Below are 501268 nucleotides of genomic sequence, written 5' to 3'. Positions count from 1 at the left end.
TTATCTTTCCCTCAAAACACGTAGGCTCTAATCCACAGCTTATCTCTCTTTCCTGGTAATTCTAGGCCTTTGTCCCCATTAATGCTCAAGACAAGGTGAACAGTAGTAACAAATCAAACTAATGCAGTCAGGCTAATACCTGGAGCGTCTCTATTATCTGACAACTGCCTAAATAAGGTTATTTGGTCTCCTGTAATGGTATTTGTCTTTTGTGAAGTCAGCCAGACAAAGCCCATCACTAAAGAGTGCTGCTGGAAACAATGGCTGCGTGTGCTGGTGGTCAACTTTTGAGTTAATCAGTGTTAATAGCCGCTTTCACCTCCTGCATCTTATCACACATCACACGAATGGCATAAATCTCCCATTACCGAACCCAGCACACAGCATCAACCTGGGCCTTGTTCCTCCCTCTTGTTCCTCCCAGCAGAGATCTGGGAACTGCTCCATTTTCTCAATATGGAACTCAACTCACAGTCTGACAAAGGGTGACTTGCTATCTCCATTTCACTGAGCCTCATAGGAATAAAACCCCCTCCAAAGTTAGTCTTTGGCTACCTTTCATGGTCATTTTGACTGTCCTGACTCCTGTTGGAACATCGGTCCACGGCACAAGGCAGCTCCTGGTGGCTCTCAACACTCCACACCCTATTAAACTCACTTCTTCTGCCCATGCTTTAATCTTGGACTTCACAGCCTCCAGAATTGTGAGAAATAAATTTCTGTTGTGTATAAGCTGCCCAGTCTGTGGCATTTTTGTTATAGAAGCCCAAATGGGCTAACTGTCCACCATGAGCTATGCAATATGGTTCTTCACATGAATATTCCCATTTAATTTTCACAGTCACTCTGCAAAGTGAATATCGGCAATCCACTTTACAAATAAGAAAACCTAGCATCAGATATTTTTATTATGGTTTTTTTTTCTTTTTTTTTTTTTTTGAGATGGAGTCTCACTCTGTTGCCCTGGCTGGGGTGCAGTGGCATGATCTCGGCTCACTGCAACCTCTGCCCCCTGGGTTCAAACGATTCTCCTGCCTCAGCCTCCCGAGTACCTGTGACTACAGGCATGCGCTACCATACCCAGCTAATTTTTGTAGTTTTAGTAGAGACGGAGTTTCTCCATGTTGGCCAAGCTGTTCTCAAACTCCTGACCTTAAGAGATCTGCCTGCCTTGGCCTCCCAAAGTGCTGGGATTACAGGCATGAGCCACCACGCTGGGCCTTTATTATGATGATTATTATCCCGTTTTACAGATGAGCTGATTGAAGGACACAGACTAAATGTCTTGATCACGGCCACACAGTTGAAGCAGCTCAGCCAGAATTCAGACCAAGTTCTGCCTGACTCCAGAGTTGCCTCTTCCTCTTCAGCATTCCAGTAGATGGAGTTACTGGCTATGATGCTAATACCTAGAAAAATGTACTACATTTTTCTTTTCTTCCTCCCTTTCTTCCTTCCTTCCACTTTTTTTTTTTTTTTTTGGCAGGGTTGAGTGGGAGTAGGGGGATGGGATTAAAAGTCTGAGTGTTTGATACCTAAAGTAATCAAATTCTCTTAAGTTCCAACAATTTTTTGGAAATAATCTTTTCTCTATACATAAATGGTATTTTGTCTAGATAATATGTACATCCTTACCTGTATAAATATTAAACCTCATTACAATTTTTTTTTATTTTAAACCTTATTAAGATTTAATAGCAATCACTAGATTTAAGTCCTTTTCCCCTGAAATTGCCATCAGAAATTTGTGGAGGCCAGGCATGGTGGCTCACACCTGTAATCCCAGCATTTTGGGAGGCTGAGGCAGGATGATCACTTGAGGCCAGAAGTTTAAGATCAGCCTGGGCAACATAGTGAGACCAAGGTCTACAAAAAATTAAAAAATTAGCCAGCCACAGTGGTTCATGCCTGTAATCCCAGCACTTTGGGAGGTTTAGGTGGGCAGATCACTTGAGGTCAGGAGTTTGAGACCAGCCTGGCCAACATGGTGAAACCCTGTGTCTACTAAACATAGAAAAATTAGCTGGGCATGGTGGCAGGTGCCTGTAATCCCAGCTACTCGGGAGGCTGAGGCAGGAGAATCGCTTGAACCCAGGAGGCAGAGGTTGCAGTGACCCAAGACCGCCCCCCTATACTCCAGCCTGGGCAACAAAGCGAGACTCCATCTAAAAAAAAAAAAATAGCTGGGCATGGTGATGTGCACCTGTGGTCCCAGCTACTTAGGAAGCTGAGGTGGGAGGATTGCTTGAACTCAGAAGGTTGAAGCTGTAGTGAGTCATGATCATGCCACTGCACTCCAGCCTGAGTGACAGAGTGAGACCCTTTCTCAAAAAAAAAAAAATTTTTTTGTAAAGAAAAATCTCAAATCAGCAATCTAACCTTTTACCTTAAGAACAACAAAAAAGGAGAGCAAAATAAATTCAGAATAATCAGAAAGATAAAGATCAGAAAAACCATGGAGAAAAGTCAATGAAACCAAAAACTGATGCTTTACAAATATTAATAAAATTGATAAACCTTTAGCCAGACTAACAAAGAAAAAAGGAGAAGATATAAGTCACTGACATTAGGAATGAAAGAGGAGCTATAACTACAGACCACATCAACATTAAAAGAAGAATAAGATAATACTTTGAATAACTCTATGCACACATTTGATAGCTTAGAAGAAATAGATCAAATCTACAAACTACTAAAATCCACCCAAGAAGAAACAAATAACCATAATAGTTCTATACTTACTAAAGAAATGTGAAATAATAATTTTAAACCTCTGAAAAGGTAAACTCCAGGCCCAGATGATTTCACTGGCAAATTCTCTATAACATTTAGAGAGGAAGTAACATCAATTCTACACAATCTCTTCCAGAAGATACAAGAAGATCAATTCTCTACTCATTTTATGAGACTTATATTACCCCGATACTAAATTAAAGACAATAAAAGAAGGAAAAAAAAACCCAAGTTCACTATCCCTCATTAACATAGATGCAAAAATCCTCAACAAAATATTAGTAAATAAAATTCAGCAATACAAAAAAAGAATAACACAGTATCACCAAGGGGGGTTTACTAATTGATTTTCAAATATTAAACCAGGCTTGTCAACCCCTAAGTAAACCCCCCTTGGTGATACTGTGTTATTCTTTTTTTGTATTGCTGGATTTTATTTACAAGCCTGGATTAATATTTGAAAATCAATTAATGTTATCTACCATATTAATAGACTAAAGATGATAAATCACATTATTATTTCAACTGATATTGAAAAGCATTCAATATCCATTGAAATGCAATAGCCATTTATGGTAAAAATTCTCATCAAACTAGGAATAGAAGGGAACTTTCTTAACATCTACAAAATATCTGCAAAAAAACCATAAAGCTAACATGATGTTTAATGGTGAAATACTAAATTCTTTCCCCCTAAGACTGGGAACAATGCAATGTCCACCTCATCACTCCTATCCAGTGTTGACTTCGTAGTTCTAGCCAGTACAATAAGGCAAAAAAAAAAAAAAAAAAAAAAAAAATGCATAAAGATCGGAAAGAAAGGAATAAAACTATCCCTATTCACAGCAACATGATTATCTATGTAGAAAATTCCAAGGCATCTACAAAAAGTACCTAGATTTAGTGAGTTTAGCCAAGTTGCAGGATGCAAGGTCAACATACAAAAGTCAATCGTATTTCTATATACCAACAACCAACAATTAGAAACTTAAATTTAAAAAATAGTGCCCTCCAGAGCATGTACAGCATCAGTATACTGAAAACCACAAAAAGCTAATGAAAGAAATCAAATAAGACCTAAATAAATAGACGGATACACTGAATTTAGTGATTGTAAGACAACATGGTTGAGATGTGAGTGTCAATCATCCCCACAGTGATGTATAAATTCAACACAATTCTCATCAAAATCCCAGCAGGATTTTTTGTTTTTAAAAAAATAAAAGCATATGGAAAGGCAAAAGAACTAGAATAGACAAAACAATTTTGAAAAATCACGGAAAATTTAGTGCAATCATACTACCTGGTTTTAAGATTTACTGTAAAGCAGTAAAAGAAAAACATAGATTTCACTAAAATATGAAACATTTTTGCTTTTTGAAAGATATTGTTAATAGAATGAAAAACAAACTATAAACTAGAAAATATTTGCTAATGGTATATCTGACAAAGGACTTGTATCCAGAATATATACAGTGTAGAACACAATCACAGGCTGGGTGCAGTGGCTGACGCCTGTAATCCCAATACTTTGAGAGGCTGAGGAGAGCAGATCTCTTGTACCAGGAGTTCAAGACCAGCCTGGGCAATAAAGTGAGACCCTGTCTCTACAAAAATTTAAAAAGGGCCGGGCGCGGTGGCTCAAGCCTGTAATCCCGGCACTTTGGGAGGCCGAGACGGGCAGATCACGAGGTCAGGAGATCGAGACCGTCCTGGCTAAAATGGTGAAACCCCGTCTCTACTAAAAAATACAAAAAACTAGCCGGGCATGGTGGCGGGAGCCTGTAGTCCCAGCTACTCGGGAGGCTGAGGCAAGAGAATGGTGTAAACCCGGGAGGCGGAGCTTGCAGTGAGCTGAGATCTGGCCACTGCACTCCAGCCTGGGCGACAGAGTGAGACTCAGTCTCAAAAAAAAAAAAAAAAAAAAAAAGTAGCTAGGTGTGGTGGCATGCACCTGTGGGCCCAACTATAAAGGAGGTTGAGGCAGGAGGATCACTTGAGCCCAGGAGGTAGAGGCAGCAGTGAGTTATGATTGCACCACTGCACTTCAGCCTTGGCGACAGAGCAAGACCTTGTCTCAAACTGCACTCCCCCACACACATTTGGTTCAGAAAATAAACCAAATAAATATGAACAAAAGGTTCAAACAGACACCTCATTTAAAAAGATATACAGATATCCCAGCACTTTGGGAGGCCAAGGTGGGCAGATCGCCTGAGGTCAGGAGTTCGAGACCAGCCTGGTCAACATGGTGAAACCTCGTCTCTGCTAAAAATACAAAAAATTAGCTGGGCGTGGTGGTGGGCACCTGTAATCTCAGCTATTTGGGAGGCTGAGGCAGGGAGAATCACCTGAACCCAGGAGGCAGAGGTTGCAATGAGTTGAGACTGTGCCATTGCACTCCAGCCTGGGCAACAGAGTGAGACTCCGTCTCAAAAAAAAGATATACAGATAACAAATAAGCACATGAAAAGATGTTCAACATCGTTAACTATTAGGGAAATGCAAATTAAATCACAATGAAATACCATCACATACCTATGAGAATAGCTAGGGAGAAGGGGAGAAAAGCTGATAGTAGCAAGTTTAGACAAGAATGTGGAACAACCAGAACTCTCATCTATTGCTGGTAGGAATGCAAAATGGCACAACCATTATGGAAGACAGTTTGGCAGTTTATTATAAAGTTAAACATATGTTTACCATATGACTCAGTAATCCCACTTCTAGGTATTTACCTTCAAAACTCTACACAGATGTTTATAAGCAGTTTCATTATAATCAGCAAAAGCTGGAAACAATAGGTGAGTGCATTTATAAACTGTCATACATCCAAATAGTGAGGTGCTACTCAGAAATAAATTTTTTAAAAAAACAAAAACTACTGGTCCACATGACACATGGATGAATGTCAGAGATATGCTGAGTGAAAGAAGCAGATCTCAAAAGGTTATATTCTGTAGCAGTCCAGAACTTGCACATGTAGATAACACTGAACAAGTCCTAGCTATAAGGGTGAAGAACAGATCAGTGGTGCACAGGATTCATGAGAGGGAAGGTGTTTGACTGCAAAAGCGGCAGCATGAGGGAATTTTTGGGGAGGATGGAGTAGTTGTTCTGTGTCCTGACTGTGGTTACATGAATCTATACACATGTTAAAATTCATGGAACTGTGCACCAAAAGATAGTTTGTGTGTGTGTATATTATTATATATAATATATATACACATATATATAATATATTTTATATATATATTTATAAATTTTTTTTTTTGAGATGGAGTGTCTCAAGGTTGCCCAGGCTGGAGTGCAATGGTGTGATCTCGGTTCACTGCAACCTCTGCCTCCCAGGTTCAAGTGATTCTCCTGCTTCAGCCTCCCAAGTAACTGGGATTACAGGTGCCCACCACCACACCCGGCTAATTTTTGTATTTTTAGTAGAGACGGGGTTACACCATGTTGGCCAGGCTGGTCTTGAACTCCTGACCTCAGCCTGCCTGAAGTGATCCGCCCGCCTCAGCCTGCCAAAGTGCTGGGATTACAGGCGTGAGCCACCAAGCCCGGCCTATATACATTTTTTAAAAACTGCACTGAGATACCATTTCTTACCTGTCACATTAGCAAAAATTTTAAAGTTTGACAAAGCACTCAGCTGGCAAGTCTGTGGGAAAACAGACACTTTCATATGTTGCTGGTGAGTATGCAAATTGCTAGAACTCATATGAAGGGAAATCTAATAACATCTAACAAAACTACATATGTGTTTAACTTTTCATCTGGCAATGCAACTTCTGAGGGTTTACTCTAAAGAAACATTTCTGGCACGGCACTGTGGCTCACACCTGTAATCCCAACGCTTTGGGAGACCGAGGTGGGCGGATCACGAGGTCAGGAGATCAAGACCATCCTGTCCAACATGGTGAAACTCCATCTCTACTAAAAATACAAAAATTAGCCAGCGTGGTGGAAGGTGCTTGTAATCCCAGCTACTCGGGAGGCTGAGACGGGAGAATCACTCGAATCTGGGAGGCAGAGGTTGCAGTGAGCCGAGATTGCACCACTGCATTCTAGCCTGTGCAACAGAGTGAGACTCTGTCTCAAAAAAAAAATTTTAGGCCGGGCGCGGTGGCTCAAGCCTGTAATCCCAGCACTTTGGGAGGCCGAGACGGGCGGATCACGAGGTCGGGAGATCGAGACCATCCTGGTTAACACGGTGAAACCCCGTCTCTACTAAAAAATACAAAAAACTAGCCAGGCGAGGTGGCGGGCGCCTGTAGTCCCAGCTACTCGGGAGGCTGAGGCAGGAGAATGGCGTGAACCCGGGAGGCGGAGCTTGCAGTGAGCTGAGATCCGGCCACTGCACTCCAGCCTGGGTGACAGAGCGAGACTCCGTCTCAAAAAAAAAAAAAAATTTTTATATATATATATATATTTCCAACAATACAAAACTCCTTATGCATAAGATTATTCACTGAAGCACATTTGGAATTACAAAATATTAGAAACAACCTAAATGCCCATACACAAAAGAGTGGTTGAGTAAACCCTGGTATAGCCACATGATGCTATACTACATAGCTGTACAGAAGCTCAGATGCCTCTACGAACTGTTAAGGAATGATGCCCAGCATATAAGTGAAGAAAAGTGCTAGAGAGTGTCTATAGTGTGAAAAGAAGGAGAAATAAAACCTAGATGTATCTGCTTAGTTTTGAAAAGAGATATGCAGGAAGGATAAACTAGGAAATGAAATTGGTTATTTCAGGGAGTAGAGATATGTGGTAGAGATGGAAGCATAGGAACAAGGTGGAAGGGATGGGTGGGGGAGTTACACTTGCCTGCATATATTAATATTATTTTTTTTTTTTTTGAGACAAAGTCTCACCCTGTCACCCAGGCTGGAGTGCAGTGGTACAATTGTGACTCACTGCGGCCTTCACCTCAGGGGCTCAAGCAATCCTTCTATCTCAGCCTCCCAAGTGGCTGGGACTACAGGCGTGAACCACCATGCCCGGCTACTTTTTGAATTTTTTGTAGTAACAGGGTTTCGCCATGTTGCCCAGAATGTTCTCAAACTCCTGAGCTCAAAAGATCTGCCCACCTCCACCTCCCGAAGTGCTGGGATTACAGGCATGAGCCACCGACCCCATCCTCTGCATATACTTTTAATGGTGTATTAATGTTTCACATATTCAAAATTAAAACCAACAAAGATGAAAGAAAAAAACCCTTAAATTTGAATATTAGCAGAAGCAATGAACTTGACATTAATTAAAATGAATAACGCAAAATGATGCTAACACTCTGAAGTAGGGCAGAATATGGGAAAACCAACCCAAGTGACTTTTGCATACTGTGTTTCAACTATATACCCTCAGACTAAAGATAAAGAACTATAAGCAAATATTGAACTCTAGTTAGTAAGCTTCTTTTTTTTTTTTTTTTTTTTCAAGACAGAGTCTCACTCTGTCGCCCAGGCTGGAGTGCAGTGGTGCAATCTTGGCTCACTGCAACCTCTGCCTCCCAGGTTCAAGCAATTCTCAGCTTTCTCTACTGGATGGGTGTGATGCAACTGGACAACACAAGGCTCATCTCTGGCCAATTTGGGAAGCCAGGAAGAGAGGGAGCCTAACTCTGAGTCTGTTGAAGTCTCAGGGAGGACTCTGATGGACCCAGCTCCTGGGGTTGGAGAATCACTCCTAATGTGAGGGTTGGCTGGTAAAGGGCCACCTTGATTGGCAGCCCCCTAGAACTACAGGGAGGGAGGAAAGTATTCCTAAAAGAACTCACAGAGAGGAGAGGATGACAACAAAGTCATGGCTCTTTACCGCTTGTCCTTGTCACGGCCTTTTTGTGAAGTTCTCACTTCTGCTTATTCTTACCACCTGCCTACCAGGTGAGAATAGAAAAAATCCTCAAAAACAATGAAAAATAAAACTACTCAATCTACTTTGCCCCATGACAAGCTCCAGTGAAGGCCTATAAGCCCTTGTGGGCAGGCTAGGCAGACCTGGGCCCACCATCTTGCTTCCCTGCACACTCCTAGCATAGGAACTTGCCTGTAGTTTCAGCTCAGTGTTTGCTTAATGCTTCCAATACCTTCCAACAGGGTATTTTAATTTGACCCAGATAATTTGTCCTCTGTGACCCTTTCAGGGTGACTAGTTCTCAGGCAGTCAATATCTGAATATATCTCAGTCCCCAAACCCCATTTTAAAGGAAGGTCAGATTTGTTGTAGTTACCTTATGTTTAGCTTAGTAATAGATGAATACATAATTGTCACCACTAAAAATCTTCCTGGGCTGGGCATGGTGACTCATGCCTGTAATCCCAATACTTTGGGAGGCTGAGGCGGGCGGATTGCTTGAGCTCAGGAGTTCAAGACCAGACTGGGCAACATGACAAAGCCCCATCTCTACAGAAAATACAAAAATTAGCCAGGCATGGTGGCATGCACTTGTAATCCCAGCTACTTGGGAGGCTGAGATGGGAGGATCACTTGAGGCTGGAAGGTTGAGGCTGCAGTGAGCCGTGATTGTGCCCCTGCACTCCAGCCTAGGTGACAGAGTGATGAGACCCTGTCTCTCTATATATTTAAAATAAAATAAAAAATCTTCCTAGCTAGAATGTCAGCCATTCTGGTCTTTGGTGGGGCACTTTGAGCCCTAAAATGCCATCCTTCTGTGAGCCGACATACCGTACCCAGGACCTTCTTGAGGAGCATCTTGGTCCAGGGGACCCACCTTGTCTCGCAAAAGGCTGAGAGAGAATAGCTATACTTCAGGCATCTGTCAGAAGTTGGTTCTTGAATGCCCTTCCCCTTAAACACTCGTTCAAATCCAGGAACTCTGAAATATGAGTGTGCATGAGCATTACGTGAAATACATATTTAAAATGTAGATTCCTGGAGACTCTGGAGGAGCGGGGCTGACCATGTGAGGAGCTGAGTGAAAAGCATAGGAAACAACAAGTACAAAGGCCCTGAGGCAGGAAAGAGTGTTCCAGGAATGATCAACAAAGTGAGCAAAAGGAAAATGGGTAGGAGAAGAAGGAGCAAGGGCAGGAGGGGCCAGGCCTTGAGTGGGATAAGGAGATTGGGCGTTTTTGTTTTTATTTATTTATTTTTTTTGAGACAGAGTTTTGCTCTTGTTGCCCAGGCTGGAGTGCAATGGTGCGATCTCAGCTCACCACAACCTTCGCCTCCCGGGTTCAAGTGATTCTCCTGCCTCAGCCTTCCTGAGTAGCTGGGATTATAGGCATGTGCCACCACGCCTGGCTAATTTTGTATTTTTAGTAGAGACAGAGTTTCTCCATGTTGGCAGGCTGGTCTCGACCTCCCGACCTCAGGTGATCCGCCTGCCTTGGCCTCCCAAAGTGCTAGCATCACAGGCATGAGCCACCGCGCCCGGCTGGAGATTGGGTTTTTATCCATGTGCAACTGGAAGCCACTGAAGGTCGTATATGGAGGGAATAATGGATCAGATTTTCATTTCAAGTAAACATTCTGGCTGTTCTGTAGAGATAGATTATTGAGGAGCAAGAGCAGGCAGGAAGACCAGACAGGAGACGTTGCTAGAGGTGCGGGCCAGAAGGGAGAGTGGCTTGGCAGGGGGATGGATTTGGAGCTGGACAACAATTGAGTCTGTGAGGAGTTTGAGTGTTAACCTCAGTCCTGGCACATCTTATTGTTCCTGTTCTCATTTTTTTCTGTTCCAGTTATTTCATCCCTTATTCCCTCCCCACATTTTTTGTTGTTGTTCCAAAAAGAAAATGTTCTTTTTATTGTAAAAATAAAATATTCTCAATATTCAAAATTAAACAATACAGAAAATTAGAATAAATTAATTAGCAGCAATCCTACTATCCTGAGATACTGCCGTTCTTCCAGATATTCTCTACATGAGGACGGATGTGTTTTGCACAAATATAATTTTTTCTTTGCTGTTTGCGCAAATTTCTTGAATCAAAAAGAAACCTTCAAAAGGAATAGCTTTGAGTCTGTAAGGTCAGAAAACACAAGTAATTTTCCTAAAAGGCAGGAGAGGAGCTAGGGGATTTAAAAATTAAAATACCAGAAAATATACTCCAAACAGAGAAGCTAAAAAATGAGTGTGGTAATTTCCTCCTAGAAGGGAATGTGATGCCTGGGCAAAATACCGTTGTTTATTTTGCATAGTCTTAACCCGAACTACACAAAAACAGAGAGCGGTGGCAGGAAGTGCCTTCCCATGTCAAGGCAGGATGGGGTCCCCATGTGAGGCCTCTAGATGTCTCAGGATTAGCCAAGAATCCTCAGAGCAACTTGCTGTAAACACTAATTGTATTTGTGTCTCTGTCTTTGATTAGTGGCTTAGTCAGCTTTCTGGCTCATTATCATCTTAATCTTTTTATTTTTTTTTAGTGTAATAAGGCTAAGGCTCTAGTTTTATTTTTTCATTTTCCCCAAGGGAAATATAATTTAACTATATACTTGAAAAGTATTTTATATACTTTTTATCTTTAGAAATATATTTAATAACCTCAGTGTGAGAATGTTGTCGCCTCTCTGATCTCAATAATCACATGGTTGAAATAGAAAGCAAAGGACTTGGAGTACCCGAATTCTGTCCTCAGCCATCAGTTGTTTTCCTCACGTGGAATATCCTATACGTTAGCAAAGAACAGAATCAAAGCAGACAATGTATTGAGAGAAGTGGAGTTTTACATGTCAATGATCGCATGTGAGAAAGCAGGAATAGTCCAGCATTAATTGTAGTGTGCAGACGGTGGGTGTACGGTGTTCACAGCAATTTTAGATTCTAGATTATTTCTTTGCTTGCACTGCTTGGTTTTATTAGTAGACAACAAGCCTTAGTCAAGCAGGCAATTTTTAGAAAGGGATTGTCTCATTGTATGGGGGTAGAGGGAGACTCTGTCATTTCCCAGCATTTTCTGTAGGAGGAAGATACTGATACTGAGTGAGTCTGTGTGCTTCCACAATAGATTGTAGTCACTTTTTCAAGGGTTTTGAGGTCTAATTAATGTAGTCTGTGTTGCTTATTTGTTGTGCTTGTTTGTTTTTAATTATACAAATAAAAATTACATTAGGATTGAAAAAGCAAACACATTATAGATAGAAGCTCTTTTTGAGACCCTTCCTCCCAAATCCCCAGTCTCCTCCCTCCAATAAAACTACCTTTTTCAGTTTGATACCTTTGCTTCCAAAATCTTTTTCTTATGGATTTTTATACAAGGGTATGTACCCACATAAAACATGTAGCATTGTTTTATAGTTCTATTTATTTGTTGATTTTTCATAAATGGTATTTTAACATACTTATTCTTTTTTTTTTTTTTTTGAGACGGAGTCTTGCTCTGCCGCCCAGGCTGGGGTGCAGTGGCCGGATCTCAGCTCACTGCAAGCTCCGCCTCCCAGGTTTACGCCATTCTCCTGCCTCAGCCTCCCGAGTAGCTGGGACTACAGGCGCCCGCCACCTCACCCGGCTACTTTTTTGTATTTTTTAGTAGAGACGGGGTTTCACCGTGTTAGCCAGGATGGTCTCGATCTCCTGACCTCGTGATCCGCCCGTCTCGGCCTCCCAAAGTGCTGGGATTACAGGCTTGAGCCACCGCGCCCGGCCTAACATACTTATTCTATAATTAGCATTTTTCCTCCACTCAACAATATGCCTCAGTGCTGTTTCTAAGCCCCTCGTAGCTATGCCTTGTTAAAACAAACAAACCTATTGCATTGTGTAGTGTGACAGGGTGGGTGTTCCACAGTGTGTTTTTAGCCATTTATCTCTTGATAGACACTAAGGTTGTTTCTGTTGTTGTTGTTTGTCCCGCCATTAAAAATAGTGCTATTGCTATGGGCTGAATATTTCTCCCCGAAAATTCAAATGTTGAAATCCCAGCCCCCCAGATGATGGCATTAGGAGATAAAACCTTGGAGAAGTGATTAGATCATGAGAGTGGAGCCCTCACAAATCAGATCAGTGCCCTTATACAAGAGGCTTGAGAGTGTTCCCTTTCCCCTTCTGCCATGTGAGGACAGAGCAAGAAGGAATCATCTATGAAGCAGGAAATGGGTCCTCACTATGATGGCAGTGGTTGCTGCCATCATGCTGGCTGCAACAGGGAGGCACCGCTCCACTGCACACTCTGTAGAGCCGGTGGGAGGCCCACCACTGCAGCCACCCAAACCCCAGTGCATGACCCGGGTGTCTCTGCAGCCCGCACCCCAGGAAGAACTGCCCCCTCCCCCACAAGTCCCTGCAGGCTCGGGGGTGTCTGCTCCTGCTGCCTGGCCTCTCTCCACTCCTGGTGCCTGCTCCAATCTTGGAACAGGGTTTGGGCTGAGCCCCAGGTGCCGTGAATAGCAGCAGGAGGCAGATTGATTCCTGGGTGGAAGGGCGCAGGTTTCCAGTAAGGCCCCATCTTCAGGCCAGGGAGGGCCTGAAGGCTGGGGGCCAGGCTACCAGTCCCGTGGACTGGAGTGGGGACTCATGGTACCTCTTCTGGCTGGCCCGTGGCCACTCATGGACCAATTGGCATGTGCTTCTTCCCCTCTGGGGTCCATAAAAGCCCAGGGCTTAGCCAGAGCAGTGCAGACGATGGCCAGAGGACAAAGAGGGCAGAGAGACAAGGAATGACCAGCTGTCAGAGAGAAGTTACCCTCTCTGCTGATAGCTGGAGATGACAAGACAACCAGCAGCAGAGAGGAGCTAGCCTCTCTGCTGAGACCTGCAGAAAGGAGCTACTCCTTCTGCTGAAAGCTGCAGAGATGACCTGCTGGCAGGGAGAAGCCACCCTCTCCAGGGACTCCTCTCTGCTGAGAGCTGCAGACACTGGGGCAACCAGTTGCAGAGAGGAGCTACCATCCCCAGGGCCTCCTCTCTGTTGAGAACTGAACATTGAAGGATTACCTGCCTACGGAGAGGAGTTAACCACTGCAAGTCTCCTCTGGCTGTTGTAACACTCAATAAAGTTCATCTTCATTTTGTTCACCCTTTACTTGTCTGTGTACCTCATTCTTCCTGGGTGCAGAACAAGAACTTAGGTGCCGCAGCCACAGAGGTTTCTGGCCAGAAAATCAACACCCTGAAGATCCTGTAACAATTAGACACCAAATCTGCTGGCGCCTTAATCCTTGACTCCCCAACCTCCAGAATTGTAAGCAATAAAATTGTGTTGTTACTAAGCTACCCAGTCTATGGTATTTTGTTATAGCAGCCTTAATGGATTAAGATTGTTACTAAAAACAGCTTTGTATGTATCTACCTGTGCACAGACATGAATTTTTTCTGAGGTTAAACACCAAGAAGTAGAATCGCTGTGCATTACAAATTAGAGACTATTCATATGTTTTATTTTAATAGAAATGGCCATTTCTATGGTCCTCCAATGTGACTTTCAGTGGTCAACTCCAGTAAATATTTCTTATCTACTTTAGGATGGACACAGCCTGGGCTCCAAACAAAGTAGGGAACAAGGGGAATATGAAACTATGTCTTTATTCCCTAGGAAGGCTTAAGACTCATCTTTAGACCTCCCATACATCATCTGGTTAAAACATGGGGTTAATAAGATGCAAAAGAGTATCTATGGTATAAAGAAAGGGATACAAGAAAATACGCATGCATCTGCTTATCTGTGCAAATGAAATCCAGTAGAGACGAACCAGAAGCCAAAAACTCTAGTTACTTATAGAGGGTGAGTGGATGGGGATGGGATGGAAACAAGGAGGGAATAATGGGAATGGATGCTGGGAATATGGGAGCACAACACTTCTCTGAGTGTATATATACATAATATATATACTATATGTATAGAGCCTAGCTCTGTCGCCCAGGCTGGAGTGCAATGCCACAGCCTTGGCTCACTGCAACCTCTGCTTCCTGGGTTCAAGTGATTCTCATGCCTCAGCCACCAAGTAGCTGGGATTACTGGCATGCGCCACCACGACCGGCTAATTTTGTATTTTTAGTAGAGATGGGGTTTTACCATGTTGTCCAGGCTAGTCTCGAACTCCTGACCTCAAGTGATCTGCCTGCCTTGGCCACCCAAAGTGCTGAGATTACAGACTGAGTAGATCCTTTTATGTTGCTGTGACTCTTAGAACCACGGTAATGCTTCACATACACCCAAAATAAATAAATGATTTAAATCAACCAGGATGAGAGGAGAACCCAAAATGGAACACCAACACCAATGAACCTCAGTATATCCCAAATGAATAGTATAACCCTACTGGAAATAGTTAAGAAAAGACCTAACTTATGTAACTCTGGAAAACAATGTTTTGACTAGATACTCTAAGACTAAAGATGGAAAGAGCTGTACACACAGATTATAGTTTCATTAGGCCGGGCATGGTGGCTCATGCCTATAATCCCAGCACTTTGGGAGGCCAAGGCGGGCGGATCACAAGGTCAAGAGATCGAGCCCATCCTGGCCAACATGGTGAAACCCCGTCTCTACTAAAAAATACAAAAATTAGCTGGGCGTGGTGGCGGGCGCCTGTAGTCCCAGCTACTCAAAAGGCTGAGGTAGGAGAATTACTTGAACCCGGGGAGTGGAGGTTGCAGTGAGCCGAGATCATGCCACTGCACTCCAGCCTGGTGACAGAGCAAGACTCTGTCTAAAAAAAAAAAAAAAATTTAGTTTTGTTAGTATATTTGTTTCATTTCTGTCTATGGCTCTCACAGGGGAATGAGTCAGAGTTAGAAATTCTGAAACTATTCTTTGCGTAGACTAGTCTGGGTCCAGTCAGTAGACAAACTACATAGTAATTTGAACAAGGAAAGTTTAATATAAGGGATTATTAACTATAACAAAAAATTGGAGAAGTGATGGCTTCACTAGTAAGAAATGGAGAGAATGCTAAACAATGTAGGAATAGCATGTAGGAGGAGCAGCCACCACCTAGGGCTGAGAGAGACAATGCAAGGAAGAGCCCTCTCCCAGGTCAGAGATCAGACCCCATTGGAGGGGACACAGCCATACCTCACTGAATGGCAGAGAAGTTGCTGTGGGGCTTCCGTGTTAGAACTTGTCACAAATCCACCCAGTATGGTGCCAGGGAAAGCTGTTCATGGGAAGGTGTTTCTCTGGAGGCACTCTGCTATGAAACTGTTCAAAAGGAGTGCCAGGGAAAGCTGCTGGCCACGGGCACTTCTGGCTGCCATGCACTGCAGGAACCAGCTGCTGTAAGAACATGGTACTGAGGAAGCTGTGTTTGTAGCAGGAGCTGAACACTGGAGAAGCTGCCTGCAATGCAGGTGCTAGAAAAGCCACCAATGCTGCAGGAGTGGGTGCTAGAGAAGGAGCCCACACCGCACAAGCCTGATGGAAGGAACACAGCAACCAGTTTTTCCTCCTTCTTCCTACAATGTCTCTCCATCACCCTCTACTGACAGAGTTTAACATAGTGCTAGCTGACAAAGGAAAATAATTAAACGGACCAGATCCATTTTTGCTTAGCATCAGATAATGAAGGGTGAATTTGGATCTGAGAGGCAACAAATTGATAACTGGTAGAGTTCTCCTCTTCAGCTATTCACCTTCCATATGCTCCCTTCTACACACATTTGAACCTTTTGTTTTTGTTTTTGTTTTGAGACAGAGTCTCGCTCTGTCACCCAGGCTGGAGGGAGTGCAGTGGTGTGATCTCGGCTCACTGCAACCTTCGCCTCCTGGGTTCAAGCCATTCTCCTGCCTCAGCATCCCGAGTAGCTGGGACTACAGGTACCTGCCACGACGCCCGGCTAATTTTTTTTTTTTTTTTTGTATTTTTAGTAGAGACGGGATTTCACCGTGTTAGCCAGGATGGTCTCGATCTCCTGACCTCGTGATTCGCCCATCTCGGCCTCCCAAAGTGCTGGGATTACAGGCGTGAGCCACCGTACCTGGCCACATTTGAACCTTTTACAACAAATCACCTCTACAATTCTACCTAACAAGATAGAGATATTCATCTTAGAAATGAAGATGTCCTCATGCTCTCCCCCAAATGAGAAGACACTCAGTCCCAACAATCATTACATCCATTCCTGGCTCTATTAATTATTTCTTATATTCATTCACAGTCCCATGAAATCTTCTGTTACCTAAAGACTAAACTGTAGCATTAACTTTAGCAACTTGTATATAAAATAAAAATGGCAAGAAGAGAAAGAAGGAGAAAATGATTTAGATAGACAAACACATATAACAAGCAAATAGAACGTATTTTCCTTAATTGGTCATAAGACATAATTGATATACATGACTTCCTTCTCCCTCCACCCATTCAATATTTCCCTAACCTCAGCCAGAACCTTAGCTAGTTGGGGTTCTTTACCTGGTGGACTGACCCAAACCTTAGTCCCCCAGAACTCTTGAGTACTCAATTGCCCTGCCTTTTCTGGTTGCTCTAGTTGTTCATTAACCCTTACTATTGCGCATGGAAGTACTAAGGGGTGCCCTGGAGAATCCCTGGGTTCCAAACATAGTCTTCCTTGTCCCCATTGTGTAGCAATGATCCGAAAATTTCCCCCTTGTAATAGAGATCAGACACTCTGGCCAGTAGAGTAACACCTTTCAGTGGCATAAGGAGTCCAAAATGGCCATGTGGCAGTCCTATCTTTCAATTTAATGGAACCATTATTGGGTTCCCTTTGGTGATTAAGACCTCTAAACCAGCAGAGCTCAAAGTTGCAGGGAAGGGAAGCAAAAATCCTGCAAGAGGGTTAGCATATAATAGTGAGAGAAGCCACTTCCACTTCTACTCCTTGCATCATGGAGCTATTTATTCTGGCTAAGAGGGAGACAGCACCATATGATGATCCCTAATTCAAAATATATACTGCATCCTATAAGACAGAATCCATCCTGTCAGGGTATTATTTCCCAAATGGCACCACAATAAAGTCTTCAGTAAATTTTGCCAACTTTTAATTAGGTGTGCTGCCTCAGGGTAATGGGATATGTAATAAGAACAGTTAATTTCATGAGCATGAGCCCACTGTTACACTTTCTTTGTTGTGACATTTCACTTTTTATAAGATGCAATGATTTGGGAATGATGTTGGATAAGGTATTCTGTGAGTCAGCAGCAATATTGTGGTGCCAGCAGAAGCAAATAAGAGAATGTATTGTGAATAAAGACAACCAGGTTTCTCACTGTGGAAAAAAGAAGTGACAAGGAAAGGGAGAAGCTGGATTGAACCTACAATGTTGGATTATAATTGAATTTATTAGTATGAACTCGTGGCTTCATGTGTGTGTGTGTATGTGTGTGTTAGTATACATACATACATTTCCCAGCTTTGTCTGCTGGGAGGGCCTAGGAGCAATGATACCCCAGTAGCAATGAGCACACCTAGTACCTAGGTCTTGATTTCTAAATATCATTCTCCAATAAAAGGAAACAAAAATCCTTACAGAAATTATTGATTCCACATACCTGTAATCCTAGCATTTTGGGAGGCCAAGGTGGGTGGATCACCTGAGGTCAGGAGTTTCAGATTAGCCCGGGCAAACCCCATCTCTACTAAAAATATAAAAATTAGTCGGGCGTGGTTGTGCGCTCCTGTAATCCCAGCTACTCGGAGGGTGAGGCAGGAGAATCACTTGAACCCGGGAGGTGGAGGTTGCAGGGTTGCAGTGAGCCGAGATCGCTCCACTGCACTCCAGCCTGGGTGACAAAGTGAGACTCCATCTCAAAAAAAAAAAAAAAAAAAAAAAGACATTGTTGATTCCAGTACTAGGACACGGAAAATATAACATGACCCTGGGACATTTTTGTGTACCAGGAAGTAAGGACATACTAAAAAAAAAAATGATAGGGCATACAGAAAGGACACAGGACCACCCTGAAGGTGTTCTCAACAGCCAAAGCTGAAAAAATTCGAGCACCAAATTAAATTATAATAGTACCGGAATAAAACCTACCAAATAAAATATTCGCGAGTCCATATTTATATAAATAATTGAATAAATAAATTAATGGTAGAAAAGAGACAGGAAACTTCTCCTTACAGAATTCCAATTAATAAATAAAGAGGGAATAAGGGAAATTTGAAAATCACTATTAGAACACCACAGTAACAATTTTTACATGCCAGATCCACTGATGGATGCTGAAATCAACAACAGAAGTTTGAGGAGTAACAGGGTATTTCTACCATCTAAAAGTATCTCCACCAAGCAGGCTGGGCCCAGTGGCTCACGCCTGTAATCCCAGCACTTTGGGAGGCTAAGGCGGGTGGATCACGATATCAGGAGATCCAGACTATCCTGGCTAACACGGTGAAACCCCGTCTCTACTAAAAAAAAAAAAGAAAGAAAAAAAAAATATATATATATATATGTATGTATTATTAGCCGGGCATGGTTGTGGGCGCCTGTAGTCCCAGCTACTCCGGAGGCTGAGGCAGGAGAATGGTGTGAACCCGGGAGACGGAGTTTGCAGTGAGCGGAGATCGCACCACTGCACTCCAGCCTGGGCGACAGAGCGAGACTCCATCTCAAAAAAACAAAACAAAACAAAAAAGAAAGTGTGTGGCACATCCCCCTTCACTCTTTCTCTCCTGCCGCCATGTAAGATATGCTTTGTTTCCCCTTCACCTTCCGCCATGATTGTAAGTTTCCTGAGGGCCTCCCAGTCATGCTTCCTGTTAAGCCTGTGAAACTGTTAGTCAATTAAACCTCTTTTCTTTCTAAATTACCCAGTCTCAGGTAGTTCTTTGCTTTTTGTTTGTTTGTTTGAGACAGAGTTTCTCTCTTGTTGCCCAGGCTGGAGTGCAATGGGGCGATCCCAGCTCACTGCAACCTCCAACTCCCAGGTTCAAGTGATTCTTGTGCCTCAGCCTCCCTTGTAGCTGGGATTACAGGCACCCACCACCACGCCCAGCTAATTTTTTATATTTTTATTAGAGACAGGATTTCACTATGTTGGCCAGGCTGGTCTTGAACTCCTGACCTCAGGCAATCCACCTACTTCAGCCTCCGGAAGTGCTGGGATTACAGGCGTGAGACACCACATGGGGCAGGTAGTTCTTTATAGCAGTGTGAGAATGAACTAATACACACAGATTAAACTAGACCATGGAGACATAACAGCTACGTGCAATTAGCATTATGTCCAGGATTCTGGATTGTATTCTGGACCAGAAAAAAGACATTAGTGGACCCTTGATAAGATGTGGTGAAAATGGCACTTTACCTCCATGACCTTGTCTTAAAAATCCATAACCCGGCCGGGCGCCGGGGCTCACGCCTGTAATCCCAGCACTTTGGGAGGCCAAGACGGGCAGATCACAAGGTCAGGAGATCGAGACCATCCTGGCTAACACGGTGAAACCCCGTCTCTACTAAAATCCAAAAAAAATTAGCCGGGCGTGGTGGCGGGCGCCTGTAGTCCCAGCTACTCAGGAGGCTGAGGCAGGAGAATGGCGTGAACCCGGGAGGCTGAGCTTGCAGTGAGCCTAGATCGTGCCACTGCACTCCAGCCTGGGCGACAGAGCGAGACTCCGTCTCAAAAAAAAAAAAAAAAAAAAATCCATAACCCTGAACCAGGCATGGTGGTGCACCTGTAGTCCCAGCTACTAATGTGGCAGAGGCAGGAGGATCCCTTGAACTCAGCAACTCAAGGCCACAGTGCACTATGATTGTGCCTGTGAATAGCCACTGCACTTCAGCCTGGGCAATGTAGCAAGACCCTATCTCTAAATAAAAATAAATCCACAAGCCTAGTCTACTTATGAGAAAAACACCAGACAATTACAATTGAGGGGTAGCCTACAAAATATCTGACTAGTACTCCTCAAAACTGTCAAGGTCATGAAAAAACAAGGAAAGTCTGAGAAACTATCATAGCCAAGGGGAGCCTAAGGAGATATGACGACTAGATATTACATGGTATCTTGGATGGGATCCTGGAACATTACATTAAAAACTAAAGAAATCAAAATCAATTATAGGTTTTAGTTAATAATAAGGTATTAGTACTGGTTAATTAATTGGGGCAAATATATCATACTAATGTAAGATGTTAATAGTAAAGAAAACTGGTTGTGGAGTGTATGGAAATTCTGTACTATCTTTTCAATTTTTCTGCAAATCTAAACATTCTAAAATTTAAAAAACTGTTTTTAAAAATGAGACATTAGAACTGGGCTTGGTGGCTCATGCCTATAATTCCAGCGACTCAGGGGGCTGAGGTGGGAGGACTGCTTGAGGCCCAGAGTTCAAGACCAGGCTGAACAACCTAGTGAGACTCTTGTCTGAAAAAAATTTTTTTTAATTAGCTGTGCATGGTGGCACACTCTTGTAGACCCAGCTGCTTGGGAGGTTGAAGCAGGAGGATTGCTTAAACCCAGGAATTTGAGGCTGCAGTGAACTACGATATTGCCATTACACTCCATCCAGGGTGACAGAGTGAGAGACTCCATCTCTTAAAAAAAAAAAGTGGGAAGACTGGTGGATTTCCAGTAAGGTCTGTAGATTATGCAGTAGTATTTCAGTGTTAAATTTCTGGTTTTGATTATTGTGCTATGGTTATACTATAAAAGGTTAACATTAGAGGAAGGTGGGTGGAGAGCTATATGGGTACTCTGAGCTATTTTTGCAACAAATTTCGTAAGTTTAAAATTATTTCAAAAACTTTTGAAAAACTTAGCCTGAAATGTTGCCACGTTTTTAAAAAAGGAACCCAATCTATGCCCTTGCATGCCATTCTCAACCTTGGCCTCATGATGATATATGCATACTTTTAGAGGTACAAACTATGTTGAGAGTAGCCAACGTACATATGGCTCAATTTTATGGAGAGCAGTTTGGAAGTCATGAACAAAGCTGGAAGAGCACCCAAAGCAGTAAATGAGACTGCCTGGAGGGTCCCTGGGAAACATTGTGAGACATTACATAATGGCAGCCAGCAGCAATGGAAGAATTTATTTTAGGTTTCGGGTTTTAATGTATATCTTTAGTCAAGTTGAGAAAGGCCAATGGAAGTTATCATCTGACCTCTCCAGTGAAAGACGGAGTGAACCACATTCCTTCACGCTCCTCCCCACTCCACCCAGGCCTTTGCCAACCTGCGGGGGATTCCACGTGTCCCAGGCAGGGATGCAGAGCTGCTGTCCCACCTGAATCTTTGGGTGGCTCCTGTGGGAGGAGGAAGCAGCCTGGCAGGGAGGGTGCTTGGTGGATTTAATTGCTGACATGGGGCTGACTTGTGCTCATGAATTTGGCTCAATGTTTTGCTCTGCTGCTGTTTTTGAGATCTGTAATCCTTGCTCCACCTCTAGCAAAATTTAGCTTACATTCAGAAATTTAGAATTTCTTTTCTTTTTTTGAGACAGAGTCTCATTCTGTCACCCAGGCTAGAGTGCAGTGGCACAATCTCGGCTCACAGCAACCTCCACCTCCCAGGTTCAAGCAGTTCTCGCACCCCAGCCTCCCGAGTGGCTGGGACCACAGGCGTGCACCACCATGTGCAGCTAATTTTTGTATTTTTAGTCGAGACAGGGTTTCACCACGTTGCCCAGCTGATCTTAAACTCCTGATCTCAAGTGATCTGTCTGCCACAGACTCCCAAAGTGCTGGCATTACAAGCACAAGCCACCGCACCTGGCCAGAAATTTAGACTTTCTTGCAATTTCTTGCAATGGCACTGGGTTGGCTGAGAGACCAGAGTCACAGCCCATTGCATATTTTCACAACTGAGGGACATTGGCCTTCCCCCTGCAATGGAGAAGACACCCTAGAAGGCTCTGACCCACCCAGTTGCCAGCCACTGCTTCTAGGTATATAAGTTATTCAATTTGAGGATTATTGCCCACGAGGATTTAACTGTAAAAGAGTAGCGAAAACATTCCCTGCAACTGTAAATGAACACAGTGTGTCTCTTCCTCTCCTCTGTCATCTCTTCCCCAGAAACTTCTCCTTGTCTCCTAGGTGCTCCTGCAGGCCCTGTTCCCCCAATGAGTGCCCTGAGCCAGTCCCTGCTAAAATGTAAACTGGGGAGGCTAGGGCCTGAGCAAATACTTTGAAACTCTTTTTCCCCTTGGTTTCCTCTTGGTTCTCCCCCTGAACTCTGAACTCTCCTTTTGTGGTTCATTTTCTCTGGCTTCTCTTTGTACCCCAGCCTTTGAAACAAAGAGTGTGGGAGAGGAAGATTTGGGTTCATGATGCAGCACAGTCTCCAAATAGCTGCGTGTCATTAGGCAAACCAGGGAACCACCCAGAGCCTCATATCCTTCACGTCTGTTAAATGGAACTGCAAGTGGCTGCCCCTCAGTCTCACTTAACTCTGCTAAGTGTAAGGGACTGCCCTGGAGAGTGACTTCCTGGAGGGCAAGGACATCACGACCTTGATCATGTTCCTTTCCAGTGCCTTGCACAGTGCCTGGCATACATGAGACACTCAATAAATGCTTGCTAGATTAACAGTTGAATATAAAAATGCTATTCATTATGATTATGCATTCATTTATATCACAAGCCATATCATGATGGTATCAGAGAAAACAAGAAACAATTCATCTAGGTGAAGGGAGAACTAAACATTATAGGTGTGATAATTCACAAAGTAAAATGGCTAAGAGTTGCCATGGTTGCTCCAGGTTGTTTATCAACCGTATCTCATTTGATTGGTTCAGTGGAACCTCTTTCCTCTTGATATATGTGACCTGTCTTCGATCTTTGTTTGTTGATATCAATTACCCAGTTTAAGTCCTAACCTGCTAACACAGCATATCTATTTTCCACTTTTAGAGGAGTCATAAAAAGTTGATTCTGTTTTAAAATTTCAAACAAACAGAAAAAAGGCATTTGGAGGAAACAGAAGAGGGCTTCAATAAAACTATTTCCTCAGAGAGATAAGAGAAAGAATTACTTTTTAAAGCAAGAACAAGATGCTCAGCAAAAGGGACAACAACTAAATAAGAAAGAGCTTCTCTTGGATGTTAAGAAATATAGGCCAGGCACAGTGGCTCAAGCCTGTAATCCCAACACTTCGGAAGGCAGAGGCAGGAGGATTGCTTGAGCCCAGGAGTTTGAGATCAGCCTGGGCATCATGGAAAAGCCCTGTCTATGATTTTTTTTTTTTTAAATTAGCCTGGAATGGGACTAACAATCAAGGAAATGCAAATCAAAACCACAAAGATCCTGATCATTTATTCATTCACTCAACCACCTCACTCCTGCAAGAATGGCCATAATAAAAAAATAATGGTTGTTGGCATGGATGCGGTGAAAAGGGAATACTTCTACACTGCTGGTGGGAATGTAAACTAGTACAACCACTATGGAAAACAGTGTGGAGATTCCTTAAAGAACTAAAAGTAGAACTACCATTTGATCCAGCAATCCCACTACTGGGTATCTACTCAGAGGAAAATAAGTCATTATACAAAAAAGATACTTGCACATACATGTTTAGAGCAGCACAATTTACAATTGCAAAAATATGGAACCAGCCCGAATGCCCATCAATCAACGAGTGGATAAAGAAACTGTGGTGGTGTATATATATATATGATGGAATACGACTCAGCCATAAAAGGTATGAATTAGGCTGTGCACAGTGGCTCATGCCTGTAATCCCAGCACTTTGGGAGGCCGAGGCAGGTGGATCACCTGAGGCCAGGAGTTCAAGACCAGCCTGGCCAACATGGTGAAACCGTGTCTCCACTAAATAAAAAAAAAATAGCTGGGTGTGGTAGCAGGAGCCTGTAATCCCAGCTACTTGGCAGACTGAGGCAGGAGAATCGCTTGAACCTGGGAAGTGGAGGTTGCAGTGAGCCGAGATTGCGCCATTGCACTCCAGCCTGGGTGACAAGAGTGAGACTCCGTCTCCAAAAAAAAAAAAAAACAAACCTGTCAAGGTCACCAAATACAATGGAAGTCTGAAAAACTGTCATAGCCAAAAGGAACCTGAGACATGGCAACTAACTGTAATGTGATACCCTGGCTGGGATCCTGGATAGAATAAGGACATTAAGTAAAAACTAAGGAAATTTGAATAAAGTTTGGACTTTTAATGTTATCAGCCTCAGTTCATTAATTGTGCCCTACCAATGTAATATGTAATAACATATTATTAATACATATATACATACATACAATACATAACATACATGTTATGTAATGTAATAAGAACTCCTATACTGTCATCTCAGTTTTTCTGTAAATCTATAATTGTTCTTTTAAAAGTCTATTAAAAATAAGACAGAACTTTACAAAATAAAAATAACCTCAAATGATGATAAGAAAATGTTTCTGCACTTTGCTTCGCTTCATTCGCATTATTTGGAGCTTTGGTAGGGTTGGATGTTTTCCTAGGCTTTTTAATGAGTTTTGGATTCATTCAAGACATTAAAACTCAGAATTTCAGTAAAGATTCTGATCATTTATTCATTCACTCATCAAGTATGTATCAAATGCTGGCTAAATGCCAGGAAATACCCTGTGCTCAGCACTTGGAATACAGGAATCTTTTCAAAATATAGCCCCACTTCTGCCCTTAAAGTAATCCTAAGAAGCTGCTAGCTACTTTTACTTTATGTCAAACCAGGACATAAAGTACTGCCTGGCTGGCCCTGCAGGCCTCACCAGCTCACCTTGCACCATTCCCCTACACCTGACTGTTCTCCAACCACATTAGCCTCTTTCAACTCCTTGAAGTTGCTATGTTCCCTACTGCCCCAGGGCCTTTGCACATGCTATTCCTTCTGCCCAGAACAGTCCTCCTCTCTCTGCTCCCCTCCCCTTTGCCCAGGTAACTCTTATATTTGGAATCTCAGCTCAGGGATCCCTTTTTCAAAAACAACTCATCTACTAGTAATTCCTCCCTAGTCATAGGGCTATTTGAGTAATGCCAGTGTCCTCCATGGAATGTTTCTTTGCAGGTTAATGACAACTATGACAGTACCCTGTTGTTCACACTGATCCCCACTGCTGGCATAATGCCTTATATGGTGCAGAGATTCCATCAGTACTTGTTGAATGAATTAATGAATGAATGGAAAACAGGGTATGGTCCTTAGCCTTCCGGTATAGTGCGGATCCAAACCAGGGTGTTATCTCCTGAAGATTAGACGTGGCCATTTCCCCAGGTCTTATCTGAATTGCAAATAAGAGCCGGCCCTGGCTGCATCAACTCCTGGTCCACTACCTGCAGTAACATTCACACAGGCTGTAAGTCATTTGCTTACTTCAGGTTCGAAAAAAAAAAACCCCGAGGTCTGCATCCACGTCATTCCTGTGTTGCCGTCTGAGAAAACTTACATCCAGAGTTGCCCAAAGCCACTGAAAGGCCCCATTTGATCCGGTTTTCTTACGACCCCCTGGACTCTACTTCCCCTAAAGCTTAGCACCAGCTCTGGGTAACAGCAGAGTACTCGCACCTGCCCTGGGGGCTTTGATCTGGAACGACTTGTTTGTGCGGGCGCAGTGCAGGGTCTTCTGCGGCGGGGGGGCGGGGGATCCGACCTGGACTGCGCGCGCCCCCTCGCGGTTACCGTGGAGACCAGACGTCCGCTCTTCTTTTCCTCCGGGAAAAGAAACGGAAAGTGGCCGTGGGCCGTTAAATTCCGTGTAGTGGCCAAGGTACGCACCGCCCAAGAACTATGGGATGGGCGTCCTGGGATTCCTGGGCGCAGGGTTGGTTCCGCCTTCCCAGGTTTTCTGTCGTCTGCCGCCCTGGGTCTCTGGGCTGTGCAGGAGGCCCCACGACTGGATTTAGGAAGGCTATGTTGTTGGCGTCCTAGAGAGGAAGAGTCTGGAGGAATCAGCTCAGTCTGGGGCCTTTCGTCCCAGGCAAGGTGGTCCCAGGTCAGGCGATCGGGGTCCGGTTTGAACCCCAGCTCTGTGATCCCGAGCAGACTTCCCTTCGCTGAGCCTCAGCTTCCCCATCTGTGAAGTGAGGATGATGACACCTACCCCATTGGAGCCAAGACTGCCAGGTAGCCTGACTGACATCCAGGCAGTCTTGTGGGGTCTCAGGGACTAAGGGCTTGCAGGTGGGTACCAGTTCTCCACACACTGCTCCCTCCAAAGCCCAGGAAACCTTGCACCCTCAGCCCTCTGGGAGACTGGGGTCAGGGGTACAGTGACATTCTTTACTTTTAATGTCTTTATTAATACAGAAAACATACACTAATTTCTCACAATACCAAAATAAATTAGAATTTGGGCCGACTGCTTCTAACACTGTTCATTAAAATAGTATTTAGTTATTCCCTGCTCGAAATGATTCATGAAACAAATTACTTCCACCATCACTTTATCTTTTTTTTTTATGTTTCATGGGATAATTTGACCCTTAACAAAATCCAGTCCTTGTGTTAAGGATTTTTCTTACCTGGCTAGGTTATAGTTAGAGTGGGAAAATATATTTGCATTTCATCAACAGCTTATTTTAAGGTGATTTTATCTGTTTAATTCTCAGCTTTGTTCCAAAGAGGGAGAGGTGGTGACAGTCTCTTGCCCACTGATATGTGCCAGACAGAGTGCCAGGCATGGGGGCAGAGGTGAATCAGACGACAGCCACCTCTCACCATGAGGGGTGACTGAAAGTGTGACTGGACTACAGGTAATCCTGGCCTAGGCAGGTGAGACCAAGTGTTGTATTGAGGGAGGGTTCCCCTAGCGTGTCTCTGGTCACCTCCACAGGTGAGTTCTACTGTGGCTTGGAGGAAACTGTGATCCATGGAGGACATGTGGGGCCTGGTCCCCTCATTTTAGCTCAGCTTCCAGGATAGAGAGGTCCACTCCCTGCAGCCTTACAGCTATTCTGAAAGGTTGGGATAAAAAGAGGAGGTGGAGGCTGGGCGCAGTGGCTCATGCCTTTAATCCCAGCACTTTGGGAGTCTGAGGTGGGTGGATCACCCGGCGTCAGGAGTTTGAGACCAGCCTGGCCAACGTGGTGAAACCTCGCCTCTACTAAAAATACAAAAAATTAGCCAAGCATGGTGGCAGGCGCCTGTTATCCCAGTTGCTTGGGAGGCTGAGGCAGAAGAATCGCTTGAACCCAGGGGGTGGAGGTTGCAGTGAGCCAAGACCATGGCATTGCACTCCAGCCTGGGCAAGAAGGGTGAAACTCCATCTCAAACAAACAAACAAACAAACAACAACAACAACAACAAAAAAGGAGATGGGAGAAATAATCAATGGAAAAGACCAGAATGCAGAGAACGTTGCCAAATGCCAATTTACAACCTTAATTTCCTGACCAGATTTGACCCTTTGGTGTCTGTGGTTCTCCTCCCACTCACACACGTGCTGGTGGCCTTCCTTGAAGGGAAATAGGAGGGCCTCCCTGTCCCCGGTCCTGAGGGATGTCATTCTAAGCATGTTTTACACTGGACGCTTAAGCCTTTTCCTTCTTGTGCCCTCCATACCGCTTCAGGAAAGCTTGTGCTCTCTCTGAACCCTGTAGCATGTTTTCAGAGGCTGTCGGTTGCCGGATTCTGCAGTGAGCTGTGGATAGGAGGGAATTCAATAGTGGGGCTCTGCCTTCCCTGTCATGCAATCATATGGTGACGTGAATAAAACCCAGGGAGAAACAGTTTCCTCTAACCAATGTTCTCCTTGAGGTTCTCCCTCTGTTGAAAGCTCTAAGTACTGCTCCATTTCCTAGAGTCCAATTCCTGACTAAAGAAGAGTACAGGCCGGGCACGGGGGCTCACGCCTGTAATCCCAGCACTTTGGGAGGCCGAGGTGGGTGGATCATGAGGTCAGGAGATCGAGACCATCCTGGCTAACATGGTGAAACCCTGTCTCTATAAAAAATACAAAAAAAAAAAAAAAAAAAAAAAATTAGCCAGGTGTGGTGGCAGGCGCCTGTAGTTCCAACTCCTCAGGAGGCTGAGGCAGGAGAATGGCATGAACCCGGGAGGCGGAGCTTGCAGTGAGCCAAGTTTGCACCACTGCACTCCAGCCTGGGTGACAGAGCGAGACTTTGTCTCAAAAACAAGAACAAAAACAAAAACAAAAAAAGAAAGAGTACAAATGGGCCGGGCGTGGTGGCTCACGTCTGTAATCCCAGCACTTTGGGAGGCCGAGGCAGGCGGATTACCTGAGGTTAGGAGTTCAAGACCAGCCTGGCCAACATGGTGAAACCACATCTCACTAAAAATTAGCCAGGTGCAGTGTCGTATGCCTGTAATCCCAGCTACTTGGGAGGCTGAGGCAGGAGAATCACTTGAACCTGGGAGGCAGAGGTTGCAGTGAGCCGAGATTGCTTCACTCACTCTAGCCTGGGCGACAGGGTGAGACTTCGTCTCAAAAAAAAAAAAAAAAAAAAAAAAAGAAAAGAAAGAAAGAGTACAAATGGCCAACAAATACATAGGAACATGATCTACCTCATTCGCAACCAGAGAAGCCAATTAAGATGGTGATAATACGATAATGAGCAGTTTGACAATTTTAAATGTGCATAATCCAGCAATTCTGATTCTAGAAATGTATAAAATCATTGAATCAATGTGTCAAGATAAGTGTGTTAGGGTATTTTTGAATCACTGATTCTAACAGATGTCCCTTAGTATGAGGTTGTTTAATAAGTTATAAAGCATGTATAGACTGGAATGCTACATAGATTAAGGAACTGGTCGCCTCATTGTTTCCTGCCTGTTTCACCAAAACCCATGTGGTCCTGGCCTCATCTCAGGCCCTGCCACCCCTGACTCTCATGGCCAAACGCTGGACATCCCTGCTGTGGGGGCTGAGAACAACCCAGGGACAGGTACCAAGAATGTGAGGAAGGGTAGGGAGGCACTGAACAAGCAGTTCCAAAGGAGTGATGTGTTTCCCGAGGTCTATTCACAGAAGGCTACTCCAGAACAGCCTTCTGTGGATCCTAGCTATTCTGGTGTCTGAAGAGGGTATCAAGGCCGGGCGCGGTGGCTCAAGCCTGTAATCCCAGCACTTTGGGAGGCCGAGGCGGGCGGATCACAAGGTCAGGAGATCGAGACCACAGTGAAACCCCGTCTCTACTAAAAATACAAAAAATTAGCCGGGCGCGGTGGCGGGCGCCTGTAGTCCTAGCTACTCAGGAGGCTGAGGCAGGAGAATGGCGTGAACCCAGGAGGCGGAGCTTGCAGTGAGCCGAGATCGTGCCACTGCACTCCAGCCTGGGCAACAGCGTGAGACTCCGTCTCAAACAAACAAAAAAAAAACCAAACAAACAAAAAAAAGAGGGTATGGTAAACCTCACTGGGTCTGGCTGAATTCCTGAATTCCAGGCAATGAGGTTAAAAAAAAATTCTGCCCAGCATCTGGGTCTTGAGGTGGATGCTGTTGTTTGGGGAACCCAGCACCCATTCTCCCTCTCCCTGGCAATAATGTCAGTGTTCCTTTGGGCAACCACTGTTTCATACTTCCAGCCCCTGAAGTTCAGGTGAGGCTGGCTCTACTCCTCGGTTCTAGATGTAGCTACTTCCAAGCAAATCCCCAGGACTTCTGCTAGCATTACTAAGACGAGTTCTCTTCCTCCACTTAAGCCCTCCAAGGACATGTGGGCAGGGTGGTGGGGACACAAGCCACAAGGGAAAGTGCAGGATCCTGTGTTAGTAGTGGCTGAGCTTAGGCCAGGCCAGACAAGGAGAGGGAGGAGATTCTGGGCCCTGGAAGGAGAGTCATATAGAGGAGGCTGCCATGTTGAATGGATGGAGATGACAATTTCTAAGGTTTCCTGAGGCAAAAAGACCAAGATAAGGCTGGGGTTGGGGGGAGATCTGTGCAGCAGGAGCCAGGCGGTAAAGACAGAGTAGAAGAGAAGGCCAGTATGGATTTTATTCTAAATGGCCTTTGCATAAAAGCCACCATAGAACAGTTTTATTTATTGATTTTGTTTTTATTAATCCTCCTCCGAACACAGAACACATAATTTTACTGGTTTTTTTTTGTTGTTGTTGTTGTTGGTGGTGGTGGTGGTAGGTTTGTTTGTTTGTTTGTTTCTTTTTAGAGACAGGGTCTTACTGTGTCACTCAGGCTTCAGTGCAGTGGCAGGATCATAGCTCACTGCTGCCTCTAACTCCTGAACTCAAGCGATCCTCTAGGATTGGCCTCTGCACTCAGCCTAGAGTTTTAATTAGGATAAGTCAGTAGTCTGATTTGTGTTTTTGGAAGATCACTTTGGATCCAGGGTGGAGAAATGTATCGGACACGGGGACAAAGTCAGAAGTAGAAAAGCCCTTAGGAAGAGGAGGTGGTGTTCTTGAGGAAGGGGATAGTGGAGAGGGACAAAGTGTGAGAGTTTAGGTGCTCAGATACAAGGCAAAGGCCTGGGAGGAGTGCGGTGAAACGCTGAATAGCTTGGGCTACTCCACTTCTGTGAGCCTCAGTTTCCTCTTCCAAACAGAAATAATATCCACTTCATGAGGGTATGTTTGACAAGTGTAGTAGCTTAGAGTATTGTTTTTAGTTAGGTCTAGATTTGGATCTCAGGTCTGGCAGGTAACAGCTGTGTGATCTTATGAGAGTCAGTTAATGATAGATTGTAGCCTTTATGGAGCACTTGTTATGTTTCAACCAACAGAACTCTCCCCAGACTAGGATACTTATTCTAGCTTCCAGGGGGGTTGGGCGGGGACAAAAGGGGGTGGTGGTGAGGAAGTACTGTGGAGACAGCAAGGCTCTTGTCCAAAGTCCTACTAGTAAATGCGGAGCCAGGATTTCTCTATCACGTTCCCCTAACTTTTCTGCGCCTAAAACTGGGATAACAATAATACACTTCCCTGTGTGGTTGGGAGCATACAGAAAGGAGTCTGGCACATAGCAGGTGTTTATTAAATTATTATTAAAATTATTATTATTACATTCTTTGTGTTTTCCTCAGGTTTCGCATAGAGTGAGCATCACTTGGACAAATCCTTTAGATTAAAAAAAAGATCTAAGTGAGGGGGAAAAAAACTGCAGCTGCCAGAATCTCAGCGGGGGCTTGGGGCGTGACCAGAGGGGCGTGGTCTACGGGGGCAGGGTCATGACTGGAGGGCCAGGCTGTGGGGGTGGGACCAGCACACGAGGACTGAGGACGGGGGCGGGGCCCGGAGAAAGGGGCGGGACCCGGGCTGGCGACGCATGCCCAGTGCGGTCCCCTTCACTGCCGCCGCAGCCGCGGCCACCGCCCACTCGGGGCTGGCCAGCGGCGGGCGGCCGGGGCGCAGAGAAGGGCCTGGCTGGGCGAGCGCACGGCCATGGCCCCGTGGCTGCAGCTCTGCTCCGTCTTCTTTACAGTCAACGCCTGCCTCAACGGCTCGCAGCTAGCTGTGGCCGCTGGCGGGTCCGGCCGCGCGCGGGGCGCCGACACCTGTGGCTGGAGGGTAAGGCGAGGGCGGCGGGTTTCTTGCCGTCGCCAACTCGCGGGGGACGCAGCGCGCACAGGTGCTCGCGGGGAGACGAGCCCGCGCCAACCTGTCTGCTCTTCGCGGGGTCCGCGGCCGGCCCGGGTCCCACTCCTCCCGCGCATCCTCCTGGTTTCCCTCCCGGGGCGCGCGTCCTCCGGCCCTGGTCGGGAGGAAAGCGGCTGCCCGACCCCGGCTTTGTGTTGCTAATGAGGTGCGGCCGCCGGCCGGGGTCCCATTCAGAGGGCGGGCGTGAGGGGCGGTGGGGCTGGGCTGGGCTCCCCATTCTTTGTTCTTGGCCCGGGACCTCCTTCGCCCCAGGGCTGCGTGTCCCGGGCTGGGATCCCCGGAGCCACCCGGACCGGGTTGCGCTTTGGGGAGGGAAGGGGGTATTCTCTCGGACTTCCAGTCCACAACTCTGCCAAGGCCCGGGCGACCGGAGAGGGGACCTGGAGCACCGGGGAGGGATGCGCCCCGCTCTCCTGGTAGCTTTGCTTCTCCTCGCCTGGGGCCGTCACCCCACTCCTACCCCTCCTCTGACTCCGGGACCTCCTGAGAAACTTCGCCTCTCGGTTCAGCCCTTCGTCTTGTGAAGGTCTCGCGGCTGATATCCTGCTTCCCTGCTTCGAGTTGCGGATATTTTTCCCCCAAAGGGCCGCGTGGGTGTCACCTGGGTGAGGTGCCTGAGATGAGGCTGGAGAGGTGCCCAGACTTTCGCCGTGTGAGTTGAGCCGTCTCCCTGGAACCGAGCGCTCCTTTGACACTGTCTGTGCGCAGGTCATTGCCATCCCCCTCTCAGCTTCCCAGCTCCCTACCTGGGCTTCTGGCCTTGGGCGGCCCCAGAACCCGGAGATTATGTCCGTCTGCCCCGAGCCTCCCACTGAGGCCAGGGTGGGCCCGGCGTCAGGGAACTCACGGCCTTAAGCCTTGTGCAGAAAACGCAGGCTTTGCACTCAGACAGCAGGGACATGACCTTGGCTCTGCTCCTGGGGAGCCATGAGCCTCAATTTCTTCATATGAAAAATGGGATGAAATGAGAATTTCCTTAGTGCTGCTGGACTGAGGGATAGGTATGGAGTGGTTTGCTTAGGCCAACGTTGACCTCTTCTGGATGGGTCTAAACAGCCTCAGCACAGTCAAAACCTAGGACATAACACTCCGTTAGGCACACAGGCTGGTGCCTCCAAGCTCACTTGCCCCACAGTCCAAGAAATGTGGTGCAGAAAACCAGGTGTGAGCCAGACAGCTGGGATGTCTTCAGACTCAATAGCTAAGCTATGGAGACAGCTATGACCCCTCCTCTGCCTCCGCCCCCGCCCCCTCCCCCGCCCCCTTAGGCTCTGTCATTCCTTCCTAGTTGAGTAAAGCATCACATTTTCTTACTGTGTTCCATTTTAGTAAAACATCACTGCTCTTGTTTTATTGTTTAAAAAAATTTTAGTAGCTAGCAAGTTTCCTCAAGGCTAATCTCATGTTGACTTATGTATGGATCCTACTAGAATTTTGGATTTAGACTCCTGTTGGCTTTCGAATGACTACAGTATCATCACAGGCGTTTTATTCTGAGTGTTCATGTGATGACATAGGTAAATCAGTCCGATTTGCTGTTTTGCTGCAGTTGCCAAGGTGGCTTCTTAGGCCACTGTACACAACTCATGAAGTTTTAATGCTGTGGGGTATGGTAGTGCTCCCACGGAGCCAGGCTGGTGATTTTCTTCTACCTGTGCGAGTGTGTTCTCCTCTCCCAAACCTGCACCCTCATAGGATGGTGGCTCTGTCCCAGTCACCTCACACTCATGCTGACCTTTTCTCCACCACAACCCCTAGCTGGGGGTGACTTTTCTCAGCTGCTCCTGCCTTGGCCCCACCAATCCTTTCCTTGGGTCATCTACTTTCCTCTCCTGGAAGATCATAGAGACCTCTGGGCCATGTTCCAGTTTCCAGGCTCATCCATGCTGATACATGGTTCCTTCTTTCCTGGATTTGCTGCTTGGTGCATTTCATGGACCCAGTTTCCCCACATGCTTTGCATTCCCACCCTTTCCAGCCTCACCCCCTGCCCCTCCCATCCTGTTCCTAACTCCGGATGGATGCCCTCTGTGCTTCCAAGACATGCTTTTCCCTCCTCCCAGGATGCCTTTTCCTCCCTTGAGAATTCCTTGCCTAGCTTAAGACTCAGTTCAGGTGGTGCCCCCTCAGGGAAGCCCTCCTGAATGCCATGCCCCTTGCTTTGCCTTCTCATGCAGGTCCTTGCACTTTGGTCTCACCAGACCATTTTGTCAGTATTTGTTCACTTCTATGTCTTCAGACTAGTTTCTTTAGCCAGGCACTGAACCTCATCTTGGTGGCCTCAAAGCCCTGTAAATATTGGCTGAACCAAATTAGACCTGCTGCCTTCCTCCTAAATCCTGTATTTCTTGATAGATTTTAAGAAGTAGAGGCAAAGATCAGGGCATCAAGGTCCATTGTCTTTGCAGCAGGCCTTTGCATATGCTGTTCCTGCCTGTGTTCCTTCACTTTACACCTCCGTAGCTTCCCTTCTCAGCCCTAGCATCACTTCTGCAAAAAATTGTCCCTGTCCACACCTCCCTAGGTCATGTCTTCTAGAAGTTGCTCTGTCAGGGAGTCAGCTAGAAATTACTGGTACACAGTGACTAGAGTATTTGATTCATGTTTGGGTCCCCTACCAAATAATAGGTACTTAGTCCGTAGATGTTGGCCTCAGCTCTAAGGTTGCTTGCAGTGGGGCTATAGGAACATAAAAGAATAAGGGTCGACTATATGTGATGCAAATCAGAGGAGGCTTCCTGTGGGCCTGGGCAATATTCAGAACCTGAGAGGGGGCAGCAAGGTGCAGCACCAAGTCCTGAGAGACCGAATTTGGGTGTGGAGCAGAGCTGAGCAAATGACCCTGTTGATCTCCAGGGAACATTTGTTTCAGGAACCCTTGCCCTTGCAGAAATGTGTATTTTTGTAGGACTTGCAAGGTGACTGCAGCCAGCTAACCCTCTGCAGCCCTGCTAACAGACCCTTCGGGCTGCTCCCAGAGGAGCCAGGGGCTGGCCTGGTTTAAGTGGTCAGGTTTCACAACCTCCCCATTATTAGTGGAGCAGTTAAGAGGCTGATACCATCTTGAACACAGGTCAGTGTTTTAGAAATGAGTTGTGGGCACACTTCCTCAACTACTTAAAAAAAAAAAATCTGTTAGGGTCCTTGCCAGGTAAGGTTGCTGTTTGAGTAATAAATACTGTGTTCGCAAAGAAGTAATGATTTGTAAAACCTCCAGAGGGACCGCCATCCTCATTTACACTGGCTCTTGCTTCTAGAGAGTGGAATGGTTTTGTGTGCAACTAGAGGCAAGTTTGGTTCGTAACTTTAATTGTGTCAGTCACTTGTACTGAAGTTCTCCCTCCCCTTGTCTTGCTGGTCTAGAAGCCTTTTTATGGAACAAGGAGTTAGGAATCTACTCCCACAGGTTTTTATTTAATGGCTTTTCCTGCAGTGGGGGAGGAGGGAACATTTCTTGCCTCCTTACCTAAATGGGGTACACCTTCTCTGGTCTATTATCCCTGGAACACAATTCCTACTCCCCCTGCAAAAAAACACTACTTCTTCAGGAATTCGGGAAGGCAGGATGCTGGCATCATCTTTACAATGAAATGCAAGTTTCCCATTTAAGGCAAATACTTCATTGCAAAAGGTAGGAAGGAATAGGGTGGTACTTGGAAAAGAGAAGTTCCAGCTGGTTAAAATTTAGGTTCCTGATAAAAGTCCAATCCAAGAATTATCCTTGGCTGTGGGCCCAGGCATGTTTATTTGATTCTGAATTGGATGCATTTTCATTCACTTGCAGCTCATGGCTCCCAAGCCCACATCTGGTCTGCCTATCCTATGGCCATGTCGTCCATGTTATAGATGCTCTTGTGTCTGTTACAGAATTCTTGGTTAAAAAATTACTCAGCCCTGGCTGATACATTTTTTAGAGAGATGTTTTTATAAGCAGTGCAAAGCTTTCTTCCAGCCTGTTTGCCTAGTTAATTGGGAACTCTTCTGGCCCATGTCCATCTTTCTTGAGCAGCCCTCCCTTCTCTCCCCACCCCAACCCATCCACCCAACCCCAAGCCCCTGCAGTGCCTGGGGTATTGTGCTAGTTATTAACTTGGGCATATAGCTCGGTGACCAGGAGACCAGCAGTTACTTTTTCTCCAAGTGACACCCAGGGCCTTCCAGTATCAGAATTGCCTCAGGAGCTTGTTAAAATGCAGATTGAAAGCTAATGGGATCAGAGTGAGAGTGAGGTGGAGCCCAGGAATTGGCATTTTAACAAGTTCTTCTGAGGATACTCATGCTGTAACCAGGATGAGACCTGTTTTTTTTAGAGGACAGGGGTTCCACAATCCAGAGAAGGGGAGAAGACACATTCTAAACATTTAAAATCAGAGTTTGGCTTTAAATTATGTCACTGGCCTTAGAGAGGAATGTGAAGACTTTCTCAGAGCCCCGACCAATAATAGGGGTCAGGCTGGATGGGGACTGTGAGGACTGGGGGGGTGGGGGGGGGCTAGTTTGGGTGGGTGCCTCTGGCCTGGGACTGATGAGGAGGCCTGGAGGGAAGAGGACTTGACACTTTCCCTGGGTTCCTCCCTAGAACAGCTGGGTTTGTCTGAAAACAGTCTCAGGAAGGAGTAGCAGAGGATCCAAATCAGATTCTCGGCAGTTCAAATCTTACAACTTCCCAACAAAGGAAAGAACTGCTAATGCTTTTAAGTATTTTTCATGCTTCATTTGGCCTAAAACATGTTTTTTTTTTTTTTTCTTTTTTCTTTTTTTAAAAAGCTTTCAAGGCTTTTTCCTCCTCTGTCCCTGAACTTTTTATATACTGTGGCCCAGCAGATGTCTGCTCCTGCTGGGGCTACCCCATCAACAATTTCACCGTCCTCCTTCATTCCACGCTGCCTCTTTATTTATTTATTTATGTATTTATTTTGAGATGGAGTTTCACTCTGGTGTCCAGGCCAGAGTGCAGTGGCGCGATCTCAGCTCACTGCAATCTCCGCCTCCCAGGTTCAAGCGATTCTCCTGCCTCAGCCTCCTGAGTAGTTGGGATTACAGGTGTCTACCACCACACCCAGCTAATTTTTGTACTTTTAGTAGAGACGGGGTTTCACCATGTTGGCCAGGCTGGTCTCGAACTCCTGATCTCAGATGATCTGTCCACCTTGGCCTCCCAAAATGCTGGGATTACAGGCGTGAGCCACCGTGCCTGGCCCCCCACTGCCTCTTCAGCCTGCTTCTGATGGATGGGTTTTTAGGCTTCTAGAAGCTTGAGCCTCCACCCTTGATTTGTAAGAATGTGGGGTGAGGAGGGGGCTCAGGTATCCCCAGGAGCTTGACAGGTTGAGAGGTGCAGTGGCCTTAGAGCAGACCTCTCTCTTGCCACTCTGCCCTGGTCGCCAGACCTTTTCCATTTCCCATCTGCCCCCAAATTTGGAGAGCTCCTGCCCTCAGTCAGCCGGGGGGCTGTCTGAGCTGGAGCTACAGGCCCCATCTCCAGCCAGCCAGACTTGCCCAGCCAGTGGGAGGCATTGTCCTCCTGGGCAGTGTTTGTCTTGGCTGCTTGGATGTTCTGAATGGGCCTGACACACGATTAGGTGACTGATGGCCTCCGAAACACATTGTCTCCTCTGGGGCCCACAGCCTTTGAAGTTCTTCCCGGTGGGAAGTAAAGAGACTATTTGCTCTATTAAAATGCCTTGGTATTTCCTCTGTTTAACCACAGGCCACTTCCCCTCTGCCACTCTAAACCCGGCAGGGCCACCGGCTGATTGAAAAGACACAAGCCCTCAAGTGATCACATCCTATTGAAACAGATAGTCTTACTGCAGATTAAAGCTAGGGCCAGTCTTGAAGAAACAAATCCAACGGGGGAATCTTTGAGATGGCTCCTTATCTTGCTCAGAATGTAGTCTGTTGAACAGAATTCACACTTGAAGTCCTGAATGCATAAATGTAAATGTGTTTTTTTTTTAAGAAGAGATATCGACATTGTAAATTAAGTCAGTGTGTGTTTTATCTATATATGGCAGGTTAAAGCAATCCAGTCAACAATTTCTCGTTGTGTGAGTTGGAAACCCTTTGGTGTCTGGGAAGGGCATGATGTCTGTTCATAGAAAACCACACCCTGCTGCTTTCTCTATTTGCAGATTCTATCTGTTCAGTCATATGCTGAGAAGTGCAAGTAAGAAAGAAGTCTGTAGCTTAAATAATACCCAGAATATCTCTGGGGAGACTCCTTCATCCTTTCCCAAACAATATATTAAAAGAAGATTTTTAATTAATAACACCAGGCAGGAAACTAAAAATTGAACAATTTAAAAAATTATCTACATAACAAAAACTCCATTTGTACCCTATTTTTGTGAAGTGGCCTAAAAAAGGAATAGCTATTTCTACTAGAGACTGTTAACGTTGATGTTTGCAACTCCGTTGTTCAAGTATCCATGATAAAAATGGATTCCCTTTTCTTTGGTTCCTTGTTTGGAAATGTTGGGTGAAGGTGGATGTAGCTAATTAAGGCTACAACATTTAAAGGGGGGATTTAATAGGTACCAGCTGTCCTCAACAAATCACTGGGTGGACGACAAAATAAAGATGTGATGTGAACACACATGTAATTCTCTTCTAAAACGGAAATGGGCTCATAAATTTTCTGATTTAATAGTGTAAATGAAAACTACCTCTACTGTGCTTATTTAAGAAGCATTCGTTTTATGGTAAAAGTAATGCTAAAATGTCTTATTTGCATATGGCTGGCACCTTAAGACTTGAAAGGGCAGTAGATGGCAAGTATTATTGGAAGCTTAGTAAATTGTAATTTTATTGTACCTTTCTTCATTACAAACCTGATCTAATAGACATTAATCATGAGGCTTTTCATTAAAACTACTGCATGGTAGGGAAGCATGTTTGAACATACCAGAAAAGCCATATAAAATTCAAGTATCAACTTTGAAAAGGGAATGGAAATTGGTAGCATTAATTAAAATGTTTGGATGGATATTTACATTTCACACATTAAATGAATACTTCATATGAATCCTTTTGAAATCATGAGGGATTAGGCCTTAAATACAACTTTTTTTCAGATGTAAAAAGTACTTTATTGCCTTCAAAACTAGGAGTTTTTCTGAGTGTTCTGTTTGGTCAGTTTTGTAGATCTTTTCCCCCCATCGAATAGTAACCCTTTAAAAAATCCTGGCAGTGTCCCCAGACTTCTGTGCTGCGATGGACTGTTTTACTCGAGAGTGGGAGGGTTAATGGGACGAAGGGAGGGCTTCCTTGGAATGAAGAGGTGGGTTTTCCTGAGATAGGCCATATGGTTTAGAAATCCTTTCCCTGTGATTTTGTTCTGTCCGGGTGATTTCTGGTTTCTCCTCTCCCGAAACGGCCCCCTTTTATCTGAGGAAAATGCAATGCAGTACAGACCAAATGTAGCAGCAGTCCGCCGCCTGAGCAGGTCCCTGTTGAGTGACGGTTTATGGCCCCTTCCTCTGGAGTGTGCACATTTGCTCTGGGTGGAGCACAGGCACTCACACGGTTAGGATTTATTGTAACTGCTCAGCATCTGAAGCTCAAAAAGACTTATTTGGAGTGAGGAGGCAGGAGACACTTTTTTGAGCAACCACCCTGTGTTAAGTTGTGGGACCAGTCCCCCATCCACAGTGGCTGCCTGTCTGGGCCAGGAGAAAGACAAAGGAGTAGGGGCCTGGATAACAGGGAAATTCAGAAAGGATTCTGGGGCCACAGTACCAAGCCCTCTCAGTCCTCTCTCCACACTTCCCTGCTCATTCCAGAGAAACCTGAACGGGCTTCTGCTGCTCCTCAGCCTAGAACTGCCTCTGTGAAAAGCAGTTTGTTGACATTCAACTGTCTGAGGCCTTGCTTGAGGCCGTCTTAGAACTCTGGCTTTTTAGGCCATGTCTCAGTTGGTACCCAGTAACTCTGGCTTCTTGCTCTGCCTCAGTTTCCCCTGCTTTGGAGGAGGCCCCCTTTTCTCTGTGAGGCTTCTCCATACCACTCCCTAGCTTTCCCTTGTGCCACAAAGCCTGGCCGACCCTATCATCCCTCCGGATTTCGTGAGAACGTGTCCAAACATTGCAGTGATGCATTGAGGAACAAACAAATTTGATGTGTTTATAAAGAAGAAATTGAATTTGAGTGGTTTGTGGGAGGCTTAGATGAAGAAGACAGGTCTTACCAAAGGGACTTGGAGCAGGGCCTGACCAGTGAGTGGACCTGGGCGCTGGGGGGACAGTTTGGGCAGAAAGTAAGATGTGGGCAAAGCTGGAGAAGGGTGGTGGGGGGATGGTAAGGTTGAAGATGTAGGTACTAGATAACAGGGCACCTTGAAGTCTGCCTGTGTGTGTTCTGTCAGGAGTGGTGAGGCTTGGAAGATTTCTCCAACAGGTGAACGGTTTGATAAGAGGGACACTCAGTGGCCATTCATTGGGTGAATATTGGTGCGTTCTGCGTGTTAGGTCTGATTTCTAGAGCTTAGATTTTATTTTATTTCCAGAGACAGGGTCTCTGTCGCCCAGGCTGGAGTGCAGCAGTGGCATGATCATAGCTTATTGCAGTCTTGAACTCCTGGGCTTAGGCAATTGTCTTACCTCGGCTTCCTGAATAGCTAGGACTACACGCACGTGCCACCAAGCCTGGCTAATTTTTTACACTTTTTGTAGCGATGGGGTTTTATTATGTTGCCCAGGCTGGTCTTGAATTCCTGGCCTCAAGCGATCTGCCCACCTGGGTTTACAGGCATGAACCACCATGCCTGTCCAGAGCTTAGATTTTAGTAGGGGAGACAAACAGGATAATGAAATATCAGACCTGACCATGCTGTTTACAATAGCAACTTGCTGCTCACTCTGTCCTCTTTTCTTCACTTTTTCTTTGCAGAAGTTTTCACCATGGGACATACATAGTATTTTCTTTGTCCATCCTTTTTCCCCATTGCAGTGTCAGCTCCATGTGGGCGGGGCCTTTACCTATTTTGTTCCCTTCTGCATCATGAGAACAGTGCCTGGCACATAGCAGGTTCTCCATACGTGTTTCTTGAATGACTAAGCACTCTATGGGAAATTAAAATGAGGCAATAAGAGCAATGGGTTTTTGCAAGTAGACACTCTCCAATGGCCTCTCTGAGAAGGTGACGTGTCAGTCAAGCAACTATAATAAAAGTTCCTCTGGGCAGGGAGTGGTGGCTCAGGCCTGTAATCCCAGCATTTTGGGAGGCCAAGGCAGGCGGATGACCTGAGGTCAGGAGTTCGAGACCAGCCTGGCCAACATGGTGAAACCCCATCTCTATTAAAAATACATAAATTAGCTGGGTATGGTGATGTGCACCTGTAGTCCTAGCTACTCAGGAGACTGAGGCTGGAGAATCACTTGAACCCAGGAGGTGGAGGTTGCAGTGAACTGAGATGGTGCCATTGTACTCCAGCCTGGGCAACACAGCGAGACTCCGTCTGAAAAAAAAAAATTGAAAAAAAAAAAAATTTCCTCCAAAATTGTTTTCTTAACATTGGTTAATCATGTGGCAGTTAGTGCTGAGAGTAGCATAAAAAATATGCTTAATTTATTCATTCACACCACAGTTCTTGGCACTCCTGCCAGGGGCCACATACTGGTTAGAAGCTGGGCTTCAAGCCAGGTTCCCATTCATAACAGGGAGAGTGTGGGCTGGTGTTGTGTGGGAGCCACACCTGGCCGTGTCTGTTGCTTGAGGGGGTTGCTTGGACTGTCCACTTTACCCTGCACTGTGGATGAGAAAAATGTGAAAAGTTACTGCTAAGCCCCGACTAAGCATCCTGGTTTTGGACTTTCTGAAACGACGTGAACGGAACAAATCTCACTCTCTGGCAGCAGCCCTCAGTTTGTATGAAACTTTGTCTTTTTCACAGGGGTGCAGGTCTCGTTTTTTGTTTGCTTCTTTCCCCTCTGGTGGTGAATGCATTTCATTTTCTAAAGCCACTTGAAGGTCTGTCCGTAATCAGAGGTGCTCTTTGCCGTCTTTCCGGGGCTGCGGATTTGCTGGCCAGCTGTGGAAATGAGTTTTTGCCCAGCTTTGATTTTCATGCCTTGCCTCCCTGTGGGAGGAACTAGATATTTCTGATCTTACCTCTGCTCATATTCAGATCCAGCCAAGCAATCAGTGACTTCCCGGGCTTTTTTGTGGGAGACTGTGGGAAAAGTCCTGGTTGGCTGGCTATGAATTAATGAAATCCTTAGAAGGCTTCACTAAAGATAGCTCCTGTGGCTTACAAAAAAAAAAATGGCATTGCCTTTTTAATTTGAGAAGGAGGTCATGGAGTTTTACTAAAATTAAGCAGAAAAAATGTAACATCTGGTTGTGCTGGTGGAAGACTGCTTCAGGGCCTCTGGAGCTATGAGTTCCCAGTGCCGGCATGCCCAAGGTGACTGTCACTGGCCTCTATAGTGCTGCTGTGGACAGGCCGCCTCTCATTGTTCTCCTCCCTCGGTTTTGAAGTCATTGAGAGACAAATTCTACCTCCCACATCTTTTCACTTGAGCACATTTCCCATCTACTGAGCTTGCTTCTTTTACTTAAAGGGTCACACATTTTAAAAAGTACAGAGTTTCGAGTTGGTCAAGACTAGTGTAATCATTGCTTTTATCTCATTAAAAAAGGATGGGAGTGGATAATGGGGGAGAATTTGGGCAGCAGACCAGGGAACTTTTAAAGAGTATTAAAAAGTTTTTAAATTAGTAGGAATTCTGATAAGAGGAGAATGGTAAATTGCTGGAGAAGAGTTTTAGGGAAAGGCATACAGGAGATTTTAAATGGATCTATGATGTGTGTGTGTGTGTGTGTGTGTGTGTGTAAATTTTTTTTTTTTTTGAGACAAGGTCTCATTCTGTCACCCAGGCTGGAGTGCAGTCATGCAATTATAGCTTATTGCAGCCTTGAACTCCTGGGCTCCAGCAATCGTCCTGGCCCGGTCTCCTGAGTAGCTGGGACCACAGGCATGTGCTGCCAAGCTTGGCAATTTTTTTACATTTTTTTTTTGTTAAGACAGAGTCTCACTGTGTTACTCAGGCTAATCTCGAGCTCCTGGCCTCAAGCCGTCCTCCTGCCTTGGCCTCCCAAAGTGCTGGGATTACAAACATGAGCCACCATGCCCTGCCTAGGGCATATATTTTCTGAAACGATACAGGAAGATGAAGTTGTTGCTATCCCAACCCCCCAAGCAGGCAGCTAGTCACCTGTACAAAATACAGGTATAGATAATGTATAAAATGTATATATAAATGTATATAGTGTGTAAAATGTATATATGTGATGTATAAAATACAGTCACCTGTATATTAGAGTCCCTTAAAGCCCCACGTGGGGATTCCCCATTATTGTGCTCTTTCTCCCATCCTTTGTATTCTGAAAATTTTCAAACCTGTAGAAGAATTGAAATAACAGTAAAATGAACACCCATTTCCCCTTTGTCTAGAGGTACCAGTTCGTAACGTTTTGCTACACTTACCTCACTTGTCCTTTTAATGTCATTCATAATTTCTTTCTGCATCACATTCTAGGGGGCAGACAAGGGTCACTCATTGCTTTTTGATGTCCTGTCTCTTTAGCCTCCTTTAATACAGAACAGTTCCTCTACCTATTTTTTGGTCCTTTATAGCCTACACATTCTGAAGAGTCAAGGCCACTTGTGTACACAATTTGGATTTTTTATTGTTTCCTTATGAATAGGGTCAAATATTTTGACAAGACCCCTCTAAAGGTGATACTGTGACTTTGTTGGATTTTAGGTATCAACTGGTAACAAATGTGGATGCAGTTTTAGCAATAAGAAAAATTTGTTTTTTCTGTGTGCAGTTGTTGTATTTAGAGATCTATGCTAATGATAGTACCCAGTTTAGTCTTGTGTTATTTGTCTTTTTAAAAATGCAGTGTTTCACATTAAGCCTTCCCTTTTACTTTATTGAGAGTCTAAGGAAAGTGCAGGATGCCATTTGTGCTATCCTGTAATAAACTCTTTCCTTAAAGATTGTTTAAAATCAACCACGCTCTCTCAAAATTAGGAGTGTTGTTTCTCAAGAATGCTCAAGGCTTTTGCTATTCACATGGGCTTGTTGCAGTTATAGATGTGTCGCCCTCAGAGACTGGGAATGAGTTCCTATTAAAGACCACTGTTTGGCCGGGGCAGGTTTACGGTTGACTGCTTCCTCACACCAAAATTCAGCCATTTCTTTCCTTTGTGCTAAAAAAACCTTGAACTTTATTTCCAGTAAAGGCTACTTTACCCAAAGCATATCCTCCAAGTTAGTTTCTAGCCTTTTAGTCCTGTGATTGCATGTTACCTACATTATTTTATTAGAGTCCCTTACAGTTTCATTAGTTTAACTTATTATCTTCTACCTAATTACATGGCTTTTCTTTCTTTCATTTTACTCCACTCCAGATTTAAGGGCCAAGACATGTAAAGTTAATATTGGTCATTTTTCAGAGTAAGTTAAAATGTCAAAAAGTGACAAGTTGTTATTCTTACAGGGTACCAGGGAAACAACAGAGACAAAACCTCCATCTTTTATTCATAAGTCCAGAGAGACTACGAGGGCGCAGGCAGGCCTGTGTGCCCGGCGTTTGTTCAGCTTTCAGGACTGGGCCTCCTCCCCTGCTGGCCATGAAATGTCATGCCGAGATGTAATAGTGGGACATTCAGCATCCAGAGAATGGTCCGCAGAGATTCAACTTTGCTTTTCATTTTCTTTTCTGGCACCGAGTCCACAGTCCCCTCTGTGGCCTGACAGTGAAAGGCCAGAAAGCAGCAATTTAGATGCTGGCAGAAATGGTGTGCAGCCTCTGCCCAGCGGGCCGGAGCTCCTGGGCTGGAATGCATGCTGGACACAAAGGTCGTGTGAGGGTATGCTTTGGTGGGGGGCAGGGGGGCATCTTGCCTTTGCTTGGTCTCGTTTGCTCTGGTCACAGCCGAGAGAGTTCTCATTTCTATGGCTATGCTACCTTTAGTTTTGTAGAAGAGGGAGTGCAAGGTGCTTTTGATTTCAGAAATTGCTCAGGGTTGACCATTTTTGTGTAGAGGGAGGCACTGCGGGCACAGTGCTGAGGCTGCGCAGCTCCCCAGGCTCTGACATTTCCTTTGGATGAAGAAAACATACACAGCATTTGCTAAACAAGCCTAGACTTTGATTTAGAGCAGTAGTTTTTGATTGGGGGAATTTGGGGAATTTCTTTCTTTCTTTCTTTCTTTTTGAGACAGGGTCTCTATCAACCAGTCTTGAGTGCAGTAGCGTGATCACAGCTTACTGCAGCCTTAACCTTGATTTGGGGAATTTCTGGAGACATTTTTGGTTGTCACAGCTAGGGTAGGCTGCTACTGGCAGTCAATGAGAAGGGCTCAGGGATGCTGCTAAACATCCTGAAATGCACAAGTCAGCCCTCCATGACAAAGAATTACCTGGCCCAAAATGTAGATAGCGCTGAGACTGAGAAACCCTGATTTAGGGGTCCCATCTTAGTATTTTGATTTCTCAGCCCTCTTAGCCTCATAACACTTTTCAGCTTCCTATCTGTTTAACAGAAGCTGCTGGTTCTATAAATCTGCACTCAGGATGAATTTCCATGAAACTCTCCAAGACATATGATTAAACTATTGTGGTGCTCCTTGAAGATATGCCCTGAATGCAACTTCTATTTTAAATGCAAAAGACAATTTTTTGCCATAATTTGATCAAAGTAGCATAACCTGTGCCTCTGTTTTTGTTACTCACTGATGGTCTGTGGATAACATTACATTTTTTCAGCATGAAACCCAACACTTCAAATCCCTAAAGCAGTCTCAAATTTATGGTTAATAAAAGCATTTATTGTACTGGATGTCATCTGTTATATCACTCTGGGGCTAGAAACTGGCAAGCAGTGGACAGGAAATATTTTCGTTTCAAATCGCTTCAATCTTATGGTCTAGGGGCAAAAGTGTCTGATTTCAGGAAAGCCGCAGTGAATAGCATAGTAATGAATGCATTTTTAGTTGATTAAGCAGGCATTCTCTCCCTTTCAAACAATCTTCCCTCTTTGGCTTGGAGGGGCTAAATAAACATGTGATATTAAATGATAGCATTTCTTGTGTTGGCCGTGCCTTTTCTTTGATCATCTTAAACCTTTCAAAGTGTTTTCCAGGAATCCTCAGCATAGCAGGAGCAAGCCAGAAGAGAATGGCTAAACTCAAGTTTTGCCCCCCCTTTGTAATTGTTTACTTTCTGAGCAGAGGAGGTTTTCTGAGAAGATGCTGATTCTTCTGAATTCCTCTTTAAAAAATGGAATTTGGTACCTCACCCTTGGCATCATGAATTTAGAAGGAAAAAATATTTTGAGTTTTTGTTTGTTTGTTTTCAAAAAGTCTGCAATTTTATTGTAATTTGAGTCCCTATCTCTCACGTCCATCAAGTAAATAGGGTGAGGAGAGTTGCATCCAGAGGAAATCTGGTGAGGTGATGACATATCCAGGGCAGTGTACCTTTCGTCCTGGCAGCCCAGTGCCTTTGAACATGTTATCTAAGTCATCACTTCCCAGCAAGCCTCGGAGGTAAATGATTATTTCTGATGTGGTTCCCTTTTTTCCAGATGAGGATTCCATGGCACAAAGAGCCAGGAAGGGATTAAGATGAGAGTCCATGTGACTCGGAGAGGCCTCTCTCTGCCAGAAACCGGAGCTGCAGAGTTCTTACCCTGCCCGTGCCCCCAGCAGTCAGACTTGCCCTGCCTTCCAAGCACCCTGTCTCAGATGGATGGCTGCCATGTGCAACAAAGCAACTAATGGGGGGTGGAAAGAGAGCGAGACTAGACAGCACTTTGGAGATAATTAAATTAAACTCAGATTAGGCAATTACCCCAAAGATTCCCAAACCTGGCCGAACACCAGAATCACCTGAGGAGCATTCTTGGCGTGGGGGGAGATTCCGGGCCTCACCCCAGACCTGCTTAAGTGGGATTTCCAGGGGAAGGCCAGGAATCTGAGTTTTTTAAAAAGCTGCCAGATTAGTGATTGCCAGGGTTTTGGAGGGATGGAGGGAGGGCTTGACTACAAAGGGGCAGTACAAGGGAAGTTTTTGGCATGATGGGACTGTCCTGTATATTGATTATAGCAGTGGATACATACATATATATGCATATACCTTGTGGACCTATACACCAAAAACTATCAATTGTACTGTGTGTAAATGAAAATCAATATGCTGACCAGGTGAACCTGAGTTATCTAGGTGTCAGTTGAGGTGGCCTGTGGTGCCTGGTGACAGCTGGGAATAGTTGCCCAGCTGTGAGAGAGTGTCACCTGTTATTGCAGAGGCAGGTGTGGGCAGGTGCTGAGCTCTTTAGCCCAGTGCTATCCAACAGAACTTTCTGTGACAAAAAATGTTCTTTCCAGCACTGTTCAATTCAGTAACCATCAACCACTTTTGGCTACTGAGTACCTGAAATGTGGCTGGCACAACTAAGGAACTGAATTTTTATTTTATTTTATTTATTTTATTTTTTTTGAGACGGAGTCTCGCTCTGTCGCCCAGGCTAGAGTACAGTGGCCGGATCTCAGCTCACTGCAAGCTCCGCCTCCCGGGTTCACGCCATTCTTCTGCCTCAGCCTCCCGAGTAGCTCGGACTACAGGCGCCCGCCACCTCGCCTGGCTAGTTTTTTTTTGTAGTTTTTAGTGGAGACGGGATTTCACCGTGTTAGCCAGGATGGTCTCAATCTCCTGACCTGGTGATCCGCCCGTCTCAGCCTCCCAAAGTGCTGGGATTACAGGCTTGCGCCACCACGCCCAGCTGAATTTTTAATTTTACTTAAACTTAATTTAAATTTAAATCACCACACGTGGCTAGAGGCTACCCTATTGGACAGCTCACCCTCTAAAGTAGACATGGTGGTATCATGGAGCTTTGGCTCTGTGCAGGATGCACACTGTGGTGCTTTATGCTTGCAGGACAATAGTAAGTCATCCCAAACATAGGGTAAAATGGAAAATTGACAGGACTTACCAATATGGGTGAGTAAGTACAGAGAAGAAGGAACCTTAGGATGAAGACTGACCTGAGATCTGTCCAGGCAGAGGACAATCCTGCTGAGTGAAGGAGTCTGCTTTTTTTTTTTTTTTTTTTTTTTTTTTTGAGATGGAGTTTCGCTCTTATCCTCCAGGCTGGAGTGTAATGGCATGATTTCAGCTCACTTCAACTTCTACCTCCTGGGTTCAAGCGATTCTCCTGCCTCAGCCTCCCAAGTAGCTGGGATGACGGACAAGTGCCACCACGCCCAGCTAATTTTTGTATTTTTAGTAGAGGCGGGGTTTCACCATGTCGGCCAGGCTGGTCTCGAACTCCTGACCTCAGATGATCCACCCGCCTTGGCCTCCCAAAGTGCTAGGACTACAGGCGTGAGCCACCATGCCTGGCCAGGAATCTGCTTTTTCTTTTCCAAAGATAGCACCATCTTTGGCCCACTTCTTTCCCCAACCTTTCAACCTTGTTCATTTTAAAAGGTACAGAGGTTAGTTGGGATGCTCTTGAATTATGCTCCCATTCTTCTGCAGTGATAGGATATATAGGAAGCCATCCGAGGGGCCAGGTGAGCCCAGTGCAAAGAGGTGAGGGTGTTCTGGGCTTCACTGGGCCCACCTGCCTCCCTAGACAGAGTGTGATGAAGAACCTGTGTGAGCATATTGTATTCCTTTTTGGGGAAGGAGAGCATATAAAAAAAGGCAATTAGGCATAAACTTCCTGCTTTATGCTTTGAGCATATGACCTTTACCTTGGCTTGTGTTCAGACGCTCCTAAACCCACCTCCTCTACCCCCATTGATTTATGTTATCTTAGTGTTACTTTTCCAAATGTGTTATAAAAGAATGAGATTCAGGGAGTGTAGACTTTTATTAGTACAAACCAAATGGTGGCAGAAAGAATGTTCCAATTTATAAATGTATGTGTTCTTAAATAAATTTGCTAAATGGGTAACAAAAAATTTTGTGAGCTATGGGCTTATAACTGGAGGTTTTGTTAATCTGATTTAAAAATAGGACTGACTTGAAAGCGTAAAAGGGGGGAGGTAGCTTTAAAATTAGTGGGTCTTCTTTTCTTTTTTCTTTCTTTTTGTTTTTTTTTGAGATAGAGTCTCGCTCTGTTGCCCAGGCTGGAGTGCAGTGGTGCCATCTTGGCTCACTGCAACCTCCGCCTTCCGGGTTCAAGCGATTCTCCTGCCTCAGCCTCCTTAGTAGCTGAGATTACAGGCGCGTGCCACCATGCCCAGCAAATTTTTGTATTTTTAGTAGAGACGGGATTTCACCATGTTGGTCAGGCTGGTCTCGAACTCCTGACCTAGTGATCTGCCCCCTTCAGCCTCCCAAAGTCCTGGGATTACAGGTGTGAGCCACCATGCCTGACATTCTTTATTTTTTATATGAAAACTTGACTTCCTTAGATCAGGAAGAAAACATTCTGGATAGATCATAGCATCTCTAAAGAGAGTTTCCTTGTGTTGCCTTTACAAATTGGTTACTTCAACCTTATAAGAAAAATGAAGTTTACTGAGTATTAAGCTCCATTACATACTGATTATTCTACCCTTGAACACACAAACAGATCTTGTTGCATAGTTGCTATAATCACTGTACGTGTTTTATTTATTTATGGTTATTTTTTACTTGTGTTTGTTTTCCAAAGATATTTCCATGTATTGATGTAGTCCACAGACATGTCACTTTTAGTGGCCATATGATATGTTCATGTTGTGAGCTCCCCTCCCCTTTTTGCCAGTCCTCACCCCACATTTGATGAGGCATTTGGGTTGTTTTCAAGTTATGACTGTTACAAAGCTGCTATGAACATCTTCATACAGATGGGTTTCCTGCCCATCTCCCTTGATGTTTTGGTTTATTTCCTTGGCATTTATTCCCCAAAGTGAAATTACTGGGTCAAAAGATTTGTGGCTCTCATTACATACATGTTTACCAGCTTGTCCTGTATAATGACTGAACCAGTTTACTGGGAGGAATTGTGTTTTGAGAAAAGAATAGGTTTGTTTCACGAATCTCAGCTCTACCATTTGCTACCATTTATTTAGACCTTGGGCAAATTTTTCCCTGAGGCTATTTCTTCATCTGTAAAATGTGTTATTAATAGTTCATCTCCCAGGGTTGTTGGTTGTTTTAGGATGTAAGCAAGATACTGTTTTTAAAACATCCAGCTGTGTGCCTGGCCACATGGTAACTGCTTTAGTGACTGGCTGCAGTCTTTTTATCAGCAGTATACACGTACTCGTTCATCTCCATCCTAATAATATTGATGTTTATCGGCCAGGTGGGTCAAGCCTATGATCCTATCACTTTGGAAGGCCAAGGTGGACGAATCAGCTGAGGTCAGGAGTTTGAGACCAGCTTGACCAATGTGGTGAAACCCTGTCTCTACTAAAAATACACACACACATACAAAGAAAAATTAGCTGGGCATGGTGGGCAGGCACCTGTAATCCCAGCTGCTCAGGAAGCTGAGGCAGGATAATTGCTTGAACCCAGGAGGCATAGGTTGCAGTGAGTCAAGATTGCGCCATTGCACTCCAGTCTATGCAACAGAGACTCCATCTCAAAAAAAAACCTCTCACACACACACGAAATATTGTTTATAATTTCTTTTCTTTCTTTCTTTCTTTCTTTTTCTTTTGAGATGGCGTCTCACTCTGTTGCCCAGGCTAGAATGCAATGGCATAATCTTGGCTCACCGCAACCTCCGCCTCCTGGGTTCAAGTGATTCTCCTGCTTCAGCCTCCCAAGTAGCTGGGATTATAGGCATGCACCATCACGCTCAGCTAATTTTGTATTTTTAGTAGAGATGGGGTTTCTCCATGTTGATCAGGCTGGTCTCGAACTCCCAACGGCAGGTGATCTGCCTGCCTTGGCCTTCCAAAGTGCTGGGATTATAGGCATGAGCCACTGCACCCAGCCCCATTTATAATTTTTCTTTGCCTTTGTTATTTTGGTGATGGCTTATACTTGTTTGATTTTGGATTTATTAGAGGACTAAATCTTTCATCTGGTGATTTACCTTCTGAGTATGTTTTAGTGCCTTTAAGTCTAGTAATATTAAAGCTAGGTGTGGGCGAAATGTTGCTTAGTAGAGAGTGTTAGGGAGGATGTTTTAAGTGAATAAATAAGAATTTAGAATAATTATTGATTAGTAAGTCTAAGAATTATTGATTAGTGAGTCTTCCTGACTTACCAGCATATTATGAAAATAATTGAATCTGAATATTATCATGGAAATTCTATTTGTACTGCCAGTTTGGTCAGCAAACCTTTGTTCCTTTGTGTGTATGTGTGTGTGTGTGCGCGTGTGTGTGCATGAGAGAGTATGTGTGCGCACGTGCGTGAGAGAGTATGTGTGTGTGTGTGCGCGCGTGTACTTTCCCCAAAGCTTTTGGATTGATCACACATTACCCATAAAGAGAATATATATTAACTGTGTTTTATTCAAATTTTTAAAAAATCCTAATCTTGGGCTAGAAACCACCCTGGTTAGGCTGTTACATTGAGGTCACTGCGACGTGTGTGATGAGAGCATCTCAGGCTGACTGCTTGTGACTATGGACAGGGCAGGTGACCCATATGACTGTCAGTTTCCTTACTACCTGTAAAATGGGACAGTTAGACTAGAATTATTCTTAAGATTTTAACTATTATTTTGATTGAGGTGATTTGAACCTTTAATTCGGAGGGTGTAATTGTCCTGTCCTACCCACTCCATGTCCTTATTGAGTTGCCCACCTCTTTTGCCACCTAGACTCTTGCCCCTTGCACCTGGGTGTCTGTTTTTCATCTCACTTGGGAAATAACACCCAACCTATGGCCATTGTTGCAGATCTTTCTCTAATACAAGAAAAGCATTTGTCCTACATATAGTTTTTATTTTTTAAATTGAGACACAGCTTTATTTTTGCAAAATGTGGCCTGTCGGCTCTGCGGGTCACTTTTGATGAGCCTGTGTTGCTTGCATACATGGAGGGTGCCCATGTCTCCACCTGCCTCCATCCTTCACATTTCATGTGTGCTCACCCAGCTCATCCACATGGCCAAAGACCCAGTGCATCTCCCAATTTTTAACATCAACACTATTGTTAATGATTGATTACAACCCATTTAGTCTTCTGGGCCAGGAGCTTTTAGGGCCCAATCAATCACTGAATCCATAAACAAGGGGACCGCCTCAGACTCCCTGGGAGCTTTGAATCACACTGGGGTGTTGACAGTCCCAGAGGCCTTTCTGTCAGCCACTGTCTGGGTTGGAGAGGATTTGGGTACTGTGCTAGGTGTTGGCGAGGGCAGAAGAAAGGCAGCCACAGATATAGAAATTGTTTGTTTCACAGTTGATCTGCACATGGGTAATTGCAGAACTGAGTCGTTGATTTTTTACCCTCTTTACTCCCATTTACACCAAGCTGTCTTCTTCAGAATAGTGATACACACATACACACACCTACACCTTCCTTACCTATTTTTAAAAATGACTCCTTCCTGGGAACCCCAACATGAAGCAGATAAGAGTGCAGCAGCTCTGTTTGAAGACAGTGGGGAGAAGGACCCTGACTGAGCCCCGCCCCACCCACAGGTCCTTGCCCCTTACACAGGCATTGCTGTTCTGTGGGTTTCCCTCTCAGTCCAAGAACACTTATCCTGAGTGATTGTCCACCTGCCCTGGTTGAAGTGGCATTGCTTTAGCAAGTCCTCTGGGAAGATCCCTGGATATGATAAGAACATTTTGGGAAATGTAAAAGCAGTTACTTCCCCTCCACAAGGGTGAGTCTGGGACTACCCTTAATACACCAGAGTGAAGATCCTGGACTTAAGAGTACATGGGTGGGTGGACTTAAAGGGACCAGGGAGATAGAGAAGATAAAAGCAGAGATAAGCTTTAAGAAATAAGGCTATGGCTTGCACTGGCATCCTGTTGTGGGCAGGAGAGGAGCCAAGAATGCCTGATAGGCTGTCAGGAAGATGGACACCTCCACAGGGTCTGTGACACAAGCCAGAGGAGGAAGAGATGGTGAGCAGCTAGGGAAGAGGTCACTCATTCAGAGACCAAAAGGGCAACCGTGTGTGATAACAGGCCCTAGAGCATGAGGGCACCAACAAGGCTGACTTGATGAAATGCCTTATCTCCAGGGGTCACACCCTCTGGAAGCACACTGAGCTTAGACAGGAGTGATGACAAATTGTTTTGGGAAGGGATGGTGGTTGAAACCAGTGCCTCCACCTGCAGCAGTGGCAGAGCAAAGGGTGTCTTAATCCTCTGCAGAAAGGACTGAGATGTGCATGGTATGTGCAGCTCATACCTCTGAATATCCTCACCTCAAATAAAGCTTGCTTGTGAACACCTTCTAAGAGTCTTTATCCAACACCCCGTGATTTGGCAGTCCCTCTTCTGTGGCTTATACCTCATGGTCCTCTGCCAGCAGAAAGCTGGACCCGCTGGTCAATCCTTTATGCTTGCAGGAGCCTTTGAAGTTCTCCCCAATGCTGGTCACTCATTGCATGAATGTTCATATCCTTAGGTGGCAGGGGCCACACTGCTGCTATGAGGACAGGAGGAAAGGAAGGAAGAAGAGGGGCTCTCTTCCTTGGAGTCCACTCGTTACTAGGGGCTCTTTGCCCTCATTCTGCCCTGGGCTGATTGAAACTTCAGCCACCTTTGCATAAAGCTTTTGGCTCCTGGTGAGAACATCTTGAAATGGGCCTAATATCTGTGGAAATTGAAAAAGGAGACCAGTGGCGTGGACTGTTTCCATGATTCTGATGTGCCTCTTGCTCCTGTAGGTACAGAAATATTTAACTTTAGATAATTGACTCGAGTTGTAATGCTGTGTTCTAATTTGGAAACATGAAGCTGGCCACTTCCAGAAGGTGACCCTCTCGCCTAGTCTTCACTCAGAAAACCCAGGTGTGTCTCTTCCACCTGAATGTCACTGCCCTAGGCACATGGCACTCATCTTCCTAGGGCCTGGCCCTGGACTCTGCACATCCTGGGAGCTCTATGAAGAAGGGCAGGATTACCCTATTGAGTGCAGATATTCCTCTCACTCATGGTGAGGGCTTTGGGTTAAAGTGGTTTATGTGGGGCCAGCATTTTTGGGTGCAGATGAAGCCTAGGGGATTTGTGACTTAGCAGATTTGTGTGTAAGCACAGCTCCCCAGCCTCCTGCCTACTTCTGATAGTGGTACTGGCAGCCTTCAAGGACTGAGGCTGTAGACCCTGGAGATGTTCCTCGCACTCTAAGGAGGCAGTAGCAGGGCACCTTCAGGACTGGCTCCTCTGAGGGAGTCCCTGTTTTTACTTCATCACTGATGAGAATGACATAGCCTTTGTGGAGATTGTCAAGGTAGAGTGGAGATACGTCCCTCCAGCACTGAGACAGTTTTGTGCCTGTGCAAACAAAACACTTCAAAAAGGATACTGCCCCTGCCTCCATCCTGGTGTAAGGTGGCAGAAGGAAGCAGTGGCTGACAGCAGAGTTAAACACACTTTAAGGTAGGTCAAATTTTTGACATACCATTTTCCTCTACCGTACCAGCAGCTGCTCTCTACTTTGAAAGGGGGCTTAGCTACTCATATAAACTTTGGTTTGTGATAATGTAAACTATTATTAGGATTATCTTTTTATTCATAATATATGCCTGATTCTCTGTCTATTTATGCTCCGTTTGAAACACTCATTTACCTTCAATACTCAGTGCCAGCACCAGCTCCTCTGAAAATGAAGGGAAACTTTATAACAGACTATTTAAATCTCTCTGTGGTTAAAAAGGACTCTGGGAATGAAGTCATTGGGTTGAGGAAGCTTCAAATCTCAGCAAAGCTTCCAGGTTAAAACTGGGATGTGATGTTGACAAAACATTCCAGTTTAAAGTTTTTTTTTTTTTAATGAAGGTTTATCCCCAGGGTGGTTGTTTTCATAAAGAAATGCTTGATTCTCAGTTGAGAACTTTTGGCCTTCAAAGTCTCTTCTTCCCCCCCAACCCCCCACCCCCCACACACACACAACTTTTCATCACCACCTGGTGGAACCATTTGTCACCGAGGATGTTCTGGAAGTTAGAGAAGTTCCTGAGGCTCAGGTTGGCGACACCAACACCGCGGTCAGCCAGGCCCTGTCTCCCTGCCAGGAGGCCAGAGTGGAGGAGGTCAGACGGGGCGGTTGGAAGGGGAGGGATGCCACGCACTTCTGCCTCAGGTGCTCCCGCGTTGTCAGTGGAGCGCAGGTTAGTGGGTGAGCCAAGAAAAACCAATAACTGTTTCAATTTTTAATAAAATGTCTCTCCTACCCTTTGTTTCTCCCTCCACTTCTCCCCAAAAGAAAGAACAGAGTGAATTTTTAAGCACATCTGGACACTGTTTTTGTAAAACTTTTACCCTGAATTCCCAGAAGGAATGTATTGGCTCCCATTTTTCCAAGCAAAAACTGAAATGATTCCTTTGTTTATAAGTACTGTGCTTGCATATTTTAATAAAACAGTAAAGAAAGGAATTGCACTGGTTTGAAAATCTTTAGCTAGGCCAAAGCATTGCCCTTTATGCCTCTCGAAGTCTTTGAGAGGTGCTAAAAGTTTATGGTTGGTTATTTTTGGTGTCAGTGGGAAAGGGAGAGTTAGGAAGGCTCCATGTGTCCCTGTTTGATTTTTTTTTTTTCCTGTGGCTATTAGAGCATTCAGGCTATGGGGCAGGGGCTGCTCTTGGTCCTTGTTCCTCTGTTCTGCTTCCTCTACCATGCAGTGCCCTCGTGGTGAAAACCGTGCAGATACAATCAGATAACAGTGTTCCAGATCTGAGAGCCCAAGGGCTGCGGTGGAAGACAGAATCCATCTTTTCCTTATCAGATAGTGTTTGTTTTTCTCTTACGTGATTCTTCTGTAAGCCTATTGTTGCCAAGAAAATGAGGTTGATCTTTCATTACTACCAATCTTATTAGGATGTTGGCATGATGTTCTAGTATGGGGAGAATTGTAAAAGAAACCTAGAGTGTCAAGCTTTTTTTTTTTTCCCCAGAAATGTTTATTATAACAAATATTAAATAATAACATTTAGCAATTTGTGTATACAGATAATGTACAAAAAATTGACCTTCAAAAATTTCTAATCTGAAGTGACAAATAATTAATGTTTAATAATCACTAGTTGTTCTGCTCAGGATTATGTTCAATTGTATATAGTATTTTTAATTCAAAAAATACATTAGAGAACAAAGAGTATTTTAATGTTTATTCCATCCCTCAGAAATGAAAACTGCTAACATTGCAAAAAATAGCTACATATTCCCTGAAAAATAAGTCCTGAGTGTCAAGCTTTTAAAGATGAAATACAGAGGCGTTTGCTATTTTGGGGAACTTGTAAGATGACATGGTTCTGTTCAGACCAGTGGTTATAGAAGTTCTTTTTTATGACCTCAAAAGTTATGTTTTTAAATTAAAGTTATATTGTCAGGAAAACATCAGTGAAGTGTGGTTAAGTTACGAGGGTTGGCTAGGTGCTGTGGCTCACGTCTGTAATCCCAACACATTGGGAGTCTGAGGCAGGAGGATTGCTTGAGCCCAGGAGTTTCAGACTAACCAGGGCAACATAGTAAGACCCCATCTCTACAAAGAGTGAAATTTTAAAAATTAGCCAGGCATGGTCGTACATGCCTGTAGTTCTCCCAGCTACTTAGAAGGCTGAGGCAGAGAATTGTTTGAGCCCAGGAGTTCAAGGCTGCAGTAAGCCATGATTGTACCACTGTACTCCAGCCTGGGCAACAGAGTGAGACCTTGTCTCCAATTTAAAAATAGAAGTTATGAAGGTCAGTCACAGTTCTGCTACTGCATAATAAATGTTCATTAGTGATAAGCATTGAACCAGTGTAATAGTTACTGTTTCCTGAAATATTACTTTCCCTAAACCTGTTGTGGATGTCTGGAAATAAACTCTAGAGGTGTAATATTCCCATAGTAGACCTCATCTCAGAGATCAATCACATTTCAGAGATGAACCACACCTCAGCTTTTCCACACTACTTTTGAAAAAGAAAGTTGCTAGCCATGATGCCAAAACTGACCCACTAAGCCTTTCGGGGCTATGGATGTATATCTGTCAAATGGCAGCAAATGTTGAATGATGTCCAAAACAGGATAGTCTGAAAACTAATGCTTATATTAGTGTCCTTATGCAAACATTCACCATTTTTGTGAGCTTTGAACAAAAATGGTTTGCCTGAATTGAAATCTAATTCGATAACTTTGAGTCCTACTGATACTGTTCTAGCCAATCTTTTGAACTTTTATTTCTCTTTGAGTTCTGGGAAATTGCCAGTTATTCTAAATGCTAGCTCTTAGACTAGTTGGTTAGGAGTATCTGGTTTAAAAAAATGACCTGATTTAGGGCGCAGTGGCTCACACCTGTAATCCCAGCACTTTGAGAGGCCGAGGCAGGTGGATCACGAGGTCAGGAGATCGAGACCATCCTGGCTAACACGGTGAAACTCCGTCTCTACTAAAAATACAAAAAATTAGCCGGGTGTGGTGGTGAGCGCCTATAGTCCCAGCTACTTGGGAGGCTGAGGCAGGAGAATGGCGTGAACCTGCGAGGTGGAGCTTGTAGTGAGCCGAGATTGCGCCACTGCACCCTAGCCTGGGCGACAGAGCAAGACTCTGTCTCAAAAAAAAAAAAAAAAAAAAAAAAAAAAAAACCTGATTTGGAACTCATAGTTCAGTGTTGGTAGTCTACATTTTCCATGTAGCATTGTTTCAAAAACAGCAAAAAAGGTATATTTTAACAGTGGTTCAAATTGTGAAGTGCTGAGCAGATCTTGGGGAATATCATGACATGGGTTCTCTGTGTTCTTCTCCATAATGTGGGAGATTAGAGGGCTCTCTGGCAGAATTGTGAGCTCTGAGCACAGCCTTGCCTCCAGGATGCCTGACTCGGTATCTGTACGCAGAAGCCTGACAGTGAACTAGCGGTCTTTTCAGTACCTTTTTCCAGTGCCAGTGGCAGGTTTTTTTTTTTTTTTTTAAGTTTCAAACATATGAAAACATTTGATTTAAGTGGTCCTAATAATATGTTTTCTATTTTTCCTGTAAAACCAGGAGTTGAGTTTGAATGACAGCAGAAAACTCAGGAATTAATATGGAGGAACTATTTTAAATGATCTAGCAATATAATTATTTGCTCAGCGATTTGTATAATCAAAAAGGTTTTTGGCCAGGCGAGGTGGCTCACACCTATAATCCTAGCACTTTTGGAGGGAGGCTGAGGTAGGTGGATCACCTGAGGTCAGGAGTTCAAGGCCAGCCTGGCCAACATGGTGAAACCCTCTCTACTAAAAATACAAAAGTTAGCTGGGCGTGGTGGCACATGCCTGTACTCCCAGCTACCCGGGAGGCTGAGGCAAGAGAATCACTGGAACCGGGAGGCGGAGGCTGCAGTGAGCTGAGATCATGCCACTGCACTCCAGCCCGGGAGACAGAGCAAGACCCCAATTTCAAAAAAAAAAAAAAAGGCCAGGCGTGGTGGCTCAAGCCTGTAATCCCAGCACTTTGGGAGGCCAAGACAGGTGGATCACGAGGTCAGGAGATCGAGACCATCCTGGCTAACTCGGTGAAACCCCGTCTCTACTAAAAAAATGCAAAAAACTAGCCGGGTGAGGTGGCGGGCGCCTATAGTCCCAGCTACTCGGGAGGCTGAGCCAGGAGAATGGCGTGAACCTGGGAGGCGGAGCTTGCAGTGAGCTGAGATTCGGCCACTGCACTCCAGCCTGGGCGACAGAGTGAGACTCCGTCTCAAAAAAAAAAAAAAAAGAAAAAGTTTTCATTGCATGTACCCCATAAATAATATACACTTATGTGTACATATAATATTCACATTCAAATTCACATTCAGTTCAAAATTACACACAAATTCAAAATAAAAAATTTAAACAAAGGAAAAAGTTTAAAAAGCATTTAAAAAGATGGCTTTCATGTTGAAAACATCCATCTTGACATTCTTTTACTTGTAGCCTGTTGAATATTCTTTAAGTATATATCATTTTCCTACCTTGCCAACCTCACTTTTTCAATCTTCTTTTTCCTCCATATGTGCCCTAACTAGGGGTAGTCTCACAAAGCCTAATTCCTGGTTTTTGTTATTTTTTACACTTTCTGTTAATTTTGTATACCTCTTATGAATTAGCCTATCTGTCCTTAAGGTTCTGTGGCATACCTTCATACATGACTCCCTGCTTTTTAACCCTGGATTTCTCCCCTCCCCCCAAAATATATGATATTGTAAAAAGATAGTAGGCACCTCATTTTCACTGTTTTTCTGCAGCCTACTTTTTTTTTTTTTTTTTTTTGAGACGGAGTCTCGCTCTGTCGCCCAGGCTGGAGTGCAGTGGCCCGATCTCGGCTCACTGCAAGCTCCGCCTCCCGGGTTCACGCCATTCTCCTGCCTCAGCCTCCCGAGTAGCTGGGACTACAGGCGCCCACAACCGCGCCCGGCTAATTTTTTGTATTTTTAGTAGAGACGGGGTTTCACCGTGGTCTCGATCTCCTGACCTTGTGATCCGCCCGCCTCGGCCTCCCAAAGTGCTGGGATTACAGACGTGAGCCACCGCGCCCGGCTGCAGCCTACTTTTTTAAAAAAGACCCTCTTTCCCCAGAGGGAAAAAAAGTTCTCTTTTTTTTTTTTTTTTTTTTTTTGAGATGGAGTTTTGCTCCTGTTGCCCAGGCTGTAGTGCAATGGCGCGATCTTGGCTTACTGCGACCTCTGCCTCCCGGGTTCAAGTTATTCTCCTGCCTCAGCCTCCTGAGTAGCTGCGATTACAGGCATGCGCCACCATGCCCAGCTAATTTTTTGTATTTTTTTAGTAGAGACGGGGTTTCTTCATGTTGTTCAGGCTGGTCTCAAACTCCCAACCTCAGGTGGTCCGCCTGCCTCGGCCTCCCGAAGTGCTGGGATTACAGGTGTGAGCCACCATGCCTGGCCCCCAGTGTTCTCGTTATTGCCTTAAAATCACTATCTTCCGACTTCCCCAAATAACAATTGCCTTAAAATCACTATCTTCCGACTTCCCCAAATAACAGCCTGAAAGTCACTTTTGAATATTTCATCATCACCTGTGTATTGCATTTGTCACCAAGTCCTGCTATTTTTTCCTTAAAAATGCCTCTCAGACCTGTCCTTTGATCCTCATCAGTACATTGCCGTCCCTGTCATGTTACATATGGACTGCTGCAGTTGCTGACTATCTGGTCTGCCTCACTCCAGTCTTCCACCCTCTAGTCTCTAGTTCTTCCTGCATATGTGGCCCTAACACTGTTTTGTTGTTATCGTTCCTTTCCTGGTTCAGTTTCCTTTAATGGTTTTTTTTTTGTTGTTTGTGTTGTTTTTGCTTTTTTCTTTATTGTGTTGAAATATACATAACATAAAATTTACCATTTTAACCATTTTAAGTGTACAGTTCGAAGATTTTTAAGTAAATTCACAATGTTTTGCAACCATCACCACCATCCACCCGTAGAACTTTTTCACCTTCCTAAATGGAAATTCCATACCCATTAAACAATAACTCCCCATTTTCCTCTCCCCACAGCCCCTGGCTATCTCTATTCATGTCTCTATGAATTTGACTGCTCTAAATACCTCATATAAATGTAGTCATACAGTATTGTCCTTTTTGTCCTTTTGTGCCAATGTCACATTTTTAAAGATTGTTTTTAGTGGTCTTGATCTGTAGGGAAGTTGATGAAGATTTGGTAAAAGCTAACAAAGGGCCTTTGTTCTTATCTCTTCTTATCTCTTTAGTATTTAGTGAGTTCTGTCTGGAAGCATGACACTGGTTTATTCTGAGTACAGACAGGAAAGTTAAGGTGTGTAAGAGCAACCGGGGAAGGTTAGAGACTCCCAACTTAGGCCTCTGTGGCACTAACCTAACACCAAAAGTTTTTTTTGTCATGGAGGGAAGAGAAGTGAAAACTGGAAGTGGCTGGTGACCAGGACTCCCCTTCCTCCTTCTTAAATACCTTCCATCTGTATTAGGGGCAGGGAATCAATTTCCATCTTGAAATGGATATGTGTTTTGAGACCCCAGCTCCAGTCTTCTGTTTTGTGTCACTTCTGCTCTCCAGGCCCTGGGGTTTGACTCATCCCATCTGTTCAATTCTTGGGTCCTTTGGATTCATCCTTTGAAGCTGCTGTTTCATTGCCTCTTTCTTCTTCCTTCCTCATCTCTCCACCTACCCGATTGCCACCTTGGCCTGTATCAGAGACCTTTTCCCTGTGCTTCTGTCTGCCACATCTAGGCTTGTGCTCACATCTCTAAGGACCACTGTATTTGGATCTTGCCTGTCTCCAAGATGTACCACATGCAAAGCTGAACCCACTTGGCCATTTCAGTCCTATGGTGTCCATCTTTTCAGGACATTTGGGGGTGTCTAACACAGAAGCAATGAGGGCATGTTGGTCACTTCCAGGGATGTGGGAAGTGTTTATTCTGATGACCAGAAAGGCTCTGTGTCATCCCTGAGAAACAGCAACCATTTCTAGAATGCTTACCATGTGTTGGGCACTGGGTTGTACAGTTGGTAGCACAAGCTTCTGGGTCTGCGTTTGCTTGAAATAATCTTCCTTCCCCTCCCCAACCCCAAAGCTTGACATGCCTCCTCTGAAGATGCTTCTCTGGCTAGCCTTCCTCTGTTCAACTACCCCTTCTCTGAAATCTTACTACACATAGAGCTCAGTGGCATAACTTAGCCCATTCATTCTAGGCAGTGTAACCTTATCTGCTGTAGTTTTGTGTCTTTTAGCTTTGTTTTCCAAAACTAATTGTAAACACCTAGAGGCAGGGGTCTGGTTTAGCCTTATTCTCACTCAAAATGGCTTTCCTAAGTGCAAAAGCGTATTTCGAGCTCTTGAGACATCTGGTTGATAAATCCTGGGGCATTTGCAGAGGTTTTTCATGAATAAATAAGGAGGAGAGAATGTCAGGGTATAGTTAAATATTGCTTTTAGATCAGCTAAGTTTTTTTTTTTTTTGGGAGGGGGGCGGGATGGGGGCGGGGGAGGGGTAGACAGAGCTTTGCTCTGTTGCCCAGGCTAGAGTGCAGGGTGCAGTCACTGCATCCTCAACCTCCTGGGCTCAAGAGATCCTCCTCAGTAGCTGGGACTACAGGCATGTGCCACTACACCCAGCTAATTGTTTGTATTTTTCATAGAGACGGGGTCTATGAGATGGAGTCCAGGCTGGTCTTGAGTTCCTGGTTTCAAGCATTCCTCCTGCCGTGGCCTCCCAAAATGCTGGGATTACAGGTGGAAGCCACCGTGCCTGGCCAGGCTGTTTTTGAGGCAGAGCTCATTCTTTCTTCTTCAACACCTGGGCTACATATGTGTTGTGATTCTAATCACAAAATGGAATTTACCGTTTTTTACCAGCAAGTGGTTTTTATCTCCTTAGCTTGGTCTGTAAAATCAAGCTGCCCTGACTCTCTGGAAAGAGTTGGAGGTCTTAGGTTTCCACAAGGCTGTAATGTGATTATTTTGCTGGAGAGAGGAAGACACTGTCATCTGCTTTCTGGATTTGCCAGTTTCCCTTTTAATTTTACACAGTTCTGTTATTCACTGGAGAGCAGTCATCTAATCATAAAATCCCCTGCATTTATGTAATTTTAAAGAAACATACAGGATAAATTATAGTAATATAGCAGCTTCTTGTGGGCCTTGTCTGCCTTCAGCTGTGGATGTGTTCCCTGAGAATCCACTTGTTTTTGAACACATTCCCCTTCACCTTCAGGTACAGTCTGTGATATGTGGTGATCAATTTTTTTAGATTCACGGTATCTTCTCAGCAACCGGTGCAGAATCCGCATTCTCCTCATCCAAGTTACCTTCCCTGGCATTTGGGCATTGGCTGTACCCTTTCGCTTACTATGCCCACGTGCATGCCCTTCCAACCGGCCAAGGTGTTTTCCCGGCATCAAGCCTGGGAATGGACAGTCACAGGTTTGCAGATGATCAACCCATCTTTGATCAGCTTCTGGATCTGCTGATGGGAGTTGGCATTGCGATTTCATTGGTCTTACTGGGGTCCAACCAGACCTTCTTCTTGCCACAGCAGAGGACACTAGAGGCGAGCCTCTTCTGAAACCTGAGCATACTCATGGCTGTGGCCGCAGCAGCAAAAGCAACGAACTCCCCGATTCTTAAAGTCAGTTTAGCCAGAACCTTTGGACCTTCCTTTAAAAAAAAAAAAAAAAAAATCACTGCTTTTAATCTTTTCTGGTTAGCTTCTGTTTCATGCTAACTTCATGACAAAATATTACAGGTTTCTAATTTAATTCACCGTATTACTTTGATTTTGTAAACATATCTCCATAGGAAGCCTTAATGAAGGGGCAAGACACATTGATTTCTTCCTGTTGACAGGTGAAGGGACAAGGTTGTGTGTGCCATTTGCTTGCCTCAGCCCTATAGGAGAGGAATGGGAACTCACCACCAGGCCCACTTCATCGGGGTGGAAATATGCTCCTACCTGCTGTTCCATTTGCTGTGTCTGCCTCACAATGGATTTGCTTTCTAATTGACCTCTCTATCCCACTCCTTGCCAGAAATCCTGGGAGAGGGAGTGCAGGGAGACCTTAATTCCTGGGAACACCCCACTGCCTTCTTCACCCACAAAAAAACATTTATCAAAATCTAAAATTGACCAAGATATCAATACTTCATTTTTACATCATTCTTTGCCTTCTCAGAATGACATTTTAGCGGTTCAAGGAAATTAAAACAAAGCTGAATACTCCTTGGCAAACATAATTATGTCCTGGCCTAAATGTCACACAGTGATTTAATTGGTATGTCATTGTGTGTATGTGTGTTTGCATGTGTGTGTGTGTGTGTGTGTGTGTGTGTGCGCGCGCTTTAATGGAAATTCCATGTGGTGTCTTTGGGAAATTAGGAAAGAGAGTCTTCTAGATTTATTGCTTATAGTTTAAGAACAGACTGCTGGCTCCCATCCAAATAGTAGGGAGATGTAAAGTTATAGGGATCATTAGTGTTTGAATATATCCTTCCGATTGCCTGCTATTTTAAAATTAGTTTGGCAAAAGGTAAAAGTCAGAACTGACAGTGAAATGTTTTACCCTTTGAAACTTGTAACATTCATCAAAATAAACTTGTGGGGGACTTGGCATCATGTAAGTGATGGTGTCCTTTGCTTTATACCAATATCTTAATTTTGAAGCTGAACGAGTTTTGTTGTGGCTGAAGTAGGAGTCAGAGACATAGATTATTCATTTTGGAAAGCTGGAATTTTGGATTATCCTTCATAGTGGCTCATGCGCAGATATTGTAAAATATATCCAAAACCTAACTCAGTTTTTTGTGTTGACCACAAATACTATACTCTGCAAAGGCAGTTGAGCAGGAGTGGGAAAATCAGCTGTTTTCTTCATCCAGTGGGTATTATGAGTATTTTCCTCCACACTCAGTGATGGGGAAAAAAAAAAAAAAAAGGAATAAGAATTAGCCACATCCTAGTTCATTTTTTATCTTGATTCAGTGCAACTGACTTGGCTGCACACATGACTGTTGTCACCTGTGATCTGAAAAGTGATAGATACCGCTCTCTGGATGGGTTTATGTGCTCAACAGCGTAAGTGGTTGCCTTTCATGTTTCTACTTTGTAAAGTTCATGAGTCCCAACATCTTGGACAAAGTGTTCAGTTACTGAGTTGTAACAAATACTGCCTATAAAGGATTACAGTTGGATGGCATTAATCCAAGACTTCTATTTTATTTTATTTTATTTTATTTATTTTATTTTTTTTTTTTGAGACGGAGTCTCACTCTGTTGCCCAGGCTGGAGTGCAGTGGCCGGATCTCAGCTCACTGCAAGCTCCGCCTCCCGGGTTTATGCCATTCTCCTGCCTCAGCCTCCCAAGTAGCTGGGACTACAGGCGCCCGCCACCTCGCCCGGCTAGTTTTTTGTATTTTTAGTAGAGACGGGGTTTCACCATGTTAGCCAGGATGGTCTCGATCTCCTGACCTTGTGATCCGCCCGTCTCGGCCTCCCAAAGTGCTGGGATTACAGGCTTGAGCCACCGCGCCCGGCCAAGACTTCTATTTTAAAGGGAGATTTTACATCAACCGCTTCCCTCCCCCATTAGAACTTTTTGTTTGTTTGTTTTTGTTTTTGTTGTTTTTGAGATGGAGTCTTACTCTGTCACCCAGGCTGGAGTGCAGTGGTGCGATCTCGGCTCACTGCAACCTCCGCCTCCTGGGTTCCAACAGTTCTCCTGCCTCAGCCTCCCGAGTAGCTGGGATTACAGGCGGGTGCCACCATGCCTGGCTAAATTATTTTTTGTATTTTTAGCCATGTTGGCCAGGCTGGTCTTGAACTCCTCACCTTGTGATCCCCAGCTTCGGCCTCCCAAAGTGCTGGGATTACAAATGTGAGCCACTGCGCCCAGCCCTCGTTTTGTTTTTGAGACAGTGTCTTGCTCTGTCACCCAGTCTGGAGTGTGGTGGTGTGATTTCGGCTCACTACAGTCTCAACCTCCTTGGCTCAAGCGATCCCCCTGCCTCAGCCTCCCGAGTAGCTGGGACTACAGGTGTGTGGGACTACAGGTGTGTACCACCATGCCTGGCTAATATTTTTGTACTTTTTGTAGAAATGGGTTTCACCATTTTGCCCAGGCTGGTCTTAAACTCCTGGGCTCGAGCAATCCACTGGCCTCCACCTCCCAAAATGCTGGGATTACAGGTGTGAGCCACTGTGGCTGCCCTGAATTTTGTTTTTAATCGCCAAAGTAAAATCACTCTCTATTATTCAACAGACGTGGCTTTAAGCTATCAAGCTATTGAGTGGAGCTGGACTGTAAGGCAGGTGAGAGGTCTGGGGGCCTCAGGGGTCCAGAAGCCTCCCAAAAATACCGTGTGCCAATGTGTGTGCACACATGCACCACAGTTCTCCCCCAAATAAGAAGCTGCGACTCTTGGTAATGAGGGGTAAATGAGAGCAAAGTGATTTTGGCCTTGGTGGTGATAGTATTGCCAAGAGAGGGATGATGGTAGGATTGCAGCTATATAGCAACTCACACTCATCCCGTTTTCAGATCTCACCAGTATTTTTCTGAAGGCCTCAGGATACCACTCAAACCTTCAAAGTCCTTGCGTCTTGAGGCCAACTTTGCACTTCAGTCCGTGAACACAGGAACAGTGCGCCTATGGTTGATGGGCACTGGGCTGGGTGTGGCACAGCCTGGGACTTTCACCTTTCTTTGTTTCACCCTACTTAAGGCAGGACGGTGGTTACACAGCCATTGTAACCAGTGGGCACTCAGCGAGTGTGAGTTGCATGCTTATACTGAAAGGTTCTAGGAAATCAGGTTTGGAGGCTCTTTCTGCAGAAAGGCAGTGCTGCTTGCCCAGCATTGAGACTTGATATTTCTCCCAAGTAACTCGGATTCCCACAGCTTGGGGAGAACCAAGCCAGTTGAGAGTGGTGGGCTGGAGGAGCAGCTGAGGTGGGAGGGGGTGGGGGAGGAGAAGCTTGTTCACATGCTTGTTAACATTTGAGGGTCTTTGACAAAGGAAGTCTAATGCCTTGCCCCGGTCAGCCGGCGATTGCCCCCCGGGAGGCCCCGTTGTGCACAGGAAGTCAGACACTAATGATGTTAGCAAGGGGACAAAGGCGCCTGGCCCGGGAAGGGTCTAATTGCTGTGTCCGGCTCCCAGGCGGCCGGCCTCAAGCTGGAGGGGGCTGGGCAGGATGCGCTAAGTGTTAACACCTGGAGCCGGCACTGCTGACTTCCTGGTGCTTTTTTGTTGTTGTTGTTGGCTGTGTGGCTGGGCACAAATACTGACAACACACACACTCAAAGGCACTCAGAAACCCTGGCTGCATCTCAGCGGGATGTTTCAGGACCTGCTGTCTAAGAGACTAGATGGAAATGGTTTGATCAGGAGGACACACCGTGAGTGTCACCCCTGGGCTGGGCAGGGCCGTGAAACAGGAGGCCTTACCCTCTCCTCCCATCTGCCTGTCAAAGCTTGGTGACTGTGGCTTCACCTCTGGGCTGATTTCTTCCCTCTCCCCTGGAAAGCTTCTGGGAAAGGCCAGACCTTGCAGAGAGAGGCAGATACTCATTAGAAAAGTCATTCTGGCTTTAGCTTGGAATATTCTAGTCAGAATGAATGAGAGAATATTCACTCCTGGGGGACAGAACCAGCTGGGGTCACCCAAGGGTGGTTATGGTATATGTGTGGATATTTCATATGTTGCTATCTGAATCCACACCTGGAGAGGTAAGTTGGAGGGTCTGCATCCCAGGGAACTGGCAAAGCCAAGATGCACTCTCTGATTTCTAAGTGGGGTCTCGGGATTTTTTGCATCTAAATGTGGCTTTGGACCTGGGGGCCTGTGAACCTCTCAGAGGCCCTTGGGTGGCCTTCCTGAGCTCTGGGAGCCTCCCAAAATTGTGTATGAAAAGTCTCTGGGGGAAATTGGGGAAGGATTATTTTTCACAGGATTCTCCAAAGGTTCTAGTAACCTTTTCCTCTTAACAAAAACAGGGTCATCAGTAATTAAAAGCAAATACATGCTGCATTGGCCAGTAGCCCTGCAGGGTGGCATGAGAGGTTCAGTTCAGCAAGGGCAAGGCTACTTGGAGCCTGAGATGGGCTACCAATGGCTGGCAGTTTTGAGCATAGGTTGACTCACTTGGATTTTTGCAGCTAGAGAACAGGAGAGTTTAAAAGGATGCTTGAAGCCTGTCTCCTTCCTAGAGAAAGTCGGGGAAAGCCACAAATTTTGAAAAAGGGCCTAATGCTGACTTACTGCTTCCCACTGTTATTTTAAGGAGGTTTTTCTGTCTGAGACCACCATGTGGACAGACTTAATCGACTGACAGAAGGGGTTGCCTTGCTTTCTAGCATGTCCTATAATGTTTCCATTAACACTGAAACCTAAAAGGACGGCCTTCCATAATTTCCAAATACGCGAAATCCACCTTGAAGGAAGCATGTGTGTGGGGCTTGCCGGGGACCTGTTGGGGTGGAGGAGGCTGGGTCCCCATGGCAACGTCACAATCCCCCATTTCTACAGGCATTTGTGCTGTAAAAGCAGAATTCCAGATGTGACATAGTATTTGGAGACTCAGTCCCCGGGCCTCGGAAACAGTGGTATTTGAAGTCGGCACAATTCGGTGCACCTCTCTGTGTGGTCCTAAGGCTTTTCATTAGTAGTTGTGTTTTGATCTGAACATTTCCTCTCAGCTTAGGCATAACAATCATGTTTATAGCTTTAAGTTTTCCTCTATTGTCTAATCACTATTTTGCCCTCATAGGAAGAGACTTTTTGGGCTTCTGGAGTGAAGCCTTTGTAACTGTTCTTTCACAGCTAAGTGAGAGTGAGTCAGTAGCCAATTTGCTGTGTGGGTATTTGGGTGGTTGGTTGTTTGCTTCTTCTTTGTACCCAGTATTTATGGAAAAAGCATACACAGACACAGTTAATCTGAGTCTGTGTATGCTTTTTAAACTACAGATGGGTTGACTGTTACCTTAAAGATGCCAGTTCTCTAACATGCGGTTCTCATTTGAGTGGATGGGAGTGGTGCACGAAGCAGAGGGAAAGGTCTGGCTCTCCGTCCAGAGGCATGTTTTATAGCTTGTCTCTAACGTTTTCGGAATTGGAAAAATGGAACAATCCTGTCTATTTGTGAGTATCAGCCATGGGAGAACACACGGCCCAGATCCTTAACAGACTAATTGGAAAAAGTACTTGAGTTTTTGCTTTGTGAAAACTAAGGAGACTGCACAACTTTGTTTTGCCTTGTTTTTAAACCCAGGGAGAAAGTTTGCTTGTGTGCATTGCGTGTGTATGCGTCTGTGTTGATATCTCTGGGCTTTAGCTGCATGGCTGGTTCCAGTGGCAAAGCAATAAGAAAATCATAAAGTCAGGCGTGGGGAAGGACATTTAAAAATATATGTAGTTCCAGGCTGGGCGCGGTGGCTCAAGCCTGTAATCCCAGCACTTTGGGAGGCCGAGACAGGTGGATCACGAAGTCAGGAGATCGAGACCATCCTGGCTAACACGGTGAAACCCCGTCTCTACTAAAAAATACAAAAAACTAGCCGGGCGTGGTGGCAGGCGCCTGTAGTCCCAGCTACTCGGGAGGCTGAGGCAGGAGAATGGTGTGAACCCCGGAGGCGGAGCTTGCAGTGAGCTGAGATCGCGCCACTGCACTCCAGCCTGGGCGACAGAGCGAGACTCCGTCTCAAAAAAAAAAAAAAAAAAAATATATATATATATATATATATATATATATATATATATGCAGTTCCATTCGGGCCACCGTCATTTAGAGAAGTTGCTGTCAGAGAAACAACTCATGCCACTGTCCTAACAAATCTTCATCTTTAGTGAATGGATTTCGGGGGGCAGAGTGAGTGGAGGGGTGGGACAGTGAAAAGAAATTCGGATGAAAACTAGAGCTCTCAGTTTGATAAGCAGGACACATGGTCACTTGGCATGGGTCGGCTTCATGTTAAAGCTCAGAAACAATTGTCCCTTCAGCTTTCCTTTGGAGAGCGTGAAATTAGGAACATGTGTGTGCTGATTAGCAACATGTCAGAGATGAATCATGATTACGGCTTTGGTCTGGTGCACAGGCCATGCTCTGGAGTAGTGATTTCCTACTCCCCCAAGCAAATCTCTTTAATTAGCTTAAGATCTCCGGGTCTTTTTGGGCCAATGTGGTAATTGCTGGTGGGAACCCAGCAGCACTCCCCCAGAGCTTGTGTGTTCCTTGCTATGCATCCAAGACCTCACCTCCAAATCAGACTGCTGGCATCCTTCATTTCTGAAGTTGGTTGCATCTCAATTTGAGAGAGAGAGAGAGAGAACAGCTCCTGGGAATGTGGAGGGAATATCTTGAATAGATCCAGGCCGGCTTTTGATTTATTTTCCCTGTGTTTAGGGTTCACCAGCATTCTCTTCAGCTTACATCACCTGGGGCTTCTCTGCCTTTGCCGACTTTTTGTTGTTGTTGTTGTTAAAGGTTTGAACTGAAGTAAGTGGGGTCTGTCTTTGTTTATGAAACCATCTGAACTGGCATGGAGTCAAATGGCCCCATATTCTGCTTCGTCTCACCCTTCTCATATCCATTGGTCAGAGACAAAGATGTTAGTCCCGTTGTACATTTTAAGCCTCACAGCACTGTCTGCTATGTTACACACTGGAAGCCCAAGATAGAGAATATGTTATAGAAAAACAGAAAGTATGGCCGGGCCTGGTGGCTCACGCCTGTAATCCCAGCACTTTGGGAGGTCAAGGTGGGCGGATCTCTTGAGATCAGGAGTTCGAGACCAGGCTGACCAACATGGGGAAACACCCCTCTCTACTAAAAATACAAAAATTAGCCAGACATGGTGGTGGGCACCTGTAATCCCAGCCTCGGGAAGCTGAGGCAAAAGAATCTCTTGAACCCAGGAGGTGGAGACTGCAGTGAGCCAAGATCACACTATTGCATTCCAGCCTGGGCGACAAAGCAAGACTATCTCAAAAAACAACAACAACAACAACAACAAATATATATATATATATATGAGTTGGCCTTAGTTTTAAGTAGTTACTAGGTGTACCTTTAAAAAACCATCTTCTGGCCGGGCACAGTGAGTGGCTCATGCCTGTAATATCAGCACTTTGGGAGGCCAAGGCAAGTGGATCACCTTAGGTCAGGAGTTTGAGACCAGCCTGGCCAACATGGCAAAACCCGTCTCTACTACAGATACAAAAATTAGCCGGGCATGGTGGTGGGCACCTGTAATCCCAGCTACTCGGGAGGCTGAGGGGATGGGATCACTTGAACCTGGGAGGCGGAGGTTGCAGTGAGCCAAGATCGCACCACTGCACTCCAGCCTAGGCAACAAAGCAAGACTCTGTCTCAAAAAAAAAAAAAAAAAAAAAAAGTCTCAGTTCTTTGTGCGAATGCTCTTATTTAAATTTTTACTCTGACTCTGTTCACTAAAACATTACTGGCTTTCTGAACGTTCCTTACTTGATTCGAAAGTTTGGCCTGCCTTCCACTGGAAGAGGGGTGCTATATTTAGCACAGTTCTTCTTGAAATGCATTTTTCCAAAATGGCAGTTAAGCTGTGCTGGAGGTGAATTGGAAATGTTGCTCTGGGAAGTTAGTGTCTTCAAATGGCTTAGAATGCCCGAAGGCCCGTCAGGAAGTTGGCTGTCTGATCACCTTCATGGCTGCCCCTGGCTGCTGCCTGTGGATCCTGCTCCGCTGCTGGCCTCTCTGTATCCAGGCCTTTGCTTCTTTGCCATATGGCTGGAGCGTGGTGTGGGATTTTAGCTTTTGAATTTTATTCTTTTAGAGCCCTTAAGGGTTATCCTCCCCTCCCTTCCTGAGTTAAAGATGTTTTCTCCATTATGTTCTGATTTGCTGCTTCCGTCCCTACTGACCATAGAGCACCAACCAAAGGAATTTCTTTCTTTCTTTTTTTTTTTTTTTTGAGACAGATTCTCCCTCTGTTGCCCAGGCTGGAATGCAATGGCGTGATCTCGGCTCACTGCCACCTCCGCCTCCCAGGTTCAAGTGATTCTCCTGCCTCAGCCTCATGAGTAGCTGGGATTACAGGCATGTGCCACCACACCCGGCTAATTTTTTGTATTTTTAGTAGAGACGGGGTTTCTCCATGTTGGTCAGGCTGGTCTTGAACTCCCAACCTTAGGTGATCCTCCTGCCTCGGCCTCCCAAAGTGCTGGGATTGCAGGCGTGTGCCACTGCGCCTGGCCTAACCAAAGGAATTTCATAGCAGCGCTCCAGGCAGCCAGGGCTTGCTGCTTAGCTCCCTTTGGAACAAATTAAAAGCTACCCGTTAGTGCAGCAAATGGGGGTGCTTAATTAACTAAGAATGTGGCACCCCGAGGCCACTGCATTGGCATTTATAGTTTTTAAGTAACAGGCAACAGACAAGTATTTTTAATCATCAGCTCATTAAATATCAAAAACGGTATAGTAGCTATAAGCTTGGAATTGTTTCCTGAAGAACAGTTTGCAAAGCTGGTCAGCAGCCTTGTAAGTTGCCTTATCTGTTTTCTCTTAGTGTGGGCCCTCATTCTAAGCCCATAAATCAGTGTAACACCAAGCTAGGTTCTTAGGGTATATTACTTGGCTTAATAATGCATTCATTTATTCAGGCAGAAAACTTATACTTATCAAGGACTATGTGTCAGGTCCAGGACTATAGGCAGGGGTTTTGAGGGCTGTCCTCCTGGGCTCTGTCTTCAGCCTCTCCTCTTCCAATCCAACCTATGCCCTTAATAGAACTGGACTTACTGGGCCTCCATGACCATCTGTTGAATGCATTTTAGTCTGGTGATCAGTGCCTACCAGTACCTTGCCCTGACCTGTCTGTCTTATCTTCCACAATCCTCCAAGGTTCTGGATGCAGAAGGCAGTTCATACCTAGGAAATACACCACCTGTGACCTTTCTCCAGTCTTCCTCATGTATCTCTTTGTAACTTGTCCTGCAGTACAACTCTCACCTGCTTATTAAGGCCGTGACCTTCTTGGGAAGGATAATGTAAAACATTTCTGAGTTTATTGTGTGTCAGATGCTATGCTGAGCACTTGATATATGTCATGTCACACAGTGCTTTCCACAAAGTTTTATTCAAACACTTTTTTTTTTCTTTTGAGATGGAGCCTCACTCTTTTTGCCCAGGCTGGAGTGAAATGGTGCGTGCGATCTTGGCTCACTGCAACCTCCACCTCCCGGATTCAAGCAATTCTCCTGCCTCAGCCTCCCAAGTAGCTGGAATTACAGACACCCACCACCACGCCTGGCTAATCTTTGTATTTTTAGTAGAGACGGGGTTTTATCATGTTGGCCAGGCTAGTCTGGAACTCCTGACCTAAGGTGATGCGCCCACCTTGGCCTCCCAAAGTGCTGGGATTACAAGTGTAAGCCACTGCACCCAGCCTATTCAAACACTTTATAGCTCAGGGAGGTTCAGAAATTTACCCAGAGTAACACAGCTGGAAATGTGGTGGTTTAAACACACATCTGCGTAACTCCAAAACCTATTGTCTTAACCACTTCTCTGCTTCTGGGGTCAGCCCCAGGTCAGCCCACAGAAGCCCGCATCTAGGACAGCAGAATCTCAAGCAGCAGCTCTGATGGGTCCATGTTGTATGCCTGCCTGAAGCTTGGGTTGGGGAGAACACAAGTACAGGGATCAGCTCCAGGTGCTGGGGGGCAGGGTGGAGGAATGACAGCACGTGCCATGTGTGTGTGACATAGAGATCTATTTTATCCATATTGCAGCTGAAATTATATGAGTGTATATTAGCTTTCAGTTGCTGCTATAATAAATAACCAAAACCTTAGTGGCTTAAAATGACCTACCTTATTGTCTTATAGTTCTGGAGGTCAGAATTCTAAAATGGATCTTAATGTGGCCAAAATCAAAGTGTTGGCTGCGCTGGCTCCTTCTGGAGGCTGTAGGGGAGGATCCATTCCTTGCCTTTTTCAGTCTCCAGAGGTGGCCTGCATTCTGTGGCTCCTTAGCCCCTCCTTCCTCTGACCTCAGAACCAGTACTTCAAATTGATCTCTCTTTCTGTCTCTCCTCATTCCATTGTCACATGTCTTTCTCTGATTCTGAGCCTTCTGTCTCCCTCTTATAAAGACCTTGTGGTTATTGGGCCCACTTGGAGAACCCGGAATACTCTTCCCATCTCAGGATACTTGAACTTTACATCTCCATAGTCTCTTTTGCTCTGTAAAATAGCATAGTCACAGGTTCTGGGGACTAGAATATGGACATGTTTAAGGGGCTATCATTCTATCTATCATGAGGTGTAAAGAAAATAGAAGTGCACCATGGGCTAGCCTGGGATACCATTGCTAAGGTGGTTTCTGAGGGCTCTAGAGCAGCTGAAGCATTATTTGGGTGTTGAGCTAAGGACAGCCTGATAGAGCATCTGTGATGCATGTGCTGAGAAGCTGTGCACTTGAGGAATTCCAGGAGTGAAAGGTTTTTTGTTGTTGTTGTTTTGTGTGTTTTTTTGAGATGGAGTTTTGCTCTTGTCATCCAGGATAGAGTGCAATGGCGCGATCTTGGCTTGCTGCAACCTCTGCCTCCCAGGTTCAAACAATTCTCCTGCCTCAGCCTCTCAAGCTGGGATTACAGGCACCTGCCACCACACCTAGTTAATTTTTTGTATTTTTAGTAGAGACGGGGTTTCACTATGTTGGCCAGGCTGGTCTCGGACTCCTGACTTCAGGTGATCCACCTGCCTCGGCCTCCCAAAGTGCTGGGATTCCAGGTGTGAGCCACTGCGCCCTGCCAAAAGGTCTTTAAAATGCATGTAAGAACTGATACCTGGGATGTTTTCTCCTGCTTCTGAGCTCCATGACCAGGCTTAGATGGCCACGGGGTCTTATGATCTCTGATTTTCTGTGGAATTGGAACTACCATTTTGCATCTACATCCCTAAAAGTGCCATGCTACTCCAATTGTGGGAATGAATTACCATGTTCCCCTCAAGTGAGTAGCGGGCAGACCGATGTGTCAGGAACACAGTGTGATGTGGCAAGCAGCTGACCTGGGTGATAGGAAGAGAAGAGGAGGGGATTCTGAGAATGCAGGCATGCCTGAGGACATTTTCCAAGCAGAACTGTAGTGTCCAAAGGGTTTATAAGGTGTAAGAGGGAGTGACTGGGAAGGCAGGCAGGTGTCACGTCAGGAATGATCTGGAGGGGCAGGGAGCCAGTGAAGGGCTCAAAGCAGGGGAGCGAGGGCAGTTATGCACGTGGCCAGAGCCCCTTGAGGTCAAGACCTGGGTCTCGTTCATAGCTGAGTGCCCAGCCTTGTGAGTCTTAGGCCAAGGTGGAATGCTCAGCAGAGAGTGAATGGATGCCACAGGTAAGCTTCACCTTCCTTCCAGGCCAGCCTCACTGGGCCCCCCTCTGAACAGCTCCACACATATCACAGAGACTTTATTTGGAGGGATTTAGGTTCTTGAATGCATGGCATAGCACACCTCACTGTCTTGGGCTCCTTTCCACAATGCATTGGCCATTGCCCAGTAAATACCTGTGAATACTGTGTTGCAATAGGAATATAGAGGAAACAAACAAAAGACATATAAGGAAACTGGAACAACAAAAAAAGCTACGTCTGACAAGTAAGGTGATTGGTCGCTAGGATCCCTATGCACCAGGAAGCATGGTGTTAGATGGAATGTGTTTCCTTTTAGAAGTCCCTCCTGTACCTGGCTTCATTTGATCTTCCTCAAAACCACCTCCTAGAGGAAAGCCATGTAAATTCTTAAAAAAAAAAAAAAAAAAAAGACCGTTGAGGAGACCCAGACCCAGTGGTGTAGAGCAGCGGTCCCCACCTTTTTTTTAGCACCAGGGACTAGTTTTGTGGAAGACAATTTTTCCATGCACTGGGGGGTCAGTAGGGAATGGTTTCGGGATCAAACTGTTCCACCTCAGATCATCAGGCATTAGATTCTCATAAGGAGCCTAGATCCCTCGCATGCACAATTCACAGTAGGGTTTGTGCTCCTATGAGAATCCAATGCCACTGCTAATGTGACAGGAGTCAGAGCTCAGGTGGTAATGCTCGCCCGCTGACTGCCTCCTGCTGTGTGGCCTGGTTCCTAACAGGCCATGGACCAGGACCAGTCCAGGGCCCGGGGGTTGGGAACCCCTAGAGTAGAGTGGTTTGCCATCGGGCATCCAGTGGAGGATAGGAGGATTGAGGTACTAATCTTGGCTTCTAGATTACAGTTTTCTTTTCCTCCCATGATGCTACCCTGCTTTCCTCTTCATTCTAGCCCAGTTATCCTTCCCCCTGTTAAGCTTCTGGAACCTGTTGTCTTACCCGTCCTTCATTCATCCTTACTCAAGGGCTGTCTTGTGGTATTTCATACACTGTACTTCCCTAACACCGGGCTCTTTCACCCTTGCTATATATACCTTGTTTTGCCATCTAAACGGCATTCTTGGAGGGCCACGGTGTGATGTGAAATTTATCTGCATGCCTAGGATATAATCTACCTACCCAGTTACTCTTCTTTGAAATAATGAACCCCATGTTAATTCATTTCACGAGGTGGGGGACAGTGGCTGTTTTGTTTGCCAGCGTAGCTGGCATAACGTCTGGCTCCTAATAGATGGGGATTGAGTTTATGTCTTGGGGGCTTATAAGAGCACAGAAGAGTGTGATTTGGGGATCTTGGGCTTTGGTCTTGGGGGATTGGATTGTCTCGTTCCTGGTCTCCTACCTGGTTGTGTTACTCTGGAGTCTGCCATCTGCAGGTTGAGCAGCCTTTAGTTGTACAAACTGTGGTCTTGTCCCTAAGCAGTTATAGACACTCTTAGGATTTTAATAAGTTCACAACACTTTCCAAAGTGTTTTAGTTCAGGTGAGGAATTCTGGAATCTTGTATATGTGGGGAGAGAGGCAGAAGGAGGAAAGCTGGAGAAGGAAGGTGAGCTATGAAGAAGGGGAGCTTCAGTAGATTGTGAGCTGGTGTGCCATGTGGATTTAGGTTTTCTGTTACTTATTCCTCACCTTAGAGTAGGGATTGGGTGGGTGTGTCCATGTGCCCCTCTCTGCCCAGTTGTGCTTTCCTAAGGCCCATGTATATCTGAATTCAGGGATACACTTTCAGTGGGTGTGCCTGGCTTCAGGATAAGCAGCGTGAACATGCCTGTGGCTTATGGATGTCATGTGGTTGTGGCCAGAAACCCTGGGCTCCATCAGAAGTGTTCTCCACATTTTGTTTTGGTGTAACAATTGCCCATTAAATGCCAGGCTGCCAGCATATGGTTCCCTCCAACATCCTTCTTGTTCAGTGGAAACTTTAGCTGTGTGGCTGGAATATTTTCCCATCATTTAGCGTTTCAGAATTAACATATTTTGGAGAATTCTGTGATTAATGCTGAATGGCACATTTGCAGAGTATTACAGAAACAGGTAAATTGGAGTTGGTAGATCTGTAGCTGCTCTTTCTCATGATGGGTAAGTGGTGGAAAAGGTGGAGTCAACAGGAGGATTCCGGGGCTCACTCTGTGGATGCTATAATTAAAGTGGGAAGTCTGGCACAGTTGTTAGCCCTGGTATTAAGAGTGCAGATGGCTAATGACCACATCACCAAGAATAAGAGGCCTTTTAAAGTCTTTTTTTCTTTTCTTTTCTTTTCTTTTTTTTTTTTATGACCCACACTATGTATTCCAAGCATAGGTATGGATGCAGTGAAGAATTTTCTCATTAAAAGTAACAACTTATTCCCACACTCATTCCCAGTCTTGAAATGAGAAACCAGTTTCCTTAGACTTGAGGAATTGCCTATCTGTTGTGGCTTAATAGAGCTTGCGGATGAGGGCGTCTGGAGTAGGCGAATTTTATGACCAATCAGTGCTCAAAGTGGATCTAACTGGAAGGGCTCCAGCTGGCAGCTCTTGGTCTCTCTCCCAATTTTACTGTTAATGAATTATTATTTAACCCCTAAACGTAGAACAGCTTGCCCCTATTGTTTTACAGAAGTGAGTGCTCATGATCCCTATGGCCTGGCACTTAGGAATCTCCTGGGCTGGCCGGAGTTTGACAGCTATGGGGGGCCATGAAGTGGGCAGAAAGAGTGGTGGACGATGTCCGGGGACTGGCATGACCCTGGGTCTCAGCAGTGCTGCCTGCATTTGGACTCCATGGGGATTTGTGTTGGAAGAGCAAATTGGCTTCACTCTGCATCGTGTTCTCTTGTTTTCCCACAGGGAGTGGGGCCGGCCAGCAGAAACAGTGGGCTGTACAACATCACCTTCAAATATGACAGTAAGTAACTGCCTTTATTGCCAAAGAATAGAGCCCTTTGAGTCATCTAAAGATTACATAGCCATGCTTAATCAAGGACGCTGCAGTCTTGGGGTTGAGGAATTTTCTGAACCTGTTCAGGTTTGTCAACAGCTAAAGCAGCTCAGTCTCAATTAAGCCACTCAAGTATTTGGGAGCTTGACCAGGTCAAGTGTCTTCCATAGTGTTCAGAAAAGTTGTGTAAGGAGACTTTCCCTGTGTTCCTTGGGGTTTATCTGTATGTGTTGTTAAGGACATAACTGCCAGTATGGCCCAGCAAGGAACACATAGACAAAGTTGCCCCAGTGCAGGGTGCTAGGGAATGGTGGAGAGTATGGCAAACTGAATAGCTCATGTCTAGTCTGAGGGGAGTCTTGACTCCTTAATTCCAAATATTGTGGCCATGAGAAATTCCCACTGAATGTAGCAAATTGATTTCTAAGAATAGTGGGAAATTCGTGCTTTTTGTATAAACATTTTTTAATAATGGCAGTTATTTTTAAAATTTCACACAGAATGAATCTGTGTGAATCTGGGTCCCAGATTGGCCAGAGGTCTACAGTCTGCAGTTGGTTGGCCATCGCTGACCAGGCCTGGGCTCCAACCCCAGTTCCCCATCTATCAGTTATTTTATCTTTTCTTCTTCTTTTTCTTTTTTTTTGTGATAGAGTCTCACTCTGTCACCCAGGCTGGAGTGTAGTGGCGTGATCTCTGCTCACTGCAACCTCCACCTCCCAGGTTCAAGTGATTCTCATGCCTCAGCCTCCTGAGCAGCTGGGATTATAAGTGCCTGCCACCACACCCAGTTAATTTTTTTTTTTTTGAGACAGAGTCTCGCTCTGTCACCCAGGCTGGAGTGCAGTGGCATGATCTCCGCTCACTGCAAGCTCCGCCTCCCAGGTTCACGCCATTCTCCTGCCTCAGCCTCCCGAATAGCTGGGACTACAGGTGCCCGCTACCACGCCCGGCTAATTTTTTGTATTTTTAGTAGAGATGGGGTTTCACCATGTTAGCCAGGATGGTCTCGATCTCCTGACCTTGTGATCTGCCTGCCTCGGCCTCCCAAAGTGCTGGGATTACAGGCGTGAGCCACCGCGCCCAGCCACACACCCAGTTAGTTTTTGTATTTTTAGTAGAGACTGGGTTTTGCCATGTTAGCCAGGCTGGTCTTGAACTCCTGGCCTCAAGTGATCTACCCACCTCTGCCTCCCAAAGTGCTGGGATTACAGGTGTGAGCCACTGTGCCTTGCCCTACCTACCAGTTTTATGAGCTGTGGCTGGTGATTTGACTTCTCCAGGCTTCAGTTTTCTTTTTTAAAATAAAACTTAGTTTCCTTCTTCTAGCATCATTTTGAGTTTTAAATGAGGTGATGCTTATAACTGCTCAAGTTGGGATCTGACTGCAATGCATATTCATTAATTAATATCTATTAATATAGAAATCAGTCCAACTGGAGTTGGAATGCAACACCATTTTTTGCCCTTTCTCTCAAGAAAGGGTGACTCTGGCTGAATTGTTTTCTTTTCCTTTTTTTTTTTTTTTGAGACGGAGTCTTGCTAGGCCGGAGTGCAGTGGCGCAATCTCGGCTCACTGCAACCTCCGCCTCGTGGATTCAAGCAATTCTCCTGCCTCAGCCTCCCGAGTAGCTGGGACTACAGGTGTGTGCCACCACGCCTGGCTAATTTTTGTATTTTCAGTAGAGACAAGGTTTCACCATGTTGGCCAGGATGGTCTTGATCTCTTGACCTCGTGATCTGCCCGCCTCAGCCTCCCAAAGTGCTGGAATTACAGGGGTGAGCCACCGCGCCCGGCCTCTGGCTGAATTGTTTTCTGAGGGCATGGGGGGTGCTTTTTCTAAGCAGCTCCTTTCATTCATAAGAAGATAGTTGTATAGAATTGTGATCCTTTTAGCTTTATGAGCCATAATTTAAGTAAAAATGACAAGAAGGAACTTGACTCATATTTAGTAACTTCTGGCATCTGATTCATCTCTTGGACAGGGTTATGAATCAATGTAAGTAAAGGGCTTAGGTTGCATTGAGGCCTCTAGAATAATCACTGCTAAAGCAGGATTGTAAAAGTTGTGGTTACAATCTAACAATTTTAAGATACAAATATGTGTGTCAGATTCACACCCACAGTTGCTGGAATGGCTATTTTAGGCTAACCAGTGAGGACTTACATGTGCAACTCAGGCAGCTCACATTGGTGGTGTATATATGTTCTGGGTAAATGTTGGGTAGATGCTAATGAAAGATTTGCACATCCATGATACTTGATTCAGCTAAGTAAAGAGGTGTAAGGGATCTTTCTTTGAGTTACAAAGTGAATTTCTAATATGTGCTCTTGGTCCTAGCAGATCTTGTATTACATTCAAGCGTTCAGAATTTTCCTGTCAGCTGCAAACAAGCATTTGTATCTCTAATTTAATATGACATTTGTGAAGGAGGATCTCTCCGTGTAAAACTTTAAAGTATCTTGCTGTTTTCTTCATAATACCAAATATTTGGCCCACATACCTATGCCTGTCTCTTAGTCATTACTTTCTTTTTAATTCTTCAACATTTAATTAAAATTTAATTCACAGCTTGTATTGACTCCTGAGACATATGAAGCTCAGTTGCATTTTGGGAAAATGTCATTTGAGCATGAAGTTTTTGTAATCAGAATCCAAAATTTTGGACTTGCTAATAATTGGATCCAGGCTGTGTAGAAAAACCTATTCCATATTTTCCATTGAAAAAGATACTTCTGTCTTCCACAAGGAAGTTCCTGTTACTGCTCAGTTGACTGGTTACTAGTCAACTGAAATAACTTGTTTGAAATAACTAAGAACCAATTACTGGGTTTTCAACAAAACTACTAAAAACCATATTTTTCTATTCGTTTGTCATTTAATGTTATACAGGAAGAAAATGTCTTGCCGTTAAGTCAAAATTAAATTTTACAAGTCTCTCTGCCTCTTTTGGCCTTGAATTCCATGTTTTTTCCTTTACATTCTTGGTATGCCCAAGTAGGTTATATTAAAATTTCTTATTCTTAGACTTTATATTGGCTGGGCGCAGTGGCTCATGCCTGTAATCCCAGCACTTTGGGAGGCCAAAGCGGGTGGATCACCTGAGGTCAGGAGTTCAAAACCAACCTAACCAATAAGGTGAAACTCTGTCTCTACTAAAAATACAAAAATTAGCTGGGCATGGTGGCATGTACCTGTAGCCCCAGCTACTTAGGAGGCTGAGACAGGAGAATTGCTCAAACCCAGGAGGCGGAGGTTGCAGTGAGCTGAGATTGTGCCACTGTACTCCCGCCTGGGTGACAGAGTGAGACCGTGTCTCAAAAAAAAAAAAAAAAATTCTTAGACTTCATATTGCATAACTACATTTACAGAAACCCAAACAGTATTAATTTTGGCATTAGGAATGAACAAAGAAAACAATGACAACTACTATTATTTGCTCTTGTTCATGCATCTTTTCAGAGCCATTTGATTCTCTTTCATTATGGACCACAATAAATCAAAATATTTGAACTTTACAAGTATGACAGGAACTTGCTTTTTTTTTTTTTTTTTTTTTTTTTTTTTTAATATTTTGGGAACCTGGTCTCAGCCAGGGTTTTTGCAGGCTGAACACCTCTGATTCAGAACTCATATTGGTGGCAATAAGCTGTGTGCTGTGATAGAAGTGGTAAGAGCTGATCTCTCATAGCTCCTCATTTGTGTAGTGAGGGTGTTAAACCAGATGTTATAAATTTTTTCCTATTCTAAAATCTCTTCTTTACCCAGAGAACATAGGTTGATTGCTTTGAGAGTGAATTTTCACTAGAAGTAGAATTTGGCATTATTAACATCCTTTGAAAGAAGTAATACTGAAATGTAAATATAGGCCAGGCATGGTGGCTCACGCCTGTAATCTCAGCATTTTGGGAGGCTGAGGTGGGCGGATCACCTGAGGTTGGCAGTTCGAGACCAACCTGACCAACATGGAGAAACCCCGTCTCTACTAAAAATACAAAAATTAGCCGGGTGTAGTGGCGCATACCTGTAATCCCAGCTACTCGGGAGGCTGAGGCAGGAGAATCGCTTGAACCCAGGAGGCAGAGGTTGCCATGAGCTGAGATTGCGCCGTTGCACTCTAGCCTGGGCAACAAGAGTGAAACTCCATCTCAAAAAAGAAAAAAGGAAATATAAATATGACTGTTTTTGAAACTGATGGAGTTGAGTGGAGGAAGGAGTGTGCCTAATGTAGTCAGGCAATAACACAGAATACAGGCAGCATGAAGGATGGAGTTTTACAAGTGTGGGGGTGCGTTTTTGTGTATGATGCTGTGCTTTAATACATTTAAAAGGAGGAATATTATGTGCATGTTAAAACAAGGCTTGGAAGGGTATTCATTAGAATGTTCATTGCACCTCTGTGGTAAGAGGTTATGAATGCCTTTTATATTTTTCTTACAGTCTTTTGTGGTTTGAAAATGTCTGCAATGAACATTTTTAGTCATCAAAATGAGAAATGTGCAGTAACATCTACAGGGAGAAAAAGGGAGACTCACAGAGCTTCTTACAAAGTCCCCTGGAATGCTTTACCCCAAAGAGAAACACCCTGGCTTCAGAGGGGTAATGGACAGGTTTGGATGTTTGATGGAACTGATGATCTTTTGCAGGAGATATAAGAGAGGGTGTTCAAGTTTGATCATTGAGAAAGAAATGGGGATGAAGCAGCATAAGAATTATGAGTGGTGTCTGCTGGGGATGGTGAACGGTTCTCCCTGCAAGAGTGGTCAGAACAGCTAATGGCTCTTCTCTGAAGTTACAGCCTGATTCTGGCCGGAAGCTTTTGGCAGCTTTTTAGGAAACTTGCAGATTTTGAAGGTGTATTTAGTAAGACCAGGTGGTACAGCTGCTATGGCTACATTGACAGGTGGCAGTGAGTAAACTCCTCAGGCAAAATCAAAGATGGGTGTGGTTTCTGTTTTTTGAGCAATGTGAGGCTCCTTGGATTTTCTGGGGGTTGCTGGTGTCTTTGATGACACATGGTGTCTAAGAACAAAAATTTTACCTTTGACCAATGCTGGTTAACATCCTTATCACTTCGTCACTGAGTTAGTACCCTGTGCTAACTGAGTTAACAGTCTTGTTGAGAATCACTCCCATATGAATTCACATCTGAGTGTTAGTTCCTTTCCCCCAATCATCTGGCCCTCTAGGTTTTTTCTAAAAACAAACAATGCCCAAGTTATTTAGCGATTGTTTTGTTTCATATCACTCCTTAATGCTGAAAATTGGTTGAATTGATGTAAATAATTACTGATTTAGGTTTAAAAAAAGTTAATGCCAGATACACACACAGACTCCATACTGTATAAGATCCTCCCAACACCGCCCTGGAATTTAACGTGGCATGAGTGGGTGGTGGTGGTGGTGCTACAAATCATCCCTCTGTAGCATCTTACAGTTCTCCAAGCAGTAGTCAACCTCTGATGTCTTATTTGGGCTTTTGAGGCACACATCTTTAACAGAATGGATTTGGCCACCTTCAGACATGCCCTGTTTATTTTGATAAGATGAACCTGAAAATAAAAATGAAATTTTAAATGTAACTGTTCTCATTCTCCCCACTCTCTAGATTGTACCACCTACTTGAATCCAGTGGGGAAGCATGTGATTGCTGACGCCCAGAATATCACCATCAGCCAATATGCTTGCCATGACCAAGTGGCAGTCACCATTCTTTGGTCCCCAGGGGCCCTTGGTGAGTGGTCAAAACTCGAGTGTATGGTGGTAACCTGGGTGCATACGACCCAGTGCAAAGGTCCCACGTGATGGTCTCCAGGAACCAGGCAGGTCTGGATGTGAGTGAGGCTTACGTTGGATTGGGCACAGATACACTTTGTACTTTGTTGCATATATTTGCTGGGCATACACATGGCTTGAGACTGTGCCCTATGGTCTTTTGTTTCTTCTACTGTTATTGTTATTCACACGCGCTTGAAAAGTAATATTGTGTGAGTAATAAATGGCACTGACGTCTTGGCCTCTGTCTCAGTCCTAGTCAGGGGTGGGAGGGCAGCAGTGCCAAGAAAACCCATGGCCCATCCAGGGGCATAATGGCCATCCAGCATTAGCAGTTTCTGTGAACACAGAGACATGCCAGCTCAGCATTGGCACATATTGTGATTTTTCAGGAAAATCCCAGTGTTCATGAAAAACAATGAAATCAATGAATTTTTAAATGTTGGCAACAAATTTAATTTCTTTTTTTTTTCAGAGACGGAGTTTCGCTCTTTCACCTAGGCTGGAGTTCAACGGCGCGATCTCGGTTCACTGCAACTTCCGTTTCCCGGTTTCAAGCAATTCTCCTGCCTCAGCCACCCAAGTAGCTGGGATTATAGGTGCCCGCCACCACACCCAGCTAATTTTTGTATTTTTAGTAGAGATGGGGTTTTACCATGTTGGCCAGGCTGGCCTCAAACTCCTGACCTCATGATCCGCCCACCCCGGCCTCCCAAAGTGCTGGGATTACAGGCGTAAGCCACCGTGCCCAGCTTGAATTTTTATTTAAACTGTGTGAGACAAAAAAACAAAATGGAAAAGAACAACAAAAAACAGACCAAGCATGGTGACTCACACCTGTAATCTCATCACTTTGGGAGGCCGAGACGGTAGCATCATTTGAGGCCAGGAGTTCGAGACTAGCCTGGGCAACAAAGTGAAACCCCCATTTCTACTGGAAGATTAAAAATTTATCCGGGCATGGTGGCACAAGTGTGTAGTCTTAGCTACTTGGAAGGCTGAGGCAAGAAGACCACTTGAGCCCAGGGTTTGATGCTACAGTTAGCTATCATTGTCGTGCCACTGCGCTCCAGCCTGAGCTACAGAAAGAGACCTGGTCTCTTTATAAAACAAAACAGGTTGGGTGTGGTGTCTCATGCCTGTAATTCCAGCACTTAGGGAGGCGGAGGCAGATGGATCACCTGAGGTCAGGAGTTTGAGACCAGCCTGACCAACATGGTGAAACCCCGTCTCCTCTAAAAATACAAAATCAGCTGGGCGTAGTGTCACATGCCTGTAATCCCAGCTACTTGGGGGGCTGAGGCAGGAGAATTGCTTGAACCCACAAGGCAGAGGTTGCAGTGAGCCGAGATTGCACCATTGCGCTCCAGCCTGGGCAACAAGAGTGAAACTCTGTCTCAAAAATAAATAAATAAATAAAAAACAAAAGAAAAAACTAAAAGAAAAAAGCAAACCGGTATTATATGGCTAGATTCGGGTTGGGGCTAAATCTGCTTGTCCTCTTGAATGAATTGAAGATACATAGGAAAGAACGGGTTAGCCAAGTGTGAGATGTAGGAAGGGGACCATTTGTTCAGATGGGCCTGGGTTTGAACCTCCAGAATTGATCTTTCACATGAGGCATTGAACCTCACTGAGCCCCAGCTTCCCCATCTGTAGAAGGGAGATGAGAACTGCCTCATGGTTAGAGACACACATGGTACATTTTCAGAGAGTTCTCAAAGAATAGTGGCTGCTATTACCATGATCAGAACCTGGTTCTTGGGACTGCCGCTTTGACACTGCTACCTGATCTTACAAGTTTGTGAAAACCTGGCCAAGGGAGAAGTAAAATAAAGTCTGAATTTCTTAATCTGAACAGGAAAAATCTCAGAAGAACCAGATTGCAGGAGAGGGAGGATTAAGCAGACCCATGGGCCGAACCACTTCTCCACATCAGTACTTCTGGGTTTTAACCCACTGGGGTTTCCAAAAATAATATTATCTTAACATTTAAAGATTAAAAACATTTTCTGTAGATAAAAAGGAAGTAGTCATTCCATGTAAGGCTTAAATGGTTAAGGAGTTAGACTGATGAATTGCAGGCCCCCTCGTTAGAATGAAAGTAAGAGATGTGAGCTGGTGGCAGGAAAACTGACATGGACCAGTGGGGGCAGAAGTCTGTGCTTTTCCTGGATGCTGATTTATGGGTGGGGGTGGCTGGAGAGTTTCTGTTAGGTTCTATCAAGGACACTTCTTGGAAGGTAGAAAAGCATGTGAGTTAAGAGCACTAGCTGAGAGCCAGACACTTCCTGGGTTCAAATCTCACCTCTGCCATTTTATTCCTATGTGACCCTGGGCAAGCCAGTTAGCTACTATAAACCTGTTTCCTCATCTGTAAAATGGGGATAATAACACCTTCCTCCTATGGTTGTTGGGAGGATTTGATGAGTTTAAATGATGGAAGAGAGAGCAAGTAAGTTCTTTCTTGGGAAGCTCCTCTATAAAATTGCTAATCATTACATAACTACAAGGTGTTAATAGTACTGTAATGTGTCACAGTGATAAAGGAATTACGTTCACTGCCTCTTCCCTCAGCCTTGGAACCTTGGCATAGTGGTTTTTAGGCCAATATTTTAAAAATAAGAACAAGAACCACCCCTTGCCACCCTAACTGATGAATTTTTTTTTTTTTTTCTTCGAGATGGAGTCTTGCTCTGTCACCCAGGTTGGAGTGCTGTGGCGCGATCTTGGCTCACTGCAAGCTCTGGGTTCATGCCATTCTCCTGCCTCAGCCTCCTGAGTAGCTGGGACTACAGGTGCCCACCACTGTGCCTGGCTAATTTTTTTTTTTTGTATTTTTAGTAGAGACAGGGTTTCACTGTGGTCTCGATCTCCTGACCTCGTGATCCGCCCGCCTTGGCCTCCCAAAGTACTGGGATTACAGGCGTGAGCCACTGCGCCTGGCCCCAGCTGATGAATTTTTATGTAATTGTGAGATGTATGGCTGTTAATAGTATTAATCACCTGGATTTTGCTAAATAGTCATTCTGGTAATGTTGTGTAAATTAAATCTTAGTATTAATACTGAAGATTTGTTTTACAAAGTTTTTTTGGATCTCAAAAGGCAAGTCCTGTGAGATCTAAAATAGTCGTTGATCTAATGACCTTGTCGTCACCTTATCTGAATCTCTGGTGGTTGCTCAGCTGGCTTTCACCCCCACAGGAAGCTTTGTAATTGAGATACAACATGGCAGAGTCCATACCTGTGCACAGTAATGCTCTGAAACCCTAAAGTGTGAAGCTCTAATTGTTGCTCCTGCTCCTCTGCCCTACTCACCAAGAAATATGTATTCTTCATCAAATAATTATAGGATTGGAGAACCTATTTGAAAAAGATTTTCCTGACCTTTGTCATCAATAAATTTCCCACTTGGTTAATTGCATCCTGTGTAATTACTTTTGTCCTGGGAGGGGAAGGGTTGAAAATGTTCAGAAAGAATGTGAAATCGATATCTCGCCATTGCAGCAGGCTTTGGGGCTCTCCAGCTGCAGTTGGACCACTTCAGTCTCCGTGGGATACACAGCCCTGGTGCTGGCGCTTGTGGCCATCAGAGCTTAATCCTTTTGAAAGCATCTAGTCGGACGTGCAGTGGGGGGAGCTCAGGTGGCAGGAGGCTGGGCTGGTGCCTTTCAGCGGCGCTGTGGGTGTCTCGGGGCCTCGGAGGCTGTATGAAGAGCACACACTGGGCAACCCTTGGGTGTCTGCCTTTCAGGCATGATTAGAGCAAGAACCGCTTTGTAAATCACACAGGCATTCCCCTAAGCTATTTAATCTCAAGCCTCAGAACCCCTTGGGTGCAGACACAATTTGTTGGGAATTTTGTATGTTGCTCAGTGAGATGTGCCAAAAAATACAGAGCTAAAACTTAAAGTGGAAACATGATTTGGAGGGATTCCCTAGTCAACACTGGGAATTATCATCAGTCGAATGTATTCTGTGTAATGACCTAGAAATCATATATTCCACTTCAGACTTTTTATGACCAATTGTAACTGGAGTCTAAATATTTGAACCCTAATGCCATAGAGGCAATGAGTATTTATGAAATAGCTGGCTGGATTAGGGATTAATTAGTAATGGTGGGATGGAGAAATCACCTGGTCTTTACCAGAGGAATGCAGGGGGTATGTTTTTTCCATTCTATAGACTCAGATACCCTGGCCAGAGTTAGGATTCCTTTAACTCTGGTGTGTAGGTAGAGAAGATGGTAATCTTGGAGGAAGAAGAGTGTATTCAGAAGTAATTAGGTTTACTATTAATACAAGCATTCTGCTTTGCTTAGGCATCGAATTCCTGAAAGGATTTCGGGTAATACTGGAGGAGCTGAAGTCAGAGGGAAGACAGTGCCAACAACTGATTCTAAAGGATCCGAAGCAGCTCAACAGTAGCTTCAAAAGAACTGTAAGTCATGCTGGGGAATGTGCTCCTGAAGACATGCCATTGTTCCAGGGTCCTGAATAGCGTATTCAAAGTCTGAAATTGGAGAAGGAGGGGCTATGGGGTCCACCCCACCCGCCAAGGTGGGCAAGAATGGTACAGCAGCACCTTGAGCCTGCTCCACGCTCCCAGGGAAACTTCAGCACCTCCCTGTGTAAACACGTCTCTCGGGTTACTGCTGGAGCAGCGATCCTGGAAGGTGTCTTTGTGCCCCAAAGAGTGTATGTGGGCTCACCCTGCCCCCCAACTCTGAGGTTCAGTATTAACAAGCCATGGGTTCTTTGCCAAAAAACAGACTGCATTGTCCATCTTCATGGTTAAGTGATCCAAACCTCAAGTTGGTCCAGAAACTAGACCTGACTTCCTGCCTCCCTGGAACATGTCCTGCAGATCTGGAGTTGTGTCTGGGTGGTAGTTGGGGTAGGAGCGAAGACCTTATGTAGGTGGAGGGGTGGGTAATTTCTCCATGATGTCACTGTGTTTTTGTTCCCTTTTAGGGAATGGAATCTCAACCTTTCCTGAATATGAAATTTGAAACGGATTATTTCGTAAAGGTTGTCCCTTTTCCTTCCATTAAAAACGAAAGCAATTACCACCCTTTCTTCTTCAGAACCCGAGGTGAGTATGGCCTTTCCTGCCTGGTTCCCATGAGAAAACTTTTCTCCTGCTTTTGATGATTTTTCTATAGAAATGTGTTCAAGAACATGCCAAGGGCCAGGCGCGGTGGCTCACACCTGTAATCCCAGCACTTTGGGAGGCCGAGGCAGGCGGATCACAAGGTCAGGAGTTCGAGACCAGCCTGGCCAACATGGTGAAACCCTGTCTCTACTAAAAATACAAAAATTAGCCAGGTATGGTGGCGGGCACCTGTAATCCTAGCTACTCGGGAGGCTGAGGCAGGAGCATTGCTTGAACCCGGGAGGCAGAGGTTTCAGTGGGCCAAGATTGGGCCACTGCACTCCAGCCTGAGTGACAGAGTGAGATTCTGTCTTGGGGGGAAACAAACAAACAAACAAAAAACATGCCAAATACTAGTATGAAGCAAGCATGGCAGGGAGAAAAGCATCCAGAAAAGTACTTTTTAGAATTAAGGTTAGGTACAGACACTGTTCATCTAACCAGATATACCCACTCCTGGCTTGTTGTAGAACAGACCTGACAGTTGATATTTTTGAGGATGTTGTGACCATCACTAAGACAGTCTGCATTACCTATGCTCTCAGCTATTTGGGAGGCTGAGGCAGGAGGACTGCTTGAGCCCATGAGTTTGAGGCCAGCCTAGGCAACATAGCAAGACCCCATTTCTAATTAAAAAAGACAGCCGGCCAGGCGCAGTGGCTCATGCCTGTAATCCCAACAGTTTAGGAGGCCGAGGTGGGTGAATCACCTGAGGTCAGTAGTTCCACACTAGCCTGAAAAATATGGTGAAACCCCGTCTTTACTAAAAATACAAAAATTAGCTGGGCGTCATGGTGTGCACCTGTAGTCCCGGCTACTCGAGAGGCTGAGACAGGAGAATTGCTTGAACCCGGGAGGTGGAGGTTGCATTGAGCTGAGATCAAGCCACTGCACTCCAGCCTGGGCGAAAGAGCAAAACTCCGTCTTGAAAAAAAAAAAAAAAAAAAAGCCAGACATGTATCAAAATGATTGGATTAAAGAAGAAAAATAGGCCTGGCTCAGTGGTTCATGCCTATAATCCTGAGGCAGGAGGATTGCTTGAGCCTAGGAGTTTGAGGCCAGCCTGGGCAACATAGCAAGACCCCATTTCTAGTTTAAAAAGACAGCTGGCCTGGCACAGTGACTCACACCTGTAATCCCTGCACTTTGGGAGGCCAAGGCAGGCACATCACAAAGTCAGGAGTTCGAGACCAACCTGGTCAACGTGGTCCCCATCTCTCCTAAAAATACCAAAATTAGCCGGGTGTGGTGGCATGTGCCCGTAATCCCAGCTACTCAGGAGGCTGAGGCAGGAGAATCGCTTGAACCGGGGAGGCAGAGGTTGCAGTGAGCTGAGATCATGCTACTGCACTCCAGCCTGGGCCACAGAGCAAGACTCCATCTCAAAAAAAAAAAAAAAAAAAAAAAACCAGAAATAAAAAGCATAAGTTGATTTTGTGGTAAAGGGTAGGAGCATGAAATGATTCCATTTTTTACCTGTTATCAGGAGGGAGGCCTGTCATTTTCAGGACTAGATTAAGAAAATTATTTTCTAGAAAGTTCTGTTTATTTAATGTCTATGTGCCAGGCCCTGTTCTAAATGCATTCCAAATGTTAACTCCAAATACCCTCTGTGACAACCCTACAAAGAATTTAATCGTACCATCCCCACTTATTAGATGTCGAATCCCACACAGAGAAGGTGAAGGGCTTGCTGGGAGTTGGATTTGAACCCCAGAAGTCTGACTCTGGAATCCATGCTCTGAACTCAACCACCCACTGTGCTGGGTCTGCTCACCTTTTGTTCTGTACAGGTTATCTCTTTAATCTTCCTGAGTTGCTGCTTTCAAACTTTGGTGACTGGTCACACTGCAACAGACAGCAGCTCCTTCTTGCCTTCCTGATCAGTCTTTGTCATTCAAGCCTTGGATGGTCAGTCCTGTCCAACATCCCCTCCTGTGAGGTCTGGTTGCAGCCCTCATCCATTGTGATGTTTCTGTTCACAACTCCAGCCTACATCAGTGTTTCCCTCTGCAGAATTCTTATTATGGTTGTTTTCTATGCAGCAAAATTATTTTAACAATTGGTCTCATAATTCTTAAAATGAAATTCCATAGGGCAAAGACCATGTGTATGTCACATAATCTTTGGATGACTTGCACATAATAACCAGATAGAAGATTCAAAGAATGTGTTTATGAAAGCCTCACCTAAATCAAAATTAGTATAATTTAAGATGAATTTTTCCCATTGGCATAGAATCAATATGTCTATTTGGGGGTAATGTGGGTGCAGGGGGTATGTTCCTGGAATGCAAACATTTGTCACCATTTCAGTGCACTGTGGTCTTTGATGCTGCCTTTGGTTTTATTGGCATTATACGGAGACTCTCCCTGCGTTAGCAAGCAGCATGGCATAGTGGACTAGCTGTTTGGCCCCTCTCCTTGTGTTTTGATTGCATTTAGATTCTGTTTCAAAGCTATTGGCTTTGGTACCTGGTTTTCAGTGCTGACACTACTACTTATATGCCTGCATGTCATTTCAGGAAACCATCAAGAGCATCTTAAATAGAATACTAGTGAAGGTTAAAATAATCCTGCAGCAGTTACCAAGACCACTCCAAAGTTCTCTTGTGTCTAAACATCTCCACAGTGGGGTAGGGGCCGGCATCATTTCTGTTTACAGCTGAAACAGAGCCTCCATGTGACTGTGGCATGAACATAGCTCTGCTGCCCTTGGCCACCATCCTTGAAATTATGTAATGCCCAACAAGCTTTTAAAATCTGGGTGACTTTACACTGTTAACATTTATGTGGTATAAAGTGAACTGCATTAATATGTTTATATTGTACCATTTAAATGTTTGTAAGATACAACTGCACAGTAGTGAAAATCCTCATTGAATTGATATATTTTATACCTTTTCTAGCGTTACCTGGCACAGTATCTTTATATTTCATTGGGTTGTTGGGAGAGGAAAATGTCAAACTGTCCTAAAACTAAAAACATGTATCTTTATTCTCTTAATAGCCTGTGACCTGTTGTTACAGCCAGACAACTTGGCTTGTAAACCCTGTAAGTAACAGTGTTCTTATCTATCAAGTCTCAAAGTGTTGCCACTATGATGGTGTTGGGGTAGCCTCTGGTTGCTCACTCTGGGTCCTACCTCCTCCCAGTCTGGAAGCCTCGGAACCTGAACATCAGCCAGCATGGCTCGGACATGCAGGTGTCCTTCGACCACGCACCGCACAACTTCGGCTTCCGTTTCTTCTATCTTCACTACAAGCTCAAGCATGAAGGACCTTTCAAGCGAAAGACCTGTAAGCAGGTGAGCTGCTGGGTGTACATAAAGTAACACTGCGAGTTTCAAAGCGACTCCTGGGCCACTGGAATTTGGGTTGCTCAATGTGAGCATTAGGCTTTGTTGGCTCTCAGTGGTTGGTAGATACTTGGGAATGTAATCACTGGGCATGTCTCAGGGCCATCTTGCCACTGTCCTTCACTCCCTAGTTATCTGTAACCCAGCTGTCCTGGTTGTGATACAGCAGCCTGGTAACAGTATTGCCAAGGAATAAACAAGAAGTATTTCTCATTTGTCCATATATATATGTGTGTGTGTGTGTGTGTGTATATACATATATATATTTATATATATAAATATAAATATATATATATATATATATATATATATTTTTTTTTTTTTTTTTTGAGATGAAGTCTTGCTCTGTCACCCAGGCTGGAGTGCAGTGGTGTGATCTCGGTTCACTGCAACCTCTGCCTCCTGGGTTCAAATGATTCTCCTGCCTCATCCTCTGGAGTAGCTGGGATTATAGGCACATGCTACCATGCCCAGCTAATTTTTTTATTTTTAGTAGAGACAGGGTTTCACCATGTTGCCCAGGCTGGTCTTAGACTCCTGACCTCAAGTGATCTACCCACCATGGCCTCAAAAGTGCTGAGATTGCGGGCCCGAGCCACCACGCCTGGCCTGTCCTTTTATGTTTTAAACATTCATCATGTGCTCTCTGTGTGGCAGGCCCTGAGCTTTATGCTCCTTGAATCCATACCGCTCTATGAAACAGAGGCTACTGTCATCCCCATTTTACAGATGGGAAAGCTGAGGCTCAGGGAAGTCACCTGGCTTGCTCAAGGCCGCATAGCTAGTAAATGGAAAAACCAGATCTAGGAGCCAAGCCACTGATAACTCAGTGGGTACTGATTTTACAAACAGGCCAAGGTTAAATAGAAACTGAGTAACCCAGCCCTTAAACTGGGAGTGGTCAGAAGAGTGGAAACCGTTTCGGATGTTCACAGGACTGTCTGATCGCCCACTGTGGATACCAAGAAAGTTTTTGGTTGTGGTGGCAAAGCCCAGTACCTCCTTAGACATGCTCCTGTATATGTCAGGTTCTGTCATAGTTTGCTCTCCTTGCTGGCTCTCATCTCTATCAAGGTCTTTGACCTCCTGCCCATGTTAAAATTATGGCAAATAAAATATGTATAAACACAAACTGGTAATTTATTTCCTCACCCTTTTGTTAAGTAAAGGTTGTTCAAACTAGTTTCTTTGTCTTCAAATCAAATATTCCTGCTCAGGGTGCCACCAGCTAAGCATAGACTATGGCAAGGGTCCTGGGCTGTCCTGGGCCTTTTATCAAAGGGAAGTTCAGATAACATGTGGCAGATAAACACAGTTACTTTTTGATCTAATCACATTTTCTGAAAACTGTGGTTGAGACTGATGGACTGATGGCAAGTCTTCTTCAACTCTGGGCTAGAAGAGGTGTCCTGATGACCTTTGTCCAAAAAGTGAGTTTTTAAAGTGTTCTTTGGTCTGTTGCAGGAGCAAAATACAGAGACGACCAGCTGCCTCCTTCAAAATGTTTCTCCAGGGGATTATATAATTGAGGTATGCATAACACAAGATAGCCCTATTAATGCTATAGAATGAACCCAGTTGATATAGAATTCCAACTGTTTACAACACTAAAATTTCAAGCCATTGAAGGTGTGCACAGTTATATTTTTATATGGTTCTTAACATGCTTTTAGAAAAAGTTTATATATAATTGATCTTTGATATCTTCATTAAATATTTCAAATAAATATTTTTATGTAATCGTATGGTCCATATATAACCATGGTTTAAAATCTCTAGTATTCCTTAATACTACAAAGATATATTTTCAAGATTTTAGCTTAAAGTTTTTTTTAGTATGAAAATAGCAAAATAAGTTATGCCCATTACTTTTGCCTACACTTCTCTTAAGTTTCTGTTGCTATTCTTCTATGTAAGTATAAATGAATTCTAAACACCACTTCAAAGAACATGTAAATGTAATGTTTCGGGGAAACCCCATCTCTTGTAAAAATATAAAAATTAGCTGGGCGTGGTGGCGGGCGCCTGTAATCCCAGCTACTCGGGAGGCTGAGGCAGGAGAATCACTTGAAACTAGAAGGTGGAGGTTGCAGTGAGCTCAGATCGCGCCACTGCACTCCAGCCTGGGTGAAAGAGCGAAACTCCGTCTCAAAAAAAAAAAAAAAGTAATGTTTCATTTCCTTTTTAAGATTACCTTTCCTGTATCAAATTGGTACTACAAATAATAAGAGTATGAGGAAAATAGAAAAGGAAATTAACAATTTGTCCATAGTGCCACCATTCAAAGACAACCAACATGTCTTAACATTTTGGTAGAAACACCTAGTTCTTGCATTCCTTGGAATCAGTGTGTGGTTTTAGACTGACACACCTTCTTAAAGCATTAATGGAGGCCCAGTAAAATCAGTGGAAGGATGCCAGCTTAATTGAACATTATTAGAATGTGGGACTCACCAGCTGACTTCTTCAATTAATACACAGCCTTTTGATTAATAAAAGAAAACATGATGAAGCTTAGAGTTTCGAGTTGGTAAAGCAGAGATGAACCTGAGTACCATGATGCCTAGTCTCAGCCTGGCAGATGATTACAGGCTCCAGAAGCTCTCTTTTCCAAAACTCAGCCATTCTCCACTACTTGCTTCCCACCCCTTCCCGCACTGCCCACTGATGGAAAAAATGAATGAAATTACCATTTTTTTCCACTTACCTGGTATATATCACTTAAAAAAAAATAATGCAGCATCCCCTGTTTTGCAGCTGATGGATGACACTAACACAACAAGAAAAGTGATGCATTATGCCTTAAAGCCAGGTAGGTGTTTTTTCGTTTGAAATTTCCGCCCTAGACTAATATAGACCAAGGTATTTGATATTCTGTCTACTTCATGATTTACAGAAACAAAACAAAATTCGGCTCCTCTCTCTTAAATGATGTTCCATCAAATCTGACTTTCCTTCCACTCTAATGTGGGTACCTGGGAGATTAAAGCCAATTTGGTGTGTATAGCTGGGACTAGATAAATAGTCAATTGTCCTCTGAAGAAAAGTGGTAGGAGGGGAGGTTTCCTTAGGCAAAATTCTCACTCAAAGGTATTTTATGTCCCAGCCTGACTCTTAACTGTTGAATTGTTCTTTGCAACTCTTTAAAAATGAACCTTTGAATCCTTTTATAATCACCAAACCACACTAGAGAAAGGTGGTTGCATGGTCCTAGAACCTGTTATGTGGCTTATGTTTAAAAAGAAAGAAAGTTGTTTCTCTTTGAACCTTTACACTGCTTAAGTTTAAAAACTTTCCCTTTGAAATTTCCCAGTGCACTCCCCGTGGGCTGGGCCCATCAGAGCTGTGGCTATCACAGTGCCACTGGTGGTCATATCAGCATTCGCGACGCTCTTCACTGTGATGTGCCGCAAGAAGCAACAAGGTATCTCTTCGTGTGCTGTGTCTCCCCACAACAAGGGGCAGACCAGGGGTTGCTGCCAACAGAAAGGGAGACTGGGAGTACGTGGGTCCTCCAGGATGGCTCCTGGGAAGCCTCATAGCTCCTATTCAGTTCCCAGAATTAAAATATTTGGCTTTTAACCTCAGGAGCCACTAAAAAAACAGGTGTCATTATATATCTATTTCTTGAGACAGGGTCTCGCTCTGTTGCCCAGGCTAGAGTGCAGTGACACAGTCATAGCTCACTGCAGGCTCGACTTCCCAGGCTTAAGCCATCCTCCCACTTCAGCCCCCTGAGGTAGCTGGGGACTACAGGCATGCACCACCATGCCTGGCTAATTAAAAAAACATTTTTTTTTTTTGTAGTCATGGGGTCTCACTATGTTGCCTAGGTTGGTCTAACTCCTAAGCTCAAGCATTCCTCCTGCCTCAGCCTCCCAAAGTGCTGGGATTACAGGCATGAGCCACGGCCTCTGGCCCATAATTCTATTTTCAACCATAGGATAGTAAATTCAGGGACATAAAGGAAGCTTGAAGTATAAGTAAGGATATAGGTAGGGCTTGCTCATTTACAAAAGTCACCATGAGACAACCTTCTGAGGTGTTGTAAATGATCCATAGCTTGGTCTAGGTGAGGGTTACACAGTTGTATACTTCCATAAAAATTCACTGAGATGTACACTTAAGATTTAGGTACTTTACTTTTGTAAATTATACCTCAATAAAAACTCTTTTAAGAAAATATCAGCTCTGCCCGTGCTTAATTGGTCTAATAGGTGCACTTGGCTGTAAGAGCCAGTTCTGGGCACTCTGCTAACTAGGGTGGCGCTCTGCTAACCAGGATGACCCCTGCAACATTTCTTAGTTTATCCAAGGTCAGTTTCAGGTGAAGAACAATTTTTGACCATTCGCTGCTCCACTGCGGAAATCAACTGTCCCATTCCAAGTGATGACCTGAGGGGGCTGATGGAGTTGGGGACTGGGACTACTCTAGGTAGACGTGTCAATTGTTCTTTCTTGAAGATAGCACTGGGTTTCAATTCTTAGGGAATAGAACAAAGCATTGCTTGCAGGTATCAACCCTATCTTCTTTTCCAATTTAGAAAACATATATTCACATTTAGATGAAGAGAGCTCTGAGTCTTCCACATACACTGCAGCACTCCCGAGAGAGAGGCTCCGGCCGCGGCCAAAGGTCTTTCTCTGCTATTCCAGTAAAGATGGCCAGAATCACATGAATGTCGTCCAGTGTTTCGCCTACTTCCTCCAGGACTTCTGTGGCTGTGAGGTGTGGAATCTAAAGTTCCTTCTCCTACCCTGGCCAGGACACTTGCCCCGTACTCTCTCCCCACTGCCTTCTCCTCTCCTCTGGGCCTCCTGTGGTGACACTTGCCCTTGAGTAGTGCCACAGCTTTCAAACTGGGGATAGTCTTGCATTCTTTCTTCAGTCTGTCTTACCCATCACCAGCACTAAATATTTCATAATACTTAGTTCTAATTCTGACAAACTTATGCTCTAGAGCTTTGAGTGGCACTCACCTGGCAGGAAGTTTTGTAAGCATTAAGAAGACCAGTAGCTTCCATGGAAACATGCAATTGGAGTTGAAGGGTGTCACTCATCCTAGTGAGCATGTTCAGGACAGCAGCCCCACTCGGAGGATCAAAGAGAGAGTGGCAAGTAAAGCAGTGAGTTCGCACAGTTGTTTGGAGTTCTGCTGAGAAGGGGAATGAGGGATGAGGCTGCCATTAGAGGGGATCTTGAGGTCCAGGGAGAAGTGATAAACAAATGGCTCTGTGAAGCTGTTTGACCATTGACTGGTGGAATCATAGACGGGGAGAAACTGGTGATGCAGGAGAGGGCACTGGCCAGAGAGAACAGGGAGGTAGGAAGGGAGCACTCCCAGAAAGCAATATTGTGTCAAGTACTGAAATGATCTGCTCTGGTTTCTTAGCTGTTCTCTTGAGTTATTAATATGTTATTAATATCCTTTTCTATAATGTCAGAATGTACATTTTTAGAGTGAAGTCTGAAACTCTCATGGAAGGCATACCCTGTTTCTTGCAAATGCAAGAACTGTACAATAATTGTGTGATTGGAAGTTGTTTTTGCTTTGAAACTGCCCATTGGCATGTTTTTCAGAATCTCTCCATGTGGTGAGGCTGCCCCCTAGTGTCAGCATAACATACTACGCTAGCCTAGTTTCCCTCTGCATGGAAGCGGTGAGGTTGGTGGATCAGCACGTGCTGAAAATAACTGCACTCTAGCCAATGGCACAGTTTTCAGATACCACAGGCAACCAAGTTTGCTCTACTTCACAAGTATTTAGCCTCTGGGGAAAACGCTCTTCCAGTTATTAGTGTAATAGTTACTGTAGAAAATTTGGAACAAGAAAAGGATGATAAATAAAACATTGTCTGGTATCCCAACCTGATTAAAGAAAATCTGAGAAAGAGAAACTCACATTTCATGTGTGGTTTATTTCCTTCCAGTCTTTTTCCATATAGGTGAACTCACGCATAGTTTTGCCTTTGGGGCTGATTAAAATGATTTTTTTGCAGTCTCTTAATAATTTTTTACACTATTAGTAGTTATATATAAACTGCAATTTTAAATAGCTACATGACCCTCCATACTGATGTGCCGTAACTGAATTAGTACAAATATTAAACATCTCAATGGTTCAATATTGTCCCATTTGTGATGATTTCCCAAGAAAGATGCCTGGAAATGGAATTGCTGGGTCAAAGATAGGAACATTTAAAAAATGCTTGGTGTATACTCCCACTGAGCTTTTAGCATGTGTAATGTTATCAAGAATTAAGGAAAGTAGAAGATAATTCAGGGTTATTTTCAGCAAGTGGATGGATGTTGGAGTTTTTTCCCCATTGGTAACATCTTAGAGCAGAAGAGGAGAACAAAGTCATTTCAGAATGCCCTTCCCTGTAAGATAGTGTGGCTGCTGTATTTGGTCATAGCCATTGGGAATTAATATCTGAACTACAGAAGGAAAGACATCAACACAATCACCAAGAGATGTTTTCAGCAGAATTAGGTGAAAGTGGTCTGAGAAGGTGAAGTCCTCTGAGGGGCCACACATGTCTGATTTTCTGTTTTGTCAGCCACCCCCACAATCTCCCTACTAGACCCCCTTGGGGGTAAAGCCTTGCCAATTACCAGCCTTGTAGAGATGTAGCTTTGTAGACCTGTGTGAAGTCATGGAGGAAGGTGCTAGTCAGTCCTGAGTGAGTTATTCAGAATGACCATGTTAATGCAGTTCACTAACCTCCTCTCCAGCCATGGACAAACTAGTAAACAGCATGCGTACGCCTGAGGCTATGAGAGTGTCGAGATAGGTCCCTTTGTCAGTCACTGTCTGGATGTGAGTCACCTATAATTGGGGGTGACTGGCATCCAGGCCTGAGCCCCATCTCCCAGTTCACTTTGGAGCCACTCATCCACATCTTCCTCTCAGAGCCTGCCAGCCTTCTCTTCAGGATCTGCCCCTCCAATCCAGGTACCTCACTCACCAGATAACCAACCTCAGTTTCTCTGTCCTGTGCTCTTTACCACCTGTTTCTTCCTTGAGGATGCCCTATGTAGGGTGTGACTTCAGCAAGGTGCCAAAAGCGCTGTGCTTCTGTCCCCTCACTTGTAGGGCAGGAGTGGTAATGACGCCGTGTGATACGAAAATGGATGGATGGCAAGTTTTTGCAGAGGGACTAGCATATGACCATCACCCATGGAACTTTAGCTATTCCTTGGTATGGTGTAACCTGGAGCCTGCACATAGCTGTGCTCATAAGGGTTAAGGGGCAGATGAGATGGCCTCCTTCTGACGTTTCCCTTCCTGTAACTCACTTCCCGAGCCTCTTCCAGAGCCTTCTGTATGGGTGACACGGTGCCTTGTTCTCTTTCCAGGTGTCTCTGGACCTGTGGGAAGACTTCAGCCTCTGTAGAGAAGGGCAGAGAGAATGGGTCATCCAGAAGATCCACGAATCCCAGTTCATCATTGTAGTTTGTTCCAAAGGTATGAAGTACTTTGTGGACAAGAAGAACTACAAACACAAAGGAGGTGGCCGAGGCTCGGGGAAAGGAGAACTCTTCCTGGTGGCGGTGTCAGCCATTGCCGAAAAGCTCCGCCAGGCCAAGCAGAGTTCGTCCGCGGCGCTCAGCAAGTTCATCGCCGTCTACTTTGATTATTCCTGCGAGGGAGACGTCCCCGGTGTCCTAGACCTGAGTACCAAGTATAAACTCATGGACAATCTTCCCCAGCTCTGTTCCCACCTGCACTCCCGAGACCACGGCCTCCAGGAGCCGGGGCAGCACGCGCGACAGGGCAGCAGAAGGAACTACTTCCGGAGCAAGTCAGGCAGGTCCCTGTACGTCGCCATTTGCAACATGCACCAGTTTATCGACGAGGAGCCCGACTGGTTCGAAAAGCAGTTCGTTCCCTTCCATGCTCCTCCACTGCGCTACCGGGAGCCAGTCTTGGAGAAATTTGATTCGGGCTTGGTTTTAAATGATGTCATGTGCAAACCAGGGCCTGAGAGCGATTTCTGCCTAAAGGTAGAGGCGGCCGTTCTTGGGGCAACTGGACCAGCCGACTCCCAGCACGAGAGTCAGCACGGGGGCCTGGACCAAGACGCGGAGGCCCGGCCTGCCCTTGATGGTAGTGCCGCTCTGCAGCCCCTGCTGCACACGGTGAAAGCCGGCAGCCCCTCGGACATGCCGCGGGACTCAGGCATCTATGACTCGTCTGTGCCCTCATCTGAGCTGTCTCTGCCACTGATGGAAGGACTCTCAACAGACCAGACGGAAACATCTTCCCTGACGGAGAGCGTGTCCTCCTCTTCAGGCCTGGGTAAGGTGACTTTGGGGCCGGGTTCTAACAGCACACAGCCTTTGGCCATGCTTCTGAAATAGTCAAAGCGTTTTTCCAACTTTGGTGCCAACTTATTGGGCAGTGAAACCTGATGAGAACACAGCTCGTTTGGTAGTCTTGATTTATACCAGGTGATGGGAATACTCACATGTTTGAGTTGCAGAAATACTAATGCTAAATTATGGTGAGTTGCCCAGACCCTGCAAGGGGTGTTGTGCCACATATAGTATATGTACCGTATCACTTTTCTAAACTTCAAAAACATCAGACATGAAAACACATTGGGCCCCGAGGGTCTTGGATAACAGTTTGTGGACGCGTGTCTTTTTTAGACCTATAGTGTTCACCGCCCCCCATTGTCTTTAAAGCTACATTCATTGAGTCTGGGATTCATGGGTACAGTATTATTTCTATCTTAGCTCAGCACAGGGTCCCAGGTATGAGGGCTGTCTAGGAAGGCCTACTTCCCCAGGGAGCATCAGCTAGATGCCATCTCAGGCTGTGCCTTACTATGTCTGTAACTAGTTGGGGTCATGCATACAAACCCTTGACTTTTTTTTTTTTTTGAGATGGGGTCTCACCCTGTTGCCCAGTCTGCAATGGCACGATCTCAGCTCACTGCAACCTCTGCCTCCCGGGTTCAAGCAATTCTTCTGCCCAGCCTCCCAAGTAGCTGGGATTTCAGGTACACCACCATGCCCAGCTAATTTTTTGTATCTTTAGTAGAGATGGGGTTTCACCATGTTGGCCAGGCTGGTCTCGAACTCCTGACCTCAAGTGATCCCTCAACCTCGGCCTTCCAAAGTGCTGGGATTACAGGCGTGAGCCACTGCGCTCAGCCCAAACCCTTTACTTTTACGAAATATCTCTTCCTTCCTCAGCTAAGGGAACTAGAACCTGTTAGGAGGACTAGCCCCATCTTGAGCTGGTTGGGATTCTTACCTCATTAATACAGAGCCATAGTCCAAACCCAGATCCAGCCATATTCTGGCATGAGCACCCGCCCAGCCCAGTGAAATGCGATGATAGTGTGACTCTGTACTCTCTTCTCTACTTAGGTGAAGAGGAACCTCCTGCCCTTCCTTCCAAGCTCCTCTCTTCTGGAGCGTGCAAAGCAGATCTTGGTTGCCGCAGCTACACTGATGAACTCCACGCAGTCGCCCCTTTGTAACAAAATGAAAGAGTCTAAGCATTGCCACTTTAGCTGCTGCCTCCCTCTGATTCCCCCGCTTATCTCCCTGGTTGCATGGCCCACTTGGAGCTGAGGTCTCATACAAGGATATTTGGAGTGAAATGCTGGCCAGTTCTCCCTTGCTCCAACCCTTCACCAGATATCTTGGCAAACTCTCCAATTTTCTAAAATGATATGGAGCTCTGAAAGGCATGTCCATAAGGTCTGACAACAGCTTGCCATATTTGGTTAGTCCTTGGATCAGAGCCTGTTGTGGGAGGTAGGGAAGAAATATGTAAAGAAAAAAAAGGAAGATACCTTCACTGGTCATTTAGACTTCACTGAGCTCTGCAAACTTTGCCTGTTTGCTATTGGCTACCTTGATTTGAAATGTTTTGTGAAAAAAGGCACTTTTAGCATCATAGCCACAGAAATCAAGTGCCAGTCTATCTGGAATCCATGTTGTATTGCAGATAATGTTCTCATTTATTTTTGATGTAGAATTTACATTGCCATGGGTGTTAAATATAAGCTTTGAGTCAAAAGTCAAGAAAGTGACTGAATATACGGTCACCTTTTATGAAATGAGTCTCTGTGTTACTGGGAAGCATGACTGATTGAGGTGAAGCTCACAGGGCCAGGCTGACCTTCTTGACCATTCCATCTGAGATAGGTTGGTCAATGTGCAGAAGGCCCCAGGACCTCAGCACACACAACCTCCTCTTGGTCTGAGTAGACATCATGTGGAGGCCAGATCTGCCTGCTGTTTCCATGGGTTACATTTACTGTGCTGTATCTCAGATGTTGGTATCTGGAAGTTTATTCTTAAGAGACTGCTACCCAGCTGGTCTGTATTATTGGAAGTTGCAGTTCGTGCTTTGGTTGGCCTTCTGGTCTAAAGCTGTGTCCTGAATATTAGGGATCAGAATTCACTGAAATACAGCAGTGTGTGGAGGTGATGGCCAGTTAATCTGCTGAACTGGTTTTGACTAATGACAAACCTCTTTTTAAGAAGGTAGAATGGAGGGGATAGTCACAAAAGTAAATGTTCCATTTTTATGAATGACTTTGTTCTACAGAGTTCTGTTTCTAAAGAAAAAACAATTGTTCACATTCCATCTGATGATTAGCACGTGTGTAATGAATGCTGTCTTGGTCTTCCCTGTGGAAACCCTTCTCCCCGTGCCTTTGAGCAGGTGTGGACATCTCTCACTGCCTTTCACACGGGTGCTGTTAGATTTTGGCACCCCGTTTTCTCAGCATTCAGCCCAGGGACTGTGGTTTTAAGTCCATCATCAGATAAGACCAGCATGAAGGGGTATGTTGAGAAATATCCTGAGGCAGAGTGGGAGGTGGGATGGGGCAGGACTTTCCCTTCTAAGCACATGCATGGCAGGTGGGGAAAGGGGGACTTTCACCCCTGCTGGAAAGAAAAGGTTTGTGTATATTTCTGATGCAAATGTCATACTCACTGCTCTGTAAAGGCAGCTGGCAGCTTTTTGGGAGAAGAACGTGCTAGTCTGTTCTCTGGCATCAAGTTTCCTGCAGCTGCTCCAAGGGAGAGACAGGGAGCTGCAAGACTGTCTCCCCATAAAAACAGGCAACTCAGAGAAGAGTCATTTCATGTTGTTCCTATGGAATCTGGAATGAGTGCAGAGCTCCTACCACACATGACTGCCCCGCCATTTCATCCTAGGCATACATTCTGTGAAGGAGATTGGTTAGTCCAAACTTGCTAACATATGAAAATTCACTTGGAACATTATGAGAGATTTCTTATTGAGGTCAAGAGATGTTTCCTGTCCCAGAGGAACCATTAGGAGTCGCTTTTAGGATATTCAGCTTTGCTCATGAAATAAGGCATCTCTGGGAAAGTGGCCCCAGGGAGAGAATGGAGGATTGGGAGGAGAAGCATTAACTGGGCTCCAAGGGTGTGTGGGCAGAGAGCTAGCCACGTGAACTCACTCCTTACGGAAATGGAAGGGAAAAAGAGTGCTAGTCGAAAAATCAGGGGATGTTTTAGTTTGGATTTAGGGTTTTGATACTTATGTTGAAATACTAATGTTTCTGATCAACAAAATCAAACTCTTAATATACCAAGTAATGAAACGACAGTGTGATTGCCTCAGAATAAATTGAGAAGTCCAACTTCCTAGTTTTGTTTCATTAGTTTCACTTTTTCTACTCTCCCCATTGTGCTAGAAATGGGAATCCTTGCCCTGCAGATTAAGGCAAAACATCTGTTTTAAGCAAAGCTGCATTTTTTGACTCAGAAATTGTCCCAGATGGTGGATATAAGATGAAATTCAGAAAAACGTTCTGCCAAGTCACAGGCTTTTAGATATTGTGGAAACAAGAAATGGAAAAAGGGATGATCTCCATGAGAGGCCTTGATCCTGAGAGTAAAAGGCTTTTGTGGGTAGGTTAGGCAGTGTCCTTTAGAAAAGAGATCAGGGGTAAGTCCAGGGTTCCAGGAAAACCAAGAAGCCTGCAGGTAGCTGAAGGTAGAGTGCTAGTTGTTCATCTTAACTTACCAATGCACTATAGAAAGGACTTAGCATCTGATGTCGTCAGCTTTGCCAGGAGAGTGATCAAGGAGGTTAAAGCTCAGGTAAAGGTGTGCCTTCTCAGAGACTGGTTACAAGCAGCAGAGACCACCTCAGCAGAGACCACCTCAACAGACTCAGCCCAGCCATACAGGGTGCAGAAGCTCCTCCAGAGGGCTGTCTTGGGCCTTTGAGGCAATCGACCTCCAGAAAGAATCAGAAGTCATTCCATTCCAGGCCCAGGTATTCAAATGGTGACCCAGCCAGATAATAGTATCTTGAGCCAAAAATGAGATCAGGCCATAAAGTTAGAAGACAGAGTTTTTGATTGACATGTTAGGAATAACTGAAGACAGTCTCAGATCAGAAGTTCAATAAAATGTCTTTAGCAGTGGTGACATCATTGGAATCAGTGTGTAGTAAGTCATGGATATTTAAGTTCGTATTTGTTTGTCAGCGTTCAGTCTTATAACTTCATAGCCACGAGTATCTTTTTTAAAATACCAACTGTTAGTCTCAGGTCTCCTGACTTAAGTGCAAATAAACAGGAGACTATCCTTCAAAAAATGTGGGGTTACATGATTTTCAGAGCCTTTTTTTCAGAGTTGAGCATCTTTTCTTTTAAAAGAAATAAAGGGCGAGAGGACCAATTTTATTCCTGGAGGAAAAATGACACACCCTCCTCCCAAAAGAAAACTCTCTGGCCCCCCAACTTCAACACTAATTTGGCTCCCTAAAGAATAGAGAAAAAATTCTTTCTGTCTTTATTGAAGAGAAGTGGACAATGCCAATGTGAAGGTTACTAGTCTTTTATTTTCTGTTGGTGAAGACTACTACTGCTCTTATTTAGCAGATCTTATACCTTCAGTGGTCACCAGTATAGCATGTGAGGTATAAGGAAAACAGCGGTGTGATGATAAATGGTAATTAATATACTTTGTCTGTGTCAGAGAGCAATAGGGAATGGTGGGGACTGAGGCAAAACTGAAGCGCCCCTGTTCCACCCACAGGGGGCAATTTTCCAGTCGACTGTGGCCATGAAGTATTTCCTGATCTTCCCATTTTTCAAGAAAAGCTGACAGTCTGGATTTTTATATGAAAAATTCTGATTTTAAAAAATATTGACAACTAAGTTAAAATTCAAGTGAATTTAGACCCAGCAGAAGACATGGATGGACCTGATTTGGTCCACTGAATACCAGTTTGTTAACCTCTGCTTTATAAGATTTGAAGGAAAGGCATTCATGGTAATTACAGATGGTGTCACCAGAAAATGCTCTTGCTAAATGCAGCCAGTAGTTAGATTGCTTCTTTCTCCAGCCTCTCCCGCAAAGAAATTTGATGTGATTCTGAATGCACTGGACATGTCTTGATTGCATCTTTGCATTTCATGGTGTCTTAAAAGAAAGGCAAGCCAGTTGTTAATTTCAAAATCAGATTTATGCTCTCTCAATTTAAAAAATGCTGGAAACAATTTCATTTAAACTTCACAACCTAAAGGGCTTTGTTTATAGTTTTAGCTCTTGGCATAATAATTTTTTTTAGATGGTGTGCAGTTCTGAGCATAGGCCAAGACATGATTAGGAAAGCAGGCAATTTTAGAAAGTAAGGCAAGGAACCTCCTAGCATCCATTAGAGCCAGGTATTTGCATTATCTTCCATTTTGAGTGATCTGTGAATTGACTCTGTTTTGGAGGTGTGAAACAGTATACAGAGAAAAGCTTTTCCTGATATTGAGATACCAGTTAGGAGTCCAAATGGAGTGTTGGGTCATCCTTGCCATATCACCTCCTTTCCAGGATCAGGGTGAAAATAGACAAAAGGAAATCTGACTGCAAGCCAGTGGCTTTGATTCTAGTTTCAGGGTTTAGGGACTAGGAGAAAGTTTGGATTATCTAGCATGTTCTTCCCCTGGTGTCAGACAGGGCTGTGCCTGAATTATTCCAGACATACGGCTGTAGATGGTATTCTTTATTTTACAAGAAGGAGATTCTGTAACCTACCCTGCTGATCAGATAGTTCTTTGTATGTCTTATAGAAATTCAAGCCGGCTTCCTTTTGTTCGGCATGTAGTGGAGAAAGAACAGCTGGTCACCTTCCATGTATTCGAAAACCACAGTGAAGTCATCCCCCTGGTGTTTTTATTTCAGTGATAAATAATTCCACCCACTTAAACCATTCTTCATGGCTCTTGTTTTCCAGGGGCCTAATAATTTTCACTGCTATAATGTTTCTCAGCTTCACACTTAGTTTAGTTGCCCAAACAGAATGTTGGTGCCTTATTCACATTGGTGCCTTGTGAAGACCAGGCTCAGGGTGGGGATTATAGGGGAAATTCTTGCACACCCAGCTCCTCTTACCACTTAAAAATATAATGGCACTTTTACAAAATGATATATTGCCTATATTCATGGAGAATTATTTGACTACCACATTTTTTCCCCTGATGATAGTCATCTGTCATAACTTGTGTTTGTTTTCCTCCTGAGATCAAACACTTGGTGCTTATTTCTGATGTATACTATGTTGAGACCAGCTCTTACCTTCTGAGTGGCAGCTACCCCTCCCTCCCAATTTTAGATCCTATTTTTACACATCTCTGTAGACATCACCTTTATTTCATGACTCACAATATTAAATAGTGCAGACTTCCGTTTAACCACTGGTGAGGTAACAGCAGTAGTTGCTAAGCACCACCTTCCCATTGCTGTTTGAGGGCTAATTTGCAAAGACATTTGAGTCCCCCAGTGAAGATGTCTGGGGAAGTTTGGCCAGTTGTCTTCCCTCTTGCCCTTTCGTTCTTCTTTAAAATTCAGCTCAGACCACAGACACCTCCAGAATCTTGTTTATGTTCTGCTCTCAACTGACCAAGCACTGCGTTTTGCACAATCAGAAGTCTCACGAAAGCAAACAGTTATGACTGCGTATCTGATATTTATATCCTATAAAATTTCAGGAAGATTCAGGGGCAATCTTCTATTTGTACATGATGTAGATAAAATTAGCTGCTCCAATTGTTAGACAAAAACTTGCCATTGGATTACACTAATGTGCTCATCTGTTGTTTTAAAAGTTTCGTATCAGGCGGGGCACGGTGGCTCACGCCTGTAATCCCAGCACTTTGGGAGACCAAAGTGGGCTGATCACCTGAGGGCCAGAGTTCAAGACCAGCCTGACCAACATGGTGAAACCCCGTCTCTACCAAAAATACAAAATTAGTCAGGCGTGGTTGTGGGCGCCTGTAATCCCAGCTACTCGGGAGGCTGAGGCAGGAGAATCGCTTGCATCTGGGAGGCAGAGGTTGCGGTGAGCTGAGATCGCGCCATTGCACTCCAGCCTGGGCAGCAAGAGCAAAACTCTATCTCAACAACAACAACAAAAAGTTTGGTATGTTTCTCTCAACAAAAAAGCATGGTGAATCCAGACCGCAGCAAAAGCTTTTGTGAAAACCAAATGTGTTCATCTAGATAGTAAGTAACTCCTATTTTTACTGTTAGTTTTTAAAAGATAATTTTTCCCTGTGGAAACTCCCTGTTACTACATCCTAGGGGAGAAAGCCTGTGGAATATGGTGGTTATTGATGACGTTGCCTTTGTTTCATCTTTGAGTTTGTCGTTTGTGGGATCTAGTGGGATAATGAGCACTGACAGAACTCTTAACAGCGTGCTGTATTTTTTACATTGAAAATGTTAATGACTTATTTGATTTGTACATAACTGTAAATAGGTGATAGTAGATCACAGCTGACATTTACAAAATGTTTTTGTACCTTAGAATTTCTGCATTAAATAAAATGTTTTGTTTTAAGGTTGTAGTGGTTCATTTTTCATCTTTCTTGTTTCCTGACTGGCTGGGGTTCCCAGCCCAGTTTTCGGAGGGCTCTGCCTCACGACGAGGAGGCCAGGGGTGGCCGGTCTTCCTTGCCCTTTAGAGAACAGGACCGTGCTGCCCTAGACCTTCAGCTCGGCTCCCCAGGCAATCAGTCGCCCATTACCCCATGTGGCAACAGGCCTCCCTGCTGCAACAGGGTTACTTATATCAGAAAGAAATTTGACTTCTCAGAACAAATGGACTTTCTTTTCAGAAATTTGAAAAAAGGCACTGAGATTTGGGGGCTGCACACAAACGTTTCTTGTCACTCAGAAAAAAAGATGCCTGCTCAGTCTTCCATGGACATTCTCCCCTCCTGTGACCCCCATGCTCTGTGAGTTAACTTCTTGGTATCCATCACCTTCAGGGTCAGGTCCCAGCTCTGCTGACTGTTTTTTCTTTCTTTCTTTCTTTCTTTTTAAGAGGTAGGGTCTCCCCACGTTGCCCAGGCTGCTCTCGAACTGCTGAGCTCAGGCAATCCTTCTGCCTCTGCCTCCAAAAGTGCTGGGATTACAGGTGTGAGCCACCGCGCCTGGCCTCTGCTACTGTTGCTGTGCCCCAGTGACTGTCAGACTCTGCCCCTCAGCCTTTCGTCCATAGAGAGGCCCTACTTTACAGGGCGATGAATTAAACTGCACGGCGAATGTAAAGTGCCACCTGTGCATTCCTGGCTCGTAGTACATGTTCAGTAAATGACAGCATCCACAGGAGGACAGTGAGGGTTAACAAATAGCAAGGACATAGAATACAAGCTTTTGGCCATTGCCCGAGCGGGATGTAGTCTAAATTTGGGGTCTTGGGACCATAATAGATTTTAAACATTGGATCTTCCTTATTTACTTATTCCTTCTCATACTTCACTGGGATGTTAATGTGCTCAGGGCCTACAACCTACCCTGTTTGAGGAGCTCAAGGAAAACAGAAGGAGTGGTAAAAAACAAAACCCCCCCAAAGAAAACAGCTCTGAGGGAAGCATTGTTGTTTCTGAAAGGAGGAAATTCTCACACATTCTTGCCTCCTGACCTTCGCATATCCTTCATTTCTCCTGGTTAGAGTCACCCAGGAGGCTCCTTATCATTTCTCCCATTGATTTCCTTTTCCCCCACACTCTGTCCATTCTTTTTATTTCCAGGAGTGCTAAGTGCTTTACACACATCATCTCATTCATCTTCACAGCTGCTCTGTGAGGTGGCCAATTCTACTGTTTCCATTTTACACATGAGGAAACTGAGGCTCAGAGAGTCTATAGCTGACTTGTGATCCCACAGTTGGCTAGTGGCAAAGCCAGGATATGAGCTGAGGCAAACCCTACCTAGACGGCTCAGGTATGCCCTTGGTAAAGGTCAAGCCAGCCAGGTAGGGATGGACTGAAAAATGTGTGGTCAAAGGCAATAGAGAGCTTTCCCATAAAGTAAATGTCAGAGAGGAAGTGATGATTGCCATCCTCTGAGTGTCGACAGGGCTGGTTCCTGCTCTTAGTGCTCTTCATGTTTTTTCTTACCATGACCCCCTGTGGAGGGTACTATCAGCAGCCTCAATTTTGAGATTCTGAGGTCTAGAAATTGTATAGCTTTGCCAAGGGCACAAACAAGGAATTGGCAGCACTGGAGTTGAAGTCTCTGAAGCATCACCACTCCTGATCAATAGGCTGCTCTGTCCCTCAGTAATAGTTTAAGCAGAAGGAAGAATCTTGAGTGACTTGGTTCCTTTCTCATTGAAAATACTGAGTGTAAATCTGGTTCAGAGTTGAAGCAAATGGATCTCGTGAGGCAGATACTGCAATACATGAATTTCTCTTTCCTTTTCTTTCATTAAAACAAAAGTTGCAGCTGGGCTTGGCAGTGCGCACCTATAGACTCACCTACTCGGCAGGCTGAGGCTTCAAAAAATACAAATAGTTCAGGCATGGTAACTTACACCTGTAATCTCAGCGCTTTGGGAGGTCAAGACAGGAGAATCACTTCAGGCCAGAAGTCTAAGACCAGCCTGGGCAACATAACAAGACTCCGTTTTTACAAAAAAATTTTAAAATTAGCTGGGCATGGTGATGTGTGCTAGTAGTCCTAGCTCCTCAGGAGGCTGAGGTGAAAGGATTACTTGAGCCCAGGAGTTTAAGGCTGCAGTGAATTATATGATCACACCACTTCACTGCAGCCTGGGTGACAGAGCAAGATCCTGTCTCAAAAAATTTTAAGTTAAAATTAAAAAGTTAAAAAAAAAAAAGAAAAAGAAATGTTGCAGCTAGTACTTTCTATTAGTGTTCTCTTGGGACAGCATGAGAAGCTCTCATTTTTACCATGATATTAGAAAGCTGTCTGGTTTTACAGCAGGCTAGGGTTCTTGCAGTCCCCAACATATGTGGGGCCCTGCCACTGGCTTTGCTTTGTTTTAGAAATACCAGCATTAGAGGAGCAAAGACTAGTTTCCTCTTGGAGGCTCTAATTGGAAAAAAAATGTCGTTGCTTTAGTTGAATAAGAACTACAGATGATAAGCTAAGCAGGTGGAGGAGAGAGGAGACATAAAATCTTTCTTTGCAGTCCTGGGCACAGTGGGTCCCCAAAAAAAGTGTTTCCCACTCCTCCCTCAGCATATCCTGTCCTTGCTGTCCACAAGGAATGAAATCGTAAGAGGCCCAAGAATAAGATAAGTTAGAGGATGCAATGAAGGGGAGAGATGGACACAAACATGGCATAAGAACTTTTGCAATGAGAAAATTCAAATGGGGTCTTTGGGATTAAGGAAAAGAAATGCAAGATCAGTGAGCTTGGCTTCCTGGGCTCTTTCGGGAAGGGACCTTGCACCATCTTTTGCATTTATAGATGATACAACTGCCTTAACAGGGTTAATTCCAAAGTGTGTGCTGGGACATAGACATAGTGATGGACATGGTACACACAGGACCCCTGCCCTCCTGACTTCCTATATATATAGAGTTGAGGGCAAGTCATCTAAATGTTCTGAAACTCAGTTTCTTCATCTGTAAGATGGGACTAATAGCCACCACAAAGGGTTATTGTGAGGATTAAATGAGATGGAGTATATAAAGTACCCAAGGCTGTGCTCAGCAAGTGCTAGGTACTTGGTGAATAGTAGCTATTAATTATTCCATGGAAGAGCAGGTCTTGGGCTCTTTGGGGGCCATATCGGGATGGGTGGGAGACAGTTCCATGCCCACAAGGAGCTTTAGGCCAAGTATTTTGTCAGGTGATAAGTTATATCATTTCTATCCCCTGAAAGAAAATGGTGGGTCCATGCCTGGCTGTTGCAGAGGTGAGGGCTGAAGAGGAACTTAATTTGGCAAAATTAAGACGTTAGCTCTGGGGTTCCCAATAGCTGACCACGCATAGCCTGTGACAGTTGACTGTGCACCTTGAAATCTGCCAATGTTCCATTCCCCAGACTCCTTTTTTCCTGGTTGCCATTTAATCCTGATAGAGATACATTTTTCTGGACTTGCTGCTGTAAGGTCTCTGTGCTAGGCAGATGACCACTCTCCATTCTGAATGTGAACAAAGGCAGGGGTTGTTTCTCAAACCATCAGTGCAAGGTCAGGGCAATTTCCCAAGTTTTAGAAGTTAGTGGAGGGAGATGGGAAGAGATCAAATAACAGTCTTCCAGAATGAGATGGCTCTGCCTGGTCTTTTCCACTCTTGCTGGTCAGAGACATCCTGGGGAGTGGGCAGACATCAGCCTCAAAACAAACCATAGACTTTTCCTACCAGGTTGGGCAAGGCCAGGCCATAGGGAACTTGTAGAAAAGAAAGGCAAGAGCATGCCTGGCAGCTGAATGCAAATACAGTCAGGTCCTACCTTTGGTTCTGTATCTCTGGAGGTAGATGTGCTTCAGTATCCTGCACACCTGTGTATAATTGTGTATTATTATTCATGAGATGACGATAATTAGCATTGTGATTAAAGCTGAGGCAGGCTTTGGTCTGAGGCATCTTGAACTTAGATCTCAGTTTGCCATCTTCCGTGTTTCCCTGGGCAGGCGGCTTGCCCTGTTTAGGACTTATTTTCTAAATCTAGAAAACAGTTAATAATAGGGCCAGGCACAGTGGCTCACACCTGTAACCCTAGCACTTTGGGAGGCAGAGGTGGGCGAATCACCTGAGGTCAGAAGTTCGAGACCAGCCTGGCTAACATGTTGAAACCCCGTCTCTACTAAAAATACAAAAATCAGCTGGGCATGGTGGCATGCGCCTGTAGTCTCAGCTACTCAGGAGGCTGAGGTGGGAGGATCACTTGAGCCTGGGAAGTGGAGGTTGCAGTGAGCAGAGATCATACCACTGCACTCCAACCTGGGCGACAGAGCAAAACTCTGTCTCAAAACAGCAAAACAAAACAAAAAAAAGCAGTTAATAATTCGGTACCTAATGGGGCTGCTGTGAGGCTTGAATGTGAGGCTGGGTGAAATTCTAGGCACAAAGCATGGCACATGGAAAGCCCCTGTTCCTATAGGGATGAGTCATGGGGGCAGGTTAGGAGGTATAAGTTATGAAATGGGATTTCCCCTGAATGTCTTCTTTGGCCCTCGCCTGGGTAGCTGATGGCATAGCTAACTGAAATGGAATTCCTGCTTCCTGGAGGTCTCAGTTCCGCAGGGCAGCTAGGAATAGCCTTCAAGGGAGATGGGTACTTGATCAGATGTCACTTTCTGCTTAAACCACCAGTGGCCCTGGAAGTGAATACCGAAGCTCTTATGTGATGCCTTGCTGACTTCTTCTCTCTGTGTCCCTTCTTTTCTGACCATACCAGACTGTTGAAATTCCTCACTCCTATGTTCCTGCCCCGGGTTCTTTGCATGTGCCGTTTCTTCTACCTGAATCACCCTCTCTCAGTCTCCATCCCTCCTTTGCAATGAGACCTTCCCTGACCACTGTCCACCTCCAGTCTAGGTCCTGACATGTGTCTTCAGGAGCCTCTTGCCCACTAGAGTGCTGCTTCATGAAGCGAGGCCGTATCCCTTGCAGAGGCCTTCCATCTGGACTGGACTCAGGTTCTACTGCTTTAACCAGCTTGTACCCACCCTATCATTAAGCAGTCACTGGGGCAAGTCACCTCATCTCCCTGGTTCTCAGTTTCCTCATCAGTCAGATGGGGGTGAAAAAATGTACCTGCCGCATGGGGTTGTTGTGAGGATAAAGCAGGGGAGGGGAGGGGATAGCCCACTCAGTGCCTGGCACATGACAAGTGCTCAAAAACATTATTATCTGTTTTAGCTGTCATCAAGATAGGCAATAATAGTGTTTTTCCTTTTCTTTTCTTTTGTATTATTTATTTAACAGGGTCTCACTGTGTCACCCAGGCTGCAAATCCACTCACTACAGCCTCAACCTCCCAGGCTGAAGCGATCCTCCCACTTTAGCCTCCCGAGTAACTGGGACTACAGGCGTGTGCCACCATCCTCAGCTGATTTTTGTATTTTTTGTAGAGATGGGATTTCACCATGTTGCCCAGGCTGGTCTTGAACTCCTAGGCTTAAGCAATCTACCCGCCTTGGCCTCTCAAAGCGCTAGGATTACAGGCATGAGCCACTGTGCCTGGCTAAGAAATAACAGTTATTAGTAAATTTAAAAGATTTAAATTTAATTTAAATTAGTAAATTTAAAAAACACTATTATTGCCTATCTTGATGACAGTTAAAATGTTCCCTAGAAGAGAAAACTGCATCTGTGCCTCACTTTGCAAATTAGAACATGGCTCCCATCCATTTACTGTGATCCCAGAGTGGAGAACGACTGAGCTGTTTTACGTATTTCCCCCACAAGGCTGTTATCTTAAGGTTTTACACCCTGTGGTTCCTGTCTCCAGACTGGATAACAGCTTGCTATAGACGCGGGTTTGGTTAGCAGAACGAGCTGTATCAGAATCACCAATGTGTATTGGATGTCTGCTACTATGCCATGCATTGCGTAGTGCCTGAGCTCCCCTCACCCTCCCAAAAGGACTTAGGAGTTTAGTTCATATCCTGCCTCAGGACAGGGCTCAAGCTGTATTTGAACTCAGGTATTTCCTACTCCACAGCCTCTCTCTGCCTTTCCACTCCCCAGCTCAGCCTTGCTCCTCAGGTTTTCTAACCCAGATTATGAAAGCAGAAAGGACTTGCTTCGAAAGAAGCCTTTTAGTAGCACTTGAAGAGCATTGCTTAGGCCTGAACAATAAGACTGACGCCCACGCCTGTAATCCCAGCACTTTGGCAGGCTGAGGTGGGTGGATCACGATGTCAAGAGTTCGAGATGAGCCTGACCAACATGGTGAAACCCTGTCTGTAGTGAAAATACAAAAATCAGCCGGCTGTGGTGGCAGGCGCCTGTAATCCCAGCTACTCAGTAGGCTGAGGCAGGAGAATCACTTGAGCCCAGGAGGCAGAGGTTGCAGTGAGCTGAGATCGTACCATTGCACTCCAGCCTGGGTGACACAGTGAGACTCCGTCTCAAAAAAAAAAGACTGATGCCCAGACATCACCATTCCCTGGGTGAAGACGACAACTGGACACTCCACACCTTTCAAATGCCAAAAAATGGTGGAGGGGGAGCATCTGTACAGTGCGTTGCTATAGGCAGAGAGTTAAATGTCTCTTCCAGTAATTCCACTTCTGGGGTTTTATCTTTAGTAAGTAACTAAAAATGCATATTTACATTTGTTGTGTAAAGATTTTCGAGGCTGGATATGGTGGCTCATGCCTATAATCCCAGCACTTTGGGAGGCTGAGGCGGGTGGATTGCTTGAGTTTAGGAGTTCACAACCAGCTTGGGCAACATAGCAAGAACCTGTCTCTACAAAAAAAAAGACAGAAAAATTAGCCAGATATGGTGGCACATGCCTGTAGTCCCAGCTACTTGGGAGGCTGAGGTAAGAGGATCACTTGAGCCTGGGAGGTCGAGGTTATACTGAGCTGAGACTGTGCCACTGCACTGCAGCCTGGGCAACCCTGCCTTGAAAAAAAAAAAAAAAAAAACAAGATTTTCAGGCCAGAACTGGTGGCTCACGTCTGTAATCCCCGCTTTGGGACGCCAGGGTGGGTGGATTACTTGAGGTCAGGCGTTTGAGACCAGCCTGGCCAACATGGCAAAACCCCATTTCTAATAAAAAAAAAAAAAAAAAAAAATACAAAAATTAGCTGAGCATGGTGGCGGGTGCCTGTGATCCCAGCTACTCAGGATGCTGAGGCACGAGAATCACTTGAAACTGGGAGGTGAAGGTTGCAGTGCAACTGCATTGCAGCCTGCGTGAGAGTGAAGTTCTCTCTCAAAAAACAAACAAAAAATTCATTAGTAAGCATTATCCTGATAACGAGAAATGAGGAATAAACCAAGTACCAGTCGGGATTGATTATAAGAGGGCACATGCATACAATGGACCAAATGGCCTTTAGCAATCATGTTGTGGAAGAATATTTCATGACAAAGGAAAGGGTTCACAATATGTTAAATGAAAAATGAAGGACACAGATTAACAGTGGTTACCACTGGATGGTGTGATTGTGGGTGGGTTTTCTTATTCTTTGTATCTCTGGTATTTTCTATATTGCTTTACAATGAGTAGTGTTACATAAGCAGAGGGTTTTAAATGTAAGGTTACACACAACAGACACTCAGCAAGTGTTCAAGGTACCCAGTGGTTACTAGGTGGCTGGGGCCACTGGTCTCAGAATCCCACCTTTGACCCTGGTTTTGCCTTCTCCTGTGGCTGCTTTCCCTGAAGGTGCTACCCAACCCCTTGTCCCAGCCCCTCTCCATTGCTTTTCTGCCTGGTGTCAGACATAGCTCATCCTCTGCCCATCCAGGTGGGGGTCTCTTGCAGAAACCCTGGCTTCCCCAGTTGATGATTCTGTGAAATAACTGCCCTGATCCCACACTAGCCTGTTCTTTTTGTTGTTGTTGTTGTTGTTTGAGATACGTTTCTCTCTGTTAGCCCAGATTGGAGTGCAGTGGTGTGAACATGGCTTACTGCAACCCCAAACTGGGTTCAAGCAATCCTCCTGCCTTAGCCTCCCGAGTAGCTGGGACTACAGGAACATACCACCATGCTGAGCTAATTTTTAAATTTTTGGTAAAGACAGGGATCTCACTTTGTTGCCCAGGCTGGTCTTAAACTCCTGGCTTCAAGTGGTCCTCCCACCTTGGCCTCCCAAAGTGCTGGGATTACAGGTGTGAGCCACCGCACATGGCCTTCTCATCCTGTCTTGTAGTTCGGGGAGAGGCAACTGAACTTAAGAATGGGCCCTTATGAATAAACTGACTATTTCAAGGAGAAAAGATGACTGACCATCAGAGGCTTCTGGAGTCTTCACCAGTTTCCAAACTCTGTGGATAGACACCCACATTTCCTGCCTATCCTCTCACTCCATAAAGGACTGTCTTTGGGTGTATCATCTCTCCTCCCGACAGACTCTCAGTCTGAGTCTAGGAACAAAGTCCTCCCCAACCCTAAGCCCACGTTAGGGCCAAGCACAGCATGGATGGGAGAGGGTGGGAGAGCTGCACATAGAAACCTTGTGGGTTAAATTGCTGTGTTGCTAATCTAAATATCCTACTTGCAGATGTGTCCTGCTTTCCAGAAACCCTGAATTATAAAACAGAGGAAGTCAAGGCAGTTGCCTTTAGTAATAATAAAAAGGCACATTGCCTTTAGCTGTGTACAGGAGACTCACTTGCCGCATCATCTCTCACTCAGCAGCCAGTGTGATGTCTTCAAACTGTGGCTCACATCCCATCATGCCTCTGTCTGAACCTTTAGGTGGACAAGGTCTAATGTCTCACTTTGGCCATCAAGGTTCCTCCAGCCTCTTTCTCCCCTTACCTCCCCTGTCCATGGTCCATGGACTTCCAGCAGTGTGACCTGTGTTCTGCCTGGGCCAGTGCTTCTTCCAGGTGTCTGTCACCACATCCTGCTCTCTTGCTGCCCGGTGAGGGGTCAGTTGACTGTCTCCTTCATCAGCTCATAAGCTCCATGAGGTCAGGGACTGTCTGTCTCGGTATCTGGGGACAGTCACTACTGTCCCCAGAGCCTAGCACAGTGTGTGGCATGTAGTAGATGCTCAAATAATTGTTAAATTGAATCTAATGCAAAGAAAACTTTTCTCTGACAAACCTGCCTGAGTAGAACACCAGGTGTTGGCTGGTGGATCTGAAGCCACTGCTGAGCTCAGATGAGGGAGCAGGCACTTCAGAGACAGGAGAAGCCCTTTGCTTAATAAATGTAATTACTTGATAAACACGGCTGGTTGTCGTAGGGATCTTCTGCATTAGGGAGTAAGGAGAATGACAAAAGGTTCTTGGGGAAAAGACTGAGGACTAGGGGTCTGGACACAGGAGTTGTCCTTGGAAATGGAGTACTGGGGAGAGTGTGTTCCCTGAACAGGAAACTGGTGGGTCACAATGCATTGGGTCTGGGGTCAAGCTGTAGTGGAATGAAGTTGCAGCTGTTGGAATAGAAGTTGGTTTGCTCAAGATGCCCAGTTTCTGGCCCAAAAGGTGGGCTGTAGGCCAGGAAGAGGCCACCCAGCACTGCGGGGCTGAGCACTGGCAACAGAAGGCAGAGGTTGCTATGAAGTAAATCTGGAAGATCTGCATCCCAGCTGCTGCTGTCACGACAGGTGGCCTCCCAGGGAGCTCTCAACCCTCACCCCCTTCCTGCACCTGGGCAAGAGCCTTAGTACCTTGGGCTGATGCTCTTTCCTCTGTAAACAGGGGGCCAGACTGTGATCCTCTGGCTCTGGGGGCTGGCTTCACCTCGCTAAGCTTCGATTTCTTCATTTGAGAAGCGGGCCCGCACAGGCTGTCGTGAATGTTAATTTCGATCAAGCACCTAAAATGCACTGCCGGCACATGGGGGCAACTGATGAATTTTTCATTTTTAGCATCGGGGTTTACATTTTCTTAAGAGCCCAGTAACGACAGTCTAGGGCATTCTTTATTTCTGATTTTAAGAGGTGATGAGGACCGTAGGCGTTCATCTGTTGAATGAATGAATGCCTGCAGAAACTCGTTTTATTTAGAGTCCCATGTTGATTTCCGCATGCACGACCCAGGCTCCTCACTTTCAGGCTCGGCGTCCACCTACAAGCCGGCGATTCCTGAGAGCCTACAGTGCGCCCGGATTCACGCAGCTCGAGGCTCGTTCTCATTCTCACCTCCACCATCGAGGAAAGTGAGGCTTGGGCAAGATCTGACACGCCCAAGATCTGCCCAGCGGTGGGGGTGGGAGCTCCGCGTGCAGGCTCTGGCCCTGGACCGCTAGGGCAGCCCCTACCACCCCCGCACGAGAGTCCCCTCCCACTAGGGTACCCGGCCCTCGACCCACCCTCGGGGTTTCCGCGGCGCGTTCTCTGGCGGGACAGCTGGAGCCAGAGGCAGGGCTGTTTACTCCTCCGACTCGGTTAATTCTCTCAGCCTCAGTCTGATTTAGGTGGCGGCGGGGGAGGGATGTCCTGGGGTCTCCGCTCTCCTCTTTCTAGCCTTCCCGTAGACCTAGGCCGTGCATGGGGAGCTGGAGTGTCGAGCGGTGGCCGGGCGTGGCCACGTCCTAGTCCTGCGTCGCCCGGCTTCGGCGCCCGCGGGGGTCCCCGGCCCGCCTCCCGCCCACGTGGCCGGCCCGGCCTCCCCGCCCCCGGCCCCGCCCCGCCCAGGGGATCCGCCGCCGCCTCCGCGGTGAGTTCTCCAGCCTGGAGAGGCCGAACTAGCGCGGGGGCCAAGGTGAGTGCGGGCAGCAGCCGGGAACCCCGCTCCCCGGCTAGACCCTTCCCGGCTGGACACCCCCTTGGTGGGACACCCCCGCTAGATCTCCCGGAGTGAGACCCTCTTCCGGGCTGGTTCCTCCTTTGCCCCGGTCCCGGAGCTGGACCCCCGCCACTCCCACCTCCGAGTTACCCCGCCAGGTCTCGGCGCCCCCGGCGGGACCTGAGCGCTCCCTGGTCTAGGGTACGCCCAGCGCACGGGGGCGCACTGGGCGCAGTGCAAGTGGGCAGTGCCACCGCCAACCTCGACCAGTCGTCGCTCCTGCTGGGGACCCTGACTCTGGTCCCCGGGTAGCCCCTTGAGCGAAAATTCCCGGAGCCACTTCCTGGGAGGGAGGCGCCACCTGTCCTGGGACGCGCCCCTTTCGCCCAACTTTCTTCTCCAGCCTGGCGGGGCACTCGCAGGTCAGCGTCGCGTTGCGCGCTGCTGGTGGCGGCTCACAGGGCTGCGGGTCACTTCGCGGCGGGCGAGCCGGACTCAGGGCGCTCCGGGCGGCGGGCACCGTCCCAGCCTGCCTGAGGCCCTTGTCCCGGCGGCTGCATCTTTTAAACCGAGCGGCCAGAAGATCCAGAGATAGGACGCCAGGGTGGCGGACGCCAAGGGGTTAAGGTCAGCGTGGGTGCCTCGCAGCCAGAGACGGGTGAGCGTTTTCTGAGGCCGACTGAGCCGAGTGGAAACGGGTTCCCATGGGCTTTGCGGTGGTGGAGAGCTGCTTTTGCACTATCAGCGGCCCCATCACGCGCTTGAATGTTGCGGAAACAGAGCGCCTTGTTCCTAGAGGACTCGGGTTGCTGGATTTACTGCCTGTCCCAGGCTTGCTTCCCGCACTGGGCGAGGACGTGGGAATTGCCAGACGGTAGTTGACCTGAATGTACCGGTAGAAACTTATTTTTAAGCGTTTCATGCACTACCCAGGTATAACCACTTTCTTCCCTGGGGTGTGGAGGAGGAGAGCTTCGCTGGATCTTTGTCTTAGCTGTGTAGTCCTGGGCAAGTTACTTCACTTACCTATGCCTCAGTTTTCTCATCTGTAAGGTGGGGATGAAAATAGTACAAACCTTAAAGACTTGTATAGGGATAAAGTGCTTAAAATACTGACTGGGGCAGGATAAATCCTCTGTGTTAGCTGCTCTTGTGATTATTATCACTGACATCTAACAGCGCGTACACAGCCCTAGCTTCTCAATGAGGTGGGTCTGCAGGCTGTTGCTCCTTCCCCTTCTTCTGGTAAGGAGCTGGTGGTGTTTACACAGGAGCCATGGTGTTCTCTTCCGCCCTGGGAAATTTGAGCTTTGCTGTAATACTTCCTGTGGCTAACCAGCCTTGTGCAAAGTATATCTCAGAATGTGGAATTAGAGATGAACTTTGTCAAGGACTCTGTTGGGAAGTGGGGTCTTGGATCTTCTTTGGAAGCTCTGGGGTGCGATTGGATGTTTGCCTCTTGTTGGCGGGGGGAGGGTGGGTAGATTTCACTTGATTCTTTTAGGCCTTGGGTCCCCTGACAGGCTGATATTGTCTAGTCTCTGTGAGTGCGGGAGTCTATTTCAGGGTCCGGGGACCTGATCTTGTCTTCTTCTCCCGCATTCATTCATCTCTAGCAGATTGCTCCCTCCATCTGTAGAGTTCTCCTGGGCTGCACCCATTTAGTATCTTCTTGGAAATTTAGTTTCTGTCTTCTGAACTCCACAGATAAGAGCACTGTACCTGGAGCCCCAGGGAATGTCCTGAAATATACATGAGGCACAGTTATTTTTCCAGAAGTTTCCCCTTACATTGTATTCTCCATGAGGCCTGTAAGTGGACTCTGAACTTCTGGTAGGAAAGTGAAGGTTCTTGCCCCCGTTACATCTCAATTCCCTGCAAATTGGGGGCTGCCCTTGTTCACCCTCCCAGAACGCACTTTTCAGTAGGCAATACAGGTCAGCCTTGACTTGGTCAATTAGGGGAAAGAGACGCAGGCTGTGAGATTAGGCACTGTTGGCCTGTGGTGAGACCTTTAGGCTGGGATGCAATTCATGAACGTTTGAGTTCAAGTTTTCAGAAGACTTCTGAGGGCCTTTGCACTTGCTGTTCCCTCAACCTAGCATGCTTTTCCATCACTTCTTCCATGCTGGGCTCTTTCTTGCCCTTTTGCCCAGATGTCTCCCCTGTACAGATGGTTCTTCTGACTACTCTATCCAAAGCAGCCCCTCCCCCATTAGTTTCTATCACATTCTTTCTTGTATTTTATTCATAGAGCTTGCCTGGGATGATCTTATTCATGCATTGATTTATGGGTTTATTGTGTGCATCCACCCAGGAGAACATAGGATTCAAGAGGGCAGAGGTGTGTTGTCCTGTTCACTACTGACTCCTGGCCCATGGCATATAGCTGGTGCACAATAACTGTCCTGAGTGAATGAACACCCATTGACTGAAGTGAGGCGAGTTTGGAGAGTAGTGAAATGCAAAGGAACTAGTTGCTGGTCGGGAGCTCAGGGTTGAAAGTGACCATGAATGTGGCATACTTTCACCTCCAGATTAAATCACCTCTGCAACATCTCTTCCTAGTTACTGTTTAACCTAAGCTTGAATCCTCTAGGCACAGGGAACTTGTCGCCTCCTGCAATAGCCTGTTCCATTGGAGGAGAGGGAACAGAGAACTATTGAAGGAGAGGGAACAGAGAACCAGATGCAGTCCCTGTACCACTGTGATGAGGACGAGCTGTGGCCTCCTGCATGCTACCGTTCTAGTCCCTCTGGTCTGCTTCGTGTCCTGACCATCCTGCATCCATCAATATCCATCTCTAAAGTTCTCTGCCATAACTAAGGTCCCTGAGCTCCTGACCAGAACTTAGTATGCTGCCCAGTCATGTGTCACCAGAGGGGGTCTGAGGCAAAGAAGCATGAAGCAGAAAGGCCATTGCCATAGTTTAGTAACCCTTCAAGGCCAAGTTCTGTATTGTTCAGGCTCCTGAACTGCACTGGGTTGGAGGTAGGGGTGGGTAGGGGCTTTCTCTCTCTTTTGTTCTTTTCCTGGATTTTTCTGTATCATTCCTTAATTTATTAATGTGACCCTAGCTATATTTAAAAGAAAATTAATCCTTGGACCCATTTTCTTAATGGTTTGTACAAATATTCTTTAATTCATATCACTTCACTTTCACAAGTTGAAACTCAAGTTAAAATGAGATTTTTAATATATAATTCTAATTTATTGAGTCAGTTTCTTCATGGGATATTACTAGCATAATGGGTGGAGTGAGGTCTGCTGTGAAGAGGTTTGGTGACAAGCTTTGCTTTCTTTTTTACTTTGATGAAAATTGTTTATTCAGTTATGAAAATGGGTACACATTTCTTTTTCTTTTTTCTTTTTTAGAGATAGGGTCTTGCTTTCTTAAGAGCCCAGGCTGGCATGCAGTGGCGTGATCTTGACTCACTGCAACATCTGCCTCTCAGGCTCAAGCGATCCTTCCACCTCAGCCTCCCGAGTAACTGGGACTATGGGCATGCACCACCACGCCTAGCTAATTTTTGTAGTTTTTGTAGAGATGGGATTTCACCATGTTGCCCAGGTTGGTCTCGAACACCTGGGCTCAAGTGATCACCTGCCTTGGCCTCCCAAAGTGCTGGGATTACAGGCATGAGTCACTGTGCTGGGCCCATTTTTTTTTCTTAAAAAAAGAAAAAGAGGACTGGCAAGACTGTTCCTAATTGAGGTCATATTTACACCTATCTTAGCCACTTAGCTCATTTTTTTCATTTATTCAAAAACATTTAGGGAGAGAGGGCTACTCTGTGCCAGGCATTGCCCTGGTACTGACCACACAGCAGTCAAGGAAACTGACAGCATTCCTCCCTTGTGGAGTTTACATCCCAGTGGTGGAGATGGACAGCAGACAACTAGATCAGCAATAAGATGTGAGGGAGAGTGGCCAGTGTAATGGAGATGAAGCTGGGGAAGGAGATCCAGAGTGATGGGATGGAGGCAGAGCTGGCTTTGGTCAGAGAAGGTCTCTGAGGAGATAGCACTGGAGCATAAACCCAGACAAATGAGGGAGCAGCCTCATGGACAATTGCAGGCAACCTCATTCCATGCATATGGAGCCCAAGGTTGTGGTCAAACTCCCCAGTGTGGCCAGTCAACTCTTGAGCACTGGACATGGTCTATCTCACTGCAGAAGGGGAGGGAAAATGAGACAATGTAGGGAGAACTCTCCTCCTGCCCCCCAGGTCCTGGCAGGTGGCTGGAGTAAGATCTTGGCATTGTGTGTTCTGATGGCTTACTAGAAGGTTGGTACCTACCTTTACAGGGTGAGACCTGAGCAATGTGTTCTGAAACTGCCACCTGGGGAATGAGCATGAGCCTAGGGGTCATTGCTGGAGTTATAATCCTGCACATTGTAAGACTTGCTCCACTGCACCTACCCTGGTGGTGGACTCCTTCCTCTTTTGTGTCATTTGATTACCTCACCTCATCACCTAGTGGCACTCACCTAGAGGAAAAGTAGTTACTTAGCAGGCTTTGATAGAAACAACAAAGAGATGAAAATGTATAGGATCGGGGATCAGGAGATGCATGCGTCCCACTCTTTCCATTAATTGATCAATTGATGTCATTTAATACAGTGTAAGGTTCCTAGGGGGCTAAGAGTATGAGATCTGGATTGTGTGACCTTGTGCCAGTAACTTAACCTTTCTGAGTCTTTTTTCCTTCATCTGTGATATTGGGGAAATGGTGCGACAGGGAGGCTTCTTGGAAAAAGTGATATCTGACGAGATGCAGAAAGGGATGGCTATGAGTCACCCCCGGTGGGGGATGGAAGGGAGGGCATAGCATGTGCAAAGGCCCAGACAAAAGCTGCCAGACTCTCAGATGTTGCAGGATTCTCACTGATTACAGCTGTGTGTGTTTGTGTGTGTTGGAGTATACTGTAGAGAGGGACCTGACAAAGCAGCCCTCAATAAATGTCAGTTGGTTTGAACGGCTGTACCCTGTGCCACTGGGCTCAGCACCTATATCCTCATACAGTCTCCACAACCATCCTGTGGCACAGGTCCTCTCATTATCCCCATCTTCCATACCAGGAAATTGAGGTATAGAGTTATAAATAACTTGTTCACAACTGTCTTGCTGTATCAGGAGAGCTGGAGGTGAAGAGGGTCTTCCCAGAAGATTTATTTGGGGTGCAGCGATGTCAAGAGAGATGGCTGTTTGTAAATATCTCTGACAGGTCTCGCTTTGGCGCACATCTCCCTGAAATGTCAGCTCTGGGAGGGCAGAGGCTGCTCCTGGCAGAACATCTGGCCCCTGGCATGAGGCCAGTGCACAGTTGGGTTTTTTGGGATGTTGGGTAGATGACCCAAGGCCTCTGGGTGGCCATGGAACGAGTCTGGAAGAGTCTAGTGCCTTCATTTCCCAGGTGTCTCCTGACTTTTCCAAGGTGGACCCACAAGTCAGGGCAGAACTGGACATGGGGCCCAAGTCAAAACCAAAATGCTCCAGGAAAGGAGGCCAGGGCACTTGGCCGGAGCCAATTCCTAAGGGGCATGCAGCACTCTTGCAGCCTGCTTGCTGAATGCACTGTTCCCATTCACCTTCAGCCACACACCACCAGCAGTCATCCCCGGGTGCTCAAACAGAGCCAAACTCCACAGTCACCCAGATACTGTGGAGGTTTTCCCATGTTCACATCTTTGCTCCTGCTGTTTCTACTCCTTGGAAGCTCTTTATGCTTGTCCACTTTCACAGCTTCCCACGCTACCCAACTCCAGTGGCTTTCTCTCTCTTTCCTTCCCTTTTGGCTAGAAACATAAATAAGAAATCCTGATTATATTCTTATTGAACACAAATGTAAACATATCAGAAGTTGTAGAGTTAAAAGTAATTATAGGTATAATATGCTGAGATTAAAAAAAGAAGTAAAAAATCAAATTCTGCCTTCCCCATCCCAGGCTTGCTTCCAGAGAGTATATTTGTGATCAACTGGGCATAGATTTCTCTTGCTTTTGTTTACTCACACAAGCATGGGTGCCTGTGAGTATCTTTGAAAACCAACACAATGGGCTCATTTTGTATGTATTACTTACCAATGGATTTTGTTTCTTTGTATTTATTTACTTATTTATTTATTTATTTATTTATTTAGAGACGGAGTCTCACTCTGTCACCCTGGCTGGAGTGCACTGGCATGACCTTGGCTCACTGCAACCTCTGCTACCCAGGTTCAAGTGATTCTTCTGCTTCAGCCTCCTGAGTAGCTGGGATTATAGGCACCTGTCACTGTGCCTGGCTAATTCTTGTACTTTTTAGTAGAGATGGGGTTTCACCATCTTGGCCAGGCTGGTCTTGAACTCCTGACCTCGTGGTCCACCCACTTTGGCCTCCCAAAGTGCTGGGATTACAGGAGTGAGCCACCATGCCTGGCCTGTTTTTATTTATTTTTATTATTACTATTATTTTTAAGACAGAGTTTTGCTCTGTTGCCCAGGGTGGCATCTCAGCTCACTGCATCCTCTGCCTCCCGGGTTCAAGTGATTCTCGTGCCTCAGCCTCCCTAGTAGCTGGGACTACAGGCATGTGCCATCACACCTGGCGAATTTTTTGTATTTTTAGTAGAGACAGGGTTTTGCCATGTTGCCCAGGCTGGTCTTGAACCCCTGAGCTCAAGCAATTCTCCCGCCTTGGCCTCCTGAAGTGCTGGGATTAGAGACATGAGCCACTGTACCTGGCCTATTTTTTTTTTTTTTTTAAATTCTTTATTTGGCCGGGACAGTGCTAACAACTAATGTTTTCCCATTTAATTATGTCCAAGAGTGTTTTCTTTGTCCATTTGCATTTCTCTTCTCTTTTACCTGCCCTGGCTCTTCCCTTCCCTAGGGAAGAATATACAAACTTCTATGGACATATGGTTTTATTTTTCTTGAATATATATCTAGCAGTGGAATTGCTGGGTATATGGTAACTGTAACATTTTGAGGAACTGCCAAACTGTTTCCAAAGTGGCTGCACCGTTTTACAATCCCATCAGCAGTGCATGAGGTTTCCAGTTTCTCCACATCCTCATCAACACTTGTTATTATCCATCTTTTGATTATTGCCATCCTAAGTGGGTATGAAGTGGCATCTCATTGTGACTTTGATTTGCATTTCCCTGATGGCTAATGATGTTGTGCATTCTTTCATGTGCTTATTGGCCATTTGTGTATCTTCTTTGGAGAAATGTATATTTGGTCTTTTATCCATTTTAAAATTGGATTATATGTCTCTTTATTATTGAGTTGTAAGTGTTCTTTGTGTATTCTGAATTCGGTTCCTTATCAGCTATGATTTTAAAATACTTTTTGACCATTCTGTGGGTTATTTTTTCACTTTCTTGATGGTGTTCTTTGACGTGCCAGGTTTTAATTTTGGTGAAGTTCAATTTATCTATTTTTCTTGGGTTGCCTATGCTTTTGGTATCATACCTAAGAAACCTTTGCCTAATGCAAGGTCATGAAGACTTATGCCTATATATTCTTTTTTTTTTTTTTTTTTTTTTTGAGATGGAGTTTTGCTCTTTCACCCAGGCTGGAGTACAGTGGCATGATCTCAGCTCACTGCAACCTCCACCTTCCAGTTTCAAATGATTCTCCTGCCTCAGCCTCTTGAGTCGCTGGGACTACAGGTGTGTACCATCACACCCGGCAGATTTTTGTATTTTTAGTAGAGGCAGGGTTTCACCATGTTGGTCAGGTTGGTCTCAAATGCTTGACCTCGTGATCTGCCTGCCTTGACCTCCCAAAGTGCTGGGATTACAAGCATGAGCCACTGCAACTGGCCATATGCCTATATATTCTTATAAGAGTTTTATAGTTTTAGCTCTTAGATTTAGAACTTTGATCGGTTTTGAATTGGTGTTTGTATATGGTGTGAGGTAGGGGCCTAGCTTCATTTTTTGCATATGGAAATCCTGTTGTCCCAGAACCATGTGTTGAAAAGACTCTTCTTCCCCATTAAATTGTTTTTTTTTTTTTTTTGAGACGGAGTCTCGCTCTGTTGCCCAGGCTGGAGTGCAGTGGCGCGATCTCGGCTCACTGCAAGCTCCGCCTCCTGGGTTTACGCCATTCTCCTGCCTCAGCCTCCTGAGTAGCTGGGACTACAGGCGCCCGCCACCGCGCCCGGCTAATTTTTTGTATTTTTAGTAGAGACGGGGTTTCACCGTGGTCTCGATCTCCTGACCTTGTGATCCGCCCACCTCGGCCTCCCGAAGTGCTGGGATTACAGGCGTGAGCCACCGCGCCCGGCCCCCATTAAATTGTTTTGATACTCTTGTCAAAAATCAGTTTATTATAAATGTAAGCATTTATTTCTGCATTCTCAATTATAGTCCATTCATCTATATGTCTATCCTTATGCCAGTATTGCTGTCTATACTGTCTTGGCTACTATAGCTTTGTAGTAAGTTTTGAAATCAGGAATTATGAGTCCTCCAACTTTGTCCTTCTTTTTCTTTTTTCTTTTTTTCTTTTTTTGTGAGACAGAGTCTTGCTCTGTCACCCAGGCTGAAGTGCAGTGGTACAATCACTGCTCACTGTGGCCTTGACCTCCTGGGCTCAAGCAATCCTCCCACCTCAACCTCCCAAGTAGCTGAGACTACAGATGTGTGCAACCACACCCAGCTAATTCTTAATTTTTATTTATTTATTTTTTGTAGAGACTGGGTCTGGCTATGTTACCCAGGCTGGTGTCAAACTCCTGGGCTCAAGTAATCCTCCCACCTTGGCCTGCCAAAGTGCTGGGATTGTAGGTGTGAGCCACTGTGCCCAGCCTGTCCTGCTTTTTCTAGATTATTTTGGCCATTCTGGATCTCCCTATGAATTTTAGGATCAGCTTGTTAGTTTCTGCAAAAAGGGACCTGAGATTTTGATAGGGGTTGCATTGACTCTGTAGATCACTTGGGGAGTTTTGCCATCTTAACAATATTAAGTGTGGAACCTGAATTCCTTTTTGCTGGTGGCACTGCTCACTCAGCTTCCCTAGTCATTGAGTCTGCTGAGTAGGCAAATTGCACAGACATCAAACTGCACTGACAAAACTCCAGGGACATAATGTCTCTTTTCCTTTTTGAAGAAAGTAACACAGTATACTATAGTGTCTAATTTAAGGTTTGGATAAGACACTTAACTCCTGAATTTGTGAAATGGGAGTGCATCTGGCACCTGGTCACAGATATGACAGATCTGGCTTTCCTTCATGCTAAGGATGGGATGGAGATCTCTAAGATACTCCCATGACCCCTTGCTTCATGCCTTGAGAAGTGTGGTGAGAACTGGGAGACCCCACAGCCCTGGAGGCACCAGGTGGTGGTAGGAGAATTGAAGCCAGGCTCCATTTTATATTGTTTTATCTGTTGGGCAAAGGGGTATGATTTCATTTGAGGAAAGAGTTCTGCTACTAAAACAATCTTGGCCCCTTCCCACCAATTCACTCCCATCATAGATTGAAGAATGGAATAAAAATAAAAAGGGAGTAATATCACATATTAAAAGTTTAGTTTAGGCTAGACGCAGTGGCTCATGCCTGTAATCCCAGAACATTGGGAGGTTGAAGTGGGAGCATTGCCTCAGGCCAGGAGTTTGAGACCAGCCTGGGCCCCAAAGCGAGACTCTATTTCTATAAAAAAATTTAAAAATTAGTTGGGTGTTGCGGCACACGTCTGTAGTCCCACATACTTGGGAGGCTAAGGTGGGAGGATAGCTTGAGCCCAGTCGTTTGAGGCTGCAATGAGCCGTGCTCACACTAATGCACTCCAGCTTGGCGACAGAGCAAGACTGTCTCAAAAGAAAAAAACAAGCTTAGTTTATACCCCAGCATGTACTTATGTGTTCCAGATGTAATGCTTTGGCACAGCACAAATACATGATTTTATTTTCAAGAAAGAAGAAATAAAGAATGCAGCATTTACATTTGTATCACTTGGAATCTTGTTTTCCCATTTGGAATCTTGTTTTCCAAACTTAAAGAACACGTGGGAAACTACATTTGAAACTTCAAATCCATTCATACCTCAACTCAGCTGGGGGGAGGAGCTCTCATTTTAAAAAACAATACTTGTGTGTGTGTGTGTGTGTGTGTGTTTGAGAGACAGAGATTAGAGTTATTTATTACAGTTGTTTCAAAGAGGCAATTTTTAAAAAAGCATTAATTTGGACTGAGTTTTTAGTTTGTTTCTGGGAGGAGAGAAAGTTATATGCAATGGAAAATGTTTTGAGGTCTTCAAAATCTCAGATCTAGGCTGGGCATGGTGGCTGATGCCTGTAATCCCAGCACTTTGGGAGGCTGAGGCGAGTGGATCACAAGGTCAGGAGTTCAAGACCAACCTGGCCAAGACGGTGAAACCCCATCTCAACTAAAAATACAAAAATTAGCTGGGCGTGGTGGCGGGTGCCTGTAATCTCAGCTACTAGAGAGGCTGAGGCAGAGAATTGCCTGAACCCGGGAGGCAGAGGTTACAGTCAGCCAAGATCGTGTCACAGCACTCCAGCCTGGGTGATAGAGCGAGACTCGGTCTCAGGAAAAAAAAAAAAAAAAAAAAAAAAAAATCAGATCTTTTGCCTTAGCAGATTCCCTTTACTTAAGTTGTTGGAACCGGCAGTTCATAGGGATTTTGTTTCCATCCTTTAGTGATGGGGGTGTGTGCGTGTGTGTGCACATGGAAAGTTAGGGGAAAAACACAATGATATAACCTAACCCCAAAACAAGGAAGCACGTTACACACTTGAGGTTTGGCGCTTCAGTTCCTGCCCAGTCTCAGAAGGTGCATGCAGCTTGGCTGACCTTGTGTGACCTTTCTGTATGATACATCTCCCAAGGGGGTGGGGAGGACTGTTTCTCTCCAGCATGGCTTTAGTTTTATAAAAGCCCTGTGCAGTCTTGCAAACTCAAATGGTTTTCTTAACAAATCACTCACATTTCATGTGTTCTGGGCTGGGCAGGGCCTCGCTAATCCTTGGCCAGCATTGTGAGTCAGAAATTATTTAAATGACCGCCTGAGTCCTTTTGAGGAGAGAGAGTTGGCAAGTTTATTTAGGGAGGTGCAGTGATTCTTAAACAGCACTGCAGTAAGTGAGTGGCAGCACTGATAAATGTGTTAGAAGCTCTATTTTATTGTGATAATAAATGCTAATGAAGAACATGAAAGTATTACCTTTTAGAGTGAGCTAAGAATGATGATGCTACCAAATTTTATTAAGTATTTATTATGTGGTGGAGTATGGTGGCTTCTCCCTTGTTTTTGACTGTGACCTATTGTAAAAAGTAGACTGCAACCTGGTGACCCGGTTGTGTGTGTGTGTGTGTGTGTGTGTGTGTGTGCGCGCGTGCACGCACGCGCACACACACACATATCTGAATTATTTGGTGAAACAATAGTTGCCCTATGCATGTCTAGTGTCCTCTGGGCTCAAGTGATCCTCTTGCCTTGGCCTCCAGAGTAACTGGGACTACAGGTGCATGCCACCACACCTGCTAATTTTGTTTGTTTGTTTGCTTTTTTTTTTTTTTTTGAGACGGAGTCTTGCTCTGCTGCCCAGGCTTGAGTGCAATGGCCGGATCTCAGCTCACTGCAAGCTCTGCCTCCCAGGTTCACGCCATTCTCCTGCCTCAGCCTCCCGAGTAACTGGGACCACAGGAGCCTGCCACTGTGCCCGACTAATTTTTTTGTGTTTTTTTAAAGTAGAGATGGGGTTTTGCCATGTTAACCAGGATGGTCTTGATCTCCTGACCTCGTGATCCACCCACCTTGGCCTCCCAAAGTGCTGGGATTACAGGCATGAGCCACCGCACCTGGCTTTACACTGGCTAATTTTTAAAATTTTTTGTAGAGACTGGGTCTCACTGTATTACCCAGGCTGGTCTCAAACTCCTGGGCTCAAGTAATTCTCTGGCCTCAGCCTTCCAGTGTGCTGGGATTACAGGTGTAAGCCACCACACCCACACTAAAGTTGCATTTGGAAACAAATATATCTCCTATGATGGCTTTGATCAATATATAAACAAATATTATTATTATTATTATTATTTTGAGATGGAGTCTCGCTGTCGCCCAGGCTGGAGTGCAGTGGCACGATCTTGGCTCACTGTAAGCTCTGCCTCCCTGGTTCACGCCATTCTCCCGCCTCAGCCTCCCGAGTAGTTGGGACTACAGGCACCCGCCACCACGCCCGGCTAATTTTGTATCTGTATTTTTAGTAGAGATGGGATTTCACTGTGTTAGCCAGGATGGTCTCCATCTCCTGACCTCGTGATCCTCCTGCCTTGGCTTCTCAAAGTGCTGGGATTACAGGCATGAGCCACTGTGCCTGGCCAACAAATGTTATTCTGTCTGGGTTGCCATATTTTGTGGTTTTTTTAAAAAATATTTTTATTCAGGCCGGGCGCGGTGGCTCAAGCCTGTAATCCCAGCACTTTGGGAGGCCGAGGCGGGCGGATCACAAGGTCAGGAGATCGAGACCACAGTGAAACCCCGTCTCTACTAAAAATACAAAAAATTAGACGGGCGCGGTGGCGGGCGCCGGTAGTCCCAGCTACTCAGGAGGCTGAGGCAGGAGAATGGCGGGAACCCGGGAGGCGGAGCTTGCAGTGAGCCGAGATGGCGCCACTGCACTCCAGCCTGGGCAACAGCGTGAGACTCCGTCTCAAAAAAAAAAAAAAAAAAAAAAAAAAAAAATTATTCATCTCTCTGGTGACTTGAAATTTCATGCAAGTACAGGTCCTTACAGACCATTTCTATTGGAAAATCACTTATTTTGGGTGTGTATTAGGGTTTGGAGAGAAACAGAACCAACAGGATATATGTCAATCAATCGCTCATCTATCTATTGAGAGGCTGATTTTTAGGAATTGACTCATATGATTGTGGAGGCCGAGTGAGTCCAAAATCGGTAAGGTAGGCTGGCAGGCCGGAGACCCAGGGAAGAGTTGCAGTGAGCCCAAAGGCAGTCTGGGCAGAATTCTTCCTGCTCTGGGAGGTCAGTCTTTTTCTACTAAGGCTCATAGCTGATTGGCTAAAGCCCACCACATCATGGAGAATAATCTGCTTTACTCTAAGTCCACTGATTTAAATGTTAATCTCATCTAAAAAATACCTTCACAGAAATGTCTAGAATGTTTGACCAAATAGCTGGTTACCATGGTCTAGCCAAGTTGACACGTAAAATTAATTATCACAGTGGGTAAGATACTGTTTGAGGTTGTTCAGAAGAAAGGAAAAAGGCAAAAGGCTAGGCGTGGTGGCTCATGCCTGTAGTCCCAGCACTTTGGGAGGCCGAGGTGGGCGGATCACTTGAGGTCAGGAGTTCGAGACCAGCCTGGCCAACATGGTGAAACCCTGTCTCTACTAAAAATACAAAAAATTAGCCAGGCATGGTGGCGGGTGCCTGCAATCCCAGCTACTGGGAGGCTGAGGCAGGCGAATCGCTTGAACCTGGGAGGCGGAGGTCGTGGTGAGCCAAGATCGTGCCACTGTACCTGGGTGACAGAGTGAGACTCCGTTTCAGGAAAAAAAGAAAGGAAAAAGGCAATGGTTGGAAGTGGAAGTGTGCTGTTGGTACAGATAGGAGAACATTTCGGAAAGAACTCCGTCCCCTTTGATTGACTGCAAAATAAGTCCCTCCCTTGTTGTCTTGCAATTACAGGTGGACCAGATGGGTTGGCAGATTGGCAGTGGAAGTGCAGAGTTTCTTGTTCTGATTGAAATGATTTTTTTCTTACATTTTAGGGTTTTTGCTTTTTTTTTTGAGACAGAGTCTCAGTATGTTGCCCTCCTGGTCTTAAGTGATCCTCCTGCCTCAGCCTCCTGAGTAGCTGGGATTACAGGTGTGAGCTACCGTGCCCAGTTCTTAGATTTCCTTTTAAGACTGAAGATCTGAGAGTTCATGGGCCTAACTAAGTAAAAGGTGCCATCTATCTGCAGCAAATTGGTACATGCTCCGTAGACCTAGCTGTAGGGGGTTGTGTGTGCTAATGCAGCATTTGTGACTCAGCCATAATGAGGCTGACCTTGCCTCACCTGTTCCGCAGGCTACCACGTAGCTGTAGTGGGTCACTGGCCACAGAAACTATTGGTGTCTGGGGCTGCCTGGGTGGGAACTCAGCCTGTATGAGAACATGGTATTCAGAAGACATTAAATATTTATTATCGCTTTTGTTTTATTTTATTTTTATTGAGGTATAATTAACATACCACAAAATTGACCCTTTTGAAGTACCCAATCTGTTTTTTAGCACATGCATAAGGTAGTGCAAATATTGCCACTAGTTCCAGAATATTCATCATCCTAAAATACAGTTTTTCTTTTGCAAGTAATTTTTTTTTTTTGTTTTGAAATGGAGTCTCACTCTGTTACCCAGGCTGGAGTGCGGTGGCACAATCTCGACTCACTGCAACCTCTGCCTCCCAGGCTCAAGTGATTCTCCTGCCTCATCCTCCCTAGTAGCTGGGACTACAGGTGTGCACCATCACACCCGGCTAATTTTTGTATTTTTCATAGAAATGGGGCTTCACCATGTTGGCCAGGCTGGTCTCGAACTCCTGACTTCGAGTGATCTGCCCATCTCGGCCTCCCGAAGTGCTGGGATTACAGGCGTGAGCCACTGCGCCTGGCCTTTTGCAAGTAATTTCAACATTTAAGAGCATGGCCTACTGGATCAGTCCCATCAGCAAATAAACACGCAGTTATTTCTCCCAACTTAAAAACAATAGAACCCTCTCTCCACCCTACTTCTCCCTACAGTTGTACACCCATTTCTCTTCAGTTTAGAGCAAAACTTTTTGAAAGAATTGTCTGGACTTGCTGACTAATTTTTGGCCTTCCATTGTCTTAAAAAAATTGTGATAAAACACACGTAACGTAAAATTTACTGTGTTGACTATTTTTAAGTGTTCAGGTCAGTAGTGTTGTGTATAGTGATATTGTTGTGCAACCAATCTGCAGAGTTTTTCATCTTGTGACACTGAAACGCTGTATCCATTAAACAGTAACCCCCATTCCCTCCTGCCCCCAGCCCCTGGCGACCAGCATTCTACTTTCTGTCTCTGAATTTGACTGCTCCAGATACCTCATATAAGTGGAATCATGCCATATTTGTCCTTTTGTGATTGGCTTATCTCACTCGGCAAAATGTGCTCAAGGTTCACCCATGTTGTAACATGTGTCAGAATTTCCTTCCTTTGGGCTGGGCATGGTGGCTCATGCCTGTAATCCCAGCACCGAGGAGGCGGGCGGTGAGCCCAGGGGTTCAAAACCAGCCTTGGCAACATGGTGATACCCTGTCTACAAAAAAATACAACAATTTGCTGGGTGTGGTGGCATGCACCTGTAATCTCAGCTACTTGGGGGCTGAGGTGAGAGGATCGCTTGAGCCAGGGAAGTTGAGGCTGCAGTGAGCCGTGATCTTGCCCCTGCACCCCAGCCTGGATAACAGAAGGAAACCCTGTCTCCAAAAAAAGAAAAAAAAAAAAAAGAAAAAAGAAATAATTTCCATCTTGGCTTTTGGTTTTCTGTTTTGTTTTTTGAGATGGGGCTTCACTGTCACTGATTGCTGCAGTGGCACAATCTCAGCTCACTGCAACCTCTACCCCCCAGGCTCAAGCAATCCTCTGACCTCAGCTTCCCGGGTAGCTGGGACCACAGGCATGCACCACTATGCCCGATTAATTTTTTATATTTTTGGTAGAGACAGGGTTTTGCCACATTGCCCAGGATGGTCTCGAGCCCCTGAGCTCAGGCAATCCCCCTGCCTGGGCCTCCCAAAGTGCTGGGATTACAGGCGTGAGCCAGCACAGCTGGCATGGACTTTCCCTCCTTTTTAAGGCAGAATATTATTCAATTCTATGCATTTGCCACATTTTGTTCAACCATTCGTCTGTCGTGAATACAGAGTTGCTTCCACCTTTTGGCTATTGTGAATAATGCTGCTATCCCATTCTCTTTTGAGCCCCTCATTTCAGGCAGGCTTGGCTTCCACTCCCCTCTCCCCAGACATCTCTTCCGAGGTCTCCGATGAGTGCCTGGTTGCTCATCCCAATGGCCTGTTCTCTGTTGCCATCCTTCCTGGCTACCAGCAGTGTTTCATGGAGTTGGTCACCTTCTCTTCCTCGAAGCCTTGCCTCACCTGGCTTCCAGGATGCCCCACTCTCCTGATCCTCTTCCCACATCTCTGTTAAGGAGCACCCCAACCTCCTGGTTGCTCAGGTCCGAAGGCTGGGGCATCGTTTTTGACTTTTTTTTTTTTTTTTTTTTTGAGACGGAGTCTTGCTCTGTCGCCCGGGCTGGAGTGCAGTGGCCGGATCTCAGCTCACTGCAAGCTCCGCCTCCGGGGTTTACGCCATTCTGGGCAGCCTGGGCAGCCTTACGCTCAGCCTGGGCAGCATGGCGAAACCCTATCTCTACAAAAAATACAAAAAAAAAAAAAAAAAAGTCACGCATGGTGGTGCATGCCTGTGGTCCCAGCGACTCGGGAGGCTGAGGTGGGAGGATTGCTTGAGCCCAGCACGGTGGGGTGGAGGTTGAAGTGAGGCAAGATCACACCACTGCACTCCAGCCTGGGTGCCAGAGTAAGACTCCATCTCAACATTTTTTTTTTTTTTTTTTTGAGACGGAGTCTCACTCTGTCACCAGGCTGGAGTGCAGTAGTGCCGTGGTGCGATCTCAGCTCACTGCAAACCCTGACTCCCTGGTTCAAGGATTCTCCTGCCTCAGCCTCCCGAGTCGCTGGGATTACAGGCACACGCCACCATGCCTGGCTAATTTTTGTATTTTTAGTAGAGACGGGCTTTCACCATGTTGGCCAGGCTGGTCTTGAACTCCTGGGCTCAAGCGATCTGCCCACCTTGGCCTCCCAGAATGCTGGGATTACAGGTGTGAGCCACTGTACACACCTGACAACCCAAGTTTAAAAGGATAAAAGACTTGAGCAAGCATATCATCAAAATGAATATCCAAATTACCACAGAAACATTTGGAAAGATGCTTAACCTCAGGAGTCACCAGAGAAATGAAAATTTAAGTACAAGAAGATACTACTATATATCCACCAGAATGACTAAAATTAGAAAGACTCAAAGTGTTGGTGAAGATATGGTGCAACTGGAACTCACAGACACTGCTAGTGGGAGTATGAATTGGCACGACCATTTTGGAAAATCGTTTTGATAACATCTACCCAAACTTAACAGATGCCTACCTATGCTGCAGCAATTCCACTCTTAGATATATACCCAAGAGAAGTGAATGCATCTGAGCACCAAAAGACTTGTGCACAAATGTTCATAGCCGCTTTATCCATAATTACCAAAAAGTGGAAACAATTCAAATGCCCATCAGTAGCCATATGGATAAGTAGATTTGGTATATCCGTACAATGAGAACCACTGCTGCATGCCACAATGTGGATAAAACTCCTAACACCGTGATGAGTGGAAGAAGCCAGGGACAGTCCATACTGTGTGATTCCATTTATGTACATTTCAGATGCAGAAGTCAAGATAGTAGTTACCTTTGGGTAGGCAATTACCTGGGAAGGAACATAAGGAAGCCTTCTTTCTGGGAGACAGGAACTGTTTTACATGTTTTGATTTGGTTGCTGATCACATTGGGGTATACCTATCTAAAAATGTTATTGAGTTGTACACTTAAGATTGATGCGCTTTATGGATGTTGCAAACTACTTTGTTAGTGTGTATATTGGGGAAAAAAAGAACACATGGAAACTTTCTAGAGCCTTTGGAAGAAGGGTGGGGACATGAAAGAAAGCCAGAGGCAGGGCAGGCTGGAGGGGAAGGCGAGGTGGAGGGCTGGGAAGAGGTGGGTGATTTTCCTGCCATGGAGCTCCTCCCTGCCCCAGGTGTGGGCCGCGGTGATTGCTCCTGTGTGTTCCTCCCTGCCCTCTCCTACCCATGTATCCTTTGGCAGTGAGCATCGCTAACCATCAGCCGTCCCTGGCACGATCCTTATCCTGAAGAGAGGAGGTGCTTGAGAGGGAGGGTGGCCTTTCTTAATTCTGGTGCTATTTAAGGAAGGGGTGCATTTACCTGGTGCTTCCAGAATTTGCACTCCTTGGATTTCCCCATATGGGAACCTGCCTGGCAGGCAGCTTTGCATGAAGCCAGGGATTAAATGGTGGTGGTGGATAGGGTGGAGGGGACCCAATGAGGAGGGCAAATCTGCTTCTGTTTGCCCGGGCACATCACCTGCACCCACACCCTGGGCTGCTCCTCATTCATTTAAAGCCCATTTCTCTCGATGGCCTGGGGCGGCCCTGTCAGTCTGCTGGGGCAGATCTCCAAGCAGGATGGGCCATGGTGCCCTGGGGGGTGGTTTGTGCTCTAGATGGTCTCTGGCTTTCTGCTTGGGTACTCCTGCTGGGTGTCCTTCTGACAGGAGAAGGACGCACTTCAATTCTAGGCCTGTGTTCTGGCTGCCTTGGGACAGCCCGAGGGCTGTGGCTTTGGATCTAAATGCAAGCATATTGTGAATTTTATTATTTATGTCTTTATGTCCTGCTGTGTTCCCTAAAAGCTTTAAGCCACTTTATCTAGAGAAGACGAGGAAAGTGTAGGGGTTAAGAGTGTAGGCTCTGGCTGAGTGGGGTGGCTCACGCCTGTAATCCCAGCACTTTGGGAGGCTGAAGTGGGCTGAGCTTTTGAGGTCAGGAGTTCAAGACCACCCTGGCCAACTTGGTGAAACGCCGTCTCTACCAAAAATACAAAAATTAGCCGGGCGTGGTGGTGGCTGCCTGTAATCCCAGCTATTCAGGAGGCTGAGGCAGGAGAATCGCTTGAACCGGGGAGGTGGAGGTTGCAGTGAGCCAGGATCGCACCACTGTACTCCAGTCTGGGTGACAGAATGAGACTCTGTCTTAAGAAGAAAAGAATGTAGACTCTGGAGCCAGAATGCGTGAGTTTTCAGGCATGACATTGGACCAGCTAATATACAGGCACTGCAGGATGTGAGGGTGAGAGGCACAAGAACAACGAGCAGCACACTGGCTGGCGGCCTTGGGCAAGGTGTGCCTCTGTTTCTTTATTGGATGATCAAGAATAAATTAGGGATCAATCTGGACAACACGAGAATAGTAACTTTGGGTTGTTGTGTGGCTTTAGTGTGGTAATTACCATAAAGCACTTAGAAGAGTGCCTGGCATACAGTTGATACTCAGTAGATGGTGGTAGTGGTGATGGTGAAGGGTATTTTTTTTTTTTTTTTTTTTTTGCAGACTCTTACTCTGTCACCCAGGCTGGAGTGCAGTCCCGCGATCTTGGCTTACTGCAACCTCACCTCCCCGGTTCAAGCAATTCTCCTGTCCCAGCCTCCCAAGTAGCTGGGATTACAGGCTCCTGCCACCACACCTGGCTAATTTTTGTATTTTTAGTAGAGATGGGGTTTCACCATGTCGGCCAGGCTGGTCTTGAACTCCTGACCTCAGGTGATCCACCTGCCTCGGCCTCCCAAAATGCTGGGATTACAGGCGTGAGCCACCGTGCCTGGTCTGGTGAAGGGTGTTTAGATGTACTAGAAAAATGAAATGTATCAGTGCCTGTGGTGGGCCAGTGAGCCAGTTTGTAGAAAGCACCAAGAGCAGTACCTGCACATGTGAGGGCTCAGTAAATGTTCACTGTTATTATTTTTATTATTCCATCATCCAACCCTTATCTGTAATTACAAAATCAAGAAAACCACTCTTTTTTTTTTTTGAGATGGAGTTTCACTCTTGTTGCCCAGGCTGGAGTACAGTGGTGCAATTTTGGCTCACCGCAAATTCCACCTCACGGGTTCAAGCCATTCTCCTGCTTCAGCCTTGCAAGTAGCTTACAGGGGTGCGCCACCACATCCAGCTAATTTTGTGTTTTTAGTAGAGACGGGGTTTCTCCATGTTGGTCAGGCTGGTCTCGAACTCCCAACCTCAGGTGATCTGCCTGCCTCAGAAAATCACACTTTTTTAAATAAAAAAAGTTTGATGCAAACTCATTTAATGACCAAACCTGGCTTGAGTTAATGGGAGATTACTCATAGTATGTAACAGAAGTAGTTACACATTCAGCTGTAGAAATATTTATGTACTGGATTTTGGGGTGCTGTGCCTGGCCCTGCTGGGGTTTGGCATAGCATCCTGTACATACTCCATACTACCTTTCTCAAATGCAAACAGATTATGAATTCCAAAATATGTCCGGCACCAAGGGTTGGAAAAGGGACTGTGGACTTGTCTGCCATAATTCATTCTCTGGATGGGCATTAAGGCCGCTTCTTGCTTTTGCTACTAGGGAAGGATGCTGCAGTGAGTATCCTTGGTAGACTTGGAATTGCTGGGTTTACAGACATGCAAATTTAAAATTTTGGTGGTTATCGATAGATCGCCTTTCAAACAGATGAGCACAGCTCCATAAATACTGTATGGATGTGAAGTTGATCGTGTTACTCCCCAGCTTTCGAGAGTCTCCACAGCTGACTACAGTTGTCCATAATTGTCCACAGCTATTCATGGCCTGGGGGCTTATATCCTTGCTCCCTTCTGTGGTGTTCACAGCCTTTCCTTCCCAGTCTGGCCCCAGCGTGTCTGCCCAGCCTCTAACCATGGTGGCTTTCCCCCCACCATTATACTTGGACCTCAGACCACCTGTAGTGTCCCTCAGTCGGTCAACAACCGACCCCCCAATTCCTCCCCCCAGTACTCTCTCTTTCTCTCTTTCTCTCTCTCCCCACTACCCCCGTACTGTGTGCCCTGGGACTCAGCCATAGGCAGCATAGAGCTGTCCCTGCTCTGTGGCCTTGGCCTTCCAGGGTGGAAGCAGGAAACCCAACTTAGTTTTGATCGTCCTGAGAATAGAGAGTGAGAGGGAACAGCATTTAGGGGAGGGAACAATGTGTGGGAAGGCCTTGAGGCAAACTTGGGAGGAAGATTTATATTTTTAGGGTTGTGGGAAACCCTTGCAGAGGTTTAAGCCAGGGAATGACTTGGCCGATTGGGCTTGTATTTTCAATACTGCAGGTGGTAATGGTGAAGGTGTTAACAGCAGGGGCTGAGAGAAGGGAGTGGAGGGAGAAGGGTCAGGCCTTAGTTGCTGACTGAACCTACAGGGTAAGATGAGAGAAGGGTGGAGGACACCTTGCAGGTCTCTAGATTCAAAATCTGGGTGATAAGGGTGTTCTGAGCCTGGGCCTCAGAGGAGAGGGGCTGAGAGTGGAAAGAGCAAGTCCTCTGGCTGCCAGGGTTCACATCCCAGCCCCTGCAGTTGTTGCTGTCAATCCCTGACCCTCACTGTCCTCATCTGTAAGATGGGGATTAATGCAGCGCCCTTGCAGGGTCCTGTGAATGTGGACGATGCTGACAGCAGTCAGGGGGCTGCACATAGTGGGTGCTGGGCAGGGACACATCTTCCCCTTCTTGTGCCAAGAAGCCACCCCCAGAACTGGCTTCTCTGTTAGAACTGCCTTCCCAGCCACCATAGTTTCTGATTTCTCCTCTTTTCAGGCTTTGCTTTTGTTTCCCTACTGGATTCTGAGCCCCTTGGAACTCCAATCCTAGGTAGTAGAGCTTAGACATCTGCATTTCTGAGCAATTCCCCAGGTGAACTCAGCTGCTTAGAACATTCTGCATCCCTGTAGGGCCGGAGCTGTGTCTTCTTAGAGCCAGACACATACGCAACCCTGGAATGAAGGAACCACTAACAACCGTATGGCCTCGCATCTCCCACAGATAAACCCAGCAGGCTGGACTGCTCCAGTTTCGAGAGCAGCCCAGTCACCTGAGAGGGATTTTTGTTTTATTATATTTTATTCTTATTTATTTATTTATTGGAGTGAGGGTCTCACTCTGTCGCCCAGGCTGGAGTGCAGTGGCACAATCATAGCCTACTGCAACCTCGGACTCCTGGGTTCAAGCAGTCCTCCCACCTTAGCCTCCTGAGTAGCTGAGACTACAGGGATGCATCACCATACCTGGCTAATTTTTTAGTTTTTGTGGAGATGGGGTCGCTCTATGTTGCCCAGGCTGGTCTTGAACTTCTGTCCTGAAGTGATCCTCCTGCCTCAGCTTCCCAAAGTGCTGGGATTACAGACATGAGCCACCATGCTCAGCTCCTGGGAGGGATCTTTAAAGTTCAGATTCCCAGACCCAGCCTTGGCAAGTCTGTTTCAGAAGGTCTGAGCTGAGCAGAGCGTGATTCTCTGCTTGGATGATTCTACCCAGCCATGTCAGGACACCTGTAGGCTCTTAACGCTGGGTGTCCTCCTGGCTCTGACATCCTCGTCCTCAGCCACAGGCCCTGACATGTCCTGCCATGCTGGGTGAAGTTGGTTTTCTTGGTGCCAGGTCACCAGGTGGGGTTTCTGGGTAGTGGCAATGGCTGCTCCCCTCCTGCAATTAGCAGGAGTTAAAATGTCTGGGTTCTGAACTTGTGTGTCTTTGTGTGTGCCACCAGTAATTACACAAGGTCAAGTATGTTTATCATAGCTGAAATTCTAACAGTTTGGGGGCCTGTGTCCCCAATTTGTTTAGTTTGTGGTCTCATTCTCCCAGCCAGCCTTAAGGATAGGGGGCCATGGGGCACAGCTGCTCCTACCCCGAGAGCACGCAGAGCTGAAGTGCCAGACTATGCCTCCGGACACATCTGCCCATTTCCATTGTCTGCCTCTCCTCGGACACAGAGGAATGATTATAACCAAATGAAGGGGTCCTCCTTCACCAGATCTCCCTGCATATTTCCGGCTGGCTTTTGCAGAAGGTGTGGTCTTGCTCTTGATGTGCAAATCTATTGGGTGATAGAGGTCTCATTGTGCTGGAAGATGTGCCTCCCCAGTTAATTCTCCTCCACCCAACCAGTCAGTGAAGGTTCGCAGAATGGAAATTGATGGTGGACATGTGACTTGACTGGCTGAGCTCCATAATGCTCATTCCTTATTGTCATTTCTCATGTGTACTGTGGGCATGTGTCTCTTGGGCAAGAGGATTGGGGTCTGGAATCCTGGAGGGATCTTGCAAAGCAGATCCAGATCTTGGTGTCGGGAGTTAGGGCGGGGTGGTGGTGGTGCTGGATGGAGTGGGAGGGAAGACCTGGATCCTCTGAAGGCCTGCGCATGTCTGGACCAGCAGGACAGGGCTAAAGTGCACGAAGGCTCATCCAAGGGTTACTATCAGTCAGGTCACTTTCTTTGTGACTGTGGCTGAGCTTTACTGCCTCTGGAGATCCACATGCCTGTACCGTCTTGCCTTCTGGGTGGGTCTGTAATTGTTCCTCATGGGTATTTTAGTAATCTCTGGATGTATCTTTCCCCTACTTCTCACCCTTCTGTTTGCTCAGTATCCCAACTCCAGAAGGCTTCAGATTTCTATCTCCTGTTCCTTTAACGCAGCTGCCTTGGATTCACTTCATTCCAACAGAGGTCTCCTCTCTTACATCCAGCTCCCCAAATCGACAGCATTGAATACAACACTGACTCTGAAACTTGCTCATTGGGGAATCTCCAACAGGCTTTTTAACTTCTCCAAGAGACCCTCTGCTTTCCCATCTTTTTTGGTTTGTTTTTATAAAGGGGGAAAGGACACTGACCTTTGCATGGCACTGTGCTGGGCTCTTTGCTTACACTGCTTCATTGGGTCTCCATAGTAGTTCCATGAGGTAGACACCATTACAACCCCTGCTTTCTAGTTGGGGAAACTGAGGCATAGAGAAGTCCTTTCCAAGATTTTATCGCTGCTAAGTAGCAAGGGTCAAATGAATTTAAGTCCCAATAGTTTCACTATGTTGTTGTTGTTGTTGTTGTTGTTGTTTTTTTGAGACGGAGTCTTGCTCTGTCGCCCGGGCTGGAGTGCAGTGGCCGGATCTCAGCTCACTGCAAGCTCCGCCTCCGGGGTTTACGCCATTCTCCTACCTCAGCCTCCCAAGTAGCTGGGACTACAGGCGCCCGCCACCTCGCCCGGCTAATTTTTTTGTATTTTTTAGTAGAGACGGGGTTTCACCGTGTTAGCCAGGATGGTCTCGATCTCCTGACCTCGTGATCCGCCCGTCTCGGCCTCCCAAAGTGCTGGGATTACAGGCTTGAGCCACGCACCCGGCCTGTCTTTGACTTTTGTATCTCTCTTCTCCACACTTGTCAAAAGACCCCACTGTATTTTTTCAAAATATACTTGGAGAGTGGCCACTGCTCCCCTCCTTCTCCTACCACCCTCCAGGTCATTCTCCCCTCTCACCTGAATGACTGTGTCCTCCAAGCCTCTGCCCTTACCTCCTTTCAGCTTGTTCTCAACTCAGAGTCAGAGGGAACCTTCTAAAGGGTTGGCTACTTCTCTGCTCAAAGCCCTCAAATAGCTCTCATTTCACTGCAACAAAAGCCAAAGCCCTTAGGGTGGCTGCAAGGCCCCATGTGATCTGGCCACATTTCTTCTCTGACTCCTCTCTTAGTTTGCCCTTCCCCCTCATAACCCCACCTCAGCCACATCACCTCCATGCTGTTCCCTGCGTGGGCACCTCAGGGCCTTTGCACCTGCTATTCCCACTGCCCAAAATGCACCTCTTCCAATGTCTGCAGAGCTTGGTCCCTCATTTCCTCCAGCCTTTCCTGGTCATCGTATCTAAACTGTTACCACTACATCCCAACTTCCCCTCTGCCTTCATTGCTTTTTCTCCTAACACTATCGTTATCCAATATAAGGTATATTTTGCTTATTTATCTTGTCATCTGCCTCCCCCACTAGAACGTCAGTTCCATGAGAGCAGGAATTTTTCTTCTATTGTGTTCCCTGTCATGTCCCCAGCACCTTGCCTGGTACAGACAATAATTTGTTGAACCTGTAAAGAAAAGTTTGGTAAATAGATTAAAAACCATTTGATTCTTCTATTATGATATAATTCTTGCCTATATTTTTCTTACCTGTGAATTATTACATATGTGTATGTATGCATGTGTGTATGTTTGTTGTGTGTGTGTGCATGTGTGTGGACAGAGAAAGAGCGAGTCCTGTTGTTCACACCCAGATATTCCTGCTTGTTAAACAGCTACATAGTGTTTTGCTGAGTGGCTAGAGCAACTTTATTTAACCTTGTTTTGTTCAGTACTACTGGGCAGCTTCCAATCTTTTGCTATTGTAGATTACGCATCATCTGTGCTGGGCACTTGCCCTGCTTCCTTCCCTCTTCTCTGAAAGGCTCCCCCGTGCTCCTGAGCCCCCCCATGCTCCTGAGCCCAGCCGGAGCCGGAGTGGGGGCTGTGGTCCTGGCTGGGCCTATCATGGTTCCTCTCCCCCTGGCTATGGTAGCCGGTTCGGAGCTAGACACAAGCCAGCCATGCCAGGCCGTGGGCTTCCTCGCCGTCATCCTAACCCACTCAGAAGTGGCAGGGAAGGTGCTTGAAGGCACTCACCCAGCGTTAGAGCAGTTAGGACAGGCCCATAGTGTGGAGTGGTGACAGCGCGTGGGGAGGGTTGGGCACATTGTCTTTGGATCTAGTCACATGACTGTTCGAGCTGCTCCAGGGACCTTCCTACAATCCCCTTTCTCACCCATCTAGATGGAGTTGGATTTCTCACTGCTAGCAGTGAGTCTGGACAGATCCAATCCAGTGGAGCATCCCTGCCTCACTCTCTTTTTTTAGTTGATCCTTAGTCTAGAGCAAGGAAAGATGTGGAAACCCTCCCAAAGGCATTATTCAGGGCAGAAAATGCTGGTAGGCAGAGCAGCACCTTGTTTTTGTCACAACCAGAGAAACAATTTAAATCTGAACTGTGAGGGCTCAGATGCTGACGCTGCCATCTGAGAAGGAGGACCTCTCTCACCTCAGGTTCTTTGTCTGTAAAATGGGGATGCAAATAATTATACCACACCTCAGGGAGTTGTTTTCAGGACTGAATGAGTTAATAAAAATTCTTAGAGTGGTGAGTAACGTAAGATGAGAGTGCTCATTGAGTTAGCTATGGTGACTGCCAGAATCCTAAAAGTGTAACAGGGGTTAAACATAGAGGTACCATATAGTCCAGCAATTCCACATCCGGGTATATACCCAAAGAAATGAAAGCAGAGACCCAAACAGATACTTGCATTCCCATGTTCACAGCGGTGTTATTCACAATAGCCAAAAGGTAGAAATAACCCAAATGTCTATTGACAGATTAGTGGCTAAACAAAATGTGGTATGTACATACAATGGAATATTATTTAGTCTTAAAAAGGAAGGAATTTCTGGTTGAGTGAGGTGGCTCACACCTGTAATCCTGGCACTTTGGGAGGCCAAGATGGGAGGACCTCTTGAGCCCAGGAGTTCGAGGCTGCAGTGAGTTATGGTTGTGCCACTGTACTCCAGCCTGGATGACAGAGCCAGACCACATTACAAAAAAAAAAAAAAAAATTTTGACACATGCTACAACATGACTGAACCATGAAAGTATTATGCTACCTGAGAAAAGCCAGTCACAGAAGGACACTTACAGGGGGTACCTGGAATAGCAAGTTTAGAGAGAGAAGTATTAATACAGCAGGGGCTGGGAGAGGGGCAGGTGCAGGAGGAGTTACCGCTGAATGGATACACAGTTTCTGTTTAGAATGACAACAAAGTTCTGGAAATGGATAATGGTGAGAGTTGTACAACAAGGTGAATGTGCTAGATGCCACTGAACTGTACACTTAAAAATAGTTAAAGTGGTATGTTTGATATTATATTTTACCACAATAAGAAAAAAGTGTAAGAGGAGTTGGAGTGTACTACAGTGGCTCTTCTGGACTTTTTCTTTATAGATTGAAGTTACGTCAAAATGTAGCATAGTGAAAAAACAGGCACAGGCCAAAAAAGTGGTGGTGTGTCCGTGTGTGTGTGTGTGTGTGTGTGTGTGTGTGTGTGTGTGTGTGGTGGGGGCTGGTAAACTACCCACAAGACACCAGAGGCTCCCTGTGAGGTCTGATACTGCAGGCTGGGATCTGATGCTGCAGGAGCAGGAAGAGCAGGGGAGATGAGGGAAAGGTGAGCCTGCACAAAGAATTTTCTCAGTGACTGTGGGCAGGGAGTCAGGACCCTGGGTCACATGTGCCCAGCCCAGGACCAGAGCTCATGTGAGTCATAGCTCAACTCCCAGCAAACAAAGGGATATGCCAGGGAGGGGCTGAGCTGTGACTCAGAGGCTGCTGGTGCTGTGAGCTTCCTCCAGGAACCCCATCCTGTCCAGTCCCTGATTCTGACTCCTACTGTGGGGGTGGGGACAGGTGTACCCACTTCCTGGGCAGGTTCTTGAGAGGGCTTTTCTGCAGGACCTAGAGTTTTTTGCAGCTCTTTTTTGAAAACCCGAGTGGCAGCAGCTATACCGTTTAAGTGCTTGCTGCATACAGGCCCTGGGCTAAGTTCTTTTTTTTTTTGAGACAGAATCTCAGCTCTGTTGCCCAGGCTGGAGTGCTGTGGCATAATCACGGCTCACTGCAGCCTTGACCTCCCAGGCTCAAGAGATCCTCCCACAGGGACTGTAGGTGCATGTCACACACCCAGCTAATTTTTAAATTTTTTGTAGAGATGGGGTCTCGCTCTGTTGCCCAGTCAGGTCTTGAACTCCTAGGCTCAATTGATTCTCCTGCCTCAGCCTCCTGAAGTGCTGGGATTACAGGCATGAGCCACCATGCCTGGTCCCTCACTTCATCTTTTTATTTTTATTTTTATTTTTGAAATAGAGTTTTGCTGTTGTTGCCCAGACTGGAGTTCCATGGCACGATCTTGGCTCATGGCAACCTCTACTTCCCAGGTTCAAGCGATTCTCCTGCCTCAGCCTCCCAAGTAGCTGGGATTACAGGCATGTGCCACCACGGGCATGGCTACTTTTGTATTTTTGGTAGAGATGGGGTTTCTCCATGTTGGTCAGACTGGTCTCAAACTCCTGACCTCAGGTAATCTCCCCGCCTCGGCCTCCCAAAGTGCTGTGATTACAGGCGTGAGCCACTGTGCCCGGCCCCACTTCATGTTTTTAAAGCCTCGCTGTCACCCCATCAGGCAGTCATTTCAGTCCCGCTTTACAGAAGAGGAAATGGGCTTATGGAGGGAAGCATCTTGCCTGAGGCTATGTGGGTGGCAGATAGCAGAGCCAGATTGGAATCTATCACTGATTCAGGAGCCTGAACTTGTAATCATGCTGCTCACCACCCTCCCTCCCCCCACCCCCAACTCATACACACATGGGGAAGAATAGACTCCAAAATGTGACTTATCTTTAGGCCAAGCTTGTCTAACATGTGGCCCAACACAAATTCATAAACTTTTTTTTTTTCTTGAGACATAGTCTTGCTCTTTCGTCCAGGCTGGAGTACAGTGGTGCAATCTCGGCTCACTGCAAGCTCCACCTCCTGGGTTCATGCCATTCTCCTGCCTCAGCCTCCCGTGTAGCTGGGACTACAGGCATCCGCCACCACATCCGGCTAATTTTTTGTATTGTTGGTAGAGATGGGGTTTCACCGTGTTAGCCAGGATAGTCTCGATCTCCTGACCTCGTGATCTGCCCGTCTCGGCCTCCCAAAGTGCTGGGATTACAGGTGTGAGCCACCGCGCCTAGCCTTCATAAACTTTTAAAAAACATTATTATGAGTTTTTTTGCATTTTGTTTTTAGTTGGTCAGCTATCGTTAGTGTTAGTGTATTTTATGTGTGGCCCAAGACAATTCTTCCAATGCGTCCCAGAGAAGCCAAAAAATTGGACACCCTTGTACTAGGCTTAAAGACAAGGCTTAAAACTTTTTCCTTGTGCTTATAAAAAATTTAGAAAATGTAAGTAATGAATATATTTTACAGTAAAAAAGACATAGTTAAGTATGATTGCATGTCAGCATTTCAAATTGTTATTTTTATGCACACTTTTGGGACCTTGAAGGCAGGTGACATCAAACAAACCCATTGGGTACGAGTATCACTCCTTGTGCTGGACGCCAAGAGCATCACAGTCTATGACAGTTTTGTCCAATGTATGTACAACTGTAATGGCATTTCAAAAAGACCAGACTGATTTGGAACAAGTTCTCATAAATGTGAAAATAGAGAAAATAGGTGTAATGTAGATTGGCCCTTGAGGGAGCACGTGGTAATACTAATTTCCAAGGCATTCCTTATTTTTCTGTGTAAAAGGCCACATGTCTTATTTTATGGAAAGAAACTTGTTCTTTCAAGATTTTTATTTGAAAGAGATTGTGGGAAATATGTAACCCTCCCTTCCTTTATAGTCAGCTCTTGGTGAATGTGGCCATGGCAAGGACAGGACTGAAGGGTTAAAGCCCAATCAATATGAGGAAAAGGAAATTCACTTTAGACAATAGTTTTAGTTTCATCTGAAATTTTATCGGAGTTGCTAACTTGGTGGCAAAACTGACTGACTCATTTAGGTGGCCCTTCCTCAACTCTCCCTGTCTGTGTAGTATGGACAGTAAAATCAGTGAGAGCAAGAATTAAGCCCCTAGTTTGTCTGTTATAGTAGGAGGCAGTCATTCATTCACTTACTCTGTATCACTCGAGTATGTATCAAGTGATACGATGGCTGGAGTTTGCTTCACTGGGTTGAGTGTAGAAGAAATAATATTAGGAATGAGTTGACCACTCAAATTGTATGATGTGTGGCACAGAGAGTACATTATATTCTTTCTACGTTTGTATGTATTTAAACTTTTACATTTAAATAGCTTGTGTGGGGGTGTGGGTATGGGTGTGACTTACCCTGGGCCAGGCCCTGTGCTCAGTGCTGGGGAAGACTTGGTGGCTAAGACTGGCTCAGACTCTACCCTACCAGAGTCAGCAGACAAGACACATTCAGGAAACAGATACTAATCAAATAGTCACATGAATGCTAGTAAAATTATAGTTGGGATAAGTGCTGAGAAATCATAAACAGAAATGCAGAAACCTGGACGGGTGCAGTGGCCCACACCTATAATCCCAGCATTTTGGGAGGCCAAGGTGGGTGGATCACTTGAGGTCAGGAGTTCAAGACCAGCCTGGCTAACATGGTGAAACCCCTCTCTACTAAAAATATAAAAATTAGCCAAGTGAGGTGGCACGCATCTGTAATCCCAGCTACTCGGGGGGCTGAGGCAAGAGAATCACTTGAACTCAGGAGGCAGAGGTTGCAGTGAGCTGATATCATGCCACTGCACTCCAGCCTGGGCGACAGAGTGAAACTCCATCTCAAAAAATAATAATAATAAAAATTTAAAAATGCAGAAACCTGCAGTGTAGACCCCATTTTACCCAGGATCATAACGGGACTAAGAGTCCTCAGCTGGAGGTACTACCAAGAGGGCAGGTGGAGTGACAGCCTGCTTGTGTTGAGACCTAAAGGAAAAGATGGAAGGGGGCAGGGGTGTGAGGTGTGTGTGTGTGTGTGTGTATATAGGCCTGCATGGTCAAGGCCAACAGGAGCCTTTGTGTTTTGTTGCCTGCTTGAACCATGGTGGGATAGAAGGATTTCAAGGTGGACCAGTTGACTGAGTGCCCTTCAATCCCATAGTCTTTTGTGGTGCATCAACCTCATATAGGACCTTGTGGTATATGTTCAAGATAATGGAGACTGGGAGTTTGAGACCATGCCCAACATGAGGCAACATAGCTACAAAAAACTTAAAAAAAAGAAAAAGAAATGATAACTGATTCTACTTAGAAAAAAATCCACATCTCTTTTTGCCTTAACTAACATGCCCTTTCCACTCCTTGTCATGCCTTCTGGTCTCATGGATGTTCCAGCTATGTCCCAATCCCTTTGCTTGCTCAGCCTCTGAGTCTGCTGGTCCTCCTGTCAAGAACACTTTTGCCCCTTCACTTAGGGCCAGCTCCCTCTCATATCTAGGTTTTGGCTCAAATATTGCAGGGAAGCTCCCCATAATCACTTTTCCCTGCATACTTTCTCTGCTTTTTTTTTTTTTTTTTAAAGATGGAGTCTCACTCTGTTGCCCAGGCTAGAGTGAGGTGGCACAATCTTGGCTCACTGCAACCTCCACCTCCCAGGTTCAAGAGATTCTCCTGCTTCAGCCTTCCAAGTAGCTGGGATTACAGGTGCGCACCACCATGCCCGGCTAATTTTTTGTATTTTTAATAGAGTGGGTTTTCACCATGTTAGCCAGGATGGTCTCCATCTCCTGATCTTGTGATCCGCCCACCTTAGCCTCCCAAAGTTCTGGGATTACAGGTGTGAGCTACTGCACCCAGCCTCTGCTGCCATTTTTTATTGGTCTCTTCTCCAGACTGTGAGCATGGTGACAGTAGGGGCTATGTCTGCTCATATTCTGTGGCCTCCTTAATTCCCAGCCCATAGAGGCGCACAGTGCCCAGCAGATCTGACAGCCAGATGCTGTCTTACCTTGTCCCTATTCACATTCCTACTTAATCATTTTGCATTTTAGAAGTATTTTGACTCATGTACAGTTGTCAAAATGGACCTATAGAAAGTTGTGGAAGCTTTATATAAGGTGGGAGTTTGTGTCCTAAAATTCTCTCAAACAGTAGGGGTGTGGTTTGGAATTCTGTTGGACTTCAGGGGCGAGGTGGAATCAGAGGCTTCTGGAGGATATAGATAAAGGATTGGGTGTCAGGGAAGCTGCACCTTCCTCTAGAGGTAACAGAGATTGTAATTTTTGTGTGCCTGGTTTATGGTCACAGCTGACAGGACTTTACCCTAAAAGTACATCCTACCTCACTCCTACCTCACACCGTACACAAAAATAATTCAAGATGGATTGAGAATCTAAATGTGCAGGGAAAATCAATGGAGTTTTCAGGAGATAATAAAGAAGAATATCTACATGAGATGAGGCTAGGCACAGGTTTCTTAAATAAGTCACGAAAAGCATCATAAAGGGGCCAGGCGGGGTGGCTCAGGCCTGTAATCTTAGCACTCTGGGAGGCCAAGGCGGGTGGGTCACCTGAGGTCAGGAGTTTGAGACCAGTCTGGCCAACATAGTGAAACCCTGTCTCTTCTAAAAATACAAAAATTAGCCAGGCTTGGTGGCGTGTGCCTGTAGTCCCAGCTACTCAGGAGGCTGAGAGAGGAGAATTGCTTGAACCTGGGAGGCTGAGGTTGCTGTGAGCTGAGATCACGCCACTGCTCTGCAGTCTGGGCAACAGAGTGAAACTTCGTCTCAAAAAAAAAAAAAAAAAAAAAAAAAAGAAAAGAAAAGAAAAGCATAAAGAGAAAAGCTTATAAATCAGATTTCATTAAAATTAAGAACTCTTCATCAAAAGACACCATTAAGAGAGGGAAAAGGCAAGCTGCAGTCTGGGAAAAGATGTTTAAAATACTTATGTTCAACAAAGGATTTATATCCAGAATATATAAAGAACTTCTACAAACCAATAGGAAATAGACAACACAATTTTATTTACAAAAAAAAATTTTTGGCTGGGCGCGGAGGCTCACGCCTGTAATCCCAGCACTTTGGGAGGCCAAAGTGGGTGGACCACGAGGTCAGGAGTTCAAGACCAGCCTGGCCAAGATGGTGAAACCCCATTCTCCTGCCTCAGCCTCCCGAATAGCTGGGACTACAGGCGCCCGCCACCTCGCCCGGCTAGTTTTTTGTATTTTTTTTAGTAGAGACGGGGTTTCACCGTGTTAGCCAGGATGGTCTCGATCTCCTGACCTCGTGATCTGCCCGCCTCGGCCTCCCAGAGTGCTGGGAGGCTTGAGCCACCGCGCCCGGCCTGTTGTTGTTGTTTTTGAGACGAAGTTTTGTTTTTTTTCTTTTTGAGACGGAGTCTTACTCTGTCACCCAGGCTGAAGTGCAGTGGCAAAATCTCGGCTCACTGCAACCTTCACCTCCCGGTTCAAATGATTGCCCTGCCTCAGCCTCCTGAGTAGCTGGGATTCCAGGCTCATGCCACCATGCCCAGCTAATTTTTGTAGTTTTAGTGGAGATGGGGTTTCACCATGTTGGCCAGCCTGGTGTCGAACTTCTGACCTCAGGTGATCTGCCCACCTTGGCTTCCCAAAGTGCTGTGATAACAGGCGTGAGCCACCACGCCCGGCCCCAATCGTCTAATTTTGGAACCCCAGGCCTCCATTGGCTTTCTCTGTTGTAAATGTTTTTGCAATATAGATGTTTTAATAGCTTATGTAAAATCTTGTCATTGTGTAATTATGGTATTATGGAATCACATTTCTCTTGCATTTAGTTTATGCAAACAAAACTAGAATTTCTTAGAAAAAAAAAAGAGAAAAACAGCAGTTTAATCTCACTGTTCCACTTAATGAGTGTACATTCTGAAGGATACAGGAGATCAGGGGTGGTGAATCTGCTGGTCTCCCTATACAGGCCCCACAGTCTGAGCGCTTCAACCAGGGCAGCTCTGTGTGTGAGTCTGGGGGTTAGAGGTCTGTGTTTTCCTTTGGTTCTGACCACCGACTTTACCTGTAGTGCAGCTGAACACACAGTCAGCTGCTCTAGCACTGTGGGAGAACCAAGTTGGGTTCCTCCAGAGAGGGTGAGCAGCTCACTAAGATGCATCTTCCTGAGGGGTTTTCCAGGGGAACTTTGAATTCTGCAGGATTTTCCTACTGAATTTAGAATTTGCCCTCCAGTGTCAGAAGGCTGAGTTTGGTCCTCCCTTTTGCAGGGTCTTTCTCAGCTGACATTTGGGTCAGAGCACAGAGATGGAGCTAAGATTGAGCCAGAGAGTTTTGTTTTGTAGGGGAGTTGGGCTGCATATTTACTCAGGTGCCAGAACCTATGAGATATTGGCAGTTTGGGAGGTCTGGACCTGGGAGTCAATCAGACAGACCCAGCTGTTCAACCCCTATTGTCCAGTTCCAGCTGCCGGACCTTGGCCAGGTTGCCTAAAGCTGTAGTTTATTTCGTTCTCGAAAATGTGGATAACAATGTGCACATCTCAGGGATCTTGTGTGAATTTGCAGTTAGAGAACAGGTCCTTGATATATCTTGGTCATCTGTGCCCCTTAACTACAGCCCCATAGATTTCAGTGAATTGTAAATTGTCTCTAAGTGGCTAGCCAGGTATAATTTCATAAAGCATTATTTAGAATTGGGCTTCTAAGAGAGCTCACCTTATTTTTTCTGCACTTTGAAGCACTCTGGGCATGAGGTATGCTGTACTTAAGCATTTGTCCTTGCAAGTAATGAATGATAACGAGACAAACCAGACTTTGAGCTGAGTTAGTGAGTGTGATGTGTGTTGATTCTATGAAGCTCATTTAAACAAATGCTGGTTGGTGAAGGATCAGATCAGAAAATCTTTCCCTGCCCAAAAGATCCAGTTTTAACCTCAACTAGAAAAACTGGCACAAGACCATTTCTAGGGCCATTTTGCGTGTCTGCCACTTCCCTTTGGGACCTCTGTTTGGGGGAGAATGTTCTTGGTTTTTGTGCTTCTGCCCTGGTTCTTCCAGTCACTAGCTCTGTGGGCAAATCTGTGCTCTCTGTGCCTAGGTTTCCTCTGCTGTGAGGAGATAAGAGTTCCTGACAACACTGCTGAGTGGGTTGAGCATTTGAAGCCCTCAGCAGGGTGTCTGGCATATGAAAAGGCCTCCATTGCCGTTGCTTGTGGTGAGGAGGAGGAGGACAATGATGACAGGGTGACATAGATGACCCGTTGCTAGGTCCATGTCTGTCATACAGCAGGCAGCACAGAATGGGGGACCCCAGTCCTGCTCTGACCACTGTGTCTTTTTCCCTTCTACCTTTGGGTCCTCCGTGAATCCGTAAGCATGCTGTCTGTCCATCAACAAAAACATACTGAGTGTCCATGAAAGGCATTCCTGAAGGGACCCAGAGAGACACAGGCTGACGGTAGTAGTGGTTTTTTTTTTTTTTTTTTTTTTTTTTTTCTGAGCCAGAGTTTTGTTCTTATCGCCCAGGCTGGAGTGCAATGGCGCGATCTCGGCTCACCGCAACCTCCGCCTCCTAGGTTCAAGCGATTCTCCTGCCTCAGCCTCCCAAGTAGCTGGGATTATAGGCGCCTGCCACCACACCCAGCTCATTTTTGTATTTTTAGTAGAAATGAGGTTTCACCATGTTGGCCAGGCTGGTCTCGAACTCCGGACTTCAGGTGATCCACCTGCCTCAGCTTCCCAAAGTGCTGGGATTACAGGTGTGAACCACCACACCCGTCCAATAGTTTTATATAAAGCAAGGTTTTAAAAGTTTTTTGTTCTGTTGGAACCATTTGACCGTATGAGAACTCCTCCAAGAACCGTAGCATGTAAATCATATAAAAGATGAGATGCCCTGGTTGAAATTGGAACACCTTTTGGCCTAAGGACAGGCATCCTGGAACCAGGCAGGGGTTGACTGCTCGTGGTATCTCCACCAAGCCTCCTATCCTGGGATCTGGGATCTGATTTTCCACTGGGAAGACTGGGGACTTGTGATATGACCTTGAGGACTGACTAACCTTCTCCCCAAACCTCCCCAGATGAACATGTGATGGAGTACCAGCCTGAACATAAGCAGTGAAAATTGGAACTGGTACTCCATCTATCCATGTAATTAAGCTACAGGGGCAGCCAAGCACCAAACCTGTAGGTTGCCTGGTGGGAGTGGAGTTCAAAATACTTGTTGGAGCAAGTACGATACCATCATTAGCCTGTTGCATCTATTTCATCATTGGGGTATCTTGACACTGTGTTTAGAAATACAAGTCCTTGTGTCCCCAGCATGCATCTTCCTTTGAGGGATAGTGACTTACGGACTTGGTTGGGTACTGTGCAGCTTTGCCTCTTGATGCCTTCTTTTTCTATGATTCTCGAATGGCCAACACCCCCATGTAGACCACTTTATTGCTTCAGCTGGTGGTGATGCCTCCATGGTGTGGGTGTCCTGATTCCACAGCAGGTTTGTATCATCTTTCATTAGAGTGGAAGAGTACACAGTTCACTGAATGTGTTCATTCGTTCAACAAGTATACATTTGTCTGTGTGCTCAGGGTGTCACACAGCCTGGTGCAGTTGGGGAGACACGTGTGCACACATTGGTGGGATTGGGTGAAGGAGGAGTGTGGCAGGAGCACTAAGGAGGCACGAGAGCGCATCTTCAGAGCACTCTGGGAAAATCCAAGGGGGTGATGTGAGTGGTGGAGCTGGCAAAATGTCTCTCAGAGGATGGTCATGGGACTTCACTTCCAAATTCTTGCCCCAACAATCTCCCATAACCTCCACAGTGTTTGGCGTCCAGGGATGGTAGAGTAGACATGCAAATAGAAATAGGTAACACTAACCATTGAGACATCTTCTAGGCTAAACACTGGACATGGATGATCTCATTTCATGCAAGGGTGCACAACCTGCTGTGATGACACACTGCACTACCCTAGCCCTCCTTATACTTTCTGTCACCCTCCTCCTCACTCTTGTAATATCTTTTCCCTCGTTGTTAATTACTTACACTGTGTTCTTCATCCAGAGCAGCCCTGGCTTGTTGACCTGGTAGTCTCTTATTCACCCTTCAAAACTCAGCCCAGTCATCATCTCCTCTGAGAAGCCTTCCATGATATGCTCAGGCTGACTTGGTGCTCTTCCTGTTACAACTGTATATCCCATCATTACAGCTTTATTACATTGTACCATAATGTTGAGAGTTTTTGTTTTTTTTTTTAAACTTTGAAACAATTTTAGTAATCCTAACAATATAAACATTTTTGTTGGCGTTGGTGTTGTAAAATGCTAATGGTGGCCAGGGACTGTGGCTCATGCCTGTAATCCCAGCATTTTGGGAGGCCAAGGTGGGAGGATCACGAGGTCAGGAGTTCAAGACCAGCCTGATCATTGTGGTGAAATCCCATCTCTACTTAAAATACAAAAATTAGCCGGGCGTGGTGGCACATGCCTGTAATCCCAGCTACTCAGAAGGCTGAGGCAGGAGAATCGCTTGAACCCAGGAGGTGGAGGTTGTAGTGAGCCGAGATTGTGCCACTGCACTCCAGCCTGGGTGACAGAGTGAGACATGGTCTCCAAAAAAAAAAAAAAAAAAAAAAAGTGCTAGTGGTACAGATATAACTGAAGCCTGTCTTAACCTCCAGCCAGTCCCATATCCCACTTCAGAGACAGCCACTTAAAAATAACTTTGAGGTTGTGTTTTCTAAACTTTAAAAAATATATTTATGGGCCAGGCGTGGTGGCTTATGCCTGTAATCCCAGCACTTTGGGAGGCCGAGGTGGGCGGATCACGAGGCCAGGAGATCGAAACCATCCTGCCTAACACGGTGAAACCCCGTCTCTACTAAAAATACAAAAAAACTAGCTGGGCGTGGTGGCGGGCGCCTGTAGTCCCAGCTACTCGGGAGGCTGAGGCAGGAGAATGGCGTGAACCCGGGAGGCAGAGCTTGCAGTGATCTGAGATCATGCCACTGCACTCCAGCCTGGGCGACAGAGCGAGACTCCATCTCAAAAAACAAAACAAAACTATATATATGTCTGTACATACAGTGTTATGCTGGGACATGTTTAACAGTCAGCTCTTGGGGATGGTTTGGAGAGTGGGGAGGCATGATTTACAGCATTTTCTGATTTCCATGGGATAAAACTCCCACCATGGCCAACAAACCCCAACATGACTGAATAGAGTTGGAAAGAGATGTGCACCATTGGCTTTCTCAAGCTGGTATGTGCCGGCTCTCATCCACCACTGCTTCATATAGCTCGAGTCTTGAAGTATGTGGGGTTTTTCTTTTGCTAGAAACATCATTATACTTTGGGTTCTGTTCTTGCTTTTCTTCCCCTCTAATGTTGAGTTGAGCTGTGTTTCCCATGCTAGTGCATCTAGATCTGCTTTGTTGTTTTAGCTGTTGCATATTCTACACCAAAGAGTCATTATTTCCCCAGGGCCTTATTGATGGGCAGTTTGGTTGTTTTTCACAGGGTATGTCTCCTCATAGTAGTCCCCGTCCTCCTGGGGCATAGGAACTTTTCATTTGTATCCATGTAGATGCTTCAAGACCATGCGCAGGAGGACTCAAGGTGATAGTGGATGCTTGGAAACAATGCCAAGCTGGCCCAGATGCGCTGCTGTGTCCACACTGACCAGAGCACTGTTTGGTAACTGACCTAATGTCTCGGCTACTCGTGCCGTTATCTCTGGTTCAGTTTAGTGGCCACATCAGCCCTCGGGGGTGGTGGCCTTGTTTTTAGCCAAGGGCTCTGGGCCATGTTTCTTGGCCACTGGGGAGGTGAGGTCATCTGGGGCGGGTGGCTTGGGACCTTGTAGTCCCAGCCTAAGCCATCCAACCATACTTTAGTTCTGATGTTGGCTCTGGCCCTGAGATTGGCAGACAGCAAGAAAAAATGTATCCAGCTCTCTCCCTATTCAGATAAAGGCCTGGAGGACAACTCTGACTGTTGTTTGCTGATAAAAGTTTATAAAGCTGTGAGTGCCAAGCATGAAGCATAGCAAGGAGTACGCGGAGTTTTGTAAATTTCCCTGGAGGGCATGTCCTCTTTTGAGATCTGAAAATGAAAAGATCTCATTTGGTGGAGTCTTGATTTTGTTGTTTGTGTACTTATGAAGACTTTTTTTCTTAGTGTATATATTTTTTGGTAATTAAGTATGTGAAAGTGTTTGTTAAGCACCAACTGTATGCCTAACACCCCATTAGGTTGGGGTTGTTATGGAAGCAGAATGGGGTCTGGCTTAAGAGCATGGGCTCTGAAATCAGATGGTGTGGGTTCAAGTCCCTCCCCTACCATGATACACGTTGGAATCTTGAACAAGTTAATTCACCATTCTGTGCCTCAGTTTCCTACTATTCAATAGTGGGATTGTGATAGCGCCTGCTTCATAGGGTAGGAGAAGAGGAAGTGAGATAATGCATGAGGAGCGCTGAGTCTGGTGCATATGAGGTGCTCAGTAAAGGCTGTTGTTATTAGTAGGAGTTATTATTAATTAGCACTAGAAGTTCACATGCAATCAGAACTAGGAACAGAATGGAATGTGCAAGACCTTGAGACATTCTGCTCTTGAGACATTTGCATTTGTCTGGGGAGACAAGAGTAGGTGCTTGGTCCTATTAGCAATCAGTATGTGACAGTCATAATGAAGTCCAAATGATGTGGTTTTTATTTCAAGTTCTGTAGAAGTTGGTGGGGAGTGGGGAGCACCTTGGTGGAGATGGGGCTCATAGATGGGGTCACTGTATGTGAGAGGCAGGTAAAGGAGTGAAGGAGAGACAGAGGAGGGCACTGTGCAGCAGCTGTCAGTTGATGATCAGTTCCGGGTCAGTCTGGTGGGCAGCAGTTGGCAGGGTGGTGGGTGTTGAGGAGGTCACCTGGGGTCTGCTCCATTCAGAGGTGAAAGGACACAGGCCTGTGGAGTGGAAATGAAATGAAGCAGGCAGAGCCATTTATTAAAGCGTCTTATTGAAGCACAGCATATCCACAGAGAAGGGCACAGGTCATACCGTATTGCTTGATGGATTTTCACAAATGGATCATACCTGGATTAAGAAACAGAACTTTGCCAGCACCCCAGAAGCCCCATCATCCCTCTTCCAGCCACCATTCCCCTACTAGAACCGCTATCCTAGTTCCTAACAGCCTGGGATAGTTTTACCTGTTTTGGTCCTTTTGTTTGTTTGTTTTTTGTGTTTTTTGAGATAGAGTCTCGCTCTGTTGCCTAGGCTGGAGTGCAGTGGCGTGATCTTGGCTGACTTTAAGCTCCGCCTCCCAGGTTCAAGTGATTCTCCTGCCTCAGCCTCCCGAGTAGCTGGGACTACGGGTGCCCACCATCACGCCCGGCTAATTGTTTGTATTTTTAGTAGAGTTGGGGTTTCACCGTGTTAGCCAGGATGGTCTTGATCTCCTGACCTCGTGATCCGCTGTCCTCGGCCTCCCAAAGTGCTGGGATTACAGGCGCGGGCCACCGCGCCCGGCCCTGTTTTGGTACTTTCTGTAGACAGACTTGGACCACACACTCTTGTGTTTGGCGTCTTTAGCTCAGCGTTGTTTTCTGAGTGTCTTTCTTGTTGCTGCATGTAGTTGTCGGTCATCCATTCTCATCACTGGGTATCACCACCATTGACTTCATTCATTCTATGTTGATGAGCATTTGGGTAGCTTCCAGTTTGGGGTTTGTGCTAGGTCACATAATGGCCCTCCCAAAAGATGTTTCTGACCTAATCCCTGGTCACAGGCACCGCTCACCAGTAATACCTGGGACTGTGTTACCTTAGATGGCAAAAGGGACTGTGCAGATGTGATGACTTTAAGGATCTTGACATGGGGAGATTATCCTGGAAGGACCAATGTAGTCACAAGGAGTCTTATAGGAGGGAGGCAGGAGGGTCTGGTTCAGAGATTGAGATGTGGTGATTAAGGCAGAGGAAAGAGAAGACAGAGATTTGAAGATACCATTGCTGGCTCTGAAAACAAGAGGAGGAGCCACAAGCCGAGGAATGCAAAGTGGCCTCTAGAAGCTGGAAAAGGCAAGAGAACAGAGTCTCCTCTAGAGCCTCCAGGAGGAATGCTGCCCTGCAAGGCCGTGTTGACCCATTTCTGACCTACATTGCTATGAGAGGAGATACATTTGTGCTGTTTTAAGTCACTAAGCATGTGGTAATTGGTTACAGCAGCAATAAAAGACAAATGTAGGGGAATTGTGCATGGGGCTACTGAGGACATTCTAGAATATGTCTCTTGGTGCACGTGTGCACCTAGGAGCAAATGCAGGTTGATTTGACATTGTCACGGTCTTCCAAGATGGTGGGACCAATTTATGTTCCCAGCAGCAGCAGTATATGAGAGTTCTGGTTGCTTCACATTCTCACCGACACTTGGTGCTTCCTGGGAAGAGGTATTTTTAAATGAAGAATTAACAGGACCTGCTGTCCAGTGGATGCAGTTGTGCTTTGCAGAAGGTTGATGCAGGCGGTATCAGCAAATACCAATGGGTGCTGATCCAGCCAGCTGAGGAGAGGAATCAGGGAGTGGTGGTGACAGTTTTTAGCTGGGGAGAACTGGAATTCCTCTTCCATGCAGGTGACTGGGATGGGAAATACTGATGAACTTTAGATTAACATGAAACTTTCCACCTAAAGAGTTAGAATAGTGCTTATCTCATCTGTGGAACTTTGTGACTAACCAAGGAATATGGTGGGTATTGTGTGGTAAGGAAAAAGCCCATGCTGTTCATCAGCCCTCATTTAAGTGCTGCGACTATAAGCAAGTCACACCCTCTCAGATCTCTGGTTTTGCCATCCGTAAAATGGGTATGATCCTGGCTTTTCTGCAGGGCCTTGGCAGATGAGAGGAGCCTCTGTGTGAGAACCCTGAACTTACCATGTATAAATAGGAGGCACTGAGTCAGCAGTGGCTGTGGTCGTTACCAACAATGGTATAGGTCTGAGGCGGTGGCTGACGCCTATAATCCCACCACATTGGTAGGCCGAGGTGCAAGAATTGCTTGAGGCCAGGAGTTGGAGACCAGCCTGGGCAACATAGGGAGACCCCGTCTCTACAAAAAATAAAAAATTGAGCCATGTGTGGTAATGTGCACCTGTAGTTCCAGCTAACATGGGAGGCTAAGGCAGGAGGATCACTTGAGCCCAGGAGTTTGAGGCTGTAGTGAACCATAAGTACATCACTGCACTCCAGTCTGGGCAACAGCAAGACTCTGCCTTAGAAACAAACAAAACAATGGTATGAAACCCCTGGGTTTAGAGTGTTCTGGGGCTGAACACTCAACCTTGAGAGGGGTCTGAGAGTATCACCTTTTGGTTGACATTCAGGGCAGGTAAGGTTAGGCTCATGATCAACCCCGCAACCCCCAGGGCCTCATTGAGACACTCTTCCCTACCCCATTCCTGACACTGCTTTTGAAATTTTTTGTTGATTCATTCATTTGTTCATTCATTCAGCTACCACCGAGCTTTCCTGTGCATGTCATGCCACAGTCAGGAGGAACTCCCAGGCCAAATGCCTGGGGTTCCAGTCTCAGCTTTATTATTTGCTACCTGTGTGGCCTTTGCCAAGTCTTAACTTCTTTGTGCCCAGTTTTCTGATTCTTCAAGTGAGGTGGTAACAGTCCCTGCCTCCTAGGGCTGGCGTGAGAATGTAATGCAACAATCCATGTCAGTGTCAGGGTCAGGCCCTCGGGCATCCCTCAGTGCCGGGGCACAGAGATCAATGCCTCCAGTCCTTGCCCCTAGCCACAGGCTGAAGGGTGATGGCTTATTGGTGCCTGTCTACAGAATATTTTTGCCAATATGGGAAAGGAAAAACCTAAAGCTCTGACCTAGAACTAGCCAGTGGCCCCTCAAAGGCAGGCTGTGATCCCTCATGGCTCCTTGGGAAATGTGACTTTGAGGAGAGTCCTGCAGTTGGCATCATTTTGGAATGTGGGTGTAAAGTCCCCTGCAGCAGTTATATGCTGCAGAGGAGCTTGGGACACTGAACAAATGTGGTTTCCAGGCCTAAATGAGGTAGGTTGAGGTGTTCACAGCTGCAGAAGTGACCCAGGTATGGGCTGCTCAATTTCTCTTCATACCCTTTGTGGATGCAGTGGCAACTCTGGGATTCTGAACTCAAGTCTCACTACCCTTCCATCTTTCCTTCTTCCGGGATCCACATTTTCACTCTTGCCCTAGCCTGGGCCCCTCCATAATGCACATGTCTCAGCTGATGAAGTTAGCTCTGATGGAAGCCAGAGCAGTGGCTCCTGACAGGGATCCAGATGCTAAAAATATGTCATGGTGTGTTCTTTGCAAGTTAAAGGCCAGCATTGGAGGCAGTGGCTGGGAACTCTCCCCCACACCGACTGTCTAACGCCTTAGGGTACAAGGGTCCCAGGTATCCTGTAGGTCCTACTCACCTAGATTGGAGAATTTATCTCAATGGTGCTTTAATCTGGCCAGGTCTGTGGTAGGGCAGATGAAGGAGGCTGTGCTGGAGATGTGGCCAAGCAGGCCTGTGATTCTCAGCAATCAAAGTAGTAGATGCAGTGGTGTTGGACCATTCAGCCAGCACCAGCTTAGAACATGGGTGGTCCAAATTACCCTGACCCCCATGCCTGGAAGATGACAGGCTGGAGACCAACACACTCTCCGTCAGTATGATCTGCACAGCCAGTTCTATAGTTGAAACTGGTGGCTGTTTCTTTGGTTGACACTAAATGAAGTAGCAAGTTTGTGTTTGGGGCCATGTGGTACAAAGAAAATCTATCTTTTGATGCTCAAACCACACCCAGAGTGGTGAGGAATGCAGTGCCTGAGACTGAAGAAAGATCCCAGAGTTATGGCTCAGACTCATCCTGGGGCAAATGTTCAGGAAGCGGAATGGTGGGAGGAATACTCCACGTCACTGGAATATTCTCCTGTGCACACTGTCTCTGTCTCTCTCCCTTGTCTCTCTCTTTGCCTCTGTTGCTCCTAAGCACACCTCCTGGAGTCCTTACCTAAACTTGGGTGTCATGCAACTGAAAGGTATTTTACCAGTCCAGGTGGTCACTTTGTGACATGAAACTCACAGCTCATACTTGGAAATGCCCTCTGTTCTTCATTCTGTGCGCAGTGCTCTGCTCTTGAGAGTCTTCACCCTGGAAGATATTACCTGCTTATTAACATCCCTCATTCATTAAGTGCTGATTAAGTACTTACTATGCACCAGGCCCTCATGAAGTTGCATGTGGTTTCACTGAAATTGTGGCCAAAAAGAGTTTGGCCTCACCTGTCTCTACATACATAGCATGTGCGAAGCTCCAAATAACCAAACCCACCTGCAGAAGGGCCCCAGTGAGGATATTTAATCATATTCCCAGCTGGGATGACAGTTCACAACCCATAAAACCAGGCCCATAAAACAATGACTTAAAGAACAAAGAAATTTCTCTGTAAGGTAGTAGTTCTAAGGTGACAGCAGTGGCTGTGCTAGACGCAGTCACAGGCCCAGGTGGTTTCTACCTTGTTGCTTTGTCATTCCAAGTGCATTGTCATCATCTGCATGGGCAGAGCTGGGTTCCATCCAGCCCGTGGGAAGGGTGCTCATATCTAACACCTAGACCGAGAAGTGGCACACATCACTTCTTCTCACGTTCCATTGGGAACCCAGACATCTGGCTGTATCTGCCTGCAAGGATGCTTGGAAAATGTGGTACCTAGCTGGGCACGGTGGCTCATGCCTGTAATCCCAGCACTTTGGGAGGCCAAGGCGGGTAGCTCACCTGAGGTCAGGAGTTCAAGACCAGCCTAGCCAACATGGTCTAACCCTGTCTCTACTAAACATACAAAATTTAGCCAGGTGTGGTGGCGTGCGCCTGTAATCTCAGCTACTTGGGAGGCTGAAGCAAAGGAATCGTGTGACCTTGGGAGGTAGAAGTTGCAGTGAGCTGAGATCGTGCCACTGCACTCCAGCATGGGTGACAGAGCGAGACTCTATCTCAAAGAACGAAAAGAAAAGAAAATGTTGTACCTGATAAAACTTGAATAATTATGGAACAAGGAAAGACTGCAGTTTGGTGGACACTGGGTAACCATTGATATATTCCTCTTGTATCTAATGCAGCTCTTTGTGTGTTTATATTATAAATGTACCCAGATGATAAATGTTGGTTGTTTTGCTTTTTAAAAAAGGAGACCTGAACCTGCCATACTGAGTCTATGGACAGTTCCACAGCAATGAATCAATGCGTCTGTAGAGGAATGGAAGAAAACAAGGAAAGGTAAAAATAATTAAATAACCTAAATAATTAAAAATTTTAAAATTCCTGCATGTGACAATTAAATGCCACGGAGGGCTTCCTTTAAGCCTGCATAAGTCAGTAGAGGCTATCAAGAATTTGGAGATTGTGCTAGGCACAGTTTCTCATGCCTGTAATACTAGCACTTTGGGAGGCTGAGGTGAGAGAGGATCACTTGAGCCCAGGAGTTCGAGACCAGCCTGGGTGATAGAGTGAGACCTCATCTCTACTAAAAATAAAAAAAAATTAGCCAGGCATGGTAATGTGCGCCTGTGATCCCAGCTACTTGGGAGGCTGAGGTGGGAGGATTGTTTCAGTCCAGTAGGTTGAGGTTGCAGTGAGCCATGATCATACCATTATACTCAAGCCTGGGTGACAGAGTGAGACCCTGTCCAAAACAAAAACAAAAACAAAAACAAAAACACAAAAACAGAAAAAGAATTTGGAGATAGCAAAATTTCACATATGTTCTTCCACATCTCTAATTTCTTACTAAAGATGTTTCTTTCACGTCTCCGCCAGAGGAGGAATGCCATTCAGTATGAAGGGATTTTTCGAAGACTTAGAAGGAAGAGTTGGTATAATTAGAACCAATGTGATATAGAATTAAATACTTTATTCCAAACTACGGACGTTCATTCCAAAACACTGTGCCCCATGCTCGGATGTGTCGTGCTCACATTTGTGAGTGGCCAGTCCCCCAAGAGGAGGCAAAGGCAGACCCTGAGCTCTTGGCAGCTCTGTCTTCTCTTCAACTCACCATTTCTTTCTCTTTCTTCTGCCTTTTTTTTTTTTTTTTTTTTTTAAGCCAGTTGTGGTAGTGTGTGCCTGTAGTCCCAGGTACTTAGGAGGCTGAGTAACCACTGCATTCCAGCCTGGACAACACAGCAAGACTCCATCTCTAAAATAAATAATTACATATAAATAATTAAAAACTTTTAATGTAATGTCAATAATTAATCAAATTAAATTTATTTATTTACTTTTCTTTGAGACAGAGTTTTTGCTCTGTTGCCCAGGCTAGAGTGCAATGGGTACAATCTTAGCTCACTGCAACCTCCACCTCCTGGGTTCAAACGATTCTCCTGCCTCAGCCTCCCGAGTAGCTGGGATTACAGGCATCTGCCACCATGCATGGCTAATTTTTGTATTTTTAGTAGAGATGAGGTTTCACTATGTTGGCCAGGCTGGTTTCGAACTCTTGACCTCAGGTGATCTACCTACCTCAGCCTCCCAAAGTGCTGGGATTGCAGGCATGAGCCACCATGCCCAGCCTAAAATTAATTTTATTTAGAAATAAATAAATACATTTTCCTTGCTAAAAATACAAATGAAATCCCCATTGACCCCCATTTTCATTCCCAGCTCCTACCTCATCCCTGCCCTTCCCAGAACTAACCACTGGGATCTACCTTGTACGTTTTCTTCCATAACTTTGTTAGTTATCTCGATACATAGAACAAAAGTCCCTCTTTCCTTTCTTCCTTTTTTTCCTTTCTGTTTTTAAATATGTACTGTCATACTGTACTTGTTGGCGTATTTTGTAGCCCTTTTATAAATTCAATAATATGTCCTAAAATGTTTTCAAGACATATGTGAATGTACCTTTTTTTTTTTTAATGCAGCCAAGTGAATAGTATATCCATAGTACGAGGATCCAACTGTTTATTGGGCTAGTTCCCCGACGATAGTGGTTAGCTTGGTTCTGTTTGTTGCCCTTATGGTTGTGCTATGATGTGCTTTCTGGTACGTTTCTCCTGAGCACATGGGCAAGAGTCTTCTAGGGAGGTTGCCAGGGATTAGAGTTGCTGGGCCATCCTGTGTATACCTGTAAGGTCTGAAACATCACCAGTTCCTTCTCCAAAGGGCACTGCTTGTCACCTGGGCACCAGATCTCCCATTTGCCCACTGTCCTGCCATGCCTCAGATCTTTGGCTTTTTAATTTTGCTATTTTTTTGGGTGAATGATGGTGTCTTTCTGTGGCTGTAGTTTCCTCCGCCTCCTCTGAACTCTGAGGATGTTCATGTTCTCAGGACTCTGTTGCCTAGCTTCATCTCTTGAGGGTGCCATAAGCCTCTGTCCCCATAGGGACCCATCCACCTATCCAGAGTCCCAGGGCATCTGGGGAGCCTGGCCCTTCCCAGGAGTGGTTGCTGCATTCTCTTCTGAGAAGCATCCAAGGAGTACACTTACACTCCCCCGGGAGAGTCCAGCCCAGGATCGTCTGCTTCTCCTTCTAAACCTAAGGGGCTTCAAAGAGCCCTCAACTGGATTTCCCTACTTTTATATCCACCACTACCATCACTGATGCCATCAGCATTGGCAACAGTTTGAGTGTTTACTATGTTAGCCTCTGCGTGGATCACTTGGCCTGTTTATCTCCTTTAATTCTCACAGTGGTCCTCTAGAGTAGGGAGTTGTGTTGTTTCTCCCCATTTTGTGGCCATTAGGTAACAGACAGAAACATATTCAAAACCAACCCAAATAGTAAAAGGAAACCAGCAAAACTTTTCTCACCATGGAGCCCTGGTTTCTACCCAGTGCTCTCACTTGGAGTATCAAGCAGACCCACAGTTGTTGAGTTCTGTTTAATGAGCATGGCTTTGGAGCCATCACACCCATATTTGCAGTTGCTTTGACCACACTCCGTTGTGATTCAGAATCTGTGGTATTTCCAGGGGAGAGCAGAGTTGAAAGTGATGGCTTTGTCCCTGTCCAGCATATGAACAGGGGCTCCTGCATATCACCAGTACCGCTGTTCTTGGGTACAGTTAGGGATGGCAGCCTCACCCATGCCCATCCGAAATGTTTCTCTGCAAAGGGGTTTCACAGGTTGAGCATATTTGTCATGGGGAGTACATATAGCTTATGGGGAGTACATAAACTGAGCTGTGCAGGGAGAGGAAGTACTTCACTTGCCCTCCCTAGACCTAATCAGTCAACCTACCCTAAAATGTTTAACTTTAGGTCTTATTCTAAGATCAAGAAATTGCAGACAGAGTGCAATTTCAAATGCCTTTCTCAGCCCCCAACCTCTTATTATATATTTAAGAGACATAAAAATTTAGAGCTGGAAGAAATCCTAGATTCATTGTGTTTAACTCTGCATTACAGTTTTAAGCAGACAGACCTTGAGTGATGAAATGATTGCCAAGATCATGCTCCCAGGGTCTGGCTCTGGCTCTTTCCACAACATCACAGCTACCTCTTGTGCAATTATTAGGAGACTGATCCTCTCTTCTTCCAAAACTACAGCTGATTAGTGGGTATATCTTGCAGAAAACTAGCCCATTGAACGATTAATTGATTGTTCATTTGGTGGGCATTGATTGAATACTATTGTATGTACCAGTGACAAAAAAAAATGGGTAAGATATGAATTCTTAGTGAATTCAGAGTCTGGCATCTGTGGGGGAGAGGTAGTTGCATACATATGAGCAGTGGTTAAGTGGAAATCCATGAATCTACGTTAGTCAGTGGGGATAATAATAGTATCTCCCACAGTGGGTCGTTGGGGATGTTCTGAGTTAATCATTGGAAAGCTCCTGGCATATAGTCAGTACCCAGTAAAGGCAGCAGTTTTTGTTTTGTTTCTGTTTGCTTATTTTTAGTCACACATAGAGTGAAGAACCTAGAAAGACTTTTCTATCAGGAGAATGATAGACTTATGTTTCAGAAATGGTAATCGGTAAACCCAATTTCTCATCTTACATGTGTTTATCTTTTTAGTGTCTCTCTCACCTATTGGACTGCAAACCTCATGGGGTCAGGTCTCACCTCTCATGTTCACCATTATTTACCAAGTGCTTGGCACACAGTAGGTACTTACTAATATTCCTAGACCAATGAGTAAAAGGGGTGGAGTAACAAGATACGGTGGGCTCAGGATCCTTGAGATGAGGTGCTGAGATAAAGCCGACCAGCAGGAGGGACCACAGATCGGTCTGGGCCAACCCCACTTCAAGGACTGGGGCTCCCTGGAATCCCTACCCACAGGCCATGCTTCCCTTTGTGAGATGCAGTTTTGTTCCTGTGATTTATGGGCAGTTTGTCTTTTAACCAAGTGACTTTATTGTGAGGAGAACTATTTGCATAGCATTTATTGAGTGAACAATAATTTCTTGCTGCTTCTACTTCTGGATGCTAACTTACATTTTAGGGGCCCAAGAATATAGGATTTCTAGAAGATAAATACCCTGGAGAGTGCAGTTTTCTGTGGTCATCAGTGACTGCAGGCAGATAGTGCATTTCTATGCCTCAGTTTCCTTAGCTGTGTAGCAACAGAAGCAGAATTTCTGAACAGTTTCCTCAGGTGCAAAGGAGAGAATTTTGAGGGGGAGAAGTCCTTGTTCTTCTTGTAAATTCTTCCTGTGAATGGACCTATGGTGAAATGATTGGATAGTAAGGACTTCACTTATGCTGGAGAAATGGAAATATTTAATTTAGGTCATTTATTCATTCATTCATTTGGTCAGTCGGTCAACAGACATTGCATTACTCAGTGGCCCTCAGCACTTTAGGAAAATGCTCAAATAAGGGATTAGGCATTCCCTGCAGAGTCTTCCAGGCACAGATTATACACATATATGTCTCTTTTTCCAAAATAAAAATCTCCCCTGGCTTGCTCACCTATTCAGTATTGAACACCTCCTTCTTGCCGGTTCTGCTAGGCTTTACTCTCCTGGAGGGAAGGGCCTTGTCTGGTGCAGTGACACCTGCGTGTGGCTCTGGTGGACTGAACTGGCTAGAAAACAGAGTGATCTGTAGATGGCAACATGAAGGACTTGACCCAGAATTGCGATTTGCCCCGGCGCCACAGGCAGTTTTCATGCTGCAGGATTAGACTGGTTTGTATAGTGCTCGAAGCCCTCCCCATTAGACATGGTGGTTTCGATGCTTGCTCTTAGCTGCTCTCTTCTCCTTGATCCACTTATCAGCTCCCATCTTGGCATTAGGCCAGGGCTGTTTTGGTCACTGATTTTTAGTTGCTCTTTGTTCACTGTCCAAAAGGCTGTTTGGGACCTGCTCTGCTTCCCCGACCCTCCGGAGGTTTAGCTGCTGACCTTGAGAAGCCAGAAACCCAACAGAAGAGAGAGCAAGAGCCGAGGTTTGCAAACTCCCCTGACCTTGGGCTCTGTGACCCTGGGCAAGGTACTTCATCTCTCTAAGGTGTTTTCTTGGAGATCCCATCAGCATTCCCAGAGTCTGCTCCTTAGAATATGGTTTCCTCCTTACGTGATTAGGTATGGCAGGGAAAAAATGGGGTCTGTTGTCAAATTTGTTTGGCCAGTGCTGGCTTAACCTCAGTTAAATGGGGCCCTTTTTGCAGACCTCATCAGAGCCTATAAGGTGCCACTGTGCATGCAGAGGTCTCTTAAGGGAGGGCAGCTCCCTACATCTGCTACTGTAGAGATCACCCCAGGGATGTGCTGGATTGGGTCTTTGAGCCTTCACCCAGTCCTTCAGTTATGTGATCAAGACAATGAGGTAAGTAGTTTTTTTTTTTTTTTTTTTGAGACGGAGTTTCGCTTTTGTGCCACCACGCCCAGCCCAAGTAGATGTTATTTACAGATGAGGAACCAAGGCTTACGGAGGTGAAGGGCTGGGCTGTGGTCCTGTGGCCAAGGAGTGGAAGAGTTAAGCCCCAGATCTGGTCTCCTAAACCTCACGTCCTATCTTGGGAGGTGTATGTGAATGTGTGTGTGTTTTTACCATTAGCTGCCCTTGTAATGGTCAAAGGCATGGATTGGTACATGTCTTGGAAGATTTGCTGCAAAGTCACTGAAAGAGTTCCTTGGTCCTCCAGTGAGCATGGCTAATCTTCTACATAGCAAATTATAATGCCTGCTGATTTGGGGCACCTCCTGAGAGGCTTTTTATGTACGTTGGCTCCAAACATCATCGCAACCCAGTGAACAACACATATTGTTCACCTCCATTTTACAGATGAGGAAAAGAGTTCTAAAGTACCTGCTCCAATGTCACAGGTAATTCTAGGGCTTAGGCTTAAACCTGTACCTTTGGCAGGGTGCAGTGGCTCACGCCTGTAATCCCAGCACTTTGGGAGGCCGAGGCGGGCGGATCACGAGGTCAGGAGATCAAGACCATTCTGGCTAACACGGTGAAATCTCGTCTCTACTAAAAATACAAAAAATTAGCCGGGCGAGGTGGTGGGCGCCTGTAGTCCCAGCTACTCGGGAGCGTGAGGCAGGAGAATGGCGTGAACCCAGGAAACGGAGCTTGCAGTAAGCCGAGATCGTACCACTGCACTCCAGCCTGGGCAACAGAGTGAGACTCCATCTCAAAAAACAAAAACGAAAACAAAAAAAAGCGTACCTTTGATTTTTTTTTTTTTTCTTGAGATGAAGTCTCTCTCTTTCGCCCAGGCTGAAGTGCAGTGGTGCGATCTCAGCGAACTGCAACCTCCGCCTCCCGGGTTCAAGTGATTCTCCTGCCTCAGCCTCCTGAGTAGCTGGGATTACAGGTGCGCGTCACCATACCTGGCTAATTTTTTTGTATTTTTAGTAGAGAAAGAGTTTCACTATGTTGGCCAGGCTGGTCTTGAACTCCTGGCCTCACGTGATCCACCCACCTCAGCCTCCCAAAGTGCTGGAATTACAGGTATGAGCCACCGTGCCCAACCTAAACCTGCACCTTTGACACTCCCAGAGAAAGCCCTCAGCCTTCTCACCACCCCACCTGCTTCTTGTCTGGCTGGGTCCTCCTTCTACTTGCTCCCTGCAGACCGGAGCACAGAGCCCCTCTGCAGAATGGGAGCAGTTTCTGTGGCTGCTCCAAGGGTAGGAGTGGGCTTCATCCCAGGCAGTCCATTGAGGTGTGGAAGGGTGGGCACTGGGAGCCAATCAGCATGTTCCTAATGCCAGGCAGTCACCTTCTCATAGGGTGGCCCCAGTGACAAGGGGGAACTGCCAGGAGGGTGTTAGGGGAGGAGGTGAGTATCCTGGCCCAGTTGTTGAAGTTTCCCAAGTCTCAGTTTGCCCATCTGTGAAAGGTGGATAACAGTGGTACTTAGTTCATAGAGTTATGCAAGGATTCAGTGTGGTAAGAAATGCTTAGCTCCATCACCGGGCATCTGGCCAATGTCTAGCACATGGCATTAGTCTGTTATCAGTTTGTAAATCATTCTCCCACCAACTGCAGAGTCAAGGAGGAGCTCTCAAAATGAATGCCCTCTACTTTTCTGTGACAATTTCTAACATAGGGTGATCTGATCACATTAGAAAATGCATTCTGCAGTTATTTGAGTACATACTATGTGGTAAGCACTCTTTCGGGCATGCTGGGGGCTACAGTCAGACATGGACTTGCCTTCAAGCAGCTTACAGTCTAGAAGGGGAGATGAATGTAGTAATAGGAGACAAGAAAGGTTTAAGGGCCTGGCAGTGTCTGGCACCTAGTGCACAATCGAGAAGTGTTTAAAGACACACACACCAGGTGGCCTCTGATGGGCACAGCACTCTCAGGTGGCACCATGTAGCACAACAGGCAGGAAAAGAATGTCACTGAGGGGTTTTGCCTCTGGCCCAGACTCGTCTGGTAAAGAGGAAGCTCCCCCAGCCCTGTCTAGGTGGGGTGGATGGTGGCACCTAAAACAGCAGCTGTCCTCATGCCGTGCTCTCACTGGGTGGAGACCATGTCAGTCTCCCTCCTGGGAAATCTGATAGAAAATTCCTGCCAGGTGAGAGCGTGACACTTTCTCTGGAGGTGAATCAACTTTTTCAACCCTAGGAGTTAAGCATTGGGCTTAGAGAGCTGTGCAAGTGTGGGGTGGGAGGCATCCAAACCTCTTTTTTTTTTTTTTAAGAGACAGAGTCTCACTCTGTCACCCAGGCTGGAGTGCAGTGGTGCGATCATGAATCACTGCAGCCTCAACCTCTTGGGGTCAGTGATCCTTCTACCTCAGCCTTCTGAGTAGCTGGGACTACAGGCTTGCACCACCACACCTGGCTAATTTAAATTTTTTTTGTATAGATGGAATCTCACTATGTTCTCCAGGCTGTTCTGAAACTCCTGAGCTCAAGTGATCCTTCTGCCTTGGCCTGCCAAAGAGCTGGGATTACAGGTGTGAACCACTGCGCCCTGCCTCCATCATTGCTAAAGTATCTTATGGGCTCACTAGGCTCATAAGGTACAGGTTGTTGAGATACCCTAAGTGTTGGTTTTGTCTGGGGTATTCTGCTAGGGTGTGAATGGGGATGGATAGTCTTGAGAATTTTGTTCCCTAGGTGAGAGAAGAGCATGGGAACTTGAGTTAAGCCTTTTCCCAGGAGTGCTTCTGGGTCTTGAGCTGAAGGTGGCTTTTGTCCCACCTGTTGCAGAACCCAAGTAGGAGGAATCATCTTCTCTAATGATGAGTATCTATCGAGGCTGTGTGCCAGGCACTGTGCTGGGCTCAGGGATACATTGGTGAGTAGGACAGGCAGGGGCCCTGATTACAATCAAATAAAGTCTGCCCTGGAAGACTTTGTGGTCTGACATAGGTTTTTCAGGGGCAGAGGACTCAAGAGGGAGCAAAAACAAGGGTGATGGAAAGGAGCCCTGAATGGCTAGAGGGAGGCCTAGGTTCATGTCTAGCTTCAGGACAGGGTTAGGGTGAGGGTTAGGGCAAATGAGCTTTCTGAGGGGAAAAAGCTCAGACCTGTAGGATTTGCCTACTTCTGTAAATACTCCCACCATGGCCAACTTCAACATGCTAACACAGTCACTGAGATGTGTGCAGTTACTCTTCCCAGTGTGTGCCAACTTCAGCAACCCACTGCATTAGGGCTAGAGTCTAGCCACTCCTCTGAGTGCAGTTTCCTCATCTCTGAAGTGAGTGGGTGGGACTAGGTCACGTGAAATTCCTTGGTAAATCATGGAACATTGTGTCAATGTAAAGATGGTGATGGTTTTTCACAGCTCTGAAGTTTGATGACTAATACTGTCTCCTAACTCTTCTACTCAGGATCCAGATTCCCTCCATTGCTCCGAAACCTCTTTGACAGCTCTTTTCCTTTCCCCAGCCATCTTGGCCCAGTCCTGGCTAACACACTGTATTTGATAATTTCATCTCTTTAGTCTCCTTCAGTCCAGAACAGATCCCTCCTTTATTTTTGCCCTCCATGGCACTAGTGTTTTGAAGAGTCAGATCCACGTTCTGTGTTTGTCTGGGTGTATCTTTGCAGTGCCATTTACCTAGTCCTCTAGTTCCATGAACTTCAAGTGAAGCCTCAAGGCTGGAGTCCAAATGCAGGGTTTGCAGTGAGAGGCCCTCGTGGGTGACATCACTCCAACATCAGGATGACCCATGCTGGTGATGCTGAGTTGACACCCTGGTGAAGGCATTAGCCTGCATTGGTTTTGGTTTAGATCAGATTGAGATATTATATTGACCATAATTCTAACAACTACTAAGAAGGAGAAGGATTTGTAATAAAAAACTGCTCTTACCCTACACAAGGTGGGTATTTTTTTTATTACAGAAATAAGCCATATGCAGGTATAGCTCTGATTTTTTTTTCAAGACTGTCAAGTAAAATTGAATCTGTTTACTATTGGCCTTCCAGGTATGGTGGCTAAGGGAGATATTTCAGAGCCAGCCCCCTACTTTTTTTTTTTTTTAATATCTCCTTTTTGATAGATCCAGGTCAAATTGGAGTAGAGTGTTCTTGATGTAGGAAGCTTCAATATTCTGTTTATAACATTTAGGCAGGAAACAAGATTTCTGCAAGGTTAGAATGTCATGATGGAATGGGCACTTTGGAGAGTGGTGGGTTCCCAAGTGCTGTGTGCATGCAAGTGTAAGCATGTACCTATGTGTTGCTGTTTTCTCAAGGGAGTATGAAGGGTGCATTGGGGTGCCCAAAGCAGTATCAGATGTGACACAAAGAAACCAACCCCAGGCCAATTTGGAGAAGGCACGATTTAAATTAAAGTCAAAGAAGTCTATCTCTAGTGTCTACTCAGTGCTGGGGGCTTTGTTCTGGGTGCTGTGAATGGCACAGGCTGACTCTTGTGAATCTTATAGTACAGGAGCACACAGACCTAAACAAGCCATTTCCAGGGCAGTGAGCGTGTGACAGGGAAGTGTGAGGATCTGTGGTCCCTTTGGGGTGGACCTAACAGTGCCCATGGGAAGTAACAGACAGAAAATGGAATCATCTGTGAGGGATAGCCAGGTAAAGAGCAAACCATGTGGAAGGGGCAGTGTGTGCCAGGGCCCAGAGTCCACAGAGATGTGATGTGCCGGAAGCAAAGACAGCATCTCAGTGAGACTGGATCATGTCATATGACAGGGGCCTGGGAGGCCTCTGGACTGGGAGTGCTGGGTCCTCTTGGCCTTGGTAGTAAAGAGCTTAGACTCTGTCCTAAGGGTCCCAAGAGGCCACTGAAGTGATTCAAGTGGCCTCTTAAATCTGATTAAATCTGCATTTTGAGAAAAGATCTCTGGCTAGAGTGGGAAAAGCATTTGGAGGGAAGCAAAACTCAGGGCTGAGTAACCAGGTGGGGGTATTGTAGCCATCCAAGAGAGAGATGATGGAGGTCATCAATACCAGTTGAGAATAAGTGAGTGGATAGCTTGGATAACCAATGAAGAAAGGTGAAATCATGAAAAATATTCAGGTGGTAGAATTGAGAGTGGATCTGGGGACTGAACAAATCCATCCATCCACCTGTAAAACCAGTATCTATTGAGCCCCTTCTGTGTGTCTGGGACTGTGTTTGGGGTAGGGATACTGCAGTGAATAAAGCAGATGTGGTGGTCCCTGCCCTGATGGCGCTTACCTTCTGGTGGGAGAGACAGACCATAAACAGATGTATGAAGTGGCATTAGCTGGTGGTGCATGCTATGAGGAAAGACAGGGTATGTGATAGGGTGAGCATAAGAGGGTGGAGTTTTACATAGAGACACAGGGAGAGCTTTTTTCAACACAGACCTGAATGTCGAGAGAGCAAGCCCTGCAGCCTTCTTGAGGAAAATCATAGCAGGCATCAGGGACAGCATGTGCGAAGGCCCAGGGGCTTATGAAGAATAGCATTCAGGTCAGTACAGATGTGGGTGATGAGACGGTCACATGTGTGGATAAGTCTGAGCAGCCCTGCTACTGCGAGTCATGTCTTGAAAGATGGGTCCTCTCTTCCTTTGTTGGCAAAGACAGGGACCTCCTGGGCTTCCCCAGGTGACTGGACAGAGCATCTCTGTTACCCAGGCTGGAGTGCAATGGGGTGATCGTAGCTCATTGCAGCCTCAAAACTCCTGAGCTCAAGCAATCCTCCTGACTCAGCCTCTTGAGTAGCTAGGACTGTATACAGGCACATGCCACCATGCCTGGCTAAATTTTTAAATTTTTTTTTGTAGAGACAAGATCTCACTGTGTTACCCAGGCTGGTCTTGAACTCCTGGACTCAAGCAATCCTCCTGCCTGCCTCAGCCTCTCAAAGTGCTGGGGCTGCAGGCTTGCACCACCATGTCTGACCAACTTCTTTTATTCATATTGATTAATATTATCTAGTTTTCCTATTTGCTCTAATAGTTTTGCAGGTCTTATTTTATTATTACTATATTTTTGTAGGGAAGGATTTTTCCAGACATACAATTATATCATCTGCAAATTAATACAATTTTGTTTTCCCTTCCTTTCTAATCAGCATGACTTTTTTTTAAAAAAAAATTCTAATTGGATTGGTAAATGCTTCCTGAATAATGTTAACTACTGGTGGTATGTAGGGTCCTTCTTGCTTTGTACCCCCTTCAGTGGGAGTGCGCTAATGTCTCCCTAGGAAATGTGATGCAGGCTTTCAGTTTGAGATATATATCTCTTAAGGAAGTTTCATTCCATTCTTGTTTTGTTGAGGTTTTTTTGTTTTGTTTTGTTTTTGTTTTTGCTTTTCAATCAGGAATATCTGTGGGAATTTAACAAGGTTGGAATCTAAGGAGACATCTGTTTTTGTTTTTTCTTTTGACTCTGTAATGAGATGAATTATATTGATAGATTTCCTAATGTTGACCCATCCTTTCATTCCTGGGATGAACCACAGGTGTCTGTGTTTGGTTACAGCTGTGCTTTTCAAGCATGGAGCTACTTTCTGTCAATTAAATTAGTACTCTGTGAAGATGCACTTGGTTTGTCCTGTGGCTTAGAGTAATACTGACAGGATAGCTTTCCTTCTGTTTGAGGCATTGAAGCTAGAGGGAATGAACAAATCATTCATCCATTAGACCAACTTAATTTATTGAATGCTTAGTATCTGCAAAATGCCGCTGGTTGGACAGCCTCCAGTATCCCTTGTAACTAAGAGACTTAGGATTCTCTGCAGTGGTTCTGCTAGGAAATGCCATTGTTGCAAGTGACAGAAATGCCGTTCAGTCGGGATCAAGCTGCACAGGGAATGTAATGGTTCACAGGAATGGAAGGTCCAAGAGTGGATAGCCTCAGGCATGGCAGGATCCAGGGGCTCAGTGTGATTAGGCCTTGCTGTCACTCTGCCCTTCTCTTGGCTCTGCTTTCTTCTGTGTTGAAATCATTCTCAGAAAGGTTTCCTCCCTGTGATACTGGCAACTCCAGGCTGGCATTTGACTCCAGCTGTGGAGTGAAAGCTTATCATTCCCACTTGTTCCAGCAGAGCTTCCCGAGTGAACTCAGATTTGTTCACAACGTGGGCCTCGTGCTCTCTCCTGGAACTCTGGAACTCAGGGGTGGAGGATGGAGTCAGCCTCATCTGAACCCATGGATGGAGAGTAGGGGAGGGGTGGTCCCCCAGTGGGAAGGCCAGGTGCTGTTACCCACACACAGGGAATTGGATGCTGGGTGGCAGACACCCTAGATGTTCATGCCATCTGGGTCAGCGGTCCCCTTTCCTTTGTGGTCTTCACTGTCCTTTTTCACAGGTGAGAGGGGAGATAGCAGGGAGCCGTGATTCCTGACTCAGCCCCAGGGCCCTGCAAATCAGTGACAGAATCAGGATTTTAAGTCCCTACCTGAAGTTCCAGGTTTTATTTGCTCCACTAAATTAGGCATGGAAACCTGAAATCCCAGCCCTTCAGGAAGTCAAGGCAGGTGGATCACTTGAGGTCAGGAGTTTGAGACCAGCCTGACCAACATGGTGAAACCCCATCTCTACTAAAAATACAAAATTAGCTGGGCGAGGTGGCTCTTGCCTGTAGTCCCAGCTACTTGGGAGGTTGAGGCAGGAGAATCACTTGAACCTGGGAGGCAGAGGTTGCAGTGAGCCAAGATTGCACCATTGCACTCCAGCCCGGGCAACAAGAGTGAAACTCTGACTCATAAATAAATAAATAAATAAATAAATAAATAGATAAATAAAGGAAATAGAGAGTTAAAGCATCATCTGTGCACCTTGAGGGCTGGCTATTAAAGAAGAGATTTCCCCAGGCTCACCCTTACCCCCATCCTCTCAGCCACATATAATAATCCTTCTTGTCAATTCCTTATTGTTCCCTTTTCATAATGAACTTAGAAGGTAGACACCTTTAAAAAGGTGTCTTGGATGGGATGTTACATACTTAATATAGAGCCTTAATAGTAGCAAAGTTTTAAATTGACAAAATCTTGCCTGATCTGATGTGGCGTCTCTTCAAATGGTATTTTTTCTTTTAATTTGATTGAGGTGTAATATATCCGACACACGTGCCAACTTAAGGGACAAGCTTTTCTGCGTATGTTTACACCTCCTGGGCTCAGATGTAGCACTTGTTCAAGCACTCTGCCCCCATTCCAGCTCCTTTCAAGCCCCCTTTCTTTCCCTCCCCTTCATCTCCTCCCTAGGAACACACGGAGGCTGAGAAGGACTGTGACTTTCTTGCCATTGCCTACCTGGGTGCACACACTTGGGTCCAAGGACAAAATGAGAAACCTGATCCCGAAGAATTGTGCCGGGAAGGGAGATGGGAAGCGTTCATCCATGGAGGAGAAACGGCCACCTACAGAGCCCTCTGGGAGTGCCCCTGGTCTACCTAAGACTCAGGAAGACCCTCTTGCTCTCTTGTTCCTCTTTGATAAATAAAGAAACCAAGGTCTGTAGGCTGGAAGCTGGGAGGATGGTCCTGGTCTATGGGCCAGCTACCCACTGTGGTCCCTGCTACCCGGTGAATCCAGGTGGCTTAATCATTGGACTCAGTCATTCTCATCCCTCATTTCATGATACTGTTAATTTTTTTTTTCTGGAAAATCTTGAAATTCTGCAAGAGATGGCATATATAATGGAAAGAATATAGATGCTGGAATCTGACATTCTTGGATTCAAATTCCTTCTTTATGACCTTGGGCAAGGATGTTAATTTCCCTGAAGCTCGATGTCTTCATCTGTAAAAGGAATAATATTAGCACCAACCTCCTATTATTGGTTGTGAGGATTAATGAGATGATACATGTCACATGCTCAGCACACTACCTGGCAGATGCTGTCTTTAAATGGGAAAAGCCAGGTTGTGGCTTTTTTGGCATGGGGAAGGTGAGATATGACATAAACGTAAAGCATCCCAACCTCCCCCAAATGTGAACACTTTAGCATAACTTTAATTTAATCATTATAAATTAAGTTTATTAATTAACGATAGCATGGTGTATGTAAGAACACAGCTATGGAGCCAGACTGCTCTGGTTCAAATCCTGACTCTTTACCACTGGCCAGATGTGTGACCTTTTGTAGGTTGCTTAAGCTCTCTTTGCTGTGCTTTCCTTGCATGTAAAATGAGGCTAATTATAGGACCTACCTTATAGGGTAGTTCTGAGGATGAAATGAGATAATGCAAACAATACCCTTCCTTAGCCCAGTGGCTTAGTTGATGTGCAGTAAATGTGACATTATTATTACTAACAAATTGATCTATATTCCTCTTTGGCCTTTAAAACTTTTTTTTTTTTTTTTTTTTTTTTTTTTGAGACAGAGCCTTGCTGTGTCACCCAGGCTGGAGTGCAGTGGTGCCATCTCAGCTCACTGCAGCCTCGACCTCCCAGGTTCAAGTGATTCTCTTGCCTCAGCCTCCCAAGTAGCTGGGACTACAGGCATGTGCCACCACGCCCAGGTACTTTTTGTATTTTTAGTAGAAATGGGTTTCACTATGTTGGTCAGGCTGGTCTCGAACTCCTGACCTCAAGTGATCCACCTGCCTTGGGCTCCCAAAGTGTTGGGATTACAGCATGAGCCACTGCACCTGGCCTTTAAGCATCTTGAATGAAGTTTTGCCTTGGTTTTCACAGAGTAACTACTGTATGTGCTCTTTGTACTTCACTGAAAGTTTTTTTCCAAACTCGTTTCTCTTCCTGTTCATGTTAGCACTGGGAGCTGGGAGAGAAGACTAACCATTCCCCAGCATCAGGCAGCATCCTTTGGATGTTGTAGAAAGAGGCCGGTTAGCTCTTGGAGAAGCGTGAATGGGCCACTCTCCTGGGTCCAGCCTTTTGTCCACTGGGGACAATGTGTGGCTTTCACAGTGACTCATCCTTGGGCAGCCGTGACAACATCATGGGAAAGGAGGAACAGAGTTCAATGCAACGTGTGCCAAGGGGGCATCTCTGTCCTTGCAGACGTGGAGCTGGTGGGGGCAGGGAAGGATTTGTTTCTTCAAGGACCAAGGAGTCAACCCAACTAGCAGAGGGTCAAGTTGAGCAACTGAAAGGATGTGAGAAAACAAAAAGCGCTGGTTTGGCGGGCTCAGCCTTTTCATTTTGAAAAACGCTCCTTTCAGCTCTCAATTGGCCCCTTGAGCTGCAGGGAGCAGTGCCAGTTAACCCACATTTAATTAGAAACTGGGTTAGTGGACATTCACTTTCTTCCCAGAGCATGTCCTGGGTGTTGGAACCTTTCCAGGGACTGGTACAGTAACAGCCATTTACATGGCCCTGGCTTTCAGGGAGCTGGAATCAGCCTTGGGTGAATATACATCCCTCCTCTTCCCCCAACCTCTCCTGACTCTCTCCTGATGGAATTTGCCAACTCCACGCATAGAATGCAGACTTTCCCTGGATTTGTCTAAGCATCAGTCTCCTTGGTTTACCTCTGCTGTTTAGGAAACACTTCAACACATCCTCACCTTTGAGTTTTTATTTTGCTCTTTAGTGGTGATATTATGTGCATTTCCTTTTGTTCGGTGGCTCGTGTGTGTGTGTGTGTGTGTGTGTGTGTGTGTGTGTTGAGAGAGAGAAAGAGAAAGCTTTCCTCTCTCTCTCCCTCACCAGGCCTCACTGTGTCTTGTTTCGGGGACTGAGACCCGGCAGACAGTGACACAGTGACTTCCTTGTCTTCTTGGTTCCCACCAGCTGATGGGCAAGGTCATTTTCAAAGTCCTGACACCTGCTTATCATAACCGCCAGCTGCATTCCACAAAGAAGGCCCCCTCCCCCACACCAGGGAAAAGGGGAGATAAGAATAGACCTGGGGGCGACCAAGAGCAAGAGAGTGAAGGACACTGTGCACCCGACTCAGAGGTGTGGGTGGGCATTTGGATTGACAACTGTGCTCAGCACCAGCTGATGTAAACTTTCCATCCTAACGGTAGCTATTTTGAAAAACTCTCCACACATTCGAGAGGTCTTTAAAATAATAAAACAGGCCGGGCGCGGTGGCTCAAGCCTGTAATCCCAGCACTTTGGGAGGCCGAGACGGGTGGATCACAAGGTCAGGAGATCGAGACCATCCTGGCTAACATGGTGAAACGCCGTCTCTACTAAAAATACAAAAATAAATAAATAAATAAATAAAAATAAAATAATAAAACATTTGCACGGACATTATGTGAGTTGATCTCCTTTCTGTCTTTTTTTTTTTTTTTTTTTTTTTTTGAGATGGAGTTTCGCTCTGTCGCCCAGGCTGGAGTGCAATGGCGCGATCTCAGCTCACTGCATCCTCTGCCTCCCGGGTTTAAGCAATTCTCTGCCTCAGCCTCCCGAGTAGCTGGGATTATAGGCGCTGACCACCATGCCTGGCTAATTTTTTTGTAGTTTTAGTAGAGATGGGGTTTCACCATCTTGGCCAGGCTGATCTTGAATTCCTGACCTCGTGATCCAACTGCCTCGGCCTCCCAAAGTGCTGGGATTATAGGCCTGAGCCACTGCGCCTGGCCTTTTTGTCATTCTTGCAAGCAGCATTACCTTTTAGAAAGTAGTTTCAGACCACCCGCCTGCATCTTACCACTTGGATGTGCTGTGATGTCTGAGGCTCTGTATCATGAAATACATAAATTGGATTGGAGGGTGGATTTCAGCAGAGGTCACAAATGGCAGAAAGATAGTTGTGTGATAGTTGTGCATGTTCCTCTTTTCCTTGTGTGGGTGTGAGTGCCACTAGGGTCCTCTAGGGGCATGGTCTGCTCTGTGAACTTTCTGGTGGATATGAGGACCCACCCAGGTGGACCCCCTGCCCCTGTGGTCTCTGTCTGCAAGATCTGGCCATCTGGGGATTGGAAATCCAAGAGTTCATCATTGCCAGTGCTGCTTGGGAATTGGTGGGAACAAGACTTTTCTCACCACTGAACATGTTGTGGTCTTGAAAATGTAGCAAGGGCGGTGAAGTGTCTAGGGATTTAGATACAGGCAGATCTATTTTGAAGAGTCTGAAACTTATATAATTTGGGGGGCCTTTTCAAGAAAAAGAATTTTAAGGCCAGGTGTGGTGGCTCACGCCTATAATCCCAGCACTTTAGGAGGCAGGGGCAAGAGGATCACTTGAGCCCACGCGTTTGAGACCAGCCTGGGCAACATAACTAGACTTCGTCTTTGTTAAAAAAAAAAAAAAAAAAAAACAATTAGCCGGGCGTGGTGGCGTTCGCCTGTAGTCCCACCTACTCAGGAGGCTGAGGCGGGAGGATAGCTTGAGCCCAGGATGTTGAAGTTACAGTGAGCTGTGATCATGCAACTGCACTCCAGCTTGGGCAACAGAAAAAGTAAAAGAAAAAGAATTTTAAAATATCCCTTTCTGAATTTTACAAAATCGCAAGGGCATATACACCTGTCTAAGGAGGGTCCTGTGAAGTGAGGGGCCCCTAAGCTTCAGTTTCATTAGCTTCCTAGAATATCCATTTTGGGCTGTAGCAAAACAAGTGGAGACATGCTGTGAGGAAAGGTTTAGAGGTAGGAGAGTAAGAAGTTTATCTCTAGGTCAGATTAGAAACGGGGTATAGTGTTACCGTGTGTCTGCAGGTGGCTTCTCAACTCAGTTGTAGCCAAAAGCAGTCCTAGTCATTTATGTAAGTGAACGAGCGTAGCTGTATACCAGTAAAACCTTATGTAAACTGACAGACGGCTGGATTTGGCCCTCAGGCCCTAGTTTGCCAGCCTCTGGTTTAGGCAATTAATAATTTCAGGTTGTTTGGCAGACTTTTGCTTAAAAAAAAAAAGTGCAGTAAAAAAGTTAACAAGCTTTATAAATATTTACTTTTGTAATTTTACTTTTTATTAACTATTAATTTGTGTTTATTGTAAAAAACTGAAAAGTTTAGAAAACTATAAAGAAGAAATAAAAAAGTTTTCTAATTCTGCTGCTCATCATTAAACACTGTTAATCAGTGAGTATTGTGGGAAATTTCCTTCTTGCATTGGTATACATATGCACATTAATTATTTTAATAGAATTATACTGTGTATTTGGCTTGATTTTCTGCTTTCTTCTAGAATATGGGAGTCCAGGTTGTGATGAAGAGGGGTAGCGATGGAAGGGGTATGGTTTGGAAGGAGGGTGCTATAGTGGTTAAGGCTATGCACTATGGCGTCAGAATCCTGGGTGCAAAACCTAGTTCTGGCTGAACTGGGAGACCTTGAGTAAGTGACTTTAGTTCGCTTGTCAGATGGAGATAATCATTCTACCCACCTTCTGTGTCAGTTGTGAGGATTAAATTGATAAGCTACAAAGAGTGGCCAGGCGCGGTGGCTCACGCTTGTAATCCCAGCACTTCGGGAGGCTGAGGTGGGCAGATCACTTGAGGTCAGGAGTTCGAGACCAACTTGACCAACATTGTGAAACCCCATCACTACTAAAACTACAAAAATTAGCTGGGTGTCATGGCGGGCACCGGTAATCTAGCTGCTCCAGAGGCTGAGGCAGGAGAATCACTTGAACCCGGGAGGTGGAGCTTGCAGTGAGCTGAGAGCATGCCACTGCACTCCAGCCTGGGCAACAGAGAGAGACCCTGTCTCAAAACAACAACAACAACAACAGCAACAGCAACAACAATAACAAAAGAGGGCTTAGTTCACGACCAGGTACAGATTTCAGTGCTGAATGAATGCTGGCCATTCTCACTGTTGTCACTGTGATGGCATTGTTGTAATAATGGTAGTGGCTCTTAGGTTTTGAGGCAGGTCACAAGGCCATCTCCTGTAGACCCCATCTCATACTCAGTCTCAGTCTTCTTGGCACAGCTCGTTGGGGAGTAGCTCCTCAGGTTCCCTCAGAAGGCACGTGTCCCTCTTGAGTATCCTATGAGGGAGTCTGAATCCTCAGCAGGGACCACCTAGGACCCAGAGCTGGTCCGTGCTGACCACTCTTCCACCTAACCACAACCCACAGCTTCTCCTCACCACCTCCTTCTTCCTTTCCCACAGTGCACATCAGAGACCCTGCAAAGAACTGGGAGGCAGTGAAGATGGAGTGAGGCCTGCAGTGATAAAATACCTTCAAAAACCAGGTCTCATGAATCCTCAGCATAGCTGTAAGGGATTGGGAGTGATTATCTCCTTGTACAGATGAGGAGACCAAAGTTTCAGGTCACACAGCAGGTAAATAAGTGATAGTATTAGGACACCTTTCTTTCTGGTGTCAAATCCACACCTGCTACCTTTGCTCTGGTTTAGATGAGGATTTCTCAACCTCAATACTATTTGATTCCTTGGGTTGGAGAATTCTTCGCTGTGGGCTGGGGAGAGTGGGAGAGCTGTTCTGTGCATTGGAGGATGTTCAGCAGCATCCCTGGCTTCTCCCCACTAGATTCCAGTAGCACCCACCTCACCCCACTCCCTTGTAACAAACGAAAATATCTCCAGACATTGCCATATGTCCTGTGGAAAGGCAAAAGAGGAGGCATATGTATTTGCATGTGGGCAGTGGGGGTTGAGAGCAACTCTGTCCAACTTGGATTGCTGTCATCAGTGTGCCCCATGGGAAATCTTTAGGGAGTTCACCGATAGGGCAGAAAAAAGGTGAAATCTTTGTTTTCAGATCATATGCTCAGCACCATCATGTTCCTGTAAGTTCCAGGCAGTTTAACTTTGCCTCCTTGTGCCAAAAACGTCTTTGTTTTCATCAGCCGTGCTTCTGTTTCTTCATTAGGCTGCATTCTGGTCCCAGTTTCACCTTCTCCGGTTTTCCCTTTGCTGACTGCCTGTTCATCATAGCTCCTACACGCAGGGGTGCTCCCACTAACTGTGGAAGCGGGTGGGAACATTTCCCCTGATACTAAAGCCTACTTTGGGTCTGCTTTGCAATTTCCTTTTGGTCTCCCTCCTGGAGATTCCTGTGCCACCTGTTAACACCCTTCTTTCTTCAAATTTTGCTGCTTTTAATCTGTTCTTTCTAAGCTTAGTGGAGTGTGTGTAAATTAGGAGTGAGCAGACGATGAACAAGGGTCCAAATGTCTCTTCCTTGGGGTAAAGTGTATTTTGTAAAACAGCCCATGTCTATTTCTCAAGATTAGTCTCCCCATGATTCAGGCCTTTCCACGAACACTGGGGTCCTTGGTTCTCCATGGTGGGCTCCTTGGGAGTCAGGGCTCTGAGGAGGCAGACACTTTGACTGTGAACAGGGGAGTTTTACACACCTAAAGTTGGCATGTCAGGTACAGGCTGTGGATAGTCAAAAGTCATCTTCAAAATGCATAAATCCTCCAAACCATGCGTAGTTTTATATGTACAACCCTGTAAAATAACCTGTGTATATAGATGTCAACGTACATAGTTGTCATATATAGAGGAGAGCACATGTAAATAAATTCCACTGTAGTTTTTAATAGTGGAAGAGGGTATAGAAGACAAGGTGTGTCCCTGAATTCTGAACATCTAAGGTATGTGTGCTGTGGCGTCTGCATGTTAAAAAGAGATAGGAGAAAGCCCTGAGGTCAGAAGCCCGGGTTCAGAAGGCAGCTGCCTGCGGTCCAGTTCCTGCCCCACCACTTGCTGCGGTGTGACCTTGTTTGAGTTTGTAGCCTTGCTGTGCCTCCGTTTCATCATCTTTAAAATGGGGATGATGAGAATACCGATGCTTTGCACAGAGAGCTTACTAAATGTTAGCTGTAATGCTGTGTTGCTGCTCACTCTCTATTATTATTATTAATTAATCATAATATGATTATTATTACCACCTCCAATGAGATGGGCTGGTTTGAGAACTGAGTTTCCATCCTGTGCCTCTTGGCTTGTGTGGTTCCTTTAAAGAGATGTGCAACAAGGTCCCATCTTCCTACCCTGGCGTTCCATCACACAGACACACACCGGGTGTGCTGGGAGTCTTCTCCACGCACTCTCTCATTTGTTTCCCACAGCAGCGTGGCTCACTTTTTGTTTAATCTCCTCCAGCAACTTGGCAGGCCTGCAGCCACCCTTCATATCCTGGCCTGTCCAGCAGGCTGACAAAACGCAGATGTAGCTACCACCCCTCTCAGAGATCCGCCCGCCTCTGGCCTCACTGTCATGGCTCCCAAACGTGGATTCTTAGCTGAGGGACTGAGGGACTGGGATGAGGGGTGGGGGGTTGTGTGAGGCGGCCCACAGAGGTCAGAGGGTCCGGGGAACTTTAGAAGTAGCTCTAGGTTCCTGGCATGGACAGTGTTAGAATTACAGGCAGGCTGGGGCATAGGCCCCAAGTTGGTGGATCTCCACTTAACAGATTTTTTGGTACTATTTTTTTTTAAATAAAATATGTTGACTTCATAGTTCATTCTTGAGTGTTCCAGCTGAAATGAAAAGTGAAAAAGTTTAAGCAATATGTTAAAGGGCAGGGGTGGGGAGGAGCCAGATCTAGGAAAAGGAGCCTCAAACTTGAGGCTCACAGGACCAGCCCATCGTGAAAATAAGAGCAATAGCTTGGGCCATGCCTTCTGTTTCCCAGGAACTCATGGCCCATCCTGGTTCCTGCCTCCTGTTGAGAATGCTAGCCCACGGGGCCAGATCTGCCAATTTCCCAAGATCATCTAGAAATTGGGATCTTAATGTAAAACCTCCCAATTCTCATAAGAGCCGTCTGGATTTTGAAATGTTGGCAATTCATTGAAAAAAATTCTTTTAAATGTATTTTTGAGCTGGAATTGAAAATCTACCAGCTTGCAAGAGACTTGAGAGATGCTGTGCTTTTGCCCCTGGGATTTACAGATGTGGAAACAGAGGTCCAGAGAAAAATGACAGGGCCCGGTACAGTGACTCATGCCTGTAATCCCAGTACTTTGGGAGGCCGAGGTGGGCGGATCAGTTGAGGCCAGGAGTTCAAGACCAACCTGGCCAACATGGAAAACCCCGTCTCTACTAAAAATACAAAAATTATCTGGGCATGGTGGTGCTTGCCTGTAATCCCAGCTACGTGGGAGGCTGAGACAGGAGAATTGCTTGAACCTGGGAGGCAGAAGTTGCAGTGAGCCGAGATCATGCTACTGTGCTTCAGCCTGGGTGTCAGAGTGAGCCTCCGTCTCAAAAAAAAAAAAAAAAAAGAAAAAAGAAAAATAAAAAAGACTTATCCATGGAATCCAGCTCTCTGGAGCTCCCATTGCAGATCTGTTTCTTCCAATTCCATCCAGACAGTGTGTTTCTGTTCGGCAAGCGGCTGTTAAGTGGAGTTTTATTGCAGGTTTTGGGGTCATCCAAACTGCTCTGTGGAGCTAGCAGAGTGACCACAGGAGCCCCAGGAAGCGTGAGCGTGGTCTTCATTCTCGGTTGAGCCAAAAAGGCTCACACGTTCCCAGACGAGGCTATTCTTGGCAGGGCCACCTCCTAGGGATTAATCATACTGGAAAGCTCACAGATTTAATTTTGCTGAAGTTTGATCTGTTCTAGGAAAGTACATCCAGCGTGGCTCAACAGAGAATTTTCTGCCCAAGGATCTACACAGTTAATATATTTTGGAGATCTCGGCAGAGCACAAAGCAGGCTAGAAAAATTCCCTTGGTGTTAGGCCAATCAGCTTTGTCCTTTGGCCAGGAAAGTCCAGGCTGCCCCTGGACCATGGCACAAACCCCAGGTGCCCAGCTAAGCTGCCCTGCTGGGAAAAGGTGATGAGAAACTTGCCTTTGCTAAAATAGTTGAGCCGCCAAATGATGGCGTGACCTAGGGGCTCAGAAATGAATGTTTCCTGTTATGCAGGAGGAGAGGGGCGGGGTTTGATTCTTGTGTTCTCGTGTGCTTGCTCACTCTGCTCGTAAAAAGGAGAGAAGTTTTATTTTTGCAAGCTATTGCAGCGTGAGCCCTAAACACCAAAGCCAGTCTCTTGAAGAAAACCGAACAGGATCCAGGAGCAGTTGTCAGGCCCCTGGAGGGTGAGTCATGTGCAGCAGAGTTCCCGGAACTCAACCATCCCTGGTCAGCTAGGAAGAGGCTGAGTGCTGTGGTAAATGTGGAGGGGCGGGCGCAACACTGCAGGCACGGCCTCTGCTTTTGAAAAACATCGTGTGTTCGGGTCAAAGCATCCATCCCCTGTGAGCAACCCAGTTTTAAAAATAGGAGGTTCTGCAGAAAACCAAGCTGCCTGCCGGTTTTCACCGGGAAGACCAAATCCTCACTTTCCAAGTCTGATTTTGGAATAAACAAAATCGATTCTAGCTCAGCCTCAGCAGAAGGCACGTGCAGTGGTGGCTGTTTCATGACTGTCTTTCCTTCAGGGCTGTTGGAGGTGTTTCTGGAACCGGTGCAATCGATGGCAGGAACAACTGGTTTTTCAGGCTGTTGAGAAAGTCTGATTTATGTGGCTGAAGTATGGTGTTATTGACCCCCCACCTCCAACTCCTAACATTCCAGAACAAACTGAGAATTCATGTGAATCAGCACCTTATTTATTAACTCTTCCTGGATGAATAACGTAAACACAGAAAAGTGCACGGGTAACTGTACACCGTGCTGGGTTTCACACACTGAGCACACCTTTACAGTCAGCACCCAGAGTGAGGAGCAGTGTGACCATCACCCCAGGAGCGCCCCCTGTGGCCCCTCCACGGGCAGAACCATCAGCCCAACTTCTCACCATGTGTCAATGGAATATCACCTGGATGCTGGGTCCGGGGTTTTGGGCTTAAAGAGCCCTAAGCAGGGTTGTGCCATCCAGCTTTGAGAAAACTCAACCAGGGAGGGTTGTTCTCTGAATGTCAGGAGGGCGATTCCTGTGGCGCCCAGAGCCTGAGGGAGATGCCGGTTCATTGACTCTGATGGAGATGGATTTCTAGGCGGGCATGAGAAAGTGTGACCATGTTTGGGGGGGTGTTAAGAGCAGGCAGCACATTGAACGAAGAGCACATTGAACGAAGAGCAGGCAGCACACTGTTGGTGATGTTGTGTGTGTCACTGATACACGAGCATTTTCTTAAAGGCCAGATTATTTAGAACCTATGAAAAGCTGAGATCCGCCTCTTGGGGGTGGGTGGAGTGAGATTCTGAACTGGAGCCAGAGAGAAATGCCATGTGTCCTTACTGATAGAAATCTGATCACCCCGGATGCCGCCTGTCAGCATGTGGGCTGCGGGGAGCTGTTTTCCTGACGGCTTGGACGAAGCCTGTGGACAATGGAGATCAGAGGGGGCAGCTCCGCCTAATGAGTTCCTTGTCTGTTGGCTGAAGGTGTGGGGTTTCTTTGAGGGAAGCCATTAGCTACTTTGATGGCTTGTTTGAAAACAACTGAAATCTGTCTTGTCGGTGTAGTGGTTCCGCAGATACCTCACGCTGGTCATTGGCATTGACAGCTGGGAGCTCCCCTGGCAGGTGTGGGCAGAACTTGGCTTCTCAGTGATTTGCTCTCACGTTACTTTAATGCATGACTGGGATGGTTTCTATATATACGCTTGCTTTGTCTGGCTCCAGGGAACGGAGAACGTGGCAGGTCCTATTAAAAGTGGTTCCTGGTTATCCAATATTCATTCAACATTGATTCAGCCACCAACTGTGGGCCAGGTGCTAGGAATAGTTTTATTTACACTTATGGGGTCATCAGGCTTTATGTGGGTGCAGCGTTACAGGTAAGTTAATTATAAGCTTGAAGGCTGTATGTTGTTGTATGTATTTGTCACTTCTAATATGTGCTTATCATATCCTAACGAGAAATAGTATTGATTTATCCCAGAGGAGATTGCGTATGTAAAAAACTTTGAACACTAGAAAGTGTTTGGCAAATCTGAGGGGTATTTTTGTTCCAGGGTGTGTAACCTTCTGTTTCTATGCTGAGTTATGGTACAGAAAGGAGGCCCTCTACTGGGTGTCCAGCAAACATTATTCTCTGCCTTTCACATATTAGAGAATGGAGCTTTATGGAGGTGATGTCGTCACTCCTTTAAGGACCCCGTTTACAGCTCCAGATCCTGACCCTCAGCTGCCAGACATGGACGAGTGAGATCTGTAGACAGAGATGGCAGGAATCCTTCCCAACAGGGAGCAGGATGGGCAGGCTGTCCCAGCAACTGAAATGCTAGGCTTGTTTAGAGGACTTCCTGTGAGTCTATGATTCATGTTGAGATTGCCCCGTTGCACAAAAAATCCAGTTCTCATTGGCAATACTACTTTCTCCCTTGTTTTATTTGACTATGTGGCAGTGGGGACAGGTGGCACTGAGATGGGTTGCCACAGACATTTCTACTGTTGAGTTTGCCTCCCTGGGCTCTGATTCTGCTCCACTGCTTACTGACTGTGGTTGTGGGCAAGCTAGTTTATGCTCTGTTCCTCAATTTCCTCATCTATAAAATGGGATGAATGTTAGTACCTAGGATATAGTATTATGATAAGTATTATGATAATCAACATTAAATACTCAATAAATGCTGTCATTTCTCTTAGTTATTCCTAGATGTTCCCATTCCCATCTTTCAAATTCTGAAGCTGTTTGTGGTTCACGTAGGAGGTGCCTAGTAGAGTCATTGTAGCTTATAATTTTGGCCTTATAGTCTACATTATAGCAAGGGCTGAGATCCCTTGTGGATTCTAAGAAAACATCTATAAAGAGGAAGACTTTCCTTTTTGTACCCCCATTTGTTTCAGGGATTGCACAGCTGTATTTTTTTTTTTTTAAATGGAGTCTTGCTCTGTCATTCAAGCTGGACTGCAGTGGCACAATCTCGGCTCACTGCAGCCTCAAACCCTTAGGCTCAAGTGACCACCCCCCTGCTCCCCCCTGCCCCGTCTCAGCCTCCTGAGTAGCTGGGACTACAGGTGTGTAGCACCATGCCTGGCTAATTTTTAAAATAGAGACAGGGTCACTATGTTGCCTAGGCTGGTCTTGAACTCCTTGCCTCAAGCAATCCTGCCGCCTCAGCCTTCCAAAGTGCTGGATTACAGGCATGAGCCACTGTGCTGGCTGCGTAAACTATTATTACCTAGGCATGTAATGAAATCTCAGTTTGCTTGGACGAGCTGGGATAAGAGTCTGTGACATGTTGTTTAAAATCAGTGCATGCTGGGGCCAGTTTACTTGAAAGGGGATCTGTAGATTGAAGATGCTGCTGCCTCTCTTACATTAGAATAATCCGCTTATGTGCCTGGCCTTGGCCAGACAGAAAGGAAATGTTGGGCATCAGCTGTCTGAAGGTGCGGTGAGGAACTGAAGAGAACAGAAGGAAAACCTGGCTGGTAAATCCAGACCAGCCACTGAAGGATTCCAGGAAGGAAGCCCTGAGGGTGTTGCTGTCTCCCTTGCCAGCTTTTTGTCTCTTGCAAATGTGGACACGTTATCAGGGCGGATCTAGTAGAAAACGAATCCACTGAAACATCTGCTAGTAAGTGGCTCCAGACTGTCGTTATCTCCCTGGGTTTTGTATTCAGGTGTGGCTGACAAGGACATTCTGCTGGGAAGGTCAGGGGCCTGTGTGTGTGGACCGAACACCTTCCCTCAGGTTTGCACAGCACCTCACTGGGCATGTCTGGGGCCCATATTCCATCCAGTCTTTAGGAGCAGGTGGTGGCTTCTCTACCTCCCTCTGGGCGAATGAGCTCCTTGAGGGCAAGGACTAGGGTCAGGGTCATTGACTGTAGTAGTTTCCTATGGCCGCTGTAACAAATTACCACAAATCTAGCAATTTCAAACAACACACACTGATCATTTTACAGTTCTGGAGATCAGAAGTCTCCACGCAGTCTCACTGGGCTGGAGTCCAGATGCCAGCAGGCTTGGCTCCTTCTGGAGGCCACAGGGAAGGATTGATTTCCTGGCTTTTCCAACTTCTAGAGGCAGCCTGCATTCCTTGGCTCCTGGCCCCTTCCTGGCATGACTCTGACCTCTGCTTCCATGATCACATCTACTACTACTGCTCGGACCTTCTTGCTTCCCTGTCAGAGAGTCCCTTTTGATCACATTGGGCCCACCTGGAGAATCCAGGATACTCACCCCATCTCAAGATCCTTAACGTAATCAGATCTGCAAAATGCCTTTTGCCATGTAAGGTAAAAAAGTCTTAGGTTTTGGGAATTAGGATGGGGACATCTTTTGGGGGCCATTATTCAGCCCACCACATGGACTCATGCCCTGTAGTGCTAAGCTCACACCTTGGGCGCCAGCCTGCCTGGGGTCAGGTCCTAGCTCAGTCATTCATGAACTTGGTGATAGTGGCAAGTTATTTAACTTCTTCTTCTTCTTTTTTTTTTTTTTTTTTTTTTTGAGATGGCATCTTCCTTCGTTGCCTGGCTGGAGTGCAGCGGCGCGATCTCAGCTCACTGCAACCTCCACCTCCCGGGTTCAAGCGATTCTCCTGCCTCAGGCTCCCAAGTAGCTGGAACTACAGGAGTGCCCAGTTAAATTTTTGTGTTTTTATCAGAGACAGGGTTTCACCATGTTGGCCAGGATGGTCTCAATCTCTTGACCTGGTGATCCGCCCGCCTCTGCCTCCCAAAGAGCTGGGATTATAGGCGTGAGCCACCATGCCCAGCCTTTAATTTCTTTTTAAGGAACTTCCTTATCTATTATGGGGATAGAAATAGAACTTCCTGGGCGCGGTGGCTCATGCCTGTAATCCCAGCACTTTGGGAGGTGGAGATGGGTAGGATTACCTGAGGTCAGGAGATGGAGACCATCCTGGTGGTGAAACCCCATCTCTACTAAAATACAAAAAATTAGCCAGGTGTGGTGGCGCGTGCCTGTAGTCCCAGGTACTCTGGGAGGCTGAGGCAGGAGAATAGCTTGAACCCGGGAGGTGGAGGTTGCAGTGAGTCAAGATCGCGCCACTGCACTCCAGCCTGGGTGACAGAGCAAGACTCTGTCTCAAAAAAAGAAAAAAAGAAAAAAAAGAAAAAAAAGAAAAGAAATAGAACTTCCTCTTCTTCTGAGGCATAATTGAAATAATATATGAAGTGCTAAATAACAATAGGTACTAGGCTTAATTCCTGGGTGATGAAATAATGTGTGCAACAAACCCCCATGACACACACGTTTGCCTATGTAACAAACCCCCACATGTAAAAACCCCTGAACTCAATAAAAGTATATATATTACATATATATGTATGAAGTGCTTAGAACAGTGCCTGGCATATAGTAAGTTCATTTTGAGTACTATATTTTATTATCACCATTATTCTATCCTTAATAAGCACTCAGAAATTGTGTGAATGCATATTCCGTCTTCCAGTTTGGTTCTTCTGACTGCTGATACTTAGGAAGTGATACTACTGACTAATGGTACTTCATCCTTATAGTGAAAGTTTTTTTTGTGAAAAACATCTCACTTTGGGTTCTAGGATTTAAGACGAGACTACAAAACTGACTCATCTTTTGTGAGGGAATATCTTCTATTCCTTTGTGGAATGATACACAAATGGTGCTGAAGGTAGGAGGAGGTAAATTTGGTACCTAAATAATTCAGTTGGCTACTGTTCAAGTCTTCCTTTCACTCCGCCATCCTCTTGGTGAGGCTTTGCCTTATGTTTGCACTATGGCTGCTTATCTCCTGCCCTCATGTCCACGCTCCAGCAGAAGGAGGAGGGATGAGGGAAGGCCTGCACTCACTCAGGAAAACAAAGTCTTTGAGGAGTCCCAGCAGATTTCTGTTTACATATTTGGCCAGAACTGAAGGGTGTGTCCTCCTGTAGCTACAGGGGGTCTGGGAAGGTAAGAATGTTGAATTGCAACTTGGGAACATGTTGAGTTCTGTTAAAAAGAACAAAAGGATGCATCAGCATCTGTCCCGATTCCCTAGAACAAGAATGGCTGCATGCTTATTGAAGCGTTGCTTGTACAAATGACAAAAAACTCTGAACACCTAAATGTTCATCCACAGGAGAATGCATAAATTAATTGATCTTATATCCGTATAATCAAGTACTGTAGAGCAGTTATCACCTGCATGCGTCAACATGGATAAGTCTAAAATGTATAACATTTCAAATATAAATTTGCAGAAGGGCCTGGCACAGTGGCTCATGCCCATAATCCCAACCCTTTGAAAGGCTGAAGCAGGTGGATTGCTTGAGGCCAGGGGTTCAAGACCAGCTGGGGCAACATAGCAAAACTCTATCTCTACAAAAAAGTTAATATTTAGCCAGGCATTGTGGTGCATGCTTGTAGTTCCAGCTACTTGGGAGGCTCAGGTGGGAGGATTGCTTGAGCCCAGGAATTTGAGGCTGCAGTGAGCTATTGTAGCGCCATAGCACTCTAGCCTGGGCAACAAAGCAAGACCCTGTCTCTAAAAAAAATTAAAAAATAAAATTGCAGAAGGTTATATAGGTATAATATACTATGATTCCATTTATATAAACTTTACATGTAGAAACACTTCTATTACTTATAGTTAAATGGTAAGGTAGTAGTGGCCGGGCATGGTGGCTCATGCCTATAATCCCAGCAATTTGGGAAGCTGAGGCGGGTGGATCACTTGAGGTCAGGAGTTCAAGACCAGCCTAGTCAACATGGTGAAACCCCATCTCTACTAAAAATACAAAAATTTGCCAGGCATGGAGGCATGTGCCTGTAGTCCCAGCTACTCGGGAGCCTGAGGCAGGAGAATCACTTGAACCCGGGAGGCAGAGGTTTCAGTGAGCCGAGATTGTGCCACTGCACTTAAGCCTGGGCAACAGAGTGAAACTCCGTCTCACACACATGCACACAAATATTAATAATAATAATAATAATAATAATAATAATAATAATGTAGTAAAGGTAAAAAATACAAATGGGGGTGATTGACATCACATCAAAAGGGAGGACGTGGAGAGGAATTTGACTGGGAGGGATGTACAGTGAGCATCAGTTATTACCTATGATCAGGGAAGGATCCAGGTTTTGTGGGGCCTGATGCATAAGGGGTGTGTGTGTGTGTGTGTGTGTGTGTGTGTGTGTGTGTGTGAGATATCCTCTTTAAGAAAAAAGGACTTTACAATAAATCTGCTTCTCACTGGTCATTGTAAGAGTGTCTGTGATGCGCTGAGAAGTCATTTCTGAAGACATGTGGGATGCACGTTGTAGAGAAGTAACAATAACATTCACAATGACAATAGCTAACATTTATCGACCCCTTACCATATGCCAGGCACTCGGGCAAGCATTTGCAGGCTTTTCTCATTGACTCCTCAAAATCAGCATAAGATACAGATGCTGCCTATTAGTCTCATTTTATGGCTGAGGAAGCAGAGGCTCAGAGGGGTTAAGCATTTGCCCAAGGCCACACAGCTAGTATATGACAGAGTCAGGGTTCAAGCTCATGGAGCAAAACAGGACTTGTTTCCTATGGTTTAAACATTCCCTACACAGTGATTTCTCACTGTCATAATTACATGCCTACTATGTTCTCTTCAGTAAAGATCTCTTATTTTTAGTTGACTAGAGGAAGGGCAGTATGACTAGAACATTTTTCTTGTTTGGGGGATGAGGTCTCACTCTTTTTCCCAGGCTGGAGTGTAGTTGGCAATCATAGCTCAGTGTAGCCTGGAATTCTTGGACTCAAGCAATCCTGCTGCTTCAGCCTCCCAAATAGCTGGGACCACAGGTGTGCACCATCACATCTAACTATTTGTAGAGATGGGGTCTCGCTATGTTGCCCAAGCTGATCTCAAACGCCTGACTTCAAGCAATCCTCCTGCCTTGGCCTCCCAAAGTGTTGGGATTACAGTGTGAGCCTGGAAAATATTTGTTAAAATATTAAAAAATACAGTTTTATTTCTTCCCATTCACAAAGGTTATATTTGGAATTAAGACAGTGTGTTCTTTAATAGTATTTTTCATAGTAGTTGATTTGATGAGTAGGCAAGAATGATTTGTGATAAGTTAAATGTCTTAGATAACTGTTTGATTAAAAAGTAGCTCATCTGGGTGTGGTGGCTCATGCTTATAATCTCAGCACTTTGGGAGGCCAAGGTGGGCGGATCACTTGAGGTAAGGAGTTCGAGACCAGTCTGGCCAACATGGTGAAACCCATCTCTACTAAAAATACAAAAATTAGCTGGGCGTGACACCTGTAGTCCCAGCTACTTGGGATGCTGAGGCAGGAGAGGCAGGAGAATCACTTGAACCCGGGAGGCAGAGGTTGCAGTGAGCCAAGATCACACCACTGCACTCCAGCCTGGGCGACAGACTCTATCTCAAAACAACAACAACAACAACAAAAGCCTCTTGAAAATACTTACTACTTTATCTGTTGGCTGAACTAATGCCAAGCTCCCATCATAAATAATCAAGAATTTCAACCTGACTTCTTGGTAATAATAAAGTTCAATGGGCTTCTCCTCATATGGAGTGTACATAAAACATTGTGAGGGCCCAGAACAGCAAAACGTGCTTAAAGGTGGACATGGGATCTGCTTCAGGGTATCTGCTGAGGTTAGGACTCTGTGTGCCTGTGGTCATAAACATGTGGACATACCTTCCTCTGGATCCTGAAATGGCCAATTCCACGGTAGAGGGAAAGGAGGAAGGAGAGCTGTGTTTGAATCGATCATTTCTTGAGACAGCTTGCGTTAAAAGTCAAATCAAGAAAACCCAAATGGCCGCTTGGCTTTCTGTGGTGTTTGGGAAGGCAGTTTGAGCAGTGGTCTGTGAAATCCCTGGGCAGGAGGGCTCGGGCTGAGGGCTCAGCTGTGGTATCCCCAGATGACTGCTGAGGTCATGGAGGAGCTCATGGCACCATTCATGTTTCTGGACTCAGTCATTACGCCTGGAGTCCCCACAGCAAGGAAAGTAGGGAAGTGAACCAAGGTCCAGCCAGTGTTGCTCTTGGCTGCAGGGAAGGAAAAAAAAAAAAAAAAAAAGGCAGGATGACCGGGAAGAGAAGGAGCCAAGCCACCTTCCTGGTCCTATTTAACGAGTGTTAATCTTTGTAAATATTCAACAGTATCTGATACCAAGTAATAGCTTTGCCAAATGAGTGAGTGGAGGGCTTCTTTCTGTTTGATTTCCCTGGTTAGTTTCTTTGTATGTGTGCAGAGAGTGTTTGGACCATTTTCTTTTGTGTGTTTGTATGAGTTGAATGAAAGAGTGGTTGTTTTTCAATTGTCTCTATGCAGGAAGCCTTGGCTGACTGTAAAAATTTGGCACTGGGAAGCGAGCAGCAGTTTGCGATGTTACTGATTCAGTGTTTGCATAAATAACTTTGAGAACCTTAAAAACCCAACTGTACATTATACCTTGCAGATGCAGGACATCAAAGTTAATTAAGTCTTGTCCGCCTCATTTTGCAAATGAGGAAACAGGCCAGAAGAGCCTGCATGTGACGTTGCATTCAACTGTACACACGTTCATGAGAGTGTGACTTTGGAACTGTGAAAGTTTTATGAGTTCTTGCTGAAACATATTCCAGGAATTCTAGAATTGGAACGTGGAGGCCCTGGAGGAGTGCAAATAGAAAATCCTTCGGTTTTCCTGATAATACAGGGGAATGACAGGGCAGTGAAGTAAGGGGTGCAGAGCAGGTGTTTGGATCATTTACTGTTCGTCATCTGCTGGGGGCCTCTCATTATACTCCCAGGCTGTCTCTCTGTTGATCAGGGCAAAGGCATACATGGATGTGAAAAAGCCGCCCCCACAAACAGCTCCTCTGAGTTCCTGTGACAACCTGCCCAGGGTAGATCTGTGTGGAGTCAGCTCTGTTTACGGAGAGGCTGCCAGACCCCACTCTTGCCCAGTCCTTCTTGCTCAGGCAGGCCTGCTGCTAAGCTGTCAGGGGGCAGAATTTGCTTTTAGTGTCTCTTTCTGTCCACCCTTAGCCATCTTCCTCTTGATACTAGCCCCTTCCAAGAACCAAGAGCCCTCCTCCTGATCCCAGGGCCCGACTGTCTTCCAGGCCATGGACTGGGCAGAAGTGACCAAATGTGGACCCTGCTCTGCAGGACCTCCCCACAGGGCATGTGGGTGGACAGGCTAGAAGTCTGAACTGAGAGTTGGGGGCTCTGGGAAACTGGTCCGTCCTGAGGGAGTCATGAGGGTCAGAAAGACTTGTCAGAGAAGGTGGCCCTGGGGCTAGGTCATCAGAGGCTGAGCTGCTCAGTGGAAACCAGGCATCGCAGGCCTCGGCGCTGTTTGGTGGCAAGTGCTTCTGTGGGGCTGGAGACCCTGTATGGGGATGCTGGGGTAGGGATCCCAGGAAATGAGTTGAGGGGTAGGTGAGGTGGGAGGGTGAGCAGGGGTGTTCAATCTTTTGGCTTCCCTGAGCCACACTGGAAGAAGAAGAATTGTCTTGGGCCACACATAACACTGATGACAGCTGATGAGCAAATAAGCAAATTGCAAAAAAAAAAAAAAAAAATCTCATGATGTTTTAAGAAAGTTTCCGAATTTGTGTTGGGCCACATTCAAAGCCATACTGGGCCCGCCTGCAGGCCACGGGTTGGACAAGCTTGGGCTAGAGGGTCTGCATAGCTGTGCTTTTTTATCTTGGATTTTATTCTGTGAGAGATACGGGACCTTGCCGTCTTAGTCCATTTGAGCTGCTGTAACAATATATCATAAAGAGAGTGGCTTATAAACAACAGAAATTGATTAATTTCTCACAGTTCTGGAGGCTGAGAAGTCCAAGGTCAAGGTGCCAGCAGATTCAGCGTCTTGTAAGGGCCCATTTCCTCACTCATAGATGGTGCCTTCTCACTGTGTCCTCATGAGATGGAAAGGAAGGCGGCTCTCTGGGGCCTTTTATAAATGCACTAATCCCATTCACTTAATCACCTTCCAGAGGCCCTACCTCCTCATACCATCACATTGCAGATTAGGTTTCAACATATGAATTTTGGTGAGACACAAACATTCAGACCATAGCAATTTCAGGGGTTTGAAATAGGATGAGGAAGGAATAACTATATTTGAGATCTAGAAGCTTCTTGTTTGCAGTATGCAGGGGAAGCTAAGATAGGGAATAGATAGGAGAGGAGGGGGTTTGAAGCAGAGTGGATGCAGAAATGAGGGAGGGGGTCTCAGCAGACCCCCTGGGTTCCACAGTGGGAGTGGGGGCAGATGGTGATGCCAGTCATTAAGACTCTGTTTTTCAGTCGGTGAGTCCCAGTTTCTAGGTCCACAAAATGGGTATAAGAGATGATGATGGGGATTAAAGGCAATCTCCTGGGGGCTGTGCTTGGAGGGCACTGTCATCTATGTTTCTTTCCTTCTTCTCTCAATCGAAAGCTCCCAACCTTGTATTCGAATCCCCCAGGGCCTTGCTCTTTGATAACTCAGCTGATGAATTACTTCTCATCACATGTGGGAGTTAATGGTTGATGGGAATTAATATGTTATCCGGTCCTGGTAGCCTATTTCCATTTTAAAGAGCTTCTCAGTAAGTAGACAAAAGGAGTCCTCAGACTGTTAGGCCAGCCTTGAATTTGTCATCAAAACTTTGCCAGAAAATCTTCAAATGCCCAATTTTAGCTTCAACTTATATTTTTTCAACTTATATCTCTATTGGGGTCTCAAATTGAGACCAGGTTTAAAAAAAATACACACACACACCCCCCCCCAGAAAATTTACTCTCTTTTGCCCCCTAGTGTCAGACTTTTGAATAGCTCTTTGAGTGCAATCGCTTTGGGATTGATTGAAAAAATGATGACTGGTCTCCTGTTTGCAGGGTCCCACAAAGATCCTCACTGCCTGATCTTATCATGGCTATTCAGTTCGTTCCTAAAGAAGTAGCAAGGCATATAAACAAAGTTAAAATGAATTCTGTCTGGAAGATTTTATATCTTTTTTTTAGCATTTCACATTACCCTTTGATACAACAAATCAGAGTCATCAGAAGACGAGCTTGGTAAAGGACAGTTGTCAAAGTCCTAATACCTGAGAAGGACAAGATGCCTCTTCACAGGACTCCACCCCCCAGACACCAGCCTCAGCTCATAGCACAAAGGAAAATTATGATCCTTGAACATCAGTTGCTCTACAAAGAGTTGAGAATTGGTGCTTTGTGCCCCAGCCATTGTGTTAGTCCATTTTCACACTGCTATTAATTTGAAGAACTACCTGAGACTGGGTAATTTATAAAGAAAAGAGATTTAATTGACGAACAGTTCCCCATGGCTGGGGAGGCCTCAGAAACTTACAGTCATGGCAGAAGGCAAAGAGGAAGCATGGCATATCTTACATGGGGGCAGGAGAGAACGAGAGCAAGGGGGGAAGTGCCACACTTTTAAACCATCAGATCCTGAGAGAACTCATTCACTGTCACCAGAACAGCAAGGGGGAAATCCACCCCCATGGTCCAATCACCTCTCACCAGGCCCTTCCCCTGACACGTGGGGATCACAATTTCACATGAGATTCAGAGGCACAGATCCAAACCATATCAGCCATCATTCCTGCTGCATTTTGTATTTTCTTCTGTTGTCCTGGATTTGGGGGAGTGTGGGAAGTATTTAAGCTATACTGTGTTTTGTTACAGGTTTAATGAGAAAAATATGAAAAGATTACCCATCCATACCAGTGCTAGTATCTTAAGACAATGAAGGCATATGGTAATGGAAAAATATGAACTCTTTAGCGAGGGCGGCAGAAACTGCTTTTCCAAGAGGGAAAAGGGAAATCCCTTTTCCAAGAGGGCTGTTGAAACTCTTTTCCCTTTCTGGCAAATAATTTTAGAGAAATAGTCATGTTATCCACAAAGTAGTCTCTTTTGAAAAATCCAAACAGATTGAAAAAAGAGACCTAAGTTCTCTGTATGTTGTATTTGAATGCTCAGGATGATTCAGGTAAGTGCCCAACACAGTGCCTGATGCACATGAGCCCTCCAGAAACGACACCTGGCAGCCTTTTGGTGCTAGAGCTTCTGTAGTTACACCTTGCTTCCTTGCCATGCTTTTTGCTTGTTTGTTATTTTGGGCTTTACATTTTTGTCAGGAAATTTTGCCCAAGTTTCATGTAGAGTTGTATTGTTTACTTAACAAAGTCTTGTGAGATTTTTAAAAATACGTCTGATAATCATAACAACTATGAAAATAACATGTCTAGATTGTGTGTTGTAATCTACAGTGTGCTTTTTTTTTTGAGACGAAGTTTCACTCTTGTCGCCCAGGCGGGAGTGCAGTGGCGCGATCTCGGCTCACTGCAACTTCTGCCTCCCGGGTTCAAGCGATTCTCCTGCCTCAACCTCCCGAGTAGCTGGGATTACAGGCACCTGCCACCACACCCGGCTAATTTTTTGTATATTTAGTAGAGACGGGGTTTCACCATGTTGACCAGGCTGGTCTTGAACTTCTGACCTCATCCGCCTGCCTTGGCCTCCCAAAGTGCTGGGGTTATAGGCGTGAGCCACCACGCCTGGCCTACAGTGTGCTTTTATCTGTGATCACTGAGACTTTTAATGAGATATAAATATTTCTCCTTCCACATGAGGAAACTGAACCTCAGGAAGGTTAAGCAATGTATCCAAAGTTAGGCTGGGTGCGGTGGCTCATGCCTGTAACCCCAGCACTTTGGGAGGCTGTGACAGGAGGATTGCTTGAGCCCAGGAGTGTGAGATCAGCCTGGGCAACATAGGGAGACACCGTCTCTACAAAAAATTTAAAAATTAGCTGGCCATCGTGGAACGCACCTATAGTCCCAGCTACTTGAGAGGCTGAGGTAGGAGGATTGCTTGAGCCCAGGAGGTCGAGGCTGCAGTAAGCCAAGATCACACTACTGTACTCCAGCCTGGGCAACAGAGACTGCGTCTCAGAAACAAAAACAAAAACACAACAAAAAAACCCCATAAAGTTACATAGTTAGGGATTAGCCTCTGGTTGTGGTCTTCTTCCTGCTCCCATTGCTAATGTCCTTTATACCAGGAGAGAGAGCAAAAACCCCTGTTCAAATCTTGAACTAGGAGTTGATTTAGACAGAATCAAGAGGATGAAGTAAGGCTTGAGTGTAGCATGATTTCAGTGGAAATTATCATCCTATTGTAGAATTTAAAAAGCTTCCTTGAGGCCAGGTGTGGTAGCTCACGCCTGTAATTCCAGCACTTTGGGAGGCCAAGGCAAGCAGATCACTTGAGGTCAGGAGTTCGAGACCAGACTGGCCAATATGGTGGAACTCTCATATCTACTAAAAATACAAAAATCAGCTGGGCATGGTGGCATGCAGCTGTAATCCCAGCTACTTGGGAGGCTGAGGCAGGAGAATAGCTTGAACCCAGGAGGCAGAGGTTGCAGTGAACCAAGATAGCACCACTGCCTCCAGCCTAGGCAACAGAGTGAGTCTCCATCTCCAAAAAATAAATAAATAAATAAATAAATAAATAAATAAAATGAAAAGCTTCCTTGAGCAGGTATTGACTTGGTGCAGGTATTAACTATGTTGACTTGGTGAACAAGCAGACAGGGAAGCTGCAGCAAGCCACAAACGGCGTTGGGATTGACAGAGTACCTGGTACTGAGCAGCTGATGCTCATGGAAGGTAATTATCCTCTGTGCTATGTGCTGAGGCTGGTGCCTGGGGTGGAGTCCAGTGAATTTAGGACTTCGCCAACTGTCCTTTACCTGGCTCATCCCCTGATGACTGAAGAAGGATGACATGATCCAGGGAACATAGTTCTCCCATGCTGTATTCTTAGCCACTGCATGTGGCTGGGGCGGACAGAAGGGACTCAACTTGACAGTCAGCTCACGATGTTGGTACAGCTGGGCTGATACGGATGCTGGAGGCCACATGACCTTCTTTCTGTTTTTTTTTTTTTAAAGCCATACTCCATACCACAGGACCTTTGTACATGGTGTCACCTCTGCCTGAAATGCTTTCCTCACCTTCATTCTTCAGATTTCACAGGTCTCATACAGAAGTTCATTTTTCTCTGATTCTTGTACAAATATATACTTAGCCTGGGCAAAATATTTATTTAACTCATTAATGAGAGAACTAGCAGGATGAGGATGAGAAAGCTGGTTCTAAGGACTATCCAGGAAGATATATATATATACACACACACACACACACACACACACACACACACACACAGAGAGAGAGAGAGAGAGAGAGAGTATGTGTATGTGTGTTATGGAAAAATATTATGGAAAAAAGAATACTGGAATAAGATTGCAAACTTAGATATAAACTGGTTAATGGGCCGGGCGCGGTGGCTCACGCCTGTAATTCCAGCACTTTGCGAGGCTGAGGCAGGTGGATCACCTGAGGTCAGGAGTTTGAGGCCAGCCTGGCCAACATGGTGAAACCCTATCTCTACTAAAAATACAAAAATTAGCCACTCGTAGTGGCACGCCCCTATAATCCCAGCTATTTGGGAGGCAGAGGTGGGAGAATTACTTGCACCCCGGAGGCAGAGGCTTTAGTGAGCTGCGATCATGCCACTGTACTCCAGCCTGGGCGACAGAGTGAGACTCTGTCTCAAAAAACAAAATGAAACAAAACTGGTTAATATCCTATAGGAAAATAACACTGTAACCTTTGAGACTGTACCTGACAGAATTGCTTTTGCATTTATCAAATTTATCAATCTTTAACAAGTTAACAACTTTACAAAGTCTGGGCCCTAATCAAAAGCAAATAGTGAATCAAACAAAAATAACCTCCCTGTAAGTAGACTCGGGGTGTAGATAGATGACTTCGAAAAGTTATACTTTATTTCCTAGTTTGGGATAGTTGTTTTTAACAGCATTATATCTTGAGTGGCTAGCATAGTAACTGATACAAAGGAGGAGCTAGTGACTGTTTCTTGAATGAATGAACAAATGGGGAAAGGTTGGATCCTCAGGCACGCGAGTGGCCAGGGTGTTGATGCAGGAAAAGCCTACCACTAGGAAGCTGAACCTCAGCCGTCATGGTGGAGGAGTTTGGGGTCGGAAGACCAGCTGTGAGCAGCCTGAGAGGGACTAGGGTAATGGGGCAGTTACCCAAACAGGGCTTGGGTGATAAAAGACGTGGCAGGAATCTAGCAGTGAGAACTAGATTATCAAGCAGGAACTGGGTCTGAAGAACAAGGGAGAATTCAGTGATTAGGACAAAGGGAGGGGAAGGAAAGGAACTGTTATTTCTGGCTTCACCCACAATGTGCAATTCATTGTGCAAAGCTGAGTGTGCACGGCCCATCTCACGCTCACCCCTCACCTGACCCCTTAGGCAGATTATTTTTCCTCTCATTCAGAGGCAGAGAGCCTCACAGATGGAGCTGGGGTTGTGCAGATGTTGAATTTAGGCTCTGCCATTCATGAGCTGCATGACCCTTAGCAAGTTACTGGCTGTCTCAGCTTGTTTTATTTTTTTAACCTATAAAATTGTAATGTAATCTAAGCAAATAGCAAAGTCCGCAATCCTCCAGACTTAGGCTTTGGTTACATTCAGAGATTTGAGATCCATTGGCTAACAATAAAGACAGTTCTACATTTTACTTGTGTCTCTCAAATAATAGTCAAGGGGGATCCATTTTATACCCAATAGCAACTCTTTTAGGAAACTACTCTCAGGTAGTGGCATGATCTCAGCTCACTGCAACCTTTGCCTCCCGGGTTCAAGTGATTCTCCTGCCTCAGCCTCCTGAGTATCTGGGATTACAAGTGCACGTCACCACACCCAAGTAATTTTTGTATTTTTAGTGGAGACGGAGTTTCACCATGTTGGCCAGGCTGATCTCGAACTCCTGACCTCAAGTGATCCACCTGCCTTGGCCTCCCAAAGTCCTGGGCTTACAGGCATGAGCCACGGCCCAGCCACGTTGCAGGTGTTCTAAAACCTCTCTTGCCCTTCCCTAGACTCCACTAAAGTTCTCCTTCCATTCGCTTTGCCCCAGAAGACTTTCTTCTTCTGCCCCACCTCTGGTATACTCTTTTCGCTCTCTGTCCTTCTTCTCTCTCCTCTGATTAATGCACTTTGCATATGGAAACTGATGAACTCAGACTGCATAATGGAGGGAAGAAGATGGTAGATGGGGGCAAAGTTGTTCCTTAGCCAGTGGACAAGAAGCTGGGTAGTGTCATTGTTTTAAATAATTCTTGCCCTTGATTCAGGGAGATCAGCTCCCTCACATTCCCATAGTGTGGTCATGAGGATTACTTTGAAGTTTCTGGCAGTTAGTGGACCTTTGGTAAATAGCAGCTCCCATTATTGTTCCAGAGGAGGAAAGTCAAGTTCACAATGGGGACATCTTGCAGCTGTGAAGTGATGAAGGGGTTTGAAGCTCAGCCAGGTTGGCTCCGGTGCGTAAAGTCTGAGTGAGCAGAAAGCCGGGAGAGTTAGAACTCACTGATGAAGTCAGGGTTGTTCCTAGGGAGTGGGGCAGGGGTGGTGCTGGGGCTGGAATCCACGAGGGCCCCAGCTGTGGGGAGGCAGCAGCCTTACAAGAGGCCAGATGAGCGCTGTCCTGGGCTTGGGTCTGGGTGTGTGTCACAGGCTGGATGATTCCAGAGCAATGCATCCAGTGCCAGCTCTCAGCCACTGTGATTGCTCAGCCACCAGGAGCCCCCTACCCCCTGGGCACAGACCTACTGGGGTTTTCTGCAAGGAAGCAGCAGTTTTGGCTTGAAGTGTCTCTCTGTACACTTTGGAGTCTAGTCAAGAGGACGCCTCTTAAAATGGAAATGGGGCACTGCTGTGAGCCACCTGTGGACACTTGGTTGATCTCCCCAAGTTACTTGTATTCTCTGAGGCAGATCTCACGCCACAGCATCCACAGGGCCATTTCTAGTGCACCAGCAAAAAAACACAAGCGAGGAGTGGAATAAAATGCTCCTTGACCTTGTTTCTTTCAGCTCTTATCCTCTTAGGAAAGGAAGACTTTTTGTTTTCAGTTCAGATTTTAAAAAAGAGCTGAAGAGGGTACTTGAGACTTGCTGCCAGGCAGCAGAACCGGAGCCCTCCGGGAGACATGGACGAGGTAACCCACTGAAGTTTTCTAATACCGGCCAGCAGAGGGCAGTCTTCATCCATAATCGGTGCTGTCTTTCTCCTTGGAAACGTTCAGTGGCTGCAGGAGCCCTGCTGGCTCCTGCCCTCAGCCCTGGAGAAAAATTGACTTCCAGCTATTTGTAATTTAACTTTGAGTCCTCAAGAGGGGACCTTCCCCTTTTAGAGTTGCAATGTCGGTGCTATTATTTTAACACCCGCATCTGCTGTTGTCTGGCATCAAAGCCTAGAAAAGTCATGAGGGAGATGCATTCTCTAAGGTTCTCAGAGCACAAAGTTCAGATAGAAACGCGGCCAGATGGGCACATACTGTTGCATAAACACCAATTAATTAATACTGGGCTCCAGATGAGCCGGGCCTGCCAAACTCGTGAGCTTCACACCTCCATGGTCTGGAGCCTGCCTCCCTTTGGTACAAAAATTAAAGAGACAGTTGCAAAAACCAGAGCATTCACTGACCAGTCCTAGTAGGGAACAACATTGGGACATGCGGGGCACCGTGCTTCCCATGGGGACACTTTAATTCCTTCCTCTCCCCGCCAACATGCTTTTAATCCTGTTGATGCTATTAATAGTAATGACAGGTAACATTTATTGTGCTCTGATCATATGCTGGGCACTTTTATGACTGTTAGCTTATTTAACTCTCTCAGGCTAGGTGCGGTGGCTCACGCCTATAATCTCAGCACTTTGGGAGGCTGAGGTGGGCTGATCACGGACCAGCCAGACCAACATGGTGAAACCTCGTCTCTACTGAAAATACAAAAAAAAGTAGCTGGGCGTGGTGGTGTGTGTCTGTAGTCCCAGCTACTTGGGAGGCTGAGGCAGGAGAATCACTTGAACCCAGGAGGCAAAGGTTGCAGTGAGCCAAGATTGCGCCACTGCACTCCACTGCCTAGGCGACAGAGCGAGACTCCATCTCAAAGCAAACAAACAAACAAAACAAAACACAAAACAAAACAAAACAAAACAAAACAAAAAACTCTCTTAAAGTCCCAAGAGGTGGGGAACTGCTGGAACTTCTGAGGTTTTGTGAGGGTCAGGCACTTGCTAAGGGTCACTTAGCAGGTGAAGGAGGAGCCAGGTTGACCCCTCAGAGCTGTTGCCCGTACCTATCTGTCACCCATTTGTGGAGTCCCATTTATGCTCTGGATCCCAGGTGGTAAGACAGTGGTGCGCACACAAGACACAGTGCATCTCTGGCTAATTTTAATTATTTTAATTTTGGGTGTGTTAATCAAATACTTGAAAATTGAAAAGGAAGAGAAAGCCAGCCAGCCCTCAGAGAGCATACACTGAGAGTGGAGGCCCTGAGGTGTCCATGTTCCTCAGGTGGTCTCTTACTTAGTGGCTGCAGGATGGGCTGTGCAGGGTAGGGGGAGTGAGGTTGGTGGGGCTGGTTCCTTCCTTTCCTTCCTACTAGATCAATTCTGCTTCTGCCAGGTTTATGTAGGATTGGGCTTGACCCAAGGTTTTCTGCTGCTGAGAAGCTCTCAGCGAAACCCCCAGTGTAGTGGCTCTTAGCTAAGGGCACGCCCAGGAGTGTTCTCCACCGCATGTCCCCTTTCATCTTCTGTTTCTCTTTCCAGCGGCTCCTTCCCTCTTGCTTGTGGATTGGGCCTGGGGCCTCCTGTGCCAAACATTTCCCTCCTACTCCTGCTCAGCCTTTGCGTTGCCCAGAGCTCAGCCCAGTGCTGGCAACAGTTGAGAGACAAAGAGGGGGAGCCCTGAAGTCAGAGCTCAGCTCTCCCCACGGCCAGCACATGATTATGCCCCAGATTCCTCATCTCCAAGATGGTGATGTTAACAGAATCTGTCCAGAAAGTGTGGACTATATGAGGCGTTGGCAACCCAGAGTTATTTGTTTGTTTTTTGAGTCAGGGTCTCACTCCGTCATCCAGGCTAGAGTGTAGTGGGATGATCACAGCTCACTGCAGCCTCCACCTCTTGGGCTCAAAGGATCCTCCCATCTTAGCCTTCCTAGTAGCTGGGAATACAGGCATGCATCACCATGCCCAGCTAATTTTTTCTTTTATTTGTAGAGATGGGGTTTTGCCATCTTACCCAGGCTGGTCTTGAACTCCTGGCCTGATGTGATCCTCCCATCGTGGCCTCCCAAGGTGCTGGGATTACAGGCATGAGCCACCACACCCGGCCTCCAAAGCGTTTTAAACATCACCTCACCCACAGTAAGGATTCAATATCCATGGACCATCATTACTTTTATGACCATCACTCCAGTCCTATTTTCTCTTTCTCTTTTTTTTCCCAAAATTTGCATGAGTTTATCCTCTTTTCTGTCCCCACTTTTTTCCTACCTCCTCTCTCCTCCCCAGTGACCACCACCCCCACTACTACCCTGAAACTGCCTCCAAGGTGACCAGCCATCTGGAGAGCCAAAGCTCTCGGTGGGTTTTGCGCAGGCTTCATCATGGACTCCCCTTTCACAGCACTGGGTCCTGGCTCTGCCTCCTCCTGGAACGCTTGATTTGCTGGCTTCCCCCCACCTCCTTACTCCCAGTTGCACTCTTCCCAGGGCTGTGCTTCCAGCCTCTTCTATCACTGCAGGTCCTTACCTTTGGTCACCCCAGCCATGCCAGGACATTGGCTTTGACCTCAGCTGCAAATCCCAGTTCCCCACTGTTGCTGAACCTTTCTGTCTACACCTCCCAGGGGCCCCAGACTTTGTATGTGTCAAACTCAGATTTCTGGAGGCTGGAGCTGCCTTCAGTCTTGGGGACTGGAGGCAGAGATTAGGGACAACAGGCCTTTTTAAGCAACTGAGAATTCAATCTGAGGGCACTGGGAAGCCTTTGCAGGTGGAGGGAGGATAAACCCCAAATTCGTCCACCCTCAAAGACCCTACACTTCCTGATTCTTTGTTGGACTCTTTAGGTTGCTGCTAGTTTGTGGGTGTGTGGTTTCTTTTACATTTAATTTCCCCCTGCTGTTGATTCATGCATCCCTCCTAGACTCCAGAGCCCCAAATACAATGTTAATAAGTTGCATCTGGCAGAGCGCAGAGTGCTGGGGTGTTTGTGACTGCACTGTACTTGATGTCTGGTAAGTTTCTGAGGCCTGGCTCTTTGAGAGTCTTTGAACAGGGCCTTCTCTGGGAGCCCAGCAGCAGCAGCATGTTGTAGAGGGACCGCCCCCTGAATGTCCCTGGTGACCTCCCAGCCAGGCAGCATCACACTGCCCCTTGCTGCTAATTCCCCTTGCCCACCCCCAGCCCCACCTGTGGGTATCTTGTCCATTTACACCCAATTTGTTAGGGTCCGTGCCTTCCTGTCACCTGCTCATAAGACCCAGGTGTGCATGTTTGTTCTGGCCAGGACCCAGTGCCCAGGTGAATGTGCGTGAGGGGATCGAGGGGGCGATGCTGCAGTCTGCTCTCAGCTTTGCTGTTTCCAGGGACCGTGCACTGCTGCCCCTCTCAGAACCTCAGTTTCCCTATCTGTCTTTACAAAGTAGCTGGCCCTGAGCCCTGCTGCCCACCTGTCTGTGGAACACTTCTGGAGACCAGCGAAGGTGGCAGAGCCCAGGTTCAGGGGTGGAGGCGGTGAATGAATATGTCACATTGTCGCCTCGTAGCGAGTGCAGTGCTGTTCTGGCTGCCCCAGTGCCAGGACAGTCTAAGCAGCGGTGGTTTTTAAAGAGAATGTCTATTCTAATTTAAAATTCTGTGTTTTAAAGGCCAGGCATGGTGACTCATGCCTGTAATCCCAGCACTTTGGGAGGCCGAGGTGGGCAGATCGCCTGAGGCCAGGAGTTTGAGATTAGCCTGGCCAACATGGTGAAACCCTCTCTCTACTAAAAATACAAAAATTAGTCGGGCATGGTGGCGGGCACCTGTAGTCCCAGCTACCTTGGAGGCTGAAGCAGGAGAATCACTTGAACCCAAGAGGCAGAGGTTGCAGTGAGCTGGGATTGCACCATTGCACTCCCTGCCGGGCGACAGAGTGAGACTGTGTCTCAAAAAAATCAAATCAAATCAAATCATGTGTTTGTATTAGAAGATGTCCTGGTGTTTCTTTGCGTTTCTTCAGAAGCATTCATAGGCCAGGGGTGAAAAAACTACCATCTTTTACTCCAAAAGAAACACAACTTCCCATAATATTTTGGATTTCCAGTATCTGGAAGGGTAACTGATGTTGCTTTTGCTGATAGCAGGTAGCAGAGGTGTTGGTCATTACGGGGCCACCAAGGAGCCTGGAAGGATCCTTTTCTACTGTTCAAGGCCGGGCTCCCCTCCCCTGTTTTCTTTTCCTCCCCTCTCTAGTCCACTCTAAGAGCCAAACTAATCCAAATATTTTCCTTTCCTCTGTAGGCCCTTGGTGTTTCAAAATCTAGAAAACTCTAGGGAGTAATGTTCACTTGATGTAGTTTCATGTTGGCAGTTAAAAATGAACTTTATAAAACAGACTTGTAGTCCATTTGGGAAATGCACAAAGTGATTTTTTAAAAAGTTACACCACAATCAATATTATAGTGTTTTCCTTATCTTTTTTTCAAACCTGTGAGTTTATTTATGTAACTTTATATCCTAGTTTTTCATCCAGTATTTTAATATAATCATTGCCTCATGACAAGGGCAAATTAGACATCACAGTTTGCAGGGCTTGTCCACCTCCCTCCCTGCCCTGTAACAGACTCGCCCACCCACCTACCCATCATGTGCTTGTCTCCTTACCAACCATCCATCCATCACAGGTTGAGGTCTCTTCTCTGAGGAACAGGGCTGGGTTCTAAGAAACAATTATCAATGCGACAGGCAGGGTCCCTGTCCTTGGGGAGTTACTGCTATATAGGAACCAGCATGTAAGTAAACACAGGGGAAAATAGCAGATTGTGGGGGTCTCTGGGTGGTGGGTGTGGGGCTGTAGCCCATGGTGTGGTTTTGACTTCCACGCATGGGTGGCAGCGCAGTGGTGGTGCAGGTTCTTGTGGCTGCCGTGTGTCTATGAGACTATCCACACTGGGAGGCTGGATTTAAACACTAGATCTGGAATTTCCCTACAAAAAGGTGGCCCCATGGGTGCTCAGGACTGTGGGGTCCTTCTATGTGGGGTGAACTGAAGGACTGTACGTTACAGTGTGGCAGGGTCAGTTTTTGAGCTGGGATAGCCAGTCTTTTTTTTTTTTTTTTTTTCCTTGAGTCGCTCTATCCCCAGGCTGGAGTGCAGTGGCACAATCTCAGCTCACTGCAAACTCCGCCTCCTGGGTTTAAGCAACTCTCTTGCCTCAGCCTCCTGAGTAGCTGGGACTACAGGCGTGCGCCACCATGCCTGGCTAATTTTTGTATTTTTAGTAGAGACGGGGTTTCACCATGTTGGCCAGGATGGCCTTGATCGCCTGACCTCGTGATCCGCCCACCTCAGGCTCCCAAAGTGCTGGCATTACAGGCGTCAGCCACTGTTCCTGGCCGATGGTCAGTCTTAGAAGGAGACATGAACCTGACCCAGCATGCTGACCCTGAAGAAGGGGGCTGTGCTGTAAATGCAGTGTTCTCTGGTGTTAGAAATTGTGTAGTTATTTGTAGCATCACAGGTACTACTGGAGGCAGAGGGGAATTTTTAGGGGGATTTCTTAGAAACCTTTTTTTTTTTGTATTTATTTATTTATTTATTTATTATTATTATTATTTTACTTTAAGCTCTAGGGTACATGTGCATAACGTGCAGGTTTGTTACATATGTATACTTGTGCCATGTTGGTGTGCTGCACCCATCAACTCATCAGCACCCATCAACTCGTCATTTACATCAGGTATAACTCCCAATGCAATCCCTCCCCCTCCCCCTTCCCCCCTCCCCCCTCCCCCCTCCCCCCGCCCCATGATAGGCCCCAGTGTGTGATGTTCCCCTTCCTGAGTCCAAGTGATCTCATTGTTCAGTTCCCACCTATGAGTGAGAACATGCGGTGTTTGGTTTTCTGTTCTTGTGATAGTTTGCTAAGAATGATGGCTGGAGAGGATGTGGAGAAATAGGAACACTTTTACACTGTTGGTGGGATTGTAAACTAGTTCAACCATTATGGAAAACAGTATGGCGATTCCTCAAAGATCTAGAACTAGAAGTACCATATGACCCAGCCATCCCATTACTGGGTATATACCCAAAGGATTATAAATCATGCTGCTATAAAGACACATGCACACGTATGTTTATTGCGGCACTATTCACAATAGCAAAGACTTGGAATCAACCCAAATGTCCATCAGTGACAGACTGGATTAAGAAAATGTGGCACATATACACCATGGAATACTATGCAGCCATAAAAAGGATGAATTTGTGTCCTTTGTAGGGACATGGATGCAGCTGGAAACCATCATTCTTAGAAAGCTTTATGTCTGCAGCAAAGTCTGAAAGGATATACACCTGGCCAGGGATCACCAACTCCGAGTGTGACAGAGACCGGGCAGGACCTTACATGAATGGCCAGGGAAGGGCAGGGGTCACAGTGGGGAGGGGTGGAGACCCCAAGAGCCCATGAAGGGGGCAGCTACCACTCAACCCTAGCAGACCATGGTCACATATGGAAATATGGGCCCTTAGTGATGAGATTTTTTTAAAATATTGAACTGAAGCTAGAGACTGTACCTGATTTCTAAATGAAATCTAGATTTTTAAATGTTGCATGCTACCTCAAAAACAAATACATATATACATACATACACCCTATGGTCATATAAAATATACCAGCAGTCTTCCCATTTCTGACTTGTACCTCAAATTTAACTTAGAAGTTAAATTTATTATGATTTTTTAATTGCTTGTTTACATTTTAATTTTGTTTGTTTGCCTTTGAAATGAGCATATATGTATTTGTAAGCAGGAAAAAAGAAGGAAGACATCTTTATAACCCAAAGGGCTCCTTACCCTTTCCTTTTTGTTGACGCTCCCTGGGCAGGTGGGTGACAGTCAGGTTGCCTGGACTGCGGGGCTGGCTGCTGGAGTATTTGCTCAGTGGGAAGAGGACCCATATCCAGAAAGAGGAGGGGGGACAGCCAGCGGTTCTGCAGGCCAGGTCCCAGGGCTGCTGACCAAGGCAGCAGACAGGTGGGGACCTGGGAGCACGCTAGGCACTCACTCATTCCATCATCCATTTCCTCATTCATTCATTCATTCACTGGGTGTATACTGGGTACTTATGGTTCAGAGAACTGATCTCGGCCTTAGGGTTATAGCAGTGAACAAAGTAGACAACAATCTCCACCCCTATGAGATTCAAGAAACAGTAAGACATAGGGTAGGTCCGATGGTGCTAAACACTGGAAAACAGGCAAAAGTGGTGAATAGAAAGGCTGGGGAGGGCCACGGTTTCCAACAGGATGGTCTGAGAGAGTCCCACTGAGAAGAGACCTGAAGGAGGGGTGTCACTCCATTACATGTGAATTAAGTGCTTACTGTGTGCTAGGCACTCTGGACGGTCCCCTGGGAACATTCCTATATTGATGCTTTCTTTAATGAACTTTTGCAAAGATACAAAGCATAGTTCTTTGGTTACATGTGACAGAAATACAGTGTACACTTGCTTAAATTTTTTTTAAAAAAGAGAACTCACTTTTTATCACTGGCAAATCTAGTGAGGGGCTGCCTTCAGGCATGGCTCGATCCAGGTGGTTAATCTATGTCATTAGGAACCTTCTCTCTCTTGGTCTCTTGCTCTGCTTTCTCCAGGTGAGCTTCCTTCTCAGGTAGGCTTTCTACACAAGATGCCCTGCACAGCTCCAAGTTTGCATCTCATCAGCTCAGCGCCTGTGCCAGAAGGACTGTATATCTGTTCTTTAATGTCGGCCAAAGTCTTGGGGTCACTCTCACTGAAGAGGCCAGGTCACATGCCCATCTCTGGAGCCTGGGGTTGGCCCTTCCTGAATCACAGGGTCCCAAAGGGGAGAGGGCATCCCCCAACAGAAAATCTGGGTGCTATTAGCAGAAGAATGGGGACTAAACGCTGGGTAGTGAGGAACAGCAGATGTCCACTCTGACAACACTTGGATCAAGGAAGCAGGAAGGGCTGAAAACAGCCTGAAAACAGGGAGACCTTCAAGGGTCCCAGCCTGTGACCAACAGACCATGTGAGCTTGGCCAGGTCTTAGTGCTCCAGTCTCTAAATGAGAGTGATCAGCTGGTTCTCTGAGGATCCTTCCAGCTTGTGATCTGTGTGAGTTTTAGATACATTATCTGAAAACAGATATGATTGAATTGAATTACCAGGTTTGAAATAATACAGGGTTATGGATCCTGGGTAGAAGATTTTTTGTTTTGTTTTTATTCAACAACTAGCTCTGTTAGTGAATTGCTGAGGAAGCCGTGAAGGACATGAGACCCACCTCTGCTCAAGCTATGCTACTCCTTGCTGGTGGCACCTAACTACACCTCTGCCTTTATGGTGTGCCGTAAAGCTTTGCCAACTTTTCAGTCTGGTAATGGAAAGTGAGCTTCACTGTCATAGATGTCATGCTTCAAAGGCTAGAATGATGCATTAAGGAAGATTTACCCTGGCCTCATCTTCCAGTGCAAACTTACGAGTAGGCCATAGTTGAAACAGCACGTGACTACCAACAGCTGTAGGAAAACCAGCTGTGTGGACATTGGCATGTGTTTCCAAGACACTAAGCAGATATCTCAGTCCAGAATTTTGTTTTAATGGTTATGTCTCATCTTGACAGACACATACCAATGTATTTCCCCAGGAAGATGGGGAGGGAAGTCAGGGATTGCTCCTTGGTGACGCTGCTGACGTGACTTTCTGACCCTTTCTCTTAGTCAGACGTCTGCAGGGGCCAGCATTTGTGTTGCATGGTGGAAGGCTTGGGAGTGAGTCATCTCAAAGCCAGAAAACCATGCATCACCCTCTGCAGAATGTACTAGCAGTCATACAGTTGCACAAGTAGGCAGCCACAGGCCATGTGGATATTGAGGTGGGTAGTGCAGTCAGGCAAGAGCCTTAGAGGCCAATGAAGTTGACTTGAAGCCTGGCAGCATTGCTGCTTTTTGGCTGTGTGTCCCAAGTCAGGTTACTTGAGCTCTCTGCATCTGAGTTTCCCATCTGTAAATCTGAACAATAATGGTACCCACTCATAGGAGAACATACGTGAGGTTCTTGTCAGCCAGAATAATGACGACTGTTGGTAGTGGTGCCATTCCTAATGGCCTAATAGGAGACAGAGTGGCATAATATTCATAGCAGCTAACATACACTTTGCATGTTAGGACCATTGTATTCATTATTATTAGCTACTGTTCTTAGTTCTTCTAAGCAGATTAACTCAGGTAGATAACGTGATTATTCCCGCTAACCTACATAGGTCCTACAGATGGTACTGACCCACAGTGAGTCGCCTGACAAGTTTTAGCCTTTCTGATGGTGTGAGAGTGACACGCATCCAGGAGAAACTGTACTTTGAGTCCCCATACAACCATTCTTCTTTTTTTCACTTTCAGTACAGTATTCAGTAAATTACATGAAATATTCAACACTGTATTACAAAACAGGCTTTGCGTTAAATGATTTCGCCCAATTGTGGGCTAATATGAGTGTTCTGAGCATGTTTAAGTGGGCTAGGCTTTAAAAGCATGCATTAAGATGCCAAATCCAGATAATTCCGTATTTTCACAATGTGGAATAAGCAAGTCTTCTTGCTACTACCTTACTTATTGGATTTGTAGGGTAAGCTGAGCTGTGATGTTTGGTAGGTTAGGGGTATTAAGTGCATTTTCGACTTACCATTGTAAGTTGAGGTTCATGTGAGTTATCATCATCATTGTCAATTCACAAATGAGGAATCTGAGGCACAAAGAGTTAGGTAACCTGCCTGGAGTCACAGGGCAAGCGAGTGGTAGATGTGTGATCAGAACCCACGCGGCTGGTTCTAGAGCCCTTGCTCCTAACCACCACCCTCGGTAGTCTCACTGCAGAAATAAAAGCTGCACAAGACGCTTCCTGTAGGTCAGGAAATGTTCTAAGCACCTTCTAAGGATTGAGTCCTTTAACTCTCGTAACAACCAAACCCTTGTAGGTAGGTACAATTATTCTCCCCATTTTCTAGATGAGGAAACTGAGTTACCCAGAAAGGGCTAAGAATACGAAAGGAGTTCACATCCTCGTTGGCTGGGTGATTTAAGACAGGGAAGCTGACCTCTCTGAGCCCCTGGGTTGCCACAGGGTGAGAGGCGATCTAGGATAAGCACCACCTGCAGTCCTGATGTGGACCAGACCTTCTTTGGAGGGGGCCTACTTTATTCCTAGTGAGGGCCTTGCTCACAGATCCCGGCTTTATTCCTGGGCCTGTGCCTTGTCTCTGGCTGTCCCTGGCAGCTGGACAGGGCTGAGAGCCCTTGGGAAGGTGTGGCATCATGGGGGAAGAGGATTTTGAAGAGATGCCTCTGCCCCTGGCTTGGGCCTTCTGTGGCACCAGGAACCAGCTTGGCCCTACTATGGATGCAACAGCAAATAACACTGTGAACCTGTCCAACCACTGCAGGACAAATGGTTGAATAGATCTGGGTCTCAGTTTACTCAGTTGCAGAATGGGATGAGTGTGGAATGAAAGCATGCAATTAAAGGTGCCAAATCCAGATAATTCCGTATTTTCACAAGTGGAATAAGTAAGTCTTTTTGCTGCTACCTTACTTATTGGATATGTAGAAATTTTCAAGGAGATTTCTTTCTTTTAGAGGTAGGGTCTCACTGCGTTGCCCAGGCTGGAGTACAACGGTGCAATCATAGTTCACTGCAGCCTGGGCTCTGGGCTCAAGTCATCCTTCTACCTCAGTCTCCCAAGTAGCTGCGACTACAGGTGCATGCCACTACGGCCGGCTAATTTTTTTATTTTTTGTATGGATGAGGGCTCATTTTCTTGTCCAATCTGGTCTTGAACTCCTGGCCAGAGATGATCCTCCAGCCTTGGTCTACCAAAGTGCTGGGATTCTAGGTGTGAGCCACTGTACCTGGCCTCAAGGGGCTTTCTTAATAGCTGGTTCCTATTGTTGGCTGTGTGAGTTGTGTCTAGCTTCTCCCTCTATAGCAACATTAGGAGCTGTATCCTTATTGCTAAGCCCATGTTTGTGGTTATTTTGTCCAATTAATTATCGTGAGGATGAACTTTTGGATCATTTTAATGCTCTTGGAAAATGGTGTCAAATTACCGTATGGAAATTCATGTCAATGTATACAGTCATAGTTGCGAAGCAAAGTGCCTGTTTCTCCACATTCTTTCTTGCATTTGATATGCTCATATAGAAGTTGCTAATTTGAAATATAAACATACTAACTTATTTAAATTTCCATTTGGCTAGTTACTAGGGAGGATGAGTACTTTTTGTTTGCTTATTGATTGGGTTTTTTATTTTGTGAACTATGTTATGGCAAAGCATTTCAGTTTTCTTTTTCAAATAAATAATATTTTCTTATTACAAAAATGTACAGTCATACAATTTTAGACAGTGTAGGAATATGTAACATGGCAAGTGCAAGTTCCCCGGATCAATCCTAACCTTGAGAAATCACCACTGCTGACAGTATGGGAATGATAATTCCAGAATCTTCTAGAAATTTTTCAGTGCCATCCATTTGACTTTAAAGACTTCTGAAGGTTCATTCATGGTTTTCGTGTGTTAGAAAGTGTTTTGTCCAGCGACGTCTTTGTCAAATAAAGGTAGTAGGCTTATTTTGATAAATTTATCTTTTCAGAGAAGCCAAGTAGCCTAGTAGGGGTGGGGGTAACCGCACCTGCGGTCCCCACTGAACGCTGGCATGTCTCCCTGCGCTCAGCAGGGTGTATGTGGACTCTGATCTGTTGGCCTTGTCTGGTCTGTTGACAGGATTGCTTTTTGTCTCTACTGTCAGGCTGCTGAGCTGGAAGGGCAGTGGTGGGAGGCTGAGGGGCTCCTGCTGTTTTGAGGGTCCCGGCACCATTGCCTTAGTGATAGTCACAGCCAGTTTCTACTCTCTATGTACTTTATGTGCTTGAGTTTACTTAAAGCTCACAACAGCTCTGTGAGGTATAAAACCTAATATTATTCCTATTTTTCATAGCGTAAGACTTGGATTCCTAGAGGCTGAACCCATTTGCTTAGGGCCATGAGATAGCCAGCTGGAACTCAATTCCAGCTCTGCCAGGCGCTGAGGCCCCTGGAGATGTTAGCTGTTCACTTCGCAAATCTGCATCTCTTTGCACCATCTCTCCATGAGCCCCATCTCCCTGTCAGTCTTTGTACATATTGGCCTGGTCCAGATGTGTCCAGGAAACTGGGGAACCCCCTGTTGGTTACCAGTGTTATAGACTTTGAGCAAGTTGGGGTGGGTAAAAGCACATGTCTCTCCAAGGGCTGCATCCCAAAATCAGGGCTCCCGAGTGAGTGGGAAGAGCATCTTTGCTTGGGTCATAAAGGGTGGTTGCCATGGTGGCAGCTATGGCAGCACTGACGCAATTGCTGGTCCTCTTCCCACTGGAGCCCAGCTGGTGAGCTGGGAGTTAGTGAAGGACCCAAGAGAATGGGGCTTGCTCTGCCCTGTGCTTTAGATAGACAATGTTTGATAGAAATATTTGGTAAATAGCACGTAGCTGATAACCACAGTCATTTTTCTCGCCCTAGTTTGTGGCTCTTGTGGATTAGGTGGCCAGAAAAATCCTGATGCAACTTGGTGGAGCTCTGGGGCAGGATCCTGGAATCGGGCTGTCTGGCCCTACCCTTTAGTAGCTGTGAGGCATTTCCAAGTCTAAGATGTTAGTGCCACAGCTTCCTCATCTGTTACAGCCCTTATTCCACAGGGCCCCCGTGAGGATTCAGTGAGTTAATCCTCATAAAAAGCACAGTACGAATAGTAATATTATTATGAAAATAGTACTAATATTACCCTCTTTTACTCAGAATTACCTCATACCCGGCACTCCCTTTTTTTTAGCCGTCATTGAGGTCTGCCAGGATTCAGCATGGTGGCTTGCTGTTTGGGGCAGTGCTGAAATCATCTCAGCTTGACGGTGGCCTTGACATTACCTTCCTTTCTACCACATAAGCTCTAACAAGCCTGACGCAGTTCCACTCCCACATTTCACTGACAGTTTGGGAATAAACATGTTTTTATGTGTGGCCCCAGTCACTGCCAAAAACAGCATTTATGGAGCATCTAATTACCTTGGAGACTGTGGTGGGTCCTGTATTGGAGTCAATAAACTGCTTTAAGCAATGCTGGCTAATTTAAGAATTTTTGGCATTTTAAACTGTTAGGATCAACAGAACATTTATTATAAATGCCCATATCTGAGGACCCACTTTCAGGATTGCAATGTTCATTTTGGAGGGGTTGGGCCACCTACATATGGATTTATTAGTTCCTGATCAATATCGTATTGAATAAAATATAAAGACTTTCTTCTGCTCCTCACAGGGCAAGAAACCCTTATGGAGTACCTGTTTGATAGAAACTAGTAAAGTATGGTATCTAGAGATATAATTTTTGAGTAAAGAGTTTTCTAGGATTTGAAAAACATGAATTGACTGGGCATGGTGGCTCACACCTGTAATCCCAGCACTTTGGGAGGCCGAGGTGGGCAGATCACTTGAGGTCAGGAGTTCAAGACCAGCTTGGCCAACATGGCAAAACCCCGTCTCTACTAAAAAATACAAAAATTGGCCAGGCGTGGTGGTGAGCGCCTGTAATTCCAGCTACTTGGGAGGCTCAGACAGAAGAATTGCTTGAACCCAGGAGGTGGAGGTTGCATTGAGTCGAGATTGCACCAGCGCACTCCAGCCTGGGCAACAGAGTAAGACTCTGTCTCAAAACAAAAAACAACAACAACAAAAAAAAACCCCCCAAAAAAACCACCTTCTAAGCCTTGATTATTTGATCGAAATCTCTTTTTTTTTTTTTTTTTTTGAGACGGAGTCTCGCTCTGTCTCCCAGGCTGGAGTGCAGTGGCCGAATCTCAGCTCACTGCAAGCTCCGCCTCCCGGGTTCCCGCCATTCTCCTGCCTCAGCCTCCCGAGTAGCTGGGACTACAGGTGCCCGCCACCTCGCCCGGCTAGTTTTTTGTATTTTTTTAGTAGATACGGGGTTTCACCGTGTTAGCCAGGATGGTCTCGATCTCCCGACCTCGTGATCCGCCCGTCTCGGCCTCCCAAAGTGCTGGGATTACAGGCTTGAGCCACCGCGCCCGGCCCGAAATCTCTTAATATTAAGAAAACTGAGCCATTAAATTTTTTAAATTAAAATTACCCTTCTATTAAAAGTACAATATGCACACAGAAAAGTTTACCATTAATTTCCATGGATATTTTTATTTGCAGATGTAGAAAAACCAGTGAATAAGACTTAATCTCTGATCTTTATTGTTTTTATTATTTTTTTAAAGTCCTGTTACACTTCATATAAAGAGAACCAACTCAGTATTGGCTCTGGGCCTGGTACATAGTAAGCATTTGAGTTTCCATCTCCTTTCCTCTGTTGTCGCTGCTTCTGCAATGGTTTTAACATCTGTTTCTCTGTTCGTCCACTCTAGAGCCAGACTGCCTGGGTTTGAATCCCACTCTGATGCCTACTAGCTGTGTGATTTTGGGCAAGTCATTTAACCTGTCTGAGCCTCAGTTTTTTCACCTGTAAAGTGGGAATAACAAATATGCCTACTCAGAAAAGTTTTTTGAGGACAAAATGAGTTAATATTTATTTAGCATTCAGAACAGTGTCTGGCTGTGACACAGTGAGCCCTCTATAAGCATTGGTTCTTTATTTTTTATTTTTTATAATTATTATTTTTTGAGACAGAGTCTCGCTCTGTTGCTGAGGCTGGAGTGCAGTGTTGCAATCTCGGCTCACTGCAACCTCCACCTCCCGGGTTCAAGCGATTCCCCTGCCTCAGCCTCCCGAGTAGCTGGGACTACAGGTGAGCACCACCATGCTCAGCTAATTTTTGTATTTTTAGTAGAGATGGAGTTTCACCACGTTGACCAGGCTGGTCTCAAACTCCTGACCTCAAATGATCCACCTGCCTCAGCCTCCCAAAGTGATGGCATTACAGGTGTGAGCCACTGCGCTCAGCCAGAACTGATTCTTTTTAAACAGCGAACCCTTGACAACATTCTCTATGATAGAGAGATTGAGGATACCCCCAGTCCATATGATAACGGGCAGTGGTGCTCATGAGTTAGGGAGCCCATGACCAGATCCCACATCCGTCTCATCAGTGGAGAGCTTTGGTCTTATTTCAAACAAGAAGGAGGGGCCCTCAGAGTCGGTGCGTGGGAAGGTAGAGCACAAACAAGGAGTCCTGGGTAGAAAAATATACTCTCGGGAAAGAACAGGCTCTCCCCAGGCAAAACTTTAGAAAAATAACAATCTGCTGCTCCTTGATTAAAGGGTAGAAAACTAATTATCCTTTCCGGAGGGACATGAGGCTGCTCTCTGCCAGGCTGTGACCTGGAGGTGCAGGATGTGGATTTCCTTAGGATGTAATGAAGCCTTTCCCATTGAAAACGTGCGATGATTCAGATGGATGTGGGGGGCAGCGGGAGGGGAGAGGGAGAACGATCCCTTTGCTTTTAAAAGCAACTCCTGGACACTTCAGAAACATTTGCGGGTCAGCATTTTGAAAATGGAAAACTGATTTTCTTAAATTAGATTTCCAAAAGACCTCTGTTACAAGACATCCCTTCAAAAATGTTCTGTAATTTTTGCTAATTAGACCAGCTGACAGTGAGCTTAGATGTTTGAAGTTTGGTGCTGCCATCTATCCGCTGATGATGCAGATCAGAATGCCAATGAGGTGGTAACTGGGAAACACTTTTTTTGTGTGTGTATGCTGAAGAAATACCAAGTAGTGTTAATTTTAGTTTCTTTAGTTAAGGGAAGAGCATGAAAAATTTGATATTTGTATAACTAGTATAGTATATTCCTCATTGTCTTCCACACCATACTGTTAGGGATGGAAATTTCCCATTGGCCTGTACCATTTGGCTGCAGATGTCAAGAAAGTTCAAAAAAGTCTTACAAATAGTTATTGAGCATCTACCATATGTCTATAGAGTGGGGATAAAATGTTGAAAAGATAATGAAGTGCCTGTCCTCTTGTACATATATCGTACACTATCTTTATTGTTGAAAAGAAGTGTCAATATGTACATATATTGGAGACAGAGTCTCGCTCTGTCACCCAGGCTTGAGTGCAGTGGTGTGATCATAGCTCACTGCAACCTCCACCTCCTGGGCACAAGCAGTCCTCCCACCTCAGCCTCCCAAGTAGCTGGGACTACAGGTATGCACCGCCACAACTGTCTACTTTTTGTATTTTTTGTAGAGACAGGCTTTCGCTGTGTTGCCTAGTCTGGTTGGAGCTCATATTTTAATTACTTCAGTGGACTGACCAATACCTAAGCTCTCTATCAATGTATATTTTATACAAATAATGCTTCCTCGGTATCTTTGGACAAGAATCTCTAAGCTCTCTTTCTCCATTTCACTAATGTTTTCTTGTCAAGTCACCAGGGATCTCTGCTTTGCCAAATTCGGTGGGCACCTCTCCATCCTCCTGCTTGGTGAAATAGTAGAGTCTCCCTCTTTGAAGCACTGTCTTTACTTGGCCTCGTGTTGTCCCTCTTACGGTTTTCCTCCTACCATGGGGCTCCTCTCATATCTGTAAGCTGATGATTTCTGAAAACACGCTCCTTATATTTAGCAGCTAATTCCACATCTCCATTTGGAGGTCCATACTATTCCAATGTTATATGCCTGCTCTTGATTTTTGTCCCCAAACCTGCTCTTCCCATAGCCCTTCGCTATCTTCTCATTGTTCAGGCTAAACTTCTTTAGAGCATCCTTTACTGCTCTTATTTCACCTTCTGTACTTAATCCACAGTAGATCGTGTTATTCCTGCCTTCAAATATGTTCATCATGCCAGGCGCGGTGGCTCATGCCTGTAATCCCAGCACTTTGGGAGGCCGAGGCGGGCGGATCACAAGGTCAGGAGATCGAGGCCAGTCTGGCTAACAGTGTGAAATCCTGTCTCTACTAAAAATACAAAAAAATTAGCCAGGCTTGGTGGCACGCACCTGTAGTCCCAGGTACTTGGGAGGCTGAGGCAGGAGAATGGTGTGAACCTGGGAGGCAGAGCTTGCAGTGAGCCGAGATTGTGCCACTGCACTCCAGCCTGGGCAACAAAGCGAGACTCTGTCTCAAAAAAAAAAAGAAAAAATGTGTTCATCATTCCACTTACTCCTCACCACTCCCACTGCCACCATCTTGATCCAAGTCCCTGCCGTCCCTCACCTGGGTCACCGTAGGAACGTCCTCACCTCCTTCCTGCCCCTGTCTCGCCACCTAGAGCTGCTGTCTCCATACAACATTGAGAGCAATCCTTTTAAAACTTAGGTCAGGTTTGTTTTCTGCTCAGAATCCACCAGTGGCCTCCTGTCTCCCCTGGACTAAAATCCAGAGACCTTGAAGTAATCTGTGAGACCCTTGTCATCTGGTTTCAGCTCCTTCTGTGACTCTCCACTCTTGCTCACTGCTTAGCCCACTCCAGCCATATTGGTCTTGCTGCCCCTCAGCCGTGCCCCAGGAACTTTGCATGTGCTGTCCTGTCCACCTAAGACAGGCTCCCAGCTCTTGCAGGGAGAAGCCTGCCCTGGCCACTCCATATTAAATATCAGCCACTCCCACCACCCCCTGATCCCCCACCCTGCTTTGTCCTCCTCCATAGAATTTATCACCTTCTAATGTAAGCTCTGAGAGAAGAGGAAGTATATTTTGTCCTCTGCTGTATCCCTATGCCTAAAACAATGCCTGGCACATGGTAGACACTCAGCAAATGTTTAAAGTTAACATTTGTTATGGGCTCGGTATGAACCAGGTAGTCGGCACAGTGCTTTATAGGAATTACGTATTTACTTCTCAAAGCAACCGTAGGAGGTCTAAGTCTTATCATATCCATTTTCAAGTTGGAAGCTGAAGACTGGGAAAGTTGTATAAGCTGTCCAAAGTAATTTGATGGACTTGGGCTTGAACCCACCAGGTCTTGGAGACTGCAGAGCCCATGCTTTTGACCACCCTAGGTTACTGTTCTCTCTCTCTGGTGGCCTGAATTTGCTCTAGAAGTGTTTATGGTAGCTGACTAACACACAGAAATGTGAATGAGCAATCCATGGACTTGAAATGAGGAACTAGGCAGGAATCTTGGTGCGTTTGTTAGGATGAGATAGGGTCTCTCAGGGGTGTCTGGGGTATGAATGTGCTGTAGGCCAGATACTCTCTCCTGGATGAGGAGAAAAGGGAACCACACCAGCTGGGGTTAGTAAGGTGAAAATCATACATAACCCAAAGTGCTTTTTTTTTTTTTTTTTGAGATGGAGTCTCGCTGTGTCACCCAGGCTGGAGTGCAGTGGGCGATCTTGGCTCACTGCAAGCTCCACCTCCCGGGTTCATGCCATTCTCCTGCTTCAGCCTCCCGAGTAGCTGGGACTACAGGCGCCTGCCACCATGCCTGCTAATTTTTTTTTTTTTTTTTGTATTTTTAGTAGAGACAGGGTTTTACTGTGTTAGCCAGGATGGTCTCAATCTCCTGACCTCATGATCCACCTGCCTCGGCCTCCCAAAGTGCTGGGATTACAGGCATGAGCCACTGTACCTGGCCTTAACCCAAAGTGCTCTTAAAAGCCCTGGGGAAGGGGTCATGTTGGCGCCTGACTGTCCATCTCTCATTAAATCTCTCATGGCTGGTATCCTCTTCAATGCTGTTCATTTGGATAGCTCCAGACCAGACTGAGAAGTTGGTTGGCATTTGAGGGCCTTTTTGTTCCAAAAATGCTTATTTAGGATCCAGTTTGGCCTGAGAGAGGCCTGGGGAAAAGGAGATGACTGGAGTGAATACAGATCCACAGCCTCATGTCAGGCTTGCTTTGGGTCCCTGCCGGCTACTTAGAAGACCCCATGAGATGGCTTCCACTATGGATGTTCTTCTCTGTCTCTCTCTGAAGTGCGTATGTTGTATTCATGTTCTTTCATCATGTATAGAAGGCTTCCCTGTGTATTGGTGACCACAGACTTACTGAGAGGCCGCACCATGAATTCATTCTCATTATTTATTAAGCTCCTATTTGCTGCAAGGAGTGCAGTGACAGCAGCGAGTCTAAACCAGATAATCCATGGCTTTCCAGAGCTCGTCCCCTCGTTCCAGGGCTCTCTTACAGGGTCCCTTCTGTGCTCCAGTCACTAAGAGCTTTACGTATATTAACTCCTCTACTCCTCACAACAGCCCTGTGAGAGGGGGTCTTGTTAGTACCTTCATTTTACAGATGGAGGAACTAGGGATCAGAGATGTTAAGTCACTTGTCCAGCGCTACACAGCTGGTGAGTTGCAGAGCCGGCTCCAGCTTCTGTGCTCTTAACTGCTGGGCCAAGCCGCCCCTGTATGGCAGGACTCAGGAGGCACTGACAGTCACTATTGCAGTTCTCCTTCTGGGAGATTGCACGCATGAAAAGTTGTTCTAAAGATACAAGCTTTGCAGGAAACTAAAATACAAAAGGGGAACACAGCAAAATGGCTCTTAAGTGGGAGCAGAAGACAGACCAGCTGTTGCTGCTGAATCTCTGAGCACAGAGACAGTGTGGGGGTGGGTGTGGGAGGACGTGGAGAAAGCCAGAAGGTGTGGGAATTCTTATCATCGTTGAGTGACTCAAGTAAATATATGTCTCAGAAACAGACGTGTAGGACTGATTTCTCACAAGTACTGATGAAACTCCACCACTAAGCCGCTTCTGTCAAATCCCAGGCTGCATTAAAATGCTTGCTTTCTCAGCTTATTTACTGAATTTTCTCTTCTGGAGTAGTTAATAGGATTTTATTTCACATCATTTTTCCATGAGGATTTTTTTCCATTAAATATGTGTCTTTTATTTTGCCTGAAAATATTTTTATTTCACCCTCACTTTTCAAAAATTGTGGTAGGATACACATAAAATATTACCAGTGTAACCATTTAAACCATTACCATACTTACCATTTTAACCATTTAAAAATGTATAATTCGGTGGCATTAAGTACATTCACAAGGTTGTGCCCATCACCACTATCGAATTCCAGAACCTTTTCATCATCCCAAAAGGAGTCTGCATACTCATTAAGCAGTCACCTCATTCTTCCTCTTCCCCCAGCTTCTGGAGCTAATCTACTTTCTGACTCTATGGATTTGTCTATTCTGGACATTTCACATAAATGGAATCATATAATATGTATTCCTTGTGTCTAGTTTCTTTCACTTTGCATGTTTTCAAGATTCTTCCACGGGGTGGCATGTATCAGTACTTCATTCTTTTTTTATGGTTGAATAATATTCTGTTGTGTGGATATATCACATTTTGTTTATTCATTAGTTGATGAACGTTTCATACGTACCTTTTCTTTTTTCTTTTTCTTTTTTTGAGATGGAGTCTCGCTCTGTCACCAGACTGGAGTGCAGTGGCGCGATCTCGGTCCCTGGTTCAAGCAATTCTCCTGCCTCAGCCTCCTGAGTAGCTGGAATTACAGGCACGCACCACCATGCCCAGCTAATTTTTGTATTTTTAGTAGAGATGAGATTTCACCATGTTGGCCAGGATGGTCTCGATCTCCTGACCTTGTGATCCGCCCGCCTCCACCTCCCAAAGTGCTGGGATTACAGGCATGAGCCACTGCGCCCGGCCCTCATATGTACCTTTTCAATAGGGTTATTATAGTACCAGCCATGTGCCAGACACATTGCTACTTGCTATATCCTGAATATATGAAAAATTCTTATTGATCAATCAATAAGAAAAAAAACACCTCTTTATATAAATGAGCAAATGACCTGAACAAGCATTTTACAGAAGAGGAACTACAAATACAATATAATTTCATGGATTTAAAAAATCATTTCAATCTTTTCTCTAGTTAATTCTGGAATTGGTTTGAATAGAGTAGTTCTATATTATTTGGAAACTATGCACATGTATGTGTTTGAGATATTCCCTATTTGGGGGAAGAATTTCATTTGTTGCTTTGTTCAAATAGATCTTTATACATTTGTGACCTAAAGATGATTTGGTATTTACAGATATAGTACTACCTCTCTAAAGCCTTTGTAAAATATTTTGTCCTTTTGATGTTTCTGAATTCAGATGGACACTAAGATCCTTTTAGAGAATGCCTCGTTTTTAGCAGGGATTCTCAATTTATGCATTTTGGTTGTCACCAACTGCTAAGACATGGAGCAGTGGACTTTCACAGTCAGAGGTTCTTGGAAAAGGAGTGCCTTATTTTTCTTTTTCTTTTTCTTTTTTTTTTTTTGAGACAGAGTCTCGCTCTGTCGCCCGGGCTGGAGTGCAGTAGCCGGATCTCAGCTCACTGCAAGCTCCGCCTCCCGGGTTTAGGCCATTCTCCTGCCTTAGCCTCCCGAGTAGCTGGGACTACAGGCGCCTGCCAACTCACCCGGCTAGTTTTTTGTATTTTTTTTAGTAGAGACGGGGTTTCACCGTGTTAGCCAGGATGGTCTCGATCTCCTGACCTTGTGATCCACCCGTCTCGGCCTCCCAAAGTGCTGGGATTACAGGCTTGAGCCACCGCGCCCAGCCAGAGTGCCTTATTTTTCTATAACTGTGCTGTTCAATATGATGGCCACATGCCACATGTGGCAACTGAGCACTTAAAACATGGCTGGTGCCAATGAAGATGTGTCATAAGTGTAAAATACACATTGCATTTTGAAGACTTGGTATGAAAAAAAAATAAAGTATCTCTAATGCCTTTTTCCTATTGATTATGTGTTTAATAGTATCTGGATACACTGGGTTAAATAAACTATACTATTAAAACTAAACTTATCTATTCCTTTTTATTTTTAAAATGTGACTAATAGGCTGGGTGTGGTGGCTCATACCTGTAATCCCAGCACTTTGGGAGGCTGAGGCTGGAAGATTGCTTGAGCCCAAGAGTTCAAGACCATCCTGGGTAATATAGGGAGACCCCATCTCTACAGAAAAAAAAAAAAAAAAAAGCTAGGTATGCTGGTGTGTGCCTGTAGTCTCAGGAGACTGAGGCGGTAGTATCACTTGAGCTGGGGAGTTCAAGGCTGCAGTGAGCCATGATCATGCCACTATATTCCAGCCTGGGCAACAGAGCAAGACCATGTCTCAAAATATAAATATATGTACATATATATATATATATATACACACACACACATATATATATAATAGAAAAATTACATATGTGGCTTACATGATATTTCAATTGAATAATGCTGTACTTAAAAAAAAAAAAAAGGGCCCTGTGTGGTGGCTCACGCCCGTAATCCCAGCACTTTGGGAGGCCGAGGCAGGCAGACCACCTGAGGTCAGGAGTTTGAGACCAGCCTAACCAACATGGAGAAATCCCGTCTCTACTAAAAATACAAAATTAGCTGGGCATGGTGGTGCATGCCTGTAATCCTAGCTAGTTGGGAGGCTGAGGCAGGAGAATTGCTTGAACCCAGGAGATGGAGGTTGCAGTGAGCCGAGATTGCGCCATTGCACTCCAGCCTGGGCAACAAGAGCGAGACTCTGTCTCAAAAATAAAAAAAGATGGTAGTTTCATTTAATCTACTTCCTTGTCAACAAACATTAAAGTTGTCATACTTCTTCCAGTTCTTCACATGTGCCATATTCTCCTTTATTTACCACTTAACTCTTGATGATTTTTATCTTCTATAAAACAGTTTGTATAAGATTGGAATGATCTGGTTTTTGTTTTTTCTTTGGAAAGTTTGATGGAATCCATTATTTAAACTGTCTGGGCCTGATGTTTTCTCTCATTTCTTTATTAATTATAAGGCTGTTCAGGCTTTCTATTTCTTCTTGGGACAGTTTTTATAAGTCATATTTTCCTAGGGATTTCTGCATTTTCTTTAAGTTTTCAAATTTAATACCATAAAAGTATTGATAACATTCTTATTGTAGTTTTTATTTATTTGTTAAAATGGGGACTTATGATGGTTGCCCAGATTAGAGTGCAGTGACATTATCATGCCTGACTGCAGTCTTGAACTCCTAGGCTCAAGCAGTCCTCCCACCTCAGCCTGCTGAGTAGCTGGGATTACAGGCTCATGCTACCATGCCTGGTTAATTAAAAAAAAATTTTTTTTTTGTAGATTTGGTTTTGCTATGTTGCCCAAGTTGGTCTAGAACTCCTGGCCTCAAGTGATCCTCCTTCCTTGACCACCCAAAGCACTGGGAAGCTTTAAATTTTAATTGCTATTGAATCTGTAGTTATATGACCTTATTCATAACAGTATTTATTAGAGTCCTTTCCACCCATTTTTGAACTTGGCCAGTTCTGTCTATTTAATGTCTATTTTGTTCGTCTTTTCACCTTCTGCCTTTTTAGTATGGTTTTCCTTTGGCTTGGCCTACTTTTCCCTTTTCTCATTACCTGTTGAGTCCTTCTTCCCTGTTAGGTCTCAGAGAGGCCTCATTTTCTCTGGGAGGTCTTTCTGGCTCTTCAAATTTTGGTTGAGTCACTGCGGCACTCCTCACTACCACTTAAAAAAAAGCGATTTGCCATGTTGTAATTTTTTGGAGGGGAAGAGGGTGGATCTGAATATCCTGTGAGGACATGAAAGCAGGAACTGAATTTCTTGTCCACTGCTGATCTCTAATGTCTAGCACCATGCCTGACGTATAGTAGCTGCTCAATAATATTGGTGAATAAATTAGTGGGTGAGCTCCCATGAGTAGAGTACAGACCCATTCTCCAAAGGTGAGGGCTGTCTTTAAGGGGCCATTCTCAGCAGGACTGCTGCAAAGAGGATTCAACTAGTGACTGAGAAATTGTACCAGCTGACCATTTCTGAGGTTCTGTGATTCTTTTTTTTTTATTTTTCTTGAGACAGTCTCGCTGACACCCAGGCTGGAGTGCAGTGGCATGATCTCAGCTCCCTGCCTCCCAGGTTCAAGTGATTCTCATGCCTCAGCCTCCTGAGTAGCTGGGACTACAGGTGCGCACCGCCATGCACAGCTAATTTCTGCATTTTTATTTATTTATTTATTTATTTATTTATTTATTTATTTATTTATGGAGATGGGTTTTACCATGTTTTCCAGGCTTGTCTCCAACTCCTGACCTCAGGTGATCTGCCTGCCTCAGCCTTCCAAAGTGCTGGGATTACAGTCGTGAGCCACCACGTGCAGCCTCTGTGATTTTTTTTTTCCCATAATTTGTGAGGAAATAAAGAGTTGGAGTTGCAGCCATGGCATGAGTAGAATGAAGCTGAGTGTGACTCAGTGAGCCACAGAAACATTATTTGGAGGTCCCTTTGTTCAAGAGACAGGCCAAAGTGATGAGCTTTCTATTCGGCAAACTACCACTTCACCGTGAGTTTCTCCACAAATAATTGGGTCTTCACCTGGCTAAACACCTGCCAGTCTCTCATCAACTATGTCCTAAAAACAGAAACTAAAAAGATGTTTAAGTGAAAGAAGCCATTATCTTCTTAAGTGGTTCAATCAGAACAAAAATACCTGGCACAGGTGGTACCACATTCAGCACAGATTTCTCTTAAAAAGTATAGCTGTTTGATTTTTCTAGTAATGCTACAATTGTTCTGATGGATAGAGAGAGGTAAAACAAGAGAAAAGAAGAAGTTTCCTTAGCAAGATGTTCTGAATTAAGAATTCAAACAGTAAAATATTTAAAACATACAGCTTGCTGACAAAGGTGGTAGTCTTTGAGAAGGGAAAGTGGAGTTAGAAAATTAGAGTAGAAAAGAGAAGTCTCTTTTCATGGTTACCTCATGTCCAGATTTGTGGCCATGTTGTTATCTAAAACAAATATTCGTAACACATTGAAGCCTTTGTTTTATTTTGTGTATATTTTATCCAGTCCTTAAGAGTGAGATGTAAATTTCATTGGCCCTCTAATACGAGCCTCACCAATGATAATGGTAACTAACATTTACCCTTACTGGGTTAAAGAAGGAGTCTTCTCATAATGATAATAGCTAATTTGAGTACCTACTGAGCGCCAGACTCCCTGCTAACCATTTTTTTTTTTAAGTACATGAATTTAATCCTTCAATTTTGTGAAAAGGGATTATTAGCTCCACTTTACAGATAAGAAAATGGAGGCTCAGAGGGAGTAGAGAGTAGGTAACTTGCTTGAAGTCCCCCACCAAGAAAGGGAGGGAGCCACTATTAGAAACCCAAGCTGGCTCTTCCCTAAACACCACGTTCTGAGCCCCACTCAGTGCCCAGACAGCAGGATCAGTCTAAATACATGTTCAATTCTGAACCCATACTAAGGAGCTGTTCTATAAGTGGTCGCTAAACCTCTTCTCAAGGTGACGAGAAAGTCACATTTGTTTCTGCATGGTGGGAAAATAAATTCTGCACTAACCCTAAGGCCTATTGCTACTGACCTTATTCTGTTTGATTCCAGACACATACACTTGAATTTGAGATCATTCCCTAACTGAACCTTGAATCCTGATTTTTCTCTACTGCTGTGGGCATTTCTCCATTTCTATTATGAGCTTTCCCAAGGGTGGGGGGCTTGTGGCTTTTTTCCCCACCTTTCGTAGGGTTGCAACCTCTCTCCACGATAGCAGCCCTCCAACTCCAACTCCTCCAACAATCTTGTAAGTTTCTTGCTGCTCACCCATCCCTGGCTTTCCCATGAATCCCTCTATGGAGGTGGTCATACTTATCCTTGTGACATTTGTGAGACACTGGGAAATGCTGCCCAGACAGAAGGCTGTGCTTTGTAACCATGTGTTTACACCATGCACAGCCTGCTCACATGAGGAGCCTGAGGGTTGGACAGAGACGATAGACAAGCCCTCCAAGCCTTGTTCAGAAGCTCAGCTGAATGTCTTTGTGTCTGGGACACCTGCAGCACCAAGTGCTATTTTCTCACTTGGACTTTTGCTGATTGTGCAAAATACACTTCTACAACAGAAGAAATATACCCAGGACTGAGAGGCCCCTCCTTTGGTGAGGACCTGGCATTGGTGCTTCCGTGATGGTGCACTTTATACCGCTAGGGTCCCTCACCAACTTCATCAAGAAGCCTTCTCAGTATGGTTCTCCTTCCCTGACTCTGTCCATTAAAGCCACCTGGGTGCTAGTGTTTGGGGAGGAGAGGAAACTATCAGGAGGCTGTTATGATATCAGGATATAATTTTTAAAAATTTAATTTTAGAGACAGGGTCTCACTCTGTCACCCAGGCTGGAGGGCAGTAATATGATCATAGCTCATTGCAACCTCAAACTTCTGGGCTTAAGCAATCTTCCTACCTCAGCCTCCCAAGTAGTTGGGACTACAGCCGGGCACCACGATGCCCAGCGAATTTTTTTTTTTTTCAGTAGAGATGGTGTCTTCCTATGTTGCCCAGGCTGGTCTTGAACTCTTGGCTTCAAGCGATCCTCCCACCTTGGCCTCCCAAAGTGCTGGGATTACAGGCATGAGTCTTGTGCCTGATCTAGAATTGTTAAAAGGGACTGTAGCTAATGTGAATGACTGGAAGTCTGAATGGTGGTGGGATGAGAGGAAGGTGGGAGCTAACAATCAGGGACAACCCTTCTCTCGGTAGGTCTCCTGGCCGCTTCTCCAGCTGACACAGGGACACCTAAGTTGCCCAACAGTGTCCTGAATGGACAGATTTGCTCTGATGCTTTTTCTCTGGCTGTGAGGCCTGATGGTGGGAAGCCCTGCTAAGCTGCTGCCCTCCCACAAGGAACCCCCAGGCAGCTTTCTTTCAGAGGTATGCTTTGCCCTGTTTGGTGGGGCTTCTCTTCACGTGAGAGGGATTGCATCCTCGGGATCTGGAATCAGACACGTCTGGGTTTGAATCCCAACTTGGCTACCCAGCTAATAGCTGTGTGACTTCTGGCATGTGGTTTAACCTCAGTTTATCTCATCTATAAAATGCAGTAGTGATAATGTTCCCATTATATCATATTACATAATGTTATATAAAATTATAAGGTTATTTATTTAAATGTATGTAATGCATTATAATATGTTGTGTATAAAATGTTATATAACACCATTATAATGCTGTCTGTATGTCATATATTTACATTATAACATAATAAGCTACCTTATAAGGTTATTTTGAGACTTATTAGAGTACCTAAAGTGCTTAGTCCTGGGCACATCAGTAACTGAATCTGTGTTAATTATTGTGACAATTAACATTATGTATGATCTGTGGATTGCAACGTATAAGACAAGGACACATTTACTCAGAATGTTCTAGTATATATTGTTACTTTAGAAGCAATGAATTCCATCAAATAATTAGGAAAGCAAAGCCCAGTTATGACTGAGAGGGAAGGGAATGGTATCCAGGGAGAAGTATTGTTGAAATCCAAAAATTTTGTTTTAAAACAGACATTTATTTTCAGAAGGACTTAGGCCAACATGTAATTTAATGGAGAAGGGTATGAAACATAAATAACCACCCACATGTTCTCTGTCTTGTGGTGTTATTAGCCTGGGTTTTTATTGCTTATGTGTGGGTGAAGAGAAGGGTGAGGCAGGAGGGGGCCTGATTTAAAGGCACATCAGGTGGGAGTTCCCATAGTTTTGGTGAGTTGCCCTGGCCCTTCTGTGTCAGCCCTGCACCCTGGGTTGAATGCTGTTCTTGGAGGCAGGTGTTGAGAGAGAAAGGGGGATGGGGGCACCATGCTGACAGCTGGTGAAAACTTATTAATGACAGAACCAGAGTTAGAGTCCTCATCTCATCCTGATTCAACACAGAGGGTATTATTTCCCCTGTTTTGCACATAAGGAAACCAAAGTTCAAGAAATTAAGCCTCGTGTTCAGAGTCACAAAGCTAATAAACACCATGGGATTTGAGGTCAGACAACTACGAACAGAATGCTGATTTCATCTGTGTGATCAGAATCAAAGCACTTAATATCTGTAGGCTTGCCTCAGTGTTCTTATCTGTAAAATGGGTATAATAATGTATCCTAACTCACAGGGTGAGAGTCATGAGATTAACTATGTAAAATATTAGTATATGCTTTTTAAAGTGCTCAATATCAGTTAGTTGCTCCTCTTATTGTAATTACCTTGTATTTTGTCTCTTTTGTATGGTAGAGCCAATCAAGATTTTTACTCAGGTCTGACATACTACAAAGCCTGTACACTGGTCACTACATGCTTTCTGCCTTGCATTATTGCTGATTACAGCAGACAGGTCAAGGTAAAAGTGACTATTGTGTAACCAACATTTTGGGGTTTTGTTTGTTTGTTTCTGAGATGGAGTCTCGCTCTGTCACCCAGGCTGGAATGCAGTGGTGCAATCTCGGCTCACCGCAACCTCTGCCTCCCAAGTAGCTGGGATTACAGGTGCCCGTCACCACGCCTGGCTAATTTCTGTATTTTTAGTAGAGATGGGGTTTCACCATGTTGGCCAAGCTAGTCTTGAATTCCTGACCTCAAGTGATCTGCCTGCCTCGGCCTCCCAAAGTGCTGGGATTACAGATGCGAGCCACTGAGCCTGGCCAACCTTTTGGTACATCAGTGACTAAAGTCTCAGGAAAAGTCCAAGGTGGATGCTTTTCAGAGATGCTTTTTAGCAAACATGAAATCTGAATATCCATATTGACAGACATCACATGTTTTAGGGGAGTAATTTATCTGTAAAAATATTGAAAAAGGTATTCCTGTAGTTATATTGGCAGCTACAAAATTTGATTCAATTTGGGAGACCGAAATAAGGTGCTTCTGGTGTGCCTGGAGTCTCCGTGCTGGTCTGTCTTGAAGCTGTGTCCATTGCCTCTAAGGAAATTGATGCATGTTGAGAGGTTAACAGGTAAGGAAACCAGTTTCAGCACCTGTTAGGCAGGGGCTAAATGTCCCGTTAATGGTTCCTTTAAAAACCTGGAGCTCAAATGTACCCCTTGTTGGAACTCCCCAGCATGTCTGTGTGACAAGGGAGAGTTCCAGGCTGAGCTGAAGCTATACATCTCCTGATAGTGTCCATGTGGGAATTGTGTCCGTGTGAAAATTCAAGACAAAGATTGGGAGTCTGGTCTGACTTTTTGATTGCATCCAGGTTGCGTGTTAGATTTTATTTTATTTCGTACAGATGAAGGGCTATTTTAAGGCACGCTGGGGCTTTCCTGCTGGGGAACTGAGAAGGAATTTGGGGTGAATTTGGCTGCTGAAGATTGCAGAGCTGTTGAAAACTCCAGCCACCTTGTTTGGGCCATTTCTTGAGGCATCTCTCTTTTTGATAAACCTGCATTTGAAACCAGTGACTTCCTCTGAATATCCAACCACTGAATAATGAATACATTGTCTTTTCTCTTCTAGGCCTAAACGGCAGTGGCAAAACAATTTTCCCATGTTTCCCTCTCCTAAAGCCTGGAATTTCAGAGGGGTAAGTGTTGCCCTGGGTAGCCCCTGCTGTTAAATGTCCTATTATGGATACATGCTCTGGCTTCCAGAACAGACACTGTCAGGGTTGGTTTTACTAATCAAAGTTTCCATCAAGAGAGCGTCTGTGCTTTACCACTTGGGGAAGTCACATTTCAATCAGTGGTTGTGGGTTAAGTAAAAACTCCAAGTGGCGACCAGGTGTGGTAACTCATGCCTGTAATCCCAGCACTTTGGGAGGCCAAGGTGGGAGGATCGCTTGAGCCTAGGAGTTTGAGACCAGCCTAGGCAACATGGCGAAGCCCCTACTCTACAAAAAAATATGAAAATTAGCTGGGCATGGTGGCGTGTGCCTGTAGTCCTAGCTACTCAGGAGGCTGAGGCAGGAGGATCACTTGAGCCCAGGAGGCGGAGGTTGTGGTGAGCTGAAATCATGCCACTGCACTCCAGCCTGTGCAACAGAGCGAGACTCTAGCTAAAATTAAAGAAAAAAAAAATTTAGGTGGCCCAATAAGCTTCTGCTGACATTCACCTGCCCTGAAGGTCTTGGACTGTAGGAAGCATCTTGCGAAGAAGTCAAGAAGTGTCAAGGTTGCTGAGGCAGGCATGGGGGCTGTTTTCTTTGGACCCTGGAGGGAACCAGTGTACAATGAAGGAAAAAAGAAATCAGAAATGTACAGTTTATTAATCTGTAGATTTATGCCTTCACAGGGAGCTTTGTTTTCCAGAAGGAGAAGTCTATAATCTTTAAACAGATTTTAGGAATCATAAAATTCGATGAAGCACAAAGCAATCAACCTTGCTTGAGAGATACAGAGGTATAGGAAGGGTCAGATTGAACTTCCTGATGCAAGGTTGTCTTCCTCAGGAGAATAGTGATAGTAATAATAATAATAGCCACAGTGTATGGAGGTCCTGCTGTGTGCTAAAGTGAGTTCTAGCGCTAACCTCAGGAGCAAAACTTGCATCTGTAGAGAATGCTCTGAGCTCTTTTTCACCTCCAGGCCTTTGCACATGTTCCTTCTGCCTAGAGCACTCTCTTTGCCCAGCCACACGCTCCTACACACACTGCTCCTGGCCCACCCCCTTCACCTACTGGGTCTCAGCCTTGACATCACCTCCTCTGGGAAGAAGCCCTCATGACCACCTCCTGAATCTGAGTTCCCGAATCTCCTATGTACCCTTGCAGTTTCTTACTATTGTGCTTAGTTAGTCCTTACTGAAATTTAAGATTGGAAGACTCAGGCATGAAGAATGTAGCAGCCTTTCTCTCTCTTGTTCACTACTGTATCTCTGGGCCTAGCACAGTGCCTAGAACATGTATGCTTAATTAATTTGTTAGATGAATGAATGGAATGAATGAATACCTTTCTCATATCCATCTGACACCAAATATCTTTCTTGCATCCATCCACATGTTATCTTTAGACTGGATTTCAAGTTCAGGTCTTTAGTCTTTTTAATACTGTTCTGACTGGTTCTAGTCACACTTTAAAATCCTGTATAGATCTCAGTCATTTTCTCCAAGTGTCTTATTAAAAATAAATATAGATCATGGAACTATTTTAGCTCAGGTTACAGTAAGCTTTTTATTGGATACAAAGAGACATGTATTGACTTCTGAAATAGATGTACGTGTCTTACTGAATGCAAGTTGTGCACTTCCTAAGTCATTTATGGTTTTGGGGATAGGATCTCCATTTCTCAAAGTGTATCCAGTTGTGTGATCATAACCATTAAGTGAAAAAAAAGGCTTGTGTGGTCATATCTATTTGGGACATACTGAGTGTATTAAACTAAATATGCTCACTACTGCAGGGCTTCTCAGAGCCTTTGATGTGTTGATGTACGTGGAGACTCCATAAGGAGAATTGGTGGAGTTTGTAGCATTTCCCAAAGTCATTGATCATGAAACCCCTTGTTGACCAAGTAGATTGTATGCACTTTGGAATAGTTGACATTAACAGCCAATTTTGAGCTATAGAGAAGTTAGATCTCTTGTGAGCGAGTTAGCCTTTTTGAAGGTCTTTGTTTTCAGTGCTTGCCCTATCCATCCTCCCTTCAGTATTGCTCCCCTTCTGCTCCGACAGTGGTCATTAGCCAAGGCTTGTGGGTACATGTAGAGTGACCAACCATCCAGGTTTGCCCAGGGACTGTCCTGGGTTGAGCACTGAAAGTCCTGCACATCAGGAAACTCCCTGGAACCAGGCTAACTGGGACAATTGATTACCCCACCTATGGCCACGAGACCTCTTCAACTGTTTTCCCTTGAAAAATGTTCTGTGAATTTTTTAGCACAACTCTGGTTTATAGACCTTGTTACTCAAAAGGACCTGTTAGAGACATACTTGGTTTAAGTGACCCTCTGTTTGCCCCACCCTTGCCAAATCTCTCTAACACAACAGTCACATTAATGTGCTGGGCACCGTGGTACACACCTGTAATCTTAGGGACTCAGGAAGATTAGGCAGGAGGATTGCTTGAGCCTAGGAGTCTGAGTCTAATCTGGGCAACACAGCAAGACTCTGTCGCAATAAAAAATAAAATAAAATTAAAATAAAATAAAATAAAATAAATAAAATAAAATAAAATAGTAGTAATTCACTGCAGAAAAAACCAACCAACCAAACAAACAAAAAAAACACCAACCCTATCCCTGGCTAATTGCAACCAAGTAGGTTTCAGAATTCAATGCAATGTTGACTTCAGGTTCAGCCCTCAAATTCTTAGCTAGCTCACAAGATTTTCCCAAACAGCAAAAGTTGTCAGTTAGGTGGTTAGGCCATTTGTGACATTTATCTTGATCTCCTGTCCTTGCCTTGATTTCTTCTGGGCCCTGAGGCCTATTGATAAAACTAGACAAACTGACATCAAGATATACCAGAGGGAGACAGTTCAGGGCCTGGCCAAAGGCCAGATTCCTCCTTGGCCAAAACTGATCTCTCTTTGCCTCAGAGTGTAATCCACAGTGACATGGTCGGGGATTGGGGAAGGGAACCCAACCAAGTGGAAACACCCTTACTCCCAGCCAGGACGCACTTTGTAATTGTCATTATGGTAAATAAAATTGAAGAACGAGAAGGATGCAGCATGTCAGGATGAAGACGTGTGAGGCATCATCTAGCTGACACATCTTCTGTAATGAAATCTGACTCCCAGGTCTGTTAGGCCAGGATGTACATGCTGTTCTAGGGCAGGGTACGCTTTCTGTGAACACTCTGCTTTCTTCTTTATTTAGAAAGGAAGGTTTCAGAATCTCCATGCTAGCAAATTTTCCATGCTAGCAAATTTTCCACATTTATATATGTGTTAGAGAAAACCATTGTATTATAAGCATTTGCAATTTTATTCCTCTTTAGCTCGCAAAGAAAAGGGATCCAGGCTGGGCGCAGTGGCTCATGCCTGTAATCCCAGCACTTTGGGAGGCTGAGGCAGGAGAATCACTTGAGCCCAGGAGTTCAAGACCAGCCTGGGCAACAAAGCATGACCCTGTGTCTGCAAAACAAATACAAAAACAAACCCCAAAATTAGCTGGGCGTGGTGACCTGTGCCTGTAGTCCAAGCTACCAGGGAAGCTGAGGTGGGAGGACCACTTGAGCCTAGGAGCTTAAGCCTGCAGGGAGCGATGGTTGCACCTCCACACTCTAGCTTGGGCTACAAAGAGAGACCTTGTCTCAAGAAAACAAAAAGAAAAGAAAAAAAAAAAAGAAAGGATCCAGTGTTTGTTCACCGAGGTCCTAGGCAGTTGTGAATTTAAGGGAATGGGGCGGGGGAAGAGGTGATAGTGAGAAATGGTTTGGAAAAGGCAAGAGAAGAAGGAACCACATTGCTCTCGAGGAGAGGTACAGTGGGAGAAGCTGGTAGGCAAGATCTGGGTGGCTGAGGAGCAGACTTTTTGGGAGAAGAGAGAGAGATTTCAAAATAACTTTAAAGAAAGTCTTGCTGAGTGAGTTGTATTGCACCCCATCTTTGTCTTCCCTGCAGACCTCCATTAGTCCTCAGACATTAGGAGTTGCATTTGTGTTTTTCTTTTTTTGCTGGAGTGTTTGGCTGTAGAGAGGCTCAGAAAAGGCTGTTGACACTCATATTACACATCCCCTCTCCTTACCAAGTGGTTTAGCCCTTTCCCGGATTGTCATCTTCATTAATTGCAGGGTGCATTCTGCCCTTCAGTTCCCATGCTTGTCTAAGGAGACAGAGGCCCTGGGTGTTACCAACCCTCCAGGATTTCCGCATCCTCCTGAGCAAGGTGTGGCACTGTGCCCACCACTCAACCAGACCCATAGATGCTGCAGATGCATTCACCAAGAGAAGCAGAGAGGATGGTTTGGGCTGCAGTGGACGTGGAAGGAACAGTAAGAGAAGACCATCACAGAATGGGAGGAATGAGAAGGCTGAGGGAGGAGGGACTGGGGGGTGTCTTGCTGTGAGGCAGCTTCTCCATCAGGTACTCACTGCACATCTGCTCCCATCTGGTTGGGGCAGTGCTGAGCTCGGAATTCAGAATTTCCACCCTTCCTTGTGAAAATATTTGCTGCAGCTCCTCCTGTTGGGCTGGGGTGGAGACACTGAGGCTCAGGGAAGACACACACCCTAGAGCTGTGAAAGTCTCTGGAGCACAGCTCCTGCCATTGCCTGTAAGTTAACTAGGAAATGCTTAACCAGGACCTGCTGTGAACAAGGCATTACTTTAGGTGCCAGAACTGAGGTTTTAATTAAATATGGACCAAATTTCAGAGCCCTTTTTGTCTTGTCTCCTTCTCCAGTGCCTGATCTTTACTTTTGTCTAGTCCGTTTGAGAATATTTTCTAGACTCTGGGGCTTAGAAGCAACTTTGGACATTGTAGCCCCAACCTTTTAATATTTACATGAAGAAAACGAGACCTTGTATATTAGTCAGGACTCTGGGTTATAAGTGATAGAAACTCAGTTAAAACTAGCTCAAGTATAAAGGGAATTGGTTGCTCATGTGACTTAGGGAAACTGAGGCGGGTAAGCTTCAGGCACAGCTGTTTCCAGGTGTACTCCTTTTCTTAGCTTTGCCACTCTCTTGGTTTGTCTTCTCCTACCGCAGATGGATGTTTTTGAAGGAACAGGATGACCATAAATAGTCACACATTTCCAGAGGAAAGAGATTTGCTTCCAGGATCCACATATGAAATCCCAGTTAGGACTCTGATTGTCTGGGCTTGGGTCACATAGCTATGCCTTGGCCAATCACTATGGTCAAGAAGATGGGGTACTATGATTGGACAGGCCTTGGTCATGTGCTTCCATCCATAGTCAGGGGGCCAGGTGGACAGGGCTCTGTAACTGGTAGCCTCACTAGAGCCACTTAAGGTGGAGAAGGGGCAGCTGCTCAAAGAAAGAGTTTGGTATTGCTACCAAAAGGGAGAGTCTAGTTCCCAGACAGCCAGAAAATAGTGGAGCCCACTCCTAAGGGTCACTCACAATGGTGAGATCAGGACTAGAACCTTGTCTTTTGACAAGAGGTCCTGAACCTTCTCCACAGTTCCTTGACCCATTCTATTCTGCATGTTGCCAAAACCTCATTGTAGCCGAATGTTTCTTGAAGGTCAGATGGAGAGTTGCTCTGAAATTCACAACTCAATAAAGTGACAGAGTCTCTAATGCTCACAACACACCAGGCCAGGTCAGCATGTATTGTGGCTTTACCATCTCTACACTGCAAAAGAAGCCAGCAAGCCTTTCATTTCTCTTGCAGTCTCAGTTTGTGCATTTACTTTTGTTGAGTGAACGTCAGCCCCAGGCCAGGCTGTGGCAGTCCTGCATGGTAGATAGTATCTATTCCCACTCCAAAGATGGGGAAACTGAGCCCCACCCATGCTATTTGCCTAAAGTACAGTTGTAGTAATTGGCAGAGTCAGCCTTTGAATGCAGGCCATTAGAGTATATTACCTCTTTAAAACAAGGCCGATCACACATACCTTGTCCCCAAAGGAGGTTAGACGTGAAGAACTTTTTAAAAGATCTTTTTAAACTTTTCATTACCCAGAATCCCTTTTGATTTCCTTTACCCTCTTGGACTTTATTTTAAACCTTTTAATCTTCCCTACTAGATGTATGAAAAAATGATTTGTTACCCCAATTTTGTAATGGTAATTACTAAAACAATAGCAATAACTTCGTTTATCCCAGGTGTCTAAGCCCTAGAGTTCACTTACATTTTACCAAGCACTGTGTTGAGCACTTTGTGCATATATTACTTCTCAGAAAAGTCTTAAGAGGTGAGTGTAGTTTCAGCCTCATCCTCATTTTATAAATGAGAAAATACGCTACCTTAATATTCTGTTGCTGAGTAACAAATTATTATAAATTTATCAGCTTAAACAGCAGCTGTTCATTAGCTTGGAGTTCTGTGGATTAGAAGTTAGGGCATGGTGTGAGTTCTCTGCCCAAGATCTCGTGAGACTGAAATCAAGCTGTCAGTCAGGGCTAGAGTTTCATCTGAGGCCTGGGGTCTTCTTCCAAGTTCATTTGGGCTGTTGGAAGAATTCAGTTCCTTGTGGTTGTCAGGAGGTTCTTATTTCCTTGCTGGCTGTCAGCTTGGGGTCGCTCTCAGCGAGCTTGCCATGTCATCTTCAAAATCAGCAATGGAGAATCTCCCTCACATCACATCCATTCATGCTTCAGATCTCTCTGACTTGAGGAAGAGCCAAATTCCTTTTAAGGGCTCATCGGACTAGATTAGGCCCACTCAGATAATCTCTACCTTGATGATCTAAAAGCCAATGATTAGTTACCCAATCATGGGGGTGGTATCCCATGACATTTCTAGATTCTGTTTGCACCCAAGGGCAGAGGATTATACAAGGTGTACACACTAGAGGATGGGAATCTTGGAGACCATCTTAAAATTTTGCCTGCCACACAGAGGTTTAGAGAAGGGAATAACTTGCCCAGAGTCACACAACAGGTAAGCTAGGATTTGAACCTGAATTGATGTTGAGTTAGCAGGCATGAAAATAGCATTAATCTCCTTGTGCAGCTCTATCGAAGCTCTTGGGTGACCAGGAGACCAGCCTCAGGAGGCTGAGGCAGGAGAATTGCTTTTACCCGGAGGCAGAGGTTGTAGTGCGCTGAGATAGCATCACTGCATTCCAGCCTGAGCAATAAAATGAGACTTTATCTCAAAAAAAAAAAAAAAGAAAAAGAAACCACTTTCTTTGCTCATCCTTAAAAAGCGACTCATCTGTTCAAGCTTTATCATGAGATTGCAGCAATTCAGTCACATTTTCAGGCTCTACTTCTAATTCTAGTTCTCTTGCTATTTTCACATCTGCAGTGACTTCCTCCACGGAAGTCTTAAACCCCTCAGTGTCATCCATGAGGGTTGGAATCAGCTTCTTCCCAAGTCCTGTTAATGTTGGCATTTTGACCTCTGCCTGTGAATCATGAGTGTTCTTAATGGCATTTAGAATGGTGAATCCTTTACAGAAGATTTTCAACTTACTTTGCCCACAGCCACCAGAGGAAACACTGTCTATGGCAGCTATAGCCTTAAGAGATGTTTTTGGTTTGTTTTGTTTTTGTTTTTGCATTTTGTTTTGAGATGGAATCTCGCTCTGTCATCCAAGCTGGAGTGCAGTGGAGTGATCTCGGCTCCCTGCAACCTCCACCTTTTGGGTTCAAGCAATTCTCCTGCCTCAGCCGCCTGAGTAGCTGGGATTATAGGCATCTGCCATCATGCCTGGCTAATGTTAGTATTTTTAGTAGAGATGGGGTTTCACCATGTGGCCAGGCTGGTCTCGAACTCCTGACCTCAAGTGATCCACCCGCCTCAGCCTCCCAAAGAGATTTTTTTTTTTTTTTTTTGAGTCGGAATCTCTTTCTGTTGCCCAGGCTGGAGTGCAGTGGCGCGATCTTGGCTCACTGCACCTCCGCCTCCCTGGTTCAAGCAATTCTCCTGCCTCAGCCTCCCGAGTAGCTGGGATTGTAGATGAGCGCTACCACACCTGGCTAATTTTTGTATTTTTAGTAGAGATGGGGTTTTACCGTGTTGGTCAGACTAGTCTTGAATTCCTGACTTCAAGTGATTTGCCTGCCTCGGTCTCCCAAAGAACTGGGATTACAGTCGTGAACCACCATGCCTGACCTAAAGAGATGTATTTTTTAAATAACAAACTTGAAAGTCAAAATGACTCCTCTATCCATGGGCTGCAGAATTGATGTTGAGTAAGCAGGCATGAAAACAGCATTAATCTCCTTGTGCAGCTCTATCGAAGCTCTTGGGTGACCAGGTGCATTGTCAGTGAGCAGTAATATTTTAAAAGGAATCTTTCTTTCTGAGCAGTAAGTCTCAAGAGTGGGCTTAAAATATTCAGTAAATCATCCTGCAAACAGATGTGCTGTCATCCAGGCTTTGTTGTTCCCTTTATAGAGCACAGGCAAAGTAGATTTAGCATCATTCTTAAGGGCCCTGGGATTTTCAGAATGGTCAATGAGCATTGGTTTCAACTTAAAGTCACCAACTGCCTTAGCTCCTAATAAGAAAGTCATCCTGTCCTTTGAAGCTTTGAAGCCAAGCATTGACTTCTCTCTAGCTGGGAAAACTCTAGCTGGCATCTTTTTCCAAGATAAGGCTTTTTCATCTACGTTGAAAATCTGTTGTTTAGTGTCACCACCTTTATCGATTATCATAGCCAGATCTTCTGGATAGCTTGCTGCAGCTTCTGCATCAGGACTTGCTGCTTCATCTTGCACTTTTAAGTTATGAAGACAGCTTCTTAAACCTCATGAACTAACCAACCCCTGTTAGCTTCAAACTTTTCTCCTGCAGCTTCCTCACACCTTCATAGAATTGAAGAGAGTTAGGGCCTTGCTCTGGATTAGGCTTTGGCTTAAAGGAATGTTATGGCTGGTTTGATCTTTTATCCACACCACTCAAACTTTCTCCCTACTAGCGATAAGGCTGTTTTGCTTTCTTATCTTTTTATGTGTTCACTGGAGTAGCACTTTCAATTTCCTTCAAGAACTTTTCCTTTGCGTTTACAACTTGGCTGTTGGGTACAATAGGCCTAACTTTCAGCCTGCGTCAACTTTGGACCTGCCTTCCTCACTAAGCTTAATCATTTCTAGCTTTTGACTTAAAGTGAGAGACAGGCAACTCTTCCTTTCACTCTAGCACTTAGAGACCATTCTAGGGTTATTAAATGGCCTAATTTCAATATTAGTGTGTCTCAGGGAATAGGGAGGCCTGAGGAGAGGGAGAGAGATGGGATGGTTGGTTGATAGAGCAGTCAGAACACACACATTTATTGATTAAGCTCACCATCTTATATGAGGATGGTTCGTGGCACCCCAAAACAATTACAATAGTAACATCAAAGATGACTGATCAGAGATCACCATAACAGATATGTAATAATGAAAAAGTTTGAACTATTGAATTTTGAATGAACAAAGTGTGATGCAGAGATGTGAACTGAGCACACACTGTTAGAAAAAATGGCACTGATAGACTTGTTCAGTGCAGGTTTACCACAAACCTTCAGTTTGTAAAAAACACAATACCTGCAAAGTGCAATAAAGCAAAGTGCAATAAAATGAGATATTCCTATCATAAAAACAATAGCAATAATAATGTATTTCATTTATTATCCTTTGGAATGTGCTAGCTACTGCTCCTAGTACTTTGCAAGTAATCACATTCCCCCACACCACTATTTAGTCAACATTATTATTATCCTCAGTTTTCAAACGGGAAAACTTCTACCAGAATCATCCCCAAACACCCACAGCAATTAAGTCGTGGATGTAGCTTTTGAACCCAGTCAGTCTGGTTTCAGAGCCTGTGTTCTCAATAATGTGATGATTGTAACAAGTGCAATTGATGCAGAGGCATATAATGTAAAGCATATGTTTATAGGATTTAAACCATAACTAAAGAAAAGCAAATTAAAACCATAAAAACTAAAGTGATCCCTTCTTATAGGGAGAAAATATATTAATATATACATAGAAAAAAGTATTGTCACTGTTGAACAACAATATGGAGTAGATGAAGTCCCAGGGAACTGTTGTGTTACATACTTTAAGTCTGAATTTTTTTTAAAGAGAGTGTGTATTGCCTTTATAATTAGCAAAACAATAAATTTAGAATAATTGAAAAAGAACTCCTTCCACAATCACAATGTTCCACAAGCAAGAGGAGGCTTATATTAAAAGTTTCAGGTCTTAGAACACATCGGGGTGTTTCACTGAATATGTGCTGTGGGCCGGGCGTCGTGGCTCACGTCTGTAATCCCAGCACTTTGGGAGGCCCAGGCGGGTGGATCACTTGAGGTCAGGAGTTTGAGACCAGCCTGGCCAACATGACAAAACCCTGTCTCTACTAAAAGTACAAAAATTAGCCAGATGTGTTGGCACACTCCTGGGACCCCAGCTACTTGGGAGGCTGAGGCAGGAGAATTGCTTGAACCCAGGAAGCAGAGGTTACAGTGAGCCGAGATCGTGCCACTGCACTCCACCCTGTGTGATAGAGCGAGACTCTGCCTCAAAAACAGAACATGTGCCGTGGCTAAGCCTCTGGGGACTGATGAAATCTGGGTGCACAGAAGAGGCTGGCACATGCTGTGCTATACTCTGCTGTGCTTCAAGATGTTTGCTCCCACCTCCTCTCCCGGTCCTCCCCACCTCCCTGACAGTCAATCTAGAGGCTAATTCCATGCGCCCTTGGGTTAGCAGTTTTATTGGTCAGCCCAGAGTCTGAGTTTGGTGAACTGTGCTTGGCAGCCATAATAACAGCTTAGATGGTGAAAAGGTATATGCTTTGGGGTCAGAATGCCAGATTGGGGTCTTCAGACACATTTCAGAGCGTCAGGTCTCTTAGCTGCAAAATGAGTATGGATAAATAATACCATTTCCTGAAAACCAGAGACTTAGTAATTATGTGTGTAAAGTGACCTGAAGAATGCCTCTCATGTAGGTAAGTGTACAGAAAATGTTAGCTCCATATAACTAGGGTTCCTTTATTCCTGAGATGACTGTTTTCTAAAGATAAGTATTTAACAGATGCTTTTTTTTTTTTTTTTTAATGTGAGCTGCACCCTTATAAAGACAAAACCGACCATACCTGGGTTTCCACTTAGTTCTGCGTGTCTCATTTCCCTTCAGGCAGTAGAGAAGCCAGGCTGTGTAGATCCTGACACCTGTGAGGGAAAGCTCGTGTCATCTTCAACCTGCTGACACCAAAAATATGCCAGGAACATTGGAACTCAGATTTAAAGCCGTTTCTTTTTCTGGCCATATGTGAGGTCTGTGGGAGTTAACAGTAGGCTTGTGTGCCAGCTGAACAGATTTGCATTTTTGAGTTTATAGATGCCTGTTTATTTTATATAGTTATCATTTTGATTAGTCCGTGCTTAGTCCCTTTTTAGTTCCAGAGTTATGTAGGGTAAAATATGCTTTTACTTTGGCCTTCTGGGTTAATTAGGACATCTTAGTTCTAAGTGACAGGAACTCAACTCAAATTAGCTTAATCAAGGAGAGTTTTTAAAGATACAGGGGTATGGGAAGTATTTCATGGAATGCAGTGGAGCCTCAAAAGTACCTGGAACCAGGCACTGGAAGCCCACTAGAATTCCTGACTCCTCTCTGCTGTTAGCACATTTGCTTGGCCAACTGACTTTTTCCGTTTCTCCATACAGTGGAAATGCAGCCATCTACAGAGAGACAGCCTTCTCTCTCTCAGAGCCAGAATTACTAGGGAGGGATTCTGATTGGTCCAACTTGGGTCACGTGGATACTCTTTTACCAATCAGTAGTGGCCAGGGAGTGGGATCGTGCTGTACCACCATGGTGACTCCTATGGTAACCATAGTAACAGTGGGGGAGAAGGGGCAGTTTCTAGAAGGAGAAGGAGGCACTGGGGTAGATACAAATAATTCTTGCCTACAAAATTCTTCTCCATCTCTCCTCCTATCATAAAAGGTAATCATCCTGATTCCGTTTTTTCCTGTTTTGACTCCATGTGGGCAAAACTCCTAACTCCTTTCATCTTTGGTTAGAAGCAGTCCATTTGGTTATTGATTTTTTTCAACCCGGACAATCTGTTCTGGGAGCAAGAATAGCCTGTTTGGCAAGCTATTCAGCAAGACATAAAACATAATAGTCCTCGGGATGAATCAAAATAATAGCCGGTCCTAGAAAATTGTGTTCTGAAATGGCTTAAGGCCATTTCTAGACTGTTGGGAAGTACTGGAGTTCGGTCAGGGGTTTTAAACAGAAGGTGGTCCAAGAATCGGTCTCAGTATTGTTTTGTGGTTAGTGACATTGATGACTGTTCATGGAAATTTTTATTTTTAATTTTAATCAAATGTAGCCTTTATTACATATAAAAAAATGTCATGGTAGTGATCTTGCTACCTCCAAAAGACCGTCATGTATTTGAAAGCATGAGAGGAGGTGGTGATGTTGAGAACTGAGAGAACATACCTATTTAGAAAATCCCCCTTTTCTGAAGCCGAAACTTCCCTTTCTTTCCTCCATGTTAGGTTTATTTTCTCTTTCTGTCAGTGTCTGAATCTGGGAATGGGGATTTGTGTGGGGGTTGGTAAAAGTCCTGTCACTGGATTTTCTTCTCTGTCATCAACTTCTTCCTCTTCACAGTGAACGTGGCCTACTGAATAGATTGGACTGGATAGGATTGTGGCTCTAATACTACCCCCCTTTAAATGCCCAAATCATACTGCCCATTAAATCAATTGAAAGACACAGCTAGAAGCAAGGGGGAAAAGATGGGATCCATTAACACACTTCACAGAGAGTGCAGGCAGGGTGGAAGGACCACACTACCTGAGTCCTGGGCTTTGCAACATCCGTATGTCCTGTCTCTCTGTACAGTGTCAGCTTTCACCACTAATGATGCAGCTACAGGGACTGGAGTTGAACTTCAAGCAAGAGACTCACAGACAAAGGCGCCCCGGGCCAGTGGCACACACTAGCTTTATCAAAGAGACTCAGGGACAAGTACACCTGGTCTGTACCGCAGTTTGCCAATTAGCTGGATGAACAGCTGGCTAATTTCTGTTTTATCTCTTGGGCAGAAGACACGTGAGGCTAGAATAGGTATCTTCAATGGGGAGCCGAGTTAAGGCTTCATGTATGTTAGGTGCTCAAGCATTATTAGTGCCTCTGTATATTTAGTGCCTTGTAAGTCTCATGCATGTTTAGTGTAACCAGATGCCTCATGAATATTAGGTATGTTTTGCTCCTTCCATCCCTTTTTGTCTATGTTAGGTGCACACATTTGACTTATTAACCACTTAATTATAAGTAACATCACTTAAAATATATTCTATTATTGAAGATGAATAAGTCTTACAAACTTATTCTTCCTCTGTAATTGAAATTAGTAGTCTCTAAAAACAAATAGTCATTAATCTTGATTGCATGGGGCCCATTTGAAAATGGGCTGCCCTATCTAAGTGTGATGATGAAAATTCTTCTCTTCCTTGATTTTTGGGCCTCCTGCATTTGTCATTCTCCACTCAGGAGAATGACATCTCTGCCATCCAACCCTGGAAATCTCAATGAACACAACTTCAGGACCAGCTTTTTTGTGCATGGCTGTTACTGACAACCCCTATGTGGTGCTGGAAATAAAACCAGTGGGATTAGATGCTGTAGCAGCACCAAGGACCACCAAGCACCTGACCCCTTGGTTAACACACATTCAGGGAAGAGGAGACATTCTGCACAGCAGAATACTGCTAACACATGATGTGTTTTTGTATCTCAGGGCTGATATGACCTAACATTTCATTTAGAGAAAAGGGGGAATGAGACTGATTAATTTTTATGGACAGATGAAAATTTATGTTAAGTGTAAAGCTCTGACTTCAGGGAAGTGCATTTAATTTATGCAGGTTTAACTAAACCACTTCATTAAAAAGAGGATGGGGAGAAAACTTATGACTCAGCACAAGTTAGGTGGGTGACTCTGTCATTTCCTCTGTCTATCCTATTGGAGTGATGGTGATTCTAGATGTTAACATGGGCTTTTTGTGCAAGCTACCCCCTAAAAACAAGCAACAGCTTCCTCTGAGGCTAAACTGAAGGTGTATATACAATACTTGTTCTAGCAGGGAGGAGGCATTAATGAGTGTGGTCTATTGGGAGAAGGGATGTCTGCCTTCACGTGGTGTCTTCCTACGTGGTTTCCATGATCCTTATTTACTGTGTGCTATTTTTCAACTTTTTATTATGAAAAATTTCAAACATATGGAAAAGTTAAAAGATAAGTGCAACAAACACTCACCATCTAGAATTAACAGTTCCTAACTTTTGCTTTACTTATTTGTCTCTAGTTGTTGATAGAGTTTGACTTTATTTTGCTATACCATTCCAAAGTAACACAATTACAGACACTATGATTCTTCATGTCTAAATATTTCAGTATATATGTTCTAATTATAAGTACATTTTCCTACATTATCATAGCATCATCATCAAACCTAAGTTATCAGTAATTCTCCAACATTTCCTAATATTCCATCTATATTCATATTTTCTCAGTTGTCTTTTATAACTGGTTTTCCCCCAAATCATTCAAGGATCAGGTACTACATCTAGCTGGATTTCTTGTTTGTTTGTTTTTATCCAATCAAGGACCATGATTTCGTTTTGTTATGTTTCTTAAGCCTTTTTGATTCTCAGACGCTCCCCTCATCCCTCCAATTTTTGAAAAGACCAGTTTGTCTTTTGAGACTTTGGAGGCCGGGCACAGTGGCTCATGCCTGTAATCCCAGCACTTTGGGAGGTTAAGGCAGGTGGATTGCTAGAGCTTAGGAGTTCAAGACCAGCCTGGACAACATGAGGAAACCTATCTCTACAAAAAATACAAAAATTAGGCAGGCGTGGTGGCACGTGCCTATAGTCTCAGCTACTTGGGCAGGATCACTTGAGCTCTGGAGTTGGAGGCTGCAGTGAGCTGTGATTGTGCCATTGTAGTCCGGCTTGGGCAATGGAATGAGACCCTGTCTCAAAAAAAACCACGGAACTTTGGAATGTGTCTCACATTTGGGTTTATCTGACTGCTTCCCTATGATGTCATTTAACTTGTTCCTTAGCTCTCTATATTTCTTATAATCTGGTAATTTGGATCTAAAGACTTTGTTTGCTTTAGGCTGAACACTTTTAGACAGGAAAACATCCTAAGGGATGCTGGTTACTTGCATCTTATTAAGAGGCATACAGTTGGGTTGTTACTAGTGATGCTAACTTGCTACCAGGGTAGATACTCATGAGAGCTCAGACCCTGAGTGGGGAGTGACTCTACTGTCATTTCTTGGTGGATATTTTAGACAGAGTTTTTGGCAAAGAATAGGCACTTGCTCCGTTACCTCAAGAAAATGGCTTTTTAATAAGAGAATATATAGTTGCAGGAACCTAGGACTTCTCTTTGTGGGTCAGTTTTATTCCCCTTCTCTCTCTGCCTTCACTTGTTACTGACCTATAGGTTCTGCTCCTGGTGTCTCCTCCTTGTGTGTGGCACTGTTGGGCTTGTCATGATGCCAGCTCTGGACCAACTCAGCATGATCTTTCAGCAGCTCGCTCTCCTGCAGCTTATGGCATAGTCTCAGTTTCTCCATCCTCAAATCCCTAAGAAAACTTCAATTGCATCAGTTTATCTTTCTTGCACTAGGCTCCACAAGGTGGGCACTAGGTGGAGAGTCAGCTGGCTTGCTCTTAAAAGGGCTTCTCTACCTCTTGGTTCAGTCATCTGTGGCCAGAGAGTCAAGGTCAAATGGATCTGTCACTCACCAGCTTGGGCAAGTAATCAGCCTCCCTGAGATTCAGATTCCCCATCTGAAATCATATGTAGCTCATAGGGTTATTATGAGGATTGACTTAAATAATCATATCAAGTATTTAGCACTGGGTGTGTGACATAGTAACTGCTCAGTAAATATTCCCTCCATCCCTGCTACTACTATTATGCCATACTCACTCAGCAGGAGCTGTGGGCAACATTGGTGAAGTGGGACAAATATCCTGGGAAGGGAATGTGAGGACTATATCCCTGTATTAGTCCGTTTTCACACTGCTGTAAAGAAATACCCGAAACTGGGTAATTTATAAAGAAAGAGGTTTAATGGACTCACAGTTTTGCATGGCTGGGGAGGCCTCAGGAAACTTACAATCATATGTGGAAGGGAAAGCAGGCATATCTTACATGGTGGCAGGCAAGAGAGCAAGCGTGTGAAGGAAAAACTGTCAAACACTAATAAAACCATCAGATCTTGCGAGAACTCACTCACTATCATGAGAACAGCATTGGGGAAACTGCCCCCATGATCCAATCACCTCCCACCAGACCCTCTCTGTACATGTGGGGATTATGGAGATTACAATTTGAGATGAGATTTGGGTGGGGACACAGAGTCAGACCATATCAATCCCCAAACATTTCTAGCATACTAGAAAAACTTTCCTTTTTAAAAATAATTTTTCCAGGGGGCACGGTGGCTCATGCCTGTAATCCAGCAATTTAGGAGGCTAAGGCGGGTGAACCCTTTGAGCCCAGGAGTTCAAGACCAGACTGGGTAACATGGCAAAATCCTGTCTCTACAAAAAATGCAAAAATTAGCCAGGTGTGGTGGTGTGTGCCTGTGGTCCCAGCTACACAGCAGGCTGAAATGGGAAGATCACGTGAGCCCAGGAGGTCAAGGCTGCAGTGGTCTGTGATCATGTCACTGCACTCTAGCCTGAGTGACAGAGTGAGACACTGTCTCAAAAAAAATTAAAAACTAAAAAAAGTTTAAAAATATAAACATTTTTCCATTTTGTAGAGTGATCAATTCAGACTCTAGGTTATGGAAGACTGAGTCTGGACCATTTGCTGTTTGTGTAGATGTGCCCTTAAATAAAAAAGACATACTTGCTGCATATGGAGATATGTACCAATTTAGAGGGAAGAAAGAAAATTTGTTGTGCAAAAAGCTATTGAATGAATTTTAAATGTAGTCTGGATATATTCTTGAACATTCTATGTATTCCTTCTGATAGGTGTTGACTGATGGTAATTCAGATCTTGTGTATCTTGTGACGCTTGGCAGTAGATTTGGGTTTTACTTTATTTTGCATGCAACTCTCTGTGTACTGCCGCAGACTGGTACTGAACTAACTGTTCTTGGCTTCTTAATCACGGCACCTTAGTTGCCCAATGAAAATATGCAACAAATGACTACATTCTTCTCATGTTTGCAGTTTTGATGTGGTACAAATTAACATCTTGTTTGGAAGGATAAAAGAAGATTATTTTGATAATGAGGTAACAGTTGAAATAATTGACCTCAGCAGGTCATTCTGAGGATTGGAAATTTTTTAAAGCTTCAGAATTAGCATTTTAAAAAGTGATAACTCAAAATGCTGGTGAGGGTACTGTAGGATAGACTCTATCATAGGTGTTCAGTGGTAGTGTTACTTGGTCATCTTTCTGGAAAGCAGTTTGGTTATTTATGTCACAAATCATAAACATATGTAATTATTGGCCCAATAATTCCATGACTGGAATCTATCCCATGGAAGTCACCAGAGATATGACTTATGCACGAAAATGTTTAGTGCTGCAGCAGTTATAATGACAGAAAAAAAGTGGAAAAAGTCTGAATGTCCACTAATGTGAGGCAATTGGTGTAAAGTGTGGTTTTGTTCTTATGAGTTGTAAGTGACAAGAGGAGGTTGAGGAAGAGTTTTAATTCAGGAAAAATGTTTATTGGTATGTTTTAAGAAGCAGGAAACAAAATTGTATATACAGTACAATTTGGGCTATGAAAAAAAAGCACTTGAGGATTAAAAGAAAATACGCTGAAATATTAATGATGGTTTCCTTTTGGGAAGTGAGGTTATACATGATTTTTGTTTTGTTTTGACTTTGCTACGTTTCTATGGGGTGCATATATTAATTTTTATATTTAAGGGGGCAAAAAGCTGAAGTAATAAGACAAATATTTGAATGGCAATTTTGAGTGGAGTCTTAGGTTTTAAGGTTTAAGAATAAAAATCCTCCCCAACAGGCAACAGAAATGAATCTAAGTCAGAAATGCAATGAATTGGACTAAATCCCATGCTTACTTAAGATGGAATTTTTAAATATGGCATCACATATGTTTGTGGAGGAATTTCAAATGTGAGAACTCGGTAAAGGTGAACTTGGAGGAATTTTGTCTTCTTCTAACAGCAGCAACAGCAACAACAACAAAAAACCCCATAAATCTTACTTGGATATTTGAGAGGGGAGGAAAGCACCTTGGTAAGAATGGATACTGTGTGCTCAGCCAAGAGAAAAATTATGGCTCTAAAGCAATCATCCTGGACCAAAAGATTCATATTCCAAAGAATTAATAGGTAGCTCAATGATGCCTCTCTGTGTTGGGCACATTATTTTTATGAGTTCGGAGCGCTTGCTTGGACCAGTACTTTGGAATATCACTTTGGAAAAATCAGAGAAAAATACCTAATATGGCAGCCTGTGTATTCCCTTTAGGTTTAATTATGAAACTCAGATAACTACAGATTGCAAATTTGTTTTAGGAGTTTGGGGATCAAAAAGATATGCGGCTTTTTTTTTTTTTTCTGAGAAGGATCTCACTGTCACCCAGGCTGGAGTGCAGTGGCACGATCATGGCTCACTGCAGCCTTGACCCCCTGGGCTCAGGTGATCCTCCCACCTCAGCCTCCCGAGTAGCTAGGACTGCAGGCACATGCCACCATGCCTGGCTAATCTTTGTATTTTCTGTAGAGAGAGGGTTTTGCCATGTTGCCCAGAATGGTCTTGAACTCTTGGGCTTAAGTGACCTGCCTGCCTCGGTCTCCCAAAGTGCTGGGATTACAGGCGTGAGTCACTGCACCTGGCCAAAAAGACATGTGGCTTTTAAAAAATACCTTCCACCCAACAGTATGTTTCCCATCACGGAACTTGTGTAATTATAATCTAAAGTGTTTTTTCTTAAGAAGAACCTCTGCCAGGCATTAGAAAGTTCATCAGCAATTTCTCAAACTTCTCGAGGAGGGAAAAGCCTTGAGGTTTAGACTGGAATAGGCTTTTCAAGTCTACAGAATTGGTACAAATGGATCAGATTTGCTGTTCTTGAAACATAATAAAGGCTCCCGCTGCCTTATTCTTCCAGTCTTGATGTCATGTCATTTTTTTCTTCTTTTAAAAATATACTCATCTCATTATCCAGAGTGACTAAGAGGCCCAGCATATGTGCCACTAAAATACTTGTCCTCGTTTCGCTCTTTCTTTTCTCCTGATACCTGTTGCTCAGGAAATGACTTCCTCATCTGGTTTCATTAGTCATTCTGATGTGCTTTGTCAAATGCCCTTCACTGAGCGCAGTATTGAACATCATCTCCCTACTTCAATAAATGCCCATTTCCCTTCACTTACCACATGCATTTAAAAATATATATTTTAGGGTTTTGGTTTAAGCTTTATGGTATCTCTTACATGTAATTTTATGTTATTTAGTGGCACTGAACTTCTTTAATATATTAAGAAATATTTTTGCTACCAAACTCGAAGAGCAAAAGTCAAAAAAATGCAGTGAACAAGATTAGGAAAGAGTCCTTACTTTGAGGCAAAGACAATGCAAGTATCTCAATTAATTCAGATTCAGTAGTTCTCATCAAAAATCTATCCAAAAATCCGTGCCTCTGTGTGTGTTGCTGGAAGAAACACAAAGTTCACTTTCTGGGTGGTTTCCCTTCAGCTGCCTTTCGTTCCTTACACTTGACGCTGGTTTTATTTCTAGAAGAAACCAACCTTAAAAGTCTCTGGTTTAGCAATAGGAGGAGTTCAAAACATTTTTACCTGTTGTGAGTTGTGTGTGTTTAAACAAACTCATGCAACTATTGTTGCTTACAGCCACCGGGTTCATTTCTGCTGGCCTGGCAGGGTTTGTGTTGGCAATGGTAGAGAGATGCTATCAGCATCTCATTGTGTACTGTTTGCATAACGGGACAGGGAAGCCAACTCCAGCATTAAAAAAAATGCTTTGGATTGGATGAATGATTTTATTAAGGTATCTGTCAGATTGGGAAGGTGCAACTGTGACTGACGAGGACCTCCTGAAGAGGATCCCAGTCACAGCTGGTGGGAGGGGGGCTGGCAGGTGACCCCAGGAATATGGCTGCACTGCAATGGGCTGGCCACCCAAGAGTGGGAGAGGGTCATCAGTGAGGGAGAGCACTGGCAAAAGCATTGCTCAGTTGCATTGTCCTTTGGGGCTTCAGGTTTTTTGTACCTCAGAGGATCTAGGGCTATTCCGGAAACATCAGCCAAGGGAAGTTCTACTGGATTTTCCTCAGTTAATAGCATCTACACAAGGCTTTCCTTCAAGAACAGTCATCATGTTAGCTACTAATAAAATAACGTAGAAGTGCTGAAGTTTTGAGCCTGGAAACAATAATTTTAAAGATACATAGTGCTTGAGTTTACTTATTTGCTTTTAGAATGAAGTCACCACTTGTCACCGTGACTATGGAAACATAGGAAATACATTTTGGGGGGTTCTGCTTAAGTCACTACATGTCCTCTAGTAAGGTTCTCAAAATGTGGTCCATAGTACATTAGTGACAACAGAACTCAGGAGCATGTTAGGTATGCAGAATCTCAGGTCCCGCCCCAGACCTGAAGCAGTAGCTGCATTTCATTGAGATCCCCAGGTGATGTGTGGGCACATTAAAGTTTGAGAAACATTCTGATTTTGAGGGTGGTCTAGATTTAGGTTGCAGGTACTGTCGACTCAGTAGAGATTTCATGTGAAGCTCTTTAGTCTGGATTTGGGGTGATGGAAATTGGCATGTAAACCGTCCCTTCTTTCTGTAGCAAAAGAAAGTTGGGCTGTGGTAAATTTCAGTTAACCAGGACCCATGTCTCTAGCCACTTGGGACTGAAATAATTAGTGCAAATCCTTCTGTGGTTCAGACTGAGTAGAAGAGGCCACAGTCAGGGTTAAAAACTCTGGTATCCCCAACTCTCACTGTCCTTTCTAGACCCTCCTTCCCCAACCCAGAGGACCCAAATCGCAGCCTTTTTGTCCTGGATAGGCCTGCCTGGAGCTCTTTCTCTAATGCAGAGGATGCCCCTTTTCTCACAGTGTGCACATAGTAGGCCTTTTGCTGACCTTGTGTGTGTCCTTTATTGTCCTGTGCAGTAAGGTCACCATATCCTGACATGTGACTCATAGGCAAGACAGTCATTTCTGATAAAGGAGGGAAGGGTGGCCATTCCACCTCCTCACTGAGACCCGTGTGTTATGTAATGCATTTCCTGCCTTTGATTCTTTACCCATGTGGCTCTGCCTGTCCACTGTCCTGGCTGCTGTTTTCTTTGTTCTGCAGCAGAGGAATTCGACCTCTCTGGGGCTTAAATCCCACTCAACCCTGGCCATTTCTTGGCATGGTTTTTCCTCAGGTGGCAGTTCACTGCGGGGCAGAGGCAAGTTTCCAAATCCTGCTGTGTCTCAGTTCATCTCATATGTCTTCATTTCAAGAGAGATTTGGGCAAAGGCTAAGCTGATTACAGGGCTCAAGTGGAGCCCTGAGCACATTTCAGATCTGGAATGCAAATTGTTGTCTGCAGTAATCATAGTTTGCACCATGGCCCTACTCAGCCCCCATGGTCATTTTCCTGCTGCAAAATAAGCAGCTTTGTGCTTTCAAAGTGGGAGGTAATGAGGGGGAGAGGAGTACCTAAGGGACATTAAGGAGTGTTTTCAGAACCTGTCTCCAAGCCTGAGTGGGAGCAGAACGGACCCAGACGTGTGTAGGGATGCTGCCACTGAAAAGCTCTGTGACCGTGGGCCAGGAACTCAACCTCACTGAGCCTCAATGTCTTCTAGTCCTTGCTTCAGAGGGTTTCTATGGTGATAAGGTGGCAAGATGTGGCAGGACACTCAACATGGTGCCTGGTATATAGTAGGTGCTCAGCAAGGGGGAGTTTCTTTTCACTGCCTATAGGTGCCATAAGCTTTGGGGCCTGCAGTGGGGAAACACATGCCCTTCTTAAAGGGTGATTCCAGCACGTGTGTTGGTTAGTACTCTCCTGCTCTGAAGAGCTTTGGTGCATCCTTCTCATGCTGCATGTGTCTGCAGAATTGAGGGCTGGCTTAAAGTGCTGGCTTGGGGTAGATTTCCTGCATGTCATTCTAGCTGTGTGCTCTTTGGCAATTACTTAACGTCTTTGAGCCTCAGGTATTCTCATTTATAAAATAGACATCATAATCATTTTTGATTCACAGGGTTGTTAGAAAGATTTATGTAAAAACACATGTGAAATTGAGCACCAGTGCTTGACACAAACTGTGAAGGCAGTACTATTGTTATCCCCTTTGCAGAGATGAGGAAATCAAGGTTTTTGTTTGTTTGTTTTTTATGGGTCGAATGACTTCCCAACTCTGCAGCTCATATGTGGTACCACCTGGACTCTGGCCTAGCAGATTGGCTCTGTGGTCCATGGTAGGTAACCCTGACATTGAACCTCCAGGTGGTTGGAAATACCGCACAAAACACTTTAGGTGCCTGATCCTGGGGCTCCCCTCCTCAGACCCCTCATTTTTGTTGAAAAACTCTTTGTTAAATTGGGTTAAAGCAGATCATAATAAAATCACTTTAACCATATTCTATAATGTCACATATAGTATATTTAAAATATGTTTATGTTATATATTATACTTTTATATAAGATTATTGTATGTAATATCAGCAACAGCTATTTACACAGATTTGCATTCCTATTGGAAATGTCCTAGCCATTGTCAGCACTTATAATTGCTTTTTGTTGTGCCACATGGGGGCTTATTATCTGTTACGTTGCTGCAAAATTGTTTATCTTACAGTCTCTAGGAAACTGCAGTTGTTACTTACTATGTGCCAGGCACTATGCTCAATGATACATATTTGATTATTTGATTCTCATAAGAACTTTTTGCAGTGGGTCCTCTTATTATTCACATTTACCAGAGGAGGAAACAGAGGCACAGGGAAGTTAAGTAAATGATCAGGGGTCACACATTAAGTGACAGCACTGGGATTTGAACCTGGGTTATCTGGCTCAGAACTCCTATTCCTCACCTCTGTGCTAAACTGCCTTCCTTTATTTCTGGTCTGTGTTCTGGTTGCTATGCCCTCACCACCTCGGCTGGCTTGGCATTTCCAGACCTCTGGGGCTGCACACTTAACACAGCATTCCCTGAGGCCTGTTACTAAGCATGAGTCTCTCTCAGCCTCAGAGGGTCATTCTGGGGACTCCTCCCAGCACTCCCGGGGTATTCATTCAACCCAGGAGGCTCTTTGTGGCTCAACCACACACATTCTTTTAAAAAATAAAAATCAGCTTTTCATTTTAATGATGACACAACCCAGAGGTGAGGTTCTTGTTATCACACTGGGGGAATCTGGGTGACTGGAGTTGTAAAATCAAGTAGCTGGGGAATTCCTTGTTTTCTCCATAAATTATCCATGTGAGAGCTCTGTGTAATTTCACATTACAGGAGGGAGTGGCTGTGTTTAACTCCTTCTGTTGGAAGGGCAGACTTATTTCACTTCTTACTCAGCCAGGAGAGGGAGTTGGAAAGCATGGAAATGGAACTTCTTGTTATTACAATTCCTGGCTTTTAGCAAATATATTTATGTATGTGTACTTTAAAAATACATAGGAAAAACATCTGACTAGTACTGTATTCTATGGCCATGGCCACTGTTCTTGACAAAAAGAATTTCTATCTGGTCGTGCAGCTGTTCTGGCTGAGAGATTTGCCCTGGTTCCCCATTTCCTGCAGGGTACAGTTGGAACTCCTTCCTTGGCTCCGAGCACCTCATCTCTGACCTTTGCATTCCATCCCTTCCACAGACCCCTTGACCGTCTCCTCGCCTCCCGAATGAACTTTGCTGTTCCCACTTCTCACCTTTGCGCTGGCCCCCCTCTCCTCAGCCTGGCAACTCCTCTACATCATTAACAACCAGCTGGAATGGCACTCTCACTGGGGAGACCCTGAGAATGGTCCCTGGCTTCTTCCTTTGCAGCCCAGTGCTTCGAGGCTGTGGGAACCAGCAGGTTGAGCAGTGAGCACTGTGTACAGGTCTGCGTCTTCTCTGGCCTGTGAGCTTCTGAGGTATTTTTGCATGCCTGATGCTTTGAACACAGAGCTGGGCACATTCCTGTTGAACAAAGGAAGCTGGTCTCATCTTTGCACATGTCAGTCTGCATTTCTTCCCCAAGAAGGGTTTTGGGTGACAGGTAGAATACCAGGTGGGAGATTGGACCACCAACCTCCGGGCTCCACAAGAGCCAGGCTATCCTGTGGCCTTGGTGCCTGCACTGTGGCCAGTGTGTATTCAGTCACTGCCTGAATGAGTACTGTGGTAAGAGCCTGTGCTGCAGGCCTAGGCTCTGGTCCCTATTCCATTACTGCCAAGCTTGGCACATTGGACAACTTTTTTAACCATTCTGAGCCTCTTTCCTCATCTATAAACTAGGGCTAATAAATGTACTTATCTCATAGGGTGTTCACAGAATTAAATTAGCTCAGCCTACCGTCTGACACATAGCAAGCCCCCAATCAATGGTAGTTTGTATTGTTAATAATGAAATGGATTGGTTATAGGATGTGATAAGTACTGGGAAGGAAATCAATAGGGTATTGTGATAGAGAATAAGATGGTGGGGTATAGGGCATAGTCCTATAGACAGCTTGGTCAGGGAAGCCTCCTGTGAGCTGAACTTGAGTGATGACACAGCTGAGTTAAGCAGAAAATGAATTTATTACAATGTCTAGGGTAGCTCAGAGAATTTTGGAAGGACCAGGGAAACAGAGACAACCCCAAATTGTACCACCAAACAGTTATTGTAAAGACACTATTGCTACCACTGCTGGGTAGGTGTAGATGCCATGGCTTGCACCACCAACACTGGTTATAGGCCATGGCTACCCAGTCTACCCTCACTCTACCTCTGCAAGCTGCCACCACCCTCGCAGAATGGGGTCTGCAGTGGCCCTGCTGCTTTGCATCCCAGCACATGATTGGCTGAGCCTGCTCATGTTCTCATGCTGTGACTGCAAGGGAGGCTGGGAAACAAGTGTGTGGCACTCTCATCTCCTTTGGTAGAATGTGGGCTCTGGTTCCTGAGTTGGAGGATTCCCCAAAGCTTGCCAGGTAGGGGGTTCCGCTGCAGGAGACTCAAAGGGTGACCCTTATGTCAGAGGCATATGCACGAGAGCAACTCCATCTTGAATAGGAGCTGGGTAGCATGAGGGTGAGACCTACTGGGCTGCATTCCCAGACAGTTAAGGCACTGTAAGTCACAGGATGAGATAGGAGGTCAGCACAAGATACAAGTCATAAAGACCTTGCTGAAAAACAGGTTGCAGTAAAGATTTTGGCTAAATCCCACCAAAACCAAGATGGCAATGAGAGTGACCTCTGGTCATTCTCACTGCTACACTGCCACCAGCGCCATGACAGTTTACAAATGCCATGGCAACATCAGGAAGTTACCCTATATGGTCTAAAAAGAAGAGGCATGAATCATCCACCCCTTGTTTCACATATAATCAAGAAATAACTGTAAAAATGGGCAACCATCTATGGAGTAGCCATTCTCTTATTCCTTTACTTTCCTAATAATCTTGCTTTCACTTTACTCTCTGGACTTGCCCTGAATTCTTTCTTGCACGAGATCCCAGAACCCTCTCTTGGGGTCTGGATCAGGACCCCTTTCCTGTAACACTGAGACCCATGGAGTAAGGAACACGTAGTGTCACTGGGCCTTAGCAGCTTACATCTAATAGGTAGTGGTGCTTTAAGAAAGGCCTGACTGCTTTCCTCTTAGACAATGATTTTTTTTAAAAAAGTGCTGAATTTGGAAGCAACTAGTTCTCAATGTGATGAGAGGCTAGGAACTATTTTTTACACATCATTTAGTTTGTGCAGGTGTGGGGTAGCATGTTTCTCCCCTGTTTATCACGGACTTGCATTCCTGTTGGAAATGCCCTAGCCATTGTCAATGCTTATAATTGCTTCTTGTTACAGCCACGTGGGGCTTATTGTCCATGATCTTGTTGCAAAGTTTATTGTTTATCTTATACAGTCTCCAGGAAGCTGCATGCGGAAATCTCTCAGCCTTACCAGGAAGTCTGACTTAAAGGGACAGCCTCCAGGGCAGAGCCCTAACTGGGAGGAGGTGCTGAGCTTCCAACCAGGACCAGTTGCCTTGGTGGGAATTGGAAGCCCTTTCTGCCTATCTCATTTGGTCTGGTATTTTCCAGCGTTTTGGTGATTACTTTCTGATTCTGAATTAAGGGAGAAAAAGTGGCAATACCAATTCTTCAAGTACACATGACACACCCAAAACAAAACAAAACAAAACAAAAAACCACTTTCACTGGTGTTTAGGCAGAATGAACGCTCTGAGTCATGGGACATACATGCTTTTAAATCTCTTGGTTTCTTGGGGATATTTTCGTAGAAGTCTCAAACTTTTTAGATGGATACAGGGATTTCAGGGAAGTCAGCATTGTAAGATTTAAAAAATAAATATGACTTAAGTTTTAACTATGCTCTCATTTTTTTTCTCTATTGGAAGGAAGAAGGGAAATGGGAAACTGCAAGTTTCTGTTTTCTTCTTAGATGCCCAGTTGACAGTCAAATCAGGATAGAAAAATCAAACTATGGATTTCAAATTTGGTATGGCTTTTCAATTTGCTAGGAAGAAAATTTGAACCAGTTTCCAATATCACACCAAAAAATTGCCTCTTCTGTTTGAAAAAAGAAAAAAATGTTACTATGCCTTTGTTTTTTAAAAAATATTTTATTATGGAAAAATTAAAACCTATACAAAAATAGAAACAATGGTATGATGGCCCAAAGTCCCCGTCATCCTTCGTTCTGCCTTTTCTTTGAGACGGAGTCTTGCTCTGTTGCCCAGGCTGAAGTGGCATGATCTTGGCTCACTGCAACCTCTGCCTTCTGGGTTCAAGTGATTCTCCTGTCGCAGCCTCCGGAGTATCTGGGATTATAGGCACACACCACCGTGCCCAGCTAATATATACATATATATTTAGTAGAGATGGGGTTTTGCCATGTTGGCCAAGCTTGTCTTGAACTCGTGACCTCAGCTGATCCTTCCGCCAAAGTGTTGGGATTACAAGCGTGAGCCACGGTGCCCAGCCTGTTCTGCTTTTAAATACTTTGTGTCAGTTAGTATCCTACCATCCTCCCTGCAACCCTGCTAGGGATAAAGGAGTCATTCCTGTTTTACAGATAAGGAAACTAAAGATCAAGGAAATTAAGAAGTGACTTACCAGGTCATTCAACTTGTAAATAAATGGCAGAGCCAAAAATCACAGAGCCCAAATATTAATTTACTGTTAACTATTCCAGCCAGGTGGTTGTTCCCAGAAATTATCCCTAAAGAGTTATCTGAAGTCAAAATAATGGTGAGAAACTTTTTAATAAGAATGATTCTTGCTTTTGTTATATATTTTTAACTTGGAAATTCAGTGTGTCAAGTGCTGTTTTTTGATATAGGCAGGTTTCTTTTAAAAATCCTCCTGAGTATTCATGTAAGTGTCAGAAATACCACCCCCACCCCCATATTCAAATTTTCCACTTCTAACCAACTTTGACAGTACAATGCCAAATAGTAAGTCTCATTTCCAAGTAAGGAAGCCCTTTAGCGGATAGATATCAGCTAATCAGTTTTTAAACTTTTTTTTCTTCCTAAAAATTGGGCAGAAGTCAGTAACCCACAGACGGGAGTTTCACTTTTAACTGACAGTGTAAGGAAGGGGACTTGACAGTTTCTTGAAAAAGCTGCACCCAGGGTGTTCATATTTCTAAGAAATAACTGTATGAGCTTATTTGCAAGCGGTCCCTGTCTGCTTCATGCAGAAATTCTTCAGGTGGGTCTTGCTTCTTGTGTTAGTCAAGGAGGCAGAACTGCAGCGACCAGGCCAGTAGCTGCTTTACACCATTCATCAGAAGACGGCTTTATTTTATTTTATTTTTTTGCATTCACTTTTAAAAATAGCTGCCCATGTGTCAGTTGCCAAAATAATGTGAGGAATCTGGTTATACAAGTTCAGATTTGTTTAGAGAGAATAAAGACCAAGCTCAGGCGATTGCCCGTAACAAAACCAGTAAGATAAGCACTCAAGATTAGCCATGACTGGCAATCGTTGAGACTTCCATGTTCCAGCATCATTTATTTTTAGTTCCTGTGTTGAAACCATAGATGAAGACTTTTCTATTTATTCATTCTTGACCTTGGGCAGCCAGGTCTGCTCCCACATTCTTCTCATCATTTTATAATCTTGTTGAGCTGGGATACTAAGCAGGGCTCTCCAAGAGCATCAACATTTTCAAATGCTCAGAGTCTCTTGAGTTGAACCACCTTGAGTCCAATAGGCCTTGGCCTGGGAAAGTGTCTGGACGCCCCTGCTCCATTTGTCTAGGGTTCATGGTGAAGCGGGCAGAGGAGTTGCTCAAGTTTTACTTGGATTAACCACCCTTCCAGCTCTGAGGAGTAGATAAAGACTTTCAATAAAAGTGCATGACTGTGAGCAGCTCCCAGGCTCTAATTTGATGTTCTTTTTATTTCTCACTGACTTGCTGTGCTTTTTGCCTCCCTGACAGCGTAGTAACACCCAAATTTTGTTTCTCCTTAGTCTTACCTAAATTTGCTTTTGAATTTTTGTTTTTCCTTAGTCTTACCTTAGAAACCTAACATCTGAGAAATAATAATCTTATGATATTGGAACCTTGGTTAAGCCAGTGTGCAATATACTATTTTAATTTGGTCACTGCTACCATCCCATTTGAGATTTTTGTAGAGAACAGGGTCTCACATTGTCCAGGCAGGTCTTGAACTCCTGGGCTCAAGCCATCCTTGTGTCTCTGCCTCCATAACCACCGGGATTACAGGTGTGAGGCACCGCACTGGGCCATGAGATTTTTTTACTACCTGTTTTTAAATTCAGTTTGTGGAATTTTAAAATTTGAAGTATCAAATGGGATATGTTTAAAGACCTTGAAATTCCCTTTCCAACTGTAAGGTTTTGTGAAATTTCTGACTTGCTGAGTACAAATAAGAAAGACATTAAGAAGCCAGGATAAAGCTCAAATGGAAAGAATCATCGTTGCTTGCCAACTTTTAATGAAGAAGTAATTCTGCTAAAATCTAAATATTTTATTTTATGTAAATGAAATTCTCACAACCCTGATGAGTATGTTCCTTATAATATCTTTGTTAAGGAAATTGCTTGGAACTTCTCAACAGAAAATACCCTCAGATATATCGAACAAGAACACAGGAAGCATGGTTCTGGTTCTAGTGATGCCATGACACTTTTGGTGGCATCTTAGTTAGATCCCAGTTTTGGTGCTAATCTCTTTAGAGCCCAACAAGAGGGACTGTTACCAGTTTGGTTATGTAACCAGCTGTGGGAAAACAGAGTTCATCTTTGCATCGTAGGCACCTTGTAGGTAGTTTCCTGTGTATAAATATATGATTCAGCTCTATACACCAAAAGAAAAATACCATACCCTGAGAACCTACGCCCCCAGAATTTTGTATTTTTTTCCCCCTTTTAACATTTATCTCCAATCTATGTAGAATTTATGTTGGATAAGTATGAAGAAGGGCTTTAAAATGAGACTTTTCTTTCCAAGAGGCAAGTGAATTGTCCCATTGTTAGCAATCCTTCTCTAGTGGTTTGTGCTCTGATATGTCAGATTCTTGAATATCCCAGAGGAGGTTTCTGGCTGTCTCTTCTGAGGGCTGTATGCTTGTAGCAGGATCTCTGAAGTAAGCTTGCTGGGCCCCACTCCTAACCAACTTTACCACCTCTAGGCCACGTGCCATGGGGAGGTGTACACCACCTTTTTGAGTCTCAGTTTTTTTTAATCTGCAAAAAGAGAGATGATAATAAGGCCTCCTTTAGGACCATTGTGAGGATCACATGGGAAAATACATGGTAAGTGCTCATATTAAAACATAAAAAATCCGTGGTCACTCTGGTTTCAATAATTGTGGTGTTTGATATATTAATATCTGCACACAGGTGTACTTTCATCATGAGTTATCAACATTGGCAGAGGTAAGAGGAATGGACAACGAGAAGTGACATTTCAAGCATATCTTTCGTATTTGCTAAATGTCCACAGGGCAGGTGGCTAAATGAGTTAATTTCCTTCCATACCATAGCATGCTCTGCAGTAAGAGGTCGAAAACAACGTGACAGGGAAAGATGCCCTGGATGTTAAATGAAAAAAGCAAGTGGTAGAACAATGTTATCATTCTGTTTTTGAAAAAAATAAGATGTTACACCCAGCAACTCGTGTTTTTAGACAGAAGGAAATGTCTGGAAGGATTACCACCAGAGGGTGCAAACCGGTGGCCCCCCGGGGCCAAATGTAGCCAGCAACTGTGTTATGTGGCCCGTACAATACTTCTTATGGTGATGAATAGTTGCCAGCATTTACAATTGACAGATTTTACATAAGACCCTGAATTTCAGGGTCTTATGTAAAATTAGAATGTCTGGTCACCCTGGGCCATTAACCCCTTAGGAACCCGAAAAGCTGGAACTGACCTAAGACAAAAACTCTCAGGGGTGCCCCAGTGCCCACCTGGCCTTTTCTTTCAAGTACCTGACCCCTGGTCCTAAATCCATTTGGGTTAATAAGCCTCTGTCTACATCTGGCTTTTTAACCCCAGTGCGTCCAGCAAATGGGATCGGGATAGAAAAAAAAGTAGGGCCTTTGGGAAGACTCACTTTTTACTTTATATACTTCTGTGTGGTTTGAATGTGTGACAGTGTGCTATGTTACTTTTAAAATGTAAAAACCAATACATAAACATGTTTGAATACTTGGTAGTATCCTAGATACCATAGAGAAAACTGTTCCTTTTGATATCCCATTATAAAGCTCAAAATGAATGTGGACCTTGAGGATCAGAGCCTCTTACTATTGAAATTCTCCTCTTGAAGTGCCTTCTTCATGGACCCATTTCAATCCGGGAGTTATTGCTTCTGGTCAGAGCAAGGGCATCAGAGGAGACGGCCGTGCCCTGTTCTTGCCTTGCTTTTTGCAGGCTGCATCCCTTTCCCCTGCCAGGACATCTGTTGGCCCTCTCTCTGTCCCTCCCTACTCCACTGCTACCTGCCCTGGAGCCCCTCAAGTTTCACCTCTTCCACAAAGTGCTGCAGCCCACAGGTTTCAGTTCTTCTTTCCCATTCAGTCAGCAGCCGGAAGTTAGGCTGAATCATTCTAGGATTTGTTCATGTGAATTTTCCCTTCCTCCCCGCAAAAGAAAGAAAACATAGTATGCCCTGGTCATCTCACATTTCCATTGAATCCTCACTGGGGTGAGGCTGGCCTTGGCTGCTAGGACTCCTCGAAGTGACTTGTCAGAAAATCCTCCAAGAGAGGAGTGGCTGGGTGATGCAGCCTCCCTCGTTTCCCAGGGCACTGTCTTTCTTCATCGGCTGAGTTGTCCCCGAAGCTGGCTAATCTCAAGTTGTTTACAGGCTTGTTCAAATTCAGGACCCTTCCTGTGTAGGAGGCTGGAACAAGAGGCCTTAGGAATACCTGCCCTTACCCCTCCCCCAGCCACCACTTAACTAGCTTGCTTTGTGGGGAGTCAGGCTTTAGGAAGTAGGGAATCCCAAGGACAATCTGAAACCCACTTCTCGGTGGACACTGCCATTTGATCTGCCACTCATTACTGAGTGCTTCCAGGTGCTAGCTCCTTGGTGACCCAGATGCTTGCCTGAAAGGCAGTGATTTCACTTCCTCCTTTCTCTAAGCAGGTGTGATTCCCTCACACTTTTTGAAGCAAGACCCAAGCCTGTCAGAGCAGCCTCCAGACCTATTAACGTACTTGGTTTCTTCCAAAATACCCCGTAGTTCTGCACTGCCTTGCTGTTGAGTTTGCCAGTTCTTCTGCCTAGAACACCCGTCAGAAGACTGCCCATGTGTCTCTTGCTCTGAGAATCCTTCTCAGACTTTGTCCCCATGAAAAATGCATTTGCCAAGCTCGCTTATTTCCTGGACCCCTCAACACTTTTTGCAAATTCCTGGCAACGTGGATGGAGAGAGCCTGCTTTCTAATGAAAGTCTTGGATTTAATCTCCTTCTGTTAGACCAGAAGCTTATTGTTCAAATGAACCTGCTGTCTTTGCTGGGTCCCCTGACTTTACTCAGGCCTGAGACAGAGGAAGGCTCTTAAAAATCCATGCATTTGTAAGAAGGCCTCAGGAAACCCTGGGCTAAATCTTAGCCACTAAAATTTGTAATTAGGAAGATTTTTGTAAGTCAAATACTACCCCATTAGATAACTAAAAGAAATAAATCAATAATTGAGAACTACACTAGAGTTATGTCTCCTTGAGTTTGAGACCCTCTGCCAATGTGCAAGGAGGGTGAGAGTGCTGGTTTGTTTGTGGGGAAGGAGTGAGCCAGGCATAGTTTTCAATCTGAAACCTTATAGTTTCCTATGAGACAGTCTCCCTTACCCAAGAGGTCTGGGTTTTTTATAAGGCAAGGAACTGGAGCAAGACGTTCATTCTGGTGAGATCCCCACTTCATAAAACAAGAAATGTCAGCCATGAGTTATTTCCATAATAGCTCTGAGCAGGAAGACCTCTTACCCATGACAAAAGTTGAAAGGGAGGTTTCCAGAAGCAGCTACTTTGAAAGGGCTCTGAAGGGAAGATGCCAGGTTTGCATAAGACAAAAAGAAACGGATGGGTGTGTAGTTGCTTTTGAACTGCGACTCAGTATGGGCTCTGTATCCCGGGCACTGATTCTTGGTTAAAGTTCAAGTAGATCATTGATTCCTCTTTGAAGACCCAACGCTCTCCTCCCAATGTCCCTTCTCCTAGTGATGCTTTCTTTTCTACTTCACCCTGATGTTTGGGTCTGCAAAGCTGCAGGCAGCACACCCGCTGCAGCCGACGGGATGCTTCACATTGCTTTTGGTGGGGACCCAGTGAGCACTGTTTGTCTCTCACAGGCTGGGGATTGTCAGTCAGAAACTGAACTTCTGGTTTACCTTTGAATGCTCAAAGAGTGCTTTGCAAAAACAGCAATAGTAGGAGAGGTGGGGAGCTCTTGACTGGTGCGGCTCTCAGCCTCTGACACTTGTAACTGATGGCCCCTGTCACTTCCTGTCATGCAGCCCAAGTGGCGGGGAGGAGTTCCTTCAGGGAAACTATGCTCAGCCCTGTTCAGAGAATCCTATGCACAGGGCTCCACTGCAGTTAGGAGCCGGCGAGTCCGGGTGGATGAGGTCAGAGCGCCCCATGGTGTGGTGCTGCCTCTTTGTCCCTGCGCAGGTAAGCCCCCTGCTGCTGAACCTGGGATGGGCCAGCTCTCAACTCCCACCCGAGCCAGCCGGGTTGGGGGGCGGTGCCAGGATCTGAGGTGTGGGAGGACGCAGTGTTCTTTTTACCTTCCAAGACACTGATCAGAGAACTGCTGTTAAAAGCACCTGGGATGATGGAGCCAGATTCCCGCCTCACTTTAGTATGAATCAGAAGAGCACTGTGTGGCTGTGTTTAAGACCGCAGATGGCTTTGCTTGGTTGCGAGGGTGAGCTGAGTGGCGTGCATAGCTGTCAGGGCCTCCTTTAGCATATGTGATTGGAGGGGAACAAAGGGAAGGGCTTTTCACGCTGTGCTCTGCAATGCTACTATTTTAATTTTTGTAAGAGGATAATTTTGATTAATGGGAAGGAAAAGAGAGAAAAGAAGATGCATCCGCCTTCTGTTTTATTGTTGCTATTTAATCACAAAGTGGATTTCCAAGATCTTCTCTTTTTCTTTGGATTGGAATATGGCTAAACTAGGTTTTAGAAGTTCATGCTGCTTGAAGCAACTGTTTTGTAGGTTTCCCTAAAGTGATCCTGGTGTTTTTGAGTCTGTTTGTTATTGGGAGAATGAAGTCAGATATTATCAGTGGAGACTCAGACTTGATACCATTCTCATTAAGAACATCGTTGTTTGGTTTGGGTTATTTTGGAAAGAGTGTCTGGAAATGTTATGTTTCCATGGGTTGAAGAATGGTTAGGAGCTCTGAAGGTTACTTTCCCTATCCTTTTATTTGTTTTTTTGTGGAGGTAGTTGTTAAAGTTTTGGATAAGCCAAAACTGTTCTTTGTTTGTTTATTTTTGTTTTTTGAGACAGAATCTTACTCTGTCATCCAGGCTGGAATACAGTGGTACAATCACAGCTCACTGCAATCTTGACCGCCTGGGCTCCAGCAGTCCTCTTGCCTCAGCCTCCTGAGTAGCTGGGACTACAGGCATACACCACCATGCCCTGCTAATTATTTCATTTTTTTGTGGAGATGTGGGTCTCACTATGTTGCTCAGGCTCGTCTTAAACTCTGAGCTCAAGCAATCCTCCTTGAGCTCAAGCTTCAGCCTCCCAAAGTGCTGGGGTCAGAGGCATGAGCCACTGCACCTGGCTTGCCAAAACTGTTTTTTAAAGGCAATGTCCATTGCTTTTTCTATTCTTCTCATCACAACTATGTTCCTGGGACTGATTTCTGTAACCCTGATTCCAGCTTTTGTGTATGACCATTGTGTATGACCATTCTAGACATACATTTTTTTCAAATTTTTTATTGTGGTAAAAATACATGTAACACATAATTTACCATCTTGACTATTTTAAGTAAATAGCTTAGTGGTATTAAGTACATTCATAATGTTGTACAACCATCACTACCATCCATCTCCAGAACTCTTTTCACCTTGCAAAACTGAAACTCTATACCCGTTAAACAATAACTCTCCATTCTTCCCTCCCCCATCCCCTGGCAACCACCATTCTACTTTCTGTCTCTATGATTTTGATTACTCTAAGTATCTTATATAAGTAGAGTCAAACAGTATTTGTCTTTTTTTGACTGGCTTATTTCCCTTAGCATAATGTCTTCTGGGTGCATTCATGTTGTAATATGTGTCAGAATTCCCTTCCTTTAAGAATATTCTGGTTTAAAAAAAAAATTAAAGCAAAATTCAAAATTAAAAAAAAAAAAGAATATTCCATTATTGCGTATGGTGGTAATATTGTATGGAGCTCTGAAGGTAACAGAGAAACAAATACTCAATTTCTCTGTGAATATATGACACTGTTGCATAATTATATATAGTACATATTTTGCATTTCATTATTACCTCTAATAGTGATTGAAAACTACCCTCTGTATTACAAGGCTGAAAGATTTGAGAGCTGTTTACTGTATGCCCCACATTAAACAGGTGTTTTTTTGTCAATTAATATTGTTAAACGGTGACATACCACATTTTGCTTATCCATTCATCCTTGGATGGACCTCGGGTTGCTTTCATGTTTTAGCTGTTGTGAATAATGCTGCTATGAACATGAGTGTACAAATAATCTCTTAAGACCCTGCTTTCAGTTTTTTTCCTGTAAGTTATTGGGGTACAGCTAGTATTTGGTTACACGAATAAGTTCTTTAGTAGTGATTTGTGAAATTTTGTTGCACCCATGATCCAAGCAGTATACACTGCAACCTATTTGTAGTCTTTTATCTCTCACTGCCCTCTCACCCTTCCCCTCAAGTCCCCAAAGTCCATTGTATCATTCTTACACCTTTGCGTCCTCATAGCTTAACTCCAACATATCAGTGAGATCATAACGATGTTTGGTTTTCCATTCCTTAGTTACTTCACTTAGAATAATAGTCTCCAATCTCATCGAGGTTGCTGTAATGCCGTTAATTCATTCTTTCTTATGGCTGAGTAGTAGTCCATTCTGTAAATATACCACAGTTTATTTATCCACTCCTTGATTGATGAGTGTTTGGGTTTGTTCCATGATTTTGCAGTTGTGAATTGTGCTGCTATAAACATGCATGTGCAAGTATCTTTTTCGTATAATGACTTCTTTTCCTCTGGGTAGATAGCCAGTAGTGGGATTGTTGAATCAAATGGTAGTTCTACTTTTAGTTCTTTAAGGAATCTCGACACTGTTTTCCATAGTAGTTGTATTAGTTTACATTCCCACTACCTGCTTTTTGTTTTTTTGAGTATATACCCAGAAGTAGTATTGCTAGAACATACAGTAATTCTATTTTTAATGTTTTGAGGAACCACCATACTGTTTTCCACAGTGGCTATTCCATTTTATATTCCCACCTACAGTGCACAAGGGTTCCAGTTTCTCGACATCCTCCCCAACACTTCTAATTTTGATTTTTTTTTCCAATAGTAGCCATTCTAATAGGTGTGAAGTGGTATCACCTTATAGTTTTGATTTGAATTTCTCTGATGATTAGTGATGTTGAGCATCTTTTCATGTGCATTATTGACCATTTGTATGTCTTTTTTGCAGAAATGTCTGTTCAAGTCCTTTGCTCACTTTTGAATTGGGTTGCTTATTTTTTTGTTACTGAGTTTTAAGAGTTCTTTACATATTCTGAATATTAATCCCTTTTCAGTATATTATATGCAAATATATTATCCCATTCTTTGTGTTGCCTTTTTGTTTTGTTACACTGTTTAGACATACTTTTGTTTGTTTGTTTGTTGTTTTTTGTTTTTAAGGAGACAGGGTCTTTCTCTGTTGCCCAGGCTCGAGTGCAGTGGCACAATCATAGCTCATTGCAGCCTTGAACTCCTGGGCTCAAGGGATCCTCCCACCTCAGCCTCCCGAGTAGCTGGGACTACAAGTGTACACCACCATACCCGGCTAATTTTTTAACTTTTTTGTCAAGACCAGGTATTGCAGTGTTGCCCAGACTCATCTTGAACTCCTGGCCGTAAGTGATCCTCCCACGTTGGCCTTCCAAAGTGCTAGGATTATAGACATGAGCCACTGCATGCCCCTCAGATGTATATTTTTAATACTTTGATGTGACTGGGGTAATTTCAGCCTTTCCCCATCTCACTCACCTCACTATTTGCTCTCTTGATGAATAATTTTTGAGCCTTTCAAGTATGAAAGTTGACAACATTCAAATGATTGATTACATGTCAGTGATAGTTAATGTAATGTTAATAACGATATAATACGATAATAACTTACATTTGTTAGATGCTTAGCTAAATACTTTACTCATATTTGGTCATAAAAGTCTTACAACACTGTAGGGATTGGCTATTATCATTATTCTTATTTTGCAGATGGCAAAAAACTGAGATTTACAGAAGATAAATAATTTGTCTAGGTCACCTGAATGGTTAAGTAGTGGATCAGGTTTCAAATCCAGGAAGAATGGATTCAGAAATGATGTTTTTAGCCATTAGGTGCTATGTGATGACTTTAATGTGGGGTCCTTCCCAGATCTCCTATTATATGCAACATCTGCAGTAACACTTTCCTTTCCAACGATTTGGTAAGTTGTCCCATTTTGGTGAATGTTTGCTGTGGTCCAGTCAGTGCCTAAGTAAGAGGCATCTATGACAAGTCACTACTTTCTCTGGACTCAGTTTCCCCACTTGTCAAATCAGAGATGTCTCTAAACTCAATTTAGCTCAGATATGAGTCTAAAGTATGCAAATATTTTGCACAAAAAGTCAAAAATAGTTTTCACATCTGCCCTATTTCAAAGTCAAATGATTTAATGAATGATTTAATGCATGTGTTTAAGCACCCATTTCCCAAGGATATCAACTAGAACTCAAAATATAATTGGCTTACTAACTACTTTAGTCTGCTTATGAACATATATATATATATATATATATATATATTTTTTTTTTTTTTTTTTTTTTTTCTTTTAGAGACAGTTTTGCTCTGTCATCCATGCTGGAGTGCAGTGGCATGATCATAGCTCACTGTAGCCTTGACTTCCTGGGCTCAAGTGATCCTCCCCCATCAGCCTCTGGAATAGCTCAGACCTTAGTGTGTAAGGGCTTAGCAACAACAGGGCTCTGAGGCACCTATGTCCTGAGGTAAACATGGACATAGTTTGATTTTGTGGAGGGAAGGAAGCAGCATATTCGATGGAAGGTTGAGAATGCATTTTAAAGCCGCTATTCTAGCCATGTTTTTACAGCTTGCCCAGGACGCCAAGTAGGAGCCATGGCAGGGGAAGTTGATTCAAACCAGATCCTAAAAAGGCCTCTCTTGATGGAATACTCAGACGTGTGACTCGGAGCGGGCAAGGTTAGAGTGGTGACCCCAGCTGTTCACTGGGACAGAAACAATGGGTGGCTTTAGGACCTAAATATAGACAAAGTGAATGTCACTTAGGGAAACTCGGGAAACTCGCTCCTTATACTGGCCGGGGTGGGCAGTTCTCTTGGGAAGCAGCTCCTGTGTGCCAACCCTTGCTCTGCTAGCCCTCTTTTGCTGAATATCTCTGTCCGTATTCTAGCTTCCCTGCATTCTTTGGGCACCTGCCTCAGCTTGGCAGCCTTGAAATAACTCATGACAGATCCTTATTTCCCCGTCTCTCCCTTCCAAGTCTTCCTTGCAGTGCTTACCACCTCTCTCCCTTTCCTCTCACAGACCTCACACAGCCCAGGTGTCCTCATAAACCCCAGGTGTCCTCTCCAGCATATTCCTTGTGGAGCAGGGACAAGAGCACTGGGCTGGGAGTTAGGAGTCTGAGGATCAAGTTCTGGATTAACCCCAGGTGTCCTCTCCAGCATATTCCTTGTGGAGCAGGGACAAGAGCACTGGGCTGGGAGTTAGGAGTCTGAGGATCAAGTTCTGGATTTTGCAGTTAACTCTGGGCAATGCTGAACTTCCCCAGTACCAGGTTCTCCAAGCAGAACCAGTAGAGACATAGCTGTCAAGGACTGAGATCCTGGAAGTTGCAGCCTGAAGTCAAATCCTCACTGTCACTTACTCTGTGACCTTATGCAAGTTCCTTACCTCTCTGGGCCTCAGTTTCTTCACCTGCAGGATGAAGATGCTGATAGTACCTGCCTCATAGGGAATCAGGAATTTATAAAATAGTATCTGTGAAGCGCTTCAAACAGCGTATCTTGTTAGTGCTCAAAAATGCTCACTATGATTATGATTGTGATTTTTAGGAAAAAGAGACTTGTAATAGATCAGTGTTTCCCAAATTTCACTTACATTTTTCATATTCACATACCATCGGTACTATTATTTTTCAGTTACTGTATTTATTTAAATTATCTCTTTTTCGTTTTTGGTTTTTTAGGTTTGGGTTTTTTGGTTTGTTTTTGGGTTTTTTTTAGACTTAGGTGCATCCTAAGCAGTAATAGTCCTGAAATCACAGGTTGGAAATGTGTTTCCTAAAACATATTATAATAAATATATGCAGGTCTATTGCATATGGTCTGAGATGATATTATATCACCAGTGGGATCCACTTTCCGTGCTTTGAGGACTGCAGAACCAGTGGCTCTGAGCATCTGAGGTCCAGGTTGATGCCTCTAGTGATTTTGACCGTACTCATCCCATCTTTCCATCAATCAGGCACTGCCTGAGAACCATCTTTGTGCTGGATTCTGCACCGGGTGCCAAGGTGGCCAAAATATGGGTCTTCATAGTCCCTGCTGTCTTCTTTGAATGGGACATTACCAGCCCAGAGAAAATTGGGGAAAGAGGGATGTACACAAAATGACCCAATTTCTGAAACTGCATCTTAAAAGTAAGAAAAGCCAGGGCCACTCTCCCTGCCTGAAACTTCTGGAGTTGGGTAAAGGAGACTGTTTCAGTCAGCGTTTGCTGAGTCACAGCTACCCTAAAACTCAGTGGCAAACAATAACAAACATTTATTCTTATGCTTATAAGTGTGCAGGTTGGCTGGGGTGGTCTGTCCTACGTGGGTTCATTCTGGACAGTGCTACCCACATATATATTCTTCTCTTGTGGAGCAAGCAGAAACACATGATGTCTCTTAAGATGTAGGCTCAGAGTTGGTACACCATCTCTTGCACCTCACAGGATCAAGCCATGGAGGTCAGGAAAAGGCATAAATATTTGCTGAAGAATAAATATATCTACCATCAAGCTCATCACCGTTTACTTACTGAACCCACATTTACTGAGTGCATATTGTGTGAAGCATTCTGCATGTTGCTGGGAGTGGGGGATGTTAAACATAGTAACAGTAAGTGATGAAGGTGATGAGAACGCCTATCCCAAGGCCTGGCATGTATTAGGTCCTAAATGAATATATGATGAATGATGATCTACTGGTACCTCTTAAGTGCTGACTAGTGATGAGTATTTCACTGGGATTATTTCATCTTATCTTCCTAGCCCTCTTGGGCAGATACAGCAAGCTCGGGTCAGACAAGTGCAAGGCTGTTAAATGCTTATGATCTTCTGATATGAGAAAGGGAGAGTTGATGGAGGCACAGCAGCAGGGAGAGGCCACATGCCATGAGACCATCCCTGATGCTGGGGAGAGAGGCAGGCTCTGCACCAGTCAAGCACAGGTTCAAATCCCTTAGGTGTATATTTCCATGAACACTTTGTGGACTGTTTTGGGCACCAACCCTTCAAGCACCCACACATACTAAGAATTTAGCATGGTGCTTGGTCTGTCATAGTTTCACTAAATCACCAGCCCTCTGCCTTCCTGAGTTCACGTGTGTCTTTGAGTGTTCTCTTTAGAAACCTGCACATAGTTGTGAAAATGTCTGTACAGCCCCCTGGCCTCTGGTGAAGAACTCTGCTCTAATTTTTCACTCCATCCATTCTCCCTTGTCCTTCTTTCTCTCTTAAGAAACTACTCCAGAAGCGAAGCGGTGTTTTTCTTTGTTTGTATGCCTGTGTCAGGTGCAGGGTATGACTCGTATTAGCTGCCCAATGAGTGTTTTCTAGATGAGTGAGAGAATAAAGATGACAGTGTTGATGATACCTTGTTTGCATGTGCATAGCATCAGGGAATTTTTGAACTGAATGAGATAGAACATGCATGTGCATGTGTCATTATGATAGAATGATTTCTGTTCCTTTGGGTATTTATCTAGTAATGGGATTGCTGGGTCGAATGATATTTCTGTTTTAAGGTCTTTCAGGAATCACCACACATTGCATCCAACCCCTTTATTTTCTGGATTATAAAACTGAGACCGAATTATAAACCTTACCCAAAGGCATACAGCTAATAATAATAATAATAATATCATTATCATTATTATAATTAACATTCCCCCCCAAGCAGATACAATTAGATCTCATTCCCTCAGTACCTTTTCAGAATACAGGATCCATTCTGATTTGTCAGTTTTGTGGATCACATTGCACAACTGAGTTTTCTTGTCCCTCATATCTGAAGCCAAAGACATGGATGACAGAAACATATTCCACATCTCAACTGCAGAACCATTATGGTGTGAGCCCCTTAAGGCAAAGTGCTTGTCACCTCACCTCTTTCTCTGGATCTCCCCTTTCCACTCTGTCCTTCAGTTCTCGCCCAGATCTGTGTATATGGACTGCGGAGGTGGGGACATTTGTGCTGAGGCTGGTCAAGCTGTGGGTGGATGGTGGATTACGGACAGAGCAAGGGAGGAATTTGTTCCTGCAGAGTCCTGGAAATCTTATTTGGAGCTGTTCTTCTATTCTTAGTTTTGAAGGCACTTTGTTCTCTGGTGCATTGTTTTAACAGCCACCAGGAAATCAGTCCCCGCTCGGGGTCACTGGTGTCTGCCTGTGGCCGCCCAGGTGGGAAGTGTACTGGTTTGTTGCAGGGTTGATCCTTTGTCATCAGGATCATTGTAGCCCTTTCTCCTCTTGTTGCCCAGCCTGTCTGCATGGGGCAGGGAAAGGTAAGAAGGAAAAAGAGATTCCAGTGAGTCTCTTTTGCTTTATAGCAATGATTAACTGTACACTTCTTTTGTTCCTTTAAGTGCAGGGGTACATGTGCAGGTTTGTTTTATAGGTAAACTTGTGTCATGGGGGTTTGTTCTATCAATTATTTCATCACTAAGGATTAAGCCCAATACCCATTAGTTATTCTTCCTGATCCTCCCTGTCCTCCCACCCTCCACCCTCTATGTGTCCCCAGTGTGCGTTGTTCGCCTCTATGTGTCCATGTGTTCTCATCATTTAGCTCCCACTTATAGGTGAGAACATACAGTATTTGGTTTTCTGTTCCTGCATTAGTTTGCTAAGGATAATGGCCTCCAGCTTCATCCATGTTCCTGCAAAACACATGATCTCATTCTTTTTATGGCTGCATAGTATTCCATGGTGTATATGTACAACGTTTTCTTTATTTAGTCTACTGTTGATGGGCATCTAGGTTGATTCCATGTCTTTGCTATTGTGAATAGTGCTACAACGAACATACATGTGCATGTGTCATTATGATAGAATAATTTATATTCCTTTGGGTGTATACCCAGTAATGGGATTGTTGGATCGAATGGTATTTCTGTTTTTAGGTCTTTCAGGAATCGCCACACTGATTTCCATAGTGGTTGAACTAGTTTACATTCCCATCAAAAGTGTATAAGCAAATAACTACATTTATTTCTATGTAAAAAGAAAGATGCTAAAATCCAGACCTCCATAGCACTGTGCTTTCTGGAGCAGTGTTGTCCAGTAGAAGTAGAATGTTAGCCAGGTGCCGTGGCTCACGCCTGTAATCTGAGCACTTTGGGAGGCTGAGACAGGTGGATCACCTGAGGTCAGGAGTTCGAGACCAGCCTGACCAACATGGTGAAACCCCATCTCTACTAAAAATACAAAAAATAACCGTGGTGGTGTGTGCCTGTAATCCCAGCTACTCAGGAGGCTGAGGCAGGAGAAATGCTTGAACCCACAAGGTTGAGGTTGCAGTGAGCAAGATTGTACCACTTCACTCCAGCCTGGCGACAGAGCGAGACTCTGTCTCCAAAAAAAAAAAGTGAATTTAAACAGTCACATGTACCTAGTGGCTCCCACATTGGACAGCACAACTCTAGAGATTTGATCTTATTAGAAAAATATCAATTTAAACTTGACCAGGGTATCATTTCTCACCTACCACACTGGCAGAAATTAGAAAGTTGGATAATGCTGTTCGAGGAGGGGAACAGAACCTTTTATACATGGCCAGTAGGAGTATAAATTAGAGCAGGCTTTATGGAGGCCAGTTGGCAATGTTTAGCAAACTTACAAATACACATTCCCTTGACCCCAACCGTTCTGTTTCTGGATATTAATGCTACAGAGTCTCTTATGCATGTAGGCTGGTTTATGTAGAAGGATATTTGCTGCAGCAGAAGATTGGAAACTACATACATACTCAGTCAATAGGGACTTAAATAAATACGTTATTGCACATTTTAAAACTGTAATTTGTATTTTATTTATTTATTTATTTATTTTTTTGAGATGGAGTCTCGCTCTGTCGTCCAGGCTGGAGTGCAGTGGCCGGATCTCGGCTCACTGCAAGCTCCGCCTCCCAGGTTTACGCTATTCTCCTGCCTCAGCCTCCCGAGTAGCTGGGACTACAGGCGCCCGCCACCTTGCCCGGCTAGTTTTTTTTTTTTTTTTTTTTTTTTTTTTTTGTGGATTTTTTAGTAGAGACGGGGTTTCACCATGTTAGCCAGGATGGTCTCGATCTCCTGACCTCGTGATCCGCCCATCTCGGACTCCCAAAGTGCTGGGATTACAGGCTTGAGCCACCACGCCCGGCCTTAAAACTGTAATTTGCAACTACTGAAAAAAATTGATTATTTGATAGCGTGGAAAGCTTTCCCAAATACAATGTTAAGCAAGCGTAGAGCAGTACTTATAGTGTGTTAGCATTGGATAAAATAGATGATTTGCTTATTTATGTCTAGAGCAGGTGTGGAAGAATGCAATGTCTGGGATGTGAGAGAGGTAGACATCATCATATGGTGCCTATACCCTTTTGGAATTTAATCCTGTGCATTTGTATATTACCTATTCAAAAAATGAACACCTAAAAAACAAAAAGAGAAAACTGTAAGGGAAGGGTGAATCAGAGAAGGCTTCCTAGAGAAAGTGACCTTTGGACTGGATTGTAAAAGATGCATAGGAGTCCTTCAGGCAGGAGGAAGGCTGAAGCTCAGCGGCGTGAATGAGTGGAATGGGTTTAATCATCTACATGTACCCAGCAGTGGCAGAGTATTCGGTGTATAAAAGAGCATAGTAATGGAGTTTGGACATATATGACTAGCGAGATGGGAGAGGTTTTGTGAGTAGAGTTTGGATTTAACTCTGAACCAGAGGAGCCAGAGATGGTTTGAAGGAAATGGGAAGTAACATGCTTGTATTGATATGAATGACAGCTTTGGTGGAGTGGTGAAGTGGCCTGAAAGAGTGGTTCTCAAAGTGTGATCTGAGGAGCCCTAGGAGTCCCCAAGGCCTAGAGGGTACTGACAACATAAATACAAAACAGATGTTCTTTGTATGTGTCGGCCAAAATAACAAATCATAGCAGCTTTATTGCAGGAGCAGATATGTGAATCCAGCTGTCTTCTGTGCAGCCAAACATTAGAGTAGTCAAAACATAAAACAATATGACTATTTTTCTGAAAATATAGTTAATTTTTATTAAAATGTGGTAATTAGATTAGCAAGTAATATGTTTATTTTTAAAAGAATAAATATTTTTAAAATTTCTCAGTTTTGGCTGGGCACGGTGGCTCATGCCTGTAATCTCAGCACTTTGGGAGGCCAAGGTGGAAGATCGCTTGAGCCCAGGAGTTTGAGACCATCCTGTCAACATAGCGAGACTCCATCTCTACAAATAATTTTTTAAAAGGCTGGGTGCAGTGGCTTATGCCTGTAATCCCAACACTTTGGGGGCCAAAGTGGGAGGACTGCCTGAGCCCAGGAGTTTGAGACCAACCTGGGCCACCTATCAAAACCTCATTCATCTCTACCGAAAAAAATACAAAAGTTAGCTGGGTGTGGTGGCACATGCCTGTATTCCCAGCTACTTGGGAGGCTGAGGTGGGAGGATAGCTTAAGCTGGGGAAGCAGAGGTTACAGTGAGCTGAGATTGCAACACTGCACCCCAGCCTGGGTAACAGAGCTAGACTCTGTTTCAAAAAATACATATAGATAGATAGATAGATAGATAGATAGATAGATAGATAGATAGATAGATATGGGCATGGTAGCAGGTACCTGGTTCCAGCTACTTGGGAGGCTGAGGCAGGAGGATTGCCTGAGCCAAGGAAGTTGAGGCTGCAGTGATCCGTGATCATGCCACTGCACTCCAGCCTGGGTGAGAAAGTGAGACCTTGTCTCAAAAAAAATCTCAGTTTTATTTTCTAATATGGTACACCGTATCTATCAATACAAATTTATGTATCAATACAAACTAACCTAAACAAAAGCTCACTGGGGCCCTCACTAATTTTTGAAAGTATAAAAGCATCTTGAAATTAAAAAAAAAAAAAATCAGGAACCACTGACCTAGAAGCAGGCAGGCCCTGTGTGTTTATAATTCTGGTTGGATTGAAATAAACTGCAGGGAAACAAATGCAGCTATCCAAACAAGGGTCAGGCAGGAGATGAGCTAGCAGGGCTGCAGCTGATATGCACTTTACATATCCAAGTGCAGCAGTAGGGTATGGGTGGTGTCTGTTAAAGAAGGAGCTTAGCTGATGGATTGGTTTTGACTGATGAGAATGTTGGTGCATGTTCTATATTTCATTTTCCCACTGGTGGATGCTTCTATTATTTCCAGTCCTTTGCTGTGGTAAACATCCTGGACATGTCTGCAAGTGCCCTTGGGCAAGACATACTCTAGAGTATCTCCCTAAAAGTGGAACACTGAGCAGTAAGATGTTCACATTTTCAGCATGCCTGGAAGTTGTCAAGTTGCTCTCCAATCTGTGACTCTCCCTCCAGCCTTGTATGAGAGCCCTGATGTCTCCAAACCTTCATATTATCAGACTTTTCAATTTTGCCAATCCCAGAGTGTGAAATAGCATCTTGTTTTAATCCCTCTCCCACCATCACTCCTACCTCCATTCTGTACCTTGGAGCATAACTGAATTGTAGGCAATTCAGCAGAAATCTTTGTCACCAGGAAACTTGGGTTCATTCTCTCTCTCTCTCTCTCTCTCTCTCTCTCTCTGTGTGTGTGTGTGTGTGTGTGTGTGTGTGTATGTTTAGAGAGGGGACACACAAAAGCAAATTCTGTATTCTGGTTGCCTGGGTGAGGAAGGAGGAAAAAACTGGGACACTGTTCTTTATTTTAGACAGAAATTGCCCAGTCAGTTGTTATTGTTCTTGTGGTGTTTGCTGTCATTTGGGGCTACTTGGGTCCTCAGTGAAGGAGGAGAAATCAGGCCTCTCTCCGATGCCTGACCTGGGTTGGTGTTTGGGGTAAGGCCCATTCTGAGGCATTAAGCTGAGACCTAAGGCTTTGGGCACACAAGTGTAGTGTGAGAGTATAAGACTCCTTCTCTGGTCTGCTCACATGTCCTCACCTGGGTCAGGCCTTCTTGCAGGCCTGAAGCCAGGGCCAGCTTCACCGGCCTGCAACCTGGGCAGGCACACGGGGTCCTCATTCAGAAGGGCCATGTGCCTGGTTCAGTGCTCTACTATAGTCATCTCGAAACTCAGTACTTTTTGGACAAAGGGCCCCACATTTTTACTTTACGTCAGGTCCTGCAAATTATATAGCTAGTCCTGCCTTAAGTATCTTTGTGTCTCTCAGACTAAAAAGGATATAGGGAGAGGGGTGCAGTCCTGTGGGTGGCCCTGTTCTCTCCGCTCTGTGGAGGACCTGCATCCCACTGTGAGCTGCAAAGCTCTCTTTTTTTTCTTTTTCTTTTGAGACGGAGTCTCGCTCTGCTGCCCGGGCTGGAGTGCAGTGGCACGATCCCGGCTCACTGCAAGCTCCGCTTCCTGGGTTCATGCCATTCTCCTGCCTCAGCCTCCCGAGTAGCTGGGACTACAGGTGCCCGCCATCACGCCCGGCTACTTTTTTGTGTTTTTAGTAGAGACGGGGTTTCACTGTGTTAGCCAGGGTGGTCTTGATCTCCTGACCTCGTGATCCGCCCGCCTCGGCCTCCCAATGCAAAGCTCTTTTGAATGAAACACTCGTTTCCTCATTTCATGCATTTCTTTTCTTTTTTTTTTTTTTTTTTTTTGAGACGGAGTCTCGCTGTGTCTCCCAGGCTGGAGTGCAGTGGTGTGATCTCGGCTCACTGCAAGCTCCGCCTCCCGGGTTCATGCCATTCTCCCGCCTCAGCCTCCCGAGTAGCTGAGACTACAGGCGCCCGCCACCACGCCCGGCTAGTTTTTTGTATTTTTAGTAGAGACGGGGTTTCACCGTGTTAGCCAGGATAGTCTCGATCTCCTGACCTCGTGATCCACCCGCCTCGGCCTCCCAAAGTGCTGGGATTACAGGCTCTTTTTTTTTTTTAAATCAGTCAATCAATCTATCTATCTCCATCCATCTCTCCACACACACACACACACACACACACACACACACACACACACACACATACACACACACACACAAGATCCTCATTACTCATGATTTCATATTTGTAAGTTTGCCTACTCTCTAAAATCTATTTCTAATCCCAGAATTAATACTCATGGCACTTGTGCAGTCACTCCCAGACACATGCAGAGCAGCAAAATGTTTGAGTCCCCATAGCACATTGCCAGCAGAAGATGAACAAGGTGATACACTGCCTAGCTCCCATACTGTAAATAAGTATCCTCTTTGTGGTCTGTTTAGTGCCATGTTGTTCACATTGTATTTTTTGCTGGTGATTTCAGTGTGTAAGAAGGTTCTCAAGTACAGTGCTGAAATGCTGTCTAGTATTTCTAAGCACAAGAGGGCTATGATGTGCCTTTGGAGAAAATACATGTATTAGATAAGATTCATTCAAGCTTGAGTTATGGTGTCGTTAGCCATGAGTTCAATGCCAATGAATCAACAATATGCATTAAATAAGGTGTCGTTAAGCAGAAATACACATAAAACAAGGTTATATATTGACAAAAATATTGCAACCATGCCTGGGCAACATAGCAAGACCTCATCTCTACTAGAAATAAAAATAAAAAAATTAGTGGGACATGGTGGTGCGTGCCTATAGTCCCAGCTACTTGGGAAGCTGAGGAGGGAGGATCACTTGAGCCCAGGAGATTGAGGCTACAGTGAGCAGTGAGTGTGCCACTGCACTCCAGCCTGGGCAACAGAGTGAGACCCTGTCTCAAAAAAAGAAAAAAAAATTACAACCAGAGGCTCACAGAAACTTAGCCCTGTATTCCCCGGAGCAATGGTTTAGTATTTATTAACTCAGTGTTCACGATGACTTAATAGAACATACTACTATGAATAATGAGAGTCAGCTGAATAATGAGAGTCACACACAGTATGTATGTGTGTCTTTGCCACTCTCTTGTTCACTCTCCATTTTGCCCTCTCTTTCTTCTAATCTCTTGCATTTTTGGTTCACTCTCATTTGTCAGTGGTCCTTCTGACATTAGCCTTGGGCCCTCAAGGGCACCAACCTTTATTCATTTATCCATGTATTTAATACACATTTGTGGATCACCTTTTGCCATGCACTGGTCTATGTTGGAACCTGAACACAGACCTTATGTTTCAAAAACATTGCTTATGCATAGGATTATTATAATTGGTGATGATTTTGAGACAGATTGAGAGTCTCATGCTGATTTCTGGAAAGTGTTTCCCAATCTCTGCCATTCTCATTACCCACTTTCCTCCCCCACCCAAAAACCTCTTTGGCCACATACTGTCATAAATGTATAAAATGTTAGGAGAAAACTTTAGAGGTCACCTGGTCCAACTCCCTCAGTTTACAGATAATGAAACTGAGATCCAGAGAGGGAAAGTGAAATGCCTGAAGTCACAAAGCTAGTCCAATTGCCTTAAAAAAGCAGGTGACAACCCAGGTAATAATAGTTCCCAGTTGCTCTACTTTATTACTTATACATTGGGTAAGAAAAAGATAACATCGATTGTGATCTGGTCACTTCTGATTAAAAGCATAAAACAGATTTCTAGAAATCGTGTACATTGCAATAAAGCTGGAGAAAGTGTATAAATGGAAGTAGAAAAATATCTAGATATAACCGTTGTTGTTTCAAGACAGGATCTTGCTCTGTCGCCAAGGCTGGAGTGCAGTGGTGTGATCACGGCTCACTGCAGCCTTGACTTCCTAGGCTCAGTCAGTCCTCCTGCCTCAGCCTCTGGAGTAGCTGGGACTATGGTGTGGGCAACCATGCCTGGCTAATTTATATATTTATATATACATATTTTTTTGTAGAGGTGGGGTTCCACCATGTTGCCCAGGCTGGTTTTAAACTCTGGCTGGTTTCAAGGGATCCTTCTGCCTTGGCCTCCCAAAGTGATGGGATTACAGGTGTGACCCACCACACCCCGCCAACTGTTTTTGTTTGTTTGTTTTTTGTTTTACAAAAATATTTCTTATCTGCAATCAAGGTATCTAGATGTTTCCAATATAGAGGGTGTTTAGGTTTCTCACTTGGGTGATATTCATGATCCAAATACCTGTTGTTATAACACATCCAAAAGTGGGTATCACTTGGTCCTAACAATATGTAACATACATTTGCAAGCCAGGACTGTGACAACAAAGGGAGTTGGGAGTGGGGGCCTCTGCTACAAAGCCAGCCAGGAAACAGATCCATCAGCCTTTACTTCCTGTTCACTCCCCAAACCTAGCCTCCACTCTCTCCCCTCCCAAAAAGGGGAAGGAAGAAGGTTAGGTAAAGATAACGTGCCCATCCTCAAACAAAGGATGGCGAACGCTTTTGGGTCACCCAAGCACTCCCATTTCCTGTGGCTAAAGTTAGACCTATTAGATATGAATTTCATTTTTAATCCATGACTGGGCAGACAGAGGGTTACAGTGCCAGGAGTGGTTCACATCTTCTCCAAAAAGGATGGGGAAAAGGAGGAGTCCCTTTTCAGTCATCTCAGGGCACAGGGTAACAGAGAGTTGCTTTTTCTGTACTTGTCACAGCAGCAAAATGCATGGGACAGTTACTCTGTGTGACAATTAAGAGAGGGAGCTCATGTGTGAATCACCTTTGACTATAACCCTTAATGCTGAAAAAGTCTTCATAATTTTCTGTAAAACAACGTATTTTTTCTTTCATATTTATATTTAATGGAAAGTTTATATTACTATGATGAACAGAAAACCAGTATGCTTGCCATAAATAGATGATAAGCATCCAAACAAATAAATATGCACAAACCAATGTAAAAAAATTCTAGCTAGGTGCTATTGTCTGAGCCTCTTTGTACATAGAAGAGAAAGATTGGGCATGGTAAACGTTAGGGGAGTATTCAAGGTGAAGTATCCTCAATTTGAGCATTTCTCTTTGAGGGATTTAGGACGGACAATGAATTGATAAAGTAATAACTTTCTTGTTATGTGATCTGATGCTGGGTAAAGAACACTGTAACTGATTCTCCCGGTGCCCCACCCATATGGCCGAGGCCACTTCAGATGCCATCTGCAGGGCCTCTTGTCCACACCTTTGACTTTCTATGTCCTTCTATCTGGCAGGGTTTCTAGCCAGGGAAGCTAACATCCTGAGGAGCCCTGCTCCAGCAATGAGGGGAGGAGTTGGTAGATTGAAAGTCCCACCTCCTCACCCCTTGTTGGAGAATTATAAGGGGTGTTTTTTTGTTGTCGTTGTTTGTTTTTGAGACAGAGTCTCGCTCTGTCTCCAGGCTGGAGTGCAGTGGCAAAATCTTGGATCACTGCAACCTCCACCTCCCGGGTTCAAGCCATTCTCCTGCCTCAGCCTCCTGAGTAGCTGGGACTACAGGCATGCACCGCCATACCCAGCTAATTTTTGTACTTTTTAGTAGAGACGGGGTTTCACCATGTTAGCCAGGATGGTCTTGATCTCTTGACCTCATGATCCACCCACCTCAGCCTCCCAAAGTGCTGGGATTACAGGCGTGAGCCACCGCACCTGGCCATGAGGTGTGTTTTGTACGCTCTCTCAGGGGGTCCCCAGTGGGTTGAACGCCGGCTGCCCACGGCTGTAACCTGATGTCTCCATACTCTTTACTGGCTTCCCTCCTTTTCCCTGTCTCATTTTCCCACTCCCCATCAGTTCTTCCAGGGATCACCCCAGAAGAAAACAGCTGATAGCTACATCTTTGCCCCAGGAGCTGCTTTAGGGGAACTCCAAACTAACAGCAGGTAAACATAAAAGAAAGAAGGCTTATTAAAGAAAGAAGACTGGCTGGGCGTGGTGCCTCACGCCTGTAATCTCAGCACTTTAGGAGGCTGAGGCGGGTGGATCACCTGAGGTCAGGAGTTTGAGACCAGCCTGGCCAACATGGTGAAACCCCCTCTCCACTAAAAATACAAAAATCAACCAGTGTGGTGGCACATGCTTGTAATCCCAGTTACTCAGGAGGCTGAGGCAGGCTAATTGCTTGAACCTGGGCAGTGGAGGTTTCAGTGAGCTGAGATTGTGCTGCTGCACTCCAATCTGGGTGACAGAGTGGGACTCGATCTCATAAATAAATAAATAAAACATACCTAAAAATGTTTTTTAAAATAGATACAGGCCAGGCATGGTGGTTCATGCCTATAATTCCAACACTTTGGGAGGCTGAGGCAGGAGGATTGCTTGAGCCCAGGAGTTCAAGACCAACCTGGGCAACCAAATGAGACCCAGTCTCTACAAAAAATACAAAACTTAGCAGGGTGTGGTGGTGTGCACCTATAGTCCCAGCTACTTGGGAGGCCAAGGTGGGAGGATCAGTTGGACCCAGAGGTCAAGGCTTCAGTGATCTATGATGGCACCACTGCACTCCAGCATGAGTGACAGAACTGAGACCCTGTCCCAAAAATGAAAAATACATAAATAAATAAAAATAGGGCTGGCCACGGTGGCTCATGCCTGTAATCCCAGCACTTTGGGAGGTCAAGGTGGGCAGATCACGAGGTCAAGAGATCGAGACCATCCTGGCTAACACGGTGAAACCCCATCTCTACTAAAAATACAAAAATTAGCTGGGCATGGTGGCACACGCCTGTAGTCCCAGCTACTCAGGAGGCTGAGGCAGGAGAATCACTTGAACCCAGGAGGTGGAGGTTGCGGTGAGCCAAGATCGCACTACTGCACTCCAGCCGGGTGACGGAGCGAGACTCTGTCTCAAAAAAAAAAAAAAAAAAAGATACATATAAATAGATTGGAAATGAAAGCATCAGAATGAGTTCATGGTGTGTATATATATATATATATATATATATATATATATATATATATGCATGTTTTTTCCCTGTATCTACTGAGAGGGCCTAGAAGCAGTGGCACTCCCGTAGCAAAAACGTACCTAGTGCCCAGATCTATGCTTCTAAATACTCCTCCACTAAAGGGAACCAGAGTTCCTTGGAGAAAAGGCTGGTTCCAGGGCTGGGGCAGGGAGAATATAGGAAGATCTTGGAACATCTTTTTGTATCAAAAAGTAATGAAGTGCCCTAAGAATGATGGGTATGTGAACAAGCTGGACACAGGCACTAGGTTGTAGGGCTCTCCCTAGCCAAGTCTGGGACAATCTGAGCATCAAAATGAAAAATGATAGTAACGGATCATAACCCACTAAATAAAACAGGAATCCATGAGCCCACATGGATGTAAATAATAAATAAATGGTGGAGAATGGAAAGCTGTTCCCTCCAGTAGAAGAATAACTTATAAACACTGAAGAGATGATAGAGTTGAAAAATCATCAGTGGACACTAAAACTAGTGTGTTAACATTTCATGAGGAAGAAGACACTTCCATATTTTCAATTTGCTGGTTACTTAAAAACAGAAAAATAGTAACTTTCCAGTGGAGAAATTTAGAAGATGCCACCTCAACTAAATAGCATAAGCCAATGTCACCAGTATTGGGTCAAATCAATGCCACATGTCTTCTGAGGTGATGTGCTCAGGAAGATACTACATCGTCCCTTCTGTCATATTCCTGTGACAAATACACCACATGAGAAAAAATTCTCTTACTACTCTAGACATGTTTTAAATGTATAACCTGAATCTAATCATGAAAAAACATCTAGTAAACCTTCAGGTAGGGAAATTATACAAATAACTGGCCTGTCCTTTTCAAAATCATTAAAATCAAGAAATACAAAGAAAGCCTGGGGAACTGTTCCAGATTCAAGGAGACTCAAGAACATGTGACAGTAAATGCAATGCAGGGCCTTGAATTGGATTCTGGACCAGGAAAACCAATAGCTATGAAATATTTTATTGGGATAGTTGGCACCTTTTTAAAAAAGTGGTGAATGAGTTGATATATTTTGTCAATGTTGTTTCCTGCTTTTGATAATAATTCTCCTGTGTAAGAGGATGCCCTTGTTCATAGGACATACACACTGAAGTATTTAGGGTCTAAAGGAACATAATGTCTGCAACTCATTCTCAAATAATTAGGAAGAAAAATATTTTATATTCATATGTATAGGAAGAGAGGCGGGGGGGAGCAAATGAGGTCAGCTGTAGGCAGCCATGACTCTGAGTAAAGGATTTTCAGGAGTATCTTATTCTGGACTTGCAAACTTTTCTGTAGGTTTGAAACTATATTAAAATAAACTTGCCAAAAATAAAATAAATAAATAAACTGCACACTATGCCCTCCCCAAGAAAAAGGCCTGTGTTCCTTTGTTCCTCTTCAGGGAATCTAATATCCTCTCACCACACAACTCCAGGGGTATCAGGCCATTCGTGCTGCCGGCAGCTCTGCAGGAACTGCCAACCCCCCGTGCCTACAGGCCCTCATGCTGAGGCACAATTCCTGAGGCCCAAGAAGATAATTGCAGAATTATTTAATCAAAAGTAGGTCTCTTCCACACAAAACTGGAAACTCTCCCAAGAGGCTGGCCGTTTATCCTTAAAGATGCTGCTTTCTCTCAGTAGGAAAGAAACAACTGTAAGGAAAGGGACTGCATAATAATGAATACTCTTTCCCTCAGAACAATGGACCTGAATGGCCTGTAAACCCAGCACTTTGGGAGGCAGAGGCAGGCAGATCATGAGATCAGGAGATCAAGACCATCCTGGCTAACACGGTGAAACCCCATCTCTACTAAAAGTACAAAAAATTAGCCGGGCGTGGTGGTGGGCACCTGTAGTTCCAGCTACTCGGGAGGCTGAGGCAGGAGAATGGCATGAACCCGGGAGGCGGAGCTTGCAGTGAGCCGAGATTGCGCCACTGCACTCCAGCCTGGGCGACAGAGTGAGACTCCGTCTCAAAAAAAAAAAAAAAAAAATGGACCTGAATATGAATATGCCAACACAGCCTCTTTCTGTATCTCCTCACTGGAGGCAACTGGAGCCTCGCAAACTGCCATGGACCATTCCTGTGACAAAGGCCCCTCTCTCTGCCCAGCTAGAGCTCATTCAGCACAGGGGAGGCCACCAGTCATTCCGAGTAATCATGACTAACTCGGGAATAATGCTCTTGGCGATGGTCTGTAGAGAATCCGTCAGAACAATAACGTGAAAGCCAGTTCCCATTTCTGATGCAGCGTCTGGAAAGAAGTCAGCTGTGATTAGAGGGACATTTTCCTCCCACAGCTGTCTTTGAAAGTGGAGGAGGGGTTCACCACAACCCCAAATTACAGGGAGGGAGGTAGGGGGCCCCTAAACACTAGGGACATGCAGGTATTCAGGGCTTGCCTTCTTTAGTGACACTGTCATGTTCTGTCAAGTTCTGAGTAAAAAGCAAAAGTTGTGGTGAGCCACAAATGGGCTGCAGGAATGGGGGAAAGTACTTTGGGCTAAATTTTCTAATCCAGAATCTTTGCTTCAAAGTTCATCCCAATCACTTTTATCCTGAAGTCTGAAATGCAGACCTGGCTTTTGCAGAATCAAAGCATGTTTATCCAGCATTTAATCCATTTCCCAGGAAATCAGTGTTTTACCAAGAGTAGAATTCTTTTTTAGGACTTTCCTGGACATTTCTAAGGCTTAACCCAGCACACAGAGAATGTTCAACACCTGCTATATGTGAACAAATGAACCCATTTGCCCATAAAATAGCAAATCCATAGAATTTCTTTTTTTTTTTCCTTTTTATAATTAAAAAAGAGGGAGAGAGAGTCTTGCCATGTCACCCAAACTGGTCTCAAACTCCTGGGTTCAAGCAGTCCTCCCAGCCTGGCCTCCCAAAGTGCTGAGATTACAGGCTTGAGCCACAACGCCTGGCCTAAAATTTCTTTTCAGGAGAACTAAAATGCCAAGAAATACTGTATAAAATATCATTTTTTATTCTGGGGCCCACAATATTTCTGAATTTTGACAATAGAAACACAGGAACAGTAGGATACTCAGATAAATTAATTTCACTATTTAGTTTCATTCATTCAACAATATTTTATTAAGCACTTGCCATGTGTCAGACACTGTGCAAATGCTGTAGATAGATTGGTTAACAAAAGAGACGCAGTGTCTGTTCTCAGGAAGAACACAGTTGAGTGGACCCAGGTGATTCCAATGTGCAAGACTGAGATCATACCTCAGAGTTGTCCCACCAAACTGTCAGAAGCTGGGTTATTTATCTGCCAGCCCCAGTCCCTCACAGATTGAAAGCTGATCCCAGTGGCATTAACTCTCCGGCATTTCTGACCTGTGGAAAGCTGATTTGTGTGCTTTCCACACGGTGTGCAGGGAAATGGTGATTGCCCAGGGGTTGTCAGCCTGCTGTGTCTGCTATACGAGTGACCAGTTCTGATACTCCTAGAGCAGCCTTAGTCAAGTCATTTAAACTCTTTAAGTCTCAGTTTCTTTGTGTGTAATAATTTCTTTGTACTGTAAGGATTGGTTATAATACATGTAAAGCACCCAGCAAGGCAGTGGATTCTTTTTTTTTTTTTTTTTTTGAGACAGAATCTTGCTCTGTCACCCAGGCTGGAGTGCAGTGGCGTAATCTCGGCTCACTGCAACCCCTGCCTCTCAGGTTCAAGTGATTCTCCTGCCTCAGCCTCCTGAGTAGCTGGGACTACAGGGGCACGCCACCATGCCTGGCTAATTTTTGTATTTTTAGTAGACATGGGGTTTCACCATGTTGGCCAGGCTGGTCTTGAACTCCTGACCTCAGGTGATCCGCCCATCTCAAACTCCCAAAGTGCGGAGATTACAGGCATGAGCCACTGTGCCCTGCTGGCAGTGGATTCTTAATAGACAGTTGTTACAAATCCCAGCAAAGGGGCTGGGCGTGGTGGCTCATGCCTGTAATCCCAGCACTTTGGCAGGCCAAGGGAGGAGGATCACTTGAGCCCAGGAGTTCAAGACCAGCCTGGGCAACAAAGACAGACCCCATCTCTACAAAACAATAAAATAATTAGCTGGGCATAGTGCACATGCCTGTAATCCTAGCTACTTGGAAGGCTAAGGTGGGAGGATCCCTTGAGCTCAGGAGTTAAAGGCTGCAGTGAGCTGTGATCATGTCACTGCACTCCAGCCTGGGTGACAGAGTGAGACCCTGTCTCTAAATAAAATAAAATGAAATAAAATAAAATAAAATAAAAAATCCTAGCAAAGGGAAAGGACTACCTTAAGCAGCCAGAATATACAATAAAGAAATGGAATTTTGGCAACTGAAGTTGTGAGTTCTCATATGGTAGACAACACCAAATGGTTGTACAAGGGAACCTTCTGTTTATTTAAAGGAATGTCCTTTAGAGGACAGCTTGACAAGAGCAGCCCATTTCTCTAGCATTTTTTGTCTCTGCTTTGTGTGGCAAATTGCCCCAAGGGGTAGATGTTCGAGACACCAGTGATTGAAAGGGAGCCTTGCGCCCTGCTCTCCGTAGGGTTAAAGGCCTGCCTGTTGGCATTTGGGGAACTGCTCATGAACCCATGGGGTGTTGTGGCTGATAAGACATTACCAGCACTAGGAGCATTTCTAGGTAGAAGAAAGCAGGAACACAAGCCAAGTGAGTGAAAAACTGGCAATTCTCTTTGTAAATTCAGGTTCCCAGTATTATTGTGGATGATGAGCACTTTGAATTTGAATTATGCAGTTAGACAATCTAAGCTGATTGTTTACATGGATTAATTTTCTAGAAATTAAACAATGATTTGGACACTCCCTAAACTGCATATATATGGATAATAATTTTTGTTGATAATGGCTTCAAATCATTCCATCAGTGAAGAATTTTAATAAGTAGGGTTTTGTTATACTGTTTAAAAAATAAGTGAATAAACATATAAAGGAGGGCCCAGGAAGCACCATAGCATATTATGAACCAAGAATTGCAGTGAATCCAATTCAGCATACCTGAGAACCAGTAGAAAATAGTAATTACAGTAATTTAGAAGGCCTAGTAAAAAGTGCTCTGGTTAATGCAATTTTGTGCTTTGTGTCACATCCCACTGTTGAAAATCCTTGTGAATATGGACCCCTTCTCCCACCTTAGATTGATGCCCGTATTTTTTTTTTCTGGGACAATTTTTCTGGAAAATATATTTGGCAGCCCTCTGTCCTGGATAGATGAGTTTTATGTCTTTTCTCCTACTCCCCTGGCCTTGAGTGTTTTGGAGGGAAAAGCAGTTTGTAAATGTTTGTTGAATGACAGAGTGAATCCTGCTGCTTGTTAGCTATCAGGGTTGGCGGTGGCACTGGCAGGCTGGCTAGGTCTCCTCCCTCCTCCCACTTGTTTGGTTGGACATGTCTTCCTTCCTGTGGGAGAAGAGGACCTTTCCTTGGCTAAGACTGTCTCATCTGTACCTCTAAACAAGTTAAGGGCCAGGTGTTCCATGGCTAAACTCATAATAGGGACTTTTCCTAGTTTGCCAACATCAAGTTAATGAGTAGACTTTTAGACATTTTAAGTATTTTCCCCATGATTTTCGCCCCCAGTGCCTGTACATATTTGCTATTACTGCTGCTGTTGCTACTATTACCATTAATAGTTAATACTTGAGGCTGGGTGCAGTGGCTCACACCTGTAATCCCAGCACTTTGGGAGGCCAAGGTGGGCAGATCATGAGGTCAGGAGATCAAGACCATCCTGGCGAACACTGTGAAACCCCGTCTCTACTAAAAATACAAAAAAATTACCCAGGCGTGGTGGCAGGCGCCTGTAGTCCCAGCTACTGGGGAGGCTGAGGCAGGAGAATGGCATGAACCTGGGGGGCAGAGCTTGCAGTGAGCCGAGATCTCGCCACTGCACTCCAGCCTGGGCAACAGAGCGAGACTCTGTCTTAAAAGAAAGAAAAAAAAAAGTTAATACTTGAGTAGTTGCTGAGGGCCAGGCATTGTGCTAAGCTCTTTACCCACATTGATCTATTTAACTCTCACAGCAACCTTAGAAGGGAGGTATTTTAGTGTTCCCATTTTATAGATGAGGAAACTAAGGTGCAGAGAGGTAAAGTGATGCGCTTAAGGTTCCACAACAAATAAATGGCTTAACTAAGATGTAAACTCACAAACACTGACTTTAGAGCCTACCTAACATTTTCAACCTATAGTTAGTGGCATCTGAGCACATAATTGCATATTATATTTGTTAACATTTAGTTCCCAATAGCTCAGAAAACATCATGATTTCCCATTTCTCCACCCTGTGAGCACACTGAAGAGAGCCTAGAAAAAAGGTCTGGGGTTACTGGATGCTGGAAAAAAGAAGATGTTTTAAAAACAAGGAAAAGAAAAAAAAAAAAGCAGTGTATTAAAAATGGGGTAGGGGCCAGGCATGGTGGCTCACACCTATAATCCCAGCACTTTGGTAGGCGGAGGTGAGAGGATTGCTTGAGCTAAGAAGTTTGAGACCAGCCTGCGAAACACAGGGAGATCTCGTCTCTTTTTTTTTTTTTTTTTTTTAATTTTTAAAAATGGAGTTGGGGCTCCTCTCTCAATTCTCTCATTCACTTCTGGAGCTTCAGACTGGAGAAAAACAAAATGTGGATCCTCTCCCTGCTAAAACGTGAATTTAGCAAGTCAAGTTCCAGCTAAGGGCAAGTACAAGAACACAAAATCCTTTTGCTAATCTTTCCCCAAAGAAAGAGCAGATGAAAGGCAAGGCATCAAAGCCTCTGAAACCACCAAAGCTGTTTGCCAGCAAAGAAATAAATCAAAAAGGTTCAAGATCTGGTTTGAATTTAATAATTACAAATGACTAATCAGGGACTATTTGCTGCCAAGTCAGGAGCTGCACTCTCTCAATCAGTACGTTTTTGCTGCTCTGGTCACCTGGTTATTAAATAGAAAAGCCCAGTGATTAAATAACAGGGTTGTTCTGACACTAATCAATTCAATCTTGGCCATTTAAAATTAAGTCAGGCTTGCAGTAGCCCTTGTCTCTGTGAAAGAAGTGGGAACGACACAGTGCAAATGTGACTGAAGGTATCCAGAGGGTGTTTGTGGATAGTCCTCTGGGACCTGGATAGTTGGAGAGAGTCAGGCAGCATACCAGGTCTCCTGCCCATCATTCTGCAGTATCCCCCCATCTCTAATACCCTCCCTGCCTGACTCTCAACATCAAATAACAACAAAATAATTATGCCAGCAGTGACAGTAGTAGCAATAATAATTACGATAATAACCACAGTAGCAATAATACATTTTTTAAATCTCTTGCCATATGTCTGGCTCTGTTTGAAATATTTTATTTCCTTTAATATTTGAAATAACCCCATGATGGAGAAAACCAAAGCTTATAGAACTGCTTTATATAGACACTGACGTATCCCATACACCTAGAACCTGCCTGGCACATGGTAAATGCTCAGTAAATATTTGTTGAGTGAATGAAGGAATATAGAAGTAATTTGCCCAAGGTCACACCAAGTAGCAAAGGTGGAGCTGGATTTTGAACGGTCTCATTTATGCTCTTAGTTTCTTTGAGGTATGTAGGTAAATGCCTTGTGGGTCTTTTTATATTGTTTTAAAACACATATGGTTTTAAACAATTATTTATTTATTTATTTAGAGAAGGAGTCTTGCTCTGTCACCCAGGCTGGAGTGCAGTGGTTCAATCTCGGCTCACTGCAGCCTCTGCCTCCGGGGTTCCAGTGATTCTCCTGCCTCAGCCTCCTGGGTAGCTGGGATTACAAGTGTGCGCCACCACACTCGGCTAATTTGTGTATTTTTAGTAGCAATGGGGTTTCACCATGTTGGCCAGGCTGATCTCAAACTCCTGACCTCAGGTGATCTGCCCGCCTCGGCCTCCCAAAGTGCTGGGATTACAAGCGTGAGCCACCACACCCGGCCATTAAACAAATATTTAAATGTATTTTACATTATTTTCATGTATTAATTTAAAGGAAACGCAGATTGTTTTAAACAATGTACAAAGAGAAATAGCATCACATGCAGATACGTCAGTGGTTTGGCAGTCAGGGTGGCCTCGAGAAAATCCTCTCTCCAGCACTTACTTACTTTGTGACCTTGAGCACGTTACTGAAGCCTTCCTGAGCTTCAGTGTCCTTCTCTGTTAAAATGAACACCGTAAGGCTTACTTACACCGGGCTGAGGAGAAGCTTAAATGGCACCATCCACTAAACTGAGAGCGTAGTCCTTGGCTCATAGTAGGTGCCCAATTCCAATGTCTGTCTCCCTCCAGTTTTGTATTGGAAAGTACCTGGTGATTCTCTCAAAACCTCAAAGGAGGTCTGGAGAGGGTGGAAGCTAAGCCAGGTAAGGATACACTATTCAGGCTTGGACCATGGCCAGTTCTTCTGAGAATCTGTTGTCTTGAACTCCTGACCGCAGGTGATCCACCTGCCTCGGCCTCCCAGTGTGCTGGGATTACAGGCGTGAGCTACCATGCCTGGCCCCCTGGTCGCTTTTTAAAGAAGCATGGGAGGGTTTTTTCAGCACCTGAGCACTTCTAGAAAGTGTCTATAGCAAATATATAACCTGCAGGGCTAAGGACTTAGAGACTACATGCAGTCTATTGTTCCCACAGATTCTCTGTAACTGCCTTTCTCCCCGCCCCCATATAGGCACGTGGCATTGAGACTAAGGGGTCAGGTGCCCATTAAGTTCGTTTAGGGTTTGGTTCCTCTGGCTGTTTCCTTTCCATCTGAGGTGTTATCAATCTTGGATTACTTGCCCTTAAAGCACAGAGACCGAGTCCCTAGGCTGTTGCCTAGGGCAGTACACAGATAGATTCACTGGTCAGGGATGTGCCTCACCCTTGAACAGATCTGACATTCCTTTTCATAGGAGTGGAAATGGCCAATGTCCCACTTGGACCAATGTCTAAACCACTGTAATTTCTTTTAACATGTCTATGCATTTTAAGGAAAATAAATGCCCCCACTGGTAAGAAAAAAAAAGGCTCTTATTTGAAAAACAAGAATCTTAGCTTGAATGGGCAGGTTTTGTCTCCAAGGAGATTTGAGGTTGAAGAATTTCAGCCTTCAATGACCTTCACTTTTGAGGTTTTTTATTTAATTTTGGCTGCCCTATTGCCACCAGGTGGTTAATGAAAGGAAAAGGTGCCACCTCAAAAACACTGGCCTCGTTTATTCTTTCTTTTAGTCACCCATTCAGAAATTATTCACTGACCTACTGCTCAGCACAGGGCACTGAGGGGTTAAAGTTATGTGCTGAAATCAGAGAGCAGAGACTACAGCACAATTATTGGACTCACCCAAGGTGCTTTGTTTTCATAGTTGAAAGGGAAGTGGACTGTGCATTTGCTTCAGTAAATTTGACAAGAATAACAGGGTGGGTCCTTGGCTCCTCAAATTGACTGGGAACCTGTCAGACCAAGTGTGCAAATGCACAGTTCACACACAGTGCCCTTCCTGCCTTAGAATGCCCCCAGGTAACTGATCAGTGGTTTTTGATGCAGAGGAAGTAAAATGGCATTTTTTACTTCCTGTGGGTAATTCATAACAGGAGCTGCCACTTACTGTACACCTACTATGTGCCAGGTTTTGTCACCCAACATCTATGATCCTCACAACAGCCTAACCTGGAAGGCATTATTTCTACTCTACAGATAACATCCCAGAGTCTCAACCTCCTCCTGATACCTCCCAAGATCCCAGGTATAATACGGTAGCCTCCCAAGGCAGGAGAAGCAGAACTCAGGAAGAGCATGGGGTTATTCTAGGCAGCAGGACGCCCTTGCTGCTGTGCCCCAATTCATTCCCCAGCACATGTTGCTGATTGTGATCACAACATTCTCTGGCTTGCTATGCTGTGCAGTCCTTCTCAATACAGTGCTCCAAACAGACACTACCAGACATTCTGGATGGCAAGTGAGACATAACCTATTTGCCACCAGTGCTTGCCACCAGTGCCTGCTACCTGATAGCAGACACTGATAGCTCTTAAAACTAGAAAGGATCACAAAATTGATTTGGTCTAGACAATGTGTGCTGTGATCTTGAAGGCCAGTCTCTCTAGTAGAATAAAAATTATTTTCTTGCCATATTCCTCATGCTCAACACCTTCTGTGCAGGTCTGATGTGCCATCCCAGACTCTGGGACGGGACAGCATGGTGGGGAAGCACATAGTTTGAAGTAGGATAGACCCAGATTTGAATCCAGGCTCTGCTACTTGCTAATCATGAAACCCTGGACAAATTCCTGCCCCTTTTTGAGCCTTCATCTCCTACTCTGTAGAATGGAGATAATACCATTATCTACCTACCTCATGGGGTAGTTATGGGGATCGAATGAGATCATGCATGTAAGGATTTAGCTCTGTGCCTGACATGTAGTGAGCGTTCAATAGGCTAAAGTTTCCGTTATTATTAGTCTGAATTATTATTATTAATAGCTCCAGTGAAGTTCAAAGTGAGTGCCATGTCCTGTTGCACTCTCTGCTTTCTGAGATGCTCATTTGTTTATGTCTCCATGACTTATTTCCAACTGGTAATTTCTTCCATGAGCTACTCTGTAGATCACTGGCATGAGGTCAACATCCCAATATTCTGGAAATCCCAGTTCCTGGGTAGAACGTGAAATGTCTGTATGTGGCTTTTCCTTCTGTATGCCCTTCTTCACCAGGTCCTTTCTGTTCTCTCTTCCTGTGACCGTCTGGAGTTGGGCAGTTGGTGAAGAGGACAAGCAAAGGGAGGAGGACCAAGAGCATCAACAAAATCCAGAAATGCTCTTTTAAGGGAAGCTGGCTATGTAGCAGGGATTGTCCCAGGCTCTGGGACTGTGAGCATGACTGACCAAGTCCTGCCTTCATGGGCTTATGTCTCATGAAGAGGTCAACCAAAACCCAGAAAACAGTTAAATAAAATTATCTTTCTAAAATGGGTCTGCCCCGCTAGCCTCTGTCTTAGCATCTTATCTGACTCATTCATAACAGAGATCACAATCTGTAATGACTTTGTTTTATTTTTACTCCAAATTAGTGGGCAGGGAACATGCCTGGCTCATCCACTGCTATATCCAAGGACCCAGAATGGGGCTTTGCCTGTCCAAAGTGCTCAGTGAACACAGAGCAAATGAACAAGTGACTAAGTGATGGTTTGTGAAATTTTTGTTCTGAGCCCAGAGTTTAAACTTCAGGCTACTTTTTTGTTGCTAGCACTGGTCAGTCATCTCCCTATGTAAGACAATTGAAAAGAAAATTCATTTTCATAATTCATGGAGTTTTTATTTTATAAAATGTGTGGGTTCCTTAAGGAGATCATTCTATCCCAGATTAACTGTCTATGGCTGAATTAAAAAGACCATTGGAGGCCATTTGTCTTCTGGATTTGACACTTGGAGCAGGTGGCACTATCTGGCAGGAACTGGGTCGGGGAGCTCATGAGGCTTGACTCCAAAGCTGGGTAGTGTGTTGAATTGGTCTGGAGAGGGCTGCATGCCTGTGATGCCTGTGAGGAGAGGAGCTTCTCTTATTATTCCCTCTCCTGCATCAGTTTGCATCTAGGCTACTGTCAACATGTCAGGTTGACAAAATCATTGAGCTCAAGGAATGGAACTGTAGCACCATAAACCTCAATAATCTGGTAATACCAGGTTGCAGTGTGTATCAGTGTAGCCTATGGTCTGGGCAATTCGTAACAAGAGCTGCCACTTACTGTGCACCTACTATGTGCCAGGTCTTGTTGTTGCCCAACATCTATGATCCTCACAACAGCCTAACCTGGAAGGCATTATTTCTACTCTACAGATAACATCCCAGAGTCTCAACCTCCTCCTGATACCTCCTAAGATCCCAGGTATAATACGGTAGCCTCCCAAGGCAGGAGAAGTAGAGCTCAGGAAGGGCATGGGGTTACTCTAGGCAGCAGGATACCCATGCTGCCATGCCCCAATTCATTGCCCAACACATGTTGCTGATTGTGATCACAGCATTCTCTGGCTTGCTATGCTGTGCAGTCCTCAATACAGTGCTCGAAGCAGACACTATCAGGCATTCTGGATGGCAAGTGAGATGTAACCTATTTGCCACCAACCCTTTGAATAGTGTATGTAAAAGGCTTTGCCCTAGGAATTAGAATCCTGGATTCAGAGTGTTACGCTGTAACCATGTAACTTTGAGCAAATTGCTTCTCTCTCCTGACCTCAGTTTATTAACCTGTAGGATGGAAATTATCCCATACCATATCTGGCTCAAAAAGTCACCATATAAATATAAGCTGGTGAATTGGTTTCACTGGCACTGAAGTCCTGTTTTTAATTGTACCTGGATGGTGAATCAATAAGGATCAGGCCCCTGTACAAACATGAAGCATCCTCAAAAATGGCAGCTGTGCCTGGAGTTGTGATCAGCATCTTCTCGAGGCTTTCCTTAAGGACCCTGAGTGGACTATTTGACTTCCTAAAAGTCACTGGGTGAGCTTGTTAATGCAGATTGCTGGGCATCCTCCCAAATGACTGATTAAGCTTTCCTGGGGATGGCTCCTGGCATCAGCATCTCTGAATCATTCCTCAGGTGATTCTGCTGCACGCTGCACCACTGTTTCAGTGGAAAAATGTATAGATTTAGAACGCCTCTGCTCTGGATAGGACCATGTTGAACTTTGGGATTTTAAATATCTAGGTAGCTGCTTAGCAAAAAGAGGCCCCTATCTCTTCCCCACCTTTGTCTGACAAATTCTTATTCATCTTTTAGGCCTATTCAAATGCCTCATCCTCTGGAAAGACCTCCCTCACTGTCCTCCCAGAGCCCTCCAACCCATGTTTTCAGCACCTACTGTGTACTAGGCACTCTACTAAGCTCTAAAATGCATTACTATATTTACTCCTCTTCCTTTGAGAATAGAAGCTAATGCCATCACCACCACCTCTGCTCACACCTTAGAGTTGAGAAAAGGTGACTCAGAGAATCAAAGTGACTTTCTCTAGGATGTTTGGCTCTTATTGCATTATAGTTCATCATAATAGGCCTGTCTCTCCTACATGAGTGTAAGGTCCTTAACCTTGGGAATTGCTGACATTTGCATTCCTGGGAGCAAACACGGGGCCTGGCACATAGTAGATGCTCAACAAACCTTTGTTAAATTGAAGTGAAAAAAATAACAGAACAATTATAGTAATATAGAAAAGAGTATTTCTGTTTGCTTTCCAGCCTCTGCCTTTGTTCAAGTTCAGGGTTCCACTAGAGGAGGAGGAGGCTGACTTCTTTTGGGATTGAAGACTACAGATGTCTTCAAACTCTCCTGTAACCCTATGCTGTTGATTCTGGTCTTCTGGTAGCTTTCTTCTAAGTAACATCAGAAGACCTAGCAAGTCACAGGTTAGGGACTGAAGAAACACTTGACTGGTTGGTTGAGCTGGGGGTGCAGAAGAGAGGTGAATGTATCTTTGATGAGCTTTTTTGTGGCTTGTAGATTAAATTTATTTTCTTCTTATGAAAGGAAAAAGGCCAGGCTCAGTGGTTCACTCCTATAATCTCAGCATTTTGGGAGGCCAAGGTAGGAGGATCACTTGAACCAAGGTGTTTGAGACCAGCCTGGGCAACATGGTAAGACCCCCTCTCTACAAAAGCTAAAATTAGCCCGGTGTTGGAGTGTGCTCGTGAGGTCCCAGCTACTTGGGAGACTGAGGCAAGATAATTGATTGAGCCCAAGAGGTCAAGACTGCAGTGTGCTGTGTTCACACCACTGCACTCCAGCCTCTGCAGTGCGCTGTGTTCACACCACTGCACTCCAGCCTCGGCAACAGAAGGAGACCCTGTCCCAAAAGAAAAAAGAGAAAAGAAAGAAAAGCATACTTTTTCACACCTAACTTGGCAGACTGCCGTGGTCATAAATTTACAAATTCATTTCAAATACAGTTATCTTCAGTCCCAGTAATGACTTTTTAAAAATCATATGGCTGTAAAGCAGGAAAGTTGGAGAAGATGTCTGAGTTTCTTTCCAACATTAGGGTTCTGTGATTACATTAGGACCCTGGATATGGTTTAGAGCAAGTTTAAATTACTTAAGTACAAAGCAGCTCTAAAAATGGAATGTCTTCAAGTGAATTAGATTTTCTTTCCAATCTAATCTCCTCTTCCCAGTTAGTCATAATCTGAACTTTGTATCTAAATTTCTGTGCCTTGATATATGGAGACATTTAGAAAAAAATGAAACTCAAAGAGAAACAAACTATAACAGCACACATAAAAATAGTAACACAAACCAGTTATCCTAGAGCTTAATAGTTTCTCATAACTTCTTAGGCTGTCTTAGAAGCGTTCATTTATAGGCTGGGCGCGGTGGCTCACGCCTGTAATCCTAGCACTTTGTGAGGCCAACGCGGGTGGATCACGAGGTCAGGAGTTCAAGACCAGCCTGACCAACATGGTGAAACCCTGTCTCTACTAAAAATACAAAAATTAGCCAGGCGTGGTGGCATGTGCCTGTAATCCCAGCTACTCAGGAGGCTGAGGCAGGAGAATCACTTGAACCCAGGAGGCAGAGGTTGCAGTGAGCCAAGATCACACTACTGCACTCTAGCCTATGCGACAGAGTGAGACTCTATCTCCAAAAAAGAAAAAAGAAGTGTTCATTTACATAGTTTGGTTACAAGTCTTGGGTAACATGGTGGAAATGATAAGGATTGCATGTGCTATTTGATTGCTTTTTTCTTGCCTTAATCAAAGCCATAACCCCTACTTACCTTTGAACTTTGTTTTTTCATTTGTTTTGCAGCGAAAACGGAAACAGAGCACCCAAGATGAAGATGCTGTTAGCCTTTGCAGTCTCGACATAAGTGTAAGTATAGTCCTTTCTACCTCCACTGGCGCCGAGAGCATCTCTCTTCTCTGAAGATTATTTGTTAATAATATGCTGTGTGCTTGAAGTGGACTTCCAGGATCTGACTATGGAAGTTGTGACCTGGGGGAAAATTTTTTTTAACTGAAAAACATTTTATTTCACTGGAGAAAACTGTGTGGCCAACTTAAACTTCCAGGCTAAGTTGTTTATTGCCTATGTCTTTTCTCTCATAAAATGAATTATGAACTCAGTACATCTGGGTAGAATCTAGATAAATACGAGTGTGCTCTTTTAAAGGCTGGTTCCAGAAGATGGAAGAGATGTTTGTCCCCCTTTGAGGGACAGTTAGTGGCTTGGCCCAGCTCAGGCAGCCGGATGGGCCAAAGGCCAGAAGAAGACTCCAGCAGCATAGTGGAGTGAGTGGCTTTGGATCAGCAGATCTTAGTTTGAGTCCAGATTCTGTACTTACCATCTGTGTGACACCTTTCCTTACCTGTTTCCTCATCTGGAAAATAGGGATGAAAAGACTTAACCTGACAAAATTTGGGAGGGGATCAAATAAAACAATAAAAGAGAGAATACTAAACACATTACTTGTACATACTGGGCACCCACTAAATATTTGCCTCATTGTGTTTTTTTTTAATCAGAAGTTTGTAGAAGATGCTCAAGTGTCTTGGTAGTTGACTGTTGGTGATGATCAAGGTGGAAAAGCTTTCTTGGCTTTGTTTCAGAACATGTCCTTGGATACTTAATTTCATCGCTTTCTTTGTGTGGCCACCTTGTCTCCCCACTGATGCAACTGGGAAGCCTACCTTAGCCTCTGATGCCCTCATTATCCAGGGCCTGAGAGGTGGAGTAGGAATTCAGGCCCTCCCTGGGCTCCCCTTGTCAACTCATCATCTGCACGTCCCTGGGGTTTAACCACTGTGCTCTGTGGATCCATCTAACATTAGGCCCTGCTCGCTCTCCTCTATGGAGACCATGAAAGCTACTCTTATGAGATGAGAAGCCTTCCAAGCTGGGAATAAAGAACTGAGTCATGGTTCTGGCTCTACCTATAATTAACAGTGTACCTTGGATGAGTCATTTCCTTTCTCTGAACCTCTGTTTCTTCATTTGTTAAAAAATAAAAAGAAAAAAGGTTTGGGATCAGGCCTTCTAAAACCATTGTGAAAAGGAAACTCATTAGATATGGATTGTCAGGTACTCAACTGATAACATTATTTACCAGTGTGAACAATGTTTTTTAAGCTATTTTTAATTACTGCAGTTTTCTGTGGTGCAAGCAGCCATGATGGAGTGAGCTTGAACTGGCACTAATTAATGTACTTCAGCATCTATTTTACCATATGGTGTTTGTTTGTTCCAATCTTTAGACCCTCAGATTGATGGAGTTGGGCCAGTTTACTAGGTTGCCATGGTGAACAGAACAAAAAGATGATGTTCCTCTGGGTTTTACTTTACTCATTGAATATTTTGTTATTGACAAGTGAAGTCTATGGAATTTCTCTTAGCAGCAGCAAGATGTTTTGTGTGTTTGAATCTTTTTAATTTTGTGGAAGTTTACTTTTAGAATTTAAAGATTTTCAGAATTTAAAGACTGTCAGAATTTACAGAGCCCTTAGCCACCATGTATGTATTCCAGTCCCTTCACTTTGCAAATAAAGAAGTGGAAGCCCTGGAGGTGTAATGACTCAGGCAAGACTTCAATCCAGGTCACTTCTAAGATTATGCCTTGTCTTACATTTTTCCCCAAGTATATTATTGATATCCATTTTTCAGGAAAGCATGTCTCTAGATGCTTTCTGTCAAAGAACCACTAACATTGTATTAAAGGACTGTTTACAACTATGAATTATGATTTGATTTTTGTCTTGATTGTCATCAGTGGCCTTGACTTCCCATCAAGGTCACAAGCCTGTGGATAATTTGGCTTCTTTTCTCCTTGTGCAGCTACGGATGATGTTTTCTTTTTTCTTAACCATCTCATATATTATGTTTTGTCAGAGTAAAGAGACTTGTATAGAAGATGAATCTACCCCATTACCACCACCATGGCCGATCCCTACGCTTAGGGTCTCAACTCTGGACAGACTCATTTCTGATTTACCTGGCATTTTTCCTGAATCTTGGCAAACAGGGCTGAGTTTCCTCCATTTATTGCCACATAGTATAATAATTGCAGAAGTTGGAAGAATTCTAGAAACTGTTGTAGGAACATGAAAACTGCTGTTTTGCAGATTCCACTGACCATTAGAGTCATATGGAGATGATAGAGGGTGTGACAGATCCAGATGTGGCCATGGAGGGAGTGTGACTAAATTTAAGTAACTTTCTCGCAGTAGGCACTCTGGAGAGATGAGTTGAATGGAATTAAATGGTAGATAGAGCCACACAGGAGAAGATGTTTTGCCATTAAGGCAACAATGGTGAAATGAATATCTGAATCCAATAAATTAATTGCTCTAATAAGTAAATGGCCTCTGCAGGCTACTCAAAGGAGCTTTATCTTTGTGCATTTAAATGATGATATCCAATAGAGTCACTATCCCTGAGCTAACTGGCAGTATTACTGAAGAGTTTTTTTCAGACTGTTTCTATGTGTAGTGGAAAGTATCTTTGGAAAAAAAAAAAAAAAAAGGTGGGTCCCATTGGATGACTCATACCAGAGGATGCGAGGGTTTGAGAAAGTAATGTGAGTAACTTTCAATTTTTATTCCATTTAATAAGTCGTAAGACATTTGCCAGATATGTGCTTTGAACAAGAAATTGCTAGATGAGGGGACAGGTCTTTGGGGATCATAGTCAAGTTTTCATTGAGTCCCAGCTCAATGCTAGATACACAGTAGATTCTTGATAAATACTGTTGATGGGTTAAAAAACAAAACAAAACAGTGAACTCGCCTAATGTATACCTCTTCTGAAGAAATATCTCTGGGACTTAAAGTTGAGAAATATTAACACAGACTAAATCCCTCTTTGATTAAAAAGTAAGTGCCCTATAGCAGCAGTCCCCAAACTTTTTGACACCAGGGACCAGTTTCATGGAAGACAGTTTTCCACTGACCAGGTGGGGTAGGGGATGGTTTCAGGATGATTCAAGCACTTTACATTTATTGTGTACTTTATTTCTATTATTTTTACATTGTAATACATAATGAAATAGTTACATAACTCATCATAATGTAGAATCAGTGGGAGCCCTGAGCTTGCTTTCCTGCAACTACACAGTCCCATCTGGGAGTAACGAGAGGTAGTGACAGATCATCAGGCATTAGAATCTCATAAGGGGCCAAAACCTAGATCCCTTGCATGCGTAGTTCACAATAGGGTGTGTGCTCCTATGAGAATCTAAAGTCTCCACCGCTGATCTGACAGGAGGCGGAACTTGGGCGATAATGAGAAAGATGGAGCATGACCATAAATACAGATAAAACTGTGCTTGCTTGCCCGCCGGCCACTCACCTTTTACTATGCAGCCTGGTTCCGTGGCCCTATAGAATGTTTGATGTTATCATCACTCAGACACCCTTCAGGATGACTGACGTTATTCTTACAGAACAGGGATCCTCGCTTGTTTAGGGGGATGCATCACTTACTGTTTTGGGAATCTGGTGATAGCATAGGAAATTTTACAAGATTGATGTGTGATTTCAGGGGATTCATGGATCCCAGCCAAGACCCCATGTTAAGGGTTTCTCTTACAGAGGAAACTGGAAGGGTCTTAAAGCTCGGTGATGGGTGACGTATCTCCAAATAATTGTTTTCTGACTCTCTACTCCCAGCACTTGGTGAAAAATGAATTCTGACTGGAGAGTCAATGTTAGTTGATGATATAATCGGTCACTATTTTTTCCCACCGCCTCACCGCCTCACCCAATCCCCTGACTGGGCCCCCAACTTCCTGGTGGGTTAGAACACAAATTATTTCTGAGGGAAAATAAAAAGCAATGTACACTTTTGAGAGCAATCTGCCGAGTGGAGAAGGCTCCCAGCAGCCACCTACGAATCTCCTCTCACGTCAGAGGATATGAGTAGGATGGTTTCAGGGAGCTTGCCTCCCCCACAGCACTTTTCTAGTTTAAATTCTTATGGGCAAGAGACGATGTAGCTCATGTCACCACAGGAAAGGCCCTTGGTGCCAGAGCTCCTGCTGCAGAGCACAGCTCAGCACCACACATTCTTTCTCATAAAACAAATGAGCTCTGGGTGGAAATAAAAATAGCCTCCAATGATAAAGTAATATAAAAATAAAAAGGAATATATGTTCTCTAGAAAAATTGGAAAATGTGAACAATAGTTTGACAATCCCACCTCAAAGCCATAGCTACATTTTGATGAATTTCCTTCCTGTCATTATATACAAACCTTTATTTTTTTCATTATGAAATATTTCAGACATACAAATGGCATAAAGATAATAGAAAACCCCACGTAGCTACCAATGCAACTGAAGAAATACGCCTTTAACAGTGATGCCAAAGACCCTTGCAAAACCTTTGCTTTGTGGAGTTTGATGTTTGTTTCTGCTTTGCATGTCCATAAGTTTGCTATGGACATGTATCCCTAAATAACATATATATATTTAACCAGCTTTTAAAATTTATATAAGCATACATAGTTTTTAAAAATTGAGATCAGGCAGGCACACACAGTAGGCCTATAATCCCAGCAATTTGGGAGACTGAGGTGAGAGGATCACTTGAGCCCAGAAGTTCAAGACCAGTCTGGGCAACACAGGGAGACCCTGTTTCTACAAAAAAATTAAAAATTAGCCAGGTATGGTGATGCATGCCTGTAGTCCCCACTACTTGGGAAGCTGAAGTGGGAGGATCGATTGAGACTGGGAGGTTGCTGCAGTGAGCTGTGACTGTGCTGCTGCACTCCAGGCTGGGTGACAGAGTAAGACCCTATCTCAAAAAAAAAGAAAAAAAAAAAAAAGAAAAAGAAAAAGAAAAAGAAAAGAAAGGGGTTATAGTACAAATTAATTTATTCATGAATTTTTCACATACTATATTAAGAACATGTCATCATATTATGAAATATTCTGTAAGAATATTATTTTTAATAACAATAGAGTACTTTATCAAATGGGTTCATTTAAATCTATTCCACCGACCCTTTACTGGGTATTTAGATAAGTTCCAACTTTTCACTATTATAAGTAATGCTGATGGGCATCCAGGAACATGTTTGTGTAATCTCTTTTATCAGTAGGATAAAGTTTGAGATATGAAATTCCTGGCTAAAAGAGTATGAATATTTTTACAATCTGTGAACAGGTTTATCCTCTGCTTCTGGCAGTGAAGTGCAAATGAAGTTTAAAGCTGTTGAGTATCTTGTGTGGAATCTCACAGGCGTGGGAGATTGTTTTCAGCTTTCCCTGGCCCTTCTCTCTTCCCACTACATGGCCAGTCCCTTGCTAAGACTGTAACTTGAGGTGGGACATTTGCTTCCCCCCTCCACCTATCCTGCCTTTAGGAGAGCCCCTGACAGGGCCCACACTCCTCTCTTGATTGGTGGGGATGGAGCTGGTGGTGGGGCATCTTTTCTATGCTGGTGGAGCTTTCCCATGGGAGCATGTGGCTGGACCATCACTTGGGGTGAGATAGGATTGGAGTTCACATTCTTCCTGCATTTTTATTTTGCTGATTTGCAACCATCAAGATGGCCCTGTTTAAGCTCCTGGCAAGGAATACTTGGGAAGAATGTGCTCACAGCTCTCAGTGCTTTTAAGATCCATGTATTGGGATTATTCTGCCCCTTTTGAGAAATCTACACAGAAATCCACATGGCAAATGTTTGAATCTCACCCCTTCCCTCTCTTCCTAAGGGTAGTAGTTGAGGAAGAGCTGAGCTATGGTCTGCCAACAGTGGAGGAGGCTCTTCTGGAGCTCACTAACATGACTGCAAGACCCTCACTGAGGTCAAGCAGTATTCAGCATCTCTGTGGCCTCCTCACTGGCCTCCCGGCCTCTTTGTAGTCTGCCCTCTAAGCATCAGCCAGGGCCATCTTTCCAAGATGTCATGCTGCCTCCAGGTTCCCAGACTGTGCTTCCAAAGGCTTGCACCATCTGGCGCCTGCCTACCTCCTGAACCACTCCCACCTTTTACACATGCAGGCCAACCATGCTGGGTTTCTTTCAGTTTCTCAAAGTCGTCATGCTCCATCTTGTCCCTGGGCCTCTGCACATGCTATTCTCCCGTGTGTGGAATGCCTGCTGTTCCTTCTTCTCTCCGCATTTCACCTGGCTCGTGCTCCCTTACCCTTCTTATCTAGCTCTCCTCTAAGAGGCTCCCAGACTTTCCAGGATTCCTTTGTACCTCTCCCTGCAGCCATTCCCTACCACCACTACCCCACGCTCACAAGCTTGTGTCCCCGTCCTAGTCTTTATCACCCAGCATTGTGATGCCTGCTTCCATTTCACCTTCAGAGGCAGGCTGTGAGCCCTTCACAGGGAGGGCTGTGTTCTATTCTTGTTACATCCCCAACACCTGGCACAGGGCCTTGCCCATAGCAGGTGCTGAATAAACACTGAATGAAGGTATGCTTGAAATTTCTTCTGTTGTATGAATAATTGAAAGAAAGGGACAGATAAATGTTAAAAAGTCAGTAGCATTTCCAAAAAAAGGAGGGTTGGGATAGAATTTTTAAAATTTAAGGCAGAAGATGAGATGAACATATTTTTCTCAGATGTGTGATGCCAGGAAGTCTTTTGGACTTCGTTCACTCGGGTGTACAAAAGGCTATTCCTGATTTTTTTTTGTAGTACATGGTATAGAAGTGATCTGTTTATAAGTTCACCAATAACCTGTGAATTCCCTCAAAGCAAATACATAGTGTCCATCATAGATGCTCCATAAATATGTCTGGGATGGGTGAATGAATGAATGAATGAATGAGTCTCAGATTGAGTTACTTATATGGGTATTCTGAGATGCTCAGTATTACTCTTACTAGCATGGTTTTCCTGGGATTAATATTAATCAGAATTTCAGGGAAGAAGGGACCAAATGGCTAGAGTCCTTTCTTACGTAGCATGGCTGTGAGAGACTCATTAGATACACAGTGACAAGAGCAGCTACTGTTGATTTAATGCTTACTATGTGATGGGCACTGTGCTATTATACATTTTATTATTTAATCCTCATGTTATCCCTTTAGAGATGAGGCAAATGGAGTGGATAGAAGTTATAAACTTGCCTGAGGCCTTACAGCTAGCAAATACCATAGCTTTTGGATCTGAGTCTCAGGCCTGTCCTCCCAATCACAGTGCTAATTATAGTTATTATATTAGTAAATAGCATACTATAGCATGCTAATATGAATTAAGTATTCATATGCTCTGTGCTTTCCAAATACCTCATTAAATTCTCACAGTGGTATGGTCCTGTGACAATGGAATGTATCATACCCTTTTTGCAGATGAGATAACTGAGAGTCAGAGAGATAAACAATTGGTTCAAAGTCACAGTAACATGAGGATTAAATAATAAAATGTATAATAGCACAGTGCCCATCACATAGTAAGCACTAAATCAACAGTAGCTGCTCTTGTCACTATGTATCTAATGAGTCTCTCACAGCCATGCTACTCTAGCCATTTGTAAATTTAAGCCCAGGATGGTTTGATTCCATAGCCTCCCCACACCACCTCCAGGACAGGAGAGGAGAAGAAAGCTTTTGGCTCCCTGGCTTTCAGTGCTGGATGATGTTTAGTGCTTTTAGCTGGTCTTATTGACAAAGTTGCTTTGAGGTTTATGACAGGCATCCCCAAATTTCCATTAACTGTGCACTCCAGTTATTTATGCTGTCGTGTGCATGCCCAAAGCACAAGCATTGATATAGAAGAGGGGAAAAAAAGCTTTCCTGTCTCAGTTAAGCTAAAAGGTGTTTCATTGCCAGGATATGTTAAACCAGGCATGGAATAGCTGTGAGATTTATTTTATCTCTGCTCAGCAGAGTCCAGATAATTAAAAAAGATACCATTTCTGTGGTTTTGTTTCTCTTGGTCTGTTCTGGAACTTGCTAACTGGGGAGATTAGCCTTGCCCTGGCCAGCATGGGGCCTTGATGAATTATGTGGGAGAGGTTAATAATGCTCTTATCACCGAGGAGACCAGGCATCTAGCTGAGATTGGGTCTTCATTAGCACATGCTTATATTTAACTTGTTGGCATTTTTCTTTGTTTGTTTGAATTTATGGTCTATTCTTGCTGTCTGTGAAACTGTTTGGGCTAAGGTAGCAGACACCGTATGTTTGGTCCAATGGTTGTTCTTGATGCTGCCACCTCTGATGGCAAATTTACTTGTGCTTTGAGTGTTCACACAGACACATTGCATCTTGCCTTTGGCCTAACAGATTAGGTGGTAGATGATAGTTGCTGTAATCTTTTATCTTTGACTCACTTCTTGAAAAGCACAGTGACAAAGAAATTCCAAGGAGCTTCAGGACACACTCTCGGATGTGGATGATATAACAAAGTGTAAGTCAGTGTATTCACCTTTTCTCATTCCCCCTCAAAGTGACCTTGATGCGGCCCTTGTTAAATGAGGGTGCTTGTGCCCCAGAACACCTGTTTGTTGGAATTTATCACCAGAATTACAAACTTCAGGAGGTTAGAGAGTGAACATCATTCTGTACCTCAGTTTCCTCACCTGTAAAACTGAAATTGTAACAATGCCCTGCCTTAAAGTTGTAAGGATAAAAATGAGTTAATTCGTGCCAGGTGAGGTGGCTCACACCTATAATCCCAACACTTTGGAAGGCTGAGGCTGGAGGATTGCTTGAGCCCAGGAGTTCGAGAACAGCCTGGGCAATATAGTGAGACCTCTTCTCTACAAAAAAATTTATATAGCCATTAAAAAAGAATGAGATCATGTCCTTTGCAGGGACATGGATGGAGCCATTATCTTTGGCAAACTAACGCAGGAACAGAAAACCAAATACCATATGTTCTCACTTGTAAGTGGGAGCTAAATGATGAGAACACATGGACACATAGAGGGGAACAACATACACTTGGGCTATCAGAAAGTGGAGGGTGGGAGAAGGGAGGAGGGAGAGGATCAGGAAAAACAACTAATGGGTACTAGGCTTAATCTTTGGGTGATGAAATAATCTGTATAACAAACCTGCATGACACATATTTACCTATGTAACAAACCAGCACATGTACTCCTGAACTTAAAAGTTAAAAAACAAAAAAACAGAAAAACACGTAGCACAAAAGTAAAACTTGTTTGATGTTTTAAAAAAATAATAAATTTAAAACTTAGCTGAGTGTGGTGGCATGCACCTATAGTCCTAGCTACTTGAGAGGCTGAGGTGGGAGGATCACCTGAGCCCAGGAGGCAGAGACTGCAGTGAGCTAAGATCATGCCACTGCACTGCAGCCTAGGTATCGGAGCAAGATCCTGTCTTTATTTAAAAACAAACAAATAAAATAAAATAAAAGGTTAATTTATGTAAAGTACTTAGTACCTGGCCTATCATGAGCACACACACACACACACACAAAAAAAAAACAAACAAAAACCAAACAAACAAAAAAACTATTGTTGCTATTGATTTTATTATACAAAATCAACTTTATTGTTAAGTTCGGAGGTCTTTGTTATTAGTACAAGTATTCCATAAATAGAATTGATCATATAATTTTAAAAAGCAGTATATGAGGTCAGGCACAGTGGCTTACGCCTGTAATCCCAGCACTTTGGGAGGCTGAGTCGGGTGGACTACAAGGTCAGGAGTTCGAGACCAGCCTGGCCAACGTGGTAAAACCTTGTCTGTACTAAAAATACAAAAATTAGCTGGGTGTGGGGGTGCATGCCTGCAATCCCAGATACTCGGGAGGCTGAGGCAGGAGAATCGCTTAAACCAGGGAGTGGGAGATTGCAGTGAGCCGAGACCATGCCACTGCACTCCAGCCTGGCGACAGCGAGACTGCATCTAAAAAAAAAAAAAAAAAAAAAAAAGTATATGAAAAGAGGTATATAAGGATTTTTATTACGGCATTGTTTATGATAGCCAAAACTGGAAACAGCATGAATATCCAAATTATATAGACTTGTAAATGCATTGAGAATATAAGTGTGAAATGCAGTTACAGAACACATGCTATATATGTTATGCTCCTATATGTTTATATGCATTTATCTATATAAAGGAAGAAGTATGGAAGAGCATACACTGTATTGTGGATAGTCCTTAGATTGGGAGAATGGAATTGTGGGGATGAGGAGATTAAGTTCTAGGGATTCCTGAGCTTTGGTATTTTGCAAAACCTGTGAACACCCCTTTCCCCACAAAGACTGTTTATATGTGCCCAAAGCAAAATTCACAAGGTTACAGCAAACAAGTTATGTTGAAATATAGTTATAAAAATGTTTAAAAACAAATTTGTGGTTAGAGCATGTGCTTCTTAATGCATTAAGTAACATCTGGCAACAAGTCTAATAACTAATACACCTTCAGTGATATGATAAGAATAAGAATAAATGATATTTTGAAATACCTACACCAACTACACTGTCATTTGAAAATATAGTGATTTCTATGTTGACAGTCACAGGTCTGAGAATGCTTCTGTGATGTGTAGTCGCCATTCATACTGGAAAGAAATACTAAATTTCAATCATTGGTGAAAATAAAGATGTATCTCATTTTTCCATCCAAGCTTGAAGATGCCCTGAATTTTATTCAGTGAACTCTTTTTTTTTTTTTTTTTTTTTGAGACGGAGTCTCACGCTGTTGCCCAGGCTGGAGTGCAGTGGCGCGATCTCGGCTCACTGCAAGCTCCGCCTCCCGGGTTCCCGCCATTCTCCTGCCTCAGCCTCCTGAGTAGCTGGGACTACAGGCGCCCGCCACCGCGCCCGGCTAATTTTTTGTATTTTTAGTAGAGACGGGGTTTCACAGTGGTCTCGATCTCCTGACCTTGTGATCCGCCCGCCTCGGCCTCCCAAAGTGCTGGGATTACAGGCTTGAGCCACCGCGCCCGGCCCTCAGTGAACTCTTGAGGGTGTGAGAATTCTAGATTATGAATCTCTGCTTAAGACAATCTGTTATGATAAGCTTTTCTATTACATTACATTTGTAATACAAATGACTGCAAAAAATACAAGTATAATAGATTTTGACCTGTTGGTATATGAGATTGTTAGTGTTAGTAAAGATAAGAATGTAAAACATTATGTAAGTTGTTTTTAGGAAGACCATGTAATAGTCATGAAATCAGTTCTCAGCACTTGGTGTTTAGATTTCTCCTTGAGAACAGTTTAGTTTACTGGTCCTTCACATTGCTTTTTAAAATCTTTTGTTTGTTTTTGTTTTTAGTTTTTAGTTTTTTATGCTTCATCTGCCCATCTACACATTGCTTTTTGAAATAGATAACTTGAGCCACCTCAGTATTTTAGTAGAAAATCTTTTCTGCTTCTTCTACTGTTGAAAAAAATAATTTGGGGATAGAAAGATGTTTTAATTTTTAGAGATAAATATGGAAGTGTTTAGGGGTAAAATGTCTTGATATCTTTGATTTACTGTCAAATTCTTTAGCATAAAATATAAAGTGAATATTTTAAAGAGAAAAACGATTTTATTTTTAATTATACAAGTAACACTGTATACAGTCTTATCATTTAAAAATCAAACAGCAGATAGAGAGCTAACAGTGGCTCCACCATGCCCCAGTCCCACTTACCTCCTCAGGTATAATAATCAGTTTACTGTCTCCTTCCTGATATTTAGATAGAGTTAGATAGATAGATAAATAGATATGTAAAAATTAGTTTGTGATGGCTTTTTGAGGACATGTTGTCATTGTTTCTATTTTAATTTTCAACTTGCTTTTTTTTCCCTTTAAATAGATTATTCATTTATTTATGGCTGTGAGAAGAGATAGTATATTGAAAGCTATTCAGTTACAGAAAAGGGCATCCTCAGAAAGCAAAAGGAGGAATGCCTTATCTTTAAATTTTTCTTCTATATAGGGTAGACTTCACTTTTTCTTCAGAGCAGTTTTAGGTTCACAGCAAAATTAGGCAGAAAGTACAGAGCATTCCCATATGCCCCCAAGTCGATATATACAGTCTTCCCGTTTCAACAATTTCCATCAGAGTTGCACATTTTTCACAATTGATGAACTTCCATTGAGACATCATCTTTCAACCAAAGTTCATAGTTTCCATTAGAGTTCACTCGTGGTTTTGTACATTCCATGGGCTTGTGCAAAATTGTAATGATACGTATCCGCCATTATGGTTTCATACAGAATACTTTCACGACCCTGAAAATCCTCTGTTCCACCTATTCATCTCCGCTTCCTCACTAACCTCTGGCACTGATCTCTTTACTCTCTCCATAGTTTTGCCTTTTTCAGAATTCCATATAGTTGGAAGCATACAGTATATAGCCTTTTCAGATTGGCTTCTTTCACTTAGTAATATGCATTTATGGTTTTTCCATGTCTTTTCACGACTTGGTAATTCACTACTTTTTTATCAATGAAAAATATTTTATTGTATAGATGTACTACAGTTTGTTTATCCATTAATTTAGTGTAAGCTCTATCTTATTCTTTGAAACTGCTGCTTATTATTGCATAAAACAGATGGGTATAGTTTATTTTTTTTTATTTTTTTATTTTTTTTTGAGACGGAGTCTCGCTCTGCTGCCCAGGCTGGAATGCAGTGGCCGGATCTCAGCTCACTGCAAGCTCCGCCTCCTGGGTTCACGCCATTCTCCTGCCTCAGCCTCCCGAGTAGCTGGGACTACAGGCGCCTGCCACCTCGCCCGGCTAGTTTTTTGTATTTTTTTTTAGTAGAGACGGGGTTTCACCGTGTCAGCCAGGATGGTCTCGATCTCCTGACCTCGTGATCCGCCCGTCTCGGCCTCCCAAAGTGCTGGGATTACAGGCTTGAGCCACCGCGCCCGGCTGGGTATAGTTTATTTTTAATGCAGTTCTCCATTGAGAAACATTTTTGTTGTGTCCAATACTTCCCAATAACAAACAATGACTGTCTTTACACCCCAGAGCAAGTAGTAAGGTACACTTCATTTAAATAACAGTGTTTGCAACTCTTAAACTTACATATCCAGAAGTATATTCCTTCTATGTCATCCATAATTAAATATATATATATATAAAAATTGTAGTTGTGAATTTAAAGAATGTTATATTGACAAGGTTTACCTTTCAACTGTCTTAAAATGTTTTCAGTTTGTCATTAATACTATTTTGATGAGATTTTTGCAGTAAGAAGTTACTAGAAAATAATACTTTTGTTTCTGATTTTTTTTCTAGGCTGTAGCCTGGGTCTGTCCATCTGAAAATTATGTAAATAATATTGGTTAGGAAGTTTCATCTGGACTTCCATGCCCAGCTAATTGAGTTTACCCCTAAATGACTTAAGTAATTATATGAAGCCTCATCTTTGATCTGGTTATATATTCCTGGTTTCATTTGCAGAAGCTGTTTTTCTGTTTTTCTTACTTTTCTCAATTGTGTCTGATACCTGTTCTCTGTGAAGAGAAAGAGATATGTTGACTTTTGCCCTTGACCTTACCATGCATAGAATTTTACATTACTTGACAGACACTGAAATTTTTGGGTAACTTCAGAGAAATGTTAGAATGAAGTAACCAGGAGAATTCTCGTGGTTTGTGTGTCTTCCTCTACCCTGCTGTTTAACCTACCCTGCTATGTGCTGATCATTTTATGGAGACAACTGACTCAGTATGAGCAGGTGGTTTCTCTATAAGCATAACATTCATGACTGGTATTGAAGGTGAAACATTTGAAAACAAATCATGGGCTTATCTTCAGTGGTCACAATGCCAGGTTTGGATTAACTCCTTAGCAGTCCTGCAGGGAAACCTGAATGGGTTTGTTCCCAACAGACTGACCTTTTCCCCTTATAATACTGTAAATGGAACTTTTTTTTTTTTTAACTCCTCGCGTACCTCAAAATATCAATTTCCAAAACTGGAATTCTCTACTCAGCACTAAAATCAATAAATCTAAAGAGCTTCTTTGTCTTTATTTGGCAGAGGAAAGGGATGGTTTTGCTGGCCAGCTCTATGTAAATTCCATTGAAGAAAATATGTATTATTTTAGAATTAATGAGTTAATTTGTTCATTCTTTAGTGCATTCATTCAGTGCATCCACTAATTCAATCAACTGGCATTTACCAAGCTCTACCATACGTCATACACGGGCCACTGAAAGAAGCTAAACTTAAGACTCATTCATCTGCAGACAAGCGGGGGTTGCACTCTTGCTTCTGAAACAAGTTAACCAAGCACAGAGAAGGCACATCTAAGCTGTACCCATGGTTGTTTTTCTCCTTTCTCTGAGGGATCAATTTTGACTCTTGGTTAGTTTTGAAAGAAATTTTACTATAGATTCTTTTCTGGTAATATTTTTCTCTCTTAGAATATGCTTGAAATTGGCCGGGCGCAGTGTAATCCCAGCACTTTGGGAGGCTGAGGCAGGCAGATCACCTGAGGCCAGGAGTTTGAGACCAGCCTGGCCAACATGGTGAAACCCCATTGCTACTAAAAATACAAAAATTAGCCGGGTATGGTGGCAGGCGCCTGTAATCCCAGCTACTTGGGAGACTGAGGCAGGAGACTTGCTTGAACCCGGCGGGTGGAGGCTGCAGTGAGCCGAGATCGCACCACACTGCACTCCAGCCTGGGCAACAGAGCGAGACTCGGTCTCGAAAAAAAAAAAGAGAAAAAAAGAATATCCTTGAAATTAACATATTTGCTTTTAGCTGGTTAACTCAAAGGTTCAGTCAGGAAGGTGCTTCACTTTATTTTATGTAAAAGCCAACCTTGAGAAATTATACTTTGTGGTGGGCTTTGCATCTGTGCTCTCCTTACAGTTAGGCATTAAGCTCTAGAAGCATTGAGTTTCAAAGAAACATTGCTAGGATTTTTTACATCTAGAGAGGACCTTTCATTTTGTTCACGTGGAGTGGTTGTGGGGTACTGTTCCAATTTAGGGAGAACGAGGATGAGCCACTTCTGTAAATTGTTATTAGTAGTATTTAAGAAAATGCCTCTGCTATTGATTTTATTCTGTAAAGTTTCATTCATATCCAAGCAGATGTGATCAACGGGGTGATGGTTTGATAAATAGAGCCAGATTCACGCCATTATCACCTCCTCCAGATGGTCATGCCCTCTTCATCTCCACAGTGGCTGGATGTCTAGGGCCTTCCAACCTGGTCTTCCTCATTTTCCTTCAGTTCTCTGCTCAAATGTTCTTAGAATTCCTCCGTCCCGCTATGTGAAATAGCATGTCCAGACCGGGCGTGGTAGCTTACACTTGTAATCCCAGCACTTTGGGAGGCTGAGGCAGGAGGATTGCTTGAGCCCAGGAACTCAAGACCAACCTGGGCAACACAGCAAAACCCTGTCTCTATGAAAAATATGAAAATTATCCGGGCATGGTGGTGTGCCTGTGGTCCTAGCTACTTGGGAGGCTGAAGCCCGAGGACCGCTTGAGCCCAGGAGGTTAAGGCTGCAGTGAGCCATGAGTTCTCCACTGCACTCCAGCCTGGGTGACAGGGCAAGACCTTGTCTCAAAAAAAAAAAAAAATAGCATTTGAATTCCTCATGGCACTCCCCTCTCTTCTTATCAGACTTTATTTTTTCTTCATAGCCTTTATCATCACCTGCCATATTATGTATTTTAAAAATGTATTATATTTGTCTCTTCAAAGTAGAATATAATGTTTATTTTGTTTTTGCCATATTATCAACATCTGGGACAGTATCTGGCATTGTGTGTCCAATAAACATTTGTTGGATAAATGATTGAGTGGCCACTTGGTTGTTCGTATGTTACATGCTGTCTTTGGAAGGTTACTGTAAACATGAACTGGATTTATCTTGGCAACATTTTAAGAACATGTCTTCCTCTATATACATATTTGCCTTCCCCCATTTTTAAAGAAAACAAGTAAAACAAAAGGCAAAATCAAGGTCTACCTGAAGAGACCTTGTGATATACAAAGTAAGATAAGGTGAAAATAATGCCAGGCTTTTATGAGCTAATAAATAAGTCAGGCTTAAGACCCCAAGAGGATAGAAGGAATGTGAAATGTACACATGATCTCATATGGATGTGGAATTGTTAACACCAGTGCTTTCACATTTAACTCAGTTGGTACGGAAAGATCTCTCAGGATCATGATAGGAATGGAAATTTTCTGTTAAAATGAAAAACATCCCACTTTTAAGTCTCAATTCCTTTCCACTTAACGCGTGCTTATTGAGTGCACAACACTATGCCTGGTGCCCACCATGTGGTTACAGAATGAAAGATGCTTGTAAGGAGTTATCAGTCAGCATACATTGCTTGTTTATCCAAGCTTGTGGAAAAGAGTATATTCTGGATGATACAGAAATGGCAGAGTACCAGTACATCTTTTATATCTCACCCAGAATATGTTCTGTCTGTTACATTGAAATATGAGTAAGCCTTGCCGCTTCAGCATTCTCAATATTGTGAAAAAATACAGGAACCACTTCGAGGAGACCCAGCATTGTTGGAGCTAGGAATGTGCCAGGTTCTCCCTGCTGGACAAGGTGGAATGCTTTCCTGCTTTCCCTCCAGGGTGAGTGGAGCAGCCTCCCCTAGGAATGTGACTCAGGGCACTGGTCATACTAGCTCACCATCTTTAGTCTCCCTTTTGCCCTGTGTGTTTAACTTATTTGACTTGGAAAAGGTAAATAAGGTTTTGGTTGAAAATACCTTTTATTGATTATAAGCTTCCAAGACAGGGAAAAACTAAACAGGAGGTGCTGAATGGACCTAAAAATGGACCTGACGATCTACTCAACTTAATCATGCTAATAAAGAAAGGTGGGGTTTGTTTTGTTTTGTGTTTTGAGACAGGATCTCACTCTGCCACCCAGGCTGGAGTACAATGGCATGATCACAGCTCACTGCAGCCTTGACCTTCTGGGCTCAAGAGATCGTCCTGCCTTTCAGCCTTCTGAGTAGCTGGGACCACAGGTGCAGGCCACCACACTTGGCTAATTTCTTTCTTTCTTTCTTTTTCTTTTTTTAATTTGCAGATAACCCAAAAGGCAAATGATTCACCTACGGCTAACAGAGGTGACTGCACTTTGAACAGGATCTGTCTTACAAAATACTATAGCCTGGGTGGCTTATAAACAACAGAAATTGACTTCTCACAGTTTTGAAGGCTGGAAGTGTGAGATCAGGGTTCCAGCTCTGGTGAGGGCCCTCTTCTGGGTTGTAGAGTGTGCCGCTCTCATGACCTACACACTTCCCAAGAGCCCCGCCTCCTAATACCATCACATTAACAGAAGATTTTCAACATAGGAATTTCAGGGGGTCACAAATAATCTGTTCATAACAATATCCAAGCTCACAGATCATACCTCACTAACCACCTGCCTAAATGTCATTAAAGCCATAGTAATTTACTAACTTCCATAGAGGAGAGAAAAACCTTTTAAAAACATCTTTTTAAATATGGTTTGGATACAGTGAGTTTTCACAAATTTGAATATTATGTGTAACTGAAAAGACATGGCTTTAAAAAATTATAAATTATCTTCCTTTACATTTGATATTTCATGTGGTTTTGCCTTCACATAGAAAAGGAGGTTTCATTATAAGCACGTTTCTGATGTGCAGTTCTCATAGCTGTTGACAATCTGCTGTATTTTGCTCTGCTGTGTCTGCTGTAATGGAATCATTCTCCTTTCTAACCAATCCATGCACTGAGGTAGCGTGTTCTCTTCTAGGTTGCTGTTTAAGTTTTGCTATGTGCCTTGATAATGTTCCCTCTCTAATACAACCAGAAATTGAGGCTGTGATTTTATTTAAATTATTGTCAGGTTGTGGAAATAGGCCTGCCATGTGCTCGCCATCCCCACAGGGAAGTGGAGGAGTGCCTGAAATGAGGAGTGAACCAGCTTCTGGCAACTCATGAAGAATGTGTCTGAAAATAGGGATGGTATGAAGGGAGGGTTATTGCTGTGTTTTATATAATAAAGGGAATGATTAATGGGCTCCCAAGAAACCACAGTAAAGAACAAAATTGCCTTTGGGACCTTGGAGGCTTTGTTTAGTTTGGGGGCTTATGTTTGACTGAAGGTCTCATGTTCTTGACAAAAGGGTGACATTTTGTTGAGTAAACTTTGAAATTTTATTATATGCAATATAATGGCTGAAGAGAGGGATATCAAGACACTCTCTCTGAGGAAGGTCTATGTTAAGTGGCATTGACCATTGAATAGCTTCCTGATTTACAGGTGACTTGGAAGACATTTCTAGACTATAAGGTCCTCAAGGACCTTACATGTATTCTTTTATTCTTTCCTCATTCTTTCATTGATATTCACATTAACTGACCATCTCCTATAGTCACACTGTGTTAATTGGTGGTAAGAGAATAACATGGTGAGCAAACCAGGCAAGGTTCTGGTGACTTACAGTACAATTATGGAGGCAGATGTTAATAATCACAGTAACAAGAATATAATAACAAATGAAAACAAAAGCTTTGAAGGCAAGAGAGACACGTTGCTGTTAGGGCATTTAACCAGGGACCTTGACCTAGTCATGAAAGGCCAAGGAAGCCTTTTCTGGGGAAGTGAAAGCTGAAAGAAGGAAAGGTGTTAACTAGGTTAAAGAGCTGAGTGAAAGAGCTGTGACCATGGGATCAGCATGTGCAAGGGCCCTGTGGCAGGGTGGAGCATGCTGCTTTGAAGGCAAATGCAGCTGGTAGGTGGGAGATGGTGAGACTGGAGTAGTTGACAGGAACCAGACCATGCATAGCCTCAAAGGCTATGCTCAAGATTTGCATCTTTATACTAAGAACAGTATGGAGTCACTAGGGAGGGGGTATGTTAGGCAAGGGTGTCATTTGTGCTTTCATTCCTCTGGTTGATTATGAAACCAAGGGTAGATGTGGATGATGAGTAGAAGGCTGCCTTAGTCTCCTGATGAGAGATGGTGGTGTCCTGGCTTAGCTGTCTGTAGGACAGACAAGTTTGAGAGATGTATATAGTTTTATATCTTTACTGTCTGGTCTTGAGTGGGCACTTAGTAAATGTTTCCTTTCTTGGCATGGGTTAGAGGATGTAGGTTTTATTTTACCTTCTGTCTTTGTGTAGCTATCAGACCTTGTATGTGTTGCTTCACCTATCTGGGCCTCAGTTTCTACAAATATAAAATAATATAGATGAATTGTGTCCTTTCCGGTGCCAAATTCCCTGGGTTCATGATGTTTTGGGTACTATCGGTTTTTCAGGCAGATGACTAAAAGGTAAAAGTGGGCCAGGCACAGTGGTTCACACCTGTAATCCCAGGACTTTGGGAGGCTGAGGCAGGTGGATCACTTGAGGCCAGGAGTTCAAGACCAGCCTGGCCAACATGAAGAAACCCTGTCTCTACTAAGTAATACAAATACGGCCAGGTGTGGTGGCTCACACCTGTAATCCCAGTGCTTTGGGAGGCCAAGGCGGGTGGATTGCTTGAGGTCTGGAATTCAAGACCAGCCTGGCCAACATGGTGAAACGCTGTCTATACTAAAAATATGAAAATTAGCCAGGCATGGTGGCACACACCTGTAATCCCAGCTCCTCGCGAGGCTGAGGTGAACCTGGGAGCTTGAACCTGGGAGACAGAGGTTGCAGTGAGCCAAGATTGTGCCACTGCACTCCAGCCTGGGTGACACAATAAGACAATGTCTCAAAAAAAAAAAAAAAAATTAGCTGGGTGTTGGCTCACACCTGTAATCCCAGCTACTTGGAAGGCTGAGGCATGAGAACTGCTTGAACATGGGAGACAGAGGTTACAGTGAGCTGAGATCACTCCACTGCACTCCAGCCTGGGCAACAGAGTGAGACTCTGTCTCAAAAAAAAAAAAAAGGTAAATGTGTTGGTTTAATAATAGGAGATCGGTATCTGGATTTACTCACACGACCATCTTTCTTCAAGTCCTTCTCTCTAACTCCTTGGATATTAGAAGACATGGTTAGGGGGTACCACTGTATACACTTAGATTTCATTTATGGCAAACAAGACTGTTCTTTAATTAGGTTGCCTTTTTAAAGCACACCAGATGTGAGTCACTTGAGAAAAACAAAACCAAACTCTTCAAATGAGTAGGAGTGAATGTAAGAATTCTAATGAATCAGCGCGGGGTACACAGCCTAAATGAAGTGGAAAAAGCTAGGGGAGGTTTTGCTAAGGGGGTGCATTTGACTTTTGTGTCCTGTGAGTTGGGAATCCTTTGTCAGCAGTTGTAACAGGCATGCTCAGCTGCAACCACAAACATTTTCCAATGGAGGAGTGTTGATAGCATTTTCATTGACCTTAAAAAAATAAAAAATCTAATGGCAGGGTCAAGGGGAAGGCAAGAGGTGTAATTTGCTGGTCAGTCTCAGTCAGCTGCCTGCAGCAGCCTCGTCCTATGTGAGACTTTAAGGGAATGCACATTGGCATGGCGGCTCCCAGGGGGAAGGGGGCCCAGATTCAGCCTTGGCCTCATAGAGAAGCAACACACTGAAACAAGAGCGGCCCTGTTGACCTTCAGACTGCAAATGGACTGCTTTCTTTGTGCCATGTTGCCCAGTGAAATAATCCTGATAAAAGCTTTTTGTTTAGCCATTGGAACAAGAGCAGGGATTCAGGGAAAGAGTATTTCCCCATCCTCTTCAAGTGTTTTGGTGTTGGCTGTTCAGCAGACCTGGGTTCTGCTGAACCAGTAGGCTTTGGAGTGGGGGAATTTGTGGAGTAGAGAGGTTCTTGGGTGGTTCTGAGGTCATCTGCAAGGTTTTTGTTGCATCTCTCACACTTACAGAAGGGCAGTCCGCTCCTGCTCGCCACCCCCACTCCCCTCACCATGCCTTTGCCTCCGTACCATTCCTTTTAAAATCCCAAAAGGTGGGTGAGTGGGGAGGGTCAGAGGCTTACTCTTTCATTTGCTCCTTCATTTTAAGCTGTGGATTAGAATATGTGTTTTTGCCTTTGTATCAGATTGGCCAGAGATAACCCCATTTTTTTAGCGCACTCTGTTGCTGTGTATAAGTTTTGGGGATCATTTGGGAACTATTATAGGTATAGACCAGTGAAAGTAGAGCTGCTGCTTATTAGATTGAAGACATTTGGAAGAGAGAGAGTTTAAAAAAAAAAAAAAACCCAACAGGTTAGAGGGCTTCATTCACTTTTAGAAGAGAGAAAGGAGGAAGAGTCTGAGGTACATTCTATAGCTTTGTGGGGAGAGGGGATGCTTCCAGCAGGAGCTTTGGGATTTGGCAGTGGCAGACTCTACTCTTTGCTCCCTGCAAGGCTCTGAGCAGCCTCCTGAGGGCCTAGCAGATCCAGGCCTTTCTGACCCCAGCCCTCAGTCCCCAGACCCTTGTACATTTTATACTCAGATTCCGTTTAAGAAGTGGGAGATCCATAGCCCCTTCTATAAATGTATCAAGAGAGAAAATCCGGGGCTCAGGGAACTTTGAAGCCTCTGCTTTAGCCACTGCCCCCAAACCTCCACTGGGCTCAAATTTCCTTGCTTTTTCTGCTAGGAAGACTGTTTCTTTTGCATGCTTTCACCTGGGCAATCTAGGTTTTAAATGTTGAGCATTTGAGGAGCTTGTGTTGGTTTTCTACCAAACCTAGATGACAGATTGGGTTCCAGTTCCTTCCAGCCCCAAGCTTTCTAGACAATCGAAGGCTGTCCCTTGACTTCTTCAAAGTGAGATGGCCCCTAAGACTCCTCCATGTCCCACCCCACTCTGAAGTTAATGGCCAAAGTCCCAGGCAGAAGGCACCAAAAGGGAAGGTACCACCCTGGCACTGACCACCACTTACTGGTGACAGGCGCTTCATACTGCAGCAGCCCCTCTGCCTGCATAACAAGCCTGAGAGGTGCTTATCATCACACTTGTCTTATAGGAAGCTAAGGCTGATATGGTTTCTTTTCTCCAAGCCTTTGCAGATTTGCACAGGGGCCTCTCCTGGCCATGAATCTCCTCTCCTTTCCCTGCAGCAGGGGACTGGAGGTGCTTTATTTCTGCTGCATTGCCTTTTCATTGTGGGCCCAGAGACCACTCATAAAGGCAGATCTTCTCTGTTCTTTAATAGGCATGATTCAAAAGAAACCCTGTTGTTGCTCTTCCTTCCAGCTGACCATTGCCAGCTTCTGAGCAGGAAATGAACTTGGCACGTTTTAATCACCTCATCCCCCACCATCCATGAGGCAGATCTTCTTAGAAACATAAGTCAGATTACATCACACTCCTTAGTCAAACTCTTCACTGACTTCCAGGAGCTTCCATGGGGTCCATAAATTTGGATTGGAAAAAAAAATTACATCTGTATTTTCACTAACCTCCAACTGAGATTTACATTTCCTTTCTATAAATGGGGACAAAAAAACCACAGCAATATCAGCAGTTACTTGTGACTTTGTCACCAAAAGAACCCACTGTGATTTTCTCTTCATATTATACTGGTTGCATATATCTCAGAATATTTTGTATGCCCATTTGATTATTCAAAATGACAGTAGTGGTTAGATCTGCCACCATATCTGTTATTTAGAGTATAAACAGGCCAGACACAGTGGCTCACACTTTGGGAGGCTGAGGTGGAAGGACTGCTTGAGGCCAGGAGCTAGAGACCAGCCTGGGCAACATAGTGAGACCCCATCTCTACAAAAAAATTATAAAATCAGCTGGGCATGATTGTGCATGCCTGTAGTCTCAGCACACCCCTCAGGAGGCTAAGGCAAAGGATCACGTGAGCCCAGGAATTTGAGGCTGCAGTGAGCCATGATCGTACCACTATACTCCATCCTGGGTGACAGAGTAGGACTCTGTCTCTAAAAACATAAAATAAAATGAAATAAATATGAACAAAGAAGTCATTTGATAAATTATTTTTTTATGTTGTAAGCTATATTTTATTTTAAATTAAATTATTTATTTTAATTTCTGTCTGTCTATCTATCTATCTTGAGACCAGGTTATGAGACTGGCTAATTTTTATATTTTTAATAGAGACAGGGTTTCGCCATGTTACCCAGGCTGGTCTGGAACTCCTGAGCTCAGGCAATCTACCCACCTCAGCCTCCCAAAATGCTGGGATTACAGGTGTGTGAACCATCATGCCCAGCTCAATGTAATGAATTTTCTTAATCAGAAGTATACCAAGGGGGTTGGGCGTGGTAGCTCATGCCTGTAACCCCAGCACTTTGGGAGACTGAGGTGGGTGGATCCCTTGAGGTCAGGTGTTCGAGACCAGCCTGACCAACACGGCAAAACCCTGTCTCTACTTAAACAAAAATTAGCCTGGTGTGATGGTTTGTGCTTGTAGTCCCAGCTACTCGGAGGCTGAGATGGGAGAGTCACTTCAGCCTGGGAGGTGGAAGTTGCAGGGAGCCGAAATCGCACCACTGCACTCTAGCCTGGGTGACAGAGTGAGACCCTGTCTTCAAAAAAAAAAAAAGGTGTACCAAGGGGGTGGTAAGAGGGATGTGGGCGCAGTCTTCCCTGGATTTAGGCAACAAGGTGGTGTGGCTTTATTATTTAAAAACAATAATACAGGCCAGGCACAGTGGCTCATGCCTGTAATCCCAGCACTTTGGGAGGCTGAGGCGGGCGGATCACGAGGTCAGGAGATCGAGACCATCCTGGCTAACACGATGAAACCCTGTCTCTACTAAAAAAATACAAAAAATTAGCCAGGCGCGGTGGTGGGCACCTGTAGTCCCAGCTACTCTGGAGGCTGAGGCAGGAGAATGGTGTGAACCTGGGAGGTGGAGCTTGCAGTGCGCTGAGATTGCCTACTGCACTCCAGCCTGGGCGACAGAGCCAGGCTCCGTCTCAAAAAACAAAACAAAACAATAATACAGTCAACTTAAAGTCTATTCTTCTATGATCACTATAAGCTGGTAACTCTAAACAATGCCCATGATAAAAATACTCCTCCCTGACAGGATAAACCACTCCCATAATCTCCCTGCCCCCACAGCCCCACCCTTGGTCTTTCATAATCCTACATTTTTTTGTTTGTTTGTTTTTGTCTTCGCCATTTAAAAACATTTTGCAAGCAGAGGTCCACAGGGTTCAGCAGGCTGCCCGGGAAGTACATGACACAGAAACAAGTAAGAATCCCTGACTTAAAATAAAATGTAGATCCACTTTCCTTGGCCTATAGGGCCCACATGTCTAGGCTACTGCCCACCTGCCAACCCCATTTCCCTCCACCCTCTCCATCTCTTGGCACCTTCTTATAAACCAGAATTTATTGAGGTACTGAAACATGCGAGGTTTATTCTTTCCTTTCTTCTTCCCCCAGATTTGACTCCCACCTTGTTCTGATCTCAGCTTTCAATGTCACCTTGTTGCAAAGGCCATTCCTGGTAACTCAATTTAAAGCAAGCCCTGCCCTCCTCGCAAGTGCTTTCTGGGCAGTTGTTACTACCTAAACCGTCTGTTGTTCCTGTTGACTGTCTTCCTCCCCTCACCAGAAGGTAAATCCACAAGCACACACAGGGACTACCATTGTCAATTGTTATAATCTCTAGCATCTTGACAGGCACTGGCAGGGGCTCAGTATCCTCAGAGCTGAGTTTGCTTCTCTTCAACTTTGTGTGGTAGCAGCCAGTTAATAATATATATTTAATCACTAGGCTTAAACCCATTAAAATTCCTACAAAACCTGGAAAAATGTACTCAGTTATAAAAATGCATGTAGATACAGTGAATGGACAGTGCAACCATTATAGTGAAGGAAAGAAGAAACCTTTTTTTTTTTTTTTTGGAGACAGGGTCTTGCTCTGTTGCCCAGGCTGGAGTGCAGTGGTGCAAACATGACTCACTGCAGTCTCCACCTCCCAGGCTCAAGCGATCCTGCTGCTTCAGCCTCCTGAGTAGCTGGGACTACAGACATGCACCACCATGCCTGGCTAATATTTGTATTTTTTATAGAGATGGGTTCCACCATGTTGCCTAGGCTGGTCTCAAACTCCTGGGCTCAAGCGATCTGCCACCTCAGCCTCCCAAAGTGCTGCGATTACAGGCATGAGCCACTAAACCAAGAAACCTTTTAAAATGTAATTTGTAGGTCAGAAAAATTGTGCCAGGGCTGGACACAGTGGCTTGCACCTGTAGTCCCAGCTACGCAAAGTCTAAAGCATAACAGGGCCTAGCTTGAACCCAGGAGTTTGAGGCTGTAGTGTGCTACAATTGTGCCTGTGAATAGCTACTGCACTCCAGCGTGGGCAACATAGTAAGAGGCTGTTTCCTAAAAAACAACAAAAGAACAAATAAACTTTTTAAAGAAAAGAAAAAGGAAATGGCACCAGATTCCCCCACCACCCCCCCTTCTTTGGTGTTATAGCCATTTGGAGAAAGCAACAGGAATCCTGACTCACAGAGCCTTAGATAGAGATGCTTTGTATGTCACAGAATAAAAAGTACAGAGTTAGGTTGATCCCTGATTGACTGACTCAGTTACTAAACTATCACCAAACACACAGGTCCTTTCCATCTCCCTAAACTCTTTATGCTCTTCAGGCTGGTATCCCTCATGGTTGCAAGATGGCTGCCAATAGCCACTGGGGTGATATGTTTCCCTTTCCCAGAAAATAAGTTCTTCCCTTTAGTGTGATTGGGTACATTAGGTCACATGCTCATCCCTGGGTCAATAATAGTCCCGGGAGAAATGCCATGAAGATTGACTCAAACTCTGCCTTGGGGATGAACGGGGTGAATAGTTTCGGACAATAGAAGTTCCTTAAAGAGGGAGAAAGGGAAATCAACGTTAGGAAGCAACCCACAGTGGCCACTGTAGGTGTGGCTTGTTTTAAAATCAAATTTATTTTTGTTTCAATTTTGAGGAATGACCACTTAGAATAGCTTCTGATGGGAATGACCCTAATCTTTTTATTTTTTTCAAATATGCAGGACTTTTTTCTTCTAGAAAAAAATTTTTAAAAAATTATTGCCTTTATCTTGGCTGTGTTATCAGTCATGTGATCTGGCAGCTGAAGAAATATGGCCCATGGCTACAGACTTGGATGCTTATATAACAGGCTTTGGTCTCCACAGTTAGTTTTAAATGGAGAGTGTGTGCCAGGGATTTGGAAAAGCTCTAATATAAATTTTCAAAGAAATAACATAGCTCAGACCTTGCTTAGATTATGAAGAGCAAGTCGGTTGATCTTGGGAGGCAGAGCGAAGCCTCTAAGTGAGTTCTGGAAAGCCTCTAGATTTTTTTTTTTTTTAATTCCAGTTTTATTACAGCAGAAGTGTCAGCCACTATCCAGATGGATGCTGTGAAGTTAAAAAAAAAAAAAAAAAAAACCTCTCAAGATGGAAAATAATTTGGTTCACTTTAGGAAAATTATAAAACAAGAGGTATAAGCAAATGAAGGGCGTGAAAAGAGAGCTACCTGTACCTCTGCAGCAGAGGAGGGAGGACCCCGATGGCAGAGGTCAGGGATGGGGGTTGGGACATGGTGGGTGGTGGGGAAAGGGGAGGGATACCCAAGGAGAATCAAGCCATATCTGTAAAGAGGATCTGTATTCATTCATTCGGTGTAATAAAACATCAATGAAAGGCAGTGTCAGTTTATTAGCAATAAATAGACAAAGTAGAATTGTAGTATTAGACTTGATGACATAAGAATCCTTCCATCCCATGTCAGCCCTTGAAGGCTCTGGAGTGAAAGGCTAGAGAAAGAGCCTGGATTTCCAAAAATGTTGAGTCACTCTCCTTCCAGACAGTACTAGACATAGATCATTTTCTTATTTTCTTTCTCTTTATCCTCTTCCTCTTATTATCCCTCTGCTTCCTTTTTATCTCTGAGTTACGTGTATTTTATGTGGCTTGGTATCTTCTGATGGTGATGCCCCCCAGGATTGACTGGTTATGGACTCAGATTGTCCAGACCCCTACCAGACATCTCATCCGCCACTGGCCAGGCCCCCGACCCCACATCTTCCTCCTCTGAGGCAGGGCCCCATGCTGGTCTGCAGGCTTTCTGCTCCTTTGAGAGTAAAACAGTGAAATGTCACAACCAGGAAAAGAAAAGAAGCCCTTTGAGCCAAGTAGTGGAATTGAAAAATGATACTTGTCTTTTCTGGGATATTGTTTTAGAAGTTAAATTTCCTTTCATTTTAGGGTTAAGGGTAAGTATTTGGAATGCCTTTTCCGATGGTAACTATGTCATCATCATCTGTACATCTATGTCACAAATTTGGGAGAGCTGTGGTTCAGCATGACAGTTTTTCCTTCCACCTTAGTGTCGTAGTTGTATGTAGCAGTCATGGGAGAGTGGAGAAGGAGGGAAGACAGGCAGTCCAGAGTACTTTTTTTTTTTTTTTTGAAACAGAGTCTCACTATTGCCCAGGCTGGAGTGCAGTGGCGTGATCTCGGTTCATGCAACCTCTGCCTCCCAGGTTCAAGTGATTCTTCTGCCTCAGTCTCCTGAATAGCTGGGATTACAGGCACATGCCACCATGCCCAGCTAATTTTTGTATTTTTAGTAGAGAGGGGTTTTACTGTGTTGGTCAGGCTGGTCTTGAACTCCTGACCTCAAGTGATCTGCCTACTTCAACCTTCCAAAGTGCTGAGATTATAGGCGGGAGCCACCGCACCCAGCCCAGAGTACTTGTTTTTGCATTAGTAAAGGTCCATTTATTGCTGCCAAAATTAGATGTTTTGAAAAGAGTTAGCAGCCATGTATTTGAATTCCTGCTCCTCCACTTTTCAGATATGTGGTCTTGAGAAAAGATCTCCGGATAAAAATGGGAACAACAATAAATAGTGCTTGACAACCTTCAGTCTTTCCCATCTCAGGAAAGGATTGTAGGCACCCCTCCATCCTGCCCCTCATCTCTCTCCCTCCTCTCTACCCACCTCAGCCTGGATTCCTCCTTTTCACCTCCTCTGATCTTGTTATTGTATTCAATACGATTGTGTTGAATAAGTGACTCAACTGCCTTGGCCACCAGGTCTTGCCATGGCCATATCTAGTGGCTTTTTCCACTCTGACCTCTGCCACATGCTACATAAGGTTGACTGTTTCTCTGTGACTGCACACTGTCCTGTTTACTGCTCACATTTCTGACCACTCCACCTTGAATTCCTTTGCAGGTACCCCTTGTGTCCATCCCTTAATTGGGAGTATCCCTCGGGGTCCTGACAGATGCCTCTGGGACAGCTGCTTCTCCCCTAGACTTCATACCTTCCCTACCTGGCCCCCAGCCCCACCACCCCTCTAGGTATTTGCATCCCCCCAAATAGTACCTATCTGTTGCCAAAGCCAGAAGCTGGGGTGGCATCAATGGCCTCTTTCCTTTCTCTTGTTTCCCACCAAATCTCAACCTGCCTGCCTTCTAAATATCTCCAGACTCCTCCAGTTTTCTTCAGCCCCGTGACTCTCCCTTTCAGAGACTGCTTAGTCTTTTGGCCTGCGTTCCTGCTGCTAACTTGGAGATCTGCCTGCCTCCTTTCTGTCTCTCAAATCCATTCCCCACACTAAACCCGAGGGATCTTCCTAAAACACAAGTTGGGTTCCCGCTCCACCACTTTACATCCTTCACTGCTTCTCGCAGAGGAAGCCTGAGAATAAAGCCTCCTCCTTAACATGGCTTCGAGACCCAGCCCCTGCGTGCTTATGTCTTTCTACATTGCACTGCTCCCTTTCCATATGCCAACTAAACAGATCTGGACTTCCTTGACATAGTCCTTTCTACCTGCTGGTCCTTCTGCCTGGAATCTTTCTTTTCCTTCCTTTGTCCTCACTCTTTTTGTGCCTAATTGTCTTTTTTTTTTTGAGACAGAGTCTCGCTCTGTCGCCCAGGCTGGAGTGCCATCTCGGCTTACTGCAAGCTCTGCCTCCCGGGTTCACGCCATTCTCCTGCCTCAGCCTCCTCAGTAGCTGGGACTACAGGCGCCTGCCACCAGGCCTGGCTAGTTTTTTCTATTTTTAGTAGAGATGGGGTTTCACTGTGTTAGCCAGGACAGTCTCGATCTCCTGACCTCGTGATCCGCCCACCTTGGCCTCCCAAAATGCTGGGATTACAGGCGTGAGCCACCATGCTCTGACAATTGTCTTTCTATGTAACTTCTACTGAGAGCCCTCCCCCGACCCTCAAACAGAGGTGACCCCTCCGAAGGCTTCCATAGGAGCCCATGTTCTTACTTGCTGTGCAAGTGCCTGCAAAGCCTGGCATAACTCTTGGCATGTAGTATGTGCGTCACAAATACTCAACAAAGGAAGGGAAGGAATGAGCATCCATGGCGTGTGGAAGCGGTCTTGTAAATTTTAAAGCATACGTTAATTTTGGTTCTTAACATTGAAAAACATAGTCTACAATAAAAATTAAACCAGGCATGGTGACTCATGCTTGTAATCCCAGCACTTTGGGAGACTGAGGCAGGCAGATCACGAGGTCAGGAGTTGGAGACCAGCCTGGCCAACACAGTGAAACCCCGTCTCTACTAAAAATACAAAAATTAGCCAGGCATGGTGGCACATGCCTGTAATCCCAGCTACTTGGGAGGCTGAGGCAGGAGAATCACTTGAACCCAGGAGACAGGTTGCAGTGAGCCGAGATTGTGCCATTGCACTCCAGGCTGGGGGACAAGAAGTAAACTCCATCTCAAAAAATAATAATAATAATAAGTAAAAACTGAGCAAGAAGTGTTGAGCAGCAAAGTAGCTCAGTTATATTTTTGAGTGTGGAAGATGTGAGCTTCCTTCTACACAATCTCCCGACCTTTTGGCTGGTAGACTTTTGGCTTGTCACCACCCCAGATTTTTCTTTAACAATGCGTGTCCTCTGTTCTGTTACCTCTGTACCCCATGCTCAGGTACTACAGGAGAGTGCTGAATTGAAAGAAATAAGAAACACAGTTCATCATATGTATAGATTTCCATCTTTGGATCAAATTCAAAGTTTAAAAATCTGCTGTTTTTGGGAGGTCTTGTTTTCTTGAACACACATGCCCCTGAACTTCAACTAGAGATTCTCAACTAAAGTACTTTCTGGCTATTCTTAGCCCTTGCTTTCACTGTTTCTAAAATGCAATGCATGATCTATACATCCATTGAGCAGACAAGGTTCCTCTTTTGGAAGTAATAATTCTAGTGAGTCAAGGGAATGGTTGAGAGGATAGAGGGGACATGTCAGATCAGGGTTTGATGAATCAGCCAGCCCGGCCCAAAGCTGGAAAGATTATCAGCTGCATATTTCACATTTTCTTCTCCAAGTTGACCATTAAGAATGGCATATTATACAAGTAGGTTTTTTACAGCATGTGAATCAACTTGTGACAATTCCGTAGGTTTTTTTTCCTTTAATCCCATGAAACAAAAGAGAACTAGCTATGATTTTGGTCTGTAGAGATAAGGAGAAAGGATCTCAGCTCTGTAGTCTTCTGCTGATGCATTAGAGAATTTGAAAAAACAACAGTTTTGGTCTTTGGATGTGTGTGTGTGTGTGTGTGCATGCTCACATGTGTGTGTGTATGTGTGTCAGGCTGTACCTTCTGGGGACTGGTACTGCAATAGGGTCAGCATGGTAGGTCCAGCAGTCCCCTTTTGTCTGGTCTCCGACATCTCTGGGCTCTGATTCAATTCAAAGAGTCTACAAAACAACACTTACTCAGATTCTGCCTCCTGTGAGATGAAATCACCTAAGAAATCAAGAAAACAAAGGAAAATGAAAATACTTTAGAACATGCAGGGCACCATGGGGCCCTGTAGACCTCATCACAGAGGGTGCTCAGGAGAAAGATTCTCACTTCTACTCTAGGGAATTTTTTCCAGAATGACCCATAGCTCTGCTGTCTAGTAGGTTTTCCCTGCCCAAGGGAAGGTCCAGGTTTGGGAAATACTAGGGTGGAAGCACAGTGAGTCATGTATGAGGGAGACTCACAGGTCCTCAGGGGTGACCACCCCTTCCAGGGTAAGGGTCAGATAACAGAGGCCCCAAGGGCCAAATCAAGGCTGGATGCCACCTATAACCACTGACGTTTTCTTACCCAGACATGATATGACCCAATTAGCATAACATTAATACTGAATCTTTGTTAAAAGTAAAGTTCATAAGGCCAGGCATGGTAGCTCGCACCTGTAATCGCAGCCCTTTGGGAGGCTGAGGTGGGTGGATCACTTGAGCCTGGGAGTTCAAGACCTGCCTGGGCAACATGGTAAAAGCCCTGAGTAACTTAATTTTTTCTTTTTGCTTTGTCTATATTTTCTAATTTTTCTTCAAAGATCATATATTACTTACAAGCTTAAAAAATTTGTTTTTAAAGAAAAGAGGGCCAGGCATGGTGGCTCATGCCTATAATATTAGCACTTTGGGAGGCTGAGGTGGATGGATCACTTGAGCCCAGGTGATCAAGACCAACCTTGGCAACATGGTGAAACCCCTTCTCTACATAAAATACAAAAATTAGCTGGGCATGGTGGTGTGCACCTGTAGTCCCAGCTACTTGGGAGGCTGAGGTGGGTGAATCGCTTGAACTCAGGAGGCAGAGGTTGCAGTGAACCAAGATCACGCTACTGCACTCCAGCCTGGGTAACAGTGAGACTCTCTCAAAAAAAGAAAAAAGAAAAGAAAACATAGTTACTGTGGTTTGAACATCTCCCAAACTCATGTTGAAGTTTAATTTAACTGCCGTTGTGACAGTATTAAGAGACGGGACCATTAAGAGGTCATTAGACCATGAGGGCCCTGCCCTCATGAGCTGATTGATGTTGTTGCGGGATTGGGTTTGTTATCTTGAGAGGGGGTTGTTGTAAAAGTGACTTTGGCCCTCTCTGTTTCTTGCTGTTTGCCTCTCTTGTCTTTCACCTTCTGCCATGGGGTGACATAGCACAGAGGCCCTTACCAGATGCCAGCATCATGCTTTTGAACTTCTCAGCCTACGAAACTGTAAGAAATAAATTTATTTTCTTTACAAACCACCCAGCCTGTGGTATTCTGTTACAGCAACACAAAATAGACTAAGACAATAGTATTGAAGGAAAGACTGGAGAGACGAAAGCCCATTAGGAGGTGATAGAGATAGTCCAGGTGAGGATGATTTGGGTGTTGAAGGGAGAGTAGGAGAGAGGTAGGCCGGGCGCGGTGGCTCAAGCCTGTAATCCCAGCACTTTGGGAGGCCGAGACGGGTGGATCACGAGGTCAGGAGATCGAGACCATCCTGGCGAACACCGTGAAACCCCGTCTCTACTAAAAAATACAAAAAACTAGCCGGGCGAGGTGGCGGCGCCTGTAGTCCCAGCTACTCGGGAGGCTGAGGCAGGAGAATGGCGTAAACCTGGGAGGCGGAGCTTGCAGTGAGCTGAGATCCGGCCACTGCACTCCAGCCCCGGCTACAGAGCGAGACTCTGTCTCAAAAAAAAAAAAAAAAAAAAAAAAAAAAAGAGAGTAGGAGAGAGGTGAGGTTCAGGCTGAATCCACAGTGCCAGGAGGGAGGTGGGATGGTGATCGTGAGGACTCAATAGCCTTTTGTCCTTAACTAAAGCTAAGATGGATGGAGGAGTAATGGCGTAGGGAGAAGGAGAGTGTCCCTGCAGGCACAGAGGAAGTGAGGATATGGGGGACACATGTACCCACCCTTAGTATACAACCAGGGCCTTCAGGTAGAATCTGAGGGAATTTCTCCACCAAAAGGCAAGATGGTAAACTGGTGAAGAGATAAAACTAGGAGCCTGACTGCCTGGGATTCAGTCTTCACTCTACCACTTACTAGCTACACGACCTTCACCAAGTGACTTGACCTCTTCTGTGCCTCAGTTTCCTTATCCATATATTGGAGATAATAATAGTGCCTACCTCATAATGTTGTTATGAGGATAGGATTAGATTAGTTAATATTTTTAAAGTATTTAGCCTGGCTCCTGGCATGTAGTAAGCTCCATATAATGATTGAGGATAAAAATTGAAACCAGAGTGTGAGCTCCTTGAAGGCCTGGAATGGGTGTTTAATTGGCCTCTCTCCAAGAGCCTCACATAGTGCCAGGCAGGTATATTATAGGTACTACATAAATAGTTGTCAAAGGAATACACAATTCAATTTTTAAAATTATTTTTTTGACTATACCATGAGTTAAACAGAACTCAGAGGGGTTTGTTTCCTACTCATGGAAAATGACCCCACTTCATTTCAGGTTCCAAATAACCAAGTTTTGTTTTGTTTTGTTTTGTTTAGACAAGAGTTTTACTCTGTCACCCAGGCTACAGTACAACCTCTGCACCCCAGGTTCAAGTGACTCTCCTTCCTCAGCCTCCCTAGTAGCTGGGACTACAGGCATGTGCCTCCATGCCCAGCTAATTTTTGTATTTTTCGTAGAGACAAGGTTTCACCATGTTGGCCAGGCTGGTCTCAAAACCCTGACCTCAAGTGATCCCCCTGCCTCAGCCTCTCAAAGTGCTGGGATTACAGGTATAAGCCACTATGTCCAGCCCCAAATAACCAAGTTTATAAAGAAATTCTGGTATGTAACTAATTCATCAGATGGGGACTGCTGATATTTTCAAAAATTTCAGGAACTGCAGTGCCTTGTACCTACATGTGATGGGTGATGTGGGAAAGCATCAGTTAAGAAACAAATAGGGCTTAGGAACAGTGTTGATAAGGCTTGGGCTGTGTGTTACTGGTAAGGGGGGGTGGATGGGTGCAGTGGGGGTAATACTTAAAACCCAGAAAATGCATAAAGCAACTTAGTTTTGGATCTTGAACAAAAATTGATAAGATCTAATGCCCGAGGACTCCATTTGGTAAGGCGTGTTTTCCAAAAAGTTCTTTCAGCTGTCATATCCCAGCTGGAGTATAAAGTGGCCCTTGGAGTGGGGAAACAAGGGAAGATGAATGCAGGCACAGTATTTTTAGAATGCATTGTTCTCTAAATTCTAGAAACAGCCAACCTAGATGAAAATGTGTTTTCAGAGACACTTTTCCACTCTTTGTGCTACTTTAAGATTGATATCTAGAAATAGAAAACAAAGTGTGTTTTCTTTGTCTGGTAATTAAATTTCTTGGTTTTTTTTACTCAGAGGTGAGGAGGGACCATCTATTTTGGGCTACTAGGGTTGGTATAACAGCATCTTTAAGGCAACAGGACATGGGCATTGTGGGAGGGAAGTGTGATATCAAAGTGAGAGCTTTTTAGTTGAAATCAGGGTACATGAATAATAAAAGCAGCTAACATTTAGCTTTTACTCTGTGGACTTAATGTGTATTTTCTCCTTTAATCCTTTCCACAACCCTGGGAAGTTGCTACTATCCATGTTCTCATTTTTACTGATGAAAAATATGAGGCTGAAAGAGGTGAAGAAACTGGATCAAGGCTGTATCTTTACATTGCTAAAATGAATCCAGAGACGATCACTAAGCTGTATGTAAATATACATACAGATTGTATGTATATTTGCCTGGAAAAAACCTCATCAAACATGTGTAATTTTTATTTTAAATCAGAGTTTTAGCTTCTCATGCACACTTGTCGAGAAGAATTATGTAAGTTCCTGGTAAAATACCTTCTGATTCTGTAGGTACAGGACACTTAGGTGCTAGTTTATAACCCCCAGGAATATACAGAATGAAGTAGCCTCACAAAAGGCTGCTCTCACGTCAGCAGGAGCTGAGTGAGGCTCGATTCACTGAAATTAAGATAAAAATAAAGCTCTTTTAGTGGTTTTACTAAATAAGGAGCTGGATACCTGCTGATAATAATTAGTGTTCAGTTCAGCCTCTGCCGCTGGTACATCAAGTGTATTAACATGTCTTAGTGGGGCCAGGTGCGGTGGCTCATGCCTATAATCTCAGCAATTTGGGAGGCCAAGTGGGGCGGCTCACCTGAGGCCAGGAGTTGGAGACCAGCCTGGCCAGCATGATGAAACCCCATCTCTACTAAAAATACAAAAAATTAGCCGGGAGTGATGGTGGGCACCTGTAATCCCAGCTACTCAGGAAGCTGAGGCAGGAGAATTGCTTGAAATCAGGAAGGAGAGGCTGCAGTGAGCCAAGATCACACCATTGCACTCTAGCCTGGGCAACAAGAGCAAGACTGCATCTCAAAAAAAAAAAAAAAAAAAGTCTTAGTGGGAGAGTTGTGTAGCCGTTGTTCAACAGTGTATATGTAAGACTGTGTTCTCTGCAGCCCTGCCCCCAACCAAATGACTTTTATTATGTGATAACAACAATAAACTACCTTTTGTTGAGCTCCTACATTTTCAGGAATAGTACCAGGCCCTTTGCATATATTTTTATTATTTTATTACCATTTACATATCCAAAAAAGCCCTCTAAGGGAGAGGGTATTATAGCCATTGTATAGTTGGGGAGACTGAGGGTCTGAGGAGTTAAGTGAATTGCCCAAAGCTGCAGAGCTAGCATGTGGCACAGCCTAGAATTGATTCCCCAAATATTTTATTTTTGTTTATTATAGACATTTTCAAGCAAGCACAAAATTCAAGAGATGAGTATAATGAAGTCCCTTTATCATTCACCCAGCCGTAATAGCTACCATACTTTACCATTATTCTTTTACCTATTCCCTCATCCACACACTTTTTTAAAAAGCAAATTCCAGACACCCTATCATTTAATCCACAAGTAAAACCCAAAGGTAGCTTAAATGTCACACTAACATTTATGTCTTTAAAGCTACTTCCTACTCAGCCCAAGCCTTTCTTTGCTCTCCAGTGCACATTTCCCGAGTCCGTGGTGCTTATTGTAGTTGTGATGTCTCCATCTGTGTGTGTCGGCTTCTGGAGGGCAGGAGCTGTGCCTTCCTTCCCCCACATCCTAACCACAGTGCATAGCACTGCACTCTACACTTGAGTCAGCAGGGCCTGACTACTGTTTACAAAATCAAGGGTAGGCCAGGCGTGGTGGCTCACGCCTGTAATCCCAGCACTTTGGGAGGCCAAGGCGGGCGGGCCGCCTGAGGTCAGGAGTTTGAGAACAGCCTGGCCAACATGGTAAAACCCTGTCTCTACTAAAAACACAAAAATTAGCTGGGCATGGTGGTGGATACCTGCGTTCCAAGTTACTCGAGAGGCTGAGGCAGGAGAATCTCTTGAACCCAGGAGATGGAGGTTGCAGTGAACCGAGACCACGCCACTGCACTCTAGCCTGGGCTACAAGATTGAGGCTCTGTCTCAAAACAAAAATAAGATAAAAAATGAAATCAAGGGTAAATGCTCTTAAAGACTTATCAACTTTTACAAGGTGGGGATTCACTATTTTCAAATAATGCCAGAAAAACAAGAGAACCTTTGAAGAAAGAGGTGATAAAATGCTCCCTCTTCACCTCCAGCTTTCTGCTTCCACCTTGAAAGCATCTTACTAAATGTCCAGCACAGTTGGCCAAAAACGTGCTTGGGAAACCCAATTGAAGGTATAAGATGAGGCTGAATGTGGTATGAATTTGCAAATTTGAGTCTTAGAATTATGCCTCAATTTGGTTGAATTGGCTCTAAGACAGAAAAAATTGCTTTCATGGAGTGAATTATTAGGAGCTGGGAAGACCACATTACCCCTGAGTTACAATTTTTCTTGTGAATCTTTCTGTCTGTAGTTTATGATTTGGTGGAAATGTAGGGAGCTTGGGAGGTAGAGTCAGAAAACTCGTGTTCTAACCCCTCCACCCCCTATTCTGACTCTAATTCACTGTGACCTTAGGCAGGTCACTTAACCTCTCTGAGCCTCTTTTTCTTCATCCATCCATTCAGTAAATACTACTGAGTGCCTACTCAGTGCTGGGCACTGGGTATCAAATAAGATGGTTTGTGTCAAAGTAATTTGTAAATAAATCCTGTAAGAATTATTGATGTTTTCCTGGTTAAAATGCAGCCTTTGGAGGAGAGCACTTTGAATAGTAATCTATCCTTGTGAGTGATTCTTAGCATTTTAGAGCTTTGACAGGGAAAGAAAGGGAAAGGAACAGGACACAAGACCCTGGGATCACTAGAGACAAATTTGGTCCATGACTGGATCTGAGGAGGGGTAATTATATGGGGAAAAAGTTGTGAAGTTAGTCCACACAAGTCCTGTTCTAAAATACTAGCAAATAATTTTGGGTGTACAAGAACCCATTCAAAGCAGCAAATACAGTGAATCAAACAGCTTATACATACTTTGAGTCCATTCCCAGCAATTTATACAAATGTGCCCCTTTTGCCCAGACTTCACTATGCAATATATCCATGTAACGAAACAGTGCTTGTACCCACTAAATCTATAAAAAAAAATTTTTTTATCACCTAGGCCTGGAAGTTTTCCAGTCATTTTCACCTTCTCTAATGATTAATTTCTGTTAATTGTTGTTGCACTTGAAGCCCACTTTCAGGATCTACACCTCTCCCTGAGCTATAAGACCATGATCTGGTGTTCTAATTCAGCACCTATTTCCTCCTGCCCCATTTTCTTTTTTTTTTTCTTTCTTTTCTTTTTTTTTTTTTTTTTTTTTTTGAGACAGAGTCTCGCTCTATCGCCCGGGCTGGAGTGCAGTGGCGCAATCTCGGCTCACTGCAAGCTCTGCCTCCCGTATTCACACCATTCTCCTGCCTCAGCCTCTGGAGTAGCTGGGACTACAGGTGCCCGCCACCACAACCGGCTAATTTTTTGAATTTTTAGTAGAGACGGAGTTTCACCGTGTTAGCCAGAATGGTCTCGATCTCCTGACCTCGTGATCCACCCACCTCGGCCTCCCAAAGTGCTAGGATTACAGGTGTGAACCACCATGCCCGGCCCTGCCCCATTTTCTAATTTCTACATTTCTGGCCAACCATGTTTGTGTTCTTGTGCTCCTTTGAGGCATGAAGTAGAATAAGACATATTAAAGACATATATAAAGCTCCCTTAGGTTGGAGTGAAGAAGGAATTGTTATGAACCCAAATGGGAATTTTAGAACTGTTAAACAGATTACATGTTAAACATTATGCTATAACAAACAGATTAATGATCTTGGAAAGTCTGGGTTCATTTTCAATAGTATGGGTTACCAGGCTCAGGGACACAAGGGTAACACAGAGATCCTTAAAGCAGTGAGAGAGCGAGTGATGCTGCATTTTTGTTTCAGTATCACAATGGAAGTATAGGGACAGCTGCTACACAGTAAACACTATGCTGGGCACTGGGTAAATAAAGGTGAATGAGATGCAGTCTTTGCCACGTGTAAGCAAAACTTCAGTGTGGTCTGTTTGTGTTCTACCAGACACCTTTATTCATTTCTTTATTCATTCAACAAACCTGACTGTGGGACCTTCCTACAGGGTTTGGCTTTGAGTCTCCAGGCAGTGAAGGTTTTGGAAGAAGGATATGATCTGATTGGAATGGTGTTTTAATAAGGTCAAGGACTGAAGGAATGGCTTAGTGAAGTTAGGGCCTGCTGACTAGTAAATCAATTAGGAAGTCAGGGAAATCTCCCTGGGAGATAATTTGCTCATGAAGGAACATCATATATTAAAATGTATACTGTTCTGTCTCACTGTGAAAGGAAAGGAAAAATCAACAAAGAAACACAAAATATAGCACTGGTTTTTAGAATAATGCTATAGGACTCATTTCAATTCAGGTATCACCAAATAGACCATGTGGCTCAATTCTAGTATGGATGTTTAGTCCCTCATTGCTGGTGAGACCAAGCTGTATATGATTTCTCCCCTGTGTTCAGATGGAGACATGGAGGAAAATGTGATGTATTAGTTATCTATAACAATATTACTACAAACTTAGTCTTAAAACAACACACATTTATTATGGTGCAATTTTTGTGGGTCAGGAGTTCAACATTGCTTAGCTAGGCCTTCTACTACTTCAGGGTCTCACAAAGCTGCAGTCAAGGCATTGGCCAGGGCTATGGTCTCATCTGAAGTTTGACTAGGGAAGGGTCTGTTTCCAAACTTACGTTGGCAGCATTCATCTTCTTGTGGTTGCAGGACTGAGGGCTTCAGTTTCTTGTTATTGTTGGCTGGAGGCCACCTTCAGCTCCAGGAAGCCACTTTCAGGCCTTTGCCACATGGGCCTTTCAACATGGCCTCTTGCTTCTTTGATTCCAGCAATGGAAAGAGTTGCCTCAGAATATAAGTACATAACCCAATCTTATGTAATGTAATCATAACACATAATTATGTACATCCTGTCATCTTGCCATGTTCTATATGGCTAGAAGAAAATCAGTACGCCAGCCTGTTCTGGCCCTACAGGGATGTGAACACCAGGAGGCAAGGATCATGGGGGACACCTTGAGAGGCCGTCTACTATGTGTAATGTTTAGTGACTTGGTGAAGGCTCCCAGAAAATATTGGGGTTGTCACAAAACCACCCTGTGTTTTTGTACACACATGTAATCTTTGTTCCATGTAATCCTGGGAAATTGATCCAGCGTCTTCCCACTCCCCTAATGCTTCAGGCTGATTGTTTTTAGCCCTGCTGGAAGGTTGAAGCAAAACCTGTTTAATTACCTGTTGGCTGGAATCCTGGTGGTAGCAGCAGTTGGTATTGGTGTTATTCTCCTTTTCCTTTTTATTTTGTTTCGTTTTATTAAATATTATCTTCTTTACCTGAAAGATTTTGTATCTTTTGTTTCTAAATAGTCATTTGAGGAAAATTAACAGAGGCAGGCAAGATTCCAGACAACATGCTTAGTTTTCAGGTAGCAATTTCAAGCATTCTGTTTATTCGTTTAATGATAAGTCATAAGAAAAGAAGCTTAACTGTTCTTAGAAAAGCTAATCCTGGCACCACGATGGATTTACCTTGAGCATATCTTTCTGTCTCAATTTCCCTACCTATAAATCCACAGGGTGCAATATCCATACTAACAAGATATTCCAAAGGGAAATAATAATTTTTGAACATAAACTGAAAATCCTGCATAATAGAAACATATTTGTATTCTGCACTGTTGAGCAGAACTTTGCTACACAGCTTTAAATAATTTGTCATGCACTAAAGTACCAGGTACTCTGCTTGTTCTTAATTTCCTTTTCTTACAGAATCTTGCCAGTGACCTTGAAAGGTAGATATTATTCTCTTCATTTTGCAAATGATGAGTCTGAGATTCATAGATGTTTAATGAATCCAAGGCCATACAGTTGTGAGTCACAATTCTGCCTGATTTTATGTCCTGTTAACCTGCTGTTGCACCGGGAATTATAGAACTAATAATGCCAGTCCCTCACTCAGATTGCCATTAGTGGCAGTTTTCTAGAAACAAGAAGGGGCAGAAAGTAAAGGGAATCTTCTTATATATCATTGCTCTCTGAGAAAAAGTGTTATAGAAAAGCCGAAGGTCAAATTGCATGATATTTTCACCTTACAATATAAAAACATATCTACACTATAGAATACTTGGAATACAATGCAGCATTAAGAAAAAGAAAAGGAAAGAAAGATGGTGAAAGATGAAAAGATTGCCAAGACATACTGTTAGATTTCTTTTTTCAAGTTACGGAAATTTGGGCTGGGCATGGTGGCTCACACATGTGATCCTGGCACTTTGGGAGGCCAAGGCAGGTAGATCACTTGAGTCCAGGAGTTTGATGTCAGCCTGGGCCACATGGTGAAACCCTGTCTCTGTTTTTAGAAAGTACAAAAGTCATCCAGGCATGGTGGCACATGCCTGTAGTCCCAGCTACTTGGGAGCTGAGGCAGGGGGATCGTTTGAGCCCAGGATGCAGAGGTTGCAGTGAGCCAAGATCATGTCCTTGTATTCTAGCCTGGGACACAGAGTGAGACTCTGTCTTAGAAAAATAAAAAATAAAAATAGAGTTACAGAAATTTAAGTATGATATCATTTGTGTGCTAAGCTAAGCCACCACAGAACAATTCTGCTTATTTTTCAAAGATACATCCATGCATAGAAAGCAGTCTGAAAGGATAACACCTTAAATTCATTGAATTGATTCTGAGTTAAAACCCTAAATTGGTTCTCGCTGAGGAGGGGGCCTGGTGGCTCCAATGGCAGTCTAACATTTAATATTTAAAGTTTTTACAAGGAGAAATAATTCATGTGTTACTTGTATAACTAGAAGTTTGAGGGTTTTTTTAAGTAAAATATTGAACACAAAGTCAGCCCACCAGTGTCTTGACTAGCCACGGTCAAAAGTTGGAGCTATTTGTAAGTCATTTCGACAATAAAGAAAAGGATGAACTAAAAATACTATGTCACCAAGATAGCTTTTTCCTCCAGAGATTTCTATATCAGCTGGTGCTTTGATGTCTGGCCATTATCTGAACGGGGCGTCTGCTCAGGGATCAGCTATGACCACCCTAGGGAGAGTTCCGTGATGAGCCATGTTGGGGACAGAAGGATGAGTGAGCAGCTCTGCTTCCTTCGAGACATCTCTGCTCTTCACCGCTTTGTCTTAGCTTAGGTAATCTTCCAGGGCTAGATGATTGTAGGGGGTAGGGGAAAAGATGAAGGGGTTAAATGATGGAGAAGAGAAGGGTACCAGAAGAAACTCTTCTTTGAAGTTAAAAGCATTGAATTCTAGACATCTGCTAGGGATCATTTAATATCCAGGCTGATTAATTCAGCTGGGAAGCAGTCTATAGAAGCTGGTATGGACTCCATTCCTTGGTGAGTCAAATCACTTATTTCTTAGAAGAAATGGCATTAGAGCTTAACTGTTTTTCTAGCTCTTGCAAAGCATGTAATTGATGCAAAATTAGCTAGGTCCCAAGCAATATAACATCAAAGAAATATCTGCTAGCTGGACAATTTTTTCTAATCCACATTAAAATAAATACATATATAACTGTTAAAATAAAAATGTATTTATACATATGCATCTTAAAATCTCACATTTGACTAGTAATGCATGGGCCATGCTTGGGGAAACGCTGCAAGAAATGTGATCAGCTTGGACTTTGGAGAGGAACTGAGTTCAAATTTTGCCTCCACAACTAACTTGGTAACCTGAGAACTTAACCTTCTTAGCTTTCATTCCCTCATCTCAGGGTGGACTTACTAGTAGTTCCTACCTCATATGGCATTTTTCAGAATTACTTAAGCTAGTGTCTATAAAGGATAATGTGTAGTGCCTACAAAATGTTAGTAAAAAAGATCTTTTGCAAATAATAAAACAAATGCCAAGACCTTGATTAAATATAACTTCTGCAAAAGATGCCATCTTTTGAGGATGGTTCAATGCTCAACTTATTTTGGGAATTTGTATGTGTATGTGGGTTTTGGCGCCCTCCCACACACACTTTTTGGTCCTCTTTTTATTAATACTTTGACTGTAATTCATGGAATTACCTATTTCAAATCAATCTGATGGCTGAAGAAGGTAAAGCATGGAATCACAGTGATTACATAGCTACTCTGAAATGCATAGAATCACACCCAAGAATTTTTCTAATTAAATGCTCTTTGTGGGGGTGAGGTCTCTGAGTATGAAACTATGTAACTAAAGACTTAGAAACATCAGATTGTGGGCGCTTATGTTTAAACTTAAATTTTTAAAATTTCTGGTTAACTGTGTGCATAGAAAAGTGAAGTTGATTCAGCTACTCAGCTTGTAAGTGACTGCCATGATGGAGAAAGTGGGAGTGTGAGCTGTGCAGAGCTGATGGCAACTAATTGGGTAAGTTATGTCTAAATGGAGGACATGGAAGATCTCATGTAAGACCAACAAGCAGGAGCATGCTACAGCCGAAAGGGGGATTTGGTTGAGGAAGCCCATCCAGTAAGTAGCCAGCAAGTTCTTCTTTTCGCCACCTCTTTGAAATTTCTGCCTGACTAGCTGGTGGTTGACTCAAGCTTTTCCTACCATTGCTACTTTAGGGAAAGATCCCAGCCAAGGTTAATTGTTCATCTCACTCTTGCACTGAGATGTCACAGTGGGCATATCTAGGGATCTTAATAATTCATCATTCTGTTTTGACCTGAACTTGATCAGTATAGATGAGGAGCCAGGAGTATTTATGTATTGGGGGCAAAGAGAAGGGGTTTTCCATGTTTTTGCATCCCAAAGTGCTAATTTAAATATTCTTAGGATCAGGTGACATATTCTGGTACAAACAGCTTTCTTTGGCACTGCTTAACTGTGTGTATGTTAATAACAGGAACTTTGCTGTTTTAATCTTACAGTTTTTTAAAAAACCTTTTCTATCTCAGTAAATCTGTCTAACCATGAAATTTAATAAAGCAGCATTCTAGAAATTCTTACCAAAGAAAATGAAAAATTTTAATCTTTATCTCATGAAGGAAATGAAATTTTTTTTAAATTTTTGAACAAATAATATTAATGTTATAATATGTCAGCAGGTGAATTTCCAAATGCACTCCTGGTTGCTCTTTCAGCCATTCAGGAATAAGATTTGTCTTCTCAGTTTTAAAACTAGGTTCAGAGAAGAGGTCCCTAGAAACATGAGTCAGGGCAGAGATGAGCTTCCATCTTGGTGTCTCAAACAAGCTTTTATTGATTGCTTATGATGCTTACTCACAGTACTGCACTGAGTCCCTTGGCAAACACCCACTTCTCCTGTGAGAGATGGTCTGTAAACAATGAACTGGGGCTCAGGGAATGCGTGTTGTAATAGAGATATTTTTAAAAGCAGACATTTTATGGGAGCATACTTGGAGCCTCAACCTTCTTACCTGTAAAGTGTGGGAACTGGACGCATCTCTGTTCCCTTTCCAGCTTTGAAACTCTGGGATCCTACAGAAACGCTGACCACTTCTTGTCCTAGAACATTTGTTTTGCGTGATCATTGAATAGTAAATACACCATTGGATGCTGTAAATATTTATGATCCCCTAAATGGGGGTGTTTTTTCCTGTTGTTGACTGTTGTTGGCTGGCTCTCCTACACACTGCATGCATTTTTCAGTGAGTCTAGCAGAGAAAGCCTGTACCTCTCATTTGAAGAATGTCCAGGATGGTCTTAAAAAGCAAGTTATTTGTCTCAAAGTGCTAAAAATATCCACCTAAGAAGAAGGTGGGCTTCCAGAGCTCCGTCTGATCCTCCATTTCCTCTTAGCAACTTGAAGGAAAATGCAGAGGATGACACACAGCCAAGATGAGATAATGCCTGGGATCTGGGGGTTGAAGTCATTCCCGGGAGGATTCCTGTCAGATGAAACGTTTCCGGGCCTAAGAGCACCAGGATCCTTTGGAATTGTACCACTTTCTTTCCCAGATTTTGCAGACCTAGGGACCAGACCCTCCCTTCCTCAGGTGGGTAGAAGGTGGTAACATGATCCTGTGTTGTGAGCTGTCAGGTTCTAAAGGAGGGTAGCTTTCTATGGTCAACATCCTTGCAATGATGATTTGATGCAACCAGACCACATCAGTGAAAGCTCAGCTGCCAGACCCCTTGAGATCTGGGGATAGGGTGCAGAGTGCAGACAATTTGATTAGACAACCAAGACATCCATTCTTCTTTGTTTTGTTGTTTTATATTTTTAATAAGCTTTCATTTTGGAATAATTTTAGGTTTACAGAAAAGTTGCAAAGGTAACACAGAGAGTTCTTATTTGCCTTTCCCAGCTTCCCCTGATGTTAACGTCTTACATAACGCAGTATATTTGTCAAAATCAGGAAAGTAACATTGGTTTAGTACTGCTAAGGAAACGACAGACTTTATTTGGATTTCACTACACAGTCTTGCCTAGGCTGGTCTTGAACTCCTGGGCTCAAATGATCCTCCTACCTTGTTCTCCTAAAGTGCTGGGATTAGAGGCATGAGCCACTGCACCCGGCCAGGCCATACAAATTATCATTTGCCTTTTTTAGATGACACACAATGACCATCTATCATTATACTTTGCTATAGTGTGTTGATCTCTTGGTATTTTAGGGCTGTTTAGTCCCAGGAATTTGTGCTTTTTGAATTCTCAGGTCGGCTCATCATAGTATTTCTAGCTCCCCTCTCATTACTAAGCTGTCAGCTGTTGTTTCTCTCCACTATCAGCATTTTTGTCTGTGCAGACCTCGTTCCCACATCTAAACTGCAGCTGCTAACTGTTAAGATAATGTAACTCTGTATATATGGAAAGAAAAGTACCTGTAAATGAGGCACATGGACAACATTAATGTGTGGATTTTATGACTTTTTAAAAAGCCCTTTTATTATCTTATTTCCCAGTTTTGGACCAGATTTTGAGGTAAAAACAATGAAAAGTGAAATAACAATTTAAGTAATAGATAATTAAGTAATATCATATTTTAATAGCTAAATATATGGGAGTGAATATCTGTCTTATGTAGAGATTTGTACAAAAAACATTCACCCCAGTATTATGTTCTTCCATGCACTTAAATTATCCTTTAACTTGGTAAACATTGATCTATGTAAAATTTTTAATTATTTCCCCCCACAGTGTTTTCTACATACTTTACAAAACTGTTTATTGTGAAAAAGTTGGGAAATATAGATAAGTTGTTTTTTATACCATTATTGTTAAAGGGCTACATAATATTACATGTTATGGCTGTATTTAGCCCATGGAGTATGATATTTATGTTGTTTTTATTTTTAAAAAATAGGCATTTTCCTGTGATGAACATTCTTACTTTTGCACACAGTCTTCTTTTACACATATCCAAGAGGCTATATTCCCATCAGTGGAATTATTGAGCCAAAAATGCACACTTTGATGGTTCTTAATGGCCACTTCCACATTTAGCAGTGTGTTAGAAATATGTAAGTTTCTGGCTGCTGGAGGAAGCTTGTAATCCTGCTGTTCTAGCATGTTGTTCAGGTGGCTGTGTGCACATCATGGCAAAGGAAACAGCCCTGACCTGACCAGAATCGCTGGTCATGTATTCATGGTGGGGTGAACTCAAACAGTCAGAACTAAGCATTTTCAGGTAACTTATTGACTCCTGGGGGGAAACCGTTTGTCAGGACCTGCTGCAGTTTATTGTGACCTCATCTACTGAAGGCGATGGCCTTGGAGTAGAGGGTTTACAAGGGGGCAGGTTTCCACAGGCCCTGCTCCATACAACATTTTTTACCCTCCAGCTTTTAGTAGCTTCATGAAATAGTCTATTTCTTGAATAATCGTCCTCTTCAATTCTCATTGGTAATTATTGGACCATCTTTTATCCTCATGTTTTCTGCCTGATGGACTGTCAGGCAGAGCTTCTTGGCAAGTTTTCTAGCCAATTAAAGATGGAAGACTAATTCCATTGAGCAGTCAATTCCAGTTAGCTCAGCTGGTGGGATTGTGGCATTAATGCAGGACCACAAGACAAGGGTTTGATCCTACATGAACTCGGTCAGCTGTGCTCTTTTCAGAGTATGGTAGCAGAGTAGAAAAATGTCTGGTCTCTTTGCTTGCTCCCTCCCCTTCCTTTTAAGTAAAGTCTCTTTTATTTAGACTCTTCTGGGCTATAGGAGTCACGATTTTTTAATTAGCACCAATCTTTGCAAAAGCTAAAAATACATTTTCTGAACCTCCTGACTCTGATCCTGACTCTTCACTTTCTTTAGGAAACCATTTGCTTATCAAATAAAGTGTGCTTTCTGCAGGTTCTTGAAAGCATGAATTCATGCCACATATTTGGAGAATGGGTCTTCTGAAAGAGGGTGAAATAAAGACTACGTAATGCAGACTGATTCTTTCACATCATCCTTGGCCTTTATACAGTGACTTTTTGTTTTGTTTTGAGACAGGGTCTCACTCTGTCACCCAGGCTGGAGTGCAGTGGTGCAGTCACGGCTCACTGCAACCTCGACCTCTCAGGCTCAGGTGATCCTCCCACCTCAGACTCCTAGGTAGCTGAGACTACAGGCGTGCACTGTCACACCCAGCTAATTTTTGTATTCTTTTGTAGAGATGGGGTTTTGCCATATTGCCCAAGCTAGTGTCAAATTCCTGGGCTCAAACGACCCTTCTACCTCAGCCTCCCAAAGTGCTGGAACTACAGGCGTAAGTTACTGTGACTGGCCCACAGTGACTTTTTGTATCTTGTCTGATTGTTGTATAAAATCTTTAGAACTGGTTTGTATCATTCAGAATAAGGCAAAACAAGAACAAAATCCAGGTGGGTAGAGAATGGGTTGAAAACACTTTGGCATCCCAAATACGATTGTAGGGACTCTGTGGGTGAGTGAGTGAATGAGTCACGGAATAAATACATTCTGAATGAATGGATGAGGCAACTAATTAATCTCATGGTGAGATTTATACTGTTTCAGAACTAATTTTTAATTTAAATTGTTTCCCCAACCATATCCCATTTCCCAAAGAAGAATAATAGATTGAAGTTAGTGGAGCATTTCTGTGCACAAAGAAAGTATGAAGAAATCCTGAAACACTTACACTAATGCTGACTTTCTTCCCTAAAGGAAAGAGATGAACTTTATTCATTAGGAGTTTTTCATCAACTATTGATCAAAAATACACATCTGTTTTTCAGTCTGTTTTTTCCAAATATTGGTAACTCAGCCTCATTCAGAGCTATCTGAAGAATAAGGAAAGACCAAGAGTGATAAGGCAGCTTGCATTAATCAGATGTGAACGGGATACCTTGGCCTGCTAAATTGTGTCAGGAAGGTCATTTTTACCACAGAAATACTCACACTAAACACCAACAGTTTTTCTAAGAGACATGATTTTTCTCCCTTTTGGGAAACTGAGGAAACAAAGACTTAAGTCATTTCTTGACTCTCTGAGAAATCCTTTTTCCACAGGAAGTCTGTGTGGAAGTGCATGATTCAATTTTTGTATTCTTTTTTCCCCAGAGGTCAGGGATGAACCATGGGTGACTCAGCCACAGGTCCCTTTATTTATCAGGCCTATTTTAGCTATCCGGCCTGGGGTGTGTTGGACTTTATGGGTCATGTTCTGTGCTGCATGAAAAGGGGAAGAGAGGTAGTGCATTCTGCTTTTTTTTTTTTTTTTTTTTTTAGACAGAGTCTTGCTCTGTCGCCCAGGCTGGAGTTCAGTGACGCGATCTCAGCTCACTGCAAGCTCCACCTCCCGGTTTCACGCCATTCTCCTGCCTCAGCCTCCCAAGTAGCTGTGACTACAGGCGCCCGCCACCACGCCCGGCTAATTTTTTTGTATTTTTAGTAGAGACGGGGTTTCACTGTGTTAGCCAGGATGGTCTCGATCTCCTGACCTCGTGATCCACCCGCCTCGGCCTCCCAAAGTGCTGGGATTACAGGCTTGAGCCACCGCGCCTGGCCAGAGGTGGTGCATTTTAAGTCTTTCTGCTAAAGCTAAGTAGTTATTCTGGGGAGGCAATACAGTCCTTACACATGGCTTAGACCTTTGAAAGTGGAAATAGCAATTAATTAAACAATTAAGTCATACTCTGAATTAATGCTGTTATTTAGCATTAATTTAGCATATTATTTAGCATGTCTTATAATTATTTAATTTTAATGCATGAAATAGGGGTGAACATGTGCTTTTAAAAAGGCTAACGTTAGGCCCGGCATGGTAGCTCACACCTGCAATCCCAGCACTTTGGGAGGCCGAGGCGGGTGGATCACCTGAGGTCAGAAGTTCGAGACCAGCTTGGCCAACATAGTGAAACCCCATCTCTACTGAAAATACAAAAATTAGCTGGGCACGGTAGTACGTGCCTGTAATCACAGCTACTCAGGAGGCTGAGGTAGGAAAATCGCTTGAACCTGGGAGGCGGAGGTTGCAGTGAGCCGAGATCGCGCCATTGCACTCCAGCCTGGGGGACAAGAGCAAGACTTTGTCTCAAAAAACAAACAAACAAAAAACAAAAAAGCCTACTGTTAAAATTATGAACACATAAAACAAGATAATTTAGGGAATTTATATTTAGAATACTTTTAGGTAATAATTCACCACAATTCATCTTTAAGTAAAAAGTACCAGAATGCATTTATTTTGACATGTTTCAAACTTTTACTTCTTTATTATACTAGCACTATGGGGATGTTGTAGAAAATTATAAAATAAAGGTAAATTAAAGAAAGACTATTAAAATCATCTTTTTGGTACTCTTTATATTTTGGAGTATACCCCTGCTAAATGTATGTTTACATGGACACACAAATAGGATCACATGATGCACAGATACTGCTTTGTGTCTTGCTTGTCTTATTTTGGTACACATCAACATTGTTCCTGTTCATATTTATACCTGGATATTGTTATTCTTTCTTTCTTTTTTTTTTTAGACAGAGTCTCACTCTGTCACCCAGGCTGGAGTACAATGGCACTGTCTCAGCTCACAGCTTCCCGGGTTCAAGCAATTCTCCTGCCTCAGGAGAAGCTGGGATTACAGGCATGTGCCACCACACCTGGCTAATTTTCGTATTTTTAGTAGAGACAGGGTTTCACAAAGTTTGATGGTCTCAAACTCCCGACCTCAGGTGATCCACCCACCTCGGCCTTCCAAAGTGCTGGGATTATAGGCATGAGCCATCACGCCCGGCCAAGACCTTATTATTCTGAATACCTACATAGTATCAGATTGTTCAACTGGGACATAACTTTATTTAATTAACCCACCATTGTTAGATATATAGTATGCTTCTAGATTTTCTTACTATGAACTTCATCTTTTACAATAATGATACCTGCTTTCTACTTCATAGCTAGTGCCAATGTGAAGCATTTCCCATGTAATAGCTCTCTTTTTATTTAATTAAGGTAAAATTCACATAACATTAACATGTACAGCTCTGGGGCATTTAATACATTCACAGGCCAGGCGCGGTGGCGCACGCTTATAATCCCAGCACTTTGGGAGGCCAAGGCGGGCAGAACTCAAGGTCAGGAGTTCGAAACCAGCCTGGCCAATATGGTGAAACCCCGTCTCTACTAAAAAATACAAAAATTAGCCGGGCATGGTGGCGCGCGCCTGTAGTCTCAGCCACTCAGGAGACTGAGGCAGGAGAATCACTTAAACCCAGGAGGTGGAGGCTCAGTGAGCCGAGATCACACCATTGCACTCCAGCCTGGGTGACAAGAGCAAAACTCCGTCTCAGGGGGGAAAAAAAAAAGAATATTGAAAATCCAGAAAAATTGAACAGTTATCCAGCTTGGTAAATGTGTGAGTGTGATATACGCTGAGGGCTGAGAAGTCTCCTTAAGTGTGATCCAAATTTGCATTTGCTTTTCCAAACATATGTTAAAAAAGAAAGTGAACATGTGGCAAGATTGTAAATGTGCATATTCTGTGATCCTGCCTTATAAATACAAGTTTGAGCCTTAGAGAACCAATCTCAGGAATGCAGAAGGAGGCGTGTATAGGGAAGTGCGACACATTTTGTAACAGTAAAGAAAGGAAACGCTGTAAATATCCATAAATAAGAGAACAGATAAATAAAATGTGGTATAGAGAAGGCTGGATACATTCAGCTTTGAACTAGATCTATATACAACAACATGGAGGGAGCTCAAAAACAATGCTAAGTGGGGAAAATATTTAGATTTACACTTAGAAAACAATACTGCACACTATTTGTAGATGTCTGGAATAAATATAGAGGTAAAAAGTGATAGTCTCCAAACAATGTTTACAAATGGCCAATAAAAACATGAAAAGATGCTCGGTAACAGCTGGCTTTAGGGAAATACAAATCAAAACCACAATTATCCCTCACACCCACTAGGATGGCTATTTTTAAAAAGAGGAGGGAAATAGAAAAGAAGAAGTGTTGGTGAGGATGTGGAGAAACTGAAACCCTTATACATTGCTGGTGGGAATTTAAATGGTGCAGCTGCTGTGAAGAAGAGTTTGGCAGTACCTCAAAAAGTTAAATATAGTGTTACCATATGACACGATTCCACTTATAGGTATATACCCAAAAGAACTGAAAACAGGTACTCAAACAGGTACTTGCACATGGATGTTCATAGCAGCACTATTCCATCAATTGAGGAATGGATAAAACAAAATGTGGTATATCCAAACAAGGGAATATTATTCAACCATAAAAAGGAATGAATACTGATGCATGCTACAACATGGATGAACCTTAGACACGCTATGCCAAGCAAAATAAGTGAGAAACAAAAGGTCATATGTTATTTGATTCCATTTATATGAAATGTCCAGCAAAAGCAAGTCCATAGAGACAGAAAGATTCATGGTTGTCAGGGACTGAGGAGAGGGGAGATTCGGGAGATATAGGGTTTCTTTTTGGATAACCGAGATGTTCTGGAATTAAATAGTAGTGATGGCTTTACGGCATTGTGAGTATAATAATCACCAGTAAATTGTGTGCTTTAAAATGGTAAATTTTATGATGTATAAATTTCATCTCAATAGAAAATTTTCTCTAATGATAAATGAACTGGTAGGATATATATCTATTCCATGATAATAGTTGTCACTAGGGGTGGCCAAAGGTGGAATGTGGGACTGAGGTGATGGGAAGAGGAGATGTTAGCTATGCGGGTAATGTTTTATTTATTTTATCTATTAAAAAAGCACTGGGAGAGTGTATATTCCGGGCAACTTGAATCTGTGTTTCCTGGTTACAATCCTCACACTTGCCCTAAGTAAACCCTCTACTTACATATATTCTTTAAAGCCCTGGAAGCAAATTTAACAAAATATTGAGTTTTTAAATCTGAATGGTGAGAATGTCAGTATTTATTATATTACCCATAGCGTTTGCTATGATTTTTCACGTTTTTTGAAAAATAAATCACAGCAGATACAAAAGGCCTGGGTACAACTGAAATGGGCCCAAGGGGCATGGGCTCAGGTTGAAAAGAGCTGCCTTCTTGTCCAGCTCAGACCCCTGCTTTGCCTCCTAAGATCCCACTGGATCCTAAACCCTCTAGTTTGTGCAGTCTTTCTGTATAGCCTCCACTGGCCCCTCTTGATCAAAGTCATCATTATACTCCTGGTTTAGCAAGAATGTCAAAGTTCTCAAGTCCACAGTAACTCCTGATCATACCTTTGCCCTTCTGACTCCTCCTTGAGTCTAGACACAAATCCTCTTGCCTGTTGTTAGAGAACCTTCTGCCACCAAGTTCACCCAAAGATTGCTCAAATTTAGGTCCAGAAAAAAATGAAAGAGAGCCATTTCTGTTTCTGTCAACATGGTAACTGGTTAATGTGGAACTGGACAGAAGACCTTGACCTTTCTTAAAATGTTTATTATTTTTTCTGAACATACACACCAGGGTGCTGGGAAGAGATCATCTCTGATTACCAGGCCTCATAATAACTGAATGACAGATGGAAACCAAAGATTGCTTCTCCAGTGGTCTAGTGTAGATGCCAGCAAACTATAGCCAAGAATGGCCCACTCTCTGCTTTTGTAAATAAGGTTTTATTGTAACACAACCACACTGTTATTTATTTATTGTCTGTGGCTGCTTTTATATTGCATTGGCAGAGGTGAACAGTTGCAACAGAGACTGAATAGTCCACAAAACCTAAAACAATTAGAATTTTTCCCTTTACAGGAAAAGTTTGCCAACCCTGGTAGTGGTTAAGAATAAGGGCTCTGAACTCCAAATACCTTTGGAAGGTAAATAAGCATGGAAGATCTTCTTATCTTCTTCTTTTAGAGTAAAAATGACACTGAGAAGCAGAGAAATGAAATAGAAAGTCAAGATGACAAAGCCAGTTACAGAATTGGTATTAAGGGTGTAGACTCTGGAGTTAAATGCCATTTACCCACCATACGTCCTTGGGTCTGTTATTAAAACATAGCTGTTGCCTCAATTCTAAAAGTGTTCTTGAGAAGAGTAAATGAGATAACCCAGTTACTTCATCGGTAAATATTTAGTGGACTCCATTCTGGGCTGTGCACTGTTTGAGGTGTTGGTGGTGAAACAGCAAACATGAGGGACAAGATCTCTGTCTTCACAGAACTTGTAGCCTAGGTGGGGAGATGGTAAATAACAGCAAATCAACCAAGGACACAGTCCAGTCTTGAGGTGCTGTGGCTGGGGCTGGGAATAGGAGGTGGTGGCAGGGGAGGTGAGACCGGAAGAAAGATGGAAGTTGAGAATTTCCTATAGCTGGGAGGTCAGGAAAGGCTCTGAGGAGAGGTTATTTGAGCTGATGCCTCCATGACAAAAAGGAGCCAATCCTGCAGAGATTTGGCGGCAGAGGAAACAGCCAGCACAAATGTCCTGGCCTGGCAACAAGGTGCCATGGTCGGGAGGGAAAGGACACTGTGCTGGAGCATCATGGGTGAGGAGGAGAGAAGCAGGAAAGGGGGGCGGAGAGGCGAACAGCACCAGATCCCATGGGGCCTCATCCAGTGGTGGCAAGGAATTGGGATTTGTGCAGTGGAAGCCAGTGGAGGTTTCAGGCAAGAGAGTCAGTGCTAAGATCTAGGATAACCATTCAGAAGATCCTTCTGGCTGCTGTAATGCAGTGAGATTGTATTGTGTAGGTACTGGTTGCAGCAGGGAGACCAGTTAGCAGGTTTATTGCACTACTCCAGGTGAGAGATGATGACAGCTTAGGCTGGGACAGTGGCAGACAGGCAAGGTGAAGAGAAGTAGACGGATAAGATAACACTGTTGGAAGATTGGATGAAATGTGGTAATACGTGGGAAATATTTAGCACAGGGGCCAGGGTTATAGTATCATCAGCCTCCCTATCATCATTATCACCACCAGCACCACCTCCACTATCACTCCAGCCATCATCGTCACTGTTATCACCACCATCACCACTGTCATTACCACCATCCCACCATTATCATCTTGGTAGAGACAGTGTAGCATTATGGATAAGAGTATATACTCAAGCTATGCTACTTGTATTCAAACCCCAGCTGTACTACTTACAAGTTCTATGACCCTGAGCAAATTACACCTCCTCTCTGTATCTCAGTTACCTCTGCTGTAAAATGGGGTGATCGTAGTATTTTCCTTATAGGACATTGTGAAGTGCCATAATGCGATCATCGGATAGTAAACCCTAAACTGTTGCTATTATTTGGGAACTGGTATAAGGTACCATGCTTGGTAGAGAGTTGGTGAACTTTGCTAAAGTTCTGACATTCTGTGGATATCCTTCTTAGAGACTGGAAACAAATCCCTGCTTATGTAACCCATTGACTGATGAGGCTGATGGTGAGGGCTCTCTCCCTGACCTCTGAAATACCACTGTTTCAGAGAGACAAGACAGCCCGCTGTTTGTCAGAACATTTTAGCTTCAGGCTTTTAAATCAGCATTCCAAAGATTTAAAGGCAAAGAAAGTATGTATTGGAATTTCCACAGAAAAGAGTGTTGAGGTTCTGTGCTTGCTTCAAATAGCTCTGTCTGTGGGGGTTGGCAGATGTTCTTCAGGAGGCATTACCTCTTAAAGGGAGGCTTGGCAAGGGCATTTTATTTATCCGCTGTAGGCAGATTCTCATTTCAGGTATAGGGCTGCAGGGTTAGCTAGAGCTTCCTGAGTGTTTCAACTACGGGCTTTGAACAACCTGGGCCAAATGTGGGAGCATCACTGTCTCTGTCATGCCCTCTACAGGCAGGCTGCTAGAGCCACGGGACTAGCTTCCAGGAGGTGAGAAAAGCCCTCCAGTTATGCCCTCACCCTCAGATAGCTCAGATAGCTTGCATGAGAGTCCACGTTCACTGCCAAAGACATGTCTTCCACAGGCCCTGGACGGAGGGCAATTGTACCACACAAAAGTCTGTCCCAGGCTGGGTGTGGTGGCTCATGCCTATAATCCCAGCACTTTGGGAGGCCGAGGTGGGAAGATCACTTGAGGTCAGGAGTTTGAGACCAGCCTGGCCAACATGACGGAACCCCATGTTTACTGAAACTACAAAACTTAGCCAGGCATGGCGGCACGCACCTGTAATCCCAGCTACTCAGGAGGCTAAGCAGGAGAATCGCTTGAACCCAGGAGACAAAGGTTGCAGTGAGCCAAGATCATACCACTGCACTCCAGCCTGGGTGACAGAGTGAGACTCCGTCTCAAAATAATAAATAAATAAATAAATAAATAAATAAATAAATAAATAAATGTCCCAGAGAAACAGCGGTGTATGTACCACTCTACCCACAACCATACAAGGGATCTCTTTAACCTTTCTGTATAACAAAAAGGAAGACCAGTAGCAACATGTGGTAAAGATGTGCCATAACCCAGAATGGATCTTCTCCTTCCACTAAGAAATAGGCTCCCACAGATGGCAGGTTTTACTGCTGGACCAGAGTCAGTTCTTATGCCTGAGGGCTGGGACTTTTAGAACTGTGGCAACTCTGGGTATTTTTTCTTACTACTTAGCTGGACAAATTGTTTCCTAGCTTTTAAATTAGGGAGAGACAGGTTGATGTAGTATAATGAACACCCAACTTGGTTTTTGTGTTTTGTTTTGTTTTGTTTTTGAGATGGAGTCTCACTCTGTCACCCAGGCTAGAGTCCAGTAGCGTGATCTCGGATCACTGCAAACTCTGCCTCCCAGGTTCAAGCGATTAACCTGTCTCAGCCACCCCAGTAGCTGGGATTACAGTCTCCTGCCACCGCACCTGGCTAATTTTTGTATTTTTAGTAGAGACGGGGTTTCACCATGTTGGCCAGGCTGGCCTTGAATCCTGACCTCGTGATCCACCCATTTTGACCTCCCAAAGTGCTGGGATTATAGGCGTGAGCCACCGTGCCTGGTCATGAACACTCAACTTTTAAAGCCAGTCATAGATGGAGTAAAATCTAAATTTTACCTTTTAGTAGCTGCCACAATAAGCAAGTTACTTAACCCTTCTGAGTCTCAGTGTCCTCATCAGTAAAATAGGAATAGCAACACTTATATTCATGGTTGTAAATATAACAATGTACATAAAATGAAAAATCTTACTGGTACAGCAATGTTGTTGTTGTTTTTTCTTTTGTACTTCACATACATCTTCGCTTCTGAGTAGTACCTGCAAGATCTTGAGGTTAAGGTATGCCTTTTTTTTTTTTTTTTTTTGAGACAGAGTCTCACTTTGTCGCCCAGGCTGGAGTGCAGTGGCATGATCATGGCTCAGTGCAGCCTTGACCTCCCCAGGCTCAGGTGATATTCCTGTCTCAGCCTCAGCCTCCCAAGTTGCTAGGACTACGGGAGTGTGCCACTATGCTCGGCTTTTTTTTTCTTTTCTTTTCTTTTTCTTTTTCTGTAGAGACAGGGTTTTGCCACGTTGCCCAGGCTGGTCTCGAACTCATGGGCTCAAGCAATTTGCCCACCTTGGCCTCCCAAAGTGCTAGGATTATGGGCGTGAGCCACCATACCTGGCCAGGGTATGCTCTTAATTTTCAAATTTCTGCTTTACTAGCAACAGCAGACATTTACTGAGCACTTGGTAAGTGACAGACTGTCACTGAGTGCATTCATGTGTGTTTAATCCTCACAACAGCCATGCAAGGTGAAGATTATAATCCCCCATTACACGTGAGGTTTAAGCAGGTGAGGCAGCTTGCCCAGGTCACAAGCAAGAAAGTGGCAGAGCTGAGATTTTAAACCTGGCCAAGCTCGGTTCATGCCCTTAACTCATAAACACCCTGCTGTCTCTTAAAATGTTCATGCCCAGTAATTGACATTGCTCCTTGTGATGTTGTAGCATGAATCAGTCATACAGAGATGTGGTTGTCCTTTGCTTCTTGATTTCTAGGAAGTCTATATATATTCCAGAGATTGGTGTTGAAATGGATACGAGTTGTAAATATATTTTCCCAGTCTGTCGTTTGTCTTTGCTTATATTTTCCTTGTTGTTCTTGTTTGCCATGTAAACATGTTTAAACTGATTTTATCTTTTTATATTTTAGAATACAAATTTTATCAGTCTTTTCTGGCTTCTGGACTTTGAGTCATAGTTAGCAAGGTCTTTCCCTACACTAGGGAATGATCCATCTTCTTCTTGTACTTTTACGTTTTCATATTTACATTTACATCTTTGATGTATTTGATGCTTATCCTGGTATACAATGTGAAAAAAATTAAAAAATTTAAAAAAACACTTTTTAAAGCACTCAAATAAAATTACCCTATCCAAATGTGGTTAGAGTTGGCATATGAAGAATATTTGGGGTAGTGAATTTTCATTTAAGAAAAAAAGCAGATTTATTGGTACCATTGGGTGACAAGCAGTGAGTTCTTCACAGTTCTAGTTAGAAGACCTTTAGTGTGAAACTTTGGTAGGGGTTTTCCTATGTGCTGAGCTGGTAAAGTGTAAAATGGAGGTTCAGGAGTGGGCAGCTAAACAAATGAAGCTTTTGGAGGTAGCTTTGGATACTTATGAGATCCCTGACTCCCCATGCCATCAGCCTCCAAAAACTCACCTGTGAAACATTCTTGACATTTTCCGACTTTCTTCTCTTTGTCATTGTTATGAAATAATTCCTTAGCCCTCATGGGTTTGTTTTTGGCCAAAGTGTATGACTGTATCAATATGTTACTATGCTTGTCTCCTAGTCTCAAAGACTTTATGATCTTGTTGAGAGAAGCAAGACTTAGATATATAACATAAATCCTGAACAGTGCAAAAAAGTAAGAAGGCAGCTATTCATTTTTGTGGTAGAGGCTCTTTTGTATGTATATGAATCAAAATGCTTCCAGTTGTGACAGAAACATAGCTCAGATTTCTTTAAGCAAATAGAGAATTTATGCTTATGTAACAGAAAAGACCAGGTGTCATGCTTATGTAACAGTCAAGAGCAACCTTCAGGCATGGCTGGATCCAGGTGCTTATTTTTGCTTAGGAATCTATTTCTCTCCTCACTTCTCAGCTTTCATTTTTCCTTGTTGCTTTCATTCTCAGATATGCTCTCCCCTTCTTGTGGAAAGATGATCACAAACAATGAGTTCCAAGCTTACCCCCTTCTAACTTAGGGGTACTTTCTTGTCTAGTTCCTCTTGCAAAAATCCCAAGCCTGGTTCTCATGCCTCTTCCTGAACCAGTTACTAGAAGGAAGAACCAATTACTAGAAGGAACTGAACCAGTTACTAGAAGGAAGGGTTGCTGATTGGTCAGTCCTGAGTCACATGTACTTCCAAAGAAACTGATAGCAGGCTCAGTTCCATTTTAACCATAAGCTCCGAGAATTGGGGAGAGGCCGTTTCCCTAAAGAAAGTTGTAGAGACATGATCAGAAAAGGGAGGAACTAAAGCTGAGTGAGCCAAAGCCCCAGAATGCACCGCAGTATGAGCTGCTTGTTCTCCAAGCTCTTAAATAATTGGCTCCAGGTGGCCAGCATCGCAAACAATGAAAGTCTTGAATAGAGTAGATAGACTCTGTTAAGCCTATAAAAATGAAGCTGCACTGAGTTGCTGTCATGTGATAAGAGCAATAACTTTAGTAGATTCTCAACTGCATTACAAAATAAAACTAAACAAACAGAAAATGTTGCTGCCTATTACTGATGATGGGTTTCTGAGATCCTAAATGGAATTTGTCAGAAAAGCTATCATCATGTAATTGGCATTTGTCAAATACCAAATCCCAGCAGAAAAGAACATAGAGAGGGATTGTTTCCCTCTTCCCAACCACTGACTATGGTTTGGAAAAAGAATGAGGTCTCAAATTGGGCTGGATTCTTAAATTGGTGCTTTTGTGAATGTCATTTTAGAACTGATTCCACACCTAAATATTCTATAGCTTGTGAAGAATGTGGCGTGGAGTGCAGGGATCTCTGTAAATGGAGTGGCATGGCTACTTTGTTGGCTGTGCCAGGGATATTAGCTGACATTTACCATGCCTGGCACTGTGCCCTATGCCATCCATGCATCATCTCACGCAGTTATCACAATAGCCCTATGAGGGAGGTACTCTTTTCATCCCCATTTTATAGGCGAGGAAACTGAGGCTCAGAAAGATTACTCACTCACCCGGGGTCTCAGAGCAAATTACTGGTAGAATCAGAATCCAGACTGGGACTGCTAGACTCCAGTATATGGGTTCCTAGCAGTGCTCCATAATTAACTGGCTTGTGTCACCCTGACCTTGTCACCTCACAAGGTCTTCACTCTTTTTTACAGTGTACATTGTTCAACAAAATCTTTAAACAGTGATGCCACTGAAGTGTTTTACTCTGAGAATCCTGTTGTATCATTAGCTCTTAATGATGGGCTATAAATGAACTCCCTAGATTTTTCTAATCCATTCCTTCCCACCATTTCTAGAAAACAATTACTAAAATGGACTGGATAGTAGTTCATTCCTTTCATTTTATCTTTAGGAAAGAAGGCAAGGAGGTGGAAAGCTGACCAAGCTGGCTATTAGCTCTGAACTTAATAATTGCCAATAATCTTCAAAAATAGTATTGAGCTGTGTGAGCCCTGGTAATTACATAGTAGTGTGTAAATGGTTCAAAGGCTAGGCTTTTAAGCAAATTTGGATTTACATCATAATCCTGGCACTCTGACCTCAAAGAAGTAAAGGTAAAGCCTGACTGAATCTCAGTTTCCTCATCTATAAAGGGAGTCATTAGAAGGATTGAGCTCTAAAGGTTGTCCTGGGGATTAAAGGAGATGATACTTACAAAGTGCTCAGCACAATGCTGCCCCTAATTGTGATTTAAAAAAACCTGGCTGCTAGTAATGCAACCATTTATTATTACTATTACTATTATTATGTCCTGTTCTTACTCCTTCCCCCTCCAAAATAAATACCACCACAACAAAATCTCCATTTCTATCACTGACATTTTGTAAACTGACAAATGTAAAGACATTCTGTCACTGACATCTTTTTCTTTGCAGTGGTTTGCAAAGCACCTTGCAATTTCCTCTCTTCTTAATTCCTGGAATTCTGTTTGAACTTGAATTGCTTAAAGCTCTCTGTTCAGCAAACTATCTCTTGTGTTTTTTCCTCTGATGTCCACAGGCTTTGAAACAGTAGCTTTTCCATAATCTTTGACAAAAGTTTGCACTAACTCCCTGAAGGATTGGTGGTTTCAGTACGGCCTTCTCGGCCTTCTTGTCCATCTGGCTCTCTGGCTCATTCTGTTTTTGTTTGTTTGTTTTTCCTTTCCTCAAGATCTTTTCTCTTTGCTTAGTTTTTTTAAAGGGGAATCCCTTGAAAGTCTCCTCTAAAATATTCTTACTCCCCTTTTCAAGATTAAGCTGTTATCTTGGTGACAGGTACTGACAAATACCACATAGACTCACAAATGGTCATGTGGTTTGGCTCACAGATTAGTGCCTTTTTCAGGTGATAATTATCCCCTGGGCAGTTACAAAAGCTTTGTCATAAAAAGTTGATTATTTATGGCAACCCTGGTTCTGGCAGTTAAAATAACCTGGGTCTAGTTATTTGGGGTTTTCTTTCTCTCCCCAAGGAACATCTCTGGAATTCATTTATGGCAAAAGAAACACACAAGGGCACGTATCAGCTTTTTAATCAAGATAACCTCTCATCTGTAGAGCATTTCATAGATTCCAAAGCCCTTCCAAGTCCACAATCTCCCAGTGAACTTGATTCTGGGAGCCAGTCAGATGTGTCTTTCCAGGCAAGGTGAAAAGGGAGGAAGAGAAAAGTGAGAGCAGGAGGCTGGGCTGTGGGGTTGGATTTTGAGGTGATTAGCAGTCTGGCAGATGCAGTTAGGATATGCCTGGCTGGACCATGAAAAGATGGAGAATTGGGACTCCTGCTTTCTGGTGCCTTTTTCAGTCATGCTAATAACAAATGACCTGTGATAGGATTTCACAAGACTCAGAGAGAACCTCAATCATTAAACAAGCCTTTATACATTCATTTGAGCTGTTGTCTTTTTTCCCTCTTATGTTTAAGAAATCCATTTATATTGTAACATTTTACTCTGCATCTGCTGCAAGAGGAAACTATAGGATAATAATGATTGCTTCCTGAGCAAAAGTAAGTGAATTCCTAGCAGAGGTCATTGGAAAGATATATGGGGAGGAAAAGTGGAATATTTCTTCTTTTAGTTTTGATAGTGTTCCAAAGAAGAAGAAACAAATTTGAAGAAACTGATGGTTTACAATATTTACAGAAACACCACTACCAAAATGCCTTGGTTCTATCAGCAGCTGTGTGCACCTCAGTTCCATTACCTCTCCCCTTTTTATAAAAATGACATAACCACGTGGCCCATGATTGGGAGACCTTCCTTCTGATACACCGTGATTTTTTTTTTTTTTTTTTTGAGACAGAGTCTCGCTCTGTCACCCTGGTTGGAGTGCAGTGGCATGTTCTCGGCTCACTGCAACCTCCACCTCCCAGGTTCAAGCGATTCTCATTGCTGTCTCCCAAGTAGCTAGGATTACAGGTGCCTGCCACCACACGTAGTTAATTTTTGTACTTTTAGTACAGACGGGGTTTCACAATGTTGCCCAGGCTGGTCTTGAGCTCAGGCAATCCACCTGCCTTGGCCTCCCAAAGTGCTAGGATTACAGATGTGAACCATTGCACCTGGCCACAACCGTGATTTTTATTTTGTGTATTTTCCCTGCCAAGCTTTTCCACATATATATTTCACATATATATACACACATATATATATATAGAGAGAGAGAGAGTATATTTTTATATATATATACACACACACACACATACATATATCATAGGTGCCCTCATAAACAGTTTTCATCCTGCTTTTTATTAGCTTAGCATGTTCCCATATTGCTTGGCTTCATGAGTACACTTGTTTATGCAGTGTTCGTGCAGTGGATGGCCTATAATCTAATTAAACATCCCCTATTGCCTGACATTTGGATTTCAGGGCAATTAGTGCAGGCCCTGGAGCCAGCCTGACCCAGATTTCCTGCTGTGCCACTTCCTAGCTGTGCGATCTTGAGGGCTTGCTTTCTTCATCTGTGCCATGGGAATGATAATACTTTCCTGAAAGGGTTGTTTAGAGGAGAATAATGTATATAAAGCATTTAGTTCCTGGTACATAGTGTATTCTTCATACTTAGTAGCTAGTCTATTATTATTTCTAATTTTCACTATTTAGATGACAGTACACTGAAAATCTTTTCTTCTTTTAGATTCTTTTCTTCTGAGACAGAGTCTTGCTCTGTCGCCCAGGCTGGAGTGCAGTGGTGTGATCTCGGCTCACTGCAACCTCCACCTCCCAGGTTCCAGTGATTCTCCTGCCTCAGCCTCCCAAGTACCTAGTACTACAGGCTTGCCCCATGATGCCCGGCTAATTTTTGTATTTTCAGTACAGACAAGGTTTCACAATGTTGGCCAGGCTGGTCTCAAACTTCTGACCTCAGGTGATCCACCCACCTCAGCCTCCCAAAGTGCTGGGATTACAGGCGTGAGTCCAGCCATTGGATTATTTTCTTTTGGTAAAGTCACACATGTAGGGATATCGGGCTAAGATATTTGCATATTTGTATTGCTGTTGGTAGATACTGACATCTCTTGATATCACCGTAGTTTTTACGTCATCAGTGGTTCTACACATGCCATTTTCACTTACAACCTCACTGGCATTGGCCAGAAATGATAATTTTTAAGTTGCATAATTTAGTGTTAAATATGATACCTGGAGAAACTGTACCAGCAAGAAATTACCCTCACCAGCAAGAAATTGTAACTTTCTAAGTTGAATAATGTGGTTTGTTATCATGATACCTTGTGATCTGCTCATATTGGAAAAGTAGAGAGGATAGTATAATTAGCACCTGGTCACCATCATCCTGCTTCAACAATTACTGACTTCTTCCCAGTCTCACTACACTGTGTTTTTAGGAGTATTTTAAGCAAACCTTGGCCATATATCACTTTACTCATCAGTACTCTGCTATACCTCTCTACCTGATAAGGACCCTTCCTTTTTTTTGTTTGTTTGTTTGTTTGAGACAGGGTCTCTCACTCTGTTGCCCAGACTGGAGTGCAATGGCCCGATCACTGCTCACTGCCCTCACTGCAGCCTCTGTCTCCCAGGCTCAGGTGATCCTCCCACCTGAGCCTCCCGGGTAGCTGGGATTACAGGCATGTACCTACTAAACCTGGCTAATGTTTTGTATTTTTTTTGTAGAGGTGGAGTTTCACCATGCTGCCCAGGCTAGTCTCAAACTCTTGGGCTCAAGTGATTCACCCACCTTGGTCTCACAAAGTGCTGGGATTACGGGCATGAACCACCACGTTTTTTTCATAAGTCACCATCCCTTATCCCATCTGACAAGATTAATAATAGTTCCTCAGTGTTATCTAATATTCAGTCCAAAGTTGAATGTCCTCATATGCAAATTTTACTTCAGACTGCACATGAGGTGATATTGAAGAATTCTTGTTAATTTGTCTCAGAGACATCCTTGTACAGTTAACTTGTTTGAATCAGTATCCCAACATGATCCACTCATTCCTTTCTTTCCTTTTTTTTTTTTTTTTTTTTTTGAGACAGAGTCTCGCTCTGTCGCCCAGGCTGGAGTGCAGTGGCGTGATCTCGGCTCACTGCACGCTCCGCCCCGCCGGTTCACATCATTCTCCTGCCTCAGCTTCCCAAGTAGCTGGAACTACAGGTGCCTGCCACCACGCCTGGCTAATTTTTTTTATTTTTAGTAGAGATGGGGTTTCACTGTGTTAGCCAGGAGGGTCTTGATCTCCTGACCTCGTGATCCTCCCACCTCAGCCTCCCAAAGTGCTGGGATTACAGGTGTGAGCCACTGTGCCCCGCCTCTTGCCTTCTTTTTTAAGAGACAAGGTCTTTACTATGTTACCCAGGCTGGTCTCAAACTCCTGTGCTCAAGTGATCTCTTGCCTCAGCTTTCCAAGTAGCTGGGACTACGGGCATACACCACTGTGCCTGACTGGTCCACCCATTTCTTATCATTGTTATCGTGAAAAACCTCGCTTTTCCCCCCCTTTTTTACCCTCTTGCTGAGGAAACCAGGTCATTTTTCTGGCAGAATATTTTCTAGCCAGGATTCAGGTATGCTTTCTCATGATGTGTTTTATGTTTTCCTCCATCCCCATTTTCTGTAAAGTGGTGAGTAGATCTGGAGGTTTGATAAGCATCTTCCTTAATTTTAGCAGGAAGTTATTTTGAGGGCACAACACACATCCTCACAGTCCCTCCCTGGGTAGAGTCTTATACAGCTGACCAGATACCAGTTGTTACTGGCCTCCCCTGGTAGTAGTAGAACAGCACAAAAATTCAATTGACCATTAAACTGGTTGGTCAATAGAAGCTGAATGTAGGAATAAGTGATGATATTAGCTTAGGCTGAGTGCAGTGACTCACCCCTGTAATCCCAACATTTTGGGAGGTCAAGGGGAGAGGATCGCTTGAACCCAGGAGTTTGAGACCAAACTGGGCAACATAGTGAAACCCCATCTCTACAAAAACTAAAAAAATTAGCCAGGTATGGTGGTGCATGCCTGTCGTCCCAGCTACTTGGGAAGATGAGGTGGAAGGAATGCTTGAGCCCAGGAGGTCAAGGCTGTAGTAGTGAGCCACAACTGCGCCACTGACCTCCAGCCTGGATGACAAAATGAGATCCTGACTGAAAAAAAAAAAAAAAAAAAAAAAAAAACAAGAAAGAAAAGAAAAAAAAAGTTGCACCAGGTGCAGTGGCTCATGCCTATAATCCCAGCATTTTGGGAGGCTAAGGCAGGAGGATTGTTTGAGCCCAGGAGTTCAAGACCAGCCTAGGCAATGTAGTGAGACCCCCCCATTTCTACAAAAAAATAAAAATTAGCCAGGCATGGTGGTGCATCTGTAGTCCCAGCTACTCAGGAGGCTGAGATGGGAGGATCACTTGAGCCCAGGAGGTCAAAGCTGCAGTGAGCCACAATTGCACCACTGCACTCCAGCTGGGAGACAAAGCTAGACTCTGTCTTAAAAAAAAAAAAAAAAAAAAAAAAAAAAACTGCCAACTGGTAGAACATGGTTAATTAAGTGTTAGTAATAAGAATTGTTAGAACTCAAAAGAATAAACTAGCTCCACAGGGCTGGGTTCACCTAGGAAAGCTTCTCAGAAGAAAAACTTGGTTTGAGATTTGAATAAATAATGAGTAGTATTTTAAAACATGGAGAAGGATGAGGGAGGGACTATTCTGGACCTGAGTTCAAAGATACACAAAGCTTTTTAAATGTCAACCAATTGGTCCTCTTATGTTGACAGCCCTTGATACATACCTTCTGTGCCTTTTCCTTTCTTTTGTTCTTTAATTCATTCAACAAATATTTATTGAGTGCCTATTATGAGCCAACCTTTTTGTGGCCTGAGGAATGTGTTCATGAGGCAGCCTAGTTTTATGGTAAAAACATCAGCTGGGAATCAGAAGACTTTAGTCTTCTCTTAAGGCCTGTTTTTAGAATAGAAGTACAAAAAAATTCTTTAAGGTTATTGTTGCTGTCAGTATCTCTAGATAGAGACTTTGGCAGCTCAGACAGAGGATGTAGCATACTGTCACCTTTCCTGGGAAGAAAGGACTTCTGCTGTTTGAATGAAATAGTTTTTTTCCTTACCTTCTTTCCTCTCTCTTTATTCTTTCTTGTGGGAGCACTTTATCCTTTGAGCTCCAAAAACAAAGCTGGAAACCCATGAAACGATATTTGCCACGACCCTGGGCAAAGATACAATTGAAAACAAGCAGAATTCTTTAGCATCCAGACAGTTCGCCTTTGTTCATATTCCAAGCGCGTAGGATGGCAGCAGGGGGTGCAGGGGGAGGTTTACCTGTGGTTATCCTGCTGAAAGAGGTGTGCTCATTCTCATGAAAAAGAATTGATCTTGAGACTGAAAATGGCTTATGGCAGGGTGGGTGGCTGAGAACAGAAGACATTGTTAGCATTTTTGACATATTCATACATCTTGAGCAGCAGCTCAACTTCTATCAGTTTGATCCAGGTCTTTTTTCCTTTGAATTCAATTCTATCAGCATCTATTGAGTGCTTGCTATGTGCAATACTAGTCATTTCAAGAGGAGGAATTTAGCTTCCTTTCCCGTTATCTCCACCAGCCCCCTCACTCCAGAAGCACTTCAAATAAGCTTACAAGCTAAGTATGTACACTGTAGTTGCTGTGCAAACGTAGCTTTGAGATGGCCACCCTGCCACCCTGAAGTCCCTCTCTTCTTCTCTGTCCTTTCCTATTGCATAAAATTCAGAATTTTCAGGAGAATTTCAGAATTTTCAGTAGAGTTTCAGAATTTTCAAGATAGAAGGAAACTGAGGGTCACCCAGTTCTGTTTGGTAACAAATGTGTTCCACTTCTTCCCCTAGCCAGAGTCCCAGGACAGAGGGTTAGCTCATAATGTCTTTGGCTCCTCTTTTATCCGTAACCTCCCGGGTATAAAATGTAAGTGATTAGTGTTCCACAAGACTTGGATTGAGAAACTTTAATCCAGTGCATTCTGTTTGAACAAAACAGGGTCCAGTAAAGTTAAATAACTTGTCCATAGCTGCCATAGTCTGTGGGTAAACAGGGACCAAAACCCAAGGCCACTTGATCCCCCATGCATAGCCTTCCTATAAAGCCACTTGCCCATGGTGTGGACATGATTGCCCTGTGGGTATGGGGCACGCTGGGGCCAATGACATGCTATCTTTGGGAAAGGGTGTAGCTTTGTGGTTAAGACCATCAACATTCTGGCAGACTAAGTAAGTTCTGGCATGGCTATTTAGTAGCTGTGTGACCTTGAGCAAGTTACTTATCTTCTCTGAGCCTCCATGCCCTCATTTATAAAACAGGGCAATACCCTCTTCAGCAGGTTGTGAGGATTCAGTAAGGTAATACATGTCACATACTTGTCACAGGTCTGGCATAAGGCAAATGGCACCTAACATTATTTTCTAAATTTTCAGCACTCAGATGTGAACTTCCCAAGTCATAATGGTTCTTTCTGTTCCATCTGGAGTTAACTCAAACCTGTCTTTATTACTCCATTTGTTGAAATAGAATCTGATATGGAACTTTTTGCTTGGAAGATGTGCCACACATGTAGTCTACTGTTAGAAATTGTTTAAAAATAAGAGTTTCAGAGCTGTCTTTCCGACTGGTTGGTTGGTTCCTGGGTTTTGAAGAGACTTATCTCCTTGCTCTGTTTGGGACCATAATAAACCTAGCTACTGTTTATGAAATTATTACTATGTGGTAGCCCCTGAACCAGGCTTCTCTCTAATCTTCACCTCCACCCTTTGAAGTAGGTGCTATTCGGTCCTAATTGCAGATGAGGAAACTGAGGTTCTGAGAGACTGAGTAACTTGCTTGATGGTTGAAGGTATTTTGGTGGTTCTCCCTCGTGGAAGGTAGAGGAGCACACTGTGCTCTGCAGTTGTCTAGATGTGAGATTATGTCTAGGGTGACTCTAGCACTTGGGGTTGACACCTGACAGGGACTTGAGTGAACATCCAACCCCCTGGTTGATCAACAGGGGAAGCTGGTGAGCAAAGAGGTCACGGGACTGGACCCAAGTCAGTGCTGCTTCTCATTCAGTGTTCTTTCAGTCACATCATATGGGCTCAAATCCTTGACCCTTGCATCATAGGCTCTGGCCTCAGGACTCCCTGGTTTGTGACTAGCCTGTGAATTAATGTTCCACTTGAGAATTGGAACTTCAGGTTCTAGAAGCAAAGTGCTTGTATTTGAACCCCAGCTCTGCTACTTACTAGCTGTGTGACTTTGGGCAAGTTGCTTGAACTCTCTGTGCCTCAGTTTCTCCTACTATAGAAGTACTCATTTCATAGGATTGTTCTAAGGATTACTTGAGATACTTCATTAAAGTCAAAGAACAGTGCCTGGCAGAGAGCAAACACCTCATCAGCTCTCAGCATCATTTATTGAGCTCTCATCACTTGCCCGGCATCTTTTGGCAATGGGGATGTAGCCTTGTACAAGAGATTCATGATTCTTGTGGAGCATATAGTCTAGTAGGGGAAACAGATGCTAGAGAATGATGAAGATTATGATTTATTAAGTAATTCTAGTGCTATTTGTTATTTATGGGGCACTATTTAGAAGTTGCTGCAAGGTATCTTTGTTTTTAGTTCTAATTCTTATAAATGGACAACATTAATGTAAATATTTTGGGTAAGAAGTTTGGCCAGGGTTGCACAGAACCCTCAGCTTTGAGAAGCCCGTGGTTTAGCATCTCATGCCAGCAACCATCTATGTGTGTATTTTTGTTTTGTTTTTTAGGGACGGAGTCTTGCTCTGTCACTCAGGCTGGAGTCTAGTGGTACAGTCATAGCTCACTGTAACCTCCAACTCCTGGGCTCAAGCCATCCTCTTGCCTCAGCTTCTAAAGGAGTTAGGACTACAGGAATGCACCATCATGCCCTCCTAAATTTTTACATTTTGTATACAGACAGGATCTCACTATGTTGGTCAGCCTGGTCTTGAGCTTCTGGCCTCAAGTGATCCTCTTGCCTCAGCTTCCCAAAGTACTGGGATTACAGACATCAGCCACCATGCCCAGCCAGTCATCTGTGTTATATCCAGAACAGAATTAGCTATGGCCCCACTACTTAGATGCAAGCAGCCCACCCTCGAAGGGCAGAAGAGAAGCTATGACTGGGCAGAATCCACAAGGCAGCAAGACTTGGTCCACTGAAGGAACAGATAGCTCTCATAGTCATAAGAGGCCTGTAGGAAGAAGACAGGGTAGGAACCAAATGCTGCTGTAAAGATAACACAGGCACTATGTAACCAAGTACCTATTTTTAAGTGACAGTGGTATATTTTAGGCCAGTTCTGTCCTATTTGTAGTCTATCTCCATTTTCCCTCAGTAATTCTTTTCTCATAGTTGATCTTTCCTCTGTTTCAACCTCTTGTTTGTTTTGCCATTTGATATTAAAAGAATCTATATGCATATGCATTTCTTGACAAATGAGTACATTGAGCTTAATTTTCTGATGAGCCCTTATAAAATATTACCATGCTGAAGTAACCCAAAATGTGGGCTGCCTATACCAAACGTGCTAATTTTAGACAGGGTGCTTTCATCAGTACCTAAGATAAGAATTTTTATTTGAAAGCTTTCTTGAAATTAAATGCATAAAATCAAGATAATACTCCATATACACTTCAGTCTTTGCTGTTTAATAGAATCACAGAAGCATACACATTTATGTTTAAATCACCTTGTTATATGGTTCAAGAATCTATGTCTCAGAGAGATTAATTGACTTGCCCAAGACCACAGACTTAATGGCAGGGCCAGATTGTATACCATGTCTTCTTTTTTTTTGTTTTTTAAATTTTTTTAGAGATAGGGTCTCACTCTGTTGCCCAAGCTGGAATGCAGTGGCGTGATCATAACTTGCTGCAGCCTCAAACTCTTAGGTTCAAGCAATCACCCTGCCTCAGCCTCCTGAGTAGCTTGTGCCATAGGCATATGCCACTGTGCCTGGCTAATTGTTATTATTATTATTATTATTATTATTATTATTATTATTATTATAGTAGAGATGGGGTCTTACTTTGTGGCCCAGGCTAGTCTCAAACTTCTGGGCTCTAGTGACCCTCCCACCTTGACCTCCCAAAGTGTTGGGATTACAGGTGTGAACCACTACACCTGGCCCATGTCTTCTAATTTAGGTCACTTCACTCTTCACTGTGCTGCTTCTTTTTTTTTTTTTTTTGAGACGGAGTCTCGCTCTGTCGCCCAGGCTGGAGTGCAGTGGCGCGATCTTGGCTCACTGCAAGCTCCGCCTCCCGGGTTCACGCCATTCTCCTGCCTCAGCCTCCCGAGTAGCTGGGACTACAGGCGTCTGCCATCTCGCCTGGCTAGTTTTTTGTATTTTTTAGTAGAGATGGGGTTTCACCGTGTTAGCCAAGATGGTCTTGATCTCCTGACCTCATGATCCACCCACCTCAGCCTCCCAAAGTGCTGGGATTACAGGCGTGAGCCACCACACCCGGCCACTGCTTCTTTTATATATGTGCGACAGTCAAATCCATTTTTGAAATTATAGGGTTAAATCAAAGAATTAATCTCTTTGGAAGCAAGGAGTGTTGGAAAAGTTCTCCAAATTCCATCTTTTTTCCTTAATCCATTTCAAAAAAAAAAAAAAAAAAAAAAAAGGAGAAGGATGATTTATTTACCAGAAGGGTTAATAATAGCATGGATTACGTGCTAACCATATGCCTAGAAATCTGACATACATATTATCTCATTGGATTATTCATGTGTCTTTAATTCATTAAAGCCTTGAAACTCTCATATCCCCATTTTATAGATGCTTAAACTGATGTTTGTCATCATTAAGTAAATTGTCCAAAGTCATATAGTTGGCAAGTGAAAACTTGGTATTTGGACCCACGCTTCTCATTCTAAAACAGGGGTGTCCAATCTCTGGAAGAAGAAGAATTGTCTTGGGCCACACATAAAGTACACTAACACTAACAATAGCTGATGAGCTTTAAAAAAATCGCAAAAAAAAATCTCATAATGTTTTAAGAAAGTTTACAAATGTATGTTGGGCCACATTAAAAGCCATCCTGGGACGCATGCAGCCTGTGGGCCATGGGTTGGAAAAGCTTGTTCTAGAGCTTGTATTCTACGTTCTTCCAGGAAGAAGGACAGAGTGTTGAGTATTCCACAAAGAAAAGTTTGCTGTAAAGCCAGATTGGGAGGGAAATATCTTATTCTTTTTCAGTTTACTAGCTCTTTACTTTGTAATTTAACCTTCCATATTAAAAGCTTCTCTAGGAAGTGAGAATTAATTTGGGGGAAGGAAGCCTCAATTATTCCTGCTTCCAGCTGGTACAGATGCTTGGCCTCTTCAGGACAGGTAGGAGGGAGAATGTTGGCATCTCTCTACTGAGCTCATAAACTGGAGAAGCATCTAAATTCAGGAATTATGCCAGGTGGGGTGGGGGTGTGGGAGGGAGGAAAAGGATGTGGTGTTTGGGGCCCATAACTCAGGAAATGTGATGGCACCTAATTTCAGAGTGGCATGAGGCAAGCATTTAGGAAAAGAATAGTGAACTATTGTTATGGGTTTTTTTTTTAAATGGGTGGGTTGTTTTTATAAAGTTTTATGAACAGGAAACTGAAGCAAAATGCTGATCCTTTTAGTTTTTGAACTCTGCCAGCATCATTTTTATATTTATTTTTGAATTTTGATGACAGGCACTTCCTTTAACACTTCTGGGGGTAAAGTGTAACAAGATACCCAAAACTGCATTTCATAACAGCAGAATCCAAATGAAGAGTTGTAGTTTCAGATCTTTTCGATAACACAGTGAGACAGAATTGGATCCTTCCCCAACCAGGGGAGAAAGAGAACTCTTTCAGTAACTGAGGCAGTCTGCAGAATTTTTTCCCTTTCAAAACATTCTAGAAAATTTTCCTAACATGTGGAAAACCTCTAACATGTATTAAAATGGGATAGGCTGTGGCAAAGAAAATACAGATCAAATTCTCCTCCTCCCATGAATCATAAAAACCCAGCCTTCCCAGCTATTGTTTCTCCTGGAAGATGACTTCATCTTAAAGAAAGTGGTTCTATCTGTTGTGTGTTTTGAATGCACTAAGCCAACGTTTCAGGCATCTGGCTGCCAACTTTGGAGATGTTAAAAGCCTGTTTTGTTCCTGCAGGGCACTCTTTCATTGCCTACCTTGTAAAAGTTATGTCTTATTGCATTTTCCTGGCACCAGAGCAATCCTTGTACCTACCCATTGCATTTGGTTGTTCTGAGCCTGCAGGCAGCACTGGGTTATTAAAGTTCAAGGAGGAATCCACGTGATGTTGGCTTTACAATTTTAATTCTCTCTTGCCTTCTTGCCTCCCTTCCTCCCACTCAATGACAGATGAGCTTTGTTCACCATGTATTGTCTCTAAACCAGAATGATCTCTCAAAATATCTCTTGTAAGACTCTAGGAGGGGAGAACATGACCCCCCTTTGGTGGAGCAGCTAGCAGAGAAGTTTCCTTCTTCCTTTGGCTTCTTTGAATAAAAAGTTCGTGAGTCTATAATTTATCATCAGCCTGGAACTTCAGATAAGCACCATGTTTAATCTTGCAGAAACATCAGGCAAAATCTCCCCCCTCCCTTAAAAGTCAGCCCCTTAGGGCCCACCTCAAGAAAACAAAGTTTTGATACAGATGACACTAGGTGTGAGCATGGCAAGTAAAGAAGGAGAAAACATTTTTGTAGAGTTTAACCTGGAATCAAAAACCTAGAGAAGGGAATGAAAGAAATAACCTTTAAAGGGAAGGAAAAGGGCAGGTGAGCATGTTGCACAGCGTCTATTTGACGTCCTTTTGTCACTAGTTTCAGCCTTCCTGGCAAGTCCACCTTGTTCAGGAATTAGTGTGTAAACAGCTGGAAGGAACTGAAAGCTCTATCATATCTGAGAGGCCCCCACAGTCTAACACTGTAGGAGCCGTTTCTCAAAGTGGTTTGGACTCAAGAACCTAAACATTAAAATTAGGGGCCTATTTGAATTACCTTTCAAAATTTCAAACAGCCCACTATAGTATTCTGCATATTATTTTTTGGTCCCATCTCAGAAGTTTTAAATATGGTGTGTTCCTCCTTGCAAAAATCTTCTCTGGGTTTGCTTCCTTCATGACATGTTCTTTGATTAGCCCCATTTCAATTTAATTTTCATTTCCACAAATATGAGCCAAGAGTCTGCTATGTGCCAGCATCATAGGAGGAGCTGGGGCTACTGTGATGAGCAAGATAGATATGGTCCCTGTTCCCTTGTAGCTTGCAGCCGGGCAGCAGAGACAGACATAAAATCAGTCAATATGAGCAGGCTGACTACTGGGGAAGAAGAGGTACTTGGCACCTTGGGGGCACAAAGTAAGGATTACCCTAGCCTGGGGGTCACAGACAACCTTGAGTAAGAGGAATTAGCTAGGCACAGCTATCAGGTGGTTGTACTTATTAATGCTAGAGTTGAAGAACCAAATGATAGTACCATGATAAAATCTGGGGAACTAGTGACTAAGTGCTTCTGTTCAGTCCTCTATTGCCAAGGCTTTTGATTTAATCAGAATTGTGGGCACGAGAACTGTTTGCTGAGCTTGGTTTTGGCTGTGAGATGGAAAAAAATTCAAGTAAAGCAGAAACTGTCTTAATTCAGCTCCCACTTAACCAAAGCATTCAGTTAACCCACACCCACTAACCCCTCTGTGAAACGTGTCTGATACCCACAGCACACAGAACACTTTCAGCTAATATGCTGCTTCTAGCATACACCAGCCAGTTTCCACTCCCACCAGATGATACACATATTTGCCAGGAGTACCCGAACCTGTTTCTACTAGTTGAACTTGTTCTGTAATTAAAGTCTTCTGCCCATGCCCCCACCCCCACCACCTGCCCCAGCCCCAGCCCCAGCCCCAGCCCCAGCCCCAGCCCCAGGTCTTTTTTCAAGTAAACATCTCAAGCCAAGTGCCCTCCGCCCATTCTCTGCTCTACAGCTAATTTTTTAAAAAACGTAAATGCTGTCATGCCCTCTGGCTATGAAGATAAACATGTTTTAAATTGGAACCTTGGATACCAGATTGTAAATCAAGTCCCAAGAGCCAGAACACATCTCCTAGTGGGTGGCTTACTTGGTAGTTTACTCGGAGTATAGATTTGTCGATTTTTCATCATATCCTTGAGGTACCCATCTGTATATAGCATGGTGTGGCACACAGTAGTTCCTCAGTGCATGTTTGTTTGGATGAACAAGTTAAGAGGCTCCCTATGCCCATTCTGGGTTTTGATGCTACAGCCATTGGGCTAATTACCCCCTGTGCACCTCAGGACTGAAGATTTGTGGTCAGAGCATTTCTAGCCTGTGGCTGGGGGGTTCATTATTGGGCTTGCTGATCATTCTGATTCATAACACAATGTATGTTACTCAAACAGTGCTTTTTGAGGGTGTTTTACAGATTTCTGGGTCTGCTGCCAAAGGTTCCAATTCACTGGACCCAAAGTGGGGCTCAGGGATATATATGGATTTGATAAGCTTCTTAGTCAATTTCATAGCAGGTGGCCTCTGGAAGTGTCCCTGACTCCTCAGAAGTCATTTTTCTATAAATGTATGGGTTTTCAAATTCAGGCCAGATGATATGAATACTGCCATATTTTGCTGTTTTATACATTTTCCTCCACATGTTAACTTCTCTGGAATTGCCAAGGGTCTTACAATTGATCATATAATTTAATTGGCAATATTTGTCTTTTCTTTTCTTTTCTTTTCTTTTCTTTTCTTTTTGAGACTGAGTCTCTCTCTGTCGCCCAGCCTGGAGTGCAATGGTACAGTCTTAAGCTCACTGCAACCTCTGCTTCCTGCGCTCAAGCCCCCCGAGTAGCTGGGAGTACAGATGTGTGCCACCATGCCATCTACTTTTTTTATTTTTTGTAGCGACAGGGTTTCAGCATGTTGCCCAGGCTGGTCTCCAACTCCTGGGCTCAACTGATCTGCCCGCCTCAGCTTCCCAAAGTGCTGGGATTACAGGGGTAAGCCACCACACCCAGCCTATTTTTCTTTCTAGAGAGTACATAAAATAATAGCACATATTACAGTCTTAGGTTTGACGAAATATGGTACTTTGATTACTGAGTTTGTAGTTGATAGAAGAGAAAACACCTCTAATATCCAAAGCTAGAATTTGCACATTTTAGGTTCTAATTTCTCTGAATAATGGTTAGTATATGAAACCCACATAAATGAATACGAATACCTTAGTTGTAGCCTGAAGGGAATAAATAACTAAATAAATATATGGCCAGGCATGGTGGCTGACATCTGTAATCCCTTTGGGAGGTCGAGGCAGGTAGATCACATGAGGCCAGGAGTTCGAGACCAGCCTGGCCCACATGGTGAAACCCAGTCTTTCCTAAAAACACAAAAATTAGCCAGGCATGGTGGTACACATCTGTAATCCCAGCTTCTTGGGAGTCTGAGGCAGGAGAATTGCTTGAACCTGGGAAGTGGAGGTTGCATTGAACCGAGATTGCGACCACTGCACTCCAGCCTGGGCGACAGAGTGAGACTCTGTCACAAAGGAAAAAAAAAAGTTAACAAATTTTAAAAATTAAATATAACATATTTATTGAATCCTTAACCCCCAAATATGAAATACTCTCAAACAAAGGCAGACTCTCCATAAAGTTCAAAGATACTCTAGTAGTACACAGAAAATGTTTTATTAATTCTGTGGGCAGAACAAGCCTGCTGATAGGTATAAGTTCAAATTGGAGAAGGTCAGGATTCTTACTGCAAAATCTTGAGTGAGACAGGTTTTTGTTTATACAAGCCGTGCATCCAGAAACACCATATATCAAGAAAATAGTAAATTAAACCCCTTGGGGTTTTTATTTAATCACTGAGTTTGCATTTCTGCCCCCTAAAACAAATATAGTGGCAAAGGTTGTCCTGGGAAAGAATAAGACTTGAAAAAAATTCCCTCTTCCCTGTTTTCTTCTTTGTTATACTTCATTGAAACTTTAATTTTCACTGCTGTTTTAAAGTATATTTGTGTACCTGAAGCAGTTTAAGACAATTATCTGTCCCCTCACTCTCTTACTCCTATATTCCTCTTTATTCTTTTGTCTGTCTTGTGTTTTATGGAATTTGTTATTCAGCCAAGGGTCCGGTCTGGGCATCAGGGAAGACTTGATTCATTGCCCTATTCTGGTGTTTCTTGGCACTCAAGCATTTCTTCTTTGCCCCACCAAGCCTAAGCTGATATTTGATACCAACCAATGATCAAAAACTAAAGTGAAAATACCTTGAGGTCAATACCCACAGATTCCCTTGGCTCTAATGCCATATTTCAGTGCCACTCTCTGTTTACCACAGCGTTTCTCAGTAGTGGCACTATTGACATTTTGGACCTGCTACTTCTTTGTTATGGGAAGCTATTCTGTGTATTGTAAGTGTTAACAGCATCCCTAGCCTTTACCTATTAGATGCCAATGGCACCCTGGCCTTGTCCACTGACAATCAATCAAAAATATATCCAGACATTGCCAAATATCTGCTGGGAGGTAAAATCACCATTGGTTGAGAAGCATTGCTCTTATGAACCGGAGGCTAGCAAATGTTTATGATGTTTCAGGACAAAACACTTCAGTATTATTTTTTTGAAAAATAAAATTTTGCTAATTTCATAGCTAATTTTTTATTTTTATTTTAATTAATTAATTATTTTGAGACAGATTCTCACTCTGTTGCCTAGTCTGGAGTACACTGGCATGATTATGGCTCACTGCAACCTCGACCTCCTGAGCTCTAGGGATCCTCCCACCTCAGCCTCCTAAGTAGCTGGGACCATAGGCATATGCTACTACATCCAGCTAATTTTTTGATTTTTTTTTTTTTTTTTGTAGAGATGGGGGTCTCATGTTGTTCAGGCTGGTCTCAAACTCCTGTGGTCAAGCAATCCTCCTGCCTCGGCCTCCCAAAGTGCTGGGATTACAGGCGTGAGCCACTGTGACTGGCTAATTTATTATTACTACTTTTTGCTTTATAGCTGATAATCCACAGGATTAGCGCAGTTGGGAGAAAGAGAGAGATTCTCTCCTTTAACCAGTTTTTCAGAAAATGAGACCTTAAAGAAAATGCAAGAATTAAGACTTCCAGCTTTAGAATATCCAGGGATACTTTTTTTTTTTTTTTTTTTTGAGACAGAGTCTAACTTTGTCACCCAGGCTAGAGTGCAGTGGCACGATCTCGGCTCACTGCAACCTCTGCCTCCCAGGTTCAAGTGATTCTCCTGCCTCAGCCTCCCAAGTATCTGGGACTACAGGCACCTGCCACCATGCCTGGATAGTTTTTGTATTTTTAGTAGAGACGGGGTTTCACCATGTTGGTCAGGCTGGTCTTGAACTCCTGACCTCAGGTGATCTGCCCTCCTTGGCCTCCCAAAGTGCTGGGATTACAGGCATGAGCCACTGCGCCCGGCCCAGGGATACATTTTTGTAAATCTAGACTGGAGTCAGTGGACAGCTCCTCAGGCAAAGGGAGAATAGTAATACTGGTATGAGTTTAGAGATGATCAGTGCTTCATTCATGCCATTTTTACCTGTCTAGCAGTAAATCACAGTCCTGATCTGTCAGAATTCACTGCCAGAACTTCTTCAGGTTCCCTCCCCATCAAAACTGAAATTAGAGGAGGAGAGGGGGGCTTGCATTAACTGGGAATGTCACCCAAATGGAAGGGGAGGGAAAAGGCGTTGCAACACTCATGTGCCCAACATATACCTACACCATCCATGCCACATTTGCAGGTAGAAAGAGATGACTTCAGATACCAGGGAAAGCAGATGGAGATACACATATTGGAGGCCCAGGCTTTGGGGGATCAGCTACTGTTCCTTGAGCTCCTTCAAATGTAAACACACAGTTTACAATTGAAAGACCACATTTTAAAATCAGCCATATTCTTTGAGCAACTATGTATTAAACGCCTGCCTGGCATAGAAGTTCAGGAACTGGTGGAGAAGAGGAGGGGAGAAATGTATCTAATTGAACACCTGACTGTAATAAGCATTCACTAATTATTTGATAAATGAATGAATGGATGGATGCACAAGCCTTTAAAGAAAAAGGAACTCAGGCCTGGCATGGTGGCTCACACCTGTAATCCCAACACTTTGGGAGGCCAAGGCAGGCAGATCACTTGAGGTCAGGAGTTCGAGACCAGCCTGGCCAACATGGTGAAACCCCGTCTCTACTAAAAATACAAAAATTAGCAGGGTGTGGTGTTGTGTACCTGTAATCCCAGCTACTCAGGAGGCTGAGGCAGGAGAATTGCTTGAGCCCAGGAAGCGGAGGTTGCAGTGAGCAAGATCACACCACTGTACTTCAGCCTGGGCGACAGAGCAAGACTCTCTCTCAAAAATATAAAATAAAATAAAATAATAAAATATAAAATATAATAAAATATAAAATAAAATAAAATAGAACTCGCTATTCCTCATGTTAAAATATAACGCTAACAGGACAAAGCATTGTCCTGTTGGCTGAGAAGGTCGTCACAGCCACGTTAGTTTCTGGTTTTATCCTCAGGCTGAGCCTGCTCTGCTCCCAGTCATGGGACTGGGATTTAAGGAGTTGACGGTCTCCAAGCCTTGCCTGGTTGTCTGCAAGTCTAAAAGGGGCCAATAACCAGTGGTGGGCTTCTGTATTCAGGCCCACCATTCCACCAGCAGCCCAAATGACCCCCGCTCAACACAGGCAAGACCACAGGCCCTGGGCTTGGCACAGTTCCTGCAAATGCAGAACAGCCCTCTTTATTTCAGTCTCCAGGCTTCTGGCCGGCAGGGAACACTGCCCAACTGTGAAGCATTTTATAGGATTATAACGGGCTGTGCCGAAGGCAAGTTCTGAAAGACACTTTGTGCCGTTTCTTTGAGTGAAGCTGCCTGTTAGAGCAGTGTTGTTCCTAAACCCATAAACACACACACAGGCAGAATGGGGAGCGCCGGGCTCCTGGGGCCACTTAGCTTGGCGGCATTGCAGGGCTGGACCAGCTTCCCTCAACTGTGACACTAACCTTAGGGATATGCTTGGAAGCCCTCCTGCAGCGCTGCCTGTTTTCTGACAGTCTTTGATCATGGACACCCCCAGATAGAGTCCCAGGCAGATTGCACAAAACCGAAATCTGTCAATGGTGGAGCAGTGCATTACATATGGGGAAGGTGCTGAAGTCAGGGACCAAGGTGGAAATTGCATGAGGTCAAAAATACTCCTGAAAATTCATTAAATGCCTCAAGGACCATATACACGGCTTGTATACACCCAAAATTGCTGGCTTGAGTTCATAGGCTTTGTTGTACCAAAAATATATGTTTATAAACACCAGAATCCTATTCTGGGTGGTGAGAAATTCATGCTATAAGAAGCTTGGAAGAATCAGACCACCCAAGGGAATTCCAGATTCCCATCTTTCCTTTTGTAGCTTATGCTTTTTTGCAGCACTATTTAAATTGTTACAGGCCATTAGCAATCTCTCTGCCTCTGTCTCTCTCTCTTTGCCTAGCATGTATAGTGGAAAAGAGATATGTTTGCCATACATATGTTGTGTAGCCCTGTGTATTTATTGATTTTTATGGCTCCAGTATCTTTTAAGGAGAGCAAAGAAATGTTTTAAGAGAAGATGGATACAGCAGCCTTCTCATCAATCAGTATGACTGTTCATTGCTCTGCAATAGTTGGGCTTCAACCTAAGTTGCACTTTAACATTTCTTTGGAGGCCAGGCACAGTGGCTCATGCCTGTAATCCTAGCACTTTGGGAGGCCGAGGTGTGCGGATCACTTGAGCTCAGGAATTCAAGACCAGCCTGGGCAACATGGTGAAACCCCATCTCTACAAAAAATACAAAAATTAGCTGGGCGTGGTAGCATGTGCCTGTAGTCCCAGCTACTTGAGGGGCTGAGGTGGGAGGATTGCTTGAGCCCAGGAGGTTGAGGCTGCAGTGAGCCAAGATCGTGTCACTGCACTCCAGCCTGGGCAACAAAGCGAGACCCTGTCTCAAAACAATAAAATAAAATAAACATATTTCTTAGGGTTTGTTTACTGTTACACTGGACTTATGGTATGTCAGACTCCCTGCTTGGCCCTAAGGATACTGTGATGAGCAACCCAGTCCCAGGGCTATCAGACTTCACCAGGGTGACTATTTTCTTCACCAGGTGCTGTAAGTACATTTTCCAACTGGAGAACAAGGTCCAGCAAGCTCTTTTGGGGGTTAAAGCCAGTGGCTTTGATGGCCAGCGTCTTCTAGTTGAGATAGTGGACTGTGAGGGCCAGAAGAGCAGGAAGAGGAAGGGGAGTAAGAAGTGGCTCAGGTACTTGGGCACAGGTTCTTGGTGACCAGGCAAGCCCTGAGTGAAGCATGTCTCTGCCTCTGGCCCTGACTTTGGCTGCATAGTTAATCAGGGGCTACTTGGAGATGAGGTTACTCTCACACCCCCACCAAGCTTGGCTAAGCTTTTGGGGCACTTGTGTGAGCTCCCCATCAGCACAGCTCAGGCTAAAATGATAAAGTTGTGTTCAGGAATACAAATAGGAAAAATCAGTGGTTCTGAGGTGCTCTTTCCTGCCCCATACCTCTTCTTAGGCAGTTTTCTTCCCATTGCTTCAGGTTGTCTATAGAGGGAAAAAAACTCAGGTGCTCTCTTCAATTTCAGTTGGAACCTCTACTCATTCAGGAGCTTCATTTACATGTGTGGTAATAACAGGCTGGCTACACTGGGCCCAATTCTTTCTGCCTCCAAAGGCAGTCTGTCTGCACTAGCTGGGTAGGAAAGTAAGTGGATTTAGTGCCAGGGTGTGGATTTGATACCTGGGATGAAGAGCTGTGTATTATCAGGTGTCCTGCCTGAGAAGTAGGAACTGCTGGGTTCTGACCTCAGCTAGAAGCAAAGAACATGCAAACAAGGACTAGATATCACCATTCCCACTATCCCCTGTATCCTCAGGAAGTAAAAACATAAGACAATGTCTCAGTAGATTACCACCTGATGTAGTCATGACTTTCCACATGAAGAGGAAAAAGATTCATCAGTGCAGTCTACAAAATAACTTTTGAGAGATGATCATTTTAGGGCTGGGCATGGTGGCTCACACCTGTAATCCCAGCACTTTGGGTGGTCGAGGCAGGTGGATTGCCTGAGCTCAGGAGTTGCAGACCAGCCTGGGCAACATGGTGAAACCCTGTCTCTACAAAAATACAAAACTTAGCCGGGCACACTGGTCCAGGCCTGTAGTCCCAGCTACTTGGGAGGCTGAGGTGGAAAGATCACTTGAGCCCAGGAGGAGGAGGTTGCAGTGAGCTGAGATCATGCCACTACACTCCAGCCTGAGCGACAAAGACCCTATCTCAAAAAAAAAAAAAAAAAGAAAGAAAAGAAAAAGATATAATTTTAATATTAAAAAAGCTATAATTTCCCAAGTAGTGCCATGAATGAAGATATTTTTCTTTTTTTCTCTTGAGACGGGGTCTCGTTCTGTCACCAGGCTAGAGTGCTGTGGTGCAATCATAGCTCACTGCAGCCTTGAACTCTTGGGCTCAGGCAGTCCTCCCACCTCAACCTCGGGATTAGCTGAGACTACAGGCATGCACTACCATACCCGGCTAATTTTTAAATTTTTTGTAGAGGCAGGGTCTTCCTATGTTGCTTAGGATGGTCTTGAACTGTTGGCCTCAAGCTACACTGCTGCCTTGGCCTTCCAAATCATTGGGATTATAGGTGTGAGCCACTGTACCTAGCCAATTTTTTTTTCTTTTCTTTTTTCTTTTCTTCTATTTTTTCTCCTTCCTTCCTTCCTCTCTCTATTTCTCTTTCTTTTTTTCTTTTTCTTTTCTATTTTTTCTTTTTTTTTTTCAGCATCTCTGTCACCCAGGCTGGAGTGCAGTGGTATGATCTTGGCACACTGCAACTTCTGCCTCCCAGCTCAAGTGATCCTCCCACCTCAGCCTCTGGAGTAGCTGGGATTACAGGTGTGCACCACCATGCCTGGCTAATTTTTTGTTTTTTTTTTTTTTTTGTAGACACAGAGTTTCACTGCTGCCCCGGCTGTATTTTTCTTACAAAAAATTTTACAACATGAGCTATAAGCTTAAGTCCCTTTTGTTCACTATCTTTAATTCTTTAAACCCAGGTGCCTCCCTTCACCCATAGGGGAACTGGTAAAAGCTTGCTATGGATTCTTCTAGACAGCGTTCAATGCTATTTACCCACAAATATGTCTCTATAGAAAATATATGATATTCTGTGGTAAACTTGTATTTTTTTTTAACATAAATGGTATTGTATTGTGCTTAGTCTGCAATTATTTTTAAACTGAGTCTAATACATTGGAGATCTTTCCATGCCACATCCATAGACCCATCTCCTTTTTCACTGCTGCTAAGTAGTATTACACAGTGAGTAAACTTTATTTAAGCACTCCGTATTGATGGATATATTACCATTGTTTCCAGCTACTTTTTATTTTTTACTGCCCCAGACAGGGCTGGTGCAAACAACCTTATAATCAATCGCCTTCTTGGGTATTTCCAGTGTCATTGTTTCTCAAAAAAGGATCCAGAAAGGTGTGGTAGTGCCGGGTCATCCATGCAGAGCTTTATACTTGAAGGACACCCTGTCAGATTGCCCTTGAGTGTCAGACAGCCTTTGAACATCCTAGTCAAATTTAAAAGTGGGTGCAAAGGGAAAGGTCTCCAGGGAACTTTCCGGGGTGGTGGAAATGTTTTGTATACCGACTGTGGAGGTGGTTATACGGGTGTTTATATTTGTCAGAACTCAACAAACAGTACTCTTAAAATGGGTTCATTTTGCCATTTGTAGATTATACTCCAGTGACATTCATTAAAAAAAAAAAAAAAAAAAAAAAGCCTGGGCGACAGAGCGAGTACGAGACTCCGTCTCAAAAACAAAAAAAAGCGTGCAGTGGCCTGGGAAGAGGCAAGAGAGAACACCACCCCTTTCTAATGTGGGCTTTACGCTCGCTTTTCCCCCAGGCTCCTTCCTGCCGCCGGGTGTCACTAGAGCCTCCTTTCTCCCCGTCGCCCGGTTTCGCCCCAGCCTCCTTTCTACCCGCAGCCTCTCTCACCGGAGAGTGCCAAAGAACCCGAAAGGACCTATCACGGGGTCCGCCAGCCCCGCAATCGCGGCCCACGCTCCGCGGGGGCGCTCGGAGTCGAAGGCCCGCTTGGAGAGAGAGGTCCCTCTCCACCCTCGGGACCGCCCCACGCCCCTCGCAGCTCCAGTAGGAGTCCGTGCGGCGGCACGTGGGCGTGGGGCGGTGCGAGCCGGCGGCCCGCCCATCTCCACCCATCAAGGCGTGGCTGGCACAGCCCCGCCCACTCGGCTCCGGAGCCCAGTCGAGTCCCGCCCGGCTGGAAGCCGGCTGTAGGTGTCCGTGTCGCCGCCGCCGCCCGGCATCGTGGAGCTGGGGCCCCCTTTCGCCTGGGAGTTTTGTAGTCGCCTAGGGTCAGCGGTGACATCCCAAAGGGCAGGCCCGGCAGCCGCCATGGTGGCCAAGGATTACCCCTTCTACCTCACGGTCAAGCGGGCGAACTGCAGCCTGGAGCTACCCCCGGCCAGCGGTCCGGCCAAGGACGCCGAGGTAGGGCCGCGCCCTGCACCTGGACCTCTAGGGGCCATCTGCCTGTCCGTCTCCCTCCATCTCCCACTCTCTCGGCGCCCGCCCGGTGTCACTGTCTCTGTTTCCATCTCTCACTTTCCGTGTGTGTCACTTTCTCTACATATCTCACACCGTCTTCTTTGTGTCTCCCCGTCGCCATCTCTCACCCTGTCTCCTTTTCTCTAGCTCTTTCTCTGTGGACCAAACACTAGCTGCCCCCTCTCTCCCTGTCCCTCTACCTGCCGGTCTGGAAGCAGCCGCCTCCTTGCTTTTGCAGGGCTCTCAGACTGTTCATCTTCTGTCTGGACCCTCAGAGAGACTTTCTCCTACTTGTGAGCAAGCCCCAGTGTCAGGCAAGGGCTACCCTTTAAGCGAGTTTCTTTTTGCCTGGGATGGGAGAGCAGAGGGAAGTTCCAGCCCTCTCACCTGTCAGACTTGGCCTTGCAGCCTTTTGGCAGCAAAGACAGGACACAGCACCTCTGCCTATCACCTGTGGCCAGTGAGGGTCAGTCAGCCGAGGGGCTGGGGCTAAATGAGTAAATTGGAGTGTCTCCCACATGGATCTTGAAAATGAATTAAAGTCCTCAGGGCAATGGAAAGCTGCCTTGGAACATTGGAAACATTTCTCTTTTTGGGAACTTTACTGTGCCTTGCGGGCGATGTGAAGGAGTGCTCCCAGGTAATGTTTAGTCTGCCTTTTCCTCTTGCGTGTTATTTTCTCTGGCACATGGCTCAGTGGTCTTAAAGGTTGGGTTCAGCTGGAGGAGAAAGCATCCCTCTCTTTGAGGGTCTTAGGGAATACAGTCGCTTTCACTAGATTACAGCTTTGCTGTGGTCAAGCTGCAGTGGAACCCACAGGACCCAGGTGGTCATTGCCACTCATGCGTGTATCTGGGAGCTTTCCACTCTCCCACACCTCACTCTGCAAACATCACCACGGCCACCAGGGAAAGGCTGAAAGCAGGTGTGCATCCGGCATTGTCACAGCATTCTTGAGGTTCCACCCACTCACCTTCCTTAGGTCTGCTCAGCTGTATGCACTTGGCTCACTGAATCATGTATATTCAGGAGCACACCATCAAAGATTCATTTCCTCTAGCAAGAGCTGCTCCAGGCTGACAGGACTCCAAACAGTCTCTGGTTGTATTCAGCTTTCTATAAGCTGAGCACAAACTAACTTCTCCCTCACCTAAACCCAACCCCACAGCCCAGCTCAGTTTAATATTATCACAAAGAGTTTTTGTTGCCAGCAGCTGTGAAAATGTGATGGCCCTAGTGGCATCTGGAGTCTTATTTAAGGTTTGATATGGCAGCACCTGCATAGAATTCAGGTTGGTCAGGCCTGGAATGAATATAATATTTTTTCAGTGGGAACTTCCTAATTTCATGAGCATAGGAGCAGCACAATTGGTGCCCGCTCTAACTCCTTTTGTAAGGAAGAAAGGCATAGCCAATGTAATTAATAAATTGAAGTGGGCCAAAGAGTGAGGATAGCTGAGGACTCTAACCAGTCCCTTCCTACTATCACTTAGTCCTGTGTTTTTGAGTAGTTTAGTTAAAGGCTTAGGCAAAACTTGCCTGCTTAATTTTATTCTTATACATAGAATATTGATATGTGTATATATCATAAATATGATGAAACTTATCACATGTCAAATATTAATTTTCTTCATTGGTAGCTGGATCTAGACTATACAATATGACTTATTTTCCTTGTATGGGGATATCCTGGTGTGAGAAGTAAGGAAGGGGTTGGAATAGTTTTGGAGATAGTTGGTAAATATTTTTCAGCTATCACCATTGGGGTTTTTGTTTGTTTTTTAGTGTTTGATTTAAACACTAAATCAAGTATGCTTTATACACTTTGAGGCAGAGATATCTTTTGACTTCATTGATGAGCATATCATTTTCTGATAATGGAAACTGGCAGAGTTGGAAAAAGAGACCTAAGTGAGTTTAGGGGGTAGTTTTCTGGTTTCACTATCAGTGCAAAAGGCGGCTAACCCTTGTAGGCCTAGCTTCTCCATAAGCAGTTAAGTAAAATATATTTTCCACCAGTAGGTGTCATCAGTATTCGTAAATGTTTAAAAAATAGCATTCACTTGTCAGCCTTTTGAAAAACATGATTATATAATTGTTTATAAACTAGGCATTGACTGTTAATTCCTCTGAAAGTATTTTTTTAAGAGTGATTGTTTTCTTTGTAGAAAGAATGTGGTTATAATAAAAAGAAAAATGGATCTATCCAGAGGCCTTTCTAGGAAAACAGGACTTGTTGACCTTCAAAGTCCCTTGCAACAGGGCACCTGCGCCCTTTAAACATTTTAATGGCCGTGTGTAATGGCTGTTCCTTCCGAATTTGCCATGGGTAGGACAGTGCACACAGCATGGCACTGGCAAGTGCCTTCTAGCATTCACTCCTATCCTTGCAGCAAGTGAACTGGGGAAAGCCACTTAGGAAAAGGCTCCTGGAGAACAGGCAAGCGGCGTTGATGTACATTTGATACCACGCACTGAGTAAAAAAATATGCAAAAATAAGCATTCTCTTAAAAGTAAATAAAAATTCTACTCAAGATTTAAGTGATTTGTAATTTTTTATTTGTGGTAGTTTCCAGTGAAAGCAAAAAAAATGATATTTTAAAAATGCATTTTTATTTTTTTAAATGATCTATGTTAAGCTTTTGAAAATATTCCACAGGGATTATAATATTGCTGTCTGTTAGTATAATACTGCCTTTTAATGCTATTTCTTATGACATGGGGATTTGAGTTGGGTGGCAAATGTTTAATTTTAATATCCGTAATCCGTGAGATCCTGCTGGCTATAATCATTAATTGTGAAATATAAGGAACTTAGTTCACATGGCTGTAGACTTTGTGGATGAAAAATGTGGTATGATATGAGCATTAAGCTTATTTCTTCTAATCTTCGATGCAGCTTTGTTCAGTTTATCTGTTTTTGTATTTATTGGTCATCTACTTCCCATGCCAGGAGGGACTGGTCTATATAGGTGCCCTAAACTCCTGATCCAGTCACTAGAAGAAAATGTGTTACCTCTAATGAATTATCCTGAATGTAAGTTAAAAATCAGTATTTCCCTGTAGTGAGGTTTGCTTTTTAAAAAGAAGGCTTAAAAAAAAATGTGAAGAAAAGGAAGCAAGCTCAGGTAAGGTGGACACATTGGCTAAGGAAGCTAGAGCCTTGTGAGAAACTTTTAAGAGTTTTAGGTCCAGTTCATTTTTAATGAAAATACAAAGAGATGTTTCTGTTATTTTTGAGAATATATCTGACAGCTTGGTGGACAACTTACTTTCGGTTTTAAAATTTACCATCTTAGATATTGGTCAGATTAGGCCTGATTTAGTTAATGATATTTGTAGCCATTGCTTTTGACTCTCAGCAGTTTTTCAAAATTTGTAGCGCCATAGACCATAGGCCTATCTCATGAATAGCTGAATACTGCCCTGGGTCTCCAAAGTATAGGTTCTGATTTTGACTTAGCCAGTAGCCTTGCATGACCCTAAGAATAATGACATGCACCTAGAAATGACAGAGCTCTGTTCCTTTTCTAAGTCTACTATGTCTAGTGTCTCACTTGAGACCCCAAACGTGTTGTAAGGTTAACATAAAGTTTGTACTGTTCTCTCCACTTTATGAATAAGGACACTGAGGGGAGGTGATTTACAGAAAGCTGCAAAGAAAATCAGAAGCTAAGCCAAGATCCAATGCCAAATTTCCTGATGGATTCAGTCCAGCATTTAATATCAGCGTCCCTTGTAGCATCTAAGGGTGTTTACCTCTGTGGGATAAAAGGTGGGGTGGTAATACAAAACTTAATAGACATGCAAAATACTTTAAAATATTATCTTCTAAGTATAACCTTGAGCACCTTACATAACTGAGAAGGTATCCTTTAAGGCTCACTTCTAAAGGGCAAGGTGAACCCTATGCTCCTGCCACGATTTATGCCTCTATCAGTCAACATGTGCATTTTAAAATTGTATGCACCTCGGGCTGTACTCCTTGAATGTCAGCTGAAAAGCTAAAGGGTTACTGGTTTCTAGTAATCTGTACATTTCTTGGAATCTGTATCATATTGTATTGAACTGATAGTATACCTGAACAGCCACATGAAACTAGTCGTAAGGAGTTATTACAGTTAGAATCCTGTAATTTCTTCAGATGATTAAATAGACTCCAGGAATCATATGACCTCAGAGATCTTGCTGGGTGGAAAGCCACACGGAGCTACCCAGAAAAAGGCCATCACTTGCTGTAGGATCTGGTTATGGTCATTGAGCCATCATTCTGAGGCTGTTCAGGTGGAAAATTATTTTGGGAATCTTGGTCCTTAAAAATGCACATGAACTAGCAATAGAAGAGGAAAATGTGTTGACTTTACATGTGTACATTTAATGCTGTTCAAGGGCATTGACTAGAATAAGACTGCCTGAGTCTCAATGCTGTCTCCACCACCTGCTAGTGATGTGGCCTTGAACAAGCTACTGTGCCTCTCCAAACCTGTTTCCTCAACGGTAAAAATGGAAATGATGAGAGCTCTAACTCCTAGGACCATAGTGAGGGTCAAATGAGATGTTTCATATGCACTGCTAACCATAGTGCCTAGCATGTAGTAAGTGCTCAGAAAATGTCATTATAATTACGACCTTTACATCTCAAAACAGATTCTTAAAATGGTTTTAAGAAACATGATGATCACCAGTCTAATTGCCTGAATGCTGTTTTACACACAGCAGTGCATTAGGGACTTTACTGTAAGTCCCTTAATCGTCACAGTAATCCTATGAGGTTGGTATTCATACCCCCTTTTGTAGAAGAAGAAACTGAGGCTCAGAACAGGTAGTGGCTTTCCCAGGATGGCTTTAATACTGGGTCAAGGAGATGAGACTAAAAACCCAGTTGACCCTGAAGTCTGTACTTTTCCAACCACATCACATTGACTCTAAGTGACTAAATCATTGGTTGTCTCACCACATAACATGGGAAGGATGAACCCACCTGCCCCAAAAAATTGCCTGATGCTCGAAGGCCCATTTTTTCCTGTCTGGTTAGGAAACCTGTCTGGTTAGGAAACCCCACCGTTAGTCAATGCTTCTGGCAGCCCACTTCATAGAACGGCTGCAACTCACGGGAGTGGGGTTTGCAAGCCCCCATTTGGGAGGGTTTGAGCAATCTTCATTTTGTGTTTCTCAAGACCAAGGAGGTGGTCTTTGGCAGAATTCTGCATGCTTACCTCTGGAGGTGACACCGTTAGTTCTGTTAGTCATTTTGCTTATCTATATTAACCACAGGCCTTCTGTGTAAACCAGTCACTGGAAGGCCCAACTACCATCTGGATATTTGCAAATTGTGTCATTTTCTCAAGACACCCTGTGATTGCCCATAAAAATCCTGGACAGATGCCACTGTTTTCATAACTACTGAAAGAAAATAAATTACTGATCACATCCTAATTGTGCAAAGCCCTGTGTAAATGTAATTGTTATTGATGATGTGTGTATCTGGAAGGGCTACTTTGTGATGTATGTGTGCAGTTGCCTTCCATAATTTGTCAGCCTTGATAGTGGGTAGAGGTCACACACAAAATGAGGAAATTGCCATGACCGCATTGCCATTTCTTCTTATATTGGCTCATGGACTGTCAGGAGTGAAGGCCAGAGGTTTCTATTGCCTTCCTTTTTTTTTTTTTTTTAAACAAGTTGACACCAGTAACTAGTTTAGAAGAGGCTGTGTCACGTCCAGTGTAGTGGCTCACAGCTGTAGTCCTAGCACTTGGAGGCTGAGGTGGACGGATCACGAGGTCAGGAGTTCAAGACCAGCCTGACCAATGGTGAAACCCCGTCTCTACTAAAAATTCAAAAATTAGCCAGGCGTGGTGGCACACACCTGTAATCCCAGCTACTCAGGAGGCTGAGGCAGGAGAATCACTTGAACCTGGGAGGTGGCGGTTGCAGTGAGCCGAGCACCACCCCAGTCTGAGAAACAGAGCAAGATTCCATCTTCAAAAAAAAAAAAAAAGAGAGAGACTGTGTCACAAGTTAATCAGGAAAGGTTTCCGAACATTCTACTGGCTGGGAAAGGAGTGATTCTTTTTAAGTCTGGAAACACTTGTGCCCGGACTTTCTGTTTGGACCATTGTGTCCTTTTGAGAGAAGGTAGCCCTGATTATTAGTAAATTTCAGTTAATTGGAGCTGAACCAGAAACCTTAATGGTAAGTTCACTAGACTTTTTTCTTCTTTCTGGCTCTTAAGATGAGGAGGAAAGGAGTAGCAAAACAGGCTTTTTTTTTCCTGAGGATTTATGAAACAAACAAATCCAGCCTCCAGGAAATGACCCAGGGTCATTGCATCAGAGGACTTCAGAGTGGGAAAGGCCTGTTGAGAACATGTAGCCCAATCTTATCTGCTGCCAGATCCATTCAATCTCTGCTTAAACACCTCCAGGGACAACATTTTAGATTGTATACAGTTGGCCCTCTATATCCACTTGTTCCATGTCCACGGATTCAACCAACCATTGATCAGAAGTATTTGGATCCCAGGACTTTGGGAGGCAGAGGCAGTAGGATTGCTTGAGTACATGAGTTTGAGATCAGCCTGGGCAACACTGCGAGACCCCATCTCTTAAAAAAAAAAAAAATCAAAGAATTCACCAAGTGTGGTAGCACACACCTGTAGACCCAGTTACTTGGGAGGCTGAGGTGGGAGAATTGCTTGGGCCAGGGAGTTTGAGGCTGCAATGAGCTGAGATGGTGCCTCTGCAACCCTAGCCTGGGTGAAAGAGGGAGACCTTGTCTCAAAAAAAAAAAAAAAAAAAAGGAAAAGAAAATATTAGGGAATAAAACAATAAAAAATAACAATTTTAAATAATACAAATAAAAAACAATACAGGATAACAACAATTATCACTTACATTCTATTGGGTATTTTAAGTAATCTAGAAATGATTTAAAGTGTAAGAGGATATGGGTAGGATGCAGGCAAACAGTATGCCATTTTATATGATGGACCTGAGCATCCTTAGATTTTAGTATCTGAGAGGGTTCTGGAACCAATCACCCCTGGATACTGAAGGATGAGTGTACTCCATCTGTGTTCAGTATAGATGACAAGAAAATCCTTTCTTAATTGTAACATTGCTTCCTGGAGCTGTATGTTATTCAGTAATACTTTACTTTTTGTTTGGTGGTTTTTGTTTTTTTTTTTTTGAAACAGAGTCTCACTCTTGTTGCTCAGGCTGGAGTGCAGTGGTGCGATCTCAGCTCATTGCAACTTCCGCCTCCTGGGTTCAAGTTATTCTTCTGTCTCAGCCTCCTGAGTAGCTGGGATTACAGGCACACGCCACCACGCCCTGCTAATTTTTGTATTTTTAGTAGAGATAGGGTTTCACCATGTTGGCCAGGCTGGTCTCGAACTCCTGACCTCAGATAATCCACCCCCCTCGGCCTCCCAAAGTGATGGGATTACAGGCATGAGCCATCGTGCCTGATCCAGTAATACTTTCTTATGTGTTACGCCCTTAAGTATTTGAAAACTACTCTCTCTCCACACCTCTCCCACTCCACCCACGCATATGTGCATTCTCTCCTCTCCCTCTCTCCCCTCAGATGCTTTCCTTCTCCTGGCCCAGTGCTCCTGGTTCCCCTAACTTTTCCAAATGTGACATACTGTCCTATCTCTTTCCTGTCCTTGCTTATTTCTTATGGACATCTTTAGTGTGCCTGAAAATCTTGAGTATTGATAAGTGCAAAGACACTCTATGATGCTGTGTCAACAAACAGGATTTCTTTTAGGCTTAATATGCTTCTTTAGAGAAGAGAAGTACACTAATACATTGGAAAAGATTTTTGAAGTAAAGATGACAGACTAAAGATTAACATTGTTGTCATATAAATAATTTATACAGATATTTAAAAAGCACCCTAAGATATTCATTGACAAATAAGCCAAAGATACTAGAAGGCAGTTCACACACAAGGAATGGTAAAGATTATTTAAAATGTTCACTCTAGTAGGAATTATAGAAATGAAAAAGGCAATAATAAGGTGCTATTTTATACCTAATTGATGTTGCAACTATTTTTAAGACATAATAAAACCAAGCTGGGCGTGGTGACTCACACCTGTAATCCCAGCACTTTGGGAAGCCAAGGTGGGCGAATCACCTGAGGTCAGGAGTTCAAGACCAGCCTGGCCAATATGGTGAAACCCAGTCTCTACTAAAAATACAAAAATTATCTGGGCGTGGTGGCGGGAACCTGTAACCCCAGCTACTCGGGAGGCTGAGGCAGGAGAATTGCTTGAACTCGGGAGGCGGAGGTTGCAGTGAGCTGAGATTGTGCTACCGCACTGCAGTCTGGGCAACAGAGTGTGACTCTGTCTTAAAAAATAAAAAGAAAAGAAAAAAACCCAATGCTGTGAATGTTGCTGGAAAATAATACACTTATTGGTGGGGCACGGTGTCTCATGCCTGTAATCGTAGCACTTTGGGAGGCTGGCTGAGGCAGGCAGATTGCTTGAGCCCAGGAGTTCGGGACCAGCCTGCACAACATAGCAAGACCTTGTGTCTATTAAAAAGAAGAAAAAAGAAAAGAAGATAACACACTTTCTGTGCATATTAAAAGACAAAAATGGTTCAGATATTGGACGTAGTATTCTAGCTCTTGTGGGGAAAAGGCTGTGTTTCCAAAGTTGTTCATAATGACATTATTTGCAATAATAGTCATGCTTTGTATTTGTGCATTTTACAGTTTCAAGGCACTTCTATATTCTTTGGCTCTCCTGAGTGTATAATTGTCCTCATTTTAAAGATGAAGATACCAAGGGTCAGAGAGGTCCAATGATTTGCTCAAGACCACACAGCTGGGAATGGCCTAGCTGGAGCCTGAAGTCTGATGGTTTGGTTCCAGTCTAGCATCCTTTCCTATTTAACTGGACAGAAAAGCCAACAACCTCTCTGTCCTACAATAGAGCAATAGCTCCATGACCATGGCCTCTGGCACAGGGGTCAGTGACATCATTTGCAGCCATTACTCACTAGCAAACAGAAATACCCTAGTGTTCCTGGAAAAAATAAAGAGAAAAAAAGTTGAGCATGATTATATACTCATTGTAACCAGTTTAAACCTATATGTGTGCATATGGGATGTAGAGAAGTGGGGACAGGTATGTTGCAATGAGGACACCTTCCTTTTTCATTGTGCTCAATAAATCCAGAGCAATGCCACCCTTTGTTCAGATAGTAGTCAGGCTCACTGCAAGCTCCGCCTCCCGGGTTCATGCCATTCTCCTGCCTCAGCCTCCCGAGTAGCTGGGACTACAGGCTCCCGCCACCTCACCCGGCTAGTTTTTTGTATTTTTTAGTAGAGACGGGGTTTCACCGGGTTAGCCAGGATGGTCTCGATCTCCTGACCTTGTGATCCACCCGTCTCGGCCTCCCAAAGTGCTGGGATTACAGGCTTGAGCCACCGCGCCCGGCCTTCTTTTCTTTTTTTTTATTTTTTTTGAGACAAAGTCTTACTCTTTTGCCCAGTCTGGAGTGCAGCAGCAAGATCTCGGCTCACTGCAACCTCTGCCTCCTGGGTCCAAGTGATTCTCCTGCCTCAGCCTCCCAAGTAGCTGGAATTACAGGCATGAGCCACCACACCCAGCCAGCAGTCACTTATTTTCACATGCATTTTCTCCTTTGAGCCTTGCAGTAGCTGAGGGAGCTGGGCAAGGCAAGGACTGTCCTTTTTTTTTTTTTAATTTTGCTATTTTGTTTGTTTTTAGGTTTTCATTTTTTAGTTTTTCATTTTTTCTTTGTTTTTCTTTTTTTCTGGAGCTGTCCTTTTTGTTGGTCAACTGAGGAAAAAGAGATTCAGAGAAATTAGGAGGCAGGGCCCAATGTTGGTCCCTCCAAATTAGGAGGCAGGGCCCAATGTTGGTCCCTCCTTGCCCAGTCTTGACCTCTTGGTATGTCACAATGTTGGCTTAAGCCAGTCATGGTTCTGGGTAGGTGATAAGCAGCACTGTCTCTCTGGGGGATGTTCTAAGTGAACCCCATTAAAGTTAGCCAAAACACTGTACAGAGTAATCTCCAAGTGCAAGGTCCTACTTTAAATTTGATGTGAGATCACTGTTAAAAAGCCCACAAGGAATGGATAGATACAAACTTCAATACACATAGGTGATGTATTTTGTTTGTTGGTTTGTTTTAGAAATAGGGGCTTGTTCTGTCGCCTAGGCTGGAGTGCAGTGGCACAATCATGGCTCTCTGCAGCCTTGACCTCTCAGGCTCAAGCGATCCTCCCACCCACCTCAGCCTCCAGAGTAGCTACTGCTGTAGTCCTAGGACTACAGCTAGGACTACAGGCGTGTGCCACCATACCTGGCTAATTTTCTTTCAGTTGTTTTATTTTTGTAGAGTCAGGGTCTCATTGTGTTGCCCAGACTGGTCTCAAACTCCTGGGCTCAAGGAATCCTCCCGCCTCGACCTCTCAAGGTGCTGGGATTACAGGCATGAGCCACTACTTCTGGCCACAACATATCTTAAAATGATGTCTTTCTGAACTCTGCACACCTAATGCTTGCAGCACAGGTGATAAATAGTAAGAAGAAATACAGCATTTCCCGAGGGCACTCTTTCTGTAAATACCGTTAGCATTAGAAGTTGGCAAACTGATTGAATTAAGTAAAGCTGAGAGCCTGTGTCTGAACCCTGAAATAAAATGTAAAAAGGAAAAAAGAAAGGTAAATGTTTTGGACTTGCCATGGGCTGTCAGATTTGGAAATGTGGAGTCTTCCTAGAGGAAGATGCTACAGAAGGAAAAGGAACAAGCTAGTGGCGGAAAGAGATGGAGTCCGGCCAGATGGCCGAGGGGGGCAAAATGGTGAGTCTTCCCTGTGGGTGCTTTCTGAACCCAAGGCCAGGGCAAGCTCCCATTTCAAGTGTGCTATCTTATGTTGGCATACTAACATTTCATAATTGCGAATGATGCAGGCATGTCAAGAACAACCCCAGGCAAATACAGAGAAGATAACTAAAGGTCACTGGGGAAGACTATTTTTAATTTTTGACTTCACATGGGTTCGGGGGCCAGGGGGGCGTGGTGAAAGTGGCTCATCAATATCGTGTTAGGTTTTGGCAGTCTTAGTTCATTTTCTCATCCCTGGTCAGCCATCCTGGTGATTGCGTTGGGGATGTCTGGGTGTGATCTTGCAGAAGGAGTCAGAAACCACCGTCGAGAAGGAAATAAAGAAGAGGGAGAACTGATGGTTTCTTGTGTGTAAGCCACAGATGCATGATGAACTGTCACCTCCACCTCCTTCCTCCTCAGATGTTTGATGGTGACTTATCTGAGAGCTTTGAAGGAGAGACCATCAGAAAAGACACGTTGCATTCATTCGTCTCTGAATACTTTATGCCCAGGTTCCAAGGGCCTAGAAGAGTGAGCTTGATTCTGACACCATCGTCAAGGAACAGGAGCTTGCTTCGGAAGTCTCTTAAATGCAGCATTTATTTCTAAGCTGGTTCGTACAAGAGCTTCCCAAGTAGCAGGGGACAGGGCAAAGGTAGGCTTAGGGTCTTGGCATTTCAGAGCCTGTTTCTGGAATGAGAGGACTGGATTAGATCGTTATTTTCCAGAAGGTGGGTTACATACCACTTGGGCAGCTCAAATCTTACAAAGACAAATCACAAAATAATTTAATCACTTTCCCTTTTAAATTCTGTGATTATGTCAAGTTTCCACTTGGAATTAGTGTGTCTTTAACACCTCCCCATCACTTGATAATTTCCCTGTGTAACTAAGTGTAGGCCTCAGGGTTCATTTTTTGAAGTTAGCATCTGTTTATGACAGGTGATAGTGATTTTCCATTTAAGGCAGTGATAGAGTTTATTTTTACAATAAGTTTTTAAGTAAAAAATGACTAATTAAGGAAATAGTACATAATGGCTCAGGTGACATGTACATATGGCAAAAAATTATCATGGCAATACAGAGAGTTTGGAAACAGCGAACAAGGCATGTTCTGAGGGGTTTTCTAGGATTAGAAGTCTACAATAAGTTCCCAAGTTTGACACAGTCACTTGCAAACTAAACTTGAAATTTGGACATTTAGCATAGGACCCAAATTTCAGATATTAAGACTAAGTAGATAAAAATTGGCTTTAATGTGTTATAGGAAGTGAATCTGTGCTACATGGTAGCCAACTTAAAAAATAAAACTAGATTTCTGTCCTCAGAACATACATCTTTTTCTTTTCGAAGCTTCAAAGAATATTCCAAAGTTCCAGCTAAAATGATTCAACCCATCCTGTTCCTTTTCCCCTTCACTCTGGCGGGAAGGATTGGATGAGATTACACTTTAATTGGGGTCAGCCCTAGAATGTAATGGTTAAGAACTTGGATTTGGAAGTCAGCCTGAACTGAGTTTGAATCCCCACTTGGCCACCTGTGAGCCGACAGATCTTGGACTTGTGTCTCATCCTCTAAGCCTTAGTTTCCTCATCTGAAAAATGGGAATTTGAAATGAGCATATAAAGGGCTTCCACCAAAGCAAGTACTTAATAGGTCATTAGCAGCAGCAGCAGCAGCATCTATCTTAAACATAGATCAGTTGCGTAGAAGCTACAGGTGGTTATACCTACCAAGGCATCTGCTAGGAGGTAGCTCCTTCCTTTGTAGGAAATAAAGTGATCAGAGTTAGCATTGGGCATTATTATTTTTTTAAAAAACAAAAGATGTTCCAAGCATACTGCCAAGCTTCACATTCATTTCTGCCAGGTAGAGCAACAAAATAATCTAGTGCGGCCTTCTGATTGTTCCCAGATTGACTTTCAAACAGGGGTTGGTGTGTGAGCTCTGGGTAGAGAGGCACCCTGGCCAGGGGAGTAGGAAGCAAGTTGTCCCGAGGCCAGCTCCCACCTGACATGCATCATCTGAGAATCCTAGCCAAATGCCAACCATGGACACAGACCCAAGGCAAGCAGATGAGGGTGAATTAGGTTGCTTTGAGCTCTTCATGCCCTATTCATTTACAGGGTGCTTTAATTATAAATAGATCCTTTGTTGGAAATGTAGGGAGACTCCATAGTGTGATGGATATGAGCTGGTAAAGAGCTAGACAACTAAAAAATGACCCCTAATGCTCTTTAATTGTCCGTAAATATTTATTTGAGACCTGGCTCTGTGTATCATTTTCCCCCTGGTTTAGAAAAGGCATGCTTTCTGTCCTCAAGGAACTTCTACTTCAGTTTGACCAAGTCATTAACAACGCAATCATACGGGTAGTGACTGTCAACCAGGGGGAGGGGGAGAAGCAGGCTATTTCATTGGGTAGCTTGGCAGACTATGGAGGGGGAATACTGAGAAGTGGTCATCCAATGAGCCCCCTGATGCTGGATGCCTGCCACCCCCCAGTCCTCGAGTGTGCCCTTATCAGAGGGCAGCATCTTCTGGGGACACGCAAGCAGGACACCTTTGAACCTGGGCTCACTAAGATTCTCAGGGAGGTGTCAGGAGGAGCTGCTGATTCCAGAGCGATAGGGCTTGAATGCCGAAAGAACATTCTCTCCTCCGCCACTCCTTCGTCAGTGTCTACTTCCCTTTTGCCTCTACAGCCTATTCACTTCGGGGTTCCCCCCTGGTTTAGGAAACTAACAATGCTGTGGTTAATTAAGAACCCAGGCCTTGCTGCGTTAGTAGCTTTGGGCTCAATTTGGGCTGTGTGACTTCAGGCAAGGCCCTTAACCCCTCTGAGTCTCAGTTGCCTGCACTGTGAAATCGGTATATTAATAGCACTAACTTAAGTCAAGGAAATAATGCACAGAAAGCACTTTGGCACAGCCTAGCACAAAGTCGTCCTGTATATTGTGATTATATTATTATTTATTATCAGAGGAAGTTGTATATCCTGGGAAGCCAGTGTAGGGTGGCGGGGGAGGTTTTCAAGGCAGGTAGATTTGAATTCAGATTTCACCACTGCCAGTTAACTACTGGGTATGACTTGGAGGAAGTCATCTCACTTCTCTGAACACCTGCTTCCTCTTCTATGAAACAGGATAACAGGGTTGCTGTATGGCAAAGATGAGAGCGTGTGTGACTCCATGGCTCTTGGTGCCTCCTCCTTCCCTTTCCTAAGCTTCCCTCATTGTTTACATAGTGCTTCAGAGTCACAAGAGTCACACCTGCATCAGGTGTAGGGTGACTGCTGTTTCTAGAAAATTGCTAGAGTCTATGAGTAGGCAAGTGCCTTGGCAGGGTATGATTTATTTAATCGCAATTGATTGAAGCTTTGCAGGGCAAGTGGCCCACTGCACAGTCCTGCTTTGCAAACTCAGGGGCACCCCTCACTTGACTCTCAAATGTTGGGGCAGAGGGAAGGAGGGCCTGGCATGTAGAAGAAGAACCTTCCACTCCATCCTTGTGCCCTTCCCAACCTGGCAGTGCTTGGGAAACGTTTACCAAGGAAATTTTTTTCCAATTTAGACTTCCAGCAGTCTTCAAAGGAATCTTCTCCTCTGTAGATGTCCCATATTAGAAAACACTTGAGAACCTTGCTGCTCTCTGCTGCAGGCATCCTTTACCTTAGGAATAAATGCCAGTTTTATTTTACCACCAAAATAATGTCCTTGACTCTACAATGGCTAGCCAACTTTTTTTTTTTTTTTTTTTAACAAAACCCAACAACCAAATCACAGGTTTGTATTTATTCTTTCATTTTAAGTCAGTTGCCACTGTCTACCCATTTTCACCATTATCTCTTTGGAATTGAAACTAGCTGAGAGTGATTCTGGGAGCAAAGCTGAGTCTCTGAGCTCCTTGCCTTCTTTGTTGTGTGCTACATCGTTTTTTTTTTTTTTAATATTCACAGGCTTCTGCATTTTAATAAACTGTAGATAATGATACATCTGGTTGCATATTAATTGCTGACAGTTCAAAATAACATGTAATCACTATGTTTCAAGGTTGCAAATGTACAGCACTGAGAGTCAGTGTTTGTTATGAACCTTTGGAAAAATCCATTGTTACTGGGTATTTTTTAATTCTTGCCATTAAAAATGCACTACAGAATGGAAAGTGTCTCAACAAATGAAATCAGTTTTGTGTTCTGCACACATGCACATGCACATACACCCCTCCCAAAGAATAACATTTTGAAGCTATTCATCTGCTCATTTGGGGTGTGTGGGGGCAACAGAAATGCCAAATGAATCCATTATAGATTACTTACCTCACAGTTTCCTGAACAGCATGCTTTGTATCTTATTTTTCTGCATACCATTGCTCAGTGGGTGGTAAGATGTCAGCTGAAAGCCAAAAACAGGAAAGTTTAAGATTTTTAAAAATTTATTTCCTATTTAATCAATCCCATGTGGTTGTTTGGCTAGTAGCTTTTTCCATTCTGAATAATCAGATTTGAATGTATTCTGTTCTCGGCTGGGAGCAGAGTGTTCTAAAACACCCGGGTGCTGTGTCCCCTGGTTCTAAGTGTGGGCATGTGCTCTTGAGGACACACATGGACCAAACATTTGAAAGGATAATTTGTGCTAGAAGGGACAGCTGGGAGTTACCAGGGAGCACCTCAGACGTATTTTGTGTTTCTCTCTGGAGGTCACATCTCTGCAAGGCCTGTCTGCTCAAAATCGTTGTTCTTGTCAAAAACAGAAACCAACTACACATCAAGAGAAGGGGATCCATTTTCTTCTGCAGACCCAGTGCCCTTGGTCAGATGTCCCTGTAGTTTTTACCCAGCAACCAATTGGGATCCCTGGTCCCTGTCTAGTTTTCAGTCAGATGACAGACCTGACTGTCAGCTTTGCTTGCCTGAGATGTGTTTGATCATCCCAGATTCAGCTGGAACAATCTGTCCTTCCTTTGAGACACCGAGATTAAGATCTGCGCATCCTTTTTCATCTCTGTACTTCTTTTTCCTCTTCTGGGAAGCTAAGATAATGCTGAGCTTCAAAGAATGACAGATGGATGAGAAAGACAGAGGACTTTTCTGTGGTTCTGTGTGGCCCTTTCTTGGTTACACATTATTTTTGTGAAGTTTCACCTTGCACATCCAACATGGGTTGAATGCCCAGAGTTCCTCTCATTGCCTAATCCCAGACAGTACTGGGATCTGGCAAGACTGGAGACCAGCTCTTCTAGCCCATAATTCAGCAGTGTTGGTGGCAGTGGGCAGGTGGGAGGATAATGCAAACCTCCCAGATTAGGGAGGTTAGGACTTGGGTCCTTATCTTGAGATTTTACTGCTTTCCTCTCTTCCAATATAGCCTTGAATCCTGCCAAAGCACCACTGTTTTGCTGTATCCAGCTGGAGCTTGACTAAACAGGTGATAAAACCACGGGAAGAAAAGGAAGGCAGGAATGTGGAATCAAAATACATGATCTTGTAGCAGCCTCAGTGGCCAGAGCAGTTATTGGTACGATTCTGGCAGGTGACATGGAACTCCAGCTTTGCCCCTGGAAGGATCAAGGCAAAATCCAGTGCTGCAGGGAATAGAAGAGGGCAGGGGCGCAGGCTGGCAGAGAGACCACGCCTCTCCCAGGACATCAGAAATAAGGGCAGTACTCTGATATTTACTGAGGACTTTCTAACAGGCGGGTGACTGCCAAGCATATTATACACCTAGTCTCTGTGATCCTCCCAACAACTCTGTGAGGAGGTAGGAGAGTCATTGTCACTTCACAGCAGAGGAAACTAAGCTTATAGAGGTTACATTTTGGGCCCAAGGTCATAGGGTATTGCTTTCTAACCAGACAGGTTGACTCATATTTTATCCTTAGATCCTTTGCAAAGAATCAATGCACTCTTTGGGCCAGAGTGATAAGAACTTTGTCACTTGCTGCAGAGGCATTCAGATTATTCCTAAGCTCTGAGGGAGCCCAGAAAATGTCCTTAAAGAAGGAGGAATGGAACTCCCAGTGGCATCCTTTTCCCCCTTCCCCTCCAACCCCACCCAAGGGGAAGCCAGGGAATCCCTTTTACAGAGATAAACAAATGCAGAACATATATTCCACCCAAAGGTTTCCAAGAAGTCAGTAGGAAATGACTGACTCCGGAACCCCAAAGCCACAGAGACCTTCCTCTGGACCCCGTGGCTATGACCAGGAGACCTTTTCTACCTCTGGGTGCCTTGTTGGCGTCATCCAACCAGGGATGTCCAGCCCCATTTTCCAGACTGGGGGATGGGTGTGCATTATAGGCACATTATTTCTGTGGCATTCTTGCCAAAAATGCATAACCTGATGTGAGAAAACATCCTCTGGGCCTATGGCTGGCCTTCCCGTAAGGCCACAGAGACTTGATGCTGCTGGCAACTCCTAATTTTTAAGGAGGTTGAACTCTTTAAAGTTCTCCAGCTCTGAGCATCTGGCCCTTTCTGCCTCAGAAGGCAGATGTGGAGCCAGGGACCACAGACAGAGCTAAATATTTGGCTTCCTCTTTCTCTGAAAGTCTGTAGCATCATGTCTGGGCATGACCAAGATGAGTTTCAGGCAATGGGGGCTGGTGTTTGCTAAAAGGAACTTAACCGGGGTGTGGGTGTGCATTTCTCCCTCTGCCCAAGGTTAAGTAATAGTAACATCCTGTGTAAAGAGAACTTGAATGTGGTTTTCTGCTAAACTTCAATATTTTAAGGCTATTTATTAGATGTGTTTAATCTTGGGCCAATTTAACCAGTAGCAGACTAATAAAATAACAAATTTGGGCTTGCTGCCAGGACAAATGTTGACTTACCCTTATAATGTTGACTAAAACGAGTAACTTTGAAAGTTATTGCAGAGTGAAACCTTAGCCAAAAATACAGTGTCTGAAACAGTGGTTTTGTTTCATTTTACTGGCTCTGCTTAGAGATTATGTTTGTAACCTAGGCTGCTGCTTGCTTCACCTCTCAGAGTACTGTATTTTACTGAATTATTTCCCAAGGTTCTTTTTTTCAGCCCGTAAACCTTCGCTCAGCAAAAATGAATTTCCCCATGGCAGGCAAGTAGGACAGGTTACTTTTCTAGTGTGGGGGCAAAAACTCAGTGGTACCAAGAAGAATAAAGGTAATAACTTGCTTGAGTCTTCTCTCAGAAACAAAATGGTGTGCCATGAACATTCACCCTCTCCAAGTTTGTAGTAAAATCAATTGCTTCTCCCGGGTGTACTGGAAGAAATCCATCTCGCTTGCCCCCTACCCCCACCTTTCCTTCATTTTGCCATTCAGTTTATACAAACAGTAGAGAGCTGTAGTATTTTGCTACCATGTGTTTTGGACTTGAAGGCAGCAGGGGAGGCCAGGAGGAAATGAAGCTAGGAGGACTACAGAAATTGTCATAAAGTGTGATTTCTTTCTACCCCTGTTTTTAAAATTTGTGTTTTATAGGAAGCTGGTTTGGGCAGGGCCTCTGAGCATGGTTTCAGAGGCTCCTGCCAGCATTGTGTGAGTTCATTCAACTGCCAACTGTCCTCCTTATGCCTCTGCCTTATTCAAGGCTCCCCCTGAAAGCAACCATCTCACAGGGAGGCTTTGGCCAAGAAGCCATAGCTGCCGAATCTGCTTTTGGTGCTGCCTGGCTCAGGCAGACAGAGCTTGATATACAGAGAATAAACGTCATCCCTCTAACATTAGTATGTTCAGTTCTGTGCACCTGAGAGTTGATGGTTTAATTTGTGGATTTGCCCAGAGTCTCTTGTGACTTCTGCCATCATCTGCTCTTAGCACTTCCATGAGAGGGGACAAGAGATTGTGGGAGTCTCAATCCAGCAGCCCGAAAACCTGTCTGCAGCTTGGGTTTGAGACTGAACCAACTCAGGGTGTTTTGTGGATTTTAGTTATCCAGGCTGTCCCTGTTCCCTCATTAACAAAAACAAAACAAAACAAAACAAACCCCAGCTTTTTTTTTTTTTTTTTTTAAGAAGGAAATTGGGATCTTCTCCTCATAGCACATTACCTTAATATAGAGGAAAGAGTTGAGCCATTTTATCAAAAGGAAATCGAATCCCCCTTAGATGCCTAATGTGAGACAACTGGCAACCAAACTCATGGCTGGAGAAAACAAACACAAGAATGTGGCTTCCATGTTTGAGATTAGCCAAGACAAAGATAGCAGGGATGCCTCCCAGAACATTTCCTGGTAACTTGTCAAAGTCCACAAAGCCTGTAGTCCCTTTGTTGAAATCACTGATAAGCATACAAGAGGAAAATTATAGTTCTGAGTTTGAAGACCTTTTCTCACCTTGGAGGTTAAAAACCAATAATTCTGAAACACATTTGGCCTAATCAATGGAGCCAGGTTTCTGTTGGGATTTGGGCCTCATTATTTGTCTTTCATCTTCTGGGAACAGATGACACCAAGTCAGTTAGCTCTGTGCCGGGGGGAAAAAAAAACAGAAAAAAATACTTCAATGGAAATTTTAGAATTAGGAACAATTATTTCATTATTATTTTCTTTTTCTATTTCCAAGAAAAAGATAGAGAGTCATTTGCAAGCTCCAAGGCAGCTCTCCTTTCTGTACCCACAGTCTTATTCCTCCTTTGCTCAAGTAGCTCTATGAAGGGCTCCTCAGTGCTGCCTATGTGTCGTGCGTTCCTGTATTGTCCACTACACCATGCCCTGCCTTCCAGCCATCTCACCTGCTCCTTCCTTGCCAGCTCCACCTGACACTGACTCTCTTGACTCTGTGGATCAACCTTCTGATTCTCCCTATTCAGCTGGGAGACATTCCCCGCAACAGTGACATCTGTATACTTCAATTAAGGCCACTTTGTCCATACTGGGTAAACACTCCCTAAATTGGACTAAGAAGGATGCACAAAGTCAAAAAGTCCTCCAAAATATGTATTAGTTACAAAGAGAATAATATTAACTTTACAGTGGAGAAATCCAGCAGACACCACCTGTGTTAGTTTCTTATGACTGCTATAACAAAGCACAAGCTAGGTGGTTTAAAACAACAAAAAATTTATTGTCATATTCTGGAGGCTAAGTCTGAAATGAAAGGTCAGCAGAGGCCGGGTGTGGTGGCTCACACCTGTAATCCCAGCACTTTGGCAGGCCAAGGCGGATCACCTGAGGTCAGGAGTTGAGACCAGCCTGGCCAACATGGTGAAACCCTGTCTTTACTAAAAATACAAAAATTAGCCGGGCATGGTGGTGCACTCCCTGTAGTCCCAGCTACTCAGGAGGCTGAGGCAGGAGAATCATTTGAACCCAGAGGTGGAGGTTGCAGTGAGCTAAGATTGTGCCGCTGCACTCCAGCCCGAGCGACAGAACAAGACTATGTCTCAAAAAAAAAAAAAGAAAAAGAAAAAAGAAAAGAAAATGTCAGCAGAGCCATGCTCCCTCTGAAACCTGCAGAAGAATCCTTGCTTCTTCCAAGTTCCTGGTGTTTGTTGGCAATCCTTCGTGTTCTTTGGCTTGTAGATACATCACTCCAATCTCCACCTCTCTGTTGTCACATGGCCATCTTCTCCATGTATGTCTCTAAATTTCCCTCTTCTTATAAGGACACCAGTGATTAGATTTAGGGCCTACTCTAAACTAGTAAGACTCTTCTTAACTTGATTTTATCTACAAAGATCCTATTTCCAAATAAGGTCACATTCACAGGTATCTGGAGTAAGAACTTACACTTATCTTTCAGTAGGGGCATAATTCAATCCATAAGACCATCTTAACCACATAGTCAAAGTTAACATCACCAGTAATAAGACTTAGCAACATGGTGTACCACCTATGTGATATACCAGGAAGGGCACATCTTTGTGTTGTATTCTTGCCAAAAATGCATAACCTGAACCTAATCATGAGAGAACATAAGATTAATCTAAAGTGAGAGACATTCTATAAAATAACCAGTACTCTTCACAAGTGTCAATCAGAGAGCTCTGGTATTTTGCTGTAAGATCACGAAAAACAACAAGACAGAGGAACTATGTCGCAGATTGGACAGAAATATAACTTTGGATTCTAGATTAGATCCTGGAACAGAAAAAGGACACTAGTGGGAAAACAGAAACCGGTTGAATCTCAGTAACTCTATTAATAGTATTGCCCTAATGTTAATTTCTTAGTTTTGATAAATGTACTGTGGTTATGTAAAATGTTAACATTAGAGGTAGTGGTGTAAAGGAGTTATGGGAGCACTCTACTAATTTTGCAACTGTTCTGTAAATCTAAGATTATTTCAAAATCAATTTTTTGAAAAAGAGTATGCACATATTAAGGGAATAGATAAGCTCACCTGTTCTTAGAGGCAAAGGTGGCGGGGGGAATAATCTTTAGCAAAAACATAACAATTTGTAAGCCCTATTCTAGGCTCTGATAATTATCTTGCTATTCACAAAGTACTGTGCTATGTGCTCATCGTCATTATCTGTCTGTCATTGGGCAGAATAACGAAGCAGAGGCGTATAGTCCAGTACATGGTCCACATTCTGCCTCTACCTGAAATACGTGATCTTGTGTATTTGTGCTCCTTGAACCTTGACTTGCTCACTTATAAAATGGTGATAATGATATTAGCTTTCTCATAAGATGTTCTGAAGATGAGAAGAGCAAATCCATGTAAAGCTCTTCGCCCAGCACCTGCACAGATTGTAAATTCCCCGTAAAGCATAGCTCCTACCCACAGAATTCTCACTGCTGTATTACAAGGTTATTTCCCCATTTTCAGTTGAAGAAACTGAGTAAGTAACTTGCTTAAGACAAGATTAGTGAATGTGAGAGCCAGGCTAAATTAGATAAATCTAGAAAAATAATATGGCTCATTCTCAACCATTTTGTTAGAAAAACATTAACACAAGAGGAAAAATCTGTAGGGATTCATTGAAAGAAAAGATACAAAGCAAGCTGTCAAGTGCCCCCATGCTGGGTGGAGTGGGGCCATTTGAAGTAAAGCTTATAGCTGGGAAGAGGCAGAAGCAGGAATTAAAGAATTGTCCACTGGGTAAACAAACAGAGACCCTGAAAGGGTGGGGAAGGCCTTCGCAATAGGAGGTATCAGAGAAAATTAGAACACAAGAATATTTGTAGTAGCCTAGAAGTCTTGAAGGGTGAGAATCTTGGGCATGAACTGTAAAATGATGTGAACCACCCTTTGGCCCTGAGGAATCGGGGTGGTAAAGTCAAGGCAATTGTAGGGTAATGAGCTTTACATTTGTTTGATCGGTAAGAGGCAGAAGGGGAGTGAGGATCTGGCAAAAATGGGAGGTTTTAGCCTCGTTAGTAGATGATGTTATTGTATCAATTGCGAGAAAAGCATGAATTTGCAAGGCATTCACAGGAAAACAAAACACGCTCACAAGTTAAAATATATACAGCAGGAACATGAAGGACTCCTGTCCATGGACAAACTGATCTTGAAGGGACCTTATTTTTCTGTGTGTTTCTAAAATAAATTAGAGTTGACCTCCCCTGGATTGTTTTATGTCATGGAGTTCAGTGATTGGGAACCCATTAATGGGTTTCCTTTTTTTTTTGAGATGGAGCCTTGCTGTGTCACACAGGCTAGAGTGCAATGGCACGATCTCAGCTCACTGCAACCTCTGCCTCCTGGGTTCAAGTGATTCTCCTGCCTCAGCCTCCTGAGTAGCTGGGATTACAGGCGCCCGCCACCTTTTGTAATTTTAGTAGAGACGGGGTTTCACCATGTTGGTCAGGCTGGTCTCGAACTCCTGACCTCATGATTCGCCCCTCTTGGCCTCGCAAAGTGCTGGGATTACAGGTTTGAGTCACCTCGCCTGGCCAGGGTTTCTTAATGAGAGTGAATTAAGCCAGTCAATACAATAAAAGACTTCAGGGGGTGTGGCGACTTGGCCCATGGCTCTCCTTGGGGTTGCTGTCTTTAAATGCTGTGAAGTAGCTTTCCCAGCGTTCTCTTTCCCAACACATGGAGCTTTCCCTATTCCAGTGTGTGTTATTTAGAAGTTACTGAAATTCAGTAGTGGGAACTTTTTTACAACACACAAAAATAGGTTTCTTCTATTCTGGATGATGTCTGTCTCTTTAGTATCCTTTCTCACTAGGCCCTACCTAATAACTGAGGTAAAAAAAAATCACAGACAGCACCTGTCTACTCCGGTTCAGCATTCGTTGGCACACTTGCAAAACAATTTTATGTCCATTAAAAAAAAAATTAAAAAAAACTTTTAATTTTGACATGTACCGTAGACAGGCATGTACCAAATACATGTACCGTTTGACATTTATTTTGTCACGTACTTGTGCCCGACATCTAGCTTTGACAGCTACCAACCTGTGACCAGTCCTGTTTTCCTCTTTCTCCATCCTCTTTCTCCACTGTTGTTATTTTGAAGTAGATCCCAGGCATCATATCACTTTTTATGTACTTTGTTCATATATATTTTTAAATGGTCAAGGAAAGTTGGCATTGTGTTTAGAAAGTTAAGAGAATAAAATGCAATAAAATAGGGTTTACTCACGTAAAAAGTAAGTCAAATGTTTCCCCTGTTTCTCAGGGGAGGACCCTGCATGTCCAGCTGCAGGGAGAATATGCAAATCAAACTTTGCTATCTACTGGAGCCTGACGATGTCTAGGTGTGCCTGTGGGAGGTGCAGTGCCTGGCAGTGTTGTCTTTGGGTATGTTACAGTAGAAAAGCTGAGGCTGAGGGCCTCTGACCAGGACATAACTGGTCAGCAAACTATGGCCTGAAGATCGAATACAGCTGACTTCCTATGGGCCTTAAGCTAAGAATAGTGTCTACATGTTACAATGATTGAAAAATATCAAAAGGATAATATTTTGTAAGCAGGGCATAGTGGCTCACCCCTGTAATCCCCAGCACTTTGGGAAGCTGAGGCGGAAGAATTGCTTGACCCCAAGAGTTTGAGACCAGTCTGAGAAACATGGCAAGACCCCTTCTCTAAAAAATTTTTTAAAATTTAGCCAGGCATGGTAGTGAGCACCTGTAGTCCCAGTTTCTTCAGAGGCTGAGGTGGGAAGATCTGCTTGAGCCCGGGAGGTTGAGGCTGCTGTGAGTCGTGATCGTGCCACTACACACTAGCCTGAGTGACAGAGCAAGACCGTGTCTCAAAGAATATTTTGTGACATGAAAACTATGAAATTTGAATTTTAGTGTTCATAAATAAATGTTTAATATTATATAGCCACACTTATTTATTTACAGATTGTTTGTGTCTGAAAGCAGAGATGAGCTGTCATGACAGAGGCTGGGTAGCCCCTCACAGAAAAAGTTAGCCAGGCCCTGGTGTAGGGCATGGGCTCTGGAGTCAGCCTGCCTGGGTTTACATCCTGGTCACCTTGTTTTAGCGGAATGGTTTTAAGAAAATTGCTCTACTACATGCCTTAGTTTCTCCATCTTTAAAATAGGGATCGTAATAGTAGTTGTAAGGTTGTTAATAGGATTAAATTTGCAACTATATGTAAAGCACTGAGCTGAGTTCCTGCTACCAGTATTAGTTCATCATTATTATTTGTTTATGCTAGAGTTTATCAGTCACTGTAAGATTGTAACTTCCTATTTAACACGAGGACGATGAAAGCCACCTAGAAGGTTCCTGGGTAGATTAAACGTGACCCTTGGGAGTACAGTTTTCACACACACCCGGCATACAGATAGAACCCTGAAAAGGCATTCCTGGCATTTCCAAACATTTGAAAGATTTTTTTATTTGGCTCCATCAACTCATGGGCAAGAGTATCTGCTAGCACAATCGATTCTCACCTCTTCCTTGCTCCTGACCAGATGTAAAGCAGCTGAGAGCCACACTGCCCTGCAGTACAGCAGCCTGAGTCCTTATGCCAGTGACTGCATTTCCAGACTCTGCTGGATGGTGTTTGAGGCTCATTAGGGGTAGAGTCTCAGGGCAGCTGCAGACATGAGATGGATGATATTCCTCCTATTCCCCACCCCACTCTGGCTGCAAAAAGAAAGCACAGGGAAAATGAGTGGGGAGTTCCTGTATGCCATGTCTGTTTCAATGGAACTATTTTTGGAGGAATAAAAAAGTATGCTAGATTATATTGATGCCATAGGCATTTTCTTACATTGCAGACAGTCTGCTTTGGCTTTTACCTGTTGAGGGGAAGAATGAGGAGAGGATAAAAATCATTGTATACCCTAGAGAAGGAATATCAAAATTCATTTAATAAAAATATCATACTAAGAATAAAATTGCATAGAGTGTTTTATTCTCCTTTGTTCGTAATTAAACACAAGATATTTTAAATTGTCAAATCAGTTTATTTATGAAAAAATATGACCTGTATGCCTTTCTTTATTCTCTCCTTTCCTTATTATCTCCTTTCCTTCTTCCCACCCCTCCCTTCTTTTCTTCCCTTCCTTTTTTTTTTCTTTCCTTGTCCTCTAACATTTATCAAATGTTATCAAACAAACATTTGATAAAAGCCACTGCCAATTCATGATAAAAATTTACAGCAAAGTTGGTACAGAAAGGAACTTTCTCTGTGTGATAAAGGGTGCCTCTCCCATGCTCTCAGCAAATATTTAATGATGAAATCTCATTAATAATTACTTTAGAACCAAGAATTAAACTAGTATACCCACTGTCTTGGCTTGTAATCAACAATATACCCGTGATTCTAGCCAGTGCAATAAGACAAGAGAAACAAAAGAGTTGTAAGTCCTGGAACAGATGAAACAAAACTGTTATTCACAAAATACTGTCCATACAGAATGCTCAATGTCTTTTCTTCTTTTCTTTTTTTTTTAAACTTTAGTGAGATACCCTCCTGCCCTGTCTTAAAATCACGTGGTGGGGGGTGGTGTCTGCACTTGAAACAGGACACTTGGTTCCTGGGTTTAGCATTGACCTTGCCCCGCTTGGTCTGGCAGCTGAGTTGTTGGACTAGGAAGCGTCCCTGCAGGTTATGTTCTGTTATCTCTCTATAAAGCCTGAAAGCATCCCTGCAATTGCATTTGCTAGTTCTCAGTAGAGCTATTTAACAAGAATCTGGAAATATTTTCCCTGAGGGCTCTCTTTAGACAGCAGTAAAATGTAGCTGGAGACATATTGAGTAAATGGAAAAGAAAAATCAAATGAGGCCAGGAATTTTTTTAATCTTCTATTCTCACAGAAGCCCTCAAGGAGAACACCATAATTCATACTTTACTCATATGGGTTAGGCATAAAGCCTCCCCCATAGATCCAATAACCTGTAAGTGTTCTGGTTTTGAAATTGCACCTGCTTACATTGCTGGATCGTAGCACTAAATCACACAGCAACGGCTTCTGGTTCAATTGTTCATTACTTGGGAATGTCAGATTGCCAAAGAGCAGCCTGATGTTTACATCCAAATCGGCAGTGCCTTAGGAAATCAGTTTTAATTACAATCTCACGTAGCAGCACTGCACTCAACCTGCAGAGAGGCTTGCATTTGTGTTGAACCTACATCTTATAGTTGTGCAGAAAACGCCTGTCTGACTGGGTCATGCAAAACGGACAGCAAAGTCAGCAGAACCTTAGAAAAGATGATACAGCAAGTGGAACACAGCTGGATCATCCCCCATCCTGCCTAGCGTGCAGTGCTTTCTGGCCCCTTTTTAAAACAAGAGAACCCAGTTGGCGTTTGCCTTTCAACCTCCCCATTCTAATATAAAAATCTGACCCAGCAGCTTTAACCATAAAAAAGAGAGAGAGAGAGACAGAAAGACTCAGAGTCAGTGGGCAGGATTCTCTGAGACCAGGTCCTGCTCCCTCAGGGAATCCTTGTCACCTCACTTGCTGTAATGCAGTTTGTGCTACCAACCTGGCATTTTCAGCCCACAGCAGGAGCCATTTCGACAAATTCAGGGGATGCTTAAGAGGCGGTGTGTGTGTGTGTGTGTGTGTGTGTGTGTGTGTGTGTGTACGTGCGCATGCGTGTGTGTGTATGTGTGTATTCAGTACGCCAGTGGTGCAGCTCTGACGTAAAAAAATGTTTTAAACCCTCCTCTGGGCACAAATGCTCAAGAGCCTGGCACTGCCCAGGGAGCATCCTGAAGGGCATTGTCACCTGAAGCAGAAGAGCTGTCAGATCTTTCCCTTCAGCTCTTAAATCATTGTCACGCAATGGCTCTCATCTTGGGAGATTCGTCCTCTGCATTTTGGAACTGAGCCTTCCTAGTGTTCTGAGAGTTTTCTGCTGTCTGTTCAGCTTAGCACGCTAAGAAGCCGGAGAGGTACCCAGCAGCCTGGTTGCATGCTCTGTCTTGGAAAAGTATTTGACTGCTTTGAGAAATCGTGAAATCATTCTGGGCCACACTGTGGGATTATATTGAATATTTTTTTTAAGTTTTTAAATTTTTATATGTAAATGCCGGAAAGCTTGGAGATAGTCTATTTCAAAGAAGGCTTTTGGTTTCTGAGACTGGCAGGGACATAAAATGACATGAGAGTGTCTCAGCAGGATTCCAAATTCACGAAAGGTTTTTCCAGGCACCTACTCTGTTCAGAACGGGGATGCAGAGATGTCCTGGAGAATCTGAAGTTCTGCCTTAACCCTCGAAACTTTGAAAGCAATGGCTGAAAAGGAAAGATGAATACCTAGAGGCTCCCTCTGGAAATGACTGAGGTTTGCCACCACAATAGGCTACTTTGGCTTTGTCCGTCAAAATTTGGTATCTTCATGTGCTGTCTAGCATCTACTACAGGTCAGATGGAGCTTAGGAGGACAAGGGTAACTCTTCTCTTTGTCTTTGTAAAAATGTTGTGTCCAGCATCATTCTCTTCCTCATAGCCTGTTTTGTTGTTGTTGTTGTTTGTTTGTTTTTTTTTTTTTTGACACAGAGTCTCTCTCTGTCAACCAGGCTGGAGTGCAATGGCACAATCTCGGCTCACTGCAACCTCTGCCTCCCAGGTTCAAGCAATTCTCTGCCTCAGTCTTCCGAGTAGCTGGGATTACAGGCACCTGCCACTACGCCCAGCTAATTTTTGTATTTTTAGTAGAGACGGAGTTTCACCATCTTGGCCAGGCTGGTTTTGAACTCCTGACCTTGTGATCCACCCGCCTCGCCCTCGCAAAGTGCTAGGATTACAGGCATGAGCCACTGCGCCCGGCCAGCCTGTTGTTTTTATTTATGTAATTCTTGTCTGCAAAGTCCTTGGAATGGGTAGGCTCCCTCCCACCTATCAGCCTGGTTTGAAGTAACTTGCAGATTTGCAAATAATGTTTTATGTGGAGGTGATTTTCAACACTTGTGGCTGTATGTAGTATAGAAACTGATGTCCATAGTAGGGCTTTTTCTCTATACATTTTCTTTTGCTGTCTGGTTATAATTTATAAATATTAATATGTGCATTTCAAATATACTGTAGATACAAAGATGCTTTCTTAAGAGCCCATAGAACTTCTTTTTAAAAAAATTTTTTTAAATTTAATGAACTAAGAAAACCATCTTGGTGCTTTAGGAAAGCCATTGCATAAGAGTGGCTTTAGGCAAGGTGAAGAAAAGGTTTTTAAAAAGATGAAACCAGAAGCAACAAAAGACAAGGTAATTGGGTGAGAAATCAGAGGCTGCTTTTCTCTACAGAAGGGGTGGGGAGACTGGTTCTACTAAGCGGAAGCTTCTGAATTAAAAGCTGGCAGATACTGGGGGGTGAGGGATAAGGAGCAGATCCCTGCCCCTTTTCTGTCTTCCCAGATGATGCCTCTGTTGACATCCCCTGCCTGCCATTTGTCCTTCCCTGCCTCTTAAGCCAGGTCATCTCCATACAGCCGGAGTGAGACGTGACACTTTGTATTCCATAGATCAGTGTACAGCCAGCACCTTGTGGAGCGGAACACAGTTGTATGGTGGTTATGTTGTCTTTGCAATTGACCTTGACATTTTACTTTTTTTTTTTTTTTTAACTCTATAGGAGCCTAGTAATAAACGGGTCAAACCCCTTTCCAGAGTTACGTCACTAGCAAACCTCATCCCGCCTGTGAAGGCCACGCCATTAAAGCGCTTCAGTCAAACTCTGCAGGTAAGAAGGGCACACGGGGCCTATGGTTGCAGAAAATCATGGTGAATGGGAGGAAACATCCCCATTTTACCTAGAATTTCCCCTGGTTTCAGAGTGACCTGAATCAATGCTTATTTCAATAGAAGAGTGCAAGTAAGGGGACTTGGAGGAAGAAAGATGTTTTCAAGTTGCAGACAAGGGTCATGCAGAGCCAGAGCTATTGCAGTTGGGCCTTTCCCCACAATTGTATTTCAGAGTTATGTGCCCCATCCAGACATACTCTCACGCGATTTTTTCCTAAAATATCTATGGGCCTTCTGAGGAAACCAGCACATGATGTTAACTGGAGGGCAACAGAGCCTAGTGGCTTCGACCAGGGTCGGCAAACTGCATTGGGTGGAGAAAATCCAGTTCACCACCTGTTTTTTTATGACTCACAAGCTAAGCCTGATTTTTACTTTTTAAAATTCTTGGGGGAAAATCAAAAGAATGGTGCTGTTTCGTGACACGTGAAAACTACATGAAATTCAAATTTCAGTATCCATAAATAAAGTTTTGTTGGAACATAGCCATGCCCATCTGTTTATTGTCCATGGCTGCTTTGTACTATGGCATAATTGAGTAGTTGTGACAGAGACCATATTGCCCACAAAGCCAAAAATATCTACCATCTGGCCCTTCACATAAAATGTTTGCTGACCCTTGGCTTAGAACGAGGACCTAAGGACCTCGGAGTGGAAGTACCTTGGGTTCTAACCTTGGCTCACCTTGGGCAGGTGACTTAACATCTCTAGGTCTTGCTTTTATTTTTTGTTAAAAAAATTTTTTTTCCATACTTTGTCCTACAGATAGGTCTTCTATTCCTTATGGGTAAATTTGCCATGATGCCACCAAACCATCATGGAATCCTTGTAAAGATTTACAAGACAGTGCATTTAAAGGGCCTAGCATAACGCCTTGGCCCTTAGTTAGCAATCATTAATCTTTGAATTAGTTGACTAAGTAGTAAATATTAGCTACTATAATAGTTTTTTGGTTAACAAGTAGTTATAGTTATTCTTAAACTGTTGATGAAGTGTATCTTTTAAAGTGAACGTTGAGATTTATCCAAGGCCTTAGACCCAATTTGATAATTATACAAATTTTCCTTTAGATTGAAGCCCACAAAAAATATGCCATGAAAAGGCTCACCTGGTTTAGCTGAGCAGCTGTCTTGAGTCTGCCATGTATTTGTCGTTGAATACTTTTGCTTGGCAATATTTTTTTTATCTCTGCTCTCAGTCTTTAAGAAAACTGGGGACCAGAACCCAAGGCATGCCTCATGCTGTGAAAATCCATGACTTGAGAACTCTTTGAGGTTCTCCCTCAGCCCTTTCAGTCCTTGCCTGCCTACCATACTGCCAATATGTCATGACTCCACATATAGCCCAAGTGGTTCTTTCTACTTTCCCATAGATGCCCTTCCTCTCCATTGCTTTTCCCCTGCCCTGCCCGTTCCTCTGTTAACTCCGTTGCAGTTTCGCCTGAATGAATACCTCATCACCTAATTAGCTATAGGTTTGGGTCTGTTTCTCTCAGCACTTGGGCCTCTGGATCCCTGGTTAATCCCCTGATCCCTTTTGTGGGAGAACGGAGGAAAGAGAAAATAAGGTCGTCTGGGAGAGCAAGATGAAGGGCTTTGAAACTAGTGAAGAATGTGTTTACCTTTTCTCCCTTGTGACCAGTCCTTCAGCCCTCTAGACAAGTTCATCGCAGGCATCCCCTGGAAGATTCATCACCACCCTAGTCCTGCACATCTGGTCTTTCGCTGAGCACTGCTTTTTGAAAATTCTTTAGAATGTCTACTGCATTTCACCCTTTCCTCTCCATCTCATGGCTGTGGCTCAAGTTCACTCTGCAATTATTTCCTCTCTTGATTGTGAGACCTCCAGATTACCAGCCATCTCTTCCCGTTATTGCTCCCAGGACAGTCCACCCTCTGTGCATGAAGGCCCTCATTCATTCAATAAGTGTTGAGTGAGCCCTCATCAGGCATTAGGCTCTTCTTCCTGCCCTCATATTGCTGTGTTCCAGATATAATAGAATTGCCTTTTGGTAGGTTTGCAGCAGTGCTGTGTTCCCACATGGCAGTAATGAGCTAGACCTAGGCAGCCTGCCAACCATCACCTACAAATGTCCCCACCTCTCTCAATTGCCCTTCTAACACCTGGCCCTTTACTCTCTGTCATTGCCTTGTTGGTAGGCTTTTTGTGTTTGTGCTCCTGGGCCTAGGAAGAGCACAATCTGTGCCTCCCACTACAGCCCGGCCCTGGCTGCTGTAAGATCTGTTATCCTACCTTCAAAATCTTTCTTTTGGCTTCTCAGGCAAAATTTCTTTCTTCTGTTTCTGGGCTTCCTTCACAGAGAACAGTACAGGAAACATTTGCTCACCTCAGAAATTTGCATTGACCTAGAGAACTAGAACAGAAAGAAATCAAGCCATGTCTGAAATCCAGCAGACTGAGGCCAAGCAAGGATGAGAAAGCCAAACCCAAGGGAGGATCTGACATGTGGAAATTGGTTTTTAAAACCTCAAAGATTTTTTTGGCAAAATATTTTTTTTCTTTTTTTTGAGATGGACTTTCACCCTTGTTGCCCGGGCTAGAGTGCAATGGTACGATCTCAGCTCACTGCAACCTCCACCTCCCAGGTTCAAGCAATTCTCCTGCCTCAGCCTCTCAAGTAGCTGGGATTACAGTCACCTGCCACCAAGTCTGGCTAATTTTTTGTATTTTTAGTAGAGATGGGGTTTCTCCATGTTGACCAGGCTGGTCTCAAACTCTGGACCTAAAGTGATCCACCTGCCTCAGCCTCCCAAAGTGCAAAATATTTTTTTTAATTTAATTTTTTCAAATATCATGATAAATAGCTCACTCTAAGCTTTATATCTTGGCCATATACAACCCAGCAGAAACAGAAGAGTTATTCATAATGGTAATGTACATAGATACGGAGAGAATTGAGCAATGTGCTTATGTTTGAGTGTGTCCTTGGGTGGGGAGGGGGGCAGTCAGTGAATGGAAATACACCCCTCAAGTTGTATGCAGAGTTAGCAGCCATGTTTGCAGAATGATCTGGAAAGCATGGAGAATGCCACCTTGTCCCCACATGTCTTCTTGTAACTCACCTTGGTGCACACAGTGCAACTTCTGTGGCATTATTTCCAGCTGTAGCATCTCAATAATAGTTTCCCTCACCAGCGAGACTGAGAGAGGGTGCTAATTTATGTTTTATTTTATTTCATTTTATTTATTTTATTTTATTTTATTTTATATTATATTTTATTTTTTTCAAGACAGAGTCTTGCTCTGTCACCCAGGCTGGAGTGCAGTGGCGTGCTCTCGGCTCACCTCCACCTGCACCTCCTGGGTTCAAGTGATTCTCCTGCCTCAGCCTCCCGAGTAGCTGGGATTACAGGTGCCCACCATCACACCTGGCTAATTTTTGTATTTTTAGTAGAGACGGTTTCACCATGTTCGACAGGCTGGTCTCAAACTCCTGACCTCAGGTGATCCGCCCGCCTCGGTCTCCCAAAGTGCTGGGATTACAGACGTGAGCCACTGCACCTGGCTGGATGCTAATTTAATGTGGTCTGGGAGTAGTAAGGATGAGGGGAAGAGCTGGCCCCATAGCGCTGCTCAGTGGGCTTACTTCACATCCTCTCTGATTTTGTCTAAGTCTTGGTTCCCTTTCCAATAAGGGAGAAACAGAGAACAAAGAGTGTATCAGCTGCCCCAAACCTCTCAGCAGCTATCCATTACCCGTATGTGTGTATTATTTATGCCTTTTCTATTCCAAAAATGATTCAAAGCTGTAATTGAGCAGCTTGGTTCTCTGTTGCAGTATTCCTTTTCCCTAGCTTCTGACACCTTAGAGACATATATATCCCTTTGGATATTCAATTATGTCTCTCAGGTTGGATTCTTTTAATTATAGAAGAGATGACTTAAGCCCAAACACGGTGCTTTAATCAATGCTGCAACACTTAGCAGTCCTTCCTCTGGTTCCTCAGGAGACCACAAGTTAGCCCGGGAGGATATCAGGAGAGCTCTGGGCTGGCAGCCACTTCCAAAAATGTTAAAAGCCCAGTCACACATGTGACTGGTCCTTGCAGCCACAGTTCAGCAAGACACTGCAGGATTTGTTCTCTCTTGTGTCCTCTGCCCATATGGGCTGGGGGCTTGCGCCCCAACACAAAGGCAGCATTTGTGGACATTGGGGAGGGACAGCCTGACTGCATGGCGCTCTGTCTGCTTCTCACCAGGAAGGTTAGTGCTGCCGGTAGACTCAAGCACAGATGTCTGGATCCCTCTGAGCCTATAAATCCCCCCACCCTGGCCTGCCCGAGAGGAAGATCTGGCCCAGCTCTGAAAGGGGCCCTCATGCGCTCCTCTGGTGTGGAGTGAGGAAGGCGAGCTCGCCTTTGGCCAGTCGCTCCCTGAGCCCTGCCTCTCCCTATCCACAGCTGTGCACGGCTGCTGGACTCATTTGAGCTGAGTTCAGCACATGCTATGGAATGCTGTGTTCATGATGTTGTGATGTAGGCCCTCATTCTCTTTGGACTTGTACTTTTTCCTTTTCCATTATAAAAGTGAATGTTCATTATGGAAAAATGCAGAAAAGGAGAAAGAGAAAAAGAACACGTATTGTCTTCCAACACCAAAACAATCCATTAATAGTTTACCAGTTTCCCTCTAGCACTATTCTAGGCATAGGTACAGAGCTCACACACTCTGAGCCTAGTTTTTAGTTCCTTGCAGTCTATTCAGCCTTATCTCTGTCTGGGTGATCTGCTCACTTTTAGGTTAAAGCCTCCCACAGTGACTGTGGATGATCAGTTTCTCTTGCATCTCTGTCAGTCTCAGCCTCACACATTTCCAAGCTATGCAGTTAAGTGCACAAATGTTCATATTTGTCACCATTACAGCCTCCTGGGGGAGTTGCACCTTTTATTAGGATTAAATATTCCTGTTTATTTCCTTTAACGCTTTTTGCCTGGATTTTGTCATCTTTTTTTTTTTTTTTTTTTGCTTAGTGTGTTTTGTTCCATCTGTTTTCCTCCTCCCTTTGTTATTTGGCTGGGCAAGGAGTTTTTGTCTAGCTTAGGGGGAGTATTATGTCACAGTTATTTTTGGAAAATATTATGGACTGAGTATATATTATTCCAATGTATTATTTTACATAACCAGTGTCATATTAACACATATTTAGGCTGTGAATATTTTTATATTAAATAACTCTATGTTGAATGTTTTTTTAATGCAGTTGTCCTTTTTTTAATTTTTTTTATTTTTTTATTTTATTTTTTTAAATTTATTTATTATTATTATACTTTAAGTTGTAGGGTACATGTGCATAACGTGCAGGTTTGTTACATATGTATACTTGTGCCATGTTGGTGTGCTGCACCCATCAACTCGTCATTTACATCAGGTATAACTCCCAATGCAATCCCTCCCCCCCCCCCCATGATAGGCCCCTGTGTGTGATGTTCCCCTTCCTGAGTCCAAGTGATCTCATTGTTCAGTTCCCACCTATGAGTGAGAACATGCGGTGTTTGGTTTTCTGTTCTTGCGATAGTTTGCTAAGAATGATGGTTTCCAGCTGCATCCATGTCCCTACAAAGGACACAAACTCATCCTTTTTGATAGCTGCATAGTATTCCATGGTGTATATGTGCCACATTTTCTTAATCCAATCTGTCACTGATGGACATTTGGGTTGATTCCAAGTCTTTGCTATTGTGAATAGTGCTGCAATAAACATACGTGTGCATGTGTCTTTATAGCAGCATAATTTATAATCCTTTGGGTATATACCCAGTAATGGGATGGCTGGGTCATATGGTACATCTAGTTCTAGATCCTTGAGGAATCGCCATACTGTTTTCCATAATGGTTGAACTAGTTTACAATCCCACCAACAGTGTAAAAGTGTTCCTATTTCTCCACATCCTCTCCAGCACCTGTTGTTTCCTGACTTTTTAATGATGGCCATTCTAACTGGTGTGAGATGGTATCTCATTGTGGTTTTGATTTGCATTTCTCTGATGGCCAGTGATGATGAGCATTTTTTCATGTGTCTGTTGGCTGTATGAATGTCTTCTTTTGAGAAATGTCTGTTCATATCCTTTGCCCACTTTTTGATGGGGTTGTTTTTTTCTTGTAAATTTGTTTGAGTTCTTTGTAGGTTCTGGATATTAGCCCTTTGTCAGATGAGTAGATTGCAAAAATTTTCTCCCATTCTGTAGGTTGCCTGTTCACTCTGATGGTAGTTTCTTTTGCTGTGCAGAAGCTCTTTAGTTTAATGAGATCCCATTTGTCAATTTTGGCTTTTGCTGCCGTTGCTTTTGGTATTTTAGACATGAAGTCTTTGCCCATGCCTATGTTCTGAATGGTATTACCTAGGTTTTCCTCTAGGATTTTTATGGTATTAGGTCTAACATTTAAGTCTCTAATCCATCTTGAATTAATTTTCGTGTAAGGAGTAAGGAAAGGATCCAGTTTCAGCTTTCTACTTATGGCTAGCCAATTTTCCCAGCACCATTTATTAAATAGGGAATCCTTTCCCCATTTCTTGTTTCTCTCAGGTTTGTCAAAGATCAGATGGCTGTAGATGTGTGGTATTATTTCTGAGGACTCTGTTCTGTTCCATTGGTCTATATCTCTGTTTTGGTACCAGTACCATGCTGTTTTGGTTACTGTAGCCTTGTAGTATAGTTTGAAGTCAGGTAGCGTGATGCCTCCAGCTTTGTTCTTTTGACTTAGGATTGTCTTGGAGATGCGGGCTCTTTTTTGGTTCCGTATGAACTTTAAAGCAGTTTTTTCCAATTCTGTGAAGAAACTCATTGGTAGCTTGATGGGGATGGCATTGAATCTATAAATTACCTTGGGCAGTATGGCCATTTTCACGATATTGATTCTTCCTATCCATGAGCATGGTATGTTCTTCCATTTGTTTGTGTCCTCTTTTATTTCACTGAGCAGTGGTTTGTAGTTCTCCTTGAAGAGGTCCTTTACATCCCTTGTAAGTTGGATTCCTAGGTATTTTATTCTCTTTGAAGCAATTGTGAATGGAAGTTCATTCCTGATTTGGCTCTCTGTTTGTCTGTTACTGGTGTATAAGAATGCTTGTGATTTCTGCACATTAATTTTGTATCCTGAGACTTTGCTGAAGTTGCTTATCAGCTTAAGGAGATTTTGGGCTGAGACAATGGGGTTTTCTAAATATACAATCATGTCATCTGCAAACAGGGACAGTTTGACTTCTTCTTTTCCTAACTGAATACCCTTGATTTCTTTCTCTTGCCTAATTGCCCTAGCCAGAACTTCCAACACTATGTTGACTAGGAGTGGTGAGAGAGGGCATCCCTGTCTTGTGCCAGTTTTCAAAGGGAATTTTTCCAGTTTTTGCCCATTCAGTATGATATTGGCTGTGGGTTTGTCATAAATAGCTCTTATTATTTTGAGGTACGTTCCATCAATACCGAATTTATTGAGAGTTTTTAGCATGAAGGGCTGTTGAATTTTGTCAAAAGCCTTTTCTGCATCTATTGAGATAATCATGTGGTTCTTGTCTTTGGTTCTGTTTATATGCTGGATTATGTTTATTGATTTGCGAATGTTGAACCAGCCTTGCATCCCAGGGATGAAGCCCACTTGATCATGGTGGATAAGCTTTTTGATGTGTTGCTGAATCCGGTTTGCCAGTATTTTATTGAGGATTTTTGCATCGATGTTCATCAGGGATATTGGTCTAAAATTCTCTTTTTTTGTTGTGTCTCTGCCAGGCTTTGGTATCAGGATGATGTTGGCCTCATAAAATGAGTTAGGGAGGATTCCCTCTTTTTCTATTGATTGGAATAGTTTCAGAAGGAATGGTACCAACTCCTCCTTGTATCTCTGGTAGAATTCAGCTGTGAATCCATCTGGTCCTGGACTTTTTTTGGTTGGTATTAATTATTGCCTCAATTTCAGAGCCTGCTATTGGTCTATTCAGGGATTCAACTTCTTCCTGGTTTAGTCTTGGAAGAGTGTAAGTGTCCAGGAAATTATCCATTTCTTCTAGATTTTCCAGTTTATTTGCGTAGAGGTGTTTATAGTATTCTCTGATGGTAGTTTGTATTTCTGTGGGGTCGGTGGTGATATCCCCTTTATCATTTTTGATTGCGTCGATTTGATTCTTCTCTCTTTTCTTCTTTATTAGTCTTGCTAGTGGTCTGTCAATTTTGTTGATCTTTTCAAAAAACCAACTCCTGGATTCATTGATTTTTTGGAGAGTTTTTTGTGTCTCTATCTCCTTCAGTTCTGCTCTGATCTTAGTTATTTCTAGCCTTCTGCTAGCTTTCGAATGTGTTTGCTCTTGCTTCTCTAGTTCTTTTAATTGCGATGTTAAAGTGTCAATTTTAGATCTTTCCTGCTTTCTCTTGTGGGCATTTAGTGCTATAAATTTCCCTCTACACACTGCTTTAAATGTGTCCCAGAGATTCTGGTATGTTGTATCTTTGTTCTCATTGGTTTCAAAGAACATCTTTATTTCTGCCTTCATTTCGTTATGTACCCAGTAGTCATTCAGGAGCAGGTTGTTCAGTTTCCATGTAGTTGAGCGGTTTTGATTGAGTTTCTTAGTCCTGAGTTCTAGTTTGATTGCACTGTGGTCTGAGAGACAGTTTGTTATAATTTCTGTTCTTGTACATTTGCTGAGGAGTGCTTTACTTCCAATTACGTGGTCGATTTTGGAGTAAGTATGATGTGGTGCTGAGAAGAATGTATATTCTGTTGATTGGGGGTGGAGAGTTCTATAGATGTCTATTAGGTCTGCTTGCTGCAGAGATGAGTTCAATTCCTGGATATCCTTGTTAACTTTCTGTCTCGTTGATCTGTCTAATGTTGACAGTGGAGTGTTGAAGTCTCCCATTATTATTGTATGGGAGTCTAAGTCTCTTTGTAAGTCTCTAAGGACTTGCTTTATGAATCTGGGTGCTCCTGTATTGGGTGCATATATATTTAGGATAGTTAGCTCTTCCTGTTGAATTGATCCCTTAATCATTATGTAATGGCCTTCTTTGTCTCTTTTGATCTTTGATGGTTTAAAGTCTGTTTTATCAGAGACTAGTATTGCAACCCTCCCTTTTTTTTGTTCTCCATTTGCTTGGTAAATCTTCCTCCATCCCTTTATTTTGAGCCTATGTATGTCTCTGCGTGTGAGATGGGTCTCCTGAATACAGCAGACTGATGGGTCTTGACTCTTTATCCAGTTTGCCAGTCTGTGTCTTTTAATTGGAGCATTTAGTCCATTTACATTTAAGGTTAAGATTGTTATGTGTGAACTTGATCCTGCCATTATGATATTAACTGGTTATTTTGCTCGTTAGTTGATGCAGTTTCTTCCTAGCCTCGATGGTCTTTACATTTTGGCATGTTTTTGCAATGGCTGGTACCGGTTGTTCCTTTCCATGTTTAGTGCTTCCTTCAGGGTCTCTTGTAAGGCAGGTCTAGTGGTGACAAAATCTCTAAGCATTTGCTTATCTGTAAAGGATTTTATTTCTCCTTCACTTATGAAACTTAGTTTGGCTGGATATGAAATTCTGGGTTTAAAATTCTTTTCTTTAAGAATGTTGAATATTGGCCCCCACTCTCTTCTGGCTTGGAGAGTTTCTGCCGAGAGATCTGCTGTTAGTCTGATGGGCTTCCCTTTGTGGGTAACCCGACCTTTCTCTCTGGCTGCCCTTAAGATTTTTTCCTTCATTTCAACTTTGGTGAATCTGGCAATTATGTGTCTTGGAGTTGCTCTTCTCGAGGAGTATCTTTGTGGCGTTCTCTGTATTTCCTGGATTTGAATGTTGGCCTGCCCTACTAGGTTGGGGAAGTTCTCCTGGATGATATCCTGAAGAGTGTTTTCCAACTTGGTTCCATTTTCCCCCTCACTTTCAGGCACCCCAATCAGACGTAGATTTGGTCTTTTTACATAATCCCATACTTCTTGCAGGCTTTGTTCATTTCTTTTTCTTCTTTTTTCTTTTGGTTTCTCTTCTCGCTTCATTTCATTCATTTGATCCTCAATCGCAGATACTCTTTCTTCCAGTTGATCGAGTCGGTTACTGAAGCTTGTGCATTTGTCACGTATTTCTCGTGTCATGGTTTTCATCTCTTTCATTTCGTTTAGGACCTTCTCTGCATTAATTACTCTAGCCATCAATTCTTCCACTTTTTTTTCAAGATTTTTAGTTTATTTGCACTGGGTACGTAATTCCTCCTTTAGCTCTGAGAAATTTGATGGACTGAAGCCTTCTTCTCTCATCTCGTCAAAGTCATTCTCCGTCCAGCTTTGATCCGTTGCTGGCGATGAGCTGCGCTCCTTTGCCGGGGGAGATGCGCTCTTATTTTTTGAATTTCCAGCTTTTCTGCCCTGCTTTTTCCCCATCTTTGTGGTTTTATCTGCCTCTGGTCTTTGATGATGGTGATGTACTGATGGGGTTTTGGTGTAGGTGTCCTTCCTGTTTGATAGTTTTCCTTCTAACAGTCAGGACCCTCAGCTGTAGGTCTGTTGGAGATTGCTTGAGGTCCACTCCAGATCCTGTTTGCCTGGGTATCAGCAGCAGAGGCTGCAGAAGATAGAATATTTCTGAACAGCGAGTGTACCTGTCTGATTCTTGCTTTGGAAGCTTCCTCTCAGGGGTGTACTCCACCCTGTGAGGTGTGGGGTGTCAGACTGCCCCTAGTGGGGGATGTCTCCCAGTTAGGCTACTCAGGGGTCAGGGACCCACTTGAGCAGGGAGTCTGTCCCTTCTCAGATCTCAACCTCCGTGTTGGGAGATCCACTGCTCTCTTCAAAGCTGTCAGACAGAGTCGTTTGCGTCTGCAGAGGTTTCGGCTGTGTTTGTTATTGCCCTGTCCCCAGAGGTGGAGTCTACAGAGACAGGCAGGTTTCCTTGAGCTGCTGTGAGCTCCACCCAGCTCGAGCTTCCCAGCAGTTTTGTTTACCTACTTAAGCCTCAGCAATGGCGGGCGCCCCTCCCCCAGCCTCACTGCTGCCTTGCCGGTAGATCACAGACTGCTGTGCTAGCAATGAGGGAGGCTCCGTGGGTGTGGGACCCTCCCGGCCAGGTGTCGGATATGATCTCCTGGTGTGCCTGTTTGCTTAAAGCGCAGTATTGGGGTGGGAGTTACCCAATTTTCCAGGTGTTGTGTGTTTCAGTTCCCCTGGCTAGGAAAAGGGATTCCCTTCCCCCTTGCGCTTCCCAGGTGAGGCAATGCCTCGCCCTGCTTCAGCTCTCGCTGGTCGGGCTGCAGCAGCTGACCAGCACCGATCGTCTGGCACTCCCCAGTGAGATGAACCCAGTACCTCAGTTGAAAATGCAGAAATCACTGGTCTTCTGTGTCGCTCGCGCTGGGAGTTGGAGACTGGAGCTGTTCCTATTCGGCCATCTTGCTCCGCCCCCCTCCTTTTTTTTTTTTTTAAATTACCTTCTATTGTGCTTTCTTTTCTGATTATATAACATCATTTAAATATTGAGGCCGGGTGCAGTGGTTCACACCTGTAATCCCAGCACTTTGGGAGGCCGAGGCGGGTGGATCACCAGAGGTCAGGAGTTCCAGACCAGCCTGGCCAACATGGCGAAACCCCGTCTCTACTAAAAATACAAAAAATTAGCCAGGCGTGGTGGCACGCACCTGTAATCCCAGCTACTTTGGAGGCTGAGGCAGATAGAATTGCTTGAACCCGGGAGGCAGAGGTCACAGTGAGCAGAGATTGTGCCACTGTACTCCAGCCTGGGTGACAGAGTGAGACTCTATCTCAAAAATATATATATATATTGAGGCTGGGGCTGGGCGTGGTGGCTCACGCCTGTAATCCCAGCACTTTGAGAAGCAGAGGCAGGCGGATCACTCGAGGTCAGGAGTTTGAGACCAGCCTGGCCAACATGGTGAAACCCCGTCTCTACCAAAAAATGCAAAAATTAGCTGGGCGTAGTGGTGCATACCTGTTGTCCCAGCTACTTGGGAGGCTGAGGCATGAGGATCACTTGAACCCAGGAGGTGGAGGTTGCAGTGAGCCGAGATCATGCCACTGCACTCCAGCCTGGGCAGCAGAGTGAGACCCTATTTCAAAATAAGTAAATAAATAAATATTGAAAAATATAGTGAAGCACATAAAAGAGAGTAAAAGTCACTTGTAATCCTACTTCCCATCACCAAAAAACTTCCATTAATATTTTGGTACATACTCAGGCAATTTTACCTTTTACTATACTTGCATGTGCATTTTTTAAAACAAAATCACTATCACACTGTATATGCTATTTTTTTACTCCCTTTGGTCTTAACGGTATAAAATAACTCTACAATGGAAGAGTATTTTTCATGTCATTTGTAGTTTTCAAAGACTTGATTTTTTTTTTTTAATAGAGACAAAAACCTCACTATGTTGCCCAGGCTGATCTCAAACTCCTGGCCTCAAGCAGTCCTACCACCGTGGCCTCCCAAAGTGCTGGGATTATAGGCATGAGCTACCACACCTGGCTACAGACCTGATTCTTAATGGACTCATATAGCATTTCATCAAAAGAATGTACAGTTATTTAATCACTCTCCTGTTGTTGAACATTTGTTTCTGTTTTTTGATCATTATAGATAACAGTGCTTTCAACATCCTGATCATGTGCATGTCTGTTCTTCTTTCTTTCCTTTGATTATACTCCTAGAAATGGAATTCTGGTCAAAGGGTGTGAATACTAAAGGCCATTGATACAGCAAGGCTTCTGTTATTGATGTGTGTCAGTTTTGGACAGACCTGCTTCTCTGTTTTCACATCTAAATCTAGACTTCTTAACATTTCTCCATCTCTTTTGCCACAGTTTTTCTCTTTGCTGTGATATCCTTCAAAATAGCTCTTCCCAGGGGCCCCTTGGGTTTTCCATGCAAGCCAAGGTGGTGTCTTATCTCCGTATCCACAGTGCCTAATACTACACATTACTTAGGATGTGCTCAAAAATTAGTACTTGCTATTATTATCACTGTTATGACTAGAAAAGGCAGCCATTGCTGCTCCTAAGCTCTCTCCAGGGCCTGGCAGTGGCTGCCAGCCTAGTGATGGGGCCCTGCCCATCTCCTGCAGCTGGGCTACTTCATAATAGAATATGTGTCCCCTCCCCCAGTTGTAGCTCCTCCAGGAAGTATTGCTATGGCAAAGAAGGGTTTCTGGCAACCACAGCCTCTCATTGCTCCATCCTCTGGCCCTTAGATCAGGGAATTATTTTATTCAACCCAGATGCAGCATGAATATATGATAAATTAGTGGTCTCCATTAATGTTCTTTGGATCCACTGTGTTATTTATTCTTACTTGACTTAATGGGGAGACAGTCAATAGAGAAAGGTAGTCCTGCTCTAGAGAATTGTAAAAGTTCTACTTGGTAAAAGTTGTCTAAGGTATATTAGCAAGTAGGGGAAGAAAATTGGGGGAAAGTTCAAAACCACTGTCCCAATTAATAATATACACCCATATTAGTATATGGATAGGAAAAAAAACAGGAACGTCAAATTCTTTTTTTTTTTTTTTCTGTTGTCTCTTGGGAATACAATTATAAGATACTTTTGCAGTTCTTTTGTTTATTTTGTGTTCTCCTTTTTTCCCCAATATGTAAGAATTACAAGTGAATAGAAAATAAATAAATGAGATAGAACTATTGATTTTTTTCATTATATATTTCTGTTGTACTTGAATTTTTTAATAATTATGTATTACCTTTGCAACCAGATAAAAATGAATAAGATTAGAAAATCTTCTATGATAAAATACACTACAGAGAGTTTAGCAATGGCCTGAGGGGTCGTCAAGGAAGGCTGCCTAGCAAGGGTGGAGGGATTTGGGTTGGACCTGGAATGGCTCACAGATGATAAGGATGAAAGGGAGATAGCATTTCAGGCTTGAGAAGGGAATATGGGATGACTGATGCCATCTAGATAGAAGTAGTAATAAATAAGTAAGAAATTACCCAAGCATATGTGCTGATTTCCATGTCTGACAACCATGATTTCCTTCTCCAAGCACCTCAAACTTTGTCCCTTGGTCCAAGGTCACATATTTTCTATAACTAGCTTATTTGGCTGACATGGAGATGAGCTTGGGGGTGGATGGCACATGTGTGTTAGGGAAAGCAACCAGAAACCAGACTGTCTTGTATTGGGTATCCAAGGGAGAGAATACAGTCATGGGTTCTTAGTTTCTCTTTCTGGTTGGGCCAGTAAAGCCCCTTCCTTATCCCTCTTTTCTGCTTATCACTAGAAACAGAAACTAAAAACCATGGCTTCAGGCTGCTAAAAGCCTAAAATAAAACAAACAGAACAACAAAATAAGGCGAGTTGGACAAGCTTGGAGAGTATAGCTGACAAGTTAATCTGTAGTCTATCTCAAAAGGAACTCCTGATTCTCTTTTGTTCTTTACTATTCCTGGAGTAGTAGAATATTACTGTTCTTTATTGTTCCTGGAAGCCACTGCAAATAGTTGATATTGGGCCAGGTGCAGTGGCTCATGCCTGTAATCCTAGCACTTTGGGAGGCCGAGACAGGTGGATTGTCTGAGCTCAGGAGTTCAAGACCAGCCTGGGCAAGATGGTGAAACCCTGTCTCTACTAAAATACAAAAAATCGGCCAGGCTTGGTGGCAGGCGCCTGTAATCCCAGCTACTCAGGAGGCTGAGATCACGAGAATTGCTCAAACCCGGGAGGCGGAGGCTGCAGTGAGCTGAGATCATACCACTTCATTCCAGCCTGGGCAACAAAACAAAACTCTGTCTCCAAAAAAAAAAAGTTGTTGACTGTTGTAATTTAAAGCTTGTCATTTTTTATTTAGTAATAACACTCATTAGTGTAGTATCTATGATGAACCAGGTTCTGCACAAAGTACCTTATGTTCATGGCCTCATATCATCTCTAAAACTCTGCAAGATAGGATTCATCATCACTTACAGGGAGAGATCTGAAGGTTTAAAATTGTGCCCAAGGTCACACAGCTGGTAAGGGCCAGAACTGGGATTCTGAGTGCCTCTCCTGCCGTAGGCTTACCACAAAAAGTCAAAGTTTCATCATTATAAAGCCTGAAGTTTGCCAGGATTTAAAAATAGTCACCAGACTTTTGAGTTGGAGCATCCCACCTCACTGCTGTTCACCTTCTATGGCAGGGAGAGTCATCATTTCCGTTTCAGCTTGTGGAATATTTTGTCATTAACATTCTCATGCAAAAGCCATTTTATGGTGCCCAATGAAGATGATTGGGCTACTGCCCCAAGCCTCTGGAAGCCTTCCTAATTTTGGACTTGTGCTATGCAAATTGTATAATATTTTCTCCACACCTAAGCCAAATATTTTCTTCAGCTTTTCATTCATTCTACTCAGAATATCTCCAAGCTACAGAAGGTTTTCTTGTTGTACTGTGTTTTTGAGGTTTGACATTTATTGATTATGAATTAATTGGGTGCCCTTTTACCATGGTTTTAATGGGCATCAATCTGAATCAGATTCTAAATATGTGGTTTTATGTTTATTGTGCCATTTCTAACTCAGTGTTCATTGTCTTTCACATTCGTCAGCTGACTGTGTTTCTTCTTAGTTAATATTTCTTCATTAAAGAAAGTCTGGAAAATAAATCTAGAGAATTAAAAGATGAAAATAAAAATCAGCCAGGTGCAGTGGCTCACACCTGTAATTCCATCACTTTGAGAAGCTGAAACAAAAGGATTGCTTGAGGCCAGGGGTTCAAGACTAGCCCGGGCAATATAGTAAGACCCTGTCTCTACCAAAAACAAAAATCAAAAAATTAAAAATAAATAAAATTTTAAAAAGAAAACAAAAATTATCCATAGTCCCATCATCCAGGGGTGTAACCCCTGTTAACGTTTTGTTGTATTTCAAATTGGATCTTCTCTCACTTAACTCTACATGTGAGGTTCTCTCCTTATCATTAAGCTTTTCTCAAAAAGAATGTTTCTTAACAACTGTTTAAGGTTTCCTTTTATTGTTGCAGTGTAATTTGTTTAATCCCTATTGTAGAACATTTTAGGCTGTTTCCAGATCTTTTATAAACAACAGTGTCCTGCTGACGGCTTTTCTTTCCCTAGGAGTTATCCTAATGGAAGTCCCCCTAGGAGCCATTTGGTCCAGGTAGTTCAGAGAGATGTGTTTGCTGTTTGCTAATGAATGAATGCATGTATAAACAAGCACTAATAGTGGCAGTGCGGTCTGTGGTATGACAATGATAGGTAACTACCATTCCTGCTGACCGAGTGCCAGGGACTTGCCCAAGCCTCTCGTGTACTTTATCTTATCCAATCCTCACTAAAACTTTGTGAGGTACTTATTATTATGCGCCTTTTAGAGATGAGGAAACTGAGACCCAGAGAGATGAAAGGTCTCTCAGCCATTGAGTGAACTTGAAGCCATGCCTGTTTTACTCCAAAGCCTATGTTCTTCACCCAAATCCATGTTTTGGAGTCAAACAGTTGCACTCAGTTCCTATTCCAATACTTGTGCCAATCACTTACCACTCTGCTACTCAAATTTCTCATCTGTTAAAAGGGGAAAAATACAAGAACCTGCCCAATGCCTCTCCTAGGATTAGCATGATGGTCAAATGTGACAGAGACCACACAGCTGGGAAGTGTTACTTCTCACTTATCATTAATTTCTGTAATGAAGCCTCATAGGAGACTCCTCCAGGATGCTGTTGGATAACATTTTCCTGTCCTGGCCATTATTGCTGTACACTTTGGTTTAACCCACCGCAGTGGCAACATAGGAAAGTGTTTTCCTCTTACAGTCCCACCCCAACCTCCAATCCTTGGTAATAAAACATCTGCTACAAAATAGCAATATGGTTAGGATGGTAAGTGTGGAGAATTTCCTTGGCTTGAATACTTTATTGGAGCATGTTATCTGTGGCTGTGGAAAACGGTTTTTGGAACAGGGCGAGGGAGGACCCCGCTGAACAGGCGGCATTAACAAATCAGATCTGTCCCATCATGCCTACCTGCTGGGTTTACATTTCCTCTGACACGTGTAAAGTGCACCTGCCACCCCCCTCCCCCAGCCCCTGACAGTCTCTTTTGCATTTGCAGCATCTTTTCCACATACCCAGCTCAGGCATAAACATGAGCACCATTTCCTCAATCTGCATTATCTCTGCTATGGTCATTGTTGTTTTAGCTGCCAGCAATTATGAGATTTCAGTTTTTGACTCATTTGCTAGGCCAGATTCCCTCATGGAAACTCTTGCTTGTCCTGGAATATTTTTCACTCCATTCCCAGCATCCCCACACCCAGGGAGATATATGTATGTGCTTCTGTTTTTATGTGGTCCTGCCCAAGGCCAGGTCCCTCACTTTCAGGTGGGCCTCTCCTAGTTAACCGTGGACCAGTGTTTCTAACCCCAGGAACATTTGGCAGTGTCTGGAGATGTTTTGGTTGTCATAACTGGGCTGGCTGTGCTGCTGGCATCTGGTGGTTAGAGGCCAAAGATGATGCTAAATATCCTACAATGCACAGGAGAGCCTCCCACAATAAAGAATCTGTAGTCCAAAATGTGGTGGCCAGGTTAAGAACTTTCAAACTTTCTACAGGCCAAGAAGTAACCTACAATTCATTTATTTGGGCATGTGTACCCCACCACACTATGAATCTTATCCTAGGGCAATTAGGGTAGGATATTGGTTAAGTATTGGGGCAGAGGGGTTGGCCTGAAATAGACTAGACTTGAATTGTCATTCTGACAGTCACCTTACTGCTGGGTTTTAACTAATAAAGCACCATTCATTGCTGTGTGACCTTCAGCAAAGTTTCACCTTCTTGAGCCTCAAGTTTCCTCATCTGTAAAGGGGGCAGAATCCTTCCCTCTAGAGCTCTCCTCACAGTGCCCAGCACATAGCAAGCATAACATTTAATAATTAAGCAAAAGTTGTTGAGGTCTTACTATGTCAGTTGCTGATGAATCCATCAGCAGGTAGATATGCCTGCCTTCAAGGAGTTTACCTTCTATTGGAAGGAAATAGACATGAAATAAACAAACCTATAAATATAGCACATATTGAATATAGAGAAAAATAGAGAAGGGCAAAGGGTGTGTAGATGGACAGTGGCAGGAATGCTGGTAGGGATATGGCTGTTCTTCTCTCTAAAGAGGCATCCTCTTTAGAGATTTTTTTTTTTTTCTAGTAGTAGTTGCCTGTTCCTCCCTCAACTCAAGTTCTCTCAATATAGTTTCTCCCAGTGGTACTGATGATGGATTCGGGGTAGCTCATGGTATGTAGTCAGTGCTGTTGTGAACACCCACCCATCACCCAGGTGCTGTCCCCAGCCCAGCCCAGCTGCTGCCCACACACTGGTTTGGTATTATTGTATGATTATCCTTTTTTGTAGACAGGGTCTTGCTACATTGCCCAGGCTGGTATCAAACTCCTAGCCTCAGGTAATCCTCCCATCTAGCCTGCCAAAGTGCTAGACTTACAGGTGTGAGTAACCTTACCTGGAAAAATGGTTGGCATTCTTTATTCCTCCCTTGGGATTCTTCTTTCAACATCCAGTCCCCTTCTGAGTGGTGTAAGAAAAAATGTTTCTTTTAATCCAGCCTAATTAAAGGTGTAAATTTGAAGTTTGATTAGTCAGAGATCAGCCGTTATTCCTAAAGCTGAGCAAATGCATCCTCTCTCGCTCCTTAACTAGATTTATATTCCTAGAAGGCAGGAGCTGGATCCCATCTCACTGAAACCTCCCCAAAATGCATGTCTTGCATGCAAACAGTAGATGCAGTCCCCATAGTAGAAAGAGCTCAGGCTCTGTTGGAACCAAACAGATCTGGTTTTGAATCTTAGCCTCCCTCAACCTCAGTTTCCTCCTCAGTAGAATGGGAATAAACCCCCAACTTGCAGGGTGGTTATGAGAATCAGAGAGAATATATCAGAAGTGCTAAGTGTAGGCAAAGCATATAAAAGACCCTCTGTGATATCCCCCATAGTACCCCGAGTCCAGCAATCACTAGGGAAACGCAAAGCAAGAATTCCGTAATGGTAGAGCTCACCTAGTACAGCTTACTGCTCTCCTTTTTCCCATGCCGCAGCAGAAGACAATCTCTAACTCTCTGGGAAATTTTTAAATAAATTAATTAAAATATGCTCAATCTTACCTTCGAAACACAAAACTGAAATTAAGGTGTAGTTGTTTTAACCTATCAGATTGATAATAATACCTTGTTATGAGAATGTGACCAATCTATGAGAGATACGTACCTATCTGAGGAATATAAAGTTGAATAGCCTATTTGGAGGTCAACTTAGTGGTACATCTCAAACATTAAAATGTTCATACTTCTTAGACCAAGGAATTCCACTTAAGGAATTCCTGCCTTTTAGAAGTATCAGCACAAATACACAAAGCATGTTCACTGAGGCACTTTTTATAATAGCCAGACACTGGAAACAATTTTAATGTCCATCAGTTGTGGATTAATTAAATCAATAGGCCTGTCCAGACTATGGGAGGGATACTAACTGCAGCCATTTTAAAAAATAAGTGAATTTGAGGTAATGGAAATGTTTAAGAACTAGATAGAGTGGTAGTTGTACAACCTCGTGAATATACTAAATAGCATTGAATTGTTCACTAAAAAATGGTTAATTGTAGGCTGGGCACAGTGGCTCATGCCTGTAATCCCAGCAGTTTGGGAGGCTGAGGCAGGAGGATCTCTTGAGACCCGAAGTTCAAGACCAACCTGGGAAACACAGCAAGACTCCATGTCTACTAAATTAAAAATAAAAAAATTAGCCAGGCACTTGCTTAGTGGTGGCACTCATCTATAATCTTAGCTACTCAAGAGGCTGAGGTGGGAGCATCACTTGAGCCCAGGAGTTTGAGGTTACAGTGAGCTATGGTTGCACCACTGCACTCCAGCATGGGCAACAGAGCAAGACCCATCTCCAAGAAACAACAACAAAAAGAGTAATTGAGTTATGTAAATTTCACCTAAAGATACTGTAAAGTAGAAAGAGAAAACATTCTCGGCCTGGCGCAGTGGCTCAGGCCTGTAATCCCAGCATGTTGGGAGGCCGAGGCGGGCGGATCACAAGGTAGGAGATCGAGACCAACCTGGCTAACACGATGAAACCCTGTCTCTACTAAAAATACAAAAATATTAGCTGGGCATGGTGGCGGGCGCCTATAGTCTCAGCTACTTGGGAGGCTGAGGCAGGAGAATGGCGTGAACCCAGGAGGCAGAGCTTGCAGTGAGCTGAGATCATGCCACTGCACTCCAGCCTTGGCAACTGTGAGACTCCATCTCAAAAAAAAAAAAAAAGAAAGAAAAGAGAAAACATTCAGTTTTCTATGGGTGTTAACGAATGCATGGAAAAACTTTGGAAAGAGCTAGAACAAATTTAACAGTTATTACTTCTAGACTTGGGGAAATGAGGGCATTTGTACTTAATTTTATATACTTTTGTAATGTATGAAAATTTAAAACTAGCATACATGATTTTCAAATTGTTAGGGGGAGTTTAAAGTTAGCCAAGGACTGAAAATATAACAGGGTAGGAGGTTGATTCTCTCAAGTGAAAGTGGAAACGTTCATTTTGAATTTTTTGTGTGTGTTTTCCTTTCTTTCTACTCTTTAATTCTCAACTCAGCTGCCATCAGAACTGCAAATTGGGTTGAGCAAGTTAATGACTCACTGCACTTGTTTTGACCTTTTAATGCTTGATTCTGAGTGCTGGAGATCTGCGTGCATTTAGTTACTGGTTACTGTTTACAAGGGACTGTTTTTAAGAGATCACAAGGATTTGTAAGATACCATTAGTGAACTGTGTATTTGGTGCAAGTACTTTCTTGACCTGCATAGGGCTGGTCCAGCCATCATGAGCTCGTTAGTGAGCCCAGGAGCTCCCCGCTATTTGTGCCAGCCTAAGGGGCTTGTGTTGCTACTTGCAAACAGAGTGAGCGTCTTGCTTCCAGAAGGCTGTGGTAATACTCTGAAGCTCTTTGGAAGTTTCTTTTTACATTTTTCATTTATTTATTTATATATATATATATTTTTAGAACTGAAACGAGGCCTTGCTATGTTGCCCAGGGTGGTCTCGAACTCCTCAGCTCAAGCGATTCGCCTGCCTTAGCTTCCCAAAGAGCTGGGATTACAGGCATGAGCCACCAAGCCCTGCCTCATTTTTTTCTTTTTTCTTTTTCTTTGTTTTTTTTTAGAGGGAGTCTTGCTCTGTCACCCAGGCTGGAGTACGGTGGTGCAATCTCAGCTTACTGCAATCCCCACCTCACTGGTTCAGGCAATTCTGCCTCAGCCTCCCAAGGAGCTGGGATTACAGGCACCTACCATCACGCCCAGCTACTTTTTTTGTATTTTTAGTAGAGACGGTTTCACCATGTTGTTCAGGCTGGTCTTGAACTCCTGACCTCAGGTGATCTGCCTGCCTTAGCCTCCCAAAGCGCTGGGATTACAGGTGTGAGCCACCACGCCTGGCCATTTTAGACACTTTGGGAGGCCGAGGCGGGCAGATCACGACATCAGGAGATCGAGACCATCCAGGCCGACACAGTGAAATCCCGTCTCTACTAAAAATACAAAAAATTAGCCAGGCATGGTGGCGGGTGCCTGTAGTCCCAGCTACTCTGTAGGCTGAGGCAGAAGAATGGTGTGAGTGAGCTGAGATCACGCCACTGCACTCCAGCCTGGGCGAGACGCCATCTCAAAAAAAAAAAAAAACAAAAGACATAAAAATTTATAAAGGAGGACAGAAATCACCCATAATGTCAACATGAAAAAACAATAGAATTTTGTGATGTTCCCTTTATATCTTTGCTCATGTGCATTTTTTGCATAACTATAAAATGTTCACATATAGATTTTTAATCCTGATTTTATTTTAGGCTACATAGAAGGGATGTTTACATTTTAAATTATCTCTGAATTGTCTAGATAATATTCCATCCAGCAGGGAATTATAATTTTTTTTTTCCTGAGATAGAGTCTCACTGTTGTCACCCAGACTGGAGTGCAGTGGCACGATCTCGGCTCACTGCAACCTCCACCTCCCGGGTTCAAGCGATTCTCCTGCCTCAGCCTCCTGAGTAGCTGAGATTACAGGCGCATGCCACCACGCCCCGGCTAATTTTTGTACTTTTAGTAGAGACAGGGTTTCACCATGTTGGCCAGGCTGGTGTCAAACTGCTGACCTCAGGTGATCCACCCGCCTCGGCTTCCCAAAGTGCTAGGATTGCAGGCGTGAGCCACCGTGCCCAGCCAATTATAACTTATTTAACAATGCCCTTATGTTGAATAGTTCTTTTTAAAATTTTTCTTTACTTTCTGGAATTTTGTTGAATCTCAAAATAATTGGGAACTACCTTAGAATGCCTTTGTGATGAAGGCTCATATGTCATATGCAAATTCAGTTCCTGACCTCAGGAAGTTTTTAGTTAAGAGCAGGTGACCAATAATTATAATCAAGTGTGATCATTGCTATATAAGAGGTATGTCTAAATTGCTCTGGGGTAGGAGGATGGGAGAATATTGGTAAAGACTTCTTAGAGGAGGTGCTGTTTGAGTTACATCCTTATATCCTGAGGGCAGTTAGGAGTTAGCCAGCCATGGCCAGGCGCGGTGGCTCACACCTGTAATCCCAGCATTTTGGGAGGCCGAGGCGGGTAGATCACGAGGTCAGGAGATCGAGACCATCCTGGCTAACACGATGAAACCCTGTGTCTACTAAAAATACAAATAATTAGCTGGGCATGGTGGCGGGCGCCTGTAGTCCCAGCTATTCAGAAGGCTGAGGCAAGAGAATGGCGTGAACCCAGGAGGTGGAGCTTGCAGTGAGCCGAGATCGCACCACTGCACTCCAGCCTGGGCGACAAAGCGAGACTCTGACTCAGAAAAAAAAAAAAAAAAAAAAAAGAGTTAGCCAGTTTGAAGTGATGGAAACACATTCCAGGAAGAGAAGATTGCTTGAAGGGAGTATAGAGGGATGGCAAAGCATGACGTATTTAGGGAATGACAGATAGCCTAGTATGGTTGGAGAAATGGAGGCTCATGGATGAGTGGCAGGATGGGATCCTAAATATGGAGACTGTGGTCAGATTACAAGAGACTTTCTGTGCCAAGCTGAGGAGTTGAAACTTCACGCGGAAGGCCACAGAGAGCCATGGGGGGGGGAACACTTCCTAAATAAGAATGTGGTTTTGGAGCACAGCAACCTCATTGCTTTGGCAGTCTCCAATAAGTGTAATGAAATCTTCTAGTATGAAGACTGAAAATGATGCACTCAGCTTTCTTCCGGATCATTTGTATTTGTCACGAAAAGCATTTTGGTAGCATGTTTAAGTCACAAAGGTGGACTTCGGATGGTTAGACGGCCCCGGAGTCTACCGGGGCCTCTTTGGGAAATAGGAAAATACCTCAGGGACAGGAATCATGTGCTGCGAAGATGGTATTTAGTATGTATATTAGTCAGGACTTTTCAAGTTGATGGAACCCCAACTGAGATAATAGAAAGGGAAATGTCTTTCTATATGTAACGAAAATGTCTAAGGGTGGTTCTTCTTCTTTCCGGTTTCAGGCACAGTGGGATCCAGAGGCTCAAGCAGTATTGGTAAAGCTTGCTCCCTTCCTGCCTCCACTGGTCACTCCATCCTTCATTCTAGGTCCCTTTATTCTCTCCTGTAGCAGACAGATGCTTCTGCTTAACCAGGGAGAGTTGCTGCTGGAAGCCCCTGCTTGTGTTATCTCTTGAACTCACAATCTCAAAGGAATACTCTTTCCTCCTTTCTCCCATAAATCATGTGAGAAATTTCAGGGAATCACATGCCCATCCCTGAACCAGGATGGTGGAATACTCTATTGGTCAGGTCTGGGGGAGCCCACCAAAACTATATGTAATAGGATACCCAAAGTTAGTGGGATTCTATTTATAGAAGGAGGAGAGTAGGAGTACTAGCCAAATGTTTAAATAAATAAAGGTCATCCACTATTGTTATCTCTTGTTCTTCTAAAGAGGGGAGATGTCCACTGGAAAAAAGTAGAGCTCATCACGTATCCAAGAACTGCCTTCATGCGTGAGTTTGGCCTGATATGTGCTTGCACTGTAGTCCACTTGGTATCCAGGTCGCACAGAACGGATACTCCCAGCGCATGTTCCAAAGCAGCCCCCTGTCCAATTTTCCTTAGCACGTAGGCTCAAGACAATGCCCCACTTCCCAAAGGCCTTGTGGCAATGTCCTCTTTTTCTTTCACATGTATGATTTATGTTCTGTCAACGACAGGAAACTGCTCAAAGATCCACCCAGTCCTGCCGCTGCCCCCGTGATGGTTTGTTTTTCTCATTGTTTAGCGCTCCATTAGCTTCCGCAGTGAGAGCCGCCCTGACATCCTCGCCCCCCGACCCTGGTCCAGAAATGCCGCCCCCTCAAGCACGAAACGGAGAGATAGCAAGCTGTGGAGTGAGACCTTCGATGTGTGCGTCAATCAGATGCTTACATCCAAGGAAATCAAACGTCAGGAGGTAGGCTCCGGGCCCAAACTCCATGTTGGCTGTGTGTCTGGAACAAAGGTGCATTGCAGGCGTCAGCCGTGCTGGAGTTTGCGCCTTAGTCTCCAAATCAATTCTTCATTGCATTTGTAGAAGGACAAACGGGAGTGTCTGACCTTGGGGAAGGAACTGAGAAACCAGAAACCAGCTGGGAGGGTGTGGCCCCCACTTTAAAAAGAAACTGATGTGAAAATGTGAATTTACAAGAAGATGAAACCAAATGTCTATTTAGGATTCTGAAGTTCACAGAAATAATCATTTTAGTTATATTTTGATAGCAACTTCTAGACTATTTTAAAATATTCAGTTTCCATAACTTTGATTCAGCTTTGTGGAAAACTTCCTTTCTATAGAATCCAGTTAATTTCATTCCCTGTAAGTTTTCTGTATCAATTGCCCTAAATGGCTCTGATAATATTACCCTGTATAGAAGAGCTTGTCTAAGTGCTTGTGCCAGGCTGTGCTGAGAACTTCATGTGTGCATCATCGGATGAGATCCTTGGAGTATCCAGCCCAGGGTTGTGCCTCCACCTGCTTTGTCCTCAGTTTACCAAGCAGCCCCAGGTGGAGGGAGCTTTCAAAGCCTGACCACTTTTTCCCGATATCCTGAAACACAGTAGACCCTGAAATATAATTACAAACTTGTAGTCCTTTAATAATGTAATGTTTGCTGACAGTTTGACTTCCCAGATGGAAGTGAAAGAGTGTTCTGCGCGTCATAGCTCTTTAGTATGATGGCTTAATGGAGCCAAATTAGAAACGGTCCATTTACATTGCATACTCTTCCACACAGCCAGCTCCTATAATTTTATTTTTTGTACCTGTGGGACTGAGAGGTAATTTAGAATGAATTAACTTTACCAGATTGTATTTGGAGTGATAAAATGATGGATTCTTCCTACAGTATCAGCCTAAAGGCATTGGATAATACAAATAAAACTTTCTGCTGAGATTCGCCTTCTGTCGAGTGGAAGAAAAAGTGAGGATGGCCCAGTTAATAATACTGCCACATCCATTATCTAGAACAGCCTCTGAATCACTTCTTATGATTGCCTCTCACAACAAGGGTACCAAATCCATGCTCACGCTAATTATTTTACCTAAAATAGTTCCCTCTTGTTTGACTGCATCAAAGTTCTCTAACATGAAAGATGACTTTTTGAATTAGAAATGTGTGGAAACTTTCTCCCACAAACAGAGAAGCACAATATGCAGTAGTTTTGCAGTATCTTTTCATTGCAGGGTTAAGCATAGATGCATTTGCTTCAGGTTAATGTAACTTAAAATACTTAATATGTAAATTTGGGGTTTTGAGTGGTGGAGCCAGCACTCTTTGAATATGGTCTTGTAAATGAAGGGAGAATTCAGTGAATATGTTTATCTTTCCTTGCAGGCCATCTTTGAGCTTTCCCAAGGAGAAGAAGACTTGATAGAAGACTTGAAATTAGCAAAAAAGGTAAATTTAAATCCAGTCATTTGAGTCAAGTCACTTTTTTTTCTTGACTAATTTCACAACCCTAAAGTGGTGCTTCATGAGAACTCCTTTTATGACTAAGACTGGTCTGCTACCACACACCAAGCAGTGGGGAAAGTGCTTCAAAACCAGAGGGCAGAATAGCTCTCCAGACCTGGCACCTTTAGGCATTTACCTCTGCATGTCTCTAATGCATGTCAAAGAATACTTCAGCCCAAATCAGAAAGTGTCCATGGAGGCCTTGCTTTATGTATGTTTCGTTGTCCTAGAAGTCTCATATGTACGAGTCTTTGCCCATGGGAGAGAATGTGTGCTTGTCTGAAACTTGAACTGAGTCTTAGAAATAAAGCCATTTGAATCTCAAAAGCAAATAAAGTGAAATGAGGCAATTGCATACTATCATATAAGCCAGGGTCTTTTATATAGGAATTTGTTTTCTAATCAACATTTTGTGTGGGGAGGAGGAGGACAACAAACCTTCCTCAAAAATGTTTTCATTCCAGTGGCACAGCCCCCCTACTCCATGGCTTGGAGGCTAAAACCAGACTCCTTCATCTGATATTCACAACCTCCTCAAAGAATCACAGGGTTGGAAGGATACCTTCCTTCTTTTAAGGGTTTTTAGTCTTTCTGCTAAGATGAAATTCCACCTCTAGCATTCCTGAGAGACGGCCACCCAAGCTTTGCTTGGACACAGCTAAGAAACTGAGTTTTAGGCAGGGCTGGAGGAGGAGATCAGAGAGGACAAAGAAGTTATTTCACTGTGAGAGTTATCATGCTGGTCATACGTGTAATTTCCCTTTCCTGCATGAAGATTTGCCAAACTCAAGCACCTTGAGATGTTTCCCGGCCATCCTTTTCCTCATGGTGGCCCTACCGTCCTACAAACTTTTCTCGTTCCTTTCAACCGTTCATATCCACCCATCCTTCAGGAACCAGCTCAAATCTCAGTTTATTCTTACATAACATTTATTGCCTCCTTCTCTGTACCAAGCAGCTCATCTTCAAAACTTTCTTGGCCACTCCAGTTTTAATTCTCTGACCCTCTAGAGCAGTTTTGATTTGATGGCTTTTTCCTGTCATGTGACATCAGTCTTGATGTGAATCTTTAAATTTTAAACATAAGCCGGGTCTGGTGGCTCACGCCTATAATCCCAACACTTTGGGAAGCTGAGGCGGGTGGATCACTTAAGGTCAGGAGTTCAAGACCAGCCTGGCCAGCGTGGTGAAACCCCATCTCTACTAAAAAATACAAAAATTAGGCCGGGCATGGTGGCTCACGCCTGTAATCCCAGCACTTTGGCAGGCCGAGGTCGGCAGATCACGAAGTCAGGAGATCGAGACCATCCTGGCCAACATGGTGAAACCCTGTCTCTACTAAAAGTACAAAAATTAGCTGGGTGTGGTGGCGTGCACCTGTAGTCCCAGCTACTCAGGAGGCTGAAGCAGGGAATTGCTTGAACCCGGGAGGCAGAGGTTGCAGTGAGCCAAGATCCACTGCACTCTAGCCTGGCGACAGAGCAAGACTCCGTCTCAAAAGAAAAAAAAAAAATTAGCCAGGCGTGGTGGCAGGCACCCATAATCCCAGCTACTCAGGAGGTTGAGGCAGGAGAATCACTTGAACTCAGGAGACAGAGGTTGCAGTGAGCTGAGATCATGCCACTACACTCCAGCCTGGGTGACAGAGCAAGACTCCATCTCAAAAAAAAAAAAAAAGAAAAAAATTCTTTTTTAAACATAGATTTAGTTTTCCATGAGATTGGAAACTAAAATATAAAACTAGAAAATATTTTAGTTTTTCTTATCTTCCCCATTAGCTTTATAAAATTCCTTGAAGGTAGGAGACTTCTAAGTCTTTGTATTCTACTTCAGTGCCCTGTGTATAACTGTGTATTCTTGTTGTTTAATTTTCTCTAATAAGAGGTGATAGGATTAGCAGAGGTTTTGCTCTCTTCGTTCAAATCAGTAGTAAAGGATACCAATCACTGTTTCTTTCCTCTTTTTATTTATTTTAAATATGTACTAATTTAAAAAAAGAATCTGCTGGTAGCTAGTTTTGAATAAAGTGGGATTTTTTTTTAAAAGGCAGGATCTTGATTTTGAAAACATATTAACAGTCAAATCTGTTCTATACCTAGGATTTGTGCTCTTTCCTAGATACATGATATACTGGAATAAAAAAGCTTTTGAAAAATCTGCTTTGGTTTCTCAACCACAAAGGCTCAAGGCAGTGCTGGTTTCTCCTCTCCTCCAGCCACACCTGTCTGCTGTTCCTGCAGCTTTATGGGAGAAGTTGTTGTTAGAGAGCCAGAAGTTTTGTTATTGGATAGGACCTATCAGGAGTTACTTACATAAACAATGTACTTCCTCTGATTTTAAACATTTGCTTCCATCTCTTGCCATTTTTGTGCAGGCCTATCATGACCCCATGCTGAAACTCTCCATAATGACAGAACAAGAGTTGAATCAAATTTTTGGAACACTGGACTCTCTAATCCCTCTACATGAAGGTATAATTTTGTTCCCAGGATGAGTTGTGACTTGTAGCCTTAATTGAGTTGTCTTATTAATGAGTGAGTGATTGTGAAATGCCTGCAATGTGAATAACCTACTTCCAGCCCTGTTCATATTTGATTGCCTAACAAATAAGCATCTGTTTGTTTTTTGCCAGAGCTCCTTAGTCAGCTTCGAGATGTTCGGAAGCCTGATGGCTCGACTGAACATGTTGGTCCCATCCTCGTGGGCTGGGTAAGAAAGTTCTCTGGTCTTTATTGAAGATAAATTTCAAAAATATAGATGGGAGTTTCATTTTAGCTAGACTTTTTTTTTTTTTTTTTTTTAATACAAATACTGGTTTCGCATCAGAAAAAAAAAGCAAGTTCCTAGTAAAATTGTAATTATATTTAAACTTTGTATCTTTAAAGCATGAAAACAGTTTTTTTCTTGTTACAAATTTACTGCATTTAAAAGTAACAGGGCCTTTTGCAACAAAATAAGTAAAGGTACACATGAAACTATTACTAGTCTCGTATCAAATGAAGTAAAACTAGTTAATATTCTATCAGGCCAATTGCTAGTATAATATAGTCCAATAAAAATTTAGTGACTTATCCACTACCAAAAAAAAAAAAAACAAAAAACTTTTCAGGCCATAAAAAAAATCTCATGGTCAAAATGTAGTTTTATAAACAAGATAATAAGTAAAGGTTGCTAATGTTTAGGATATATACCATGCTAAGTAATTTATAGGAGAGCTGGGTATTATGGTGACCTTCATCCCAACACAATCCATTCCTTTTCGTAATTAAATAAAAAGAAAGAAGCTGTGATCTTAGATTAGGAGTCATAAATTTATGATCCTAGGGCTGGATTTGTATTGTGTACATAAAGTTGTTGTTTGTTTGGTTAACTTATGCTAGACAAGGCGTGTGCTCTATTTTGCCTCAGTCCCCACCACTCCCTATTCTATACATTTACGTTTCCTTCTGTGAGTACTTAAATGTTCCACCCCAGTTCCAGGTGTTTTTCATCTGTTATGAAGCAGATAATGAGAGGAGATTACTTTGCTGACTTCTTCCAGGCAAGATTAGGTCTCTCATCACTCTGTTGCACACAGTATTCTAGAAAAATAGGCAGGAAGTACCACAACAGCTAATATTAGAGATCATTTCACTGTTTGGAGAGTGTTGTGAAGGTTATAAATCCTACTGTTGCTATGTGAGTTCTCTTTATTCAGTTACATCTGCATTTTAATCTTCCTAAAACCTTTCGGTTCACATGCCTTGATAATACATAGATGTGCAGAAAGTTTTAACATTGATCTTTTAACTTTATGTTTCTCAGTGACTGCCTTGATCAAGATACTTGATGAGAGTTTCATGACTTAGGTAGCTTTAGTTCAGGAGTCAATTTTAGCACCAAGGCTGAAATATCCCAAGGGATCTGAAAGGCAAGTAATGGTCTAAGATGAATAATTTAGAAAATATGCCTTAATATTTCAAGAGAGATCATTCATCTTATATTTTTGACTTTCATTTTATTATGAGCCATGGTAGATGTCTTAACTTCTTTAGCCCACAAAGAAATTTCTCCAAAGAGAGCCAGCCAACTGGAGACAGAGACAGAGAAGGTATAATGAGCAGAGAGTCTGCCTCAATATCTCTTAAACTTCCTGAGTCTGTGGAGTGTTTTGATACGGGGGTAAAAGGAGCAGTTAGGTCGCACTCCAGAATTTGTAGGATAACTCCTCTGCTTTTGATGAGACAGCAGTACAGGACTACATGGTTTCCTTAAGCATCATATGCAAATTGTCAATTTATGCCAGAAGCAAAATTGTAGGACTTTGCCTTGTTATTAACTTTTTGCTGAAATAAACATTTGTCATGTTTATTAGAAAATTGGTGTGATCTGGGAACAGCTTTGCAGTCCTTTTCTGTACATACCCAAAGGAAGTGTGACCATGCTGGCCCATTGCTATCTGGACGCTTCAGGCATCAAATGAGGACTTGGATCTTGAAGAGCAGCCTAAAATTAAACAACTGGCCCGTTGTTGCCAGACTTCATGAGAAATGGCCCTTATTTATCAGGCCCGACGAGCTGTTAAATGTTTTCCTCTTTTAACTGCAGATGTGTCCGTGTGAGTGGGAACAGTAAACCTAGGGGTACATATGTTTGAGTTCTTGTATTTTTAACAGAACAAAATAAACATCTTAGTGGACTTTGGATGAGAAAAGTCAGAGCCCATTCGACCCATGAAAAATTGATTTATTTTCCTCGCAAAGGAAAAAAGTGAGGGGGGAAAAATCCTTTTAAACAAGTGAGCCTTCCAAGTGGGACAGCCCTGGCAAGTCCTTTTGACCTTAGAATGAATCAATTACTTTTACTTTGAAGACCTTAAACAGAGTGGTTGCTTTTTTTCAGGGAACTACCCCGGTTACTGAGAATCAGTGTCCCCCCCTCCCTAGTGGGTCAGCCTGTTTGAGTAAGCCTTCTCTAGCATAAAGAAACAACCTCCAAGTGACTTATCTCCATGCCAACGTTTTTTCAATGATAAAATACTTTATCAGCTCTCCAAGGCAGAAAGTTCTCATGTTAATTTGATGTCTCATTAAATTTTAATTCCTAAGAAAGAGCCAGGGTACATGGAAGCAAAAAAAAAAAAAAAAAAAAAGATTTGTTCACAATATTAGGGGGATAATAGAACTTCTTTAAAAAGTGAGTTTCCCTTATAAATTATTGATAGTCTATTTAATAAAGAGATGGCAAATAGTTCAGAACTCTAAGGTAAAGGGGAAGCAAGAAGAAGTGTCAGACTCTAGTTTTGTCTCCAGCTGAGCAAGTAGCTTCGGTTCTCTAAACGACAGTTTCTTCAATAAGAATATTCTAGGGCCCAAGCACGGTGGCTCATGTCTGTAATCCCAGCACTTTGGGAGCCTGAAGTGGGTGGATCGCTTGAGCCCAGGAGTAGGAGACCAGCCTGGGCAAAATGGCGAAACCCTGTCTCTACAAAAAAATATTAGCTGGCATGGTGGTGTGTGCCTGTAGCCCTAGCTACTTGAGAGGCTGAGGAGGGAGAACTGCTTGAGCCTGGGAAGAAGAGGCTGCAGTGAGTCATGATCATGCCACTGCTCTCCAGCCTGACTGACAAAGCAAGACCTTGTCTCAAAAACAAAGAACTTCTTGGAACAAGTAATAATAGCTAGTACTTACTGATTCTTAATCAGAAGCCAAGCTCCATGCTACACTTTTTGTATGCTTTACCTCATTAAGGGAGAGAGGGACATTAGTATATACGTTTTGTAGGTGGAGACACTGAGGCTTGGAAGAGTCACTGACAGCTGTGTGAGTTAGGCTTTGAATCTGATTCTCCCTATTTCTGAGTCTGTCCTTTTTTCCAAGACAGAGTCTCGCTCTGTCGCCAAGGCTGGAGTGCAGTGACGCGATCTCAGCTCATTGCAACCTTTGCCTCCTGGGTTCAAGTGATTCTTGTGACTCAGCCTCCCAAGTAGCTGGGATTACAGGCATGCACCACTATGCCCAGCTAATTTTTATATATTTTAATAAAGACAGGATTTTGCCATGTTGCCCAGGCTGGCCTCAAACTCCTGACCTCGAGTGATCCACCCGCCTCAGCCTCCCAAAGTAATGTGATTACAGGCGTGAGCCACCGCACCCTGCCTAGTCTCTAACTGCATTTTCACCTCTCACATTCTGAATGATTGTCTGTATTTTGAGAACCAGATCTGGTACATTCTTTACCCTGTGTAGTTAAAGATCACTTGGGGCCTTTCCTAGCTGGTGACTGAACCAGATAGCCTTTCAGGTCATGCCCAGGAAATGAGCACCCTGTCAGGTGAGAGCACAGGACCAGAGCCCCATTTGGTTGCCATGGTAGCAGGGCAGCAGGATCACAGGGAGCAGTGACCCATTGGACAGCGAGCAGCAGTGTGGTCAAGGTTCCTCACTAGTTTACATCCGATGGTTACTGCTGATTTGTTTCTTCTAATGAAAACATTGAGCATTTCCAGATCTTTTTAAAAGGTGAGGAAGTGGAAATTAAATGAAGAGGGCCTGAGGCCCTTTTTAATTAACTCTGAAAATCTAAGTTACAAGCCACAGTACCACGTCTGGGTTCTGTGTGTGTGTGTGTGTGTGTGTGTGTGTGTGCGCGCGCGCGCGCATGTATAAGTACCAATTATCATTACTTTAAAATAATAGCTAGTATTTACACAAATATAAGGTTGAGGGAAAAAAATTCTGCAACTCTTTAACATAAGTAGAGAATTTTAATAACAGGTAAGGAAGGTAGACATTTCCAAGGAATGTTAAGCTCAATAGTGAGCTTGTAAAATATTACTTTCCTGGTATCCTTTTTTTGCTTTCAGTCACTGAGGAAATAATTTCAATAAGAGGTGTAAAAGCAGCAGCAGAGTATTTGAAGTTTCAGATGCTGCCATACTTTATTTATTTATTTATTTATTTTTGAGACAGAGTCTCGCTCTGTTGCCCAGGCTAGAGTGCAGTAGCGCGATATTGGCTCACTGCAACCTCTGCCTCCTGGGTTCAAGTGATTCTCCTGCCTCAGCCTCCTGAGTAGCTGGGATTACAGGTGTGTGCCACCATGCCTGGCTAATTTTTGTATTTTTAGTAGAGACAGGGTTTCACTATGCTGGCCAGCCTGGTCTCAAACTCCTGACCTCGTGATCCACCCACCCCAGCCTCCCAGTGTGCTGGGATTACAGGCATGACCCACTGAGCCTGGCCGCCATACTTTATTTTTAAGCAATATTCCCAAACCATCAAATATTACCTAATCTTGTAATCCATTAAACATATATTTATTTGTTCATTCAGAACAGAGTGTCTGCCATATAGTAGGCCCAATGCAAAGTAGTGAGGATACAGAAATGAAAGACACTCTTTTGCCAGTGTCTTGCACTGAATCCCTCTAAAGAGCAGGTGTTACAGGGAATAGGGCTTCTTAGTACAAGAGAGAGAAACAAAAGCAGTTAGGCCATTGGCTGCATTTGATTGCTTCTGGCAACTCTCTGGAGGCTGATAGCTCCTAGATTAGAATGCCAAGGCAGAAAAAGTGGATGAGAAGCCTTTTCCGTTGAGTCTCTGACATGGTGTTTGCACAGTGTGAATGATGGAATATGTCAGAGAAATGAGCATTTTGCTGGAATGAAGGCAGTGAAGGTTAAATGTTCCAAAGTCTTTAAGTTTAAATTGTTCATGACATAGTATTGTGATGTTAACTGTTAGTGATAGCCAAAACTTGTTTCTGACCTGTCAGAACTAGTTTAAAAGATTTTTATGAATGCTTTCTGCATCTGATTTTTTAGTAATCATACTTTTGCTTTAACTTCTTGAGGCTCTTTATAATTGGGTGCCTTGGAATCAGGTAATCATAAACTAATGTTGACTAATATAGGTATTTGAGCCATGCAAAGGGCTGGGCTGTGGAGTATGACCCTTTGCCTCCTTTTTGTGCCACTAAGTCTTCTAGATGAGTTTCTTATTAATAATTTCAAATGAAATCCTATGTTTTTTAAAATAAATTAGGAGGCTTTTACGTGACTGGATATCTTTGGAAGGTTAGGAAAATTCTGAACTGTATGTACATGCAGTAATTTCACTTCTTTTGTTTCTAGTTTAGTGTATTAATCTGTTCTCGCACTACTATAAAGAAATACCTGAAACTGGGTAATTTATAAAGAAAAGAGGTTTAACTGGCTCATGTTTTTGCAAGCTGTACAGGAAGCATGGCTTGCGGGGACCTCGGGAAACTTTCAGTCATGTCAGAAGCAGAAGCAGGCATGTCTTACATGGCCAGAACAGGAGGAGGAGAGCAGCGGGGCGGGGGGTGCTACACACTTTTAAACAACCATATCTCCTGAGAACTCACTCACTATCACAAAAACAGCAAGAGGAAATCTGCCCCCATGATTCAATCACCTCCCTGCAGTTCCCTCCTCCAACATTGGGGATTACAATTCGACATGAGATTTGGGCAGGGACACAAATCCAAACCATATCACTTAAATTGGCAGAATGCAAACAAACTATGGTAAGAGTCTTAAGAAAGTAATTAAGAAAATTACTTTGTGAAAGCAAGCCAGAGCCTAAGAAAACTGTCCACAGCCTGCCATGTTGAAGATTCCACTAGTTTCCTCCAGCCATGCAGATAAAGGAATGTCAGCCAGACCCAGAGACAAGTTAGGTATTTGTTCAGTCCCAATAAATGATGCCACTTGTAGCCTCAGAGCTCAATTATTTTGACATTCCAACCTTCTCTTTCTGTTTCCTTCTTAGCTCCCTTGCCTCAGCTCGTATGACAGCTACTGCAGCAATCAAGTAGCCGCCAAAGCTCTGCTAGACCACAAAAAGCAAGATCACCGAGTCCAGGATTTCCTACAGCGATGTTTAGAATCCCCCTTTAGCCGCAAACTAGATCTCTGGAATTTCCTCGATATTCCAAGAAGCCGTCTGGTAAAATACCCTCTGCTTCTCCGAGAAATCTTGAGGCACACACCAAATGATAATCCAGATCAGCAGCACTTGGAAGAAGCTGTAAGTTTGTCTGTTTCCTTCTTTCTCTTCTTGTTATTTCCACCATAATGGCTGGTGGATTGGGTCAGCGGGTGAATGGAAGAGTCCTTGGGTACTTAGTACTCAGGAATCTTGGGTTCCAGGCCTGGCACTGCCATCGTCCATGTTTTGATTTTACAAGTCACTTCTCCTCTCTCTGCCTCAGTTTCCTAAACTGTAAAATGCAGTGTTTACATGAAACACACTGTAAGGTCCCTTAGGCAGTAAAATTCTTGGTTTTACATAGGTGACTCTAATCTGGTGTTACAGTTGCTGACTGAGGGACAAGACCGTTGTGTAGATTTTAAATTTTGTTTGGTTATAAAGTAATAAGTTGCCTTTTAGCCTAGCCCCAAAGCTCATTTATGAAGTGGACATCCATTTAAGATCTGGCTCCCTTTGGCCCCCGATTACAGTGGGTTGCCTTGTCAAACCTCCTGCTCATTAATGGGATCCTCACTCAGCAAATGGTTATTGAGTATGGGCTGGACATGATGGCTCATGCCTGTAATCCCAGCACTTTGGGAGGCTGAGGTGGGCAGATCACTTGAGGCCAGGAGTTCAAGACCAGCCTGGCCAAAAAAGCAAAACCCTGTCTCTACTAAAAGTACAAAAAAAATTACTGGGCGAGGTGGCATACGCCTGTAATCCCAGCTACTCAGGAGGGTGAGGCACAAGAATCGCTTGAGCCTGGGAGGTAGAGGTTGCAGTGAGCTGAGATCATGCCACTGCAACTCCAGCCTAGGCAACAGAGTGAGACTGTTTAAAAAAAAAAAAAAAAAGATTATTGAGTGTGGGCTGAGTAATCTGGGAAATACATATTTTTCCCTAGCAGCAATAGGAGACGAGGAAAAATGGGGTGCCTATCACGAGAATATTGTAAACTGTGAGCATTCCACCCAGAAAGCGCCATTCTCGTTGAAGTACTCTGCATGGTAGAGATGGCAGATGGCAGGCCATGGGGAGCAGGTGGCCTGAGCAAAGATATAAAGAAATGACAGGACAGGTCGTGCCTGGGGAATATCATAGATCAGTTGGCCTGAGGTTAGGGGTCCTCTGAGAAAACAGCAGGAGAGAAGACAGAGGATATGGGTTCAGATCTGGTTATAGAGGTTTTTAAATATTTAAGAGATTTTTCCTTTGTCATGCAATTAATTGAAGTTTGTTTTTGTTTGTTGGTTGGTTTCTAAGTAGCTAGGACTCAGGATTCAAATCCCAGCTCCATCATTTACAAGCTATGTAACCTTGGACACATACTCTTGGTAGAATGGGGAACTGAGGAGGAAGAGACTGGTGATAAGGATGCAAGTTCGGAGGATGCTGTCCGGGTGTGAAAACCTGATCAAGGAGGTGGCAGTGGGGGATAGAGGCTAACAGATCATTCAAAGGGCTCATTTTCTGATGTAATCTGGGACAATAATAGAAGGAGGATATGCATAAGTAATTTGAAAATCAGAAGCCTTGAACCTGCTGAGCAAACAGCCTATTTCCTCCCAGATAGGAGTTTCATAATAAGTAGTAGTAACAACAATCATGGTAATAATTGCTGGCATTGAATACCTAGTAAATCAACTTTATGTAATTTGCCTCATAGGTTATGTATCTCATTTAACCCTCACAACAGCCTAGGAGATAGCTGTTCTTATTAGGGCCATTTTCCAGATGAGGCTTGGAGGGGTTAAATAGCTCGCCCGGGTCCACAGCCAGCAATTGATGCAGTTGATGTTCAAACCCTGTCAGTGTAGACTCCAAATCCTGTGCCCTTCTACTTCTTTATGATTCTATACCTTGATGCGGGAAGCCTGCCCACCACTTTCTGTTGCCTTTATAATTGCAGAGAGCTGTCTGGTCACCAGCCTCACCGGTGCAGAACTGGGCTGGGTGCCTCCAGGTAGAATAGAAAAGAATAATAAAGGACCCTCTTCTGATTCATGAGGTATTCAGTGTATCTGGTAGGCCCAACACACAGAGATCAGGCCTGCAGTCCAGCACAGATCAGGGACGCAGGCACTGGGTTGAGGGCCATCTCACTTCATCATGTCTGTTTTTTTATTACTGGGAAGAGTGCGATAGAGTTGCCTCCTCTCCATATTTCATCCCAGCAAGTGTGTGGTCTGCAGGAATAAAAACAACAGGGAGCATGAGCTACTCAAAATCATGACTTTTTTGAAGCATGGGAGCCTGTTCTGAGTTACTGTAAAGATTTTTTTTTTAATATGGAGCATGAAAGAATACTGTTCTGTTTTTTAAAAAAAAAATACCCAGTGAGCTAAAGTTTGAATTTAAAAACAGATAAGAATGTGATTGTGTGTAATATAAAATGATGTGCTAGTAACCAGTTTCCCTAGTGCATAAAGTATGAAGCCATTTTCAAAAGTTGACTCTGCACCTGGTTATTCAGGCAGATCTGTGCATGAAACATGGTATACCTGCATTTGAAAATGTCTGCAGAGCAAGTCTTCCAAATGCCTACTCACACAGTATACGCACAGGATTTTTTTCCCCCTCTTTACAAAATCCTCGTAGCATTACCCCAGATGAACAGAATTATTTAGCCCTGTACTCTTGGGTGCATTATGAATGTCTGATAAACATAAAACCCATAGCACCAATATAGCTTGACAAATATCCCCTGAATAAATTTCCCATCAATGAAAGGAGAAAAATCAGAGAGTGCTAAGTAAATTGCTTCCGTTCCAAGGGAGTTGATTGCATTCAGACCTATGATTAGATCTAAAAAGAGGTCTTGCCTTTAATGTAGTGCCTAAACTACCACATCTTTATTAGAATTTCTTAATAATGCTTTGAGGGTTGATAAAAAATTTTTCCCAAAAGAGAACTTCTTAAAATAGGAGTTTGGATATTCGGATATTCCAGAGAACTTGGTCATTTAATGTTTTAAATTCTAAGGATTTTTCTGCCAGAAAATGATTCTGCAGAGCATCCCTTCCCCCCACCCACCACTATTTCTCAACTCCTAAAAAAAAAAAAATCGCTGAAATAAGTGGGAAAACAGTCCTGCTTTTGATGCAACAGCCATGAAGACTGCTATTCTTGGTTCATGGCAGGAGCCAATGAGTATCATGGCACAAGGAACCAGACAGTCAGGGCTTTCAGAGTCCACTTTGAGGATGATGAGTCCAGCACGTGTGCACTTAATCTCTGTACTGTTACCAGGTATCTCTCATTATCTCCCTTTACCAGTCCCTTCCTTCAGTTTGAACCCAGTGAGAGATGCAACAATAAATTTAATTTAAATGCACAACTACTGTGACTGTTGTCTGGCTAATGGCAGCCTGCTGTATGTAACTTTATGCCTCCCTGAAATTCTGCAAAATAAATCTCTCTCAAGAACCAATGCAGAGGCCAGGAGCAGTGGCTCACGCTTGTAATCCCAGCACTTTGGGAGGCCAAGGCGGGCGGATCACCTGAGGTCAGGAGTTCAAGACCAGCCTGACCAACATGGAGAAGCCCCGTCTCTACTAAAAGTACAAAATTAGCCTGGCATGGTGGTGCATGCCTGTAATCCCAGCTATTCAGGAGGCTGAGACAGGCGAATTACTTGAACCCAGGAGGCGGAGGTTGCAGTGAGCAAGATTGTGCCATTGCACTCCAGCCTGGGCAACAAGAGCGAAACTCAGTCTCCAGAAAAAAAGAACCAATGCAGAGAAATAAAACCCTCATGATATTCAGGTAGACAGAAATACAAAACATTATTTTTAATAAATGAAAGCAGACCCACAGTTACTATTATAAATGTATACATAGAACATGGAATGAGAACACTGATTGTTTCCATTGTTTTGTCTCTGTTTTTGAAACACCAGCAAAAGAAGCAGTATTTGAAACTAATCATAGCTGCATAAGGAACCGCCATGGCATTTGAGTTTATTAATCTTCATGTGATATGCCAGCTGTTCAGTTCCTGAGTTAAATTAGGAAATGAACACATATTTATGACTATAGTGCATCTTCTTTCTGGTTTCCTGGATACTTGCAGGCAACTCAGAAAATTGACTCAAGTGCTGATTAATTCCAGCTGTCCAGGTACACCTGGTAACAATTAACTGATAAGTCACAGCGACTAATGCTGAGGTCTTTAATAGTAAGGAAAAAGCATGGATTTCACTACATATTGTAAAATATGGAAAGGTAAAAGGATAAAGTAGACATAACACAGTTGCTCAGATACCTCCCATTTGTTTTAAGCTTCTTGAAGGCAGGAATCCTCTCATTTCTGTGAATGGTACCACTTAGTCTAACATGGAACAGGTTCTCAGTAAACATTAAATTAATTTGAAGGATGAGTCATGGCTTTAGTATAGTTTGTGAAATTATTTTGTCTTGAAAGTAACAGTGAAAATCAGTCATTTTTGAAAACCAAGAAAGGAAAAAAGAAAGTAAGAAAGTATACCAAAGTGTTCTGCTATTTATTGTTTTATGTTAATAAAGCTCAAATTACTTTTACAGAATTTATATTTAATATTAGATTGATGTCAAAGGCCAAAAAGCTTCTTCTGTAACACTAAAGAGCCTATATTTTTTAAAATAAGGATTTTTTTTTTAATCAAAGTAGTGAGTGCTACCACCACAATTTGAGAAATAGAGAAAAGAATAAAGAAATCTTTGAAACTTTTGGCCAGGCGCGGTGGCTCATGCCTGTAATCCCAGCACTTTGGGAGGCCAAGGCAGGCGGATCATGTGGTCAGGAGTTTGAGACCAGCCTGGCCAACATGGCGAAAGCCCGTCTCTACTAAAAATACAAAATTTAGCTGGGTGTGGTGGCAGGTGCTTGTAGTCCCAGCTACTCAGGAGGCTGAGGCAGGAGTATCGCTTGAATCCAGGAAGCAAAGGTTGCAGTGAGTCAAGATCGTGCCATTGCACTCCAGCCTGGGTGAAAAGAGCAAGACTCTGTCTCAAAAGAAAAAAAAAAAAGAAAGAAAAGATATTTGAAACTCTTAATAGCTACAGAGAATGTACAGATTATGGTGTCTCCATACATTCACCAAACTTCAGCTGAAAGCTGTAAGATCTTCTGTCAAACTTGTGTAGAAGTACAAAAGTTATAACTGAGTAACAGTTTTTACCCAGTTGCTTTTGGCAGACAATATCATTTTACTGGCATATGAAAAAATAATCACTTGGCCAGACGCAGTGGCTCATGCCTGTAATCCTAGCACTTTGGGAGGCCAAGGCAGGCAGATCACTTGAGTCCAGGAGTCAGAGACCAGCCTAGGCAACATAGCAAAACCCCATCTCCATGAAACATGCAAAACTTAGCCAGGCATGGTGGCATACACCTGTGGTCCCAGCTATCAGGAGGCTGAGGTGGGAGGATCACTTGGGCCCAAGAGGCAGGGGTTGCAGTGAGCTGAGATGGCGCCACTGCACTCCAGCCTGGGCGACAGAATGAGACCCTGTCTCAATGAAAGAAAAAAAGAAAAATAATTACTTAACAATCCTAGATAGAATTTATTACTATTTTAAGACATGATAACTTCTGACTGAGCAAAGGCCTCTTTTGGAACCTTGCTTTTCAGAGATTGACTTTTCTTTTAAGTAAATGTGACGAAGAAGAAACCTTATCAACATTTTCCATCTGTTAAGTACTTTTCAGTTACCACCACAAGAACGATGGGACTGTAGGTCTTTTCACTTTTAGGGGACAGAGAATCCTGCTAAGGAAATCATTGTTCTGCCTCTGATTGGTGTCATGGAGTTTTTTATTTTTTTGAGACAGGGAGTCTTGCTCTGTCGCCCAGGCTCTAGTGCGGTGGCGTGATATCGGCTCACTGCAACATCTGCCTCCCAGGTTCAAGCGATTTTCACACCTCAGCCTCCCAAGTAGCTGGAATTACAGGTGGGCACCACCTCGCCTGGCTAATTGTTTTTTGTATTTTTAGTAGAGACAGCATTCACTATGTTGGCCAGGCTGGTGTGGAACTCCTGACCTCAAGTGATCTGCCTGCCCTGGCTTCCCAAAGTGCTGGGATCACAGGCATGAGCCACCGCGCCTGGCCTGGTGTCATTAGGTTTTGCTCAACTAATTTCTCATCCCTTTTCTAGCGTTTTATAACATTTAGATATATTCATATGACAGAATGGCCAACACATCAGAATAAATATCCACTGACCACATCTCAGGCGGTACTTTTGTTTTTGTATTGACAACATTGCATCCACCATCACTTTGGAATCTTCTGCCCAAACTTACTCACTCACATGTGCTCTAGACCCTGGGTGTGAGTGTATTTATACAGACTATCCCCATCATTATACTGGTGTCTTTTTTCCCATTATTTTTTCTCTGTTCTTTATAAATGTTTATATTATATCATTGAAAAAGATATCCAGGCCAGGCGCGGTGGCTCACACTTGTAATCCCAGCACCTTGGAAGGCAGAGGTGGGTGGATCACTTGAATTCAGGAGTTCGAGACCAGCCTGGGCAACATGGTGAAACCCATCTCTACTAAAAATACAAAAATTGGCCAGGCGCGGTGGCTCGTGCTTGTAATCCCAGCACTTTGGGAGGCCAAGGCGGGCGGATCACAAGGTCAAGAGATCGAGACCACCCTGGTCAACATGGTGAAACCCTGTCTCTACAAAAAATACAAAAAATTAGCTGGGCGTGATGGTGCTTGTAGTCCCAGCTACTTCAGGAGGTTGAGTCAGGAGAATCACTTGAACCCAGGAAGCGGAGGTTGCAGTGACCTGAGATCGCGCCACTGCACTCCAGCCTGGCGACAGAGTGAGACTCTGTCTCAAAACAAACAAAAAATACAAAAATTAGTTGGACGTTGTGGCAGACACCTGTAATCCTAGCTACTTGGGAGGCTGAGGCAGAAGAATCGCTTGAACCTGGGAGGCCGAGGTTGCAGTGAGCCAAGATTGTGCTATCTCACTCCAGCCTGGGCAACAAGAGGGAAACTCCATATCAGAAGGAAAAAAAAAAAAAAAAAAGATATTCAAACCATTTGTTCAAACCCAGTTTGCAAATATTGTTCGTACATTGGATTGAGTACATATAGAGAGACATTGAAGCTATTAATTGTGTCACATCCTCAAAGACAGTCCCTCTTTTGGACTCTTACATTCTGCTTTATTTTCTCTCCTTAGCCAATTTTTTTATATGGCTACATTTTCAACATTGTGAGCACGTTTTAAGAAATGTGCAGCCTGGAGCTCAATAGGTATCCCTTCCTCCCAGATAAAATTATTCATCAATATTAGTTTTATGTATAATATAAATATCTTTATATGTGTACAAATAAATGTGTGTGTATGTGTACAGATGGATGGATAGATGCAGTATACTAAAAGTATTTATGTTTTTTTTTTCTCTTTTTCCCAAAGTAGCAACTTAGATAACAGAATTAGATCCAGGTGTGTCCTGGTGTCCTTCTAGGCTGAACCCCTAAGACTTGGTGGGAATGGTTTGCTGCTTTCCTCCATACTTAATTTTCCTCTTTGTTTCCATAGATAAATATCATTCAGGGAATTGTGGCAGAAATCAACACCAAGACTGGCGAATCTGAATGCCGCTATTATAAAGAGCGGCTTCTTTACTTGGAAGAAGGCCAGAAAGACTCCCTGATCGACAGCTCTCGAGTCTTGTGTTGTCATGGTGAACTGAAGAACAATCGGGGCGTGGTAAGTAGTTACTCCCTTTAAGCAGTCTCATCCTCCTCCCCATCCCTAATTCATTTGATGTGGAGCCTCCTCTTACAATTTCTTCCCTATCTAGGGTCATGTTCTTTTTTTTTAAGATGGAGTCTTGCTTTGTCACCCAGGCTGGCTCACTGCAACCTATGCCTTCCCAGGTTCCAGCAATTCTCATGCCTTGGCCTCCCAAGTAGCTGGAACTGCAGGTGCGCACCACCACGCCCGGCTAATTTTTGTACTTTTTTAGTAGAGACAGGGTTTCACCATATTGGGCCAGGGTGGTCTCAAACTCCTGAGCTCAAGTGATCCGCCCGCCTTGGCCTCTCAAAGTGCTGGAATTACAGGCTTGAGCCACCATACCTGTCATTCATTCTTTCAAACAAAAATTGCTTTTCCAGTGTCATTTATGTCACAGGACCATATGTGTATATGTATATATATATTCATTCATATTTTGTAATTCATATTTTGTAATTCCAATATTCAGAAAGAATTTTGGAAACCAACATAGGGTTGCCAGCTATTTATTTTGTCTGATCATGACTTTGAAAAACAAATGCAGAATAGTTAACATCTCTCACTTTGATTTAAGAAAATAAAGGATGATCTTAATAAGATGTTAGAAAGATTTAATCTCAGAAAAACAGTCTTCAGTTGAATGCATTTAACTTCTTTATTGTGGATTGGGGCCCATCCACAGACTGGCATTTTGAAACCAGTTTTTTAAAAATAACCTATCTTCTATTGGTTGCATATTTAGCTTTGACCTATAGATACCCATTTCCTGGCTTTTATTCCCAAGTGGATACCAATGGTTCCTCTTCTGCTATCATAGCAACTGTGCATATGTCCCTTAGAGCACTTAATATAGTGAGTTGCAATTCTCCATTTGTCTGTCAGTATATTCCATTATACCATGTTATTTTGGTGGGGGGACTGTGTTTTGTCAACCTTAGAATCTATTATGGGGACCTGGCACATACTGGGTACTCAATGAATGAATGCTTATTTAAAGAGAAAGATGAATTTGAATTATATGAGAGTTCAAAATTCATTTAGCTCACCAAGCTATGTGTATGTATAGCCAGTAGAAATTGTGTGTGTGAGTGTGTTTAAATTTCTGTGTTGAGATAACCATTGGGAGAGAGACTCTGCATTTTGATTGTATTTCGTCTTCAGTATCTAGCCAACCCTTAGAATGAAAGCCAAAACTAGATTGAAGGGTTCTTAATAAAGTTTTGATAATTCAAGGGACATCCATTTAGCCTAGACTGAGCAGACATGGAAATATTACTTGAAATCAGTAAATACATGTTATAACCCATTATCAGGGATGCTGTGGATCCAGCTAGTACATGGTACAGTGCGGGTAATGAGGCCTATTAAGTCTGTTGCTTGAAGACGTGTGTCTGTGGGACTAGGGAGTTACTGATTGCTAGAAAGCTGCATTGTTTCTTGCTTATTTTCAGAAAGCACCTGTGGACTTCTAGTATCTGACACCAAGCTCCTTGAACGTTCTTTCTAGGAAGCCCAGTGAGAAATAGGAAAATGTACTGCTCCACAGGGTGTAAGCCTATTATCTTTCTATACATCAGTCAAGGACTGAGAACTCTCTGGTTAGATGTGCGTAGGGCATAAAGATAAACTCTAGTTTTTATTGCAGGCAGATAGATGTTTGAGAACAAAGATAGTTGGGGTGGGAGGCTTGTGGGTTTTTTTTCCCCCAGTAGAGTTGTAAAAGTCATTGTGAATGGCTGGGCTCACGCCTGTAATCCCAGCACTTTTGGGAGGCTGAGGCAGGCAGATCATGAGGTCAGGAGATCGAGACACCATCCTGGCTAACACGGTGAAACCCTGTCTCTACTAAAAAATACAAAAAAAAATTAGCCGGACGCGGTGGCGGGCGCCTGTAGTCCCAGCTACTCGGGAGGCTAAGGCAGGAGAATGGCATGAACCCAGGAGGCGGAGTTGGCAGTGAGCCGAGTTCGTGCCACTGCACTCTAGCCTGGGCGACAGAGCAAGACCCCATCTCAAAAAAAAAAAAAAAAAAAGTCACTGTGAATAAAGTCTTGGGTCAGAAAAAAAGCACAGTAGTTTGAGGGCAGGAAGGAGTTGAGACCAATAAGAGAAATTATCAGTGAACATTCATAAATGACTTTTTTGCTTGTTTGCTTGTTTGTTTGTTTTTTGAGACAGAGTCTTGCTCTGTTGCCCAGGATAGAGTGCAGTGGCACGATCCTGGCTCACTGCAACCTCCACCTCCCGGGTTCAAGCAGTTCTCGTGCCTCAGCCTCCCAAGTAGCTGGGATTACAGGCACCCACCACCATGCTTGGCTAATTTTTGCATTTTTAGTAGAGATGGGGTTTCACCATGTTGGCCAGGCTGTTCTTGAATTCCTGACCTCAAGTGATCCATCCACCTCGGCCTCCCAAAGTGCTGGGATTACAGGAGTGAGCCACCGTGCCCACCTGAGTTGTATTTTTTTTTTTTTTTGAGACGGAGTCTCGCTCTGTCGCCCAGGCTGGAGTGCAGTGGCCGGATCTCAGCTCACTGCAAGCTCCGCCTCCCGGGTTCGGGCCATTCTCCTGCCTCAGCCTCCTGAGTAGCTGGGACTACAGGCGCCCGCCACCTCGCCCGGCTAGTTTTTTGTATTTTTTAGTAGAGACGGGGTTTCACCGTGTTAGCCAGGATGGTCTCGATCTTCTGACCTAGTGATCCGCCCGTCTCGGCCTCCCAAAGTGCTGGGATTACAGGCTTGAGCCACCGCGCCCGGCCTGAGTTGTATTTTTAAAAGGTTGCCCAGACAGTCTCAGCCCACCTTGGCTAGCAAATTGATAGAAGTAGAAACAGTGTAAAAATCTGATTATTCCAAATACTGTACATTAAAACAATCCCCAAAAGAAAATTCTTAACACATTATTTCCACAACTACCACACCAAAAAGCCTTTAACTTGGTTTTGTGCTTTATCCTGTTTTTCAGTCTTCTTAAATATACATTTTATTCCCTCTAGCCAAGATTTGGTTGGGTTTTGTTTCTGTGTTTGTGTGTGTTTGGGAGGTAGTAGGGATAGGGGTGGGAGACGTATGGGTTTCTTTTTTCCCAAATTTAAAATGATCTAATAATATTGAGTGTGCTTCCACTATCCCAAGTCAAAATTCTAATCCAAAGTTTTTAATTCAGTTCCCATTTTTGTTTTAGATCCAGGGGGTATATGTGCAGGTTTGTTACAAGAATATACTGCATGGTGCTGAGAATGGGCTTCTATTGATCCCATCACCCAGATAGTGAATATAGTACTCGATAGGAAGTTTCAGCCCTTGCCCCTCTCACTCCCTCTTGCCTTTTAGAGTCCCCAGTGTCTGTTGTTCCTATCTTTATGTCCATGCGAACCCAAGTGAGAACCTCTCCTCTTCTGGTCTCTCCCCTTTAAGACTGCTGGATTGACATTCCCAAGTATTTCCACCAGAAAGCTAGAACCTAGTTGCAAAGTTGTGGATATTTTCACTTCAGTTCCTAAGCATTTCCAAACTGTGAGAAGAGTCTGGCACTTAGCATTGAATGGAGCAAATTTACCCCAACTCCACCAAGCACACCTGCTTTCATAATGGGGCCTAAAACAAGCCTTCATTTTTGCAGTTTCCTTTTTGCCCACATCACACACATCAGTTGTCAACTTTTTTCTTCAGAGAACCAAGGTTCTGATGAACTTAACTGAGAAGGAAAATGTGGATCTTTTTTTTTTTTTGAGACAGAATTTGCTCTTGTCTCTCAGGCTGGAATACAATGGCCCGATCTCAGCTCACTGCAACCTCTACCTCCTGGGTTCAAGCAATTCTCCTGCCTTAGCCTCCTGAGTAGCTGGGATTATAGGCACCCACCACTGCACCCGGCTAATTTTTGTATTTTTAGTAGAGATGGGGTTTCACCATGTTGGCCAGGCTGGTCTTGAACTCCTGACCTCAGGTGATCCACCCACCTCGGCCTCCCAAAGTGCTGGGATTAGAGGCGTGAGCCACCCCACCCGGCCTGATGATCTTTCTTTGTGGCTGTGTCAGCATACTCTGGTTCCCTCAGGAATGAGCAGTCTTCTGATTTGGAGTTCCTGGATAAAGCTGATAATGACTCTGTGGTTGAAGGAACAAGTGTTTTTTATGGGTTTGGAAAGCAAAGATTAATATTAGCTTTGATATACCAGTCTCATTTTTTATAGACTATTTGTAATTTTGATGTTTTAGAATTTTTTTTTTTTTCGGAGACAGTCTCGCTCTGTCACCCGGGCTGAAGTGCAGTGGTGTGATCTCGGCTCACTGCAACCTCTGCCTCCTGGGTTCCAACGATTCTTCTGCCTCAGCCTCCTGAGTAGCTGGAATTACAGGCGCCCCCACCCCCCCAACCTCGCCTGGCTAGTTTTTGTATTTTTTGTATTTTTTTAATTTTTTTAGATGGAGTCTTGCACTGTCGCCCAGGCTGGAGTGCAGGCATGAGCCACGGCGCCCGGCCTAGTTTTTGTATTTTTAATAGAGATGGGGTTTCACCATATTGGCCAGGCTGGTCTCGAACTCCTAACCTCAAGTGATCTGCTCACCTCAGCCTCCCAAAGTGCTAGAATTACAGGTGTGAGCCACCACATCCGGCCTGCTTACTTAGAATTATATTGAGTAATAAAACCAAAGCCAAGAGAGTGCTAACTTTTTTTCCCTTCATTACCCTCTTGATTCTATTTCCCTTTCTCGTTTTTTTCTTATAGGAGCTGGGGCAGATATGTCTGTACAAGTTGTGAATTGCAATATGAATAGGGCCCCCAAAGTTGGCAACCCTGGCTGCAGGTATCTGTAGGCAGAAGGGCTTTCTCCACTGAGTCCCTAGGGAGGTGCTTCTACAGGAAGGGCAGTGGACATATCTGGAAGTGCCTGCATCATGCCCAACTTTGGTTCTCCTGAAGGTAGATTTGAACCTAGGAGTTCATAATCCAGTGTGAACCTGGTACCTGGGGACCTCTCTATCCACAGAGGTCCACATATCAACCACTCATTACATTATTGCTTAGTGAAAGCCTGTGGATTTTTTTCTTCTAGAAGCTGCATGTTTTCCTGTTCCAAGAAGTGCTTGTGATCACTCGAGCCGTCACCCACAATGAGCAGCTTTGCTACCAGCTGTACCGTCAGCCAATCCCCGTGAAGGACCTCCTGCTGGAAGACCTCCAGGACGGAGAAGTGAGGCTGGGTGGCTCCCTGCGAGGGGCATTCAGCAACAACGAGAGAAGTATGGATAGCAGTCGGGGTTAACATGTTGAACGTTTTTGGCTGTGGTAGTTTGGAGGGAGTGGGCAGCTGGTGGAAAGAGAAAAGCCAGTCTTGAAGTCAAACTGCATTTGAATGCTGTCTCATCACTTCCTGATTATGTACTTTGTTTGGCCCCTGTGATTCTCAGTTTCTCATCTCCAAAATGGAAATGCATACTTACCTCCTTCATAAGATTGTTATAAGGATTTAGTAAGATACTCCAAGTGAACCTATCTGCACATCGTTAGTGCTCCTTAAGTTCTCTTTCTCTGTCTTTTTCCATTGGATAAAAACATGCTTAAAACCAGATAGTCCCTACGTGGATACCATTTGCATTATGGTGGGTTTTGCAGTTGAACTGGTAGACTTGTCCCTAAAGAGACATAAGAATGGTCAACTGGAATGTGGGTTCATCTGTAACATTACTCAGTGGGCCTAATTTAAGACTTCATAAACGAATTAATTAAAAGAAGCCAAGATAGCAATATCTATCGAGTATCTAACATGATACTCAGTGAAACAAGCAGGTAACTTCCTTCCCCTATGGAGCTTGCATTGTGATGGAGGAGAAAGATGATAAGCAAATGAATACTTTAAGTGTTGTTAAGAAAACTTAAAACCCAGTAAGGGAATAGGAAGGGATAGCAATAGGAGGTCTGTTTTATTTTTATTTATGTATTTTTTTGAGACAGAGTCTTACTCTGTTACCCAGGCTGGTGTGTGGTGGCGTGATCTCAGCTCACTGCACCCTCTTCCTCCTGGGTTCAAGCAATTCTTGGGGCTCACCCTCCCAAGTAACTGGGAATACAGGCGCGGGCCACCACACCTGGCTATTTTTTGTATTTTCAGTAGAGACGAGGTTTTGCCATGTTGGCGAGGCTGGTCTCGAACTCCTGGCCCCAAGTGATCCACCCACCTCAGCCTCCCAAAGTGCTGGGATTACAGGCCCCCAGGCCCCGCCTGGAGGTCTGTTTTAAATGAAATAAGGAGTACTTCTTTGAGAAAGTAACCTTTGAGCTTCCTGGGTTAACACAGGCATCATACTGTCAAAGTAATTAGTATGTACTGCCTTCTACCTACTGATCAATCCCTCTACCCTAGGAGTAGGAGTAGTAGAAATAAGAGCTTATGTTTCTTGAGTATTGACTATGTGCCAGGCATTTTATAAGCATTTACATGTATTACATTTATTCCTCATAACAACCATATAAAGTAGGTTCTTGTTTTCTTCATTTTACAAGTTAGGAACTAAGATACAGAGGATTTAAGGTACTTGCCCAAGATCAAAGGGTGGAGCCTAAATTTGAAGGACAGAGATTAGCTTCTAGCCGAAGATGGCTAGCAGTAAAACATTTTGGCCTCCTCTCCCTCTGTTCCTTAGCCTCTAAGCCATTGGAAGTGGTGGTGGTTCCCAGTCTACTGGCTGCGGGGTTAGTGCAAAGGGACAGACTGCAGATGTTTCTGTGAACCAAGCATTGCATGTGGCACACAAGGCCCATTAAATGTCCATTATATTGTTGTTATTAAATAGGCCAGGCATGGTGGTTTACACCTGTAACCCCATCTTTTTGGGAGGCTGAGGTGGGTGGATCACCTGAGGTCAGGAGTTCGAGACCAGCCTGACCAACATTGCAAAACCCTGTCTCTACTAAAAAAATACAAAAATTAGCCAGGCGTGGTGGTGCGTGCCTGTAATCCCAGCTACTTGGGAGGCTGAGACCGGAGAATCACTTGAACCCAGGAAGCAGAGGTTGCAGTGAGCGAAGATTGTGCCACTGTACTCCAGAGCAAGACTCCGTCTCAAAAAAAAAAAAAAAAAAAAAAGATTAAATAAAATGTCTTCCATATTGTGGACTACCATTTCTTTTAAATGCAGATAGCTCCTGTTGAGGTAATTAAAATGTAATTTCATTTGACAATGAAACCAAGTTTGTCTACATATATCTTCTCCATCATTGAATACTAAGTGTATAGATACTCTCGTGGAGAAACATGGGCATGTTTTAATATTAAAAAGAGCCTCTTAAACTGAAAAAAAGCTCTAGCTTGGTCTACTTGTTGAAATTACAGATTATGAAACCCACTTTTAGATCTACTGAATCAGAATCTCTCAAAAAGGGCCTGGGGATTTATTTTTATTTTTACTTTTTGAGAAAAGGTGTCACTATATTGCTCAGGCTGATCTCAAACTCCTGGACTCAAGCAGCGCTCCCACTTCAGTCTCCTGAGGGCATCTGTCTTTTTCACAAGCTCTCACCCCAAGGGATTTTGTTATGCAGCCAGATTTGGTCACCAGTACTCTGGGCTCCCCTAAATCACTTAACTTTGTTGTTCCAAGATGATCTCCACCTGCTGGTTTCTGAGAGCAATGAGGGCAGCTGAACGCTAGACCTGTGTCAACCCCAACTCCCTGATGGTGGCTGCAGGGTGGAGCTGAGCCATGTCCCGGTTCAGTGGGAAACGTTTTGTTATCAGCAATACCTGCCATGGATTCTGGGGTTTAGTGTCACTATGTGTGTTCTCTTTGGCCTGAGGAAGGATCTGTCCATTGACTTTGTTTTTCATGTGTTTTTCCCTTCTAGTTAAAAACTTCTTCAGAGTCAGTTTCAAAAATGGATCCCAAAGTCAGACCCACTCGCTACAAGCCAATGACACCTTCAACAAACAGCAGTGGCTTAATTGTATTCGTCAAGCCAAAGAAACAGTTTTATGTGCTGCCGGGCAAGCTGGGGTGCTTGACTCCGAGGGATCATTCCTAAATCCCACCACTGGGAGCAGAGAGCTACAGGGAGAAACAAAACTTGAACAGATGGACCAATCGGACAGTGAGTCAGACTGTAGTATGGACACAAGTGAGGTCAGCCTCGACTGTGAGCACATGGAACAGACAGACTCTTCCTGTGGGAACAGCAGGCATGGTGAAAGCAACGTCTGACAGAAGCATGCGCATTTCGGAAAGCAGGCCTGCGTCTTACCTGTACAGTATTTGCATTCCGCAGATGGAACGGTTTGGAGAAGCACTTTTTCATACTTTTGTGAAAATATACATGTTGACCCAGTCTCTTGTATCTGTACCTTTGTCCCTAGTACTGTAACTGCCAATCTGTCTGTGTAAGCTGGAATCTGTGGCAACTATTACCCTGTGTTGTATTTCACAAGTGTCTGGATGGATGGAGAGGTACTCAAACAAGTTACTTTCAATTGTCCTGCTGGATTTAAAAAAAAATAGAAAAAGAATCTCGAAACTACTGTTTTACATAGATTGCTTGAAGAGTCCTTCCTCTTGTGCTTCTGTAGCACTTTCCCAGCTCTTAGATGTGGTAGCTGAAGGCACAGAATTTAGAGGGCCTTGTAAATAGGGCATGAGGAAGTCACCTGTGTATCGGGATGGTATTAGAGAGAGAATCAGGAAAGACCAACTCATGAAGTGAACTTGGTTTGATTTTATTCAACTAGAAAGCTTGAAAACATCCCTGGAGATTCTGAAGGCTTAATTTTGCAAAGGAGGACGCACTGTCTGAACCTTGCAACTTCATCCAGTGCAAGTTTGATGCAAGAATGTATTAGGACATAAAATAGAGGCTGACCTTAAAAAGGGCCAGGACAAAAGCAGCTGCCAGCTCTGAATCTTTAACTGAAATGCACATGGCACCAGGAGGTGTCTCTCATAGTTGGTTGCTAGCCTAAAACATCAGAATAGAACCCAAATGGCCTAGGAAAGCCTTCCAGGATAACAAGAAGGCCCTGTCTTCATTGTGTTTCATCTGCCTAGGCCTACTCATATTTTAGAGAATGAATGAAGCAACAAGGAAGAGAGACCATGACTCTATCGATGACACTGTTTATAGAAACACAGGAGAGGAAGAAGTTGGAATGAAAAGCACTTCGTCAGAACCTTGTGTGGGAGCCACTGAGAGAAAAGCAAGGCTGAGAAAGGCCAGAGCCTTGGGCTTTCCTGCTCTGCTTTTGGGTTATCAGTTTGCCATCTCTGGTTCTGTGCTATAATCAGAATTGTAATTATGTTCTCCAGAGGCCAATTTCATTAACTCTGATGAATTAGGATCAGCTAGCCAGATTAGTAACCTCTTTGTCCAGCCTTGATTTACAGTGCAGGGTAAAGTGCAGACCTTAAAAAAAGCGAAGTACCTAGAAGAGCTCCCTGCAAGTGTAAATATTAAGGATGACCTGTGCAAAATTATACCCACACCAGCACTAGTGGTAATTACTCTAAATTATTGCCAAAAAGTTTTTCTTTAATCTTCTGTCTTTCAAGTTTACAGAAAAGAAAGTAAGTGCATTGATGTCATTTTATTATGTACATATATCATGTGCATTCAAAGAAGCTGTGTGACAGGATATATCAATATAAAAACAAGGTATATACTTTATTTTTTAAAAACAAGGATATTGTGGTCAATTTTACCCTATAAAACATATTTCTGTATTTATAGATCTTAAACATGGTGAATTTTTTCTATTACAAGTTTATTTAAAACTGCTTTGTTTCTCAAGTTGTTATTGATACAGCAAGTGAACCTGCTGCAGACAGAAGCAGAGGAAAGCCAAGAACAGCCTTTTAATGGTGAAGAAAAGAATGAATGATTCTTTGTAGGAGCCATCAGCCACTTTTAGGAGCCATCAGCCAGTGTGTTGGGAAAAGAGGTTTGTCAAGTGTTGGCCTATGGGAAGAAAGTCAATGAATGTTTTGATGAAATGAATGTTTTTGTATAATGGCCTTAAACTTTTCTGGAAATATTTCAAATAAATTACATTATTAAGTCATCCTCCATGTGTACAGTGTTTGTCCTACAAACAAAATACAGGTTTCAGCTGTGTTCTGGGGAGGTTCTTTCTGAAATTTTTGTTTGTGGTTCCTGAATACAAACTTTAAAATAGGGTACAGATTGATATAAATGCTTGTCTTTGATCTATCAAAACTTTCACAGAACTCGTTTTTTTTTCTTTCTTTCTTTTGAAACAGGGTCTCACTCTGTTACCCAAGCTGGAGTGTGGTGGTGTGATCATAGCTCACTGCAACCTCAAATTCCTGGGCTTACGCAATCCTACCTCAGCCTCCCAAGTAACTGGGATTACAGGTGCACATCACCACATCTGGCTAATTTTTAATTTTTTTGTAAAGATTGAAGTCTTACTACGTTGCCCAGGCTGGTCCTGAACCCCCTGGCCTCAAGTGATCCTTCTGCCACAACCTCCTAAAGTGTTGGGATTACAGGCATAATCCACTGAATCTGTACAATAACTCATAATTCTAAAATCTATTTTCTCAAGCATTCTCTTTTCATTCACTTATGTGTTCACTTTTAATAACTCTATCTGGAATCCATACTATGTATAAAGTGAAGTGATAAGTCATAGGTGTTACAGAAAAGAAATGTTGAATCTCACTGCTAATATAGGTAACTGTTGAGGAACTTGAGGCTAAATAAAAGGCCAATTTCACTTTGAAATTCTTACTGGAATTTCAGTCTACTTTAATTAAAATGATTAGTACTCTTTCTAGACTGAACGCAGTGGCTACACCTCTAATCCTAGCAGTTTGGGAGGCCAAGCCAGGTGAATTGCTTGAGTCCAGGAGTTCAAGACCAGCCTAGGCAACATGGCAAGACCTCATCTCTACAAAAACACAAAAATTAGCCAGGCGTGGTGGCATGTGCCTATAGTCCCAGCTACTCAGGAGACTTGAGTCGGGAGGATCCCTTAAGCCCAGGAGGCAGAGGTTGCAGTGAGCTGTGATCACACTGTTGCACTCCAGCCTGGGTGACAGAGTGAGAACCTGTCTCAAAAAAAAAAAAAAAAAAAGATTAGTACTCTTTCCCACAATTAGTGGGGTTTTTTTTTAGATGAAAAGGCTAAACATTTTTAAGCTGTTAGTAGCCAATTCTCAATAGCACATGGGCCCAATAAGGCTGGTAGGTAGTCTTATCTTTACAATAAGCTCTCACCATTTTCTTTAACATACTGTTACTTCCCAAATTTGGCAAGATATTCACATAAATAAATGTAAGTCCAAATTTTTTCCCAAATGCAAACTCGCTTCTCCTAATTCTCTTTTTCTTCCTCCTCCTCTTTTGTCTGTCCTCTTTTCTCACTGCTGCTTTGGCTATTCCCTCCGTTTTTTACTCCTATAATTGTACTGACTGTCAATGCTAAAGGATGTATCTTATATTAGAAAATGTTTGTACTGACGTTTTGTGGGTTAGTACAAATGAGTGAGGGCTAAATGTTTTTTCTTCAGTCAATCTTCAAGATGTTATTTCACACACAACTAGATGTAATCCTTGCAATCTACTAGATGTAATCTTTGCAGTCTAAATGAAAACCCATAAGCAATGAACAGAGCCAGAACTAGCAATTTTCTGTAAAATTAGAGCATGGTTTCAGCTTCTGGGTTGTGGTCACCGCCACTGCTTTAGTTTCCATTCCCAGCACAATCTGCAGCAGCTAAGAACGCATAGCTCTTCATAACCACAGCCCTGTTTCAACGAAGACTGTGTGGCTGCAGGAAACTGCAACCCACCAACTTGGTGAAGAGGCTGTTTGACTTTCCATTTACATTCTGTGCATGTCCATTTTTTACTAATTCTCCCAAAGCCTGAGGACTCTTAAAGATTTGGTGAAGAGACTGGCCAGTTTCACTCAAGTCAGTTTCCCTCACCTGGCTCCCCTTGGCATTGAGGAGACAGACACTAAATACCGCCCCCCCCCACCTTATTGACGCAGTTGATTCAATTAATTCACACTAACTTGTTTATTAACAGAATTCTAGAACTACACTATTGGAAGGGAAGAGGGTTCCCCAAGCCCAAACCTACCAATAGAAATCTGACGATCATCAAAATGTAAAACCTTGTCCACATGAGCACACACTGAGAAAAGGTGACCGTATTCACTGTACCTCAAAGGTGCTGAGGGAAACAAGTTGGAGAAAAAAAAAAATGCTCATGCCATCATATCTCCTTTCTCCAGATTTGGTTCATGTATCAGTCAGCTGCACAAACCTACCTAGTCAAAGCAGTTTTCAGTTGACCTGAGGGAATAACAAGGAATTAGAAGTCATGCACTGTATCTTTAAGAGCCAATCACTTAGCCTAGGAAACTGGACATGCATTCCAAAGCTTGTCCACATGCAAACATACCTAGGTATTAATGAACTGTGCTCTCATCTGTGAAAGGTTTGAAAATGACATTCTGCAAGTGTTTTATTCTCTGTTGCCAGGGACACTGGACCCCTCGAGCCCATTTAAAAGTGAGACTGTATGTGAAATCACTGTTTTAAAAAATACTAAGAGCTAGTAGTTTTCACTGTTATTTAATAATCACTTTTAAATTTGTACATGTTGCCCAGGCGTGGTGCCTTATGCCTGTAATCCCAGCTACTCAGGAGACTGAGACACGAGAATCACTTGAACCTGGGAGGTGGAGGTTGCAGTGAGCACAGATTGTGCCACTGCATTCCAGCCTGGGTAACACAATGAGTCTCAAAAAAAATTAAAAATAAATAAATAAAAATGGTACATATGAAATTTCTCAAAAGTGTGGCCTTGGCCTGAGTATTTTTCATTCATTGTACTGTATACCTGGGGATACTTTTCAATCCAGATAATTTGGAATTTTTTCTTGTATTTTTTTTTTCTTATATATTTTCATTCCCACAATTTTCTATTTTCTCTTTCAGGAATTCCAGAAAGAGATATGAAACTTCTGGATTTGATGCCTTAACTTCTGGATTGATTTTCAAATATTCTTAATCTCTTTATTCTTACTTTTTATTTATTTATTTTTTTTTTTTTTTATTCTTTTTTTTTTTTTTTTTTTTTTTGAGACGGAGTCTCGCGCTGTCACCCAGGCTGGAGTGCAGTGGCCGGATCTCAGCTCACTGCAAGCTCCGCCTCCCGGGTTCACGCCATTCTCCTGCCTCAGCCTCCCGAGTAGCTGGGACTACAGGCATCCGCCACCTCGCCCGGCTAGTTTTTTGTATTTTTTTTTTTAGTAGAGACGGGGTTTCACCATGTTAACCAGGATGGTCTCGATCTCCTGACCTCGTGATCCGCCCATCTCGGCCTCCCAAAGTGCTGGGATTACAGGCTTGAGCCACCGCGCCCGGCCTACTTTTTATTTATTTATATTTTGTTCAGCTCTCAAGGAGATTTCCTCACCTTTATCTTCAGATCCTTCTATTAATTTGAGGAGAGGGTTGCCATCACAGTTTTTTTTTTTTACTAAAAGTTTTTTCTTCTATCACTCTTTTTTTTTTGAGACGGAGTCTCGCTCTGTCGCCCAGGCTGGAGTGCAGTGGCCGGATCTCAGCTCACTGCAAGCTCCGCCTCCTGGGTTCACGCCATTCTCCTGCCTCAGCCTCCCGAGTAGCTGGGACTACAGGCACCCGCCACCTCGCCCGGCTAGTTTTTTGTATTTTTTTTTAGTAGAGACGGAGTTTCACCGGGTTAGCCAGGATGGTCTCGATCTCCTGACCTCGTGATCCGGCCGTCTCGGCCTCCCAAAGTGCTGGGATTACAGGCTTGAGCCACCGCGCCCGGCCTCTTCTATCACTCTTTCTATACTTAAAGCACCCCTATTGTTATGTAAGGAAGGCAGTGTCTTCTCTGAACTCTCAGAAGATGTCACAGTTCAGTTGAATTTTCCTTCATCTTTCATTGTTTATCTGGGGGTAATAATGGTAAGTAATACGATTTGGGGGAGGATTCAATGTGCCAATACATCCAAAGTACTTAGAATGGGCCAGGCGCAGTGGCTCACGCCTCTAATCCCAGCACTTTGGGAGGCCGAGGCGGGCAGATCAAGAGGTCAAGAGATTGAGACCATCCTGGCTGATGTGGTGAAACTCCGTTTCTACTTAAAATACAAAAAATTAGCTGGGCGCGCGTAGTCCCAGCTACTTAGGAGGCTGAGGCAGGAGAATCGCTTGAACCTGGGAGGTGGAGGTTGCGGTGAGCCGAGATCGCGCCACTGCACTCCAGCCTGGCAACACAACAAGACTCCGTCTCAACAAAAAAAAGTACTTAGAATGGTGCTATGCCAGATAGTTTTGTTTACTTCTCCAAATCCACTATGCACCCTGATTCACTCTTCTGTGTGTACTTCATCATGGGCTCTCCTGCCTGACATTTCTGGTTTGGTTTGGCCCAGTGAAAATCCTCTCATGGTATCAGTGAGAGGGAGAAGAGTGAGTTTAGTGTATTCATTCCCCCAGCTCCCACCCGAAGGATTGCCTTGGGCTGGTTGCATCTCTTATCATCAGGTCACAGCTTCTCTCAAGGAGTCCTTTCTGAATTCCTGTAACCCTTCTAGCCTAGTATAGTAACAACCCCACTGTCACTAGCCCCAGGATATTGTATTGTCCCTACACACTGCCCAAACTTTGTGTATTGTCCCTTTATTAAAACCTCCTAATTTGAACATTATATTTGAATATGCTGCTGAGCCTCTAATAGATACTGCTTCCTGATATAGTAAACATTATATATGTCTACTATTGTCATTTATGTTATTCCACCATTTGCTTTCCATTTTCATATGTTGTGGTCCAAGGATAAACAGATCTTTGGAATCATCAAAGATCGGTTTTGTGTTTCTATTTTTGGCTATCATGATGGATTGTTTTCTGGGAAGATAAATGAAAGCGTATTTCAAAAACAAAGGCAAAACACTTTTTCAGGCATATGAAAGCTGAAAGAATTCCAGCAGACCTCCAATACAAGAAATGTTCAATGGACTTTCTTTGAACAGAAACAGAATGATACTCTATGGACATGTGGATCCAAACAACAGAATGAAGAGCACTAAACATGCAACTATGTCGGAAAATAGGACAGGCTTTTTTATTTTTATTTTTTGAGACAGAGTCTCGCTCTGTTGCCCAGGCTGGAGTGCAGTGGCACGATCTCAGCTCACTGCAAGCTCTGCCTCCCGGGTTCATGCCATTCTCCTGCCTCAGCCTCCCGAGTAGCTGGGACTACAGGCCCACCACCACACCAGGCTAATTTTTTGTATTTTTAGTAGAGACGGGGTTTCACTGTGTTAGCCAGGATGGTCTCGATCTCCTGACCTCGTGATCCACCTGCCTTGTCCTCCGAAAGTGCTGGGATTACAAGCGTGAGCCACCGCGCCCGGGTGAGGCTTTTCTTTTTATTTATTTATTTTATTTACTTTTTTTTTTTTCTTTTGAGACAGAGTCTCGTTCTTTCGCCCAGGCTGGAGTGCAGTGGCGCGATCTCGGCTCACTGTAAGCTCTGCCTCCCGAGTTCATGCCATTCTCCTGCCTCAGCCTCCCGAGTAGCTGGGACTACAGGCGCCCGCCACCACGCCAGACTAATTTTTTGTATTAGAGACGGGGTTTCACCGTGTGAGGCAGGATGGTCTTGATCTCCTGACCTCGTGATCCGCCCGCCTCGGCCTCCCAAAGTGCTGAGATTACAGGCGTGAGCCACGCCCGGCCCTTATTATTTAAACCTCTTTAAAAGTAATTAGTTCTAGGTCGGGCATGGTGGCTCATGCCTGTAATCCCAGCACTGTGGGAGGATCACTTGAGCCCAAGAGGTAGAGCTTGCAGTTAGCCAAAATCGAGCCACTTTACTTGCAGCCTGGGTGACAGAGCAAGACACTGTCTTTAAAAAAAAAAAAAAAAAAAAAGGCCAGCCACAGTGACTCATGCCTGTAATCTCAGCACTTCAGGAGGCCAAGGCGGGCGGATCACCTGAGGTCAGGAGTTTTAAGACCAGCCTGGCCAATATAGTGAAACCCCGTCTCTACTAAAAATACAAAAATTAGCTGGGCATGATGGTGCATGCCTATAGTCCCAGCTACTTGGGAGGCTGAAGCATGAGGATCTCTTGACCCTGGGAGGCGAAGGTTGCATAGAGCCAAGACTGCACCTCCGCACTCCAGCCTGGGCAACACAGCAAGACTCCATCTCAAAAAAAAAAAAAAAAAGTAATTAGTTATAGCCATGACGTAGTAACGGGGACCAGATTTGCCCTTGCAACTGAAATAAAAACAAAAAGATGAAAAAAGCTATAAAGCTATAGCTTTGAAGACACTGGACATCAGGCAGTGAAGGACAGTGACCCTAAGAGAAGAGAGATTTAAATGAGGTGAGCCCTGCAATTGCTCCAACTTACAGTCTTGAAAGGGATTTCAGGACACAGCACAGGGAGGGTGTCCATTTGCATTGCTATAAAGGAATACCTAGCCTGGTTAATTTATGAAGAAAAGTTTATTTGACTCATGGTTCTGCAGGCTGTACATGAAGCATAGTGCTGGCCTCTGCTTCTGGTAAGGGCCTCAAGAAGCTTCCAATCATGACAGAAGGTGAAGGGCAGCCAGCGTGTCAGATGTCGAGAGAGAGTGAGAGAGCAAGAAGGAAGTTCCAGACTCTTAAACAACCAGATCTTGTGTGAACTCAGATAACTCATCACTGTCAGGAGGACACTAAGACATTCATGAGGAATCTGCCCTCATGGTTCAAACACCTCCCACTAGGCCCCACCTCCAACATTGGGGATTATAGTTCAACATGAGATTTGGAAGGGACAAACATCCAAAGTATATCAGAGGGGGATCCCAGGTAGAGTCCAGTGAACTTTCTGAGTGGAAGTGTTGGAACTGAGAGCTTAGGGAGACCAAGGCAGCTACAGTTTACAGAACAAAGAGGAGAGCACTCCATGGAGAGACAACCTCAGAGATCTGTAGAGAGTCCCCCTCAGGTATTAAGCAGAGCATTGAAAAGTGCATACATGTGAAGAAAATACCCAAGGCTGAGGGGAAATACCCTAAAAAAATTAGAACACACATAGTGCTTGGAATAGTGCCTATTCTCACAAACCAGACTATAAGAATATCATAATTCACAGGACATTGGGTAAAGTACTCAGAAGGGTCTAGTTTCAGTAGTGGAGAATAATTAGTCCTAGAGTAAACACTGCTCTGGTCCAACCTAATAAATCTTAAAGACCAAATAGTATCAAATTGTTTCCAAGTAACCTAACTGCATCCTGGAGCAAAGCTCAACAACATTTATGGGAATACAAAATTATCCAGCACTGAATAGGGTAAAACTCACAGTGCCTGCCATCTAATCAAAGACTACAAGACATGCAAAGCAGGAAAATACAACCCATAGGAGAAAAACATAAAAACCAATCCAAACTGACTTATACCTGACAGAAATGTTAGAATTAGCAAACAAGGATGTTAAAACAGTTGTTACAGCTGTAGTCCATATTTTTAATGTTAAGTAGAAACATGAAAGAGATGAAAAAAGACCAAAATATGATTTCTACAGATGAAAATTACCATCAATGAGATGAAAAACATGGCCAGGCGCGGTGGCTCAAGCCTGTAATTCCAAGACTTTGGGAGGCCGAGGCAGGCAGATTACCTGAGGTCAGGAGTTTGAGACAAGCCTGGCCAACATGGTGAAGCCCTGTCTCTACTAAAAATACAAAACTTAGCCGGGCATGGTAGCACACGCCTATAATCCCAGCTACTCGGAAGGCTGAGGCAGGAGAATTGCTTGAGCCTGGGAGACGGAGGTTGCAGTGAGCCAAGATCGTGCTACTGCACTCCAGCCTGGCCAACAGAGTGAGACACTGTCTCAAAAAAAAAAAAAAAAAAAAAAAACACTGGAGGGGATTAAGAGGACATTGCAGAAGAAAATACTAGTGAAAAAGACAGCAATATAAATTATTGAACGTGAAACATAGAGAAAAGAGAATTTTAAAATGAAAAGAGCATCAGAGAGCCATGAGATAACTTTCAGTGCCCTAATATGTATGTAGTTGGAATCTCTGAAGAGATGGAGAGAGGTAGGAAACAAAAATTGAAATAAAGCCAAAATTTCTCCAAACTTGATGAAAACTATAAACTCACAGATCCAAGAAGCTTAATGAACCCTCAAGCACAAGAGGCAGAAGAAAAATACAAGACATTTATAGTCAAGTTTCTCAATACCAGTGATAAAGAGAAAAATCTTACAAAGCAGCCAGAGGAGGAAAACATGTTACATACAGAGGAACAAAGATAAGGATTACAGAAGAATTCTCATTGGAAACAAGGCAAGCAAGAAGACAGTGAGCAGTATCTTTAAATACTGAGAGATGGCCGGGTGCGGTGGTTCATGCCTGTAATCCTGAGAAGTGACAATGTGCTAGCAGCCCTCGCTCTCAGCACCTCCTCGGCCTCCGTGTCCACTCTGGCGGCACGTGAGGGGCCCTTCAGCCCGCCACTGCACTGTGGGAGACCCTCTCTGGACTGGCCGAGGCCAGAGCCAGCTCCCTCTGCTTGTGGGGTGGTGTGGAGGGAGAGGCGTGAGCGGGAACCGGGGCTGCCCGCAGCGGCTCCCAGTCCAGCACGAGTTCTGGGGGGTGCGGGCGCCGGCTCCGCACTCGGGATGGCCAGCCGGCACCACCGGCCAAAGGCAGTGAGGGGCGTAGCACCTGGGCCAGTAACTGCAGATGTTGCGCTGGGTCCCCCAGCACTGCCGGCCCACATGCACCTCCCTGGAATTCTCATGGGGCCTCAGCCGCCTCCCCACAGGGCAGGGCTTGGAACCTGCAGCCCGCCATGCCCCAGACCTCCTGTCCGTACCTTGGGCTCCTGCGCAGCCTGAGTCTCCCTGATGAGCATTACCCCCTGCTTCCTGATGCCCAGTCCCATCAACCCTCCAAGGGCTGAGGAATGCAGGCACATGGCTCAGGACTGGGGGCAGCTCCCCCTGCAGCCCCAGTGCGGGATCCACTAGGTGAAGCCAGCTGGGCTCCTGAGTCTAGTGGGGACTTGGAGAACCTTTATATCTAGCTAAGGGATCCTAAACACACCAATCAGCACTGTGTGTCTAGCTCAGGGTTTGTAGACAAGGTTTGTAAATACACCAATCAGTACCCTGTGTCTAGCTCAAGGTTTGTAAATACACCAATCAGTACTCTGTATCTAGCCAACCTAGTGGCGACTTGGAGAACTTTTCTGTCTAACACTCTGTGTCTAGCTCAGGGCTTGTAAATACACCAATCAGCAGTCTGTCAAAATGGACCAATCAGCAGGATGTGGGTGGGGTCCGACAAGGGAATAAAACCAGGCTGACTAGCCAGCCAGCAGCCACAACCTTGGTTCACCTTCACTATCGTGGAAGCTTTATTCTTTTGCTTTTTACAATAAATCTTGCTGCTGCTCACTCTTAGGGTCCATGCTGCCTTTAAGAGCTGTAACACTCAACGGCAAAGGTCTGCAGCTTCACTCCTGTCAGCAAGACCACGAACCCACCAGAAGGAAGAAGCTCCAGACACATCTCAACCTCTGAAGGAACAAACTCCGGACACACATGGTGTGTGTGTTCTTTAAGAACTGTTAACACTCACTGCGAGGGTCCGCAGCTTCATTCTTGAGGTTAGACCAAGAACCCACCAATTCCGGACACAATCCCAGCACTTTGGGAGGTCGAGGCGGGCGGATCACAAGGTCAGGAGATCGAGACCAGCCTGGCTAACCCCGTCTCTACTAAAAATACAAAAAAAATAGCCGGACGTGGTGGCAGGCACCTGTATTCTCAGCTACTTGGGAGGCTGAGGCCAGGAGAATGGCATGAACCAGAAGGTGGAGCTTGCACTGAGCAGAGATCACGCCACTGCACTCCAGCCTGGGTGACAGAGTGAGACGCCGTCTTAAAAAAACAAAAAGAAAAAAAAAACTGAAAGAACAATAAATAGCTCAACCTAGAATTCTGTACACAATGAAAATATATTTCCAAAATGAAGACAAAGACTTTCAAACATAAAAAAGCTGAATTTATTACCAAAATACCAGCATTACAAGAATACTAAAGGGTGCAGGGGCTCACACCTGTAATCCCAACACTTTGGGAAGCCAAGGCGGGTGGATCACGAGGTCAGGAGTTTCAGACCAGCCTGACCAAAGAGATCAGCCTGGACAACATGGTAAAACCCCGTCTCTACTAAAAATACAAAAATTAGCCAGGTGTGAGGGCGGGCACCTGTAATCCCAGCTACTCTGGAGGCTAAGGCAGGAGAATTACTTGAACCCGGGAGGTGGACGTTGCAGTGAGCCCAGACTGCACCATTGCACTCCAACCTGGGTGACAGAGTGAGACACCGACTCAAAAAAAAAAAAAAAAAAAATCCTTGAAGCAAAGAAAATGATGGCAAATAGTTGCTTTAACATTCGAAAATTAGTCAATGCAAATTACCAAAGTAAAAAAAAAAAATAGATGCAGAAAAATGCATTTAACAAAATTCAGCATACTGATTTAAAAAATAATCTTCAGCAAACTAGGAATACAGGGAAATGTTATGACGCTGATAAAGGATATCTATAACAAACTATGACTAACCCCACATTACAGAAAAACTGCTTTCCCCCTAAGATTGGAAACAAAAAAAGGATGTTCATTCTTACCACTTTTATTCAACATTGTACTGGAGATCCTAAATAGGGTATTACATAAAAATAAATAAATAAAAGGCATCCCAATTGTAAAAGGAAAGGTAAAACTGTCTTAATTTACAGGTAACATGATTAGGTAGAAAATTTTATGGATATACCAAAAAGCAACCAAAACTAGTGAATAAGCTTAGCAAGTTTGCAGGATACACGATAAACATACAAAAAGCCGTTATGTTTCTATATGATAGCAATGACCAGTGACACATTTGAATTTGAAACAATACCATTTAGCATCAAAAATATGAAAAACTTAGAGATACATTTGAGAAAAATATGCAAAATGTACACTGAAAATTATAAAACATTGAAGAAAAAAGTATTAACACTTAAAAGACCTAAGAGAATGGAAAGATACACCATGTTCATAGATGGAAGACTCAATATTGTTAAGATGTCAGCTCTCCCTCAAATTAATTCATAGATTTAACACAATACAAACCTAAATCTAAGTGGGCTGTTTTGTAAAGATTGACAATCTGATTCTAAAAGTGGAATGAAAATCTAAGAGAACTAGAATAGCCAAAACAATTCTGAAAAAGAACAACAAAGTTGAAAGACTTACCCAAAGCTCACTATAATGCTACAATAGCCAAGACCGTGTAATTCTGGTATAAAAATGGACAGTTGGGGCTGGGAGCAGTGACTCGTGCCTGAAATCCTAGCACTTTGGGAGGCTGAGGCAGGCAGATCACCTGAGGTCGGGAGTTCGAGACCAGCCTGACCAACATGGAGAAACCTTGTCTGTACGAAAAATACAAAATTAGCCGGGTGTGGTGGCACAGGCCTGTAATCCCAGTTACTCGGGAGGCTGAGACAGGAGAATTGCTTGAACCCAGGACACGGAGGTTGTGGTGAGCCGAGATTGTGCCATTGCACTCCAGCCTGGGCAACCAGGGCGAAACTCCGTCTCAAAAAAATAAAATAAAATAAAAGATGGACAGTTGGCCAGGCGCGGTGGTTCATGCCTGTAATCCCAGCACTTTGGGAGGCCGAGGAGGATGGATCACCTGAGGTCAGGAATTCAAGACCAGCCTGGCCAACATGGTGAAATCCTGTCTTTACTAAAACCACAAAAATTAGTTGGGTATGATCTGATGCGCACCTGTAATCCCAGCGACTTGGGAGGCCGAGGCAGGAGATTCACTTGAACCTGGGAGATGGAGGTTTCAGTAAGCCGAAATCACACCACTGCACTCCAGCCTGGGCAACAGAGGAAGACTCAGTCTCAAAAAAAAAAAAAAAAAAAAAGGTGGACTGTCAATAGATACAAATAAGAGTCCAGAAATATAACCAAACATGTATGGTCAATTGATTTTCAACAGGATTACAAAGTGAATTCAGTGATAAAGGATAATCGTTTCAATACATATTGTTAGAACAACTGGATATTTATATGCAACAAAACCTAATAATTTAGGCCTTTACATTACATCTTATACAAAAATAAATGGATCATAAACATAAATGTAAAACCGAAAACTATATAACCTCTAGAGGAAATCAGGAGAAAATATTTGTGACCTTGGGTTAGGCAAAGATTTCTTAAATGGGACCCCCAAATCATAATCCACAAAAGAAAAGAATTGATAACTGAGACATCATTAAAATTAAGAACTTCTGTTCTTCAAGATATGGATTAAAACACTGAAAACAAAGCCACAGAGTGGTAGAAAATATTTGCAAATCACATCTCTGACAGAGAATCTGAATCCAGAATAAAGAAATTTCAAAATTCGGCCAGGTGTGGTGACTCACACCTGTAATCCCAGCACTTTGGGAGGCTGAGGAAAGTGGATCATTTGAGATCAGGAGTTTGAGACCAGCCTGGCCAACATGGTGAAACCCGGTCTCTACTAATAATACAAAAATTAGCGGTGCATGGTGGCAAGTGCCTATAATCCCAGCTATTCGGGAGGCTGAGACAGGAGAATCACTTGAGCCCAGGAGGCAGAGGTTGCAGTGAGTGGAAATCGCACCACTGCACTCCAGGCTGGGTGACAGAGTGAGACTCAATCTAAAAAAAAAAAAAAATTAAAATTCAACAATAAGAAAACAACCCAATTTTAAAAGGGGCAGAAGATTTAGACACTGACCAAAGAAGATATATGAATGGCAAATAAGCATATGAAAAGACATTCAACATTACTCGTCATTAGGTTAATGCAAATTAATGTCACAATGAGATACCACTACTCACCTACTCAGCTATTATAAATCTAAAGTTAAAAAGACCAACCATGGCAAATAGCATAAGAAAAATTGTTCAACATCACTAATCATCAGGGAAATGCAAATAAAAACCACATTGATATTATCTCACACCCATTAGTGGCTACTGTAAAAAAAAAAAACAGAAAATAAGTTAGCAAGGATGTAGAAAAATTGTACCTCAGTGGGGATGTAGAACGGTGCCACTGCTATGGCAAGCAGTATGGCAGTTCCTCAAAAAACTAAAAACAGAATTACCATGTGATTCAGCAAGCCCAGTGCTGGGTATACACCCAAAATAATTGAAAGCAGGATCTTGAAAAGATATTTGCACACCCATGTTTGTTTCAACATTATTCACAATGGCCAAGAGGTGGAAGCAACCCAAGTATCAATGGATTAATGGATAAACAAACTATGGTAAATACATAAAATGGAATATTAGTCAGCTTTAAAAACAAAGGAAATTATGATACATGCTACAGCATGGTTGAGCCTTGAGGACATTATGCTAGGTGAGATAAGCCAGTCATAAAAAGACAAACTCTGGATGATTCCACTTATATGATGTATCTAAAGTAGTAAAATTCATAAAAACAAAATAGAATAGTGGTTGCCAGGGGCTGGGTAGAGGAGAACATAAGGAGTTTTTGTTTAATGGAGATAAGAGTTTTAGTTTTGCAAAATAAGAAAGTTCTGGAACTTTACTGTACAATAATGTTAATATATTTAACACTACTGTATACTTGGAGCCAATTAAGATGGTAAATATTATGTTGGGATTTTTACTTATTTATTTTGAGATGCAGTCTCACTCTATCACCCAGGCTGGAATGCAGTGGTGTGATCTCAACTCACTGCAACCTCCGCCTCCTGGGTTCAAGCGATTCTCCTGCCTCAGCCTCCCGAGTAGCTGGGACTACAGGCGCGTGCCACTATGCCCGGCTAATTTTTATGTTTTGTTTTTTTTTTTTAACTACAATTAAAACTAAGTAAAAGTAGGCTGGGCTCGGTGGCTCACGCCTGTAACCCCAGCACTTTGGGAGGCCAAGGAGAGTGAATTGCCTGACCTCAGGAGTTCATGATCAGCCTGGGCAACATGGTGAAACCCCATCTCTACTAAAATACAAAAAATTAGCTGGCGTGTTGGTGGGCGCCTGTAAGTCCCAGTTTCTCGGGAGGCTGAGGCAGGAGAATTGCTTGAACCTGAGATGCGGGAGTTGCAGTGAGCCAAGATCATGCCATTGCACTCCAGCCTAGGCAACAAAGCGAGACTCCGTCTCAGAAAATAAAATAAAAATAAATAAATAAATAATATAAACCAGGGCTGCGCATGGTGACTCATGGCTATAATCCCAGTGCTTTGGGAGGCTGAGGTGGGAGGATCACTTGAAGCTAGGAGTTCTAGACCAGCCTGGGCAAAGTTATGAGATCTTATCTCTACTTAAAATAAAATTATACATTAGCCACACATGGTAGTGCATGCCTATTAGTTTCAGCTATTCAGGATGCTGAGGTGGTAGAATCACTTGAGGTTAGGAGTTTGAGGCTTCGATGAGCTAGGATCATGCCACTGCACTCCAGCCTGGGTGACACAGCGAGGCCGTGTCTCTAAAAAAAATTAAAAACTAAAAATAAATCAAACTTCTGGTCCAGATAAGATGATGTAGACTCTTTCCTCCCTGTTCCTCTCCGCTAAGCACAACTATAAACCCTAGAAATAATTCAAGAGGCAACCAAAGAAGAACTCTGAAGGCTAAGAATAGGAAGGTAAACTGGTTTGGGACCCTGGAAGCAGAGAAACAACACAGTGGCAGGGTATCTTACTCCCCACTCAACAGAAGACACTGACCCAGACCCAGCATTTCTTGAAGCAGCAATAGAAGACAGCCCAGGTAGGCTCATTTTCCCAGATCCAACAGGAGCCTTCCAACACCACCAGGTGAGGCCAGCCCCACCAGAGATGGGGATCGGTTGGGAGCCCTGCTAACAATAAGTGCCATGGGAAATAGTTTCCTTCCCCACTGAGAGATACCAAGATAACCAGGGGGTACGTGCAAGAGGGACCCTGCCACAAGTGGCTCAGCCCAGGAAGCCTCTTTGTTCCCGTTGGCCTCTGAGACTCCTCTTCCCGACCCAGAGATGGCAAGGTCCCATCACAGCAAGAACCTGGCCCAGGAAGCAGTCGTTGGCCCCCACAAGCAAAGGGGATCCTGCTAAGCATCCAACCGGAGAGACATCTTCATCCTCAAGGTTCTGAGTCTCATCTCCCCAACTGAGAGACACCTGGTGGTCCAGCCTGGGGAACCTCTGTTCCCTCCAGCAGCACCAACAAGGACCAGTGGGAGCCTCAGCAGCCCCAGATAAACCAAGCAGACCAAAATTACACTGAAAAGGCTCTGAAAACCTGTCATTGGAACCACAGCCCATAAAATTAGGCCAGGACCTGCACAGTAACCTAAACAAGGTAACTGCCTGTTAAAAGATTTAAGTAGGCTGGGCGCGGTGGCTCAAGCCTGTAATCCCAGCACTTTGGGAGGCCAAGACGGGCGGATCACGAGGTCAGGAGATCGAGACCATCCTGGCTAACACGGTGAAACCCCGTCTCTACTAAAAAAATACAAAAAAACTAGCCGGGTGTGGTGGCGGGCGCCTATAGTCCCAGCTACTCAGGAGGCTGAGGCAGGAGAATGGCGTAAACCCGGGAGGCGGAGCTTGCAGTGAGCTGAGATCCGGCCACTGCACTCCAGCCTGGGTGACAGAGCGAGACTCCGTCTCAAAAAAAAAAAAAAAAAAATTAAAAAAATTTAAGTAATATTCTCCTATTGTAATAGAAAAATGTCTAGAATATAATAAAAAATCACCCATCATGCCAAAAACCAGGAAAATTACTTCTCCAACTCCTTTCTCAGCCTCCCAAAAAGCTGGGATTACAGGTGTGAGCCACCACACGTGGCCTTGATTTTCTGTCTACTTTTTGTATTAATTAAAGAAGTACTAAAATTTCCAACTGTAAGTTTGGATGTGTCTATTACTCCTTTAAATTCTATCAGTTTTGGGATATGTATTTTGAAGGTTATTGGATACCAACACATTCAGGATTGTTTTATCTTCTTGATGAAATTACCCCTTCATGGTTACGAAATGTTTCTCCCTTAGCTCTAGTAATATTCCTCATTATAAAGTCTCTTTATATTACCATAACCACTCTAGCTTTCTTTTGACTTGTAGCATATATGGTATATATTTTGTCATCTTATATATTTTAATCTATGTGTACATATGTATGTATGTGTGTGTATATATATATTTTGAGACAGAGTCTCAGTCTATCACCCAGGCTGGAGTGCAATGGCCCAATCTCAGCTCACTGCAACTTTCATCTCCTGGGTTCAAGCAATTCTCCTGCCTCAGTCTCCCAAGTAGCTGGGATTACAGGCACCTGCCACCACGCCCAGCTAATTTTTTGTATTTTTAGTGGAGATGGGGTTTTACCATGTTGGCCAGGCTGATCTCGAACTCCCGACCTCAAGTGATCTGTCTGCCTTGGCCTCCCAAAGTGCTGGGATTACAGGCTTGAGCCACCACGCCCAGCCTAATATATATTTAAATAGATTTATTGCAGACAGCATATAGACAGTATGTATATGAGTCTTGCCTTTTTTTTTTTTTTTTTGAGACGGAGTCTTGCTCTGTCACCAGGCTGGAGTGTAGTGGCATGATCTCGGCTCACTGCAACCTCTGGCTCCCTGGCTCAAGCGATTCTCCTGACTCAGCCTCCCGAGTTGCTGGGATTACAGGCACATGCCACCAGGCCCACCTAATTTTTGTATTTTTAGTAGAGACAGGGTTTCACCATGTTGGCCAGGATGGTCTCCATCTCCTGATCTTGTGATCTGCCCACTTTACCCTCCCAAAGTGCTGGGATTACAAGCATGAACCACCGCGCCTGGCCTCTTGCTTTTTTTTTCCTAATGTAGCCTGACAGTCTCTTTCATTTGGAAACTTTATACCCTTTATGTTTAATGTAATTAATAATATAATTCATTTTAAGTCTGCCATCTTGTTAGTTGTTTTCTGTATGTTCCATTTGTTTTAGATTCCACTTTCTCTCTTTCCCAACTTTTTTGGGATTAATTACTTTTTTTTTGTTTTTTGAGACAAAGTCTCGTTCTGTCACCCAGCCTGGAGTACAGTGGCAAGGGAACCTCAGCCTCCCGGGTTCAAGTCATTCTCATGCCTCTGCCTCCCAAGTAGCTGGGATTACAGGCACATGCCACCGCGCCCGGCTGTTTTTTATATTTTTAGTAGAGACAGCATTTCGCCATGTTGGCCAACTGGTCTCCAACACCTGACCTCAAGTGATCTGCCTGCCTTGGCCTCCCAAAGTGCTGGGATTACAGGCGTGAGCCACTGCACCTGACCAGATTAAGTATTTTCTAATACTTAATCTATATCTATATATATATATACACACACACACACACACACACACCTTCTAATACTTTATATATATATACTTAATCTAATACTTAATACTTAATTAAGTATTTTCTAATACTTAATCTGCCCTTTAGTAGTTATTCTCTTTGGGCTTTTTTGTTTTTTTGTTTGTTTGTTTAGTGTTTGTTCTTTAAATTATCACCATCTACCTTCAAATAATATCATACCGGCTGGGCGCGGTGGCTCATGCCAGTAATCCCAGCACTTTGGGAGGCCGAGGCAGGTGGATCATGAGGTCCAGAGTTCAAGAGCAACCTGGACAATATGGTGAAACCCCATCTCTACTGAAAATACAAACATTAGCCGGAAGTGGTGGCAGGCGCCTGTAATCCCAGCTACTTGGGAGGCTGAGGCAGGGAACTGCTTGAACCCAGGAGGTGGAGATTGCAGTGAGCTGAGATGGCACCACTGCACTCCAGCCTGGGTGACAGAGTGAGACTCCATCTCAATAATAATAATATCATACCGTTTCATGTATAACGTAGAATCTTACACCAATATACTTCCATTTCCTTCACCCCTTTCTCTGTGGTAGTGTTGTTACACATGTGTCTTCTCATGTTTTAAGCTCCAAAATTTATTATTATTTTCACATAATAGAGATAGAGATATTTCTTTTAAAGAAATAAAGCAATTAGAAAAAATTGTTATATCTGTGAAAATATTTACCTTTTCTTTTTTTTTTTTTTTTTTTTTTGAGATGGAGTTTCACTCTTGTTGCTGAAGCCGAAGTACAATGGCACCATCTCGGCTCACTGCAACCTCCACCTCCCAGGTTCAAGCAATTCTCCTGCCTCAGCCTCTGGAGTGGCTGGGATTACAGGCATGCACCACCATGCCTGGCTAATTTTGTATTTTCAGTAGAGACACGGTTTCTCCATGTTGGTCAGGCTGGTCTCAAACTCCTGACCTCAGGTGATCTGCCCGCCTTGGCCTCCCAAAGTGCTGGGATTACAGGCGTGAGCCACCGCACCCAGCCGTATTTACCTTTTCTAGTACTCTTATTTCGTTTGTACAGAAAAAAGTTTCCATTTGGTATCATTTTATTTCAGTCTGAAGAACTTTCTTTGAACATTTTTTATATTGGAGATATATACTAACAATAAACCTCTCAGCTTTTATTTGAAAAATCTTTAATTTTGTTTTAGTTTTTAAACAGTATTTTCACTGAAAATAGAGTTTTAATCTATAATTTTTTTCTCTCAGCACTTTAGAGATATTACTTCATTGTCTTATGTTTTGCAGTTTCTAACCAGAAGCCTGAGAATAATTATTATCTTTGTTCTTCTGTATGTAATGTGTATTTGGGGTTGAGAGGGGCCTGCATGTAAGATTGTATCTTAATCATTGGTTTTTAGTGATTTTAATTATGACATGCCTTGGTGAGGTTTGTATGTATGAGAATGTTTATCCTACTTGGCATTCAATGAATTTCTTGGGTTTCTGAGTTTGTGATTTCCATAAAATTTGCAAAACTATAAGCCAATATTTATTAAAATAGTTTTTTTGTACTATCCTTCCTTAAGAGACTCCAATTATGAATATGTTAGACCACTCCATATTTTTCCAGAAGTCAGTGAGGCTCTGTTCATTTGGTTAAAAAATATTTTTAACATTTGTGCTTCATTTTTAAAAACAGATTATATTGCTAGGTTCTTAAGTTTACTGATTTATGTTTTAGCAGTGTCTAATCTCAATACCTCCAGAAAAACTTCCATTTTCATTTGATAATATATTTTAATCTTTGGATATTTCATGTGTTGCTCTTTTGTAGTTTCATTTCTTTGCTCATGATATTCATATTTTCACTTAACTGTGTTTACACTCTTATAATAGTTATTTTAATATTTGTATCTGCTAGTTCCAGCATCCCTATCATTTCTGTCTGTTTTCGTTGATTGATTTTCTCTTGGTTATAAGCCAGCACTTTCTGGCTTCTTGGCGTGTTTAGTAATATTTTATTAGATGCTGGACATTGTGAGCATCTGAATTTTGTTGCTGTTGTTATCTTAAGGATATTAGGCCTTTTTACTTTTGTTGAGCACCTTGATAAAAAAGAAGAATATTAGTCCGGCCATGGTGGTTTATGCCTATAATCCCAGCACTTTGGGAGGCCAGGAGGATCAGTTGAGCACAGGAGGTCAAGGCTGCAGTGGGCCATGAGTGCACCATCATACTGCAGTGGTGCAATCACAGCTGGAAACAAGAAGAGAAGAGAAAGAAGAGAAGAGAAAGAAGAGAAGAGAAGATGAGACTTTGTTATGGCAGGCAGGTAAGCTAATTATAGATTAGTTTGATACTTTCAAGGCCTATTTTAATTTTTGCTGTGGCAAATATAGATTAGCCTTTACTCAAGGATTATTTCATCTAAGCATGATCCCCCTGAATATTTGTCACATGGCTCAGTTAATTATTGAAGACTTTCCATTGGTTATTCAGGACCTTGGCTAATTGAAGTTCTCACTTCTCCTCACCCAGTTTGAACACTGAGTATTATTCAGTTTACAATTCCCAGTCTTTATTTTCTCAGCCCTGTGAAGGTTTTACCTCACACATGCATGGTCAAGGGGACTTGCTATACAGTCTTCTGAAACTTTTTCTACAAAGCTTCCAATTCTCTAGAATTTTGCCTGGCAACTTTCAGTTACCTTCTGCTCCCCAAATCTTAGAGAGATTGCTCAGCTTCACTTGCATTCCCCTCCCTGCATCCACAACCTCGAAATTGCCTTCAGACAAAATTCTGGTGTGGTTTTAGGGTTTACCTTCTTGTTGCCTTTCTTTTAGGGATTACGATCTACACTGCCTATTGTCTGATTTCTGAATATAGTTGTTTAGAGTATTTTGGCCAGTTTTCTAGTTGTTTATGGGGGATCAGTAAGACTGGAAGCAGGAGTCTCAAAGTCATTTTTTAAATTTCTGTTTTAAAATGTAACAGCTCTGTATACAAACAATGGAATATTATTCAGCCTTAAAAAGAAATCCTGACATATGATACAACATAGATGAACCTTGAGGACGTTATGCTAAGTGAAATAAGCCAATCACAAAAAGGCAAATACTATATGATTCCATTTCTATGAGCTACTTAGAGTAGTCAAATTTATAAAGACAGGAAGTAGAGTGATGGTTACTAAGTACTGCGGGGAGAGGGGAATGGGGAGCTGTTCTTTAATTGGTATAGAGTTTCAGTTTTGCAATATGAAAAGAGGATAGATTATTTGTACAACAGTGTGAATATGCTTAACACTATTGGACTGTATGCTTGTTTTCTCCCATATATATTCTGCTTATGTAGACTGTACACTTAAAATGGTTGAGGCCAGGTGCAGTGGCTCACGCCTGTAATTCCAGCACTTTGGGAGGCCAAGGTGGGCATATCACCTGAGCTCAGGAGTTTGAGACCAGCCTGGCCAACATGGTGAACGTGCCTCTATGAAAAATACAAAAATTAGCCAGCCAGAGAATCACTTGAACCCGGGAGGCAGAGGTTGCAGTGAGCCTAGATTGCACCACTGCACTCCAGCCTGGGCGACAGAGTGAGACTCCGTCTGAAAAAAAAAAGGTCGAGATGGCAAATTTTCTGTTATGTATTTTACAATTTTTTTTTAAAAAACAGCTAACAGTGTTCCAGTGATTTTACATTACACTTAATCTGTGCAACAACCTCTTAAGATGTAGGTGCAATCATTTTATTTTGTTTGTTTTGAGACATGGTCTTGCCCTATTATACAGTGTGTGGTGCAGTGACATGATCATAGCTCACTCTAGCCTTGAACTCCTGGGCTCAAGGAATCCTCCTGCCTCAGCCTCCCGAGTAGCTAGAATTGCAGGCATGCACCTCCATGCCCAGCTAATTTTTAATTTTTTTGTAGAGATAGGGTCTTGTTTTGTTGCCCAGGTTGGTCTTGAACTCCTGACCTCAAAGGATTCTCCCCCTTTGGCCTCCCAAAGCACTAAGATTGCAGGTGTGAACCACTGCAGGTGCTGGCCTAGGTGCCATTTTCTTTTTTTATTTCCGAGATGGAGTCTCGCTCTGTCGCCCAGGCTGGAGTGCAGTGCTGTGATCTCTGTTCACTGCAACTTCTGCCTCACAGGTTCCAGCAATTCTCCCGCCTCAGCCTCCCGAGTAGCTGGGACTACAGGTGCCCACCACCACGCCCAGCTATTTTTTTTTTATTTTTTAGTAGAGATGGGGTTTCACCATATTGGCCAGGCTGGTCTCGAACTCCTGACCTTGTGATCCACCCACCTCAGCCTCCCAAAGTGCCAGGATTACAGGTGGGAGTCACCACACCCTGCTGGTGCAATTATTATCTCAATTTTACAGATGAGAAAACTCAAGACACATAGTTACAACATATATATGTTGTAACTGTTATTATAAATATATATACACATGCTTAAACAACTATATGTGTGTATATGTGTGTGTGTGTATATATATATACACATATATATGCATGCTTTTATAAATGCGGTCTCACTATGTTGCCCAGGCAGGACTCTTAACTCCTGGGCTTAGGTGATCCTCCCACCTCAGCCTCCCCAGTGGCTGGGACTACAGGCATGGGCCACCACACCTGCAGTGACAACATATTTTTTAAAAGAATCCCATTGTACCTTAAATCATGACTCTTTGTAAAAGAGTTGGAAAACCACCAGGCAGATGACCCCACTAAGACATTGTGGCTCATCTTTATTCCCTCTTGTCATTGCCCCGGGTCCTATCCATCTAAGAGCCTTCCACAGTCTTTGAACTCTGGGAAGAATTCTGTCCTGCCTAAATATAAGTATGATAATACTGTAATTCCACAACTACTATGAGATTGTAGTTGTGGAACTACAGAACTCTTCTGGGGAATATTTTTTAACTGCTGTTAGGTAATACAGAAAAGCTGCTAGGGTTTTGAAAACTGCTTAGTGAAGTTTTGCTGCCCTCTGCTGGAATTAAGCTGTATGCTCTTGAATGTCTGGTTTTCAACAGAAGGATTATAAAGCATTTAGTATGCAGTGTTAGAATTTCATGGAGGTGTCTCAGGCATTCTGCAAGGGTCTGGCACAATTTTTTTTTTTTTTTTTGAGACAGACTATCATGTTGTTGCCCAGTGTGGAGTGCAGTGGCAAGATCTCAGTTGACTACAACCTCCGCCTCCTGGGTTCAAGGGATTACAGGCATGCGCCATGATGCCTGGCTATATTTTGTATTTTTAGTAGAGACAAGGTTTCACCATGTTGGCCAGGCTGGTCTCGAACTCCTCACCTCAGGTGATCCGCCCGCCTTGGCCTCCCAAGTCCTGGAATTACTGGTGTGAGCCACTATGCCCAGCCCAAATTTTATATTCTAAACATATTTAAACTATTTTCACAATAAAAACAACATTGTGTCTTTAAATGTTACATATCTTAGTTTGACATACCAGATATTGCCAGCATCTAGTCTTGGAATGGAAAGAGAAAACCTTCCTAAGCCAACCATCCACTCTTCTTATCTGTTCTTATATGTTTGTGTTCCATCACTCCATTTCAAGCCCTGTGGCCTTCCACTAAACCATTTCAATAAGGAAAACACTTATAATGTTTTATAGGTGATGTGATTTTTAGCTTGAAAATTGTTAACTAGGCCGGGCGCGGTGGCTCAAGCCTGTAATCCCAGCACTTTGGGAGGCCGAGACGGGCGGATCACGAGGTCGGGAGATCGAGACCATCCTGGTTAACACGGTGAAACCCCGTCTCTACTAAAAAATACAAAAAACTAGCCGGGCGAGGTGGCGGGCGCCTGTAGTCCCAGCTACTCGGGAGGCTGAGGCAGGAGAATGGCGTGAACCTGGGAGGCGGAGCTTGCAGTGAGCTGAGATCCGGCCACTGCACTCCAGCCTGGGTGACAGCGCGAGACTCCGTCTCAAAAAAAAAAATAAAATAAAATAAAATAAAAATAAAAAATAAATAAAAAATTAAAAAAAAAGAAAATTGTTAACTATTGTAAGGTCCTCCGCATCTGAATTATGAATTAGAAGTGTTTATATCCCTTATTTGGCTTTTTTAAAACACCTGTAATTCTAGCACTTTGGGAGGCCAAGCTGGGTGAATCGCTTGAGCTCAGGAGTTCAAGATTAACCTGGGCAACATAGTGAAACCCCATCTCTACAGAAAATACAAAAATTAGCTGGGTGCGGTGGTATGCACCTGTAGTTCCAGCTACCTGGGAGGCTGAAGTGGGAGGGTTGCTTAAGCCCAGGGGCCAGAGGTTTCAGTGAGCCTAGATCTTGCCACTGCACTCCAGCCTGAGAGACAGTGTCTCAAAAACAAAACAAAACAAAAACAAAAACAATTAAACACCTTGGTGCGGTGGCTCACGCCTGTAATCCCAGCACTTGAGAGGTGAGGTGGGCAGATCACGAGGTCAGGAGATTGAGGCCATCCTCGCCAACATGGTGAAATCCCATCTCTACTAAAAATACGAAAAAATTAGCTGGGCATGGTGGCGCATGCCTGTAATCCCAGCTACTTGGGAGGTTGAGGCAGGAGAATCACTTGAACCTGGGAGGCAGAGGTTCAGTGAGCCAAGATCGAGCCACTGCACTCCAGCCTGGGCAACAGTGTGAGACTCCATCTCAAAACAACAACAACAACAAAAACACATAACAAAACACCTGGCATCATCATTTTATGGTTTATTATTTGGTCCTTTCAGAAAATTATAAATTACTAACATGTTTAAAAAAGGAATGTGGTGGGGCATGGGGGAAAAATGGCAGCGTCCTTTAGTAACTGTGATTACTAATACTTTAGTAAAACCCATCTCTTTACTTCTTTCCTTCTTCTATGAAATTCTCTCACACTGTAGTGCAACCTCAGTTTGTATCTAGGCTGACAACTACCAAGGATGGAGAAGTTCTAAGCCATCCTTTCCTAGATTTTTGCAACAATGTCCTCACTAGTTTTGCTGACTCCAATCCACCTAAAATTCACCTTCTATAACAAGAACCACAATGCTCACACCTATAATAAAGCACTTTAGAATACCAAATTGGGAGGACTGCTTGAGCCCAAGGGTTCGAGACCAGCCTGACAACACAGGTAGACCCCTGTCTCTGCAAAAAATAAGAAAATTAGCTGGGTGTGGTGGCACACACCTGTGGTCCCAGCTACTTGGGGCTGAGGTAGGAGGATAGCTTGGGCCCTGGAAATTTAGGCTGCAGTGAGCTGTGATTGTGCCACTGCACTCCAGCCTGGGTGACAGAGTGAGACCCTAAGAAAGAAAGGAAGAAAGAAAGAAGGAAGGAAAGAAGGAAGGAAAGGAAGGAAGGAAAAAGAAAAAGAAAGGAAAGGAAGAGAAAGAAAAAAGGAAAGAGAGAAAGAAATGAAAAGTTAAAAACAAAGAAACTCAGAATGATCTGTCTAAAATGCATGACTGATTGCGTCAGCTTCTACCTAAAATCCTTAACTTCTTATATTTTGCATCAGGATTAAATCCAAATCCCTTAACATGGCGTATGTTCTCTGATTCAGCTAGAGCCTTCAGAGGAGCCTGCCTCTCCACTTGCTGCCTCATCCTGTATACCACAACAGCCAACTGTGCTTCCCTGCTGCAGAAATCTTTTTGTTTCTCACATTGGTATCTGTTCTTTTTTCCCCTCACTGTTTCTCTACCTGGAATTCCACTCATGCCACTTCCCTTCCTCCTCATCTCTGACATTCACTGACTCAGCTATTCTCTACAAGATAGTCTTTATCTCTTCTGCTAGTGTATTTATAAGCAAGAACTGTGTCTTATGTTTTATTACCTGGGTCAGATATAGTTCTTTTTTTTTTTTTTTTTTTTTTTTTTTGAGACGGAGTCTCACTCTGCTGCCCAGGCTGGAGTGCAGTGGCGCGATCTCCACTCACTGCAAGCTCTGCCTCCTGGGTTTACGCCATTCTCCTGCCAGCCTCCTCTGTACTGGGACTATAGGCGCCCGCCACCACGCCCGGCTGATTTTTTTGTATTTTTAGTAGAGACGGGCTTTCACCGTGTTAGCCAGGATGGTCTCGATCTCCTGACCTCGTGATCCGCCCATCTTGGCCTCCCAAAGTGCTGGGATTACAGGCGTGAACCACTGCGCCCGGCCCCAGATATAGTTCTTAGCAAACACAAATTGTTCAAGAACTGATTGCTAAGTAATTGCAGGTGTTTACTAAGTGGGTGCCAGTGATGTCAATGTAGTACGCTCCAAATTATCAGTGTCTCAGCATGAGGGTATGAGGCATTCTCCTGTCTTTTGAATGTCCTAGGTTATTGTAGACAGACTGTGGTTAAAGGTGCTTGAGGCATTGAGGCAGAACTGTATGCTATTATGTCTTTTGGGTTTTTTTTTTGTTTTTTTGAGACAGAGTCTCACCTGTTGCCCAGGCTGGAGTGCAGTGGCGTGATCTTGGCTCACTGCAACCTCTGCCTCCCAGGTTCAACCAATTCTTCTGCCTCAGCCTCCTAGGTAGCTGGGATTACAGGCACACACCACCACTTCCAGCTAATTTTTGTATTTTTAGTAGAGACAGGGATTTCACCACGTTGGTCAGGCTTCTCGAACTCCTGACCTTGTGATCTGCCTGCCTTGGCCTCCCAAAGTGCTGGGATTACAGGCATAAGCCTCTGCGCCTGGCCTCTTACATTTAAAAGAAAGTAAAACTTGCATTTGACCCCACTTCAAACTCCTTTAGGTAAGAAATAGATGTCTTAGTCTGTTTGGGATGCTATAACAGAGTACCATATGCTGGTGGCTTATAAACAACAAACACTTATTTCTCACAGTTCTAGAGGGTGGGAAGTTTGACATCAAGTCACCGGCAGATGCAGTGTCTGGTGAGGACCCACTCCCTCATTCATGGACAGCCATCTTTCCACTGTGTCCTCACATGGCTGAAGGGGTAAAGGGGCTCTCTGAGGTCTGTTTTATAAAGACGCTAATCCCATGCATGAGGGCTCCACCCTCATGACCTAGTTACCTCCCAAAGGTCCTACTTCTTTATCTGACAATTATCAAGGATGGTGAAGTCCTAAGAGTTTCAACATATGAATTTGGGTGGGACATAAACATTTAGTCTGTAGCACTAGGGAAGTGGAATTTTGCTTATTATCAGGCTGGGCATGGTGGCTCATACCTGGAATCCCAGCACTTTGGGAGGCCAAGGTAGGCAGATCACTTGAACCCAGGAATTCCAGACCAGCCGAGGCAACATGGCAAAATCCCATCTCTACAAAAAATACAAATTAGCCCTGGTGGTGGTGCATGCCTGTGGTCCCAGCTACTCGGGAGGCTGAGGTGGGAGGATCACCTCAGCCTGAGACGTCAAGGCTGTAGTGAGCTGTGATCTCACCACTGCTCTCTAGCCTGGGCAAAAAAAAAAAAAAAAAAATGTATATATACACACACACACACACTCACATATATATACACACACACATACTCACATGTGTCACATATATAGTGTCTTTATACTTATTTAGTATAAGAGATCTGGAACAACTTTGACAAAATTAAATATCTTACATTGCTTATTCTATTTCTAGTAAACAGAAATTCAACAAAGCGCTATAGGACCTATAATAACAGATTGATTAAGAGAGTGAAGAGTTCTTGAGCACTGAAAGAAAGAAGAGCATTGGCTGGGTGCAGTGGCTCACGCCTGTAATCCCAGCACTTTGGGAGGCCGAGGCAGGTGGATCACCTGAGGTCAGGAGTTCGAGACCAGCCTGGCCAACACAGTGAAACCCCATCTATACTAAAAATACAAAAATCAGCTGGGCGTGGTGGCGCACACCTGTAGTCTCAGCCTTGGGAGGCTGAGGCAGGAGAATCACTTGAACCCAAGAGGCGGAGGTTGCAGTGAGCTGAGATTGCGCCACAGAACTCCAGCCTGGGTGACAAGAGGGAAACTCGGTCAAAAAAAAGAAAGGAAGGAAGGAAGGAAGGAAGGAAGGAAGGAGGGAAGGAAAGAAGGAGAGCATTATCTGGTGAGTGTTAACTACTCAACATCTCTAACAGGAATGTGGATAAGCATCTTCTAAAGGAATTACGGATTTATACTATTTCAATACTATTTTTATCAAGAAAATGTGTATGAATAGTATTTTATTTTTAATATGTATTTTGAGTTGTTGCTAAGTAAAGCAAAACTGATTTTTTGAACCATTATTATCATATATTCTGTCTCTAGAGCAACTCAGATTCTCAAGAGAATGGACTAATCACCAAATGGCACAAACGGCTAGTAGAATTCCTCTAGATAAGTAACTGAACACCACATTTTCTTCAATTAGATAAATGTCTGGTGTTACGTTTCTATAATTTATGTAAATTGCAACCATAGACCTACCAATTACCCTATTTAAACTTGGCTGGTTCCCCAAAGATTTCTTAGGAAAAAACTTATAACAATTAATTGCCTATCTTTTCAGAGCCACTGGGCCAGGGGGTAGGGGGAGGGGAGGGTACTGAAACTTGAACTCATATTTTTTGTAAAGCTCTATTTTTGAGAATCTCTTTTAACTAGGAATGTTTTACATTAAATGAAAAAATAATTAGGAAAAAATATTTTTTTCACTTGGGAGTATTATGGGGAAGGCATTTAAGGCCAAACCATTATCTAATTTTTTGTTTCAAAGAGTTGAAATGGAATTTTTTGGGGAAAAGAATCTGGAATATTTAATGTTGCTGAGTCACTGGACTTTAGGTTTAATGTTCTTTTTGAAGAGGGTTAATATTAATTAACTCTAATACAAATCATTAAAATATAAAAATCAGGAAAACAGCCAGGTGTGGTAGCTCACGCCCGTAATTCCAGCACTTTGGGAGGCCAAGGCGGGTGAGATCATATGAGGTCGGGAGTTCGAGACCAGCCTGACCAACACAGAGAAACCCCTGTCTCTACTAAAAATACAAAATTAGCCAGGTGTGGTGGCGCATGCCTGTAATCCTAGTTACTCTGGGGGCTGAGGCAGGAGAATCGCTTGAACCCGCGAGGTGGAGATTGCAGGGAGCTGAGATGGCACCATTGCACTCCAGACTGGGCAACAGGAGCGAAACTCCATCTCAAAACAAACAAACAAGTCAGGAGAAGACACAGCTAGCACTTTTACATATTCACATCATGGCTGGATATAGACATGCATAAGGTGTAGGGTCCAATGTCAATTGCTGGTGCTTTAATTGACCCAGGCCATATCCCATTGTAATATTTGCATTATCTTGCTATTATTGTATTGGTCAAATTTAGAATTTTTTCTTTTCTTTTTTTGGTGGGGGCAGGTGGAGAGAAAACAGGAAATGATTTATTCAGTTCTTTCTACACAATTAACATAAATTTAAGTACTACTTGCCTGTCAACTTCCTGTATTATATACTTGAGAAAGAATTTTCCCCAAGTTATTAGTGGAACACTATATCAACTTCCTTTAAAAAAAAAAACAAAAAACAAAAAACAGTTTTAGGCTGGGCATGGTGGTTCACACCCTGTAAGTAAGCCCAGCACTTTGGGTGGCTGAGGTGGGAGGATCACTTGAGGCTAGGAATTGAAGTTTGCAGTGAGCTATGATCATGCCAGCCTGGGCTACAGAGCAAGACTCTGTCTCAAAAAAATTAAATAAATTAAAAAAATTAAAATAAATAAAAAAACCAGTTTTAAATCTTTTGGTAATTCATAAATGTCAGCACATTACCCGTCAGACATGAAAAAAAAAAGTTTCATTGATATAATTCATGCACCACACAAATTCACTGACTTGAAGCATACAATTCAATTGTCTTTAAGATAATCACAGAATTATGCAACTATCACTACAATTAATTTTAGAACATTCTCATCACCTTAAAAAGAGCCTATACCCTTTAGCTATCTCCCCAAATTCCCTCATTACCCTAGCCGTAGGAAACCACTGATCTAATTTCTGTCTGTATTGATTTCCCTGTTCTGGACATTTCCTATAAACCGAATCATACCATATACAGCATTCTGTGACTGACTTCTTTTTCTTAGCATAATGTTTTCAAGGTTCATCCATGTTGCAGGATGTATCAGTTCTTCATTCCTTTTTATGGACAAATAATATTTCATTGTATGAATATAAGATATTTTATCTCTTCATATGTTGATGGATTTTTGCTAATTACTCTTAAAATCAGCATTTTGTAGCACCAACCATATAGCAGAAGGTCATGTCAAAATTTTTTTTATTACCAGGCTTTTATGGACTGGGAGAAAATGTCCAAAATTAAGTCTGAATACCTTTCTGGTACTACGAAGCACCAAATAATAAAAACAATAACCTGAATCATGTGATTTAAAAGGGAAGCAGCTCTCAATTTAGTTATTGGTCAGCCAAAGAAATTGGATGACTTGATTACTTCTGTCTGCCCAGAAATCATCTACAAATCTGTAGGAGCTATGAGAAATGAGTGAAGAAACTTGTGTTTTTAAGGGAGTTGGTGGGAATATTCCTATTCACTCAGAAAAATAAAAGGACAAAACAAGGGAGAGAAATGATACATAGATGAATGATTAAAGTGCCCAGTGGTGTAACTTTGTAATTTTTCTTGATTTCCATTGAGAGTCTTGATAAACAAAGTAGCCATCCCAGAGACCTACAAGCAAGTAGAATTGGGGTAGTTGTAAGGGTTTGCAATTAAATTTAGGAGGCAAATCTGAGTTCTGTTCCATCACCTATTGGTGATGTTTCCTTGAGCAAGGCAGTTAAGTTACCATTTCCTCATCTGACAAATGTAACAATGTTTTTCTGACAATGCTGGGACGATTAAATGAGGCAATGGGTATGGAAGCATCAGAAAACAAATAGGGTCAGGATGGATCTACTTGTTTACAGCTATAACCTGGAAGCCCAGCTTAGGGCCTGGTAGCAGGTTGAGAGAATAAGTGAAGCATTTGGTAAATTGCAAGGTGTTATTCACATGTTCTCTCTGTATTGTTACTTCTTTTCCTCCAACTAATTCACTGTCTTCCAAATTGAGTGCTGAGATGGATTATCTTAAAAATATGAAGTTCCAGACAACTTTCTTTTGGCCTCTTTTATCATAAAAACATAGAATCGAAGACACTTTTAATTTGAAAAATATTTTTTTCACACATTCCACCTACGTTTGCACTTTTGTAGTGTACCACTTCCTCTTGAGCATTTTTTTTTCCTCTTTGTGTAACTTGGATTGTTGGCACCAGCCTCCTTCTTACTTACAGAACTCCACCAACCACAACGTGAAGTTAGTATAAATCTAGGTCTTTGTTCAGATGACAATGGCAGTGGTGTAAATGACTCTATGACTACGTCTATACTGGCCAGTCAGCTGATAGAAGACAACCATCACTTCAAATTGTCAAATCCTATTGATTTCAACTAGTCTTGAATTTGGCAAATTGAAGCTCATCTATCTTCTCAAATGCAGTAAAAAACACCTGGAACTTGTATAAATCATGTAACAGGCATTTACAGATGCACTCTAATTTATATTTTGGATAAATACAGATTTCCATATAATGGATTCAGTTTGCTTAAAGCAAGATATACCAGTAAACATTTAATGGGGATAAATCCAAATCACATTATGTGAGACATCAGCAATTTTCCTGCCAGAGAATATCAGATAGTCACTTTATCCTCAGAAGTCAAAAACATATTTATTTATTTAGTTTTTGAGACAAAGTCTAGCTCTGTCGTCCAGGCTGGAGTGCAGTGGCGTGATCTCAGCTCACTGCAAGTTCCGCCTCTCGGGTTCACGCCATTCTCCTGCTTTAGCCTCCCAAGTAGCTGGGACTACAGGCGCCTGCCACCACACCAGGCTTTTTTTTTTTTTTTTTTGTATTTTTAGTAGAGACGGGGTTTCACCCCCGGATCTCCTGACCTCGTGATCCAAAGTGCTGAGATTACAGGCATGAGCCACAAAGCCCAGCCCAAAAACATATTTAGTAAACACCTACTGTGTTTCAGGCACTATGGTGAGCCCTGGGGATAGCACGGTAAGCAAAACCCAGACATTGACCCTCAGTCCATGGAATGGCACAGAGTCTAGTGAGAGAGACAGATTTAATTAAATAGTCCCACAAATGAGGGAGTAATTACAAATTGAGGAAATTGGGAGGTAAATGGTCTGAGTCAAAAGGAGCAAAATTCTGTAAGAGCATCCAATGGGGAACCCGACCTAGAAAGGGGGTAGATTATGAAGGAAGTTCACACAAGGAAGTGAAGCTTCAGCCAAAGGAAGTGCAGCTTCAGCCATAGGAAGTGCAGGAGCTTACTGGAACTGGAGAAGAGGGTGGCACGGGGGAAAATAACATCCCATACAGGGCAAATATCATGTGCCGAGGTCGATTGCATGGCCAGGGAGTTTGGCAAGCGTGCCAGACATAGGAAGCACCAAGGAGGAGCTTAGGGAAGTGAAGTGCAAGATGGAAAGGCAGGTAAAGGTCAGAATCAGTAAGGCTCCATGGCCCACATAAAGAATTCTTATTTTTGTCCCTGGAATAATGAGAAATTTTTGTTTTTGTTTGTTTGATTGAAGAATAACATCATACAATAAAATGCAACTCTAAGCATGCAGTTCAATGAATACTTATATGTGTATGCCCCGTCTGTATAACTACCACCCAGATCAAAATACAAAGCATTTCCATCATTCCAGAAAGTTCCTTCATGTCCCCTTTGAGTCAATTACCTACCACCCCCACCCCCACAAGGGAACCACAATTCTTTTATTACCATAGATTATTTTTGTCTGTCCTTGAACATCATGTAAATGGAATCATACAGTACGTCTTTCATTTAACATTATGTCTATGAGATTAATCCATGGCATTGCATGTAATAAAGTCTTAGAAGTATTTCACTCAGAAATGAAACAAAACTTAAGTGACAGCTCTTGACTTCTGGGTTTAGCTGAGGTTTGTGGTTACCAGAGTCAGCTGTGTTGGTGAGAGGATACTTGCTTCTTGTTCGTTGCTAACTATATTCTTATTTTCAATTGAATCTCTCCCTTTTGCTGCTTGTCCTCATTGCATGGAAGTTTTTCTTCCAGTCACTAACCATGAATCAACTTCAACACAGTTTCTTGCCAAACTAAGTGGGTCTTTCTCAGGCTTCCCTAGGACACACCCAAGAAATATTTGCTCAATGAGTAACCAGACAAGCCCTTTGGGGAAAGAGGATGACTCCTTGGAAGTCATCGATATATGGAAGGAATGACAATTTCACATTTTTTAATGCATCTGAATGGATAATGGAGTTGTAACCTTGTAATATTTTCTTCATCCATAAAATGAATCAAACTAATTAATCTCTAAGATCCTTAAAGTTCTATGAATTAGATGCTAGTGGTACTTTTTTGTTGACTGGACTTTATTATCTTTACTACTGTCTTTTAATGGAAATGTTAAAAAACAAAAAGCCTCCTAGCTGTGTGACCTACAAGGCTCAAGATATATGTGAGCATCAAAAATCACATCTTTTGGCCAAGCACGGTGGCTTATACCTGTAATTCTAGCACTTTGGGATGCTGAGGCAGGAGGATTGCTTGAGCCTAGGAGTTCAAGACCAGTCTGGGCAACATAGGAAGACCCCAGTATCTACAAAAACTAAGAAAATTAGCCAGGTGTGGTGGTACATACCTGTAGTCCCAGCTCCTTGGAGGCTGTAGCAGGAGGACCAATGGAGCCCACGAGGTCAAGGCTGGAGTGAGCCATGACATGACAGAGTGAGACCCTGTCTCAAAAAAAAAAAAAAAAGAATATATATATATTTATATATGTGTTTTTTAAACCTGTCTTTTACATGAAAAGTATAAAAGGATATAGAGGGAAAAGTCTCTCCCATCTCTACCTTCTAGCCCCTGTTCCTTTTCCATAGGCAAACAATATTGCTAGCTACTTATGTAGCCTTCCACTAAGGTTTTATGCAAATAGATGTAAATATTTGTATATATTTAACTGTATTTTCCATTTTTTGATATAAATACTAACACACTATTCATCCTGTTCTGCATGTTGGTTTTTTTTTTTGTTTTTTTTTTTTTAGACGGAGTCTTGCTCTGTCACCCAGATTGGCGTGCAGAGGTTTGATCTTGGCTCACTGCCATCTCTGCCTCCTGGGTACAAGCAATTCTCCTGCCTCAGCCTCCTGAGTAGCTGGGATTACAGGCGTGCGCCACCATGCCTGGCTAATTTTTGTATTTTTAGTAGAGATGGGGTTTCACCATGTTGGCCAGGCTGGTCTTGAACTGCTGACCTTGTGATCCACCTGCCTTGGCCTCCCAAAGTGCTGGGATTACAGGTGCAAGCCACTGCACCTGGCCACTTTTTTTTTTTTTTGAAAAAACACTAGTACCTTATGAGCTTCTTTATTAGAAAAATAGGAATAATGTGAGTACTTAACTCATAGCATTGTTGTGAAAATCAAATGAGTTAAAATATACAAAGCACTGGCCCGGTGCGGTGACTCATGCCTGTAATCTTATCACTTTGGGAGGCCGAGGCGAGCAGATCACCTGAGTCAGGAGTTCGAGACCAGCCTGGCCATCATGGTGAAACCCTGTCTCTACTAAAAATACAAAAATTAGCTGGGCCTGGTGGCATGTGCCTGTAATCCCAGCTACTCAGGAGCCCAAGGCAGGAGAATTGCTTGAACCTGGGAGGTGGAGGTTTTAGTGAGCCGAGATTGTGCCACTGCACTCCAGCCTAGGTGACAGAGCAAGACCTCTCTCAAAAAAACAAGAAAAAAAAAAAAAAAAAAAAAAAAGAAAAGAAAAAGAAGATGCCAAATGCCAGGCATATTGTAACCTCTGTATTAGTTTTCTATTACTGCATAACAACTTACCACAAACCTAGTGGCTTAGAACAAAACTGTATTAGCTCGCAGTTTCTGCAGGTCAGAAGTCCAGGCATGGCTTAGCTGGGGTCTGTGCTCAGAGTCTCACAAGGTTGAAATCATGCAGCTGGACTGCATTCTCACTTGGAGACTTAACTACAAAAGGGGTTTGCTCCCAAATTCCTTCAAGTTGTTGGCAGCTATAAAACTCATGGCAGCTTATTTGTTCAAACTCAGCAACAGGAGAGAGTTTCTGCTGCTTGGAGTCTCTGACCTCAAGGAATGCCTAGTCCTCCCCACCACCTTGAGATATAATTCATATATTATAAAATTCATCTTTTTAAAGTATATAGTTTAGCCAGATGTGGTGACTCACGCCTGTAATCCCAGCACTTTGGGAGGCCGAGGTGGGTGGATCACGTGAGGTCAGGAGTTTGAGACTAGCCTGGCCAACATGGCAAAACCTCATCTCTACCAAAAATGCAAAAATTAGCTGGGTGTGGTGGCAGGCACCTGTAATCCAAGCTACTTGTGAGGTTGAGGCAGTAGAATCACTTGAACCCAGGAGGCAGAGGTTGCAGTTAGCCAAGATGGCACCACTGCATTCCAGTCTGGGTGACACAGTGAGACTCCATCTCAAATAAATAATAAAGTATATAGTTCAATGGTTTTAAATATATCCACAAAGTTGTGGAATTACCACCACTATCCAATTCTAGAATATTTTCATCACCCCAAAAAGAAACCCTGTA

The 501268-nt window shown here is 43.9% G+C and overlaps 3 protein-coding genes, 2 long non-coding RNA genes and 1 pseudogene across 17 annotated transcripts; 2 read left to right on the top strand and 4 right to left on the bottom strand.

The window, feature by feature from the left end:
• Window positions 1-31805: 31805 nt before the first annotated feature.
• Window positions 31806-108167, top strand: IL17RD (interleukin 17 receptor D). Its single transcript, XM_001100582.5, has 13 exons — window positions 31806-32026; window positions 77936-77993; window positions 83637-83762; window positions 88129-88247; window positions 88781-88901; window positions 91971-92015; window positions 92117-92268; window positions 93784-93849; window positions 95077-95131; window positions 95633-95743; window positions 96864-97048; window positions 99680-100622; window positions 101702-108167. Exons 1-13 carry the CDS (start codon window positions 31901-31903, stop codon window positions 101812-101814), a joined length of 2220 nt encoding a protein of 739 aa, XP_001100582.1. The 5' UTR covers window positions 31806-31900; the 3' UTR covers window positions 101815-108167.
• On the bottom strand, window positions 54331-63316 carry LOC144338958 (large ribosomal subunit protein eL19-like; annotated as a pseudogene).
• A 10626-nt stretch (window positions 108168-118793) lies between the features above and the next one.
• Window positions 118794-466252, top strand: ARHGEF3 (Rho guanine nucleotide exchange factor 3). 11 transcript variants are annotated; one of them, XM_077993228.1, is made up of 14 exons: window positions 118902-119613; window positions 163496-163584; window positions 231600-231770; window positions 234339-234405; window positions 301432-301494; window positions 413260-413367; window positions 437761-437931; window positions 439352-439414; window positions 441846-441942; window positions 442104-442180; window positions 448247-448504; window positions 456003-456173; window positions 461264-461450; window positions 464053-466252. In XM_077993228.1, the coding sequence occupies exons 4-14, from the start codon at window positions 234370-234372 to the stop codon at window positions 464403-464405; spliced, it is 1584 nt and encodes a 527-aa protein (XP_077849354.1). In that variant the 5' UTR covers window positions 118902-119613; window positions 163496-163584; window positions 231600-231770; window positions 234339-234369; the 3' UTR covers window positions 464406-466252. The 11 variants fall into 11 exon arrangements, with proteins under 11 accessions (XP_014986128.1, XP_077849353.1, XP_028700116.1 ...); XM_015130642.3 differs by lacking the exon at window positions 231600-231770 and having other exon boundaries at window positions 118794-118931; XM_028844283.2 differs by lacking the exon at window positions 231600-231770 and having other exon boundaries at window positions 118898-119613.
• SPATA12 (spermatogenesis associated 12) lies at window positions 122701-124757 on the bottom strand. Its single transcript, XM_015130644.3, has one exon. The coding sequence runs from the start codon at window positions 124426-124428 to the stop codon at window positions 123850-123852; it is 579 nt and encodes a 192-aa protein (XP_014986130.1). The 5' UTR covers window positions 124429-124757; the 3' UTR covers window positions 122701-123849.
• LOC144339254 (uncharacterized) lies at window positions 395466-424833 on the bottom strand. Of its 3 annotated transcripts, XR_013414079.1 has the most exons (8): window positions 424729-424832; window positions 415683-415803; window positions 409124-409319; window positions 403652-403781; window positions 399654-399729; window positions 398885-399006; window positions 397069-397097; window positions 395466-396025 (listed from the first exon to the last, which is right to left on the bottom strand). It is a non-coding gene; the product is annotated as an uncharacterized LOC144339254 (long non-coding RNA). The 3 variants fall into 3 exon arrangements; XR_013414080.1 differs by lacking the exon at window positions 397069-397097 and having other exon boundaries at window positions 424729-424830; XR_013414078.1 differs by lacking the exons at window positions 395466-396025; window positions 397069-397097 and having other exon boundaries at window positions 397983-399006; window positions 424729-424833.
• A 10923-nt stretch (window positions 466253-477175) lies between the features above and the next one.
• LOC144339253 (uncharacterized) lies at window positions 477176-499418 on the bottom strand. The gene is made up of 2 exons (XR_013414077.1): window positions 499322-499418; window positions 477176-478189 (listed from the first exon to the last, which is right to left on the bottom strand). It is a non-coding gene; the product is annotated as an uncharacterized LOC144339253 (long non-coding RNA).
• Between the last annotated feature and the right edge of the window lie 1850 nt (window positions 499419-501268).

The sequence above is a fragment of the Macaca mulatta genome, chromosome 2 (genome assembly GCF_049350105.2).
Source record: "Macaca mulatta isolate MMU2019108-1 chromosome 2, T2T-MMU8v2.0, whole genome shotgun sequence".
Classification (NCBI taxonomy): Eukaryota; Metazoa; Chordata; class Mammalia; order Primates; family Cercopithecidae; genus Macaca; species Macaca mulatta.
The sequence above is the reverse complement of the archived record's forward strand: the minus strand, read 5'-3'. Positions and strand labels throughout refer to the sequence as shown.

Bases quoted from the DNA above. Each gene is read 5' to 3' on its own strand.
- IL17RD (XM_001100582.5), top strand. From the start codon at position 31,901: ATGGCCCCGTGGCTGCAGCTCTGCTCCGTCTTCTTTACAGTCAACGCC. The intron at 92,269-93,783 runs GTGAGCTGCTGG...GGTCTGTTGCAG, and splicing joins AGCGAAAGACCTGTAAGCAG to GAGCAAAATACAGAGACGAC. The intron at 95,132-95,632 runs GTAGGTGTTTTT...GAAATTTCCCAG, and splicing joins GCATTATGCCTTAAAGCCAG to TGCACTCCCCGTGGGCTGGG.
- SPATA12 (XM_015130644.3), bottom strand. From the start codon at position 124,428: ATGTCCAGTTCTGCCCTGACTTGTGGGTCCACCTTGGAAAAGTCAGGA.
- ARHGEF3 (XM_015130642.3), top strand. From the start codon at position 163,523: ATGGACAGTTCCACAGCAATGAATCAATGCGTCTGTAGAGGAATGGAA. The intron at 234,406-301,431 runs GTAAGTGTTGCC...TTTGTTTTGCAG, and splicing joins AAGCCTGGAATTTCAGAGGG to CGAAAACGGAAACAGAGCAC. The intron at 448,505-456,002 runs GTAAGTTTGTCT...TTGTTTCCATAG, and splicing joins AGCAGCACTTGGAAGAAGCT to ATAAATATCATTCAGGGAAT.